The following is a 576,716-nucleotide window of genomic DNA, read 5'->3' as shown; positions in this document are numbered from 1 at the left end:
CCAGGTCCCCCCCACCCCCATCCCGTGAGGCCCAACAAGTTTCATCACTGCGGGCCCAAGAATGACTGTCCAATGGCCACTGGTGGATGACAGCCACCAAGTCGCCAAGAGGGAGCAGGCGGAGGGACAGCACCCATTCCCCTCTGGGGTGACCTGGCGACAGTAACCTACTGCGGGGTCCAGACACATTTCTGCCAAAAGCCGCTGGGTTGAGATTTGTTTCTGAGTCTCTGGGATCAAGGCCGTTGAGCAGCTTGATGAGGAGCCAGAGAGGCCGTTCGTGGGCAATGACTTGGGGTCTCGTTGTGGTGGGGAGGACAGGCCCGGCTCCACCCCCCATCCTGTGAGGCCCAACAAGTTTCGTCACTGCGGGCCCAAGCCTGACTGTCCAATGGCCTCTGGAGGATGACAGCCACCAAGTCGCCAAGAGGGAGCAGGAGGAGGGACAACACCCTTTCCTCCCTGGGGTGGCCCGGCGACAGTAACGTACTGTGGAGTCTGGATGCATTTCTGCCAAAAGCCACTGGGTTTTGAGATTTGTTTCTGAGTCTCTGGGATCATGGCCATTAAGCAGCTTGATCAGGAGCCAGAGAGGCCATTCGTGGGCGATGACTTGGGGTCTCGTTGGGGTGGGGAGGACAAGCCCGGCTCCACCCTCATCCCATGAGGCCCTGTGTGTCTCGTCACTGGGGGCTCAAATGTGACTATCCAGTGGCCTCAGATGGATGGCGGCCACTGGGCTGCCAGGGGGAAAAGGCCAAGGCACAAAACCTATTCCCACCTGGGTTGGCCCAGCACCAGTAGCCTACTGCAGAGATCAGACGCATTTCTACCTAAAGTCACTGGGTTCTGAGATTCGTTTCTGAGTCTCTGGGATCATGTCCATTAAGCAGTTCAGTCAGGAACCAAAGAGGCCTTGCCTCCAATTATATAGCTGAGCCGGAGGTGGTTTGTGGGTATGTTTCCCACATACCTAACTTTTGGCCATTTACTTTCTTGGTAAACTTTGCCCCAAGTTTTTGGGGTCTGGCCAAAGGCACAGCAGCAATTTTGGGGTATCTGGAAGTCTGAAGGTGCCATGAGGCTGCTGATGCACTCGCCTCACAGGTACAGATTGACCTGCTGGCAGCACCATACCCCCTCACTTTCAGTTCTTCGGGTAGAGAAAACACTCATCTAAGACTATCCTGTCTTTAATCACTACAAAGTGATGACAAAGCAGAGGGGGTGGGGTGATCGCTAAATTATAATTATGATAAACCCTAGATTACCCAATGAGCACTTAAATTAGTTAATGTGGTCTTTTAATGAGACTTGGTGACTTTCTAACCTTGATCATGTGCCCAGTAAACAAAAATTCTTAACTGGTTCTGTAACTAGACTTTATATAATAATTTTGCCTTCTCATACTCCATTTTTCCTCTTCATTTTCTCTTGTCAACTACAGATTGAAGGAAACAATTTAGTAATTAAAACCTGAATTTCAGACAAATGGATGAAGACATTTTAAAGGACACAGATTTTAAACTATGTAATCATTGTTCCAAATATGACTGATTTCTGAGTTCTCATCACCTTGAGTTTGTTCTTTTTGTTCAGTATTCTCAGTAGTTACTGCTGCATTGTGCTGTCAACAACTCCTACTTATCTTGACCCCACCTTACCCTAAGAAGGGAGGTGACAAAGCTCCATGGGTAAATAGTCTTTTACATTAAAATCCAAGTTGTGCCTCACCAAAAAAGCACTGTGTAGCTTTGGCAAATTGCGTTACTTTTCTGCATTCACATTTTCTGGAAAAATAAGATCTATATTAAAATGAACCTTAGAGATAACGTGAGGTGTTTTAGAGTCTTTTTCTATTTGCATTTATTTGCTTCTCTTGCCAATTATTTGTTCTTTAGCTCCCAGCTCCACCTCTTCCTTGTAATATTATTCCCAGTATCATAATTATGCAGAATCTATTACATTATTTTATGGTCTTTCTTACCAAAAGCTTTTTGGTTTCCATGTGCAATAACAGGGTCTGGTGATGCTGTGGAGATTTTGTAAGTGAGGTGCTTCTCATGGTACAGGCAGCAGCAGCAACTGTTGACTCAATGCTATACGCAGTTCCACCGGTATTTCTAGGTCTGCAAGCTCAGTAAATGTTGCTTGAGTTCAACAGCAGAAGCAATGACTGTAAAAATACTCCAAGAGCAGCCAGGGGGTGACCCCAACGACTGTTACCCTGGCTGCCCAGGTTCTGGGGGTCCCAGGCCACTCCCCGGTCGGGGCGGCCTGGATTCTGGGGCAGACAGCAGAGGAATCGAGGGCCAAGTCGGTTGATTGATCAGATGATGTTTATTTCATTCTCATCCCTGTTCACTCCTGTCTCTCTCTCCCCTTCTCTCCCAGCCCCGATCTGGAACCCCTCTTTTCTGGCTCTGGCTCTCTTCTCTCTTTCCCCCCGCCTACTCTTACAGGCTACTTAAATCCCCAAACCATGATGGGCTGGGCTTACACATAGGTGTGGTCACAATCAATAGGGTTAAAGTTCTTCCCCTCAGGGGATGCTGCTTCTAGGACAGATTCTCTTTCAGCAGGACCACCCACCCAAGGGTGGAATCCCATGTGTGTATTTCTCCTCTCCTTGTCCAACAAATATATAAGCATTCATAATATTAATCATTTTGTATGGACACAGTAAAAGATGCATTAAGCTTATAGAATTGCTCTCCTGGGGTCATCTCGATCTCAGACTACAGTGCTCAGGCCAGATTAGTCTTTCCTATCCCTAGCAAGGTCCTAGTCTCATCGTTACTTTTGGATCATGAAAGCATTTGTCATGATCAAGCTCTTAACTTATAGTTAAGAATCGTGGTGCTTTGGCCAGGCCCATCTCAATGCCAGGGTAGCACATAGCTTACCGCTTGCCCTGATTCCATCCAGTCCCTTGTCGGGACCCTGCTTTTGGAGGCGCTAGGAGGTGAGGGCAACTGAGGCTTAAGTTGAGAAAGCAGATGCCTGGGAATGAATAATATTTGAATCCAATTAAATCCCAAGTTACAAAAGCATAATATTAATTGCCTTCTTCTGTTGATACAAAAGGACATCGCTTTTAAGTAAACTATTCAAAAGACATAAGGAGAGGAGAAAGGCAATATTAATTTACAATATAAATTCAGTGTCCTAAAAAGATCTGACCTTACAAATTAACAGAAACTGATTAGGGGAATAAGCTGATAAACTGGAGAAAAGAGCATAGAGAAGTAGTTACAAATAAACAAAAGAACAGAAGTGACTTGAGAGCACTGGGATGGGTGTGACCAGATAAATCTAAGCTGTCTGAGGAAGGACAAAACAGTGTTATCTTACAAATGAGCACACATCCCACATATCTATTATCATTTCCCATAGGCTGAAAACTTAATTGTCATGTATATACATAATGCACAATATGAAATATCTCATTCAATTTAGTAAACAATACATTTCCCAGCAACATGGTAAAATCTTTATAAAATATGACTTGAAATGGAGATTTAAAATTCAGTAACACTAAAGGATGTTGAATGAACTTGCTAACAGAGACATTAGACTCACAATGAAACTATGTCCCTTGATTCAGTCTATTAAACTCAACAAGTATTACCTATGTTGCCACCAAATATCTACACATTTACTTGTTGTATGTATCTTCACTGAGTCTAAACACAGTACATTTTCCTAAGTTCTCCTTCAGTGAATCTATTGAATCACCTTCTCACAGAGCATTTTTCCCTTAAAAAATGTGACCCAATTTTCTTAGTCTCATTTACACATTAAGGTAAAGGTAAAGGTAAAGGCCCTCCCGTTGATCGTCGATTTGCTCGAGCGGGCCCAGTAACGTCTCCATTGGAGACTTTGTTGTTACTGTGTTTGGCATATTGAATACTCTCGGTAGCTTGCCGGGCTCTCCGAGAGGGACGTAGGAATCGAACTCGGGTCGGCCATGTTGGCCGCTTGTAAGGCGAACGCCCTACCCGCTGTGCTATCGCTCCAGCCCCATTTACACATTATAGATGATATTTTTGAGTAGCAATCGAAATAACTAGTGTCCATATTATATAAATAAAGCTTTAGACTAATTATTTTCTCATTCAATTTCCCTATAGCCAGCTTATTATCCGGAAAATGTTTCAAATAGGTAATCTGGAGCCTTTTCTGTTCAAGTAAAATGTGAATTATTAGTGTGTGATCAGTAATAGCAGGACTAATAATAGTTTTTTATTATTATTAAAATATCAAAAATTAGTAGAATTTCTTATCAAAAGTAGATATGATTTATTATCAAAATATTTAATATTTATCACAATCACGATCACGACCATCCTGTTGTTCGTCGATTGCCTCAAGCAGGCCCCAGTAAAGTCTCCTTCGTCCTAGCCCTGAGATTTTTTTAAAAAGTGCCATATTGAAGGCTCTTTCAGAGTTAGGAGAATGAGACCCATCATTGTTACTGGTATTTGGCATATTGGGTACGCCACAGGGAGTTTGCCAGACTCTTTCATGTGGGCAGGTTACATTTGGTAGCCTGCCAGTTTGTCCAAAGTAGGTATGAGATAATAAAATGTCGTGCGGCCGCGTAAAGTAGAAAATAATAAAATGTCTATCATACTGACTATTTCTTAGAATTAGTGGTCCTTCTACCTGCCATCTCAGTCCTGCTCCTTGTTTTCTTTCTACACAGATGAACTTCCTAGAATTAAACTACTTTCTTAAATCTGGAATATAATTTGCTAGACAATTCTGGCCATTTTTTATCTTTCTGTTGAGAAAAATACCATTATAGGTCATCCCTGCATATTTTGTGAATAAATTCTTATTTGAGATTTTCTGGTGGCTGTATTTTGGCTGTTAAATGAATTTCCTCTATACTTGCTATTTAATAAAACCTGAATCATTTTTGTGGTGATTCATTGGTTCTGAGCCCCACTTTTCTTCTCTTGCATGATCTCCTTTGAGACATTAGTGATTTCCATAAAATGAAGGAGAATAATAGTAATTTTACTTGATTTATGGCATATGGAGTGCCTATTTATGTTTTACCAAGATAATATATATAAATAAGGTTAGATGGGAGTTGTCAAGGACCAAAACCCACTAGAGACCATCATTTACTTAGAAACCACGTGGATGTCATTCTCCTGTACCCTACAGAGTCATGGTCCTGATATGGAATCATGTTACATATGATTTTTCTCCCTGATATTAGCAATCTACTCAATACAGACACAACACTGCTAATTCAACAAAATATATCAAACACAAATTTTAAAATTTAACAAGAAAATAAATAGAACAACAACAAAAAAAAGACACAACAAAATGGCAGTAGCAAGCCTTCATATATCATCAGTCTTACTCTAAGTAGACTGAATTCCCAAATCAGAAGACAGAGTGCATTGATAGATTAAAAATCCAAACCTGGTTGTATGCTGTTTGCAAGAAACCCACTAAGCTACCAAAAATAAACATAAAGTTAAAGAAAATGGATACAAACTGGTAATGGAAGCCAGTGAGGGGAAGGAATTGCTCTATTTTGTATTAGTTAAGACAGACTTCTAGCCAGAATAGTAAGACCCAAAGGTGCATAGTATATAATTATGAGAGTGGTAGCAATAAGAAGACAATAAAAAAATTTTGTGTAGGGAAATTTTGTGATTGAACCATTACTGAGTTCCAATGAATTGAATTTGTTTCCGTTTTATTTCTTTGTAAAGTCTGATAGCCTCATACATTTATAAGAACATTGGTTACACTAAACATTCTAAAACAGAAGTGATGTTACATACATGTATGAATACATCTTACATAGCTGAAAATGCAAAAATTTGAGTCAAAATGTTTAGTATGCCCTAGTATAAGTCCCACAACCTAATAATATTTTCACAGAAGACATCTCAAATTTTCATGCCATGAGCCGTTGGCTTCATCACACAAATGCTCACCTCAAGCTAAAAATTCTTATTTTGTTTTAATTTAAAAAACTAATATGAAATTTGGATTATAACCCATAAAATATTATTATGTAATATGTTTGATTATGTAATCATGGCTAAAATAGATTATTACAGAATTTAGTAATAAGAGTTTTGGTATGGAAGTTTTCCTAGAAAAGAACAAGAATGTTCTCACTGTCTATCATACTGAAAGGTTACCAGAGCATGAAGTGGAAAGCCAGACATTAAATAAATAGCACGTTGTCCCCTTTCAGAGGCAGGGATCAGCTGCACTTAGAACTCAAAGCTATACTTAGAGAGTTACATCTATTGTGTTAGCACGTTTCTCTTGGGAATCAGTTGTGACAGATGCCGGATTTTACCCTGTCACTAAAATTTCCTTTGATATACAAAACTTTGGAAAGGTACTAAATCCATCTAAATGAGAAGTCAAGGGGCTGGAGTGATAGCACAGCAGGTAGGGTGTTTGCCTTGCACACAGCCAACCCGGGTTTAATTCCCAGCATCCCATATGGTCCCCCGAGCACCGCCAGGAGTAATTCTTGAATGCAGAGCCAGGAGCAACCCCTGAGTATTGCCAGGTGTGATCCAAAAAGCTAAATAAATAAATAAAATGAGAAGTCAAAATGCTTCCTTAAAAAAAATAATGTGTTTTAATGGCTTTGAAGTTCAAAATTATTTTTTAAAATAAGGAAAACCTTGCTGGATTAGAGTATCACCTCTCCCCAAATTCTACTGCTGAGAAAGTCCACAAGATCCCTAGTAACTCCAGGGGAACTTACCATGAAGAAAACAGGGCTAGGTTGAGACCAGACATATATAGAAAAAGCCAGGCTTCAGCACAATCTAAATGGTGGAGGTTTGAAAGTTTGTCAAGATTCACCTACCAGGTATGAAATTATGTTTGAGAGAGCAATGGCTGACTTTAGAAACATGAGAACAAGTAATCTTGGGGCCAACCAGAAAATTAGATTGTTCCCTGTGCCAACACAGATGTTAATGTCCCTGGACAAACAACTGATAAATTAGGGTCCCACAGCAACTTATTATGACAGTATCTGAATCCTTAGTGTTCAACCAATGGTATTTTCCATGTTTCTTTGCTTGGATATTAATGAAGGCACTAGTTAATTCCTATGGACAGTGCTTGCCTGGAGTTTTTGAGTGAGTCAGAGGAAGCATGCAGAAAAGGAGCCAATAATATGAATTTTTTGTTAAAAAGTGAACCTTAGGGCTGGAACACTAATTACAGGAGGTAGGGTGCCTACCTTGCACACAGTCAAACTGATTTTGGTATGATCCCCTAGTTCCTGCCAGGGGTGACCTCTGAACCCAATGCCAGGAGTAAACTCTGAGCACCATTAGGTATGACGCACCCCTCCCCCCCAAAAATAACAATAATAAAGTGAACCTATTTATAGCATGTCTATGTATTTGTACCAGGGGTCTGTAAGGCAGGTCATGTGGATATTTGTTTTATTGGGGAACTAGATAAACTCCTGTCACAGCAGGATATTAAGTCACCCAAGACCACATGGATGTCTGGAGGTGGGATAGAATCTGCTTAGGAAGAAAGCCGAAATTCGTTTTCTACAAGATTAAAGAATCTGAATTCAGAGAAGCACTGAGGAATGCTGCTTGAAATAATCAATAGAGAGGAAGAGAGAAGAGTAAGTTTCCTGAAAGTGGAGCAAGAGGGTATGGAGACTAATCAAAGCATTCACAGAGTGCAAACTGCAGACGCCGCTGGATAAGACACATACAGAGAAATCAGCCACACTAAGCATCTGCTAAAACTGACAGCAGCTTGGTGGAATCCAGGTTCTTGATGACCAGCCCTTAGCACCACGGTTATATTTGGAGGGAGAGAACATCTGATATTGCATAAACTCACCAGTTTTAGAATAGGCAGTATAAGCCTTCAGATCTTGAGAGCTCCCTGGAGATCCTAGAACATTTCAGAACAACCACTAGAAAAGCCTGGGCAACTGATAGCATCAACATTGTTGGCAGATAATCTCCAAGTTATTATATGCTTAATGCTAGATAGGATGCCATCGTTTCTACACAACACTAATGAACCGAGACTGCCCAGCAATATATGCTCAGTTATTATTGAATGCCTTCATCTAAAGAGTCTAATAATAATACTGACATTCTGGAATTGCAGCCTTTGGCTTCAAGAAATTTCTATCAATTTTGTTTGTTTTCCTTTACTAGCGTCTTCTAAATCCTTTTTTTGAAGCAACATTGGTTTATTACATATGGTATTCAAGTAGACAATATTATAAATAAAACTTTCCATGTACTATATTATTTTCCCCAATGCTTATTTATTTCTCAATACTTTCTTTTGATTTATCTCTTTGTTGACTTTTTCAACTAAATCAACTAAGTCACATTCTTTAAAAATAATTCCTGGAGGTCTAAAAGCATTTGTTCAATGAGTTACCAATAAAGTTTTGTGACTAGAGTGCCTGGAGTAAAATGCCTTTATATGTTGTTTTTAGAAATAACTTTAAAAATAACTTGGAAGGAATTGGAATTCAGCTCAGCAATAGAGCATGTGTGCAACCCTGCATTTGATTCCTAGGGTCACTAAATATCTATCATTTTGCCACAAAATACTAGAGCTAGCTTGAGAAGCATACCCCAAGTGCAAAAAGTTAAGAGCTTGGTTTTAATCTCTAAGACCTAGTAGCTGCAAGTAATGTCTTCTCTCTCAATTGAAATTTTTATCCGTAAAATGGAAACCTCCTAACTATTCAATAAGTGACTCTAGTTATTTTTAATTTAATCACCACGAGTTTCAAAGTTACAAAGTTATTCATTATTGGGTTTCATATGTATGATATTCAACACCAATCCCTTCACCAGTTTCAGTTTCCCTCCCACCCTCTAGTCTATGTATGGCAAGCACTTTTTCCTTTTTTCCTTTTAGGCACTGTGGTTTACAATACTATTACTGCTGGGGTATCATACTTTACTTCTTTTCAGCGTCCAGTCTTCATCCAGAGTGATCATTTCTATCATTATCATAGTAGTCTCTTTCTAGTCTCCTCTCACATCAGCAAGAACTAGTAAGGCCTAGTTCTCCTGCTTTTTGTTTCTATTGCCTTTGGGTACTATTTATCCTCCGACTATGTTTCTTTATATCCCACATATGAGTGAAATTATTCTGTGTGTGTCCTTCATCCTCTGACCCATTACTCTCAGCATGATACACTCCACTCCAGATCCATCCATGTATAAGAAAATTGGATGACTTCATTTTTTCTTACAGCCAAGTAGTATTCCATTGTCTATAAGTAGCTTCTGTATCCAGTAGTCTGTTCTTGAGCACTTGGGTTGCTTCCACAAGAGTCACTCCAAAATAAAAATACAGTACCTGTCAATATCACAACATCATTTTAGATCATCGACTACTATGGATTATTTTTTATTTTTTATCAATAGATAAAGCATAGAATTTGTGGTATTAGAAATGTGAATTTGGAGAAATAAAATGCAATAAAAGCATCCACACTGAATCTTCCTACAATGCTAGTTTGTACTCTAAGACACCACCTCTTTCTGAAAGCATTTTGTGTCGGTGACAATTTGTCAGTGACAAAATCATTGACTGCTGCTAATAGCACTCCCTGATGCTATGGAGAGTTGCTTTATGTAAATATACTATAAATTAGTGATGAGAAAAGGCAGAGAAAAGTCCTTCCCAAGGAGGATGGAAATAGAAGTGGTCAAAGGAATAACACAGGCACTAAGAATTACGATGCAGTTAACTAGGTTCACCAGGTGAACAATGCTCATCTTATTCAGCAACAAAACACATGAGAAATTCTGGGCTCTACTACTGCATTGCTTACAGTTAGAAAATGTGCAGTCACTCTTTACTCTTCTTCCTCCATCACTGACATATCTGAAATATTGTGAGTCTCAATTTTTTTTTTAATTCTTGGGATGGAAATGCCCCTCAGATAATATATTACTTTTTTTTTAATTTCCACCAAGCTTTCTACCCTTTCCCACCAGAGACTCCCCGGATCTGATTTATTCTCATTTTAAGCTGTGCAACAAATCCTGTCCATTGACAAGGAAGATTTAAACAGGCATAAACTGAATAGTTAAATGCTTCATCCTCGGATAATCCTGCACTGCTCCTAAATCCTTTGGGGAATTGAAAGAACAAGCAAGAATCAAGGAACAAGTGTATGACATAAGATAGGACGGTACTTGTTCCCTCATGTCCTCAAAACATGAAATCCAAACTCCAATAACACTGTCTATGGTTAGGGTCCTGCTACTTAGTCCTTCCTTTATTGCAGAGTAAACACAGGGGATGAAGTATGGCACTTGCATTGTATGAAACCAATCTGGCCTTTATTCCTATACCACAGTTGGTCCCCTAAACCCAGCCGAGAGTAAAACTTGAGTGCAGAGTCAGGAGTCAGTCCTAAGCTTCACTAGGCATGCCCCAAAAGCCAAAATAAACACATAAATAAATAAAAATATTTAAAAACATAACACTATTAAGCAGTATCCTTGTGCTGCAAGCTATTCAAAGCACTCCATATACATTATCTCATTTTGTTCTCATAATAGTCCTCACAAGTCAATTTTATTCTTATCCTCACTTTAAATTGGAGAAGAAGCAAGATTAAATTAGAAATTCTTGTCCTAAATCTCATAAATAGAAAAAAAGACTAAGTCGGGATTTGAATCCCAGTTTGTCCCATTCCAAATCCCATCTTCAGGTGTTGAATCTTCCACACTAAATTATGGGTTTGTCTCTCTTCCCTGCATGACCAGATAGCTGCATACAATCTGACAAACAAGGTCCTTGCTGTGACCTTCTTTTCACTCCAAGCTGTGCCATCTGTGGCCCCAAATCCTTGTGACCTCCTCCTGGACCCCTCTGAACACAGATCAAAAGGAAGAGATTAGTATAAAGATGGGTAGGTAGTGTGGGCATGTGCTTTATTATTTCTCATTCTTCAATTTCAGACTTCATTCAGCAGCACCAAGCAGAGCTTCTGCCATTCTCAATATTTTATACAGAATGGACAAGGGACTAAATGACTATTTTATGAAATAAAAAATCATATCCTCCCATAAAATATATTCTTCAGGAGATCATTTATTTTATCACTTTCACTCTTTCAGCAATTTCTGTGTGATTAATTTATGCTATTTTACCAACTCAAAGCATGATTAGGCAAAGCATGTAATGCCAAATTTTCACTGGGGATGACACAACAGAATTTGGGCTCCACCGTATAGAAATTTCAGAGCTGCCCATCCATATTGCATTTTCAAGCTTGTGCACAAGGATTCAGCTTCAAAGTGATCAAACAGCGCTCTGCCTTTTGTTTTTCCAAGGCTGATTAAAGGAATAGGCTTATTTTAGTCCCAAGGAAGCTTCTGAAAGAATGAAAATAACTAAACATTAGCGAGAAAGCCTCGTTTTTTCCTTCATTAAACAAAAATTTGGGATATCCATATTAAAACTGTCAAAATTAAAAAAGATAAAGTAATTCAACTCCCTAGTATGAAGATATGAACATCTTTATGAAGTTCTTTTGCCATTTCATTATTTTCTTTCTGCTTGAAGTGACAATCTCCATAAAGATGCAAGTAAGCAATTCATAGAGAAAGTAAATGTATGTGGATAAAAAACATAAGTTATTGGTAATAAATCAAAAGATTGAAAATAATAATTTTTGAATACTGGCACTGCTACATTCTGCTTGTTGGAGCATCGAAGAGGGTGATATTATGGGGAATAATTGAGCAGTATCTATTAAGGATCTATTTTAATATAATTAATTAAAGAAATATAAATGTGCATCTGTGTAATACTTAAATTTCATATTCATTTTGACAAATTTAAGAAATTAAAAATATTGCATGTTAATAACAGCAGTTAAAAAATTCTAACCCACACTAATGGATAATAAAAAGCTTGATATAAAACAATAGATTTAATATAATATTGTTAATTTTAAAATGACATGTAAATGTGTAGAAGGTGAAATGAAAAATCACCATAAGTTAAATAAAGAATTAAGTAAAATTAGGGGGCTGGAGCAATAGCACAGCAGGTAGGGCATTTGCCATGCACGCAGCCGACCCAGCTTTGATTCCCAGCATCCCATGTTGTCCACTGAGCATCACCAGGAATAATTCCTGAGTGCAGGGCCAGGAGTAACCCCTGTGCATTGCCCAGTGTGATCCAAAAAGGAAAAAAAAAAAGAAAGGAGTAAAATTAGAGGTAGTCAAAATGAGGGATTATCGCCTTTTTAGTTTTTTAGAATTCCAATAATTAAAATACATGTTTTAAGATTTTATGATGCAATTATATACCTATCTTTGGTGTTTTTCAATATCTGAACAAAGAAATCATAGTACTTAAATAATTTTAGATAGAAAATTCATTCGACATTATATCCAAGCATTTTATCTCCTTTTAATTATCAATATTTTGATGATGCACAATAGTCTATCCAGAGACTAGGCCACTTTATATACTTATAGCTGAAGTTTTACATTTTTATCAACTTTTCACTATAGATGACATTGAAAGATACCCTTTATAGAGAAGTATCTTTAATTTTCTAGTTTCTTTCATTAAAATTTTTCTTTCATTAAAATTTTTTTTATTCAAAATTCTTGAATTTTAAAGCAAATGTGTGAAAGTTAAAGCTGCAAAATGGTATGATTTGGCACAAGGCTAGCAATCCTCCAAGTCAAAAGCAAGACCTTATACCCATATAGCCATGTTCTCTGACTGATAAGTGGTCTCCTCTACAAATAGCAAACTCTCTTTTGTCAGGGTTTTTTTTTTTTTAATTTTCTCCTTTAAGTGACACTGATCTTAAATTATAACTAAATAATTTTTCCACCATCTCAAATTTTGTGACAGAGCAGAGCCCAATTCCACCACAATAAGGTGAAGCAAAATGTCTGGGAGGTAGATTTTCTTTTCTTTTCTTTTTTTCTTTTCTTTTTTTTTTTTTTTGAGCTAATGTGCCACCATGAAGTGAAGACATCAGTAACTACTTGTTCTTTCAGAAAGCGTTCTCTTGTGGGTGAGAGCAATACTATAGAAAACAATTTTTTCTCAGAAGGTACTGAAGTAGCTCAGCAAGAGAAACTTTTCATGGAAGAGGAATCTCATGAATTGAGTAGCTCCAGGAAAACTCTGCTTTGTGTTGGATTAGGGTTTATCTTTGACCACATGAACTCAATCTGGTGAAAATCAACTACATTCATGTAGTTGAAGACATTTTTCGCTTTTGGTGTTGCTGTGTTGTTTTTGTTGTTGTCATTACTAACACCTTGAAATAATAAGTGCATTTAAAAGCCTTTCTAAACCTTTTCTGTAATTAGGGTATCACATTGGAAGCCCAATGAAGTAGAGTTTTTGTTACATGGAAATATAAATCAAAATATTTCTATCAAGATTCCCTATATTATTTCAAGATCATGTCCATACGAAAAATAAATGATTGGGGAATCATCTCCTTCTTTAGGAGACCCATCCCAGGATCTGGAAGCTTCCTTGCCTGCCTTTCCCTTCCTCACTATACTCTTATAAAATAGTCTTTTTTGAATTAACGATTTTTAAAAGAATGATAATCTTTTTTGAATTAATGATTTAAATTTAAGAAATTAATGATTTTTTACAATCCTCTTACTATGATTCTAGTCTGAATGAAAACAGGTGTTGAATACCCAGCCTATTGTTTTGAATCTTCAAAATCTAGGGACGGGAGAGATGGTATAGTGGGTAAGTGGGTAAGGCACTTGTCTTACATGCAGTTGACCTTGATTCAATCCCCAACATCCTATTTGGTCCCGTAAGCATCACCAGGAGTGATTCCTAAGTGCAAAGCAATGAGTAATTTCTGATCAAATCCCGGTGTGCCTCACCCAACTGGAAAAAAAAAACAAAACAAACAAAATTTATAGCAGAAAACCTTATTTAATCCAAGCCCTGCTTGAATTCACTCTGTACTCTGGCCCTATCTGCCATCTTTCCTACCACTTTCACAACTAGACAGTTTTCTGAAATAAGCTCCACTTACAACTTTCTCTCCAGCTGCCTGTCTTCCATCTACCTCTCATCCTGGGAGTAAAAATTCTCCAGAAATAATATCCAAATCACCCTTGAACCTTCTGGAGAAACCCTAGGCAAGTTTAGAGTAAATATTTTAATAACTTAATAGAATTAAAGCTAGACCCACATATATACAATAATTATATATGTATGTGTGAATATGTATGTTATTTACTGAGTCTTTCATCAAAAAGTAGAATTAGTTTCTTCTCCCTATGAAACTGAAAGTAGTCTTTTTAGCAGCTTAGATGAAAGAATGAAACAGATGAGAACCTGCACAATATCCAGAGCTACATCATAAAAAAAATATTGTTTTCTGAGCTTCCATTTGACCCAGCAATACCACTTCTGGCAATATACTCCGGAGATGCACAAAAATATAGTAGAAATTACATCTGCTCTTGTATATTCATTGCAGCACTGTTTACAATAGCCAGAATCTGGAAAAAATCCAAATGCCCTAGAACAGATGACTGGCTAAAGAAACTTTGGTACATATACACGGTGGAATACTATGAAGTTGTTAGGAAAGATGAAGCCATGAAATTTGCATATAAGTGGATTAACATGGAGAGTATCATGCTAAGTGAAATGAATCAGAAAGAGAGGGGCAGACATAGGAAGATTGCACTCATTTGTGGAATATAAAGTAACAGTATGAGAGATTTATACCCAAGAATAGTAGAGATGAGTACCAGGAGGATTTCTTCACAGCCCGGAAACTGACCTCACATGTTGGGAGAAAAGGGCAGCTCAGATAGAAAAGGGAACACCAAGTAAAGATGCTTGGAGGACCCACTTGGGATGGGAGATGTGTACTGAGAGTAGACTATAGACTGAACATCATCACCACTTATACCTGCATTTCAGACCACAACACCCTAATGGAGAGAGAGAGTAAAAAGGGAATCCGTCTGCCATAGGGCAGGGGTGGGGGAAGGATGCGAGTGGGGTGAGGGAGGGATACTGGGAACACTGGAGGTGGTGAATGGGCACAAGTGGAGGGATGGGTACTTGATCATTGCATGACTGAAACGTGAGCACGAAAGTTTGTAAGTCTATAACTGTATCTCACAGTGATTCATTAAAAAATTAAAAATTTAAAAAAATGTTTTCCCACCTTTATACTCACCCTTAAAGCTCAACCACCACATTGCAAAAGAAGCATATTGTTTTATAAAGATGATGGTAGTCTTCGAGTCTATATAATAATTTTCTATAAAGTCTCAGTCAATAACCATTATATAAGTATGTGAGTGAGAAAACTATCAAAATTGGTTCTCAACTTTAACATTGCCTGCCCCATTTCTGTGGAAGAGAATATTTGAAAAAATTTGGAAATATTTTTGGTTATTGCAAATAAAGATTTAATGGGCAAAGAATGAGAAGATTGATCAATTGCTAAAATCTGCAATCTCTCTTACCGAAGAATATATATCTCCAATATCAGTAGGAATGAAGTTGAACCCCTGTTTCAGATGACACCAACATCCAATTTTGAGCCATAGCAGCCGATTCAATTTTAAGTAAAACAGAGACAAGTTGTTCCTTCTAAATCCAGCCCAAATTGCACTTCCATGATGTGGTTTGTTTTGTAGCAATAAATACTTGGAAAATCATCAAGTAAGTGGAATAACTGAGTCATATCCCCAGGTTTCTGTGACTCTAAAGCTCATGCTTCTTCCCATGCATGACACAACATAGGCAAAAACAAGAGATGAAGACAGAAAAAAAAGATGAACAATGAAGCAGCTTTAACCAAAGTAAGACTGAGACCTAAGACTAGAGATGAAAGGAAAAGTTATCACCATGAAAATTATTTCTCAGTAGGATAACTGTCTCCCATGTTCCTAATTAACCTCAACCCAACACTACCCTTCTCTTTCCAGAGAAAGTTGGGAAGAGGATTTTCAGTTTCTTCACAAATTCCTCATGAGAATTCATTAGAGGATCTGTTTCTGTCTAAAGGCTCCAAATATGCCCCCTGTGGTTTCTAATATATGAGACCTTAAAGAAACTCAACATTATCATACTAAACTGGGAAGATTAAGTTTTTGCAACTATGTTCTCCCCATGATCATTTTTCCCCAACTGTGTTAATAAAATTCCTTTAATCATCTAGTTTCCTAAGTACTATACCACTTCAAAGTGAGACATTTTTCCAGTAATTTCACTTATATCCATTATAAGAACATATTTCAAAATTTAGGCAAAGATTTATGAACAAACAAAGCTCACTGCAACATTATTTGTAAGGATTAGAAATAGTAGTAAAAGTTATAAGGTATAGCCATAAATAATTTTAATGCAAAGTTATAATATCAATCTGTAATAGATTATTATGTATAACCATAAATAAGCTGCTCTGTTCTGGGCCCTGCTATATTATTATTATTATTATTATTATTATTATTATTATTGGTTTTGGATTTCTACCTGCTGATACTCAGGGCTTACTCAACTCTGCACTCAAAAATTATTCCTGGATGATTATTATTAGTATTATTACTGGTTTTGTAGTCCTCCCACTGGTACTCAAGGCTTATTTCTGACTCTGCACTCAAAAATTATTCCTGGACGGAACTGGAAGACCATATGTGGTGCCAGTGATTCAACCCAGGTCAGCCGCATGCAAGGCAAACACCTTACCTGCTCTAGTACCTCTCCCACCCTTCTACTTCTGCATTTACTTGATAAACTTCCCAATGTAATTATTCTACTCCTTTGACTACAATGACCACACCTTTGTCTCAGAACTAGCTCTCTCAAGATCTGACTTCCCTTGTAAATGCCGAATGAACAAACACCTCTACATCTGAAGTTTTCAGTGTATTCAAAACCAATACTTTTCTCCAAAATCTTTAGTTCTACATTCTTTCTCATGATGACTAATACCTTATAAGGGATCTCAACATCCCTTGAGAAATAATTGAGAAATAAATCCCTTTCTTTACTACAAGCAATATATTCAATTTAATCCTTGATTCCTTTGTTCTAGTAACTCTCCTAAAATTCTGTTGAAATAGCCTCAGTTCTCTAACATGTTTGCAACTATTTTATCCCAGATCACTATTACTTCATACTTGAATTTCTACCAAAGATACGAAATGGACCCACTTGTTTTATTCTAACCCATTTTCTATGTTAGAACCAAACTGAGCCTTTAAAAACATAACATTTGTCAACACCTGCCCATCTAAAGTCTTATTAATACACATTATTTTAGGATTATATTCAAACACTTTGTTCTTGAAGGCCATTTTAAATCAGTCCTGTCAGATATTGCTAGCCTCAATCCAGATGCTCTACATCTATAGATTTTCTTGCAGTTGTGAATGTGCCATGTTCACACTTCTGAACCTTGCACATTCCCTTTACCACTAACAAAATCACTTTTTATTCTAATCCTCATTGCTTTGTTAATAACTTAGCTAACCAACTGATGAATAATTTTTCTTAAAACTGTCAGGCTCTATTGCTTCTGGGATCGTCTCTCTCTATATATATGTATATATATACTTGTATATATAATCTATTTAAATCTTAATTAATATGTTTCAGGTCACACGTTTCCACTTACGTTTTTTATGTAGATTTTTCACTTAACCACCAAAGCCTCTGCATCTTTTTATATACTTTCCATTATTTATTAAATTCTTTCTCAAGACAAACACCCATCCACACAAGCACATATCCACACCTACATTTACCACTGCTTAGTGTAGCAGCCATAAAATCTACCGCTGTAGAAAACAAGATTAATAACCACAATTTCTGTACTCTGAGTCCAGGAACTTCAATCAAAGTCCACAATTCCCTCATGTTGCTCCAAATCAATTATTGACCCATTCTTGAGAGATAGGGGTGATGCCTCTGACAGGTATCTTTGACTAAAGGTTTCTCCTTCAATCCTTCAACCTTGTTAAAGTGTTTCAGAATTGCGCTCGAATCTTGTTTTTTTCCTTTTCTTTTTCTTATTCCTCAATAAGTTTTGCTTCCATCATGGTCTGATTACTTTCCTAGTCTCTTCAAAACCCTTCTCTCTGATCCATAATACTTATCCCAGGAAATATCTTGCATGTCCGATCTTTTCCTGGTTTCTACTTCTCAATTAATGCAGGATGTACTAAGAGATACTATAGAAATATAAAGATAACAAAAGGATAACCATGAACAAATTTGTGCTTCATAATCGGAGAGCCCGGCAAGCTACCGAGAGTATTCGATATGCCAGACACAGTAACAACAAAGTCTCCAATGGAGACGTTACTGGGCCCGCTCGAGCAATTGAATAACATATAAGAAGCTAATATACCCAAGTAAATAGAAATAGTAATCAAAATACTCCCCCCAAAAAAGTTAATTTCATATGGAGATACGATAAGTTAAACAGGTTTATCTATTGCTATTACCATCTTTCTCAAACTCTTCCAAACAACTGAATAAACAAAAAGGTTTTCCAAACATTTTCTAAAAGGCTAACATTATCCCATGACAAAAATAGATATATCACAGAAAATGAAAATTGCAAGTCAACATCCCTGATGAACATAGTTGAATAGATCCTCAAAAATATTTCAGTGAAATGAAGTAATACATTGAAAGGAAAATATGAGAACAAATGAAACATTCCTATAACACAAAAATGATTCACTAGACATAAAACACACCAATGAAAAAAAAGAAGAGCACGATGAATTCAATGTTGAGAAAATGTTTAACAATATTCAACATTAATTTATGCATAAATTCTCTACAAAATGGGGATGGAAAGAACTTTTCTGAATGTAAGAAAGATCAGATTCAACAAACCCAATACTAATATCATACTCAATGATAAAAAATTGAAAGCTTTATTCTAAGATCAGGCACAAGACAAAGCTCTTCACTCTTGTCAATATTATTAAAGATATTATTAGATTTCTGAGCCATGGCAAATAAACAAGAAAAAGGAATCCAACTATAAAAATAAGTAGTTAAACAATCATATTTGCAAACATTGTTATACCAACATAAAAAACTTTGAGGACTACACAAAAATATCGGAAACATTAGACCCAAACAATAAAATGGGGGTAGAACAATATATATAAAACTTTTTAATTTCTTTCTGTAAAAATATGGAGTAGAAAATAAAAATATTTCCCTCTACTATTGTATATAATAAATCAAATACATAGGAATCAACTTAACAGTGAGGTGAAAGACACATTGAAAACTATGAATCACTCTTAAAAAAAGTATTACAAGACAAAGACATACAAAATTATTCCATATTCATGTACTGGAAAAAATTGACATTATTATAATGAACACTTTATCCACCATATTATGCAGTTTTGGTGCAATTTCTATGAAAATCTCATGTCATTTTTAAGGAGCATGGAACAAATACTGCAGTTTGCTCTATAGTCTGTTCCTTTGTATTGATTCATTGTTTCTAATAGTTTTCATGTGGCCTCTTTGAGTTTTCTCTGTGTGTTTCATGCCATCTGCAAATCTTCTGAGTTCAGTTTCTTTTCCAATTATTTTATTTTTGACTTCTTTTTTTCTTGCCTGATTGTTACCGTGAACACTTTCAAAGCTGTATTGTACAACAGTAGACAAAGTGGACATTCTTGCCTGATCTCAGAGGGAAGGCTCAGAGGGAAGGCTTTCTGGTTTTTGCCATTGAACATAATGTTGGCTGTGGGCTTTTTTAAGATAGTGGTTATTATCTTGAGGCACATTCCTTCTATTACTATTTTGCTAAGTTTTATTTTAATCATACACTAATGATGAATCTTGTCAAAAGACTTTTTTGATTCTATTGACATTATCATGTGATCCTTCAACTTTTCTTTCATTGATATGAAGTATTGATAAGTTAATTTGCATATAATGAATATTCTCTATTTCTGGGATGAATCCTATTTGGTCATGGTCTGAAATTCTTTTGATAAATTATTAAATTCAGCTCATGAAGACTTTGTTACAGACCTCTGTATCAATGTTCATCAGAGATACCTATCTGTAATTTTCTTTTTTAGTGATATTTCTGTCTGCTTTTGAATAAGTGACAAGATATAATTCCCTTATCAAAAAGAGCAAGTGCTGTCTGTCATGGAGAGAAAATAATACTCATTCAACATTGGTGGGAACATTGTAAACTTGTTTAGCCCTATGGAAAACTGTATGGATATTATTATTCAAAAAAATTGAAAATAGAACTATCACATCATCAAGCAATCCAACTCTTAAATATATATCCCTGAAATACAAAAATACTACCTCAAAAATATTCATGCCTACTTATGTTCATTATAGTGCTATTTACAATAGTCAATAATTGGAAACAACCCACTTGTCTAATAAAAGATGAGTGATTTAAAAAAAAACTTGTAATTTACATAAACATAGCAGACTACTACACAGCTATAAGAAAAGATTATACTTTGCCTTGTGCTATAAAATTAATGAAACTGAAGGCTATCATACTAAGTGAAATAAATCAGAAGAAAAATGACTAATCCTAGAATATATCATTCATATGTAGACTATAAGAAAAGAGTCAGGTAGTAGACAATGTCACTATCACTGTCCTCCCATTGTTCATTGATTTGCTCAAGCGAGCCCAGTAACATTGTGAGACTTGTTACTGTGTTTGTCATATCGGATACGCCACGGGGAGCTTGCCAGGCTTTGCTGTGTGGGTGACATACTCTCGGTAGCTTGCCGGGCTCTCCGAGAGGGGTGGAGGAATTGAACTCGGGTCGACCATGTTTGCCACGTGCAAGGCAAACGCCCCACCCGCTGTGCTATCGCTCCAGCCCAGACAATGTCAAGGAGAGTAAATTCTTAGACTTTAGTGACAGAAATTCTTAACAGAGTAGGGAAGGGAAATTAAAAAAAAGGAACAGAAGGGAACTGGCTAGTAGTGATGCAGTTGGTACTTTGGTGTTGAGCTTGATGTGGTAACATTATCCTCCTAAAACATAAACATTTACATTCTTGTTAACTAATTTTACAAATTTTATAACAAATTAAAAATAACTAAAGAGTGATTTAAAATAAAATATGAGAAACCCAGGGGAAATTAAATAGATATCTAGTGTAAGTGTTTTCAAATATTAGAGTGATTTAGAGAAAGAGGGAGCTTTGTATACCTCATTTGGTAATCAAGGCATTTGTCATGTATATCACTGATGGTGGCCTAGTTAAATGTCTTGGCAGAAAGGCTATCATTGGCTTTGACGAACATTCTTGGGATATGGGCTCTAACTCTTGGCAGGGATCGTTGGAAATAAGTTAAACTCTTGTCTAGGGTGGCACTTAGACATTTGGACAAAGGAGTGTCCCACATTCAAGTAGACCTGAGTTGTCTTTTCATTGGCAGAGTAAAGGATAATGAAACTGAAGGAAGTGAACCTGATGTTATTGATATGTGATGAAAAATCAGAAAACTACAGACTATTCAAATATATGGTGCTGAGGACTCATCAGTAACACTAAAGGCCATTTGGAATCTGCCCCTGAGAAACACAGTGTCTCTAAAGATTCAGTTGTAGTTGTTCTCATTTAGGGCAGTGCAGTTTCCAAGAAAAATAAACTTGCAATGGTTTTGTACATTTTTATAACTATGAATAAGATGAGTCCTTAAACAATAAAAGGTCAGGTGAAATCTAGTAGTGAATATTGTTAGTTATCAGAAAATTCAAAATAAATCCATGAGCCTTTATATCTGTAAATATCTTCTCTACAGGAGGATCTTATTTCATAAGTAGATAATTTACATTCTATACTCCCCCATACTCTTATTCTGTAACTCTTTTATTTTGTGTGTTTGCATCTTGAATTGATTTCCAAAATATATTTTCTATATTTTATTAATTACATTTGTAAATGTTGTGCTTTTAATAACATTTCCTTTATTTATCTCCGAATTTTTAGACTTATTTTTTGTTGTTGTTCTGACTCTCATTTTTTTAAAAATTTCTAAGAGTCATATATAGCTCACTGATGGTGGCCTAGTTAAATGTCTTGGCAGAAAGGCTATCATTGGCTTTGAGGAACATTCCTGGAATATGGGCTCTACTCTTGGTATAGATATTTATTTTTTTACATTGTCCCATTGTTATTTTGTGTATGAAATATCTTCTTATCCTCTAATGACACAAATTCTGGGATTGATCTTTTTGAGTTATTCCTCGGAATTTTGTATTTTTATGCTTTTTGTGGCCTCTATTTAAAGTTGGAAATTTGTTTAGTTTTCTAGTAATCCTCAGTGCTCCATGTATATTGAAGAGAAGTTTACAAAAATATGTTTGGGTCTAGGAGAAAGGGGAGAGACAATGAGTTTTTAAATAAATAGGCTTCATTGTAAAACCATAGGGGGAGAAAATAGTATTTTCCCTAGCAGAATCTAAATGCAACACACATTGAGGCCCATTCACATATCCCAAGAAAAAGTAATTCCCTTTTCTTCACACAGGAGAAAGTAAATAATTAGTTGTTTCCAGAAGCTATTGGAGAAGATCCATGATACAGGACACAGGCGTACCCAGACCTTTTTTCTAATTTAGCCACCATCCAACAGTGACTGGACTTCATTTTAATCTTCTCTGTGTCTCTGTTTCTGTGTCTCTGTCTCTCTCTGTCTTTCTCTCTCTGTCTTTCTCTCTCTCTCTCTCTCTCTCTCTCTCTCTCTCTCTTTCTCTCTCTCTCTCTCTCTCTCTCTCTCCCCCAAGGCACAATACAACTTCCTCCCCGTCCTGCTGGTTTAGTTCGTATTCCTCCATTTACTTCCTGTGTTCCAGAACTTTGTCATCTCTGACCTGCTTTGTCTTCCCCTCTGATTTTACTTACAGTAACATGGGATTTTTTTTTAAAATGATTTTGCTGATATATTTTTTCCTTTATTTTATTTTAATTGTGTCATTGTGAGATACACAATTACAAAGCTGTTCATGATTGGGTTTCAGTAATACAATGATCCAACATCCATCCCTCCAGTAATGTTCATTTCTCACCATTAATAACCCTAGTTTCCCTCACAAGACTGCCTCTCCCCAGCTTGCCTCTATGGCATATGGCAGGCACTTTCTCTCTCTCTCTCTCTCTCTTTCTCTCTCTCTCTCTCTCTCTCCTATCTTATTGATATTTCACTCTTCCATAGGAGAAGTGCTAAGTTCATATCTATTTCATCCATGCCTATCTTACCTGCCATGATTCAAATGCCGCCTTAGCCCTAAAAATGTTGTGTAGTTGGCAAAATTATGAGGAATTCTAAAATATTCTACTGTCATATCCAATTATGCAATAGTACAGACTTCTAATTATCATGAATTTAAAATATGATTTCATATTTGGCAGTAAAATTCCCAATCATAATTCTTTTTTTGAATTTCAAAAAGTTTCTTGGCCCTTTTTACATTTTCTAGATTAACTTTTAACATCATATTGCAGCAAATTTAAAAATCACTTGGAGAAAATTGATTCATTCCTATTAATTTCCACAATTAAGAACTTTAGTCTTTATTCAGTAAAGTTCTATGTTTTTTTCATATCAGTACTGATTATTTCTATATGTACTTATATATTTCATATTGGGTTTTATCTGGAAAAGAGAGATTTGAGTTTTATGTTTACTTTTATAATGTTGACTTTAGTATTTGATATAATAAGAAATTATTGATTTTTTAAAAGCCAATTTATCATTGACATACTGTCAATAGAATTTCAAGGGCTTAGCTAAACACTTCTGTATCTCTGTAGTACTCATGACATTCACTACCATCCTGCCCCCGAAAGATATCTTTATCCGTTCTGTTCACCTACTCCCCTGTCTACTTACCACCGAAAAGTCTAAGAGTTGGTTTTTCTCTCTTTTCAGTTTGTTTACTTATTTGTATTCTACACATGAGGAGAGCCATACAGCATAGCTTCTTTGTTTATTTTGCTTAGCATAAACACCTCAAGTTTTGTCCATTTTGTCCTAACAAATTTTATCTTTTTGATGATGCAGTGGGCTAGAGCAATAGCACAGCAGGTAGGGCATTTACCTTGCATGCAACTTCGATTCCTCCGCCCCTCTTGGAGAACCCAGCAAGCTAATGAGAGTATCCCGCCCTCATGGCAGAACCTGGAAAGCTCCCTGGGGGCATATTCGATATGCCAAAAACAGTAACAAGTCTCACAATGGAGACGTTACTGGTGCCTGCTTGAGCAAATCGATGAACATCTGGAGGACAGTGCCACAGTGCTACAGATGATGCAGTAGTATTGTACTAAATATTTAAGACGACTTCATTATAAAGTCATCTGTCAATGGCATTTAGCTGTGTCCATGTTTTGACTACAGTGAACAAAATTTTGTTATGATCATAGGGTGAAAATACCCTTTCACATTACTGTTTTCATATCCGTCAGATAAATGTCTGGGTGCTATATGGAAATATAAATTTTCATTTTTATTGACTTAAGTAATATACACCATATTTAATGGGGCATACAAACTGTACTCAACAAGGTATCAGAATTTCTTTTTATCCATGTCCTTTACAACATTTATTGTTTCTAACCTTTTTCATATAGACTGTTCTCCCAGTGCAATGTGATAACTCACTGTGATTTTGGTTTGCATTTTCCTCATAATTTGGGGGATACTAGGAAATTCTTCAAGATATCTGTTAAACAGTTTACGTCTTTAAATAAGTACATATTCAAATATATTGCTTATTTTTCATTTTACACTTGGGATTTTTCTAATTAAGTTGTATGAGTTCTTTGATATGTTTTATAGCAATCGCTTTTTGGACATATTATGTGAGAATGCCTTCTTCCAGTTGCTAGATTGTCTCCTTGTTTTCATTGTAAAATTTATGTAGTTTAAAAATACATTATATAGATTTAAAAATTTTTAATTACTGATTTTTTAATGGGTTTTTCTGAATCACTTAGATTTTCTAGGCATATAATCATATTATCAGTAAATAACAGTAAATCAGTAAAAAGTTGTCTGACTTCCAATATTTATGTTAATTTTCAATCTTATATTACTATAGTAGCTATTTTGTTCAATATAATGCTGTACTTGTCTGTAATACTAAGCATTATAATCATGTTATATATTTTCATGAAAATATTTTACATTTTTAGTCTCTGGTATTTATTATTAGGAGTAAATTTGTCAGTTTCACACAAATTACTTTTATGACTTAAAGAAACTGACAACACATTAATGGGATCTTTAAGCATATCCTCCCACACCACTCAAGCAGATCTTGACTCATTCCTTTCTTTTCATGTTTCTTATATCTAATCAGTAATAAGATTTTATCATTCTACCTGCAAGATACTTTCTAACACTCCCTGATTTTCCTCTTCTGCCAGTCTTAGGCCTGCTGTGATCCTTTCACTTCTATTACCAAATATGTATATGTACACACACACACACACACACACACACACACACACACACAAATATATCTCCAATTCCTAAACATATATAGGAATTGATTTACACTAATATCTAATAAGGTTATGTGTGTATACATATATATGTATATATGTATACACACACACACATATATATACATAACTTAATCAGCAATATAGGAATTGATTTACACTGATGTCCGATACGGCTGGAGCAATATAGCACGGCAGGTATTCTGTTTGCCTTGCACATGGCCGTCCCGGGTTTGATTCCTCAGTCCCTCTCAGAGAGCCTGGCAAGCTACTGAGAGTATTCCGCCCAAACGGCAGAGCCTGGCAATCTCCCCGTGGGTATTCGATATGCCAAAAACCAAAACAACAAGTCTCACTTTACTGGTACCCCCCTCAAGCAAATCAATGAACATCAGGAGGACAGTGCTACAGTGCTACAGATGTCCTATAAAGATATACATATATCAGACACCAGTGTATATCAACTCTCATATTACTGATTAAATAAGCTTTCAGTATTTTTCTGTTGCCCCTAAAATAAAATTTAAACTCCTTAATGTGGCTAATAAGGAACAATGATCTGATCTTTCTTACCTCTCCAGTGATGGTGCTTGCTATTTGTCCAGTCTACATTAGCTCTGCATTCCAGTCATATTATTTTCTCTCAGCTTAAGTCTTTAACCTTGTTTATTTTGCCCCCAACTGCCTGCTTTCCTTCGTTACTTGGATATCTCCTATTTTTCCTCCAGAATGTCTTCTCAGACTAAACTAGAAGTACACCTGAAAGTTACCTCTTTTACACCTGCATTTTCTTAGCTTGTTTTATTAGTTAGTATTATAGTCACATTATAATACCTCTGTCTTTCTCTATCCCCAAAATGGAAACTACCTAGACATTAATCATCTTTTTAAATTTTTAAAAAAATTATTTATTCTTGTGTTTTGGCCCACACCTGGAGGTTCTTAGGGGTTACTCCTGGCTCAGTGCCAGGGGGACTATATGAGGTATCTGGAAACAATGTCAGATCATCTGCATTCAAAACAAGTGCCTACCCACTGGACTATTGCTCTGGCCCAGTAATCATCTTTTAAAATATTTAATGTTCAAACCCAGGTTTGAACAAACTGGTATTATTGCTTAATAAATATGTTAAATGAATAAATGTTCAATGAAGAAGTGGATATTTTAAATTTACATTTTTACATTACATTTTTTCTTTGAACTATCAATTGAGAGATAAATAATATTTTCATATTTCATGATCTATAAAATAAAAATTAATTGACTTTGGTATAACTGTCTTCTAACATCTACTAAATCAAATTAATATTTAGTGAGTTTTTTTATTTTATAATTTGGATTCTTTTGGTATATTCTATTTGTTATTTTTTGTTATTGTCTTTACTAGATTTTAAAACAATAATTTTATGAACACAGTAACTTATTGTATCACCTTACCATATTTTAAACTATGATAATTCTTATTTAGTACTGCAGTGCCAGAATCAATTTGAGTATATAAGTTGAAGTTAAAAGTTTGCTTAATTTTGTAAGTCAAAATTTACTATGTAATTTGAAGGTCAGTTGTCTAATATAAAAGTAAAATATTTGTCTAATCTAAAGTTAAAAGAAGTTTCCTTATTTCATTTCTATGCTTCTACCCAAAATATATTTATATACTGAATTCAAATTTGTATAGAATATCCCTCTATTATAAAATGTTTTCCCTTGAAAAATATCAAAAATACAAAGTAAAAGTTAATTAGATATAAGATTTATATTAAATAATTAAATGAATAAATGTTCATTTATTAATACCCTGATGGTGCCTTCAGATTTCCAATATGCCAAATACCAGTAACAATGATGGGTCTCATTCTCCTAACTCTGAAAGAGCCTTGAATATGGCACTTTTCTAAAAATCTCAGGGCTAGGACGAAGGAGACGTTACTGGGTCCTGCTCGAGGCAATCAACGAATAACAGGATGGTCGTGATCGTGATTAAATAATTGTATTTGGTGCCAATTTATTACTGTTTAGATGAATCTTCACATCTCCTTACTCAAATACATATTTAACAATATTTGATTTTGTGATTTGCTATAAAATCTTCCTGTACTAAAGATACAAAAATAATAGTCTCTTCACATACTATGCTAATTCTCTGAGAATTTGTTTATGTTTATACTGTTTTTATTCTTTGGAATTTATTCTTATGTAGTATGAATAAAGGCTATAATCTAACTGCATATAAAAGCTCTATTCCTGGAATCGTATTAGAGCCATAATTGTTGGTGTTTGGGGGACAGGGGACCATGCAGTGCCAGGGAATGAATCTAGGATTTCTACACGCAAAATATATACTCCAGCTGTTTGATCCATCTTCCCTAATCTAATTATATTATATCAGTTAATAACGCTATTTGTTACTAACCCCCCTTTTACTTGGTTGAAAAAAATACCGCATATCACATTAGTAGACACTTACTTCATCATAGCAATGTCAACAATATAATAATAATGAACTTTATCTCTATTCAAACAAATATTAATGGCACTATGCTAACAATGTCATCATTATTGGCTTCTGCTTTAACTGGGGAGAAATACCCTGAGTTAGATTCAGTGAAATGGAGTCTGCTCAAATAGGCTCAAAGAAGCAAAGTTTGTGCATGTCCTTCTAAGTCCACTCCATTTTGATATTTGGTACCTTAAAATTGATCATGGTAGGAGTATTTGCAAACACTGCATGTCCGTTCTGTTGGAGAGAGGGGCCAGGGAAAGTGGGAGAGAAATGTTTAGCAAGCATTTCTAGGCATTTAAAAGCACAAACCATTAGCCATTTGTGTCCTTGTTATTTGCTTTATCACTCTAGAAAAGGTATCTTTTTCAGCTTCAATTTTCTTATCTAAAAGTGGAGAAAATTATGGGAGGTATGGTGCCGCCAGCAGGTCAGCCAGTACCTGCGGGATGAGTGCATTAATACCCTGATGGTGCCTTCAGACTTCCAGATACCCCCAAATTGCTGTTGTGCCTTTGGCCAGACCCCAACAACTTGCCATGTTTACCAAGAAATTAAATGGCCAAAAATTAGGTATGTGGGAGCCACACCCACAAACCACCTCTGGCTCAGTTATATAAGCTCACTTATTGGCCTTATTTCTGAGACCCATAAATCTGGAAAGAGATCAAAAGATGCAGCTAGGGCTTGTAGCCCAGAGGTAGGCGGGAATCCATGACTGAGAGCTCCAGGACTGCTCGAATCAGGGCTGGGCATCCTCCCTCCAGGTTCCCAGTTTTCCAGTAGCTTGGCAGTCACACCCACAAACCACCCCTGGCGCCATGTTATCTCATCAACGGCCAAGACACAGAGACTATAAACTAAAGCTCCCAGAAGGGAACGACACAGAATTTCCTGGACATTATATTCTATCCATAGCAAGCAATATAAAACAAATTGTCTAGCTTGCCTTTTCAGCAAGTTTGAGTGGTGGTGAGACTGGTGTCGAAATATCGAATGTAATCAAAGTAGAGAGAGAGAGTATGGGGAAAATTGTCTGCCACATAGACAGGGGAAGGGTTGGAATGGGGGTGTGGGAGGGGGAATACTGAGGATTTTGGTGGTGGAAAATGCGCACTGGTGAAAGGATGGGTATTTGATGATTGTAAGACCGAAGCTCAAACATGAAATCTTTGTAACTGTATCTCATGGTGAATTAAAAAAAAGGGGAATGTGGGGGAAAATAATAACAAAATAATAAGATAAAATTAACATTCTGAATAAAAAATAAAATTAAAGTGAAAAAAATTATGAGAATTTTATTATGAGTTATTAATGAGACTAAATGAGAAAATTATAACGAGAATTTTATTGAGTTATTAATGCTACTAGTTATTATGAGACTAAAACAAGTTAAAGCACTCTAGGTACTTTAAATAATGTCATCTCCACAGAAGACAGGAACAGCCAACATGAAAAAGTGCTCAGCATCACATTTACTTCGTAAATGCAAATCAAAATCACAATCAACTCAGTCCAATGATAATGTCTTAAAAAAAAACAAAACACAAACAGAAACAAGTGCCGGTGTATGTATAGAGAAAAAGAAACTCATTCTCTGTTGGTGGTACTGCCATCTGGTTCAACCTCTGCGAAGAACAGTATGGAGATTTCTACAACAGAAGTAAAATTAGATCTACCATATAATCAATCCAACAACAACTCTGCTCCTATGTATCTATTCCAATATAAAGTAAGAACAAGCCTTTTGACTCTGCTAACAGAGTCAAAATTACAGGTATGTATGGGGTTATATGAAAAGTGTATTGTGATCAGTGGGATATTGACATTTTGATCATGCTCAAAGTGTGATATTATACAATACTATGACATGGAAACATTTACATTCTTTTAAACTAGTGCTCCTCAACTAAAAAATTATCAGAAACATATTTTTTATGATTTTATTTTTTCCTAATTTATAATTTTTGAGGTGTGGTGGTACACAGCCATTCAGTGCACAACAGCTGGTTTTTGATAATGGAGAGAATTTTTCTATCAGAAGGGTCTAGCAACACACAAGAGAATGGCATAAAGATCATGTAAATATTCCTATGCATAAGGTGAGCATTATTATTTAATTTGTTTTATTATAACCATAGTACAAAAATAAGAGGTCAGCTTTTTAAAAAAGGAAATGAGGACATTCATAAAGAATCCCCTCTATACAGTATCATAATTGTAAATTCATATAAATAGATTTTATTTTGAAGTTTTATACTGGTACAAAGTGAATGGGAAAAAATCTAAAGAAAAAAATGAATTAGAAAAATATTACATCAGTTATAGTTCCAGATATTAAGATTGCAATTTTTAACTGAAAAAAAATGATTTAAGAGTAGACAAATGTTAAGAGACAGAATCAATAGTGAATTTCCCAGGAAAAGATGGTAAAATAAAAGAAATATCTTTTTTTTTTGCATTATTTATTGGGGTAGTTGGAGGAAGGGAAGAATGAGATGCAAGTATATGAGATAGGCTAGGTTACATCCCTGATGCAGTCTCAGCTAATTGTATCAGCTACATTCCAGCCAAGAAAGCCAAGATGCAAACTATCCACTTAACCGAGTGACCCACATGTTGAGGCATGGCACCTTGTTCTTCCCTGTCCGTTAGTAATTAGCTTATTGTTTGAATAAGAAAAGAGAACAATTACCCTCCCCTTAAAGACTAGTTTCTTTTGGCCAAGGATAATTCTCCAGAGAAGGTGGCAGCTGTAAACTATTTCTAATCAACACTTCTAGCTGCTGAGCTAGAGGAACAGGCCACTGTGGGGGATTTGTGCAGGGAACCCACAATGCATAAGATAATGTGAAAATAGATTTTGGAAGCGAGGGAACATACAATGCAAGTCAGGGTTACAGAAAAGGTACTGTTAGGAAAGACATTAAATGAAGTAGTACTATCAGAAAGTGTGTCTTTTCACACATAAGCAGACATGGGAAATATTTAGAGGTAGTATTAGAGGAGTCAGTGAATTGGTGGGCAGTATGAAATGTAGAAGAGAAATAATGTGCTGAACATAGAGAATTTTTATAGCACAGTGGGTAGGGCGTCTGCCTTGCACGTGGCCAACATGGCCGACCCGAGTTCGATTCCTCCGCCCCTCTCGGAGAGCCCGGCAAGCTACCGAGAGTATTCGATATGCCAGACACAGTAACAACAAAGTCTCCAATGGAGACGTTACTGGGCCCGCTCGAGCAAATCGACGATCAACGGGAGGGCCTTTACCTTTACCTTTACCTATATATCAATAAAAGGGAACCAAAAAATAAAATGACAATGACTGAAGGCAAAGATTGAGAAGCATAAATGTTCATTTATGCTTCAAAATTGCAGCAGTTTTTTTTTTCACGTTAATTTAACCAGAGAGAGGATTCACTGTCACTGTCTTCCCATTGTTCATTGATTTTGCTCGAGCGGGCCCAGTAACGTGTCCATTTTCAGAGTTCTTGTTACTGTGTTTGGCATATTGAATAAGTCACAGGTAGCTTGCCAGGCTTTGCCCTGTGGGCGAGATACTCTCCGTAGCTTGCTGGGCTCTCCGAGAGGGGTGGAGGAATCGAACACGGCTCCGCTGGGCTGGCTTCGCGCAAGGCAAATGCCCTACCACTCTACTATCGCTCCAAGATAGGGCATGTTGATTTGTCCTTTCAAAGGTTTTTCCCTGGAGCATCCATGAGGTTGTAAGAATTTGGAGGGGGCGGGGGCGGTGTTGGTGTACTGGTTTTTTATTTTATTTATTTATTTATTTTGCCACACCTCTTGATTGCTTAGGACCTACTTAACCACGTGGAGATCACTTCCAGATTAGTATTCGGGGTGGGGGGAGGGGTCATGCAGTGCCAGGGTTCAAATCCAGGGCTCTTTCAGTTAACATTCCTGGTGCATTAGAATATGATTTGGAGCAACTTCATCCACAGAACAATATTCCTTTCTATTACTGAACTTGGCATTGAGGAAAGGTTCCCCTTTTTTTCTGCTTATGGGATATGTCTATATGATTATCAAGAAACGTGAGGGGGGGAAAAAACATTTTCTCTATTTTTGCCCATCTGGCTCTTCCTAATGCAATGACATATTGTCCCCAAAGAATCTCAGATAGAGTATCATCTCAGCAACTTTCTAGATGACTCTGGCTGAGACCTTATACTTTACCTAAAGATCATGGCAAATATTCTTTCAATCTATACCACTTGACTCTTCACCTTAGTCCAGGGCTTCTGTCTGTCCTAGGACCACTCCTGGAGAAAGCTCAAACCCACCTGTGCTTCCTGTCTCCTTCTCTCCTAGTTCATTAATTTCCTACTAAGTCTATCACAACAGTCAACAATACGAACATGTCTCGAATTAGACCATCTATTGCATTTTGCTGTTACTGCCTTTTTGGAAAATGGGTGGTCTTTCTTCTGTCTCGTGGCTCTGTGGGATATCATCTCTCAGAGTCTCATGGGATAAAGCAGTGGGGAACCTGCTTTTCATCTATGTATATTTATGCTCCTTGAATTCAGAAGTTCAGATTTCAAGGAAATCCTAGCCCAGAATTGAGAGATGTTGAGCGTTCTCATTTTTGCATTTCCTTTTATTTTACTGGACAGATTTCAGTTTCTTTATACATCAACTCCTACTTGGCAAATAATCGCATAATTTTAAATGTTAAAATATTTTTGAACATCTGGTTTTTGCCACTCTCAGCTATTTTTTGATAATCATCAGGAATGTCAGGAGGGCTAAATGCTGCAGTGCATACTGAGAAGTGGGAGTTTTCTTTCTGCACTGATTTTTCCAGGAACTATTTAGATTTAGAGACTGCTTTTGGAGTTCATGATCAGAATCTCGAATTGATCAAGTCTTATAAGTATAGATTTACTTTTTTTGTATATTCTATTACTTTATTTCTTCATTTACCATTTATGAATGAGATCATCTGATATTTGTCTTTTTCCTTCTTACTTCATTTAACATGATAACCTATAGTTCCATCTATGATGTAGTAAAGGCAAAACATAATGCTTCTTTAAAACAATTGTGAATAAATAAACCACAACTCTGTTTAGCCACTTACCTAATGTTGATTAGCTGGGTTCTTGCCAATTCTTGGATATTATAGACAGTAACGTAATGAGCATAGATAGGTTTATTAGTATTTTATGTTCTTTTCTCCCTAGGACTGAAATTGATACGATAGATCTGGTTTTAAATTTTTGAGTAATATCCTCACTGTTTTCCTCACAGGCTGAACAACTTTCCATTCCCAACAATAGTGAATGGGGTTCTTTGCTCTTCTCATCTTTGCTAACACTTGTTCTTTCTGGTATGTTTTAAAAGTATAGGCTATTCTCACTGGTGTGGGATAATATCTCATTTTACTTTTTTTTTAAGTATAACAGATTTTAAAAACTTTGAGGAAGAGGGAGAGAGAGATGAAGAAGGAAAGAAAGGAAGAAAGAAAGAAAGAAAGAAAGAAAGAAAGGGAAGGAAGGAAGGAAGGAAGGAAGGAAGGAAGGAAGGAAGGAAGGAAGGAAGGAGGAAGGAGAAAAGAATGAATGAATAATCTGCTTAAGAGAGAATATAGCTTCTCCAGAGTGGCGAGAGCACCTATACACATCTATATACATCCCAGCATTTCATGAAAGTATGAAAGTACACACCTCAGGAGGGGCAATACAGGTGACACATGTGCTCAGGCACCCACCACATGTGCTCAGAGAAAGAGAGAAAGAAGAAAGAAGGAAGCAACCCATGGGCACAGGTAGCACATGGGCCTGAGCAGCATATGTCTGCTCCCCTTTTGCCCAAGTTGACTTTTACAGAGTTTCTCCAAGTCTGCCCTAGGTAAAAGTATGTTGCTAGGGTGGTTGCCAAAGGGTAGAGTTGGAATTCGTTCAACGTCTTCTTTGATATTCATTCCCTGGCCTTGGTTCCTGCTAGAGCTTCTCTCAGAGTGTGGGCCCAGCCTTTTCTGGGTCTGAAAGGCAGGAACCCTAGAGGCCTGGGTAAGATCTCTAGGTCTTTCCTGCTAGGAGCAATGCTCACAGCCTACTCAACAGTCCTAGATTTCCCCAGTCATCCCTGGGTGGCAGAGGTGGAAAGAGAGAAAGCCAGAGACTCCCTTCTCAAGGCTGCTGCCTCTCAAATAAGTCACCCTAGTGATGTTGGTGGACCCACGGGTAGCTTCTGTGGAGTGGGGAGGAGAAAGACAGTCACTTTCTCCCTATATGCCTCTGCCACCTGGGACCCAGGGTTACTGGGTTCTTGTCTTGCTCACAGAAAGGAATTTCAGGAGTAGGCAAACAATGAAGTAAAACAGATTTTATTTGGAGAGATTTTTGAAGGTGTGGAGGGGAAGTGAGTGAGGTGGAGAGGAGAGAGAGAGTAATGTGTTCAAGAGAGAACGTGGGCTTCTCCATGGGTGGAGAGAGCCCCTACCCCTACACACATCCCAGCATTAGACAAGAAAGCATGAAAGTACACATCTCAAGATGGAGATGCGGACAACACATGTGCTCAGGCACCACATGTGCTCAGCTACATGGGGGAAAGCAGCACATGAACTCTTTCCTTTGTCCAAGGTGGCCTTTGTCGGGATTCTCCTACCTGCCCGCACGTGGGGCTTCTTCCTAGGTAAAAGTTCCTTGCTAAGGAGGTTATCAGGGGAATTGAGAGTGGTGATGGTTTTCTTTGAAATCCCTTTCCTGGCTTTTTGTTCCTGCTGGAGATTCTCTGGGTCTGTTGCTGTAGACAGGTGAGGGTCTTATCAGGCCATAGTTCCTGTTTTCTTCAGGGCTGGCTTTTGCTATTGCCTTGGGAGGGGGCCTTCTCTGTATACCTGCCTACATCACTAGGTATCACTACAGGCATCAGTAAGTGACAGTCATGAAGAGATGATGTTGCAATGAAGAACTTAAAGAGGATGAAGGAAAATCTCCAGTGCAGGTATGCTCCTGAGGGAAAAATCTCCAGTGGGAGGACTGCACTGATTCTACCTCTCTATGAATGCGTGGTCTCCAGAAGGAGACACTCCCCCACCTTGTCTGACTCTTAGACCACCAACCACAGTAAGGAGGACACAAGTGAAACCCATTAATGGCTAAGAACATTAAGATTCTAAGAGACTGTGGTATAAAATCAACCCCAGGGCAGGGGAATCCTTCCCTATCTCTGCTCTCAGGCCAACAAAGGGAGTTGGCTAGAGATTCCCCAGGAGGGAATTGAAATGCTAATGAGACCCCTGCACAGGTCAAAGCAAACTAAAAAACTGGCAGAAAGTTCTAGAAAAAGATAATGCAAGTTAATAAGGCAGCACTTTTTCTCTCATGATCCAGATGCAGGAATTTCTAAAGCCACCTCTCTCTAGGTTCAGTTTCCCCTATGGCTGTGGTCATTTCTGAGGCCAGGTCACACTCCAGAGACATGTGTTGATGGAGACCTCCAATCCAATGACTTTGACAACTTTTAGACACCCTTGATGGGGCATGGGGTAGAGTCCTTTCCAGCAACTTAAAGAATTTCCTTGTCAGTGCATAACATGGTGTTCCCTCTTGCAAACTTTAAGGGATTAAAATTTACTTTTAGCAGAAGTTCTGGCAGATAATGGAGTTATACCAGAGATATAAGCCAGAGGGGTTAAAATCCCCTCAAGAGAAATTAAAGAGAACTTGAGAAACAGAATACTGAAGACCGCTTATTTTAGCTTTTCCTCTTCATAGGTTGTTGCTACTCAGAAGTATGAAAATTAGGCCTCAATTTCTAAAATACTCCCTTTTTACAGCATTTTGCGGAAGACACTGGCAGTTGCAGACTTAGATATCCCAAGGTGCTGCAGGAAAGCTCCATTTCTCCTCTCCAGGAGGAATCCAAGGAACGTGTTATTAATGACTCAGCTACTGATAACAGACTGAGTCAGCTACTGATAACAAACTGAAGGAAAAAAAAATGGACTGCTTTATAACTCAGCCACTGCTACAAAAAAGCCACTTTAATTTCAGTGGTTACTAAGAATGGAGAATTGGGTAGAAAGTTTGGAAAAATAACTGTAGTCAGCTTTTTTCAGACTACATTGTTAATTAGACTGTACAGTCTTTGAAGATTCATTATTAAGATAACTATTTCATGTCAGCTTTGTCAAGAAGAGTTCATCATCTTTATCTTGTCAGTTTGATATTGTCACCAGATATGAAACCTACTTTTGACCTTAAGAAAACTTAGTCCCACAAGTGAAATCCTTACTGTTTCATCTTTTATTATTATTATTATTATTATTATTATTAAATCTGCCTTTGATAATGGTGCCGAGCATGTTTTCATCTGTACATCTTCTTTGAAGAAGTAGTGATTCAGTTCTTCTTACCATTTTTTGTCAAGTTGTTTGTTTTTATGTCATTTTGTGTGATATATAAACCTTGAGCATTATAATTTATCAGATTGTTGTATGTGAATATTTCTCTTTCAGTAAGATTTTGTTGTTGTTGTTGTTTAAAATGGTGGTTTCTTTCACAGTGCAGAAGTTGTTTGGGGGATTTTTTATGGGAGGTGAGAGGGGTGGGTAGGGGATCACACCCAGCAGTGATTAGGACTTACCCTTGTGCTTATGAGACCATATGTGGTGTCATGGATCAAATCCAGACCAATGACATGCAGGGCAAGCACCCTACCAGATGTACTATCTCTCCAGAAGATTTTAGTTTGATTCATGCCATTATTTTTTGCTTTTCTTTCCATGTAGTGAAGTGGAATGACTGAAGATAACACTGCAATCATTAAGTTATTGTAATGGAGGAGAAGGACCACATGGAGGGCGGGAACCACAGATCCCGGAGGGGGAAAAAAAAAAACAGGCTCCAAAAAGAGCCGAGATCACCGGGAAGTCCCAGATGGGGTAGGTACCGCATCCCACCTCCCCCAGATGGAACCCCGGTGACCAGAAGCCTCTACAAGCACAGCTCGAGTATGCGGGAACTAGGATTTTTTTCCAAAACCGCGCAGCCGCTTATGCGGCCGCGCAACATCTCTCTATATACAAAGTGATCAATGGGAAGTAAACCACCCAACCATTCTCCCTGAAAATCAGAGTTAAGTTTGGAGCACGGCCACAGCCCCAGAAACACAAGGACTTAATGCAGAACCCAGCAGCTTGGAGCAGAAAAGTGAACGGACTATGCGTTAATCCAGGCCATCATGTCTGCCCGGAGGGGAAAGGGTGTTGCCCCATTCGCCCTCTCTTCTCTGGAAAGAAGGATGGCGGCCGCATGAGAGCCCTGTGGACAGCAGGTATGAGCCGGGGGTGTGGGGGCGACTAAAACCTCATGGGAAGGGGAGCGTTCCGGTCCGTCCTTCACGCCCTACCGAGGTCACCAGTTGCCCCCCCACGAGCGACTCTCCAGCACGGCCACAGCCCCAGAAGCACAAGGACTTAATGCAGAACCCAGCAGCTTGGAGCAGAAAAGTGAAAGGACTATGTGTTAATCCAGGCCATCATGTCAGCCCGGAGGGGAAAGGGTGTTGCTCCCTTCCGCCCTCCTCCTTCTGGAAAGAAAGATGGCGGCCGCATGGGAGCCTTGTGGACAGCAGGTATGAGCCGGGGGTGGGGTTTTATTGGGGTTCTTCATGGTAAAAAATAAGTATTGGTAAAGGGAAATGTATTTGATATTTGCATGACTGAGACCTAAACCTGAAAGCTTTGTAACCTTTCCCACAGTGATTCAATAAATAAATTAAAAAAAAAGTTATTGTAATGGAATATTCCTCCATGTTTATGCTGACTTATTTTATTTATTTTGTTAATTCAGGTCTAACATCCAAATGTTCAATCTCTTTTGAATTTATGTTTATTCATGATGTGAAATAGGATACCACTTCTTTTCTATTCTTTTATCTTCTTTTGCATGTGACTAGCAATTGGACCTAATGCTACTTAGTGAGAGACTTCCATTCCTTTATATTAAGATCACAGTTCCTTTGTCATAAGTGAACTGCACACATATGTGCAGATTTATTTCTAGTCTTGTCTTTTTTATTAAGCTCAATGATTTTACTTTAGCTCAAATGTTTACAACAGTGCTAAAGCAAATGGTTTTGATGTACAGCTACCACAACTCATCACCACCAAAGTGTCCAAGACCCTACACCAATGTCCCTGTGTCACTTTCAATTCACTTCTTCATTCTCTCCTCTCCTCACTTGCTTGGTACTACTAGTTATGCAATCTAGTGTATAATTGCCAGACAGCTAGAAAATTCCATGGCTCTCTCTTGACGACTGCATTTGGTGGTCTCCAGCTACTTCCCCACCCAGGACGGCAGATGTCAAAGGCAAACCAAGAGAAAATGAGTGATACCAGGCTGGGTGGTGATCAGTTGCCATTTATTTCATTCTCCCCACCGCCTTTTCCAATCTCACTAAGCTCCCCATTCTAGTCTCACACTGTGCCCCATTCCTGTCTCTTCCTCTCTCTCCTGTTCATCTCTCCACCCTCCATCTTGCAGCCTGGGCTCTCTATTCTCTCTTAAACTCCCCACATTGGGGGTAGCCAATACACCCTGGAAGCACAATCAACATAAGAAAGCCCTTCTGCTCAAGGGCAAAATATCACTTAGGGGTGTTTCTCCTCTCCTTAGTTCAATAGTTTAATTAACATCTTAATTGACATTTAATTTTGCTTCTTAATATTGATTATTTTATATGGACACAGTAAGAGATACATTGAGCTTGTAGGGTGGCTCTCCTGGGGTATCTCCCTATAGATCTCAGACTACAGTGCTCAAGCCAGATTAATCTTTTCTAACCCTAGCAGGATCCTAATCCAGCTGTTACATTTTGGATCATGACAGAATTTGTCCATGACTGTGCTATAAACTTATAGTTAAGTATTATGGTGCTTTGGTTTGGACCATTTTGATGCCGGGAGCTCACAGCTTGCCCTGGGTTCCTCATTGGGAACCCTGCCTTTGGGTGCTAGGAAGTAAGGGCAAGTGAGGCTTAAGTTGAGAGAACAGATGCCCAGGAGTGAATATCATTTGGAGTCAATTAACTCCCAAGTTACAAAAGAATAGCATTAACTGTCTTCCTGTGTCTATACAAATAGGACATTGCTCTGAATTAACTATGCAAAGGACTTAAGGAGAAGATAAAAGAAATATTTACAAGTTAATAGAGTCTGATTAGGAGAGAAAGATAATTGACCAGTTGGGGAAGCAGAGTACAAAGAAAGAGGTTACAAATATACAGAGGAGTGGGAGCACTGTGATGGGAGTAACCCAAAAAACTGTAGTTCCCTGTGGCAAGGCAGAAAGGACAAACCAATGTTATTCTACAGTCTAGAACAAAGGGTTTTTTAATCATTTGATAATCTTTGTTCTCTTATTTTATTTCTCTGTATAACACAGATGAGTGAGATCATCAGATATTTCTCCTCCCTCTGACTTAATTTGCTGAACATGGTACTCTCCAGTTCCATTCAAATCACAGTTAATTGCAAGCCCATCTTTATATTTCATTTTGTATAAATACCACAAATTCTCTCTTTTTTTAAATTTTATTGAATCACCGTGAGACAGTTATAAGCTTTCGTGTTTGGGTTACAATCACACAATGATCAAACACCCATCCCTCCACCAGTGCACATTCCCCACCACGAATCTCTCCCAGTGCACCCCCCCTTTCCCACCCTCCCCCTGCCTCCAAGGCAGACATGATTCGCCATAATCTCTCTCTACTTTTGGACATTATGGTTTGCAATACAGACCCTGAAAGGTTATCACATTTGGTCCTTCATCTGCTTTCTGCACACATCTCCCATCCCAACCAATTCCTCCAGTCATCATTTTATTAGTGTTCCTTCTCTATTCCAGCTGCCTTCTCCCTTTTGCTCATGAGGCAGGCTTCCAGCTATGGAGCAATCTATCTGTCCCATGTATCTACCATCCTTAGGTGTCAGCCTCATGTTATGCTGTTTTATACTCCACAAATGAGTGCAGTCCTTCTATATCTGTCCCTCTCTTTCTGACTCATTTCACTTAGCATGATTCTCTCCATGCCTATCCATTTATAAGCAAAGTTCATGACTTCATCTCTCCTGACAGCTGCATCATATTCCATTGTGTAGATGTACCAAAGTCTCTTTAACCAGTCTCTTTAGGGCACTTGGGTTGTTTCCAGATTTTGGCTATTGTGAACAGTGCTGCAATGAACATACAGGTACAGATGTTATTTCTACTGTGCTTTCTTGCATTCTCGGGATAGATTCCCAGAAGTGGTATTGTGGGATCATATGGAAGCTCAATTTCTAGTTTTTGAAGAACTGTCCATATTGTTTTCCAGAAAGGCTGGAGTAGTGGGCATTCTCACCAACAGTGAAAGAGTGTCCCTTTTCCCCCACAAAATACCACAAATTCTTTATACATTCATCTACTACTGGACATAGGGATTTTCCTCATATCCTGGCCATTGTACTAAGTACTCAGTGAACATATGTGTGCACATATCTTTTTGAATTAAATTTGGGGGGGTTTATTTGGGAGGGTAATGTTGGATTTCAACATTTGCTTAACATTTTTTATCTATTTGGATAACTTGTGGTTCTATACAAATTTTAGTAATATTTTCTCTATGTTCTTGAAAATATAGTAGAATTATTATAGAAATTACATCAAATTTGTGTGTTTAGGGTAGAATGGTCATTTTAATATATTAATTTTTTTCAAATCTATAAACAAGAAATATCTTTTTAATGTATTGAATTTTTTTCACTAAGAGATTTTTGATGATCTTTGCATCTATGTTCATCAGAAATAATGTTCTCTAAGGGTTTTTTTTGTGGTTTGTTATTTATATCAAGGTAATATTGAGCTCATAGAAACTAATAATTTTTGTATTTTCTATTATTTTGGAAGAACTTAAGAATAGGTAATATGTACTTTTTACAGATTTAGTAGAATTCATCTGAAAATTTGTTGGAATTTGGACTTTTACTTAGGAAAGAATTTTTTTATATTTAAACTTTTAATCATGTTCTTGGCCTATTCACATTACCAATTCCCTTCTGATTCAGTTTTGGGCTGTTGTGTGACATAATTATTTGCTCATATTATCTAGATTCTCCAATTTATTTTCCAAGGCTTATAATTATTCATTAGTACTTTTTTATGATTGTTTTTCCCCATTTTTACTGTTTTATGTGATTCTATTAGGATTTTTATTTTTTTTTTCTTGATTAATCTAGCTAAAGCTTATTGTCTTGCTGATTCTTTGGAAGAATTAGCATTTGGTTCCTTCAATCATGTACTGTCTAAATACTTTTTATTTCCACTCAATTTTTACTGGTTGTTTTTCTTTCTTTCTACTGACTTTGGGTGTCATTTGTTGTTTCTGTTCTGGTTTCTTAAGATACAGGGTTAGATTATATTCTTAATTCCAGTGTAAATTTGTATAGCTGTAATTTTTTCTCAGTACTGTTTTTGCTGAAGCGTGTCATATATGCTCTGAAAGCTGCGTCTTCATTCTCCTTTTTTCCATTTTTTTTTTCATTTCTTCTTTGCCCAGGGACACCAGTAGTTATTCAGGAGCATGTTGTTTAACCTTTACCTTTATATTGTTTAATCTCCAAGTGTTTAAATTTTCCCAGATTTCTTGATATATTTCAATTTTAGTGACTCTACGGACACTTATTTTGTGATCTATTGTGGCAAATATTCCATGTACACTAGAGAAGAATGTACATTCATGTTTTGGGGGGTAGGGGACCTTATAAATGTTTATATTAAAAGTTCTTCTAATTCTTTATCTAAGGCTCAATTTTTAATTTTCTTTTTTACCTACCTCAGTGTTAAGAAGCTCCTAAGCAATTTTGGGGGAACCCAGAAGATGATGTTTTACTCTAAGATCAGCTATGAGACAATGTATTACACTCTCACCACTATTATTCAAGATAGTATTAGAAGACTAAGTCATACAAATTTTAGAAGCATTTGCTTTATTTTCTTCTCTTGTACTTTGATATCTGCCTTTTGTTTCATTCTATGAGGTTCTATTTGTTTCTTCTTTTGCCTCTAAATATTTTTGTCTCGAAGTTACCATGAATTCTACATATAAAGTTCTAAGTTTATTGCCCATTTAAGTTTAAAGGAATTATGAATTGAATTTATTTTAGGAGACTAATTATCACTTTTTTTCTTCTACATATTTTTTATTTCTTTGGCATTTATAGCTTCTAAATAAGTTTTCTTTGCCTCTTTTAGCAAACATATAGTGTTTCTCAATTGCTGAGCCATGCTTTCATTTAATTGTCGTTTATCTAAAATACCAGAAAAAAATCACTTTTTCAAACATGAGGGATAACCTATCAGAATAGAGTATTCTTGTTAGAGGGTGTTTCTCTTTCTACATGTTGACTACAGCATAAAATTTTATGCTGGTCTATAGAATTTCAATTGATAGATCTGCTGTGTGTCTTCTTCTAGTTTTGTGTTTTATGGCTTTTGGTTTTGGTTTTATTCTTGGCTTTTTGGTCATACCTGGAAATGCTCAAGGGTTATTCCTAGTTCTACACTCAGTAGCCACTTCTGGCAATGCTCAAGGAACCATGGGATGCCAGAGATCCAACCCAGGTCCATCTTGTGCTAGACAAATGTACTATCACTCTGACCCCCTCTGCTGTGAGTTTTAAAGTGTAGAATAAAATTTAAGGTGATTCACCTTTTTTATTTCTGCTTTTAGAATTCTATCAGTATTGTTTGTTTTTTGCTGTTTTGTCTTATGTGATTCTCTGGCTTAAGGAGCACTTGTAGTTTGAAATTCTGCAGTGAGCTTTCTTTCTTAGTGATGGGGTCCTATCTCCAATTCACCAGGCGTCTCTCCTGCTTCTTTTGGATCCTGGTTTCAGGAGCACTTCAATCCTGTTTCATAGTCACTGCTGGGCTCCCTATGGAGAGTTTTCTGAGGCCCTAACACTGCTACATTGAGTACAGTTCATAAGTCCAAAGAAATCCCAACTTCAGACTGTTGTACCATACCAGACTGTTGTCTCTATCCACTCCCGAACCTCTCCAAATCAGCCTGGGACTCACCGCCTGCCTCCTGCTCCTTAGAATTTTAAGCACTCTTACTCTGGTCCACACCATGATGGAACTATGATTTTTAACATTATTGTCTCTTCCAACATATATTGAATACTAACATAATTGAAATTTTTCTGTTTTAGAATAATTTTTAAAACTATCAACATATCTCTGAGTTTGTCTTCATTATATTTTATACTTTTTATGTAGGTTTGAGTAATTTAATTTTACATAATATTTGAGTGACTATATTTTTTAGAGTGATATAAGTATTAAAGTGGCAACCCTAAAAAAGATCTATTATTTCAGTTACACTGAATAACACAAAATAAAAATGGCAATTTTTAACCGATTTTTTCCCAATATCTTAGTGATAATCTACTTGTCTCCAATTAAGTTGTTTCAAGACTTACATAGCTTATTTGCCATCTATAACTTCTTGCTTTAATAAATAGGCATTAATGTAGCTCTATAGCTTTCTCTTCCTATTCCTTCTTTTCCAACTGAAAGTAGATCATTATTTTCAATTTCTATTTATATAAATATTTTAATACCAACATTTATTTTTGCAATAACTATATGCACAGCTTTTAACTATTTTCTAATATAAGAATTATTCATCTGGTGGAGGGAAGTTGGCACTGGTAATGGAACATAATATGCCTAAAACCTCCACTATGTAAATCATTGTGTCTTAAGAAAAAATTAAATTTTTATAAAGAATTATTCATCTGTTCTTCTCCATTCCAAATTCCATTATCAGCGTTACCTTAGTCTTTTCATTGTCACTTTTTTTTTTTTTTTTTTTTGCTTTTTGGGTCATACCCAGCAATGCTTGCTCAGGTGTTACTCCTGCTTTGCGTTCAGAAATTACCCCTGGTGGTGCTCGGAGGACCATATGGGATGCTGGGGATCGAACCCGGGTTGGCCATGTGCAAGGCAAACGTCCTACCTGCTGTGCTATGACTCCAGCCCCTCCTTGTCACTTTTATAACATTTTTATCCTACAATCTCAGTTCTTCATGATTTTCCCATAAGCTATTTAAGAAAGTAAATACAAAATGATTATAACCTAACAGCTAGATAAATGCTTCCGCTGTTTTGTTTTCTTAGAAGCTTTAAGATCACGTCACCTATGCTACTCAATGGAGAATATTCTTAGATCAAGTTTAAATTTACTTCTCTTGTGCACGTTCTATAAAGAAATCAAAATCATGTCACACTGTAGACAACCGTCTGCTTGCTTGGTTCCTTTTGTTGTCATAAAATCTCTTATTACATTTATCCTGTGCTGTTGTAATAATATTTATTGAGCTATCCCTCATAGTATAAGTTCTGTCCATTTTAAGTTGATTTTGTTGAGTGCTTTGTCCTCCCATCATTTCAGGATTTTTCAGCACAATAGTTGTGACCTTTACCCTAATTGTTCTCTGATGTTCCATTGTAATTCATTCCTGCTTTGCAAAAGTGTAAATTCATTTTTAAAAAAAAAATTCTTAATGAAGACAATATCTGAGTGCTGAAATCTTCAGAGTGTATTATATCCTGTACTCACATTTGTTGATAATATGACTTGAAAAGCAATTTAGTTTGAAAATTTCTTTTCCTTGGACACTTGAAACATTTGTTCTAGTGTCTGCTAGTATCTAAAATCTGAGATTTCAATGGGATTTTCATTCTTTGTAGATTACCTTTTGTTTTGTTTGGGAGTTTTACCATGTCTTTATGCTTGATTTTCTATATTTCACACAGATATATCTACAGTTGAATCTTTTATTCATTAACCGTGCACAACCCTTGATCATCTAGCTAGGGTATTATATTTATAAATTAATGACTTTCCATTTTTCAAGCTCTCTATTTAAGATGGTCTAATTATTAGACTCCTAAAACTAAACCTCTAGCTTTTCATAAATTTTCATTTATTTTATGCTTGTCCTTTTACTCTGTATTTTATCTTTCAAATTTTACTTTATTTTTAAGTGTAACAATAACATTGAATTTTTAAGAGTTTTATCTTACTATCAGAATCTTTAGATCTTATAGAAAACAGAACTGTTTCATTCATGCAACATAGTCTTGAGTTTCTCTGAGGTTAGTAATTGGATTTTTTTTGAAGTTCTCTTCTTTTCCCTAATTTATTTCTGTTTTCTCTAGAGACAGTTTTTCCATTTTTATTCTCTTGGTTTTTCTAACATGCTGCAGGCTTTTCTCAAATCTCTGATGATTCTTCTGTTTTCTATTTATAGTTAATAACCTATTCATGTAATTTGAATTTTCTATTTCATACAAAATTATTTGGGTATTTTAATAGAAATTCTTTCTATTGCATTAAACACTTCTTGTTATATTGTTTGATTCCATTGATGTCAGATGCTTTAAATTATACAACTTTTTGCCCTTAGAAAAAATTATGTTTACGGTCTTATGTGACCAATTTTTCTAAATAATTATGAATGTCATTTACACATATCTGTATTCACCTTTAATAGTAATGTAAAACATACAAATTATTTACTTTCTGTGATTTGACTAAGAGATTCAACTGAGTTCTTTCTGGACCACAGCTATGCCCTTCACGTCAGGTGCAACCTCACCCAGAGAGAAGGTAGAGCCAGTCAGTACAGAGGAGCTGATTGACAACTGCGGATTCAAGTACCATCAGGCAGAGGCAGAGAGGCACCATTCTCAGCCAGAACAAAGAAGCTGAGAGTGGAATGATAGCTGTGGATTCAAAGGCAACAAGGCTACCTTCTTTTTATCTAACTATGGTGCACAAGTTCTCTTCTCAGTGGACACATTTAACACATGACCAGAGACCAGACTGAGTCACATCCAGGCCCATCAAAGCAAATGTCTCCCAAGTTCACTAATATCTGACCATCAACAGGAGCAGCCAAACGTAGTCACTCTGATTCATATTGGGTCTGTTCAGAGGACATCTTGGTACTCTCACAAGCCAGAAGCCAAAGAACCCAAACTAGTGGGAAGATGACAAGGTTGAAATCGAGCATGAGAAGATGTGAAAGTAGATGAGAGTATGTCTTGGGTATTATGTCAACAGGGTTTCAACTGGTCCCATAAGTTTGAGACAACAAAGTCCCAGCATCAACAGGAACTATATACCACAACTGAGGCCTGCAAAGAACTCATCACCGCCATACCGGCATACATATATAGCACCTAACACGATGAAGTTCAAAATGAAACTCACATTAGATGATGCAAATGCCTAGGAAGAACCCCAAGAACAGAAATCTTTCATGTACTTGATGAGGAACTGAAAGTCACAACAATTAGGCTCTTTATTGAACTGAAGAAAACAAGCACAGAGAGCTCAAACAGTGAAAAAGAGAGAAGATATGACAAAGTTTCAATAAAAAAATAACTGAATTTTGGGGCTGGAGCAATAAGATATTGGGTTGGATGCTTGCTTTGCATACAACAGACAAAGGTTCTGTACCCTAGCACTCCATATGGTTCTCTTCGCCTGCCAGGAGTAATCTCTGAGCCCAGAGATAGGAGTAAGACCTGGCAATGGCAGAATGTGTATCCCAAACAAAGAAAAACAAAAATTACTTTTAGGACCTGAGAAATATTATAGCATGCAAGGCACTTATCTTTTATGCATTTAACCAGGGTTCGATTCTTTTCACCATATATGGTACCTGAGCTCTGCCAGGCGTGATCTCTGAGCACACAGCTAGGATCAAACCTTGATCACAGTCAGGTATGGCCCCCAAAATGAAATAAATTAAATTAATGAACATTTCAGAAAACAGGTGATATTTTTATTAGGGTAAATGTGTATTAAGCCTTTTTTTCCCCTTTATAACTTTTTTCCTGGTTTTGTTGTTGTTGTTGTTGTTTCTACTATTATTGTTTTTGTTGCCACACCTGGGTATTCTCAAGGCTTACTCTGGGGTGATGTCAGGGAGTTTTTTTCAGTTGAACATTGAGAAATTAGCAACAGGAAATTTTTATTGTTTTTATTTAAGGTACTTAGATTTATTAGATGCATTCCTCAAAAACTCTTGAGACAAGTTTATTTTTAGCAAGCAATGTAATTGTGCAGTCTTTTGTTTACTTTTGCATTGTAATTAATTTGAGCTTATATGCAATGTTTATAACATCATAGCATCATTGTGTAAGGTTTGTGAATTAAATGGTTTAAAGGAAATGGATTCTAGGTTTAGGTGGTAAAATTATTAGCCAGAAATGGAAATTCATGTTGCATAAATAATTAGCTCTAAAACTATGTCTGGTCAGAGTAGAAGAGACATTCTCATAACTTTTCTTTACCATAGGCAGAACATGAGCAATGTTTTGTTACTACCATTTTGCTTCAGTATTTTCCTGATCTTTTATTTGTTGCTACTTGTACTGCTTTCTTTTCTTTTCTGTTTTGTTTTAATGTTCATGTGTTTCATTTTAGCCACTGTGGGGGTGGGGAACTCACTCCTCATGTTGCTTAGGAGGTATTCCTGCCTCTGTGCTCAAGGGAGGTACTTGGTAGTTCTCAGGGGGCCATAAGTAGTGGATAGAATCAGGGATGGCCACATGCAAGGCAAGCACCTTAATTCTACTTTTTTTTAACCTCTTATTTTATTTAAGCTATTCTCAATAAAGGCACACCATCTCTTAAAGATAGTGTTTTGAAAATTTATTTGGGTTATTTTGTCATAATAGCTGAAAGGGGATATTTAATAGAGACATAATAAATTCTAGATGGTAGATTTCTTGCAGCATGAAGGAAATTTCCACATATTAAAGAATTTTCACATAGCCAAGGAGATAGCAGGCTCAAAGAGCTGAATTACATGCTTAAATATGGAAGTTCCAGGTTCAATTCTCTGCACCACTGACGGAAGTGATCGCTGAGCATTAAAGTGAGAGTAGCAAGGTGTGATTCCTCAAAATAAAAGTACATGTGGGCACACAGCTAGGATCAAACCTTGATCACAGTCAGGTATGGCCCCCAAAATGAAATAAATTAAATTAATGAACATTAATTTAAGAGTATAGCAAGAGTATAGCAGGTAGGGCACTTGCCCTTTATTGCAGCCCACCTAGGGCTAATCCCTAACACTCCATGAGGTCCCCTGAGCCCTGCAGGAGTGATCTCTGAGCATAGACATCTTCACCCACCCCCTAAAAAAAACCCAAAATTATTAAAAAATAAACCTAAAGATTTTTCTTGTGCTCCTACAAATTTAAAGATTCCTTTGAATAATCACTTAAGTAAAAGTTATAACTGTCTTAAAATCTTTATTTACTATTGGCCCTGAGACAATAAGATTTAAACTGCACAGGTCCATTTGCACACAAATTTTCTAATAAACCAACTGTGTAAACTAATTATATTGAAAAATATAATAAAATACTCAAAATACATTTTCTTCTTTATGATATTCTTCTGATGGCCTGGACATGTAATGAGATTTGGAGATGACCGCTGGACTAGAGCCATTACTGACTGGATTCCGCAGGATGTCAAAAGACTGCGTGGCCTCCCACCTACAAGATGGTCAGACTTCTACATCAAGACCGTGAATGATTGGTTTGAGGATCTTCGTGTTCCTAGAACGAACAGACGCCATTGGGCTACACTAACACATGACAGGGACAAATGGAGACATTACTGGCACTCCCTCAAGCAAATCAATTATTAAGGGGAAGTCAAGTGATCAAGTGATGATATTCTTAATAGCATTTAATTTTTTTAACATACTTCATTATAAGAGTACAGGAGCTACTACATATAACATAAAAATATGCACTAATTGAATATTTATGTTTTGGTACAGTCAACATAAGACTATTGGAACATTTCAATGTCAAAAATGTGGGTGTTTAGCATGGCAGTTAGAACTCCCCAGACCTTTTTTTTCAATGGCCAAATGTATTTTATATAGAAGAATGGATTTTAAAGCAATATTGGTAAACACTAAATTTTATAATATACATCTATTTTCTTTTATTCAAACCTTGATAAAATGGACATTATTATTTTGTGAAATAATTTTTTCAGTGGTAATGTTGCTTGTAAAGTATCTCCAATTTAATTATTAGTGACATATATCTTTCATGATTTTATTCCATGAAAAATTCTTATCTCAAGGATTACTGATTAAACTATATTTTTATTTGGCTTTTTGGGTCACACCTGGTGATGCACAGGGGTTACTCCTGGTTCTGCACTGAACAATTACCCCTGGCAGTGCTCAGGGGACCATATGGGATTCTGGGAATCGAACCTGGGTTGGCCGTATGCAAGGCAAACTTCCTACCCGCTGTGCTATTGCTCCAGCCCCAAACTGTATTCTTTTTAACTCATTGATGCAGCATTTAGAAATATATCTAATACTCTATTACAATGTATTTCTAAATAGAGAGCTGAAGTGATGCTACAGTGGTTAGGATGCTTGCCTGGCATGTGGCTGACCTGGGTTCAATCCCCAGCATCCCATATGGTTCTCTGAATTTGCCAAGAATAATCCCTGAACACAGAGCCAGGAGTAAGACCTTTGCACAGTCTGGTGTGGCCCCCAAACAAATAAACAAAAAGAACATGTTTTTAAATAGCTTCAAAGCCAATTATTTTGTGTGAATAAGTAGGTTATGACAGTAATTCCATGTAAAATTTTGAACTATTTTATTTATGTCTTCTAATAGTTGGTTTATTTGATCATTTTTATGTTGAATTTAATTACTTGTTTTGTAAGCTACTGAGATTCTGAATTGTTTGTTATACAACACAACCTAACAAAACTAACATACCACTTAATTCCATAGCACAATTTATGTTTCTTAGAGAAACGTTGAATTAATCCTCTGTCTCTATCAATCCTGTCCTATTTGCATTCTATTAATAGAAAATTGCTGATGCTTCTAGAATATGAATGACACCATTCTCAATTTCAGAACTGCTGTAGGTATATATCTGGTTGTTCCCTTTCTTTTTCAGTTCACTATTAATGATTATTCCCATGGGAATCTTGGAAAAGCATCTTATGCAATATCCTCCAATTTAAAACAGAGCTATTTGTTACCTGGGTTGAAGTATTATATTCAATTATATTACAAGTTACCTTTATTCATTGTAGGAAAGGTAAAGAAAAGATGAAAACAAAAGATAAAAAGACTCCTCTGAAAAGACATACTTGTTACTTTATGAGGCTTGCTGGTATATTCCTCACAAACCCATTTTTTTAAGTGTAGCTTGTTACTGAAAATAAAGTCCCATTCAAAGAGGCTGAAAAAAATTTCACACGCTCTAGAATGCCAGATGGTCTTTTATTCATAAAATTCTATCACTTTGAGATATTATAAAAAGTTTTAAACAAATAGAGACCATAAAGTATACTGAATACGAACCTGAAAGAAGTTATTTTTTTAATGCTAATTCATAAACTATCCCATACAAGAGACAATAAATATGATTACGTTGTTTTATGTTTAACTGCTTGAAGAAGAGTGTTTGTTGTTTTTATAGCTAATGTACTTCTCTTAGGCTAGGTAGATAGTACAGCAGGTAGGATGCTTACCTTTCACATGGCTGACCCAGTTTGATCCCTAGCTCTGCACATGATTCCCTGAGTTCTGGAAGGAGAGATCTCTGAGCACAGAGCCAGGAGTAAACCCTAAGTATGCTCCCAAATCAAAGGAAATAAGAGTACTTATTTTTCCATTAGCGGCAAGGAAAAGGATAAATGACTAAAATAGCTTGACTAAATTCTGAAATAGAAGAAATGCAACTGATAGATTTACTACCTTCAGGGATTAAGTATTTTTCTAGACTTTCGTATATGACATTTGACATGACAAAATCACATTTGCAGAGCTATGGGAGTTTGGGGTTTAATTTTCTTTGTTTGGTTTTAATATTTTTTTTCTTTTTGCTATGAAAGAACCATCTTTCTCAAAAGGAAAAAATTAGAAAGAAAACTATAAAATAGAATGTGGAAAATAAAATGGTAAAGGAAGAGGGTGAGAAAAAAGAAGGAATCAGAAAGAGAAAGAAGGGATGAAAGGAGAGGAGTAGGCAAATAAATAAGGAAGCAAGGCACTTTTGCCAAGGAAACTTTTTCAAAGCTTTCTAACACCTTCCTTCCTTCCTTCCTTCCTTCCTTCCTTCCTTCCTTCCTTCCTTCCTCTCCTTTCTTCCTCTCCTTTCTTTGTCTCCTTCCTTCCTTCCTTCCTCTCCTTTCTTCCTCTCCTTTCTTTCTCTCCTTCCTTCCTTCCTTCCTTCCTTCCTTCCTTCCTTCCTTCCTTCCTTCCTTCCTTCCTTCCTCTCCTTTCTTCCTCTCCTTTCTTTCTCTCCTTCCTTCCTTCCTTCCTTCCTTCCTTCCTTCCTTCCTTCCTTCCTTCCTTCCTGTGGTGGTGGTGCTGCTGCTGGAGTTGTTGGCTGTTTTATTTTTTGGTGGACATCTGGCTATATTCAAGGATCACTCCTGTCTGTACCTGGGATCAAACTTGGGTCAGCCACTTGCAAGGAAAGCCCCCTGCTTCCTTTGCTATCTCTCTGGCCTTAATAGCTACATTTTCCTGTTACAAAGAGGTCAAACTAAATATAAGCATCAGCAATATTATTTTATTGAATATCTCTGTTTTTATTTAATGAATTGTTTGGTATTCTTTTTGTGGGCTAGAGTGATAGCACAGCGGGTAGGGTGTTTGCCTTGCAAGCAGCCAACATGGCCGACCCAAGTTCGATTCCTCTGCCCCTCTCGGAGAGCCCAGCAAGCTACTGAGAGTATCTCACCTGCACGGCAGAGCCTGGCAAGCTACCCGTGATGTATTTGATAAGATATGCCAAACACAGTAACAATTGTCACCACAGAGATGTTACTGGGTCCGCTCAAGTAAATTGATGAGCAATGGGAGAACAGTGTTTGACAGTGTTTTTATGAATTACAGTCTGAACTCATGGTGATTGGAATGGTTTAAATGGAGTGTAGAGGAGGGGAAGTGACCATGGAATAATGGTGGAGATTTCTTGGAACACTGGTGAAGGATTGATGCAGCAGCTCTACAACTATAAAATAATGGCCTCAATAATGTTATAAAGCAGAATACCTCAATGAAAAAAATTAAATAATTTTAAAAAATAAATGTATGAAATGTAAAACATTACATTTAAAATGAACATGATAATTAAAAGGAATGAGAGAATGCTTCTTAGTCATTATGTGATAAATATTAGTCTCAAGTGCTTTGAATATTTTATTTTAATACAAAAATGTATAGTGTTATACAAGTTTTTATTTCAAATGCCATCATTGGTTAATTAGGTCTTTTCCGATTTTATTCTAGCAAAAGACTCAATCATTATCAGAAGAAACACTAACTAGTCTAGCTTTTTTATTAGATCCAAAATATAAAGGCAGGGTATGGAGACATCTGGATAAACTTTCTTCTTGTAGGGGAAGAAATGACATAGGACAGAAGCACATGTAAGTCTCTCCTTGGGTTGTTTGCTCTGCTTAAAATCTGACCTGGATTTTTGACCTTCTGGTCACCTAAACATGATGCAATGTTCAAATGAAGGTTGGGGAAGAAAGAAGAAAATTTGGTACCAGGAAGTCTCCTAGGTTATCCTGCAGTATCCTATGCTTCCTCTTCCAGTTCATGCTTGTTTCTCATCCTAACTCCTGATAAAAATAAATATTGTGTATTCCGACTGCCCTTACTGATTTGATACAGATTAATTGCTTAGTATAAACTTGTTGAAATCAGAAATCCTTAGGATTGTGTCTAAGGGTCTCCTGATCCAGCCCCTGCTCACTCTCGTCTCCCTTTTCTACCATCACATGTTCTCTTCCAATCATTAGGAACAACTTGTTAGACCAGTGCTAAGTCCTAATAGTCCTTGATTCTTCATTTCTTTTGACTTTTGACTTTCAAATATTTCTCCTTTTTGCCCAAGATGTCCTCCTCCCACCTTACTCCTTGTGTCTGTAATTCACACACTTTACCTGATAACCTCTGCTCATCCACAGCACCATGATCTTAAAGTGATGCTTGGATTTTTTTGGATAAAAATTACTTCTGTGGGTTCCTGCACATGTCATATCCTGGTCGTATAGCTTTCAATCTTCATGTCAATTTCTTTGAAAGTTAAAGATATTTTGTCAAAAATAATATAATCTCTGGGACATTGCAAATAATTATTGCATATACTACTGCCTAGTTACCATTGCCTAGTTACATAAAAGTCCTTTTATACTTGCTTTCCTTTAGTCATTTGAAATTCCTCAAGTTTCCTCATTTTAGGAGTGATTCTCCCATACTTTAGGTTAATCTGATGTAGGCAGAAGTTTTTGAGGGCTGGAGTGATAGTAAGAGGCGGGTAGGGTGCCAATACAGGTTTAATCCCCAGGACCCCATCAGGAATGATGCCTGAGCACAGAACCAGGAGTAAGCCCTAAGCACCATGTTCCTCCCCACCCCCCTCCCAAAAGTTCTTGGTTAATCAAATGTAGCAGAAGTTCTTTTCAGAAAACAGCTAATACCAACACCATACTCTCCACCAAGTGTTCGCTCCCCTCACCATTCTCTCAATGTCTTCCTCTTGACCTCTACCCATTCCCCACCATGGTAAATTGAGCACGATACGTAGCATTTCATGCATGAAACCCTATCATTAATACTATTTTAAATCATGATCCCTCAAATAATTTCTTTTCAAAAGAACCAGTTTGAAACTGACTAGTATAGGGGTAAGATATTTTCCTTCCGTGCAGCTGACCTAGGTTTGATTCTCAGTATCACATTTGATCCCCAAGACACCTCCAGAAGTGATCATCACATAGCCAGGAGTAAGCCCTTAGCACAGCCATATGTAGCCCCAAAGCAAAAATAAATAAAACTAATTTAAAAGGAAGGGTCAGCAATTAAATGGTTAATTTTGATTGCCTTTATTAGAAAAGTAGGGTGTTTTTTTCCCCATGTCCCTTTGAATTTTCACTCCTAAGTCTGTGACTCAAGATGCTTGGAGTCATCTTAAAGATGGAAATGTCTCTAATTTTTGCCACAGTCTTCAGTTTGAATGGAAGCTTTCTAAATTAAGGGGATTTTTAGTACAGTCAGAAGTTGCTATTGCCCTCAATCATTGTTTTTAAATATTTTATCCAGTGAATATTCTCAGTCATGCATAAAAAATAAATGATAATGAATAAAATAAAGCTTCTATATGTGATCATCTCTATGAGTTTGCAATCACTGAGAAAAGTTTATCAGTAACAAATATTACAGTCAGAATATAATTTAGGGAAAAGAAGTGGCCATTACACCAGAACACTTTTTGATATTGACTTCCTGAAACATATCCTTTTTCCTCCATTCAAGTCTTTGGGGGCGGGTGTTAGCAGACTGAGTTATACAAAATGTTCTAGTTTTATTTTTGCCTTAAATTTTCATCTCCCACAGTGTGATGGGAAAAGGTACACTGAGGTATATAGGGGACAGCAGAAGAATTAGAGGCAGTCAGAGCTGTTTTCAAATTTCTTAGATAATTGTGAAAATTTCTTTTGAAATAGTTTCTTGTGGGGTTAACATCCATGGTGAAGCTTTAGAGAGCAAGAATATTCTAAAAGAGTGACTATATAGCACCTACTCCAAAACATGGCACAGAGAAGAAATAATAACTATTAACTGTTATAATGGAAAATACAGTAGAAACAACCTCCCACCCTCCACCAGTTTATATCTACAATATTCTCTTTTCAAAATTATTTTGAGAAAAGGTGGGATGGTGCCATGGATAAGGTGTTTATTTGCATGCATTTGCATGCATGTCAGGTTCAATCCTTGACACTTCATCTGATCCTCTGAAACAGCCAGAAGTGTTCCCTGAGCACAGAGCCAGGATTTAGACCTCAGCACTGCCAGGTTTGATCTACAACCCCACCAAAAAAAAACGGGGGGGGGGCTTAAAATTAAGCGAGTATGTCCAAAATGAGAGAGAGAGTAAAAGAGAAGAGGCGGGGGAATGAGGATGGGAGGTGGTAGGAGGGAGACTGGGATCATTGATGGTGGAGAATGGGCAATGGTGGAGGGATGGGTATTCGATCATTGTATGACTGAAACGTAAGCATGAAAGTCTGTAAGGCTGTAACTGTACCTCACAGCGATTCATTAAAAAACAAATAAATAAATAAGAGTGTGGGAGTAGGGAAGATAGTTCAAATGTAGAGCATATGCCTACTGTGCAAAGCTCTGGGTTCCACTTGAGGTACCGCTTAGCACTCCTCTTCCTCAACAGTGGTCTCTATATAAAATAAAAGGAATTGAGGGTTTTATGGGCATTTTCATACATTCATTATTTAATCCTTTGAAATCTGTTATACCTTTATAATCATGAATAGACTAATTATAAACCAATAAGAAAAATGATTAAAAATATGAAGATATTTACATTTGGCATAATTTAGACATGAAGTTGTGACTAGAAAGCTAGTACAGTGGGAAACGTGCTGTTTTTGCACACAGCCACACCAGGCTCAATCCCCAGCACCATACATGGTGTCGTGAGCACTACCAGAAGTGATCCCTGAGCACATTGCCAGGAGTAAGTCCTGAGCACGTCTAGGTGTAGCCCTCAAACAGAAATAGACAACAACAAAATAAAATTCTTGCTTTTTTTTATGGAGGTATTAGAAGTAAAACTATTCTTTTGGAAATATTGTATCAAGCAAATGCTGAGAGTTATCGCATAGGGAGCTGAAGACAAGATGACTTCTCATAAAACGAAGTGGAGAATACTAAGAAATACAGTTTTCAACAAACAAAATAAACCTTCAAAAATAGCTAGTAGACCCTGACACGAAATTACCACCTACTCAATTTCTCCAGCCTCAATTTACTAACTCTGAATACTTGCATGTTTATAAAATGTTTTATAGGCAGCATTGCATCATATTGAACTGCACTTTTTCAGAGTAAAATCAACTGTAGACTGTACATTTAATAATAAACTGGAAGAGACCCTCTTGCAAAATTAAGTAGATGAGTTTTGTTGCACTATTCAGTTTTTATTTGGACCTATATATCCTCTGTAGTAAAGATTTTCAGCTTGATGCAAAGGAAATTTGAATTAGGTCACAGAAATTATCATTTAAAAAAATTGTGTTTGGGCTACATCTGGCTCTGCTCAGATCTTACTCATGGCTCTGCAGTTAGGGTTCACACCTGGCAGGCTTTGAGGACCATATTTGTTGCTGGGGATCAATCCTGGCATGGCTGTGTACAAGGCAAAGGACCTATCCACTGTACTATCTCTCCAGCTAAGGTCCCAGAAATCATCTTGACAAAGATAATCTCATATCTGTTCATTCATATTGTGGAACCTAATTATTTGTTTTAGAATCTATGTCTGCACTGTAGATTCAGTGTGGAACATTTATTTTTTATAATGACAAATTCTTCTAACGTTTATGACTTCTCGGAAAAGGGGATTTGGGGACTTGAGGGAAACTTTACTTCTTCATGTTCTCCAGCACAAGAAAAATGAACACCAAGTAAAACTTTCAAGATAATTATCTTTTTTCATTCAAGTGACTTTTTGAGAGATTATCTTTAGAAATAACAGTTGGCGCAAAGCACAATAATTTGCACACATTAGACATGCACTGTGTAAAAGTCTTCCTTTTTGAAGAAAATCTTTTATATATGAGATGCTAGGAAAAAGAAAATGTATTTAAGAACATAAAAGTTTACTGATTTATTCCACTTTATTTTACTGTTTTGATAGGCTTTACTTAGCTGCATTACTCATGAAGGCATATGTATATATGTGTGTGTGTATGTATACATATATATCCATATATTTGTATATATATATGTGGATGTGTATATTGCCACACCAAGTGGTGCTTGGGGCTTACTCCTGGCTTTGTGCTCAGGGATCACTTCTGGTGGGCTTGGGGACCATATGGTGTGCCAGGAATTGAACCCAGTTCAACCATGTCCAAATGCTGTACCCACTGTACTATGATTCTGGCCCCAGTAAGTTATATATATATACATATATATTTTTTTCATTTATTTAAGATTTTATTATTGAATCACTGTGAAATAGATCTTTCCAAAGCTGTTCATAATTAGGTTTCAGTCATGCAGTATTCCAACACCCATCCCTCCACCAGTGTACGTTTCCCAGCACCAGTGTCCCCTCCCATCACTGCCTACTCACCCCTCAGTTCCCCCCTTGCCCTCTCAGTCTAACTGTATGGCACCACTTCTCTCTCTCTCTCTCTCTCTCTCTTTCCTTTTGGACATTGTGGTCTTCAGAATAGATCCGGAAGTTATATTTTAAATGGTGTATAAATTTCAATGAATAGGTTTCAGGAATAATATTTTTTGATGCAGGAGCACCTTAGTGTCAACTTCATTTAAAATCATAGCAGTGTACAATTACAAACACCAAAAAGGAGCAAAATGTGCTACAGAAATTGAAAAGGAAAAATTATCACCAAAATTAAACTACTGCCTTTGGACATCTCATTTACATAACAGACAATTAGGAGAAAGGACTGACTTTTGCTTTTTTATGGGAGTCTTAACCTTAAAAAACATTTTAAAATTTAAAAAATTATAAATAAGTCATCTATCAGGCTTATAATCAGAATTATAATATAATATATATTATAAATAAGCCATATATCCACTCTATACATTGTCTGTTGTAGATGTAGATGGAGAAAAGAGAAACGAAACCATCTTTAATCTTGAGAGCTACCAGTGTAATTACAGTTGCAGGCATAGTTGCTCTGCTAGATCAACTACATCAAAGCATTATTTACAGTTTTATTTCATGACCTTACCAAATGTCTAATATAACACTAAAAATAAAGATTTTATGGATTAATAAATTTCAGACCTTCTCATTATGGCACAGTGTCAGCTCCCGCCCCCACACCCAAGGGGTCTTTCTCTAGCACATGGAACGACAGAACACTTGGTTTCATTTGCCTCCCTCAGCACCTTCCTCTCCAGCCCTGAAACCACCTCATTCTCAGCAAAACCCAGATCACAGGTTACAGCCTGTTCTCAGAGATGATGCCAGTCTTGTCGTCTAGCTTAAGAGTAAAAATAGCACACGTAGTTGGAGAAACAGTATGGAGGTTAAAGCCATTGCCTTGCTCACAGCCAGACCTGGTTCAATCCCAGGACCACCTGTCGTACCCTGAACATCACCAGGAATGGTCCTTGAGCACAGCTGGGAGTGGCTCAAAAATCAATCAAAGGGCCAGAGAGATAGTACAGAGGGGAAGGTGATTTCTTTCCTTGTGTCCTACCTGGGTTTGACCCCAACACCCCATATCTCGAGCCTCACTAGGGTTGATCCTTGAGTGCAGAGCCAGGAGTAAGCCCAGAACACTACCCCATGTGATTCCCAAAACAACCAAACAAAATGTGAAAACATTATATCCAATAGGACTCAGCCTGTGATTCTTTTTCATTTAACTAACTCAGGATCTCTGGTGTGAATACTTAAACGTGTTTCTTTTTGTTTTATTTATTTATTTACTTATTTTTACCCTAATTGCAGGGATCCAATTCAGAGCCTCACACTTGCAAAACAAGTGCTGAGTCACATGGCTGGCTCAGCAGGGTTAATTTTCAAAAGCTGCTCCATGCACAGTAGGAAGTGAAGTGCTGTGCAGAGAGGCCAGGTTGTGTGTGATAATGGAAGAGGTTAGGAAAAGGGTCTAGAGAGACTTTGGATTTCTGGACCTGACCCAAGAATACCATTTTCAGATTTAAGGGTCAGTCTTCTGGGAAATAAGTTCACAACTTCATGGTCATAGGTCCCTTCTGACCCTTACTTCTACCTGTAGGACTGTTTTGTGGGGTGTACACAGAAAAAAGCATTGATCCTCAAATGCTGATATCCTCAGAAATTAGTAAATCCACATACAAGAAGTAAAACAGTTTTCCTAAAATTAACAAAATTTGCAGAAATTGTTTTGGCACGAAGGGAGAGATCAGTTACTTCACATAGTTGTATAGATACCTAAAAGAAAAGACGAAAAAGACACAATACAGATTCCTGCCACTTCACAGAACCCACCTGATGGCCAGTCTCAGTCATACACAATAGAAGCTTTCAAAATAAAGAATGTTATTCACTGGACCAAGCCTCACTTACCTTTCACAATCGCTAGATGTGATTTTTTTTCTGAGTTTAGGTTGGAGGAAAGGTAGGGGCTGCTATACAAGTCACAAGACTACATTTGTATTAGAAAATACAGTATATATTAGATATATAATATATATTATACATTATATATTATGTTGCATATATGATATCATACATGTAAAATTATATATTATATAATATATGGGCTGGAGCGATAGCATTGTGGGTAGGGTGTTTGCTTTGCAAGTGGCCAACATGGCCGACCTGAGTTCTATTCCTCCGCCCCTCTCAGAGAGCCCGGAAAACTACTGAAAGTATCTCACCCGCATGGCAAAGCCTGGCAAGCTACCCATGATGTATTCGATATGCCAAACACAGTAACAACAGTCTCACAATGGAGACATTACTGGGCCAGCTCGAGAAAATCGATGAACAACAGGAGGACAGTGACAGTGACAGTGATATAATATATATTATATGAATTTGTATGTAAATATTAAAAAACATAATTTATGTATTATACTAATATATAATATATGGCTGGAGCGATAGCACAGCAGGTAGGGCGTTCGCCTTACAAGCGGCCAACATGGCTGACCCGAGTTCGATTCTTCCGCCCCTCTCGGAGAGCCCGGCAAGCTACCGAGAGTATTCGATATGCCAGACACAGTAACAACAAAGTCTCCAATGGAGACGTTACTGGGCCCGCTCGAGCAAATTGACGATCAACGGGAGGGCCTTTACCTTTACCTTTACCTTATACTAATATATATCTAATATATCTACATATACATATACTGATACATATATCTATTACATACAAAATATATATGTATTAGAAAATATAGTATTTTCTTTGGATTAGGGGGAAGATAAATCTCCAATATATAAAATGATGAGCTACGTCATGTGGAAGCATGTAACTCCTCACAGTGTTTGGATCAGGATCTGATTTGGCACCTTTTATTTTCATCAGGCTCACAGGAAGCAAGTAACCTGTTGTCTAGCACCTTTGGCAAAAGAATCCCCACAATATTGCAGAGTGGGCTAATTTATATAGGCATTTGAGGAGTCCAGTCTCAGGCTCAACTGAATGCCTACGATATTTACTAAGAGCATCAGTGAATTAATGAAAGGCCTTATAACAATATGCTGCACAAATGTTTGTGTTTATTGCAAACTTGACAATGAAATGTTTCTTCTCAAGATTTAAAAAAAAAAGGGTTTTTTCTAGTTTGACATTTGGCAATCACACATTTTGTGTTCCTCCTTTGACTATGGAGAAAAATAGAAATGGTGATCATGATAACAAGAAACAAGATGAGTGGTTTTAAAATTATAACAAAACATTTAACACAGTTATCCTGTTTCTTCATTCACTATAATTTTATGGTTCCTGGATTACTAATATTTGTGACCCGTTGCTTCTTTTTTTTTTTTAGCACAAAATGCAGTAAACAGCACAACTTTGGAATTTTCAAACAGTTGCTTATCTAGCAACAAGATTAGTTTCTCCCAGAGTTTCATTCACTCAGGCAAACTCCAGTTTTCAGGGCTATAGTTTTGTCTCCAAACAGAAAACTATTACATTGCAGCTATGTAAACCAAGGTACAGTCAGGGATCATTGGCAACACTTAAAAAAATTTCCAAGGTCATTTAAAATTACCTCCTCGGAGCTTAGGTATGACTTGGCAAAAGTGCCGAGTAGGAGGCAGTCAGTTCCATGTGGTGCTGCCCACATGTGTTGAGAGAGGTCCCACAGCTTTGTTGCCTGGAATGCCTCCCTCCCGTTAGCACAATTTCCAGTGCACCAGAGGTGTACAAGCACTGCAAAGATAACCATCTGGCAAGAAGGAGCACCAAAACTAAAAAGTATCTTAGCCCTGCAACCAGGGGTTAGACCCCACAGTGAGCACATATGTGATACTATACTAAATGTGCAACAACCCCTCCCCAACCCAATATGTACCACAACCACGTATGCAAGTACCTCAACCAAGCATGCAAGAGAATTACAAAAGCAGCAAATGGACGGGAAGGGGAAGTATAATTTTTTAATTAATTGCCTTGAGTGAGGTTTGGGCCACACCCAGTGGTGCACAGGGTTTAATGGTGACTCTATGTGACTCTTATGCTCGGGGGTCACCCCTGGCAGGACTCAGGGGACTGTATGTGGTGACGGTATTAAACCTGGTCAGCCAAATATAAAGCAAGCACCTTGCCTCATGTTCTATTTCTCTGGTCTGGCCCCTAATTATACAAGTGTTTGGAACAACCTTACTATGATAATTTTGATATTATTCTGTAATAAAAATAGCTAAAAATCAAGTTACTCAGCTTCTTTATAAGTAGCTTGCTTTTCATACACTCTGAAAACATGACAGAAAAATAGCCACAAAAAGACGCCTGTCTTCGAAAACTCTCAAGCTCATTCGCCAACGTGGCTTGGTGCAAGCCTCAGGCAACCGCAAGTGAACGTTTGAGCTTGCAAAGCAGTGCAGAGGAGTGATAAAGGAAGACCTCAAAAAGAGAATAGCAGCAATTCTGGCAGATATGGCAGAAGCTGGGAAAAGCATTTGCAACGCCTGCCTGTCCTTTGCCAACTACAAGACCAAGATGACTGCCCTCCGACGTTCTGATGGGTCTATCACATCTTCCAGAAGGGCAATGGAGATTATCCATAACTTCTACTCGGATCTCTTCAATAGCCATGTCCATCTGCCCACATACCAAATTCCGCAGGATGGATATGCCATTCCCAATGTTCTCCGTTCTGAAATTCAACACGCTATTTTGTTGGTAAAAAAGCACACGGCACCCAGCCCAGAGAAGGTCAGACCTGAACACCTGAAGAATCTGCTGTGAGTACTCATCAACACTTTGGCTTGGCTCTTCACATGCTACCTCTCTGAATGCAAGGTTCCATCCCAGTGAAAAACTAGCAGGACTGTACTACTGTACAAGAAGGGAGACATTCACGACATTGGCAACTATCTCCTGATCTGCCTGTTGTCTGTTGTCTACAAGCTGTTCACGCAAGTCATCCTGAATAGGATTGGCAGAACTTTTTTAACTTACTTTAATTAAAAATACCCCTTTTCTTTTTTCATAGAGAAACTTCCTTGGTAGGTTTTCTGCATAGCAAATGTGGATAAATCATAGATTATCTTGCATTCAAATATGTTCCATATTTCAGCAGCACTGGGATCATCTACTCTGTTAGAAGGACTTATCTCAGCAGCACAGGCCAACTGAATCAACATCTGTAAGATTCCTAAGGTGATACTTGAGTACATTCACATTTGAGGAGATAGTAAAGGATAATTATGAATTCAAAGTTACAAACAAGGGCCAGGGAAATAGCATTAAGGATTGGAGAGCATGGTTTTCAGGTGGGAGCCCTAGTTTTGAGTCTTCAAGTACTCTGGTGTGCCTTTCTGGGGAGGAGGTAAGTGACAGCCATATATTTGGATAGGTACACTGCACATCCTTTTTCTGTTGTATAAATACATTATAAATGAAGGGAATTATATTATGTCAGCTCTGAATGTATCACAATAGAAAATTTAGTTTAAGCCATTTGAAAATTATCAAGAGTTCTCTGCCACTCCAGTTGTGAGGGTGGAACTGATGCCTTGACAAGCTGCAGCTAACATTAAGTCTCAACTTGGCTCAATTTCTGTTTCCCCGGAGCAGGATTTGCAGTTTCTGGTAAATTCCCAGCTGAGTAATTTGCCGAGATAAGGAATTGGGCAGTTGGATGGTTATGAGGGTCATGAAGGGTCACTGTACCCTCCTTAGAAACTGTTACTAACCATTGCCTAATTGTTGAGCACCATTGTAATAGGGCCAATGGTAAAAATAGAGCAGTAAATAAATTGCTTCTTAACTCTGAACCCTATATAAACTGCTTGTGATTTGGAGTCCGGGTCCTTGTCAAGACTCCACTGTGTTGGATGAGACTTGGACTGTAGCTCGAGCTAGCTCTGGCTTGGGCTAGTAATAAAGTTCCTTTGCTTTTTCATTATCGTGTGTGGACTTGGTCTCTCCACAATTGGGAATCTGAAATTCGGGCACAACATCCTTCTCTGTCTAAAATTAGGAAATACATTTTTTTTGAGAAAAATTATTACTGCCAACATTAGGGAGAGAATGAGAGTCCTCTAAACTAAACAGGAAGTCAACACCAAGACAACTTTGAATAGAGATCTTAAACACCAACATTATAATTCTCTTTTTTTTTTGGGGGGGGGAGATATTTTTTAAATAACTTTATTAAGTTATTACTTTAGTAACAGACATTCACTCTTCCAGCACCAATTCCACCACAATTGCACCTTCTCACTACCATTATTTTCAATTTTCCCAACCACACCTTAAGCCTGCCCCCATAGTAAACCCAAGATAACTTATTTTATATTGCTTGTTGTAAAAAATTTACTGAAAGGGTGATCAAAAATATTTCCTTAGAAGAAAATTAGTGAAGATTGTTTTATCTCACCATGGAGCGCTTGTGTAGAAGAATTCTAATGTATTGTTACAGGCAAAGTCTTCTGTGTTTGATTACTTGATCACTTGACATCCCGTTACTTGTTGATTTGCTCGAGCGGGCGCCAGTCACATCTCCATTTGTCCCTGTCACGTGCTAGTGTAGCCAAATGGCATCTGTTCATTGTAGGAACATGAAGAGCCTCAAACCAATCGTTCAGGGTCTTGACAAAAAAGTCTGACCAACTTCAAGGTGGGTGGAATCCAATCGGTAACAGCTCTAGTTCAGCGGTTGTCTCCAAATCTTATTATGTGTCCAGCCCATCTGATTTTCGACGCCTTGGCAAAGGAGACAGCATCCCTGATTCTTGACCATCGACAGAGGTCGGAACTCTGGATTCTTTCTCTCATTTGAGTGAAACGTGATACTCCAAGCATAGCTCTTTCGATTCCTCTTTGGGAGACCCCAATAGCATTCACATCCTGTTTTTGTAAGGCCCAAGTCTCTGAGGCATAGGTTAATGCAGGAAGAACAGTGGAATTGAAGAGATGTGCCTGGAGAGATTTTTGTCCTCTTAGCTATTTCTTCAATGCTCTTGAAGGAGTTCCAAGCTGCTCTCTTCCTCCTACGCAACTCAACATTCATCATGTTGACTTCTGGACCTAGGTACACATAACGGTTGCAATTGGAGATGTTCATTCCATTGAGAGCTAGTGGAATGTCAGGAACGAGACTGTTTCTCATAAACATTGTCTTCGTGAGATTCAGTTCTAGACTGATCTTTCCACATCATGGTTGAAGTCGGTCAGCATTTGTGCTGCTTGGCTAATGTTTGGTGTTATTAGAATGATGTCATGAACGGAGGTGGTATAGCTGCCGACCATCTAACTTCACTCCCATTCCTTCCCATTCCAGTCATCACATGACGTTGGCACTGAAGAGTTTCAGTGAAATGGTATCACCCTGCCAAACCCCTCTCTTGACATGGATGATCACATCCTTGTAGAATGGTGAGATCCTGGTAGTGAATCCATAATACAGCTCACAGAGGATCCTGATGTATTGAGTTTGAACGACCTGTTTGGCTAGGTCCTCAATGACCACTTCAGTCTCAACAGAATCAAAGGTCTTCTTTAAATCAATGAATGTTAGACAAAGCAGCATCTTGAACTCCTGAAAAACCCCAATGAGCTTGGTTAACGTGTGGATATGGTCAATCATGCTGAATTCTTTTCAGAACCCCGCTTGCTTGCATGGTTGCCCTTCATCTAGTGTTCTGCCAATTCTCTTCAGGATGACTCGAGTGAACAGCTTGTAGACAATGGACAATAGCAGATTGTGTGATAGTTGCTAATGTCGTGGATGTCTCCCTTCTTTTACAGTAGTACAGTCCTGCTGGTTTTCCATTGGAACAGAACCTTGCATTCAGACAGGTAGCATGTGATGAGCCGAGCCAGTGTATTGATGAGTACTCACGGCAGGTTCTTCAGGTATTCGGGTCTGACCTTGTCTGGGCTGGGTGCTGTGTGCTTCCAACAAAATGGCATGTCGGATTTCGGAAGGGAGAATGTTGGGAACCACATATACATCCTGCGGAATTTGGTATGTGGGCAGATGGACATGGCTATCGAAGAGTTCCGAGTATAAGTTATGGATAATCTTCTCCATTGCTCTTCTGGAAGATGTGATAGATCCATCAGGAAGTCAAAGGGCAGATATCTTGGTCATCAGTTGGCGAAGGACAGGCAGGCATTGCGAATGCTTTTCCTGGCTTCTCCCACATCTGCCAGCACTGCTGCTCTTCTCTCTTTGAGGTCTTCCTTTATTGCTTCTCTGCACTGCTTTGTGAGCTCAGACATTTGCTTGCGGTTGCCTGAGGTTTGCGCCAAGCCACATTGGCAAACGAGCTTGAGAGTTTTCGAAGACAGGGGTCTTTTTCTGGCTATCTCTCTCTCAGCATTCCTCACACAATCATGGAGGTGCTGCATCAGTCAATGGTATTCCTCATCAATGTTGTCAACGATGGCTTCTTCCCATGTTGCCACAATAGTGCCAAAGAGCTCCCAGTTGGTGGTCATTCTGGGAATTCTCTTCTTAAATGTTGCAGCCCTTTCTCCCTACTCCATGAAGTCGAATTTTGCATGAAGGAGACGGTGTTCCCATCCCATTTGGAATTTTGGTACAACAGCGACATTGGTTAGGCAAATGCATCCAATGCCAGAGTATGTGCATTGTAAGTGCAGACAGTCATATTTGTCCTTCGTTTTGGCAGCCTAGTTCGGCCTTGAGATTTTATCAGCATCTCCTTCCTCATCCTTGTTAACGCTGCCATATTGGTGGCTCTTTCTGGGTCAGGGGAATGAAACCCATTGCATTTACTGGTTTTGGCATATCGAATATGCCACAAATAGCTTGCCAGGCTCTATGTTTATGTTTTAATTGAGATCAGTTGCCTTTTACATTACATCCCATCCAAACTGGTGTGCATTCTTGGTTTATCAGTGTTACAGAGTTTGCAATTTCATCACATGCTCCAGGGTGTCCAATATTTTTAATAGGGCTATACAGTTTGAGTTACATTTTTAACTGGATGGTGACTTTGGGGTGTGTGTGACTGTTGGTCCAGTAGTACAGGGAGATGGGGGAGGTAACCCATTCCTGACTTTGTGAAAGATTGGGGATTTAAATCACAAAACCTGCACATCTGAGTTTTTCAACAGGTTAATTTCTGGATGAGACTCTTCCAAGCACCGGAGCATGGCAGCAATTGTGGAGTATGCAGGGTTTTAACTGCTATGGCTCTCCTTTGGCAGGCACCAGGCTTACCAGTGGTAGGGGTGTGATTTGGGCCACACCTAGCAGTACTCAGGGATTAGATCTGGCTCTAAACTCAGAGTTTACTCACTGGAAAAGCTCACGGGACTATATAGGATACTAGGGACCAAACCCAAGTCAGCTGCATGCAAGGCAAGTGCCTTTTCCATGGTAGCATTGTGCCACCCCAGCATTCTAGTTCTTATATAGACTGTAATCCAGTAACTTTCCTCTGACCAAGAGAGCTATTTCTCTTCACCCTATGGTTATCTTTCTACAATGGTTTCTTTGTTTATTGCTGTGTGATGTCACATTTAGAGCAGTAGATGAATAATAGTTGCCACTTGCTAGGGAGAGGTGGGGATGAAGAACTATCACTTAATGGGAAAGGAATTCCAGTTGGGGAAGAAAAAAGACTCTGGAAATTTATGGTATGATGATTGCCAACAATGTGAATATAATTACTACTGCTGAAGTATATGAGAAAGGAGACTAAACTGGTAAATTTTATTCTATGTTATATTTTACTGCAGTGAGACTTAACTTGTGGAGTACAAAACAATATTTTTAAAGTAAAAAATATAAAAAACTAAAAAGAATGACAGAAGAAAACATGGAATATTTTAAAGCTTTATCCACAAAAGACAGAATAAATACAATTGAAGATAGTTATAATGGAATAATGTGCAATATATAAAGAATTCCTTCCAAAAATTAAAGAAAATAAATATAGAATGGATTAATGATATGAGCAAACAATTCAGAGCACAAATCTCAAAGCAGAACACATTTAAACTCATTCTGCATTGGCTAAGTATTAAACAGAACCAAGTAGGCATAAAATATTAGCAGAAAAATAGAGTACAGTTTGAAAAGGTTTTCAGCATAAGATACTAAATCCAGAAGCTATAAAGAAAAATGTCCACAGACATCCAGTCCAATTTAAAACTCATACACAGAAGCACCATAAAAAATCTAGAAGATAATGACAGATTAGTATACAAATTTTATTAAGAACACTAATTAATAGTCAAGAAAACAAATCAAATGGAAGATAGACAAGAACTTTAATACATAATTAATGAAAGAAATAAAAATGACTAACGGGCATGAAAGAATTAACTTGATAAATAAGCAGGGAAATGCATTAAAATATTAATGGATAATTTCCACCTCTTAGATTGGCAAAACTTCTTTTTTTGCTAATGAATCACCGGGAGGTACAGTTACATTCTTACAAACTTTCGTGCTTGTGTTTCAGTCATTAAATGATTGAGTACCCATCCCTCCACCAGTGCCTATTCTCCACCACCACTCCCACCCCATCCCCCTCCACCCTACCCCACCTCTGTGGCAGGGCATTTCCTTTTGTTCTCTTTTTCCTTTTGTAGTTTTGTTGTAGTTTTCCTTTTGGGTGTTGTAGTTTTCAATAGAGGCATTGAGTGGCCATTGTGTTTGATCTATAGTCTACATTTGGCAGACATCTCCCAACCTGAGCAGGTCCTCCAAACACCCTTTACATGGTGTTCCCTTCTCTATCTGAGCTGCCCTTCCCCCCAGCATGTGAGGCCTGCTTCCAAGCCGTGGAGTAAACCTCCTGGTCCTTATCTCTACTATGTTTGGATGTTAGTCTCCCATTCTGTTACTTTATATTCCACAGATGAGTGCATAGATTGGCAAAATAAATAATTTCCAGAATCAACAAGTTCCTCATCACTTTGAAGGAAATAAAAATTGTTCCAGAATCTTTGAAGATCATTGATGATTTTGATTAATATTTTAAGTGAGTATAACCAATTATTAGCCAATTATTTCTTGAGTGCTTCATTGTCATAGTAGACCAGTGTCAAGGCTTGGTAAGTAATAGAGCACATTATTTACCATCTGTGTACCATATGTGATACCCTTCATTTAGACCATCATTTCATACCCTTCTCCAACTAGCAAATACTGATGCAGGAGCAGTGAAGGCTTACCAAGTTCTTCAATAGTTACAAGAATAAAAATATTGAATAGGGGCTGGAGTGATAGTACAGTGGGTAGAGCATTTGCCCTGCACACAGCCGACCCAGGTTTGATTCCCAGCATCCCATATGGTCCCCTGAGCACCACCAGGAGTAAGTCCTGAATACAAAGCCAGGAGTAACCCCTGTGCATTGCCGGGTGTGACCCAAATATATATATATATATTCTTTATATATATATATCCTTTCATATATATATATATATATATAGAGAGAGAGAGAGAGAGAGAGAGAGAGAGAGAGAGAAATAAAAATGCTCAGACTTAGAGCTGGAAATTAGAAAAGTTTCTTGAAAAGTAGAAGAGAAAGGAAAAGGAGCTCCCCATATGGGGAGGAATATGGGGGAGCTCCTTTTTCTTTCTCTTCTACTTTTGTAGAAGTTAAGTTAACTATGGCTGTTTTGTTTTGTTTTGTTTCGTGGGGGGTGGTTATAGAAAAACTGGGTCTCTGTATTATAGATAAAAAGTTGTCTCTCTCTCTCTCTCTCTCTCTCTCTCTGTGTGTGTGGGGGGGGTCCTTTTAAATGAAAATTGAGTTCTTGGCATTTCTTATCAACTGACAATAGTGTTATAGAGAATGCAAAGAGATCTGAAGAGGGGTCTGGCCATTTGCCTTATTTCCCATTATCTTTGCCTCCTGATAAGCCTGAGCTCTGGGACAGAATTTTATGAAGTTGGACAATTGTTAACTTCTCATCTATAAGAAAGAGCCCACAAATAAGCAAAGTTCCTTTCCAAACAGGTACACACATGATAGGCTGAAGTGACCTTGTGTCTAGAAAATGAGTGTATTAAGTGTACTATTAGAGCTCAAAAGCCAATTTTATTCACGGTATAGTGGAGTCTCTCAGATTTTTTTTCTTTTACAAGGGGCATGGTACTGAAACGCAGCCATTAAAACAGGGCAGAGGATGCTGAGATAATTATCTCCTGGTGTCCAGTTATAGAGATTATCCAGCAGGGCCTGTTCATTCAGGTTATCAAACATCTCCTAGGCCATCCTTGTGGCAATTCATACTGACAACTCCCTATCTTTAGGACCATTTTCTTGATCTTACCCAGCCTTTTCCCCTTGTCATATTGCTTAGAGAGAGGCCAAGGACTTGCATTTATCTTTAGTCAGGATAGAAAGAGCGGGGTGGGGGGGGGGGCGGGGGGGCGGGGCATGCAAGAGACTAGAGGCTATTGGGGATTATTCTTGCCTTTTTGAGTGGGGTCCTTTCTGATAGAGTAATTAGAGATAGCAAGACTCCAATTGAAATAACTTTGAACTGAACCTAAGTTCCTAGAGCCAAACCCATCATGTGCTTTACAGAGACCATCTGTCACAGCTGTCACCACTCCTGCATCACTAACTGTGGTCCTCGTGGCTCACCCCCGCCCCAGGTCCATGTAACTGCATTGCAAGGCTAAGCACCAAACCTTGACCTGCACCACCAACCTAAGCATTGTTGGGGGTGACCCTCATTTAAAAAATACAGACATGTTTGCCTCATATTACTGTAAAAATTAATCACTAAAAAGATTTTTAAATGCTTAAGTAATTAACAGTCCATAGTATAGAATCAAGTATAATATTTAAAAATAACAAATTCTTCTGAAATCCAACAGTCATAGCCAAAACTAAGCAAATGATAATAAATTAAATGTATCTGTACTATATTAGAACTCTCATAGCTGTTAATAAGTAAATATACATAAGTAAATATACATAGAAAATAAATATACATGGTAAGTAAATATTTCAGGAAGCACAGGATGATCCCATTTCTATAATGAATTGCAAATAAAATATGTGATATATATATACTTTTTAATTTTTATTAGTGAAACACCATGAGGTACAGTTGTAGACTTACAAATTTTTGTGCTTGGGTTTCAGTTATACAATCATCTGGTACCCACCCCTCCACCAACATGTGATATATTTTGGGGTGGTGATAAATGAAGAGCTTTTTCTATGTATATGTTTAAAAATATATATAAGTATTTCTTACATATTTATGTTTAGGATAGTTAGAATATGCATATTTGTATGTCTTTGAAGTAAAATTTTAAATAAAGGAAAAATCGAGGTTCTGAAATTTGGAGCTTCTGAAAGCTAAGTGAAAAGGAAACCTCAATTTCCCCTGGCCAGCTGGGAAATCACCCCTCCTACATTTTTCAACCCTACTGCTAATTGAATTCCTGGGTTCTTTCTGGTAAATGGAAAGTTAATTCTCCAAGACCATAGAGTGTGCCACAGAAACTTAAGCTCAAGAAGACTGAGACAATGAATAATAGTTAAGACCAATGGCCAATAGAATAACCCCAAAACCCATGACCAACTAGATAATTCCAAAGACCTAAAGTTAGCCATACCACCCAGTGAAATCCTTGCATTTTCAGTAAACATTTTTGTCACTTGATAAGTAACACTATCAAAAAAAAAAACCACCACAGAAGGAACCCCAAAAATTCACACCACAAAAGGAACCCAAAAAAGAACTTATACAAAGTTCCTCCCTTGCTGAGGGTTTCCTTTCTTTTCTCTTTTCCCTTCTGTTTCCTTCTATTTTACAATAACCTTTCTATTTCCAACTCTGAGCCTAAGCATTTTTATGACTCAGTGTTTCCTCTCTTGAAAATATTGAAGAACCTTGAAACCATGGTTCACCACAGAGACAGGCATCTCTGCTCCTCCATCTAATAATATGCCCTTTAGAACCAAGCAAGATCTGAGAAAAGGCCCAGCAAAACTCACAGTGTTGGGCGATGACAGGGAGTTTCTATCCAGAAAGAGGTTCCCAGAGATTTTATGGATTTCAACTTCTTAATCTTTTCTCCTGTCTCTGATGTCTCAAATCTTTAGAATAAGAATGAAATAGCCCAAGGAGAGAATTTCTCATCCAAATTCCTACCCAATTGTGCTTATATTCCTGCTCTACCTGTCACTCCCCCCCACACACCCCCACCCGCTGCTCCACAACACTATTAGGCTCCTGGAAGCCAGCACCTAACACAGAACCTCTTGTTTCTCGAGACATAAAAAACAGTTTCCAAGGACAATTCAGATGCCTGTATGATTTCTCACAGCTCATTATCTCTTTTGAATAGCTAATGTCAAAAAAGATAGCTTTTAACTAACGTGGGTAGATTTTGCTCATGAAAAATAGGAATAGTGGGGGCTGGAGAGCTGGCAAGGTATTTGCCTTGCACACAGCAAACCTGAGTATGATCCCTGGCATCACAGATGTTACCCCGAAACTTGCCAGGTGTGATCCCTGATTGCAGAGCCAGGAGTAAGCCCTGAACACTGCCAGATATGGCCCCAAAACAGAAAAAAATCAACAACCAAAAACAAAAGAATTATGGCCCAGAAACTGTTCAAAGGCTTTTACTTACATCACTCAGTATACTTTCTCAACTTGATGATGAGGTGGGATCTACTAATATCCCAATTTCCTTCCTTCCTTCCTTCCTTCCTTCCTTCCTTCCTTCCTTCCTTCCTTCCCTCCTTCTCTTTCTCTTTTTTTCTTTCTTTCTTTCTTTCTTTCTTTCTTTTGTTTGAAAGAGGAACATTTTGGACTATATTCCAGTGGTATTCAGGGCCTTACTGTTTTCAGAGAACACTCCTGGTGATGCTCAGGGTTGCCATAGGTGGTGCTATGGATAAAACTGAGGTTATCTACATGCAAGGCAATCACTTTAACCCTGTACTATCTCTACAACCCTTTAATGTCCTCATTTTATAGGTGAGTAACAAATAATAGTTAAGGGATGCTAAATAGTTGCTCAATTCAATTGGTTAGTGAATAGCAGGTCAGGATTAAAACCTAAGTCTAATCCAATCAGTCCAATTTCTAGCACTGCAAATTTAACTACCACCCCAGAATTAGTATGGGCCCAATAAGAAAAAATTGCTAATTAACAAAATGTAATTTGGGAGGACAGGGAGATAGGATAACAAGAAGGGTACATATCTTGCATATGGCCAACTCGAGTTCAATCCTGATGGCACATAGGGCCCCACAATCCCTGTCAGAACAGATTCTGAAGTGCAGAGTCAGGAGTAAGCCTTGGGCACAGACAGATGTGGTCCCCAAACAAAAGAAATGAACTTTGGTTTAAAACTTCTTAATGTAAGTCTTGTTCTTAATTCTGGAAGTATTTACATGACAAAAGTACATGACATAAAAAGTGAACTTGACCGATTTCTGTTTCTGAAAAGCTAACAGCAGGACCGGGTCACCATTCCCACTTCACAAATAACGCCAGCCTGTGGTTTTAAGACCAGTTTTGAGCATATCTATTCAGTATTCATTACTCTGGAAAATATCTCTTATAACCACCAACAAAGATGAATTTTTTTCCTAAGAAGGCCTTAGAAAAGTATGTGCCATGAAATGTTTTCAAAATCTTTCCAGATTTTAAACCACCTTGAACTTGGGGTAGATAACCTTTTCTACTTATAATAACATGACAGCCTGCACTTTTCTAGACAGGTGTTTGGCAAAGTTTATTCCTTTCCCTTGAGTCCAGGAAGAGGCTCTGGGAGAAGGAAAGACATGCTTTCACTGGAACCCAGTGACAGGGAGCATTTGTATCAGCCACGAGAAGCGTCTCTCTACCTTCAAACCCATGAAACAGAGATTTAATGAGAAGAGGAAACTGAAATAAATCAGAGAGCCTCAAAATTCTAATGACTTAGTACTTTCACTTCAGAACCCATAAACAAGTCCTACCATCTGGCCTCATTTTATTTTTTATCACACCAGAGGGAATCTCCGCCTACTACATGATAGGAAGAAAAAAAAAAAAGATCAAGATCAAATTCCTCCTTTTTCCCCAACCCCCATTTCTAGCTTTAAACAGTTTTGCAAAGCAAATCTTGACTATCATTCTAACAAAAAAGAATTCTGGCAAAGATTAAAAAGAACTCTGAGTAAGAAGCACAAAAGGTGTTTGGTTTCTTTCAGAGCAGTGTCTTTTATACAGCTGTGTTTCACAGAAGTGAATCTGAGTAGACTTGCAGCCCTTGGCTCCATATACCCAGAGCTGTTCTCAGATTCTAAGTAGGAACAAGAAACAATATCACCTTGTTCTTCGCATAGGTAATCTTATAAACTCTCATTCCCTTTGGCCTTTGTCTCGTGTATTCTTTGTTCTGTTTGGCTTCTGCTTTTATCTTTTTGTTTATATACAAGGGAGTGGTTTCTTTCTTTCTTTTTTATTTTTTAAATTTTATTTTAGGCAATGAGGTTTACGAAACTGTTCACATAGAGTTTCATGCATCACACTCTACCAGAGTGTCTGCCTCCTTCTACTTAGTCCCAATACTCACCTCATTACCAGGAAGGAGGCCATGCTTGCCTCCCTCTGCTAAACTTCTTAGTAAAGACCAATTCTCAGTTTCTGTTCCCTTTGAGCATTTGTTAGGTTTCTTTCTATACCAATAGCAGAACGGGTAGGGTGTTTGCCTTGCACGCGGTGGACCCAGGTTTGATTCCTTTGTCCCTCTTGGAGAGCCTGGCAAGCTACCGAGAGTATCCCGCCTGCACTGCAGAGGCTGGCAAACTTTCTATGGCGATTCGACTTGTAACAACAAGTCTCACAATGGAGACATTACTGGTGTCTGCTTGAGCATATCGATGAACAATGGTAGGACAGTGCTACAGAACAGCGCTACCACTTATGACAGAAGTCGTTCTGTGAATTTCCATCTCCTTCTGACTAACTTCACTCAGCATGATACTTTCCAAATCTTCCCATGTAGAGCAAATTGCATGATTGCATCTTTTCTTAGAGTAAAATTCCATTGTGTATATTTCCAAGAGTTTCTTTATCCAGTCATCAGTTCTTGGACACAGGTTCTTTGCAAATTTTGGCTATTGTGAATAATGCTGCAATTTGAACATCGGGGTGCAGATTTCCTTTCTAAATTAGGTTTTTGGACTATTGGGGTTCAAATAAATAATAGTTTAGAGATGCCCAGAAGTGGAATTACTGAGTCTATACCATCTCAATTCTCAGTATTTTTGAGAAAGGTCTATTTTATTTTAAAAGAAAACTGCATTAGTTTACATCCCCACCAGCAGTGAATAAAGGAATACATTCATATATCAACACTGACTGCTGTTGTTTAATCCAGGAGTCTGTTTCCATTATCTCAAACCCTTCTTATTTCTTTTCATAGAAATTTATAGTTATATTTGTCTAAGTCTTTCACCTTTTTTTATTAAGCTGATTCCCAGGTACATGATTCTTCTGAGTCACAATTGTGAACGGGGTCATTTTTAAATTTCTATTTTATTTTATTAGTTGAGTATTTTAAAAAAGACTATGGATTTCTGCACATTGAAGGAGTGGCTTCACTGCATGCTTGACCTCACACCAGAATTAGTTGTGGAAGAAAGAGTAAGGGAGGTACTTTACCAGGTCCTTGGAAGAGAGATCTCTAAAGGTCATCACAAAAAAAATCTCAAAGGCAGAGATGACTACTTCAAAGCTTTTAGAGAAGCAGACCATCATCATAAAGCCATTGAGAGCACCCAGACAGCTGTGTGACTGTTGCTACCCATTGTCTCCTACCACTTTATCCCAAACAAACCCTCACACCCACCTTGAGTGTAGGAGCAGTATTTTTTGTTTGTAACTGTTTGACAGATTTAGGCGTACCAAGTGGATGAATGAGGGTGAAAGGAACAGGGTTTGGAAGGGAGCTGAGGCAGAGGTGAAGGGAAGAGGACACTGGTGGAGGGTATGGTGTTGGAGCATTAATAGGCTTGCAAATAGCATCACTTCAAAATCACTTTTTAAAATTTTTATTAGTGAAACACCTTTTAATAAAAATGTTTTGAAGATTTTTTTTTGAGTCAGTTATTTCATCATCTTGTTAGGTTACTAGGACCTAAATAAACCTCTTTTTCTCCCACCAACTCACTAGCTCTCAAAAGTATTCACTTTTGAGCCATGAGCCGCTGACCTTGGATTTGATAACAAAATCATTTCACTCTATGATTTGTGTCTCCATTTAGGCAAGCAGAAAAAGAAACCCTGAGTAAAGAGAACTCACTAAACAACAGAAGGGTCACACTGTATTCTTTTCAGAACCTACCTCACTTTTCAAATACCTTGTTAAAGAAATGGGCAATACACAAGTTAAAGGTGTTGTGAAGGCAAGTTGTCTCAAGCTTCACAACTTGTATACAGGTTTAGCGGCACATTTTATTATCTTTGTCCATGGCTTTGACAAAATTTTGAAAGAGCCCACTCTTTCCCAGGGGTGACTTTGGTATGGACTAAACTTTCATTTACTAGACAGGAAAAAGAACAAAGGGAACAGCTGAATATGTTCATTGAGTGAAGGAGATAGTGAAAAAAAAATAGTTCTTTATTATGACAAAGAGTATCCTCACTTCAGCAGCACATACACTTAATTTCTGGTCAAGAGGGACTGATTAGTCAGCTGACCACATACTTTGCATGGAGGAAGCCAGTTTGAGTTATGGTGCCAAAAGGTCTCCAGAGCACAGCCAGACTGATCCCCAAGCACCAGACTGTGAATAATCCCTGAGCACTACCAGATGTGGCCCAAAACAATAACAATAATGGCAATGACAAGAAAGGTCATCAATATTGATTACAATAAAATTGAATAATATTGGCAACACATGTTGATAAGATAGATTTTTGCTTCTGAAGCTCTGTTTTTTTCTTTTTAGTCATAATGTATCTATATATGCCTAAAATAAATTGAATCATATTTAAATACTTGTTGATTCATCTTATGTCTTCATCTGCAGAGAGATGCATCTCACTGGTAAGAGGAAAAGTAGCTGGGCTCATGGACTAGACAGAGGGTAGATGGACTCTCCAAGTACTAAGTCATTCAGATCCCACAGAAGTGCAAATAACTGAGTTTGCTTTTATTGTTGTTATTAATGTTGGGCTGGAGCAATAGCACAGCAGGTAGAGCGTTTACCTTGCATGCAGCTGACCTGGGTTTGATTCCTCCACCTCTCTCGGAGAGCTCGGCAAGCTACCGAGAGTATCTCGCCTGCACGGCAAAACTTGGCAAGCTACCTGTGACATATTCAATATGCCAAAAACAGTAACAAGTCTCACAATTTATTGTGAGATGTTGCTGGTGCCCACTTCAGCAAATCGATGAACAACAGGAGGACAGTGCTACAGTGGTACAGTTATTAATGTTGCTTTATGCATGAGGATCTGAACTTCAGAGTTGTTCAGTTGAGCTTATGCAGTTAATACACAGAAACATGAGTGTTTGAGAGCCTGAAGTTTTTTAAAGAAGTTTTTGAAACTGTGTTCTTAATTGTAAGCTTTTGTGTTTGAAAAAACATAGGCTTTGGAGATATCAAGAACCCTACAACCAAATCCAGGCTTAGTCATTCACTAGCTGTGTGATATCAAGAAATCACTTCACAGGGACAGGAGATATCAGCAGGGCACTTGCCTCCACATGACTGACTCAGATTCAATCGCTGATACCTAGATGGTCTCCCAAGCCCCACTAGGAGTGATACCTGAGCAAAGAGCTGGTGGTGATCCCTATACACTGTCAGGTGTGACCCCAAAACAGACACACAAAAGAATCACTTCACCTCTCTGAGGCCTAAGTTTTTCATATGTAAATAGATCAACAAAACTGTCTCATTGGATTATTGGGAAATTTAGAAACATTTTATCAGATTTTCAGATTGATAAAGTAGTTGAAATACATTGAATTGTTATGTTAGTTATTATCAATAATATTTATGGGTTCAATAATAATAAAGAGCCTAGTATAACTCAATAGCTCACTGACAATTCCGTATATATGAGCACATGATTTTCTTTTCCCATTTGGAATTTCAAATTCCATGAACTTTTTGATAATAATTTGGCAAAATTACCTGTTTAAAGAAAGAAAAACTCCATCAAGTACATTCCCAGTCTTACCTCTGTGGGCTAAAATAAAAGCTATTGTGTTGGTAGATATTGTAATACTCTACAATGTTTCCTCCTAGAATTTTGTGGAAATCACTGTTCTCTTAGAATTACATCTCCCTTCCCGTCAGAAAGCACAAAGGCAAGAACATGGTATTGTCAGCTATTTCAAGGATATAAGAATGTTTTTCATCTCTATTCTGTACATAAAAATAAAATAAAATAATTCCCCAATATGTCAAAGGCACTCATCAAGTTAGGCTCTTTTCTGCTGAGCAGAAACTGAATAAGATTTAATTTGGAAGTACTTGTTTTTGCAAATCTTTCTGAACTCTGAGGAAGAATTACTATTTGTGGCAAATACATATGGGAAATCTACTGTGCTGACTAAGAAATGCCCATTGAGGTGGAAATTCTGAGAAATACACCACACTTATTAATTCCACCACATAGCATGTCTTTCACTAGAAAGTTCTGGACTATAAACATCTAGGAACCAGCCCCTAGGAAATTATGATTCCATTAAAGAGGGCAGTGGGGATTTACAGAACACACCAAGCTTATCAAATTTGATCAAATCCTTTCAGAATGAAATAAAAATGCTGACAGGCAAAAATATGGTCACCATGCATGTCTGAGCTGTTTTGTAAATATCATATAAAATTGCAGAGAAAATCATATGATCAGGCTACTCATGTTTTGAGTATAATAGATTTTTTTAAGTACCCAACTGAGGGAAGAATAAAGAGGTTATGATAGCAAGGAGAGTTCTAGAAGTTGCATCTACACAGGGTTTACTATTGGATAGCTTTGATTCCAATTTTTAATTCCACTGATCACTATTATTATTGAAGTTTTATAACTTTTTATAACCCCCATTTCCTCCTTGTAAAATTAAAAAAAAACAATGTCTGCTTTGTTGGGCAGTCATGAGAACTAAATAAAGTTAAATTTATATATGCCCATAGATAAGTTGATTTATTGCAGATCTCTGGTTTCCCTGTTTGTTGCTCTGATGTTGGTGGGGTGAGTGGGAGGTGTGAGGGAGCAGCATTCGGAAGTGATTTCACTGAGGACAAATGTGATTTTGAAGCAGCAGGTGTAAAACCGTCTGAGAGATGAGGTTAGAGCATTAGATTCAAGTTCATAGAATTCCAAAGCCAGAAAAACAGTACAATTGGTCAAAGGTTAAGGCACTTGCTTTTCATGCTGCCAAGCCTGGCTACATCCCAGCATGGCATATGTGCCCCAGAGCACAGCCAAAAGTGATCTCTGAGTACAGAGCCAGAAGGAAGTCCTGAGAGCCATGAGCACTGCCAGGTGTGACTCCAAAACAAACACACAAAAACCAGAGGATGTGAAATGGAAATTTATTTTTTTAGGAGCAAAGAACATCAATGACATTCATAATAATGTCATTGGATTACTTTGTCATAGGATAATAATGTCATAAGAATATCATAAGAATAATGTTAATGAAGAATCAAAGAGATGTGGCCGGAGCCGGAGGTTCTTCGTCCTCTTAGCTATTTCTTCGACGTTCTTGAAGGCGTTCCAAGCCGCTCTCTTCCTCCTGCGCAGCTCGGGTGCCAGGTCATTTGTCATGTTGACCTCTCGACCTAGGTACACATAGCTGTTGCATTCGGAGATGGTCGTTCCATTGAGAGCGAACAGGGCATCAGGAACGAGGCCGTTTCTCATAAACATTGTCTTCATTGTCTTCGTAAGATTTAGCTGTAGTCCTACCTTTGCACACTCACGGTCAAAGTCGGCCAGCATTTGTGCCACTTGGCTGATGTTTGGTGTTATTAAAACAATGTCATCAGCAAAGCGGAGGTGGTGTAATTGCCGACCATCTATCTTCACTCCCATTCCTTCCCATTCCAGTCGTCGCATGATGTTCTCGAGGGTGGCACTGAAGAGTTTCGGTGAAATGGTATCACCCTGCTGCACCCCTCTCTTGACATCAACGATCACTTCTTTGTAGAATGGTGAGATCCTGGTAGTGAATCCACAATACAGCTCACGGAGGATCCTGATGTATTGGGCTTGAATACCCTGATTGGCTAGGGCTTCAATGACCGCTTCCGTCTCAACAGAATCAAAGGCCTTCTTTAAATCAATGAACGTTAAATAGAGCGGCATCTTGAACTCCCGAGAAACCTCAATGAGCTTGGTTATCATGTGGATATGGTCGATGGTGCTGAATCCTTTGCGGAACCCGGCTTGCTCTCATGGTTGTCCTTCATCTAGTGTTCTGCCAATCCTATTTAGGATGACTCGAGTGAACAACTTGTAGATGACAGACAATAGGCAGATCGGGCGATAGTTGCCAATGTCATGGATGTCTCCCTTCTTGAACAGTAGTACGGTCCTGCTGGTTTTCCATTGGGACAGAACCTTGCATTCAGACAGGTAGCGAGTGAAGAGCCGAGCCAGTGTATTGATGAGTACTGACGGCAGGTTCTTCAGGTGTTCAGGTCTGACCTTGTCTGGGCCGGGTGCTGTTTGTTTCTTTACCGACGAAATGGCATGTCAGATTTCAGAAGGCAGAACGTTGGGAACGACATATCCATCCTGTGGAATTTGGTATGTCGGCAAGTGGACATGGCTATCGAAGAGATTTGAGTAGAAGTCATAATCTTCTCCATTGCCATTCTGGAGGATGTGATGGATCCATCAGGACGTCGGAGGGCAGTCATCTTGGTCTTATAGTTGGCGAAGGACAGGTGGGCGTTACGAATACTTTTCCTAGCTTCTGCCACATCTACCAGTACTTCTGCTCTTCTCTCTTTGAGGTCTTCCTTGATCGCATCTCTGCACTGCTTTGCAAGCTCGGACATTAGCTTGTGGTTGCCTGAGGCATGCGCCAAACCACGCTGGCGAATTAGCTCAAGAGTTTTCGAAGATAGGCGATTTTTTGTGGCTATCTCTCTCTTGGCGTTCCTCGCACATTCATGGAGGTGCTGAACCAGTCGATACTATTCCTCGCCAATGTTGTCAACAATGGCATCTTCCCATGTTGCCGCAATAGTACCAAAGAGTTCCCAGTTGGTGGTCATTCTGGGAGTTCTCTCTTTGAACTTTGCAGCCCTTTCTCCCCGCTCTGTGAAGTAGAATTTTGCACGAAGGAGACGGTGGTCCGATCCCATTCGAAATTTTCGGACAACAGCGACATCAGTCAGGCAAAACCTTCGATTGAATATGATGTGGTCTATTTCATTGTGGAATCATCCACCGGGAGACTCCCATGTCCATCGTTTAGATTCTGCCTTCTGGAACTGTGAGTTACCATGAATGGTCTTGGTCGACATGATGAACTCAGACAGTCTCTCACCCTGTTCGTTCCATTCTAGGCCATGGGTCCTGATGTGAAGTTCTTCAGCTGATCTTCTCGGTCCTATCTTGGCATTAAAATCACCCACAATGATCTTGTAGAAGGTGTGGTCTTCTTTATAGAACTTCTCTAGCTCCATGTAGAACTTCTCGATTTCTCTTTCATCATAATGAGATGTTGGTGCATAGACAACGAAGATAGAAACTGCAGGCAGTGAGCCACATCTATTCAGATGCAAACGTCCGATTCGGGTTGTTAGGCATTCGAATGAATCAATGCTCTTGGCCAAGTTTGTGTTGACAAGGACACCGATGCCTCCAACACCTCTTTTATCACATGTTCCGAGGAACAATTCTTCTCCAGTGTCGAAAATGGCATGGTGAGATTCGTGCCTTCTTGGCTCGGTCAGATCAATGATGTCGTACTTGATCATTCGCGCTTGTACCATCAGGTCCTCGATGGATGCATCTGATGCTAGCGTACGTGCATTGAAAGTACAGACGATCATTTTTGTCTTCCTTCGTTGTGGCAGCCTAGGTCGGCCTTGAGATTTTGTCAGCCTCTCCTTTCTCATCCTTCTCAGTGCAGCCATGTTGGTGAAGCCTTCAGGGTCAGGTGAATGAGACCAGTTATAGTTACTGGTTTTGGCATATCGAATACGCAACAGATAGCTTGCCAGGCTCTTCCGTGCGGGCGGAATACTCTCGGTAGCTTGCCAGTCTTTCCGAGAGGGATAGAGGTTTTGGGGGCGACCTCTAATCACCCTTGTAGGTGTTACCATATTTGAACCCTATCAAATATGGTACGACAATTCCGGAAGATGGGTATTTAGTGTCTTATGATGTGCACGTGACAGGGACAAATGGAGACGTTACTGGCGCCCGCTCGAGCAAATCAATGACTAACGGGAAGTTAAGTGATTAAGTGATTAATGTTAATAATGTCATAAGAATACTTCGATCCTCAGCCCTGCCATGAGTGATCCCTGAGAAACATCAAGGACAACCCCAACAAATAAAGTTCCTTGTGCCTTGATATGAAAATGCTTTATTTTTATGTGTGAGGGATAGAGAGAGCAGTTTATGCCAACCATGCAGAGGTTGAACATGAGGTTCCTTCCCCAGGTACCTTGGATTGCCCGTTTCACTCTAATGGTATTTGGGTGCCTCCAGGACTGGGTACCAAGGGATGTTCCTTTGGGAACAATATGGCTTCAAGAATCAAACTAGGGTCAAGCAAGGATTATGTCTTAATCCCTATATTATCTTTCTGGCCCCTCAAATAAAAAACAACAAAAATTCTTTTTTTTCTTAAGAGACATCAAGTTGTTTAATTATGAGTTAATTTTTTTCATATTGATGCCATCGGCTGCATAAGTTTCCCTCTCTCTCTTTTTCTTGTCTGAGTTATTTTTTACTGTTGTTATTTTTAATTTTATTTGAGGCACCATTATTTATAATACTGTTAATAATAGTGTTTCATTTTTACAGCATTCCACTACCACACCCTCCAACAGAGTGTTTGCTTCCCCACCAACAACCAACAACCGTTATTGCAATGTCTGAGATGAAAATTCTTATCAGGAGCTCAGAGAAGCAGATCCTGAGAAATAAGCCAAACATGTTTAATTAAGAGAATAGCTGTGGTATAATTATGCCATTCTCTAGTGTATACTTTTAGAAATTGGTAAATTTGTGTATCAGTCATAATTCTCCCCAAACTAAAGAAACAATTACGATCCTCCCCAAGATAAATAGCATGTATTTATTATGTATGTATATATTATTCTTGTCTATCCATATTTATGTCTCTCTACACATACACACACAGAGATTATCAGGAATTGGTTGATGCAATTATGAAGATGGGATTCTAGTTTGACTCTGAAGTACTAGTACTAGTCCAAATCAAAAGTACTGAGAAAGTACTAGTTCTATGGAAAGTACTAGTCCAAATGGAAAATACTGAAAACTGGAATTAATTCCAGTTTGGGTACAAAGAACCAGGAGTACTGATAATGTCAATAGTAATTTCAAGTCAATTTAACATTAAATCCATCAGATAGGCAAAGAAAAAAGAGAATTGTCTCTTTCTTCCACCTTTTGTTGTCATCAAGGGTTAGGAGTTAGATGATTTATGCCCACATCGAGGAGTGTATCAGCAAACCTCAGTCTATTAATTCAGATGCCATTATCTTCCTGAAGACCCTCACAGACATACTCACAAATAATGTTTAGCTAACATCTGGGCACCCGATGACCCAGTGCAATTGACAACACAAAATTAACTGTAACACAGTATCTATAGAATCCAGGATTGGGACAGATGGCAAGGACACACAGATACACACGCCATAAACACATATCAGGAAAAGGGTGATTTGACTATTTAAAACTATCTGTGATTAAAGTGATACATAAATAAGCAGTGACATTTTTCTTGGAAATAATCCCTGTATTAGATAAGTGCTTCATCACAGACAAAAGTACTCTCATATCTGATATCCAGTTGGAACTTCTAATAGCCCTGTGTGATATCAGAGCCAATCACATTAGCTTCAATTTACAGATGAGGAAAACAAAGTTAGAAGAGGTAAAATGGGTTCGCCTGAGTTCAAGTAGATGGAAATGAGAAAGCACAAAATAGGCAAAAGTTCATCCGATTCTCATATCAGGATCCTCAAGGTTGCCTATGGGGTTATTTCTAATTTTTAAAACTTATGCTACAATATGCACTTTTTCTGTAAATCTCCATCTATGTTAAACTAATTTTTCAAAGATTTTTTTTTAAAAACACTGTATTTTTTTTATCAAAGATTGTCCTTGGGACATCAATTATTTTGTGGTCCTATCAACATTCCTTGATACTTTTCTAACAAGGTAGAATTTCCCATAAACAACATGACAAAGTCTTGCTATCTAAAGTAATTACACGTCACGTCAATCACTATCTTTCACTTCTTGCCACGGCTGCTCCACTTCAAAGACACAGCTTTGCAGGGACTGAAAATAGAGTCAGCCATGTCACTAGACTTTGAGGATAAAATTATGAAGTGCCAAAGAGAGGTGGCAGGTTACAAATGGGTGTCATTTATTCACATCTAGGACAATATCTGCAGATTCTAGAATTTCTTAAAATCCTGGGTCAGAGTGATAATACAGCAGGTAGGGCCCTTCTCTTACACATGGCCGACCTGGGTTCCATCCTCAGCACTCCTTAAGGTCCCCTGAACTCTCCGGGAGGGACACCTTGAGCATAGAGCCAATAGTAAGTCACAAATTTTGGATCACCCCCAGGTGTGATCCAAAAATTTTTTTTAATTTTTTTTCTTAAAAGTTATATTAACAACAGTATCCAAAGTTTTGAGATTTTTAACTGATTACTGAAATAGAACATTGGGATAAAGAACACATGTACACTCATCCACTGCCCCCCCACCCCCAACATACACCTGACTATGTTTAGTTTGTTAGTGTATTTCTACTCTAAAGAAAGAGTGTCTATTTACTACAAATATTGTAATAGGACTGTGGTCATTTCATGCTAATAAAATCATTTATTAGCATGTTTCTAATTTTGTTTTGTTTGGAGTCAGATCCAGCAGTTCTCAGGGCTTGCTCCTGACTTTGTGCTTAAGGATCACTTCTGGAAGACTTGGGAGAAATAGGGGGATTCCAGGAATTGAACCTGGAATCAGTGGCTTGCAAAACAAGTGCCTTGCGTTCTGTATTGGGGTTCTCTGTACCATCTTTAGAACACTAAAATATTTTAGACAGACTTAATGCTTATCATTTAAATCCACTTTTTATTTTTGACAGCTTTTATGCTGGACCATTTTATTAACTTCAGTGAAAATAAATAATAAAATCCCTAATTCTCTCTCTCTCTCTCTCTCTCTCGCTCTCGCTCTCGCTCTCTTTCTTTCTCTCTCCCTAAATCATCACAGACATCAGAAGCTTCCAAAACTCTGTGTTCAACATTGATTTCTTTGCATGTCTATGTATCTTTTTAAATGCTTATATTACTTCTACACATACACCAGTGAGGCCTAAATGTATTTCCAGGATAACAGCCAGCAACTGACTACTTCAGTGATGTGTGAAGTCCAAAGTTAGCCAGGCAAATAGTATTGAAGTAGTTTAACAATTCATTCTGAGATCACCTTAAAGGACCTACTATTACTAAGCTATCTCTCCTCTGGCTAGAACATAACTTTTCTCTTTTAACTGAAAATAAGAGAAATCGTTTCACTCTCCTCTGTATCATGTATCATGCAGTCAATAGATATTTTCTGTTATGACTCTAGCCTTCCATACGACAACTCTGACAGTCCTGAACCCTAGAGATGGTATAATATGTGGAAAAGGCATAGAGCGAAAGACTGTACAGTTATTGTCCTAATAAGACCCTGAAAGAAGAATTGTGGGAAAATTTCAGGAAAAGGTAAATTTTTTAAATCTCTTTTATTCTTTCACTATGGCAGGAAGTGAAAGAATAAAAGAGTTTTTGGTTTATTTGGAGTCACATCCAGCAGTTCTCAGGCCTTGCTTGTTTTAAACAGTCAATGACTTCTCAATATTCTCCTCAAAAATTATCGATCATATATGAATAATTGTGCCATTTTATAATAATTTTTACCTTACTTGTAAATTATGAATTACCATCAGATTTCCCCACATTTGTATATGTATATGCACCTTAATAATTAGCAAACAGGATTTATAATTAAAAAAATCTTTAGTAGTCATCTGTGGGTGTTTTTCATTATCCTCCCTTGTTGCAGATATACAGTATTTCCTTTTGGAAGCGTGCATGACTTGTCTGTACTTTGTGTCAGAGCAGTCAATTATGGTCAAAATCTGTCTATCCGTCTTTTTCCTGTGAGAACAAAAGCATTGCATAGGAGCAAGCTCTCAGAAATTTTGCCCCACTGGTTTTCTATAATAGAATGGTAATACATGTCCACTTAGTGCCCGTGCAAGCTTACATTGTTCTTCTGATCAAGCATATTTCTGGTCTTATTTGCCATCCTTTCCCTCAAGCTTTTGTTCTGGCTCATTATTTGCTCATTTGTTGCCTAATATGTTCCAGGCAAGCTTCTAGGCATATCAAAGCAAAGACATATGGCATTTTTCTTCAAGCAGTTCATTGTCTTATAAAAGTGACAGGTTGATAAACAAATGTGCCTTTGTCTCTCTGGTATAAACAATTTAAACTCCAAAACTGCATCACCTTTTCTCCTATTACTCTGTGTTTTGTTGCACTTCTTGTCTTTTGGAGGGCCTCGCTTGTTTTAAACAGTCAATGACTTCTCAATATTCTCCTTAAAAATTACCAACCATATATGAATAATACTATGCATTTGGAACTCTTCAGTATTTCTCAACTTGAAGTACAAACTGATTATGATGAAAGTCCCAGTGTTTACCATGGTCACATATATTTTATAAAATTTGTAAATTAAATGTTAATTTAAAACTAAAAACAAATTTAAAAAATTGTGTCCTTTTGATTTAAATTATTTGTAGAGAAAATGATTTAAAACTCTTTATTAGGAAATTTGTATGAAAAAATAATGTAAGGAGCCTTCATGTACCCATCAACAGCTTTTATTCCTTCAGTTGATTGGAACCACATAAGGAAACTGATTCTTTTTTCAGTTAATAAATACCAGTGAGTGTCATTTTTCTTTTTGTTAAATCACTTATTTGGGGGCTTATGAGAAATTCCTACATTCTTGAATTAGCTTATTATATTTTGCAGTATAAAGTGAGACTGTTCTTCCGTCTTTTTTTTAAAGGAAGTACTTAAAACCAGTGGAATTAATTAGATCCTTCTTTCAGAAGCATTTTCTTTATTGTGCTGTCATTCCTATTACTTTATATCAAGTGACACGTGATACCTGTTTGATCTACTTTTCATATTAAGATTAATTATAGGGCTCAGGTGGTGTCAACTCAGATTCATTCATTATAATTTTCCATTAACCATTCACCTAATGGTTTCAGCAGACAGTACTCTTTGCTCCTTAGATTCATTATTTCATTAGATATTACAAAACAATGTTTTTTTATTCTATCTTTTGTTTTGCCTTTATTAGCTGTGATTCTTTTATTAGAGAAGAACTTTTTCTTTGACAGCTATTTGGGTACTCTTCATTCAGGAAAGAAAAAATAAATATTTGCCCCTTCTCCACATTTATTTATCAGTTGTCAGAATAATGATTGTGTGCTATAACCAGGTTTTTCTGCTCGTATCTCCATGGTGGAAAAGGGCTATAATATAGTTCTTCATCTCCTGATAGCACTTCTTTTTTTGGGGGGGGTCACACCCAGCAATGCACAGGGGTTCCTCCTGGCTCTGCATTCAGGAATTACTCCTGGCGGTGCTCGGGGGACCAGATGGGATGCTGAGAATCGAACCCAGGTCAGTTGTGTGCAAGGCAAACACCCTACCCTCTGTGCTATCACTCCAGCCCCCTTATACACTTCTTGATCTCGCATAGTTCCTTTTCTATGGGAACAGTCTCCTTTCTAATCTGATCCCACAATGAAACATCCCTTAGGAAGCCTTTAAAAAGTCTATAAATCACAGATCTCCTTAAAAAAAATCTCTGCTTTGTATCAATATAGCAAGAAAAAAAAAAGACGGGTTATTTTCAGTTAGTAAAACTGCAATAGAACCTAGGCTCCTCAAGTGATAGGAAGCCTAAAAAATAAAAATGACTGAGATGTCAGCAGTTGCAAGAGGTTGCTGCCCATCCACAATGAAGACGAGGGAAATGGAGATATGCAGTACCCACAATGACTTCATCACTGAAGGGACTAGAGTGTTTGCAACTGACACTGGACCCAGGGCTGCTGCCACTATTGTGGGCAGCCCAGAATGCACCTTTCCGTTGATGCTGCAGTAACGCAGAAGCTGCCACTGTTGCTGCTGAAACCGGAGCCTGGAACTCCATGCTGATGGGCATGAGAGAGGTGTCCCTCTGCCACTCTGTGTGACTGCCTTGTCTAAGAGGATCCCGGGAGCCTGCATTTATATTGTTCACCTGTCACTGCAGGACAGTGCAGTGGAGCCCTCAGAAAACCTAAAATAGGAAGAAAAAAAAATATATATATATATTGCATTACTTTCCACTGATAGAACCTAAGGAGAAGAACTACTCTGATATAGGAGTCATTGGAGTATAGTTTCCAGACTTCCTTTCCCAGCAGTAAGGAACTGTGCATAAAAGGGCATGATGAGGTTGATACCATAGCATGAAAAACTCTATAAGCCCCTGTTAATAAGTCTAAAATCATAGACAGGGTCAACTTCTCTGTTTTCAGTGATAGATGAAACTGCAAACTTTATCCGAAAAGTCCTATAACTTTTCTCAGTATTCACTAAATTAGAAATTTTGAGTCTTTCAATTATACTTTTATAATAAAATAGGAATGAAATGTAATTAAAATTTTTCAGAGAGGGCTTTAATTTCAGACAAATGCCATGCATTTAAAAAATACATAAATACAAAACAGTAGACCAAATTGAAGACCAGACTATCTGGGCAGCAAAAAAAGAATCATTGTCATCATTCTCTGAAAAAAACATTGCCACACCTGGCTGTGCTCAGGGATTCCTCCTGACTGCGCTCAGAGAACACTCCTGGCAGGCTGGAGGTGGTAGGGTGGAAGGTGCTGAATCATATTGGGTGGCACCAGAGATCCAACCTGGGTCAGCCATGTTTTGAGCAAGTGTCTTGCACAATGTATTATCTCTCCAGTCCCTCAAGGCCATGATCTCTATTGGAAACTTCAGATCTATAAAATAACATGAATAGATTCTCTAAGGAAAGGCCCCACTGTATTGGATCTTTGCTAAATGAGAATTGTTACCTGGATTAGGGTCTTTCTAGATAATGAGTTTAATTCTATTGTAAATAAAATACATACAGCAAATGAAGAGAAGTCCAAGGGACAATGCAAATAGTACTTCCAACAATTTTAGTAATCTAGATGGGTAAAGGTCAGAAAACTTGAGGGTTTTTGTCCTATTTTTCTTTTTTTTTTCAGTGCTCATGTGTTTACTCCTGACTCTGTGCTCAGGGGATCATATGTGGTACATGCCAGGTATTGAACTGGGAGAAGCCTCGTGCTGTCTTTCTGGCCCAGAAAACTTTTTCTCAGTAATTTGGTACGTGGGCTTATTCTTATTTTTCCCCAGTGGTCACTGTCACTGTCCTCCTGTTGTTCATCAATTTTCTCTAGCGGGCCCAGTAACATTGTGAGACTTGTTACTGTGTTTGGCATATCGAATATGTCACAGCTCGCTTGCCAGGCTTTGCCATGCGAGTGAGATACTCTCGGTAGCTTGCCAGGCTCTCTCCGAGAGGGGAGGAGGAATTGAACTCAGGTTGGCCATGTTGGCTGCGTGCAAGGCAAACGCCCTACCTGCTGTGCTATCGCTCCAGCCCCCAAAGTTAAGTCAGGGATAGTCTTTTTTTCCTCGCCATATAACCAGTATTTTATTTTATAGTCATTTCTCTAACTACCTAAATAGATAAAAAAAATACTTAATATTGCCAAAAAATGTTCTTGTTCACATACAATTTTTAGGATTCAAAAATAAACTTATTTATAGTTCTATTATAATTTAGGCAATTTTTTCCAATAGTGTTTAGTAATGTGTACAAAGTTACTGCACATCATTGGTAAGAAAGTTCCTCTGACCTTCCCACCCCTATTCCAATGCCCCCTTCAGTCTGATCTTCCTTCCCCTCCTTCCCTTGGCCCACCACTATTTGTTGATTGGCAATTATGATTTCGGTGTGTCAAGTTACCTCACGTTAATATCACCGTGTTTGAGACTCTCCATCTATGCTCTTATGCTGTTTCCGTTCTCATTGTTTTCCCACAAGCTCCCTCTTCCCTACTGGGCCCTCTCAGATCTGCAGCTGACTGCCCAAATTTTATCAGTTGATATTGTCCATATCCTTAATTTGCTTCTCTAGATACCACAGATGAGTAAAGCAATCCCATATATATCCTTTGTCTCTGAATTATTTTGCTCAACTGGATATGCTCCCATTCCATCTAAATTTCTGAAAACTGCATGGATTTTTTTTCTTGCAGCTGCATAATATCCCATTGTGTATATATACCATAACATCTTTTTTTATTGTGTTGCTATTGGACATTTGGGTTGCTTCCATATCCTGGTTACTGTCCTAAGTTTTCCAACAAACATAGTTGTGCATATATCTTCTTTATTAATGCTTTTACATTTGGGGTATTGATGCTTAGCTGTGAAAGTGCCTAACTTCATTCCAGTGTTTTTGAAAAATACCAATATCCTATTTACCATGAAACTAGACCAGACAATATGAATGACCTCAACAGTGAATGAGGGTTCTGTTTTCACTTCACTCCTGCCAACACTGGTTGTTTTATTCTTTATTTTTATTCTTTTTGATATTTTATTTTCAGTAGCTTCTCATTTGCCTTATTTCATTTGTGCTCTGTTTTTAATCAGAATACTGTAGTACTGTAGCACTGTCCTCCCATTGTTTGTCGATTTGCTCAAGCAGGTCTAGTAATGTCTCCATCGTGAGACTTGCTGTTACTGTGTTTGGCATATCGAATACGTCACAGGGAGCTTGCCAGGCTTTGCCGTGCGGGCGAGATAATCTCGGTAGCTTGCCGAGCTCTCCGAGAGGGGTGGAGGAATCGAACCCGGCTCATCTGGGCCAGCCGCGTGCAAGGCAAACGCCCTACCACTATGCTATCTCTCCAGCCCAATAGGAATACACAATTGCAAATTTTTTTATGATTGAATTTCAATAATACAATGTTCCAAAACCCATCCCTTCACCATTGCACATTTTCTGCCACCAACATCCCTAATTTCTCTCCCTCCCTTCCCCCGTTGCCCCATAGCCTGCCTCTATGAAAGACACTCATCTCTCTTTGCTCTTCTCTCTCTCTCTCTGTCTCTGTCTCTGTCTCTGTCTCTGTCTCTCTCTCTCTTCTCTCTCTCACATACACACAGACACACACATGTTTTCCTTTTAGGAACTGTGATTTGCAGTTCTGTTACTGAAATGGTATGATGCACATTACTTTACCTCCTTTCAGCCTCCAGTGTTTGTACAGAGTGATACTTTCCAACTACCATTGTCATAGTATTCCCTTCTCTATCTTAACTGTACTTTCCTTCCCACTTTGTGGCTAGCTTCCTACCATAGACCTGTATTCCTGGCCCTTGTTTCTACTGTCTTTGGCTATCCATATATTATATGTTTTTATATCCCACAAATGAGTGCAATCATTCTATGTTTGTGTCTCTCCATCTAACTCATACATTCAGCATGATACTCTCCGTGTCCATCTAAATATAAGCAAGTTTCATGACTTCATTTGTTGTAACAACTGCATAGTTTTCCACAGTGCAGATGTATCATAGTTTCTTTACTCACTCAAACATTCTTGGGCACTTTGGTTGTCCAGTTTGTGGCTATAGCTGCAATGAACATAAGAGTGTGGATGGCTTTTCTGCATTGTATTTTTGGGGCCACTAAGGTATATTCTCAGGAGTGGAATTGGTGGGTAATATAAAAGCCCAATTTTAAGTTTTTGGAGGAATGTCCATGTCATACAGTTTTCCAAATGTCTTGACCAATCGGTATTCTCACCAGCAGTGAATGAAAGTCTCTTTCTCCCCACATCCACACCAAGCACTCGTTCTTTTTGATGTGTACCAGCCTCTGTGGTTGTGAGATGATAAAAAGTCTGAGTTTATTTTTTTTGCATGAAATGGACCAGTTTTCCCACCAGCACTTGTGGAAGAGGCTTTCTCCATAGTTTTTGTTCCTTTGTCAAAAATTTACCGATCATATCCTGAAGGTCTAGCTCAGGATATTCAAGTCTATTCCAATGATCTGAGAGTCTATCTTTAATCTATATCAATCTGTTTTAATTACCAACATTTTGTAGTACAGTTTGAAATTGGGGAAAGTGAGGTCTCCCACATTCTTTTTCCTAAGGACGGCTTTAGCTATTTGGGGGTATTTACTGTTCCATAAAATTTCGGGAATGTTTGATCTATTTCTTTTAGAAATGACATGGGTATTATAGGGACTGCATTAAATCTATACAATGCTTTCGAAAGTATTGACATTCTGATGATATTAATCCTCCCATCCTTGAGCTGATGATGTGTTTCCATTTTCTCATGTTCACTTTTATTTCTTGAGGTAGTGTTTTGTAATTTTTTTCTTATAGTTTTTTTTTCTTGCTTTTTGGGTCACACCCGGCGATGCACAGGAGTTACTCCTGGTTCATGCACTCAGGAATTACTCCTAGCGGTGCTGGGGGGGGGGGGGGACCATATGGGATGCTGGGAATCGAACCTGGGTCTGCCGCGTGCAAAGCAAACGCCCTACCCTCTGTGCTATCACTCCAGCCCCAATATAGGTTTTTGTTTTAACTTTTTGGTTATGATTCCAAGATATTTGATTTTCTGAGGCACAGTTGTGAATAGGAATTTTTAAAAATTTTTATTAGTGAAACACCATGAGGTACAGTTGTAGACTTACAAATTTTTGTGCTTGGGTTTCAGTTATACAATGATCGAGTACCCATCCCTCCACCAGTACCCATTCTCCACCACCACAATGATCCCAGTATCCCTCCCACTCCCTCAAACCACCCATCCCACCCTGCCTCTGTGGCAGGGCATTCCCTTTTGTTCTCTCTCTCCTTTTGGGTGCTGCTGTTTGCAAAAGAGGCATTGAGTGGCAATCACGTTCAGTCTATAGTCTACAGTCTACTTTCAGCATGTATCTCCCATCCTGGAAGGATCCTCCCAATATCCTTTAATTGGTGCTCCCTTCTCTATCTGAGCTGCCTTTCCCCCTAGCATAGGCGGCTGGCCTCCAAGCCATGGAGTAAACCTCCTGGTACTTATCTCGGCTATTCTTGGGTGTTAGTCTCCTATTTTGTTACTTTATGTTCCCCAGATGAATGCAATCTTTCTATGCCTCTCCCTCTCTTTCTGACTCATTTCACTTAGCATGATACTTTCCATGTAGTACCACTTGTATGTAAATTTCATGACTTCATCTTTTCTAACAGCTACATAGTACTCCATTGTGTAAATGTACCAAAGTTTCTTGACCAGTCATCTGTTCTTGGTCACTCAGGTTTTTTCCAGATTATGGCTATTGTAAACAGTGCTGCAATGAACAAACAAGTGCAGATGTCACTTTGACTACACTTTTTTTGCCTCTCTGGGATATATTCCCAGGAGTGGTATTGCTGGGTCAAATGAGAGCTCAACTTCTAATTTTTTGAGAATCGTCTATACTGTTTTCCAAAAGAGCTGAACCAGTCGGCATTCCCACCAGCAGTGAAGGAGGGTCCCTTTCTCGCCACATCTGTGCCAACATCAGTTGCTTTTGTTCTTTTGGATGTGGGCCAGTCTGTGGTGTGAGATGATATGTCATTGTTGTTTTGATCTGCATCTCCCTGATGATTGATGATGTAGAGCATTTTCTCATGTGTCTTTTTGCAATTCGGATTTCTTCTTTGAGAAAGTTTCTGTTCATTTTGTTGCCCCATTTTTTGATGGGATTGGATGTTTTCTTCTTGTGGAGTTTAACCAGTACTTTGTATATCCTTGATGTCAACCCCTTATCGGATGAGTATTGGGTGAATATCCTTTCCCACTCTGTAGACTATCTTTGTATTTTGGTCACTGTTTCTTTTTGGGTGCAGAAGCTTTTTAGTTTAAGATAGTCCCATTTGTCTATCGCTGTTTTATAGGTCTATAAGCCCTCTCTCTTCTATTTCTTCCTTCAAAGCCAGTGTTTCCTTGGTGAGTTTTGTTCTTGTTGATCTATGCAGAGGTGATAAGGCGATGTTGAAGTCTCTGGCTATTATTGTGTTGCTAGCAATGTCCTCCTTAAAATCTGTTACGAGTTGTTTTAAATATTTAGCTGTTCCCTCATTAGGTGCGTATACATTTAAGAGTGTGATTTCTTCCTGTTGTACGTATCCGTTGATGAAGAGAAAGTAGCCTTCACTGTCCCTTCTATTCTTTTTCAACCTGAAATTGGTGTTGCCAGATACTAGTATGGCCACCCCAGCTTTTTTTGAAGGAGCTGTTTACTTGCAGGATTGTTTTCCATTCTTTAACTTTGAGTCTATGTTTGTTCTGACTGCTTAGATGAGTTTCTTTTAGGCATTAGAATGTTGGGTTCTGTCTCTGAATCCATTTTTCCACTCTGTGTCTCTTAATTGGTGAATTTAAACCATTGAGGTTGAGAGAGATTATTGTTATGGGGTTTTGTGTCATCTTTTTGTAAGGGTTTGTTGTGCTTGTAGGGTTTTTCTTGTCTTAGAGTAGTCCCTTTAGCCCTTCTTTTAGGTTTGGTTTTGAGTCTATGAAGTTCCTGAGCTACTGTTTATCCAGAAAATAGTGTACTGTTCCTTCAAGTTTGAGTGAGAGTTTAGCTGGATTGAGTATTCTTGGTGAAGCGTTCATTTCAGTGAGTTTTTTCACTATATACCACCATTGCCTTTGGGCTTGGAGGGTTTCCTCTGATAGGTCTGCTGTGAAACTAAGGGATGCTCCTTTGTATGGGATTTCCTTCTTTGCCCTTGCCACTTGCAGTATTATGTCTCTATCCGTGGCATTGATCATTGTAACTATGATATGTCTTGGAGTGTTTTTGTTAGGGTCTCTTCTAGCTTTCATCCTTCGGGATCCTTGAATCTGAATGGCTGCATTGTTCATGACTGGGAATTTTTCATCAATGATTTGTTTAACTGTGGCTTTTTCATTGGTATTGTTTCCCTGACCTTCTGGTACTCCAACGATTCTAATGTTGTTCTGCTTGGAATCATTTTCTAGGACTCTCATTCACTCTAGAGCTATTTTGAGGTCTCTTGCCATTGTTTGTTGTTGCTTGTTGGCTTGGTGCAGCTGATCTTCCAGCTCACTGATTCTGTCTTCAGCTCTGGTCAATCTACTGTTGAGGGCACAGACTGAGTTTTTTTATTTCATCTACATAATCTTTTATTCGTGACATTTCTGTGCATAGCTTTCCAATTTCTGTTGTCATGTCTTCCCGTAATTTCTCGATGGTTTCAGTCATGTTACTAGATGTCTGTGTCAATGTTTCATTGAGTTCATTGAACATCTTCATTACTTCATATCTAAATTCTTTCTCAGAGAGGTCCTTTAAGTGAGTAGCACCTACTGAGGCTTCTGGGCTCTTTTCATTGTCCTCCCTACATGGTGGGGATTTGCGTTGTTTCTTCATGTTGGTGTGGAGGTATGGGGACTAAAATGTTAGCCTAGATTTCTTGGTATGACTAAACTACCTGTGGCTGTATGAGCATCCGCCCACCTAAAATTAGACCAAGCCCACTTCTGAAGAGGCCGCACCCCCCACGGGTACCTGGTTTGTGTGTGGGGTACAGATGGGAGAGGAAGAAGACCGACACAGCAAAGGGGACGAAAAGGAAGAGCTCAGGGGTGCAGGGCATCCCAGGCTCATAGAGGATGCCTGGGGAGTGTTCACAGGTTCGAATACTGGCAAGTTAACTGATCTGGGAGGGGAAGAAGACAGGCACCGTGAATGGGATTTTTTAATATATCTCTATAGTTATTTGCATAGGAAAGTCATGGGCTTTGCATATTAATTTTGTAGCCTGCCACTTTAGTATAGAAAATCTATTACATGAGGAAAGAAATGATTAAAAACTCACATATCGGTGTAATAAAAGAAATTTCATTGTATATTATAATTTTAATTAATGACCTTTTCTTATTAGAAGAAACACCCCTTTATTTGTGAGTTAAATTGCAAATATATTACTATCATATAACTTTTCATTTGTGTATGGTCATCATTGAAAATAATAAATATACAAAAGTTAATTTTTCAATCCTCAAAGGACTTCCTACCCTTGGATGTTATTCTACAACTTTAAAATGTTTAAATGGTTATATTTAAATATTTAAACATAAATGAATAAATGTTTGATATATTTGGAATTTATTCTGGCATGAGGCTTTACAGAATGTTTCCAGTTTTATTGTCTTATACACAAATTACCCATTAACCTTAAAATTATCTATTGACTAATTAATCTTTCCCTATGGATTTGACCACCCTTATAATCTACGACACTATTTAAACTTTTGTTTGTTTATTTGTTTGTCTGTTTGTTTGGGCTGGAGTGATAGCACAGTGGGTAAGGCCTTTGCCTTGCACAGGGCTAACCCAGGTTTGATTCCTCCACCCCTCTCGGAGAGCCCAGCAAGTTACCAAGAGTATTTTGCCTGCACGGCAAAGCCTGGCAAGGCAAGCTCCCTGTGACGTATTCTATATGCCAAAAAACAGTAACAACAAGTCTCACAATTTCTTGTGAGACGTTACTGGTGCTCATTCGAGCAAATCGATGAACAACAGGAGGACAGTGCTACAGTGTGCAATGCTTGTTCTTACTTCATATTCTATTCTACTGACCTGTCTGTCTGTGTACCTCCTAGCAATAATTTTAAGTTAGATGTTTTTCTTTTATTTTGTACTTCATGTTCTGTTCTATTGACTTGTCTATTTGTATGCCTCCCAGTATTATTTCTTCAAATATAATTACTATTTGGTAATACTATCTCTCCCTTGAATCTCTTTAATACTTTAAAACTTTAATAAAGAGTCTTGCAAAGTTTGAAAACCACGTATTTGGTTCATCTTGTTATGTCTGTGCAATTGAAAAGACATCAGATGAATCTCAGCCCTGCAAGCTTAAAATTAGTTCCAATACCTAAGTTTTTTGATGAATACAGAAAAAATTCCAGTAGATTGTTTATTCAAGAGAGTGTCTTTTGTAGGCATTAAGTTCAAGAAACTTGGATAATGTGCTTGGATAATTAAATAAATATGTCCATTCATTTCCCTTTCTGCCTCAATCTAAAAGAAGCAGGGGATGAGGGAGTTCTCATTTTAATTTTTTTAATATATTAACTGTTTTTTGAATCAAGGTGCTGCTATTTACAAAGTTATTCATAGTTGAGCTTTAGGCAGACAGTGTGCCATCATCAAGAGAAAGAGGGCAAAAGGAGTTATCATTTTAGAGGGTTAGGCAAAAAACTAGCACAGATAATGTAAGAAAAATGGAATTAGGATTGGATTTAGAGTAAGGCACCTATATTTTGAATCACAATTATGAAAATGGAGTCATGGACAACTCACCTCTCTGCTACATTTCAATCCCATTTAGATCATCTTCAGTCATTTTCTCCAGATTGAGTATGTCCATCACTACGTTTTAATTATGCCACTTTAAATCATTGTGCCAGCTCTGAGAGTTCTTTAAAATTCTCACAAATTTTTGAAGGGGATTGCCATTGTAAAAACCCTATTTGAGCAGTAATGGCCGTTACATAAAGAAGAAAATCTTTTGTGCCACTTACTGAGTCCTGCACCATTTTCCCAGTTTGAAAAATAAGTGAGGGAAACCTTTCTTCATGGAGTTGTCTTGAGAATGAAGTGAGTTCATAAGCTGGTCCCTAGCACAGTGCCTAGCTGATAGAAGTTGCTATATAAAGTTATGGTTAACTATAATGCTGATCACCACGTAATTTCATGTAACAACAAAACAGCTATATGGTAATTTTTTGATTTTTATTTCTGTTTTAAGATTTAAAAAACCCAAACTTTTAGGATTTTTCCCCTTTTAAAAAATTTTGTTTTGTTTTTTGGGTCACACCCAGCAATGCTCAAACATTGCTCCTGGCTCTGCACTCAGGAATTAGTTCTGTTGGGCTTGGGGAACCAAATGGAATGCCAGGGATTGAACCCGGGTCACCACATGCAAGGCAAATGCCCTACCTACAGTACTATTGCTTCAGCCCCAGGGGTTTTTTGTTTGTTAGTTTGTTTTATTTTATAAGATAGTTCACAATATTTGATTACATCTAATATTCAAACACCAATCCCACCACCATTACACTTTCCCACCACCATATTTGGGATATTTTCATCCCAAACTCCAATCCCTGTCTCAAAGCAGAACCAAAATAATATATTTTGTATTGTTTGTTATGAAAAACCCCTGAAAATGCTACAAAAAAGTGTCCATAGAAGAAAGAGTGTGAAGATTGTTCTATTTTGGCAGGGCCCATTAAGACCTTCTATAAGATATCACTAACACATTGTTAAAGGTTGAGCCTTGTGAATTTTTGTATATATATATATATATATATATATATATATATCTGTAAATGTATATATATATAGATATATAGATAGATAGATAATTTCCCTCTATGATTGTGGCCTATTATTTGAACCCCATCACATATGGTGTGTGCGATACAACATAAGACACACCCTACCCATACTCCAAGAGTTCACCCCCAGGTTTTTTGCAATTTCTGTAAGATAATTGTAACTAGAATAATACTATGATTCTATTCCTGTTTTTTAGTGCAATCCATTAAAGTGAATTATTTTTGTAACACTAACTTCTAAAATTGTACTCTTGTTCTAGGTCTGTAGCATTGTAGCACTGTCCTCCAGTTGTTCATCAATTTACTCAAGTGGGCACCAGTAACATCTCCATCGTGAGACTTGTTATTGTTTTTGGCATATTGAATACCAAATACGGGGAGCTTACCAGGCACTGCCGTGCGGGCGGGATACTCTCAGTAGCTTGCCAGGCTCTCTGAGATAAACAGAGGAATCAAATCCCAGGTCAGCCATGTGCAAGGCAAATGCCCTACTTGCTGTGCTATGGTCTAGGTCTAATATTAACAAATATAGAAATTTCTTGCTTTTGTTTTGTTTTGTTTTGGTTTGGTTTCTGTCTATTTCTGGGGCAACATCCAGCGGTGCTCAGGACTTATTCCTGATTCTGTGCTCAGGGATCAGTCCTAAAAGGAATCAGGGATCATATGGGGTTTCAGGGATAAAGTGTGGGTCAGCTACATGCAAGACAAGTGTCTTATTTGATATACTATCACTCTGGACTCAATCTCTCAATTTTTTACTATTACCCCAGGTTAGATGGACTTATTTCACTGATACAAAGTCTTTTGTCACATTTAAAATAAACTGGTATTTCCTTTTCTTGGTACTTTATTATACCTCCATAGTCAGTTATCCTTTCTAATTGTGAAATATAATGCCAGTAGCTGCAAAGTATCCTAGAATATCTAGTTAAACTTGAGGAAAATCTTAGATACTTTAAACCAACGTCTTCAATATTTGGTTCTCTGTTCAGTCTTTAATAAAATAATAAAAATGTAATCATCACTGAAGTTTAAATTCCGGAAGAAATACCTTTGTCAGTTTTCTGTTCTTCACTATAATAGTAACAAACAAATTACCCCCTTTATACTCAGCACTAAAAATGACTACTTTCACAAACTGCAGTATTAGGTGGAGCTGAGTTAAATCTTGGAAAACAGCATCCTTCTATGATCTATCCAGTAGCATATAAAACTTGGCTTTTCGACATCAAAAATAATATTATACCACATGTGATAAAGTCCTCTGACATATTTTGAAGCCAACATAATATCAGTACCATGGTTTATACTTCCTAGTCATCTGTTTTTAGCAATCCATTAAATTACAAACTTATACATAAAATATTGCCAAGTTTACTCTACACTGACTATTCCAATATGACAGACCTTCTCTAAAATTTAATATGAGAAATTACCAAAACTTCATGGAGCCAAAAATACAAACTAAATTCAAATACATCAAGCAATTGGGAACATACGTGCCAAATACTTGACAGAACTAGACTAGGTGTCCAGCTCTGATTTGATATTCATTCTCTGAGCAATACTTCTCTTTCTTCTGCAAAAACTTCTTTATTTACCCTTCATCTCTAAGGTGGTGCTGCTATTTCCACCAGAAACCCCGGTTTCTTCTTATTATCTTACCAATATCAAAATTATAAGAGTGAATCTTCTCTAGTGAGTCCAGAAAAAGACTCAGGATTTATTATAATTGAATCAATTTTGTTGTACATTTACTGTAAATCAATGGGCCAAAGCAGGGACTTGTAAAATTTTGCCAAGTTTTGGAACTATGGATAAAAATAATCTTTCAGTCCCATATTCAACACTATGTGAAATGTAAGTGGAGAATAATGGGATAGAAAAGGCAATATTACCAAAAAGAAAGAGAAAAGGATGCCAAGCTAATGAAATAAATGCTCATCATACATAACTAAAAATATGGTAATGCATATGCCATTATTTTGTTCATTCAAACATTAATAAAAATTATTATATTCCCTGCATTCAGTGAAATAATAGTAATTTGACATAATTATATGAAAACACAGTTTTGATAGATGAGAATACAGATAAGCTATCAAATATAGAGTGTGTGTATCTATATTCACAAAAATTTTGGTTACTCTTTTAATATTTAATCTCATACAATGTCCAGCAGCAACATGTTAATGTAACATAAATGCAAAGAAATTCAAAACAGAGCTCTTACTAAATTTTTGTGACTATCTCTAGCCCTATTTTAATATATCCCAACAATCTAATATAAAATCAACAACTGAGGTAACATTTTTTCATGATCTACCTCTGCTTGTTGCTTCTAAGAAAGAATGAGCTGACAGTATCTATGCTAAGAAATTAACTTTGCACCCTTCAATTTACTTTTTGATGTACAATGCCACAACTACTATTAAATTTTATACCATGGCAGGTAGTTATTTGTTAGGAAGAAAACCACTATCTTTAAAAGATGTCTTTCACTCTTCCACCACTTGGAAAGCACTGCAATTTAATTGAAAATTGGTCTAGTCAATCTGCTGTGCTCCTGAGAAATAATTTGTGTGAATAACTACCACCAAGAGCTTCCCCGAGGAAAAGTTTTCATTAGGGCAGAGACGCTTTCTGAAGATTCTAATAATTACCTTTCTTTGAGTAAGTAGCTCACCTTATAACTGGTTGTCATAAAGTGCTTTGCTGATTTTCTTTCATTCTACTTGCTTGTTTAACTTAACATTCCATAGAAGGAGAAAAGTGTTCTGGACTTGAATGTTTATTAAGTGTTGCTTTGTATACCATTTTTCTTGAAAAGTTTATTTAACGAAGTCTGGAAAATAGTCCAATAGGATAGAATAGGACATGACCCCAACTCTTACTTGTAAGTCTTTAAAGTTTTATTTTATTGAAGTAAAGTTGAGGGAGTATGGTGGGAAATTTCACAGATTGGACAGGGGGTATGAGTATGAATTCTAACTTTACTTAACTAAAGCTAATAAGGATAATCAACCTGCATATTCTTATAAATTATTGAAGATTTGATAGGATTATATAAAGTGAAATAGTAAGCGCTGAGTATAGTATATCAAAAGTGCTCACATTTTGAGTCGGAAATAATTATAACTATTTGAACTACACTTCCAATAACTGTTATTTGCTACTAAATGACACCATCTCATTACCACTATATTTGTTATTAAGTCATTGAATCAAAAATAGTCACCTCTACTTATTTTAATCTATAGGTATTTGGACTGTGGTAAGTGACAGAGGGAGGGAGAGAGGAAGAAAAGGAGGGAAGGAGTTGGGGCTGGAGCAATAGCACAGCGAGTAGGGTGTTTACCTTGCACGCAGACGACCCGGGTTCGATTCCCAGAATCCCATATGGTCCCCTGAGCACCGCCAGGAGTAATTCCTGAGTGCATGAGCCAGGGATAACCCCTGTGCATTTCCAGGTGTGACCCAAAAACCAAAAAAAAATAAATAAATAATGGAGGGAAGGAGTGAAGGAGAGGAGAAAGTGAAAGAGGAAGGAAGGAAGGAAGGAAGGAAGGAAGGAAGGAAGGAAGGAAGGAAGGAAGGAAGGAAGGAAGGAAGGAGAAAAAAGAACTGAATAGAATATACATTATTCCTGTAGTGACGAGTAGAAAGGCAGAAGAATAAATATTTACATCACTGGAAAATAGTAACAGAGGAATGCCAGAGGATTCATGAAAGCATTAGGAAAAATCTATTCAAAAGTATGTCTGAAGAAATCAGAAAACTGTTGTTCACAGAAAGGATGGTCCTTGAGCTTATAACTAATAATAAACTATAGTTAAACAGATGGACAGAGGTAAAAACAAGCAGATACATACAAAGAATAGAGTTTATACTGACTTGAAGAAATAGAATGATAAAAAGAACAGAAGGCAGATCAGCATGAGCAGAAAGTACCTAGGTGTGTTATAATAACACAATAGAGGAAATAAAGTTCAGGCTATGAAGGATCAAGTATACCTTTTCAAGAGTTTTGATTTTATCTTCTAAATGAGAATATCAGAACCACTTATAAATTTATTCATGGCTTAGCTCTGAGTTGTTCATGAAGTTAAGATTCAAGGCATTGCCCAGAGATGCTATAATCTGAAAGTTTAACAGGGCTGAAGAATCTTCTAAGATGACCCACTCACACGGTTATTAGCAGAACTATGTCTGTTGTTACAAGGACCGTTTTCTAGATCTGCTTGAGTATTTTTAAACATAGAAACTAACTTTCCTCAAGGAAAAATATTTTCTTAGAAGAAGACACAGACACAGAGAGAGAAATTAGTAGACAGACAGAGACAGAGAAGAACAAGAGAGGAGAAGGAAGGAGCTGCCATTCTGTTTTTGACATATCCCCAGAAGCCACATAGTCATATCAAGTGTATCTTAATAATAAGTGAGTTACTAAGGTCAACCCGTATTCAAGGAGAATTATGCTCAATCTTTGTTTGAAGAGAGGAGTGCTAAAGAATTTCTGGAAAAATGCTGACTCATATTTCACTTCTCTGTAGAATTCCTATGATAACACATGTAGAGATGTCTCACAACAGTTTTTTGAGTGAAGTTTCCCAGAAAAAGCTGTTTTGCCTTATTAATCTCACTCCTCACGATTTAATTCCTCAGTCACCATGATCTACATTAGTCAAGGAAAATCACAAGACACATAAATATCTCCAAATCACTTCAACGAAGCAGTGAAAAAGAGGACTATCAAGTATATTAACTAAGTTAATATTCAGCCCACCAGTCATGATTTTCATTGTCCTCAGAGTTCTGTGAAAAGTGAGAAAGAGTTTTCCACTGTTAGCAGTTGCTAAAGTCGTTACCTCACTCCAGATGTTTTTAGCTCTTTGTCCTTATAGCATAAATTCAGACTTTGTTTCACAGTATTCTCAACTCTTTTCTCCAACCAGATTTCAGATTTTTTTTGCTAAAACATCTCAAAAGTCTCAGTCATGGTTGCTCTCCTCATAGAATTATTATCCACTTCAATAGTTTATGTTGAGGTGATTTTATAAACCAGGAATAAGAAAGCAGGAGAGTGAAGTAGAGAAAAGAGAAATATCACTATAAGACTGTTTTGTCAAGATCACTGTTGGGAAAACACGGTGATCTCAATTTCACTCCGGTTGTAAGACATATGTAGAATATTTGCCAGTATTTTCCAATCAAAATGCATGAAATTGGGGTGTTTATCCAGTGACACCACTTCCTATTGGTTGAAGGCAGCTCACAACTTGATGAGTCCTCTGTATTTCTGGATTATTCTTCTGTATGACTAAGTGAACTCTTTCAACTTTGGGGGAAAAGAAAATGAAATAAGTCAGGTGTAAATCAGTCTCTGACTGAATTACATGGAGTAGCTGAAATCTACTGCGGAAGCAGCTAATATCAGAGGCAGGCTGAGGAAACAAAGCAGGACAATAAAACCAAGAGAAACAAATGGTGGAGACTTTAAAAGTAGCAGCTACAGGAGTTTCTTTGTCCTACAGACTTAAAGACCATCTGAAACAAGAACCCTGACCCTTGAAATAATTATTTCAAAAAGATAAGTTCGTTAGCTCTATAAGTCATGTTTATTGTTTTGAAAAGTCTGAATTGCACAACTTTTATGGGCAGCACAAACCTGAATTGTAAAGTAAAAGAAATATATTTTAACTTTAACTAATATATTTTATTTTTAGAACACTTTTATGCTTGCATAAAAATTGAGCAGAGAATATAGAATATTGTCATATACTCCCGACACAAGTGCATTTAATTTTCTTCACTAACATCTTACATAAACACATTTGTTATAATTAATGAATCGATGTTGATTCATTATCATTAGCATTGTTTACTTCAAATTTGGGAACCAGAATCCAGAATGCTGCCCCTGAGTAGATCTCCTAGAAAAATTTCCCCTGAAGGAAGCGTTTTACATCTCTTTATGTTTATGTTCAACCAAAGGTAAAAAAGGTAAAGGCCCTCCCGTTGATCGTCAATTTGCTCGAGCGGGTCCAGTAACTTCTCCATTGGAGACTTTGTTGTTACTGTGTCTGGCATATCGAATACCTCGGTAGCTTGCCGGGCTCTCCGAGAGGGGCGGAGGAATCGAACTCGGGTCGATTGTAAGGCGAACATGTTGGCCGCTTGTAAGGCGAACGCCCTACCCGCTTGTTTATATTTATACTTAACTAAACTTGTTTATATTTATATTTGACCAACACCTTCAGATATGTAAAAGTTTAACCCAACTAAAGAATGTAGTTCTCCTTATCTTTAATGGTTCTAATCAGTAAACAAATACAGTAAACTGAGGTAGTCAAGACTTTGTCCACAAGGCTGTAAATCCCTTGGTCCCAGGTTTTTTCTCTTATTTCTGTCTCTTGCCTTAAACCCCACAGCACCCCTTCTTCAGACCTGTTCACCAGGGGCTGGTCTCCGACAATGCAGTTCAATAGCTTTTGAGAAAATTGTAAACATTTTGTGTCTACCTTTGAAGTGCCATATAGATTTACCATACTAAAAACAAATATTTCTGCTATTCATCACTCTTCACTCCACCAATCCCTGGATGTTGCTGATAGTCTTTTTATTAACCTTGTAGTTTTGTCTTTCTAGAATATTACATACTTGAACTAGAATAGATCAGTGTTTCTCACTGGAGGCCATATGGCCACATCTAGACTATTATAAAGGGCCCAAAGGTGATAACTGCATAAGTGTGGAACAATAGGATGAGACAAGGGACCCAACTGGTAAGAGAGGGGAGCAAAAGAAGAAAAGAAGGTGGAAAGTGAATTATAGTTTTTAAAAAAGTTTTAAAAAACTGATTTGGGTAGAGCCTTTTCAAACTAGCTTCCTTCACTTATTGGATATTAGAGATTACTATATGCCTTTTTGTGATTTGATGCTTATATTTTAATCACTAAAAATATTCCATTGTCTGGATGTGTGCATTCACCCACTTACCTACTAAAGGACATTTTGGTTGCTTCGGATTTAGGGAAATCTTAAATAAAGCAGCTATAAATATTTTTGTGCTAAGTTTCTGTGAACATGAGTCTTCAACTCCTTTGGGTAGATCCCAAGGAGTTTAGCTGTTGGATTATAGAATGAGCCTATGTTTAGCTTTGCAAGAAACTGCCAAACTCTCTTCCCAAGTTCTATTCTCTCTATTCCACTTGGCATTCCCTCCATCACTGAACAAAAGTTCTTGTTGCTCTATAGCTTTACTAACATTTATTTCATGATTTTGGAATCAGCCATGGTATACCACTATTGTTTCAATTTGCCATAAAATGAAAACATAAGTATCTTCTTAAAGTACTTAATTTATGAATTTTCTCTATATTTCTTAGTTAGGTTGACTATGGTTCATCAATCTTGTCTCTCTTTTTAAAGAAGCTGCATTTAGGTTCTTTGATTTCTGGTTTCAACTACATAGATTTTATTCTGTCTTTCATTGTTTCTCCTGCTTGCTTTGTTTTCAATGCTCTGCTTTCCCAGGATGGAAAATTTATATTACCCATTTTTCATTAATAATAATAATTTATTAATAAAAATCTTCATGACAGCATTATTATGCTGCATATCACAGGTTTTGACATTTAGATTGAATTTTAAAAAGTTATTCTATACCTTCTTTAATTCACATAGTACTGTATGTTTGTGATATCCAATTGTTTTATTTATTTCTGTCAAATTTCTGTCACTGATTTTCAGTAGTATCCTGTTTAATTCCACTGTGGTCTGAGAGAATACTTGGTATGATTTCTGTTATTTAAAATGGGTTAATATGTGTTTTATAGTTTACATGTAGGATATATTGATGAATATTCCTTGTGATTTGGAGAAAATGTATAGTCTTGTGTTATATGAAGTCTTCTATAAATGTCAACTTGATTCAGTTGATTTATGATACTGTTCAGTTCAACTATACACTTACTGCCTTTTTGACTGCAGAATCTGTCAGTTACTGAAAGAGGAATGTTAAAGTCTTCAACTGCAAAAAGATTGATTTCTCTATTTCCATTTTCAGTTCTCTTGGTTTTGTCTCATTTATTTTGTAAATGTGTTGTTAGTTGCATACATATTAAATATTATAATATCATCTTATATATCTGACCTCTTCATAGAATGCCCCTTTTTCTCTCCAATGTTTTTTTTAACATCTGTAGTTTTCTTTGTCTGAAATTATTTTAACTATTCCAGATTTTAGCTGATTATTGTTAACAAAATATATACTTATTAATTTTGATCTTTCCCTTGTTCCTCAAAAGTGACAAGAGTTTTTGTTCTGCCTTCTTTCAAACATTTGTCTTTGATTTATCTTCTGAATTTTGAACATATATCAGAGATGTAGAATTTTTCATATAAATATCTTGGTTGGTGATGAGTTTCCTTCATCTTTCATTTATTATGAAACAACTAGTATGCCACTATCACTTCAAACATTTTTTCTTTATCTCTATCCTCATCTTCCGATATTTTCATAATTCCATTTTATTTCTTTAACAACTTTTCTAGTTATCTTATAGTTCTTGGTTGTTCTTTTCATAGTTTTTCTTTCTACATTTTAGTTTGGAAATTTCTACTGTCATATATTCAAGATCACTGGTTCTTTCCTTGACAGTGTCCGGTCATGTAATGACTATCCAAGGTGTCTTTATTTCATTTCAAACTTTCAGAACTTACTTTTGGTTCTTTCTTAAAGTTTCTAGTTCTCTTCTTATACTATTTATCCATTATTATATGTTATTCATTTTTCCTCAAAGAGCTTTTAATATATTAATCATACTGATTTTAAATTCTGTATCCAAAATTTTGTAAATCTTTGCTACATCTCAATCTGGTTTGCATGTTTGCTTTGTCTCTTCAGAATGTCTTTTTATCTCTGTTTTGATGTTACTATGTTAGAAAATGATGACGTTACCTGCTTCCTCCCAAGAGAAACAACAAACAATTAGTGAGAAGGAAACCCCACTGAGAGAATCCCAAGGCATGGTAGAAATACTGAAATATTAACAGTGCTTTAGAAGCCATTATTGACTGTCTTATAAGCAACACTGAGTACATCTACACATCAATGGTATAGAAGGCAGGTTGAGAAAACTATGTGAAGGTGCAGTCAGCTGTAGGACATAAATGACAGTACCATTAGAAAAAACAGGGTCCCTGAGAGGGGAAGGAGCTAGACAAAAGCAGAACCATACACTGGGACCAAGTGAAGCTGTATCAGAGGACTTGGATATCCCACACTGGCCAGGATCCCAATAAGTAGGAAAACAGAAAATTCTCTAAACCAGGGTTTCATAAAAATTTTCCACTGATGACCCCTTTTCACCTGAGAAATGCATCTTAGGCAGCACTGCCAGAATTTCAGATTTATTATGTGTTTGTGCTTGGATCAATTTTTGGCCATTGCTCATTCAGAAACAACTTACTGTTGCCAATTTTTTTTAAATACAAAAATCAGTTACCAACCTCACATGAACCATGATCACAGTTTGAGAAGTAATGCTTTAAATTATACTTTTTGACCTATCACCCCACAAGACATTGGTACTTTGTCTTTCTCTTGTGTAATGCATTGAGCACTGACAGTGAGCCACTTGTTAAGTTTGAGCTTTCAGAGACCAGAGTGGATGAGTATCTGTGCCGTAAACATGAACCAGGCTTCCCTGGCACATTTACCATGAGGGCTGAATCCCACCATCCTCCCTGGTCCTCTCCTTCTCCAATGACCGAGCAACTGCTAAAATTAGCATAAGTACATTGAAAAGACAGGTGGCACCAAGAAATATGTAAAATAAATTAAAACTACAGTAATAACTTATGGGAAAGTAAAATCTTAGCAGCTCAAGTCTCTAAGTAGCAGGACCTTATTTTAAAAATGAGACTCCCGGAAAAATAAAGTAGTATAGATAGATAGGTAGAGAGAGATAGAACATGACAACTTCAGACTCCAAGATAATATAGAGAAAAATTAACTAGAGTCCAATCTCAAAACATGGACAATTATATTGTCTCTATCATATAGAGAGCTCAAAATGGTTCTGAAAAAGAAACTCAAGAAAAATCAGAAGATCTTGGAGTCAATACCCAAAATTTATAACAAATTTTAAAACCTTAAGTAGAGAGCTGAACCAAGATGGCAGAAATGAGAGCAAACTGCAAAAAGCTCCTTGGGCCCAGAAACAAAATGTTGGAACACTGTATGTATGAAACTTTATCATAAACAGTATTCTAAAACATGTTGCCTCAAATTTAAAAAATGTTTTAATTAATTAAACATGAAATAAAAAACTAGGGAAAGACGTATGTCTTACCCAGAACCAGTGAGAGACCAGTGGTGATCAGCTATGGAAATCTCTCTGCCAGGGAAATAGTGGAAGAGAATTCGGAGGTGCAATTTAGGAGCTATACCCCATTGCTGCAAGGGAGTCACTGGATTCCAGGAAGAAGTGAACTGGGGTCATATGTCTTCCCAGAGCCTACTGAAAGAGCTCCATTGTTACCATAAATCAGTAGAGTCAGAGGCTTGCAAAAAAGGAGAACCAAGTCACTATTCAAGATCAGCTAGAACTCGGAGCTCCACATTACTTCCCATAAAGAACTAGGGATACAAGAAAAAAAGAATTAATTCAGCTGCATAGCATAGCAGGTGAGGTGTTTGCCTTGCAGGCGGCCGACACAAGTTCGATTCCTCCGCCCCTCTCAAAGAGTCCAGCAAACTACCAAGAGTATCTCACCCACAGGGCAAAGCCTGGCAAGCTACCCGTGACTATTGGATATGCCAAAAACAGTAATAACACGTCTCACAATTTGTTGTGAGACATTACTAGTGCCCACTCTAGTAAATCGATGAATAATGGAAGGACAGTGCTAGAGTGCTACAGTGCCTCAGTTGATTGGTGACCGAAGTCCCTTCTAAATTGCATCAGAACTTGACACAACTGAGTAATAATATTCTCAATTGTCCACAGAAACTCAGAAATCACAGAAAGAAATAAAAAATAATTCAAAGAAAGCTTAGTGTAAAAAAATGAAAAAAATGCAAACAAAAATAAGAGAACCCTAAGAATACAGTAGAAGATTCAGCAACAGAATTGAAGAAGCTGAAAATTCAACCAGTTATCCCAAAGACAAGCACACAATATCCTCAATAAAGAGATTTTTTAATGAAGAAACTTTAATATTCGACAAAAAGAATTACTTTTTTCTTTTTGGGTCACTCCCAGAAATGCTCAGGGGCTACTCCTGGTTCTTCACTCAGGAATTACTCCTGGCGGTGCTCAGGAGACCATATGGGATGCTGGGATTCAAACCCGGGTCGGCCGCGTGCAAGGCAAAAGCCCTACCCACTGTGCTATCGCTCCAGCCCCCGCCAAAAAGAATTTTTAATGAAGAAAATTTAATCTATTTGTTTAAGAACAGTAAGAGGACTTTCTGAAGTAGTGAAGAGTAAGGAGAGAATGGCTATCAGGAGAAATAACAGTTGATAATTTCTCAAATCTGAGAAGGGAGATTTGTGTTCTGATCAACGAGACCTCTAAACACAATATAAGGCCAGAGATATAAGAGAGCAGGTAGAGTGTTTGCTTTGCATGTGTGCAGATGACTGGGTTTGATCCCAAGAACCCCATAAGGTTCCCAAAATCCACTAGGAATGATCCCTGAGCTCCGAGTTAGAAGTCCTGAGCACTACTACAGCACACAGGCACCCCAAATAAACAAGTAAAAAATTCCTAACAAAATAAACTCAATCAAGGTGGAAAGAACCAAAGAGAGAGATATATACTTGTTAAAGCATAAAGAGAGGCAAAGCCTCAAATACAAGGGAAATAGAATAAAATTCACAAGATTTCTCGAATAAAGCTGTATAAGCAAGAAAAAAATGAAAATATATATTCCAAGTACTGAATATAAAGAAACTTCAACCAATAATTCTCTGCACTGCAAGGTTATTTTTCAGAATTAAATGATTTTGAGAACAAAAATATTCTCAAACAACAGCTGAAGACTTTTAATGTATCTAAACCAGATCTTCAAGGAATACAGAATGACATGAAATTAAAAACGAATGTTGAATGGCCAAATGATCAACATCTTTGCTTATTGTTGTCGTAAATCAGGTAGAGAAAGACAAAAGCATATAAACATTCATGTACATTATATAAAGAAAGCAAATGAATGAACCAAATAAAACAAAAATACAAATTTAAATTATATGAGAAATTAATGGCTATGAAAAGGAAAGAGAAAAAGGTGGAGAAAAATGGAAAAGGAATCAATTGCATGGTTAAAGATAAATGTGATATAAAGACTGTGAAAAAAATCTTCAAGGGTTAGTGCACAGGCTTTATATTTAGGATCCCTGGGTTCAGTCCCTTGTTCCTAACAGCAGCAATGACCAAATCTGAAGCACTGGTCTAAGAGTTTCTCCTGAGCACTTCCATGAGGGTCCCCAAAATTTTTTTAAAGTGACATAAAGAGGAAGCTGGAGCGATAGCACAGCAAGTAGAGCGTTTGCCTTACACGAGGCCAATCCAGGTTCGATTCCCAGCATCCCATATGGTCCCCGGAGCACTGCCAGGAGTAATTCCTGAGTGCAGAGCCAGGAGTAATCCCTGTGCATCTCCGGGTGTGACCCAAATGGCAATAATAATAATAGTAATAATAATAATAAATAAAGTGACATAAGATAGTGGTGGAGAATTCTTGGTACTTCACTGATTGTGGTACAGTAAATTTGTGCACTAAAAGCCTGAACATTGACGCTATTGAAAACCATGTAACCTCAAGAACAATAAAATTAATACAATTGCTTATTGATTTCACTTTTTGTAAAAACATGTCACATATGCTGATTTAAGTGATGAATCCCTAAAACTGATGTTATCAATGTTTTGATTTATATTTCAATTTAAGTAAAGTAAAAGAATTTTTCTTCACTTATTTTTATTCATTTTTTATTGTTGTAAGCTAGATTTGATGCCTACATAATAGAAACAAAGAATTAAGCATTTTGGTGTTAGATTACATAACAATCTGTCTAGGACCAGGACTATGTTTAATATTTGCTCTCCTTCAGATACCAGAGGCTTCGTATTCTTGTTTTCTTGAATTGTTCTCTTCCCCTTTGCCTTTATGCTTTTTAAAAAACTCCATCAAAAATTGAGTCTGTGCCTGGTAGTTCTTTCAGTTGCAATAATGTAATAATATCTCTTCAACAAAATCTAACCATTACATCATCCTTTAGTGGGTGAACCAAGAAAAGGATGGACAGAAGAGGCAGTTTGATATGGAAAATAAAGGGGTTGAAACTTTCCCTCCCTCTGGACATTGTAACTTAACTTTGATTGATAGACTGTCATTCATCACTCAAGCATGATTTTTGCCTTGAGTGTGACTTCAGTTTGACAAATACTTTGTTGTTCTAACAGTCTTGAACATAACCTTTCCTTTGGCCAGCTTTTGTAACCTTTCCACATGTTCTCACTCAACCATGAAGGAATTGCTAATACCTAGACTGTTGATACACTGGACTTATATTTTCCTACGTTTCCACTCACTAATAACACACACACATTCACATATATATAAACATAAATAAAATTAAGTACATTTTACTTTTAGTCTTTCAATAAATATTTATGAAACAAGTGCATACGTGAATCATTGCTGACAAAATATTTAGATTGCTGGAGTGACTAATACTTCTTTATGCAATCATGTCTTTTTTATTACAGCACTCATTTTTGCTCTTATTTCCAACCCATGGGTGGTTAGAAGTAGAGCAGTAGGATGACAGGAGAAAGGAGGGATATATTTGGGGATATAAGAAGTCAACTCACAAATTGATTTTCATTTTCTGTTCTCTGAGATTATCTACTCTGTACTCTGAGATCCTGCACTCCAATTTATCTTATATAGTTTCAGAAAAATCTGGAAAATGTGTAAGGCGTAATTATATTCATATTCCAAAGAATCAAAAAACAAGTGAAAGTTGTGGACTTATGTACAATCAAATGGCGAGGGACTAATGTAACCAAACCATGAATCCAGTGCAAATTGGACATATGGGTCTTCATTATGCCCAGAGCCTGTTCAGACTGACTGTAGGGTTCAGTCTACAGAGTCAACACCATTTGACCCCAAGAAGCAAACTAGAGGAAAACTAGTCTTTTATTTCTGAATGTTCTACAGCCCATTTCTGAGGGCTCATCTGAGCTATGGTGGTGATAAACAAAGACTTTTGACTTGTGTATTTTATGCTCAAAAGTCCTTAAAAAACAGCTGGAATTTTATTCTCATTAGAAAGAAAAGCACTTAGCTGCTGAACCCACAATTGCACCTCATTTTCATTTGACATCCTTAATTAAGATTGATTTGCTAGTTGTCGCTAAAGTTGGCAGTACAATTGGGGTGGGTTTTTAAATGAACTTACTAATAAATGGATAACTATTAGTATGCTGGGAGAATCTTCTACACATCTGTCTGACTGGGGTGAAGACCAAGTGCAAAGAATTGATGAGCTCCCCCCCTCCATCAACAAAATGCATGTATTATTTTCCTTGATAAATCACAATCAAACCTGAGGCCAGTACTAATCAAACCATAGAATCACCTGGGGCTCTTATTAAAATATGAATTCCAGGTTGCTCACTCTACAGATTCTGATTGCATACTTCTTAAGTGAAGATCATGAAAACTCACATCATTAATAAGCACTGCAGTTGATACTGATGTAAGTGCTTGAGAGGCACTTGATGAGCAGAGGAGAATCCATTAAGGAGGAAATCAATGCTCACCCAAATAACAACAGATGTATAAATAATATAAATTGAATTCAATAAATATTATATAGATAAAGTCATACCAATTCTGTGAAGACCGACATTTTACAGAACCATAGATGGAAAACAAAGATAAGGAAAATTTAGAGTATCCACAACTGTAGTGCAATACTTCTGCAACTTCATATTTTCCACGTAACTGTTGTAGCACTGTAACACTGTCCTCCCGTTGTTCATCGATTTGCTTGAGCGGGCACCAGTAATGTCTACATTGTGAGACTTGTTGCTACTGTTTTTGTCATATCGAATATACCATGGGGAGCTTGCCGGACTCTGCTGTGTGGGCAGGATACTCTCGGTAGTTTGCCAGGCTCTTGAGAGGGACAGAGGAATAGAACCCGGGTCAGCCGCATGCAAGGCAAAACCTTACCCACTGTGCTATCACTCCAGCCCCCACATAACTGTTAGATTCAATAAATTAAATATATTTCCAACATATACCAAATACTGGTAGCTAAATTTCTGCCCTTTCTTCCATCGAGCCCAGCAAAAATGAAAAGATACTGACCTATATAAAAAGTTTTAATATATGAAAGAATATAAAAAATCTCATATGGAAGCTAGAAAACAGCTGATGTAAGCCATAGCAAAAACACAATGCATGCAACTTTCAACTACTGCAAGAGTAATAGACTGATCATGGCCTCTTTCCTGCTGGGCCCTGAGAACCTGCAGGCATTCTTTTTCAGAAGTTAGATAACAGCTCTTGTTGTTCTTAGTTTTAATTTCATAAACTAGAAAAGCCCTGTAGTCCTCCGCACTTTAGCCAATTAAGCAATTATAAGAGATTATTGGATCCATCTGCTTTTCCCCAATAGATTTGAAGATGAGAATGAGTATGTCCTGTTTTTCACTCTTCCAAAAAGTCAAACTCTGATTGCTTTATAAGGACATTGAATAACTGCTGCAGGCTTCTTTGAGAAAGCTGGTTAGAAAGTTCCTTAAAACAGTTGCACTGCCACTCAATGCCTCTTTTGCAAACCATAGCACCCAAAAGGAGAGAGAGAACAAAAGGGAATGCCCTGCCACAGAGGCAGGGTGGGATGGAGGGGATGGGGGATGGGAGGGATACTGGGATCCGTGGTGGTGGAAAATGGGCACTGGTGGAGGGATGGGTACTTGATCATTCTATAATTGAAACCCAAGCACAAAAATTTGTAAGTCTACACCTGTATGGTGTTTCACTAATAAAAATTAATGAAAAAAAAAAGTTGCTCTGTTGCATTAGTTCGTCTCCTTTGTTACAAATGCAGAAGCCTATCAAACTAGCTTTTGCAAAGGTGCATTGAATAGCTTACATTACCGAGGTCTAGAAATAGACAGGATCCTAGATGTCATAAAACATCTCTCTAACTCTCTCACCTCAACTTTCCTTAGTGTTGGCTTTATTCACCATTGATTCCTTCCAGGTGAAGGCAAAGCCAGATATCCTGTTCAGCTCTTGGTTTATGCCATCCATGCATGTGGTCTCAAAGGGAAAGAGGTCCCCAGCGTCTGCATCAATCTCTACAAAACATTTGGCTCTACTAAGAGCACATATGTCATTTGTGGTACAGTTTGAATATTTCACCAAACTAGATCAGATGCCCTGCAACAGGAATTAAAGATTTGCAGTTGATACCATACCTCTACCATATCTACAGCTAAAACGAGAGACTCAGTTAAGCTTATCAAAAGAAAAGGAGAAGGTGAGACAAATGTTTAGTTGAAAATTATCTCAATAGGGCTGGAGAGATAGTATATTGATTGGGTAGGGCACTTGCCTTGCACATGGTCAACCAGGGTTTGAATCCTGGCACAACATATGGTCTTCCAAATCTACCAAAAGTCATCCCTGAGCACAGAGCCAAGAGTAATCCCTGAGCATAACCAGGTGAGACCAAAGCACCAAAAAACAAAAAGAAATTTATTTCAGTAACTTATCATTGAACGCTAGAAACAATAAAATTAAGAGAAGGAATCAAAGAAAAATGTAAACCAAAAAAAAAAAAAACAGATTAAATCATCAAATTATTTACTCAGTTCTTGTAACCCTTTATATTTCTTGCAGAATATCTATTATAATGGTTTGAAAAATCATGGAGTAGTTTGCTATCTTTAAATTTCTTTATTTCTTCTCAGTAGAAACATATTTACGGTGTACAGGTTTATTAAATAAAAGTTATCATGGCATGCTCTTCAAGGCCCTGTTTTCCCTTAACACACATCTCACTTGCTTGTCTATTTCTTTGCTTGCTTATTTCCACTATGAAAAAAGTCTCTATTCTCTTTTCACACATTTTCCTCTTTCCCTCTTGCACCTCTTTCTAAGCCAGTTTCACTCAATAATAACCACCTAAAAAATTATAGCAATGTTAAGGTAAAGGTAAAGGCCCTCCTGTTGATCGTCGATTTGCTCGAGCGGGCCCAGTAACGTCTCCGTTGGAGACTTTGTTGTTACTGTGTCTGGCATATTGAATACTCTCGGTAGCTTGCCGGGCTCTCCGAGAGGGGCGGAGGAATCGAACTCGGGTCGGCCATGTTGGCCGCTTGTAAGGCGAACGCCCTACCGCTGTGCTATAAGTAACAGAGCCTCCATAAAGAAAACTCATAATCCCAACAGGAAACTATATTACTATTCTTCAGTCTTTGCCTATATTAATTTAGCCTGATAAAATTTTATATTGAACTTCAAATTCTAATTTTAAACAGTGTAGCATAAAGATTTCCATGCTGTTACCTGATCTTTTAGAATCATAATGCCTATATAATATTTATTAAATATTCTGTATTTAACAGAGCCAATTCCTCATGTTTTAGATGAGCCTGTTTTTCATTTTAATATTATAAATAACTTTGCCATAATCCTTTGTTCTTAAACTGAAGTGGCACTTCTGATCCCCATGGTTACTTTCGATCCTTATGCTCTGCTCTATTTTCCCAGTAACACTTTTCACTGCTAGACATCATATCTACATTTCAATTTTAGCTCTTTCTTAATGCTATCAACATACATATGCTTACTAAAGTCAGATTGTTATCACTTTTATTTTTGCCATCTCACTATTGCCTACAAACAGTTCATAGACTATAGTAATATATCAGTAATGTTTTCTCTGGGATTTTCTCCTTTCTTCGTAGAGGTAAGACTTACAGAGATTGAAATGCACAAAGCGTAAATGTCCAGTACAGTTCAGTGAGTTTTTATAAATGAAAACACCATGTAACCAATTCCTTATTAAGCCATAAAATAGCTAAACCTAAAAATATCCTCACTTCACATTTTTGGTCATTACTCCTTCCAACACGGAAAACTACTACTCATATTTCAATTCCCATAAATTAATTTTTACTTTCTTGAACTTTATATTTTTGGAATCACACAGTATGTTCATTATTCTGTTAGGCATTATAATACCTTGAATTTTACCTTTATTTTTTTCTCCACCATCAGTATATTCTTTATTTGATGAGTACTATTCCATTGTTAAGTTCTCACTGATGGATATTTACATAATTTTCAGTTGGTTTTAACTTGCTGGGGATTCCTAGACAATAGGGTTGTCAGTTATTTCCTGGGAGATGTGACTATACCAGGGATTTAAGTCATAGCTGCTGTTCCTTTTGCACTTTAAGCCATCTCCAAGGTCCCTTTGCCCCCAAAATCACAATCAGTAGACATGTCAAGATCACCTCGGCATACGCAGTTGGTACCAAGTTTCAAGCAAGGACTTCTTCTACTTAGAAAATAATTCAAATCATGTAACCAACTTTCAAGCTCCTGACCTTAATTTGTTTTCAATTTCAAATTAGTCTCATTAGCTAGAAAAATATTTGAGTTATAACTACCTATTAGCCTATTGAGACAGTTGCATTTCCAAAATATTTTAAAGTAGAAAAGCATTATAAAGTAAATGAATACCTCAACTTTTATGCATTTCTACTAGCTGGTACAAAAATTTATGGAGCAACCAGAGCAATAGTACAGCAGGAACAGTGTTTTCCTGACAAACAGCCAACCCAGGTTTTTTCCTTGACACCCCAAATGGTCCCTTGAGAATGCCCAGAAGTGGTCCCTGAGGGCAAAGTCAGGAATAAGCCTTAAGCACAGCTTCTTCCCCATAAAACATACACAAAAATAAAAAATAATAAAAAATAAAAATAATGAAAAAAATTCTTTTTGATAATATTTTACTCTATACCTTGTCTACAGTAGGTCATCCTTGTTAACAAACTATCTGCTTACTAGCTAGGTAATACTCTCATCCCACAAAAGAATATGTATACACAGGTAGGGGCTAGAAAGATAACTCAATGGCACGTGCTTTGAATGTATGAGGCCTGGTTTCAGTCCTTAGAATTGTATTATCCTCTGGACACAACCAGCAGTGACCACTGAGCAGAGAGCCAGGAGTAACCCCCAAGCTCTACAGGGTGTGATCCCAAAGTAAAAAAAATACACAGTTATCATTGTAACTTTTTCACTTTTTATCCTTAAGATTACAACATTTCTTTTACTTGTATATGTCTTCATATTATTATCTCCTGGTTACTGCTAATTACCAAAAGAGAATAAGGAATAAGGTGCTTTTGGACAGGGAGACCGTAAGTCAAGCAACATTACATTTTATCAGAATATTTCCATCATGGAAAACCAAGGGTTATGAGCTTTTCTCAGTTTCTCCTTTAATTTCTCTTTTAATGAGAAATTAGAAAATCTTGGCTGCTCCCCTATTTTTTTTAATTTTATTATTATTTTTTAATTAATTACCATGAGATATAGTCACAAATCTTTCATGATTGAATTTCAGTCACACAGTGATTTAACGCACATCCCTCCACCGGTGTACGTTTTTCACCACCAATGTCCCCAGTATCCCTCCTACCACCCCACCCTCATAACCCCTGCCTCTACGGCAGACTATTTCCTTATACTTTCTACCTAATTGGGTGCATTATGGTTTGAATTGCAGATACTGAGAGGCCATCATGTTTGGTCCTTAGTCTACTTCCAGCACACACTTTCCATGCTGAGCGATCCCTCCAACTATCATTGACATAGTGATCCCTTCTTTATCCCATCTGCCTTCTACCGCAGCTTGTAGCAGGCTGTCCCCCTATCTTTTAATAACTAGTTTTGAGACCAAAGGTGATTTCACTTATAATCCTTAGTGTCTTGGTTTCATCAGTGAAATATGGGGTTGTATTAAATAATTTTGGTACCCAATGTTTAATAAGCATTTCCTATGTAATGGAAACTACTCTAAGAATTTTATACATTTAATGTTTAATTGTCACAACAGTAGTTCTACGAGACTATTTTAGGGCTTTCTAGAAAAAATATAACTAGTGGGAGGGATTGATAGATAGATAAATAGATGAGAGGGAATTTATTGTGGAAGTTTGCATATGTAGCATGGAGGTGAAGAAGTCCCATAATTGCCAGCTGACAGCTAAAGAACCAGGGAAGTGGTGGCATAATGCAGTCTGAAGTCAAGACAAGTTGCTGACACAAATTCCAGAGATCAGAGGTCTAAGAATCAGGAACTCCAATCTTCCAGGCAGAAGAGCAGGGACAGTTGAGGTCAAAAGGAAAGTGCATTTACTCTTTCTCCTTTTTCTGCTATTAAAGTCCTCACAGAATTCAATGATGCCCACTGGGGAGTGCAATCTGCTTCACTGAGTGAGCTGATTCAAACGCTATTGTACTTAACTTAGTCTTACAGAGAAAGCCAGAGCTACTGACCTATTCCTTGTCCCACCAAAACTGACACACTGATAAAATTGATAAAATTAGCAATCACAGATTGATAATGGTGATGATGATGATGATAATGATGATTGAAAACATTCCTTTATATTTATTAAGGATCTACTTTGAGGGGTAGCCAGTACTGGATTTGAAACTGCCTGACTTCTGAACCCTAGTTAATAACCCCAATACTTCTTAGGGACACCAGATTCCTAAATATTCTCCTCTATGACATGAAATATAAAATCCCAGAGGCATGGAGCAAACACCATAAATATGTATACACATAAATATGCATACACATATACACATAAATGTATATATACCAAAACCACAAATGTCAATATCATTATAACCTTAAATTATAAGGTTATAATGGAGCGATAGCACAGCGGGTAGGGCGTTCGCCTTACAAGCGGCCAACATGGCTGACCCGAGTTCGATTCCTCCGCCCCTCTCGGAGAGCCCGGCAAGCTACCGAGAGTATTCGATATGCCAGACACAGTAACAACAAAGTCTCCAATGGAGACGTTACTGGGCCCGCTCGAGCAAATCGACGATCAACGGGAGGGCCTTTACCAAACCTTAAATTAAGCATAATAATTTTTTTAAAATATTAAACTCCATCGGGGAAAAGCTGACATGCAAACTGGAGAGCCTCATTACTCCTCCTTATGTTGAGCATAATCCATCCAGACTTGTACTGTGTTTGCACATTGTCTGTCTGTCAAATTTAGTTCCCAAGCAGAACCTTTGTCTAACACAACATTCTGCCTAGAGGTTTACACATTGCTGGCACTCAGTAATTGTTCATAATAACATGAATGGCAGCTGTTTTAATAAAAAGAACTTTGCCATTAATATTTCTTTGCTATCAATTAAATTTATATTTAGTAACCCTAAGTGCTAAAAATGTTCTGTAATGTTTAATCCTGTCATATGGAGACAGATATATATTTAAATATTACTATTATCCTGGAATATTGCCAGTTTGGCATAGTCTGATTCTAAGCAGATAGAATGTACTTCTGGTAAATATTCCTAGCCAAAAACAGTCACGGCGCATTCATTCATTTATTCATTCAGATAATCAGTGAATATCTAAAATTTAGTGAATATTTAGTTGCATTATTTGCCTACAATTGTGCTAAGTGGCAAAGATGTAAAACAAATATGATCTCAGCGTTCAATAATTTATGAACTAGCAAATTGGGGTCTGGTGCATAATAAGTACACAGTACAATCAATATAAATGTAGTAAGATAAGTACCTAGATAGTTATATGTACACCATAATTCAGGATGAGAGAAGTCATCCAATATAAGTGATATTCCAGTGAGAGCTGAAATGTTCTCAACAACTATTCAGGGTAGAACTAGATAGGTAGAAGAGGATTCTAGGGGAAGAATTTGTTCAGAACACTAAATACCAGGAAAAGGCTAAAGTACTGTTCCAAAAACTAATTACAGCTCAGAATGGTCAGTGGAAAAAAGGGAGTGGTAAGAATTGAGACTGAAGAGCAGGCAGGTATCATCGTAGAAGTCTTCATAAACCATGTAAAGGAATTTAGAGTCTGTACCTGAAAAGAAATGAAAATAATTGGCTAAGGTGATAAAAATTACATCTTAGAAATATCCCTTTAGCTAGCACAGCGGGTAGGGCGTCTGCCTTGCACGCAGCCAACATGGCCGACCCAAGTTCGATTCCTCTGCCCCTCTCGGAGAGCCCGGCAAGCTACCAAGAGTATTCGATATGCCAGACACAGTAATAACAAAGTCTCCAATGGAGACGTTACTGGGCCCGCTCAAGCAAATCGATGATCAACGGGAGGGCCTTTACTTTACTTTACTTTACAGTAAGGGAAGCAAGTTATAGAGGGTTAGTATGGGCTGGAGAAGAACAATTGGGGGGCTTTAAAAAATTCTAGCATTGCTAATTATAGTAAAGACAGAATACAATAACTTAAGAACATAAAATGTGTAGTGCATGGTTAATTGTAAGAACAAAGGCATAGGAAAGCAGAGGTAAGTGTCAGGACTATGTTCCTGCTTGTGGCTTAGAAAACTTTATGGAAGGTAGTCCTGTTCATGGATATAAGGAATATGGAAGGGGAATCAGATAATCAGATTTGGGGTCAGAAAGAAGATTAATTTTTTTAGCCAAGTCCCAAAAGGTAATTGTGTCATTGTTGTTGCTACCTGGAATATTTTACAGGGCCATGTCAACTTGTATGCGGTATTATCTGTCCTACAAGTTAACACCTATGAAATAAAGTGGATTTGTTTTTTCTTTTGCTATCAACTCAGTCAAAAGAGTTCTTTAATTATTAGAAATGGAGATAGACAGGAAAAAAGATTCCTCATCCTGAATATTATTAGTTCTTTAAGAAGAGGTTGGAGCGATAGCACAGCGGGTAGGGCGTTCGCCTTACAAGCGGCCAACATGGCCGACCCGAGTTCGATTCCTCCGCCCCTCTCGGAGAGCCCGGCAAGCTACCGAGAGTATTCAATATGCCAGACACAGTAACAACAAAGTCTCCAATGGAGACGTTACTGGGCCCGCTCGAGCAAATCGACGATCAACGGGAGGGCCTTTACCTTTACCTTTAAGAAGAGGTTGGTTGGCCATACCTAACAGAACTCAACAGTATCTGGGGGGGGGTGGGGCGCGGCAGGGGAGAAGAGTGCCCCTTACTAGACAATGCAATTCATGCACCTTTCTATGATAGTCTGTACATTAAATATTAGGAATAACACTGAGAAAGAGAGGGGCTCTAAAGAATTCAAGCCAATTTCACCAAATACAGTATTTCAAAAAACTAAAAAACTTCATTTAAGGCCTCAGGAAAGCTGAATGCTTGCACATCTGCCTTATAGGCAGCAGGCTTCAAGTTCAGTCCCCAGTGCCTCCCCAATGCTGAATACAATGCTGTTCTGCCATTTGGGATTCCCTGAACTACAACAAAATTGTTTGATCTATGGTGCGTGGCTACTAAGTGTGCATAATCGCTACAACTAAAGCATGTGACCTACCACAGTTCACACCACACAAATGTGTAAGCATTGTAACCAAGTGTCTGACCCCAGCAAGTGTGTTAGTATTGCAACCAAGTGTGTGTGACCTCAGAACATCACAACAAAAACAAAGGGAATGAAAGCTGGGGGGTAGGTGATGGGGTTGGTAATGTCATCAAAATATCAAGAAATCTAAATGATAACACAAAAACTTTCATCAAATTTCCCAATCCTCTAGCTTTCAGCATCCAAGATTCCTGCAAAGATCTGTCCCATTCATTGAGTAAAACAGTTGAAAAGACTACCAAATTGTGAACATCTAAAATCTGAAATTTATCTTCTAAGATTTCTTTGCTCCCCAACCAACTTTATCTTCCATCTAAACTACTCAACTCAATCACCTTACTGTCTGGGATATGCCTGCAAACAACTGTACTTAGGAATCTGTCACAGATTTAGGCTCAAAGACTCACCTGAACACTTTGTAAAGTAGCTGTTCAAACTGAACTATCTAATGAAATAGCTTCAAAATAAATTAACTGCAGATATCGTTAATGAGTTGATGTAATGATGAATGTCTGCCAAAAAAAGGATGCTGTTGGCATGGGAGCAACTAATTGTAGGTCCATCGTTCTGATGATAATTAGGCAATGTGTCTGGTTGCCAGTTGTTTATTAAGGCAACTCTTAATTTATGACAATGAAATCATGTTCTCAGTTTTAAAGGAAAATTTTATGTTCCTGGTTTATGAGGCAGAGGAACAAAAATAGTTTAGAGTCATTCATGGAGAAGAACAAAGGTGTTCAAGAATATTCTAGTTTTATGCTGCTTTGCCTTGTCATCTTTAAAATGAAAGCAGCTCTCGAATTTTCAAGGTGATAATTGCAAACAATGTGAAAAACACCATCATAAGTATCTCCTTAGATTAAATTTCTTAAAGAGGGATTACATACTAGGTCAAATAATTTGATGCTTATAACAAAATGTATAGAGAAAAAGCTACCCATTAAACTCCTATCATGAAAGGTGAGGACTGGGGCAGAGATGCAATACAGTGAATGAGGCATCTGCCTTGTATGCCGCCAGTTCCAATTTGATCCCTGGTACTTTTACTGATATTGTCTTTGGAGCCATGCTAGGAATGACCACTTAGTACAGAGACAGGAGTAGACCCTGAGCACCACTGGGTGTTCCTCAAAGTCCCTCATGCCTCCCTAAAGTGAGACCTTACATCTTCATACAGAATTAATTTTTCTATATATTTAGTCTGTGCTAATCCTTCCAAAGAGCTAAAACGAACTTTGATGTTTATCAGTCAATTATATTTATCTGTCTTATTTGTCTTATCTGACTAGATTGATTTCTCATGTTTTTGGGGAAAGGGGTTGCTTTGAGATCTCTCTTTAGAAGTTTGTCCCTCTTAATTTTTTTGATATTATAGTTTAGTTAGTTAACAGCAGTGTTGAAGCTTATAGAATTTATACACAAAATTAATGCAATTACCCCATCACCAAAGCACCCACAATTATCCACCACTGTTCCTCTGTTACCTTCCATTTGTTTTTCTTTTGTGGGTTTAGTGGGAAAGTCTAAGTTCACCATTTTTATTTCTACAGTTAATCATCTTTGTGTATCCACTTTCGACTGGGCTATTGAAATTTTTCTCATTAAGTACTCCATTTACTTTCCTTATTAATAAATTTGTAGTGTTTGTAGCATTCATCATTTGTCATTTTTACTTCATTATGAATTAAATACAAATACTATTTGTATCTAACTTTTATTTTCTTTTCACCCATATATTATTATATGTAGACACATGTATGTATATATAAATTCCTTTAACAAGTTATAAAGTTATTCAATTTTTTTATCTTCTCCAATAAACTAGTCTAAGGTACATTTTATCCTTACTTTTCAGAGAGGAGGTGGTCATACCCACAAATGCTCAGGGGTTACTCCTGGGTCTATGTTCAGAAAATACACCTGGCAGTGCTCAGGGGTCCATATGGGATGCTGGAATCAAACCCAGGTAGGTTGTGTGCAAGGCAAGCACCCTACACAATGCACTATCTTTCCGGTCCCTATCCTTTTTAAAAATTATAGTTTATGCAATATGATTACAATAGTATGACAATATAAAGGCCCTCCCGTTGATCATCGATTTTCTCGAGCGGGCCCAGTAATGTCTCCATTGGAGACTTTGTTGTTACTGTGTTTGGCATATCGAATACTCTCGGTATCTTGCCCGTGCTCTCCGAGAGGGGCGGAGGAATCGAACTCGGGTCGGCCATGTTGGCCGCTTGTAAGGTGAACGCCCTACCACTGTGCTATCGCTCATTCACTACACCTGCCCCTCACAACCACCAAAATGTCCACAACCTTCCACCATCCTATGTCATCTCTAAACTCCATTCATTCCCCTATTTTGCATCTGTTAATCAGATTTGTAATCCAAAGTCAAGTTACTCCCATTTTGGTTTTGATCTTGTAACTCAATTACGTTGTTACACTTTCAAAGTAACCAAATAAAATATTTTATATTTGATACTTGTTTTTCTAATATGTTTTCCAATTTCTGAATTTATATGATCTTGCACCTTTCTTCTTGGGACTCAATTTTGTGGGTTTTTAAGAGGAATCAATCAATGGTAAACTTTCTAGGCTTTCCTCTGATTAGAAACAATGATTTATTTTCCCTTACTAAAAAGAACTTTTATCTGGGCATAAAATTCTTAGGCAATAGTTGAGTTTTTTTCCTCCCCTTCAGATCTTTTTGTTTCTTTGTTTTCTGGATTTTTCTTTTTTCTTTTGAGTTTTGGGTCACACCCAGTGGTACTCAGGGATTACTCATGAGTCTGTGCTTAGGTATCACACCTGGTAGGGTACAGAAGACCATATGTGTTGCCAGGAATTGCACCCAGGTCATCACTGTGCAAGGCAAGTATCCTACCCGATCCATGTCCTACCTCTTTTGCCTGCTTTTCAGCTCCTTAAGCGTGTTCTTCCTCAATCTCCTGACAACTACTGCTATGCTAAGAATTCTATCAATTTTTAATTTTTTCTTGTGTTTTTGCTTTTTGATTGTCTGAAGTATCACTTTTTTTCCTATTCAGTAGTTAAAGAATATTTCCTATTCAGTACTTAAATTTGAATTTATTACATATTCAACCAATATTTGAATTTGAATACAGGTTGAATTGTATCCTCTAGAGCAACAACACCACCACTAATAATAATAACAATAATAATAATAATAATATAATAAAGCCCTAAACCCAGTTCTTTGATATGTTACTTTATTTCAAAACAACTTTCTATAAAGGTGATTAACTGAAAATAAGATCAGTGAAGTAGACCTTAGTGAAATATAGTTGTGTCTATTTAGAAGGGGAAAATTGGACATAGAAGAACATAGAGATACAGAAAGATTGTCTATAATGGTCAAGCTGAGTCTGCAACTCTAAAAAAAAACAAAACTGCCAGAAAATTACCAGATAATAGGAGAAAAGCAGGAACATATACTCACTCTTGGTCCTTTCAAAAGATGCAGTATTACCAATACATTGAATCACTGAAATCACACTTCTAAGTTCCAGAACCATGAAACAATTCTGATTGGTTTAATCTATGCACTCTGTAATACTTTGATGTCTTCAGAAGCTATGGGGACATTTCAAAATGAGAGTATAATTTTCTTTTATTTTAAAATATTCATGACTACTATGCGAAACACAGTAACAACAAGTCTCACAATGGAGATGTTACTGGGCCCGCTTGAGCAAATTGATGAACAATGGGGGGACAGTGCTACAGTGCTACTATCCGATATGCCAGACACAGTAACAACTATTATTTCTGTTGTAAGTTCTGGATTGAAATATAATAGAATATCTTAAGTGATCTTCCTTGGTTTTATTTTACCTCTTTGAATTTTGGTTTTGCTATCTCTTTTCTTTGACTTAATCTAATTTGTATCTTATCCAAATATTTATTTTTAATCAAATATTTACATTTTCAGACTTAACCAAAAAATTAATTAACCCAAAGTTAAACTGAACTTAATTCACTTCCTCATCCTTAACTTTGTTCATTGTCTCAGTATATTTTCTTGGTGTGTTTGAATTTAATTTAGGCTTTTATCTTCATTAGGTATTTGTTTATACCCTGATGAACATTCTTCCTTGCCTAATAGTTTTATAGTGTCTCAAATTCTACCTTGTCCCAGATTCCCTCTTTAAATACATAAGGTTGGGACCAAAGAGAGAGAGAGAGAGAGAGAGAGAGAGAGAGAGATAAAACAGAGGTTAAGGCCTTGCTTTGCATGTGGCTGACCCCTGTTTGCTTATTGCCACTTCATATGGTCGCCCAAGCACTGCCAAAAGGGATAGTTGAGCACAGAGCCAGGAGTAGCATCACATCACCCAAGTGATAAATAAAAGTACAAATACAAAAAGAATCTTGTCACAGTCACTGTCCTCCTGTTGTTCTTCAATTTACTCGAGCAGGCCCAGTAATGTCTCCATTGTGATAATTGTTACTGTGTTTGGCATATCAAATATGTAACGGGTAGCTAGCCAGGCTTTGCTGTGCAGGCTAGATACTCTCTATAGCTTGCTGGGCTCTCCTAGAGGGGTGGAGGAATCGAACTCAGGTTGGCCATGTTGGCCGCTTGCAAAGCAAACGCCCTATCCTCTGTGCTATCGCTCCAGCCCACAAAAAGAATATCAAACAATATACAGTCAAAGAGCCAGCTGGAAAATTAGCCCAGATTCTGTCCTTGAATTATGGTCTTTCTCAATATGCACATCATGTAATTCTGGAAAATGTTGGTCATGGCTTTGTACAACTTTATGCCATGGATGATAGAGCTCAAACACAACCCCTGATCTTAACCAGTCTTCTGTTTTACATGGGCCACTTTTGCTTAACTCTGGTCCCAATGTTAAAAACTTATAACTTACTATTTGGAGCTTCCTCTTGTGTTTTTGTTTGTACAGGAAAAAGTTCTGTCAGCACATCTTTTTCATGTGTTCACTTTGAAATGTATCTGTCATTGTAATATCATCAGGGTGGTAAGTCTGGACTTAAACATGAAATCATAACCCTATATTGATCAGAAACCCTGGGTTACATTTTTTTCTTATTTTTTTGGTTTCTTTCAGTCCACAGTCAGAAATATCCAACAATTCCTCTTGGCTCTCTGTTGGAGGTTGTTTCTGGCACTGCCTTGGGATCATGCAGTGTCAGATATTGAACCCAGGCTCCTAATTGCAAAATATGCTCTCCAGAACTATCTCCCTGGCCTTGGATTATAGTTTAACTTCAAACTTTTGTGAGTCATTCCTGTTAACCACTGTTTATACTGTTTCTATAACCCATAACAGAGAACTCTCTTGGCCTAGAATGGCCTGTGTGAATGAATCTGAGTCTGGAAGCAAATTAAACTTGAATAACTTTTGATAAAATCTGGCTAAAATAAACCCTAGTTATTTTCTCAGGTTAATACAATATACACATACTGCACCAGGTGCAGTATAAACAAAGAAAAAAAAAGAAAAGAACTTAATTCAGAATGCTGAGTAGGTTTCCTTTGATAATGCTGATTTAAGTTCTTGCTTCTTACCTTCTCAGCATTATAAAATAAATAAGAGAGAAACATATCTGTATGAAAAATGTTTTTATTTTTGTTATACAAGTAGTTTCCACACTAATAAGCATACCATTGTTTTTCAATCTTTTAATACCTACAGACCAATATCTGTCTGCGTGCCAGTTCACAGACTAGCCAGTTACAACCACTACACTAAACCACTGGTTTTTAACGTTTCTACACTGCAGACCAGCAACTGAAGACGTGTTCCCATAGGGTCTGACAAACTAAGATTATATTCCCTCAATCCTGGAATGGAAGAAAAAATAACATGTTAATCCTTTTTTGATGACTGGTAATATTTATATTCTCCCAAACTATTTAATGTTGTTCTATTATTTTTCTACTTCTAATGAAGCTCTGTCTGAGACAATGATGATTCTCTTCCTTTTCCTCTTCCTTCCAATTCTAACATTACTGAAGTCCTTCCTATTCCTTGTTTCGTTAATTATGGTTTCTCTATTTCCTCAAATGTTCCGTTCCTCTATTTCCTCAAACTTTGGTTTCTGTATTTCCTCAAATTTATTTTTAAAAGCCTGAAAAGTGTAGTGTTCAAATCTATCAGTTAATTTAATCAGGGGATTTACCAGGGGCTGGATAAAAAATAAAAAACAGCAGGAGGCCAGAGCAATAGTACAGCAGATAAGGCGCTTGTCTTGCAAGCAACTGACCTGGGTTCAATTCCTGGCATCCCCTAGGTTCCTTGAGCAATGCCAGGAGTAATTCCTGAGTGCAGAGCCAGGCGTAATCCCTGAGCATTGCCCAGTGTAGCTAAAAAAAAAAAAAAACTGCAGGAACTTGTAGTTCCATTCTGTGGAGTAAAGATGAGTCTCAAATGGACCACTTTCTATTTTTTCTCCTATTGTTCACTTTATCATTGAAATCTCCCTTCCCACTTACTAGTATAAACCTTAGTAACCTCTTTTATCTTCATCTCTGTTTGGTGGACTTGGAACATAACTTTATGGTCATTTTCTGAGTTGTTCTAAAGATGAACTTTTGATCTCTTATTTTTGACATTGCTATTAGTTTCTCAAAATTTTACACAAAGGCAAAACTTATGCAAGACAAAGTCAGACTATACACTTTCCCATGAATCTAATAACAAAACGAATATTGTAATAAAAAGTGAGAACTTTCTGTAGGTAACCAGTGGACAAATTGAGAAGTATAAAGGGTGATCTAATCCTGAGAAGGATGTACTGAAGATATTACTTACCAACAGTTATGAAGTCATTTCAAACCATGAAAACATTGCCCCAAATTTTCCCAAATAATGCATAATTTTATTCTTCCATATTATCTTATGATTTTATAATTATACAATTATAATATAATAATTGTGTTATTATTATAAAAGTATATTCTATAATTTAAATTATGCATGATATATGATTTATACTTTATATTTATATAATTTACATAATTTAAAAGGCCCTCCCGTTGATCGTCGATTTGCTCGAGCGGGCCCAGTAACGTCTCCATTGGAGACTTTGTTGTTACTGTGTCTGGCATATCCAATACTCTCGGTAGCTTGCTGGGCTCTCCGAGAGGGGCGGAGGAATCGAACTCGGGTCGGCCATGTTGGCCGCTTGTAAGGCGAACGCCCTACCCGCTGTGCTATCGCTCCTACATAATACATAATTTATAATAATAATTTTTCCAAATAGGTTTGGCTAAAACATAGGTTTACTAAAGACTTTTATGGTTACTTCTTATATATTTATTTAAAAATATATAAAACTTATAAATATTAATATGATAAGTGTTATTGTTCTTATATAGGAAAATCAGTAAACAAATTAAAACTTATCCAATAGAATAAAAAGACCCCAATGAGTAAAATTTATAAGACAACCTTTTTCTTTTTAAAGTGATTTGTGGGGGGGAGGGGAGAAGGGGTTGGGTGGGTGTAGGTGGTGGGTGTGGGTGTTGCTGGGGTGGGTATTGCTGGTATTGTTGCTATTACTTTGTTTGGAGACTATATCCTGCATTGGCTCTAGCTCAGGGATTATTCCTGGTGGTGCTTGGGGGACCCTATGGGGTGCCAGGACTAGAACCCCAGTTGACCTTGTGCAAGGCAAGAACCCTACCCACTGTACTTCACTTCAGCCCATTTTTTTTTTAATTTTTATTAGTGAGACATCATGAGGTACAGTTGTAGACTTACAAATTTTTTGTGCTTGGGTTTCAGTTATACAATGATCAAATACCCATCCCTCCACCAGTGCCCATTTCCTACCACCACGGATCCCAGTATCCCTCCCACCTTGCTCGATTTGCTCGAGCGGGCCCAGTAACGTCTCCATTGGAGACTTTGTTGTTACTGTGTTTGGCATATCGAATACGTCACGGGGAGCTTGCCAGGCTCTGCCGTGCGGGCGAGATACTCTCGGTGGCTTGCCGGGCTCTCCGAGAGGGGCGGAGGAATCGCCTTAATGTATATATTTCTAACCAGAAAAAAGATTGCTGTCTAAATGTACTTGGATATGATACTGAATTTTTCTGGGTTTTTTACTTCAACTATCAAATAAAAAAGCAAAAAACTCTGACTGTAGGAATACCTCGTGCTATATTTATATGCAAGTGATTGAAAAATTATTTATTAGTAGTTGAAGTTGCCTATCTAATAGAAAGCATATTTTGATTGCTATCTGTCTACTTTTTTCTGGATTATCATATTCATAATATCACAATCAAAATCACAAAAATGATTTAAATTATATATTCAGGACTTTTCAAGCAGAACTCAGAAGAGATATTAAAACCGCATTCAGATGGATATTTGGGGATTTTTTTTTTTATAAATTTCTGTTTAAGGAGATTTGAAGCAGAGCTGTATTTTTATTCAAAAATAGAATTGATAGTCATAATTAAATTTTGTGGAATAATTCATTACAACGTAGTTTACATTTAGAAAGTTCTGCCTTAAGAATAGTTAAAAACCCTAAAAATTGTTTTCACCTACCTCTGAACTAAATGACATTTATACAAACAAAAAGTGGAAAAAGTATAACTTAAACAACTGTGGTTAAGTAATAAGAGGGGAGATGACACTAATTAAAGGAAAAATAAAAACAAAAATCTAATTTGGAAACAATTTTACAATTATGTACTATGTATTAATATAGCCTGAAAATTAATATATTGGGGTACTTCAAATTTTTATGATTATCACTTAGTTAATATCAGAAATATCATCCTAATAACATTATTTCCTACGTAGGAGTCCATAGCTAGGTATTCTTGCATTTTAGTATCACTACGCTTGTAGACCACTGATCTGAACTATCTTGCAAGCACTTCTGAAACTGAAGTTAGTTTTAGAAGAGGGAATATTATAGTACTTGACATTTCAAAATTCCTAATAAATAATAAATGCTCAATAATTATGGATAGATGGCATTTTAGTAAGAATTCAAATTAAAATTCCTGCTTTTCATGGATATAATGCAAAGGCCTGTAACATATGCTTTGCAGTACTATACAGTACCACAGGTATGACATCTTTGGTACCACATGGCCCCCCAATACCCTAAGAGTGACCCCCGAACACCAATCCAGGCATAGTACCTGAGTACCACAGGGAGCCCTCCAAATCCCAGAAATTAAAAGTGAAATAAGTATTTTATTACTAAAAATCTTTGTCTGAACATAATACAGTCACTAGGATTATCTTGACATACTTTCACATAAATCACAAACGTGGCAAGTTTGGGCAATTCACTCACATCACCACTTATTACTTTCAGTATTATAATGAAGTCCTAGGTAAGGATGGAGTAGGCTTTTGGTACAGTGTAATCTCTGACAGTGAATAATTCATTTAAGAACTGCGAAAATGAAAATATTTTTAAGTTTTCAGATGATGTCTTTGGCCAGGGAAATGCTCTTGTTTTATAACTTCTTTTGTAAGACGTTCCTCTTCATACCAATGCACACTATCTAAATTTCAAAGTCAATTATGATTAGACTAGTCCAGTGACACTGGAAACCACTTAAAGTGATTCTAATTATGGGGAAAGTAACGTTGATTTTCTTGACTGATTACTTCATAAGATTCTGGCATAGCATATTGAAAGATTCTTTTAATTGGATTTTTCATCAACTTTGAAGTTTTATGACTAACACCAATCAAAAAACTTCAGAGGAAAAGGTTTTTAAATGTTTTCTATATATTTTTAAAATATTTCTGTGGAGAAATAAATACTTATTACCTAGAAAAGGTGGGAAATAATGGAAGGTATAAATAAGAATTCAGAGGTTGGGAGATGGGCAAGCACTTTGCATACATCAGTGTGGTTTTATTGCCAGAATCACATGACTTTATCTGTGTGTCCCTGGCAGTTTCTGGCACCACAAACCTGAAAAGCACCACATCCTGGGCTCTTGCACTGAGTCACTGGCCAAGTTCATTGACTGACAGTCACTCAGAGAGACCCACAACGCTCCCCATGAGCAATGTTTGGGAGGCCAGAGATAAAGTCACAAAGGTGAGACACTTAAAATGTGCCTATACAGCACTAGAAAAAGTAAGAGCCATAAACTTTGCTTTTTTTACTTGGATTTTTCATTAATTTATTTATTGGTTTGGGGTCTAGTGTTCTGCCAATCCTATTTAGGATGACTCGAGTGAACAACTTGTAGATGACAGACAATAGGCAGATCGGGTGATAGTTGCCAATGTCATGGATGTCTCCCTTCTTGAACAGTAGTACGGTCCTGCTGGTTTTCCATTGGGACGGAACCTTGCATTCAGACAGGTAGTGAGTGAAGAGCCGAGCCAGTGTATTGATGAGTACTGACGGCAGGTTTTTCAGGTGTTCAGGTCTGACCTTGTCTGGGCCGGGTGCTGTTTGTTTCTTTACCAACGAAATGGCGTGTCGGATTTCAGAAGGGAGAACGTTGGGAACGACATATCCATCCTGTGGAATTTGGTATGTCGGCAAGTGGACATGGCTATCGAAGAGATTTGAGTAGAAGTCATGGATAATCTTCTCCATTGCCGTTCTGGAGGATGTGATGGATCCATCAGGACGTTGGAGGGCAGTCATCTTGGTCTTGTAGTTGGCGAAGGACAGGCGGGCGTTACGAATACTTTTCCCGGCTTCTGCTGCATCTACCAGTACTTCTGCTCTTCTCTCTTTGAGGTCTTCCTTGATCGCATCTCTGCACTGCTTTGCGAGCTCGGACATTAGCTTGTGGTTGCCTGAGGCATGCGCCAAACCACGCTGGCAAATTAGCTCAAGAGTTTTCGAAGATAGGCGATTTTTTGTGGCTATCTCTCTCTTGGCGTTCCTCGCACATTCATGGAGGTGCTGAACCAGTCGATTGTATTCCTTGTCAATGTTGTCAACAATGGCATCTTCCCATGTTGCCGCAATAGTACCAAAGAGTTCCTAGTTGGTGGTCATTCTGGGAGTTCTCTTTTTGAACTTTGCAGCCCTTTCTCCCCGCTCTGTGAAGTAGAATTTTGCACGAAGGAGACGATGATCCGATCCCATTCGAAATTTTGGGACAACAGCGACATCAGTCAGGCAAAACCGTCGATTGAATATGATGTGGTCTATTTCATTGTGGAATCGTCCACCGGGAGACTCCCAAACAGCACCCGGCCCAGACAAGGTCAGACCTGAACACCTGAAAAACCTGCCGTCAGTACTCATCAATACACTGGCTCAGCTCTTCACTCGCTACCTGTCTGAATGCAAGGTTCTGTCCCAATGGAAAACCAGCAGAACCGTACTACTGTTCAAGAAGGGAGACATCCATGACATTGGCAACTATCGCCCGATCTGCCTTTCACCGAAACTCTTCAGTGCCACCCTGGAGAACATCATGCGACAACTGGAATGGGAAGGAATGGGAGTGAAGATAGATGGTCGGCAACTACACTACCTCCGCTTTGCTGATGACATTGTTTTAATAAAACCAAACATCAGCCAAGTGGCACAAATGCTGGCCAACTTTGACCGTGAGTGTGGAAAGGTAGGACTACAGCTGAATCTTACGAAGACAATGTTTATGAGAAACAGCCTTGTTCCTGACGCCCCATTCGCTCTCAATGGAACGACCATCTCCGAATGCAACAGCTATGTGTACCTAGGTCGAGAGGTCAACATGACAAATGACCTGGCACCCGAGCTGCGCAGGAGGAAGAGAGCGGCTTGGAACACCTTCAAGAACGTTGAAGAAATAGCTAAGAGGACGAAGAACCTCCGGCTCCGGGCACATCTCTTTGATTCCACTGTTCTTCCTGCATTAACATATGCCTCAGAGACCTGGGCCCTACACAAACAAGATGAGAACTCTATTCAGGTCTCCCAAAGAAGAATAGAAAGAGCTATGCTTGGAATATCACGTTTCACTCAAATGAGAGAAAGAATCTGGAGTTCTGACATCCGTCGACGATCAAGAATCAGGGATGCTGTCTCATTTGCCAAGGTGTCGAAAATCAGATGGGCTGGTCACGTAATGAGATTTAAAGACGACCGCTGGACTAGAGCTGTTACCGACTGGATTCCACGGGATGTCAAAAGATCGCGTGGCCGCCCACCTACCAGATGGTCAGACTTCTTCGTCAAGATCATGAATGATCGGTTTGAGGCCCTTCATGTTCCCGGAGCGAAGAGATGCCATTGGGCTACACTAGCACGCGACAGGGACAAATGGAGACGTTACTGGCACCCGCTCGAGCAAATCGACGACTAACGGGAAGTTAAGTGATTAAGTGATTGGTCTGGGGTCACTGTGATATTCAGAACTTAACTCCTGGCTCTGCACTCAGGAATCACTTCAGACAGTGCCCAGAGAACCATTTGGAATGCCAGGGATTGCACCAGAGACTGTGTGTAAACCAAACGGTCTTCCCCGCTGTTGATTCGCTCCGGCTTCCTTTCTCGGAATTGGGGGGGGGGGGGGGGAGGAATATTGATATCCCTCATGTGGAAAACTTTTAACTATTATATAAAGCATAAAGACAGTTGCAAGACTTATGTGTCCTCATATAGTAAATTTTTACAAACATGCCTAAATGTCTCCAAACCAGTTTCTAGACTCTGAATGAATATTCAGCATATTTTTTATATTTCTTTTCATTCCATAGACCTTTCCATCATATCTTTTAACAAAAAATAAATATCACTATCTAGACTTCTAAAATAGGGATTTGATTTATATATAGCATTTTGTCTTTTTCAACATTTAAGTTGAAAGAATATTTGTAAAATTTATTTATATTGTTATATATGCTTGTACTTTATTTGTACTCATAAATGTGTGTATTGATTTATTATGAACATTTTTGTATATCTTCTGTGGTCAACTTATATGTGTACATATATATACACACATATACATATATATGTTAGATTTTCAGTTAGGAGTAGAATTGCTAGTTTATTGGAAATGCCTGGAATATGTATAAATTCAGGCAATATTATCAAACAGATTTTCAAAAAACAGCTGTACTAATTGACATTCTTACTGGCTGAATATAAAGATTTTGCTGCTCTTTATCTTCATCAAAATTTAGACAAAGTGTTGTTATATTGTGGTTTTAATTAACATATTCTAATGATGGAAGTTAAACTCCTACTATTGGCATCTGGGAGGGGGTGGCATTTTAGTTTACAACTTGTTATTAGTGAAGTTTTATACATGAATTCTTCCAGCACCCACCCTCCACCTATGTCCGCTTCCCTCAATCATAGTTCCCTTAATCATTGTCCCTCATCCACCACCCCCAACTCAGTGGGAAGATTCCTGTTACAAATAGGTTCTCAGAATCTGTTGCCTTTGGACATCTGTTATTCTCCTGTTCTGTTTCTTTATATCCCACATATAGCCCACAATGATAGAGCTCATTGTCTGTGTCTTCTTCTGAGTAACTTCTCTTACCATGGTATCTCTAGCTCCATCCACGTGGCAGAAAATTTCATGGTTTCATTTTTTCTTACAGCAAGTGGTATTCAACTATGTATATGGATAACAGTTTATCCAGTTATCTGATCTTGGACATGTGGTAATTATAAATAGTGCAGCAATGAACATAGGAGTGCACATATGTTTTCAGAATAAAGCTTTTGGAGTGTCAAGTAGATGCCCAGAAGTGGAATTGCTGGGTGATATGAAAAACTAATTCCTAAGAATTTTTTTTTGGAGGAGCATCCATGTTGTTTAACAAAATGGCAGGACCAGTGGACATTCCCAAGATCAGTGAATGAGGATTCCTTTTTCTCAACATCTGCACAAAGGATTTTTTGTTCTTTGTGATGAGTGTCAGTGTTACTGGTGTGAAATGATGCTTGTTATTTTGTTTTTAATTTCTTTAATGACAGGGGATGCAGGGCATTTTTCATATTTCTTTTGGCCAACTGTATGTCTTCTTTGAGCAAATTTCTATTCATCTCTCACCCCCACCACCCTTTCTGGGGGGTTGGGCCTTATATTTTTGTAGAGTTTTCAACTAGTGCTTTATATCTCAAATATTCACCCTTTACCCAACAAGTGGTGGGCAAATATCTTCTCCCAGTCTGTGTGCCTTTTTATCCTGGTCACCGTTTCCTTTATAGTGCAGAAACTTCATAGTTTTATACCATCCCATTTGTTTTTTTTTTTTATTTCTTTACTTTATTTTTTTTCTTTTTTTTATTAGTGAAACACCATGAGGTACAGTTATAGGCTTACAAATTTTGTGCTTGGGCTTCAGTTATACAATGATCAAGTGCCCATCCCTCCACCAGTGCCCGTCATCCATCACCATGGGTCCCAGCATCCCCCCCACCCCCCATCCCCCCGTCCCATCCTGCCTCTGTGGCAGGGTATTCCCCCTTGTTCTCTCTCTCTTCTTTTGGGTACTGTGTTTTGCAAGAGAGGCATTGAGTGGCAATCATGTTTGGTCTATAGACTACTTTTAGCATGCTTCTCCCACCCTGGGAGGGTCCTCACAACACCCTTCATTTGGTGCTCTCTTCTCTATCTGAGCTTCCTTTTCACCTAGAACGTGTGGCTGGCCTTCCATTCATGGAGCAAAATTCCTGGTACTAATCTCAGCCATTCCTGGGTGTTAGTCTCCCTTTTTGTTGCTTTATGTTCCCCAGATGAATGCAATCTTTCTGTGTCTATCCCTCTCTTTCTGACTCATTTCGCTTAACATGATACTTTCCATGTAGTACCACTTGTATGTAAATTTCATAACTTCATCTTTTCTAACAGCTACATAGTACTCCATTGTGTAAATGTACCAAAGTTTCTTTAACCAGTCATCTGCTCTTGGGCACTCAGGTTTTTTCCAGATTCTGGCTATTGTAAAGAGTGCTGCAATGAACAAACAAGTGCAGATGTCACTTCGACTATACCTTTTTGCCTCTCTGGGATATATTCCCAGGAGTGCTATAGCTGGGTCAAATGGCAAATCAAATTCTAATTTTTTGAGAGTCATCCATACTGTTTTCCAAAAGGGTTGGACCAGCCGGCATTCCCACCAGCAGTGAAGGAGGGTCCCTTTCTCGCCACATCTGCGCCAGCATTGGTTGCTTTTGTTCTTGTGGATGTGGGCCAGTCTCTGTGGTGTGAAATGATATCTCATTGTGGTCTTGATCTGCATCTCTCTGATGATTAGTGATGTAGAGCATTTTCTCATGTGCCTTTTTGCCATTCGAATTTCTTCTTTGCGAAAGTTTCTGTTCATTTCCTCACCCCATTTTTTGATGGGGTTGGGTGATTTCTTCTTGTGGAGTTTAACCAGTACCTTGTATATCCTTGATATCAACCCCTTGTCGGATGTGTACTTGTATACCATCCCATTTGTTAATCTTTGTTTAATTTTGTTTTACCAATAGTTTTATATTATTGAGTATGCTTACAGTTTCAATCTCCTGAAGTATTCTGCCTATGTTTAACTCAATGTAAATTATGGAATCAGATCTGGCATTGGAGTATATAATCTATTTTTATTTAATTTTGTCCTCGATGTTTGAAAGGTATCTGAGTTCTGTTTTGTATTTTTTTTTTGTATGTGATTGGCCAGTTTCCTAAGCAGTAATTGTTGAAGAGGCTTTCCTTTTACCACTTCACTTTTCTTTCTTTTCTATTGAAGATTAACTATCCATTTACCACAAAATCTGTCTCTGAACTCTTCATCCTGTTCCACTGATCTAAAAATCTTTGTTCTAGTACCATACTGTTTTGATAACTATAGCTTATAGTATAGTTTGAAATTGGGGATAAAAAAGTCCTCCCATCTTTTTTTTCCCTGGAATTTTTTAGGTTATTCAGGGGATTTTGTTGTTCATATAAAATTTAAGAACATTTGATCTATACCGTAAGTAAATGTCATGGCTATTTTAACAGAGACTGGACTGAGTCTGTGTAGTGCTTTGGAAAGATTTTCATTTTGACAATATTAATTCTTCCGATCCATGAACAGAGGAGGTATTTCTATTGACTCATGTCATCTTTGATTTTTGGAGGAGTGTTTGGCAATTTATTTGTATAAATTTTTCACCTCTTTCATTGATCTGAGGGCGGAGTGATAGCACAGTGGCAAGGTGCTTGCCTTGCATGCAGCCAATCCGGGCTGACCCTGGTTCGACTACTCCACCCCTCTCAGAGAGCCCAACAAGCTACTGAGAGTATCACGTCCGCACAGCAAAAGCCTGGCAAGCTAACCGTGATGTATTTGATATGCCAAAAACAGTAACAAGACTCACAATGGAGACGTTACTTGTGCCCTCTTGAGCAAATCGATGAACAATGGGAGGACAGTGCAGACAGTGCTTTGTTGATCTGATTCCCAGGTACTTGATTTTTCTGAGGCATAACTTTGAATGGTATTGATTTTAATTTTTCTCCTATTATTGCATTATTTGCACATAGGAAAGCCATGGATTTCTATGCAGTGATTTTGTAACCTACCAGTTTACTGTACAGGTGTACTATTTCTAGGAGAATTTTTGTGTAGAGTCTCTGGGATTTTTTAGTATAATATTATGTCTTCTGCATAAAATAAGAGTTTATCTTCCTCCTTCCTGATATAGATGTCCTTGGTATCTCCTAGTTGCCTAATAGCTATGGCAGAGAATTCCATATTAAATAGTAGTGGTGAACGTGGGCAACTTTCTCTTGTGTGTGATAATAGAGGAAAGTCTTTTAGTTCATTTTGCCATTGAGTATGATATTTGCTGTGGGGTTATGATAAATATCTTTGATCTTGTTGAAGAAAGTTCCTTCAACCCCCAACTTATTGAGTATTTTTACCATAAATTATTTGATTTGATTCTTTTTCTCTTTCCAATATTGTTTAATTAAGATTTGTTGTATATACAGTTAAGCAAAGGTCTAAAAATTATATTGTGAGAATTATACATGTTTGCAAATAGTACCACTGTCACTGTCCTCCCATTGTTCATCAATTTGCTCGAGCAGGCCCAGTAATGTCTCCATTTTGAGACTTCTTGTTACTGTGTCTGGTATATTGAATATGTCATGGGTAGCTTGCCAGGCTTTGCCGGGAGGGCGAGATACTCTCGGGAGCTTGCCGGGCTCTCTGAGAGGGGCAGAGGAATTGAACCTGGCTCGGCTGGGCTGGCTGTGCGCAAGGCAAATGCCATACCTCTGTGAAAATAGTATACTCTTCAAAAATATAACTTTTAAAACAGTTTTGTTGCAAGTAATAATAATTATATCATTCTATAATATCTGGGTAAAAAATATAAAGAGTAAATAGTATATTACTTCTTTTTGGAAGTATCAGGGGTCATGTTAACTATTACTGAGTCATGTTCCCAGTTAGAGTAAATAATGTCTTAAAATTTGAATTGGGCAATGAATTTTACCGATTTTGTTTCTATTCATTCTTTCTCCATTTTCTAAGTCATGGATATTAAGTTAATCAAACTATGATTTCAGAAGAAACAGTGGGTTTGCATCAATTCAAAGCTATGGCACATGTCTTGGTTATGTAGGAAGAGTTTTGTGCAGATCATTAAAGTTCATTTGAGGGCCAGAGAGATAGTGCAGTGAATAAGGTGCTTTCTTTGCATGCAGCTTATCCAAGTTCAATCTTTGGAACCACTTATAGTCCCCTAAACCCTGCCAGGATTAGTCCCTGAGCACAGAACTAGAAGTGAGCCCTGAGCACAGCCAAAAGAAACAACAGCAACAGTAAGTTCATTTGAATCTGCAGGAATTTGTACTTATAAACCACTCTGTTAAATGAGAAACTATTATCATTCTAGCATTGTGTATTGAAACAATAAGGCACTCAAAGAATGTTTACTTACACTCAAAATTACAGGTGGTCACTTAAAAAAATAAAGGCTATTCTATAATGATCTGAAGTTACAGAGTTCAAAATTCCAGACTACGCAGATGTCAACAGGCTTACTTTCACTTCTAACTATTGTAAAGCTGAGAAATTTTGTGCCCAACAAAACTTTATTCCATTATAACGGACATAAACAATTTTAATTTTTCAAATAAATACTGCTATTAACAAATCTAGGTTTATCTTGTAACTTTCTACCCAAAAGGATAGGTATATTATTTGTATATACTCCCCCAAAGAAGTTGATTTATTAAACCTCACACCCTGTTTTAGGAAAACTCAGTCTTAACAATATTCTGACTTTGCTGGAATGTATTTTAATTAATTCCTCCTAGATAGCTACAGTTGACTCAGTAACCAAGTACACAAGTTATTTATACTTTAGTGCAACACAAGTAAAGATCATTTCCTCATACAATGGGGAGAAGTAAAAAATAAAAAATATATTGAATGAAAAAGAGTGACTATTTTGTGATTCAAAATCATGTTCTAGTAACTTCACAAAGTAGTCTTAATGATAAAAAGTAATTTAACCAGAAATTAAATCAATATCTTAATTTGTATCTTTGTAGCTAAAAACAGTAACAACAAGTCTCACAATGGAGAAGTTACTGGGCCCACTCAAGCAAAGTGATGAACAATGGGAGGGTAGTACTACAGTGCATATAAATTTTAAAAATATGAACTCGAAAATACGAACATTCAGAAAACTTACATGAACTATACTAAAAAACTTAAGGAGGACAAGTCTGAATTCAGCACATGTCTCAAAGATTCTTTGTCTTATGAATCTTTTCCTTTTGCTTCTGTTGGCCAAAGTGTTATATCAAAGGGTTATATCTATATTAAATCTAGGTATAACATAGGTTTACATATATGTAGGTTTGTTCAGTTATAAATTTTGTTCCTCCAGATAATAAGCTCTGCTAGTTTTTAATTCTATCGATTTGTGGATTCTTGTATAGTTTAGATTCATCTCACTTATTTCTATATTAAATGCAATTGATCCACTTGATGGTGAAATGTTGAGATCACTGAGGTTCATATGTGACATTTTTAGAAACCATGACATATACTATATAGTTTTCAAATCATGTATACATTGAAAATATTAAGTTTGTTGTCCAAATGCCCATATAAAAAGATTCCTGGATCCATAACAAAGATAACCTTTGTAGTCCTGCTTTGTCTATCCTTCTCAAAAAACTTTTGAGTGCAGAAACATGTGGACTGTCATGATGATTCAGCATAAAATTCAGCATAGCCCTGATTCTCAAAACATTGTTCAAGAAATTTCTGCATCAGAAGCACCTAGAATGCTGATTTAAAAAAAAATAAGTTAAACACCTGTACTCTGAGACTCAAAATCTCTAGGGAGTCAATCCAGTAAACCAAAGTTTCTATTAAGTTCCCTGAGTGATTCTTATGCATGATAAATTTGAGCATTTCTGCTTTAACACCTAAAAATATTTATCAGGTTCAGTGGCATTCAAGAATTTCAACTTCAAAGAGCACTTGATCTGCTAGCTAAATATGACTGAGGCATCATGCACGGAGGTCAGGAAATTTTCTTAACCTTTGTTATATCAGGTTTTTTTCATTCCTCATGTCTCTACCCCAAACTCCAAGGGAGAATGTGAGTACTAAGAGTAAGTACTGATGGCGTTTGCATTGGATTCCAGTTGGTATGTCACAGACTCCTTTATGGTACAAATTTCCCATTGAAAATGCATATTTTCATATGAGCATGTGAAGTTTGACAAAATTGAAAAACGTGGAATTAGAAAACCAGCTATCATGACTGGTGATATAACCTCTCAATCCAATATTCTTCTAGTCTTTATTTGTCCCCTCTCCACTGCAGAACATGGAACATTCCAGACTTTACTTGCTATTTCATTTGTCTTTTCCCCGCCATACCTGCTAATCTGGAAAACTCTTACTTAGCTGTGAACTCTCTGCTCAAATGGAACATTCTTTATAAGGTTCTCTCACAGGGCATGGTGATACATGTAGGTAACACAGCGGGTAGGGCGTTCGCCTTACAAGCGGCCAACATGGCCGACCCGTGTTCGATTCCTCTGCCCCTCTCGGAGAGCCCGGCAAGCTACCGAGAGTATTCGATATGCCAGACACAGTAACAACAAAGTCTCTAATGGAGACGTTACTGGGCCCGCTCGATACATGTAGTAAAATGAAAAATGCACCATTTTATTTCTGTGAATAATCATAAGTCCTTCCTCATGTTCCATGGTTCTTTACTGGTTTCACCCCTTGGTAACAGCATTTCACTGTGCCTAATGCATATTTAATACACAAATGATTAGATAGTGAGAACTAGTTTGAGCAAGGTTTTGTGAAAATGGATTCTAGGACTGAAGACAGACATAGGCAAGAATATTGGTGATAAAAGGATGGAAATAATTAATTTAGTTTTTTTCAGGAGTTTTGCTTGGGGTTAATATTTGATAAAGCCACTCCTTTAGTCAGGGTGACATAAATATGTTCGAATTCTGATTACTTGTTCACTATTTCTCACTAAGGCAAATTTGAGCTTTAAATGTTGGTTGAAATTCATCTGAAACAGTAAAGTACAAAGTTAATAGATATAAAGGAATTTTTTAAAAATTTTCATACAGCAAGGGAAAGTTTAAAGATCCAGAATTTATTTAAATTTCAAATAAATGAATAACACATATTAGTATAATATGTCTTATCCTGTATTTTATCTAGTACTTCTAAAACAAGACCATAAATTTAGTTCATGCTGTTTAACATTTTATTGAATTTATTTATGTCCTACTTTTCTTCAAAAAACATTTGAGCCAGTTTAAATAAGACACAGATAAGTTAGTAAATTAAAACCAGACATCTAAGAATAATTAAAGATATATAATTAATATAGCCAAGCTTTAAATTCTGCCCTAAGCTTTCTAAAGTAGTGCAACAAGTCATGATAAATTGCACATGCCATGGTATTAAAAAGGCCATTCCTTGGGGTAAAAAAGTATTATTATCACAAAAATTTATGGCATAATAGACTATATTTCTAGTAGAGATTTCATATTCAAATCCTTAAGAAAGTCTCAACAGCCCTTTGAACCTTAGGTCAAAATTCTTCTACAAAATGGTATTATTGGAGCTTGAGAGACATTGCAGTGATAAGCATTTTTGTTTTGCATGCTGCTGACACCAGTTTGATTCACAGCACCACGAATGGTCAACTGAGCATCATTAGGATTGATCTCTGAGCACAGAACCACAGAAATAAGTCCTGAGCAAAGCCCAGGATAGCCTATCTCTCAACACCAACATCCCTCCCCCAGTAAATGGGATAATAATGATCCTAGTTAACTAACTATGGCTGCACCCTGCTACACTGTAAGTTAAAACAACCACCCTTGAATAGAATTTACAACTCCTGCATCAGCAAACTTTTTAACTGAATAACACGTCAGCTTCATGGTAAGATCATCAGTCAACGGTGATCAACTTGGGTATGGGAAACTCTGAAGAACTGATGCCTTTATTCATATCATATTATCAGAATTTAAGAAAGAATAGGATCTGCTGGAATAGTACTCAAGGTACCTACATATGATCTCTCTCTGTGATAATCTCAGAGTAGTTGGTGCACTTTCTCCCAGTACAGAACTCTGGGCGAAATTGTTCTAATAGCCAAAGACAAGCTGACAAAGTCTTAAAAACTAAACCCAGAAGGAGCCCTGAGTCCTGTTTCCTTCAGATATAACTGGTTAAAATAGTCACAGAGAAAACGTAGATTTAAGAAGTGACACAAACTCAACTTCAACTTCTCAAGAGGAATATCAAAGATATAGAGAGGCCATCTCTAATCTACCTTTCTGACTCTTCAACAGATTTACGGATTTGGGGGAACATGGCTTGAGATGATGTATGCACAAATACAGATAGTGTAAATGGTTCATTGAAATCTTAGTCCTATCAAAATTTCCCTTTCTTACAATGTCTTCCTAATCTCTGCTACAGACCGTGTTGAAAGCCAGGGAAAATACATGTGTTCTATGTATATTAGATGATTGAGATGCTCACTCCTTGGAAAAACACACAAATCCCAGAGTCCTTACGAGTAATTGATAGGTCAGATACTGATATCCAGCTATTTTTGAGATACTCAAATCTGTCTTAGACCATTGTATTAGAATATCTGCTATTGTTTTCTCAAAGGGCTGGAGCCATAGCACAGCGGTAGGGTGTTTGCCTTGCAAGATGCCGGCCTGGCCGAGACAGGTTCGATTCCTCTGCCCCTCTTGGAGAGCCCAGCAAGCTACCAAGAATATTTTGCCCTCACGGCAAGGCCTGACAAGCTACCCAGGACGTATATACAATTGCATATGCCAAACACAGTAACAAAAAGTCTCACAATAGAGACATTACTGGGCCCGCTCGAGCAAACCGCTAAACAACGGGAGGACAGTGCAGTTTTCTCAAAGATAGACACACACATGTTTAAGAATAGCTAAACTAATGACTGTTTTGGGGATGGGAAAGGCTGTCAATATTGTAGGGAAAGTAATACTATAATTTTTAAAAGAGAAAAAAGTAGTTGATACGTAACATAAGAAAGATCATTTTCTAAAAATACAAATGATTTTGTTCTTTGTTTATTAATAAAGAAACCCCTTTTTAAAACTTCAACTTATTCAATGAGCTCAGGGCCTACAGAATATGCACCCCAGCATGGATCTCCTACCATATTTCTCCCAGAATGCCATTTCCAGTTTTATTCAAGAGAAATACCAAAACGTGAAAACAACCAAAGTTCCCTCAGTGCTTTTTTTTCCCTCCCACACAGTTCTGTCATTATTACTTTTAGATTATTAATGACTTTATTGTGCTGAAGAAGTGTTTAGAGAAACTTCTAGAATGCCAGTTAGCCATGTTTCTAACACAGATATATAATGGTTGTGATTACTTCAGAGTCAGGATCTTTAAACTATAGATAAAGAAACACAAGACCATGTTCATTTAGTGAACAGCATAGGCTCAAAGAATTTTGAGTAACAGAAAGAGAAAAAGATTATAACTTTACATCAATATAATAACTAAAAGGATTCTAGGCTTATATGCATACTTAGTACCATATAAATCTCATATTATCACACAATATAACTCTAGAAGTTAAAGAACCTGGAAATAGCAAGGGGTTCTTCTCACACATCTACCCAACATTTAGACCCGAAGGCAATGAGACATGGACCAAGTAAATTTTATTTCTCAAGAAGGTGAAAGAAGTACAAGGATAAGCCAGGCATGTTGGTTGGTCCAGAGAAGCAGGCTGAATGGGTCCTCTTGATGAATAAATAAATAAATAAAAACATGCACCCTGAGGAAGAAAATCAGCCCTTTTCCAAATTTCTTGAGGTATTAACCTGAATTACTTCTTTCTGTCTTATGAATCCTTAGAATGGATTAGAGACACCTGGCCCCATGTGATCACATCTATAGAAGAACTTGCTCAAATGCACACTGCTTTTGTTGACGTTCAATAAATCCTCAAGCAGTGATGGGGATAATTTACATTTTTGCTTCTCTCAGCATGAAAGAAGGCAATCTTTTTCCAATCCAAGGAACTTGGTTAGCAAGCAGTAAGAAGCCTCAAAACCCACCAGTTTCTGTTATAAAGCTTATTTTAAAAGAAATGAAAATGCAAAATATGATTTTTATTGTTTATTTTGAAGGATAAAGTATCTGTCCCTAAGCTTCTGGTGTTTCATATCTAGGCTTCTGCCGATATCTGAAGAACTCATTGCAGTAATGAGAGTGTTACTGAGTACAGGCAGAGAAAATGAGCAGCATGCAGACTCATCAGGGACACTGCTGAAGTCCTGGGGCCTGAGAATATGGCTTACGTCCTTTACCAGTGTTAAGAGACCCACATATGGGGCCAAAGACATAGTATAATGGCATTTGCCTTGAATGCTATTGACTCTAGTTTAATCCTCAAGTGTGTATGGCTTCCTGAATATCACCAAGATTCATTCATTACTGATCTCAGCTAGGAAGCTAGGAGTAAGCCCTGGGCATACTCAGATGTGACCAATAAAGCAAAAAAAAAAATGAAGGAGAGAGAGACAGAAAGACACAGAGAGACAGAGAAACAGACAGAGACAGAGAGAGACAGAGAGAGAGAGAGAGAGAGAGAGAGAGAGAGAGAGAGAGAGAGAGAATCCAGGGCCTCAACAGTTGGTCTTTAATCAAACAACACAGTAATTACATTTCTATGTTAAGGATCTTGGGGGCTATTCTGTCTTATCTGAATTCAAATAGTTGATGAGATGATAGCAGATTAAGACATGAGATTGGTAAACAAAGACACTAAGAAAAATAGATATCTATTTAAATAGATAACCACTAACAAATGTTTAGCTCATTCACATAGAATTGTAAGTGAGGGTAGATACTGATCTCACTGTAGTAATCTAATAAGAAAATAATGGTCCCAGAGACCCTGCATGTATCTGCATGCTGGAGTCACAGTGACACATAATTGGCATGGAAAGGAATAATAGTCCCAAGAGACTATCTTGTAACCAGAAATTTTAGATGCTGTAAGGACTACTTTTTTCTAAATTAAAGTATTTATTTTTCTTATTATATATTTTTATTTGTTTTCAAATAGAAAATAATAAATTAGACTATGAGAGTTCCTCTCCTCCTCCACAAACTGTCCTCCAGTACCTACACCACATACTTTTTATAATTTCAGTCCCTAAGGGAATTGGCAACAGTTTAAACATAACCTTGTGGAATTCTATAAGCAAATAATTATCCTGTTATATATGATATATAATAATATCCATTATGTATACAAATATACATAGATATGTGCCAACAAGTAGTATATAAAATGCAAAGCAAGCTCCATTACTGCTGTACTATCTCTCTGGCTCTGCATTTTCATACTTTTATAGAGGTTTTTTTACAAAGTGTTTTTTTATGAAGTAACCTCATTTATAGAACAATAGATACCTTAATTCTCTAACTGCTAGAATTCCATTGATTATGTCAGTGTGCCAGAAATGAAGAAAAGACTAAATATATATATATATATATATATATTTCTTCCTACAGATTATAATATCACAGAGACACAGTATATGAACAAATAGAAATGAAGATTGTGATGACTTCAATAAAAATATCAAAGCGAGGTGGGCATTGACAATAATTAGGGTGCTGTTTCTGATAGAATGAACAGGATGCTATGTTTGATAATGACTTTTGACTGAGGTCTTGAAGGAATGAAGAATGGTGACAGAGTAGCTAACTTGAGGAAGGACCTTTTATATTCAAATTTAAGCTCTGGTGGCTTAGGTCCAACAGGATGATTAATGTGCCTAAAGCATACTGATGAACAAAATGAAGTATAAGAGAAGAGATAAGAGCGGTCACTGGGGTAGATCATGTAGTGCTGTAGTCCCAAGTATTCTTATTTGAGTGCGAAGGATTTAGCAAGAATATATCTATATCTATATTTATATCTATATCTAATATATATATATGCTAGCTTCTATGGAGAAGAAACTATGGAATGGCAAATGTGGACACAGAATGACAAGTTAGGGGGCTACTGTGTATCCAGGTTATAGATGATGAGCAGCCAGACAAAGAAAGGAGGCATTAAGGGAGGGGAAGAATTTGTCTTTCAAAAGTGGAGTGGACACAAAGAGAATTACAGGCCGATATCCCTGATGAACACAGATGCAAAGATCCTCAACAAACTACTAGCAAATAGAATCCAACTACTCATCAAAAAGATCATACACCATGACCAAGTAGGATTCATCGCAGGGATGCAAGGATGGTTTAACATTCAGAAATCAATCAACATAATCCATCATATCAACAAAAGAAAAAATAAAAAGCATATGATCATATCAATAGATGCAGAGAAAGCATTTGACAAGATCCAGCACCCCTTTATGATGAAAACCCTAGCCAAAATGGGTATAGAGGGGACTTTCCTCAACATAGTTAAAGCCATCTACCACAGCCTACAGCAAGCATCATCCTCAATGGGGAAAAACTGAGAGCCTTCCCTCTAAGATCAGGGATGAGACAAGGATGCCCACTCTCTCCACTGCTGTTCAATATAGTACTGGATGTACTTGCAATAGCGATTAGGCAAGAAAAAGATATTAAGGGCATTTAGGTAGGAAAGGAAGAAATCAAGCTCTCACTATTCGCAGATGATATGATACTATACTTAGAGAACCCAATAACCTCCACCAAAAAACTCTTAGAAACAATAGACTTGTATAGTAAAGTTGCAGGTTATAAAATCAATACCCAAAAGTCCATGGCTTTCCTATACGCAAACAGTGAGAGAGAGGAAAGCTACATGAAAAAAAAAATCCCGTTCACAATTGTGCCCCAGAAAATCAAGTACCTAGGAATCAGCTTAACTAAGGAAGTAAAGGACCTGTACAAAGAAAACTACAAAACGCTACTTCAGGAAGTAAAAGAGGACATGAGGAAATGGAAAGATATTCCCTGCTCATGGGTCAGGAGACTTAACATTGTCAAAATGGCAATACAATCAAAAGCATTGTATAAATTCAATGCAATCCCTATAAGGATACCCATGACATTCTTCAAAGAAATGGAGCAAACACTCCTGAAATTTATATGGAACAATAAGCCCCAGTGAATAGCTAAAGCAATTCTTGGGGGGGGGGGAAATGGGAGGAATCAACCTCCCTAACTTCAAACTCTACTACAAGGCAGTAATAATTAAAACAGCATGGTACTGGAACAAGGGCAGAACTGCAGGCCAATGGAACAGGGTTGAATACACTGACAACTCCCCTCAATCATATGATCATCTAATCTTTGATAAAGGTGCAAGAAATGTGGAGTAAGGAAAGCCTCTTTAACAAATTGTGCTGGCATCACTGGATGGCTACATGCAAAAAAATGGGCTCAGAACTCTGCCTAACACCATGTACAAAAGTAAGATCAAAATGGATTAAAGACCTCAACATCAGACCAGACACTATAAGATACATTGAAGAAAAAGTTGGCAAAACCCTCCATGACATTGAGGCTAATGGTATTTTCAAAGATGTCACGCCACTGGCCGAGCAAGTGAAAACAGAGATAGATAAATGGGACTATCTTAAACTAAGAAGCTTCTGCACCTCCAAAGAAACAGTGACCAAAATACAAAGACAGTCTACAGAATGGGAAAGGATATTCGCCGAATACACATCTGACAAGGGGTTGATATCAAGGATATACAAAGTACTGGTTGAACTCCACAAGAAGAAAACATCCAACCCCATCAAAAAATGGGGCAATGAAATGAACAGAAACTTTCTCAAAGAAGAAATCCGAATGGCAAAAAAGCACATGAGAAAATGCTCTACATCATGAATCATCAGGAAGATGCAGATCAAAACCACAATGAGATACCATCTCACACCTCAGAGACTGGCCCACATTCAAAAGAACAAAAGCAACCGATGCTGGCGCGGATGTGGCGAGAAAGGGACACTCCTTCACTGTTGGTGGGAATGCCAACTAGTTCAGCCCTTTTGGAAAACAGTATGGACGTTTCTCAAAAGATTAGAAATTGGGCTCCCATTTGACCCAGCGATACCACTCCTGGGAATATATCCCAGAGAGGCAAAAATGTGTAGTCAAAGTGACATCTGCACTTGTTCGTTCATTGCAGCACTCTTTACAATAGCCAGAAACTGGAAGAAACCTGAGTGCCCAAGAACAGATGACTGGTTAAAGAAACTTTGGTACATCTACACAATGGAGTACTATGTAGCTCTTAGAAAAGATGAAGTCATGAAATTTACATACAAGTGGTACAATATGGAAAGTATCATGCTAAGCGAAATGAGTCAGAAAGAGAGGGATAGACATAGAAAGATTACATTCATCTGGGGGATATAAAGTAACAAAATATGAGATTAATACCCAAGAATAGCTGAGATCAACACCAGGAGGATTACTCCATAGCTTAGAGGTCAGTCGGGTATTCTAGGGGAAAGGGCAGTTCAGATAGAGAAGGGAGCACCAAATAAAGGGTGTTTGGAGGATCCTCCCTGGAGGGGAGATGCATGTTGAAAGTAGACTATGGACTGAACATATTTGCCACTCAATGCCTCTTTTGCAGACCACAACACTCAAAAGGAGAGCGAGAACAAAAGGGAATGCCCTGCCACAGAGGCAGGGTGGGAGGGGGGTTGGGGAGGGGAGGGATATTATCCATGGTGGTGGAAAATGGGCACCGGTAGAGGGATGGGTATTTGATCATTGTATAACCGAAACCCAAGCACAAAAATTTGTAAATCTACAACTGTACCTCATAGTGTTTCACTAATAAAAAAAAAGTGAAGTGGACAGGGTTTGCAGATGAACTGGATTTGGAATATTAGAGTAAGAAAAGAGTCAAGAAAAATCCACAGAATTTTTTGCGAACAGATAAATTAATAGGATCACCAGAGAGAAAACTATGGAAAGAACAGATTCAGGGAAAAGTAGGGGAGGGATAATTTGATTTGGATATTTAGATAATCTTTTCTTAAATGTATTTATTAGGCATTCAGTGGAAGTGTTACATAAGCAGTTGCAAATATGAGTCTGAAATTCAGGGATAAGGACAGTGTTGTGATATGTTAAGATCATCCAGAAAAGAAAAGGAGAGAAAGACAAGGCAAGGACTGAGCTCCAGGGAAATAATGCAGTTATGTGGTAGAGAAATTAATCAAGAGGAGGAAGAAGGGCATGTCCTGAAATAAGAAAATCAGAATGAGAATGTTGTCCTATAGGAAATGTGAAGGAAATGTTTCAAGAAGTGGGAAGAGATGATCTGTATCAAATACTTCCCACACACTTAAAAAAAGGGAATTGAGAATTCATCACCAATAACCTAGGCAAAGTAGTCTTAGTAGACAAAAACCTGAATAGATTCCATTCTTCATAAATTTGAAAAGGAGAAATAAAAACTGATAGGATAGTCAAATCTTTCGATAAGTATAACTGCAAAAGAACAGAGAAATGGACTGATAGTTAAAATATGATATATATTAGAGATTTAAAGTGAATCTTTTGTTCATATTCGAAGCTAATGGAAATGAGTGGAAACTAACTATAATACGTAAGAAAGATATAGAAGGAGTAAGGTATAAGTTCTTGAGGTAGGAAAGATTAGGATTCTGTTCAAAAGGAGAAAGGTTGGCATCAGGGGAAGAGTCTTTTTTAACAAAAGGAATATAAAGCTTTCAAGTATGGATATAACAACTTAATAGTTGAAATGGTAAGAAAATGTGGAAATTATTTTTTTGGTGTTTTTATTTTCAAGAGGAGTATTGGGGCACACCTGGCACTGTTTAGGGTTTCTCCTGACTCTATTTTCAGGGATCACTCCTGGTGGTACTTGGGAACCATATGTGTTATCAGGATTGGACCCAGATCAGCAGTATGCAAGAAAAGTCCCTTATCCATTGTACTTTTTGCAACTCACTTTTTCCTTTTTCTTTTTCTATTTACTCACTGTGATTTTTTTTTAAATGAAGTAGTGAACTAGTCAGCTGCATCAATGGAAAGGAAACATTGAGAATAGGGAGCATTGGACAGTGAACCAACTCATGCAAAGTTATCACTGGGCAGCCCCAAGTACCAACTTCAGATTTGTGGTCTTGAATTTAGGATGAGATCAGAAATGTTTAGCAAATATGGAAATACTAGAAAACTAAACTTGATCAGAATTGATGTTGGTTAATTTAATTAATTTATTTATCATTGAATCACTGTAAGATAGACCTTACAAAGCTGTTCATTATTAGGTTTCAGTCATATAGTGTTCTAACACCCACCCCTACGCCAGTGTACATTTCCCAGCACCAGTGTTCCTCTTTCCTTCCCGATCCCTCACTCCAGCCTGCCTCTATGGCAGGCTCTTTTCTTCTCTGTCTCTCTGTCTCTGTCTTCCTCTGTCTCTGCCTCAGTCTCTCTCTCTCTCTATCTCCTTTTGGGCATTGTAGTTTGCAATACAGATACTGAAAGGCTCTCAGGAATATCCCTTTACCTTCTTTTAACACAAGTTCTTGTCCAGCATGATCATTTCCAGCTATTATTGGTTGATTTTATTTTAATCTGGTAATTGTGACAGAGGGAAAGAAAAGGGGAATTGAAAAATATATCTTTATCACCATAATTATAATCACAGTAGTCACATTTATTAATTGTGATCTGAAAATGGCAGTATTATTTTATTCATTTGTGGAATATAAAAAACAAAGCAAATAAACAAACAAAGCAAGCTCTAGATTCTGACAACAGAATGGTGGTTACCAGGTGGGAAGGAAATGGAGGCTGACTGAAACAGGCAGAGAATGTCAATTGGTTGGTGATAGATGTGACTGAATGAGAAGTGTCAGTGATTATAATATTGTTGAGATGAAAAACTGCATACCTGAGGCCTATCCAGTATTTTAAACCAATGTTACTTTGGGGTCGGAGGGTACTTGCCTTACATGTGGCTTTCCGGGGTTCAATTCCTGATATCCCAGATGGTCCCCAGAGTATGCCAGAAGTGATCACCTGAGTACAAAGTCAGAGTATGCCCTAAGCACCGCCAGGTATGGCCCCAAAACAAAAAATAAACAATTAGAAAAATCCAATGTTATTCAATAAAATGCACATACAAACATCATACTAATTGCCTTAGAGACTTTATTTATAAATTTTGCAGCTAAATCTAATGATCTCATTATCATTCCAGTTTGTCAGATGACAAAATAAAAGCTCAATGACAGTAGGATTTTTTGTTGTTGTTGTTTTTAGCTTTTTGTGTCATACCCGGCATTGCACAGGGGTTATTCCTGGTTCATGCACTCAGGAATTACTCCTGACGACGGTGCTCAAGGGACCATATGGGATGCTGGGAATCAAATCCTGATTGGCTGCACAGAAGGCAAATGCCCTACCTGCTGTGCTTTGGCTCAAGCCCCTCAATGACACTAGTTTTAAAAAGTCATATACATCTTTTATGTATCAGTGCTAATATTCCTTTTGTATGTCTAATATAGATACTACTGTATTATTAATCTTAATATTTTATCTTTGGTTAATTCAAAAAGTCCTAAGGGGAAAAGGAAGTATATATATTCTAGAGTCTGCTTTGGAAAACACTGCTCCCCCACCCTCATACACACACATGACTACCAAATATTTGGGTTACTGTGTTACACTTATTTAAAGGATTGGAAGCATTGGAAGTTTTCTGTTTGCAAAGAATTATTGAGAGAATTAGTGAAAGAAATAGGATTCTTGAAGAATTCTAAGAAATTCAAAACTGTTTGAAACATTAATTTCAGCATTTCTGCAGTTCTATTTATTGCTCATATTTACACCCCTTAGACTCATGAATGTAGTTTTTTGCTATAAATATAGTTCAATGGGCCTTAACTAGAAGAACAAGATCCTAATCTCATGTGAACCCTAGAAGCTACCTGTTCGGTATAAATAAGTATGAGGTTCTCTTTTATTCCTAGAATTCAAAATGTACCCAGGTACAGGAGCTTGGGCCAAAGGACAAAGGATACTTGATCAAATTCATTTCTAAGTAATGAAGAAAAAATTAAGTCATTTATGAAAAAAACAGACAAATTGATACCACAAGTTTGAGAATGTTTGTAAATGAAATCTAAGACCATACATGGCATAAAGCATTAATGTGAATTGTAACAGAATCTTTAAGAAGTGATTATAATAAAGTAAGAAGTACAAAGAAACAACCAGACAAAAGGAGGATCTGAAAGTACTTCCCTGGGAAGTCATTGAAAGAGGAAAAATGCCCAATCAATGGGATGTCCTGCTACTTAAGCTAACTAAAGATCCTCCGCCTCTGCTACTAAAAGAAGAGAATTCCTGAGCTCGAGGGAATGTGGAAACAGCTCAATTACAAAGACTAGATTTCTGTCACACAGACTTTACAGTACTTGTAAGCATGCAGGTTCCTTCCTTACAGCTAATCTAAGTACAAGATATTCATCCTAATGGCCAATGCCTGGAATCTATGACTTGTTGCCTAGAGCAGCTGGTTTCTGTCTGGCTCAGTATCACTCAAGAGACACAAATGTGAATTCTTAAGATGCAGAAGAGAAAGAGTGCTGTGCTAAGTTGTCATTCAAAAACTTTTTTTTCAAAACCCAAGCTATAACCTTTAGGTTTTAATCATAATAAACTCATGCAAAATCACATTCTTCACACATCCCTTAAACAAATGCCTCATTTTCTTTTCTGATTACTGAAGCAAAAGGCTGAGCTTCCCTAGCCTTTCTTCATTTATCTGTTGTTTTTCACTTTATTGAAAAAACTTTATGGCAAAGACTCATTATGGAAAAAAAATACCAAATCAAAAAAAGTATAGCAACATAGAGTCATCACTATGCCATAAAGAAGACACTGCTAAAATTTCATACATTTTATTGCCATATAGTAATTAAAAATAGACATACAAATATGTATCTCATCAGCTGAGTTAATTCTGGGCCTAAGAAATGTTAGATGGCAAATTTTTAATTAATCAGAAATGTATTTTATTACTCCAATATTTTTAAAAAGTCTTAGCCCACCAAATCTAAATAATTTCTTCAAATTAATTAAAATAAACTTCAAAATGAGTGTAACAATCCATCAGTAATTTCTATATAATCTAAGCAAAATGTAAAGTACCAATTACATAAGTATTAATCTTAACAAACTCAGTAGGAGATATGTTTATAGGCAGTACAGATGGGGTCTGTACTTAAGCAAATACAAGTTATATTTTACCTTTACACCACAGGAAATATGTGCTGTAATATAAATACTAAACCAACAAATTATATCATAAAGTGGCATATGAACTAAAACTGGACTGGCAGAGTTCTTCAGTGTTGCACTCTTGATTGTCTAGATCTCCAGGGAGATGGTGAGGATGGTGATACACAGAGCGGTTTAAATACTGCTGACAACAGTAGCATAGCCCTAAAGCACTCAACATGTCCTCTTGCCAGGATTCAGGAACTATTAGAGAGTTTTCCCTAGACAGAGTTTGCAAACTCCCTATAAATTTTAAAACTTTAGATAGATAACTTGGGTAGTGAATTGGTTCACTTGTTTTTTGGTAACTTTTCACTATAATCCGAGTAAATGTCACTACCTATAGTAAGAGTCAGATTGCAGTGGATTGCATCTACACGTATACACAAGCTAGTATATATATACACACATATGTACATGTATACATATATATTCATATGCATACATGTATATATATATATATATATATACACACACATACAAATACCCTTTACACATAATCTGGGGCTGGAGAGATAGCACAGTGGTAGGGTGTTTGCCTTGCATACAGCCAACATGGCCAACCCGAGTTCGATTCCTCCACCCCTCTTGGAGAGCCTGGCAAGCTACCGAGAGTATCTCGCCTGCATGGCAGAGCCTGGCAAGCTCCCCATGACGTATTTGATATGCCAGACACAGTAACAACAAAGTCTCCAATGGAGACGTTACTTGGCCCGCTCGAGCAAATCGATGATCAACAGGAGGGCCTTTACATTTACATTACATTACATATGCATACATGTATACATATATATGTATATATGTATATATATATACAGACACATATATATATATATACATGCAAATACCCTTTACACATAGTCTGGGGCTGGAGCGATAGCACAGCGGGTAGGGCGTTTACCTTGCACGCAGCCAACATGGCTGACCTGAGTTCAATTCCTCCGCCCCTCTTGGAGAGCCCGGCAAGCTACCGAGAGTATCTCGCCCACACAGCAAAGCCTGACAAGCTACCCGTGAGGTATTTGATATGCCAAACAGAGTAACAACAAATTCTCACAATGGAGACGTTACTGGACCTGCTCAAGCAAATTGATGAACAATGGGAGGACAGTGACAGTGACAGTGACATAGTCTGAATGATATTGTCATTATATTATATAATGTGGGACATTATATGAGAGAAGCTGTATCTTATTAACTCATTTTTTAATAAATTTATTTATTAAGTCTCACAGTAACAACAAGTCTCAAAATTAACAACAAGTCTCACAATTAACTAGTCTCACAATTTGTTGTGAGACGTTACTGGTGCCTGCTTGAGCAAATTGATGAACAATGGGAGGACAGTGCTACAATGCTATTTATTAAGTCACTGTGAGAGCAGTTACAAAGATTTTGGTTTAAGTCTCAGTCATACAATGATGAAATACCTGTTCCTTCACCAGTGCACATTTCCCACCACCAAAAACCCCAATATACCCCCATCCCACCCCTCCCCTACCTGTGTGGTAGATGGTTTCCCCATTACTCTCTCTCTATTTTGATTACATTCAATATTTCAACACCAGATCTACCATTATTATTTGGGATTTTACCCCAACACCCACATCTGAGAAAAAGGCAACATTAGACAATTTGTTTTTTATTGCTGATTAGAAATAGCATATGATGTTGACTGGCCACAGTAGCAGCAACACAATTTTGGAATTCTGAAATCTAAATAATTAAATCAGGAAGGATTTCTGCCAAAAGCCTATGGGTTGTGGGATTTGTTTCTGAGTCTCTGGGATGATGGTTTAAGCCACTTGTTGAGTAGCCAGAGGGCTCGTTCATAGGCAGTGACTCCAGGTCTTGTTGGGGCGGGGAGGAAAGGGCTGGCCCAGCCCCATCCCATGAGGCCCCACGTCTCCTCACTGTGGGCCCCTAACCGGCTGTCCATTGGCCTCTGGAAGTCAACTCATTTATTGAGATGTTTTCATGATATTAAATTTCAAACTCCCCTCAAGGCTAGGAGATAGTAGGGCATATGCTAGGCATGCTAGACACCCAGGCTAGACCCCAGCCACACATGGTCCCTATAACATCACTGGCTGGAGCCCTGGAGGTTGCTGAGTGCCCACAGTATGGTTTAGGAGACTCCTGAACATTATTGGAGTGGTCCAGACAATCCTTGCTACTACAGACCCTGTGCAGCATCACATCCTTAGTTCCTTGCTTTGAACTGCAGGTAGGCTTGGCTGAGAATCACCAGAAGGTCCCCAGAGGCTTTTGATCACTGCTTGGGAAGCCCTCTCCCTGACAACCCACTTAATCACTTAATCACTTAATCCCCGTTATTCATCGATTTATTCGAGCGGGTGCCAGTAACGTCTCCATTCATCCCGGTTGCGTGCTAGCGTAGCCCAATGGTATCTGTTCATTATAGGAACATGCAGAGCCTCAAACCGATCATTTAGGTTCTTGACGAAGAAGTCTGACCATCTTATAGGTGGGCATCCACGTGATCTCTTGATGTCCCGTGGAATCCAATCAGTAATGGCTCTAGTCCAGCGGTTGTCTGTAAACCTCATTATGTGTCTAGCCCATCTGATTTTTGATGTCTTGGCAAATGAGACAGCGTCCCTGATTCTTGAGTGTTGACGAAGATCAGAACTCCGGATTCTATCTCTCATTTGAGTGAATCGTGGTATTCCAAGCATAGTTCTTTCGATTCCTCTTTGAGAGACCCGAATAGCGTTCTCATCCTGTTTTCGTAGGGTCCAGGTCTCTGAGGCATATGTTAATGCAGGAAGAATAGTGGAATCAAAGAGATGTGCTCGTAGCTGGAGGTTCTTTGTTCTTTTAGTTATTTCTTCAACGCTCTTTAAGGCATTCCAAGCCGCTCTCTTCCTCCTGCACAACTCAGGTGCCAGGTCATGCATCATGTTGATTTCTTGACCTAAGTATATATAACTGTTGCATTCGGAGATGGTGGTTCCGTTGAGAGCGAATGGAGCGTCAGGAACAAGGCTGTTTCTCATAAACATTGTCTTCGTAAGATTCAGCTGTAGTCCGACCTTTCCACATTCACGGTCAAAGTCAGTGCCACCCTCGAGAACATCATACGACGATTGGAATGGGAAAACATGGGAGTGAAGATAGATGGTCGGCAACTACACCACCTCTGCTTTGCTGATGACATCGTTCTAATAACACCAAACATCAGCCAAGCAGCACAAATGCTGAACGACTTTGAATTTGGTAAGAGATTTAGGGTACCCTATATAGGAGAATATTAGTGATATTAAAAAGAATCAGAAGCAAAAGATAATTTTATTTGCAAACAATTTCCCCCAGGATTAAGCAATACTGGAAAATATGTTTGCTATTATAGGTAATACTGAATCACTAGAGGAACATTGTCATACAAAATTTATAAAATATTTTAGCATAATTTTAATTGGTATAATAGGCTGCTCAATTCGGTAATATCCAGCTAATTCCTTTGGAGGAACATTGCTGCCACCTCCGAGTCACCAGAGTCCATGTATTTTTCTGCACTCTTGAGGACATTATATGACAGAGGCTGCACTTCATTCATTCACTCATTGAGATTGGCGTCAACTCTGTGGCCTTTGTAAAATCTTTCTAGATCTAATGCTCCAAAAGCTGGTCAATCTCATTCTATGTCTCAAAGAGACCAAAAAGGACAACTGGGGAAACTTTAACAAAGTATTCCTCCCTCTGATTGAGCAATCAAAACCAATTAGTCATTTTTAATTTGGGGGTAAAGTTATTTTGACTTTGTTCTCCCCTACACCATGTTTGAAGAGTAGAGTTTAATTGTACAGAATATAAAATAATCCTTGAATCACCAAAAGATTATTATCCCCAATTGTTTTTAAGTTCATAAGAACACTGAAATCATTATTATTACTGTTTTAAAAAGATTTAATAAATCTGACTTTTCAATAACCACTAAATATGCAGAAGAATTCACTTACTAATAAACAAATCTTAATTTAGTCAATACAAAATATATTCTGCTCCCATTCTAATGATCTTACATGACTAATTTTATTACAATGATTAAAATTGATAGTAGAATTAGCATCATTCTGAGGAATTGGGGTGTGCTATGATTTCAAGTCACCAGGCACTCAAAATATAATGATAGGATCTAACAAGTAGAGAGGGATGTGTGCTGTGTTTTGATCTTGATACTGATATAACCCGTGATATTGCAAAATGCAAGAGCTAGCTTTGCCATCAATAGCACAGCGGTAGGGCGTTTGCCTTGCATGCAGCCAACATGGCCGACCCGAGTTCGATTTCTCCGCCCCTCTCGGAGAGCCCGGCAAGCTACCGAGAGTATCTCGCCCGCACGGCAGAGCCTGGCAAGCTCCCCATGACGTATTCGATATGCCAGACACAGTAACAACAAAGTCTCCAATGGAGACGTTACTGGGCCCGCTCGAGCAAATCGATGACCAACGGGAAGGCCTTTACATATCTTGATACAAATAAATAAACTTTCTAGACCAAAGTGCTGCTCAGATTTTATGGTACATACAAAGCACATGGGGATCTTGTTAAAAATACATTTTGGATTGCATTGTGCATTAATGCAGATTCTTTTACTGGGGTCATGGTCATAGATAAGAACTAGGAATCTGCATTTTTAACAACCTTCAGGAAAGCAATGCTGTTGATTGTGTCTTTGAGTAACAAAGGTCTATGGATTTAAAAGAGACATTCTTTCTGGAATTTGATATATAACATGTCCATTCTAGATGGCAAAACAATAACACAAAAGGAATGAGATGTGGATAATCTTTGCTTTTCACAGAATCAGTGTTTGCCTTAATAATAGGAACAATTGTGACTTTAGATGGACAGTCATGACCTAATCACTTATAAGTTGGACTGTTGCTGATAGTATCAGTATCACCTTTGAATACAGGTTTCTACGTGCAATTTGTTAGAAAGATCCATTCCTTTCTCAGTATATAGAGGATTTTCTTCTATTGTTTCGAATGATAGCTAAAATGGCTGTGTTTAACACATATTATAAATTTTTCTTTAAGTCTTTATTTTAATTTTATTTCAGAAGGCTGGTCACATTAATTTAATTTATTTTATGAGAGTCCGGCAAGCTACCGAGAGTATCTTGCCTGCACGGCAAAGCCTGGCAAGCTCCCCGTGACGTATTCAATATGCCAAACACAGTAACAACAAGTCTCATGATGGAGACATTAGTGGGCCCGCTCGAGCAAATCGATGAACAATGGGAGGACTGTGACCGTGAAAATAATCAATATAAAAACACTAGAAAATCCTGAAAGATTATATGAAGCATACAAACAAATCTCCACCACAGAGTTTAATTTTTATTCAAATATTTCTATGGTCAGAAAAGCAGATTCATTGCTGATTGCCTTTATTCCAGAGAAATGATGCCTTTCCCAAACTGGTATTTCTCTGACTAGTGTCTTTATCTTCTTCTAGTTTGCTATAATGATTGCTAGAGAAAATAGAGATTTACACAAAGAAGTCATTTTTTATCATTATTGCGGTAACAAGACAAAGTCACACATTCTCATTTCAAAAATCTCTTAAGCTAATTGAAAAAATAATCTACAAATATAGTAATGGTTCAATATTCATCTCGTAATTTTAGGTTTGCCAAAATATGGTTAGTACTTGTGGATTTTATATTAGTGTATCTACTTGATCATATGCATTTTTCACACCAAAATAACAAACTATTTGAGTGGATGACATTTTTTGGCCTATCTAAATAAATTGCTACCTGGTTTTGTGAATATCTCAAGATACTGACACTTGAATTGATAATTAGCCAAGTATATTCACCCACATAACTCCTATTTATAGACTTTAAGTAAATAATTTATACCATAGAGAGATTAGTTTAAAACAGAGGTGTAAGTGTTTGGCTATAAGAAGCAAGATGTGAGTTCTTAGGGGAAGTAAGGGAATTGTGGCAGCTCTGTAGTGCACTTTTGGTTTAATTTGTTTTTACACAATTTTAGGTACATTTATTTTTCTGGGATGGTAAAATGTACTTCTGTCAAGAAATTGGACTGTTGGTTCTATGGAGATAGGGACCATATGTGTCTTATTCATCAGTGTATTATAGCACTTAGCATAATAATCCCACATGCTCACCTTTTAATAAGTATGAATGAATGAATGGGTGGTTGAATGAATGAAGAGAGGATGTTTTCATAGATGGTCTTGAGTTCCTGAGACTTCAGGAATATATGAACTAGAGAAAAGTTACTCAGTGTAAAAGGATGTGTTGAGTTCTATCTTCAGCTCTAATAACTGTCATGCTGGTTCATGTACTTTTGTGGTTGCCAGCTCATGAATTTTCTATTAGATGATAATAATAAACATATGGATAATAAGAGATAATAATATTTTTGAATTGATGGTTTTGCATGGGGGTGTTGATGTCTAGAAGTGGTACAGCTAGCTCATATGGGAGTTCCACTCTTTTGGAGAAATCGCAATATAGTTTGCCATAGAGACCTGTCCCTGTATTACAAACCGGAGAATACCAGGTTATGAAGGAGGGGAGAGGAGTGGGGAAATGATGAAGTGGACCAGAAGTAACTAAGACAAAGGCAGAGGTGGAAGTTATGGGGCATGTCCATGGTGGCGGTGGTGGTAAATAGAGGTCATAGTGGTATGCACCACACCATAAGTGTTTATCAGCAAACTGGGGAGTAGAGAGGACAAGGAAGATCTGATCAGAGATGGCGTCAGGACAGTGGTGAAGGGCCCTGGGCATTTCCTTGAGAGGTGGTGATAGGCAGTAACTTTGTACATCAATATTATGAACTTAAACAACACTGTACTCTAGTACCTACAATATAATAATACAAAACTGAATTAAACATTGGAAATTAATTTTTAAAAAAATCTAAGATATATTAACGGAACAAATCTTTGCAGGGAGGCTTCCCTGTGCCACAAAGAACTGTGCTGTGCCGCTCCATCTCTGTGAAAAATGCATTCCTCCTCCTAAAGTAACTGGGAGAGAGAGAGAGAGAGAGAGAGAGAGAGAGAGAGAGAGAGAGAGAGGATTAACACGAGGAATAAATGCAGACTACTAGATGGTGGCAAACGACAGGAAGACAAGCAGATCGTGCAAGGTGGTCCGGGGAAACCCGGGTTTGCGCTCTTTTCTAAGGGGGCTCACTGGTGCAGGGGTGCGGACGCAGGAGACTGGGAAGGAACTTGGGAGCGCGGAATCCGGCAGAAGTAAACTCTTCGGAAAGCACACGCTCAGCTAAGCGCGCCGGGCGGGATGGGATGCCCCGGCTCGGCTCCTCACGATCCCACCCGGGCCCGTTCCCCAGCAGCCCTGGCAGCCGCCCACCCCGAGCGCGGGGGCCGACTGGCGCGACCCCCGCCCCGGGTCCGGCCCGGGCCCCGCCGGGCGCGCGCTCCTCGGCGCACGCGCCGCCCCGCGGCCACTCCCGGGCCCGCCGGCGACACACTCGCGCGCGCGCGCGCGTGTGCCCGGGCCCGGCGGCCTCTCGGCGGGGACGCGGCCGGGAGGGCGGCGCGCGGGGGCCCCGCTCGGCAGCTGCGGCGGCGGCACGTCAGGGCCGGGAGAAGGAGGAGGAGGAGGAGGAGGAGGAGGAGGTGGAGGAGGAGGAGGAGAAGGAGGAAGGAGGGAGCTGGCGGCGGCGAGGCGCGGACCATGAGGCAGGCCGGCCGGCGGCGGGCGGGAGCGGGGCGCAGGAGCGAGTCCTAGAGGCGCCGGCTCGCGCCGCGCTCCGCTTTCAGCACCGCGAGCCGTGAACAGCTCCCGGCCGCGCCGCGCGCCCGCCGCCCCCGACCCACCTGCCCGCTCCGGGCCGCCGCGCGCCCCCCGCACGCCGCCGCCGCCTCCCCGCCCGGGGCGCGCCCGTCCACCGCGGGCCAAGCAGCCGCGGCCTCTGGGAGCCCCAGGACGCCCCAGGACGCCCCAGCAGAATGTACCAGGGACACATGCAGGTGAGACATGCGCGGGCCGGCCGGCGGCCACGGGCAAGCAATGCTGGGGGCTCGCGCATCTGCGGAGCGCCGCGAGGCGCCGCGTCGAGTTCGCCGTGGTCCAGGGCTGCCTTCGCGCGATTCAACAAGTGAAGCGGTGCGACAGGACCGCGGCATTGCTGTCCGGGGCACTTGGGCGAAGCTAGAGGGGCGCTGATGGGGGCGGAGGAGAGGGGGGCCGGGAGGAGGACCGGGCCACTCGGGTCGGGGAAGTTTGTCTGCGGCACATTCCCCGAGCCTGTGTCTTTAAACAAGAGCCAGGAACCCGAGCCCAGGAAACCTGGAGATGACCGTGTTTCCGTTGTGATCCTATTGATGCAACTCGCTCAGCATGTATGTCAACTGAAGGACAAACAATACGAGGGAAGACAGAGCTTCTGCTTTGTCGTCGGTGGAAGGGTGCTTGGCCACGTTGCCACTTTCACGGCTTTTTTAAAGTGATGGTTTTAAGAAATGATCTGCGCTGCGTTTCCCCCCTTCAGAGGATGGGACGTGGTCACCTCTCTCTACTGTCACAGGATGTCTTGGGTGGATGAATTGCAGACAGACGTCCAAGAGGCTCCAATGTTCTCTAGGGGAGGTGCTGCCTCTGGTTATTAACGCTCATCTGAGCTGAGCCCCTGCAAACATTCTACTCTCTTGGGCAACATTACTTTAACCTTGACTCCGGTTCTCATCCACACGGTTGTGTCCTCCTTATAAAGGCAGGTGTATGTTTTGCGTGGAAAGTGAAATACTAACTAAGCTTCCTAAAGTGTGGAACGGAGCTCTTTGCAGCTCATTAATGCATTAGTCATCAGGTTTGATGTCCTGCTTCCTTTCTATCCCAACACTGGTCAAATGCAGTCATCATACGTGGTGGTGCTTCATCCTAATGTGTAACATGTGTGACTACTGAGGATCTTACTTCTATATCTTTTAGAGCAACCGCAAACCGAAAAAATAAATACGCTATTGTATTCAGGAGTTGGTATTATCCCGTTTTAAATATTCAAGTCTGTGGGTGGGGGGAATTCTTTGAGACTATAATTTACTTTTATAGCATTCACTTTATGCCATATTTTCAAGTTTTTTAAGAATTTTGAATGAGCACCATTCGAATCGCAAAAGTTTTCCACATATTACTGACATCAACACGTTTTGAAAATTAATAATGGACATTAATTTCTGGCTGATGTATATTTCTAAATTGTATGTATAATATACAAGTGATCTCTATGTTTCTTATTAAAGTTACACTTATCAAAAAGTTTAATAACAAAGAAGTAGTCACATACTAACGCTTGAAAAACTTAACAAAGGATTATTACTGTAGTTTTAGTTCATCCTCTCTCAAGAACAATACATTCAATTTTATGTATTAGCTATTTATTATTCAGGAACAGATTCTCCACTTGAATAGAGTGGAGTATTACTAAATAGAGTTAATCTTCAAAAACTATTCATTCACCCAAAATTCATAATTGACTAGCTGAGCTATTTGCAAAAGACTTTGACACTACTTTTTTGAGAAATGTTTCTGTGTATGAATTATTGAAAAAAATCTGCTAAATTCAGACACCCATAGTAATTAACTGAATTTTCTTTATATTTTGAGGAAGTATATTACTGAAGTTTGAGTTGTCCTCAACAAAGTCTGAAGTTTTCATTTCACTTTGAGAGAATAGACAAAATACAAGATTCTGTATGTGCTACAACTTAGTGTGTGTGTTTTTTTTGCATGTGCATTGCTGTAAAAGCAGATATGATGGTGTGCAGTAAAACTCACAAATTTTTGCTTCCAAGCCCAACTTGAAAACGTTGCTAAATAAAAACTGCAATCAATATGCTTGCCAAAATTCAAGAGCAGAAATACTCTTTCTCCCCTGTTTACCAGTCCATTATTATTTTCCCAGTCTTAATCATTCAGTCGCTAATAAATCATATGATCATAAACTATATGGAAATACCCACCTATTAAAATTTGGTTTAATTTCATAGTCTTTTCTCACATTTTAAGACCCCAAAATCTTCTCTAGAGAATACAATTTAGCCTATCGAACAAATTCTCATTGTGTTGATATATTTAGATTAAATCATTTTTCCTTATCAAATCTTTTCTTATCTTTCCAACATAATCTGTGTAGACCTGACTACTGACAAGTGAGACGAAATATAGTCCAAACATCTCAAAATATTTGTGAATAAGACTCTGAATGCATATTTGTAAAGTGGACTGTGAATGAGCAGATTTATTAACATTTCTGCCAGCTTTGGAGTTTATTTGAAATACTAGTATTACTTGGCTGATACCTTGAAACAAGTGTGAAACAGAAAATATTTGTAGTCATTTGCTTTGACTTCTAGTTCTTCTCTTTGCTGTATCCAAGATATTTTAAAATAAAAATGCTTTGTAAATAAGCAATCTGGACTGGGGGAGGTATTTGCGTAAATCCTTTTAAAACACTCTAATTTGAAACTCCTGTTATACCTTAGTTTTTGCAACTTAATAACTTTGTAGAAAACAAAGTCTATTTATCTTTATACATATAGCTAGTTCATCCATTTGACCATAGGACCTGAATTTATTTTAGAAGCACAGACTTTTAAGAACAGGCATTTGGAGACCCCGGAGGTGGTTCAAAAGGATGGAGCACGTACTTTTCATGCAGAAGTTGAGATTCAATCCCTGGCACTGCAAGGTCCCTGAGCACTGCCATGTGACTCAATATATACATTTATATTTATATACATATACATATACAAACTAAGAAAGAAATAAAGGAAATTTTGTTTACTTGTTAAGTTTCTTAAAGGATTGAAGTTGATATAACTAATAATATGGAGGAGACCATTCATTTTTTAGTTTCATAGTAAATAGCACAGGCCTATTTCTTAGGAGGAGGGCCCCAGAGTTCTGCTGTTTTCCAGCTGCCTTACCAATTACTTCCAAAGGGAATTTATCACCCCAGTGACTTAAGCAAAAGGTTGTTGCTTTGGTGGATGTTTCAGATTTACTTTTTTGCCCCTTTTGACCCATGGTAATTAAATATAATTTTTCATCAGTTCTCTGTATTCCTAATAGATGACTTGTGGTGTTAATCCCTCTAATACCTCTATTTGCTCCATACTGTGATTCTTATTTATATGAATCATGACTTGACAATTATCATTACAGTGAAATAATTACATGTCTTTGAATATTTCCCTCCTTAGCCAAACTTTTTTCTCAGATAGCTTTTGAACCCAGTATGATTTCATTTTAGAAATGAGATTTTTTTATTGCTAATGAAGCATTCCCAGTCATGCTTTTGTTAGTAAAACAGTTATTTTAGATGACAAGAAAAAATACCTATTTGTAATTTTTACTGTTAATTATAAGCCTCAGAGAGCCCGGCAAGCTACCGAGAGTATTCGATATGCCAGACACAGTAACAACAAAGTCTCCAATGGAGACGTTACTGGGCCCGCTCGAGCAAATCGACGATCAACGGGAGGGCCTTTACCTTTATTACCTTTTAATTATAAGCATTGTCAAATGATCTTTTTTAAAAAATACTTATTCAGATGGGCCAAGAAATCATTCTACATGATTTGGTTTCAAAAGACATTAAATAAAATTTGAGTGACAAAAGTCACTTTTTTCAATTATTAATAAATATTATTAATATCAATAAGTAAAATTTTTATTCAGTCCCCCACTTGGGCTTTTGTATTTCTCTTTATTTATGACTTTACTTAAGGTTTAAAAAATTCTCAACAAAGGAGAACAGCTTATATAACATAACTTACATTAATACATTAAATCGGCCACTGAGGTTTTTATTTGGATTTAGCTGAAACAATGAACATAAGATCCAATTCAAGAGATTATAGAATGTTGTTTTTAAACCCGCCCCCACTCCATAAAATGTTGTTTTTAACATCTATCAAAACTGTCACGACTGAGAACCTAAGCAAACCTGTAAAATAAATAATATTCAACCTGGATGTTTTTCTGTCATCTAATTTTCATTCTTGATGACACCAACTTGTATTTTATTTCTTTGTTAACCCTTTGCTACAAAGATATAATTAAGACCAATAAAACACATCTACACTGCTACTTCTTTTTCAGAGAAGAATCTTTGAAGACTAGTTTAGTGAGCGTGGGTGTTTTGAAGAGAATGAGGCAAAACTGACCCACCGCTGGGGGTGGTTGGGTTGTTTTGGTGGTTGGATTGCTGCCCCCATCTTTCTTTGTGGCACCTGACCCTCCTACTCCATAATTTCCAGTGAGTATTAATGAGCATTAATGCTAGGAATTTATTGTCTGAAAATTTATTAACTAGAATTCTGTCAAAGCAAATTCACGATAATCAGTTTAATGGTTGAAGCAGATGCTCAAAATTATGACCTAACCTCTCAGCAAGATTCTAAAGAGCATGCCCTTTCATCTATTTACAAGTGAATTATGGATGGTATAGAAAAATGTTGCATTTCTAACATTTAAAATTTATAATACTTGTGGTATAGCACTACAGAATATTTCATTAATCTGAAAATCCCATTTCCCGACTATACATGCCAACAGTTTGCAATTATACATGCATTGTAAGAAGCACAATATGTTCTTTCTAGATTTTTTTTTATGGTTTATAAACATTCTTCCTAAAAATGTGTTTAAAAAATTTTAGCATGAGAATGTCTTTTACTATAAAACATTTAAAAATGAAGGATAAGAAAAGGTTAAAACAGAACTTGGTAATTTTGAAATTCTGAATCTCTAATGTTCTCACTGCCAACCTAGGAAACATTAGGATGTGATGCATCATGTAGTCAAAACATCTGGCAGACTGTGTTTTTATGTTTTTCATTGAGATCACATGTTGCCAACACAGGCATATGAGAGAGCTATTTGAAGGTTTTATATTCTAGAATTAATGACGATATATGTTTACAGAATACTGGTGTGCATTTGCTACACTAAATGTGAAGGTAAACCACAGCTTAATGTTTCCTTATTAAGAGCCCTAAATTCAGGCCAGGTACTTGGGAACATCAAAATATGCTCTTTTGAAATACCCGATAGGAAATGGAGATGCTGAATTTCTATATCATACATCACCTTTTTTTTTTTATCATTCTGAACATGTAAACTGAAAAACTTCTGGAACTACAGCCATGGGTCAAAGGCCAGAGTGTAATGAATTGGGGACTGCATTTCTTTTGATAATCCCTTCCTTTGTCTCTCCCTTACCTTTTTTTCTTTTATCCCTCCTTACCTAAGCCATCTTCTTTCCTAGGGTTACCAAATGGGAGCTTATTTTTCGGTGTCCTATGGAAGGTATTTAGATATAATACTTTATTATATTATGCAGATTATACGGAAGATACTCTTTTGGTTAAGTATAAAGATCATTGCAAATTTTTCAGTTTCAGAATACAGTAAGCACACTTCCAATAGTGTCTTACCATGTCATTTCTGAATGATCCTTGTGAATACCAATAGACTACTTCTATTAAAATTCCATTAGATAAATGGCCAATATTATCCTCCATGTGAAATTTCACTAAATTGATCATCCTCATGGTTTTATTTTTAGACAATCACTGTTTGAAATTGCACAGATGAAAAATAATGAGCTCATTTAACTAGGAAGAAGCTGCTTTTCTGCCATTTCGCTCAAGAGACATATACTCCTCTGCCAGCAGCTCTAAAATGGGGTGAACCTGGACGAGACAAGAGAGTATATATTGCAGGTACATACACAACAGGACTTGGGTTGCTCAGACAGACACTTCTTATAAAAAAAAACCACACACACACATACACACAGAGAAACCCTGAAGGGGGAACCTGGTACAGCAATGACTTATTTTTCCAAACAGACTGCCATATGGTGATCATGGAGATTCCAAGAGAATACTGGGCCTGTTGGGATGCCAAAAATCCACTAGGGAGCAACAGTATTTCCTCTCCTACATCCCCTCATAGAAAGTATGGATTTTAATTTTTTTTATAAGATCGACACTTAGGGCCAGAGAAAGTACAACAGATATGATGTTTGCATTGCACACAGCCAACCTGGGTTTGTTCCCAGGCACTGCATATGGTCCCCCAAGCTCTGCCAGTTCGGAGCCAGAAATATGCCCAGAGTACACCGGGTGTGACCCCCAAACCAAAGAACAAAAAAAACCCAACTGCACACACACACACACACACACACACACACACACACACACTTACCAGTGATAGAGGGGGTCCTAAACACTCCAGGAAAAGCTCAAGGTGATGGTGGAGGGAAAAATAAGGTAAATACTGCCATTCTAACTGAGGCCTTTGTATGTACTAGGCTTATATTTAATCACTAGAGCTATCTCCTGGCTTCAGGATATGTATAATTTGAGGCAACTGGTATGGTAGAAAAATTCATAACATTCTTATATGAGTAATCATTGAAGAAGTTGATATTTGACTCTAAAATGCAAGGTACTGGAATAGAGAAATACATGATGATTCTCTATGGATGTTTGAGTATGAGGGAAGGGGATGTAATTGTTCTGTGTAGTCTTTAGGGTTTAAACTGGTTTCATACCAGGATAAGGTAAAATTTTCCTCAAGGCAGTGTCAGTGAGAAGAACCTAGTTACAGCACCCTGTTCCCGCTGTGGGGAGGAATGAAGAAGGCCTAGAATTAAGGGGATTGATGAATGGGAAGAACATTGTATCCTGCTACACATCGGCCCCTTTCCAAGACTATTTTGTCAGGTTAAGAAAATTCGCGAAAAGCTTCCTGAGAGAAACCACACACACACATTAGGAATGTATGTGTGATTAAGTCTGTATATCCCAACAAAAATACTTGTAGTAGACTGAGATATTGACCTTTAAAGAATCCCAATCCAACATTTCTGGGAGGAAAGGTCCAGCTTCCCTGATGACCTGAAAGTATGTGGTTAAGCATCCTTAGTCTTCCTCATATATCATCATTTGAACAGTAAAAGGTAAACAACATGGGCCCTCCTTAGGGAAATAAGAGAACTGAGCATATAAATATCAGGAGAAGATGAAGCTTCCAGAGCTGCAAAACATCTTTAGCCTTTCGTGTGGATGTTAACTGCAGTCTTCACACCGCAGTAAGTCCTATGGTCATGTGGGGATGTAGCATTTTAACTGGGCAGGTTGTTATAGGCACATGAAAAATGGTGGAGTCTGCTAGAATTGCAGGTCCTTCCCAGACCTACTGAATTGAACTTTACAAGTTACCTAGTGATTTATATGTACATTAACATTTGAGAAGTGCAGTCTGAAAATGTCCATATAGAGGACAGGGCCTGGCTGATGTGTGTACTGAGATCTTTGCAGAATGCTTGATTCTTGAGTAGTTTTCTGACACAGAAAGATACATAATGAGTTCTTCAAGAGGAACTGGCAAGAATAAATACCACGCTGATTGACTAAAACCTCTTCCTTAGGTTTAAACTGGAATCTCCCCTTGATTGGTTGTAGTGTTTGCGTCTAGAGAAGGATAATAAATATACTGGGAGGCACAGAGATAGACCAAAGGCCTGAGAAGAAGCTTTGCATTAGGAGTCCCAATTTTGATCCCAGGTAGCACATGATCCCTTGAGCATACCCAAGACCAACTCCTAGAACTGAGCCAGGAGACACCTTAAGTGAGAGGTGAGATAAGTCTGTTATTATGTTAAGAAAATAAAACTTTCAAACATGAGAAACTCCTCCCATTAAATCTTCACTTTTTCAAGACAGGGAACTCATTTTACCTATTTCTCATAATGACATTTCTAATATTTAATGGCTTCATGAAAGTATGGTCTTCTGAACAAGACACACTGACCAAGATTTGATCTGACCAATTTTAAGCACTGAAATTATTAAAATCTTGGAACAGACATCTACTTAGCCTAGAGTGCTTTTTGTGTTTTTAACCTAAATTAATTGTTCTCAACTATGATGTTCTCCATTATACTCTCTGAATAACAATACAATAATAACCTTGGATCCATATATGCTGATTAGACTATTCCAAGTTAACGGTTCCTTGTTTCTACAATAATGATAAAATTGTTATAACAGAGGTCCTTCCAAATATTCAGGTATTTGACATTTTACTGCTAAAATTGATTTTTTAAAAACTTTTTAGTTTTTGTGTGGCTGATTGCTACTTTCTGTAATAGGTTTTAACACTCACTTGCTGACAGTAGATGCAAGTTTAGCATATTTATATATTTTAAATATTCCATAAGAAGTCACATATTTTTTGGGGGAGTGATAGTGGTTTTGTTTGGGGTCCATACCAGTGGTGCTCAGGACTTATTCCTGACTCTGCATTTAGTAATTACTCCTGGCTGGCTAGGGAAGCAATATAGGGTACAGAAGATTGAACCGGGTTGGCCATCGGTTTAGCCCCATGAGGCAAGCACTCTACTGGCTGTACTATTGCTCAGGTCCTGGAAGCTGCATAATTTTCTTTTCCAATTTTTTTTATCACTCATATCTCCTTGAACTTACCAAATTAACCACTTGGGTAAATTGATCAAGGATTCTTAGCTTTAAATAACAGAAATCAGTTCTGGCTTATTTAAGCAGGAAGAGAATTTCTTTATTAAACGCATGTTTGGATAATAAGTTTTAAAGGATTGATAGAGAAAAATCATCATTTTTGCCTGATAGTGAAAGTTAATTTAAGTAAAAACAGTCTTTGGGTTAACGTTAAATCTGATGAAGAGGGAAGAAGTTTGAGGATAAAAAGGTTATTCATATAAACTTCATGTAAGTTACAAGAGAAAATAATAAATGTTCAGAGGAGAAGTTGGGGCAGATGGACATTAACTGAGTATCTTCCTTGTGAATAAAACACTGTCGTGTAATACTACTACCAAGGATGTACTACCTGAATTTTTGTTTTGTTTTTGTCCACACTTGGCCATACTCAAGGCTTACTCTTGGCTGTGTTCTCAGGAGCAACTTCTGGTGGGGCTTAGGGGACCATATGGAATGCAGGGGATCTAATCTAGGTCAGCTGTGTACAAGCCAAGTGCCCTACTGACTACACTATCAATATAATTATATTGCTTATAATGATTGATATAATTAAAATGACGGAAAAAGTTTTGATGCTAGAAATTAATACAAATCTACAAAGATAACTAAATGATGTTTATACATGATACTAAACTAGATCTTTTACTGGGAAAGAAAATTGTAGAACATACCATTGGCTCATATGAAGTTTGAATAGGAAACATAAGCAAGATTAGTATTTGATAACGCAGCTGTAACTAAAGAAACAAATATCCTTATCTAAAAGTAACATGTACTGTAATATAAAGGAGTAAAGGACATAATATATGAAACCAACTCTCAACTTATCTGGAAATATTAAAACTAATAATCAGAATAATATAATGTTAGAGATAGCGCAAATGTAAGTAAATGTTCTTTTAAATTGGTCAATCTGAGGAAATAGGTATATAGGAGTTTGTTGTCCTGTTGGAGTTTTCTGGAGGCTTGAGATTAATTCCTCATCCAAAGGTTTCTTTTATGTATTTATTTTTTTGTGAAGCAAGGTAGTTTTTATCAAAAGAAATTTGCTTAGAGAGATGTGAGAGGAGAGAAAGAAATAAAATCTATTCAAGAGAGAACACAGTTTTTTTCAGAGTGGAAATAAGCAAGCAAAGAAACCAAGAGAGAAGCAAGCAAGATAGGTGGGTGTTTAAGGGAGAATACAGGTTTGGAAAGCAAGACAAATGATTTCTGACACTCTACTGGGGTCACTTATCCTTCTCTGGGTAGGTAATTGCTCCTTTAAGACACAAAAAATTCTTTACTTTTCTTTTTCCCTGTCTCTCTCTTAATCTCTCCTTCCATAGTCCCTCCTTCACTCCTCTACTGTTTTCTCTCCTCTTCTTAGAACTGTGTAGTATAATTGAACTTAAACCAATATAATAGTTTTACCCCCCACAAAGGACTTGTAATGTTAAAAAATATGTAACTTTGTCTTATCTCATTTAAATTGTGGGAAGGCTCATATTGTTGTCTCTTGTGCTTAAATCTGACTTGGTGGCTCTTGCAGACAAAGCAGTAGAATGGTGGAAAGGAGAGTGGGTCTGTGGTCACAGCTAGAGTGGATCTGTGGTCACAGCGAGATTGGAAGGAGAGTGGGTGTGTGGTTGCAGCTAGATTGGAGTCCCTGTGCCCTTGCTAGGGGCAGTACAGTGTGCTCACCAAAAGTGTAAGCTTTCAAGTCTGCGTTGAAATTCTGGCTTTGTCATTTATTAACTGTATAATGAAGGGTGAGTTAACTGACTTAGGCCTTATGTTTTACATTATTTTTATCATATGAGGAGGAGAGTGTCACCTATGCAGTAGATTGGTAGGACTAAATGAGGTATTGTAAATATATATATATATATATATATATATATTAAAGTGCATTGATATTAACATATAGACTCCTGGAACTCATCTCCCTGGCTCAAGATGAAAGTATTGAATCATAGGCTGGGACACACCCTCTCTCAAACCCAAACCAGGGAAATGTGAACCCCAGTGTTCCCCTCAAAGAATAAGGAATGTCAGAGTGTGCACCTTTGCTCACAGCCCATTCTTAGACATTGGGTCAGCTGCCACTGACTATGGAACATGAAGGAGCTTCTGTCCCTCACTGTCAGTGTGAATTCTCTGTCACAAATGCCTCTGGGTGCCCCCAAATCCCAGTTCAGAGTGGGGACAGATGCTGCTAGTTGGTGGCAATAAACCACACTTTCATTACCTTATGGGCACAATTAAGTAGAACATTGGTGTATGAATAATGGACATACATATATCCCATAAACCTTCAGCATAATTGATTGACAAATGACATATCTGCTTACCACCAAGAATTCAAAACGAAGAAATTCCCTCACCCACAAAAAATGTTTAGAATTGGGAAAGGTCACAGTCACGGTCCTCCCGTTATTCATCAATTTGTTCGAGCGGGCCCAGTAAGGTCTCCATCGTGAGACTTGTTGTTACTGTGTTTGGCATATTGAATATGTCATGGGTAGCTTGCCAGGTTTTGCTGTGTGGGCGAGATACTCTCGGTAGTTTGCTGGGCTCTCCAAGAGGGGCAGAGGAATCGAACCCGGCTCAGCCGGGCTGACTGCGCGCAAGGCAAACGCCTTACCACTGTGCTATCGCTCCAGCCCTTGGGAAAGGTATTTTGTTTTTATTTTACTTCATTTTAATAGAGACTACCACCAGCAGTGCTCAGGGCCCACCAGGGTCAGTGGGACAGGCAGTGTTGGAGATTGAGCTCAGGGCCTCACACATGCCAGGCATGGGCTCTACAACTTGAACTACCTATTCATCTTGGGAAAGCTTTTTTAAAGTCAGATCTATTGTTCTGTGTTATAAACATTACTTGGAAGTAAAATGAACTCTTAGGTCTCTGTCTTGAGTAGAGTCAATCTTACATGGAAGTATGAGTTAAAAAGGAAATAGCTTTCCTTATGTCCTGTGCTTACTTGGTGCTACCTGCCACTTTATGCAGGCCTCTAGTTAAACAGGAGTATATTGGTTTATTAAATCATGCAGAAAAGAGGAGCAGAATGACCCTTCTCCCATTCATCAATGTCCATCTATTGCTCACCCCTGTTGATTTTGAGAAATTGGAAGTAATCCCATGAAGCAATTAATTAGGTAATTAAAACGTCCATCATGTACATTAGTGATAAGAATGTGTTTCCTCTACATATGTGGGAATTTAATGTGAAAATACCAAGTGCATATTGAACTAAAAAAATTATAAAGAAGAGTCCCTAAGATTGGAGTCATTAATATTGATATGCAGACTACTATATAAGTCTTTAGGAAGATTTATGTAATACAAAAAGAAAATGCTATTAAGCTTGGGGCAAGAGTAAATTAAAGTAGAATCTTGGAGATATAAAGGTATTTAGAGTACATATTGCACAACTTTGTCATTTCACATATGAATAAACTGAGGGCTTGTGTTGCATAGCTCAAACTTCTGAAATTAATTTTCACTTTGAAAAGTAGGGGGGGATGAATACTGAAAGACTTTAAATTTTATGTATTATATCTCTCTTAATAAACCTTCACACAGGGCCAGAGAGATAATATAATGGGTAGGACACTTGCATCACATATGATGGTCCTCTAAGCACTGCTTGGAATCATTCCTGAGCACAGCCAGTAAGCCCTGAGGACCACTGTATGTAGCCCCCAAAGAAAACAGTAGTGCCTCATATATGAAAGCATAGTTGTTAAAAACTTCCTCTTCAAAATCAGAGAGCCCCAAGTTCAAATTTTGATGTCATCATCTATATAAGTTGTGTGGTCTTGCTCTAATAACTTTGTTCCCTCTAAAGTTCACTTTCCCAACTTGTGGTACAGAGTGAATAAAGGTGCCCATACATTGTGATGACTTGGTAAAGATTAACTCTTAAGATTTTAAAGGTTAGCAAGACATTTCACATACATTATATAGGAAAAAATGTAGTCTTATGCAGTGCCTGTTATGTTTGGTTGTTCACAGTGGTGAAAGATGTTTAGTTTTCTTCTTTTCTCACAGTTTTAGAATGATTGTTTTCCATCCCCTTACTCCTATCTCCTACATGCTAAAAATGTGTTCATCTTTTCATATTCTGCTCGAAATGTTATCTCCTCAGTGAGTCTGCACCCACCTCTCTTCAAAACACCACAATGTAAAATTTGGAATGTCTTTCTTAGTGTTCCTTAGTACTCTATACACATGACTGAACACAATTAACATATAGCTTTCATTATTTATTTTTGTCATTCTCCTCAGCTGCTTGTAAGTCCATCTGTGGTAATAACTACATTCATATTTTATATTCCTGGAGTCTCATAGTCATAGGTGCGTGTTATTAAAATAGTACTGTTGATTGAATGAATGCATTGATGATAAATGACCAAAAGAATGAATGAACAAGAGAGATACTCAGAAGAGTATATTATTGTCATGATTAAGGACTCCAAATTGCAGTTTGTAATGTCTTTCTGATTCTCAAACACACCTGACCTCAGGGTCTAGACTTTTCCCATGAGCTTCAAAACTTAATGCATATCAACTGAAGTTTCTATACCCTTGAAAGGGAATCAATTACAGGGAAACCTTGTAAGCCTTATAATTAGATTGCCACTATAATTAACCAACATTCCACTGTCAAAATAGTCTACACAGTTTAATAGGTTTAAACTCCTTAATACCTGAGGACAGTTTGGAACTGCACATTCAGATATGTATAGATTCTCTTATGAATGTTTATATCTATAACTGGCCATGATTATTTGGAATTATAATCCTTGCCTCTAAGATTCTTGACACTTCCTTACCTTCTAAACTAGGCAGTTGTCAAAAGTGATCTTGATAATAGTGTTAAGATACATCCCTTCCAATGATTGGAGCAGCATAATATAGTTAGAGCTGTGTTAGAAGTCTACCATTTGCTTATGTTTAGTTATAATAGTTGCTTACATCTCCAACTCTGACTTCTTAGTTACACACATTTTCCCAAGAAAGGAGCTGTACTCAGAATAGTCATTCAGTGGACTTGTCTGTTGTAAGAGCTTGTCTGATTAAGCTCCCTCTCCCACAGTTTCTCTGAAGTATCTGTGATGTAGAAGGGACAAATACGCAGTTAAAAGAATAACTGAAAGGAGGTTTTTCTTAAAAGAAAGACAATAACTAGATCAGTGACATGTTCCTCCTTCAGGAAAATCACAGAATGGGATCCTCTTGGGATCCTTTTCTTTCCCCTCCAACACAAAATCCTACATCCAGGCATATGATTTGGCAAGTGGAATAGAGGGTTAGGTCTCAGACATGATGTGTGCTTCTCATCACCCATCCCTGCACAGTTAATGTGCAACCATGTGGATAGCATCGAAGGGGGCTGCAGTGTGAGTGAAATAAACAAAAAACAGTTGTATATCAAACATATTTGAATACAGATATGTATTTGCTAAGGTCTTCAGAGAAGATTGTTGGCTTAAAAGATTGTGCATTTCCTTCCAGCTTTAGAATTCTATTATTATCATGCTGTTAATTAGTGATACAATGTATCTCAGAGTGGTCAGGGCAGATCAGATTTTCCCAGTTTACTAATAACCATATCATGGAAAATAAATTTAAAAGCTTTCCTAGCATCAGGATACTTGTTATTTCTTATGAAGCCCAAGGTCAATATTCAGTTGTTCAAAGAATGTTTCCTGAGAGAATCCTGCTGTACTGATCCTCCCTGTACTACAAATCAAAAAGATACTTACCTACAAAATTATCCCAATATGGTAAAACTATGGATTGTGATGGAATGTTTATATATATGATGCAGTTACTATTTTTTATAAGAGGCTCAAGAATGTTCATCTTGAGAATGCTTCAGTGAGGTTGGCAAGGGCTAGATATTTTATCTTTGTCTTGCCGATAAAAATCATACAGGGCTTCACTGCCTTATCCCAAATTCACCACAAATAATAGAAGACTGACTTCCAGGATCAGGATCTTCTGTTTCTGTTTTTGTTTTTTTTATTCTATTGCTTATCCCTCATAGCAAATCCAAGCTAATTCTCCATGTCACTAATTCAGCTATTGCAAAATGATTCAACTAACAGGGGAGAAAAGGATTTACCTTTATATTTCACCTTTATATTTTATGTTATACTTTGCTATTATAAAACATTCAAAATTAGTAATGGTAATAAACTGAATCTTTATGTTTTATTTTAATACGATAAATTCTATTAACACCACCTCTGAGACCTAACTTTAGTGTTGAAAATGAAATCACCACTTACTAAGGAACTCGCCTAATTTCTTTTTGCCCTTTACAATCCCTTTTTGCAGCAAGGAGTAAATGCCAGCTTATTTGAAAGAATGCATCTAAATAACAAGGTCAAGATTCCTATGAGGAAAATATGTATAGATCTTATAAATCTCAGTTGATGTTGAACTGTATACTTCAGTGGAACTTATGTTTTCTAATTTTTTAAAAATAATTAAAACTTTTCATTACGTTAGAAGTGGAATACTAAGAGTAAACTGTTAAAGTTAGAATATGATAGTTTTAATCAACTAGCCCAATGTAAAATCAAATGTACTAAGACAAAAATGTTTTCTTAGTTGATTTTGTTAAAGTTAATTTTGAAGGAATCAACTTATGGTACATTCATGTTATTGTAGCATGGTTTCAGAGTAAATGGTAATATAATTTAAATGTTCTGTGTTTTATAATGGAAGCATTAATCTAATTCCCTAAGAGCTAAAAATACAAGTGTTCTGCACCTAGTTTGTCAAAAGTTATTTTACCTATGGCTTGTACTTCACATAATTCTGCCTTTGAAAATTGGTTTTAAATAGATGTTAGCCTGTTTGCAGGAAAATGTGTTAAAATATCCGAGCTGAAAACATAATCTAAACCACTTGTTAGGTTTTCTGGACCAATCGGCTTTACCTGATCCAACCCAAAGTTAGCATCTTCAAAACTGAACTCATAATTACCAAAACCAACCAACCAGTCTGCCTTTTTTATTTTCCTGGATTGTATAAAAGATAACTGACTCAGTTACCTGACTCAGAAACCTGGGGCCAATCTTCTTCTCCCTTATTCACTTCTCCTTCTGTCTTAAGTCCCAAAACAGATCAAGTTTTCTAGCACATAGTTCCTAGTTCGCACCTGCCTTTCCCAGCTCTTAATCCTCTTAACCACCAATTTACATCACTTTATCACCTTTTACTGAGGAGTCAGATTGGCTGCCCAACTGTTCCTTTTACTATTCAGGATCACAAACATCTTACATCCTCTTTGCTTCAGCATCTATTTGGTCATGTCACCCTTCTATTTAAAATGCTTTCAAGATACACCATGGCTATAAGTGACTTTTCAGGTACAACCTTCTCTAGAACCATTCTCTAGATAGAATACTTGCCAACAGTGCAAATTCTTACACCTTTCTGCAGTCCTATTGAATCAGATACCATGAAGATAAGGGCTGAGACTCTTTCATACTGTGTAGCTGGACTTCGTGCACACTAAAATATGTATAAGGAACATAGGATATTACATGACACATAAGGCCTATTTATTTGCCTTCCCATTGACAATTTCCCCAAACTTGCTGGATTTTGGTGCTTAAAGGCCTCTTCCCTCTCTAATGGTGGTCTCTCTACCAGAACACCAACTGTCTTGCACATCTGACTCCTCCTTATTTTTCCTTCAAAACTCAGTTATAGAGTTATTTCCCTTCATGAGCCTTCCCTGACCGCCTGGGCTGGCTAGACATGTGTGCATGTGCAGTACTGTCAGCTCAGCTAACTTTGTTCTCCAGTAAAATTTCTTTTGGCTTTTATTGTGTTCATCTTTTTAACCAAGTTGCCTGTCACTTAATCTGTTCCCAGTAGGGCAACAGTACATATTGGTTTAAGTCATAAAACATTAACGAATCATTTTATTAGCCAACATTAATCTATTCAATTTGTTTTAAACATTGGAATATTTTCACAAACCAGTATAAATTTGAGATTCTTACCTGGGCTTTTAAAAGATGAAATTAAATTATGAAAGAGGGTGGTTTCCTTTCAAAGGAAATTAATTTTTGAGTATTCATTTAAATTCCTGTCTAACTAATTATTCAAGAAGTGAGTATGGACCAATAGTAAAAAAAATACTGGATTCAGGTCGTCTTTTTTCTGTTCTAACAAGTGATGAAAGACACTCTGTGAGTCCCTGTTTTCTCGTCCACAAAATAACTTAGCATTTTTTTCCCTAGCACTGTTGTTTTATTATTTAGATTCATCTTCCCCCAGCATTATTGTTTTGTAATTCTTAATTAAAATTTAGATTCTGAGAAATTAATACAAAAATATTCAGTAAATTATTTGTTGACTATATCATAACTATATAAAGTAGGATTTGTGAAGGGAAAACTTGATCCATGAAACCAAAACTTGAGCATGAAACCAATGTTGTATTCGCTGTCTTTTTCTCTCCTTAGTTGTCACATTGGCTCACATAAATCAAAGTTACTCTTCTGTTAGTTAATTATTTGCTTAGCGATAGCACAGCAGGTTGGGTATTTGCCTTGCATGTGGCCGACCCGGGTTCGATTCCTCTGTCCTTCTTGGAGAGCCCAGCAAGCTGCTGAGAGTATCCCGCCCACACAGCAGAGCCTGGCAAGCTCCCCATGGCATGTTCGATATGCCAAAAACAGTTACAAGTCTCACAATGGAGTCGTTACTGGTGCCTGCTCAAGCAAATCGATGAACAAGGGGAGGACAGTGCTACAGTGCATTATGAGAAATGATGATCAGCTGTTATTCAGCCCCAATTGTTTTAAGTTAAATTAATGGTATTATTTGACTGAGAACATGATCATAACACTTTTATTACTCTTCTCAAAGACATTTTAGAGTGCGATAATAATACATGTTAATAGAACGCACTTCCTTTATGACCTTGGACAAGTTTCTTAACCTGTCTGAGCTTCTTATGGATCAATAATCCACTTATTGACTTGACAATAAGTGGATTATTGACATGAAAATAAGTCACCAAATTTCTTGCCTTCTGACTCTGACAATAAATACACATATTTGTTGCCAGTTTTTAATACTGGAGAAGACTTTTCACAATATCCAGTTAATAAAGAATTCTAATTAAAATGGGAGCTAGCACTTTCTTTCTTAAATTAATATACTGTAAGATTAACATAATGAAAATTATACTAATGGAACAAGTTAATACAAGGGCAAATACTTCTATTGCATCTATTTTATTTCTTCACTGAATGACCTCCCCACAAATGTAGACAGTGATGCTCTGCTCCTAGACAGATGTGTCGGATGAATATAAACTGCTATTAATATGCCCAGTTAGAGAAATTTAAAGTAGAAAATATGATGGTAAATAAAAATGAGACACTAGACCCTCTATGCTGTGCCTTTGCCTACAGTACCAAATTGCCACCTTGAAAATTTAAAATAAGTTGAACTTGTAATTCAGGAGAAGAGGTCAGAAACTGTAACACTAGCCAGAATTGGGTCACTCTTTTATATGGACCCAGCACATTTGGTACCTCAGAGCAATAAAGTACATTACTGACTTATTAATTTATATTAGACAATGAAAGTCTGATCACGTGACATATTTCCGCATTTATTCATGCATTCTTTAGGTAACTATAATTGCCAAGTGAATCCTAATGTACTTAAAAACTTAAAAGCTGAAAGTCTTGCTATTAAAACTGTTACCTTTTTCCTATGGCTGTGTATAGTCTTAAGTCGCCTATCTGATTCTATTTAGAGTCTATTAAATGGTACCTTTTTTAGTAATGGAAAAGGTTATTTATTGCTTCTCCTGCCTCACCTCTTGTGTACACAATTGAAGTAGGCACCAATACGTTAGAACTAGAGTGAATGACTTTCTTCTACACATTGACCATTCAGTCCTGACTTTACGTTGCTGTTGGTTTGACTAATGTCTGTGACTCTAAAATGCCGTTACTGGAGTTTCCAGACACTCCAGCCACTTTATTCTGGCTCATGCTGAAAATCCTAGATATCGTAAACATACTGAATCTTCAGCAATCTCCACGAGCCATCGAGAGCCAGGGGGAGCCCTTTGAGAGGCATTGCTAGCGGGTGTCACTGGATAGGACAGGCAAGCGTGGAAGACAGGCTTGTGAGTTTCCTACATGTTGTGGGTCAAGGCTTCTGGGAATTGATGGGCTGCTTTTCACAACAGTGGCCAGTCTTTTACTACCATGAGTAAATTCTCCAGACCAACAGGAGCTCTTCTCCTCCTTCCGAAAAACAAACAAAAGGCAGCTTTGGAAATCCTTGCATGCTCACAAATATTTACATTGCCTTTAACCTAAGCTTTCACTTAAAAAATACAACTCAGAAAACAAGATCTGATTTATATTTTGCTTGATGATACCACTGCAAAGTCAGAATATATGTTATATTTGTAGGAGAGGCATAGATTGTTCTTTCAGGGATTTTCTTCTAATTTCCAGTTACAACTGGTTAATGGTGAATCCTTCCAGTACTACATTTAGAATTATTTGTTTAGAACATAAGCACATAAACTATTCACTGGCCAGAAGAACTCCAGATCATAAGATTAACACGCATCTTCTAAGTGATGGACAACTCTGCAACTAAAACAAAAATTCTATGGCATTTAGTATATATGTTTTGTATCTATTCCTCAGAGGTATATGGTATATAGATCCAAGACCAGAATACTACCTTTTTGGAAAAGGGCATTTTCATGTAATGTATATGTTCCATACAGTGCTGGACACACTATACAAACCTTAGTAAATATAAATGACTGAAATTCAATTTATTTTCTGGCTATATTCCCAGGAAAGCTTATCTGATTTCCAAACTGTGGGTGCTAAAATAAAATCTGAGAAACAGAGCAGAATAAGAAATAGATCTTTTTATTGTACCTGATATCCACCCACCCTGATTCCTCACATTTCATCTTCCTTTTCCTTGTCTTTGTCCCTGGTCCCTTTCTTTAAGCCTTTCCTGAAGTGTGCAGATCCAGGTCTTGTAGACAGAAGTAAGTGCTTATTTATTCACTCACTGTATCACATATTTGGATCACCTTCTATTGTTACAAAAACAAAGTGTTATAATAATCCCTCTCATTAGGGGATTTAAGTTTCATTTGAAAAGACAAAAAAGCATATAGGAAAATCAAGCACATCCTGCTGTACTCAGGGTTCACTCCTGCTCTGCATTTAAGGGTGACTTCTGGGGGTGGGGATTCAGGGTTTGGGGGACCATTTGTGGTACCAGAGATAGAACCTGAATTAGCTGCAGGCAAGGCAAACACTTTACCCATATTCTCTCTCCAGCCCCAGCAATTTAAAATTGTATAGAAGTTGATATAATTAAAAGTGAAACTATATGAGAAATAACATCTTTTTTTGTTCTTTGTGGGGGGGCCCACACCTGATGATGCTCAGGGCCTACTTCTGGCTCTGCACTCTGGAATTACTTCTGGCAGTGCTTGGGAGACCATATGGGATGCTGGGGATTGAACCCGATTGGCCATATGCAAGATAAGTGCCCTACCTACTGTACTCTCTCTCCAGCCCTGAGAAATAACATTTATACAAGAGAAAATATTTAAATATGTATGGTAAATAAGCAATTAAAACATGTTTAAATTAAACACGATTTACAAGATTATTAGTCTCATTTAAATATAAATTTACAAGATTATTAATCTCATTTAAACATAAAATTTTAAATCATAATTTTAAAATTATAATTCATTTTAAATAAAATATTTTGTTTATAAGCTACAAATAGAATAAATTATTGGTTTAAGAGTAGATTGTCAGACCATATATACAGTGTTTTTATTTATTTAATAGAGTGTTTTTAAAATAACCTTAATCAGAAGAGTTTATCAAAAATCTTCTCAATAGATAGAGGCAGCTTTTCACATACCTTTCACACGCTGACCACAACTTTAAAATATATTTCAGGAATAGGGAAAAAAGAGGAATGTTTAACAAAATTAAGTTGAGGTTTTCAATCAGTAATTCATATATTCTTTTTTTAGTAATACTTCATAGCCTAAATGTCCCTTTCTCAAAATAGCAGGAAAAAAATTATAAAAATCATTTCTGTCTTGAAATAGGTAAACATTTTTAAGTGTGGTATACTGCAGTTTCAAGATATTCATGAGGTAAATCGTCACAGCAAGGTTCTCCCGATTTTCCACAGACCAAAAAATTTAGTCTTAAGTCTGTAAAGTTTTTCCCCTTAAATCATGATATAGCAGTTTACCCATGAGACAATATTTTGTAGTCATTAAAAAGTTTCATTATGGATATTAATGAACATTGCTCACAGTATTCACAATAAAAAGGATAGCGATAAAATTGTAAGTTGAATATTTGGTCTGATGATTCAGTAATGTTCTTATCTTCAGGATTCCAATGAATATAAATGTATTTATTAAGAAAGTAAACAACCCAGATGATAAATGCAGCATTATTTATGTGTATCTAAAATGTTCTGACACTGATGCAAATAAATTAACTGAAGTAATAAATGCTATAGCACCATTTAGGAAAAATGCTTTACAACTATAGCTTTTATATCTGAACAGTGATAAAAATTCATCAGGTACACTCTGTCTGAGTCCTTGTAAGCTCAACTTTCCGTTTGTAGGTAAAGGTCAAGACCAGGTGTTAGAGAATACGTCACGTCCAGAGATAATTGATGACATATATTTACCTCTTTTGAGAGAGAAACCTGAAAGAATTTTCTCTTTTGCTAATCTCCGGTCAGATAACTCAACCAGGTATTTATCAAGGACAGGATAAACAATAAAATTAAAGGTCATTTGGAGAGAGGCATTCTATGTTAACATCTAATGAGTCTTAGTTACTTTAAAAGAGAAATCTCTTGGAGACAGGAGCAGGATCTTAAATATTCATATAGAGAAAGAAACAGATATGGGTATAAAATAATATTTCATAGCCTTAGCTGACATCTAGCTAATAGGAAGTTCACTTAAACATTAAAGAGAGCAGAAAGAATTTATATATAACTTTGAGTGCTGTGATCTAACAATCGATCAAAGACATTCTCCTTGTATGAATTGCCACATTTTCCTGAAGATAATATTGAGATATTAGAATAAATTGAAAGGTAGAATTAAGAACCCGAAATAGGTTGGTTTGTGTTGTTAATATTGCCATATTTATTGTTTATTTTTGGAGGACTCTTCTTTTCATCAGATTAGTCATGCCATTTGCTTATATCACTATTAGCCATTGTCTATAAACTTACTTCCTAATAACCCCATATTTTTCTCTAATTTCACAAGCCGATTATTCATTCTATTTTTGTCCATTCATTAGTTTACACCGATTGAATACCTACTATGCATCAGAACAAAACTTCAGGCAGTTCCTTTCATTACCGCCAATATTATTTTTCACTTTTTTTGTTCTTTCCACAAGTTGACTCCCTCACATTAATAGTGGGAGAATAGCATATGGAATGATTTGAAGAGCCCTCTCACTCTGTAAATTTAGATCAATGCTAGTTGAGATCCACTTCAATAAGGTATTCAGGTGCCAGGGATGTGCCTTGAATATGTGGAGTTCTATGTTCTATCCCTAACATCCCCAAAGGAATTTAAAAATAAAAAAGTTACTTAAAATAATAAATAAATAGAAGGCATTGGAAATGGTGCCTTGTTTTGACTTCAATAATGCAATATTATGATTTCATTATAAGACAATTATTGATGTCTGTTCCATGAATGGAGCTCTCAATAAAGAACTACTTCTGGTGTACTGAGAACAAATTGTCCATAACATTACATCATATATTTAAAAAAATATTTTGGAGAAAACAAGGTTTTTGTGAATTATAATTAAATTCCAGTAACTCATTCTGTAACGTGGCAAAGGTGGAATTTGAGCCCAGAAAACTGGCTCCAGAGTCCACCCACTTTTCAATATTATTAAACAAGCATGTTGTAAGCATTTACCAGAATGTTAGCAGTAAGTGATGCAAAGAGGAATAAGGTGTGGTCCTCCCTGTTCTCAAGAGGCTTACAGAGCCAAGAGATCTTCAGCAAAGCATTTCCTGAAGTCTCTGCTAAAGAAGATGGCATTCTCTCTGCCTGGTAGCCACACAGCACTTCATCTGTTCCTTTCTCATAGCACTTTCAACAAGCAAGTTTTTTGTTTTGTTTTGTTTTTTTCTGTTCATCTCTCAGTCCTTGCTTAAAAGGCATATAACTTGTTAGCATTTATATTCTAGTTTGGTGCAGAACAAACTGCTTTTAAAATAACCGAGATAATGCACTTTTGTTTACATGTAGGAAGCTTCTGATAGTAAGTGCAAAGATGAAAAGAGACTTCGGTGAAATAGCTACAACTGCAAGATTAAAATCATTGTTATTATCCTAATCCAGAGTTAAGAGTGGTGACTGTTTTCCATTCCCAGAAGCAAAAGGAATTTAATGGAAAAATACTTGAAATATTTTTTCAGCAAATTCATATAAAGAGCACACTTATATGCATTAAGAGTTTGACTTTATTAAGCCAGCCACACTATTCTCTATGATTTGTTTATCTTACCAAAAAAAATCAGATTTAAATTCCAAGTGTGCTTTCTGGAAACTATAACTTCTTGCTTCTAAGTTTTTATCAGTGTAACAGCTCTGCATTTCTTTAATTTGAGACTTTTTAAATGTCTTCTTTCTTTGCCTTTTCTTAGCACTAAAGTCATGTCTGTTTTCCTTTAATTGAAGTGCAGAATTCAGCAGGATGGTTCCTTGCTCAACTAGTTTCCTAAGAAAGACCTGCTGACATGCCACCAAAGCATAAAGCACATTTCATTAATTTCCATTCCACTCTCCAGCTCTTCAAGGGCATAACCTTCGGTGCATTATCGCATTTCTCATCAGATGGTGCCAAGATTTCTCAATGCTGTCAGTCCACAGTGACGGATCTGGCAGTTCGTGATGGAATCTAGTAAACAGATCTGCCAAAGAAGGCCAGAAAAACTTAAAAGGCAATTATGGAATTAATATTTGATTTTTCTCCTCTCGTAAAAGTCCCATATGCTCATGTAGAAAAGTTGGATAGTAAAAGTTTTTGAAAAAGTAGAATAACACAAGTATTAACTGTAGAAAAAATCCTATTCAATGTATTCAAAATAACTTAATTGTAATAGAATTATCTTAGGTACTTTTTGTTGATATTGCGTAAACATTTTTGGCTTTAGTAATTAAAAGTAATAACAAATTTTAATCATTTTCTCTGTTTTCTTTAATAAGCAGGGGTGAATAGTTTAAGGAAATCATGAAATAGTGAATTCTGTTAATTATACATTTTTTCAATTTTCAAAAACAACATTTCATAGGAATAATTTTTATAAGAAAGAAATTTTTAAAAATACTTAGAATTTCATAGGATATCAGGCATTATACTAAGCATGTCACATTACTGAATTGGATTCTCTCTGAAAGGAAGTTTTGAGAGAATGCTTTGTAATCCCAAACCATGGTTTAGACATCAGACTAAGTCAAGACTGAGAGGCTCCTTTCTTTCACTTGGTTATGGAAACTAAGTATTATAATGATATATTAGAGACGGGATATGGGATTAAGGTTCATTTTATGATAAAGGTGAGTATTTTTAACACAGTAAGAATTGGTCTGGAGAATTAATAAGGAATGTTTGACCTGGGTTCTAATCCCTGCTACTCCATATGGTGTGCTGAGCCTGCCAGGAGTAATTTCTAAGCATAGAGCCAGGATTATGCCTTGAATACCACCAGCTGGATCGAACTGTTTGGTTGCAGGCAAGGTAGGATCTCTACCTGCTGTACTCTTTCTCCACCCAAGTTCTTATTATGTTTAAAATCCTTACCTTTCTATCTATGGCTCCCAATTGAAATTTTTGCTGATGACTGCTGAATACATTTAAAAAATTTTTGCAACTTACTTTAATTAAATTATAATTTTTTCAATACTAGTACTTGATATTTAATTTGATATAGGGCCATAGTTTAAAAAATTAAGTGCATTTCAAAGAATAATTTGATCATATAGAGTCAGGAAATATTTACTAACAAAAATATTAATTAGGAATTATCATGGTAATTTAATTCATTATTCTCATGTACAATGTATATTTCATATACTGTTGTATACTGGACTATGATTTTTGTGCATAATATACCTTTTGTTAAATGAGTGCATTAACATTTTTATTTTCTTATTGGTGAAGTCTTTTGCCTATTGCCTTACGAAATTATAATGTAATCCAGTCTTTTTTGTTGCAGCGCATGAACCAGCTCATCATTTTATACATCAGTTCTCTTCTGAATGCTACAATCTTATAATTCTTCTAAATATAATGGTTTAAATTTTATTGTCTCTAAGAAAAAGCCAAATAGTTTGGGGCTGTTGCTGCTTCCTTTTCCCTGTGATGGAAAAAAAAGTTCATTTTGATAGAAATAATGGAAAGAGAGATTATCTGCCTCTTTCAAAGATAAAAGATTGTCCACAAATACTATACTTAATTGAATATTGTTTTATAATATCCAAGTAGTCCTAAATGGGTCATGACTGATAGATGCTAACACTGAAATATAAATAAAACAGATATGTTTGTTATGGCACCTGCAAATAACTTGGGGATCCTGTTTTGCTTTGGTCATCTCAGAGTAGTTTTTGGAAGTCTAATTACAGATTGTATCACTACTCTGTGAGGGACTGTTTACCAAATCTGGGACAAATGGGATTATCATGAAGGTGATGGATATAAAGCTATTTAAGGCTTAAGTTATTTTAGGAACTATGATTCCCTTCCCCTAGACAAATTGCCATGAGATGATAAGAGGAGAAAATAAAATTAAAGAAACAAGATTGCTTTCTTTCTATAAGAATATCGGCTGCCAAGTTAGAGATCGAATTTTATGGTTTCTTCTCAGACAGTGCTTGGGAACTATGCTCATCATTATTCTTGCCTCCAAAGTTCAGCGCCTGGTTGCTTACTGCCTTTGAAAATTTCTTGCTCCTTTCTGTCTTCCAGAGCTTAAAAAAATAGCTCTTTCAATCTGGTCTGTTGTCATTTCTTTGAAAGGATGAAAAGAAAGAAAGGGTTGAAAGAGGGAGTGAGGGATCACTCACTAATTGAATCTTCTGGTGTAGTCATGGAGAATAAGAGATTACATTAGCAAACTATTTTTTCATTTGCATTCAAAATCAGATACCCTCTTTCCTTTAGAGTCACTTAAGCAAATTATCACAATGCCTACTAAACAATGCTCTTTATAATTATCTGTAATGGTATAAGATGTGCAGAAGAAGGTCACATCTAAGTGCTTGGCAATTTCTGAATGGTTAAGTAGCTTAGTAACCATAAGCGACTCGCACTTCCCCAGACGTTTTTTTCTGAAGAGGATGCTACTGTTTTCTTACAATATAGCTTACACTGCCCTTTTTGGTAATTAGTGTAATTTGACACATTTTAAGATAATGAAGCCACCTGCTCTGAAGCTAAATCACCATTAATACTTAGAACTTTTCCTCTCAGCAACAAAAGGATATGAAGAAACTACTAAGCCAGCTTTATTTTTGCAATTTCATAGCCTCGATAGTTTTTTGGAATCATCCTGATTTGGGTATCAATCATGAGCTGTAATTGTCAAATAACTTGAGGTAGGTGGAGTTCATCCAGGAAATGTTTTAAGGTGTAGCAGCTGCAGCTAGTTCATGGCATATTGATAGGAAGGGAGGGTTGAGTAGATGGAGGCAGTCTGTTACAGCACAAGGCCCTTTGTGAGGCTTCTGGCATCATTAAATGGCACATCTTGCTCAAGGCTACACAAGCCAATTAGTGGAAGACTCTGTGTAGAACTCATTTACTGACCAACATCCTTTCCACTATCCTTTGCGAGTTCTCCTTTATCATTTAATCCACTCCATAGGTGAAATTGATATAAGGAATAAGGTAAAAGAAGAAATGTTTTAATGACTTCAGTGAATCGCACAAAACTAGGCTGAACTAATGCGACAAAATATCCATAAGAAAGTCTTTGAAGTGGATAATGGCAAAGACGAGAAGAATGGATGTGATTGGCTTTTTAAATGAAAGGACATTTTTCTACAGAAGAAAGTATGAGAATGATAAAAGATGAGAAAAATGTAAAAAAAAAACATTTGTTTTAGTCATATGGCAATTTTACTTGTTTTAAAAGTAAATGACAGGAAAAAACATTTGTTGCTGATTTGTTTGACAAACCTGTCCTGTAATTTACCTCTGGAGACTGATTTGTTTTATTTCTTAATAAGCAGTTTTTGTAGAGGGTAAACTAGATTTTCCTAACATCAGAACCGTTAGTATTTAAACCAGGTAGTTCTGTGTTGTAGGGAGCTGCCCTCTGTAGGAAGTTTAGCAGCATCCCTGATGTCCACCCACTAGATGCCAGTAGTGCCCTCCCATTTCCTACAGTAATAAATATCTCTAAACATTGCCAATGTCCCAGGGGAACAGAAGCATCCCTTGAGCACTTCCTATAGGTCAGGCGGAAATGAATGAAACAGAGGTTCCATTCTCACAGAAATCATATTTCAGTAATGGAGAGAGAAAAATTAAGAGACTAAACTATGTAATATAGTCCAAGTCTTTTAACAAGAAAATCTGGCTGGGTAAAGGAAAGAGGAATGGCATGGCTGATAGATCAGCCCTTTCCAAATTGAGCCCTGAGAGAAGAGCCCTTCAGTGAGGTGCAGGTCTGTGGAGTACCAGTGTTGCAGGTGAAAGGAATAGCAAGTTAGAGAGATGGGGGAAGGACCGGTTTGGAAAGTTCAGAATAAGGTTCTAGTTGTTGCTACTGGTTAGTAGTGAATAAGGTTAAAAGAAGTAAAATCTGAGGTCAGAGAGTCAACAAGAACCAGATCATGAAATGACTTCTAAATAACTCCACCAAAAAAAAAAAAAATCAAAAACCCATTGCTGCCATGATAAAAGTATTGCATAGATAAATTGTACTGCTCCAAAAGTAGCCACTGACAACATAGAGTATATAATATTTGAAAAGTGGCTATTACTGGGAGATGAATTTTTCACTTAATTTAATGTTTTTAATTGAATTAACAATGCATTATAGTATTGTCAGGCATATGTCATTAAAAATCAACATATTTATATACATGTTAAATTTACCACCGAAAGTTCAGTTGTACCCCCCCCCCCACTATATACATTGACCCCGTTGTGCCTTTTTACCCACCTTTCTTCTCCTTTTCCTCTGGTAACTACGAATTGTTCTGTAGTCTAAATATTATTTTTATTTGATTTATCTGTTTGGATTATATACTACACATGAATAAAATCATATAGTATCTCTTATCATTCGGTTGATTTCACAAAGCATAATACTTTCTAGATCCACCCATGTTGTTGCAAATGGTAGTATTTCATTTTAAGATTGAGGAATATTCCATTTTGTGCATGTCTTTACATATGTGTGTATTTATATGCACATATGCACACGGGTATCACATGTTCTTTTTCCATTCATCAGTTGATGAGTTGTTGGTTGACATGTAGTAGGCTACATATCAGTGTAAGTTTTGACAATAAGGACATTAGAATTATTTCAAGTATGATAGAAAACTTCTAGAAGGTTTTGAGCACAATAAAAGAGATGAGTCTCCTAAGATTTAAAAAGAAAGTAAAAATCAAGACTCCAATGTTTCTCCCCATTTCAGAAATCATATTTAAATCAAATAATTATGAATAAACAAATCATTCTGTGTTCCTATAATTTTGTACTTCACAGGTTCTTCTCTGTGTTTGGTTTTTGTTCATTTGTTTTAGTGTTTTCTTCTTTGATTTCCAAATTTTGTGAAATTTTTAAATCCTATTTGGAGTAAATTAATATAATATGAGTAAATATCTGGTAAAAGTATAAGTAGGTATAATCTCAATAATAGGAAAAAGAATTCAACCATTCTGTTTAATAAGGCAGAACCAAAACTGAAATCATAAGAAATGTTAAGAAATATGATTTGGAAATAAGCTATACATTGTAATTTCTCTTTATTTGTTTGGTGAAATTTGGTGAATTTCTTCATAAAGAAATGGCATATGGGCGGGGGTCCAACAACAGTCACTATCACTATCACTGTCACCCCATTGTTCATTGATTCATTCGAGCGGGCCCAGTAATGTCTCCATTCATCCCTGTCATGTGCTAGTGTAGCCCAATGGCATATTAGGGGCTCCTTCAGGATCAGGGGAATGAGGACCATTCATTGTTACTGTTTTTGACATATCGAGTATGCCAGTTAGCTTGTCAGGCTCTGACCGTCCAAGAACAGTAATAAAAGAATTGCTACACATAGATTATCCCAATTCTAATCTCAAAACACTACCTGTAGATATCTCAACCAAAACACCATGGAAAAATGAGCGAATATATGGTAATTAAATACTAAGGGGAAGATAAATTATTTTAAAAGTGGTAGTTCCTTTAACCAATCAAAAAATAACAGCAATAAATAAAATTATCATTTATCCATCAATACTATGTTTATACACAATGAAACGAGGTTAAACTCTAGAAATTATTTGATTAATCTGAAATATGCAAACAGATTAATTAAAGCATTCCATTCTAAGTCAGCTGTTGAATTGAATGATAAAACCAGTGAATGTTTCCAAAAGTCTAGTTACTGCTACAAATGATTTCAGTATTTATTTCCATTTTCTGGATTCTTCCCAGTAACCTATCATCTCCTAACTTTAATTATGTTTCTCTTGAACAGGTTTAGGACATGCTTTTGACCTTGTATGGTTTTTAACTACTGCTGGGTTTATGTACATACACTTGCAACAAAAAATAATTAATAAATAAGGGTGAAGTAATGAAGAGAATGTAAGACCTTGATATGAATGGAAATGAGGTTGTTGAAGTAATTAATTAAAGATGTCATAGAATGTCATTAAGGGAAGAATTAGCAATTAAAGCAGAGAGGTTTTGTTAATTACACAAGTTTGAAGCACAGAACAACCCTGAGAGTAAGGAATCCATTAAAGAGTATCATTTCAAGGAGAAACTGGATAATCCTTTATGTTACTTGATTAAAGTTGTATTGAAAAAGTTTGAGTTAGTAACAATTGCTGAAGGCTTCTAAAGGAAAACACAGGAAGACAAATGCCCTTTCACCAAGACAGTTCTTGGCTAATAGTGATGTCACATTTGTAAAAATCTCAAATTGTAACAGATGACAAAGGAAAGCATAAGCTGCACTGGAAGTATATTAAGATTCATAAATTTATTTACATGAAGCTAGTTGCAGCTTTTTTCAAAACCAAAAAAACCATGATTTGATGCTATTGATGCTATTCAATTTGTTATAATTTATTCTCATGATGCCTATTTTGATAATTTTTATCTTTTTAAATTAGAAAAATTAAACCTTCTTGTATGTATTGTGAGAAAATGTTACTGTTTTATTTATAAGCATAGACATAATAATGGTACAAAATTCCTGTAGGAGCTAAACCTTCATGTTTTTTAATTTTTATTTTGACAGATTTTGTAAAGTTGATTAAAAGTGATACTTTGGAGGGGCCAGGGAGATAGCTTAAGTGGAAGAACACATGTAAAAATATTTGCAATGCTTCTGTTGAATTTCAGTTCTTATGCAGCTAGCTAGAAATTATTTAACAGTAAGTTTAAGAATCATAGAATTCTAGAAGTAAGGTACTCAGGGGAAAAGCAAACCAAAAATCATTTTTATTGAATGACCTTTCTAAATCCTTACTATTCAAATAATATTACTTTCAAATTAGAAAATTCTATTCCAAATAGCACTCTATTTATAACTGAAATTGTTAGACCTCTTGGAGAAAGATAAAATAAAAGATTCTCTATATAAATAGTCAAGGAATAAAGTGAATGAATGTGAGGACAGTGATACTTACTAGAGCTTACTTCACATGCCTCATTTATAAATTCAAGTCATTATCATATAAATCCACTTTGTATTTGCATAATGTATTTTTGATACATTTTAACAAATTTAATTTCCATTTTAATATTATAACTTTAATAACAAAGGCAGCTGAAGGAGTTTTTAAAGGAACATTTATTAAAATTTAATTATTATTTATTTGATTTTTGTTCTTGGGAAGTCATTAGGTTTAATTATTGGAATTTCATTTAAAATACATAAAAATATCACACAATTAAAAAATAGTTGGATCACAATTAGAGAATTAAATCAAGGAACTGAGGACTCTAGAATTTTTAGACATGAAAGGTTTTTATTTGTACTATGACTAATTTTCATTAAATCTTTGAAATAACATAGACATATTTGGGTTTTCAGTTTACATAGTTTTTGGGATACTTAATAAATGATTGAAGTAACAGTATAAATTAAAATAATTGTACTTAGCTTTCTGCAGTTTGCTATTAAAATATTTTGTATGGCAGCCTGAAATCTTTTAAAAAATTGTTTCTATTTCCTTCACAGCACAGTCTGAATCCACAGAAATTAGAGATTCTCTTTCAAACTTAATATAATCACTCCTGAATCAGTAACACATCAGCATGGAGCACAATGCAGATTGTTCTAATAGTGGATTACGACATAGATGTTTTCTGTTTCACATGATAGAATAGAGTGATCTCAGCTCCCTTTGGAGAATGAGTTTTCTGAATCAACTTGTTTACTGATCTGCTAAGACTTCTGGCTTTATTTAGAAAAGTCTCAATAGGGTGCTTGAAGCCATGCCCAAATCCTCACCTGAAATTGTGTCAATTTGCATCTCTGTTAATAACCTAGATTGTATTAGATTATGTCATTCCTTTCTTTCTTTGAAAAGAAAAATTCCATATTTCCATCTATCAGAATTTCATTGCCCATGAAACAAATGAGTTTATCTAAATACTCAATATAATCCTCCATATTTAACTTTCTATGAAAATGTAACATTTTCTATGAAAATATTTAAAATCTGCATAGGACATTATGTATTGTTTTTCAGATGGTTTCCTTATTTAGCAAGATTATTAACTCTATTGGTGAAGATTTTCTGAAAAGAATAGTTTTAGTATGTCTGTCATTATCTCAGATTTGTCCTATAAAATTCTTTGTGTTAATGACATCTCCACAACTCCAGGGTAGCTAAATTTCCAGTTGCAGTTAAAATAGAAGTAAATAAAATATTTCCTAAAGGGAAATTAAGAATATGTAGCTAAAAAGGATTTTATTGATGGACAAATCTGGGTTTGGAAAAATATTTCTGGTAGAATAAAAAGGGTTGATACCTATGCTAAGCAAAAAAATCTCTCACAATTTTCAATAAATCCACCAACAACCCAGTTATAAAATGGTGACAGAATACAATGAGCATTTTCTGGGGGAGAAACTTTAAATGAAAAACTCTACAATCATGAAAAGTTGTTCAAATTAACTAGTAACTCAAGAAATGCAGTGAAAGATGTCCCTTTATATTCATCTCACCAAGGTGATAATTTTAAAGCAAATAATTATTATTGCTGTCAGGCATGGAGGAAATGTGTTGCCTTGATAGAGCTGATAAGCTGGCAGCATTTTTTAGCAGATGTTGAGGTTGAAAGTGGTGTAGTTTGGGCTATAAATAATGCTTGGGGGCTATTTCTGACTCTTTGCTTAGTGCTCACTCCTTCTGGTGCTACAGGTACTGTTTACAGTGCCAGATTTGAACTGGTGTTGGGCACATGCAAGGCAAGCACTTTATCCCCTATGTTATCTCTCCGGCCCCAGGGCAGCCTTCTTAAATATTTCATTTTTCGATTGAAAGTGTGTACACTTGCCAATTCAGCTATTCCATTCGTAGGAATCTATCTCATAGGACTATAAGTACCTGAACTTAATGAAAATACACAAAAATATTAATTGTGCCAATGCTCTGATGAGGAGGGGGATTGACTGCTAATCAAAAATAATTGAAAATCATACTATATTCATAACGAGAGTAATACGTAAGCCTTTAGAAGAATGAATTCAAGCTATGAAAGTTGATTTAATTGATTGTTTATGAGATATAGTTATGAGTAAACAAATTTATTAAACAGTGGTACATGCAGACAATGGAATATTATTCAGTAGCACTGTAGCAGGGTCGTCCCATTGTTCATTGATTTGCTGAGCAGACACTAGTAACGACTCTATCTGTCCCTGTCACATGCTAGTGTACCCCAATGGCGTCTGCTCACTCCAGAAACACGAAGTGAGACTTGTTGTTACTGTTTTTGGCATATCGAATACGCCACGGGGAGCTTGACAGACTCTGCCGTGCGGGCGGGATACTTTCAGTAGCTTGCCAGGCTCTCCGAGGCAGGCAATGAATCGAACCTGGGTCAGCCTCATGCAAGGCAAATGCCCTACCCGCTGTGCTATCACTCCAGCCCTCAGTGTCCCTAACCTAACAAAACAAAAAACCCTCTGTATGCCCCAAGTACTGAAGATTATTCAGAATATATTCAGATATAACAGAAATAAGCTATCGAGCCACAAAAAGATATGGAGGAACCTAAAGGCATATTAAATAGTGAAAAAAGCAAAGGATTGAGGGCCACAAACTATATGGTTCTATGTGGTTTTCTAGAAAAGGAACAACCATGGATACAGTAAGACTACAATTTGCAGGGAAGAGAGAAGAGAGAACAATGGGATGAGCAAGCAGAGAACCAAACCTTTAGGGCAGTAGGAATGGTTTTTATACTGGATTGCAGTGAACACACACCACCAAAAATGAAGCCTAACACAAATGATGAACTGTGGATGATTATGATGTAGGATTATTCTTAAGCAGCAAATGTACAATTCTGGTGAGTAATATTAATAATAGAGGAGGAGGTTGTACCTGGATGGCTGCAGGAGGATATTGGAAGTTCCCGTATCTTTTTTTTTTCCTCAGTTACATTGTGAACTTGAATTTAGCTTAAAAGTGAACTCGGTTTAAAGTGAAATAGAAACATGGGGAATTTAGCTAATTCACCAAAGTTCTTGTGTGAAATGCAAGTATTTGTATGTAATACAAATAACAGATTTTAAATTCATTGGTAGATACATGAAATTAAAGATACACTTTGAGAAACATTCTCCAGAATATGAACAGTGAACTCTGGGAGATGGTTTACTAATTTTAATTTTCTTCTTAGCCATAGTTTGTGTAATAATTAGTTTTTTATAGTTCTATTCAAAGCCAGTTGATATGAAGATATAGGGTTTTTTTTTTTGATAGGGCAGGGTGTGATTTGGGGAACCACACCCAGCAATGCTCAGGGCTTATTCCTTCCTCTGCCCTAAGGGACCACTCCTGGTGGTGCTCGAGGGACCATATGTGGTGCTAGGGTTCAAAATCAGGTTACCTATGTGCAAGTCTCTTAATCCCTGTACACTATCTCTCTCGTTGACTGGAAAATGCATTCTTCTATGTAAATGTTTTCATCATTTAAGAGTCAAGTGAATAATGAAATAGATCAAGAAATCTTCTCAAACAATTTTATACCATATTATTAACAGTTTCCCACATTCTTGTGCATTTCTAGTCTACTGCCTATAACTTAATACTTGCCCTTTCCCCAAGCTGCATTTGGGGAAATTTTATTTATTCAACAGTAACCATGGAGTACTTCAGTGCAACATACATTATTTCCTTAGTAGAAGCAACCATTTGTTCCACTTCCCTGACAGTTCCTACTTTACCTCCTTCAGCGATAGCATAAATTGAATGTTTGATCAGTACACAGTGATTGCTTTTTCTATCTGCATCACAAACATTTATTGAGTACCTACTGTGCATAAGTATGCTAATCTATAAAAATGTGCATTCCGGGAACACAGACTTTAGTCCCAACTCTGCTGTTCCCTAATGCTGCGGCATTAAATCACTCCACATTCCTTAAGTCTCGTTGTTTCTCTCATCTGTAGACACTGGAAATGGGAGGTTGGAAATGTGTCTAGGAGTCCAGGATTCCTTTTAGCTCTGAAAATTGTACTTTTGTTTCTGCATTTTCCAAATATTCCTGGTTTGATTAAGTTTTTCATAATCTAACAATCGGGAGACTTCTGTGAAGCAGGGCCAATAATAAAAACCTTCACTTCACAGCATATCTGCTTTGTTGTACCTCTTTCATTTTAATGACGAGACTGCTAGCTCTCTGGACACTTAAGCAGGGTGCAATTGACTCGTGTTTCCCACAAGTCCACATACATAAATAAGATATATGAGGTGACAGTATTATTACCTCATTTTTTCTTTTCATAACAGCCTTCTCAGCTGTCTGAAGCAGGTGCACGCCCAGGGGCCAAACCTGGTGAAACTCAGACTCGGATCAAATTTAAGGACTCAATATGTGGCATATGTTCCACCCCTTTGGATTATCTCCCGGGCCTCACCTGCCTTTATTTATTTTTTTGAAAAAGAAAATGTCTAATATACTACTCTTTAAGTATGTATCATAGTAATATCTAGTTTAGATTTGCTATGACATGTAAGGCTATATAGTCCGCTATCTTCTTGAACACTTTAAAACAGAAATACTGTGTATTTTAAAGGTAAGTGATGGAGTAAAAACAATCAGATTACATAGTTTTAGGAATGATTGAGAAAACTGAAGGGCAGTGCTTATTGACACAGATAAAAATCGAAGGAGCAAGAGAGATGGATGATACAGAAAGAATAATTATAGAATCCCAGTGGCCAAATTCAGTGTGAGAGGAGTGAGTTCTGAAACACAACTTCATTCTCCCAGGTAGTACTTCTAAAAAAATCAACAAAAAGGAAGAAGCTGAAGGTAAAGACCCAGAATCAAGTGGGAAAGAAAAAAGCAATGTTGATGCCTTGAGTGTCTCAGCAAAGCTGCCAAATCATCTCTGAAGAAAAATGTGCTCATCCTGGGTCCAAAAAAAAAAAAAGTAGAAGAGAGAGAAGGCAATGAGAGGGCAAAAAGGATAAGAAATTACCAGCAGCTATGAGGATCCAACTCATATCTTAAATTGTTTTGCATGTGACTGATCAGTTTTCCTAGCACCATTTGTTGGCAAAGGCTTTCTTTTTTCCACTTCATATCTTTGCCCCTTCATTGAAGATTACTTTCCATTTATCTGGACACTCAATTCTCTTTCGTTGTTCTGAGAGCCTGTTATTCTAGTACCACACTGTTTTAATTACTACAGCTCTATAACTTAGTTTGAAATTAGGCAAAAGGAAGCCGTTCATTTTCTTTTTTCCTAAGATTGCTGTGGCTGTCTAGAGAATTTTTTCACTCCACATGAATTTCAACGGTTCGATCTAGAACTTTAAAAATGTTATTGATATTTTATAAGGACTACATTGAATCTGTATGGTGCTTTGGATTAGTCTTAATCCTTCCAGTTTTCAGTTATACATATTCATTCATCTTGTACTCTCGGCCAACATGGCCGACCCGAGTTCGATTCCTCCGCCCCTCTCGGAGAGCCCGGCAAGCTACCGAGAGTATTCGATATGCCAGACACAGTAACAACAAAGTCTCCAATGGAGACGTTACTGGGCCCGCTCGAGCAAATCGACGATCAACGGGAGGGCCTTTGCCTTTACCTTTACCTTGTTCTCTCTATAGCTGTAAAAAAATCTTATCACATAATACGAATGATTAAAGGAGAGGCTAGGCTACTTTCTCAGGGAAGAGCCAGAATTTGCTCCTTGTATAAATATCTTGGTCCTTCTCCCACAGATACTGATATGTTGATTAGGCATAGAAATGTTTTATGAGAAAACAAGAGCAGCATTGTAAAGGGAGACCAGAGATGATCCCCAGATGGGGCAAAGAGACAACCAGGGTCTCCCTAAAATGAGGTTGGTACATTTTTAGTGGATGTAACAGTGCAGGTTGTTATGATGATGAAAATTCCCCAGCTGACAAGATTCCCTAGCCTTTTCAGGTACACCCTGGAATATATGTAGAACACACGAAGCCAGGTGCCCCCTAAATTTTGGCATGCCCCAAGATTTTGAGAGATTGTGAGCTGTAACCCTTATCCCTGAATAGTACCCTAGAATTGTTTATATAAAGAGATGGGAATTATACTAATGGATTTGAATTATATATCCAAACTGAAAAGCCAAATAACCTCACAGAAATGTACCTAGTACCTTTATGTATGTTTCCTCATCAATAAAATAGATGTAAGAATACTGAGGTCAGGAGATAATAAAAAATAATTTAAATCATAAGTCAAATGCTGAGCAAAGTTCCTGGGACAAGCTAACCGCTCAATAACAACCATCAACAGTATTATCAACTGTATACTATCAGAATGACAGCATGTGATAGATGAGAAATAGGAACCAAAAGAATAATGCAGTTTTTTTATTCTTTTAAAAAAATGGTGAATCAAGATCTTTTTACTGAAACTTGTTTAAAACTATGTGAGGGGAGAGAAAGTGTATGATCAAGAGGCTTCTCTAGAGTGGAAACAGGCAAACAAAAATCATGAGCAAGCGAGGTATGTGTTCAAGGGCATACACAGGCTTGAAGAGCAAACATCAGTGCTGTTTTCAAACAGAGTAAAAATATGTAATTTCTGCAGCAAGAACTTTCCTCTAGTTAAAACAATTGATAGTATTGCCTGTATTGATCACTTGAATACTTGACTTCCCATTACTCATTGATTTGCTCAAGTGGGCGCTAGTAAAGTCTTCATTTGTCCCTGTTGGGTTCTAGTGTAGCCCTGTGGCGCCTGTTCGTTCTAGGAACACGAAGAGCCTCAAACCGATCATTCAAGGTCTTGACAAAGAAGTCTGACCATCTCATAGGTGGGCGGTCACTCGATCTTTTGACATCCCATGGAATCCAGTCGGTAACGGCTCTAGTCCAGCGGTCATCTCCAAATCTCATTACGTGTTCAGCCCATCTGATTTTCGATGCCTTGGCAAATGAGACAGCATCCCTGATTCTCAATCGTCGACGGAGGTTGGAACTCTGGATTCTTTCTCTCATTTGAGTGAAGTGTGATACTCCAAGCATAGCTCTTTTGATTCCTCTTTGGGAGACCTGAATAGCATTCTCATCCTGTTTTCGTAGGGCCCATGTCTCTGAGGCATATGTTAACGCAGGACGAAGAGTGGAATCAAAGAGATGTGCCCGGAGCCGGAGGTTCTTTGTCCTCTTAGCTATTTCTTCAGCTGCCAACACGCTCCAGGACACTTTCCAGACTGTGCAGCTGCAAAGCGGCCACCGTGATATGTCATAAGATACTTAATACCCATCTTCCAGGATTGCCGCACCATATTTGATCACTATCACAATCACGATTATCCTGTTGTTCATTGATTACCTCGAGCAGGCACCAGTAATGTCTCCTTCATCCTAGCCCTGAGATTCTAAAAAGTGTCACATTCAAGGTTCTTTCAGGGTTAAGAGAATGACACCCATCATTGTTACTGGTATTTGGCATATTGGGTATGCTACGGGGAGTTTGCCAGACTCTGCCATGTGGGCAGGTTTCATTCGGTAGCCTGCCAGGTTGTCCAAAGTAAGAATGAGATCATAAGATGTCATGGCCGCGAATGCAGCCTCATGCTTCTGGGAGCTGGGTTTTATAGTCTCTGGGTCTTGGCCATTGATGGAATTACACGGCGCCGGGGGGAGGGGGGGCAGTTGGTGGGTGTGACCCCCATCTACTGGAATATCGAGGATCTGGGTGGAGGATGCTCAGCCCTGATCCGAGCAAGCTTGGAGATCTCAGCCCTGGGACCCGCATGCCTTTGTCACTCTGCCGATTCCTTCATGTGTGTGGAGAGTGGTCTCTCAGCATGGTTGTGGCTAATTCTGGAGGTCTTCAGCTGCCAGAGCTCTGCTCGGGGCAGGGAGGGAAACTCGACCCGCCCCCCTTCCAGGGGCCCCTGCTAGGACAGCCAGGTGCGGGGGCAGGAGACTCTACGCTGTTCTCTTCTGGGAGCTGGGTTTTATAAAACCATATTTGGTAGGGTTCAAATATGTTTTGAACCATGGGAACACCTACAAGGGCAATTAGAGGCCACCCCAAAAGCCTCTATCCCTCTCGGAGAGCCTGGCAAGCTACCAAGAGTATCCCGCCCGCATAGCAGAGCCTAGCAAGCTATCTGTGGCATATTCGATATGCCGAAACCAGTAATCACCTATATTGTTTCTAAATGCAACGAAAAAAATGTAACTTAAGTCTGTTTTGTCAACCACATTGCAGAGTTTTAAAAGTTTAAGTCCCCACCCATGTATGTGTGTTACTCACCTGTCTCATCACCAAAGTTCCAGTGCAGTCTCGTGGACAAAAATATTCCTCTATTTCCTCCAACCCTCCCTCTCCTCTCTCACTGGTAATCATAGTTTTTGCTAAGTTCAAGAGCTAGTTTTTTGTTTTTGTGGCACTTTATTTGAAAATCATCGAGCAACGGGAGGACAGTTGTTATTTTCATCTACTCATATTCTACTGTCACTGCACATTGTTCGTCAATTTGCCCGAGCGGGCTCAGTAATGTCTCCATTTTGAGACTTGTTGGTACTGTATTTGGCATATCGAATACATCATGGGTAGCTTTCCAGGCTTTGCCGTGTGGGCAAGATACTCTCGGTAGCTTGTCAGGCTCTCCAACAGGGGCGGAGGAATCGAACCCGGGTTGGCCGTGTCATCCAGGTGCAAGGCAAATGCTCTACCCGCTGTGCTATCGCTCCAGCCCACATATTCTACATATGAGTGAAATAATCTAGTAGTTCTTAAATTTTATTTCACTTCAGCATGATCACCTCAAAATTTATCCACAGTGTCTGCATGGGCATGATTTCACATTCTGAATGCCAGAGTAGTATTTCATTAAATATATATAACATGTCCCTCTTGTAGCGCCTGGCAAGCTACTGAGAGTATCCTGCCCACGTGGCAGAGCCTGACAATCTCGTGGAGTATTCATATGCCAAAAACAGTAACACAAGTCTCACAATGGAGATGTTACTGGTGCCCACTCAAGCAAATCGATGAACAATGGGAGAATAGTGCTACATAGTTTCTTTACCCAGTCTTTTATTTGGGTATGAAATTTGTGGTGATTCCATAGTTTGGCTAGTGTGCGTAACACTGCCATAAAATAGAGGTGCAGATGTTCTGACAGTGGTAGCCATGGAACAGAGATGCCCTGATTCTTAGAATAAGGCACTGTCCATTGCATATATGTGCAGTTTTTTAGCTCAGCTATGCCATATAATAAATAGTATGTATAATAAAATTCACTATTTGAATTTTGGAAAATACATAGTAATATGTAATAGTTGTATGGTAATATATAATAGTTGATAAAAATACCATTTAATGTACAAAAACACACAGTTAAACTTTATGTACTAGTCATCTATAATTCTACATTTGGTTTTGTTTACTTAAAACAGAAAAAAAGTACCTCCCCCAATATTTCCTTCCTGAGAGATTCATAAACAGCAAGGTAAAGGAAGTATGGTTAAAAAATTTCAAAATTTTTATGTAAATATATAAGCTCAATTCAAATAGTAATAATAAGTGGAATACTTCATTTAAAATGTGACCACATTGTGTTGCTAGGTGTGATTTTTATTTATCCAACAATTAAACATCTACACATTTGACTTGTCAGAGAATACTCTTAAAAGGCCATGCTGTGTACATTGACTATTAAAGCCAAACTAACTATATAAAATCTTTATATAAGTTGCTATAAAGTACCATCTTTATGGCAACATGGCATCATGTTAGAATGGCAAGACAAAATTTTGAAGCATTTAATAGTTTTATAGTTAGGGGATACCTTTCTTGTAGATAATATGATTTCTGTCAGGAAAAAACAGTGGCTGTGTCAGCTTCTATTTAATATTTATATTGGAAGCCATACTAGATGACCATAGCAACTTCAAACTGTGCTGAGACAGTCTGCTGTGTGACAGGTCATTCACTTATATAATCTAAAACCTGAATTTTGAAAATATTGCTTAGCCTGATGTGGACTTTTAGTCTTTGTTACATTTATCTGTCCAAATAACCTACTATTATATATATATCATCTGTGTTAGCTTCACCATTCTCTCATAAATAAGAAGAAAACTCTACTCTTGACCCTGGATGTAAGAACATGAAGTTTTAATAGAAAAGATAAGTTTTTGAAAGCTAGCTACAGACCTTCAAACAAGAAACAGAATACTTTAGTCCCCCCAAAATCTTGGCTGTCCCTAAACATGCATCTTTAGTCCATAACCTTGCTTGTTTGTTTGTTCCAGGGGGTTTTCTCTGATGATTTCTAACTCTGTGAATGCTCCTTAAAATTTTTTCCTGCCATCAAATCTGTCTTTGGCATTCTCCCCGAATTTCCAGGCTCCAAACAATGTTCTCATCTTCTGGCTTGATTTGATTATATTCCACACAAGCCTACAGTGACAGATATACCTGACCACGCCCAGTGGCAGAAAAGAGAGTGAAACCTATCATTTTACAGCTCCAAATTTAAGAGTTTGTGCTCCAAGTGAGTTTCAGTTCACTGTACTTTATTGCGCTGCTGTAGTGCAGAAAGCACTGAGTTTACAGGCCCATAATCCTAACAGGGACCATTTTCCTAGTTCTTCTCCGATTTAGACATTAAAGCTGCCTTCAGTCAATTTCTTAATACAGTAACCTATTGGAGCTCACAAATTTTATGGACTGGTTTAGATTGCTCTAAATATAATTATTTCCTATATTAGATATGATATTGGTCTCATTATAAACTACTGCTTAGTTAGGAACACTGGATTTGCTCATATGGTCACTGTCACTGTCACTGTCCTCCCATTGTTCATCGATTTGCTCAAGCAGGCCCAGTAATGTTGAGAGACTTGTTACCGTTTTTGGCATATCGAATACGTCATGGTTAGCTTGCCAGGCTCATGTGGTATTCAACATTTAATTGTGCATTTATGAACTCCATAAAGCTAATGAGTTGTTTTAAGTATTTGCTTTTTCTGCAGAAATTCTAAAGCCCCCTCTTTAAACTTCCCATCTCTCTATGCCAACCAGCTATTCCACACTCTGTAGTAGTAGAACCAGGATATTTATATAGGTTCAAACTCTGACTCTTCCCTGAGAAAGCATCTTACCCTCTCCTTTACTTATCTAAACTTATGATAATAAAGTTCTCTTAGCATGGTGAGAACAAGATGAATTAAATACATGTAAAACTTCGAATATGCTGACCCATCAGAAATAGTGTTGCGTTATTTCCTTATGAGGTTATCATGAGAACAAAATGACTATTGACTATTAAACATACAAATGAAATAAATTTGCAAATACCTCTATACTATTCAAATGGTACTGTAATGTGTTTGTAATGTTTTATATTGCGCATAGTGTAAGAGTCTGAAATTAAGATGTATTTAAGCATTATGTTGTTATAATGACAAACTGGCTTAATGCCAGTTTTGTAAGTGGATTTGTTTGCATTTGAAAAGAGCATAACCAGGGTCAGGAAAATGTTACAGGGCCTGAGCTCAGGTTTGGGATGCCCGAAGCCCAAATTCAATCTCCTGTACCACATGGCCCCCTGAACACTGCCAAGAATGACTTCCAAGCACTTACCTGGTAATAATCCTTGAGCAGCCCCAAGTGTCCCTTCCCCTAAAAAGTGAAAAATCACCTTACCAGCAGAGGAAAAAAAAAGCCTCATTAATCGCTATCCAAAACCGCTGGACAGTAGAATGAGTGAGACAATTGGAGAAATAGTTTAATCTAGACACTGAGATTTTGGAGGTTAAGGTACTAACTTAATTCATTTCTGTGTCTCCTGAGTACCATAATGTGGCTGGTTATATTAGGAACATCATAATTAGGAGGAAGGAATTGGGAGGTAGAAGCAAGGAGGGGGCTACCTCTTAGTCTAATTTATTAAGCCAAAGACTATTATTATAGGCTAGATTCTTATATGCATTCTCTATGTTTTATTAATTTTGATTGTAACAAGCAATTTAACATTTCTATATAAATTATTATTTCCTCCTTGATACTAATTTTGGCACATGAGTTACTAACTTCTACTTCATTTAACAAATTTGAATATGTCTTTTAAAAGTTTAAGTAACAGTATTTTACTGGAGAAGATAACAGAATTGGTAAGTCATTTGGTTTAAGTTAATTTGGTTGTTTCCCTCAACAGTGTTATGTAAACAGAAATTAGGGGTGCCAATTCTTATCAATCAAATACTGAACTTTTAATATGTACTAAGTGTATTTTCTATACAGAAACTATGATCTGTGCTGACCATACATATAGACAGAATCAAGCTGTGATTCCTGACTTTTATACTGGATAGAGCCAGGTAACTTCTATTCTATGATTTCAGACTTACTTCTACCACTGAATCCCACTGGGTCCTTTGAAGCCTATGCAAAAACTGACAAAGAGTTATGTCAGTACCAAAACCAGTGCTAGAGAAAGAATTAGATTTCCTACCCTAGTGTTTGTGATATGTATACTTTTCTTTTAAAGTGTTATCTTTTGTTGTTGTTGTTGTTGTTGTTGTTGTTGTTTGGGAGGCACACCCAGTGATGCTCAGGATTTACTCCTGGTTTTGCCCTCCGCGATCACTCCTGGGGAACTCCGAAGACACAAGTTCCAGGAACAGAACCTGAGTCAGCTGCATGCAAGGAAAGCGCCCTTTCCTTTGTACTATCTCTCCACCCCTGAAATTTTATTTTAATAAAGGAACTTAGTCATTTTTCAGTAAAAGGTTATAAAAGAGTATCATAAAAGAGCTGGAATGATACCACAGTGGATAGGGTATTTGCACTGCATGTGGTCGACATAGGTTCAATTCCTCTATTCCTCTCAGAGAGCCTGGCAAGCTACCGAGAGTATCCTGCCCACACGACAGAGCCTGGCAAGCTCCCTGTGGCATGTTCGATATAACAAGTATCCACAAATTTCACAATGGAGACATTACTTTCTCATATCTTCTTTCAGGATTATTCCTTGTGATTTGTCCCTGTACTTTTCATTCCAGTCGATTAGTTCTACACTTTGTTGCATAATTAGTATTTCTGAATTGGTATTACCTTCTTGATATAACATATTTTCAGATCCTGTTTCAGCTACCTTTATTTGTTGTATTAGAAAGGAGACACTGGTACTGGAAAATGTACATTGGTGAAGGGTGAGTGTTGGGACACTGTATGACTGAAACCTAATCATGAATAGCTTGGTAAGAATCTATCTCACAGTGATTCAATTTTTAAAAAAAAGGAAACTTGAGGGCTAGAGAGATAGTTCGGTGAGTAGAATGCTTGTCTTGCACACAGCTGGTCTCCAGCACCTCATATAGTCCCCTGAACCCTTCCAGAAGTGATCCTGAGCACAGAGCAGGAGTAAGTCCTAAGCATTGCTGGCTATCGCCAAATAAAGAGAATTAAGCTTGGTGTAGCTTTTTAGTTGATTATTTAAAATATTGAGTTTGACAGACATGGAGAAAGTATACATAGTAGTTTGTAGGAGTAAATCCTCTGTGGTAATTAAATTAATGATATATTTTATTAGGCTTAGCCTCCTTAATTAACAATGTTTCCTCTACCTTAATCACTACAAAATTAGTACTTAACTGACTTATCAATAGTTTAAAAATAAGTCATAGAATTAGCAATGTTTAAGGACCACCTACTTGCAAAACTTTGAAAATGGAAAAACTGAATGAAAACATTTGAAATAATCATTTTACAATAAAAACTGACAAAAACAAGACTAAGACCCAAGTGTTGTCAAGACCAAAGTCTTTTCTTCCTGCTTTCCAAAACTATCATACATTCTTTCCTTTTCTGTATCCGTAATATTTTGCACCATCTCCAAAACATACTGTCAGAAAAAAAAAAAACCCTGTTTGGTTAAAAGTAGATTTAACAGAGAGGTGGACTTCACAAGGTTTAGCAGTGATGGCTCACAGCCGGAGTTCTGCTCCAGCTACTTGAGAGCAGCACATGAGTTTAACTTAGTTGGACTTTTTATATGGGGGGTGCGGGGCAATGGTCAAGCCAGAAAGCCAGAACTCTTCATGGTGCATGTCTTTAGGTTCACAAGAAAGCAAACTGTCAAGGGGGTGTTCTGTCTATGAATTGCAACTAAGTCATTTAGGGTCTTCTTAAAATAAAACTCTGCTGGGTTTTCTCAGTACAGCATTCTAAAAGTTGACACAGCAAGAATTGCTTCTCACCAGGTTCTATTTTTAAATCCTAGTCCAAAAAAAAAATGTTTAACGTTTAGAATGAGTTTCTGAGCCATCTTTGGTGAGTCTTACCATTTTGTTTGATAATTGTTTAGTAGTTAACACTGTCAACTCAACTTGTTAGAGAAAGGAAGGGAGAGAGGGAGAGGAAGAGATGGAGAGAGAAGAGAGGAAGAGAGGGAGGAAATAGGCAAAAGACTAAGATGGAGAGGAGGGAAGATGGGGAGAAAGGATGGGACAGAGGGAGGAAGAATTTTTGACTAATGAAAACTAATATTTATTGAATGTATTGAATGTTAATTACTTTTCCCCATGATAATTCAAGGAGATAGGTCTTGTTATTCTGAAATGAGTAAATTAGCACATAGAAGAGTGTTAAATAACTTATTCAAAAATAATATAGCTTACGGTGCTGGAGTGATAGCACAGCGGGTAGGGCATTTGCCTTGCACGCTGCTGACCCTGGCTTGATTCCCAGCATCCAATATGGTCCCCCAGCACCACCAGGAGTAATTCCTGAGTGTAGAGCCAGGAGCAACCCCTGTGCATCACCAGGTATGACCCAAAAATCAAAATAATAATAATAATATAGCTGATAAGTAACAGAGCTGGCTTTATCCAACCTGCCTGAGATCTCTTACCTTTCTCTTGTGTTTTTGAGCTGGACATTTGTCTGAAAAGATACTAATGGACTGTTTTTTTCCTTTTCTTCAATTGAGTATTCATTTTTGCATCATGTCATCCCAGCTTTCAAGCAAATGAAAATATAGTAGATGAACAGACTGGGATGAAAAAACAACGAAGCATTTGGAATTAGAAAATCTTAGATCCTATCTGGTGTGACAGTTACAGAGTATGTGATCTTAGGATGACCCTGAAAAAACTTGCTGAAGGACTTTACAATTCTTAGTTAAAAACTAAGAAAAAAAAATAGTAACAGGCCCAGCATTGAGTGAATCAGAATTAAATAAATAATAAATGTAAAGTTTTATTCTAACAAATAACATGCTACCCATCCTCCCTAAGGTATATTTGCTATTAACAAATAAAACATGGGGTTAAGTAGTGGAGAGATAATATAGGATTAAGGCACTTGCTTTACATGTTGCCAACCCCAGTTTGATCTCCAGCACTGCATTTGGTCACTTGAGCATTACCAGAAGTGATCCCTGAGCATGGAGTCAGGAGTAAGCCCTGTACACCACCACATATGTCCTAAAAATCAAATAAAAATTAAAAATAAAAGTAAAGCAGCTTAAGCAATCATTTAATAATTATTATTGCACATAATCATATATATAATTATTAAGGGTATTAATCTTATCATCATTACTATATTATTAAATATCAGTATGTACATGTAACAAGAGTGATATATACACAAAGCTAAATTAATACCATATTATTTCTCTACTAACTAACTAGCTACCTGAACTATTCTTCTATTTCTATACCCAGACAAATCTTACCAATATCACCTCTTGAAGTTAAGTTGTTGAAACACTCTTGGAGCCACCAGGAAGGCAAATTCATACATCTGCACTGTGAAATTTCATTTTAGCTCTTGTACTAAAGCCTTTGATTCCCCAAGTAAAACTCTAAAGTCTGAATTAGAAGCAGGTTGCCTCATTGCAACTGAAGGGGGATTGGGGTGAGGCAGAAAGAACCTAGAGAGGACTAATCAAACCCTGGTAGATCTTCCAAATGGTGCATCATTCCTAAAGGACTGAGTGGAGAGAACCTCCTGGTATAAAGCAAACAGGACCGATGCAGCAACAAATAATTAAAAGAGAGACAAGCCAGATGGTTGGATGGTCTAACCTAGATCCCAAGAGGTTTTTAATATAATTTTTAATGTGAATCACCATTAATGGCAGGGTTTTGCGCATACAACGTTCTAATACCACCCCTTCCACCAGAGTGTCTGATTCTCTCCAACATTGTCTCAGGCTCCCCTTCCATCCATTCTCGACCTACTGCTTTTGGTAAGCTCACTTCTCAGTTGCTCTTATCCTAAACATACCTTGTTGTGTTTAGGACTTATTCCTGGTTCTCTGCTCAGGGGTCACTTCTGGCAGTACTCTAGGGGATGGAACTGAGTTTGGTCACATGGAAGGCAAGCTTGCTCTCCAATGAACTATCTTTCCAGCCCTTCAGCTTCTGTTATTTTTGACCATTTGTGTTTTCTTATATTCCACAAATGAGATAGATCATTTTGTATCTGTCTCTGTCCTTTGGACTGACATCATTCAGCATGGTACCCTCCAGATCCACCCACATAGTGGCAAATTGCTTGATTTCATTATTTCTTAGAGCCACATAGCAAACACTATTTCGAAGAGACATTTGTGCTCCTGTGTTCACTGTAGCACTCTTTACAATAGCCAGGATCTGGAAACACGCAAGTATCCAGAAACAGATGACTGGATAAACAAACGGTGGTGCATACATACAATGAATTCTCAGGGCATTCTCTGGGGCTCTAGCAATCTGAGGTGAAAATTAGGAAGAAAACATGAAAGATGGTGATGTCCAGCAACTGCTGAAATCTGAACCTGGAAGGCAGAAGAGTGATGTATTGACCTGTCTGGTCACCTTTAAATTTGAATGCTAACTTAAAGCATAGGTCAAAAGAATATATAGAATCACTCCTGGCTTATGACCTGGAAAATGCTGCATTTCTCTTATTGTCCAGACCTTTAATTGTTCTGAACCTTTTTTATATGCCTTTTTTTTTTAATCTTCTGTCTTACTGACAGAGCCCTTTCATATGTGATTTAAGAGTTAGGGAGACCCAAGCTATTCTGGCCTTGTATAGTATTACACTGCTATGCTAAGTAGGAAAAATAATAATAAAGGAACCTAATGCTAAGTCAGCACTATACCAGATGCCTTAGCATATATTATTCCCCAAGATCCTGATACAGAGGCAGAGAAATGAGCCAGAGGCAGTCAGAAGCCTTGACTATATCTTTGCTTCTGTTTTGTAAGAGCTGAAGTGAAATTTTATAGTCTACACTGATAACCAAAATATTTTTTTTTGGTGTGGTTGGAGCCACACCCAGTAGTGCTCAGGAGTCATTCTTTGTGGTCTCAAGGCACCATATATGGGTAGAACAAAGGTTGGACACATGCAAGACAAGCTCCCTACTCTAGCATAACCAAAATATTTTTTTCTACAAGGTCAGTAGACCTGATTTTGATTTTGTATTCTAGCAATTTCTAGATAAACAAAATAGTTTTTTCTCTCTAAAACACTTTGTTAGCTATAAATAAAAAAAGACTATCTACTTTTCCAAAAGTTAAATGATGATAGTACATCAGGTAGGACATTTGCCTTGCATGTAGTTGACCCAGGTTTGATGTCTGGCACTACATAGACACTACATTACAGTACATATAGTATGCTCCCCTGAGTCCTTCATGAGTGATCCCTGAGCACAGCCAGGAGTCAGCCCTGAATACTGCTGTGTGTGAAATCCCCTTAGCCCCCACAAACAAGTAAAGGTTATTATCCATGCATACTTTCAGACTCTGGAACCATCACCATAAAATATAATCCAGGTCCATGCTCATTAACACACAGTGCAATTTGTCATAAGACTAATTAGATAATTTTGACATATTCTATTACAGAGTCTTCCACCAGAATCTGAAAGGTATGAAAGGACTGTGTTCATCATTATTAAAGAAATAAATAAAGAAAATATTCTAAGGGCAATCGTTCTATCACTTCAAGATTAATTCTTTCTAGTATAGTAGCACTGCACTCTAGCACTGTTCTCCTGTTGTTCTTTGAGTTGCTCAGGCAGGTAAGGTCTCCATTTTGAGACTTGTTACTGTGTTTGGCATATCAAGTATGTCACAGGGAGCTTGCCAGGCTTTGCCATGTGGGCGACATACTCTAAGTAGCTTGCCGGGCTCTCCGAGACGGGTGGAGGAATCGAACCCAGCTCGGCCAGGCCAACTGCTCGCAAGGCAAACACCCTACCGCTATGCTATCGCTCCAGCCCGCTAGTATAGGAATGGTTTCCAAACTTTAGCCTTAGCATGGCTCTGCACTCTTAGAAGAATATTGAAAAATCCGTAGTTTTTATTTACATGGATCTTATCGGATTTTATCTATAGACACTGTAACTAAAATTGAATAATTATCACTGTAAGGAGAAAGAAAAAAGCTTTATTTTCAGCATTAAATCTGAGCTATTGGAAGAAGAATCCAATAGGCTAGAATCCTGATGAGTTGCTTCTCCTCAGCTATGCCCCCTTACTTCCATTTTTATGTACTTGGAACAGGTGGGCTATTCTCAAAAGAGGAAAATTTACATTAAAGCAATCATTTAAAGAACAAAGCATTTGTCTTTGACAGGCATATGGTAATTTCTAACATCCTGACTAAACAAGAAAATGCTTATTTTGAACTCTAGAGATCATTATCTCTGAAGCAGAAACTACTTGTGAGGAAATGCAAATTAAGAGACAAAAACCTGTCAGAAAATTTTTTATTTGGAAGGATGGTTGGCTCCAGCCCTTCCAGCTAGCAGCTATGGTGACAGTGATCTGGTTTCTTACTTTCCTCACAGCTAGGTGTGAGAATATAGTGATTGGAGATGGTGGTGAGTGATGGACCTTTCACTAACAAAAATAGATTCCCCCCACCCCTATGTCTAACTTGAAAACCTCTGCCAGTTTATCTACTCTGTTCCATTTCCTCCTGCCCCCCCCCAAATTCACTGTATAGGCAATAAAACTATGAAATTTTTTAACTGGCTACTTACTAATCCATTAGAAAGCAACAATAAAAGCTCAATACATTCTAACATCAATAATATCTTTTTAACTTCAGTTTAATCTGTCGCAAAATAGATGTTCTTTGTTATTAAAAATATAAGAAGAAAAATCGGGCCTGGAGTAATTATCATACAGCAGGTAGAACCTTTGCTTTGCATGTGGCAAACCTGGGTTTGATCCTTGGCACTATCTCATATGGTCCCTTGAGCACAGAGCAAGGAGTAAACCTGAGCACTTCTGGGTGTGGCTCAAAAATCCAAAAAAAGAAACTGAAAAAAATCCATCCTTACAAAAATAAAATTTAAAAGGGAATGTGTCTTAATATCTTTTTTTTTGTCGATGCCAGGGGTTACTCCTGGCTCTGTACTCGGGAATTACTCCTGGCTGTGCTCGGGGGACCATGAGGTGCTGGGAATGGAACCCGGGTCGGCTGCACGCAAGGCAAACATCCTACCTGCTGTACTATCACTCTGGCCCCAAGTGTCTGAATATCTTAATGATGAATAATCTTTGATATTATATCAAAAACTGAAAAATATTATATATATGTTAGTTATCAAGGAGTGGGAAGAGAACTAGAGAGTGTTTTTGTTCTTTGCTTTATGTGGTGACAAGAACTAGGTACAAGGTCTCCTGTAAACAAGGCATGTGCTTTATAGCTGAGCTCTATTCTAGCCTCAAGAATGTAATTTCTTAAAGTTTAGCAGCATTGTGAAACTGATGTTGTTAAACTTTGTGTAGTCATTAACATTAAAGCCCATTGGGTTTTCTAATAATTTTAATGAATTTTAATGCAGGCATGATTTTAATAGCATGCCAGATATTATTGGTCAGTTGGAAAATTTTGGTTTTTTTTGTTTGTTAGTTTATTTTTTTGTTTTTTGGGTCAAACCCAGAGATGCACAGGGGTTATTTCTAGCTCATGCACTCAGGAATTACTCCTGGCAGTGCTCAAGGGACCATATGGGATGCTGGGAATCAAACCCAGGGTGACCACGTGCAAGGCAAATGCCCTACCCACTGAGCTATCACTCCAGCCCCTTGGTTCACTGTTATTCATATCTTTTATATTTACTATGCTTCATTACACAGTATCAAAAAACTTTATTATTATTAATGATTTCATTAGAAATGTCTGCATTTGGAAGCTATCAAAGTTTATCAAGTTTATCAAAGTTTCAATTTTTGTTGAAAAATTGATTTGTGGCAACAAATGTGGTTAGTTGGTTGCCTTAAAATGAAGGGCTCTCTTTATATTTGGCAAGGAGGGAGGGTAAGGCCGTATTCTCTGAATAAACATAGTATGTCTGTCCATCAATTTTTCAAGTTAAAATGGTATTGCATTTAAAGAACTTATGTAATTGCAAGGTTCCAATCCCACTGTTCTAGGAGGCAAATCAGTCAAGAGACAAGATGTCAGGTATAGAGAGAGAAAGAGAGTTTTATTATCAACAAGTCAGCAGAATGTAAAATGGTAGACTAATGTCCTAGAGAACTACCTGACTTACAAGGTCACAAGAAGCAGTTTATAGAGAAGAACAGAGCCATCTGTTTGCAGAAAGCTTGCAGACTGATGGGTAATAGAGTGATCAACAAATTTCTATATTGTCCTGAACATTTGAGTTATGTTCTAATATCTTTTAAAACTTAAAGATTTCTAATGAAGAGTTCGACACAATGTTAGTAAGAGCTCAGTGCTGTTCATCAGTTCCTTTGTTCTGATTTGTTCAACAAATCTTTCTCATTGTCTCTTTAAAATGTTATGAACTTTCTCACCAGTGGAAGCATCTAAGTTTTGACAGTTTATTCCTAAAAAAAGGAAAAGAGAAGAAATGCAAAAATTTAAACATACAGACATAAGAAAATTGTTGGTAGTCATTTATACTTTTTCAGATGCTGTGGTCTTATGAAAAGAAATCTTTTCTGTAGCTTTGGTCTGATTCTGTGTAACTGATTATCCTTTCACGTTTTTTATAACATATAATTATTTTTAAACATTAACAACAAATAAGTGTCTTATTAAAAAGAAACTCCCCAATCTAAAGCAAGAAGGAAAATATTGTGCTTGAATAATTTATTCTACCTCATCTTTCTTCATTATAAAAAAAATTAATGATAAACTAAAAGGAAAACAACTGCTCTTTTAAAATGAAGTTCTTGATATGCCATTTCAGCTCATTTAAAAATATATTAGGTTTGGTAATATCCTCAACACACTTGAATAAATACATTTTTCCAATATTTTATACCCTTTGAGCAATTCAGTTCTGAAGATTGCCTGAAATATTTCTGTTGTTGATATTCAAAAGAAATCACAATAGGCCCTTTTAGATGGTTTGAAACACTGAATAGTTTCTCTTTGTATTTTAAAAAAGACTCTTTGTTTTTGCCAAATAGAAAGAAACAATAAGAAAAGTTTAGATATAGTTTAAGACCTTACAAAGACTTTTTTTTCTATGTTAGCTAAAATATATTCTATCTCTCAAGCTTTTTGTTTCACTGAATTTTTTTCTTCTTATATTTATTTATTGAATCACTGTGGGAAAAGTTATCAAGCTTTCAGGTTTAAGTCTCGGTCATGCAATAATAAAATACCTTTCCCTTCACCAGTACTCATTTTTCACCACCAAGAACCCCAATATACCCCCCTCCCACCCCTCCCAATGTCTGTGAGGCAGATGATTTCCACTTAACTCTTCTCTACATTGAGTACATTCATCATTTCAACAAAAAATGCACCATTATTGTTTAGAATCCCCCCCCCCCAACAATCAGAATTGCTGAAAAGGCATTGTGAAATACTTTGTTTTCTATAGCTGGTTATGAGAATCATATAATCTTGCATGGCCGCAATAACAGCCTTGCGATTTTGGATTTCTGCAAAGAGCCAGATAATTACGAGATTGGTTTCTGTGCGTTTGGTGTTGTGGCTGTGCCAAAGAGCCTCTCATGGGGGGCAACTTGTGACCTTGGTTGGGCGTGAAGGACGAGCTGGTACCGCCCCCCCCCCCTCCCATGAGACTGTAGTTGCCCCGTCACCACCAGCTCCATACCTGGCTTTTCAGTAAGCTCTGAGGCAGTAGCCACCTTGCTGCCCGAGGAGGGGGGGGGGGGGGTAAGGCAGAAGGGAGCAACACCCTTTCCCTCCCAGGGAGACATGGCACAGTAGTTTAATGCATGGTCCATTCACTTTTCTGCCGCAAGCTGCCGGGCTCTGGATTAAGTCCTTTAGTCTCTGGAGCCATGGCCATGCAGGAGAGCCGCTCATGGGGGACAACTCATGACCTCAGTAGGGTGTGAAGGACGTGCCGGTACCGCCCCCCTTCCCTTGAGACTGCAGTTGCCCCATGAACACTGGCTCATACCTGGCTTTCCAAGAAGCTCTGAGGCAGCGGCCACTTTGTATGTGGTCCAGATGCATTTCTGCCAAAAGCACCTGGGTTTCGAGATTTGCTTTTGAGTCTCTGGGATCATGGCCGTTAATTAGCTTGATCAGGAGACAGAGAGGCCATTTGTAGGCAGCGACTCGGGATCTCATTGGGATGGGGAGGAAAGGGCTGGTTCCACCCCCATCTGGTGAGGCCCCGAATGTCTCGTCACTGCAGGCCCAAACCTGACTGTCCAGTAGCCTCTGGAAAATGGCAGTCACCAAGCCGCCAAGGGGAACAGGCCAAGGCATGAAACCTGTTCCCACCTGGATTGGCCCAGAGCCAATAACCTACTGCAGGAACAGGACGCATTTCTGCCAAAAGCCCTTGGGTTCCAAGATTCGTTTCTGAGTCTGTGGGATCATGGCCGTTAAGTAGTTCGATCAGGAACCAGAGAGGCCATGCCTCCAATTATATAGCTGAGCCAGAGGTAGTTTGTGGGTGTGTCTCCCACATACCTAACTTTTGGTCGTTTACTTCCTTGGTAAACTTTGCCCCAAGTTTTTGGGGTCTGACCAAAGTCACAGCAGCAGTTTTGGGGTATCTGAAAGCCTGACGGTGCCATCAGGCTGCTGATGCACTCGCCTCACAGGTACAAATTGACCTGGTGGTGGCATCATACCCACTGTTTCACTGAATTTTTAAAAAATATTTTTACAAAAAATTATTTTTACATATTAGAAGGTGAGTGCCTTGAATATCTATTTCCATTCCATACAAATTTATGACTTAAAAAAACATACATCTTTACCAATAATAAAGTTACCCAATGATACAGAAAACAGTAAGTTGAACATGTAATTATAAAATTGGTGTGTGACTCTTGAATAATATTTCAGTAATTCTATGGCTGTCATGCGCACTGAACACTCTGTACTGCTCAACTGTTTATCTCCCTCCAATCTTTCCTCTAATCTTTTTTCTACTATGTGACTTTTACATTTCATAATCTAGGTTTCCTGAGGCACATTCCCTTCTTCATTAGCTCCATGTTGCCCCTAGCCAAAAAGACAAGGTTGCCTGGAGGGACTTCCAAGAGGACTCAGTATCCCCAGCAACCCCTTTACATAATTCTTGATTATGTAGGTGGGTAATTCAATGGGGTGATCTGACGATATGGTGCTGCTCGGGCCCTCTCCAGCCTCACCCCTCCCCAGTCAGATGGATCACCACCATCCTTTCAGACTATAGGAAACACTGCCATGGGTTCCTTTAGTCTCTCATTGCTCTTTTGCATACCAGCCCCTCCCCACCCATCCACCCAAACACTGGCTGAACTCTCTCCACTCCACTTGGATGGCTTCTCCTCCTCATCATCCAGGTGGAAGGATCTCACAAGCCTCCCTCTGACCTTGGCCTAAAGCACAGTTCAGAGATTTCCTTTATTTCCCCTGATATATCCCCTAATGTAAAGGAGATCACAGGACTTTGCCTTGTGCCAAAGTCAGTCCATATTCTTGTATACGCCTCACATTTTTATCATTGCTGGTTTAATTGCCTGCCTTTCCCAGTAGACACCAAGCCTTGTGAGAACAGGGACCAATGTGTATTGCCTAGAATTCTGCATATTCATTGTATGCAATAAAATGTACTTAGTGAATATCTGAGTTGCACATCACTTATAGAAGCTCACAGTGTGATTATAAAGCAGACTATAGAGATGGCAAATTCTTTTTGTTATCACCACATGTATGACATGCATCTTTTAGGGGAAAAAACACAAATATTTTAATCTATAGAATAGAGTAGTAAAAATAAGTTTAGCAAATATATTCTTATTGTCAAGTGTAAAATGCATAAATTGTTTAAAGTACAAAAATATAGTGATCCGACTTCATACCCCAACCAAAAAACAGTAAGATTTCCATATTCAAGAAGTTTCCCCTACCCCTTTTCTGTAAGGGAGGTTTTGTGTTTTCATTTTCAAAAAATTCTTTTTTGCCAGTTGATTATTAAGTCATAAGGAATTTTTCATAAAAATCAACAGTGTTTTCACACACCTTGTGTACTTAAAGACCACACACATTGTGTACTTAAAGACATCTGTGTGTATTGTATTCAGTAACGGATGAAATTTGCTGGAATGTGTCACAGATGACCCACTGCCTATTATATTTTATAGTATCACCATTTTGGGAAGGGAAATTTGAGGGCCACACCCGAAAGTACTCAGGGACTATGTTCTGCTCAGTGCTTCCAGCACCTGAGGAACATATGGTGCCTTCTGGACTGAACCTGGGCCTCCTATACACAAAGCTATCCTATCTCTCCAGCCCAAAGTACACCATAGTTGCTCAATACCTAGAACTGAACTCAGTAAGCATTCACCAACATGAAGCAGTCATTGTTCTAAATTAATATTCCTTTGCTTAAACAAACTCATAAGTATTTGGATGTCTGGCACTGTCACTCCATATCTTAAATGAATTTTGCCTTTATGACTCAAACACAATTTCTAGATATTCAACTCCTTTTCACTTGAGCCAAAAATTCAAAGAATGTTTAAGTTTTGGTAATAATACCTAATATAAATTAAATTATTTAAACTTTGTCTTTTATCTAAACTGTATTCCCCCCTTTATTTCCAATAATACTTTACTCTCAAGAAGATATTAATTCATATTTGTCATGAAGTTCTACTTATGATTTGACTATGTCTCTGAACTATGCTATGTTTTTTAATTGATGTTACTTTCCAATAGATAAATGAGTTGTCCATGGCCTCAGATCTTTCTTGTCTCTACATAGCCTATAGCATAGAAAATCTTCCTCAGTAAGTAGTTTTCAAGAAGCACTTACTAAGAGGAAAGATGGATTGGAACCTCAGAGCTGAGTAATCTTTAAGGATTGCCATTACTTATGTGTAACATTGTCATGAATGGCTTTTTAAGTCTTTGGGGAAGAGAATGAACAAGGAAGTCTGATGGGAAAAAGAGAGAATTATGGTGTTGACTTACAGTTTCTGAGATTATCAATTATCAAGGCTCAAAGGAGATCCCAGAGGTGAGAGTAATAGTCTACACCTCCAGGAAATGTCACTCCAAGAACAAGACATATTTATTCTAAGTTCTCATAAATATGTGTAGGCCCATATATTTTTTAACTCTTTTCAAGACATTTAAGCCATTACAGAAAAACTAGTTATTGTCAGCAACACAGATGTAGTTGAATGGTGACCAGCTTTAACTTTCTGCATGGATTTGTAACTCACACTTAAAATTTGGCATGTGTCTTGTCAGAAACAAAATTTCATAGACAAAATTTTCTCAAACACGTGCTAAGGTGTCATAGTAATGTGTAAGTTTAGAGAAGGTATGAAAATAAAGACATGATAGTGTTGGGAAACAGAATGCTTATGGGAGCAGCTAGCCTTGTTTCCTTCTGATGGAGGCAGAAGTGCTGCTGTGGTCTGTGGCAGAAAAACATCCAGTAAGGTCAGTTATCCTGAAGAGAGTCAAGGGCAGGTGGGCATTGCCAGGGAATTGCTAAGGATCCATCAGAGAGGCTGGTGAGCACACCTGTGTTTGAAACTTGACTACCTCATGGTAGCTGACACAGACAGAAATAAGAAATCATGTCACCTGGGATCATAAGTCAAGCGTCAAACAATAATTTGAGTTTTAAATAGATTGTTTTTCTCAGATGCAAATATGCAGAATTCATTTATCTTTAAAGTGTTTGTTGCAGTGGGGGGTGGGGAGAAGCTATTTTCATATATGATAGTAGTATGAATTTTCCTTTGTGGAGTTAAAAGGAAAAAATCAGTTCTGTGGGACTCCTGATCTGCCATATACTAACAAGCTTGCTTCTACCATGTGAATGAAAACAGGTAAAGTCATCAAATGGGAGTGCTGAGAGTTCCACTGGGGTGTAGAAAAAGCATCAGGACTATATAATGCAAGAAACATGGTAGATCAAACCATTTCATTATTCATACATTATTGTCTTCAGCAGGGAGACATTTTTTAAGCTATCAGTCATTACATACTTCATCATTGCATGGACAGCTTCTAACGCCAAGTCTAGGAGAAATGAGAAAATGATTTTTGTGGAGACAGAATTGGGGTGAGGGAGGGTTAAGAAGAATTTACTTATTGTCCTCAAAGTAATGTGAAATGTTGCTGAACCTGACATAACTGAAATTTCAAAGTTTAGTTTATTTATTTTTGCCTATTTAATCTCAATCACTGATTCTGTATTGCATGTTAGAACATCTGTAACCTCTGCAAGAACACATTAACCTTCCTAGCACTTTTCTGTATGCTCCATAGGTTAACACTTATTATATGTACCAGCATAAAGTATAGTCATTTGCAGAAAAACAAATGATAAAAGGATATGTAGTAGCTGAGAACATGATGATTAAAACAACTAGAACTGCCTCTCTTAGCGTGGATTTGTCTCAAAAACTTGTGTTACTTGATAACTTGTTTTGACCAAAAAACTACGAAAGTCCTGTTTCTTTGATAAGAAATCCTCTTTTCTAATCCTACTGGTAAGACCTGGCACTGTAACTCAAAGCTAAAAGTATTGTTAACTGATTTTTATTTCAAATAAAAACAATGGTTTACTGTAAGGGAAAAAAATCCTCAATGTCCAGTGCTCTTATTTTAGAATATTACTGAACATTGGTATTGCTTTTCTGAATTTTTGAAAATTAATTATTTTATAACTGAATCACAGTGAGTTACAATTACAAGGTTGTTCATGATTGGGTTTCAGTCATTCACTGTTCCAACACCCATCCTTTCACCAGTGCTCGTTTCCCACCACCAGACCACCAGTGTCCCCAATTTCCCTGCTTCCACCCCTCACCCCCCAGTCTGTCTCTATGGCAGACACTTTTCTCTCTCTCACTCGCTCTCTCTCACTCTCCTTTTTCTCTCTCTTGTTCTCCTTTTCTCGCTATTTCTCTCTCTTTCTCTTTCTCTCCTTTTCCTTGTGGGCCTTATGGTTTGCAGTACAGATAGTGAAAGGTTAGTAGTTAATCCCTTTTCTGAATAAAAAAATAAACCTTGAGGGGAAATAATGTGTGGAAACATGAAAGCATGTACTACCCTTCAGTACTGGGGAAGAAAGCAGCTGGGATAGAGAAGGGACCACTATGACATAGTTGGAAATGATCACTCTGGATAAGAGTTGTGTGCTGAAAATAGGTAAAGGAACAAACATAATAACCTCTCGGCATGTGCATTGCAAACCCTAAAAGGGAAGAGCATGAGCACACGCAAGAGAGAGAGAGAGAGAGAGAGAGAGAGAGAGAGAGAGAGAGAGAGAAAGTGTCTACCACAGAGACAGGCGAAGGGTAGGGGGGACATTGTTGGTGGGCAACATATGCTAGTGGAGCAATGGTGTCGGAATATTGTATAACTGAAACCCAACCATGATCAACTTTGTAATTGTGTATCTCATAGTGATTTAATTTAAAAAATATAGATATAGTCATATATATCATCATATACATGTATATGACATGTATGTATATAAACACATACATGCATGTGTATATGTATGCATATAAACATGCATATGTATATGTACATATATGTATGTATATATATGCTATATAATCTTGGAGTGATAGCATAGTGGTAGGGCATTTGCCTTGTGCTCGGCCGACCCAACGGACCTGGGTTCAATTCCTCTGCCCCTCTTGGAGATCCCAGCAAGCTACTGAGAGTATCTTGCCCACACGGCAAAGCCTGGCAAGCTACCCGTGACGTATTCGATATGCCAAACAGGGTAACAGGTCTCACAATGTTACTGGACCGCTCAAACAAATTGATGAACAATCGGAGGACAGTGACAGTGACATGCTATATATAGTCATATGCATATATAGTCATATATGTCCATATATGTTGTCAGTATATATGTATCACTGGGGGTGGTGGGCAGGAGACAGTACAGCACTTAAGATGCATACCTAATATTCCCCTAATTGGGGTTAAATTTCCGACACCTCATGGTTCATTGAGCATCACCAGGTGTAGCCCTGAAAGCCCACATCACTCCTGGGGTGGCCCTGACATGGTGAAACCTAAGTCACATAGCATCCTTGTGCCCTTGTCTGAATCACCCACCTGGTTGGCCAAGAATGAATAAATGAATATTTCATAGATGCTGGAAAGCTAGTTGAAGCATCACAGTCACTTGCCTCTTGCATGTTTGGAGCTCCAAGCTTCATCCCCAGAACTGCCCTCCTGAGCACCCCTGAGTGTAACCCTGAGGTCTGCCTGCACCGCTGGGTCTGCATATTTATACACTGCCACATTCAGGTATGAACCATCCAAATTGACTGACTGATGGCTTGGGTGTGGCCCCAAGCCCCCCCGAACATTACTTGGGAATCCCCCTCCCCAAAATAAATGAATAAATAAATATATCACTGCAGATAAATGGATAGATAAGCAAAAAGTAGTATAATAAATGTATTAGTATCTAGATAGTAAGTGTATAGATGCTCACTGCAATCTTGTTTTAGGTACATAAATTTATAAAATACTGGGATAGATACATATGAAGCTACATATTTAAAACTGAATTTGTGTAGTTGTCAAGAGATTGACAACTCTTTGAGTTATTTTTGTGGTTGTTGGTTTGATTTGAGGACTATACCTAGCAGTGCTCAGCACTTATTCCTGACTGTGTGCTCAGGGATCACTCCTTGGCAAGGCTTTGGTGACCAGATGCATTTCTGGAGATCAGGTCAGCCAAGTGCAAGACAAGCACTTTAGCCAATCTCTCTGGCCCAACATTGATAATTCTTTTATCTGGGTCAGGGACGGCATACTTCACTGTGCTTAAGGCTTACTTTTAGCTCTGTGCTCAGAGTTTACTCCTGGCAAAGCACAGTGGGCCATATGGGGTTCCAGGGATTGAACTCAAGTCAGTCACGTGCATGGCCAGAGCCTTGTCGCCCTATCTTTGGGCCTCCAAGATTGAGAATTCTTAAAGGACACTTATGTTAGAATGCCATCATCTTTGGGAAACTTGGTAAGTAGAAAAGTTTCAAAAAGCTTCACAAATTTCATCAGTTCTCTGCAGGATCAGAGCCACTGACAGACAAAAATTAGGATTAAGGAGAGACTGACTGACTCTAATCAAAATTGTTTTTCATATCCATGGCATTTTATCATCCAACTCATTGATTACTAGAACATCCCATTTTGTTATTATTTTTTGCCTTAAGATTTCTTTTTAAGTTATTGACTATATGAAAGCATGCCTGACTTTAAAACAAGGCTAAGAGCTGGAGAGATAATACTGCAGGTAAGACATTTGCCTCGAATGCTGCTGACCCAGTTTGAGCCCTAGCACCATGTGTGATCCTCCTAACCGTTGTATGAGTGAACCCTGAGCGCAGAGCCTGGTACAAGCCCTGAACACCACTGGATATCGTCCCTGAATCAAAAAATATACAAATTAAACATGGTTAAAACACATTCACCTGCTTATTGTCCTAATTTTTTTCCAAAATACTATTGAAACTGAATTTGCTTGCTATGTTGTGCTTGCCAAAGCTCACGCAGAACTAATAAAATGCATGCTGTGGCTATTCTGTTTCACTGTAACATGCTCGCAGTAGAATGAACACACACACACACACACACACACACACACACACACACACACAGTGACTATCTTTAAGAAATTTTTCTGAAAAAATGTCAGACTAAACACATCCTTCTGTAAATAAATATCTGAGTTATGACATATTTTTCTTCAAAAAATTGATTTCCCCATGTATGAAAAAGTAAAATCTTAAGTTGAACTTTTAATTAAGGCAATTAAGGTAAAGCACTTCAGGGGAAATTTTCCCATTCTCCCCCATTTCCCAGTTTCTCTTCTCATTGTTTCTTTGACATCATTTGCAGTAGACTCTGTAGCTGTGCTAACACTGTACATCTCAATTTTTTATTTGGTTTGGGGGCCACACTCAGCCATGAATAGGAGCTGCTACTGGTTAAGTGCTTTTGGCAGTGCACAGGGAACCATCCCCCTTGTGCAAATATGTGCCCAGCCCTTTCGAATTATCCCTTACCCCACCTGACCCCACTCTGGAGTATTTATAAAAGATGTGACATAGGATCAAATTGATGTTAAAGTACTGAAATTCTTTTTCCCTCCATCCCCCTGGGGGGTGGGGGAATGAAGTGAGACACACTCAGTGATGCTCAGGGCCTATACTTGGCTCTGTACTCAGGTGTAACCCTTGCCAGTGCTCAGGGGGCCAAATCTAGTGCTGGGGATAGAAATGCGGTCAGTGAGTGCAAAGAAAGTCCCTTCGCCCCTGTATGCTTCCAGCCCCAGTACTGTCAATATAGTAAGGGAGAATCAAGGAGAAATGCAATAAACAAAGCATTCTTTCCACCATCCTGCTATACTTGCCACAAGGGACATAAGCAATAACTAGATCATGAGTCTCTACATTTTGAAACTACAAACCTTTATTCCTCCAGAAACATAATAAAGGAAGAATAAGCTTCAACCCAGTCATTTTTCTGCAAAATAAACTTGAAATGAATATTTCTGCATCTCTCCATAACATTTTGTTTATTTTTTGTGATAAAAGATATTTATTATTTCAAAAAATGCTTCCAGAGATACAGAGAACACACGAATCATGCACAATTCTATCTCCAGAGAAAATACTTTTAATATTTGGTATTTGCTCTTTTGGATTTTTCCCTCATAAAAACATAACACAATACTAAATTTTTGTTTGGGTTACTTGCAGTGGTGCTCAGGGCTTACTGGCTCTGTGCTCAGGGATCTCCTGCCATACTGGGAAGACCTATGGGATGCTGAGGATCAAACCCAAGTCAGCCTTGTGCAAGGCAAACTCCCTACCTGCTGTACAATCACTCTTTCCCCCTAATACTGAATTTGAAACACGAAACAGCATTGTTTTTCTAAAGGGGACTTTGCTCTTAATTTTTGACCCTATGGAATATTTCTCCTCACCATCATTTTTACTTTCTTCTTTAGTTCCTTCTTGAACCACAAACATGCTCTGTATCTTATGCGTGGGAGGGGGTTAACATCAATAATTTTCCTAGTATTCTTTCTTTGTATTTTCACTGGCATTCTCACTTCATCTTTCCCGTTTTTTTAAATTGGTGTTAAGGGACTGGTGAGATAGCACACTGGGTAGAGTGTTCGCCCTGATATGTGGCAAACCCAGGTTCGATCCCCAGCACCTCATATGATTCTCTGTGCCCTAACAGGAGTGATCCTTGAGCTCAGAGTCAGGAGTAAGCTCTGAGCACTGACAGGTGTGACCCCCAAACCAAAAATAAACTTATGGATAATATAATGCATAAGCTATGGCTTATCATCTTAACAAATTTTCCTTTTGTCTATTTCATTCAAGTTTGCCTAGGAAAAATTAAAACCCTTTATTCCTAATTGCATTCCCTTTCTGCCAATGTACTCATTAATGTAATCTAACCTAATTTTCTTCTTCTCTTCAAAAGGTCCTGATTACTCTAAAATTCTCACTGCAATGAAAGTTTGCAGTTCACATCCTTACTTAATCTCTCACTGACACTGGATTCCATCTAGAACTCTCATCACTTGCTTTATCTGATTGTTTTAGGTATAGAAAAAGAATCAGTCTTCTTCACTGTGTTCTTTCCTTTGTCCCATTTATTAAATGTAATACTTCTCCAAGGCTTGTCTTCATCTCTTCTTATTCTATTTTCTTTATTCAAGGAGTGCATTCATTCTAGCAATTTTAATTAATATCAGCAGTCCTTTTTTTATATAGATGTATATATCCGAATGTCCAACTAGGTATCTTTATTTAGATGAAATTTCAAAAAAACTCTACAGATTCATCAAGTATATTCTCAGTAACATAGCTTTCACTCTTCTTCCTCCTTTCTCTTCTTGGTATTCTATTCAGTTGGTGACAACATTATTGAATAGCTAAAACTACTATAAATAATATCAAAAACACAAAAAATATTTGGTACAAACTTGACCACTGAAAGATGTAATATTTACATATATTTTGACACCTATAATGATTCACAAAGTGAATTTATAGCAGATTTATGCAATTTACTCTAAAAAAATGACTTCTAGAGAATTTGACAATTAGACATTTATCAGTATCCATCAAGAATGCAGTTACAGTAAATTGAAAACTTTGTGATTGGTTTCAAAGTGAAGATAAAGGAAAGAACTGTTGCTAATGAACATAGGTCACCCTTTCATGTCTGACAGTGAAGAGAGGAGATTAAATTAATGTCTTTTGGAAAAAACAGATATGTGGAAGTTACCTTCTAAGACTGGGAAAATAGCTATATTTGCTGACTGCAGGATATAAGATAGTAGAGAGGGGAATGGATGAAAGATAGGAAAAATAAGATAGAAATTGAATAATCACAGGACTAAAAAGGATTTTACAAGGGCTTTTGTTTCTTGTGACTATTTTCTTCATTTAATATATGTTTTAATAAACTCATGTCTACTGCTTATCATCCATTGACACATTGAATAAAAACTAAAAACAAAATTTTTGAAATGATTTATATGCAATCTTTAACCTTTACAATTATTTTGACATCTGTAGTTAAGCAAAAATTGCAATTGATGATAATTTGTACAATTAACTAAATCATGTATTCTCTTTCAATATTTTCTTAATATATTCCATTTCTAATGAGAATAAAGAATCCATTTAATTAAGCCCAGACACCACTAATTTCTTTCAAATAAAACTCTTACATCTTTATAAAATTTTATTCTAGTAAGAACAAAGAGTGCGTCTCAGATAGAAATGAGAACTGGATTTGGTCTGTCACCTCAGTCAAGAAGCCCAATCTATAAATTCCTCCAAAAATTTGCGTCATGGCAAAACACAGTCAGCCTAGGAATTCTCTCTCTTCTGCCCTCTTCCCTGATCTGCTCTCCAACTAGGATAAGGAGAAATGTTAGCTCTGAAGCTGATGGCTCAGTATTGAAGCAAACTGCCTGCTCTTGTGCCTTCCTGGTAATGAGCAGCTCCCCCATATTGACTTATATTCTGTTGATCTCGTTCATGCATACACCAGTCACTTACTGGTGGTTACTCTCTGCAGAGCCATGTGCCCCAGGAGAGTCCAGTTATTCATGGTGAATCATCAGGTCATGTGTAGACCAGCAGGTGCCATGCACCGGTCAGCAAACCAAACACAGTTACTTGCTCTGAGTGCAACATTTCCTGGCAACAGAAAAGAGAGAAACCATATTGAACGGATGCTTTTGCTTCCCTCTGGAAAGAGCTTAAAACTTCTGACCATACTCACTTCTGGGAGCCAGCGATTACATTTTCTCCTGTACTCTCTTCCTTGGAAACTGGCATAAGGCTCTCCTATCCTTCCACAAGCTTCTTCTCCCAATAAATCTGGTCTGGGATAAAGATTTATGATTGCACACAGATTTCTATTTATTGGGAATCAATGGACCTAAGTTACCTGTAACACTTCTATCTTATTAGATTTTGTTGTCTGTTGTTTCTTCCTTCCAAATTTTCTTATATAATACATTCTGCATGTTACCTATAATTGTTTTTCTAAGCAGCTCTGAATTTAATGATTTACATAGTTCAAGTGAATAAACCCACTTTTCTCTACTACTGTTGAAAACTGAATCAAAGATGTATGAAACAGAAAAAAATGGACTAAAGAGAAATGGTGTGTGTGTAAGAGAGACATAGAGACAGACACAGACACAGAGATAGAGAGAAGAGAGAGGTTCCCAGTTAGACCCAACATTTTTAAGAAAGCATATCTAGACCAGAGAGATAGTACTAAGGGTGAGGCACTTATCTCACTCAGTGCAATTATCAGCACTAAGAAAGAACCAGACAGTTGCTCTGGCTACCCAGAAAGGACTCAGCATATGATGGGATAGTGGAAAATGCAGTTTGGTTTCCAACACCGGGCACCTGAAATCTCGCAAGAAGAGATCATTGTTGGCAGGTGGTATTCCCCCTTTCTCTCCTCATTTCCTTCACCCTCAAGACTTCATCCTTTTTGCTCCTTTGCACTGATGCCCTCCATTCACTTGTGAGAGCAATACACAAAGTCATCTGGCTGCATGCCAAGGCAGGGGTAGGAAGGGGCTACCCTTCTCAACAGCTCCAGCCAGAAGGAGCTGGAAGAGTGGGAGGAGCATAAGAAGTGGTCACTCTCTGGCTCCCCCTCCCACAGCAGCCCTGCCCCCTCACACGTGCGCTCTGGAGAGGTTAGCTTGCTTGCTTCTGCCCGTTCAGTCCGTTGACTAATGTGAGAGACCACATAGAAGCTATGAAGCTGCTTCTTCTGTTTTGACACAGTGCAGAGATTGAAGACAGGGACTCCTGGCTGGGAGGAGGGAGGAGAGAGGAAGACCCCTGCCTGGGATGGCTGATCTCAGCAGTCAGAGTGGCAAGATGAGTGCTTGAAAGAGGATTATACCCGCACTAGAAATAAGCAGTAAGTGAGCGAATAACCATTATGGCTTAGAAAAGGATTAATTCCCCCGGGGCTATGGGGTGAACTAGAAAATATTGCTTAACTCCAAAGTAGAACTGTAAGGTTTCTGACTCTGTACATTCGTGTGCTGTTTGGACACTAGGGACTTTCCCCCCAATCCGAGTTCAAAATACCTCCTCACACTCTTGAAAAATGCCAATGTTTAGAGTAATTATAAATACATTCTCTTTCCCTGACTTAACCACTTCCCGGAAAAATTTAGTGCTAAATCAAAAAGGGGTTAGAATTTAAATTGGAAAGGTGACATTAGATATTGGCAGAAATTACAATCTTGAGTTATGATTTTGAGCACTGAATTTGTTATATCAATTATTAGTGATTTGTTTCGAGGGTATCTAGGACAAGGCATTAAAAAAAGAAAATTTAGAGCTTTATGACAAAGAGACTAAGTCATCTATATGTATGGGATGAAGTATAAATATGTGTATAATTAATATTAGATGAGGTTTATGGGGGAAAAACACTAAATTGGACCAGTAACCAGGGAACATAAAAGTGCCTAGATCACAATTAAAAATTAATTAGAAGAAAAGAAATGTTCCTTTAATGACTTTTTGTGCTGGCCAGAAATGTTACAATATTTACAAAGTCAAGAGATTGATGCAGGGCTACTTCAATTACTGTCATACATTGCAAATATCGTTGCTGGACAAGGTCTGTAGCTCTTTGGTCAGCAAGTCTGGCAATGATGCTACTGCTGCTGATGCAAAGAATTCTGGGACTTCTGACAGTGAAATGGATGGAAGAACACACATTCCATCTCTACTTACTGTTCTTTTGTGCAGAAATCGGGTCATGCAAGTGAGCTACTTGGTACGTATACAGATCAATATCCAGATAGGCATTTATAAATGTTTTGTATTGGAGGATCGCTGCAAAGTATCGTGTGGCAACCAGTGAACTAAAAGGAATCAAAAGCAAGTGATAGGAAGGAAGTCAGTTTGATTAAAACCAACCTTGCTGGGCTTTATGTTTTTTCTCAGTTCTGGAATGAAACTTCAAATGAGGACAGGAATAATAATAGAGAAGGAAACGGTGGCCATCTGCTCTGTTCTAAGTGGTTAAATTCATTAATATATGAATGAGAACTCAGATTTTATTTATGTATCCTAATACTTGAGGATTCTTTATTACAGAAAAAAATGTAGAAGGTGTATTTGCTGGGAGAAAATGAGTGAGTCCAGTTTAAAGTGTTATAGGGGTGGGGTTTGGAAACAAGAACTGTGGTTGATCGTGTAAAAATAATTATGTCATTTTCATTGAAGGCCAATGAAATTGGGATCACAATACGGTATAGGAAATGCTAACAAAAACTTAATTCCCCAAATTAAGATTAAAATATTAATTTTGGTTGACATAGCTAAAAATTTAAGCAAAGATGAATTTTTTTTTATAATAACCTCAAACTATAGCTATGTCCTAACTTATGTCCTTTTACTTTTGTTACTGGTCTTCTACTGATACATATATATATATATTTTAAATGTAAATGAAAACATCATTCGTGATATTCCCATCAGAACACGTTTTGATATGTTTTTTGGAGAAAGTTGATTTGGGGATTATTTTGTTTGTTTTAGTCTTGTGTTGTTGTTGCTTGTTTGTTTGAAGGCCACGCATGATTGTGCTCAGGGCTTACTCCTGCCTCTGCACTCAAGGATCACTCCTAGTGGGGTTCAGGGGACCCATTGTGGTATTGGAAACTGAGCTCCGGTCAGCTACATAGAAAGCAAGCTTCTTACATCTGTATTATCTCTCCAGCCTAGAGGAAAGTTTTCAAAGACTCAGAAATACTATCCTTCTCCTGTTGCATAGCAGTAAAATGGTTGCCATGATCTATGTATTTTCCTAATGTCATAATTTTTGCTATGGGGAGATATGTGGAGAATGGACATTGGAAGTTTGAAGAGACAAAAATACCAGTAAAGTCATTATAAAGGATGGCCTGAACTCTTCTGGCTTTTCAAACAGCTTTATTTTTTAAATTATTTTATCTTTGAAAAATTATTTGGTTTGTTTGTATGAATACTTATTTTCGTCTGATTTAAAAGAAAATTAAAATAAGATTAAATACCTGAGTTTTATGCTACTTTTTCTTAAAAACATATAAGGGATTAAAATTTTACTCATTAAATTCTTAAACATAGTATAATAATTATTAAATGCATTTTTAATCTTTAAGAAGAATGTTCTGGGACTCTTGAAGGTTTTTCTTATTTAAAGAATATCTCTGAAAATGCAGACTTGGAAAACAAAATTTAACAATATTCAGAAAAGGACTAAGGTGTAATTTGGATGTAAAGACTAAACAGAAATATTGAATAATTTAATCTGTGTACTGATTTTAAAAAAGCATTTACTGTTGTCCACGAGAAACTTACATAAAGAATAATGAATTTAGGCTAGTGAACAAGACTAAGTAAAGACTATTTTCTTTAAAAGTATTAAGTGGAAATTAACATTGTTAATGGAAAGAAACTAAATGACCATTTAAATTATTCTTTCACAAGAAAAGTAAAGAAAAAGGATATGGAAAACTAAGCAGTGATGAAGACCTCGAAATAATTGTTGATCAGAAACAGGTAAGTGAATGCTTACATACGTTTTATACTGTCACACTGTAGACTTTTGACAGCTGAAGGCCCTTGAGCATTCATCTCTGCATTGGTGTCTGTGTTAGTTTTTAACTATGGCTTGCATAATAAGATACATTCTGAAAATGGCTAAGGTTTCATTTATGATACCTCTTATGATTCTGTATGATTAGCAACATGCATATTCTGTATGTAAAAACTATGAAAAATAAAGCAAGTAGAGCAAATTTTTGGAAAAGAGCCCTTCTTGAAAAATGAACACAAACGATGATGACAATTCAGTTGGAAAAAAGAATGTTTTTGAAATATATAATTTTTAAAATGTGATACACTGCCTTAGTATAAAATAGGAACTTAATTTAATGTACATAAATATTATAAAAATAAATTTAATATTACATATATAAATAGTCCAATTTAGTCTGCAGAAAATTCAGAAATCATTCTAAAATTATACAGAAAATGTCTAATATCTGATTCTGCCTGTAACTCGATAAACATCTAGCTTGGATATTAAATGAGCCCATAAGGTGAAATGAAAACGGTTTAATAGGCCACAAATAATGACATGACATATCAGTTAATGGAAGTTATCCAGCACATGCCACGGAATTGGCACCAGACTGAAACGTCTTTGTTAATGATCAACAAGCCAAGATAATGGCACAACTACTTAGTTATAAAAGTGGCACTGATTCTGGTTGCAGGATGAGCTCAGGTAGAGGTAGAAAAATCATTTAAAGGGAACTAAATACAAGAGATAAGAAGGACTCTGTTAATTTCCTAATCATGCCGTTTGATTTTGGCTGTGTAGTGATTGTATTAAAGGGGTTATTCTGAATAATTCGGGGAAAAATGAAAGCTGGCCATCAGAGACAGCAATTAGATAGCATTCTGAGTAGAGGACAATGCCCCCAGTGATGAACTAACCAACTATGATTGATCATATTATGAGATGCACATGCCTGTATTGAAAGTTATTTTATTATTTTTACCTATAGGAAAGCTTGCTAACTTTTGTACTCCTTTAATTTGATTCCAGCCTTAGTTTAATTCCACCCCCAAATTATTTTCCTTTTTTCTTTTTTATTCAAACTTCCTTTTGTTTTAAGAAAATTTGAGGATTTGGAAGACAGAAAAATCAGAGTGGAAAACCAAGGGAATCATTGTCCTTTTTTCTCCTAGTAGCTTTCACAAATTTTTTGTTGTGCCTGCATGTTTTTTATTAACTCATAAGGACTATAAAAGGAAAGAACCACTTCCTTGCTTCATCAGAAAATAACACTTTCCTTGCCAACATCAAATAAAAATGAATTCGATTTGCCCTGTCATTGTTTGTCTCTGCAGTTAGCACATTTTCTCTGGTGCCGTTGTCCAGGTGGCACCAGTGGGCAGTGACCCAGATTTTCTGAGTCATTCATGTCAAAACATGTTCAAAAGATGAGTAATTATAAATACTAGTTGTCTTTGGTGTTTGCTGTTGGTCATCTTTCCTTCGGGGAAGATTGATTTGGGGTTGATATTGTAAGTAAATCCTTATTTGAAACAATGGCATTGAAATTTCAAAGTAAAAATGTTTTAAAAGAACAGTATAATTATCTTAAGAATATAAAAAGGTAAAGAATATGACCTTCTGAAAAAAATTCTTTGTGATTAAAGTTGTATGTGTTCGTGTGTTCAGTATTAAAAAGTACTTGTTTACTATCAAGCTATCTTATAGATACTATAGATCACGTATATTTACATATGCTATATTTATATGCTAGATGTGTATTTATACTTGAATATACATATAACTGCATGCTATTTGGGGAGGAACCTTTATTTTGCATTCATACAGTCTATCCTCATATAATTGCAAAAAGCTTTTTAAATAAGTGGTGCCAAGAATAAAATCTAACGAACATAATAAGAGAGTTGGAGTGCTATGATGGGCAGAAGTCTATTCACCTTATTAAATGTTATTCTGAAGCTGGAGCTATACAAATGCTGTGTAAGCTACATACTGTTTTATCAGTCATGTGATTTGCAAACCTTGTACTTCCACATAATGTTCTCAATTTTGTTGATATAAGCAAATTATAACAGAAACAGCATAGGGTATGTGAATTTGGTTCTTCTTGGCTACCCACGGGTAAGGGAGTAAAAGGTGATTGCTGTGTTCTTGCTACATGAGAAAAAAGTCACTGTCACTGTCTCTCCTCCCGTTGTTCATCGATTTTGCTCCAGCGGGCCCAGTAACGTTTCTATTTTGAGAGTTCTTGTTACTGTGTTTGGCATATCGAATACGTCACGGGTAACTTGCCAGGCTTTGCCGTGCAGGCGAGATACTTTCAGTCGCTTTCCGGGCTCTCCGAGAGTGGCGGAGGAATTGAACCCGGCTCGGCCGGGCTGGCTGCACACAAGGCAAACGCCTTACCGCTGTGCTATCACTCCATCCTGAGAAAAAAAGGAAACTTTGAAAATATATAAGGTTTTAGTCTTTCTTTTCTTTTGGAAGTGGGCCAGATCCATCAGTGCTCAGGGATCACTTCTGGTGGGGTTTGAGAACTTGGGTAGAAAGCCAGGGATAGAACTTGGGTCAGCCATGCGCAAGGCAAGTACCCTGCCCACTGTACTATTGTTCTGGCCTCAACATGTAATTGTTAACTTGTAATATTTTGCTCTTCTCTTTCTGAAAATTGGCAAGAGTTCTTTGAGATTTATATAATTACATTTCCAGAGATTGGATGGATTGTTGTTAATATCCAATAGTAAGAGGTGCTCATTGAGATATAATTATGCATGTATAGTGTGTATGTATTTAATTATAATCTTTAGATATAAATGTCAATATTGGCATTGAAGTGCATATTTTAGAACAAGAATCCCTGGAGGTTTTTTAATTGCAAACATAGGAAAGTGATCAAAGAAAAAACTTGAACTAAAATTTGAATGCCTTTGAACCCAGATATTTGGCATAAACATATATTATTATAGATGTTATATAATAGCACTATGTAGACTTATAGTAAATATATATCATGAATTATATATTTGACTTTCTAGTATAAATATTAAAATAGAAATTTTAATACATATTTGAGCAGTTTTAATTATTTGTTGAAATATTCTTCCTTGCTTGGAGCAGAGTGAGTCTTCTGCAGAATAATTTTCACATACACATGAAGTTCCTTTTGAATTTATGGAGATTTCATAGATATGAAAGAAGTAGTTGATGATCATGTACCTTGAATAATGGATTACAAACATTAACAGTTTTAGATTAATAATAAATTTGTTCTTTTGGGGAGGAGGGTGGGATACACCTGACAATGCTCAGGGCTTACTCCTGGCTCTGTGTTCAGAGATCAGTCCTGATGGGGTGATCAGGGGCCATGAGGGATTCAGGGGATTGAACTTGCATCAGTTCTTCTATCTCTCCAGTCCCAAACTTTGTTCTATTTTAAATTGTATTTTTTCTTAGAGTTAATTTAAGGGTAACGATATGCTAGATCCAAAGATTTTTCTAAAATGTTTAAAATTGCAAATAGACCTGAAGATAGCAAAGATCAACACCAAATTATTACATATTATAATTATATGAAGGATATAATTACCTTTTCAAGCATTTCAAAAACAGCTTTGATATTACATCATGAAGTTGGGTGCCTATAGGACACGGATGTATGCTCAGCATAAGAAGGTGGGTAAGTGCAAAATGGCAACCAGCTACCAGGAAATCAATATAAGGGATAGGAGTAATGATTCTTTTTTTAAATCTATTTTGTTTATTTTTTATTTTAATAAATTTTATTTTGGGCTGGAGCGATAGCACTGTGGGTAGGGCTCTTGCCTTGCATGCAGCCGACCTGGGTTCAATTCCTAGCATCCCATGTGGTTTCCCCAAGCACCGCCAGAAGTAATTCCTGAGTGCAGAGCCAGGAGTAACCCCTGAGCATCGCTGGGTATGACCCAAAAAAAATATTTTATTTTTATAAAGTTGTTCACAATAATTTATTACATTTAATATTGAAACACTGAAAGCTCAACCATTGCCCCTTCCCACTACCATATTTCCGTATTTTGAATGTTTCCACCCCAAATCCCAAACTATGCCCCCAAAGCATTGAAACATTTAATTTTGTATGGGTCATTTTGAATAATCTGTTAACAATGGTCCAATAATGTTTCCTCTAGAGGAAAGTGTGTGGATATTGTTGTATTTCATCCTGGAGCCATTAAGCCCTTGTATAAAAGATTATTAACATCTTAGTTAACCCCCATGAAATGTTGTGTGTTACTCTTGGTGCATCAGTGGTATAGAATATAAGAGGTCACGCAGCCTCAAATGCGGCCACACATTCCAGAAATTCTAAAATTTAGAATACAATTATACAGCAGATCCACTCATGGGTGAGGCTGTTGAGAAGATTATATGGCACCAGGGGCAGTTTGTGGGTGTGACTGCTAGGCTACTGGTAAACTTGGGAGATGAGAGGAGGAGACCCATTCCTGCTCTAAGCAAGAGGAGGAGACCCGTTCCTGCTCTGAAATCAGAGATTTCAGTCACAGGTCCCACATACCTGGGATTTTTCTGCAGGTTATCTCATGGTTGAGGCTCATCCTAACCTTTGGAGAGCAGCCAAGAGCATGGCAAAGGTTGGATTCTGGAAGTGTTCAGCTGCTGGGGCTCTGTTGGGGTGGGTAGGGAAACTCACGTGCCCCTGGGAGTAGTGATTCTAATGGTAAAATGGCCATGCAATTCCCTGGAAGTTGTTAGACTAGATTGCTGGGCTCTAGGCCTGAGTTTCTGTTTCTCTAGTTCTGGAGTGGAACCAAAATCCTGTTGCTATTTTTTCCTCAATTTCCACAGCAAGACAGGGGTCACAGCAAGACATGGGTCATATGTAGATGGAGAATTACATCTACATATGACTTGGCATAACTTTGACATTCAGGTGGGAATTAGCTAAAAATCAAAACCTAAAATCCATAGCTATCCAACATGATCATACTGAAAATAAGAACACCAAAGCCACTTATAACCAAAGGGGCCCTTATAGACCCAGGATTAGAGTCTATGAATTTTTAGTGGTAGTCTTGAGATCTTGACTCTCACTGAGCTATTACCCTATTTCCTTATTTGGAATGGCTTAGCTGTAAGAAAATACTCTGCATTTCTCATCTCTTAGCATTTCTCTGAAATAAAAGATATAAAAATGCTTTATAAACTGTCAATTATATCATTTTAATTAGCTAATCATCAACCTCTTAGTTGGTTTGTCCTGCTATAAATGTAATACCATAAACAGTCTGCCTTTTTAGGAAAACATTTATTCCTGCAGTTAGGAGGTTAGAAATTCCAAGATCAAAATGCTTGTTTAGTATATTGCTTGTCAGAGCTCTCTGAGGGGGACTGAGAGACAGTATAGTGGGTACAGCACTTGCCTTGCACAGAGCTGACCCAGGTTTGATCCCTGGCACCCCATATGGTCCTCAAGACATGCCAGGAGTGATCCCCAAGTACAGAAAAAGGCATATGTCCTGAACACAGTCAGATGTGGCCCAAACAAAACAAACAATCTCTTGACTGACTGCCTTCTCATAGTACCCTCACAATGCAGAAAAAGGGGTCTGGTATCTCTTGTTGTTGGAACCCCACCATCCTCTCATTTATTTTCTACTTATATATAATATAAGCCTTATATTTCCATATACATTGGGTTAATGCTTCAGTATTACTAAATTTAAAGCCAGGAGAATCATGAATTTTGAATTCCTAACACCACCCCACGGTCCAAATTAGCAAATAGGAATATTTCTTCAGAAATGATTGATAGAAAAACATTAAATGAGAAAATAAGCTATATTATTTGTGATGAGAAAGATTGAGGTGATTAAAATTTGCTGTCTATCTAAAATCAGCATTGAAGTAAACAAAGATTCACTCTGTCATCTCGTCCACAAAGATGTGTATCACCAAAAAGTAGTCCACAAAGAAGGGGGAAGTTTTCCACTAGGTTAAATAGAAAACTCACTGCAATAAAGGCATGACACCTTGTGTTACATTTCTAAATATTCCTTATTTGTGTCAAGTAATATTTGTTCTGAGTTACCGGTGATTGTGCTGGGTAGATCACAGTAGTAAGCCCATAACGATGAATATATTTTTTGCTTGTCTGATTCCATGTATTTCAATTTAGATACCAATCCTTTCAAGTACCAGCTCTGGCTCTAGAAAAAAATAATAGGCAGACCTAAATTATAATTTCATTGTCTTCTTTGAGATTGCTGCAATCTGAAGGAATAAAAAACTTTCGAAGGGATACCCTTTGTAGAGTGACACAGATGTATGCAAGGGAGACTGGAAGTAAGAGCTCATGGTCCACATGTCCAGGCTTGGCTTACCCCTTACCAAGCAGGAAACTTCAGAGTGAGCAGCTAAGGTTCTCTGAGTTTCTCATTCTTCATTGGTAAAATGAGTAAGACCATTTGTCTGTCGTGAGGTACAAACAGGGATAACCCTTTGCAGAGCCTTGTGTATGGTCCTAACCCAAGTCCAAAGTCCATGGCAATTCTGTCTCCTGCACTCCCCCCACCACCACCAGCTTATGCTTCCTGAATAGTGTGTTAGAAACTGCCGTTGCATCACATTTTCACTTTGCTTGTCCCCACTGCTTTACTATTGAGGAGGCTGCATGACTCCTGTGGGGCACTTTAGATTCTCTAGTGCATTTTCAGTGGTGCTGGCTTCTCTATCGCTGCACACATATGGGCATTGTGACTATAACAACAATGCTGCAATGTGGTTAAGAGCAGAGCCTCTGGGGACTGAAAAGATAGCTCAGCGAATAAGTGCTTGCCTTGCATATCGCCAACCCAAGTTGTATCGCCAGCACCACTTATGGTCCCTTGAGCAGCACCAGGATTAATTCCTGATCACAGAGCCAGGAATGAGCCCTGAGCACAGCCTGGTATGACCCCAAAAGCAACCAAACCAAAAAAAAAAAAAAAGAAGAAGAGCGGGGAATATGAATGAATGCATGGTAACTGCTGTATTACCTTGAGAAAACTTACAAGCCTCTCTGAACATCAGGCTGCTCTGCTGCAAAGTGAGTAAAATACTGTCCACTTCATAAAACATTAAAGATTAATGTTAAGATTAAAATTAAGGGAAGATTAAATGCATTCCTGTGCATAAATGCTTAATCAGGCGCATGGCATGTAGAAGATGCTTCATAAATGGCAGGTCCTAAAATAGGTGGATAGAGGAATAGATGAAAAATCCCTCAGATTTATTGCCTATGGGATTCCCTTGGGTTTCTTCAGGATAGCAGTATAATAATTCTAAACTGTGAATTCTGTTCTGAGGTTATAAAGATAAATGTCTCCTTGGGTCAGTCACAGAAAGAAATGAGGAGAGAGTGTGTTTGGGAAAATATAGGCCATGAGAATGACAGTGGCTAATGTCACAGTGAGGGAACAGCATCTGCTGGTAATAGCCAAATGCTCTGCAGTTAGGAATATGTCCAGTGTGACCACCTACACTAATTTTTCAAGACAAACCATTAAATTGCTTATTTTAATTGTTTGTCATCAGTTAGAAAACTTTAAAGTAATGTATACTCAAACAAAATAGTCAGAATCTTGATTTGGACTTGGGACTTCATATCGTGACCTATTTTATACTCATGAGATTATAAGTTTAAAGAAGAATAAAATGCTTGTCATCTTCCCTCCCCTTTAGCTTTTCCCCTTTTTATACCAAACCCCTTGAAACCTAACATAACCTAGTTGTTGTTTTGGCTTAAATAATGGATGTTAAGATATAATTATCAGATGACCGTAAGCCCCTTAAAGGGGAAGTTCAAATACCTTAAAGGGGAACCAGTTTCTATAAAATGTAAAATATACTTATTTGGTAAAAATGATTTGAGCAATACTTCTAAACAACAAGTATTGGGGCAAAAGAGACAGTACAGTGGATATGGCACTTACCTTGCATGCGTCTGACCCAGGTTCAGTCTCTAGCACCCAACATGGTTCCCGAAGCTAACAACAGAGCCAGGAGTAAGTCCTGAGCACTGCCAGATATGACCCAAGAAACAAAGACTTGAATAAGAAGAATGTTGGTATTTTTACCCTATATTCTTGCCAGTGTAACCTCTTCCCGAGTGACCTAGATACGGCATTGTTTTTTTTTGTTTTGTTTTGTTTTGTTTTTTAATTTAAATTTTATTGAATCACCGTGACATAGTTACAAGCTTTTATGTTTGGGTTACAATCACACAATGATCAAATACCCATCCCTCAATAAGTGCACATTACCCACCATCAATATCTCCGGTATACCCCCCCTTCCAACCCTCCCCCTGCCTCCAGGGCAGACATGATTCCCCATACCTTCTCTCTACTTTGGGGCATTATGATTTGCAAGACAACAGCATTGTTGAGAAGCAGCTCTTGCTTCTCCCCCTCAGTCCATCTTATACAATTTCCCCAACAGTGATGCAAGTCTTAGAACTCAGGTAAAAAAGTATAATCATCAAGAGACTGTGAGGTTCTACATTCAGCTCAACAAATAGCTGAAATGCCATTACATTTCATATCATCAAGGTATTAATGTACAGTCTCTAGTCATTATGTGAGGCATCAAAGAGGTGGACTTTCACATTAGACATATAGATGTTAAGTAAGTTTCAAATAACCAACAGTTTTCCTTTTAATCTAATGGAGAATGTGCTAACATGTTTGGTCCCAGATAAAATAAATGCAAAGTTGAAATGACAGGAGCTGACACTCTGAGGATAAAAGTGATGTGCAATGGGAAAATAACAGTCATGGACAGTAAGACATAAAGGTAGACTCAGACAATTGCCATACAACATTCACTGTGGAATGTTTGTTGTGCGTCCAGTGTTTGAGGGAGGTGAGACTGATGGGTGTTTCAGTTGTTCTTTTTAATAGGTTTCTCTGAATAATATGAATCTGTAGAAATTAGAGTTGAAAAGAATCATCTAATCTGTTGGTTTAAAATTGTGCTCCATGGAATTCAATCTAAGCTATTTTTATAGGGGTGTGTGTGTGTGTGTGTGTGTGTGTTTGGTGGTGCAGAGAGGTGTTGTCTATGTAAGTGATGCCACCTCTTGAAGAACAAATCAGGGTGTGCAAACAAACTGTATTTGATGAAAGGGTGTTCTTGCTAAGCAGACTAATAATATCGGTACTAATTCAGCCACAATAAATTAAGCAAGTCTCAGAGTAGTGAAGTAGCCTGACAGTGTCACTAAGATATTTTATATCACAGGAGATATTAGAATTTGGCTCTGCAGTCTCTAGTCAGATTCATTCATCTACCTCTATAAAGACCTTCCTAAATTAAGCTTTTTCATATCATTTCTTCTAAGCTCCCTCGTGGTGGTAAGCTAAGCATACCAATCAAGCCAGAAAAATCACTTGAGAGAAGTATCTTTTTCAAGAGCATAGCTGAATCTTTCCATTTGTCTGATAGATCTGTATAAAAGAATTTTTATATTAGATACTTCATAGTTCTTCATACAGAAGTTCTCAAAACCCCTCACCAAAATTTGTGGCAACTTGTCAGTTTATATCAGACTATAGATATAAAAGATTTTAAAAGGGGAATTGAAATCTCTTTCAATAACCTTAGTGAGATCATCCAAGCATTCCCTCTGTTGAAGCCCTCTGTTTTCCTGCAGCTCATCTCTCAAGCCTTCTCCACTTGGATCAGTTTATCTTCTCTCTGTACCACTGTCCTCCCGTAGTTCATCGATTTGCTCAAGTGGGCACCAGTAACATCTCCATTGTGAGACTTGTTGTTACTGTCTATGGCATATTGAATACGCCATGGGGATTTTGCCAGGCTCTGCCAGGCAGGTGGGATACTCTCAGTAGCTTGTCTTCGAGAGGGACAGAGGAACTGAACCTGGGTCAGCCGCGTGCAAGGCAAACGCCCTACTGTGTGCACTGTTCAGCACAACGCTTCCAAGACCATCTAACTCTGGGGCTGCTGCTCTTTCTGTTGAGTGAACTCACTGATTGGATCAGAATCAGTTGTCATGATTGTAAACACCAGTTTGAGATAGAAATATCCATATTAAAATGATTTATGTTACAATGCCAAAGCTGCTAAGTAAAAATGACAAAGTAGTAAATCAGGCAGAACATTTTCTTCTTTAAATACTTTGTTTGGAGAGCAAACTTCCCTTCTGTCTCTGCTTTGCTGACCTGAGACCTCCCCGCCTGTCCTCTGTCCTTGCCCTGCCCTTGTCATTTCTAAGCTGGCGCTTTGACTTCTGTCCCTTGCATTGCAGTCTGTCTTTGCTCCCATCCAGCCCTGCTCTCTGATCTCCACCTCTGGCATGTGTCTTTTATCCTGACACTGCATATATAAGCTTTGACAGAAAGGCAGTTCTCGCAAATCTTTTTATTTTTAATGCTTCATTGCTTCCTTCCATTTCACTTTTAAAAAACAATAATTCTGTCATTTTTATTTCAGTCATTAATTTTTTACATGGTATACCTCCCATCAGAATGAAGACAACTTCCTTCCTGTCTTGTGATCTAGAAAAATCACATGTATATACAACTTAATCACTCAGCACAATCATTATTTATTTCTCATCATAGTATTTTTTGGCCAAATGATCTCATTCGTGAAATATATGAATAAGTGATTTATTTTTTACAAAATGGTGAGAGAATGTACCATCTAGTCTTTGTGCTGGATGTTCTGAGTAGAAAAACAACATTCATTCATCACTTTTTAAAACAAATTACCTCATTTGTATAATTCATGAATTATCAATGAGTTCTTGTAGGAAAACACTAAGCATGAAAGTGGTTTTCTTCCACCAAAGGTTGTTCAATTATCACTTCCTATAAAGATAGAAATCTTTAAACTTTCAATGTCCTGCCCCAAATTAACACATAAATTTTTGTGAACTACAGGAGTTTCTGAAAACCAGTGAATGATGGCATACCAATCAATGAATGTTTTTAAATCAAATTGTTTGGCACAAGATAAAAACTGACATTCAGAAATAGGGTTGGTTGTTGTTAAATTTTTTAATTAAAATGGAAAACCTTGGAAATTTTGCCTTTAAAGAAAGGAACAAATTTGGTTTATACAAAATAAATGAGCAATCTCCTCTTCCAACCAAACTCCCTGAAAGTTGATTTAAAATTTGGAGTGATTTTAAATTTGGAGTGAGCAAGGAATATACCACATGGCTGATCTGGATTTCATCTCTGGCACCCCACATAGTTCCAAACCCTGCCAGGAGTCATCCCTGAGCATAGATCCAGGAGTAACCCTTGAGCACTGTCAGCTGTCGCCAAACAAAAACAATAAATTTTAAAAAATCATGTCATACCCTTGGGACATGGACCTTTATGAACTGCCATAGTCATATAAGCCCTGTGGATCCAACACTGCTTAGCTTAGTGCCAGTCCACAGGTGGTGGGCACCTAACATGTAGATAGAACAGATGCATCGCACCATCACCCACATAAAATGCAGACTCACATTTGCAGCCCCTTGGTACCTTGATGTGCCCATTCAGCACAGCCTTCACTTCATGCTCCCCTCTGTAAGCACATCTGGTCCATGATATGATGGTCTTCTTTCCTTTTTGTCTTTGTGTTTGCCTTGTATAGGTACATGCATATGTATGAGTGGTGTGTGATGAGTGGTGTGTGTGTGTGTGTGTGTGTGTGTGTGTGTGTGTGTGTGTGTGTTCCCTGGACATACCCCCTGGGAGTGAAGGGTATAGATGGGAGGGAAGGGAATTCCTCCTGGTTCTCATTTTTCACTCAAGTTTTTATATTCTTAAACCGCTTTTAGTAAGTTTTCCCCTGCTGAGGGCCAAATGCTAGGAGAGAGGAGAGAGAGAGACAGAGAGAGACAGAGAGAGAGAGAGAGAGAGAGAGAGAGAGAGAGAAGAGAGAGAGAGAGAGAGCTCCTTGGCTCTTTACATGAGCCAACTTCCTATAGCCTATAAATGAGGAGGAAAATAAAAAAAGGATGAGAGGGGGGATGGGAATGGAGTTTGTTCCTGAAAAGAAGAAGCAGAAAAATCTAAGTGCTTGTTGTTTATAGAAATCCCATACGAAGCAGTTTTGTCTTTTTGGGACCGGGTTGTGAAGAGAAATGTATAACTATACTTAAACTATACTTAGTATGTTTATGCTTTTTGTCATTCTGTAAAAAAAAATTTGGCTTTGGTTGTGGCCTGTTCCCATATCTGCTTCCTGTGCAGTAAGCCGAGGGCACAGTGGGAGGAGAGCCGAGTGCTGGTTGGGGATGTTGGCAGCATCACACTTCCAGGGCTCAGACACAGAGATGACTAAACAAGGCATCATATGTTTAAAACTGAGCTCTGAGATAAACGGTGTGAACACAATTATGTTGTCTTTTCTCACCACTTTAAAATAACTTAAAATTATTTGGGGAGGCAGAGAGATAGATAGCACAGCAGGCTAGGCACTTACCTTGCATGCAGCTGACCCTAGTTTGATCACCAGCACCACATATGATTCCCAGAGCCCTGAGAGTGAGCCCTGAGCATAGCCAGGAGTGAGCTCTGAGCACTGGTAAGTGTGGTTCCCAAATAAAAACAAAGACAAGTTATGAGCTATCAGTAAATTATCTGAATGTCACTAACTGTGCAACTATTTCCTTCCAGTATCATTCATTAAAGTGAACCTATACTGGCTTTTCTACTCTGGAAAAGCCTGTGTTCTCTCTTGAACATGTATCTCTCTCTCTCTCTCTCTTTATCTCTGCTCACATTTCTCTAAGTAAATTTCTTTCAGTTAAGACTATTTTTCTTCACTAAAAATAAATAAAGCAAATGTACATATTAATCAGTCCTGTATAGTGGAGACCAAGAGGTAAAGCTTAGTGACCTCATTTTTCACTCAAGCTTTTATATTCTTAAACCGCTTTTAGTAACAGACTAATACTAACAACACACTTAGCACACTTAGCAGTTAGTTTATGTTAACCCCTGCTCCCAACACATGTACACAATTCTATGAACTCTAATACTCCCGGCAAAGTCCTGGCATAGGAACTAGCAGATCCATTTCACAGTCTTTACCAAGGAGGGGGCTGCTGTATCCACTGCCCTGGGGAGGTGAGCTGTGCACACATCCAGTGCACCAAGACCTTGGAGCACTGAGTGCAGGAGTCGTGCTGCTGCAGAAGAAGTGGCACTCCTTCACTGTCCTCCCTAACTTACGAAGAAGTACTGTCTTGACTGCACTTGGAAAAATGATGAACAGTGATATCTGAGAACTTCGTTTCATTTGTAAAGGAAAGAGAGATATGTTAAAGAAAAGCATAAGTAAAGTTGATAGGTGGATTGGAAAAGAAATATATTCTCCCAAAAAAAATTCATTTATGTGTGTGTATGTGGGGGGGGGGGACGTGTGCGTGTGCATGTGCGAGCACACACAAGCATTTGGGAGAATGTGTGAAGGTATAGGCACTGTAGCACCACACTGTCTTCCCATTGTTCATCCATTTGCTTGAACGGGCCCCAGTAATGTCTCCATTGTGAGACTTCTTACTGTTGTTGGCATATTGATACGTCACAGGGAGCTTGCCAGGCTCTGCCATGAGGGCGGGATACTCTTGGTAGTTTTCCGGGCTCTCCGAGAGGGGCGGAGGAATCAAACCCGGGTCAGCCGCATGCAAGGAAAATGCCCTACCCACTGTGCTATCGCTCCAGCCCAACGCATAGGCATAAACCAAAAATATCCTTCAATAAGGGTAGCTCCTCCAGCTTTGGATAAAGGCCCACCTCTGAGGCTCTTGGGACACTGCTTGTTACTAAATAGCAGGACCAGATGACTGAACAGCCTTGTAAGGTGAGCTATAAAGGTACCAATTGCATAGGCGTTAGTACAGTTGCTTTGGGATCCCTCCATGTGCTCTGAGATGCTTCTCCTGATAAGGTGAAACCTTCCTATGTGGCTAGCATTACCTCTGTGTTTACTGCATTGGAAAAATTCCATTCCTGGTACAGAACACGGAAGTCTGTCACTTCAGCAATTGTTGAGCAGCTTTCTGTCGGAGGATAGATTGCTGTGTTCTGAAAATGTCACTCTTAACAGCTGCCCTCCAGGGGCTGACCTTTCTTCTCAGGCATGAGTCTCCGCTGAACAGTTCGGTTGAGCTGGTTTATCCCAAGTTGATGGCAGTTCCCCTGCGTGTCCATCTAGAAAAGTGGTCTGGAAATTGATAGGCAGTTACTGCTTCGACTTTCCTGAGCATGACTCTGCCCTTTCAAGCTCCTCGTGACCCTGGTGTCCGCCCCAAAGTGGCACTTCGGCTTTCCCCCCTGATCTGGACTGGGGCATGCTAAATGGCTATCTCCCTTGGGGTCCCTTCTTACTTGCTGCTGTGCTTCTGAGTATGCAGAGCCTTTCTCAGAAATGTTGAACCAGATAAATGCACTACCCAGGATCCCAAGGACTCTTCATTTCATGTTTTGTCTTCATTTCATTTTTGCATTGTCACAAGCATAATTTGAGTATTTTGCATACTTGTAGTCAGAATGCATTCCATTTTTATTTGCTCTTTGTTGCAATATTATGCCAGACTCATTTTTTCACGTTACCATTTATTTTTTAATAAATGCCATGTTCATGATCATATTGTATTGAATCAAGATGATCCTTAGGCAGCCTTTCCCATAAGTTCCCCTGCATGGCTGGTGCAGGAACCATCCAGATTGTTAGCTGAGTGGTTCAGACTACAAGTTATCAAATTAGAATGGAAAAAAAAGGGATTGCATGAAAATTGTGTACCTTACTATGATTAGACATATACTGATTTGCTGTAAATTATGCATGATGTTTATTGGGATTTGCCTTGTGCATTCTTTCCATATCCCAGCTGCACTTTTATATATCATGAAAAATGGTGCTGTGCATGTTGCATTACTCTCGTAAAACCTCAGGCTTAAATTACATCCTACATGGCAGTAATATGGGATTCTGTTTCCTGAGGCTGACCACAGCCAAATCACAAACATGGATTTGCATAAATTTGTTTTTCATGAATTTTTAAGCTGCTGAGAAAGGAAAGTTACTAAATATTGTTAGAGCCACAAATAACTTGGGATATAATGTACTTTTGTATCATACGCATTGAGGACCAGATGTATGCATTCGGCTCCCAAAATAGACTTAAGGTTCCAATGTTGAGATCCAAGCAGTTGAAATGAAGGGGATGTCACTAATTAGGTTAAGAAATTGAACCCTGTAACATCTTCATATTGGGAGGCAGTAATAAAAAAATTATCATTGTGAATGCATTTAAGACTATATGCTCTTAATAGGAATACAGAAAGTTATTAAAGTCCATTAACACTAATGAGGATGGTGCAATTCAAGTTCCTAGCTCTGCCAGTGACTTTCTATTTGACCTTCGACAAAGTTGAAAGCCTTAACTTTCCTATCAGCAAACTGACATTATTTTTCCTACTCTATCTCACAAAAATTTGGGGGGGAAAAATTCTTAAACCTTAAAAATAATCATCTGAGCTAGTCAAGAGGATTGCTTCCTGTGAATAAATCCAAGATGGTATCATCTGTAAGGAAGTCACTCACTAATGCCCTGGGGTTGTGAATGAAACTCTTGTGTTAAAGAGCAGTTTAAAATGAAATCCTGGGACTGAAGTGATAGTACAGTGGGTAGGGCGTTTGCCTTGCACGTAGCCGACCCGGGTTCGATTCCCAGCATCCCATATGGTTTCATGAGCACCGCCAGGAGTAATTCCTGAGTGCATGAGCCAGGAGTAAACCCTGTGCATCACCAGGTGTGACCCCAAAAAGCAATAAATAAATAAACAAATAAAATAAAATCCCCCTGTAGAAGAAGGAGCATATCTATAATTTATACTTTTAGAGTCAAAATATTTGAGGAAGGAAACAAGGTGTGACTTAATTTTGTAAATTATGACAGATTTATGTTGTATTTTGAGTCTTCTGATAATTTTCTCCCTAGTCATGATAAGAAAAAGACATTAAGTTTTTATATTTGTGTTTTCAACTGCTTTCAAAACATTACATTATAAATAGACAAGTCTAAATAATAGCACATTATTTATTTTCATCATTACTTGTTTTATTCTTAAAAAAAAAATCTTGAGAAAGCAAAATGTATGCTGAAGCTTCTATATTTCAGTAGTCGAAAAGTTGCATATGTCAAGTAAAAATCATTTATCTGTCCCCTAAGACTAGAGAGAGACCTCCCAGGTGAATTTTGATAATACCTGAACCTTCTTTAAAACAAAAAAAATGTAAAGCATGCAGAATTCATAATGAGTCTTTAGCAGAAATGTCACATAGTATCTCTCAGAACACAGAGAAACTAAATTAGATTCAGCAAGATAGCAAAGGAAAGGAGAACTTCCTCTCCCTATATTGACATCTATGATGGCTCTGTACAGCTTTGAGAGGATGAGACTCTGTCAGTAAGCTGACTTGAGAGTAATTCTTTCGGAGTATACTGGTGCCAGAGGTCACCAGTCACAAGGAAGTGCATTTTCTTCCTCATGTAGAATATGCTCTTGTGACATCCCAGGGATGCCTGTAATTAGTTTTCTCAGATCTTCCAGCCTATTAGGAAGAGAAATCTTTTTTTTTTGTTTTGTTTTGTTTTAAAAAGAAAGAAAACAGCAAGGAGCAGTGAGATATCTTGGTTGTCTGGGAAGAGCTGGAAATGAGAAGGAATTAGCTAGACAAAGAACTGACAAAGGGAGCCAGGAAAACTTTTTAGGTTCCAGCTTTATCAACTAGTCAGTTAGTTACTTACAAATAAAATGGCAGTGTCTATCAACAAGAAGCTGGAATTATGCATAATGGTCACTTAAAAGAAACCATTGTTTTTCAACGAGTAACTTTGATTAGCATCTTTATTAGATTATATTCTAATTTAGACTATTTAATAAAGCTGTATGTTTATTTTTTCTACTAAAAAAAAGATAAAGCTCATAGTGAGATCCTATTTGGAGAAAGGGATAGGATGGGGAGTTTAGGATAATTAGCTTGAGTTAGGTCATTGTGTTGTGTGGGTCAAACTTGATACCCCAACTATCCAGTGTGATGCCCGGAAGACAAGTGTGTAGGAGGATGGAATACAGGGACTGGTCTTCGTGGAATGCCTACGATGGCACTAAGCAATCTAAGAAGTGTAATTATAATGCCAAAGAAAGAAAGAAAAACCTGAAAAGCAGTAAAACAACAAAAATGGAATTGAAATAAAGTCTGTCTGCCGCCAAAACCCAGGGCTCTTCCTGCCAACAGCCTTTTCTTAGGCCCTCACAATTGCCCTGTGCTGCATTTTGTTTAATTTAAAGATACAGTAAGTGACTGTATGTTGCTAAACACCCAGGTAATGTAAACAAAAAGTCCTTCTTTAGGGGAATAAAAAAAAAGGTCATTATCACAAAAAGAGGAGGTTGGTTTCAGAGCCCAGCAAAGTGCCTACTGGTCTGGTCTTAGGCCAACCCCTTATTGGATATTCTTTAGAAGTTAGATCCTTAAAAACACAAAGTGGGCAAGCAGAGAGGAATTTTGAGACACAGGAAACAAATGAAAATGGGAAATATTTGTCCTATTTCTAGTTTGCACACAACTGGGACTATATTTTACTCATAATTGGCCTATGGATAAATTGAACTGGGTGAATGAGAGAGCTCCATTTCATCAGGCTTTCACCCACTCTGAATCCTAAAATCAAAGTCTGTGTTTGTGTCAGAGTTTTTTTCTTCACTCAAATATAATTCCTGAGTTTATTTTTGTAGTGATGCAAGGCAGCTGTAAAATAACAGAAGAGACATCTCTTGGGAATTTTAGAAAAACTGAAGTTGTCCAAGAACCAGTTAAGAAAACACCACGCGTTGCTTTGAAGAGGCTTAGAATTTACAATGTTGGAAAAGCAAAAGTTTTTCTTTAAGAAAAAAATTCCAGAAGACTGCAGAGCATATGAAGTTCCAGTGAGCAAAGTACTTCCCCTTTGCAGGCATTTTGAGTTTCTTGCCAACTTTCTGCTTCATTCATTGCCAAACAACCTCATTTCTGTCTGTTTTCCTATTGTTGACTACAAGCCCCCTTTCCAGCTCTTGTGCTTTCCTGATGATTTACCGCATCTCTGCCTTTGAGTGTCTTTCTCAGAGAAGCTATTTGTTTCTTCACTTTTGGTGGAACGAATTTCCAAATGTCTCAACCCCTTCTCCATCCTGGGTCAGTCTGTGGAGCTCCTGGAGCAACCATCTCCCATCTCTGAAGACTAGACTTTTCCAGATAGCCAACTTAGTATGATGGACCTCAGCTTAAAAACACTTAAAAGAGCTGGGGAGATGGTACCAGAGATACAGATATACAGAGCATTTGCCTTGTGTCTGGCTGACAGGAAGAACTGTTTTGGTTTTCTTTTCCTTCCTTTTTAGGGAATATGCAAAATATCTATAGTAATTGTCTCCAATGTTTACCAGTGCAAAAGGGACTGGACTTGTGTGCAAAAATAAGGAAAGGTCAGAGGTTACTTGCGGCTCGTTGACTTTGTAATGCCATTGCCACATAACATCTTTGCCATTGGGCGTGACACCTATGCCTCCAGGACCCATTTTTCTACCAGCCAATTTTCATGTTTCACTATTTCAGAAATGTGCAAAGATTCCATCTTAGGCTTTCCTCATTCATCACTCACTTTATCAGCACTTCTTGAACTGATCGCCCTGCACTAATATTTCACTTGCTTTGACCTTGTCTACCTCAGAAAGGCAATAAGCTACTCAAACCACAGATGGGCTTTCACTGAGAAGCAAAACAATGAGAGGAACAGGTAAGAGCTACTTCTCTTCCTTTTTCTCCCCTGCCCCTTAGCTCAGAAGACCCTCCACCTTGGTTCCTCCAGAGAAGGAAGCCGTGGGAGAAGGCTTACCATTTTCCTGTCTCTCTGCACTGTGCTATAATGGCTGCCTTCCGGACCCTGTTTGAAGAAAGTTCTAAATATTTGTGTTGAGAGTCTCTGGAGACTTTCCTACAACATCAGTGAGGGGCATGTGATCATAATCTTACTTTGATTCATTTACATTTTAGTGAATATGTTTAAGATCTTAAGTGCCTCCATAGCTATGTTCAATTTTTATTACATAATGCAGTTAACCCTGGAAGTGTTTACTGGGGTTTAGTCTATGCTAAAGGCTCACTAGACATTATTTCCCTGTTTGAGAAAATAAAAGATGGCAGAGGATTGGAGAGGGATTTTTAAAAGATACGACTATCCTAACTTCCCAGAAAGTCTGACTGTGAGATACTGACCATAAAGAAGTTGGCAGTACAATGCAAGTGGCAATAAAGGAGAAAGTTCAGGAGGCAGTGGGATCTCAGACTGTGCTCTCTGTTCAGGTCACAGTGCAGAGAATCCCATCCAGGAGACCTGCAGCAGATAATTCTGGGAAAGTGCACACATATTCTCAAATACAGCACACATCTTAAAATCCTGCTGACATTGGTAGTAGATGAGAGATCAGAGATTCAGTCAAGAACTATGACAAGTAATCCTCAGTGATTTACAGATTAGGCAACTATTGCCAGCTCCTATCAGAAAGAAACTATAGCTTATTCATCTTTATGTTCCTAACACCTAGAATGCTTGTACTCTTATGAGATTTTTGTTTGGAGATTTTTGTTTGTTTTCATTAATGTACAATTGGTTTATATAAGATCCAAGAATGCATCACACCAGGCTAAGTACAATACTACCCCCACCATCAAAGATATAGGGCTTCTGTGGTCATAGACCAGCATTTATCAAGAACCTGCCCCTTGTAGTAGACTTTTAAAAACATACTTGTCCTGGGGCTGGAGCAATAGCACAGTAGGAAGGGCATTTTGCTTGCATGCTGCCCACCCAGATTGGATTCCTGGCATCCCATATGATCCCCTGAGCACCACCAGGAGTTATTCCTGAATGTAAAGCCAGGAGTATCCCCTGAGCACTTCAGTGAATGCCTCCCTCCAACCCCCCCAAAAAAAATACTTGTCCCTCTATATCATTCATTCATGACCACAAGACTACTCCAGGCTCATATTCTGATGTAACAAAGCTTCTGTGCAGAAGCCACAGTACAGTGCTTGCCTTGCATGTGGCCGACCCGTCTTTGATTCCTGGCACCACCTATGGTCCACTGAGCCCACCGGGAGTGATTCCTGAGCATAGAGTCAAAAGTAATCCCTGATCAGCTCCAGGAGTCACCCCCCCAAAACAAAACTAAAAAGAACAAAGTTCCTAATTTTGCCTATCTTTGAGGACTTGACTGGTTTCTCCATGGACAAGGAAGGTAGCAGAGATGAGTGGGGCAAAAAGGACACCTGCCCCCACTCAGGTTTCTTATTTGTACCTGGAACAAAGTATGCCACTCCTTTGATGTGGTCACAGTTCAGCATCAACATTAGCAATTTTATGTGCCAAGCCACTCAAAGTGTTATATAAAAGTAGAGACTTAATGAGCTCCATTAATTCAAAAGATGAGCCCCAAACTCAAGATGACAGTTGGTTGGCCTTTCATTTTCTTAAGAAGGGAGATCATTTCTGGTGCATAAGTACCCATATAACTTAAAATCATGCTGATGGAGTTGATCCTTACAAATAAAAATGCTTGCAATGTATTAAGCACAGCATAAAGGCAAGATAAGAATTCAGAAAGACCCAACTATATTAAGATGCTAAGAAAAAATTCTGAAATATTAAAATGTTTATCTTTAATAAAGAGGCTGGAATGATTCTTTTTTTTTAACTACTCTGTTCTATTTAGTGCTATATCTTGCAATTTATTTTTTTTTTTTTTTGCTTTTTGGGTCACACCCGGCGATGCTCAGGGGTTACTCCTGCCTCATGCACTCAGGAATTGCTCCTAGCGGTGCTCAGGGGACCATATGGAATAGCTGGGAATCGAACCTGTGTCGGCCATGTTGGCTGCGTGCAAGGTAAACGCCTTACCTGCTGTGCTATCGTTCCAGCCCCAATATATCCTGCAATTTTTTAATTCTTCCCAAAGCAAACTTTTAAAAAATAGAATACTGCAAAACCAATGTAGACAAATAGAAGATCTGTACAATGAATTGAACTAAACATCAGCCAGTAAAAAAGTCCTGTGTTCCATCTAAAAAGAAGAGACAAAATGAAATTAAAACCCAGAATGCTAGTCAGAGGATCTGCTTACTGTTGGTATGACCTTTAATTAAATATTATTAAAGTCTCTTCTGTGAATGTAGATATCCCTATTGCTTGGGCATAAAATCAACATCAGCAAAAATTCTCTCAAAAGTTTTCAAGTTGCCAGTTTATATAATTGTGTTAAAAGTTCATTTTAACAAGGAGCATTAATAGCTTTAGCAGTTTCATATAATAAACGAATCCTGAGCTTTCATAGAGAAAACCATCTGAGGTAGGCATTCCTTTTGTTTTGTTTTTTGGTACTTAAGTTTCTCGGTTGCTGGGATAGGAGATGTGGAAGAAGTGAAGAAATAAGCCCACGCCTACCCAATTTTAAAGATGATAGTATCATTTATAATTTTCCAGGATTGAATTGGTAGTTTCTGCAGGGAGGAAATTTCGCTGAGCTCTCATTCTCTCCTTGGCTCTGCACATCTAATTGTACCTCTCCCTTGTTGCATTCTTATTTGTCTGCTCATTCATCTTCTCTGGTGAGATGTCAAGTGTGTCCTACCCATTTCCAAATTCTCATTTCCCCCTTCAGAATTTTGTTCCCCTGCTGACCATCATCAGGCAGGAGACAGGGGAAGCTGAGTGGTTTGGGGGAGATGTTCTAGGTAAGGATCAAACAGAAACCACAACCCAATCCATAGAAATAAAAAGGGAAAGCATTTGCTAAGTTAGGATACAAGCGGGTTCTAACTGCTGCAGCTTTTGTGAAGTTTGATTATTAAAAAACACGTGAAGTATCTCAGGTGCAAAGACAAAGCTATGAAAACATGATCTGAACCTAAAGGCCTCTACCTATCTCAGAAATCTACATGCACAAGACCTATTAATAGTTATGGGATGTCAGATACATTTTATATATTTCAGGATGCTCATGGTTTTTGTTTAGAATAACATCTAATTGGATGCTACCAGAGCAGGTAAGGTGCTTGCCTTGTGTGCAGCCAATCTGGATTCAATCCACAGCACCCCCCATATGGTGCCTCAAGAGCCTGCCAGGAATGATTACTGAGCACAGAGCCAGAAGTAAGCACTGAGCACCATAAGGTGTGGTCTAAAAACAAAACAAAAAAAGGAAGAAAAAAATTTTGGGCAGTTTTGAAAAAGAGGCCAACCTGGATTCAATCCTCAGCATCCTGTCCCCCAAGCACTGCCAGAATTGATCCCTGAGTGCAAAGCCTGGCGTGATCCCTGAGTACAGCCAGGTGTAGTCTAAAAATAAGGAAAGAAAGAAAGAAACTGTGTCTAATTAATAACCTTGTATTAAATAATATAGCAGGTCTTATTCCTCTTACCATAATTTTGGTTTCCCCTTTCCAAAATAAGTTTTTGATGATGATATTTCAAATATGGACTTTGTGAAATATTTGGAAACAACTAAGAATGCTATTTGTTACCTGTCTTTATTGTTTCTGCTTTGTTTTATAGTTTTAAGCTACTCATTTCCCCTTTCAGAATTTTGTTCCCCTGCTGACCATCATCAGGCAGGAGACAGGGAAGCCGAGTGGTTTGGGGGAGATGTTCTAGGTAAGGACCAAACAGAAACCACAACCCAATCCATGGAAATAAGAAGGGAAAGCATTTGCTAAGTAAGAATCCAGGAACTTGGGGCTCTCCCAGTAACTCAGCACATGGTCAGGAAGGTCTTTGATGAGTGCAGGCAAATCCTATGTCACCTGAACACCATGGCCCCCATCAAATCATCAAATAAGCTTTTCAAAGAGATCTGGCTTTTAATCTCAACCTGTCGTTACCTCCTTGTGATTAAGAAAAACTTGCTTAATCTCCTTAAAACTCTCTCCTTTCACTGAAAAAAATAAAGGAGATATGAGAATTGGAAATAATATATTCTTAGCAAGCTACCAAGAGTATCTCGCCCACATGGCAGAGCCTGGCAAGCTACCCGTGACGTATTCGATATGCCAAACACAATAACAATCGTCACAATGGAGACGTTACTGGACCTGCTCGAGCAAATCGATGATAGTGACAGTGATATTCTTAGCACATGGTAGATGATCAATTAATGACAGTCACAATGGTATTTATTATTTTCTGTTTCAACTGAACTTTTTAGCCCATTTTTAATCTTAGACCTATTAAGTTTGCTCATATATATAGGCTAAAAATGAACACTTATTAGTGTCTCAGCTGAGTATGCTTTCTCAGCACTTCATAGATTTGTGATAGCCTCCCTTCTATTGAAAATTGCCCAAGGAGGATAATGTAGGATCCATCTCCTGTGAAGCTTCCCAGAGCCAATGACTGACCAGGCCACACCTACAGCTACTGACACTGCAGCGTATGTATCAGGTCTTGATAGTTGATTCTTCTCTTTCCATCAGTGCAGAATTCCATGTATGTCTCAGCTCTGTTGAGTACCACTTAGATGGGGGCCATGGTGTTCAGGGGACATAGGATTTGCCCGCACTCATTGAAGACCTTCCTGGCCGTGTGCTGAGTTAGTGGGAGAGCCCCCGGTTCCTGGATTCTCAATCACAGCTGTACCTCACAACATGAGGGCTTCTAATAAATATTGTTGTCTCACTCCCAAACAGTGATTCTGCTTTAATTGGTCTGGAGTTGAGATCAGCTCGCTCTTGCTTCTGTCCCTTGAGTAAACAGTGAAACCCCGCTACTGACTCCTCAAGTTAGGAGCTTCTATGTAGTATGAAAAGGTGCTTTTATTTTCTTGTTCTCATAAGTTTTATTCTAATCTATCTCTGCTATTTTTCCTTTCTTTTGTTTCTGTATCTTAGTGTTCCTATGTGACTTCTAAACTGAGGGGCATCAAGGCTGATGTACTATGATTTTGTATTTCCTAAGTTTCTGACTCAGGCTCAGCATTTCTAGGCACTTTATTTTATTTTATTTTATTTCATCTTCAGGGCAATCTTGCAGTGCTGATTGAGCAGTCCGTGTATCTTCAAGGAAACTAACTGACGAAGGCGAGTTCATTTACCCTGGATTACACGGCCAGCAAGGGCTCAGGTTCAAACTCAGATTTGTTCTATTTTGAAACACTTCCCCTGTGTTCACTGTGGATCAAAGGTCAGGAAAGGGTAAACGGGAGACCACACAAGAGTGAAGGAAAACATCACCTAACAGGGAGAAGGACTATAGCTGGCTAGAGAAATTATGTCCCAACTTGAAAACTCAGCTATAAATTGCTGAGTACAGCAAGTCAACTAGACGTGTCTAGATATGCACTAAATTTGACTTGTGGAGTTCTGGTCTTTAGTACTTTTTTTCCTTTCTAACTTGGAAATATACCAGAATCATTCAATTTCACTCTGCAGTCACATACAACAGGTACCTTGACTTGAGTAGGACAACTGAGGGGGATCGAAGGGTTTCTTGTTCGATTAGTTTTTGTTGGGTTTTGATTTTGTTTTATTGTTTGTTTGTTTGTTTGTGGGCCATACAGGTAATGCTTGGGAGTGGGGGGGTGGGGTCCTGTAGGATGCTGAGGATCCAACCTGGGTCAGCCATGTGCAAGGCAAGCACCCTACCCACTGTATATCTCCGGTCTCCTCTGATCCGATTAGTTTGATCAATCTTCCTATGAGAACTGCCCAGCAGAGGCTCTGGATGCTGTGAAGCATCTAGCCTTGAGTGCATTGAGCTAATAAACACACAGCACTCCTGGGGGGGTTTCTGTCTTGGATGGAAGCTACAATTCTCTTAGGCATGTACCGTCTGGTATGTGCCATGTACGGTGCTGACTACTGTTGGGGACAATGTACAGAAGCCGCATGGAGGCTGTAGGCATAGAGAGGCCAACATCATGCTTATAAGTCTGTGGGTGTTATTTAATATCCTTTATAATAACCTGGAGAGGTAGGTGATGTTAGCTCCAATGGAAAGACTAAAGTGATTGAGATGAGGGGAGATTGAGAACATTGTTTGCAGGCACAAGATGGTAAGTGGTAGAGAACTTTAACTGTGAATTTAAAAAGTCCCTGTTCTGCTGTGCCAAATATCCTCATCCTTGGGGACACAGTCTGAGACTCCTGAGTCATCACTCAGAAAATCTACCCCAGTCCTGGTGTCCTAGGGTTCACGTCTAGCCCATTGCATATATCCAACCACACCAATCAAGAGCAGTCTGAGTGATCGAGCCACTGGCCCCTTCCTGGTTACTTGATGGGTGACATGGGGGTGGGAGTTAATTTGGTTCTCCCTGGAATCACAAGGGAACCAGTGGCAAACTGGCTTAAATGTTTCATGCTTCTTTGCCTAAGGCAAGCTGTTGAGACCAGAAATGTTCTGAGTGCAAGGATTGCACAGCTTTTCCTGTTTAAAATATAACTTTGAGGTCAGTAATGCAATAAAGTAACAAGAAATAAAGTGTTGTGAAGAGGACAGAGGAGGAAACTGTAAGAGATCTGAGTTGAAATCCTAATTATTTTTCCTACTAGCTTTCTAATCTAGCCTGTCCATCCATTTCATTAGGTTTCTATGTATATGAAAATGGGACTGACAGATGGTTATGGGGAAGCTTATTAGTGTGTTTGAGGTTTTTAAAAGTGATTTTGTTCTTTTCTTTAACAACAATAAGAAAATGTGTAAAAGTGCCTGAAACAAGCATGAACTGGAACTTAAGAGATTTGTTAGAATTGGTTTACAAACTCAATACACAGTGTACCATTGACATGTGATTTTAAAGGGCTATAGTTCTGTGTAAAAAGAAATTGGAGAGACAGACAGAGAGAGGAGAGAGAGATGAGAGAGCGAGAGAGAGAGAGAGAGAGAGAGAGAGAGAGACTAGAAGAAAAAGGGGAAAAGAAATTGGTAGTGAATAAGCATCTAGTATAATCCAGGCCATGTTAGAACTTTCCAGGTACACCTTAATCCTTCTAACAGCCCTGGGAGACAGACAATTTTATCCCCATTTTCACAAATGATTACTCCTCAGACCATGAAGTTAAGAAAACTAGCTGAGTGTCAGAAACTAGATTTGAGCTCAAGTTCCCAGACTGCCTTGGGCCTTTTAGCAGATTTTCCATAATTCTTTTTTTGTGGAACAAAAGGATTCTCTTAGGAATCTGGCTGAATATGATTGTCCCATCTTTCATGCATCTCTGGAGTCAGTAATCTACTATTATCTGAATTATGGCTGCTCTTCCAACAGAACATGAACAGTATTTCATGTTCCTATGAATATTGTCCCATGAACAATATTTCTAAAAGTTCTGTTGTTTTTTCTTTACCCTCTAAAATTTGAATGAATACATATTTTTATGAATGCATGATATTTGGATGAAAACATTAATATTCGGAGTAGTTTTATATGGAAAAGTAGTTCCTAAATGGTCCTAGCTATAATTTGAGTGACTTTAAACTTATAAATCTTTTTAGTCATTAAGTTTGTTTGAGAAAACATATTCCTCAAGAAAGTTGGTTAAGTGCATCCTATTAAAATTAAGCATCTCCTGCTCTAAATATTTGTGTTGCCCAGTTTTACCAGAATGTCTTTTCTAGTCTGTTTTCTCCATCTTTTCCCAGGGAATTTGAATGGATTATAGAGAAAGGAAAGAGGAGATGGAGTGGGTTGGTAGAATTAAGCATTTTATTGAGAATTGTGACAGGGCCCTTCAAGCGTCCTTTGTCTGATTTAAACATCTAAGAATTCAGTCCTTGTTTTTCCTTTCTTAAATAGAATGACAGCATTGGGCCACAGATATCACATGCTTTGCATGCACTGCCTCTGTCTTTTTGTGATTCTCCACGTGGTAGAAGAAACTTTGCTTACAGAATTCAGATCGCAATCAGCTTCCAGGGCAGAAACTGGGTTTCCATAGCTAAATGCGATAGCAAAGAATTTGACTAATTAAACATGAGTGTCTGTTCTTCTCACAACAATTTACTGCAGGCTAATTGTTACGCATTTAAATAGCTTGAATAAATGAATTAAGAGCTAGTTTTCATCTCCGTTCATCCAATTCATTAGATGATTTCATTTTAGGAAATGAGGAAGTAGATGTGATTCATTGTGCAACAAATGAACAATTCATTCATTTGTGCAAGGAATAAGTATTGGTTTTGCCATCTCTGGACGCACAGATGAGATGGTTTGCTTTCTCACTACCAGAGTTATAAGGGTTCATGGGGAGTATTGATGCCAATGATCGGTACTAATGTATTTGGAAAAATGAATTTTATTGAGGGGCCAGAGAAATGGCGAAAAGGCCTGGAGCATATTCTTTGAATGAAGGAACCTCAGGTTCGATCCCTAGTACCACATGGTCCCCCAAGCAAATCACTGCCAGGAATGTCCCAGAACACCATCACTTCTACCTTTACCTAATTTTTAATTAAAATTGAATTAGTTTATAAGGCGGTGAATACTTATATGCCTCAGGGATAAAGTGTTACCACACCACACCAGTAGCCTTCCATGGATCCCACCACCTTTGCAGCCATTCCTGGACCTTTGGTAGCCTCAGTCTGTGATCACAGAGTCCAAAGGTATGTCTTTATTGTGCACTGTTAATTCTGTGCTTTATTTCTTTATATTTCACATATGAGAATATTTTCTTTTTTTCTCACTGATTAATTTTGTTTAGTATCCAACGTGAGTATAACAATGCAAAACATCACCTCTTATGTAGTGCTTTCTCTTGCTTTGATATGTATTGTTTGATTGTTACCCACAAGTCTGGATGTCAATATTATTATTATTATCCCATTATAGATGAGGAAACTGAAGCTCAGAGACATAATTTCTTTGCTTAAGGAATCACAGCTTTTAAGTAGCACAGCTAGAGTTAATTCTTAAAGCTCCTGATACCAAAATATTATGTATGCCCTTTCCTCTGCTATAATTAACATGGAAGAACAGAATAGGGTGAGAAAGAGTCATCCCCAAAGTGGCATCCTATAATAGTTTTAGGTATATTAGCATAGGAAGCTTCTGTCTGGGGGCGCTTAAACCTGTCTCTGGGGCATCTGGAGGAATCAGTTGATAAATGACCCCTGTCCCTGTTCTTGTTGTCATCTTTAGCATTGAGTGCCCCGGGGAAGGCAGAAGCTTGGGAAGAAAATGCCAAACTTGTGGTCTAGGCAGGGAGGGGTCTCTTATGAAGCAGGGGAGAACCAAAAAAGATTTAAAAGGGATATTTCATTGCTCTGAAAGCTGAAGTGTCCCCAGGGTCACTTGAAGAAGAGAGTAATTTGCGATTCCCACTGAGCTGAACAGCCACCAGCACAATGTGCCAGACCCTGAGATTGTCCCAGCCACTGGAGACACATCCCACTCCCAAACAGCCTCCAGGTACATGCCATACTCCAGACAGCCTTAGTCTTTCCAGGTGCCAAATGCTCATTTCCAGTCAAAGCAGCAGTATTAACCACCACCAAAATGAGCCCTCGGGGAAGCATGTGGCCCTTGCTAGTTTGCAACAGATGCAGAAAAGGATGCCACAGCTATTTTCAATCTGGCAACCATTTTCTGGGATATTTCCATGAGCAGAAGGTTAATTTACTGCACAAGTTTTTTTTTTTGATTTTTTGTTTGTTTTGCTTTTTTGAGTCACACAGGTGATGCACAGGGGTTACTCCTGGCTTTGCACTCAGGAATTACTCCTGGCGGTGCTCAGGGGACCATATGGGGTGCTGCGAATCAAACCCAGGTCAGCCGCAGCAAGGCAAATGCCCTGCCCACTGTACTATCGCTCCAGCCCTCACTGCAAAAGTTTTAACTCATTTAACAAGCACAACAAACCTTAGACCCAATCTCATTCCTTCTTATCAGTCTTCTTTATGAAATAATTTATAACTTGTTAGATTCATATGCTATATCTATAGCAAACAAGGGTTTATTTTGTTATGTTTTTGTAGTGCTTTCTCTTGCAAGTGCTTTGATATATTAATCATTTGTTTATTATACACCCCTGGATGTCAGTGTTATTACTATCCCCATTTTACAGCTAAGAAACTCAGAATTTTATAACTACTCCTGCTTTTACTCTCTTTTCTTTTTGTATTTCTTGTTCTGGTGCCACACCTGGCAAGGCTCCAGGCTTACATCTGGCTCTGTGTTCATAGATCATGTATGGTAGAACTCGGGGGGGCCATATTGGGTGCTATGGATGGAACCCAGGTAGGGTGCATCTGAGTCAAGCATCTGACCCACTGTACTATTTTTCCAACTTGTTCCCTCTCTTTCTTATCCAATACTTAAGATCCTGGTGAAGGCCTTGGGCCAAGCGTTACCCAGGCAAGAGTTCAAATGTAGACAATGCTGTTTATTTACTGGGATCTGTGAGCCAACAACTTCTCTTGGCTCATAATTATGTCATCTCTGTAAAGGGAAAATTTCTACCAACCCATGAGACTTGTAAGAATTCCTTGAATTAATGCATAACTATAATTTAGTGAAATAATCCAGACACAAAGAATCAACTGTGTGATCCCAAATATATGAAGAACCTGGAGTAGCCAAATTCATAGACAGACCCCTGAGATTCCATAATTTAATAAAGAATAAAATAAAATTTCTATAGGAAAAACTAGCTATGGTAGAAAATATAGAAAATAAGTAGTAACAAGCTCTAATATTTGCCTTATGTCAATGGCCATTTCTGTACTTTACACAGATTAGCTCATTTCATCATTAAAATGCTAAAAAAATTCTACAGCCAAAGAAATAAAATGTTATAATAGGAAAGTCCCTTGTACAAAAGGAAGTAGGATGATGCCTGCCAGAAATTGACAGGGATTGGGTAGGTTCTTATTTAATGGTGTAAAGTTTCGGGTTCTGAAGATTTAAACAATGTGTAGAGAGTATGCTTTTTACACAACAGTGTGAATGGTGTGTGATCTTTACCCCATGGAGTCAAAGGGTTGTTTTTTTTTAAATTACCAAAATAATATTTTTATGTTTTGTGTATCTCACCACAATAAGATAAATAAGCGTGCTAAGTTTGCATACTCTTATCATATCCTACCTCCCGTGCTGTATTTTATCCACTATGTCTATCAATATTATTGAACTTAAACCTCGTTGGCTATAAAAGACATTGGTTATATGTGCTCATCCTTCCTGTCTCCTCAGTATCAGGAATATAAGAAGCCCTCATTAAGTGGCTTGGAGGAAGAGAGAAGGTTGCTGAATACTCTCTCCCTCTTATCTTTTGCATCTTAAAATCTCTAAACACAATTGGTGGTGTCAGTTTTTTCTCCTGGGTGCTAGAAGATCATTATTTGAACTAAAATAATGAGCTCACACACTGTACAAATGAATTAGGTTCTTTAATCTTCAATAAATGAGGGGAAATTTCTTGAAATTGGATCTCTGAGGATTGACTCCATGTTGTCCTTTAGGAGTTAGAGCTTCCTTTAAAAACACAGGCAAAATAGAAATGGAGAATGAGGTTGCTGTTTCTTTAGAGAGATGAGAATACTGTAGTTTATTTTACCTATATAAAACTGGATCCCCCTGTGACTGGTCAGTGTGCAGTATTATTTCAAAAAAAATGGTGACTAGATGCCGTGACTTTGAAGAACAGTGTAGATCATTAACAAAGTGGCCTTAGCAACTATTAGAATGGGGGAGGGGAAGCCCTAATGCATCAAAAGAAAGTCTCTCCAGAGCTGCTTTCTGTAGGTCTCCTTTCCTCTTGTTAAACTCCCACTCAGAGTAATTGCTAAAATCGATCTCCCTCCTCTTCTTTCTCTCTTTCTCTCTCTCACACACACATGCACACACACACACTCTCTCATACACACACACTCATACACACATACTTTCTCTCTCTCTCTCCTTCTCTTTGTCTCTATCTCTATCTCTCTTCCTCCACCTCTGCCTCCTTGCTAGCCCTTCTCTTCCATATTTTGTTCTCATCCATCTCTGCCTCAGTCATGCCCAAAGTCCAGATTCCTTGCCATTAACCATTCTTTCTGGACACAGTCCTGAGATACAGGGTCAGATCCCTTGCTGTGCAGGTACTCAGCAAGAATAGTAATGTACTCCATCCCCCTCCATGAGATCGCAGTAACTAAAATGAAGTTCTGCCCTGCAAGAGATGTGGAAGAGGGGCCATGGGTATAACTCAGCAATAGAGCACGTGTGTGTATGTGATCCCAGCTAGGTTCAATCCCAAACTCTCCAAAATCAGTCAATAGAAATGTGGAAGAACGCCATTGCCAAGCAATTCTGGGGTTCACTGCTGGAGAACTGTAAGGCTATGCTCAGAACATACTATCATTCTGGCTTTTCACCCAGCCTCATTTTATAGGACAATATGGAGTTAAAAAATCACTTGAACTCAATCTTTCTCAAGGTAAGTGCCTGACAACTTTATCTACAAGCATGCACCATCAAATACTGCCTTTCTCAGCTCTCACTCCAAGATGGCTTGGTCATTCTGCACCAGCCTGCTGACTCAGCAGGACCAAGGGAAGCTTGCAGCTCAGATATAACCTTTTCATAGTCATTCCTGCCTGACTCTGGGTAATGGAAGGTTAGAAAGATGACTTTTCAACTGTTTGGATCTCTCTGCCCTTCTAGAAATACGGGGTCTAACTGCACTATATGTTCTGGGGTTTCTCTCTGGCCTAAAAGTACCTATGACTGTTTGTGGTTATATAGAATGGCACAAGCTTTCAAACTTAAACCCTCGCTCCTACCTCCTTAGACTTCCTTTGAAACTTTAACTTCTGATAACCTAGATATTTTAGTCTTTTTGGAACCCTCTAAAAGGTCTTATTTTAAGGTTATTTTAAGGTTTCAAGAATGACCATCAGCACAGATAATGGGCCCCACTGCAGAGTTTCTGATGCTATCAAGAATTTGAATTTCTGGCAAGTTATCTGATAATGACAGAATTTCTGGTCTAGCACCACACTTTGAAAACAACCGGACTAAGTATTTCCAGAAGTTTTTACTAACAATTTCTAATGGGAAATATTAATCCTATATTTCAGCACTGCTAACTCCTGGTCTTTTTTTTAAAATGTATATTTACCTCAAAGGATACCCACTCAGTCAAAGAGTACTGTCTTAGCACCTCCACTCTCTTTACATTTTTTTTAAAAGACCATGGAGGAATTTTATAGGACAAGGAAGTTGAAATGTAATTTGTACATGCAGTGAATGTTTCACAGGAATCGAGATGATGAGAGGGATAAGGCAGAGTTCTGATGGTCCAAAGCAGTCTTTTCCCAGTCTCTCGGCCAGGCATCCACCTCGGCCATTTGGGAACCATGTTTTATGATTTTTTTTTATTGAATCATCCTGAGATACACAGTTACAAAGTCATTCATGGTTTGATTTCAGTCATACAATGTTCTAACACCTGACCCTTTAGTGTATATTTCCCACCACCAATGTCCCCTCTAGCAGATACATTTCTTCCCTCTATTCTGTGCTTTCTGTCTTTCTTTCCTTCTGGGCTTTATGGTTTGCAATACAGGAACAGTAAAATTATCATGTATATCCATTTAGCTCCGTTCAGCACTCAGAGCTTGTCCAGGGTGATCATTTTCAACTGTAATTGTTGTAGTGGCCTCTTCTCTGTCCTAACTGCCCTCCCCATCCTCCTACTTATGTCAGGCTTCCAACCACAGACCAGTTTCTCTCGGCCCTCATTTCTACTGTCCTTGGGAATTAGTCTCATACTATGTTTTTTTTTCATATCACACAAATGAATGCTATCAGTCTATGTCTGTTCCTCTCCCTCTGACTCATTTCACTCAGCATGATTCTTCTCCAGGTCCATCCATTTATAAGAGAATTTCATAACTTCATTTTTCTTGGTGGCTGCATGTGTAGAGATACCAGTTTCTTTACTCAGTTGTCTGTTCATGGGCAATTCAGGTGGTTTCCAGATTCTGTCTGTTGTGAATAGTGCTGCAATGAACATAAAAGTGAGATGCCTTTCTGCATTGTGTTTTATGATCTGTTTCAATAAAACACTTCGGAACAGTATCAGAACTTCACTGCTGATGCAGTAGGTGACTATGCTGAACTGTAGAGGAGAACTCCAACAGAGCCTCACACAGATTGTTGGTATCTCACACGCCACAGGAAGCTGCAGTTGTAGGTCCTAGAGCAAACAAAACAGAGCAGTCTTAACAGATCAGTTCTGAAATGGAACCTTGTCTCCTCTACATCTGAAGCACCTCAAGAAAGTAATTCAAAACCTTTAGCCTATACCTGTACCCCCTCCTTGAGGTACATCTACTCTGAAAACTCCTCCCCTCACCCTATACTTAATATATCCACCTTTCCATTGTCTTGCTCTGGTATTTTTCCTTGCACACTCTTATTTATGAGGAGATGTTAATGAACCTTATAATGCCAATCCCAATGGATGCAGATGGTTTTATTAAACACACTTTTTTTCCTTACCCACCACAGCGTTCAGTGATAGTTTGGAGGTTTGAATTCATCATGATGATCTAATTATACTAAATGGCTCTTGTTGAATCTCTAGAGGAACATAATTTTAAGGTCTTTTCGTGAAGATGCACAATTTTAAAGGTATTATCAGATTAAATATCTTCTAACTTCTCATCCATCAAAGTTAGAAATATTCAAGGTGCCCTCTCTGGCTTCTGTACTTCACTGAACTTAATTTTTTAAAGGATGGTTTTACCCCATTTTAATAAGTGAGAGGATCTTTTCTGGATGTCAGGATCAACTTTATCTCTCTGGAACTTAATTTGAAAGTATCCCCCTCCTTATTTTGTATGATAATGTCAACAGAGTTTTTCTTAAAGACATTGCAGTCTTCAATTTTTTTTTGCTTTTTGGGTCACACCTGATGATGCACAGGGGTTAATCCTCACTCTGTACTCAGGGATTACTCCTGACAGTGCTCAGGGGACCAAATGGGATGCTGGGAATCGAACACGGATCGGTCATATGCAAGGCAAACACCCTACCCACTGTGCTATCACTCCAGCCCCATTCAATTTTTTGTAATTTAAACTTTTTGTTGCTGTAATTATGTGGTGGTGGTGAAGATAGCAGTGAGAATACTGAGGTCATAGCAGTGTGGGAGTATGTGGAGAGAAAGCAGGCAGTAAAGGCAGTGGTATTTGTGGATGTAGTACTGTAGGTTGTGGCAGAAGTGGTCAAAGTAACAGAAGGTAAAGGCCCTCCCGTTGATCATCGATTTGCTCGAGCGGGCCCAGTAACGTCTCCATTGGAGACTTTGTTGTTACTGTGTCTGGCATATCGAATACTCTCAGTAGCTTGCTGGGCTCTCCGAGAGGGGCGGAGGAATCGAACTCGGGTTGGCCATGTTGGCTGCGTGCAAGGCAGACGCCCTACCCGCTGTGCTATTGCTCCAGCAACAGAAGGTAATGTAAGCAATAGAAATGAAGGAATAGAAGTGGAGAGTAGAGATGTCATGGCAATAGGCAATTGATGTCATGGAGAGTAGAGATGTTGGGATCAATTGAAATGGGGACAAGGTAAATGCCCTGGAGGTCAAAGATGTAGAGATAGTAAAAGTGGTAGTGGCAGAAGCAGTGGAGGTGGGGGAAGACGTGTAACACAACTACTCTGCCTTGAACATAGTCAAGAGGAACAGAACTCATACATACTACCCTACTTTTCTGATGGAGAAACAAGCCCAGAGAGATGACAGTGTTCTCGGTTCTAACAAGAGAAGCCTTACTTTCATGCCTCCTTCCTATCTCAAGATCATAAAAATAAGTAAACGACGGATGGTCCTGAAAAATGACAATAACACCCTTGAGCTAAGATTTGTGAGTCATGGAATACTTAAAATCGAGTGTCAGAAACACTGAGGACATTCCACTCTTGCAAACCAAAGAGCTGACCTGATTTCCACCTCATCTGACTCTGTCTATCTTATCTTCACTTCAAGGGCAGCTCCAGTGCATCTGTTGTGTGTAGTTGAGAACTGGTGAACACTTTGGGATTTCTTGAATTAAGTAAAATTAAGATGACTGGTTGTTTGTTATATGATGGCTACATGAAAGGAATCAAGAGTTGAAATATTATAACTATGCTTATCATCAAAACGCTCAAGCACCTAACAAATGTCATTTGATGTTTTGGGAAATATTTCTTCTTCGGGGATAGTTTAAATTAATAAAATAAAGTACAATGTTAAGACAGTGTCCACAAGTGCCCTGCATTTAGTTTCCCGTGTATTATCATCTTCTAATAATATGGTTCTTTTGTTGACACAATTAATATTGGCCTTTGATATATTACTATTAACTAGACACCATTCTTTATTTGGATTTCATTAGTATTCCCCTAAATACAAAGCAATATGAACGTTTTATTGTTGCAAGATGGTAAATGCCATCACAGAGAATTGCCTGCAACTCCCTGAGGATAAAAATTATTTTTATACATTTGTTTATATTTCTTTTAGCACCTAGTACATATTAGGGGCTCAATAAACATGCGTTGACTGTTTAGATGACTGTATTATCCCACTGCTTCCATTTTAGTATACTACAATACACTCGCAACACTCAGTCCAGCAATAGTTTTATACACCTGAAACATACCTGAGCAGCTCAGGAAATTCATGCTGTCACACCAGCTGTCTAGGATATTCCACTTTTATTTTATTTTCAGAAAGCCCAGCCAGCCTGCTTTTCAAGGCTTAAACAATGAAGCTCCCGGAAACATGCAGACACAAATGTGGCCGCACAACCTCTTATTGTCTATTTCTTGCTCTCAGATTGCCCAGCAGGCTGCCAAGAGTATCCTGCCCACATATATGCCTGACTGGGAACACCTGTAAAGGTGATTAGCGACTGCCCCAAAAGCATCCATCCCTCTTAGAGAGCCCAGCAAGCTACCGAGAGTATCCTGCCCGCATAGCAGAGCTTAACAAGCTACCCTGACATATTCAATATGCCAAAAACAGTAATAATGATGGTCCTCATTCCCCCGACCCTGAAAGAGCCCCCAATATGCCATCGGGCTACACTAGCATGTGATAGGGACAAATGGAGATGTTACTAGTGTCCACTTGAGCAAATCGATGCTACTGATGATAGTGATAAACTCAGATTCTGTTTATTTTCACATAACTTTATTACACATTATCTTTTCCTGTTTTATTATCAAAGTTTAAAAGTACTTCTATGACTACAGTAGTTTGTTTCGTATTATAAGTTAGGGTTGCTATAGGTTTTTTGCTTCTGTTTTTGCTTTTGGGAAGACCTACCCACCTACCCAGCAGAATTGGGAGGGAGAAGTCTGGGACACTTCAGGTGTAGATTGTTCTGATGATCCTCTGCATACTAATATAATGCTTAAGGGCCTGCAGGAACATACCAGCAGTGCCCCTGCTATTATGCAGTGCCAAGGATCAAAATCAGGACCTCACATGCTTGGCATGAGCTCTACCACTTGAACTATCTTAGCCCGCTCAGCCATTAAAAAAAAACTTATAAGAAAAACATACTTAATTCCATAAGTTTGGTTATATTTCTGGTTTGAATCATGGCCAGATTACTTTGGCTAAAATCTGATCCTTTGCCATCCATCATGCTTTACATTGACATCAGATCATTTTTAATGGCAAGGAACATAAACACAATGGTTTTTTAATTTATAAAATTGCACTACTTAAAAAATGCTTCTTTTAAAAGTGCATTAGTTTAATCAAATGTTATTACCATAGATGATCAATATTTTAGAGATGGTCATCTCCAAACAATTAGAATATTAGTATTGAGACCTTTTGTGTACTCAGCAAAACCTATACGATCATAATAATAAATGGTCTGTGGAACACCAATTGATATTAGATATAGAATAATATTTTCTTGTTAAATAATTTTTATTTGCTCTTTATCAATTAAAATAGAATGAGAAGAATATACACTTTGTGGTCAAATGTAACTGAATTCAACTAAATTTACCATTCAGTAATTTTATTTTGAATAAACAAGTTTAATCTCTAGGATAGTACTTCATCCACCCAGGAAGGATCATAGAGACCATCTCATTGTGTTGTCTGTGCTGAGTATAATTGAGATACTTTGCGTATTTCAAGTTTAACAATGCTTGGTAGCTAACAGGGGCTACACAATACTAAATCTCATTGCCCTTCTTTTTCTCTAAATAGCTGGATTTACCCAACAGATATTTAGCTGAATTCCTGGTTCAGCACACACATCCTTTCCAATTTCCCTCCTCTGTCTATACATAGATCTTGCCATATCCGCTTGCACAAAAATGTGTTATATGTACATGAAAATTTAACTCTATGCAAATACACACAGGATAACTTCCAGAGTAGCAACTATTCATATGCCTGGATTGTATGCCAACCTGCCCAATCTGGAGAGTGTTCGTGCAGACTGGATGTGAAAGCAAGCTGGTCAAGGCATCTGCTCTGCTCATCAGTTGCCAGGCTGAATTTGGCTGATCTGCCTCACTGGTCTGAGAGGTTATTTCTTTCTTCTTTTGTATCCCATTGGGACCTCCTGAGTATCTCTTGCCCAATTAAAGAAGAGTTCATCTTCCGCCGACATATCAAAATGTGCCACATTGGAAACTCCTGCAGGTCCGAAAGTGTAGGGAATAGGTTTCAGTTCAAATCAGTGCTAGATCAGTGTGCGGACTCGGTAGCAGAGTGGGTGTTTCATCTGTGTGAGGCCCTGGGTTCAGTCCCTGGCACTGCTAACAACATCAAGTAAAAATAAAGTAATGCCACTCAAGGCTATCCATTAGCATCACCTGCAAGCTTGTTAGAAATGCAAATCCAGGGACACTGCCAAATCTACTGAATTAGCACCTCCAAGAATAGAGCCCTTCAGGCATAGTGGTCCTCAAAAAAATGTAATGTAAAATGAAAACGTTTAATGTAAAGTTTTCATTCAGTGCTTGCTTTTCAAGTACTTACCGTACTCCCAGTCACTCACAGGAGAAGAGTTACACTTGCCTCCTTGCTGCACCTTGAAATTGGAAGAGGAAAAGAAAGAGAGTCAACATAATCAACTGGAATAGACAAAATTCTGTCTCTATTTTAGCAGTGTCTCTATTTTTGAACTTTAGCTTACCTTTCCATTTCAACTTAAAATTCATTTTGACATACTTTTTAATAATAGATTTTTCCCCATTGATGTTGAAATGAGTTTTCTCAATAGATGAAATTGTGTATTGCCCCACGCTTCCAAGCACTTAATTTCGGATGAACCCCCTAAAATGCCATTGTAGGCTATGTCCGCTGGAGCAATAGCTGGAAGTGCGGCAGGGTGTGGGGGTTGCAGGAGCATGTAAGGGGACGTATGTGCATTGAGTCTTATGCAGGCGGGTGGTCAGTCATCTTTGTAAGTCATGGAAATGGCCATGAATTTCCTGAAAACACAGTCATGCATGGTCCCCAACTGCCGGCACTGCTGTAAACAATACAAGATAGATGCAGATCAAAGTCTGGGGTCATGGCTTATTTTACTTTTTAAAATGTCTTTTAGGGAAAGTTAAGGACTTAAGCAGGAGAAGAAAGGCACACAATTTCATTCATATGTGAGATATAAACAATTCAAGCCAGGTAACAGACCAAGCAAAACTAAACAAACCATTCGGTTCTGACCCAGAACTGAGTCGCCAAGGCTGGAGGGAGCCCAGTGGGTGATGACAGAGGAATGTTTTCATGGTGACAGGAGGGGGTGGTAGCAGAATTTTAAGAGATGTCGATCAGATTGTTCTCCTGAAACAATTGTTCTTGTAAGCCAAACTTGAATAAAAAGTATAGTAAGAAAAAAAAGTTCTTAAGTGGAACTGAAATTAATCTTTTTTTCCACTGAGGAATAAAAATAAAATTATATTTGAAGTCCTATCACATGTGACTTTTAAAATGTCTAAATAGTGAGAAATGTACACTGGTGAATAGGACAGATTTTGGAACATCAATCATGAACAGCTTTGTAACTGTGTCTGTCACTGTGGTTCAATAATAAATAAATACATAAATAAATGAAATGTCTTAAATATGGGGCCAGATGGGTAATACAGGGGCAGGGCACTTGCTTGTACACAACCAAACCAGGTTTGATCCCCTGTACCCACTATGATTTCCTGAGCCCCACCAGGAGTGATCCCTGAGTGCAGAGCCAGAAGTAAGCCCGGAGCACCACCAGGTGTGGTCCAAAGACCAAATAAATAAATAAATATAGATTTTTTTTAAATGTTGTTGGCCTAGGGCCATCAAGACAGTTGATGGTATAGGAGCTAAGGTCCTTGTCTTGCATGGAACCCAACACCAGTTTAACGCCAGCCCAGTCAGAAGTAAACTTTGGGACTGGAGTGATAGTACAGCAGGTAGGGTGTTTGCCCTGCACTCGATCAACCCAGGTTCAATCCCCTGCATACCATAAGGTCCACCGAGTACCGTCAGGACTAATTCCTGAGTGCAGAGCTGGGAGTAACCCCTGAGAATTGCTATTGTGAACCCTCCTCCCCCCAAAATTTGCCAAAAAAAATATGTTTTTAAAAAGAAGTAAATTCTGAACACTGACAGATCTGGTCCCAAACCTTCCCTCCACGGAAGAAAAAATGAAATGTTATTTACCTAGTGCTTATTTCTCAAAATACTGTAAAGCAGAATTAGTAATGCCAATACATACTCAGTTCATTTTGTTTAAATACCTTTTGTACCTTTTCTTTCAAATTATAAAACTTCCTCATGGATAAAACATAAGCAAATATAAGGCAGATGAAAGAGAGAGAGAGAGAGAGAGAGAGAGAGAGAGAGAGAAAGCGCCAATTCTCCATTCTGAGTTAATCACATCAACATTTTGGGGAGATATTTTTACATTTGCCTCTCTATAATTACACACATAATTGTATGTAAATACGGTTATATTCTATATGAGGTCTGAATTCTCTTTATCCTTCTCTATATTCTAGAGATTTTTCAATCTCAGTAAATATAAGAATAATTTACATACTGGCATATCGAATACTCTCGGTAGCTTGCCGGGCTCTCCGAGAGGAGCGGAGGAATCGAACTCTGGTCGGCCATGTTGGCCGCTAGTAAGGCGAACACCCTACCGCTGTGCTATCACTCCAGTAACAACAAAGTCTCCAATGGAGATGTTACTGGGCCCGCTCGAGCAAATCAACGATCAACAGGAGGGCCTTTACATACTGAATGACTAAAATTGTATGTATTCTCATTATATATATATAACTAATGCCCAATTCCTAATCTTGTTATTTCCCTTTTTTTTCCCATTTTTTTCTGGTTTTTCAGCCATTTCCAGCAGTGGTAAGGGCTTACTCCTAACTGTGTGCACAAGGATCACTCATAGTGGGGCTCAGGAGACCATTAGGGTGCCAGGATTGAACACTGGTTGGCTTCGTGGGTAAGGCAAGCACCCTACCCACTGTACTGTCACTCTAGCCTGACACTTTGCTGACCACAATTGATAACAGAGATCCAAATTCAAAAGTTTGATTCCATCAGCATAGTGCCTTCCAAAAAGACTCTTAAGTTTGCATTCTATAGACAATGTGTGAGTTCTTGCAATCTAGTAAACAAAAATTAGCATCTTGTTTCTATTTCAATTACTACAAGTGACATTAAGAAAAATTGAAATTAGAATGCATGTGAATGTAACTGAAGATCTTAGGACCCCTCCTATTAGCATTCAAGTTCATTTGATCTTGTCCTGCCCTGTCTTAACTAAGGAGCTTTTTATTTGTAAGCTTGGAGACAACCCTTCTTTGAACCTTTTAAGGAGAAAAACAGTTTCTCATAAAAGAAACAGATAAGAATAATTTAAATAAATCAGAGCATACGGCTTTAGGCATCTTGTCATTTTTAAAGATATTTATAATCTTGAAAAAATATTTGGGGAAATATCATCCTTTCCAATATGCTTCTATTATAGATAATTTCCAAATGTGGTTTAAAAAGCAGACAGGGAAAATAAGGTAAGTCAGAAAGTCTGGGCTCTGATCTAGGTCTTGCCACCATCTATCATAGTAACCTTGTAAGATTTATTAATATCTGTGGGCCTTAGTTTTCTCCTACAAAAAAATAAGAGGATTGAATAATATTCCTTGAAGTCCTTACAGCCTATTGATGTGATGACAGTCATCTGCATTCTAAGGACAGTAGCTTTGCAAGACCCTCTATTAATTGTGTTTGTGTACGCGCACACACACACACACACACACATATAGAAGCACATACAGTTTTTAAATGGAAGTAACTTTGGTTTACAAGACTGTATATGTTTTAGGGGTAGAATTTTACACCTCTTTAAAATGTATGTTATCATACCACTTTCACCACCTGAATAACAACATTCCTTTCTTCATCCATTGGACCCCCTCTACCCTTTCAACATCTCTCTTCTTTTAAATAACCTAAGTTTTATGGTCAGAATCCAATGGTCTGTCTTTATTTTGCTTTGTTTGTTTCTCTCGTTTGTTTCTTTATTTCATATCCTATACAGATGGAAATACACATATCCGGAATGCTCACAACATTGGACCTTACTTCTAGAGTGTCTGATTAGTATGTTTGAAGCGATCTGAGGGTTTATGTTTCTAACAAAGTCGTGGGTAATATATTGATGTTTCCAGGTCGTTGGTCCACATTTTAAAAACCACTGAGAGAACAGACTTAGAAGATCTAATTCAAAAGTCAGCAGCTCTTACATCAAACTTTATGTTCCAAATGGAGTCTCTGGACGAAGGGATAAACGTATACACATTGGTGAAAACCATCAACTACATTCTTCAGGATCTTGAAAGGGGAGCAGTGATTTCTTCGTTGATTAGAAAAAAGCATAAAAGGCTGAGACAAAAGCAAAAGTTTATTGTCAGCCTCCAGGATCTTCAATGTTCTTTTAACATGAAATGAGCCACATTAATGGTAACACTTTTTTTTTAGGCCTGTAGAGTCTGGTCTGACCTGTAGATTTGCATATCAATGTGACACAAGAAAGAATTGAGATAGAATTGAGTTTGTATTCCAGAAAATGGTCTCCTGACTCTTTTGGGGAGATTTATGCCATACTGGGTACCTGGACAACAAAGTGAAAGTAGCAGGGAAACTGATGATGAAGAGGTCTGGAGCAAACACCATGGATATGGATGGGTGGGTGGGGTTGGGGTGAGGGTACCCAAGATCCTTGTTAAGGAAAACAGGGGAAGGCAGAGGTGGATATTTGTTGTCCACCAGGAGTCATTTGTTGCTTCATGTAATCATTCTCCTGCCCCCAGTATATATTTGAAGAGAAATTCTAGGTCTTAATTATGTTCCAAATTATTAGGCTTTCTGTTCTGACACTTTTCTATTTAAAAAAAAATTGAACTACTGTGAGATACACACTTACAAAGTTGTTCACGATTGGATTTCAGTCATATGATGTTCCAACACCCTTCTATTCACCAGTGTACATTTCCCACCACTTATATCCCCAGATTCCCTCCCACCACCACCCCAGCCTGTCTCTATGACAAACACTTCTCTCTCTCTCTCTCTCTCTCTCTTTCTCTCTCTCTCTCTCTCTATCTCATATTCCCCCTCTTTTCTTTTTCCCCTTCTGCCTCCCCCCTCTCTTCTTGGGGTATTATGGGTTAGAGGATAGGTACTGAAAGGTTATCATGTGTATCCCTTTACCTTCTTTCACCACTCAGTTCTTGCTCAGTTTTTGTCCAGAATTCAGAGTGAGCATTTCCATTTCCAACTATCATTGTCACAGTAGTCCCTTCTCTGTCCTAGCTAACCCCCACCATCACCCAGCCCAGCTTGTGACAAATTTCCAACCGTGGATCAGTCCTCCTGGCCTTCGTTTCTACTATCCACTCATGTTAGTCTCAGTTATACTATTTTTTGATATCCCGCAAATGAGTGCAGTCATTCTATCTCTGCCCCTCTCCATCTGACTCATTGCACTCAGCATGATGCTCTCTATGTCCATCCATTTATAAGCATTACTTCATTTTTCCTGGATGCTCAGTAGTATTCCATTGTGTAGATGCACCATAGTTTCCAAAGTATTGGGTCTATCACTTTGAAATTGGCAGTAATTTCTATCTCTTGGTTCATAAAATAAATGGTAACGTCTTGAGCATCAACCTAATATGAACGAGAATAAGAAATTAAAATAAATGCAAGATTCTTTATATTGAACTCAACTCCTTTAAACAAACGCATTTTATTGGTTAATTATTGGTTTACAATATTAGAAAATTTGAGGACTACAGCTTCACACCTCTCTAAGTACAAGATTTTACCACATTCGCCACCAAACTTACAGTAGCATCAAGCTATCAGAAGCCCATTCCTCCTCCTCCCCCCTATTTCCCTTACCCTCTGCTACCCCAGAGTCTGCAAGTTATTTTTGTTGTGTTTTGCCCTTTCAGTTTTCTAACAAGCACTAAAATCTTTATTTTCAGATATTTGAAAGTATAAAAGTTATATTTAATACAGGAATATTTCATGCGTGATCACAGTCATATCCTCATTCTCGTGTCCCCAGACAGTACCCCGCATTCACTGAACAAATATCAGTGCATAGAGCCCCTCCTCCACCACAGATACCACCAAGCACTGTCTAACTTCACAGTTATGGAACCTCATCAGACTCGAGTCCCTGACTCAGTTCCAGTTTTTTTTGTTAAATACTTTTTTAAAAATATTTTTTTATAGGGGTCACACTCAGCAGTGCTCAGGACTTACTCCAGGCTCTGTACTCAAGGATCACTCCGAACAGGCTCAGGAACTCATACATGATGTTGGGGATCAAGCCCAAATCAGCCATGTACAAGTTGATAGTACCTTGATAGTACCCTGCTCACTGTACTATCACTCTAACCCCAACTTCTTTAAAATAAAAGACAATCTCTTTAACATTTTTAAATCTAAATTTAAGCCCTTTGAGGACTTTTCCACCACCAATTTCTTTCATTAAAACTGCTTTAGGGGGCTGGAGAGATAGCACAGCGGGTAGGGCATTTGCCTTCCACACAGCTGACCTAGGTTCGATTCCCAGCATCCCATATGGTCCCCTGAGCACCGCCAGGAGTAACTCCTGAGTGCAGAGCCAGGAGTAACCCCTGAGCATCGCCGGGTGTGACCCCTCCCAAAAAAAACTGCTTTGGATAGGTAAAATACATTATAATTTATGATACATTATTATATTTTGGTGGGAGGTGGGGTACTGGAACAATGAGTACATGAAACCATTCCATTAGCAGTATTGTAAATCAGTGCTTACATGTTTTTTAAATTGTGTTCATTTTTAATCACTTACATTTTATCACTTTTTTCTTTATTTGTTCTGTGATTTACAGTATTATCATTGGTGTTTTCCCATGCTCAGAATTCCAACACCACACCCATCATCATAAAATAAATTAAAAAAAAAAATTTTTTTTTAACTACTTTGACAGGGCTGACTGATCTGCTGCCCCCTGCTGTCAACTGGGGAAGCAATCTGGGCTGAGGTTAGTCTAAAGCCCGGAATCCTAAACATGTTATCTAGGATTAACCCTCCTTTCAAATAATCTTTACCATTGATTCTACCCATTATACGATTATTAAGATTTGATGGGCTAAGTCATTATCATATGAGCCCTATGAGCAGGACATATTTCCCTTAGGGGTATAACTTAACAGAGTGAGAAAAGGATAGAATTGCAGCTAGACTCCCAATAAGTCACACTAATGACTGGACAGCTGCTTGCAGATTTCAGTCATATGGCTATAGAGAACACAGCGAAAAGTAGAACAAAGGAACTTGGAGCCTGGATCTTGATGATTTTGATAGGGGCTAAGTTTGTGTTAACTATCTTCAACAAAACTGAGGTGGTTGTGCTTTTGTTCTCCATGTGCTAAAACTCCAAGTATATAAACTAACTCTGGTCCTTTGCCCTCAATTCTTCTCTGTAACACAAAAGGTACTGCTGGGAATTTTATAAGAGAATTGCTGAATTTTTTAGATCTAACACAGAGATCTATGTGCTGCTGGTACATACTGATGGTTGCTTGCAGAGAATGACGGAAAGTGCTTGAAATTCCATGTAGAACCAGTAGGAAGGCGAGATTATAACACAGAGACGCACAACTGTTTAAATGTCACCCCCTCCCCACCATTTGTTTCTGTTTTGAAAAGCCCCTCTACACATTGTTTCTAAAGTATGGGGTGGGAAGAGCATTTGGCCCTGTGAAGCCCTAACTCTGTCCCTTAGGCCTGCAGCTGTTTGTTGTCCTAGAACAGTGAGGCTGGGGCAAGCCAGCACCCAAGGCAGGGTGATACCTTCTGATTGTATCACAGGCTTAAAAACTCTGAAAATCACCAGTCTGAAATAGAGCTCTGAGTTAATTTAGCAAATATCACTGAACTTCCCTCTGTGATTAAATAGACCCTGGAGACAAAGGGATAGAATACTGGAACCCAGAGTGTCACCGTTTGGTTTTCTATAAATGCCTGCAGTTGTTATAAGAGGGAAGGAGATTGTTGATGGAGACTCTCCTTCCACACAATATCAGCTGCAGAGCACTTGCTCCCCTTTACATCTGTTGATCTGTTGCTCACAAGATAATAGACTTAAATCTGTGTCATGGTTTGTGTGGTTCAGCCCAGAAGTGCACGAACTATATCTGTTGAAGGACCAGTGTGGATTGATTTGGCTTGGTTTTTCAATGTCCAGTTCTTTGCAAAATACAACAACAACAACAAAAATAGACAAATAAATAGCGATGAGTTTTTTTTAAAAAGTAATGAAATTGACAGTCTAACTCTTTTATGATTAAAGTTAACAAAATTACCATGCCAGATTGCTTTGAAATTTTCTAAATGCATAACTTGAATTTCTATAGTTATTAAAGAGTGATAGCAAATAGCTCATAGGTCTGCAGGGCCCAGTGAGGAACACAGTTCAGGACCTGTGTGATAAGCCCTGACATGCTACAGGCAGCCACACTGACCTGCTTTCCTCCTTAGAACAGTCCTTGTATAGACAGGACACTTCCCTCTGTGAAGAAAAGTCCTACTCTCTGTGCCTTATTAAATAAAATCACCCTGAATATCCTAAGGCACATGGCTCTGTCTGTCTTGACATCCTACCCTTGGTCAGAACCTCTGTTCTCAGCCCCATTGTACCTATACCTGTCCTTATCCGTATTATACAAAGCTGTAATCTGTGCAAATTGAGAGAGCTTCCATCAAGACTGCTCATGCTGGAAATAGTGCCTTGGACATAGACTATGCTCAATAAATACTTGTTCGATCAGTGAATCATTAAAATGTATCTTGAGTTTGTATCATTCAGACTCCCACTTTACAAATGAGAATGCTGAGCGATCCAGAGTTTAAGCAATTTGCCCACAATTTCTAAAGATGTATATCTATTTAAAAATAAAACCTAGATCTGCCAGCTTCCACACCACTGCTTTTTTATGACACATCCTAAAATGGGACATTAACACAGACATGATGAAAGCTGTTTTGGATGAAAGCATTTCTGCGTGGTAAGCCCAGTTTAAATATTATCCCATTTTCAAAACTATCCAAAAAGTTTGCTCTGTTAAAATTTTATTTTATAATCCTGTTCATTCCACAGATATTTACAGAACACCCTCCATGTGCTAGGCACTACTCTGAATGCTGTATATGTCTCAGCAAATGAGGGAGTCTAAACTCTGAATAAGAGTCTCAGTCTTCGTGGGACACATAACAACAAACACTTAGAAAAATACCCATGGTTGGTGATAAGTCTTGTGAACATAATAAGCACAATATAAAAAACACTGTCCCTCCCGTTATCCATCGAATTGCTCCAGCGGGCCCAGTAACATCTCCATTTTGAGACTTGTTGTTACTATGTTTGACATATTGAATACATCACGGGTCGCTTGCCAGGCTTTGCCTTGTGGGTGGGATACTCTGGGTAGCTTACCGGGCTCTCCGAGAGGGGCGGAGGAAAGATACTATGGTTTTGATGTATATAATTGCCTCATTTCTATACCTCTGAAGTATCCAAGGGCCCTGACCAATGCCCCCATGTTAGCACCAACCTGCCTCTTTCTTCCCGCTTCAACCTTTCCCCCTTCCCCTTCTTTAGAGATACCATTTCAGTAATCTAGGGCAAAGGGTTGCTCACCTTTGATACCTTTCACTCCCTCATCTTATTACTCTGTAGTGAGAACATCTGGTATTTATCCTTTTCCTTTTGCTTACTTCACTTAACATGATATCCTCTAGTTTCGTTCAAGTTGCAATGAACTGCATTGTTATATCCTTCCTTGTGGCTGCATAGTATTTCATTTTGTGTATATATATATATATATATATACCACAATTTTTTATCCATTAGTTTATCATTAAAGATTTGGGTTTCTTCCATACCCTGGCTGCTGTATTAAGTGCTGCAGTGAACATAATTTCGATGTATATCTTTTCAAAATTACAAAATGTTTGACCTTAGCAACTTGGTGAATGCTAGTCCCCAAAACAGGAATGTAGGTTGATGTGAGAGGAAATTAGTTTGAAATCAAGAGTAGACCTCAAAGAAGAAAAAATTTTTCTTATAATTTAACAGAAATCTCATAATACTGGCATTTTCTTTAATAACTTTATGTATTTATATTGTGTTATAGTTTATTTATTTATTTGAAAGGGGCGTTTAGACCACACCCAGCTATATTCAGGGCTTAATCCTGATTCTGTTCTAAGGTTTCACTCCTGGAAGTGCTCAGGGACTATACGGAGTACTGAGGATCATACCTAAACTATAATAATAAAACAAAAACATCATACAGGGTAGGTAAGAATAATAGAAAATAGAATAAATAAAGTAATCAAAATGTTAATGTTATTGGAGTATTGATGTAGCTTTTCTGTTTGCTTCTGTCTTGCCTAAAATCAAGATAATTTTTCTAAATTAGGCTTAATGAGTTAACGTTGCTCCTAAAAATATATAGCACTATGTTTAAATATATAGCATAGTTTATTACAACAATAGTTATAATGACAAAATTGGGAAATCTAAATAGTAATTAGTAAAATGCTAGATAAATTAAGATATATCCTTACAGCTGAGTATTATGAAAATTTAATCAAAATGAAGACTTTTTTCCATGTAAAAGGAAGTACAGAATAATTGATTTAGTTCATTGCCATTTTATTTAAAGGGTCTAGTACTGTTTATCACTGTCCTACCGTTGTTCATTGATTTGCTCGAGTAGGCATCAATAACATCTCCATTGTGAGACTTGTTACTATTTTTGGCATATCGAATACATCTTGGGTAGCTTGCAGGGCTCTGCCATGCGGACAGGATACTCTCGGTAGCTTGCTGGGCTCTCCGAGAGGGACAGAGGAATCGAACCTGGGTCGGCCACATACAAGGCAAATGCCCTACCCGCTGTGCTATTGCTGTAGCAATTTAAAGGGTAGGCTCATAAAAATATGGCTAGTATTTTATTTGCTTAAATAGCATAAGGAAACTCTGTAAGGAAACATATTGACCAGAATGGTTACTTATGGATGAGGCACAACTAATGGATGAATTGGGAAATAATAAGGACAGGGTCTGAGGGAGAATTCCCATTGGATAACTTTTAAAATTTTTCTAAACTAAAAAAAATTAGTTAACATAACATTTTTTAATTAAAAGCAAAGAAAAATAACATTAGGTAGAATTCAGAGTAACTAGAACTAATATTAAAACACACCAGTGCTGCCAATGAAAACTTTTTTAAAGGGAAACACTTCCAGTGGTACCAACCATGCTCCCTGGGGAAGAAGAAGATGAAATGCTGTGAGCTTCTCAGTCTTTCTTAGATTCCAAATACAGCCTTCCAGCTTAAGTAAGAAAGAGACAGAAAGTCTAGCGTCTAAGAGGGAAGTGATGAATAAGTCATCTTACTGTACTCACTTGATTGCTTTCTTCTTATTCTGCCAACTTCATTGCTTTATGGGTCCTTCCTTTCGTTTACTTTTGTTTTAATTTTTGTTTTGTAATGCTCAGGGGTTACTCCTGGCTTTGCACTCAGGAATCACTTTGTGTAGTTCTAGGGAGACCATAAGAGGTCCCAGGGGTCAAACAGAGGTTGACTCTGTGCAAAGCAAGTGCCTAAGCCACTGTAGTATCTTACCAGCCCCTTTCTTTCATCTACTAAACATGTAGCAATTGTATACATCCTCTGTGCCATACAGTCCAAAATATAAAAGCTAATATAATATTTTTCTATCCTCCTAATATAGTTAAATATAAGGTGGCCACAAAAATACCATCTTCTTTGCAGGGAGAGGTGGCACATGATAAGAGATTGAGTCTCTCATTGCACTTAATTAGAATAGGATATGAATTCAGAATTGCATCTAGGAGGAAAAATCCACTGCTACCATTTCTTTTCTACTAATATAAGGTCCAAATTTCACCTTAAGGGAAGGTAAGACCATTTGTTTCCCTTCTTATAGTTTAACGCTTGTCTGTTTTGGTATATTGTCACAGTTCCTGAGTGGTGGTCACAGACCTGGTCTCAGTGACCCAAGGGACCCATCAGTGCATTCGGGACTGATCACCATCCCCAAGTAGAATAACATTGGTTTGTCCTTTCTCCCTTGCCATAGGGAGCTTAGGTTTATCAGGTTACACCCATCACAGAGTTCCCAAGTCACTCCCATTCCTCTGTTTATCTGTAGAGCTTCTCTGAGCTCTCCTCCCCAACCAGTTAATCACCTTTTCCCTAATTAGATTCCGAGAGCCTGGCAAGCTACCAAGAGTATCTTGCCTGCAGGGCAAAGCCTGGCAAGCTACCTGTGACGCATGCCAAACACAGAAACAAGTCTCATAATGGAGATGTTACTGGGCCCGCTTGAGCAAATCGATGAACAACAGGAGGACAGTGCTACAGTGCTAACTTGTAAGATCAGATCCTTCTAAGGACACTGAACTTGTATTGTAAGTTATGTCTTTTGCATAGTTTACCTTAAAGCAATGTCCTTTCTGTATGGACATAGGAAGACAGTTAATATTATGCTTTGTAAGTTGGGAGTTGATTGACTCCGAAAATATTTACTCCTGGGTATCTGCTTTCTTGACTCAGTTGCCGTTAGTTCCCAGCACCCCAAAATCAGGGTCTCGACAAGGGACTGAATGGACCCAGGGCAAGTTGTAAGCTACCCTGGCATCAAAATGAGCCAGGCCAAAGCAGCATAATACTCAACTATAAATTGAGGGCATGATCATGGACAAATGCTGTCATGATCCAAAAGTAAGTAACAACAAAACTAGGACCCTGCTGAGGTTAGGAAGACTAACCTGGCCTGAGGACTGTGATATATATATCAGAATATAAAGTGAGATGTCCTCAGAAAGAACCAAACTTTAAGTTTATCGCTTACTGTGCTCATACAGAATGACATTGCTAGAAATTTTAAAAGTAGATTTACTACAACTATTTAAGTGGATTACTAGCTGAGGAAAGAACACACCCTCGTTGGGATCCCACCCTTAAGCGGATCTCCTAGTAATTTGGAGTAATCTCTTTAGATGAGATTTTATCCTTGAGTTAATCTCTTGGAGGAGTGGTCTTACCTCTCTGTTGATCTGTTAATGTTCAACCCACCTTTGTGTCACCACCCTACATGATTGCTATATAAACTTAGACTGTAAGATCTGAGGGGGCTCGGGCTCCAGAGGGCAGAGTCTGATCCAGAGGCCAGAAGGAGAATGAGGGGCAGAGTCAGAAGTGAGAGGGACTCAGGCTTGAGAGAGAGAGAGAGAGAGAAGCAGAAGGGGAGTGGAGATTGGAATCACAAATCACAAATCACAAATCATCCTGTTATTCGTCGATTGCCTCGAGCAGGCCCCAGTAACGTCTCCTTCATCCTAGCCCTGAGATTATATTCAAGGCTCTTAGGAGAATGAGACCCATCATTGTTACTGGTATTTGGCATATTGGGTATGCCACGAGGAGTTTGCCAGACTCTGCCGTGTGGGCAGGCTACATACGGTAGCCTGCCAGTTTGTCCAAAGTAGGAATGAGATAATAGATGTCATAATGAGATGTCGCGCGGCTGCGAATGCGGCAGCGCGGTTCTGGGAGCTGGTTTTTATAGTCTCTGAGTCTTGGCCGTTGATGGGATTACACGGCGCCAGGGGGCCAGTTGGTGGGTGTGAACCCCGCCTACTGGAATTTGGAGGATCTGGGTGGAGGATACTCAACCCCAATCCGAGTAGGCTTGGAGATCTCGGCCCCGGAACCTGCGTGGCTTTGTCCCTCTGCCAGTACCTTCATGTGTGCAGAGAGTGGTCTCAGCATGGTGGTGGCTGGTCCTGGAGGTCTTCGGCTGCCAGAGCCCTGGTCGGGGCGGGGAGGAAAGCTCAACCCGCTCCCCTCCAAGGGACCCCGGCAAGGACAGCCAGGCACGGGGGCAGGAGACTGCACTGTTCTCTTCCGGGAGCTGGTTTTTATAGTATCTGAGTCTTGGTCATTGATGGGATTACACAGCACCAGGGGGCCAGTTGGTGGGCGTGACCCCCGCCTACTGGAATTTGGAGGATCTGGGTGGAGGATGCTCGACCCCAATCTTATAAGATTGGAATAAACTACAATTAATACTGACCAGCCTGGCCCTCGTTCCTTCCTTCACCTACCTCACTGTTGGCCTCGCCCGGGGTGGGAGAAATGGCCAAGACCACGGAACGCAGGCAGCCAGAGAAATAGAGCACCACCAGCCTTTTGAAAACACATGCCCCTCACCCTGGCCAGCTGATGCCAATAGACAGGTGAAGGAGGGAACTGTTTGGTAATCAGTGGCTATTTGTTCAAGTCTCACAGCATTAGTTATAGAGAAATCATGAAGGGTTGTGGGTAGCAATTACACATAGGCATGGTTGAATATTGTCATAAACAATGAACATAAGTAAAGCCCTTCCTTCAGGGGAAGTACCTCTGGGAGATACTCAAAAACAAAATCTCATCTAAGTGCTCAGCACTCTAGATTCCTGCTAGGAGATGTGCCCAAGGATGGAATTCCATCTAAGAAATTAACTGTCTTCCTGTGTCTATACAAAAAGGGCATTGCCCTAAAGTAAACTATGCAAAGGACATAAAGAAAAAGCAATATTTTACTTACTTATATAAAATCCAGAACCCTCAGAAGATTTGATTTACAGGTTGTGGGGTCTGAGTTGGATTTATTTGTGATTAACAGATAGGGGAAGAAGAGCACAATGGAGAGGTTAAAGATAAACAGAGCATTAGGAGTGCCTGGAGGAATTAGGTGTGCCTCAAGAGCACTGTGATGGGTGTGACTCAATAAACCTATGGTCCCTGGAAGGGGGTGTGGGGGAGAAAGAACAAACCAATGTTATTTCTTAAAATGCTTAGAAATATAATCCAACAATTATTTTAGCTTTACACTTAGGGTTGACAACATTAATTACACATACACTCATGCATTTATTCATTGCAAAGGCATCAATCAAGTCCCAGAACTAAACAAGATGATGGGAATAGAGTAGATTATGAAGATGACTCAGATATGGTCCCTGTCTCAAGAAGATGACATCTAGTTGAGAAATAATGGCATGCTGATGAATAAAAATAATGCATGGCAGGAATGATAACTGTCTTTGAAGAGATTTGGAGAAAGATCAAGAGAATAAACTGCAACACAATAAGGAAGATTCAAGGAAATATCACAGAACCCCAGCAGAAGTCACTCTGATATGGTCAAGGTCACACCTACCTCAGAGAAAACAGAAACCTGTGAGAGGCTTCAATATCCATTGCTCCCAGCACTGTAACCAAAGGATAGCTCCTATTTATCCTTAGCTTGAGGGGGGGTTTCTACTGTTTTGAAATGCAGTGATAATTCTGATCCCTGAGTAGATCATTGTTATTGGTTTTCTACTTAAAAATATTGGATTAGGACCTAAGCAATCACTAAGCAATAAATAAGCCCCACTTTGCCCTGTAGATCAACAAGGTCAGTCTAGAGAGAGGAAAAACAACTAAAATTCCTGATAGCTCTTGAACTATTTTCTCTGCCCCTGTTGTTTCCTTTAACTGCTCATTACATCCAATTTATGAGGTAGGTGGGATTATTACCTGCCCATTGTACAGAAGAGAAAATAGACTTTAAAGAACTTTTATATCCAGTCACACAGCTACTGAAATAGTAGAGCTGGGAGTTAATGGCAAATTCTTGATTTGAACTGCTAAGCCTAGGGCAGAGTGATAGGACAGCGGGTAGGGCATTTGCCTTGCACGTGTCCTACCTGGGTTAAATTCCTCTGTCCCTGTCAGAGAGCCCAGGTTCAATTCCTCTGTCCCTGTCAGAGAGCCCGGCAAGCTATAGAGAGTATTCCACCCTCACGGCAAAGCCTGGCAAGCTCCCCGTGGCATATTCGATATGCCAAAAACAGTAGTAACCAGTCTTAACAATGGAGATGTCACTGGTGCCCACTTGAGCAGATGGATGAACAATGAGAGGACAGTGCTACAGTGCTAACTACTAAGCCATTGGTTTTTCCATGCTTAGAATCATTTGGAAGGCTTGATGAAACACATTTTGATGACTCTAACCCTTAGAGTGTATTTGGAGGATAGAGAGAGAGGGATCCAAAGTTTGCCTTTCTAGAAAGTTCCAGATGTTGATGTATCTGAGCAGGGGCTGCATTTGAAGAACCATTGTACTCCGCTAGGGCTTTACCAACAGCAGCTTTCCCAGTACTCTGAGGGAAAAATTGAACCCAGTCTCATGGGTAAATATTTATAAAAAGCCATGTATTGCTTTATTGGAATAGTCAGGAATTAACTTGAAGTCTTTGAACAGACTGACTCATAGAAAACTTCCTTATTCAATAATTCATCTTCTATAAAATGAATATGAATTATTTTTATTAAGGGTGAGGTTGATCTTTCTACATGAATTATAAAGATTTTTTAATTTGTTGACTAATATTCTGATCACCAGCTTATATGAGTTTCCATGACTTTTGTTCTTTAAACGGAAATGGCATGAGAATTTAAAGCAAGGAGGCTCTCATATTCTAAGGCTCTAAGGCAACACTGGGAAACAAAAAAGAAAGAGTTATTTTCCTGGTACATCTTTTTAAAAGGAGGAAGTATTTGTATTATATCTTGTTATTGTCTCCTCTAGTACCACCCTGCGCTTCTCCTGATAGTATTTATCACTATCAGGAGAAAATATCTATGCTATATTTCTCATCCTCTTCCCATCTGTCTTATTTACCAGTTATCTTCCAGCCTGGTATAATGCCTGAAAATATTTGTTGACTGATACTACAAGCAAAACTTCATGACCACAGCTCTTACAGATTTGTTTGGCTAGCTCAAAACCTAACATTTTTTCAGAATAAACAATGAATACTTCTATAGTATAGAAAGTGAAGGAGGAGTAATTTTTTGAGCATTCCATAAAAGAGGCAACTTGCATTTATTTGTTTCCCATTCGTAAGTCTTTTCCTGATACTACTTTGAGATGCCTTCTTTCTGTAAAAAAGACATCTGCCCTGCAATAAAAAGAAAACATTGCTTTAGGAAAGTTACAGTTTAGTGAGCAAAATATAAAAATAAAAACATCCTATGAATCTAATCCAGCTGTGTGGATATTTCCTGCCAAAAGGTGTAGGTGTTGAAGTAGTAGAGGATGTGCATGAATGTGACTGTGAATGGATGTCTAGAATTCCAGATGGATTGCGTGCTATATCAGGAAGAACCAGGATCTGTGTTTTCATTGTCATGCTCCAAATGACACAGTTCCTAACCTTGTTCACTGAGGGAGAGGATGCAGACTGAGTCATCTCTCTTGATACTCAGATCACTTTAGGTCCCTTCGCTCTCGCCACTGCTGTGAGTAGCAGAAGAGTCATAAAGATTACTGGAATAAATCTTAAAAGCTTTAGATGGACTCCCAGTAAATAATTGCGAAGAGTATATCTGTAATGTACTTCTGAGTTGTATCATTTCAGAGAAATGAGTACCATCTGTGCAAAATGAGACCTTGCTTAAAGTCTGTCTTCATTCTGCAAAGTCCATAAGCTCCTATTTCACTGACATGCTTTTATTGGCTCGAGTTTGATGCTGTTGTCTGAAATGGAAAGACATAGTAAGATATGATTTAATAGAATGCCCCCATTATCATATTTCCACTAAAAATATTTTTAGGTATATTATATAACCCAGTACCTCTTCTTTGGTTAGAAAACTCAAATGATTTTGATTTAAATAGCATCATGAAAAAAATGTATGTTTCAGGTTCTTTCTTTGAACTAACAGAATGAACCTTACAACACAGTTTTTTATTTATAGAAGTCTCACCCTGACAAAAATCAAAAGGGTAGTTTGTGTTCTTCTGAAAAGAAAATAATTTAGAAAGGAGAGAGAACTGACCCTAATAGGAAGAGATTACAGACAAACACCAAGGTGCCTCATCATTAGACTCATGAATCCCACCTTTTTCTCTCCATTCTAAGTTTCCTCTAGGGTATAATTTTGGGTACAGAAAGCCTAGAGGGACAGATCTTTTATGTCTTTGATGAATATTATATCAGATCTTTCACCAGAGAGCTAAGAAAAACAAGAAGTTGCAATCCCTCACTATTTCAAAGAGGTTATTTGCTATTTAGTTTTCGTTCTCTTCTCAATTTGGAAAGACTTGAATGAAAGCATCTGAGAAGCTTGCTTTTCCATTCATCACAGAAATAGGCATGGTTGTTCCGACCATGAACCACTGCTCAAGGCACAGCCACTAGTCACCCCATGGCAGCCCATTCTATTTGCAGACAAATTACAGAGGAAATAAACATTCTCCTGAGTGCTGAGCCTGCATCTCCTTCCTGTATTCCTGCCGCAGGGAACTCAAGGATATGCCTGTCAAGGATTTCCATAAACACCTACTGAAGCCAGAGTTCTGTTGTCTAACAAGGTGGGGCTCCAGCTGGGGAAGGTTTTCACAAACCTAAAATCTATCCCCATTTAGCTCATTCGTTTCAAATACCTGGAGAGAGGCAGCTTATTATAGCAGTGGGAAGATCTTCAACGTTAAACAAACCCAGATTCAAATTTCACCCGTACCTTCGGCATCATTAAAAGAAATGTGAAGACCCACATTGCTGAAATATTTTTAGGATCCTATTTGATTTTCAACACAGAGAGTTTGGCAGGCTGTCTTGTTATTTCCCTGACTCTGCCTTTCCCATTGTGCTGGTCTTCTGGTGTAGACAGAAAACAATTCACAACGGGGACCAAAGTGATAGCACAGCTGATAAGGTGTTTGCCTTGCACGCGGCCAACCCGAGTTCCATCCCTGGTATCCCACCTGGTCACCCTAGCATGGCCAGGAGTAATCCTTGAGGATCGCTGGGTGTGACCCATAAAGCAAAGAGATGAAAAAGCCAATCCAAAATGTATAGATCTGAAGCCTTGAGATGGGTCTTTTCCAAAGTGAGTAAGCCCCTACCAGGGGGAGCTAAATTGAAGGCAGAAGGACCCTAGCATAATTGTAGGGTGTTTTCTGTTTGTTCACTTCAAGATAAGGTAGATTTTCAGGAGGATGCTGACTAATTTTTTCCTGAAAGGGGGGTGGTAGACAAAGTCTGGGAATCTTTTCTGCCGAGCATAGGGTAAGACAGTACTTGTTTATTTTCTATTGGTACAAGTTTTGTTGTCTGTTGAATGTGCTTATAAATCTATGACTCCTCTTGCATTTCAAAATATATTATACATGAGAGAATTCAGTAGGACTTGAGAACTCTGAAAAAAATTCTAAGTGTTTTTATAACATAGAACCCATTTTCTTCTTGACTGTCCATAGTGGTTTCATGAGTACACTCCAAATACACCAGTTACAGCAAAGTGATTTTATCTCTCACTGTAATGATGTATATTTTTTTCTTGCTCCAGAAAAGAATTAGAGATGAGAGTGAAAGAAACAAGGAAGAAAAGGACACTAATTCCTACCCAATGCACGCAATGTGCACTCCCTTTTCTGGCTCTCTCATTTTAGCTCTGTGGAGCTTCCCACTTTCACAGATGAGAACTAAGAAACTCAGAAGGTCAATATTACCCCCATTTACACATCTTATGTGGGAGAGTGCTGGTATTTAAACTAAGGCTTTCTGCCTCTTGGTCCAAAATGAGGTTGAAACGAGTTTTATGAACGAGGCATTTCAATGACACTTAAAAGGCAACTCTGCTGTACTAACTTCAGGCCTCGTCACACGAATGTTTCCAATGCTATGGAGAAAAGAGAGAAGGGGCTCGTGTGGTGAATGTGCCTGTATCCTGGTTCTCAGTTTGTGACCTAACTACAGATGAATTTATTTACATATGGCTATGTAGAATACTTAGACTTTTTGTCCAGTGAAAAAATAGACTGCAAGGGAAATTCTGAAGTATCACTAAGTAGAAATTGTCACTGTCACTATAACTGTCCTCCCGTTGTTCATCAATTTGCTCAACTAGGCCCAGTAATATCTCCATTGTGACACTTGTCACTGTGTTTGGCATATCGAATACGTCACGGGAAGCTTGCCAGGCTTTGCCGTGCAGGCGAAATACTCTCAGTAGCTTGCCAGGCTCTCTAACAGGAGCGGAGGAATCGAACCTGGGTCAGCTGGGTCGGCCAGGTCGGCCGCGCTCAAGGCAAACGCCCTACCCGCTGTGCTATCACTCCAACCCAAGTAGAAATTAGGGATGGTATAACATGTGGTAAGAATGTGGACCCCAATATTATACAGAGCTTCTCCACAACGCTCTAATGAGAGAACAGAGCACAATAGTTAAAATAGAGCACAATAGTTAAAAGGACAGACCTTGGGAGAATCCAGGCTCCTGCCCCAGTTCTGATGCTTGTGAGCTCTTCCCACTTAAGCCTTCTCTGTTTCAATTTCTTTTGTCTGTAAAATGATCACAATAGAAGGATGCAATGCCAAGAGTTGTGTGATCTACATATAGTTGAGAAATATGCACAGTATACAGAACAGTAGCAGAGAGATTTTAGATGATTGTCTTTGGGGAAATTACTCTCTCTGTGCTTGAAAGAGCTCTTCTAAAAAATGAGAGTATAATTGTATCCACTTTAAAGAAGCGTTTGTGTAAATTCCGTTAGAAGTTCTGACATGCTAAGTACCATTTGGGTGACTGTGGGGTGTTTTTCACCTTGTGTCGTGTTCGGTTTTTGGTTTGGTTTTGGTTTGGTTTTGCTAGATGTGCGGATGTTTATCCCTTCTCTGAACTGTGACAGTTTTCAAATTAGTTTACAGTTATGAGTAGTTCCTTTAGGAGTAGAAATTCTGTATTTCTTGTTATACTTCAACTAAAGAATTATTTTATTCTGGGAGTCCTTACAGTCGAGTGCATTCAGTTCACAGTGCCATCGTCTGCAGAGGTGACTCTCAAATACTTTCCTTGTGCCTTTTTCTCATAGTGCTCAGGACATTGTTTAACCAAGAAGCCAGAAAAATACTCTCTACCTCCTTTCCCTAGGCAGAACACATCATCACTGTATTTCCACATCAGAAATAGCTGCTGTTTTAACCTTTCCCAATAATCTTCAAATTTTAAATGACTTTTCTGCTTATCTCTCAGAACTAAGTTAATTTGTCTTGGTTTCAGTATCACTGAACATGACTGTACTAGTCTTTCCTTAATGCATCTTTGATTAAGGGTATACTTTCTTTTTAATTTTTTTTTAAATTGACCTCTATGCTATCTGGGTCTCCCTGTGTCTTAGGATGAAGATAAGATTGACTCAAAGCACTCCTGTGCTATGAAATCAATACTTCTCTATCCTAGCACCACTTAGCAAGATTTCTGAAAACTTGAAGGATGCTGCATTTTCTGGCTCTGAGTTCCAACATCTGCTTCATCAGGGTTGTTTGTGGATGTTTTTCTAAATGTACTCAACAAATATTTGAGTACCTACCCTGTGACAGGAAGAGTAGTCTTTAATTTATTGAACTGAGGAAAACAATGTCTCTCCTTCAACACCTTGTCAATATAAATGTGGAACTTGGCTTCGTTCCTCAATTACAAGAAGACACAGAAGGTATTTGTGTCCCTAACAGATGTCACTGAAGGTTTGGGGATATAACTTTATATATCCCCAAAGAGTGGGAAGAGTGGAAAGATTGAGGAAAGGACGAAATTGCCACCATTTTTTAATTATGGACAGGTTTTCTAGCCAATCATTTTTCCTCTTTAGTTCTTCCCGATTGCTACTTTATTTTAGTCTAAAATAAAAAAGTCAATAGTTTCTATCATCCCTGCAAACAACTTTACAGAAAATTGAAGAGATCCTGGAAAAACTATGTTATGTTAACCTTTATTTTGATTTCTAAAATGAGAACGCATGTTTTTTTTTTAATTTTATTGATTCACCATGAGATATAGTTACAAGCTTTCATGTTTGAGTTACAATCACACAATGATCAAACACCCATCCCTCCACCAGTGCACATTCCCCATCACCAATATCCCCAGGAAACTCCCCTTTCCCACCCTCCCCCTGTTCCATGGCAGACAATATTCCCCATACTCTCTCTCTCTCTACTTTTGGGCATTATGGTTTGCAATGCAGATACTGAGAGGTTATCATGTTTGGTCCTTTATCTGCTTTCGGCACACATCTCCCATTCCAATCGATTCCTCCAACCATCATTTTCTTAGTGATCTCTTCTCTATTCCAGCTGTCCTCATGATTCCCGTTCATGAGGCAGGCTTTCAACTATGGAGCAAACTTCCTGACCCTTTTATCTGATCTCCTTGGGTGTTGATCTTGTGTCATGTTATTTTATACTCCACAACTGAGTGCAGTCCTTCTATATCTGTCCCTCTCTTTCTGACTCATTTCACGTAACATGATACTCTCCATGCCTATCCACTTATAAGCAAATTTCATGACTTCATCTCTCCTAACAGCTGCATAGTATTCCATTGTGTAGATGTATAAAAGTTTCTTTAACCAGCCGTCTGTTCTCGGGCACTTGGGCTGTTTCCAGATTTTGGCTATTGTGAACAATGCTGCAATGAATATATAGGTACAGATGTCATTTTTACTGTTCTTTTTTTTCACCCTTGGGATATATTCCCAGACGTGGTATTTCGGGGTCATATGGAATCTTAATTTCTAGTTTTTGAAGGGCTGTCCATATTGTTTTCCAAAAAGGCTTGACCAGTCATCATTCCCACCAACAGAGAAAGAGCGTCCCTTTCCCCCACATCCACACCAGCACTGGTTGCTTTATTCTTTTGAATGTGTGCCAGTCTCTGTGGTGTGATATCTCACTGTTGTTTTGATTTGCATCTCCCTGATGATTAGCGATGTGGAGCATTTTTTCATGTGCCTTTTAGCCATTTGTATTTCTTTTTTTTTTTAATTAGTGAAACACCATGAGGTACAGTTGTAGACTTACAAATTTTTGTGCTTGGGTTTCGATTATACAATGATCAATACCCACCCCTCCACCAGTGCCCACTCTCCATCACCACGGATCCCAGTATCCCTCCCACCCCCATCTCCCTATCCCACCCTTGTATTTCTTTCTTGAGGAAGCTTCTGGAGAACAGAATAGTTTTAAGTATCACTGGTAAAGGATCCCTAGATCTTAGCCAGGATACATTCTTAGTTGCTGCCTGGGATATTGGTGAAGATTGAGAAGAACCTGAAGTCACACTTCTGTAACCCGGGCATACTAGAAACCTCAGAAAGACTTAAGTGGGCAGGACTCATCTCCTGACCATTCGTCCCTGCCTCCAGTCATATATTCATTCAATAAACCATTACTCAAACACCTCTGTATCCACAAGACTAACTGTGGCAACATGAAACATAATGAGATTCAAAGTCTAATTTAAAGAAAATCATAGTTTAAGCTTCAAGAAGGAAAAAAAAGTGATGACTGAGCTGAAACTGGAAGAATACGTGAAATTAACAAGCAAGATGAAAAGGCAGGCATTCTGGATGAAGAAAACAGTCTCCACAGAGATGCAGACATTTGCATCCCTACATCCTTCACTGGGTAGTGAGAGGCACAAAAGGACTAATGAATAGGCACTGCAGAAAAATATGAAAGGGATCCTACGAGCCTCTTTGCTACCATATCATAAGCACCACGAACACCTTCCCTCAGCAATCCATGACGTCACATCTCTTACAGTTGGAAGTTTGACACCTTGTAAGAATACTGACATTTTAAGAGCCTGTTTGCACTTAAGAAGTTAAGACATTAATTTCCTGAAACTCATGGTAATCAAGAAAAGGTCCAGTCCATTTATGTTTTGTTAGTCCTTACTTCTGATTTGCAAACACTCCTTCTCCTTACCTTTAAAGTCACAAATACCATGTAGAGTAAAACCATATTATTAAAGATTCCAACGTTCAAAATAAGTGAAGAATTAAAATTACTGATACAGCTTGAATGATATAAAAATGAACTCACTAAATATTAATATAATTTAAACCAAAAACTAATAAGTAAAGTTCTATACTACTAAGTAAAAGAGATCTAAATAGTTGATAGATTCACTACTAGAGGGATTCCAGTTAAATCCTTAAAAAAAAGGTAAAGGTAAAAGGTAAAGGCCCTCCCGTTGATCGTCGATTTGCTCGAGCGGGCCCAGTAACGTCTCCATTGGAGACTTTGTTGTTACTGTGTCTGGCATATCGAATACTCTCGGTAGCTTGCCGGGCTCTCCGAGAGGGGCGGAGGAATCGAACTCGGGTCGGCCATGTTGGCCGCTTGTAAGGCGAACGCCCTACCCGCTATGCTATCGCTCCAGCCCTTAAAAAAAAACTCACTTTTTTTGTTTACCGTAACATAATTTGTTTCATTGCTTTGCTAAAACCACTAAGATAATAAGATATCCATATTCAAGAAATACCTATTTCCAGTTAAATCTCTAAGAAAATTACTATGTATACATAAGGGGAAATGAGAACAACTTTATTTTCACTTTTCAAAGATTAGAACATCTCTTAGCCTGTTTTAAATAAAGGTCAGGCAGCAGAAATATTTCTGGAATTTCTAAATTTGGGTGACTTTGCTATAGATAGTTCTATAACAGACTACATTGGTGGTTTTTTTTTCACTGAAATTATTAAAAATCTCTTAAGACACATTTGCAATAAATTCAATAAATCTGTTGTAAGTTAGAAAAGACTAGAAAATGAGACTGTTGAATAAATTAGCCAAAATTTAAATAAAATTTAGATATAGGGAGATTTTATATATATAATATATGTTAGCTATATTTAAAAGTAACTAAAATTTACATTGGACTAAAGTAGGAAGCAAGCCTTTAGTATAAAAGCAGGAAGCAAGCCTTCAATATAATTGATTCTTCTGTGACCTTGATCATGGCATTTGGGAGAAAGTTGTGCTTAAATGTAAGAAATTAAAAATAATTCTTTGTATTTTTAAGTAAAATACCACAAGATTTTAATTAAACAGAACACTCAGGGGCATTTTAGTGTTCTAATTAATTGAATTTTTTATTTCATCAAGATTAACTAAAGGGCAAATATCTTTTACTGACACATCTTTCTAAAAGGTATTAGCTCCTCATTCTCCATTACTAAGTGCAATGTACTGTACTTAATTTTTGAGGAAGAAGACTATTAGAACCTGAGGACTATTACTCAGAACACTTTTCCTTACTGAGGCTTTTTATCTAATTTCCAGAGATGGGTTGAATATATACTGACTATGGGTCATTAATTGGAATCTTTAGAATTTTTCATGTGATTCTCTTTACTTCTAATTTTTTTCTTCTAAATATAAAGTTTCATGGGAATATTTAGAATATCTTGTTTCCCTGTACCTGAACTACTGTAAGTAACTCTGTTAGTGCAGAAGTGGGTTTATTCCTGGACTCATGGGTTCTTGAGATTTGTGTGAAGAGTTTATGTACAAAAGTCAGATGCTAGAAGTTAGAGTTTATTGTACAGTTTAAGTTGATAGATCCAGATCCTTCCCCAATGTCTAGGCCTCTCCTTTTACCCATGTGCAGCATCACTCACCCTGTCCCATGATGCATGATCCAGATTATGATGTCTTGGTCTTATCCCTTATCCCTTATCCCTATACCTTTTACTGGAAGTGAACAGATGAGTCTGGTCTTGTCCCTGTTCTCTGTCCAGCATATATCGTAGTCTGAAATCTACAACTGGAACCCTCTAACCTGTGTCTTCTTGCTGGGTCTTGCTGCTCAGTAATCTGTCTCTGGGCCTCTCTAGGTCTGTATCCCAGACACTCCCTGTCTCCTTGGTTTTCCTTTGTCTCCCGCCATTGCCACTTGCACATGGATTAGAACCTCTGCTCTTTTGCCATATGTCTGGGCATAGGTGAGCGGGCAAATATGGCATTGCCTAGTTGGGGTTTTCCTTTTGTCCTATCTCCCAGCCCCAGGCAACCCATTACCTACTTTGATTGGATATCTTTCTGAAAGGGACCGATTAAATGACCTAGCACCAGTTTGCCTGATGCTCCATTCTTCCAACTGACATAGTAATGAAAAAAAATAAGGGATTGTTGATGTATGGAAGAGAGGAAAGTAATGGTAATGGTTATGATAGATTTAACTTATTTTCAGCTCCCTTCAATTCAGCGGTTTTTCTTTGTGGGGGGAAGGACAGTGGTGGAGGGAAGCACACACAGTGGTGCTCAGGCCTTACTCCTGGCTCTGGCTCTGAGGTCAGGGATCACTCCTGGAAGCACTTCAGGAACCATATGTGGTACAGGGGATGAAACCCTGGTTGACTGTGTGCAAAACAAGCTCCTTAACCATTGTACTTTCTTTTTGGCCCCTCAATTTCATTTTTATAGGATTAGCTCAAGTTGAAAATCTAAAATACTTATAGTCTAGAAACTTTTCAAGGTTTAATAAGATTTGGCAGATATTGATGTAGGAAGAATTAAGATAAAGTTCAGTTTTTTTGTAAACATAGTACCTGGCTGGAATTGGCATCAACTTCAATCTGTGTAATGAAATATCACATGTAGTAACATATAGTTACTTGTATCTTTGATCCTAAAGGACTTTAGTGCTTTATTTAGCAGGTTGAAATGAGTTCAGACCAAATCTCTTTTAAATGTTAATTTAAGCTCTTGATTTATATCTGAGAGTTGAAAGACTATAGGGAATAATAAAGAATCCAGTTTTAGTGGGTTGGAAAAACAGTTGACAAGTTAAAATTGATAGTATAAAATTGCTCTTCAGACTGATTACAGTGACTTTGGACACAGGTTACAAGCATTAAAGAGTTAGTTTAAACAAAATATGGAAATGACCCAGCAGCTCATGAACTAAATTACCTATCAAACTGTCCCTTTTTTTAAAAAAATAACAATATGAACATTATACATGTGTATGATTTATCAAATCTGTGAACCAATTAGTAAATATGCATAATTTATAACTACTGAAATATTGCAGCCAGTTACTTAAGGCCTTCTCTGTTTAATCCTTTCTTAGACTTTGAAAGTTGAAGGTCACCATTTTTATTATGCTTATATAACTTTGTTGAATAGGTTTCCTAATACGGCTATATATTTATCAGTCCTGGAGCACATAAAACAGTCTATGAATACATTAGCAATCTTATGGTACCTCAGAATTTTGCAGCTGCTATTTGAATGGACAAGATTCAGGCTTGCCTTGAATATCTATTGTTAGGGGAAGTTCATTAACCTTTTTCATTTCATTATAGTGTAGTATGATCAAATTACTCTTTCAAAATAATAAATAGTTCTTTCATATACTATAGACTCCCTAGTTTATTTGGAAAATAATTTACTCATGTAATAGGGTTTTGCTGATTTATAGAATCATTAGACTATGTTGAGTTCTCACTTTTACATATTTTCTGTTGGATAATCAGAATCCCCCTGCAAAGCCAGTGAGGCAGTTCTTAGTATCATTTTTACTCTTAAACTAAGAAAACACTTAGCTGTTTGCCTCAGGTTACCTAAGGACAAAAGCTCTCATTTCTGGGTAGCAAGCCCTGAGATTCTCAATTTCCCATATTCTACCAACACAGACTCCACTTAACATCTCATGAAATAAATGTATCTAAAGCTATGTTCTCGCACACAATTGGAGTAGGGAAATTCTTTGAAACTTAAATTAATAGATAGGCACATGGAATAATACATAAGAAAATGCAAAAATAAATAAATAAATAAATAAAAAGAAAAACTATTTCCTGTCTTCTCATTTCTTCACTTATGGAGAAACTCCTTTTCTTCAAAAAAGCAAATGTGTAATATAGAGTGTACTATGAATCTACACACAGTTTCAGACTTTAAAAGCACCTAAGGGCTGGAATGATAGCACAGCAGGTAGTGCGTTTGCCTTGCATGCAGCCCACCTGGGTTCGATTCCCAGCATCCCATATGGTCCCCGAGCACCGCCAGGAGTAATTCCTAAGTGCATGAGCCAGGAGTAACCCCTGTGCATCGCCAGGTGTAACCAAAAAAGCAAAAAAAATTAAAATAAAATAAAATAAATGAAAGCACCTGAGTCCTAGTCAGTTGGAATGGACTACAGTCACTGTTTTTCCAGCCCAGCTTCTTGCATTAATAGTCTATCAGTATGAGCCATGGGAAAGGGTTGTTTTTAAATGAACATTTAAATGGTTGCTTCAGAAGCAAATTTCTACTCCGTTGATATCTGGTAACAGTGCTTTACCTTTGAAATCAATCTGTACTGTATTTTGAAATCGGTAGCCGAAGGTTTGACAGAAAAACAAAAGGAACTGATATAGCATCTGTGTAACAGTTGAAAGCATTAGTTACGACTTGTGGTGATTGAAAATTGTGAAGTGATTATAATATTAAGACATTCCAATGTGGTCCTATTCATTTAAAGTACCCTATAGACATCATCTCAGGATGACATCTTCACATAGAATAGGATGTATTGAAATATATATACAATTGGAGTTTCTGAACTTTCAATTAGAAACTGATCATTTTAACATCTTGAAGCATTCACATTTTAAAATAAAAATTAGCATTTACACAGGGAAAACAGTAGTAGCTCATAGTTAACATTATCGAGTACCTACAACATGTCAGGCATTGTGAAGATGCTTTCATAGATAGTCTGAATTCTCACAATTCAGTCTTTCTATCCTGTCTCCTTAGAAGGTAAAAGAGGCTTCAAGAGAATAATTAATAAATGACAGAACTGAGATTTGAGTTGGAAACTCCCGTCTTCTAACTCCGTCCTTGGGTTGGCACCATTGTTTCCCAATAGTTTCTTGGCCACCGACTGTAGAGGCTGCAAGAGTTGCATTAACGGAGAATCACCTTTCCTACACCTGCCTCTCACTGGCTGGCGCTCTCAACCCCTGGCTGTCTCCATACCTGCCTGACGCCTTTCTATAAGAGACACTTCATTTTCATTCAAGGAACTGGGATGCTTTAGAAAGGAATCAACTCACACATTACCATGACCGCTGAAAGCCTTCCAGTTAAGTAGAGATACCAGAGTCTGCTCCAGAATTTAGACGAGTAATTCCCAAGGCTTTGGCTTTTCTCTTGGAACTATTTCAGGGAAGTCAGGCAGATAGGGTAACTTCATTTCAGACCTTTTTGGCTTGTAGCTTGTAAATTTGGTCTAGTATTTGTAATCTACTATTCCTAAATTATATTAACGTGACTAGAGCATTTGGTAATTGGGCAACAAACCCTCATAACATTTATCAAATAACAAGCTCCAAAACCACATTCTTTTTCATAAATTAACAAACAAAATTTGTCTGGAACATTCATAAAGGACACAAATTCAATTTTCTAGTTATTATTCCACCTCTAAAATGACAATAGATACCATGTGACTCTACTTTATTACATAAGTATAAATTTGTTGACTCAAATTCAATAATTTGATAATAATAGAAGTATATACTCTTTCTGTCTCTTAAAAAAGAGGCATTCGATCTCTTGCTTTATGATAATGAGCAAAGGTAAATGTTACCATATTTAAAAGTCTGCAGTTTGGTATGGTGATGAAATTATCTCTTTTGACTTAATTTTTTAGCTTGGTACATATGTAATATATATATATATATATATATTTTACTTACAAGAGCAAGAATACAAGCTGATCAATGATTCATAATAGAGCTTCACAGTGGATCATAATCTGTTGAAAAAATACTTTTGGGGACCTTGACCACGTATTTTTCTACTAGGATTATTTTTGTTTCATTACTTTGGAAAACTTTTCAATCATGGAAAATGTAGAAAAAGACCAAAGTAATAAAGAAACCAAATTTTGTACATAGTTTCTCCCAAGGAGCTACCAATAGTATAAGGTCAACAATCCATCAACATTATAAATAATCAACCTTCAATACCATGAAATTCCAGAAAGCTAAGCTCCTATATGCTGCACCATCATGACTACGTGTGTATGCTTGGAAAAGACTTCAAGGATGTCTTCTGATTCCTCTCAGAAATAGACCATGTCTCATTCCCCCATGCCTCAAATACCAGTGATTCCGCATACTCTAAACCAAAGTAATGCAGTTGCACATATAGGGCATGACCTAAGAATGTTTTAAAAACTAAAGGAATATAACAAGATCCCTGGAAGGAACTTGTATCTTCAATTGTATCTTCAATACAAAGAACTTGTATTCCACAGTTTAGAAATTTGGGGTACCTGGTATTTCCATTCCTCAGCTGATTTTCTAACTAGGAAAAAAAAGATGTAAGGAATTCTTTGAAACCAGTGAGTGACTTTGATCAATGGAATCGGGTTTTTAAATAAAAGTATAAGCGTAGGTTGACTCCAACTTCTCAGTCTTGAATCTGGATATTCAGGAGGATGAAGAGAAGCTGAGGGTTTAGGCCTGTTTTCTGGTATCGAGGTTACAGTTTAAGAATCACAATTGATCTTACACAGCAGTGTCTTCCGTCTCAGGGTTAGAAATGCCACGGATATTATTTTGTTTGTGTTTTGGAGTTAGACCTGGCTAGAATTTATTCCTACCTATGCATTCAGGCCTGGCAGGCTTGAGAGACCATATGGGGTGCCAGGAATCAAGTCCTAGTTGGCTGTGTGAAAGGCAAATGTCCTACCCACCATACTATCTCTCCAGCCCCAAGGTTTTCTGAGGGTGTTAGAACTACTACAAGATGAGAACTACCAACTGGACACCCAGGAAGATTTGAGAACGCTCAGAACTGAATCTTCACATGTAATAGCAGCACTGGCAAGGGACCTGTCAGGTGGAAATGGCCACCTTAGAACCAGGGAAGCGATGGAAGAAGTCACCACTCAGGCCATAGCTATCATCGGTTAAAGAGTGAAGTGGCATATACAGCAAGCACGCATTTTCCCCCAGTATGTGAGTCCAGCTTCTAAGCTGTGGAGTAATCCTCCAAGTACTTATTGTTAATAATCTTGTATGTTAGTCTCCCATTCTGTTACTTGATATTCCACAAATGAGTGCAAGTTTTCTATGTCGGTCCCTCTCTTTCTGACTCATTTCACTTAACATGATACTTTCCATGTTGATCCACCTATATGCAAATTTCATGACTTCATCTTTTCTAACAGCTGCAAAGATTCCATTCTGTAGATATACCAGGGTTTCTTTAGCCGGTCATCTGTTCTCGGGCACTCGGGTTTTTTCCACACTCTGGTTATTGTACAGAGGCACCAAAATCTTGACTACAACTTGACTACCTTTTTGGAGGAATCAAAAATCACATCATTCCCAGTGACAAATAGAATCACTGAAGCAGTGGGAGATTCATTATGACTTGAGAATTTCACTTTAATGTCTAGTTAAGAAATTGTCCTGTTTCCCAATTTTCCATTTAGATATGTGCTTCCTTCTGGGCAATTAGAAACCAGGATTGACTGGTATCACAAAATGAGCTATAGAATAAAAATATACCATTTTTAAAAAGTTATGAAACATTCTACTAGAAGTTGGAAGTGAATTCAATGTGAATTCAGCGCGGTTCCGGGAGCTGCATTTTGTAGTCTCTGAGTCTTGGCCGCTGATGGGATTACACGGCGCCAGGGGGCCAGGTGGTGGGTGTGACCCCCGCCTACTGGAATTTGGAGGATCTGGGTGGAGGATGCTCGACTCCAATTCGAGTAGGCTTGGAGATCTCGGCCCCGGAACCCGCGTGGCTTTGTCCCTCTGCCAGTACCTTCATGTGTGCGGAGAGTGGTCTCAGCATGGTGGTGGCTGGTCCTGGAGGTCTTCGGCTGCCGGAGCCCTGGTCGGGGTGGGGAGGAAAGCTCAACCCGCTCCCCTCCAAGGGACCCCGGCGAGGAACAGCCAGGCGCAGGGGCAGGAGACTGACTGCACTGGTCTCGTCCGGGAGCTGCATTTTGTATTCTCTGAGTCTTGGCCGCTGATGGGATTACACGGCGCCAGGGGGCCAGGTGGTGGGTGTGACCCCCGCCTACTGGAATTTGGAGGATCTGGGTGGAGGATGCTCGACTCCAATTCGAGTAGGCTTGGACATCTTATCAGAACATCTTTTTATGATATCGCATTATCTCATTCCTACTCTAGAGAAACTTGCAGGCTATCGAATATAGCCTGCCCACAGGGCAGAGTCTGGCAAACTCCCCGTGGCGCACCAAATATGCCAAATACCAGTAACAATGATGGGTCTCATTCTCCTAAAAAGCCTTGAATATAATCTCAGGGCTAGGATGAAAGAGACGTTACTGGGGCCTGCTCGAGGCAATCGACGATTAACAGGATGATGAATGAATGAATGAATGAATACACAAATGAGAGAACCAGTGTGGTCTGAATGCCACTCAGTGTTGGGAGAAATCTACAGGGACACATTTAGCTGTGTTTTTACATAATAAGGTAGTCTATATATCAATAAATAAAATAATTATAAAATTTATTTTTTTCATCTAATATTCAGAGGATACTAGGAAACTTTGCTCTGACATTTTTTTCATATTGGGATCTTAAAGAGTATAATACTGTTTTGACATTTACCTTCTTGAGTAAAAGGTTATCCTGACTCTGCATGTGAGAAATAAGAATCACCATCAGAAATTAGCCTTTTTGTGTTGTTTCCTGTGATGCATATAAGCCCTGGGTTTAGAGTTTATGATTTATAACAATTTGTCATATGCAAAACTCAATATTATTTAATTTCAATACAGCTAAGATGATATTGGTGGCAGGCATTTTATGTACATATGAAGAAATACAATCAATACATTCAATAAACTTAATGGCAGTTTGTCCTGAAATTTTTGTCCTAACTAGATATTAGAAACCATTATTTTAATAAAAATTCGTCTTAAACTATTTAATACACAAATTATATTAAATGTGAGTCAGAGTTGCTATTTTTATTTTTTTATTTTAATCATCTGGCAGTAATATATTTTTTTGTTTTCTTATTTTCTCAAAGCCTGGCAAGCTACCCATGACGTATTAGATATGCCAAACACAGTTACAACAAGTCTCACAATGGAGACGTTACTGGGCCCACTCGAGCAAATCAATAAACAACGGGAAGACAGTGCTACAGTGCTCATTTTCTCAATTCTCACAATAGTATATAATTCTGATAATCAAAAGCAAAGCTATTTTTTTATATTTACATACCATGTAATTTGAGGTTAGCAGAGATGTCTAGCATTGTAGTCTTTACTATTCCCCTAGTGTTATATACTTCCATTTCTCTTTTATCTCTGTTAGGAACTCAAGGTTCTTATTGATAATCATAAAAAATACTTTAAATTAGAAACTATAGTACCAAGGATAGAATCTGCAACTACAAAATTGCTAATGAATGGACTGTGGAATTATAAAATACTTTTAATATTTCATGCACCCAAAGTAGATCTCAGCAAAAATCTTAGGACAAATAATGCTTGGTAGCATTAAGTTAGCATTTAGTGAAAATTAGGGAGATGCTCACATCTAAACCTTCTAACATCTGCAGAATTTCTTAAAGTGCATGTACATGAAATACTTACGTTCGTTTTTCTTGAAGGTGAAGAAACAAAAAGATTTTATCATCAAAAATAGGTTTCTAAGGTCAGAACCATAGTACAGCAGGTGAGGTGCTTGCCTTGCACAAAGTCAGCACAGGATTGATCCCCAGCATATGGTCCCCCAAGGCCCACTAGGAGTAACCCTAAGCACTGCTGTATATGGCCTCTTCAAAGAAAAAATACACTCATAATGGGTGACTTGTGTTCATGGATTGTTGCAGACCAAAGAAAATACTTCTCAAAAAATATTTAGAATCTTTCTGTTTGTTTTTATGGGGGTTTTGTTTGTTTGTTTTTAGGGGGTACACACTTAACTATGCTCAGGGCTTACTCCTGACATCATCTTTTTGGTCCAGGGATCACTCTCCAGGGAACCATATGGGGTGCCAGGGATTGAACTCAGGTTGACTACATGCAAGGCAAGCATTCCATCCCCCTTAGTTTAGGTCTTAACTGTGTGATAATGCTAAGAGGTGGCTGCTGCCTCAAACCTGAATCATGGAACAGTCTTACAATATGTAGCTGTCAGGGTGACCTGGCAGTGAGCTGTGTAGGAGAATCTGCCCTCTGGGGAAGGATGTTGATGGCAGAGAAGGATGCAGGCGGGCTACAAAGGAGGCCTGGATCTCACCCTGGCTCAGCCACATCCTCGCTGTGAGGAACAAATCACAGTAGGTCTAACTTGAGCTTTAGCAGAGATAGTCAGCTAGACTCCAGAGAGCTCTCCAGAGACAAGATAAGCTGAAAAACATGAAATGCTTAGCAGAGTGCAGAGCCATCATAGCATCTCCAATTAGGCTAGTTCCCTTCCCCGGGAGACAGATTTGGAGCTAACACCTCCTCATCTGAAGACATCTGGTCTCCTCCCAGCCTGGTGTCTTGCCTGAGAAGATTTTGTGATTCCAATGTTCGTGTTTCTTACATGGTATATTTTAAAAGAGAAGAGGTGAAAATTGTGTTCTTCATAAATAATGCCATTTTGTTACCTTCCATTTGGTATGCTTCATCTTACAGTAAAAGTGAATATGGAAATGTTGAGTTGCAAGAATTTTTAATTTGTTAGAGAAGCTGCTGGTGTATATAGTTTATTAGAAAAAATAAAAATGATAAAATGGAAAAATTTTAATTTTCTACAAATAATTTGCTATGGCAAAGTACCAAGAAAAAAAACAGAAATTTATCTATGCTGATTCTGTTTTCAATAAAAACTATCTCAAAAAATTCAACAAGGAAGTGGGGTTTTGACTTTTAAGTATGATTTGAATAGAAATAAGCTGCAATCTTGCTAAAAGGTGTCAGGATGGGATAATCAACTTATGAAGGTTCACTCTTCTGTCATTGCTAAAAGTGATGTGGAAACATACAGACTGAATGTAATCTAAATCCACTTATGCTGAGAGTATTTTTTTATTTTTGCTGCCTTTGTGTTATTTCAAATAATAAATTAATATCTACCCTTTGACATGGTTCTGTTTAAAAAATGAACTCGAAGTTTGCATAATCATGAGTATATAGTTCTTCCAATGGTTTTAAACTGCTGCCTTCAAAAGAGAAAAAGAGAAAAAGCCTGCACTTCCGCATTACGGTCAGAGCTCCAGAGTTGCGGAGAAGCAAAGTCGTATAGTTTCATAAATTACCATACCAATTATCAGCCAGGTTCTGAAGTCCAGATGCATTATCCGCAAGATAAATGGACTAGTCAGGAATAACACAGCTTGATTTTAAGATACCAGGTGGAGAAGGCGATCCGATCTGGGAGAAGCGCGCTTTGATATATGAGAATGTTCAGTTGGGTTGGCAGTGGGTTTAGACACTATCTGGACGCATGGAGCTATCACTGCCGCAGAGTTTCCGTCTGTTCTTGGACTACATCACACTTGTAAAACACTGAAGTGCGTGGGGTAATATCTCAAAAGTCAACAGGCTATAAGAAAACCAAAAAACCCGGTAGCAGGCACTAACAAAGGTGTCATGCCTCTTTTCAGGTAGTAGGTGTAACCTTGAAGAAAAAGTGGCACTGTCTTCAAAAAAGTGACCTGACCCTGGCTTTGGTGGGTTTTTCTGCAAGAAATAAAAGCACCGCATGTGTTTATTATACATCCTTTCTAGCTGACCACTGCTTTATTCTAGAGTTCAGCATGAAAGGACTAATTTTTGTTTTGGTTTTCTTTTTGTTTTAGTGAAATGGCATGTCCGTTGCTAACTCTAGCTATTATAGTTGCACCTATGAAAAAAATACCTCTCTGTAGTTTCTGGATTGGTAGCATTTCAAATAAATGGAATATTGAAGTATTGAACCAAAATTTTTTGAGATGCTTATCAATTACATTTTTTTTCTTAGCTCAAGAAGAGTCTGAGTTATTTTTTAATTATACCTTGTGACATTATATTTGTTATTTTTAAATATAGTAGGAATTTAAATTCTAAGCATGCCACTTTCTTTATTGCTGTATTATTAGAATTTCTTGGAGCATGGAAAGAATTCCTCACAAAAAATTTTACTCTTCTGAAAAATAAAGCTGCAAAAATATTTGTAAAACCTTATTCAGTTTGTAAATGAGTATAGTTTATAAACATATACTAAGCTTATACGATGTAATGTTTCATCCAAATAACTTTCTATTTTGAAAAATGTTAAATAATTTAATAATGCCATAACAAATCTTTTCCCGTAGTCAGACCTGTATACATCTCTATGTTAACAGCATCACAATGGTTCACTAAAGAAAAACATTGGGATTATTTTACACCCCCAATTTCCTATGAAATAACTCATTGTTTCCCGTTATTATTCCTGAAATCATTTACTTTAGCTATTATGACCTTTTCAGAACACACATGAAAATTGCTATCGTTATGTCAACTGAATAAAATGTCTAGTAGTTGATATTCCTTTATGGAAATAACACATCATCATTTATTCATGCCAGTTATTAAATCAAAACAAACTAAAGAATCAAACTTCAGCATTGTGAAAAGATTCACACATTTTAAAATCTAGTAACTATTCAGAAATTTTTTCTATGTTTTCAAAAATAAAAGAAGCCACTGTAGGAAAGCAGTACCTGGGAAAGTGAACAGTGTTTTGAGACCTAAATTAACTTTCAGAATCCATAAATCCCCATGCAATCCCCAGATAAAAAATGTAATTTTATCTTTTCTCATTGCATAGGATCTATGAAGAGTTACCAATCCACTGAGTTAATACTGACCCTAGCTCTAAATTCCCTTTCAGATTATGGATCCCCGTTGTTTGTTTTTATATTTGTTCTGCATATGATATCTCTTTATGCTACAGTACTACTTTAAGTAGATTTACAACACAGACACTCATATGTGTTTAGTATAAAATTATTTTCTTTAGGAAGGCTGTGTCTGCAAACCTGAGAAAATGACATTTTCTTGTTTCATTTTTAAAATGTTTAAAGATTATTTAATTTTTACATAGTATGAGATGTTTCTGATTGGGTTGGATATGTAATATTTTGTTTTCTCCATTGTGCCATATCTACTCTCAAAAACTTAGTGATGTGGTAAATTAAAAAGAAAAAAAATCTAGCATGCTCCTTTACAGTCCATAATTCTACTTGAATGAGATAAAAAAAATGTTTAAATGTATACACACATATGTGTATGTATTTCAGTGCCTCAATTAAGAAACATCATTCATTTACATCTGGATTTATGTAATCCTTCAAATAAAATAATTTTTTTAGTTTTAATAAAATTATTTGGCCTCAGAAATTGAGAATTGAATTTTTTTCCCCATGAATTTGTTTTTAACTCCACAAAATAAACTAGCTGGTTATATTTCTCTGATGTTGGGCCACCAAAGGATTTTGGAAGATTTTGTGACACTTTTACTCTTTTTTATGCCTAGTTCTCTCAAAACAGCAGATACAGAGATAATTCAGCACAAAAGCTTTCCATAGGAGGCCAACTCAGATCCTAATCACTATCCCAGACACTTTTGTCCAAAACATTTAATGATTTCATAGTGATAATGCATAATGAGCAAACTAGACAATCCATAACGTTTTAAACCTATACTATTAAAAATTATGTTCATCTCACGTAAATTGCTTTAAAATCTTATACATATAAAAATACTATGTTAAAATTAAATACAGTATGTCAGCCATCAAGCTAACAACAACTTCACAAATAATCTTTTTTCAGATTTTGTGTGTTTTCTCCTCAGCCCAAAGCCTCAAGATTCAGTTGCAGCAGCCTACCTCTTCATTTATGTTGGATTGCTCTTTAAACATTAGAATTTCTTGTAATAAATAATAAGTGCAAGATTTCTCCTGACACAAGTCATTGTTGATTTCACTGTTATAGGGAAAAGGCTCTAGGGCGGCAGATAAGGCTGTTGCCATGGTGATGAAGGAGATACCGAGGGCGGAGTCTGCCGAGGAAAAGCCCCTCCTAACTATGACATCACAGGTGGGCAGACCCATAGGGTTTCTGTAGGAAGCTGACATATGTTAATATATCAGACATTGTGATGATTAACTAGCAAAAAAAAAAAAACATTAACTCAAAACAAATTTTTATAAAGCACAGTTTCAACGAAACAATTATACATGATAAAATGAAACCAAAATTGCTAAACAAATTTTTACACCATTTAGTTATTTATGAATATTAACTTTCATTACTTTAGCTTAAAAAAAATATTCGTGCAAGTAAGACATGCTGCTTCCTTATAAAGGAGTCTTGTTAAAAACTTTGGGAAAGAACAATGTAAGCTAATGTTACTTTTGAAAAACAACAAAACAAATTCCTATGAATAAATCTAAATTATATTTTATACATATGTCAGTTTACCAGTAGAATATCTAAATTTTCTTAAATGTTAAATATATTTATGTTGTGACTATGCATACTACATATGTGTATACATATTTATGTGGAGAACTTATTTACAGGAATGAGCCAGAAGTCCCTGAATTCCCACGCAGAAAATGGCATTTGTGACCCCTCATACTTAGTGACCTCTACAACAAAAATATCGTCCCAATAATAAGAACATGAGGGGACCATTTTCAGCATTTATTATAGCAAGTATAGGAAAAGTTTGCATTTGTATGCAAAGACACGCTGAGATTGTAAATCTTAAATGTCCTCAGGAACTTTTGAAACACCCTGTAAAATCCACATAAATATGTATAATATATTCATCACCACTCTGTGGAACTCAGTTTTAAATTCTTAAATGAAAAATATTTTACTTGCATTTATCTTATAATTTAGATTAGATTGTTATCTTAAACATTTCATTTCTTCTGCAATGTAATATAGTAAATACAGTGATTCTGTTCCACTGATATGAACATGTGTAGATTAGAAAAATATCCATTTACAGTCTTCATGAGAGGCATTTATATCAAAAGCAAAATTATATACACTTATTTTTAGAATACCATATCACATTCCAGCTGCTGCCAACATGTGTGGTCTTATTTTTTCTAAACACTGTGTTGTAAGTACTGATAATTATAACAACATATAACATCAAACTGGAATAATAAAAGAGGTTATTAAATTTCCTCAGACTTTGAGATGAATTTTATGTTACAAGTTTTGCATTCAAAATGAAGAGAATTTGGGGCCAGAGAGATAGTGCAGAAGTTATGGTGCTCGCTTTCCTGTGACTGACCCAAGTTCATTCAGCAGCACCACCTGGGGTTCCCCAGGCACTTCCAGGAGTAGTCCCCGAGACAGAGCCACAAGTAAGCCCTGAGCACCACTGATGTGCCCCAGACTCCCCCACTCCACAAAAAATGAGTGTAGAGGCTTTTCCCATTGCACACAATCTAGCTGAGATGAACTTTACTTGAAATTTACCAATTCTCAATCCCTTACTTATTTTATGTAGCAAAATTCTGCCCTTTGTAGAACCCAAAACCAAAATATTCATTCACAGCTCTGGAGATGAACATCTGAAGATGAACGCTGTAAGAGATGAAAGAAACTTACTCTATGTCAATGGTAGAGTCACCAAATCACTAGATCAGACCAGTCCAAATTTACAGTTTGCATAGTTGTGTAGTAGCATATCCTTTGGAAATTTCACAACTTAGGATAGGCTCCAGTTGTCAATAATTCTATTCCCCCAAAATCATGCATTGCTGTATGCTATACAGTAATACTCTTCAAGTGTCTGAAATTGTCATCCTAACCCAATCTAGAATGCAAAATTTAATGCAAAATATTTTTTATTTTCTAATTTAGAAAAAGAAATTGTGATTATTGCCATTTTCTCATATTCAGAACATTTGTGTGTACCAAGCTCCTTCTCTAATCCTTGTCTAGTGTTGCATTAACTGTTTTTGAGGTGTTAGCTACAATTTTACTGCATGGAGATAATGTAGAGATTTCTTTGATGCTTCATATTCTTGTTGAATTCTGGCTAGTTTATGAATCAGCAACAAGAATTCTGATTCATAAAATGTAATGCACCTGTTGTGTTGATAATTTTATGGAATTAATTCAGTGACAGCTGTGATCCAATTATTTCTCAGTCAAATGCAATTTTTATTAGTTGATATACTTTTTCCACTATACACAAATGGCTTCTTCCCTGCTATGCACCAGTGGCGTGCACAAGCCAAAAAGCAGCAGAATGATCTGAAAAAGTGAGTACTTCCTCATGACAACCACAGCATCTAGTCCGTGTACCATACCGCATTCTTACTCGTTACCCTGTGTGAATGTATTAGTGTCTCAAACATGTTTGTCCCAATGTCTCCTGTAAAGCCCCTATAACATAGTGCTACATACTGCTGATTATGTGAACTCATCTTCATCACTGGTATGTCGATGCCAGCTACTACTCATGCACTGATTCCGGAGATGGCTGACGCTAATTGCTGCTGCTCTCTGAACAATGTCCTTGGGACGATCATAACTGATAAAACAGAACAAGTTATTAAAACACTGAGTCTCAAACTTGTATAGTCACTGTTCATGTGACACGTTTTAAGTATAGATTAGTGTAGATTCAAGCCAAGTATTTTTGGTATTGTGTGATTATTAGTTCCACATTGGAAGGAATTTAGTCAAACAGTTGATGCTAAAATTGTTTATAAGATGTTCAATTAAACACAGCAGAAGAGTTGGCCAGTTGACCTCAATTCAGAAATTTCAGGGCCCATAATAGTTGTTCTGCTGTTTAATGTAATGATTAATTCTGTCTTAACCATCACTATGCCAGGAACTTCATTGAAGCTCAAGTTCATGCAGTCCTAGACTAATATTTATATAAGATAAACACTATATAAACAGGTATGCATTGATGAAAGATTTAAAGGGGAAATATGAATCAGGTTTTGTAGAGAAAAGTTTTTTACAGAACTCTGCTGTCCAATAATAATAGCCAACAGCCCCATTAGTAATATATACTAATCTATACTTAAAATGTGTCACATGAATAGTGACTACACAAGTTTGAGGCTATTGAAATGCTGCCTCCCCAAATTTATATATGACCACAGTATAAGATAAAAGATTTTCAAGACAGTCAAAAAATGTAAAATATTCCATTGCATTAATAATTTTCATGTTGATTACATATTGAAATAATCATATTTAGGCTATATTAAAGGAACATGTCTTTTTACTTTTATAAAGTGACTATAAATAAAATGTAAAACTATAAGACTACATGTATATTGCCATTAAGCAACGTTTCTCTGGACTATAATAGTACAAATAAATACAATTTAAGGAGAGAAGGAAAAGCTGTATGCCAAAAGTCTGAGTATATCACAAACAATTTTGTAACTGTTTATTCAGACTAAAATTATGTTTTCTCTCATAAGGAACCATCATAAATTTTCATTTTAATTACATCTCTTGATTTTTTAGCAAGATATATCTCATTCGTTTTTGCTACAGAGCAAAATTTTGTATTTAAATTATATATTTTTCCTAAGATCTTTTCTTGTTAGGGGACTTTGGGTGGGTGTGTGGCGGGCGGTCTCCCAAGCTCAGCGGATCGCAGGGGCCACTCCCAGCAATTCTTGGACAAATGAACACTAATATCAATGTAAGAGCCCAAAGACAGGGCACTGCTTCTGGCCCTGCAGTGCCCAAGACCATCAGGACCATCCCCTGGAGGGCTCAGGAGACCATTAGGGCTACACCTACAATGCTTAGGGGAGCCATGTGGTGCTGGAAATCAAACCAGGCTCTGGCATGCCTTGCAGAGCACCTGTACTTATCTTCCTGATGCCTGTTAAGAAAGTTTTTTCCTCGCAAATTTAATCTTGGGTTTTTAGTTGTTGATGTTTTGTCTTTTTTAAGGGGGGAGCACACTTAACAGTGCTCAGGGTTTACTCCTGACTCTGCATTCAGCAATCAATCCTGGCAGGACTTGGGGGACCATATAGGATGCTGGGGAGCCAATCCCCGTCGGCTGCGTGCAAGGCAAGAGCCCTACCTGCTGTACTACCTCTCAGCCCAACAGCCTTTTTTTTAAAAATCTGTCTCCACTCTTATACCTCCAAACTGATTTATTTTTGTGCCTGATAAAGATAGAAAGTGTAATGTCCTTGATTGGAAAAACATCTTCAAGGCTACTAAATATGTCCTTGTCTGTGTTTCTATTGCTAACTGAAATAATTGCTTTAATTATGTCCTTCTGCCTGCATTAGTGTGAGTACTACTCAAAATATAAATGGTAATAGCTGTTTATTTTCCAAAAACATTCATATTTTATAGGCCTAAATATCCTGTGAGGAAAATATCTGCAGTCAGTTGTTAACATGTAGAATAAGTCAATGATTTGAAAATTATTACATTTACAAAAAAAAATATATTTGCAAAACAATTCATTGTAACCCATGTATTGATCCACTGGGTGGGGATGATGGTGGGACAGAAACTTTTCTACTGTTAGTTTATAATTCTATCTGTTGTCAGAGTTAGCAAGACAGAATTTTCAAGTCATACATGGTAATTAATGATGCAGTTGTATTGTCTTTTCAGTAGCTTGACTCAGTTCATTTAGTTTTGATATTAGTGAATCCCAATATGGTGACTCTTTTGACAGGAATTGCACAAATTTTTCAACTTGGGTAGGATTAAGAGAGAAAGTTATTCCAATTTAAAAGTATGAACAAAAGCCGACTTAGCAAATGACAAAACATTAACAGTGTTATAAATAAAAGTACTTTTTCAGTGCAAATATATATATTCAAAAATGCTTTTGTGTAGAAATAAAACCATCTTAAATTTTTTGTGTGTGTTATAGGGTTTGGGGAGAAGCTCCGAGTACATTCCTTGCATGCATGAGATTTGAATTAATTCACAGTACCATATGCCCCATCTCTAGCACTGCTGGGTGTAGCCCTGCTAGCTTGAGAATATCACTGAGTGTGGCCATAGTGGCCCCAGCACTGAAAAGCCCAAGCTGCAAAGCATCACCTGGCATTAGCATTGAGCCATCTGGCCTGTATAGCTGAGTATTCCCAGGAGTGGTCTACTGACTGCCCTGAATACTGCTCAGAAGCCCCCCCACCCCAGTTTTTTTCTGTTATTCAAATCAGGTAGAAAGATCACATTTTTTAGATCAACTTTGTCAGTCGACTTTGTCACATTTCTTATATCAACTTTGTTTTACTCAAAGTGCATCACCAATTTGAAATTGCCATTCTGAGCTTATCTAAAATCATTAGAACATTATAGAATAATGGATTATCATTCTGTATAGATTATGGGTTATCATCCTAAGCATATTTTGTTTTCAAAGTTAATTTTAGTAATATGTTATTACAAACCTCTAATTATATTTTTTATTGAAACACCTAAGCAGTTTATTACTTAAAAATATCTAAACTTAGATTTACAGATCACAAAACAAGCTATATAGTGAAACTTAAAACAGGCAACCTTTAAAAGAAAAATACCCTCTTTACACCATGGTTAAATATTCCTCTGTAGTTTAACTTATGCAATGATTTACTTTTAATATTCAAATTAGATAAATTTGTATTAAACTCTTAAATTTTTTAAGATTATCCTTTATTAGAGTTAGATGATATGATTTGTTCAATAAAAACATTGGAATACACTAAGAATGATCAGGTCTGGTGCTAACTAGTGTTAACCACATCAACTAGGCATCCAAGTTATAAATAAATTGCTTTTTATTCAGTATTTTACTCACAATATATGATTGCAAGGAAGGAGTAAACATTAGTCTACTAGTTCAATATTTTATTCCTAATCTATTATCATTAGGAATGAGTAAATATCAGAGTCCTTTGATTATGGTTGAGAAGCTCATATATTATAAGTTCTACCTGACTTCTGTTTTATTTTGTTTCCATATCCTTTAAGAATGAAAGATTTTCCCTCAAATCTCCAAATTATAGAGACTGATGAGATAGCTCAGTGGACTGAAGCACATGCTTTGCAAAAGGCTGCTGCTCAGACCCTGGTACCACATGACCCCTAAGCACTGCAGAAGTGGCACCCCCTCCAAACCACCAAACAGGGAGTAATCCCTGGGGACCATTAAGTGAGCCCCCCCAAAACAAAACATTAACCAAATATTTAAATTTGAACCTCTAATTTAAAATCATGAAGTCTTTTTTTTGTTTGTTTGCTTATTTTTCCTCCTGTCTTCTATGACCTTCTTCCAAGCATTGGCTGTCACGGGGCATCACTCATTGGATATTTATTCTTTGCATTCTTGACTTCTTGATAGAAGTCTTGTGTTTGAAAATGTTCCTTTAGGCTACACTAGGATTCCAAACATGTCAAAGGTATGATATTGTCAGAAGTTTGTGGTTTAAATCTGCCAGCAAATTGATAAACATTTCTGAGGACCAATATTGTTCAACCTCAGTATGAAATGGTGACTACCAGAAAATCATTCTCTTGTGCACTTACCCAATCAGTTAGAGAATAAAAATACAGTCAACATCTATTGAAGTTATAGTTAAACTATAAAATATAAAAATTCATTAGTAAGGTCTTTACCCTCAAGATGACAGTCTAGTGGGGAGGAAAACTAAGCATGGGGGTATGGCAATGCTATAAGAAGATACTCGCTACAGGCTTCTAAGAAGTTTCCAGAATCAATAGAAAAGGGACCTAAAAAAACAGTAACAATATATCACCACTAAAAAGGCCTTTGAACTGATACTAATGTGGAAAAGAGGCAGAAGAGAATAAGAATTTGCGGGACTAGGGGAAAATAGAGAGATAATGTAAGCATTTAGGTATCTGTCTTGTACATGGCTGACCCCAGTTCATTCTCTGGCACTGCACATGGTCCCCTGAACCCTCCCAGGAGTGACTTTGAGCACAGAACCAAAGTAAGTAAAAACTGATATCCTCCCCCCCCCCACCAAAAAAAAAGAAACAAAAATCATTTATTTTAACAAAGTGAGACAAAGGCCTAAGCAAGTAATGAAGTGAATTATTTTAGTCAGTTATTAACAACTAGTGGACCAAAATTGCAATCACTCCAATTCTTTTTTTTTTCTTTCAAAAAATTATTTGGTGCCAGAAATATAGCAAGGGGGTAATACTCTTGCATTGTGTGTAGCCCAACCCTACCACTGCACATGATCTCCCGAGCACTACCAGGAATGATTCATGAGCACAGAGCCAGGAATAAACCTTGGTCACAACTGAGTGTTGCCCACTTCTCCATCCCAACTGATAAATTTTGTAAAGACAATGTAATCTGTGCAAAAAAATATGAGCTAAATTCATAGAATACTTTTGGTCCGAAGGAAGAACTTCCAAGAGAAATTCAATAAACCATAGCTTACCAATAGGAGGAGGGGGAATGAATAAATGTAATAAAATTTGAAAGTGAAGTTTAAGAAAATAATTTGGATGATTTATTTCAATTTTTAATTTTCTTTGATGACCTAAAAATATTTAAAATGAACATCCATTTCACCATAGGAAATGATGAATTTGTTTTTAAAAAGAAGGAAAGAGTTATGAAACAATATTTTTATCTACACAAAAGTAAAATGGGTCTTAGTATGTCTAACACAGTGATTCTTAAATTCATCTGATTATAGCCATTTATTGAGTCCCTCTTACGTGAAGATACTATTTGAAGTTGTGAAGGCTATGGGTAAGACATAGCCTCTGACCTCAGAGCTTATAAGATTTCTTTATATTATCTCCTGTTTCATCTTCTATATCTCAATCAAAACCAGAAAAAGTTCCGTTCCAAATGGCTTTTCCATGCTATCTGTAATCTAGCCCTTCATCTTCTTCACCCCTGGATCCCTGCTATTCCCCCCCCCCCCCCCCCGCAAACTCATTTCCCGCAGCTAAATTGTGCTCCAACATGAAAAAGACTCAGAAAGCACTTTGTTAGCTCCCATTGAATTTGTGTCTGTGGAAGAAAGTCCCTGGAGTCATTTAGGTGTGAGGGAGGAGTAGTCACTCCAAGTCCATTAGTCTAGGTTTGAACTGGGGTCAGAAACAATACTTACCTTATATCCTTAACACAACAGAGATTTAGGAGAATACTAGAGTGAACTTACTTTAATTCATGGCTCCTTGAGGTTTTTCTGAACAACTTCTCCCCTCTTTCCTAGACCGAGAAAAATCTGAGAATTCTAGAAGTGAATTTCTATCAGGTTGAGGAGAGAGACTACCAAAGAGATAGATCTTATAACCATTGATAAAGCCAACATTACTGAAAGGACACCTTCTCAATGACTTAGAACTTCCCTTGATTTTCCCATTTCCATGTTTATGAGAATTTCTTTCTAAAAAAAAATAAATATTTATATGTCTCTCACACCCCATTCTTCCAAAGCTACTTAGGTTAGACCTATTCTACATTTCTGTTCGCAGAGTTGTAATTTAATGATAAATTAAGTCTCTCCTTTTTACAAAAGTAATTTGTCTAAAATAAAAATTTCAAAAGGACATTTTGTAGACTATAATGCACACTTTATATGATTATTGCTGTCTTTCAAAATGATGTCCCAGACTACATGATTCTAAGTTATCTGTCAGAAAATTAGGCTTTATCAGAGAAATAATGACCATCAAAGAGATAGCTATGATGTCAGAGAGAACCGTACATATACTTTTCACATTGCAATTGTATTGGTTGAGTTTAGTCTTTTTTCATTTTATACACTTTAACCAATAAGTCACCTAGAACCAGAGATCAAGTCAACAGAATGCTCTGCCTTGTAAATGCAAACCTGTTATAGGCACTTCTGTGAGGAAAGTGTGATGTCATCTCTGATCATGAACTTTATCCTCCATGAATATTTAGAACAACCACATCTCTATCTCACTTGACATATAGGAGCATGCCATAACCTAGAGGTCGGTTTGTTTCTCTGAGTGCATATGGCTAAAAGTGCAGGTTAAATCTGCCAGGGGATATATATTAACCTCTGGGTCTATTCCAGACTACTGCTTTTCCATGGGTTTCACATACACTATAAATAAAATTTCAAGATCCTAAAAATTAATTATATTTTCAAAAGAATTCACAGAATCACTGGTGGTTAGCCGTTTCTCCGTTTTCTGGTATATTATGTTCTATACCAGTGCTTTCAACTACATTTCCAGATAATAAAGTTGATTTTTGTGCTAGAAACATCATAAATAACTCCTAAACGCAAGTAGACCATGACATTTATACAAAAATGCAAATATATTTTACCCCAGAAATATGAAAGACTCACATTGCCTTGACATTCAAACATATTTCAATCAGAAAACAAAATGCACAGTCATACAGAAATCCAGTCATGGTTTAAAGAAGCATTTCTCAAGAAAATTAAAAGCCAAAGGAGTTTGGATGATTTGATTCGAAGAGGAATCTGTGGGTCTTAATACACAGTGACACTAAAATTTAAAATAATTCAAGACACTTTATCATTGTCATTTGAACACTAAAAGAAAGGGAACATGTTCTATGTTTATCCCTCAGAAACATCCACAAATTAATATATATTAAAGTAGTATTGCCAACTCTGACAAAATGTTAGATTCTAGTAATGATCTGAAATGTATCTTTGTTTACAAACTACACTAAAGTACTAAATCTGCCTTCCAGTCTTAATTTCTTGAAGAATAAAATCTCTAAGAGGTTTCATATTCCTCCTTCAGCCATACAGAATTGCATTTTTCTTCCCATCTTTACCATTGTTCAGATCTCTTGTCATTTTCCATACACTGTAACCGATAACAAAACTGACATTGTGTCAAAGAAACAGTGGCATGAAACTTAGTAGACTCATATAAAATAATTTGATTTGGTAATACTCCAAAGTACTGTATTTGTTAGTGTGTGTCTCTTAAAATACAGCCTTGCAAATAAATAATTTTAACTCTAGAGATTTTTAGGCCCATCGTGTTCTTACTACAAGTAGAAAAGTAGATGACTGTATCCATTTGAAGAAAAGTCTGTATGGGCTCTGCAGATGGTTCTGGGGGCTAGAGAGCATCCTTGCATGCAGAACCTGCAAGTTTGGTGCCTGACTCCACATGCTCCCCCAAGCACTGCTGGGGATGGCCCTGGTGGCCCCTCAGTATCACCACTGGGCCCAAGCATTGATTCTCAGCCCCAGAGAAAAACTAAAACTTAATTTAGAAATCAATCGTTTGTGTCTCTAAGTGTATTTTTCCCACTTAACATTAAAATATAGGACATGAGGACTTTATATTCAAGAGGTGAGAATAACTGAAAGTAAATTTTTTTTGACTCTCCCTGATAATTAGAGTTTCAATTAAAATCAATCACACCAAAGAACTTCTGAAATTAGAGAATAAGCCAATGGGAAAATATAACTGAATCTACACTAATTAATTTTACAGGTAGATCTTTACAACCCTATCTACTGGATATCTACACAGTTAATACAGCAATATTTTCTACTTTCCCAAAGTCATATTTATTATGCACTGCAAAAGCATTCCAAGGAGTTGTATGGGAAAATGCATACCTGTAGGAAACCTGAACTTTTTATAAAGGAAGAAAAGGAAAGTGTTTTCCCACCCGCAAGCATCTGGGTGTGTGCACACTTTCTGCTGAGCGGGCTGGCTAAAGGGAGCAGCTGGAATCTGAAGCCACTGTTCTAGCACTCCAGAAAACCTTTTTAAATTTAAGATTGGGATTTGCCCCTAGGACTGCCCCTCAATAGGTGTCCTTTTATACCCGTTGAAATCAGAGAATGATTCTAAAATTGTTCTAGGAGGGGAAAATTCCAAAGCTTGAGCTTTCAAAGTTGAAGTTGGCTGCATCCAAAATACGTTAACAGTGCTACAAGGCTCATTCCCATCCCTTGGTGTTACCCCCCCCCCCTTTCTTTCTTGCCCTTCCCACATTCTTTCTTGATTTCTTTATATTTTGGTAGGCTTGCTATTCTCATTTTGTTGCAAGGCTGCATTTTAATTCATCCGATTCTGCAGTTGAACAGAAGTCCTGACCCCTGTGTTCATTTGTCCCCAGCTGGTGAATGAGCAGCAGGAAAGCAGGCCCCTCCTGAGCCCCTCCATCGACGACTTTCTCTGTGAAGCCAAGACGGAGGCAGCAGCACGGCCAGTAACGTCCAACACCGCCGGTAATTCCTTACCTGATCCACAAGTAGAGTTGATTTTCACTATAGGAAAATGCACGTTTTTCTTTCCACAATGCATTTTAAATGAAAACTAATGTCTGCAACCAAGTGACATTTTGGAACATGTGCTATTCAGCAGAAACCAATGAATCACTTTTCTTCCTGCAAGAAACTGGTGTATATTATACAACAAAATTTGCTGAACATTTGTTTACCACTGTGAGCAACCCGTCCTTTTCCTCTGCATATTTTCATACTTGTTCCTTTGAGTGACTAGTCACAGCTCCCGGGAAAATCTTGCCAGTAAAACCCTCTCTTTCCGATTAAGGTTTTTAAAGTTCTAGCTGCAAATATGTTGTATGACAAAAGTCCAGTAAAAGTAAAACAAGAGAATCAAAATTATCACTACAATGTTCTAGAGACTGGGGATATTAGTGTTGGTTTCCATCTTTAGTCACATGAAAGTATTTCTTGATCCATCTTAGAAGCTTTCTGAGCATTCTTTTTTAATTAAGTATACCAAATACTGGGAGCTGGAGTGATAGTGCAGCAGGTAGGGCATTTGCTTTGAACACAGCTGACCGGGGTTCTATCCCCAGCATCCCATGTGGTCTCCCGAGCACGGAGAAGAGTAATTCCTGAGTGCAGAGCCAGGAGTAACTCCAAAGTGTTGCTGGGTGTGATCCTCCTCCCCCCCAAAAAGTATAAAAAACACTAAATAGTCACCTATACATGCACATCTAGATGTCAACAAGTATTTCCAATGGGTGAATGCAGGATGCCAGTGGTAGGAATCCCATCTTCTCTGGTACCTAGTTCTCACTGATGTGAAAATCAAGTCACTTAAGAAGCACCAATCCTGAGAGAATATCACAATATTTGATTTTAAGTGATGTATGGGCAGAGCAGAGAGCTCAGTAGTCTGGATTACAAATGTTGCAAATAGCTTTCCCCAAGCACCACTTGGAGTGAGTCTCAAGCACTGTGCCAGGAGTAGCTCCCGAGCACCACCCAGTTGGTCCCTAAACAAAAGCACAAAAAACTACTTTTCACCATCTATCTCAGAGTCTTTCTACACTGATTTTATTCCGTCTTCATCCACACTCATAAGCATGTCATTCACATAAGAATGAAAACTTGTTCAGAACCAAGGAACAAAGGTTATGTTGGGTAAGCAGAGACTAAAAGAGCAAAGGAGACGATAATCACATCCAGTATTGAGAAAGTCATTCCATGTCCCCATCATGTCTTCAACTTGCTTGCCTTGCATATACTTATAGATATATTTTCAGTACATGAGCAAAATTTCAAGTGAAGTAAATTGCAGTTTTTTATTCCATAAAACTTTTAGCAACCCTCAAATCTAACACAGGATAGAGATGATAAAGAGCCAAGTCTAGTCGCTGAGGATTACCAGGCTTTATGATTTCAGACACGGTCTGTGCCACTCAGGTACGGTGTTCTCGAGCAAGTTGCTTTAACTAAGTCCGTTCTAAGATCTGTAGCAGGTAATTTGTGAACATTAGATGAAGCCATCTATGTAAGTTTTTAACACCATGTACACTCGATGTGTTAGATGTCTTGTGCAAACCAATCTACCCATCATTTTACAAATACATTAACTCTCTTTAAATCACAACAAAGCAATAGTTTTCTAAATTTGACTATCACTTTGAGTAATCAATCAAATAAAATCATGCTTGGTACATTTTAAGTAGGCAATGAAATAAGTGCTTATACTGTCAGATAAGATTGATCCTACGTGTCTAGAAAACTATAGCTTATCTCTTCAAAAACTGAGAGCTATCCCAGAACACTACAGAGGAGACTTGCAGAAAACCCAAGAGAACAAATTGCACTGAAAAATTCCAGTGTTCTTGGAGAAAGCCATAGAACTTAAGAGTTCTCAGATCTTAATTCTGATACCCTTTGCACTCTCCAGTTTTTCTGTCTGCAAACACTCCGTCTCTTAGGAAAAGCCCACCTAAAGAGCAACAGAACCTTTAACTTGAAAACCACTTTTTACTTATATTTTTCAAACACGTGAAAAAAGGCCCTGCCAGGAGTAGTCTCTGAGGAGAGAGTCAGGAGTAAGCCCTAACCACCACCACCAAAAACACAGGGAGACAGGGACAGAGACAGAGACAGAGAGACAGGGAGAAACAGAAAGAAACCAAAAGAATGCAATTCTTGGAATACAATCTCTATGAGTAAAACTTTCTATATTAATCTCTTAGTACTTCCATGACTAAATACCAGACTGAATTAAACAACAGACTTTATTGTCTCATAATTCTGGAAACTAAGACCTTGAATTCAAGGTGTCAGTCAGATCATCCTTACTCTGTATGTATAGAGGAAAGATCTGTACTAGTCTCTCTCCGAGTTTCTATGTTTCCTCAACTCGTGCAGCCAAACTCCAATCTCCATATGACACTTTCCTCCATGTGCCTGTCTCTCTGTGTGTTTGTGCCTCTGTGTCCCCAGTTCTCCTGTTTAGAAGAACTTCTACTGTACTGAAGTAAGTCCCTACTCCATCATGATCATCATAATTAAATACATTTGCAGTGACTCAACTACATTCAAATAAACTGACTCTTTTTTTGCTTTTTGGGTCACACCCAGTGATGCACAGGCATTATTCCTGTCTCATGCATTCAGGGATTACTCCTGGCCATGCTCAGGGGACCATATGGGATGCTGGGAACTGAACCCAGCTCAGCCACGTGCAAGGCAAACACCCTACCCACTGTGCTATCACTCCAGCCCCCCTAAAGTGACATTCTAAGGGTGTTAGAACCTCTATATGAGTTGGGGGTGGTGTGGAACACAGTTCATCTTCTGTCTGAAGAAAGAGCCAGTAATAAATGGCCTTTGAAACTACAGGCCTATGTTGTATAGATCTCAGCATATAGTGCATTGGGGTCACACCAGTTTTTATTCTTGAAGAAGATTTTCATTTGATGACTGTGTTTATTTGTTTTGGGGGGGCCATATACAGCAGTTCTCAGGGTTTACTCCTGGCTCTACACTTAGGGCTTCAGGGATCAGATGCAGTGCCAGGAATCAAACCCAGGTTGACATGCAAGGCAAATGCCCTCCCACATCTCTCCATCCTCTGATGCATTTTTTAATCTTATCCTTTAATCTTAGGCAGAGAATTTTTAGTTTCCAAGGAATACACTTTTATATAAATTAACACCAAGTAAATGACATAAAAATGACCTTTTACAAGGTCAGTCAAATAATAGATTGTTTATTTTCTGATAACTCTGAAGGAATATACTAGTCTGATTATTTCTACATTAGAATTATGTTTTTGTCATCCAATGTTGTCACTTCAAGCTGATCAAATAAAGATATTATCCGTTTTCCTATTAGCATCCTAACTAGCCTTTAATTTATCTGCATCCAATTTATCCCTAAGTGGTAGTAAGGCCAAAATAATTGCAGATATCCTTGTCACTTAAATGGCAAATTAATATACATTATACACAGATTAATATAGCAAAAGCACTAAGGCAAATAGACATAAATATTTTAAAGTAGTTATACTAAAATCTAATTAGTTACTATATAACTTGTGCAATATGTCCAAAACTTCTTATATTTCATATGACTCTTCTCCAAAAGGCTAGAAAAATAAGGATTTTTGAACTTAAGAACTGCATTTATCTACATAATCTAAAATAATGGTACACAAAATTTTAATCACTACGTAGAATTGCTGTAACAGTTTTTTACAATTTAAAAGTATTATTCTGGGTTCAGAGAAATGGCTCTCACCCTGTTCAGATCCCCAGCATTACATATGGATCCTCAAAGCACCTCCAAACACGATCCCTTAGCACAGAGCCAGGAATAAAACAAAGCAAAATTAATCTCACTCATTGATATGAAGCCTGTATCACTATATAAATGAGATACACGTATATAAGCAAAAATTTCCCCTTTACTTAGTTCACAAACATATCACAGTCAACTAACTAGATATCTTACCTGCGAAATTAGTGTGATATTTACAAAGATGCCCATAGCCATGAATACAATAGCATGCCCTCTTTTGAGAATCTTAGAAATTTGGAAAGAAGCTTAATTACAAAAGCCAATGGGTTGAGAGTTTGAGTTTTTATTATTTGTGTGAGGGGGAAGCAGGAGGTGGGGGTGGGCAGGGGATTGGGGTCACATCCGGCTGTGCTCAGGGCTTATTCCTTGCTCTGCATTCAGGGACCACTCCTGGCAGGGCTCAGGCCAACATATGGGGGGCTAAGATCAAGCCTGGGTGGCTGTGTGCAAAGTTAAGTTCTTTACCCCCAGTACTATCTCTCTGTCCCCAAGGGTTGAGAATTTTTGAAGCCCAGTTCTATTTACCTTTACTGATAAGATCCTTCCTACAGAGCTTTTTTTCTATAGTCCTGTAGGCATTATAGTAAAAAAAAACCATGATTTTTGGAATACCAGTACAGTTTATAAAATAGAACAAAGATCTTATCAGCATCAATTTTTTATTTTACCTGTCAAGGTTGTTCTGTGTTGTGTCTGTCCACTCCATGTAGATATTTCTTTGGAAAACATCTCTAAAATTCTTTTTTTTCTCTTTTTGGATCAGACCCAGCAATGCTCAGGGGTTACTCCTGGCTTTTGGCTCAGGAATCATTCCTTGCGCTGCTTAGGGGACCATATGGGATGCTGGAAATAGAGCCCGGGTCAGCCTCATGCAAGGCGAACACCCTACCCACTGTGCTATCGCTCCAGCCCCAACATCTCTGAAATTCTAAGGCTAGTTATACTTTAGTGGCATTAATAGTTTGGTGCTTACCATCATCCTAACTTAAGCAGTTTCACTTCTGAGGGCCCAGATGATCTGGTATTTCCAAAGACTTTCTGTGCCCTCTGAGATTCTTCTAGTTCAAAAGATGCTATGTTACTCAAACAACATTGATAGATACATAGAAATAAATGCTTAGGTAGCATTCATTAGCTCGTCCATCTTTAGATAGTCTCAGCAAATGGAATCTGGTTACCCAAAAAAATAATTTCTGAGATAAGAACCTATTTAAATTAGGTAGGCATCGGGCTTTTAAACTGCCATCTCAGGAGAGCAAACAAAAAGAGAATGGAAACTACATGAATAGAACACACACATTGTCTCCAAGTTCAGATGAAGTCTAGAGAGTTCTGGTAAAGGACAATGGCAACAGATTGCCACATCTGTGTTTGAATCCTAGTATGAACACTGACTTATCAGCTATATAAATTTACAACTGCTACTCTAAAACATTACTGCCAGTTTAGTGACTTAAAACAACACAAATTAATAATCCTATAATTCTGGGAGTTAGCAGTCCTTAAATCAAGGTGCTGATAAGGGTGCATTCCTTCTAGAAGCTGTAAAGAATTCATTTCCAGAGAGCTAGAGTGAGCTCCAAGCAGGAATGTGGTAGTAGTTTCCTAGTAGTGATAAATATTCATTACCACTATTACCATGCTTCTAGCATTGCTCTTAATACTTTAGACAAAGCAATTTATCTAACACTTTTTTCTGTGAAGGATGTTTGATCCCTATTTTAAAAACCAGAAACTAAGACACAGAAAGTTGAAGTGGCCTTTGCAAAGTTGCAGTGCTAGTATATGGCAGGATGAGGAGGTGAAGCCAGTGTCATCCATTGTCCTGTGCTACCTTACTTTACTCACTGGCAATACAGCCGATAGAGCTAACGCAGAAACCCTCTCCCTTATGGAGCAATGAGATCCTTCAGTTTAAGTCCTAAATAAAGAAGAAAATATTCTTGCTTGTGCATGCACGTGTGCACATGCGCACACACACACACACACACATACACACACACCACGTATGCATGCAAACACAATCTGTTTTATCCTTTCCAAACAGTGAATGACCACACCTTTTTTCTTATGCTTCCAAAATTGTGGTTCCTAGGACTCTCTGAACTTCAAGCTCGCCACTCAACTTCCAAGCCACCCCTTCACCAACTGGTAAAGAATAAAGCCTTTTGTGAATGCCAAGCATTTGTTTTACATTTGCTGGGAAAAGAACAAAGGAACAGAAAGCTACCCGAACACAGGAAGTGCTGAGGACAGTTGGGGGAAAGGGGGAGCGAGGCAGGAGGACACTTTACTGAGCCAAGTTTGAATTTGCTATTCACTCTTTCCGTAATTCATTTCTTCTGAATGGCGAGAAACAGATATAGAATTAAATTAATACTCACCAGTTATTATTCTGTAACAAATGTACTTCCTATATACAAGCAGACAATTCCTATATAATTTGTTTCTAAAAGAAGTCCAGGAGCAAGTGACTAATTCCTAATTGTTTGTGCAATTAGTAAAAAGACATCTATGGCATTCCAAAAAGTGTAATCCACTTCCTTCCTTTTATTATAAGGAAATCACATTGGGCCTCGAATTCTTGCCAGCATAACAGTAAGCCTGGAAATTTCTGTTTAAACTTTCAAAGGATATGCAGTGTGGTGGCATCCTCGCCTCTCTTGGCTGCTGGCCATGCTTAAATTTTAGTCATACAGTCAGGCTGCTTAGTTCTGAGAGCTACTTCATGCAGTTCCTGCTTTTGCATTGAACAACATCTGCACTAATCACCCAGCACTACCTGCGTACCTCAGCATTCAGTGTTGGAAAGGTGCTCCCACCCTCCCAACTCCTCAGAAGAGTCAGAGAAGATGGCATTTTCAGGTCATTTTATGACAAATTTACTTCGTAGCATCCTCTGTAGAACCAATATCTTTGTCCCAACCTCCGTCTTATTCCCAGTGCTGTTGTCCTATTCTGTCAAGTGTAGGGATCAGATTCTTGCCTGAAATTTAAAAAGTAAGAACAGAAGAAACAGGAAAAGATCAACAAAAAAAAGAAATGAAAGAATCACACACGGACCAGAAAAAAGTGAAAATAGCATTTTTGAGTACCTGTTGGCATTGACACATTTGATTTACAATAATATAATTTAATCTTCACATTGTCCCTAAAGCAGATTATTAAAATCTCTCATATTTCACATGAGGAAACCAAAGTCAAGGAACTTACTTTACATCACATTGCTAAGTGATAGGGCTAGATCTTTCCACATCACCAACATTGAACCACTGAGATTGGGTTCAAAGCAGGATTATCCAGAGTAACATTTGATATGAATTTAAGGACCCCCTAGGAATGCTTAGCACATTAGGACAGTATTAGGTACTGAGCATTTGTGAGCTCTCACAATTGTGTGAGTGGGGAAAACGGATAGAAGAGTAAGAGTGCAGACAAGTAAGCAAAAATTCATTTCCAGTGAGAGTAAAAGCTGGGAGACCAAAGAGGAGTAGCATGGTGTTCGTGTGGATGGCATCAGGAAGAGTTTTAACTAGGTGCCAGGGAGAATTAACTAGCACAAGGACTTCCTGTCACTCCAGTGGCATTCCAGAGCTAGCAGTGCTGTGTGACGTGATGCTGGATCAGGAAGTTATCCATCTGCTCAGAAGCCAGCCTCTCAGCTGCTAAAGCTGGTGGAGAAAGAGAAGGCTGGGGGCTGTAGTGAGGAAAGTTGAAGAGGGCCTCCTCTAATTTGAATTTTTCATCTCTTACAATGGGCTGGAGCTATAGCACAGTAGGTAGGGCATTTGCCTTGCACGTGGCCAACCTGGCCGACGCAGGTTCGATTCCTCCGCCCCTCTCAGAGAGCCTGGCAAGCTACCGAGAGAATTTCACCCGCATGGCAGAGCCTGGCAAGCTACCCGTAGTATATTCGATATGACAAACACAGTTAACAATTGTCACAATGGAGACATTACTGAGCCCGCTCAAGCAAATCGATGAACAATGGGAGGACAGTGACCGTGACAGTGATCTCTCACAGTAAACTACTCCCAGACTGGGCCACTTGCACATCAGGAGAAAGAAGAGTTCCAACACTTGCCTTTTTAATTATCCTCTGCCTAGTTTGCATTTGAATAAATTATTATTTCATCCTTCATTAGGGTATTTAATACAATATAATCAGCCTGCTAGGAGGCAAAAGGAAAACTAGTTTATTGTTTGTTGCATTGAAATTCAAATTTGCATATTAAACAGCAAAGGCATTAACATGTGTACTTATTCATCAACTCTGGATTATAAAATACCTCTCCTGTGCGAGCGCATGCAACCAGCCACTTTCTGATTAAACTGCTTAATTAAGTAAAAGGTAATTAACAGCATTCTTTTATACTCTGTGTACTTTAGTAATTTAAAATTAAAACATGGAAAACACAAAATTAAAGACATTCAGAAGCTTCTTTCAATCTTCCTTATAACTGTATACCTTTGAATATGATAGATTGACTTCTCTGGGAAAAACTGTAATCTGAAATAAATCCTCTATAAATAAAGCAAAGCGATATAGTAAATAATACCTGAACTTCGATTCCAATTTTATCATTCTAATTCTATTCCAAACCTCATCACTAATGAGGCTAGTCTAAAATCCTGATTTTCAGATTTGTACCCTGTCAAATGAAAAGAAATGAGCATGCAGCAAATTTCCCAGTCCAAATCCAAATGATTTTATAAATCACTTATGTGCTAACTCAGTCTTGACATCCACTACAAATTCAAAGTCTTTGTGTACTCAAAGGAAACCTTTTTTTATTTTTGCTTTTTGGGTCACACCCAGCGATGCACAAGGGTTACTCCTGGTTCATGCACTCAGGAATTACTCCTGACAGTGCTCCAGGGACCATATGGGATGCTGGGAATCGAACCTGGCTTGGCCACATGCAAGGCAAATGCCCTAACCACTATGCTATCGCTCCAGCCCCAGGAAATCTATTTTTAAATAATAATTTTAGAGCAACGAGTGAACTTTATCTTGACCTCTTCCATCTCTGATAGTATTGACCACAGGCTTAGATCTCCTGGACCTGAGTGAACCTGTCTCTCAAACCCAAACCAAAGCCAAGAAGTTGGAGTCCTCATCGAAAACCTCATCCCTCAAGAAAAAGGCTGATGGATCCGACCTCATCAGCGCAGAGGCTGAGCAGAGAGCCCAGCCTCTTCGAGGCCCGGACACAGCATCACTGGATTTAGGTAGGTAATGGCTTGTATCTAAGGCTGATGTTCAGGCTTGCCTTCATACCAAAGTGAGTTAAAACCATGAACTATGGAGTAAAAAAGATAGGTTCCATGTCGGAAACTGGTAGTATGCACTTCTTTTCGTACTTGGATTAAATCGCAGTTAGAGAACTCTGCTCTGTATAACTGGTGTGGGGGGTCATTGATTCATGTCTCCAACTCTCATGTAGGAGCTCCTGATAGATGCCATACTAGGCCCTAGAGTTACAAATAAAAATAAGATGTGCATCTTGCTTTCTAGAAAAATTCAGGAGAGAAAGAGTGAGAGCAGGAGCAAGAGAGATTACATGACACCCATTCAATCATCATAATTCTTTGAAATAAATGAGGAATCAGGTGTTTTGAATTTAAATAATTGGTAGTGAACTGGGGACGTAGCTCAAGGGTAAAGTGCATGCCTTTACTCAATCCCAGGCACCACAGACAAGGAAAGGAGACTTGTACTTGCCACCCCTATTCAGTATAATACTGGAACACAATAGAAAGCAGGAAATGACAAAAAAGCAAAAAATTGGAAAAGAAAAAATAAACAGTTGTCCAAGATCTCTGTATGAGGAACAACTAGAATTTGAGTCTGATTCTCATTAAGTTCAAGGCCTATATGTTTGTTCACTGTGCATCTTCCTGAAAAAGGAGCTCCTAATCCTCAGCTTATGGAACCAGTCAAATTAAACTTTTCTTTCTTATAGAAAAGTGATTAGTATTTCAAAAAGCCACAGAGAAAATGTGTCTCTCTAAACTGTGAATGACTGGTGGGTATATGTAAACTCATCCAATGAGCATATTAGCATATTCTTTATGAGGTTGTAAAAATTAAACACTATATATATGTGAAATTTGTGTAACACTATGTTATATACATATTTGGTGATCATGAATTAATTGACTTGCTCTGTGAATGTTTTTCTAAATACCTGGTATGTTTTAGGCCCATTTATATGCTAAGAATACAGAGATGCACAATATAAGGTATTTGCCTGATAGTGAGTTTCTCATTATGTAGAAAGGTAGAGAAATGATAAAAATTATAATTAGTATGGTTTTATAATTAGTATAAAAGGTATGCCATATGCTGCCATGAAAATATCACATTAAATACTTCTAATGCAGATTCATATAGATCTGACTCAGCCAGGGCCATATAGAAGAATTTATCGGCAGTATTTTGTGAATAAAGACTTTAGGGGTGATCAGTAGGAATTTTTCAGATGAAAAATATGGATCAGAGAGATGTTCAAAGAAGGAAAGGGAATTTCTTATATAAGAAAAAGGGATTCACACACATAGATGCAGAAAGATATCTTTTCAAGTTTATACAAATATTGAAATAGTATAATAGTGTAATAGTATATATTAAATATAATATACATACATTGTATATGATAGTAATAATAGTAGAATAATATAATAGAACAATAGGGTGGGGAGGGGGGCATCCTAATGTCAGTAAGGATTAGGTAATTCTATCCTAGAATACATGTCCTTAAATTTGGGGGCTAGGAAAGGTTTGAAGGGTTTTACTAAGAGGAGTGACAGCAACAGATTCTATTTTTAGAAAATTTCTCCTTGGTGGATGTGTTGGAGAGAGGAGTAAAGTCAAGGAAATCAATATATCCAAGACAGTGACAGAGAGGAATAGTGAGAAGAAAACAGTTTTCTGGTTTGTTTTTTAATTAGAACAGGATTAGAACATGAGTGGATGCATGTAGGTTAGCAAAGACAATAGTTCAGTGCGCCAAAAGGCAGAGAAGGAGGGGAGGAGGAAGACAAGGTGGGACCTTGCTCCCCCCTCCCCCCCCCACTCCGCTCAGCACTGCTGGATATCTGGGAGTGGAGGAGGGGCTGCCAGGGTAGCCTCAGTGCCAGCAGCTGCAGGAGTGGAATTCAGCTCTGACTTCACACTTGTCCTGGGTGCTTCAAGCCCCTGAGCCATCTCCCAACCTCTGTAGAGATTCCAAACAATAGTTTTGTCAGCATTGCCTCAGAGGGATGTCAGCCCTAGTCCTGGTGTTTGAACCTGAGACCTTAAGCTTACTAAGTACTTTAAGTCACTGAGCTCTCTATGTTCTGTGCTCCAAGGTGAAAACTCTTGAACCTTTAATATTTGTGAAAAATTGGGAACTTTTTTATAGAGTCCAGCAAACTGTGAAACGTATAGATCTATAACTCAGGAAAGAGAATGAGCAGGAAATGAAAGTCAGAGCATCTGAATGAATGGCCCTATCATAGTGTAGGGATCATCCAATGATAGGTCATAAAGAAAGGGATTAGAGCTCACATAATGTTCAAAATAGAATCTCCTCACCACTGCCATGTTCCTCTTTGGGGCCTGTTTCTTTGGAGACAAGCTTATTATTATCTCTACTTTACACTCAGTGTGTCCTAAGATTATAGTAGATGAGACTTAAACATTACTATAAGGGCAAGCTACCGAGAGTACTCGATATGCCAGACACAGTAACACCAAAGTCTCCAATGGAGACGTTACTGGGCCCGCTCGAGCAAATCGACGATCAACGGGAGGGCCTTTACCTTTACCTTTACCTTATAAGGATATATTATTAACTATGTTGCAAGTTACATTTTCAGCAAATGTGCACAGAGTAATTTTATTTGAGAAAATATCTTTGAGAAAAATATCTTGTGAAGCAGTCGTAAAAATACTTGGAGACTTGGAGGACACGGACTGCAAATCAGTCCTTTTATAAATGAAAATCTGTCCCCACGTTTGCTTAAATGTTTTGTGTACAGCCAGACACCATTTAATGAGAGAACTCAGCCAGGTTACTCCTTTCAAGAGAGAGAAAATAATTTATGAACGAGTAGTCCCAGTGTTCTCTCTTCTCCATTGTTTCTTTCCTCTCCATTCCCATTTTAAATTCCCTCCCTTGGGGAAAAAGATTAAACAGATTCTATGAAGGCTGTGGAAAGTGTTTCAGTTTAGTCCCACCTCATTTTAAGAGCCAAGCTCACCTCAGGAAACATAATTTGTAGAAACATGCCAGAAATTCCTCACAGCCGGCACAACCTAGCTAAGGGCTGATGAGATGATATGCACTAGGCTCATTCTATACTGGATCCCAGGAGCAGACACCACATTCAGAATAAACGGACTTCTTGAAATAAATTCAGGTAAAGTGTCTTATTCCTGTAGCTGGAGAAGCAGTCCTTTTTCATAGCTCTCATTTTTATTCAGCTTCACATGTTTTAAGTAATTTCATGTGACCAAAAATGTTGGTCTTAGTGTTCGAGAGCATCTAATGAGCAAGGGTCTTGGATAACAGTTCTTCATCTTAATCAGTCTCTTATCTCTGCACCTCCTATCCCCCTCCCGCGGTTTCCGCGTGCACCCTTCCTCTTTCCTTAGTAGACATTCAAACCCAGCTGGAAAAATGGGATGATGTTAAGTTCCATGGAGATCGAAATAGCAAAGGACATCCACTGGCAGAAAGAAAATCATGCTCATCTAGAGCTGGATCAAAAGAGCTCTTATGGTAAGATATATAACATCAGAAATTTATATGTATATGTATATGCATTTATATGTGTAAGTTGTATGTATCGTCTGTGTTAAAGTAGCCAATGAGTTAATTCAATCCAGACATTGGTGCTTTATATAAAACCAACTTTAAACCTATATAAATTTTTGTTATACCTTCAAAGTAAATTATTTTATTTGACAGTGACAGTGGTTTGTCAAATATTTGGTTAATAGGAATTGGGTGGGTTTCAATAACTGTTACTAATTTTCTGAATATGCAATCTAGCTGATCAATTGAAATGAGTGCATGTATTTGTTTTTGTATATGCATTCAATATATTTCCTGAATGATAATTAAGCTTGTAGGGTTATTCAAATGACAGATAGTGAACTAATTAATACTAATCTATGATAGAAATTGACGGGCTTATTCTAAGTGATGTGACTAAGGAAGCGAAAGAATCTGTTACATGATTTCACTGATATGTAGAATATAAATTACTAAAGTAAATGAAATAGCAAGAAACAATAAAACTTATTACTGAACTCAGTGAAGGACTATGTAATTACCAGAGAGAAAGGGGAGAAAGATGAGGAGAATGAGTTGTGGGGATTTGATAGTCATGGGAGTGGTTATAATTACACACATATAAAATTAAGAAGTTAAACTGAAATTCTATAATGTGGTAAAGTAATGATGTTGATTAAAAAAAATTGAATATTCTCTTGGTCATCATGTCTATAGGACTTCTCTGGAAAGGCTCTCATAGCTTTTTCCCAAAAGAACAGAGTAAGATGATGGTACTGGTAGCATCAGTCATGATTAATTGCTGATAAACCATTTGTTAGATCAAGTCATTGATATAATTTATAGAAAAGTGCTATAAATAGGTAATGAAATTTTTTAAACAACACACACAGAAAAACTTTTAGTTTTCCAGAGCACTTGGTGTTACTCACAGCTTTCTCCTGCCTCTGTCAAGAGACCATATGGTGCCAGGAATTGAACCTGGGTCAGCTATGTGCACGGCAACAGTAACATCTTTCTAACTTAAAAAGAAAATGTTGGTTTTGGGGGTGACACATTCTGCTGTACTCAAGTATTACTCTAGCTTTCCACTCAGGGATCAATCCTAGTGGGCTCTGGGGACTAGATGGGGGGGGCAAGGGATCAAATCCGCATGTAAGGCAAGTGCCCTGCCCACTGTACTTCCACTCTGGCCTACAAGCTGAAATTTTGTTAAAAGAATAATTCATGAGCGAGAAACAAGTGATTCTTGATTGAACTGAAGATTGCATCTATAACCAAAATCTTAATAATCTTTTCATAAGCATAAGCTTTATGTTTCCCCTGAAAAATATGCATTCTTCCAGCTATATTTTGTTAGATTACATCTGTGATGACTATGTGCAAGTGTTATTTAATGGTAGTGTTCAAAATCTGAAGCCCACCAGAGATTTAAAATTCTAAGCCATTATGACTCTTTAAAACATTGTGAAGCTATCAAACATCGTTTGAATCACATTTCAGTATTTTAAATATGATGGGCAGATGAGGGTGTCTGTCATGCCAACTCTTTGAGTTTTTTGTCATGGTTTGACAGTGCAAGAACTCTGTGACATTAACGGATTCCATTTTTTTCCCCTTTATTTTATTTTATTTTTTTTACAGTTGTAAATTTATAATTTTTTGTGCTTTGGTTTCAATTATACAATGATCAGATACCCATCCCTCCACCAGTGCCCATTTTCTACCACCATGGATAATATCCCTCCCACCCCCATCCCCCCATCCCCCCGTCTCTGTGGCAGGGCAATCCCCTGTGTTCTCTCTCTCCTTTTGGGTGTTGTGGTCTGCAGAAGAGGCGTTGAGTGGCAAACATGTTCAGTCCATGGTCTACTTTCGACATGCATCTCCCCTTCTGGGAGGAACGGATTCCATTTTTAAACATTTTTAATTGGAATTCCATGATTTTACAAGACTGCTAATAATATTTTCTTGTGCACATAATTCCAGCACCACATCCATCACCAGGGTTCTCCCTCCCAAGGAACAGATTTTGGTTTTTGTTTTTAAAAATAAATATATGGAGACCAGAGAGATTGTTCAAAAAGGTGAAGCTCATGCCTTGTTTGTGCAAAGCCCTGCTTCAATCCCCAGCTGCACACCCCCCTAGAACAGCTCAGGTATGACCAAGTATAGCTGGGAATTGGTCCTACGCACACAGCCCACCCCTGCCTAAGTAAGCTGAAGGGGAAAAATGACCCACAAATGCTTTTGGGAAAATTTGACCTGCTGAGTATTACCATGTTTTAAAACTTCACCTCCAGCTGCCCCTCACACAGGTCCATTTCTTACAACATTTCATTCTAAATTCAAATCCAACCTGTAACATCACATTCCCTCAAAAAATGCTTTTTAACAAAGAACTTTCTGTAACAAACATGATATTGAATTTTTTTATTTAGTACCTAATTGAACTAAAAAATAAACAATCCGAAACAGTTACACCTATAATGTTGCCACCATTTAAATTCCAAATGTTCCCGTGATCTTTGAAATATGAAAAGCATTCCAAATGTTGTCTTTATCATAGAAATATAGAATATTTACTTTTTTCATCAAAATTTTGATGAAATTTTGGTTTTGGGGACAGATTCAGCTGTAGAATATAAATTACTAAAGAAACTTTTTCCACTGGCTTTCAGTACAAATTAACCTGGTTTCTTAATTGGATTTCTAACTGAACATGTTTCTTGGGGTGACTTTGTTTTGTTTTGATCCACACCGGCACTACTCCAGGCTTACTCCTGGCTCTGTGCTCAGGTATCACTCCTAGAGGGCTCAAGGAATCTTATGGGGTTTCAGGGATTGAACGCTGGTTGGTTATTATACGCAAGTCAAGCACTGCACCTGCTATCCTATTGTTCTGATCCTGAACTGTTTCTCAATGAACATTAATGCCCTTCCTTCGTGTCATAGGTCCTCTGAGCACCGGTCTCAACCAGAACTAAGCAGCGGAAAAAGCGCCCTCAATTCTGAGTCAGCTTCGGAGTTAGAATTAGTGCCCCCAACACAGGTAAGTCAACTGATTTCCCAATCAACCAGTGCTTTCCCATCATTTATAAGCATTTTAAATCTTGCCCAACGCTTAATGTATCTTTCATTTTCATTGCTTTTCATGGACTTTCTCACTAAATAACTATTTCAATGATAAAAATGACTAATGATAAATTAACAGTTACATATGTCCATATATAGTTGCCCCCAAAATGTATTCATGAATATACTGTGTATTTAGAACTTTTTCTTGTTCTACCATTTAGTATTTTACTTTTCCACACAAAATGTGTTCTCTCCAGTATAAGTACTTTATGTAACAGAACATGAAGAAGAGGAAACTTATATCTTGAGTTTTAACTCACATCTGTACCCTCTTGAGGGGACCTTTATTTTATTTTCTTTAAAAATTTTTTTTATTGGGGCTGGAGTGATAGCACTGCTGGTAGGTCATTTGCCTTGCATGCAGCCAACCTGGGTTCGAATCCAAACATCCCATATGGTACCCTGAGCACCACCAGGAGTAATTCCTGAGTGCATGAGCCAGGAGTAACCACTGTGCATTGCTGGGTGTGACCCAAAAAGCAACTAAAAAAAATTTTATTGAATCACAGTTAGTTATAAGGTTGTTCATGATTGGGTTTCAATTATATAATATTTTGTTTTATTTATTTATTTTTTTGTTTTAATGATTCACCATGAGATACAGTTACAGACTTACAAACTTGCATGATTTTATTTTGGTCATACAGTGTTCGAGTAGGACTCTGTCACATTAAAATAAATTTAATTCAAATGAATAAATAGGGGCTGGAATGATAGCACAGAGGGTAGGGCGTTTGCCTTGCATGTGGCCAACGCAGATTAGATTCCCAGCATCCCATATGGTGCCCTGAGCACCACCAGAAGTAATTCCTGAGTGCAGAGCCAGGAGTAACCCCTTTGCATTGCTGAGTGTGACCCAAAAAGCAAAAAAAAAAAATCAAATGATAAATAATTATGGTGTTAGTAGCCATTGTAATACTAAGAGGCACCATTTGTGATTGCCCACAAATACTAGAGACTTTGCTAAGTACTTTTATTATATCAAATATTTAAGTATTCTCATGAGCTGGCCTTACTAAAATAATCCTTTAGATAGTCAGAGTGAAGTTAAAAGACCTTTCTCAAGCCTCTGACTAGTGACTGTGGAAATAGCTATGGGCCACACACATCTGTTAACTACCTGACTCCGGTATAACCGACTTGTCTATAACTAATTTCATCCTGATGGTTCAAAAAGGCTTCAGAGTCAGTCTCAGTCTTTCAATCACTAAAACGTTTTTGCCCGGTGAGAGCCTGGATCTAAGTCCACAGAGGGTCAGTGGGATGGTACAGAGGTTCAGGTGCTTGGCTTGCATGTGGCCATGGCCTTAACAGTGCTTTAGATCCCAACACCATATTTCCCTGAGCACAGAGTACCAAACGTGATCCTGAACACCATCTGATGTGCAACCCCCCCCCCAAATAAACTTAAACCACAGTGAATTCTTAAGGAAAGTGCCCACAATCATGCGCTCTACAATCTCATTGAAAATAAACTGAATAAAATAGGTGCAAGAATTACTCTTGAGTTTCCTAATAAGAAACTGAAACTAGGGACTTGAGCGATAGCACAGCAGGTAGGGCATTTGCCTTGCATGAGGCCGACCCCAGGTTTGATTCCCAGCATCCTATATGGTCTCCCGAGCACCACCAGGAGTAATTCCTGAGTGCAGAGCCAGGAGTAACCCCTGTACATCGCTGAGTGTGACCCAAAAAGTAAAAAAAAAGGAAATTAAAACTAAAAGGGGAGATGTATTGTCGGAGGTGAAATAAAAGGATAATTATTATAATAGCAAATGTTATTGAGTACTACAAGAGGAACTTCTCATTTATATAAGTTATTTTTTAATATAGGACTACTGCTATTTATTCAGCCATTGATTAAGCTGATCGAACATATAAATTAATTTTATTGTGACAGATGGTTCTGAGATAAATTCATTTTTTAATCTCCTTTGAAGAAATATTAAGGGGACAGATAAGTGGTACAGTGTGGAGGGGGGGAATTGGCCTTGCATGCAGCCAACAGGTTCAATATGTGCCAACATACAGAGTCCCTTGAGCACCACCAGGTGTAAACCTTGAGCATAGAGACCGGAGTAAGCCCTGAGCACACTAGAAGTGACCCAAAACCCAAAATAAAAGTTTTTTTTAAAAGAATAAACTAAAATAGACTTTGAGAGGTCAGGACCCAGCAGGGCACAGGGAGTCATTTAGTACCGAGGATGGAATCCAGACTTGATACATGCAAAATATTCACTCAACCACTGAACTCTCTCTCTCTCTGACCCCTTCCCACCCCATCTCATAGACAGAGAAACTAAAACATCTGAGAGTAAGAAACTAGGGTAGACAATAGCAACTAGAGTGAAGTAAAGAGGAGGATAGATAGGAAAGAAATATAGAGGAAATGGAAGACACCTTGGGATCCCTCTCAGCCTTTTCTAAACACACACACACACACACACACACACACACACACACACACACACACACACACACCAGCTACCCTTTCTCACACCCCACTAGAAATGGGTAGACATTCCTGCTTCCAGAACTCTACGGGAATTGGAGTTCAACTAACACCCAGAATAAATAGCGATAATGAATTGTAAATGTAGCATGACAATTTATCTCTTCCTCTGCATTAATTCTAAATGTATCTTTTAAATAAAGCTTGGGAAAAAATAAATAATATTCAGTAAAATAAAATTGATGGTATTTATTATAGAAACCTTTTTATGAGAGGTACATTTGAGATTTATTTTTAGTAAAAACAATGGATGCTGTTTCATAAACTGGAAACCTTGGAACATTTTGATGTAGCAACAGAACCTTTGTTTCTGCAGCAGGGAGACTTGGCACAGGTGGGCTGTTCTCTGTGGAGCTGGAGGGGCGGAGGATCAGCTGGGGTCCTCGGTTGCCTTGGAGACCCACAATGCTTTTATCTTATTATTCCAATGTCTGCTACTCTCCCACTGGTTGTCTGATTTCATCCCACCGCATTGTCCTGCCATTCACCCACGGGTGTGTCTTGAAGCAAACACAAGTACTTTGGCAATTTTGTAAGAGAATTCCAATTTTGTCCTGTAATGCCAAATTCATAATGCAGTATAGCCATTCTTTGTCAAGAAAAAACCAGAAATTTTTGAGAGGGATAATTAGTTCATTGTGAAGACTTTGCTTAGATTAATGTTTGTATGTTTGTCTGTATGTTTGTCTCAAGATTTTCCTAAACTAACTGCATTATTATTACCTAGTTTTGACTCAAGCCTGTCAGAAAATTACGAAAATGTCGTGAATTTGGAGTCAAGTGGAGCAGCAAGAAGAAAGTCTGATTAATCTATTTGTAATAAAAAATCTTAAAAATGCTTTCTTCTGTTAGAAGCATACTGTTCTTAAATAATGGTCTCTTTACATAGCAAACAATTTCAGCTCCCCAAAACCTATTATTCCTGTATAGTCACATAGGTGGTGCACAGGAAAAAGGTTTCCTTCTCTCAAAAGTATCTTACGCTCAATAAATGAGGAGTTATTTACATACCTTATTTTAAAAATATTTCAAAATAACAAAGATAATGGAGGTTCACAATGAAAATTCATATGCTTGCTCATTATCTTTCCAAAACGGGAAACAGAAAAAAGTCTGCTTTCTTTAAAACAAAGTGTTTTCAGCACATTAGTAAGAGTGGCAGGAGATCATCTCTGTACCTCAAGGATTAAATTTGGCATTTGTACAAGCTGTGTAGTTTGTATTTCCTAAAGTTCATTGTTTAAAAAGTTCAGCAGTATGAAAAATGAGAAATAATTTCAAGAATTGGGAGAAAAACACAGGTGATAATGATGTAAAGACAGCTTTATCCTTAAATGAGTGAAGATAGTGATGAGACAAAAAACAACAACAACAACAATAATAATAGTAAGAAACTTCTGGCAGAGTTGTAAAACAAGCATTTTTTATTTAATTTGGACACTGATAGTAAACAAACTATCTAGACAAGCTCTTGCCAACCTAAGTTGGACTTCATGAGAATAAGCAGCAGTCAGGTTCTGCCAAGACTTTGTCTCTAGCATATAGTTACTTATTTTGCTGACTTTGGAACAGCAAATGCTTTGTTGAATGGTGGGGTCATAATTCCATCAAGTTGGCAATATCCAAATCAGAACAATTTAAATTTTAATCCATATACATATACTATTTTTAAATTTTAAAAGCATGCTATCAAGTAAATGTGTGCTAATAGCTAACATCTATTATACGTTTATGTCTGTAATAGGAAATGTTTCTAATGTACTCTTTGAAATGCTACAGAATCTTGGGAATGAGTAGGACACTCATTTTTCAACTGAAAATGCATCTTAGAGGAAAGGAATATTTTTAGGGTGACCCTGCAAAGGAGAGGAGCTAGCATTCAAGTCGTTGCCATTAGTTTATAAACACGCCCTTTTTTAACCCTTAGTATGAGGTGATATCTCGTTATTGTTTGGATTTGCATTTCTCTGATAATCAGTGATGCAGTGCTATTTTATTCCATACACTTATGGCCATCTGTATGGCTTCTTTGAAGAAGTTTGTTTATTTCTTCTCCCCATTTTTCAATGGGATTTTTTAAGTGTTTTAAGTGATGTATATATCTTGGATATTAACCCTTTGTCAGATGAGTAATGAGCATATATTCTCTCCCAGTCTGTGGAAAGTCTATTTGTATCATTCCTTTTGCAGTGAGAAAGCTTCTAAATTTGATGTAGTACTCTTGTTTGTCTTTGGTTATATATGGTAGTAAACACTCTTTCTCATCTCCTTCTCTTTTTAAATCAATACTGATTTTCCCTAATGGCCTGCAAAGGAGGATTTCATAATTGGATAGAGATGTGAGTCATAGCTCTAGGAATTATCTCGACACACTTTATCTAGATTTTCTACATGTACCTTCAATGGTAAATTTAAAAAATAACCCACTAAATTCTGATCATCTTAATGAGGCAGGTGTTCAAATGATCTATTTCAATTAAAAATTTAACCATTAACTACCAAACAGAAGTGCCCTAAACAAAAATATTTTAATGATAATGTCTTCCCAGAAAGATGATCATAATAAAGTCAAGTTTTACTGAGCATTTGTATTTTATGTGTATGCTTACATGAATTATATAACTCATTCTTATTTGAACTTTGTAAGTAAATATGCATTTTGCAGATGATAATACTGAGAACTATATAGAGTAGGTAACTAAGTAACTTGACCAGGGTCACCAAGTAAATGGTTAACCCAGGATCTGACTCCAGTCAGTTTATGGTTTTAGTGATGATTTATTCTTACTCAGTGTCTCCTAGATATGAGGTTTTTCTTTTCTAGAGTCAAACACAACCTTTTACCCCTTCAGTTGTTGGTTTGTTTGGTTTTGATTTTGGGCCACACCTGGTGATGCTCAGTGGTTACTCTGGATCTGTACTTAGGAATCACTCCTTGCAGAGGGACCATATGGGGTCCGGGGGGTCCAACCCAGGTCAGCCTCGCCCAGGAAAGCTCCTTACTCTCTTTGCCATCTCTCCAGCCCCAATCCCTCTTTAAAATTTTTGGGGAAAAAAATAGCGGAACTTTGTGAGGGAAAAAAAATGTTTTGTGGAGACCACTAGAAATAGGGCAAATGCAGACTGGAGAGATAGCACGGGGATTAAGGCATGTACATTTTTGTAGCAGACTTGGGTTCGATACCCCACATGACATATGTTCTCTGAAACATCATCAGGATTTATCTCTGAGTACTGACACAGAAGTAAGCCCTAAAAGCCAAAAATTAAATTGTGTAAACGCAGTTCTATAAGAAGAAATGAAAGACTAGCAACTAAATTAACCCACAAGGCTATGCCACAGAAATTTTTAAGAAGTAATTTGGTCACCACAATAATTCTAGTAAAAGAGGATAAAACCAAGCATTTTCTAAAGGGTTTATTCTTATCCTTCATTTACCCTAGTACTTCTCTTGAAAGTATTAAATAATGAAAATACAAAATAATAAATTAATAATAAAAATTAAAAAGAATTTCAAAAAGTATTAAAGAATGCAAGTATTAAATAATAAAAGTGCTCAGACTCAGAGTTATAAAAAAAAAAGGCCCTCCCGTTGATCGTCGATTTGCTCGAGCAGGCCCAGTAACGTCTCCATTGGAGACTTTGTTGTTACTGTGTCTGGCATATCGAATACTCTCGGTAGCTTGCCGGGCTCTCCGAGAGGGGCGGAGGAATTGAACTCGGGTCGGCCATGTTGGCCGCTTGTAAGGCGAACGCCCTACCCGCAGAGTTATAAAAATAGAAAAGTTTATTAGAAAAAAACCTTCCCAGCAGGGGAGAAACTTAATATAGGACTAAGTTAACCATGGTTATTTTGGCGGGCTTATAAGAACTAGTCTTTCTGTAACTTATCAAAGTATAAAAGTATTTCCATTTATTTCCCAAAGGTATCTTGTTAATTCAGGGCCTATTTGTATTGCTAAAAGATTAACATCTTTCATGCCCACTTAGGCTGGTGGGGGTTGTCTGTTTATTTAAGACCTTTTAGGATATATATTTCACCATATGCCATAGTATCAACCTTTTACGTTTTAGTATTCTGTGAACAAAAGGACTGGGGAAGAATTTACAATCTTGGGGAAACTGTAAGCTTACCCAGTCTCAGAAATAGCCCAGGAATTTTGTTTAAAATGTGGAATGGAGATAGCTAAAAATCAAGCTGCTTACAGCAGCTCGCAAGGGGGGAAACTAAGGCATACTCTTTCTTTTTTTATGATAATCTTTTATTTTTTATTTATTTATTTTTAAATTTTTATTTGTGAAACACCATAATTACAGTCGTAGACTTACAAATTTTTGTGCGTGGGCTTCAGTTATACAATGATTGAGTACCATCCCTCCACCAGTGCCCATTCTCCACCACCAATGATCCCAGTATCCCTCCCACCTCCCATCCTCCAATCCTGGTACTTATCTCAGCCATTCTTGGGTGTTAGTCTCCTATTTTGTTACTTTATGTTCCCCAGATGAATGCAACCTTTCTGTGTCTGTCCCTCTATTTCTGACTCATTTCACTTAGCATGATATTTTCCATATAGTACCACTTGTATGTAAATTTCATGACTTCATCTTTCCTAACAACTACATAGTACTCCATTGAGTAGATGTACCAAAGTTTCTTTAACCAGTCATCTGTTCTTGGGCACTCAGGTTTCTTCCAGTTTCTGGCTATTGTAAAGAGTGCTGCAATGAACAAACAAGTGTAAATGTCACTTCGACCATACTGTTTTGCCTCTCTGGGATATATTCTCAGGAGTGGTATTCCTGGGTCAAATGGGAGCTCAATTTCTTATTTTTTGAGAATCGTCCATACTGTTTTCCAAAAGGGCTGAACCAGTTGGCATTACCACCAGCAGTAAAGGAGGGTCCCTTTCTCGCCACATCTGCGCCATCACTGGTTGCTTTTGTATTTTTGCATGTGGGCCAGTCTCTGTGGTGTGAAAACATTCTTATTGTTGTTTTGATCTGCATCTCCCTGATGATTAATGATGTAGAGCATTTTCTCATGTACCTTTTTGCCATTTGGATTTCTTCTGTGAGAAAGTTTCTGTTCATTTCGCCGCCCCATTTTTCGATGGGGTTGGATGTTTTCTTCTTGTGAAGTTCAACCAGTACTTTGTATATCCTTGATATCAACTCCTTGTTGGATGGATATTGGGCTAATATCCTTTCCCATTCTGTAGAATGTCTTTGTATTTTGGTCACTGTATCTTTTGAGGTGCAGAAGCTTCTTAGTTTAAGATAGTCCCTTTTGTCTATCTCTGTTTTCACTTGCTCAGCCAGTGGCATTTCATCTTTGAAGATACCGTTAGCTTCAATGTCGTGGAGAGTTTTGCCAACCTTGTCTTCAATGTACCTTATGGATTCCGATCTGATGTTGAGGTCTTTAATCCATTTTGATCTTACTTTTGTACATGGTGTTAGGTAGAGATTTGAGCCCATTTTTTGCGTGTAGCTGTCCAGTTTTGCCAGCACAATGTGTTAAAGAGGCTTTCCTTGCTCCACTTCACATTTCATGCTCCTTATCAAAGATTAGATGATCATATGTTGTGGGGAGATGTCAGTATATTCACCCGGTTCCATTGGTCTGCGGCTCTGTCTTTGTTCTAGTACCATGCTGTTTTAATTATTACTGCTTTGTAGTAGAGTTTGAAGTTAGGGAGGTTGATTCCTCCCATTTTCTTTTTCCCAAGAACTGCTTTAGCTATTCATGGGGGCTTATTGTTCCATATGAATTTCAGGAGTGTTTACTCCATTTCTTTGAAGAATGTCATGGGTATCATTATAGGTTTCGCATTGCATTTGTACAGTGCTTTGGGGAGTATTGCTATTTTGATAATGTTAATTCTCCCAATCCATGAGCAGGGGATATCTTTCCATTTTCGTGTGTCCTCTTTTATTTCCTGAAGTTGTGTTTTGTAGTTTTCTTTGTACAGGTCTTTTATTTCCTTAGTTAAGCTGATTCCTAGGTACTTGATTTTCTGGGGCACAATTGTGAACGGGATTGTTTTGTTCATGTCACTTTCTTCTCTCTCATTATTTGCATATAGAAAAGCCATGGACTTTTGGTTATTGATTTTATAGCCTGCAACTTTACTATACAAGTCTATTGTTTCTAGGAGTTTCTTGGTAGAGGTTTTAGGCTTCTCTAAGTATAGTATCATATCATCTGTGAATAATGAGAGTTTGATTTCTTCCTATCCTACAAGAATGCTCTTGATATCTTTTTCTTGCCTAATCGCTATTGCAAGTACTTCCAGTACTTTATTGAACAGCAGTGGAGAGTGTGGGCATCCTTGTTTCATCCCTTATCTTAGAGGGAAGACTCTCAGTTATTCCCCATTGAGGATGATGCTTGCTGTAGGCTTGTGGTAGATGGCTTTAACTATATTGAGGAAAGTCCCTTCTATACCCATTTTGGCGAGGGTTTTCATCATAAACGGGTACTAGATCTCGTCAAATGTTTTCTCTGCATCTATTGATATGATCATATGGTTTTTATATTTTCTTTCGTTGATATGATGGATTATGTTGATTGATTTCCGAATGTTAAACCATCCTTGCATCCCTGGAATAAATCCCAGTTGGTCATGGTGTATGATCTTTTTGATGAGTTGTTGAATTCTATTTTCTAGTATTTTGTTGAGAATCTTTGCATCCATGTTCATCAGGGATATCGGCCTGTAGTTTTCTTTTCTTGTGGTGTCTTTGTTTCCTTTTGATATTAGAGAGATATGAGCTTCATAGAAACTGTTTGGGAGAGTTTCTGTTTCTTCAATTCCCTGGAAAAGCTTGAGAAGAACTGGCAATAGGTCCTCTTTAAATGTTTGGAAAAATTCGCTAGTGAATGCATCTGGACCTAGGCTTTTGTTTTTGGGAAGACTTTTGATTACAGTTTCAATTTCCTTAGTGTTAATAGGACTCTTCAAGTACTCTAGATCTTCTTGATTCAGCCTTGGGAGATTCTAGGAATCCAGGAATTTATCCATTTCTTCTAGGTTCTCTTGTTTTATGGCATACAGACTTTCAAAGTAGTCTCTGATGATCTTTTGAATTTCTTTGGTTTCTGTTGTGATTATCCCCCTTCTCATTTCTGATTCGGTTTATTAGGGTTCTCACTTTCTCTTTGTGATTCTTGCTGGTGGTTTATCTATCTTGTTTATTTTCTCAAAGAACCAGCTTTTGGTTTCATTGATCTTTGGGATTGTTTTTTTTGGTTTCCATGTCGTTGATTTCTCCTCTAAGTTTTATGATTCCTTTTTCTCTGCCTGATTTGGGCTTCTTTTGTTGATCTTTTTCTAAGATCTTGAGCTGTGAAGTCAAGTTGTTTATGTGGGCTCTTTCTTCCTTCCTGAGAAATGCTTGCAGGGCTATAAATTTTCCCCTTAACACGGCTTAAGCTGCATCCTATAGGTTCTGGTAGCACGTGTCTTCATTCTCATTTGTTTCCATGTATCTTTTGATTTCGTCCTTGACTTCCTTCCTGACCCAGTCGTTGTTCAACATTGAGTTGTTTAATTTCCAGGTGTTTGATTTGGTTCTCCGTGTCTGTATGTGATTCACTTCTATTCTCAGAGCATCATGGTCTAAAAAGATTGTTGATACTATTTCTATTTTCCTGATTCTATTGAGGTATGTTTTGTGGCCTAGCACATGGTCTATTTTGGAAAATGTTCCTTGTGCACTAGAGAAGAATGTGTATTCTTTCTTTTTGAGGCATAAAGCTCTGGATAGGTCTATAAGCCCTCTCTCTTTTCTAATTCTTCCTTCAAAGCCAATGTTTCCTTGGTGAGTTTTCTTCTTGTTGATCTATCCAGAGGTGATAAGGTGATGATGAAGTCTCTGGCTACTATTGTGTTGCTAGCAGTGTCCTCCTTAAAATCTGTTAGCAGTTGTTTTAAATATGTAGCTGTTCCCTCATTAGGTGCATATACATTTAAGAGTGTGATTTCTTCCTATTATTCATATCCCTTGATAAATAGAAAATGACCTTCACTGTCCCTTCTATTCTTTTTCAACCTGAAATTTATGTTGTTGGATACTAGTATGGCCACCCCATCTTTTTTGATGGAGCTGTTTGCTTACAGGATTGCTTTTCATCCTTTAACTTTGAGTCTGTATTTGCTCTGATTGTTCAGATGAGTTTCTTGTAGGCAGCAGAATGTTGGATTCTCTCTCTGAATCTATTTTGCCACTCTCTGTCTCTTAATTGGTGAATTTAGACCATTGACATTGAGATTATTGTTATGGGGTTTTGTGTCATCTTTCTGTAAGGGTCTGTTGTGCTTGTAGGATTTATCTTGTCTTATAGTAGCCCCTTTAGTCCTTCTTTTAGGTTTGGTTTTGAGTTTATGAAGTTCCTGAGTTGCTGTTTATCCAGAAAATAGTGTACTGTTCCTTCGAGTTTGAGTGAGAGTTTAGCCAGATAGAGTATTCTTGGTGAAGTATTCATTTCAGTGAGTTTTTTCACTATATCCCACCATTGCCTTCGGCCTTGGAGGGTTTCCTCTGATAGGTCTGCTGTGAATCTAAGGGGTGCTCCTTTGTATGTGATTTCCTTCTTTGACCTTGCTGCTTACAGTATTGCGTCTCTATCTGTGACATCCATCATTCTAACTATGATATGTCTTGGAGTGTTTTTGTTAGGGTCTCTTCTAGCTGGCACCCTTCAGGCTCCTTGAATCTGAATGGCTGCATTCTCCAGTTCTGGGAACTTTTCAGCAATGATTTTTTTAACCATGGCTTTTTCATTGGGATTGTTTCCCTGACCTTCTGGTACTCCAATTATTCTAATGTTGTTCCTCTTGGAATCATCTCCTAGGACCCTGATTTGCTCCAGAGCTATTTTGAGGTCTTTTGCCATTGTTTGTTGTTGCCTGTAGGCTTGGTGCAGCTGATCTTCCAGCTCAGTAATTCTGTCTTCAGCAGTGGCCATTCTACTGTTGAGGGCACAGACTGAGTTTTTTATTTCATCTACAGAATCTTTTATTCGTACCATTTCTGTGCGTAGCTTTCCAGTTTCTGCTCTCATTTCTTCCTGTAATTTCTTGATTGTTTCTTTCGTGTCCTCCTTTAATTTACTGGATATCTGTCTCCCTGTTTCATTGAGTTCATTGAACATCATCATTACTTCATATCTGAATTCTTTCTCAGAGTTGTCCCTTAGGTGAGTAGCACCTACTGAGGTGTCTGTACTCTATTCATTGACCTCCCCTCGTGGTGGGGATTTGCGTTGTTTCTTCATGTTGGTGTGGAGGTATGGAGACTGAGACATATGTAACTCTTAGATTGTTGGGTAGGATTACCTGCAGCCTCCCAAAATTAGGCCACACCCACTTCTACAGAAGCCACGCCTACTTCTTAGTCTTAGCTGAAAGGAATATTTACATGTTATAGTGTGTATTTCATCCTTAATCTTAAACCAGCATATCTGGGTTAAGTTGCTAAAAAAAATTTCAGAATCTTTAGTTAGATTCTAATCTCAGCTTGAAAACTGTTTCTATTTACATTCAATATTGCTTACATGTTATAACATTTATCTTATGCTTCCTTGGGCAAAACAAATGACTTTAAAATGTGAAGCAGATAATACATGTCTTAGTAATAACCTAAGGCCTTTCTAATAATGTGGAAAATAGCACTTACCTAAATAGTAATCGTACTAGCAAAAGAAATTTTATTTGCCCAATAACATTATATTTACACACTTAATATTGTAAGTGGGAAATGGAGTGTGAATTATAAGTCTGAAATCCTGAGAGAGAGATTTTGCTCTTCTTCCTGATATCCAGTGCCCTTTGCATCCTGTGATTCATAATCTGCTTGGGTCATGAAACATTGATGAGGGGAAGTCGGTGACAGTAATGGAGTCCTGTTAGGTCAGGATTCACAGAAAAGACAGATCATATTTCACTGGAGGAGTGTCTCTAATAAAAGGAGGCCTCTTGAGCCAAAATTATTAGTGCTTTCTCTTCTCCTGTCATTCAAAAGCTATTCATGTCCCATTTACTGAGTAGCATGTATTTGCATTTGAAAACATATTTATTTGTGAAAATAAAGGGAAAGAAGACAAAAAGTGGTTACAAAAGCCAAGGATTAAGCAGCTGAGCAGTTGAGGGAGGTAATGGGCTGGTGCTCAAAAAATGATTAAGTCTAAGACAGGGCAGAAGAGCAAAGAGATGGTCCAGGGTGCACCATACTTGCATTGCACACACCAACTCAGCTTCAACTCCCAGTACCTCCACATATGGTACCTGAGCACTGCCAGCAGTGATCCCTGAGTGCAGGGCCAGGAGTAAGCCTTGAGTATAGCCAGGTGTGACCCCAAAATGAGAAGAAGAGATCCAGGATGCCAGCTCATGGGGTCAGTAGGACTGGCCCACTCAACAGGGAGGCTTTAATGACCTTCTCACCCAACCCTGACCTCTAGTGACCTCACCCGTCTGCACTCCCAGGGGCCTTACCTTATACTGTGCCCCACCAGAACATCTACTCCCACCCTGAGTAGGGTCTGAGTAGACCCTGCAACCAGGGTCTCGGACTTCATCAGACCAGACCACCTAGGCACAGGACAATATACAAATATTGAGGGCTTCAGATATGGTACAAGTATGCCTAGCAAGCATGAGGCCCTGAGTTTGACCCCTCGGACTGCATATCATCCCTTCCTAGAGCATTGCCACTGAGAAAATCAACCTAAGCTCTCCACCCAATACTGGTAGGTGTGGCCCCTACAAAAATTACGCATTCTTGGCGCCAGAGCATTAGTACAACAGGTAGGGCATTTGCCTTGCACACAGATGACCCTGGTTTGATCCCTGCACTCAACAGCTACTCCTGGAAGTGCTTGGGAGGCCATATGGGTTGCCAGGAATCAAACCAGGGTCATCTGCGTGCAAGGCAAATGCCCTACCCATTGTACTAATGCTCTGGTGCCAAGAATGCTTAATTTTATAAATGTTTATAGACTATGGACCATATAGTGATTTTGGAAAGTATGAGGGCTACTGCACCAAATATACCAGAAAGAATTAAAACAAATATGTCCTTAACTTCATCTTCTAAGTTCTTTAAAGCAGAGCAATGTCTAGACTATTATTGGGGCACAGAAGTGTTTATAATCACTGCTTCGTTATTATTGTTCTCAGCCCACAGTATTATTGAGGACTCTTGGCTGACTCCCTCATCCATGCATGGATCCTCTTGGGACAGCTTTTTCATACTTTGCAACTTCTTGAAGCACACACTGCCATGAGAGGCAGTATATGCAGTCATGCAAAATAGCCCTAAAGTGCCAACTCACTACTTGCTAGTTACATGGTTATGAACTGGTTAATTACATTCACTGTGCCTCAGTATCATGAAGTTGATAAAACCCTACTTGGAAAAGAAAAAAAGAGGCCTAGTATCTACTAAAAGCAATATCTGGCATGTAGTGAGCTCTGGCTCCACTATTGTATAAAAATAATACTTGAGGGTGGGTGAGAGGACAGAGTGGAATTTCAAGGATCAAGGATGGTGGAGAAAGAGTGAAAGCAGATAGGCGATTGTAGTGGTACATGCTGGGTATAGAAAAAAGTTTTGTTATAGCAGGGTGGTTTCCTTAAGACTCCTTTTCAAGACATAGAAGGACTGCACTCATTTGTGGTATAAAATAACATGAGCGGTAGGGCATTTGCCTTGCATGCAGCCAACATAGCTGACCCAAGTTCGATTCCTCTGCGCCTCTCGGAGAGCCCGGCAGGCTACCAAGAGTGTCTCGCCTGCCCGGCAGAGCCTGGCAAGCTACCCATGATGCGTTCGATATGCCAAACACAGTAACAACAAAAAGTCTCCAATGGAGACGTTACTGGGCCTGCTCGAGCAAATCGATGAACAACGGGAGGACAGTGACAGTGACAGTGACAGAGACTGACACCCAAGGACAGTAGATACAAGGGCCAGGAAGATCGCTCCATACTTGGAAGCTGCCTCATGAGCAGGCAGCTGGAATAGAGAAGGGATCACTAAGAAAATGAGAGTTGGAGGAATCAATTGGGATGGGAGATGTGTGCTGAAAATAAAGGACCAAACGTGATAACCTCTCAGTATATGTATTGCAAACCATAATGCCCAAAAGTAAAGAGAGAGTATGGGTAATACTGTCTGCCATGGAGGCAGTGAGAGGGTGTGAAAGGGGGGCATATTGGGGATATTGGTGGTGGGGAATGTGCATTGGTGGAGAGATGGTGTTTGATCATTGTGTGATTGTAACTCAAACATAAGAGCTTGTAACTATATCTCATGCATGATGATTCAATAAAGTAAAATAGATAAAAAGATCTCTAAATTATATTTTTGAACTGTAATTACAGATATAATAAAAAAAAGTCAATCAATAAAATAAATAAAATAGACATGAAAAGACTCACAAAAAAAAAAGAAAGAAAGAGACTCCTTTTCTAAACCACTAGAGGAGTTTTTCAAGCATCTAATGCCCAGGCCTGACCTAAATCTTCTTATTTAATTTGACTGCTTTGTCACCCAGTTGGGTATCCCAAAGACCAGTTCTTAGCATGATAGCCAAGGGTCACATGTCCCCCAACCCTCACCTGAAATAAAAGGGGTGGGAGAACCTCCTAGATGTCTCACTACTCCCCAAATCCTTCTTGATCAGTCAATCTCTTGCCACTTGTCAGACCTTCAGGTACATAAATCTGAGACTCCAAGATCTATTGTTGAGTTGGGGGAAATTAATGTTAAAGAATATCTTGCCATTTGTATTTCACAAAAATTTGGGAAGCACGTGATGATATTCTCTCTGTGAGCATATATTGAAATACATGTAAATATACAAGGGGTTGATATACAGGATATACAAAATACTGGTTAAACTCCACAAGAAGAAAACATCCAACCCCATCCAAAAATGGGGCAGTGAAATGAACAGAAACTTTCTCAAAGAAGAAATCCGAATGGCAAAAAAGCACATGAGAAAATGCTCTACATCATTAATCATCAGGGAGATGCAGATCAAAACCACAATGAGATACCATCTCACACCTCAGAGACTGGCCCACATTCAAAAGAACAAAAGCAACCGATGCTGGCGAGGATGTGGCGAGAAAGGGACACTCCTTCACTGTTGGTGGGAATGTCCACTGGTTCAGCCCTTCTGGAAAACAGTATGGACGATTCTCAAAAAATTAGAAATTGAGCTCCCATTTGACCCAGCAATATCACTCCTGGGAATATATCCCAGAGAGGCAAAAATGTATAGTCGAAGTGACATCTGCACTTGTTTGTTCATTGCAGCACTCTTTACAATAGCCAGAAACTGGAAGAAACCTGAGTGCCCAAGAACAGATGACTGGTTAAAGAAACTTTGGTACATCTACACAATGGAGTACTATGTAGCTCTTAGAAAAGATGAAGTCATGAAATTTACATACAAGTGGTACAATATGGAAAGTATCATGCTAAGCGAAATGAGTCAGAAAGAGAGGGATAGACATAGAAAGATTGCATTCATCTGGGGGATATAAAGTAACAAAGTAAGAGATTAATACCCAAGAATAGCTGAGATCAGCACCAGGAGGATTACTCCATAACTTAGAGGCCAGTCGGGCATTCTAGAGGAAAGGGCAGCTCAGATAGAGAAGGGAACACCAAATAAAGGGTGTTTGGAGGACCCTCCCAGCAGGGGAGATGCATGTCGAAAGTAGACTATGGACTGAACATGTTTGCCACTCAATGCCTCTTTTGCAGACCACAACACCCAAAAGGAGAGAGAGAACACAGGGGATTTCCCTGCCACAGAGACAGGGGGGATGGGGGGATGGGGGTGGGAGGGATATTATCCATGGTGGTGGAAAATGGGCACTGGTGGAGGGATGGGTATCTGATCATTGTATAATTGAAACCAAAGCACAAAAAATTGTAAATCTACAACTTAAAAAAAAATAAAATACAATAAAGGGAAAAAAAAAGAAACTTTGGTACATCTACACAATGGAGTACTATGTAGCTGTTAGAAAAGATGAAGTCATGAAATTTACATACAAGTGGTACAACATGGAAAGTATCATGCTAAGTGAAATGAGTCAGAAAGAGAGGGATAGACATAGAAAGATTGCATTCATCTGGGGGATATAAAGTAACAAAGTATGAGATTAATACCCAAGAATAGCTGAGATCAGCACCAGGAGGATTACTCCATAGCTTAGTGGCCAGTCGGGCATTCTAGAGGAAAGGGCAGCTCAGATAGAGAAGGGAACACCAAATAAAGGGTGTTTGGAGGACCCTCCCAGCAGGGGAGATGCATGTCGAAAGTAGACTATGGACTGAACATGTTTGCCACTCAATGCCTCTTTTGCAGACCACAACACCCAAAAGGAGAGAGAGAACACAGGGGATTCCCCTGCCACAGAGGCAGGGGGGATGGGGGGATGGGGGTGGGGGTGATATTATCCATGGTGGTGGAAAATGGGCACTGGTGGAGGGATGGGTATCTGATCATTGTATAATCAAACCCAAGCACAAAAAATTGTAAATCTACAACTGTACCTTATGGTGTTTCACTAATAAAAAAAATTAAAAAAAAAAAAGAAATACATGTAAATATAAAGAAAAGAAAGTCAGGAGGTATACATCTTATTTTCCATGGTTGTGATTTTTGAAAAAGATTTTATTACAAAATTTATAACATACTCACAAATCCAACAGGCTTTTGGTGGTGGAATCTTTAATCAAGGTTCACATTTAGTTCCGTAAAGATGTACCATACGTTGTATGTTAATTGTGATGAAATAGTTGCGGTTCTGCGACATGATTTTATCTAAGTGATGATTAGCAGAGAGCAGTGTCCTGAGGAAATGGTATGAGATACAGATCTGTGCCAGGATCCAGGTGGCTCAGGGAAGGGAATTCAGCATAAGGAAAAATGACTGTGGCCTTCAGATCACAATGTAGTATTTTCAGTTTTTCCTGGGTCCTCCTAACAAGACAAAACCTTCCATATCAGTTTCTGCATTGAGCCTTTAAAAAGATATTCTTCATCCTTATTCTTCATCCTAGCTGCATATCGGAATCATATGGAGAGGCTCTCTAAAATACCAGTGTCTGGAACAAAGACCGGTTAAAGTGGGATAAGGCTGGGTATTGGTTTTAATAGGCTCTAGGCTGTGGCTTGTTGTTAAAAGAATGAAGCGTGCAGGCTCATACATGTGGCACCAAGCTTTCTGAGTACTTGGAAAAGGTTACCTGCTCTACAAGCTACTTAAACTCTTAACAGAATTTGGGAAAAGAAAAATTACTCTTCTTTTTTGTATTTTGTGATCCTACTAGTATATGTGACATGCTATGTTTGGGTGATTTCAGGCTCGACTGACCAAAGAACAACGCTGGGGAAGTGCATTGCTCTCCAGAAACCACTCCTTAGAAGAGGAATTTGAAAGGGCCAAAGCAGCAGTGGAGGTAAGTTTTTTGTTTGTTTGTTTGCTTGCTTGCTTGTTTTTCACTTTTTTTTCTGTCTCTGTGAGAAAATCCAAATTATCAGACTTCAGAAGGAACATAAAATGTGTTTTGTTTTATATTGCCATGATTAAGTCAAAATCTATTTGCTTTGTTAGAATGAAATCTGTTCTGAAATTATTTGTCCCCACTAGAAGTGACTACTCTGTGTGTCAGTTCTGTGATAGATACAAAATTGTGTATCAGCTATAACTGTTGAAAGTTCTAGGATGGAAAGAATTCTGTCGAATCTGGGTTCCACGATGAAGCCATGCTAAGCATTTATGATGCCTACGCACAGAATTGTGTATCAGTTGTAACTGTTGAGAGTCCTAGGATGAAAAGAATTCTGAGTCCAGTCGGGGTTCCACAGTGAATCCATGCTAAGCATTTATTCTACCTCTGTAGAGGCTTCCTGGCATCAGGCACAATGCTTTAAACATAGGTCTTGCTGCAGCTGACATACTCTGCATTTTGATAACTGGATTGGGGAAGGCATGGCAAGATGTGTGGCCAATGGAGAACTCATCTTGACTTGAACAACAATTTTTCACTATTAGCAGTGTTCAAAAAATGATGATAAATGCAATTAAGTAGTTGATTTCAGCATTAATTTTCTTATTGGTCCTCTTGATGAGAACAGGGAAGTCTTGATGAGGACAGAGAGGAAGAGGAGAAGAAAGTCAAAATCTATTCGCTTTTTTTTTTTTGCTTTTTAATCTGTTTCCTGGTTGGAATCACAAAGAGTAAATCACAGATGCCATCCATAATACTTCATAAATTTTTGCCAGATTGCCCTTTGAGGGTGAAGCTTTTTGCAAAATACTTGTTCAGCTTGTTAAAATCTTCATGTCTATTACTGACGTGAAATCTTGAAATTGAGGTATTCTTGGGATAAAAATCATTTTTATAGCCGTTGTTCCTCTGGAATTTGGATGAAGTTATATTAAGCTATACAGTCTTTCAGAAACTCCAACTTGAAGTGCATTTAAATTATATGTGCAGTTTAACATTAAAAGGATGCTTAGATTCAAAGAAATCATTCCAGCCATAATTTCATATCATCATTTAAAAACCTAATAAGAGAATTATATCTCATTAAAGTACAATTCACGTAAATTTCATCTTTAAATTTTAAACTTTTTAATTAAAAAAAGAGTGTTAGCACAGAGGGCAATTCATCTTTAAATTTTAAACTTTTTAATTAAAAAAAGAGTGTTAGCACAGAGGGTAAGGCATTTGCCTTGCACACAGCCGACATGGCCGACCCGGATTCGATTCCTCCACCACTCTCGAGAGCCTGGCAAGCTACCGAGAGTATCTCGTCTGCACAGCAAAGCCTGGCAAGCTCCCTGTGACGTATTCAGTATGCCAAAAACAGTAACAACAAGTCTCACAGTTTGTTGTGGGACGTTACTGAGTCCATTCGAGCAAATCAATGAACAATGGGAGGACAGTGCTACAGTGCTAAAGCATATATAGTGCTCTTGGATATAATTGACTGATATATTTGATTGAAACCAGCTGAGTTCAAACTATTCAATTGCATGAGTTCAAACTGTTCAATTGCATGGAGCCCATTGTTTATCCTTACTGCAGATTTTTTTCAAGACTGAAGAGCTAGTGTAAATTTATCCTTTGAACTCCTACTCTGTATAATACTATGAATTAGCACCAAAATGAGGATTATGAGGATTACAGAGAATGTAGAATTTCGGGTAATTGAAGACATGAGAATTTAACTGGCCCCATTTCTTTAATTTTATTTTATAAAGTAGTTCAAAATATTTGATTACATTTACTATTCGAACACCAATCCCACCACCATTACACCTTCCCACTACCTGCCATATTTCAATGTTTCCATCCCGAACCCCAACCCCTGCCCCAAAGCAGAACTGAAGTAATTTATTTTGTATCATTTGTCATGAAAAACTGCTGAAAATGCTACAAAAATGTTTCCTTACAGGAAAGAATGTGAAGATTGTTGTATTTCACACAGGAGCCATTAAGCCCTTCTGTAAGAGATCAGTAACATTTCCTAAAGTTTGAGCCTTGTGTGTGTGTGTGTATATATATATATATATATATATATATATATATATATGTATGTATTTGCTCGAGCGGGCCCAGTAACGTCTCCATTGGAGACTTTGTTGTTACTGTGTCTGGCATATCAAATACTCTCGGTAGCTTGCCGGGCTCTCCGAGAGGGGCGGAGGAATCAAACTCGGGTCGGCCATGTTGGCCGCTTGTAAGGCGAACGCCCTACCCGCTGTGCTATATATATGTAAAATTATATTTCTCTCTAAGATTGATTTCATAAACCCCATAAAATGTGGTGTGGTACTCTTGGAGTATGGGTGGTGTAAGGTATGAATTGTTGAGTGGCCATAAGTGCGGCTGCACAGTCCAGAAATAGGTTCACTCATGGATTAGGCTCTGCCCGAGCATGTGAAGAACAGCCGTGAGCATGGTGATGGTTGAGTTCTGGAGGATTTGGCTGCCGGGGCTGGGTCCCTTGGGGCAGGGAGGGGTCTCACCCACCCCCCTCCAGGGTACTCCGGATGAAACAGCCTGGCATGAGATCCGGCGGTATGGTTATGGCATCTGTTTTGTTATACTCCCTTCTGGAGAGAAGGACATGGGACTCTGGATGGTGGCCAGTGACAGTATTATCTGACGCCTGCCACAGGTGGCGTATGGGTTTGACTGCTGAGTTACCGGAAGCAGGGGGATACGGGCATAGGATCCCCATTCCCAGTTAACTGGCCCCATTTATGAGAAAAATAATGCCCTCATATTTCAAAGACTTGATCACAAAGTATAACAAGGGGGAAAGTATCACATATGTGTGCACTCAGAATCATTTCATCTTTTTAAAACATTTTATATTAAACATTGTGGTTTTAAAAACCCTATTGGTGTGGTTTCATATGTAAAATTTCTAGAATTGCACAGAGTGGCCACCTCTCTCCACATCATCACTGAGTCCCTCCATCCATCTCCCCATTCTCCCTTAAGGTTACTTCCTGCTGGAAATTCGATTTTAGTTTCTCTTTCATTTTTATATGTTTTTCCCCTCTGTGTTTCTTTATATCCCACATATGAGAGGGATTATCATGTGTGTGTCCCCATCCTTCTGGATAACTTCATTCAATGTGGTACTCTCCAGATCCATCCAAATAGCTGAAAATTGCCTGATTTTATCTTACAGCCAAGTTGTGTTTCATTGTGTATATGTAACATAGTTTAGCCAGTCTTCTGTTCTTGGACATTTGGGCTGTTTCTAGTTTTGACTATAGTGAACAGTGCTGCAGTGAACCCAAAAGTGCAGATGTCTTTTTTGAGTAGAGCTCTTGAGCCCTTGGGGTACATGCCAAAAGTGGAAATGCTGGATCATATGGAAATTCAGTTACTAGTTCTTTTAAGTGTCCATATTGTTTTTCAGAATGAGTGGACAACCGACATTACTGTCATCAGTGAATGAGGTGCCATTTCCCCCACATCCATACCAACACTGGTCCTTTCCATTCTTTGTGATGTCTTCCTGTAACACACTCACACTGGTATAAAGTGATACCCCATTGTTGTTCTGATTTGCATTTCCCTGATGATAAGTGATGTAGAGCATTTTTTTAATATACCTTTGACCAACTTTACGTCTTCTTTGAAGAAGTTTTAGTTCATCCCTCCCTACCCCCCACCACCAGTTTTTTATGAGTTTGGGTTTTTTTTCTTGTAAAGGGTTACCTGGCTTTATATATCTTAGGTATTCCTTTACTCGATGAGCAGTGGGGAAATATTTTCTCCCAGTCTATGGGATGTCTTTTTATCTTGGTCATTTTTTCTTTGGTAGTGCAGACATAATCCAATTAGTTTGACATAATTCCATTTGTTTTCCTTTGCTTCAGTTTATTTAGCCAGTGGCATTGAATCGATTGAAGATACCTCTAGCTTTGATTTCATAAAATGATGTACCTGTCTTCCAATATAATTTATCTATTTAGGTTTGACCACCAAAATCTTTATCCATTTTGGCATTAGAAATGACTCTGACTTTATTTTTGCATGTGAGTGGCCAGTTTTTCCAGCACTATGTGTTGAAGAGACTATCTTTGCTCTACTCATACTTACCCTCTTTGTCAAAGACTAACTGGCCCTATACCTGACGATCTGTTTCTCTATTTGATTCCATTGTTCTGAGAGCCTATCCTTATTTCAGTACCATACAATTTTGGTAACAGTGGCTTTATGTATAGTATTAGGGTCTCTTTTAACTGGCACCCTTAGGGTTTCTTGAATATGAATAGCTGCATTATCCAGCTCTGGAACTTTTCAGCAATGATTTGTTTAACCATGGCTTTTTCACTGCAATTGTTTCCCTGACCTTCTAGTACTCCAATGATTCTAATGTTGTTCCTCTTGGAATCATCTCCTAGGACCCTGATTTGCTCTAGAGCTATTTTGAGGTCTCGCCATTGTTTGTTGTTGCCTGTAGGCTTGATGCAGCTCATCTTCCAGCTCACTGATTCTGTCTTCAGCTATAGCCATTCTAGTGTTGAGGACACACACTGAGTTTTTTATTTCATCTACTGAATCCTTTATTTGTGACAATTCTGTGCATAGCTTTCCAATTTCTGCTCTCATTTCTTCCTGTAATTTCTCAATTGTCCGATCCATTGTTTCTTTTATGCCCTCCTTTAATATATTGGATAACTGTGTCACTGTTTCTTTGAGTTCATTGAACATCTTCATTACTTCATATCTGAATTTGTTATCAGAGAGATCCCTTAGGTGAGTAACACCTAATGAGGCTTCTGGACTCTTTTCATCGTCCTCTCCTTGTGGTGGGGATTTGCGCTGTTTCTTCATATTGGTGTGGTGGTATGGAGACTGAGAGTTACATGAGACTGCTGGGTATGATTAAAGACTGAGAGGGATAGCGAGATCAGACGCAGCATTGGGGATGAACAGGAAGAGGCTCAGGGATGGTGGGCAGCCCAGGGTCCTAGAGGATGCCTGGGGCACATAGGCAGAGAGAGCGAAGTCCTGGGTTTAAATAAAGATTGGCCTGAGGGATGGAGAGTATGTATAGTATTGTTTGAAATAAGGCGCTATAATTTTTTCAAACTACCACAGATTTCCAAGTTTTGGTGTGGGATGGGTGGGTGGGGTTAGGACACAGATCTTGTTAGCATGTTGTGCTGGAAAGTAGCCAAGGCCATTTCAGAATGTCTGCAGGAAAAATCACTGTGCGTCCCTAGGCTGTGATTTAGAGATGGCACAAGACAACAAAACCAACAGATGGAATTACTAGGAGGAATGTCCGTTTCAGTGTCCAGTGGCAGGAAACATCAGATGGGAGGCCCAGCAGCCAAGGGGCACAAACAGGCTAGCCAGGCAGGAGTTCAAAGTACTCCTTTCATCTTTTTTAATCTTGGTTTTGTTAGAGATATTCAAATCATCTCTTCCAATTAGGAAGAAAAAAGTTTTTTTAGATACACTTGATGGACCAGGGTACATCAAGTGGTTACTATTAAGAGCATGCCTCACATGAGTGAAATCTGAATATGATCTCCTACTCAAACCACCATCATCATCCCCCAAAAAAATCTTTGAAAAATTATCATTCTACTTTGACTTGAATTGGTGGCTAAAAGTGATTTTTAGCAGTCACTCATACAACAGATATTACCAACTGCCTATAGGTGCCCATTGCTAAAGTAGCTACTAGTAATTGAGTACTAGAGTTGAAGAAGCCAGCCTTGATTTTCAACCTGACAACTGCAAGGGCCAGAGGATAGAGAACTTGCTCCCTCTACTTCAGTTTTCTGATCTGTAAAATGAGGGTGTTCCATTTTTAGTATGCTAAAACTGAGTTTATGACTTGAAGCAAAATGAGTAGGAAGTACCAAAATCTTAGCAAGACAGAAAATTGTAGGCTGATTTACCCAGTTGGAGGCCTGGAACTGTGAAGATTATTTTGTAACACTGAAGGTCTGGTTCAGTGGCTGCTCGAGAGGTCTTTTATTCCAGAGTCAGAATGAAGGGAAGAGAAGGAGTGTTGTTAATAACAAGCACACAGGTTGGAGAATATAGATTCCTGCCTGAGAGCAGGGTCTCTTAACCTCTTTCTACTCCTGGCCTATATTCACCTGAGAAATGAAACACAGATGAGTGCTGCCAGAAACATCTCAGATTCATTAGGCATTTGTTTTCAAATTATTATTTTATACATTGCAGATCAGAAGCCTTTTACTGTTGCTAAATTTTTTACCACCTCCACATTCAGGTGTGCAATCTCATGGTTTAAGAAGCACAGTTCTAGAGAACCATCTTCCTGCATGGTCACAGGAGGTATCTTCTACGCAGAAGCATCCTTTTAACAGGACATGTTATCCCGTGATGAGTATCAGCTGATCACAAATTCCATTGGGATTTATGGTCTGGTACTTGCAGCATTATTGTTAGGGGTCTCTCCACTTGTTGGCTTCCTTACACAGGCTTTTGGGGATAGGACAAGATATGAGAAAATGGAAATATTTTCATATTTTATCTAGTGAAGCCTGTGTTTACTCAACAACCTGTGTCCAGAAGAGACAGGAATGAACCCTGAACACTGCCAGGTATGTGTCAATAATGATATCCTCATCATGCCATAATGTTTAGTGATAATTATTCCAACTCAGAGAAGGCTGTCAGCATGAGCCAGACCCAAATGAAAATCTGGTCATAATAAAAGGGAATCAGGGTAGACAAGTCAGGTACAAGGGATCAGTTGCATAATTGGACCTTCAGTGTCTAATCAATGTCATGAATTTAATGTAGGATAAACATGCTGATAAAAATATGATACATGCTGTATCCAAGTGAAACATATAATTGTGCTATGCAATGTTATGTCAATTAAATAAAAAGTAAAGTAAAGGCCCTCCCGTTGATCATCGATTTGCTCGAGCGGGCCCAGTAACGTCTCCATTGGAGACTTTGTTGTTACTGTGTCTGGCATATCGAATACTCTCGGTAGCTTGCCGGGCTCTCTGAGAGGGGCGGAGGAATCGAACTCGGGTCGGCCATGTTGGCTGCGTGGAAGGCAGACGCCCTACCCGCTGTGTGTAGATGTCAATTAAATAAAAAATAAGAAAATCACACCTAAGTAAGTTTATTTTTCCAGGGTCTCTGTCTAATGTTTTTATATCATCTGGTTACAGCATTCTCTGTCTTCCACATACTTTTCTACTCTTTAACTCTATCTTTTGGGTCATCATCTTTCTTCATGTTGTAGCAGCTGGCCTCCCTCCAGCTCAGTTCCCATGAGAACATCCGGTACTCTAGAGTTCCCTGTTCTCCACAGATTTGTTGCCCTATGTCTTCTCTCGTGGGCGGCAGCAATAGCACAGTGGGTAGGGCATTTGCCTTGCACGCGGCTGATCCAGGTTCAATTCCTCCATCCCTCTAGGAGAGCCCAGCTAGCTACTGAGAGTATCCCACCACACCGCAAAGCCTGGCAAGCTCCCCATGGCGTATTCGGTATGCCAAAAACAGCAACAACAAGTCTCACAATGGAGATGTTAGTGGTTCCCGCTCAGGCAAATTGATGAACAATGGGAGGACAGTGCTACAGTGCTACTATAGTGTCTTCTCCGTCTTGTCCCTCTTGTCCCCACTCTGTCTTCTCTCTGCTGAAACACTCTTCTCCCAATTCTGTGAGTCAGTGTTTGCCATTTGAGCGTGAGTGCCTTAGAGAAACTGAACCTCACCCCTATCCCCAACCCAAGTTCTGACATAGCCCCTTGAATTTTGTTTTTCATCCTTATATTTCTCACTGGGTCTTGTTTGTTTCAATTTCTCTGTTTATTGTCTGTCTCCCACACTTAAATGTTGCCTCTGTGAGACAAGAGGCTTGTTTTCTTAATTAGCACTCTACCCCAGTATCTATAAAAGCTAGTGCTTAGTAAGTACTTAGTCAATAATCGCCAAATTAATGATGGTCGGCTGATGATGTAAATGAGCAGCACTGATTTCTGTATTGTTGCAGATAGAGTGCCATAATAATGCTGTCTACATTTCCACAGTGGACATAAGCAAACTAGTCAGTGCGTGGTGTGTGGCTTTCCAGCAAGGACAGTACTAAAGTGTCCAACGTGATAGTCTTAGTCTCAGCGTCAGTCAGAGAATATAGATGGCACCTCCCAATGATGCCAGAAACCGACAGGGGGGATGTTCTTTATTGAACATGGTACAAACTCATTTTTACTTAATAATAGCTGACAGCGTACAATTCTACTACTGCTTGAGCTACTATGCCCTAAGATATAATATCGTCAGCAAGAGAAACCTAGCACTGCAGACATGTTTGCTGCATATCCTAATGATCTGGGAACCTGTTTAGGAGTGAAGGCTGACAATGCTTAAGCTCAGGTTAGCCTGCCAGCTCTTCTCTAGCAGAGGCCTTTTTGCCTCCATGCAAATGGAAAATAGGAAAAGTTAATGGAAAGGATTTAAATATGCACATTATTAAAAAGTCACTCCCTGTTCACCTCTAGCCAAACTATTGTAATTTTAGGATAAATAGTCAAACATTCCAATTCTGGGCTTAAAAAAAAATAAAAGTCCACTTGAACTAGAAGGCTTTGTCCATGCATCCTCAGGAATTTTCTTTCTAGCCAGCAACCTAAATGCACTGTCAGCTACATTCAGTGCCTCGGAAGGATATGAAAGGAAGCACAGAAGAGGGAAGCAGGGAACAAATCCCAGGAGCTCAGTGAGGCCTGAAGCTGCCTTGCAGAAAGATCCCTTGAGAGTTCCAAGCTGCAGCTGTGGAGGAAAGAAGGTCACATGGGCAGTCAGCACCCCTATATCCACTCTCCAAAAATACCTCCTTCATCACATTAACAGGGAGGGGAAAGAACCAGCCAGCCTCTGTTATTGTGTTGAGCTAGTTAATATCTCTAGGCACCTCTATCTTCAAAACTCCATCATGCTGAGGTTTCTTTTATAGGTCAGGAACTGTGCTGGGTGATGAGAACTGAGAATTGAATGTGCTGGTTTCTGTCCTAAAGGCGCATGAAGAATTGCAGGTAGATGCAGTTCAGACTACTCAAGTCTAGCTTATCTGAGCTTATCTAGCTTATCTGGATATGAGCATTCATATCATAATAGGGACTTACCATATCCATCTCCATCCTAGACTTACCTCTGCCCAGTAGGATTGCGTCTCACCTTACCCTGTGTTCTCAGTGCTTTACAGGGAGGCTTGCATAGGGGAAGATACACACAGAGGTTCTCATGGCTAAACCCTAGCTCTGTACTCAGGAATGACTCCTGGCAGGGCTCAGGGGACCACATAGTCAAAGCACTATGGGCCTTGGTGCTTTGTAGGTATAGGGTGGTGTAGGGTGGACCACAAGGCAAGCACCCTACAAGCTGTACTATCTTTCCAACCCCTCTCTGTGCCTTTCAGAGAATCTGGTGTGCAGCAAGAACCCATGCATTTTTGCTCAAGGAATGAATGAACAAATTTACATGTATTTCTTGAATGCATCTGTTTCAGCTAAGCCCTTCTTCTCTAATGATGCTTAAGAAATGTGACCAATGACTTTAATGAACCAATGGAAGATCAACTTTGTGTCTCTTGAATCAGTTGTATCTCACTATTATAATGCTCATATTCATTTTAAACAATGTTTGCATAGCTCAACTTTTCCTAGGGGACTACTTTCTTTTTCCTTTTTGGGTTACACTCAGCGATGCACAGGGTGCATCCTGTGCGGTGCTGGGGGACCATATGGGATGCTGGGAATCAAACCCGGGTTGTCCCTGTGCAAGGCAAACACCCTACCTGCTGTGCTATCACTCCAGCCCTTAGGGGACTACTCTTATGAGGAAAGTCTTGAAAAGAAATGATAAAATGCATGAATAAAGACAGAGAAAGATGCCTGACAAATGGCCAGACAGGGATCAGGGGCAAGGGGAAAAAATGGAAATATAAATTTAAATCCTTTTCACTAATTGAGCCTACTAAAGTCTACTAAAATCTTCAAATTATAGAACTCTGAATTTTTCCTGTTTTTCAATTTTTTCCTTGAAATTTGTTTGGGATATAGCCAAATATAGAGCTCAATTTTTCTTCCCAGGAGCACAGACTGGAGTTAGTGATTCACTTATTTTTTTAAAAAAGGGGAGGGGGAACAAGGGAGATGCTCAGCAGACAAATAATGATTGCATTATTCTACTCCTCCCAGCACTCCCTCCTATTCTTCTCCACTACTTTTGTCCCATTGTCATCTTCAACTCAGTTCAATACTATAAAAATGGAAGCTATCCTTAGAGCACAGAGAGAGAAAAAAACATAAATTCATTCACTCTAGGGCGGGTGTGATTGTTCTATCTATTCATCTCTTCCATTTCTACTGGTGTCCATTTTACCCTTTATGATCCTAGAGCAAGAATAAACAAAAATCTCTTGAGGTCAATTCACTTCTTTTGAGCAACACTCATCCACTCACCCCGGAGATATTTGTGGACTTATCTTTTCTTCTGCACAGCATCTTAACCTCTCTCCATATTAAGCCTCATTGGAAGTTTCCATTTCTGTGGCCTCTCTCAAGGTCACAGCCTTCAAGATAATTTCTATTCAGGCTTCTAACAAACAATATCATTTTATGAAAAAAAAAACTTGCAAATCAGCGATCACCTTTATAAGAAAATGGTGAATTTATTGCTCACTAGTATATCCTTGTGTTTAAAATATGGTGACCTTTTAATCATGCAGTATCAGGTTCAAAAAAACAGAATAACAAAGCCCAGTTTGGTAATATAAGCTTAAAACTCCATTGAGAAATTGTGTATTCACCTGAAGTTTTCTCAATGCTTATGCCATAGATCTGATGGGCTACTCAGAAATACTAAGTGATTGAATGAAATTGGAGACGATTCTTATACTGCCTTTATTAGTGTAGAATTATCTAAGGAATTACTGCTTGTATGTCTCCCACCATGAAGATTATGTCTTTGCTGCCCTTTCTCACTTCTTAGAAATTAGAAAGAGATTAATAGATTAAACACTAATTAAATCATTCTGACTTAGAGTCAATATCCAAAAAAGAGAAAATCTTCTGAAAATGTGTTAAAAAATTCGTTGGCAAGATTAGAGAAATCAATGTTAAATGCTTAAGATCCAGATTTCTTAAAGCTCTTAATGTGTCCTTTTAGCTAACATGTCAAATTTTTGCTAGGTGACATAGGTTATACGTGCTCTGAGTCCTTGGGAAACTGGTAATATTTCTTTGTTTGCATATTTATCTAATAGATAACAGTGATCTATTAGATAGGAGCACATAGATAAGCACTAAGTGGAATGGCTTGTGATAAGACAGTGTCAGTAATATACATGAAAGTATAAAAATAAAAATATATGGTTGGAAGTGCAATGGTCTTAGGTAAATTTATACATTAGTGGTCTTCTTAAAAGAAGACATATTTAGACATATTTAGGCTGGATAGTATAGCGGCTAGGGTGTTTGCCTTGCACGCGGCCGACCCGGGTTCAATTCCCAACATTCCATATGCCCATATAGTCCCCTTAGCACCTCCAGGAGTAATTCCTGAGTGCAAAGCCAGGAGTAACCCCTGTGCATTGCCGGGTGTCACCCAAAAAACAAAGAAAGAAAAATAAAAAAATAATAAGACATATTTGGAAATTGCTGTTTTTTACTTCACTATGAATGATGGGCCGTTACCTTATTCTTTCACTATCCCTTAATCATCCCTATATGAAAATTGAAGTAGTGAAATCTTTATATTGACCCTTCCGAACAAAACCTATTCATCCACAAATCAGTCTTCTAGATGAGGACTTCTTAAAAATTTTTTTCACTCCTGACCCCTTTCCTCCTGAGAAATACAATATAGTGAACAATGCCAGAAACACTTCTGATTAATGATGCGATTGATTTTGAATTAGGTTTTGGTTGTTGTGTGTTCAGAAACCTTTTACTGTTGTCATATTTTTGTGACAGGTTCTCTTGTGCTTAAAGAGAAGCTGTCACATGTGCGCGCGCGCGCGCACACACACACACACACACACACACACACACACACACACATGCTACCTCACATGGGATCATGACCCACAATTTTAGAAGCCAGTTTCTAGACCAATGTTTTTCAGCCTTTTCCCAACTGTGGTCTCCTTCTACTTGGTTTCCTTCTTACCACCCTCCTATAGGACCAGTCAATACCCTGTTCTCATGCTGTAGCCCCCTCCCATTTACCTGTGAGCCCCTGGATATATTCCAGGGGCCCATGACTGACCTTATGACCCTCAGTTGAGAACCATCATATTTGTAGACAAATACCATGCCAAAAAGTAACTTGGATAAATTTACCTGATTTCAAGTCTGAGAAATCCAGTATCTACATTCTGAGCACAACAATTATTAACAAATTGTTAGCCAACAGTTATTGAGCAAATCAGGATAGAAGGTGAACATGAAAAGACATACGCCCCATAACAGCCAGCCTTGTACAGTGCAGTGACTTGTGATAAACTACTCTGGCATTAGTCGCCTATTGGTAAGATGTGGGGGGAATGTTTTATCCCTTTATCCTCAATAAGATCAGTGAGATTGTTACTAAAAACACTAAGGCTAGATGTTTGTAAGACTCTTGCATGTTTAACTTACTATTACACTTAATAAAACAAGTGAGGTAGCTAATAATGTAAATAGAAAAGTTTAAACTAAATGTGGGATTTGGGATTTCAGGTTTCTTATTATAAAATAATGGTAAGTTTGAATTAGATTCAGTTTTTTTTCTCCTTAATTTTTGGAAGAACAGAATAGTTCTTCAAGATTTTTCTTTCAAAGTTTGCTTTGATTTTTTTCCCCACTGGGATTTGATGGCTACAAGTTTCAAAGATGGAATACCTTTAAAATCTAAATAAAATTTTACTGAGCTGGGATATAAGGAAACTCAAAGATAAAAATCTTTACACATCATCATTATAGTGCAATTATCCTAAAGAGATTTGTGGCAATAAAATGCCACTGTATCCACTGATACAGTGAAGACATACAAGATGGAGAGATTTTGTACAGAGCTGTGAATTTAATAGGTTTCTTGGAACAGTGACATTTTTAACAATTCTGATTAGGAAAAGTAAAGGATTTGTGTTCGGAGTTATCACATTTCCCCCAAAAAATGGCCTGTCATATTTGGCTCATGTGCATATAGTGATGTGAAGCATCTTTTCTTTTATAGTATCACTTAAAGCAATGGTTCTTTCTAAGACAGGTGACAAATGATCAAGGAGGAGAAACCAGGGGGAGCAAATTGGATTTAACTGGGGAGATTTTTAAACTACAACATTCTCTCTCCACATCGGGTAGAATCTGAGACAAAGGAAAAAGGGAAACATTTGTAATAGATGATTCTCCTCTGCCCCAGTTCTTATTAAAGCAAACAAACATTCCCCAAAACACATACACACATACCTCTCACTGTTTTAAGTAATTGATGAAGATGACTTCTATGACAAGTCAACTGGGGACAAAACCTCTACTTGTAAAATTGGAGGTTTTAGAGCCAAAAAAAAAGCCACTGAGATCATAACATGCATCTTCCTCATATAATATTTTAAGAAACTGAACTGTTAATAGAGGCTTGATTTTTAATATTATCCAGAGAATATCAAATTTATTTGGATACTCTTCTCTTTCCAGAAGAAAAAATTACTCAGTGCCCCCTACCAAAACCTGGAAATTATCTCCCTTCTTTAATTAAAAAAAATATGGAAACAACTCCTAGTTTTACTGAAGACTACTACTGCCTCCATATTATTGCAATGACCTACAGTGGTAGTATCTGGGTAGACTTTGGCAAACACTGTTATTGACAATCTGTGCAGCTAAAAGATTTCTCACTAACAGATTAATACACAATAAATAGTTTCATGAGTATGTGTACGTGTGTATACATAAAGCATTCTTTAGCAAACAGTTATTGATCACTTACTCAGTGGTTGAAATTTCAATTGTAGATACCATTTCTTTTCTTTTTTTTTTTCGGATTTTTTGGGGGAGGTCACACCTGGCGATGCACAGGGTGCATCCAGGCTCTGCAGTCAGGAATTCCTCCTGGCGGTGCTCAGGGGACCATATGGGATGCTGGGAATCAAACCTGGGTCGGCTGCATGCAAGGCAAATGCCCTACCTACTGTGCTATTACTCCAGCCTTGGCAGATACCATTTCTAATGCTCATATCTATTCCTTAATAAATGAACTTCTTTCTCTACTTTAAAAACTGAGTCAACAAAAAAAAAGACACACAGAGGAGAAATTACCTTCTCATTGTCACAAAAACAGTATTGGTAGAGCAGAGACTTGAACTCAAGCCAGAATCTGTACAAAAAACCTCTCACATCTATATTTTTCTGCTCTACTGTCTGTCATATACCTGGAACTTGATCAGCTTTCCTAAATGAGTTTACTTACATGAATAAATAAAAGTAAGCCAGATATTAAGTGTTTACTTTCAAATTTTATTAGATATCACAAAGAAGAGGAAAATAACATGAAGGAACAAACTGGTAGGAAGTGGATGAGCTTTTGATTTTATTTTAATAATGGTGTGCTTTTGTTTACTATATATTCACAAAATATAACTAAGACTTCAGGCTGGTAAGTTTACGGGCATCATATAGGTAAGGCTAGCATAGATCACCTACTTTAGTAAGAGAACTGTTTCACTTACAAGTTATAGTAAAGAAACAGTGTTATGAAGGTAGAAATGATATGAGCTATAGATAGTATCAAATCACTGAAGTGTGGTAAACACAGGAAGTAATGATTTGGAAATCTAGTGTTAGAATAATGCAGACACTAAATATTCCTCCAAAAGGCAATTGCTCAAGGAAAATAGTTCTATTTCTTTTTTAAGTCTTTTTTATATTAACAATGAAAGTTCCAGACTGACAGGTTGATTTGCCTCTTACCATCATCCAGGATCTTAGGTTCCTTATAACCTTGAGGTTCCTCCTGGGTCCCTTAGAGTGCTAATCTCAGGTGCCTGCTCAAAGTCAAGTTGCAAATGTGTTGCTTGCCCTGCTCCAACTTGGAGGAAGAGAACTTGTTGAAGTCGGGTGCATCTCCTAAATGCTTCTGGCCCAAGTCTTCTCTATCCCTAGTCTGGTAGCTGGAGCATTTCCCACCTTCATCACTTAATAAATCCTTCAGGAGAAATAGTTCCTTTCTCTCTCCACCAAAGGAAGGTGAATTGACAGATATTCAGTAGTCTGTATCATGGCTACCTTTCAGCTCTGATACAGTATTTACGAACCTTGCTCCCCTCCTCTTCTTTCTCTTCTGCCTTTTTGGGGGAGCTCAGTAGACACTTCAGGAAGCAACAAGGCTCATCAGGTCAGCCACCTGCCCATGCAGAACTATTGGGGCCCTTCTGAGGTCTCAGGAACCTCCACAGATACACCTCGTGGTGATCAGGGGGCCATGTGATGCTAGAGCTACAATTCAGTCCAGCATATTCCAGATATGTGCCCTTGACTCTGAGATGTTTCACCCCATCTTCCTGAATTGTTTTCTTTTTTTTCCTTTTAGAAGTTATTAAACAATTTTCTAAGAATTTTGATTCTAAAATGCTTTAATTTTATTTCTCTTAGGTATTCAAAACTCTGTCTTGATTGAATGTTGTGTCTATAAAGCAATTGTCAGTGTTCTATGAAACTATCTACAATGTTGAATATGATTATTGCCATTTGATTTAAAAGGACCAAAAATGAGATCTGTAGTTTTCTTTTTGTCACCTGCTAAAGTAAGGAGGCAAGAAACCTACTGTTTTGTTCCATATTCAGTAATCTCCCCATTTAGTTTTGAAAGACATTTATTATCAAATGAAATTAAAATTATGAATGATGAGAAACATCTCTTTTCTTATGACAAACACGTAAGCTGCCTGTTAGTTTAATAAGTAGAGTGTTAAACATAAAACCGCAGAGGATTTGGTGGAGTCACTAAACTCCCTGTGGGCAATGTAGTATCTTGAATTCCCTATATTCACTTGACTTGGGCATATGAGGTGCCATACAATGCTGCCATACAAAACTGATGTTCAATAAATAGATACTTCCTGTTGACAAAGAAAGTGTTTTTTTCCATGACAGGCAGCCCATTGCACCCCTTCCTCACAGATGAAAAATCTTCAGTCCAGATCTAGAGTTAGTCAGAGTTTTTCAGATGAATAGAAAGAGTAAGGACATAGATTCATAATAGCTTTATGATAAAAATGCTGATAGATATTTTTATATCTGAGGGCTGAAGAGTAGTTCAGTGAGTCGGACACTTCCCTTGTATGCTGCTGAGCCGGGTTCAATCCCCAGCATTCCATATGGTCCCCTGAGCACTACCAGGAGTAATTCCTGAGTGCAGAGCCAGGAGTAACACTGTTGGGAATGGCCCAAAATAAAACAAAACAAATGAAGATATGTTTTTAATCTGTCTCTACATACATGAGAGACAGAAGGACAGACATTATAACCAATTGACTCACATTTTAGGGGAGCCAAGAAGTCCCCCATTCTGATATCTACAAACTAGAGAACTAGGAAAGCTGGGGCTATAATTTTAGTCCAAGTTTCAAAGGTTTAAGACTAGGAAAGACAGTGGTGTAATTCTACATATGAGGATAGAAGATAACCAATGTTCCATCTCAAGCAATCAAGCAGAGAGAGAATGAATTCTCCTTCCCTTGACTTTTTATTCTTTCAGACTCTTAAGAGATTACGGAATCCCACTGCCACCAATAGACACACACACACACACACACACACACACACACACACACACACACATTAGAGAGGGCCATCTGCTTTTGTCAGACAATTTTAATTTTGTTCGTTAAAATGCTGTCTTTGTATTGGTATCTCACGGTGATTCAATAATAAAAATAAATCTTTAAAATGTTAGTCTTATCTGGAAATACTTTCTCAGATGCACCTGAAACAAATATTTTATCAAATATATAGACACCCCATGTTGCAGGCAAACTGACGCATGAAATTAACCGTCCCATATTTGTGACATTTCCTAGTGATCTCAGTCTCTGGAACTTCTGCTCTTCTGTGAGAAATAATATTAGTCATCTGGTCATCTTAGAAATTTTGATTCTTACCATAGATTCATTGAACCCAATCCAGCCACTAGTGAGAAAAAGCTGAAGTCCAGAGACAGTAAGAAACTTACCCAATACCGCAGTGCTGATTACTGACAGGAAGTCTAGGTAGAACCCATGTTCGTGCACTCCCTTGGTAGAGGGAGCAAATGCTGAGTTCAGGTAATAAACCATATTAAATTATCTGGACTTGGAATTTTACTTTGAAATATGTTTTTATTTCATCAAATTTCTTTTATTAATATGTTGTTTTTAATATATATTAGAATTACTTATATTCTATGATACATATATCAATCCCCAATAAAGAGAGCTACATTATTGGACTAAGAAGGCAGGTAGGAGACATGGAGTAAAAGTAGAAAACAGAGAGTATTAAAGAATAGCTGGAAATTATCAACAACATACTTTAGCCACATGCAACTAACTAAAGATAAATTTAATTTCCTTTGAAACACTGAATTGCATGGTGAAATCTGAGAATAAAAGGTTTGCAGGACTATCCTATATTGGTTATTATATAACCAAAGAGTAAACACAGTTAAATAAATAACCTCCAGTTAAGCCTAAAGATCATAATATTATGTTTATCAAACATAAATTGCTTCCTATATCAAAAAGCTTAGATAAGCATATTAAAAAGGGATGAATGGTCGAATATTCTGTTTCTATGTCCCTCACATCTCTGAAATGAAATTAGAGATAACATGGGATTGACTTCCTGACCTGACTACAGAAGGGAAGTAGATAGATGACTCTATCCTTAAACCCCATATGAACAAAGATTTTATTTTCACAGAACAAGGAAAACCATTCCATGTATGTATTTCCCCAGTTAGACTCGTGTGTGTTTCTGTGATGATAACAAGAATGTTTATTGGAGCCATTTATGTAGCCCCAGAGTAAAGAATACACTTGAGAGAATTGCCTTTAAAGTTAACCACTTCCTACCTAAATCCTTTCCTCAGACTCATTTGGTCTTCTAAAAACAGTCTTCCTTTCCTAAAGGAGCTGGGGGTTTTTTGTTTGTTTGTTTCTGGTTTTGTTTTTTACCCTTAAGCACTTTTCTCTACAGATGGTGAACAGATATTTGGTTGTAAGCATCCAACTGAAGATTCACCCACCTTATAAAACAGGATTTAACCCCAACTAGAATAGAAAAATAAACAGTGTAGTCTTTGGAATCATTTCTTTCATTAGTGATATTTGATTTTATGGGGCTACCAAATTATAGTGATGAATTCAATAAGTAAGATTCCAGTAACACAATATACCCATTCAAAAGAACAGTTTGCTTCCTTCAGATTTCCTGGAATGAGTAAGAACACACACACACATACACACATTCACTCAGACACACACAAATATTCAATCATCTACACACACACACACTCACATCCCACTTTAATTTAGTTAGCAGTTGCAGCCTACTCAAGCTAAAATCCTGAGTGTAATGGAAGTTAAGTGGCTTCAGACAGAAGCAGCTGCAGCAAGCATCTCAGTCTGGCTTCCTCTACCGATAATAACCCCTATTATGGGTGTGTGACTCTTGGTAATATTAACTCCATAAGCGAGAGATTTCATACTAGTGCTTTGTATCATCATCAGAAAGAGTTTATATCATTTATTCTAAAACCATTTGTTTCTCAGGATAAATGCAGCTGTCAGGAAGGCTGGGGTTTCCTGCTGTTTGTCTACTAAGGAGAGGAAGGGAAAGTCAAAGATGATGTGCAGTGTCACTCTAGACCCAGCTTCCACAAGGCCTATTGTTATCACCCTTGGAGGGTTGATTCTAACTCTTAGAAAACTTTAAAAATATAAATGGGGAGGCTGGAGCCAGAACAACAGGTGATACAGTGATACAGTGATAATGATAATATATTGACTTCATAAACATAAAATAAGTTGTTGGCATTTTGGCTTTTCCTAAAACATGTCCTATAACATCAGGATCAAGAGATACAAGCTTGAAGCCTGGGGAGGCCTTCCCCCTCCTCTGGGCCTTGACTTCTTTATCTACAACATGAGACCATTTGATGACCACTTTTTTTAAACTAACCCGGGAAACCTACTCAAAACCCTAACCTGTGTCTGTGATTTCATTAGTCCTGACTGTGCCCGGGCTTTGGAATTTTGAAAAGATCTTGTGGTAACTTGATGTGCAGAGAAGTTTGGGAACCTGTTTCTGCTGTGATGGTATATGAGTCTTCATTTTTGCCTGGGGCCATCCCTAAAAGCTAATTCTATTTCTAGCAATTGCTAAGAAAGAATATTCCAAAATTTTCTTAGGTGACCCATTTCCATGTCTTGCAGTCATTTCGATCAAAATACATACTCTCCTATGTTTAATCTCAATTCTTGCCGCAGCAATTTAAGCCATGATAGTGAAAGAGACTGTCAAGTTATGGTTGAATTTGCTGTTGAATTCCTTGTCTGAACTTGCATCACCAGCGTTAGTTCTTTTACACTCCTAACTAAAAGCTTTCATTACAAAATCATTCCTTGAGGTCGGACAGATAGTATAGTGGGTAGAGCATTTTCCTTGCATACAGCCAACCCAGGTTCGATCCTCAACATCCCATATGGTCCCCCATGCAGCTCTGGAGTAATTCCTGAGTTCAGAGCCAGGAGTCAGCCCTGAGCATCAACAGGTGTGACCCAAAAGGGGGGAAAAATTGTTTCTTAACAAGTTTCTTGTCAGACTTCTATCAGTAATGGGGTAATACAATATTTCTTACTGCTGTATTATATAGAGTATATTTTTCATTTATATTTTCAATTTCTGCCAAAACTATTCTTGGATCAGTGTTCCTAGAAATTCTTTAAAACAGTATTTTTACATCATGCTTTATCAATACTTGGAAACAATCACTTTGATGAGAAGACTGAAGTACTCCACTAAGTACTTCTTTAATAGCAAGCTGAATAGGGTTGGACAGATAGTACAGCAGGCAGGGCACTTGCTTGCACATGGCCAACTTGGATTCTGTCCCCAGCATCCAATATATCCCCCAGCCCTTCCAGGAGTGATCCCTGAGAAGAGAGCCAGAAATAAGCCTCAAACACACCAGGTGTGGCACAAATACAAATTAAATTAAATGGGGCTAGAGCAGTAATGCAGTAGGTAAGGAGCTTGCCTTGCATATAGTTCATCCAGATTTGATCCCCAGCACCCCATATGGTCCGCCAAGCCCCACGGGAGTGCTCCCTGAGCATAGAACTAGAAGCAAGCCCTGAGCACCATTGGGTGTGGCTTAATGCCCTTCCCAAAAATAGATAAGCAAGCGTGGAAGATAATATTAGAGGTAAGGTGCTTAACTTGCTTGTCAACCAATCCCACTCTGGGTTCAAATCCCCAGCACCATATATATTTTGACCACAAAACCAAATATAAATTTAAAAGGAGTCTTTTATTTGAGTGATGGGTTTGGGCCACACCCTGCGGTGCTCAGGGATACTTATGATTCTGTGCTCAGAAATCACTCCTGGCAGGAATTGAGGAACTGTATTCGGTGCTCAGGATCAAATCTGAGTTATCATGCAAAGCTAGTGCCTTACCTGTGTATTAAAATCTTTCCAGCACTAAAAATTTAGTTTTTTTACTTAAATAAAGTCACTCTCTGTCACTGTCACTGTCCTGTTGTTCATCGATTTGCTCAGTGCCGGGCCTGTAACGTCTCCATCATGATACTTGTTGTTACTGTGTTTGGCATATCGAATACGTCACAGGGAGCTTGCCAGACTTTGCTGTGCGAATGAGATACTCTCAGTAGCTTGCTGGGCTCTTCGAGAGGGGCAGAGAAATTGAACCCAGGTCAGTTGGGTCGGCCGCATGCAAGGCAAATGACCTACTGCTGTGCTATCACTCCAGCCCTAATTAAATAAATTATTTTAATTAAATAGATAAATTTAATTAATTAAACTTGTAATTAATTAAAGTAGATAAGCAATAATTTTCCTCTTTACTATTGAATATAATTTCTCTTTTTCCCTTCCCTATATGTTTATCATCTTAATTAGCCACTGACTGGTATACCTTTATATTTTATTATTGCTTGAATATTCCATTGTTTTTCTTTTATCAGCCTCTCATATGTTTTGTCTTAAGTGTTTTTTATTTGATTTCTTAGATCTTTATTAATATGCCAATATTAATAAGTTAATAGATTTCAAAAAGACTAGTGACAGACACATGTCACTAGATATATTCTGGACAGGTACTAAAAGTTTAACTAAAAGAACTAAAAATCCTAAGACACTTATATGATATTTTTTCTATTCTTAAAACACATAGTTATAACTCCCCTGTAAGCTGTACTAGGATTCTAGAAGGAAGAGTAAAAACAGGAGGCCCATCTTTTTTTTTAAATTAATAAATAAAACAAAACTTTTCTTGTGTAGTTTCTTATCTTAGCTCTTAACAGTAGTTCTAAGGCTAAATTTGTGTTTTGTGGACTCATGGCCCTTCAACGTGAACCTTTCTTAGGTCTTGCTATGCTCGTTCATTTGTAAATGAAAATAGACACAGGAAGTGAAAGACAATTATTGGATGACTTCACCTGTCCTGGTTACAGAGCTCTGGTTATGGAGCCCCAGTGAAATCTGCCTGGAGAGGCTGGGCTCTACACCACAGCTGTCTCACATCTGTTTTCAAAGTAGCAGGCCAGGAGGCTGTCACTCTGAAAAGTCAGTAGTGCGTGTGTAACATTGCCTCGCTGTTAAATGTGGAATGGATTGAACAACATTCTGATGCAATGAAATTATTCCAATTCATTGGACATTGTAATTTTTACAGTCTCTCTGAAACCTTTTTAAGCAAACCAGGACTATTTTACGCAAATCCACTGAATGACATAGACTGCTAAGGAATCCTTTGGGTATGACTTGAGCCATGTTATGTGCTTTTAGTCTCCTTTACACCAGTGTTATCTAAGCTGGTTCTGCAGTGGAATGATTACATTCCTGAAACCATCAAAAAGTTTTCTCTTGTATCTGCAGAGCAGAAAGGATCTTCTGTTTCAGGGAAGTAAGCAAAACCAAACTCTCTAAGCATGTTGTGCCACTTTGTTCTGTGGGTTTGGTTGTGTCACCAGAGTTACTCAACAAATCAGGGGAAAAGTGAGGGAGAACAACTTAGAAGGTTGGATGGGTCTGCACAAATTGAATCATGCATTCATTTACTTCTTTTCACAAGCGCTAGAAAGGAAGTGAAAGAAATCAAGTGATAGTTTCACTCGCATGTGAAATATGACTTAATAGAGCAAATGAACTGGCCAGAAACAAAACTGACTCCTAGACCTTGTGAAAACTATTCTGGTTGCCAGAGGAAGAGAGAAGGAGGCAGTGGGAAGTGTGAGCAGAGATGACTTTTTGATGGTTGGTTGTGGGATGGCACTGGAACCTTTGGTGGAGCGAATGGTGGCAATTACACGTGTTTAGAGATAAGAAGCAGAGCCCCTGAAATTTTACAATATGATAAACCAATGGGAAATCAGTGGAAAATAAATAAATCAAAAGTACCACGTTTGCTGAGTAACTATTCTTTACCAGACCCTACACTTGGCGCTTACTATATCAAAATGAGAGAAGCCATGCCTGAGGTCAAACTCTGGTGGAAGATAGACAATTTAGAACCCAAACATAACGTCATAAATACTCAAATAGAAGTATCCCCTGGTCCTCCACATTTAAATATATATTTATGTTGAGCAGCCATCACACTCACCATCAGGAGAGAGAGGGGTAGTGGAAAGGAGAAGCATTAAGAACATGGGAGAAAATGGACAGAGGCCTCGATGCAGACCTGAAGTGGCATTGGGTCTGGTAGAAAATAGGGTCACATGAGGGCACCGAGGGAGCAGAAATGGAAGGGAGGAAGAGGAAGCAGGAGAGAATCTTTCATGCCTCCCTTCAGCTGATTGGTATGGAATATGGACTGACTGGGTGCCAAGCAATGAGTTGTATTAGAGCTTGGCTTTCTCTCAACTCACAGGACATTCCTTCCAGTCAGTAATCCTGGCTTTTCCACTGGCAGTACTGTTTTCTCGGTATTGCAGAGTCCCGGGTCACAGCTAGAGGCCCTCTACTTCGTTTATATTTTCTCCTGAGCCTTCTCTTTCAGTCACATGATTGAAAACCCTCCTATATCCTAATGGTATTCAATCTGATTTTCCAATCCTCACTTGTCCCCCACAGATCTCAAAATTTAATATTAATTCCCTAGTCATGCTTCCACTTGGGTATTTTTCCCTTTTCTTCTTTCTTTATCTCTTTAATTTCCCTTTTCTCTTTTAGTTGCTAGGATTCAATGGGACGCACACATCATCACTTAGTTTAATCCATGATCTACTTATAATATCTAAAACTTTAATTTTCCATCCTAAGCCAATCCCTATTCCAGCTCAGTAATAACACTACAATCTGTTCACACCAAAGTCCTGGCAGATAATTTCCTTTCTATACTCTTCCTTCACAGCCAACCTCATGCCACAAGATCCTGTTGAACAAAGTCCAAACTAAAGGAATCCAAATATGTCTGTTACCTCCCTGGCTCAAGACTTCCACTTACCAGCAGTATTTCTGGCATAAACCTCTATCACAGTCCCTTACCTTATTCCCAAAATTTCAGTCTTACTCCCTGAGAGAATTCCAAGTTCTCCTTTCAAAGGTTTCATCCCTGCTTGAAATCTACCAAGAGTAAATGTGCCCATAGTCTCCTTTATTAGTGTCCATTGGACATAATCTAACCCCTGTTATCATTCTCTTTGTTCTCCCCCACTTGATAATTTCAATCCAGTTTTCTGGCTCTTTATCCCTCCAGTGGACTGGAGTGATAGCACAGTAGGTAGGGTGTTTGCCTTGCACACGGCCAACTGTGTCAATTCCTCCATCCTCTTGGAGAGACCAGCAAGCTACCGAGAGTATCCCGCCCACTTGGCAAAGCCTTGGCAAGCTCCCTGTGGCATATTCGATATGCCAAACACAGTAACAAGTCTCACAATGGAGACGTTACTGGTGCCCTCTCAGCAAATTGATAAACAACGGGAGGACAGTGCTACAGTGCTATCCCTCCAGTACTCATTCCAACTCTTCATTTTCTGCCTAGAATGTTCTTATCCTAGTTATTGAGGTCTCAACTCACATGCCACCCCCTTTGAGAGGTCTTTCTCGATCACCTTTCCTAAGTCTTCCATAATTGTCTTGCATAATTATTTTCTTAAAGTGTTATTAAATTAATATCTTTCACTTATTTATGTGTTTCTATCATTTTATCTTGGATTGAAATTCCCCTGCAATCCTTGGTCTTATTTATTTTTATATCTTCAGTTTCTAAAATTTCAAACAGATGCATAATCACAGAGTCCAGTGCAAATGAAGGAAAAGGACAGAAGTTTTGAGGGGGCCATAGCTATAGTATAGTGAATTAGGAGCTTGCCTTGCATGCAGCTAACTTGGATTCAATTCCCAGCATACTATCTAGTCCCCTAAGCCCTGCCAAGCCAGAGAAGCTTTGAGTTTCACCAGGTGTGGCCCAAATCCCACACCCCACCCCCAAAAAGTAGTCACACTCATTTGGACATTTCTGCTGTACTTTTAAAGAAAACTTGACCAAATGGCAGAACTTAAAATATTATAAAAGCTAGATTTGAGAACTGTGTTCTACTTATATTTGAATGTAGAACACAGCCAGTCTTCTCACCATTTGAAAATCATGCAATATGTTGTTTCCTGTATAGTTCTCAATTGCAATATATCGTTTTCAAAAGTAAAGAAAAACACTTGAAGCATTCGAGTCTTTTCTCAAACATAATTGATTTATGTCAGTTGCTTTTAATCTACATCTGATTTTGTAAACATACTTGAGTAATCTTCTTGAAACTGGAATTACTGAATCTATATTGAATTGAATTCTTACATTTTCTTACCTCAAAATCAAAGGACAAAAAACCATTTATATTGCAAGATAATATACCACCTCAAAAAACAAAGTCACACTACCTCTCTCAAAAAGAATAGATTTTTATCTCGTCAAAGGAGAAAGACCCTTCCTTCAATGAGAGTATTAGATTCTAAATTTTCTGACTAGTTTAGAGACTATGGTCTCCATAACAACCTCTAAGTTTGACAGTCTGTTGGAAACATTTTTCTCCTTAAAAGCCTGTCTTTAGAGAATGAGCTACATCAAAACTCGTAGGGAGGAAACCCATATTTTAAAATACATACATCTAAAGTGCTTCTTACTGAAAATAATTGACACATTGGTTAAATTACTTTTTAAAACCTTATATTTAGATTTTTATTTGCTTTTATCCTATGTCCTCTAACATTACTAAGATATAATTACGTATTTTTTTTACCAAGTCTATACTCTCTTTTGCACTTACACAATCTCACTAAACTCTAAAAATAATACCAAGGTTAAATTACAGTGAATAATCTTTGTACAGATGAAATTACCCAAAAGCATCTAGTAATACATTTCTAAGCAGCAACCATCAGGATTCAGATTCAAGCCCCACAGCAATTGATACATTCGTTAAGTTGCTTTTTAAAACCTTATACTTAGGTATTTTTATTTGCTTTTATCCTCTCAACTTTAAAAGTACTGAGATATAATAATGTATTCATTGTCAAGTCTATACTAACATTTTCACATATATTATTACAAAAACGCTCAAGATAAAACCAAGTTAAATTGCAGTAAGTAATCTTTGTACAGAAGAAATTAGGGGGGAAAAACCCACAGTAATACATTAGTAAGTAGCAACCATCTGGATTCAGATTCAAGCCCCGCAGTGAGAGTAATTTTTCAATTACACAATACCATGTACTCCAGAAATTTTAAATAAAATTTCCCAGTATAATAATAGTGATGGAGTTAGAATATAAATCTTTTCATTTCCAGTGAAACTTACTCAAATTATCAGAAGTAGATTTATGGCTTAAAGAAAAAGGACTATTAATATTTTTCATGAAAGCTAGAAAACTATAGTAAAGAACACCATTGCTCTTCAACATACTCAAAGATGGGGTCATTGCTTTAAGGATATATTAACATGTAAGAGCATCCCTTGTACATCCAAATTAAATGCGATTTAAGAAAAAAAATTTTATGAATTTTAGGCCTCTAATTTTCATGTATTCTAACTTACCCTGTCTTAAATTATTTTTGAAACAACCAAATAAATTAAATACAGGTGGAAAGCAGTCTTCTATAATATCAGATAAGAGTAGATGCCACTTTGAAGAATTTCTAAAAAAAAAAAAATTCTGAGTTTTTTTTAAAATAAAAACACATTTTTCTACATATACAATATGTATTTCATGTATTATAGCACAATAATAATATTAAAAATTATTCGTGTTTTTATTCATAATCTAGGTCTAAAAGCTTTAATTTATATAGTAATTCTGGTAGAGAGGAGTAAAGGTGATAAAAATTGCTCATCTAAATGAAGACATTCAATATTTTGTTTGTGACCAGCTCAATAGAAAAGTAAAACAGAACACCTTTTTAACTGAATTGTGAGTTCTGATACAGTAAAAATGTATAGTAGTTTCAAGTTAATAAAGAACAAAAGAATTAAAAGTTAAAGAACAATTAGTATCTGCTTTATCTCAGTTTGTACAATAAATATGACAGGTTAAATTCTATTAAGAAACAAAACTATTCTTAAAATCTCGAAAAATAAATACAATTTTTAAATAATTTAAAAGAAGTACAAGCAAATGTATTGATTAAAAGGCAATTTTGCACTAAACTGCAGTCAATACATGGTATAAAAAATAAAAACAAAAAGTGCAAGACTAGACAAGTTCTGAATGTTCTGTGATATGGTAAACTAGAGACCAACTTTCTTCTCATAAACAATAATATTCAAACATAAATAATTGTCACTGTCACTGTCCTCCCGTTGTTCATCAATTTGCTCGAGCTCGAGGGAGCCCAGTAACATTGTGAGGTTTTTTAATGTGTTTGGTATATCCAATACGTCACGGGGAGCTTGCCAGGCTTTGCCATGCAGGCGAGATACTCTTTGTAGCTTGCCAGGCTCTCTGAGAGGGGCAGAGGAATCGAACTCAGATCGGCCGTGTCGGCCACATGCAAAGCAAACTCCCTATCCGCTGTGCTAGCAAAGGATCATATTCCCAGGATCCTGCAAAATCTATACAAAAAAATTGAATTAAATGCAGAATCCTTTCTGGGCCCTCACTGGAAAAGATAACTAGAGTTTCTAAAAGAAAAAGCTACTTCTTAGCCACCCATTACTGGTTCCAAGCAGCAACCAGTAAAGAGTAGCTAAGGAGCACAACCCTGTCATGGCAGGAAGGTGGGACAGGAAGTCCCGGAGGGCAACCTAAGCCGCTCAGGTACATGGAACTTTGTTCAGAGGAAGTTGAAAAACTGATACTCCAGACATATGATTTTACTCTTTCGCCACCTATCTTGAAGAAAGCATCTATGTCACCAAGCTATTCATGAGCCTGACCCCATAGCAGACTACTCCTCAGTGGCCTTTTGCAGACTTGAGGGAAAACGTTAACTTTGTCCCTCCTTGAGTAAGAAACAGTCTGAGGGCAAAATCTCCCAGCCCAAGATAAGGGCAGAACAACAAGGGGCTGGGTGACATTTGCTTATCCCAGGCTAAACAAACTCATACTCATACGCATGTCATGGAGAGCAAGCAGCTTTTGATGAAAACTTGAGTCAAAAAATGTTTCTTAGAGGAGTAGGGGTGGGGGCAGACATCCAGAAATTACACTCTAACTTCTGGGACCATGTTTGGTCCATTTCTGTACACTTAAACTTTAGTTGCACCCCAGATCAGTCAAACTTGATGCCATAACCCTCCCCAAACATTGTACCATGGGACCACATAAGACTCCCTGGGCCTGTTGGAGTCTCATAATATAGCCACTGTCACACACTGGTAAACGCAAATATTCTGCTAGTTATGTAGCTCAGTTTGATACTAGAGTTGCTACTTTAAACTCAAGACCTTAAACTCCATTTTTTTTTTGCCCAGGCATGCTTGAGAGTGACATTACAACACTCTCAAGCCCCAAAAATTTCTAATACAGCCCAGATCTACCAGGCCTTGGTATTATAACTGCTGAAGTACATTTATGATCACAAATTCTCAGCAGTTGTCTAAAGTAAATACAAACTCAGAACCTCAGTCTTTGTTATAAGCAAGTTACAACTTTATGCTACTAAATTGGAGAACCTTGAAGAAATGAATGTTTCTAGATTCATACTACCTCCCAAACCAGCATCAGCAAGAAAGAGAAAGCCTGAACAGATTATTGACTAGTATGGGAATTGAAAAAGTTATCAAAAATACACACACACACACACACACACACACACACACACACACACACACACGTTTCGGTCTATATGAGTTCACTGTAGACTTTACAAACCCTGAAAGTGGACTTATACATGTCAAGCTCTGGAATTTGAAAAAAAAAAATGTTGAAGAAAAAAAGAATTATTCTGAAAAACCTATAGGCTACATTACTCTGATATCAAAAGCAGACAGAACTAACTCTAAAAAAAAAAAAATCACTTTTCAGTATCCCTGATAGATGCACAGATTCTCAAGAAAATCTTAGCAAACCAAACTCAACAGTACATTAAAGGATCATAGGTCAGAATCAAATGAAGTTATTTAGGGGGTGTAAGGATATTTCAGTATATGTAAATCAATTGATGTGATGTGCCACATCAATGAAATGGAAAAAAATCATAACAGGGATATATGTAGTAAAGCTTTTGAAAATACTCAACATCCATTTATGAGTTTTTAAAAACAACTCAACTAAATGGAAATAAAAGTAACTTTCCTCAATTTAGTACATCATATTCAACAGCAAAATAATTGAAAGCCTCCTCTCTATTCTCAGGCCTAGGCCGGGATATCCACTCTCACCAGAATAATTCATCACAGTATTGGGAGTCTAAGCCACATCAGTTAGACAAGAAAAACAGAAATATTTGAACAGAAAAGAATTTAAACTATCACTATTTACAGATAACATAATATTATACATAGAAAAACCTCAGTACTCCAACAAATAATTTTAGAAACACAGCAATAAAGTAAAGTAGCACACTAAAAAAATCAATACACAAAAATCTATACATTTTATATAGAAAAAATGATGTAGAATGGAAATAAACTTATCATTATTAACTCAAGAAATAGAAAATATTCTTAAAAGTCTTATGTATTCTGAATCTTAGGAAAACTTGGAAGGTTTACTATGCCCAGAGAAAGTCTTAAAATTTTCTAACAACCCAGAATTATATAGAAAGACATAAATATAGATATAGGTATAGATAGCACTGTAGCACTGTCCTCCCATTGTTCATGGATTTGCTTGAGCGGCACCAGTAACGTCTCCATTATGAGACTTGTTACTGTTTTTGGCATATTGAATACACCACGAGGAGCTTGCCAGGCTCTATCATGCAGGCGGGATGCACTAGGTGACTTGCCGGGCTCTCCTTGAGAGACGGAACAATCGAACCCAGGTCGGCTGCATACAAGGCAAACGCCTTACCCACTGTGCTATCGCTCCAGTCCATATATCGTCCAACATGAGGGATGAGGGATTTTGTAGAAAAGGCTTTTTATTAAAGGAATGTGCAGAAAAAAAACACCAAAAAAGGTATAGATAGATATGAAAAATATAAAGCCTCATTAGTGGTCTCTCAGACAGTCATTTTAAATTCAGTATATCTGAAAAATTGTTGAGAGAAAGAGAGAGAGACACAGAGAGAGGTCAATAGATAGAAATTTGGTTTCAAAATGACCTAGTAGTTTCTTAACAATTCTAGAGAAAGACTCAATAAAAATGGGTGTTGGAGTGACTGAAATGCAATCATGAACAATTTGTAATGCTCTATCTCATGGAGATTCAGTTAAAAAAAAATTTAATACATGACCAAAGATATTTGATGCTCATTTTTAAGATAGCAATAACAAGAGAAGGGAACATGTAATAATAAAAACCTATATAATGGGATACTATTGGATCATTAAAATTATGTGATATGTATATTTACTGACATGTAAATATGTCCTTAATAAGAGGTTATACAGCCACACATACAATAAGGTTCCATTTGTACAAGTAAATGTATACAAGTAAATTACAAAATAATTAGCATGCCTAGTATTTATCAGGCATTTATTATGTTCTAGCTACACTGCTAAATATTGTATAATCACCATGAACTTTATTCCTCATGACTACCCCATCAGGTTAGTTTCAATCCTTGTTATAGATAAGGAAAGTAGAACTCAAAGAAGAAAGTAACTAATCCTAATCCTTGGAGTTCTTGAATAGATGTTTTCAGCTGTAAATATAGTGGAAAAGCCTAAAATAAGTTATAAAAAAGTCATTCCAGTTATTTATTTTATCTATGTAGTAATGAATGGAGTTTTTTGTTTTTTTCATCAATTTATTTAAATTCATCTACAAGCAAGACTTTATTTTTCAGAATAATTTATTAAAAAAGTATGAACCCAAGTACAAACACCTACATGAAATTTAAGTCCTTGTCCTCTCATATTTGGAGTGAGTTTTAGAGGAAGTCTCGAAAAATAAGCTCTTAACACCCACTTAAGTCTAGTTTGAAATATTTAGATGATCCCTGATTTAAATCCCTTTTAATCCTTCTATTCCCTGCCATCTGGAAAGTTAATAGGCTCTGGGGAGTTCCCCAGATGAAAACAGAACATGTTTATAGTTTATTGTCATTAAATACTTAGTTAAAATGTGGGACTACAATTATCTCTGAAAACAACCTTTTAATTATTCAAATGTCATGACAGCCTAACTTAGATGCAACAATTGACCTTTACATTTCTCTTGAGTCAGCAATGTTTTTTAGATTCTAAATATCCTTTTGAAAAATAAATCACAAGCTTTGTCTTGAGACAGTGAGTCGGGAGCCGATTTGTCTTCAGAGAACTTAAACTGGGTCGTTTGTACTCTGCTAGTTAGCAGAGTCTAATATTCACTCATAAACTGGGAAACATCTTTTGTGGATATTAAGTCATACAAGAAAAAAAATTTTGTAAAAAGAGAGAGAGAGAAAGTCATTGGACTCTGCATGTTAAAGAAAAGAAATCCAAACATTTGGAAATGAAAAAAGAACTATTTGATTTGGCTGGGAACTCGGGGCACTGGAATGAATCCACCTTTTCTGACCTTTGATCCAGAATACTTTTTTAATACTCCCCAAAGTTCTATCTAGCTGACCTGAGCTCTGAACTCACCAGTCAAGGACTGCCTTTTTTTTTTTAATTTTTGGATCACACCCGGCAATGCACAGGGGTTACTCCTGGTTCTGCACTCAGGAATTACTCCTGGCAGTGCTCACGGGACCATATGGAATTCTGGGAATCGAACCCGGGTCGTCAGCGTGCAAGGCAAACACCCAACCCATTATGCTATCACTCCAGCCCCTAGTCATTGACTATCTTTATCACTTCATATTCCAAAAATATGATTACACACAGAAGACCCACCCTACCTGTACCAGATAAATACTTCATCAGCAGACCTCCACTACCTCCACGACCTCCACTACCCAGCTGCAGCCACGCTCCAGGATACTTTCCGGATGCTCGGGCCGAGACTCACACGCGAGTGAAGCCCCACAGAACCAGGTAAGTGGAATTCTGTGACCTTGGACTCCAGGCTCAACGGACCCAGGAACAGAAATTCTCTGCCTGCTCTCACCAATCTCCGACAACCAAGGGATTAAAACCAGAAGCCCCACCCCACCCTGACCTATCTGCTTCCACCAACCTCTGGAGACCCAGGGATTCCACACAGAACACCCACCCTACCGGTACCAGATAAATACCTCATCTGCAGACCTCCACTACCTCCACTGCACAGTCGCCACACTCCAGGATGCAGTGCAGAGAAGCGATAAAGGAAGACCTCAAAGAGTGAAGAGCAGCAGCGCTGGCAGATGCGGTAGAGGCCAGGAAAAGCATTTGCAACGCCTTCACCAACTACAACACCAAGATGACTGCCCTCCGACATCCTGATAGATCTATCACATCTTCCAGACGGGCAATGGAGAAGATTGTCCATGACTTCTACTTGGATCTCTTCAATAACCTGCCCACATACCAAATTCCGCAGGATGGAAATGTCATTCCCAACATTCTCCCTTCCAAAATTTGCTTGGAGTATCATGCTTCACTCAAGTGAGAGAAAGAATCCGGAGTTCCAACCTCCATGGATTATCAAGAATCAGGGATGCTGTCTCATTTGCCAAGGTGTCGAAAATCAGATGGGCTGGACATGTAATGAGATTTAGAGATGACCGCTAGACTAGAGCCATTACTGACTGGATTCCATGGGACGTCAAAAGATCGTGTGGCTGCCCACCTACGAGATGGTCAGAGTTCTTCATCAAGACCTTGAATGATCTGTTTGAGCCTCTTCATGTTCCTAGAACGAGCAAACACAATTGGGCTACACTAGCACAAGACAGGGATGAATGAAGACATTACTGGCGCCCGCTTGAGCAAATCAATGAGTAACGGAATGTCAAGTGATCAAGTGATTCCAAAAATAAAGCATGCTTTAGCGTCTAAAGTTTAATATATGTTCAGTTGATTTGCGCTACCTACGTTATTATCTGCCTGCTTTTAGATAGTCTTGGGGAGGAAGGCTTCCCAAGAGGTGCTCAGGGGGCACAGGACCACTCCCCGTGGTTCTCAGGCAATGGAGCTGAGTTTCAGTGCCAGAGCCATTAAAGTCATTAAGCCAGTGCTGCCTGGGCCCTGTAGTGCCAGGAACAACCAGGACCACCCGTCTATGCTCAGGGTTGGGAATAGGGGGTGTGGAAATCTAGAGACCTGGGGGATCATTGTTGCTGATGGTCTTGCATGTGCTCAACCCTATTATTATACTCCCAGCTCCATGATCTTTAAAGGAACCAAAATTGTCAAGAAAATATATTTGAATAAATGTCAAGTAAGGCACAGTCATCTGAATATGAACACAGGCCCTTGAACATTAACCCAGTATTATCAGTTAGTTTTGGGGGGTTTTGTTTGTTCGGGGAGAGAGGTGCACACCATGCCATGCTCAGGATTTACTCTTTATTCAGGAATCACTACTAGTGGAGCTCATACCATAAGTGGTGTGTGAGATTGAACCCCAGATTCAGCCACATGCCAGGCAAGTGCCCTGACCACTATACCATCTCTTCAGCCCCGGTTAGTTTTGTTCTGCTTTGGTTTAGCTTGATTTTGATTTTAGGGCCACACCCAGCGATGCTCAGTGCCTACTCCTGGCTTTGTGCTCAGGGTATACTTCTGTTTGTGCTCAGGGCACCATATGGAATGCTGGAGATTGAACCAGCATTGGCCAGTGCAAGACAAACGTCCTACCCACTGTACTATCTCTCTGGTTCCTGTTTGATTTTTTGACAAATCTGATTATACTGGTGTGGGGAAAAAACACAAATGGGAATCAAGGAAATGAAGGTTCAAATCTCAGTTCTACTCAATGAACCCCACTTATTATTTTGTGATATCTGCTTCCCCACTTACTAAATTGAAAATAATGCACATAAGCAACTTGAAAATTAAATGGGGATTCAAGAAAAGATCAAGAAACCAATCATTCAACAACATGTGTTTCTTGAGCAGTATCTTGACACTAGGACCCTGGTGAACATTCCATTTAATGTGCAGAACTTAATAGAATGAGAGTAAAATAAAAATGAATTTTCTATGGTATTGCCTGTTCAAAACCCATTTGTGGGATAGTTTTATTCATCTATTCACAACTTGAATTCATTTCCCATGGTTGTCGTAATAAAGCAATGTATACTTGATAGCTAAAACAAAGAAATTGATTGTTTTGTAGTTCTGGAAGCTAGAAGTCTAAAGTCAAGGTGTTGGCTTCCCTCTGAAACCTTTACAGGAGAATAGTTCCTTACTTTCGCTGCTGTGGCCCCAGGCATTCTTGCTCCAATCTCACTCACCCATGCTCCTTTTGATCTGTTCCATCACATGGTACATTATTTTGTTTATCTGTGTCCAAATCTTCTTCTTATAAGGACGCCAGTCCAACTGACTGAAGGGTCCATCTTTAGAACCTCATCTGCACTTGGTTACAGCTGTACAAACCTCTTTTCAAGAATGATACCATAGTTAGGCTGGTCCTCTCCTTGGGAAGAGAGAAAGAGTACAGAGGGAGGGCATTTGCCATCTAGGATTTGATCCCTGGAACTCCTTACAGTCCCTTGAGCACTGCTAAAAGTGATCCCTGAGCACAGAACCAGAAATAAACTGTGAACCACATGAGGTGTGTCCCAAAAACACAGGTGGGTAATGACCCCCCACAAGAGAGCAGCATTCCATTGAGTATATACACTGTAACACCTTAACAAATCATATGTTGATGGGTGACTAGACTGATTCCATATTTTGGATATTTTGAGTAATGCTGCTATGAATTTAGTGAGTGACTTGAATTAGTGTTTTCCTGTCCAGATAAATTCCTAGGAGCGGTATCACTGGATTGCATGGTAGTTCCATTTTCCACTTTCCCTTGGTTGTTTTTGTTGTTATTGCAACGACTTGGTCACTCACCTGCTTGGTGACAGTTTTACACTTGGTTATGGTGTCTGCCAAGATCATACATTTTCAGTTGCCATTGCATTGCCCAGGTGCTCACATGGGGTCACACACATCAGTTGTGATGCTTGCTTTTTCCAGGTACTTGCAGGGGTCCCACTCGTTAGCTGTGGTGCTTGCATACACCTGGCTGTGAGGTGCCAAGGAAAACACACTTAGTTGCTTCAGAGTTCCAAACAGCCATGTGGGTCACTGGGAATCAAATCCATGGCTTCACATTTGCAAAGCAGGTGCCTTTGCCACCAAGTCATTCTTGGGCCCTATCGATTTTTATCAAAGAACTCGCTATGTTCCATAGAGGCTGCACCAGTTTAATTACACCAACAGTGCATCAAAGTTTCATTTTTCTACATCCTCACTGATACTTGTTTACAATTTCTTTGGCTAGAGCTCATTCTTTCCAGGGGAGGTGATATTATTGCACTTTAGATTTGCATTTCCCTAATAACAAGAGATGTTGAGTACCTTTTCCTGTGCATCCTTTGGAGATGTGTCTGCTCGTGTCTTTTTGTCCTTTCAGTACTCAGCAAACATTAATGCAACAAATATACCTGAAAATGCAACAATAAATGTCTATTGGACTGGATTTTTAATAACATTCAATAAATTAATAATTTACTTTATTTTATAATTTAGTTAATACTTTATTTTATACTGTAAATATCTAAATTTATTGACTAAATTATTTCCATTCTTCATCTTCTCTTTATAATCTGTTGAATTTTTCCATTTGTAACACACTTCAATTTGATTTTAATTTAACTACATATCAAACATATAAATGAAATCACAATTGAAAAATAAGATCTATTTTTAAATAACTGGAAAATAAAAAGTCATATTTTTATCCTCTAAATGTAACACGATGCAGATAACAAGGGGAAAGTATTGATAAACTTGGAAATAAACATTTTTCCTTTATTATTCTCCTCTCATACCTTTTTATATATCTATATGTCTTACTGCTTCCAGATGGGCTCTCTTTTCTTTTTATAGAAGTCCCTTCAGTATTTCCTGAAGGGCCAGTTTAGTGACAATGAATTCTTTAATCATTGTCTGAAAGCTCTTTACTCCTCCCGGAAATCTGAATGATTATGTAACAGGGTAGTGTATTCCTAGTCAGAGGATTTTTTTCCATTCAGCACTGTGTATATCATGCCACTCCCTCTGATCTGAAGATTTTATGTTAGTAAATCTCTGTGATAGTCTTATGGAGGTTCCCTTAAATGTGACTCTTTCCCTTTTCTCTTGTTGCTTTTGGGAATCTTTCATCATATTTTATTTCTTCGCGGCCGACCCGAGTTCGATTCCTCCGCCCCTCTCGGAGAGCCCGGCAAGCTACCGAGAGTATTCGATATGCCAGACACAGTAACAACAAAGTCTCCAATGGAGACGTTACTGGGCCCGCTCGAGCAAATCGACGATCAACGGGAGGGCCTTTACCTTTACCTTTATTTTATTTCTTGCTTTTTTAAAGATTATGTGTCAGTGTGTGTAAATATAAATAGGGTTTATATTTGTTTGAAGCTCTTGGCGTGCCCTTATTGTCTTAATCTTATATTTCTAAATAATAAATTGGGATCATCTTAGAAAATTAAGTGATAAGAGAGAAACAGAGTGGTTTTGCTCAGCTCTTTCCTCCAACCAAGGTATTTTCCAAGCAGCAGAGATTGACCCTTAATGCTAAAGACAGGTTGGAACTGCAAAGCAGTATGAGTAACAAGATGGCATTAATGGAAAGAGAATAAGGGTAGCAATAAAATGACATGGGTCTGGCCCTATTTGGATTATTATTAACTAGCTAATGATCATGGACCAGTCACTTTTTTAGCATTCTTTTTAATTTTTTATTTAATTAAAGAACCATTATTTACAAAGTTATTGATAGAGTTTTAGATATACAATGTTCTAGCACCAATCCTAGCCCCAGCATCAACTTGCCTCACTGCCCAGCCTGCCACATCAATGAGCACATTATTAAGTTTGAGTCTGTGGTTTGGATATTTAGCTATACTTCTCCCCTGTGTTGCCAGTATACCAAGGGCTTTGATCCCTGCTCTCCCATTACTTCCCTTTCTCATCTTCTTCCTTCTCTGCTCAACTCCTTTCTTTCTCTGTCCTTCTCCCTATACTTTGGGGCCAATGGTGACTACATTACATCCTTTAGATGGAAAAATCACATTTGAAGGTCAAATAAATCAGTATACTTCAAAACTCTTTTAAAATTATACATATTCAAGGCAATGATGTTGTTATGGGCAATAAGGAATGCAGTTCTGTCACCAAATCCTTTTTTAACTTAAAATATCTTTAATTCATATTTTCCATTTCCATTCTTAATCACCATGGTCTCAAACCACATTACTGTAGCAGCTTCCTAAAATCTTCCTCCATCCTTAATTTATCCCCGTATAAAGGGTTGTTCTACATCCTTTAAGGTCTCTACCTTTCCTTGGTAGCATTCAAATTCTATGACATGATAAAAGAAAGAGAAAAAATGTTCTTTTCATTCCCTCTGCTAGCCTTACCCCATTCTCATTCTTAGCCTTGGCTATAATCCAAATAAGCCACTTGATTTAATAGTTGAAGAACAGATAATTTTGTATACACACACATGTATGCGTACAAAATATAGCTACTTACCTACATTTGTAGGTAGGTAAGTAGCTCTGGTGGATTAGTGCATAAAATTGAATGAGGCTGAAAATAAAAGCACTTAAGTGAAAATCAGGATTTTCTAGCTACTTATACTTTCAATAAATCTACAATACTCAAAAACACGTATTTACTGTTGCAATGTACATTCTTACTGATTGAACATGTCCCCTCATGTGGTTCCAGGCAGTCACATACTGATAACTCCCGAATCTCTGGCTCTGTTTTTCTCTTGAAACCAAACATATATCCCACAGGTTACTCAACAGATCTGAACTCATCCAAATCTGAAACCCTTTCTTCACCTCTCTGTGTCCTAAGAAGCCCAAGAGACATCATTCCTCCATCAACTCATCTCTTCCGTCTTCAACATTCAATCAAATCTACCAAAAATCTCAATCCTATGATTCTCTCCATATTTACTGCTAAAACATACAAAGATCCCAACATCTTTGAAACAACTGTAGCTGATCTTTCTTCCTCCAGAATGAAGAACAGAATGCCCCATTTACCCCATTCTCTTTCATTCAGTCATTTTTAAAGCACATATCTTAGTAATAAATTCTTTTCATCTGTTCACACTTGTTCACACTTTTCCATATAGTAAAATGAAAAAAAGCTTATTAACAAGCTTTATAAGTTTTGTTTATTTTGATGACAATTCATGTCTCTATACCCTGATTTCTTTCACCATGATATCTATATTTGTTCACAATAATTGGCTAATTCCCAGAACAGGTCAAGAAACATTCATTCTACCTATGTTGTCCACTTCTATGAGAAACACTCTTTCCTTGCCACATTACTTGCTTAACTTCTGTTCACCTTTAGAGTTTCAGTGACTTTCATTGCCTCCAAGAAAATCTCCAAACCCAGTCTTAGATTGGGTCCCTCTTCTCTGGTCGGCTCAGGTTCTCTCTAGTTCACTGATATACTGCAGTGCCTAGTACATTCATTACCTTCTCATAGTAGGTTTGTCAATAATTTTTCTGAATGAGGGAATTAAATGTCTAAGTATTTGTATGTATGTGTATATACATATATTACTTTGATAAGATGCTGCCATTTAAAACATGTGAAGTACCTTAATAAAAGATTCCATATTTTAGAAGTCATTTTATAAAGACATTGTAAAAGCAATAATATCTTGCACATCTGTGAATTTCTTTTTTTAAATGTTGTGCCTGGCCTTCCAAAATATGTTTCTAGTTATGTAATAGCTCCTGAGACCAATTTCAGGTATATGTTATTTGTTAAATCTCACAGGTTAAATCTCATACTGCAAATCTTGCCAGTACAGTTACAAATAGGACTGGAGGGAAAATTGAATGAACTGAAACACATATTTTGCATACAAGAGACCCAGAGGTTGTTTCCTGGCACCGAATAGTACCCTGAGCACTGTTGGGAGTCTACTTCAAGCACTGAGCCAGGCGTAGCCCACAAGTAATACAAGTGTGTTCCAAAGATCAATAATAATAATTATTATTGAAATATGTAATTCCATCCATAGCATCCTCACCATTTGTTTGTTGGACTTTCTAAGAGGATTTTTCTCCTGGCCTAGGCATTTGACTGAGTGTCTCTTCTGTGTTTTGACACTGGAATGAGACAGCTGGTGCCTGGAAACTAGATCCCGTGCCTAATATTCTTGGCAGGGAAAATATTTCTCCATTTCTAGCCAAATTAATCCACACAGGCCAATAAATCAATACACAAGGAGAATGTGTGATGATTTTGACCATCTGCAATTTTCTAAGGCACCAGTGGGGCTAACAGAAGCTACCTGGCTCCACGGTAATGAGAAACATCTGAACATGAGCTCAAGATAGCATGAACACATTCCTCTTCCCATGTGATACCATCACATCGATCCAGGGGTGGCAGCTCCGGGTGACTTTTCAGAATCCTGACTTGCTGTTGCATCAGCCAGTGTGATTTCAGTGTCAAAGAAACAGCGTCACCATTCTGTTTCCCCATACTCTCATACATTGCACCTTGACTCAAGCCTCACTGCTCAACTGTTGTGCCAATCAGGTAGTCATAAAGGAGGCCCTCCCGTTGATCGTCGATTTGCTCAAGCGGGCCCAGTAACGTCTCCATTGGAGACTTTGTTGTCACTGTGTTTGGCATATCGAATACGTCACGGGGAGCTTGCCAGGCTTTGCCGTGCGGGCAAGATACTCTCGGTAGCTTGCCGGGCTCTCCGAGAGGGGCGGAGGAATCGAGCTCGGGTCGGCCATGTTGGCCGCTTGTAAGGCAAATGCCCTACCCGCAAGAAGAAAACAAAAAAAAATAATAGAGTAATATCAATGCAAGTGAATGATTTCTTTGCTTTGGTGTTGAGGGTGGGAAGTAACAAGGGAATTGTCCCAGCTATTCTTATACTCATAGCTTTGCGCTCAGATCTTGTTCCTTGTGGTTTGTTTCTTTTTTTTCCTTGTGGTTTGTTTCTAACCAGAATCAGCTGCTTGCAAGTGCCTTAAGTCCTTAAGGCAGACCCATAAATGGTACTGTAGTCTAATTTTTCTTGCCAAAATCACTGACCCAGTTTTCCTTCCTTAAAGATTCCAAATAGATGTGGGGAACGAGAGTGGGGATTGCCACAAAGTGGAATGCTGTGTCTACCTGAGTACTTCAGAATATAAAATCAAATTCTTTATCACCAGGACAAAGATGTTACAAAGGAAAACAACTTCTAAACCAGTCCCTATGATGGCCTTGCCCGGCAGCAAAAGAAAGAGGACAGGGGAAGATCTGTTGAGTGGATATCCAGAGGTTGCTTTAGACATAAGTTGTAGAAATACACGGATTTTGTGTATTTGTGTGGCATGTGTGGCATGACTATAAGTACTGCTACTTGTCCCTGATGGCTTGGTCTGTGTCCAAAGCGGTGGGCCTTACACTTATCATTTCACCCAGTGCTCCCTACCAGCTGTTATTAGCATCACCCACTCAACTTGGTGCAGCTCCCCCTTTCATGTGTAGAAACTAGGACAAAAGAACGATCACTGTATCACTGTCATCCCATGGTTCATCAGTTTACCTGAGCGGGCACCAGTAACGTTTCATTCATCCAAGCCCTGAGATTTTAGCAGACTCTTTTTACTCATCTTTCCCAACGCTGCCGTGTTGGAGGCTCTTTCAGGGTCAGAGGAATGAAGTCCGTTATCGTTTCTGTTTTTGGCATATTGAATACACCATGGGGAGCTTGCCAGGCTCTGCCATAAGAGAATGATATAGTAAGAAATCTGTTTAGAAATCCTGCCACAACTGTGTGGTAAACTGGGATTCTGACTAAGCCTAGATCACAATTTCTTTTTTTCGTTTTTATTAGTGAAACACCATGAGGTACAGTTGTAGACTTACAAGTTTTTGTGCTTGGGTTTCAGTTATACAATGATTGAATACCCATCCCTCCACCAGTGTCCATTATCCACCACCACCAGTCCCAGTATCCCTTCCACCCCCCATCTCCCATCCCACCCTGCCTCTGTGGCAGGGCACTCCCTTTTGTTCTCTCTCTCCTTTTGGGTGATGTGGTTTGCAGAAGAGGCATTGGGTGGCAATCATGTTTTGTCTATAGTCTACTTTGAGCATGCTTCTCCCATCCTGGGTGGTAGATCACAATTTCTTGCTCTTTCTTTTTAATTGGTTTATAATACCATGCTCATGCAGGTGTATAGACTTTTATATCAATACATGTATGTCTGTTTAGTTATGCTTGTCACCACATTATGCTTTTCTAGTTTTATGCATCACCATCCAGTTGAGCTCTTTACTCAGTTTACCCTTTCCCCCCCTTCCTTGCTACAAAAAGTTCTGTTTTTGTAAATTTTGTTTTGGTGCTATTTTCTTTTTACCTTGTTTACTAATTTTATGTATTTACCACATTTGAATGAAATCAGTATTTATATTACTCCATTTGACTTTTTTCTCTTAGCATAATATGTTGTCACAAATGGCAGGAGTTTGTCTTTGTATGATAAAGTCATATACCACATCTCCTCTATTCAGCTGTCCATTTATGGGCATTTAGGTTATTCCAACTCATGACATTGCAACGAACAAGATCCACAAGTATCTCTTCAATTTAGTGCAAAACTCCTGTACTTAGTCACTCTACTCAGTATGAAAAATATTTGCCTATTTTACAAACCCTAGCACTGACTATAGTACTTAAAAGTTGTTAATTAAGCAAAAATAATTCATTTCTCAAGTATATTCTCTAAAGTGAGTTTAAAAGTGACAACAATAAGAGAAATAGAAACGCTGAAGTGGGCTGGAGATAGTACAGCTGATAAGGTGCTTGCTTTGCACACAACCCAATCAGGTTCAATCCCTGGCACCCCAGAGATACTCCAAGCCTACCAGGAAAGGTCCCTGAGCACGAAGCCAGGACTGAGCCCTGAGCACCACTAGGTATGGTCCAAAACAAAAATCAAACAAAGCTAAGGGAAGAAATGCCAGGAACTACCCAGAAGTCACTCTACATTAATATGACTGTTTTCACTTTCTATGTTTCTTCCAATATTGGTCAAGTCTGTATACATAATTACGTGTGATTTCAAAGACCCTTTTAAACAACTAGTTTGCATTGAGAAAGATAAATACATCAAATGCGTTGTCTCCTCAAAATCATGAAAAAAAATTATTTTAAGCCTTTCCTCCACATTCAGGGTTTTATTTCCCTTTCTGGAACAATAACAACAAAATCTTGACAAATTCTGATTCACACAGCAGATGTGAGGATTAGAAAACTGCTGTTTTATTGGAGATAAGTTTCACTGGAAACAATCACATAAAAACAAACTGTGCGGTAATGCTTTCCCCAAAGGGCTGATCTCAGTATACAAGAAGATAACCTTAAAAGATCAGTCTAGCCTGGGTCTTCATATCTGCCTTTCCTAAACTGATGCACGTGGCAATCACTTTGGAGGAAGCTTTTTTTGGCTTCCTTATCATGGGGTAGCAGCTCAAACGACAATTCTAATTTCCTCTTCTCATCTACTCCCTGGGGAAAGAAAGATCTTGTCAGGCCCTCATGCTCCCCAAACCCCCAATTTGTGACAGTGATCCTCAAGGAATGTGAAGAGTAAGAGGAATAGTAAAACTTGTTAGCATCAGCAAGCAAATCTAGGTTTCCTTTATTATACACACACTGAGTTCCCAGTAGTGAATTGTCACTAGCACCTCATATGGTCCCCAAGCCCCACCAGGAGAACTTGTCACTAGCACCTCGTTATGGTCCCCAAACCCCACCAGGAGTGAACCTTGAGTATAGGTATATGTATTTTGAACCACTGCTTACTTTCTCCTCTTAGAAATTGAAATGTCCGTTAGTGTGTAAAGACCCTGAGGATTCAGGCAGTCGTTTTTTCCCAATTGTTCAAATGCTTTTGCCTACAAGATCCAGCATAGGTCATGTATGACCCAGAGTAGTGAGGCCCCAGTAAAGGCTTAATGTTATTTTACTCTGATCAAAAAAAAATGTACTTGTGACACTTTTCCCATTCTTGTATAGTTTTCAATTTTCAGTCTTCACCATGCAAAGTAAACTGTCTTTTTGTATATTCAGAATGGGGTTTTTTAGGTTTGATTGTTTTTTTTTCAGTTTTGTTTTTTAAGTTTTGATTCAATGATGATTCTATTCATGGATGTCGAAAGAGGTAAGAAAACCAGCTCTGCACAGGCCAAATTAGCATGTAATCTTGTATCGGTCAATGCTTCCACCATGCCATGGTAGTTTCTCTAATCAACAATCAAGTTTGACCACAAAATTGAAAGTATCTTAATTTGAATTTAGGAAAGACCAAAATAGGTAAAATACATTAATAATATGCTGCTCTTATATCTTAAAATTTCCTAGTCTCAAATTATACTGCTTGTTTTTTCTTTTTATTTTTGCTTAGTATTTCGTGTCCCAAGTGGCCCTTTTAACACATTTTCCCCCTAGTTTTACAATCAAAAAGAAAATGGAAAATATTGGAAATGCTTTTGGGAGAATGCTTTAACATATCATTTTTTGGACATCAGTATAAAGGTTAGAAATTCCCTTCAAAAAAAAAAAATTTCAGAGCAACATGACACCCACCATGGCCATGACACTGGATCTTACACCAGGCTGTTCTGTTCCACTGGGGTGCCCTAGAGGGGTACGAGTCAGAGCCCTCCCCACCCCAAGGGAACTAGCCCCAACAGTCAAAAACCTCCACAACCCCAACGCTGCCACAACCCAACCGCTGCCATGCTCAAGGCCACTCCCCACACACTCAAGCCAAACCTCACGCACGATTGAACGTATTTCTGGACCCCATCATATTGATGTCGGTGGACCCCACAGTTGACTTATGAGAAGCGGAGAGGAGAAAGATTCTCCCCAACTGCCTCTGCCACCCGGGACCCAGGGTTACTGGGTTGTTGTCTCACCTTGCAGAAAGGAATTTTAGGAGTAGACAAGCAGTGAAATAAACAGGTTTTATTTGGAGGGTTTTTAAGGTGTGGAGGGGGAGAGAGTGAAAGAGAGTAACGTACTCAAGAGAAAACAAGGCTTCTCCAACGGCCAAGAGAGCCTCTACACACATACCAGCATTAGACACGAAAGCATGAAAGTACACATCCCAAGAGGGGAGATGCGGGTGACACATGTGCTCAGGCACCACATGTGCTCAGCTATGTGGGCGCAAGCAGCACATAGGCTCAGGCAACATATGTGGGCCCTTCCTTTGTTCAAGGTGGCCTTTATAGGGTTTCTCCAACCTGCCCCCAAGTGGGCCCATTGCTAAGGAGATTACCAGGGGGGTTGGGAAAGGTGATAGTCTTCTTTGAAATTCCTTTCCTGGCCTTTTGTTTCTGCAGGAGCTTCCCAGGGTCTGTTCCTGTAGATAGGTGAGGGTCTTATCAGGCCTTAGTTCATGTTTTTCCTATTTTCTGCAGGGCTGGCTTTTGCCATTACCTAGGGAGGGGGCCTTCCCTGTCTACCTGCCTACATCAATATGACAATCCCTACCCATTCTCCAAGAGTACCACACCATATTTGATGGGGTTCAAATAGTAAGCAACCAATCATAAAGGGAAATATATATATATATATACACACACGTATATATACATTTACAGATATATATACATTTACAGATATATATACGAAAGTTTATATCACTCAACCTTTAACAACATGTTAGTGATATCCTAAAGAAGATCTTAATGGCCCCTGCCAAAATAGAACAATCTTCACACTGTTTCCTCTATAGATACTTTTTTGTAGCATTTTCAGCAGTTTTTTATAACAAACAATACAAAATATATTATTGGTTGTGCTTCAGGGCAGGGATTGGGGCTTGAGATTAGACATCCCAAATATGGTGGTAGGAAAGTGTAATGGTTGTAGGATTGATGTTTGAATATTAAATGTAATAAAATATGGTGAACTACCTTATAAAGAAAAAAAAGTTTAAAAAAAGAAAGGAAAAAAATTTCGACCAGGGCTAACCACCTCTCCCTCTTTTCTGGTCTTGAGTCAAACTTATCTACTGTCTAAGGAATTAGATTATCCCTCTTTACAAATGAAAAAAAATAGTGATGAGTTTAAATGATTTACTAAAGTCTGCAGGGATAAAAGCAGCTTCTGATACAGACACGCCTATCTTCTTTCAAAGGATGTTACAGAGAATTCAAAGAATTTAGACAAGCAAGTGACTGCTATAATGTGGAATTCTCAGGGATACATTTTGGAGAAATTAAAATTGGAAAGAGTAACCAAGATTTTTTTCTTTTGCATGTATGTCTTTTTTTTTAAATATTTTATTATTGAATCACCGTGAGATACAGTTACAAACTTTCATGTTTGAGTTTCAATCATGCAGTGATCAAATCCCCATCCCTCCACCAGTGCACATTTCCCACCACCAATGTCCCCAGTATCCCCCCCTTTCCCACCCTCCCCCTGCCTCCATGGCAAACAGCTTCCCCCATACTCTCTCTCTCTACTTTTGGGCATTATGGTAACCAATATTTTTAACCAAATCTTAACAAAATAGCACATGGTAACCAGAAAAAAACTAAAAAATTCTGAAAACTACAAAGAAATGTGAGAAAGCAAATTACTTACAATTCTACCTGTGAATTGAGGGTTGTTGGTGCATTTCTCTGCAGGTCCCCCCCCCCCGGCACATTATATATTTTTGTTTTATGTGGTTGTGATCATATTTTTATCAAGAAGTGTTATATTTCACATGATAGTATTTTATTTAATTATTACAGTTTATATATAACAAGCTCCCGGGAGAGCACAAGGCAGAGTCTCCTACCCTGTGTCTGACTATCCTCGCCAGGGCCCAACAGCTGAAGACTTCCAGGCCCCAACCAAGGCCTTACTGGAGCCACTCTCCACACACTTGGATAAGCCTCAGACATAACCGAACTGGCAGAGGAACCCAGGTGTGTGGGACCCGGGACTGAGATCTCTAAGCCTGCACGGTTTGGGACTGGACCTGTCAGTAGCTAAACAGTTACACCCTCCAACTGCCGTGTAACCCCAACAAAGGCCAGGATCCAAAGATTATCACAACAAGCTCCCGGGAGAGCACAAGGCAGAGTCTCCTACCCTGTGTCTGACTATCCTCGCCAGGGCCCAACAGCTGAAGACTTCCAGGCCCCAACCAAGGCCTTACTGGAGCCACTCTCCACACACTTGGATAAGCCTCAGACATAACCGAACTGGCAGAGGAACCCAGGTGTGTGGGACCCGGGACTGAGATCTCTAAGCCTGCACGGTTTGGGACTGGACCTGTCAGTAGCTAAACAGTTACACCCTCCAACTGCCGTGTAACCCCAACAAAGGCCAAGATCCAAAGATTATCACAACAAGCTCCCGGGAGAGCACAAGGCAGAGTCTCCTACCCTGTGTCTGACTATCCTCGCCAGGGCCCAAAAGCTGAAGACTTCCAGGCCCCAACCAAGGCCTTACTGGAGCCACTCTCCACACACTTGGATAAGCCTCAGACATAACCGAACTGGCAGAGGAACCCAGGTGTGTGGGACCCGGGACTGAGATCTCTAAGCCTGCACGGTTTGGGACTGGACCTGTCAGTAGCTAAACAGTTACACCCTCCAACTGCCGTGTAACCCCAACAAAGGCCAGGATCCAAAGATTATCACAACAAGCTCCCGGGAGCGCGCGGCCGCATTCGCGGCCAAGCGACTATTTATTTAATAATTTTCAGGATACCTTAAATATCCTTAAATATCCAACCCACACGGCAGAGCCTGGCAAGCTATCCGTGATCTATGCCAAATACACCAAATTGATATGCCAAATCCAGTAATAAATGGATCTCATTCCCCTAGCCCTGATTATGCAGAGTCGAGAAGGATATGGAAGGAGAAGCTGATAAAACACCAAGGCAGACATGGGCTGCCAAAACGCAGAAAAACAAAAATGATTGTCTGTACTTTTAATGCTCGTACGCTGGCATCTGCTGCATCCATTGAAGACCTTATGGTACAAGCACGAAAGATCAAGTACGACATCATTGGTCTGACCGAAACGAGAAGACATCAATCCCATCATACTGTTTTCGACACTGGAGAAGAACTGTTCCTTGGAACATGTGATAAAAGAGGCGTCGGTGGTGTCGGTATCCTTGTCAACACAAACTTAGTCACAAGCATTGATTCATTTGAATGCCTAACAACCCGAATCGGACGATTACACTTGAATAAATGTGGCTCACTACCGGCAGTTTCTGTCTTTGTTGTCTACGCACCAACATCCAGTTATGGTGAAAAAGAAACTGAGAAATTCTACATGGAGCTGGAGAAATTCTATAAAGAAGATCACACCTTCTACAAGATCATTGTCGGTGATTTTAATGCCAAGATAGGACCAAGAAGATCAGTCGATGAACTCCACATCAGAACCCATGGCCTGGAATGGAACGAACAAGGTGACAGACTGTCTGAGTTCATCATGTCAACCAAAACCTTCCATGGTAACTCACAATTCCAAAAGGCTGAATCTAAACGTTGGACATGGGAGTCTCCCGATGGACGGTTCCACAATGAAATAGACCACATCATATTCAATCGGCGGTTTTGCCTAACCGATGTTGCTGTTGTCCCAAAATTCCAAACGGGATCAGACCACCGTCTTCTTCGTGCAAAATTCTACCTCACAGAACGAGGAGAAAAGAATGCAAGGTTTAAGAAGAAGACTCCCAGAACAACCACCAACTGGGAACTCTTTGGCTCTGTTGCAGCAACATGGGAAGATGCCGTCATTGACAACATTGATGAGGAATACGATCGAATGATTCAGCACCTCCATGATTGTGCAAAGAATGCCAAGAGAGAGATAACCACAAAAAACCGTCTTTCTTCGAACACTCTTGAACTTATTCGCCAACGTGGCGTGGCACGTGCCTCAGGCAACCACAAGCAAACGTCCGAACTGGCAAAACAGTGCAGAAAAGCCATCAAGGATGACCTCAAAAACAGGAGAGCAGCAGTACTGGTAGATGCAGCAGAAGCTGGGAAAAACATTCGTAATGCCCGCCTGTCCTTCACCAACTACAAAACCAAGATGACTGCCCTCCGACATCATGATGGATCTATCACATCTTCCAGAAGGGCAATGGAGAAGATTATTCATGAATTCTACTCAGATCTCTTTAATAGCCACATCCACTTGCCCACATACCACATACCACATGATGGATATGTCGTTCCCAATGTTCTCCCTTCCGAAATCCAACATGCCATCTCGTCGGTAAAGAAACAAAAAGCACCTGGCCCAGACAAGATCAGACCTGAACACCTGAAGAACTTACCATCAGTACTCATCAATACATTAGCTCGACTCTTCACACGCTACCTGTCTGAATGCAAGGTTCCATCCCAATGGAAAACCAGCAAGACTGTACTACTATACAAGAAAGGAGACATCCACGACATTGGCAACTATCGCCCAATCTGCCTATTGTCTGTCATCTACAAACTATTCACTCGAGTCATCCTGAATAGGATTAGCAGAACACTAGATGAAGGACAACCATGTGAACAAGCTGGATTCCGAAAAGGATTCAGTACCATCGACCATATCCACACAATAACCAAGCTCATTGAGGTATCTCGGGAGTTCAAGATGCCGCTCTGTCTAACGTTCATTGATTTAAAGAAGGCCTTTGATTCTGTTGAGACGGAAGCGGTCATGGAAGCCCTAGCCAATCAGGGCGTACAAACTCAATACATCAGGATCCTTCGTGAGCTCTATTGCGGATTCACTACCAAGATCTCACCATTCTACAAAGAAGTAATCATCCATATCAAGAGAGGGGTTCGGCAGGGTGATACCATTTCACCAAAACTCTTCAGTGCCACCCTCGAGAACATCATGCGACGACTAGAATGGGAAAACATGGGAGTGAAGATAGATGGTCGGCAACTACACCACCTCCACTTTGCTGATGACATAGTTCTAATAACACCAAACATCAGCCAAGCGGCACAAATGCTTGCGGACTTTGACCGTGAGTGTGGAAAGGTTGGACTACAGCTGAATCTTACGAAGACAATGTTTATGAGAAACAGCCTTGTTCCTGACGCTCCATTCGCTCTCAACGGAACCACCATCTCCGAATGCAACAGTTATATATACTTACGTCGAGAAATCAACATGATGAATGACCTGGCACCTGAGTTACGCAGGAGGAAGAGAGCGGCTTGGAATGCCTTCAAGAGCATTGAAGAAATAACTAAAAGGACAAAGAACCTCCAACTACGAGCACATCTCTTTGATTCCACTATTCTTCCTGCATTAACATATGCCTCAGAGACCTGGACCCTACGAAAACAGGATGAGAACACTATTCGGGTCTCTCAAAGAGGAATCGAAAGAACTATGCTTGGAATATCACGATTCACTCAAATGAGAGATAGAATCCGGAGTTCTGATCTTCGTCAACGCTCAAGAATCAGAGACGCTGTCTCATTTGCCAAGACATCAAAAATCAGATGGGCTGGACATGTAATGAGGTTTACAGACAACCGCTGGACTAGAGCCATTACTGATTGGATTCCACGAGACATCAAAAGATCACGTGGACGCCCACCTATAAGATGGTCAGACTTCTTCGTCAAGACCCTAAATGATCGGTTTGAGGCTCTACATGTTCCTAAAACGAACAGATACCATTGGGCTACGCTAGCACGCAACCGGGATGAATGGAGACGTTACTGGCACCCGCTCGAATAAATCGATGAATAACGGGGATTAAGTGATTAAGTGATTAAGTGATTACAGTTTCAGTTTTATGGTAGCAATTATGCTGATATTTATGGCTTTGGCATATATAGTCATCTCACCTTACCACCACCAGAGTGCCGAAGACCCCAACAATGTCTAAGTATTTCTTAATACTAAGAAATTATTACTAGATATTATTATTACTTAATACTAGAAACCCGTCCACCTAATCTTACTCCATCACCCTCCCTCTAACTGACATTCTCCATTCTGTAATCCAGTGAGATCATCTGCCATTTGGCTTTCTCCTTCTAGTTTATTTTTCTCAGCATGATACCTTCCAGTCCAAGTTGTCATGAGCTTCATAATTTTTTTCTTGTGGCCGCATAGTATTCCACTGTGTATAAACACACACTTATTCTTTCCTCTGATGCTGAACATTTGGGTTGTTTTCATGTCCTGGTTAATGTACTTAGTGCTGTGATGAATGTAGATATCTACAATATCTACATATCTTTCCAAATTAATGTTTTTTGTATTTGGGGATATATACCAACTATTAGAATCTCTGAGTCATATAGAAGCTCTGTTCTTTTTCTGAAGTATTCAGACTATTTTCCATGGAAACTAAACCAGACAGTGAATTAGGAGTCCCTTTTCATCACATTCCTGCAAACACTGGTTATGTCTGTTTTTGAAATATGCCATTCTCACTGGTAAGGGGTAATACTACATTGTCATTTTGACTTTCATTTCCCTGATATTATGTGATCATGAACAACACTCCTTCATATGCTTATCAAGTCACCCAAATGTCCTCTTTGTCGAAGTGCTTAAATATCTCTCCCCAGGGTTTTTGATGGGTTATTAAACATTTTGTTGTTAAGCTTTGTGTTTCGTGTATCTTGGATATTAACCCTTTATCTGATGTATCATTGATAACATTTTTATAAAATACCATATTAACTGTTGTGCATTTTTTAAAAATTCTACCATAATTTCTAAATATTGATTTTTAATATAATTTAGTAGAAAGAGATTTAAATGAAGAAATGTAAGATAACTAGAAAAGGCACATATTTACATCAGATTAAAGCATCAGATACTCAGAAATGCGTATTTGAGCTTTGAAATGATGGGTGATTTTTGTTTTATTCTTAATATTTTTCCTCAATGAAACAAAATACTAACACACATACCTACTAATATTGAGCATTATCTGTGCTTTATTTATGCTACAAGTACATCTGATCCTTTAATCCCCATAATGACTAATGAAGATCACATTAAGAGCTTCATTTCAAAGATACAAGAAAGGAGATCTTGGGGAGTTCGTGCACAATTCAATCAGCCTAATCAGTGGCTGAATAAATAGAACTACTCCCACATTTAAAAAGAAAGAAAGAAAGAAGGAAGGAAGGAAGGAAGGAAGGAAGGAAGGAAGGAAGGAGATCTACAGTTAAGGAACTGCTTAAGGTCAGTGATAGAGCCAAAATTTGTTCCTCATCCCTCTGAGAAACAAGCTGCTCTTGTTAACCACCACACTGCATATTCCAAGTTTTTATGACTCAGAAAGCTATTTTTAAAAAGGAAAATAGATGGCAAACAATACATCATTTCTCATGTAAGCAGATAATTTATTACCTATAGAATATTTCAAAACAACCAAAATCCCAGAATAGCTAAGAAAGTCGTCATGATATAAATCCCCTCAGTTATGTCTAGAATATTTAAAATTTAAATATGTTTCCATTTTCTCTAAAATTGATTAGAAATAGAAAAAAGAAGCAGTGTTAATTGCAGTCATATGCAGTTAAGTGAATTGATTCTGGATTCTGAGACTGGATGGAAATTGAATGTGCTAAAAGTAGTATTCTGTAATTAAATAAAACTGTGCTGAGCTCTTTAATTAGTCAACAGAACTTATTCTAAGTATAACAGTTAGTCCTAGTGTATCTCATTAAAAAGAAACTGGGAACCCCACCTCACTTAAGGTTGGTTGTTCTCCATCATAATCTTACTTAACCTTACTATTAAATCTTACTTAAACTTACTATTCTAACTTAAAACTGGAGGAAAGTGGATGCAACCTTTTATAACCGAGATGATTGTATTATGAAGTCTTCCTTAGCCTTTCATTCAGAAGACTGATAGTAATTTTAAAAAACTAAGGAACCTCATGTGGAGATTACAAAATCTTAGAGACAATGGGAGAGCACTTGAATCCATTAAAATATATTGCTTCACCCACGGGTGGGCTTGAGAAAGTCAGTAGAACTTCAAAACTTTACTTTTAAGTTTGTCTTTATTTGTCTGTATACAAGTTAAAACTGCATCTTGAAAAACTATTCAAGAAATGAATGTCCTAAACTTGTCTTCAAGGTCTTCAGTTGCTGAATATTTGGGTTAGGCTTATTTTTTTAAAGAAAGAAAAAATAATTCATTTTTCTTTGTATTGCTCTTACTTTTTTAAATGGTGGTAAGCAATGTATATTTGTAAAAGTTACTCAGAAAAAAAAAGACAAAAGTGTAAGAAGCTTAATGTTACTCATCACTTTCCTACAAAGACAGAGAGACAGTAATATACTTTTGACATAATAGAATATTTATTCCAAATCCTTTGCATAGCTATTGCTTTTCATATTTGAGATCAATTTTTTGCATAATAGTAAAAAAGGGTTATTGAAAAACAATTTAATTATATTTCTAACAACTTGGGTAGGCAGAAACTATGCCAAATTCTTTTAGCAGCTCAGATGATTTGGATAAAAATAGAAGTAACACAAATTATCAAATATCCTTTGTCACAGACAGGCCTCCACTGAAGGGATAGGATCCATTTTTTTATGATAGGAATGAATAATGTGGGCAAAATATAGGAGGAGGAAACCTACTATTAATTTAATAGTCCAGAATCAGTGACGTTGGACTGGTTTGTTCTCCATGAACATTATAGCCAGAAGAACTAAAACTATACATACCATTCAGAGCAACTTTGCTTTTGTTTTTGTTTTTATTTTTATTAGTGAAACACCATGAGGTACAGTTGTAGACTTAAAAAGTTTTGTGCTTGGGTTTCAATTATACAATGTTCAAGTACCCATCCCTCCACCGGTGCCCATTTTCCACCACCACTGATCCCAGTATACCTACCACCCCCCACCCCACCCCCATCCCACTCTGCCTCTGTGTCAGGGCATTCCCTTTTGTTCAGAGCAACTTTGAAGAAGAGTTTTAACCACAGAAGAACTACCACCCAGGCATGAATGTGGAGTGAGAGGGAATCTAGGAAGATTAAAAGATGATTTATACACCTATAAACCAAGGCGGGGCTGGAGCAATAGGACAGCAGGTAGGGCATTTGCCTTGCACGCAGCTGACCCCCTCTCTGAGAGCCCGGCAAGCTACCGAGAGTATTCGATATGCCAGACACAGTAACAACAAAGTCTCCAATGGAGACGTTACTGGGCCCGCTCGAGCAAATCGACGATCAACGGGAGGGCAGCTGACCCGGGTTCGATTCCTCCGTTACTCTGTCCAACAAGCTGTAGAGAGTATCCCACCCACATGGCAGAGCCTGGCAAGCTCCCTGTGGGGTATTCGATATGCCAAAAACAGTAATAAGTTTCACAATGGAGATGTTCCTAGTGCCCGCTCAAGCAAATGGATGCATGACAGGATTACAGTGCTACAGTGCTATAAACCAAGGAGAAGGGTTTCAAAAGAAACCAATCTTTCCAACATCTTAATCTTAGACTTTCAGTCTTCATAACTGGATGGAAAGAGCTGTTGTTTAAGCAAACACTCCATTCATAGTGCTTTTCTAAGACCAAGAAACAATTATCCCTGAAGACTTGAGTACGATAAATACTTGTTTTCGTAGCCCAGCATGGGAGGAAGAGAATGAATGCAGATTTCTTGTCCACTGTGATAGAAGGGACATCAGTTTGGAAACTGAAAACTCAAAAGCCTTCTTTTAGCTGAATAACTAATTTTTCTGTGTTTAATTGTTGTGAGGGCTACGCCTGGAAGTGATGGGGAGTCAGATCTTCTTATGCAGAGGATTTAACCCAGAAGCAAAGCATGTGCTCGATCATTTGAGCCATAGTGTTTTATGACATTTTATGATATGACTCTAATCCTTGCTCTCCAGAGCATCTGGTGTCTTGAATACTATGCTGTGTTTCAGATAAGTTAGGCATGAAAAAGACTTTTTATAGTTAATCTGAAGACTTTCCCACCCGTAAAACATGACTTGTATGATCTTTTGGACCATAATCTATTTTCAAGTAAAAGATTTTAATAAATATATAGTCACTTAGAATCTGGATTCCCTTCTTAAAAATGTTAGGGACAATAATTAGGATGAAAATAAAAGTCACTGTCTTCCGGTTGTTCATCGATTTGCTCAAGGGGGCCCAGTAACGTCTCCATTGTGACAATTGTTACTGTGTTTCGCATATCGAATACATCACAGGTAGCGTGCCAGGGTTTTGCCCTGAGGGCAAGATACACTCAGTAGTTTGCCGGGCTCTCCGAGAGGGGTGGAGGAATTGAACTCGGGTTGGCCATGTTGGCTGCATGCAAGGCAAACACCCTACCCGCTGTGCTATCGCTCCAACCCGAAAATAGAAGTAACATTTTTTTTAATTTTATTGAATAACCGTGAGATAGTTACAAGCTTTCATGTTTGGGTTACAATCACACAGTGATCAAACACCTATCCCTCCACCAGTGCACATTCCCCACCACCAATCTCCCCAGTATAGCCCCCCTTTCCAATTCTGCCATTGCCTCTATGGGAGGCAGACAATACTCTCTCTCTCTCTACTTTGGGGCATTATGGTTTGCAGTACAGATACTGAGAGGTCATCATGTTTGGTCCTTTATCTACTTTCAACACACATCTACCATTCCGACCAGTTCCTTCAGCCATCATTTTCTTATTGATCCCTTCTCTACTCCATCTGCCTTCTCCCCTCTGCTAATGAGATGGGCTTCCAGCTATGGAGCAATCCTCCTGGCCCTTGTATCTACTGTCCTTGAGTTTCAGCCTCATGTTATGTTATTCTATACTCCACAAATGAGTGTAGTCCTTCTATGTCTGTCCCTCTCTTTCTGGTTCATTTCAAGTAGCATCATACTCTCCATGTCTATCCACTTATAATAAAATTTCATGACTTCATCTCTCCTAACAGCTGCATAGTATTCCATTGTGTAAATGTACCAAAGTTTCTTTAACCAGTCGTCTGTTCTTGGGAACTTGGGTTGTTTCCAGATTTTGGCTATTGTGAACAGTGCTTCAATGAACATATAGGTACAGATGTCATTTCTTCTGTGCTTTTTTGCATCCTCAGTATATATTCCCAGAAGTGGTATAGCAGGGTCATATGGAAGCTCAATTTCTAGTTTTTGAAGGACCATCCATATTGTTTTCCACACAGGCTAGACTAGTAGGCATTCCCACCAACAGTGAAAGAGCATCCCTTTTTCACACACCCACACCAGCACTGGTTGCTTTTGTTCTTTTGAATGTGTGCCATCTCTCACAAGATGATATCTCATTGTTTTGATTTGCATCTCACTGATGACTAGAGATGCGGAGCATTTTTTCATGTGCCTTTTGGCCATTTGTATTTCTCTTTTGAGGAAACTTCTGTTCATTTCTTCTCCCAGTTTTTGGTGGGGTTGGAGGTTTTTTTAGAAGTAACATTTTTAATCATTCTGCCATGGGAAGGTCCTTAAAGAGCTCTTAGTCCAATTCCCACCCAAAGCCACATACTGCATCTTTTTTATCTGAAAGACAAGTTTGCCACAAAGTGCCAAACATGGACTTGGAGGCCATATTGGAGATCCAGGCTTTGTGACCATAACACTGGGGGGGGGGGGGGGGGGGGGTGTTTGTTTGGTGAAACCCATGTCTGGTAGTGCTCAGTAGTAGTCAGTTTCATGCAAAGCAAACACCCTAATTGTTGTACTACTACTTTGGCCCCTGTGATCATACCCGTTTAGCTTCAGTGTTCTCCCTGCACAGCACATCATACAAAGGAGGCTCCAATAATGTTACTTTCCTTGTCTGCAGCCAACTATTTCCCCATATCACTGTCTAACCACTCCCAGGCCATTACTCTCATTTTTTATCACACAAGAACTGTGCTAGGAAAGGCTCTTTCTAAAATGTGTGCCTTATACTCACACTTGGAGCTGTTCAAGTAATGTACTTTTAGCTGAATTGGATATATGGAGACCGGGTCCTTCATACAGTAGTTATTTTTCTATTGGAGAAAGTCACATCTAATTCAATTCAATACTTTGGCCACTAAGTACCCTCCAGAAGCTCTTCAGCCAAGAGTATCATTGGACATGGCAAATCTGAACATTTTATTTCTTCTCAAAGTACATTTTGACTTATCAAGAAATGTGTCTCTCCAGGAATAAGCCAGATAATGTAGAATGATATTAAATCAATATCTCTTCATTTTTCTTGCCTCCTAGTCAGATACAGAGTTTTGGGATAAGATGCAAGCAGAATGGGAAGAAATGGCCCGGAGGAACTGGATCTCTGAGAACCAAGAAGCCCAGACCCAAGTTACCATCTCAGCCAGCGAGAAGGTGAATTCTCTTCTGATATACATGGTTTCTCACCAGTTTCTCAACCTCTTTGAATTATATTTTTGTAAATTAGTTAATAACTATTATGAAAAAAATCAAGAATTAAACAGATTGATGTCATTTGACCTAAGATAAATAGTTAAATAAAAACGATGTGATTATCTAGTTTGTGAAGGCTGAAAAGCAAGAATGGAATATCCTTTATTGTATCACTGTTAGACAATGTGACAGCCACACAGCACAGACTGACACAGAGAGTAAAACAAGAAGTAGTTTCTCAACCTTTGACAACTATGCCTTTGTCAGTCAGGCATGTGAACCCTGTTGATGAGCCTGCAATGGTGTGGTAAGGGGTGGGCAGGTGAATAAACTGGGGACTTAGGACTATGTTTCATACAAAACAAGGGACACAGTGAAAAGATACCGTTCATATAACCAGGTGGAGACTCAAGCATATTTCAAAGCTAGTCCCCCTAATAAGCCCCAGAGATCATCTGAGTGCAGAGAACAACCAGCTAAATTATCCAAGAAGTCCCAATTGCCATAGATTTAAGGTAGAAAGAGTTCTATAATTTTCTTATGAAATATGTGTAGAAAGAGGGGGAGATACTACATATGTATATGCATATATACATTTGTGTTATGGTGGAGGAAGTCTCAGTAACACACGGTTCTGGATACTTTTATAATATTTCATTCGATCCAAAAAATACTGTCTTCACTGCACTAGCTGAGGAGGAAACGATGGTAGTCTCGAATGTGAAGTGATTTGCAATCTACATAGTCATTATGATGTCTTCCTTCCCCCTCCACCCCATTCCCATTATTCTGAGTCCCTCTCTCAGCCAGGCAGTCTCTAAAATCAGAACAGCCATCTCATCAGATGTCTTTCCGACAAAAATATAAAAATTGAGTGAGAGGTGAGGATACTGATGTGGACTGTTGGACTTTGGGCTCTAATCCATGCTCACCGGGGCATGCTTGTGTCCATGTGAGACTTAAGTCTCACACAGAGACTTCTAAGGTGTTTTCTTATTCTAAGCACCAACAGAGAATGAAAATTTCCATCTGATCTATTTTTAAATCTTAGCAGGAGCATCAACCAATTAGCTTATTTGTAGCTATCAAATTAGAAGGGTTTTATGATTGTCTTAACTAGTAAGACTGCAATGAATTATATTCCTCAGCTGTTTCCAAAGGAAGTTTAACTTGGGACAAACTTTCTCCAAAAAGCAATTCAACTACACAGATCAAAGAGTCTCAAAATAGTTCATAGCCTTTCACCAACTGAGTGCCTTTAGAAGTCATTCCTGCTGTGATAATCAGTGCAGACAAAGATTTGAACATAAAGCTTTTAATGTAGCTTTACTTACAAAAAAATATTTAAAGTAATTGGAATATCCAATAAGAAATTAATTGAACAAATGTTAATATATTTGTAGCAATCAAGACTAAGCTTATATGTGACTGCATATATATAGAATAAGCTTATTTTGTACTCATAGAAAAATTCTAGATATTTATAGAATCTGCATTATTTAAATTTTTATAAGGAAGATCTGCAACTTTAAAACATGCATCCTCAATTCAGTTACATAGTCCTCAGTGGAGCAAAAACTGGTTTGAAGAGTTTCAGGGTAAAAAAAATCTCTTAGTTCAATGGTTTGTAGCCTCCACAGGCCAAAGTACACAGGGAGATTTAATTATATGGTACTAATATTCCCGAGAATTGGATTGTAGTACTTAGCAAAAAATGTGTTCCAAAAGTCCGTATTTCTAAAATCATTGGGGTGAAGGGCAGAAGGAAAACCAATAAGAGAAACATCAAAAGGAAAACAAACTAATCTATTACAGCACTCCTATTTGGGCTTCAGCATGACTGATAACCTTTGGCTTCCTTTTATATCATCCCATAACAAAGGAGTGTCTTAAATGTGTATAATGAAAATGGGCTGCGTTGATAAGAAAAAAGCAGTACTTTAAAGTTAACTTGTATTGGGGCTGGAAAGATAACACAGTGGGTAGGACATTTGCCTTGCACACAACTGACCCGGGTTCGATTCCCAGCATCCCATATGGTCCCCTGAGCACTGCCAGGAGTAACTCCTGAGTGCAGAGCCAGGAGGTAACCCCTGTGCATCACCGATCACCGGGTGTGACCCAAAAAGCAAAAATAAATAAATAACGTTAACTTGTATTAATAAATTAAAATTTCAAAAGAGCTAACTGAATGAAATCGCGCAGGACTAGATGGTGATCGGCCGTTCTGTGTTTTGCAGGGCTACTACTTTCACACTGAAAATCCCTTCAAGGACTGGCCGGGGGCGTTTGAAGAAGGCTTGAAGCGGCTGAAGGAAGGGGACCTACCAGTTACCATCCTGTTCATGGAAGCAGCGATTCTGCAGGACCCTGGGGATGCAGAGGTATCGCTTCCTTTACCCCATCTCAGAAAGGGGCTGTTGAGCTTACTGGAAGTCAGAGGATGGCACTGAACTCCACATGGTGACATTTCATCAAGTAGAGGCCCAAAGGAGTGGCCCTGGCTTACGTGTGATATATCTTAGTCATATGTGTTTGCAAGTTACAATTAGGTACTTGGTTTCTAACCAAATCTGCAGCCTCCTGTAGGACCCCAAAAGAAAGGATCAGGAAAAAATAAAATTATCAACTAGAAAACTCAGTAAGTTTTTAGGGAATTATCATTTCATCCGGGTCTAGAGGCCACCCCCACTTAAACCCTGAATTGTTCATTCTGCATGTATAGAGCCCTTTCTAGCTCCCTAGAATTCTGCCAAACCCTGACTTCAGATGTTGAACAATGTCGGGGGATATGGAACAGTTGAAAAGACATGTTTATGGTCTATCTGGAAATGGTAGTCAATAAATCACTGCAGTAATAAATGCAGGGTCAGGCCCTGCGCCATGTTCCGGGAGCAGAGAGCGAGCCTCCTGACCCACGGCCCTTACCAGCAAAGCCCAAGCTGGTTTTGGAAGGAGAGAAGGTCCCTTTAGGACAGCATAAGAGTCTGGTTTTAAAAGGTAATAATTTTTAAGTGGGCAGAGGGTCACGAAGACTGGCATGGGAGGTGGGGAGAATGGCCAGGTGGTAAAAAAAAAAAAGGAGAGTCTTGAAAGGAAGCCTAGGAGAGTCTTCTGGAAGAGTCCTGGAAGCCTAGGAGAAATGCAGGAGACTCTTCTCAGAGAAATGAGTTTTGCATGTTAGAGGGGGAAAAACACTTTTCTGGGCATGAAGAGCCATTTCAGTGGCACCTGGAGAAGTGCCAAAGAAATAAGCGAAGGCTGGAAATAAAGATAGTGGCAGATATAAAATATCTTTTTTCCATTTCTAAGTAATTATCAGGAAATAGGGATATTTCCAGAGGAAGGAACATAATATTTAAGGGCAAGTGAGTCGTTCTCGTGCTGAGAAGGCAATCTGATAGTGATCAGACCTCTAGGCTTTGCTGTCCCAATTGTCTATCCCAAATCCTGATTCTGCTGCAAGCTAGCTGCAAGTCACATGTTCTTTTTTTTTTTTTGGTGTGGGGGGGTCATACCCAGCGATGCACAGGCATTCCTCCTGAATCTGCACTCAGGAATTACTCCTGGCAGTGCTCAGGGGACCATAGGAAATGCTGGGGATCGAACCTGGGTTGGTCGTGTGCAAGGCAAACTCCCTACCCACTGTGCTATCACTCCAACCCCCTCAAGCCAAATGTTCTGGACAAGCCAGTTAAACCCTGTAAGCATCCATGTCTCATTTTATGGAAATCACAATCATAGTAACTCTGTCCTGGGGTGCTGCAGGGATTAAACCCATTCTTGCCAATAAAGTGCTCACGTTATTTTCAGCCTTCACTATTACTATTGGTTGTCCTTCATTCATAGAGAAAAAAGCGTGTGAATAGATCTAAATCTCCAGGTATCTTGATTAACAACAACCGAAAGTTTCAGTGAAATGAGAATGAAGTGAGAGCTGGTGTAATGACACAAAATATTGGAACTTTTAAAGCAACACCTGATTCATTGTGGGAGGAGTTGTACTAATATAAAACTGAAGGCCACCATGCAATAATTAGGAATGTCACCTTACCTAGGGTTCTTTGGGGGTATATTCACAAGAGCTCTGGCAGATCAAAAACATATATAGAAAAATTTGGGTGGGGGGAGAACAAACCTGGCTGTGCTTATGGCTTATTCCTGGCTTTGTGCTCAGGAATTACTCCTTAGGGGAACAAATGAGATGCCAGGGATTAAAGCTGGGCCTGCAGTATGGAAGGCAAGCACATTATCTTACCATCTATCCAGCCCCTAAAAACTCATACATTTTTACCCTAGGTAAAACATAAGAAAATCAGGGCTCCAGAATGGGAGACTAACACCCAAAAGTAGTAGAGCTAAGTACCAGGAGGTTTGCTCCACAGGTTGGAAACCAGTGTCACACTCTAGGGGAAAAGGCATCTCAGATAGAGAAGGAAACACCACGTAAAGGGTGCTGGGAGGACCCATTTGGGTTGAAAGATGCGTGCCAAAAGTAGACTATAGACCAAACATGATGGCCACATAATACCTCTATTGCAAACCACAACACCCAAAAGGAGAGAGAACAAAAGGGAATGCCCTGCCACAGAAGCAGGGTGGGGTGGTGGGGGATGGGGTGGGGGTGGTGGGAGGGATACTGAGACGATTGGTGGAGGTGGAGGGATGCGTAAACAATCATTGTATGCCTGGAATGCAAACACAAAATTTCGTTAAGTTTGTAACTGTATTTCACGGTGATTCACTAATAAAAAATTAAAAATTTGAAAAAAAATCAGGGCTCTTGGTAACTAAGGCAACTCAGAAAGGCCCAGAGGCATTCATAATCTAAGGAGATTCCAGGGACCCTAATGGGCATCTGTAGAAAGTATAAAATGACCTGACCATGCCCAAACCCTTGGAAGAAGCCCCCAGGATAAGACTGTTTTGTCATCCTTTATTAAGACTTCTAGAGTGCAGGGATGATAAACTCAGAATAAAAGGTACTCTGTATGCATTTGTGAGACTTTCAAAATCACTGACAGTGTTGGGAAAAGAGTTGAGAGGAGTGGAAATGAATGCCTTGCATATGGAATACCCCGAGTTCAATCCTTATCATCATATTCCCGTTTGCAATTTTTACTTCTAAAAATAAATAGAAATTTTATATAAAAAAATTTTAAATCTAACTACTGCTGTTTATAAAATCTAATTTCATCTTATGCTTCTCGAGCTTTCTTATTGTAAACTTTAGATTCTTAAATTCCATTTCTGGGCTATTTTCTACTCTCTTCCTCCAAATCTATAATTTTTTCTTTCTGTACTTTTAAGATATAAAATATCATAAAATCTCAGGAACTGGGTTTCCATAACCCTGGGTCACAGGACAAAAAAAAAATACTAAAGCATTTGAAAATAATGGTAGAGAATTTTGCAGTAGCCTTCACTGAGAGTCTGAGTGAGGAGATGCAAGTGATGTATTTCCTTTTTACGAGATTCTCTAGAACAGTTGGCCCTGCACACAGGAGGCTGTCACAGGTAAACAAACCGATGAAAGCACAGCAGTCATTCAGCTTCCTCCTGCAATATTGACCTCCCTTGTTTTATTTACAGGCTTGGCAGTTCCTTGGGATAACCCAGGCAGAGAATGAAAATGAACAAGCTGCTATTGTCGCCCTCCAGAGGTAGATGAAACTAAGTGCATCCTGGTTAAAAGTGCTTCATGCTCATCTTCTGACCCCGATTTAAGCACATTGTCAGGAATTTTTCCAGAATAAGTGCTGAAATGTCACATATTATGTACATTCAGCACTATGCTGACAAAACAGAATTTGTGAACAAACAATGTTCTTAAATTGCAGTGTTTTACCATCTATAAATCAGTTGATTTTCATTGTCATCCACAAGAGTCAATGTCAAAAGACTCATTGAATAAAACAGACTCATTGAAGAATTGGGTTTTTGTGCGTTCAGGTCCTTTGCTGAATTTGAAAGTTTCCTTAAGGCGAAACACATTCAAAATAATCTCAAGTAATCTTCGTTCCTTTTTTGCTGTGGAGAATCTCCTGAGCTAGTTTCAGTTAACTGAAGGCATCAGAGACCCTCTCTACCTATCTAAATTTTTTTTGGCAATGGTAATATCACACCTTTCTTGATTATAGGCCCTACTTTAGCCCTGGAAAAATATCCCCTGCCAAATATATTTCTGTTTCCTGAATTTTCTTGTTAATTAATAACCTACCTTTCAAACCTACACGCACATAAACAGGCTCATGATCACACTCTTCCTAAAACACTGACATCAGTACCTCTAGGACTCGCTACTTGAGTCTGATTCAGAGAGTAGCAGCATAGGGTCTGCCCCAGACCAACTGTTTCAGAATCCGAGTCTGTATTTGACCAGATCCTCAGGTAATTTGTATGCACATCAAAGCTGAAAATGCCTTTATTGGGCCCAGGAAATGGCTCACAAGCTCTGCATGTGGGATCCCCACTTTGAGTGCCCAGTACCAATGATCCACTGAGTCCTGACCAGAAATATCCCTGAGCATGTCTAGGTGTTGTCCAAAAACAAAATTTAAAAAACAAAAACACCAATCAAGCAAGAAGACCAGTCACTAAGCTGATTCCATTTATCACTCATTTGAATGGGTCTTAACTTTCTCTAAAATATTTTTGTCCCAGTTTCCATGTGGATAAACAGAGGCATTTCCAGAGACTTAACATAAGCCAATTTAGCAATGCTTTGGCACTATTTAATTAATAAAGACCTCAAAGTTTCTAAAGACTCTAAAAAAAAAAACCCTTAATATTGCCTGCTTTTGTTGTTGTTGTTCACCTTCTTTCAGATGCCTAGAATTGCAGCCCAACAACTTGAAAGCGTTGATGGCCTTGGCTGTGAGTTATACCAACACCGGCCATCAGCAGGATGCCTGTGACGCACTGAAGAACTGGATTAAGCAAAATCCAAAATACAAATATCTTGTGAAGAGCAAGAAAGGATCTCCTGGGCTCACCCGGCGGATGTCTAAGTCTCCAGTTGACAGGTATCTTTCTTGTTGAATGACCGTGGCAGTCAGAACCCATCCACTGATTAATCACCTCAGAATGACTGAACCTTAGGCCCCACCAATGCCCATTCCTGCATGTTTTATACGACAGGTAGAAAAGCAGCTAGAAGAACAAGTTAAAGAACTGTCACTGTCACTGTCCTCCCATTGTTCATCGATTTGCTCGAGCGGGCCCAGTAACATCTCCATTGTAACACGTGTTACTGTGTTTGGTATATCGAATACATCACGGGGAGCTTGCCAGGCTTTGCCATGAGGGTGAGATACTCTCGGTAGCTTGCCGGGCTCTCCGAGAGGGGCGCAGGAATCGAACTCGGGTCGGCTATGTTGGCCGCTTGCAAGGCAAACGCTCTACCCGCTGTGCTATCACTCCAGCCCAAGTTAAAGAACAACACTGATAAAATATAGATGCTTGGACAGAGCAACCTGGATCTCTGTGGGCACTCACAGACAGTGATCAGTGAACCATATTTTATTGTTTGGGGGGTTTTTGTTTTTTTTCTTTTTGGGTCACACCTGGTGATGAACAGGGGTTACTCCTGGCTCTGCACTCAGGAATCACCCCTGGCGGTGCTCAGGGGACCATATCGGATGCTGGGAATCAAACCCGGGTTGGCCCCATGCAAGGCTGTTCTATTGCTCCAGCCCCAGTGAACCATATTTTAAAGCCAAAAGTTGTGGACATATATAATTGACCTAAGATAAATAGTAGTAAGCTTTTGATACATCATGTTTCATAAGACCTGCAATTTAAGTGGTAAAAATGGAAGACTTTTCTGGGGATTTTGTTTGCTTCACAGTAAATCATGATACAAAATTCTTTCTCAAGTGGGTCTTGACAAACTTCACCCTGGGCATTGGCACTCATCAGATCTATAGAACTCCCCCCTTTGAAGACCTTACCTAGCAGTCTGTCTGTATGTGTCAAAATATTTCATGAGAACCAGCATGGATTCTTTTAAATATGATATTAACAGTGCTCTGGTTAAGCTAAGATAGTCTAAGCAATATTTTGCCTGCCTGTAATGTTTTCTTGGAATAGAGAACATAATAAGAAATCCAGTATGTTCAAACTACTTGGATTATAAGTCAAATTTGTTCCCTCGTAGCTCTGTTCTGGAAGGAGTGAAGGAATTATATCTGGAAGCTGCCCACCAAAATGGAGACATGATCGACCCAGACCTACAAACAGGGCTGGGGGTCCTGTTTCACCTGAGTGGAGAATTTAATAGAGCAATAGACGCATTTAACGCTGCCTTAACTGTTCGGCCAGAGGTAAGTGCACAGCAAGAAAACTTAAGACTCTATGTTGAAACCAAATTTCACTAGCTATACTGTCTACATTTCAGCCCTGCATCCATGGCTGAAAGTGATTGGCACAGACTACATAGTGCTGTTCACATCTAAGTATCTAAAATAGAAGCACGAACACCTGACAGCATTCAACAAAGCAAACTGCTCTTTGATCAATGACAGTCACTGCACAGAGTAACTCAGAAACATTTCTGCGTCATCCTCCACATCACGGTTCCTGTCTTGGGGTGAACTTTTAGCCACCCTCTTCCTTATACAGGGCTTATGGGGATCCTGTGTTTTTGAAACTTGTTCTGGTGTCTAGTGATCTCATTGTGTCCTCAGGACTACTCCTTATGGAACCGTCTGGGGGCCACCTTGGCGAACGGGGACCGCAGCGAGGAGGCGGTGGAAGCCTACACGCGTGCACTGGAGATCCAGCCTGGCTTCATCCGCTCCAGATACAACCTGGGGATAAGCTGCATCAACCTGGGCGCCTATAGGTGAGCCTGGCCGGGGTGCAGATGGAGAACCAAGAGCCACACTCAAGGGTTGACTATGAATCACTTGAAAGCTTGTTTCCCAAGTTAAAAAATGTCTCCTTTTCTGGGAACAGTCCTCCCCCTCCTCTTTAGGACCCTCAGACCCAGAGACCAACCAGAGTGGGAAGTTTCCTTCAGTGTTTTTCTCAATCTTGAGAGAAGTTATCTTCTGGGCAACTTGTGAAGTGAAGATAACAAGACTGTTTCCTCAGAGATATACTATAGTTGACTAGATTGGGAACAAGTATCTGTTTATTTAACATCCCCATGGGCAACTCTGAGATACATGAGGAGCCCAGCACTTCGTTTTTTCCATTAAGAAAAAAGAGCACTTGAAGGGTGGAGTTGAAGACCTAGATGAATGCCTTACGAAGGTCACAAAGCCAGTTCTTGTCAAAACATAGCCAAGAATCCCTTTGGGGGCACATATGCTGCCCAAGCCCCTGTGCTGCTGAGCACATGTGGCACCTGAGCACATGCGTCACCCGCATCTCCCCTCTTGAGATGTGTACTTTCATGCTTTCATATCTAATGCAGGGGTGTGTGTAGGGCTTCTCTCCACCTTTGGAGAAGCCCGGGTTCTCTTTGGAGCATGTCACTATCTCTCACTTCCTCTCCCTCTTTCCCCTTCATAAAAGCCTCCCATTCCCTAAGACTAATTTGCCAATGAAATTAAGTTTATTTTCAAAGAAAATTATATTTGCATTCAACTTACTCTCCTGTGAAATGTCTTTCCTGACTCCTCCTTGTTTTGGAGGTGTTGCTTCTCTTTACTACCTTAGCAGGAGCCATGGATGACTTGTTTAATAACAGGTATTGATTTTATGATTGGAAATGAGAGAGATACATTATTAATTTTAAACTTCATCCAAATAATGTAAACCCTTTCTCATTTCCAGAAAGATCCAGGATCTTCAGATTAAATGCATTTACATTCAGTTCACAGCTCTGATGTTTACTGCTTTGTGATTCTGAAGATAACGTTGAGTCACATGTTCTTTACTACTTAAAAAATAAAACAGAGCTAATAATATCTATCCAGCAGGATGGTTGTGGGTTAAATGTAATTGCCTAGCACGAAGAAGATGCTCAATATTTAGTAGACGTTTATGATTATGACCGTCATTGCCACCATCATTAGTACCATTATTATTTAGATAAGTCATTAAAATTCTGCATACAAGATTGCATTTTGTTGACATCTGAAGAATTGTGTTTCTGAGCTGCATTTGGCCATTATGCCTAAATCAAATATTGAGGGTTTAGAAACTAGTGCTGCGTTTAGAAAATAATGCTGCATTTATACTAAAAGGATCATTAATGAACATGAGTCATTAGTTTTGAGCGGGAACATTAGGTGACAGTGTTTCTTATATGTGGATCTTTCTCAGGTCAAAGTAGTGTTGCATGAATCTAAGCACTGCTTGTGGAGTCCATGCACTACGCCTCTCAGAGCCTTTTGTTTTTCATTGCAGATTGTGCCAGAATTAATTCTGTGACACTTCCCTCCACATCCACTGATGAGATCTAACAATATCCATTTTCCTGTATTCATACAGTTTTCCTAACCTGATTTATTTCCATTGTTTTTCATTTCCAGTTATGTCACATGTATATGAATTTTGTGAAACATGTTAAGCCCCCGTTTTAGGAACTAGAAAGAAGTATATGAATATGCATGTACAATTATACATGCTCAATTTTAAGAAGGATTTTATAAAGCTTCTGGATAATTTTTATTGTAACTTTGTACTGAAGGAAACAGTATTTGGAGGCACATAAAATACTTTCTTAAATAGAAATGACATAAGGATTGGGGGTCAGGGGTTGTGACCATTTTTGTGGTGGTGGGTGTAATAACTTTGTACAGAAATGCCATGTATTTTAACACTATTGTAACCCTCTTACCTAAACTAAACTATTTTTTGAATACTTTTGTGGGGCCAGATTGATTGTATAGGAGTTAGGTGCCTGCCTTACATGCATCTAATCCCAGTTTGATCCCTCGAACCGTATATGATACCTCAAATACTATCAGGAGTAAGCCCTGAGAACAGAGCCAAGCTTTAAAATTGTAGATGAATGTTACTCAGATGTCTCTGCATTCATAACTGCTGTGCTATTAGAAAAAGTCAGGCTACTTGTTTGACTAGGGCCAGATGCTAGACATTAGTTATCAAAACCATATTTGCAAATGAATTTTCTTCAAATCACTCCTCCAATAGGGGAGAAAGAAGATGTATTAGTGAGTGACAGTGGTTTTCTATTACTTCTCCCATGTGACATTTCTAAGTAAATTTTGCTTTACTCTTTCTGATTTTAGTTAACAATACGGTATCACTGTGTCACTGTCATCCTTTTGGTCATCGATTGCCTCCAGCAGGCCCCAGTAACGTCTCCTTCGTCCTAGCCCTGAGATTTTAAAAAGTGTCACTTTCGAGGCTCTTTCAGGGTCAGGAGAATGAGACCCATCATTGTTACTGGTGTTTGGCATATTAACAATACATTAAATAATAATTTTTCATAATAGTTATGAGATTATCATAAAGTCTTAATGTAATGATCCAAAACAGCACAGTTGATTAAGGACTTTAGACTAACATAACTTAATCCAGTATTGTTTTATCTTTTAAGTTTGCTAATTCAGATATTTGTTACATTTTCAGTAGCTTTTTGTTTGAATAAGGATCTAAACAAAGTCTACATGCTACAATGAACTGATAGAGCTTTTATGTTTCCATTATCCTTTGAAAAGCATTTCCTTTTCTTATTATTTATTTATGACATAGCACTGTAGCACTGTCCTCCCGTTGTTCATCCATTTGCTCAAGCAGGCACCAGTAACGTCTCCATTGCGAGATTTGTTGTACTGTTTTTGGCATATCGAATACGCCATGGGCAGCTTGCCAGGCTTTGCCGTGCAGGCGGAATACTCTCGGTAGCTTCCCGGGCTCTCCGAGAGGGGTGAAGGAATTGAACCCGGGTTGGCCGCGTGCAAGGCAAATGCTCTACCCACTATGCTATTGCTCTGGCCCATTTATGACATATAGTTGATGTTATTTGTACTAACTTCTAGTGTTGACTGATTGTGTTTTTCTAGTTACAATGATCATAATCCTTCATCCCTGTACTTCCTGATTAACTGGTAGTCACAGGATTTGGGGGGGGTGAGGGTTGGTTTTGGTTTGAGGGCTCAGGGTCTCCTACAGGCTGTGTGCTCAGGGATCATTTCTGGAAGTGCTCAAAGCATCATATGCAGTGCCAGGATCCAACCCAGGTGGGATGCATGCAAGACAAGTGCCTTAATCCCTGTGTGCTATCTCTCCAGCCCCAAGAATCTTAATTAAATTCAGTGACAGCTTTCAAAAGGCAAGAATGAATATTTCCTGGGTAGTTTTGTGTTCTTTCTCTTGCATTATGTCATGAGAGACAGTGGGTACATGTGTTGATGTTAATATTGGTAGAGAGAACATTTTTGGAAAACTTCTGTAATGACGTTTTCACCAATCTTCTCTCTAAATATTAGTTGTGTTCTATTTCCTGAAAAAATTTTCCTCGTTAGCTATACAGTCCTTGAATAATGTCATTTGGCTCGTCATCATTTCCTTCTAATGACAAAAATGAAATATAAAGTATAAATAGTCAGTTCCCAGCAAGGGCCACTGTCAGTGGAGTGTGTAAGTTTGAAGTTCTCCCTGCATCAGTGTAAGTCCTCTCTGGGCACTCAACTTTCCTCCTATATCCTAAAACTATTAATGTGAAGATCACTGGAATCTCAGTTACCATTGTCTGAGCACCCCTGTGTGTGTGAGTGTGTTTGTGTAAAATGCTTGATGGATAGATATCCCTGACCATAAACTTTAATGGAGGTGTAAAATTGAATGAGTGAATGCGAGTGACTTAGTAAATATGATTACTTAAAACTGAATGTGTTGGGAGATTTATCTGTACACTTCTACCTATCTCTTGTCTACACCCTTCTTAGTTGCAGTATCAATATTTGTTGGTTTATGTTTTTCTTATTATTTGGCCAGTTTATCATTTTATAGCCTTTTATTGCATACACAGGTGAAAGCATCTAATTTCTGTCTTTTTTCTTTTGACTTTGTTTCACATAATTCCCTCATGTTCCTATCATTTTGCTGTGAATAGCAGCCATGTATCTTTTTAATAGCTGAATAATATTCCATTGTTTAAATCTGACCCCTCTTCACCTGATTATCAACAGATACCTGAGTTGCTTTTCTACTTTAGCTATTATAGATAAGGCCTTAACAAGAATTGGGTGAATGTAATGTTGTGTTAGTAAGTAAAGGCCCTCCCGTTGATCATTGATTTGCTCGAGCGGGCCCAGTAACGTCTCCATTGGAGACTTTGTTGTTACTGTGTCTGGCATATCGAATACTCTCGGTAGCTTGCCGGGCTCTACGAGAGGGGCGGAGGAAATGTTGTGTTAATATTTTCAAAATCTTCACATGGAAACCCAAAAGTGGGATTGCTAGTCAGATAGCAGGTAGCTCTTTAGCTTCTTCAGAGAGTTCCATGAAGTTTTCCAAACCGTGCCAATTTACACTCCCTCACAAGTGCAGAAGTGGGGTGAATAGTACAGTGAGTAAACCACTTATTTTGCATGCATCTGTGATGCCACAATCCTATATCAAATTTCCAGACTACATATGGTCTTCCAAGCCATCAAATCACCTTCAGTGGTGACTCCTGAGAACAGAGCCAGGAACAGTCCCTGAGCACCACCAGGTGTGGCCCAAACCCTGATCAGCAAAGGAAAAGAGAAAAAGAGAACAGATAATTCCTTTCCCTCCACACCTTCTCCAACCCTTGTTGTTACTGCTGCTTTGAATATAAACGTCTCTCACCTGTGTGAGGTGGTATCTCACTGTGATCTTACTGATCATCACTAACAATGAGCTTTTTCCCCCAGAAATTTGTGACCTTTTTAAATGTCTTTTTTCTCTGTCTTCTCAGAGAAGCTGTCAGCAATTTTCTCACTGCCCTCAGTCTGCAAAGGAAGAGCAGGAATCAACAGCAAGTTCCTCATCCTGCAATCTCTGGGAACATCTGGGCAGCCCTCAGAATCGCGCTTTCTCTGATGGACCAACCGGAACTCTTCCAGGCGGCTAATCTGGGTGATCTGGATGTCCTCCTCAGAGCTTTCAACTTGGATCCTTGAAGGAAAAACAAAAAGCTTCTTTGCCCATGTAATTGTATTGGAAAAACTGCAACGTTATTTTATTATGAATTTCCAAAAGTACCAAGAAAATGTTCCAAAGGCCCTGGTTGATATGACCTGTCCAGTCTCTGTTCTATTCCAAAAGCACAAAACCTTGTATATAGAGTCAAAGGGAGGCTTGAAAGAAGACTTTAGAGACTCAGGACAAACCAAGAGAAAGTAACTGTGTCCTTTGGGGTTTTGCTCCCATTTGCAGCTGATGATGCATTGAAGGCATTTGCTCTTGGGCCACCTGGAGAATGCACTGCCTCAGATCACAGAATTCTGATTTTCAGAACTGTCGACTGAAATTTCCCCTTTTGTAAGGTTGAACATAGTTTGGGCCAAGGCGCATGCACATATATTAACTCTTGACTAAAGAGAGGCATTGCTTAAACCTGTTCCAATTTTAACTTTTCCTGTAGCCCTTTGATTCCAGAGAGGAAGCTTTGCTGGCAAAAGCAGTTTTTGCACTAGACATTTTTGCTGTTCCCAATCAGAACTTTTCTGGGACTGTATATATGCACTTTAATATCTTGTTTTAGCCTTGCTGGAGTTTTGTTTCGTTGCTCCACTTTTTAACTTGGGAGTGAAAGATTTGAGAACCCGGCCTTGTTAGATCAATGGACCAAATAAAAATGCCTGAAAATAGTTTTTTAGCGTAGGGTTTTGGAGGAGTGTTTTTTTTTTAATGCTGATATAATTTAGGGTGTAACTATGTCAAAGACAGATCTTACCGCTTTCTGGGACTGTGTGAACATAAACAAGAGATAAGGTCTCTTCATGCAGTCTCTGCAGGGAGAAAATTTGATGGTATCATGACTCCAAGTAAGTTAACATTAACTTGCTTAAAGTATCATGTTTCACTGGGTTTCTAACTGTCCTGCATTGATATTCCTTTTAAACTTAATATTTTAGATAGTGTTTCTTAAGAAGGATTTAAAGAGACATTTTTTTTCCTAAAAAATTATATGGGTTTTTTTCGCTCTCTTATAATTGTCACTGCTCACCCTTTTGAATTCTAAGTGATGGAAGAATATTTTCTAACTGACGCTTACTGAATGTCACTGATTTAATGTGAAAGGGGCGGGGCCCTTTGGCTCTCATTCCGCACATTTACCAAGCATTAGGACTCTTCACTGACAGTGTTTTATCTCATTAGTTAGAGTCCACTCAGTTCTCCAGAGTGTTTTGTGCCTGACGGGTGCTTGGTGATTATGTTTAAAAAAAATCCTTTTAAAAGAAATAGAAATATTGCTTGCAAAATGCTAACCAAAATATAATTTCACCAATGTCTGGATCTGTTGGTTTTCATCATTATCTCCTTAGTTTTTCCAGAATCTTCCCCAAGGCCATGAGACCCCCCAACTTTTTATTCATGTTCTTTTGTTAGTAATAGCTGGTTATGTGAAGGATGCTAGCTTCCAAACAATATAGCATTTGGCAGTTTAGTTGGCCCAGAAGTTAACATCCATGGAGGTAATAGGGGTTGAACACTTATAGTAAACACAAAACCCTGCCTAGTAATAAGTATAAATCCTTTCCTTTGTTACCTTGAAGTCTCTGGAATAGAAAGGGGTTAAGAGGGCCAGAAAGACAGTTCAGTGGGCTAAGCACATGCTTCACAGGTAGGAGCCTCAGGTTTGATCCCTGGCATGACATCGTCCCCCAAGCACTGCTGGGTATGGCCCAAAACCAAACAGAATAAAAAGGGGCCTCAAGTAAACATAAAAACAGAACTCTGGGCGATTACGGTGAGTTTTCTTACCTGTTGTAGTTCATAAAGAGAAAGAGTTGAGGGTGTATGATGGTGCCAGAGTCTCACCAAGACAAGGTATACTTCCTGTTGGAAATCAGAGAGCAGAGATATTAAGGCTTTCTCCACTCACCCTTGGACCAGTGAGAACCCAAATTTGGGCTAGCTCCCTGAAGTTTCAGAGACTAAGTTCAAAATTGATCCATATTTTCTAGAATACTATTGTTTATAATTTTAGACTCCTAGGAAGGACTCTTCATGGCAAGCCTGCAGCTTCTGGGCAGCTGCCATTAAATACTCCTGATAGAGTAGCTTTCATTTTCTGTATGCTCCTGTACCATCACAACTGGTCAGCTGTCTTGATTCCGTTCAGAATCTCGGAACAGAGGATTCAAAGCTAACCTAACTGGTGTTTTGTTTATAGTGCCATTCCATACTGGGAGCGATTGTGAGTTTCCCAATTATGACACACTATTCTCTGAGCTTTACTGGCACTACTTACATGTGATCATGAAATCAGTAACAACTAAAGTCTGACAGTAAAGTAATGTAGGACACTGGTTTAATGTAATAATTGCTGTTAAGTAATAGGTGGGAAACTTCATGGCCCAAGTTTTATGCTGTTATTGAAATAAAAAAAATATTGTCAAATTCCAATGGACTCTGTTAGGCAAAAGTAGAAAGTTTTCCATTTCCATCATGATCTGGTGATTTGAAGAGCATTTGGCAGGGCTTTCTCCAGTTTTCTAGTGCCCATCAGAACCCAAGATTTGCAATGACTGTTTCCTGTCAGAAAGTGTAGGATTAATAATGCCCAAGACATTTTTCAGTATTTTAATAAAATTAAGTAAAAACACTTACAAAAACAAATATAGTTCATAAAAACAAGAGCACCACCAAAAACTAATTGGAAGACTTCAGGACTCTGTTTTCTGTATTCACCTTTTCTTTAAGTCTGTGCATATACTTTAAATCAGAAGTGGTTCTCCCCCTCACTGTGTGAAAGTGTCTCTTATGAGTTACTCTTCCCATTTCATCGTAAGGACATCACTTAAAGGTGCCCTTCATTCCTTCTAAAGTGCTCTGGAAAGATTTTGAAACTCTTTTTCCTTAAACAAATAGTATTATTTAACTATAATACCCACTTAGATTCATAGATATGTTTTTGAGACCTGGTTTCACCAATCACACTTAATCACTTAACTTCCCGTTAGTCGTCGATTTGCTCGAGCGGGCGCCAGTAACGTCTCCATTTGTCCCTGTCACCAATAGGTAGATAAAAATATAAAGAAAAAGAAAAATCACTGACCATTGCTGAATTTCAAAAAACACAAGAACTCTCCTCTAATGGTCATTTTTATAAGCAGCTACCAAATGCATTAGAAGGGAATGGAGGAAATGGGAAGAGATGGGGGAGCCATAAAACATCTCCTACTGAATCAGTCACACTGATTTATTCATTTCCTTTGTCTCTCCCAAGATCACTTCCTATACCTCCAGGAAGAAAGGCAGTTCTTATCTACCAAGAAACTTCAATGAAAAACCAGAGCTGTGAGTCTTAGCCAAACTGCCTTTCAACTAGATTGGAATATTAGTCAAAAATAAAATAAGTGACACTTCACTGAACTGCAATGTCAAGGACACTCTAGATTTCAGAGTTTTATGCCATGTCCCTCATTCTTTACTTTTAAAAAGACCTACTATGTTGAATCTTGGGGCCATGTCTAAATAGTTAAACTGCATATTTCTAATATAATCTTGATATACAAGCAATACTTGAACCCAGTTGTATCTAGTCCCACTTACAACAAGAGCTCCCAAATTCTGGAGTATCATAAACTCCTTCTGTGAGCACCTTGGGAATATAAACATAGAAAGATGGTTATTTTGTATGCATCTTCATTACCAACATGAAATTCAGCTCCACAAGTTCAGACTATATTTTAAATTCATTGTTTTGCCATTGCTTTAGACCTTGAAATGATTCTAAAAGCATTCTAGAAAAACATAAAGGTATTCTTTTATTTACTTATTTATTTATTTTTATTAAATCACTGTTTACACAGAGATACACAGTTACAATGTTGTTCATGATTGAGTTTCAATCCTAAAATGTTCCAGCACCCATCCCCAAATTATGATATTCTGTAGACTTCACTTGTATGCCACCATTTTGAGTCTACCATTTTGGAAATTATCACACATAACTTCAGCTTCTAAAATAACTCCAAATCCATTCCCTCTCCATGCTTTATTGAAGTTTCCCTATCATTTCAGTATTTCTAGAACTGGTTGAATTAAACTGTTTTGAACTTAGTAGATATATATACATATAAATATATATTTTTGAAGAGGTTCGAAGATTAACTCTGGTATCAGGTTTATGAAAAGGAAGTTTTTTAAAAGCAAAACATATAACCTCAGGTACAAATATATCGCATGCATTAGTACTTGCAAATCTGCCTATTCAAATATTAACCAAAGCATGCAAGTTAACTTTACTGAATGTAAATTTATCCAGTGCATGATTAAGTCTCATAGGTTAGCATATTTTCCCTTGCTCCTGGACAAGGAAGCATTTTCATGAACTTTGTGTTACAGTTTTTCTATTTGCTTTTAATATCCCATCCTTGAGATTGTTTTTATGTGATGGTAATGAACCTTACAGATATTCACACATCTGGTTTCTGCAGTGTTGTAACGTCAAATAAATCCTCTGAGGAATCCAAGTAGTTAAGCCCTCCAAATGATTTTTTTTAACTAATCAAGGCATAACAGATCCAAAACTGAAACACATACCTTAAAAAATTGTCTTGATGTGTTTAAATCTAAACAAATTACCTGAGCAGTTTGGAGTTCTAAATTCTGCAGTGTGCATTTCAAAAATCTTATAAAATCATAGGAGTAAGTGCAAACTAGATACAGACATCCTGAAAACGGTGGGTAAGTTCAGATAACATCAGACACCTGTGAACCACGATAAATAAGGCAAAGTTGACATAGGGCCTTAATTTCCATAAATGTCACGTAGCCAGTGTGGGAGGCATCACAGCACCCAGGGCATGGCTTTGTTCAACTAAGAGGTGAATTACTTGGCCCATGTCCTTTGAACATCTAAAAACACCAAAATTCAGGAGTGCTGAGGAGACTTCGCAATCACTCTGAATGGCTCTGACGTCCTCTCCTGGCCTATTACTCTAATCCCCTTCTTAACTTTAGGGAAAAACAAGGTCAAGGAGTTTGGAAATTAAGAGAACAAGGCTCAGTGAGACCCCCAAAAATGTGGGGGGGGGGCTGTCTTACATTCGTAAGATCTTCCCACATCACACACCTTTATGTCCCCACCCACAAACACAGGTATTTCGAGACAGAATATCGGCCAAGACGAGATTCCCTGGCAAACATGCTTGCCTGGCAAATGCAAGGTCATGAGTTCAAACCCTAGTGCCGCTGTCAATACTGGTAGGGTTCTTATAAGCACTTCTGTTAGGGCTCCCTAGTGAAAGGGGACCCAGAAGATAGCTCGGCAACTTACAAAGTGTCCAAGATAAAGGTGAAGTTCTGAGTTAAAGCCCAGATTCACCTCTGTGCTGAGATGATTTTGAATATGCTACAGTCTGTGGTCAACCAGAGAAGAAAAGTCAAATATAGCATTTCCAAAATACTCTCAATCTCTCAATTTAACTATTGAGGAGAAAGAGGAGAGAGTGAAGGAGAGTGAGAGAGAGAGAGAGAGAGAGAGAGAGAGAGAGAGAGAGAGAGAGAGAGAAGAAAGGGGACAGAAAGCCCAAAAACCTAACGTTTGAGTTTTAACAAACTCTCATGTGGCAATTTGCCTTAAAGAAAGTTCCCACCACTTGCAACCTCTGCAAAAATACCAAAATAACACAGTCTAGAAACAAGTGCCCCAACCTCAGCTCTGGTTTCTCAGGACCTTCTTTACTAGAAAAATTAACTTACAGCGTTTGCAGAGGGCAGCAAAATGCTTGCAGATCCTTTGGGACACTTTTAGAAAACTTCAAGCAAAATTATATTAAAATGAAAAACCATGAGGCAGTTCTGTTCTCGATAGGAAAATGTGTGTCAGATTTTCTTCTTTCCTTTAAATTTCTTGGAAAATGACATGGTACGAACTACACAAAGAATGAATATGAGAGAGACACGATTAGTGAAGTAGTTGACATTTTTCACTAGCATCTAGGAAATGCTTGCACAGATACACAGGACTGTGCCGTGAAAGAAATGTGTTCATCATTTAATTTGTCACCTGTAGTTAGGGGAAATAGAGTAAACCTAAATTTTTACCAACTTCCTTTCAATTTCCACCCACTATCATCTAACCCAAATCCTCTTCAACTTCCATTGCCCAAATTTGTTTATATTGGTTGGGAGAAAAGATTAATTTAGTAAACTTTTTACAAACTATAACAAGCATTTATTAACTATTTAGAAGAGACATTTCTATATATTTTATATATCTACAAATATTGCATATCTAGCCTACTCAAAAACTACTCTTTTGAGACAAATTCTTCTGTGATGCTTCCTGATCATGCTCAATACTATTTCAAATCTTGGGATTTCATTTTCAAGCTGACATAGGTAACAGAAAAAAAATTAACCTGAAATGTTTACATTGAGTTTCTGAATTAAAATGAACCCAAATTAAGTGAACTATAGTAAATTAACAGTGGGGGTGGGGAGAAGTTATTGGCATACTAATGTGATACTATATCTGTGTATTTAGCGAAATATTATGTATCATAGCACAACTCTGTTGGGTAGTAAGGCTTCATCTTAGAATTTCCCTGCATTTCTCTTTAAAATAAATTACCACCATAAAAAGTAACCTCTTATCATATGGATGTGTTTAATTTACTGTTGGCTTATCATTTGCGAAGTACCAAGATTACGGTAGTATTTTTGTACTATTATTGGAAGCATGCCTTCCCTTTTTCACATTATTAAATTGTATTTATATTTGTGTAATTTTAAACTATGTTTTCAAATAAACTTTGTCTGTGGCTTCAAGGTCTTTTGGGGAATCTTTCAAAATGGTATTTGCTGAATAGAAATGCTTTCAATCTAACAGAATCCAATTTATACTACTGACTAAAGAGTCCTTTTATTGAATATCACTACATATGATTATGCATGAGTTATCTGGTTTCAGGAATGCATTTTTAGATATAAAAAACAAAACTTTAACATCTTCCTTTGTTAATTTTTAAGACTAAAATATTTAACCTGAAATTGAATTTTGTGATTTTTTTAGAATAAAATTATTAAAATTCATGTCAGTTTTAGGATCTTCTTTTTCCTTTTTGTCAGTCAGTAACTAACTGAGCACCTACTATTGTGCAGGTACTATTCTCTCCCGAGTTAGTGAATCTCATCTAAGTTGCTCTTGATGACCATAGTTTTCTATGAGGCCAACAGATACTTTAACAAATAAGAATGTTACGCTATGTGAACTGCTAGAACAAGATAAATAGAGAATAACCAGAGACAAGATTTCCCTCATCAGGAAAGGATTCCCTTTAGTGGCCTTTGGGCTGAGATTTCAAAGACTAGAAGGAACCAACCACGCAACGCTCACATTATTTCCAGCAGAGCCGACAGCCAACTCAAAAACAGGTCAAGAGTGAGCTTGGTGAAAATCTTTACCAACTTGAGTCCTTGAGGAGTCAGTTGGGTAAGGAAAGGAACAGGCTGGGATGAAGAGAGTGATAAACACAGACAAGATCACCCCTTTCTCCATCTCTTCTGCCTCTCTTTGATCTAAGGCACCTCCAAACCTTATAATTCTACTTTCTCCCCATAAAGTCCATTGACTGAAACTTTCTTACATCACCTTTCCTTTCTTTTCTTTCTTTTTTTTTTTTGTGAAGTTGGAAGCTTTGTTTATACTCTGGCCTTGGCTTGAAAGGAGAACATTTTGGAGATTCTCTTACCAGTAGTTAGTCAATGATCACTAAGGTAGTTGGGTTTTCTGATGTGATGGATTACAGGGTCCAAGAAGATGCCATTCTCCAATTTAATCTCTCTGAATCTTAAAGTACCATCTTTTGTAACCCAAAGAAAGGCAAATTTTCTAAATCTCTTCTCCTGAGTCTACCTTTATTTCCTATCAGGTAAACATCCCTTAGCAGAGGGACTTGAGGCTCCTCTGCCCAGCCCTTGCAGGAACTAATGCCTCTTTTTCCTTTTTTTTTTTTTTTGTCCCCTTGGTTTTTGGCTTGGGGGACACACCCTGCTGTGCTAAGGGCTGACTGCTGGCTCTGTATCCAGGGATCACTCCTGGCTGGCTTGGGGGACCAGATTGGGGAAAGGGAGCCAGGGATTGAAACCAGGTTGGACCAGTGTAGGGCAGGTGCATTACTGACTATGCTTTCTCTCTCTGGGCCCAGCTACCGCCTTTTAAAATGGCTTCCATTACACGTGTTATAAATGAATTAACTTAATTTCCTCAAATATCTGCTTCACTGTGTATTATGTGCATGTAATAAGCTCAAAGTCTAAAAGATTATTTTTATTTCCTAAAAACTCCTTATAAAACCATACCCAAAAAACACTTATTAGTTTTTCCCCTTACAGTTCAAATTAAACACTGCTGCCATGCCATTCATCTTAATCAGACGTTAGGTGAACTTTTTTTGTAAAAATGGTGAATTTTTACATTTCGCCCTAATCTATAGACTATTTAGTAGACTCCCTGCACGAGTTTGCACACCTCAGTTTAGAAGAGTAAGCAAGGGGTCCAGCTTTCCCAGAACAGGGAAGCTAACATGGATGGAAGCCAAGTGCCAGATTCCTAGGCTAAATGTATCCGGTTGGTATTTCCAATTGGTACCTAGGTCCTATGCCTTTGCCCTAGTAATAACTATATCCATCAATAATATTTCTGCAAGTAATGAAGAGGAAAAAACTGTCAGGGGAAGGAAAAAGTCCTAATGAAATAAAGATGGAATCAAATCTTAAAATCGGGGCCACAGTGATAGTACAGCAGGGAGCGTGTTTGCCTTACATGCAGCCAACCCAGGTCTGATTCCCAGCATTCCATATGGACCCCCAAGCACCACCAGGGCTAAGTCCTAAGTGCAGAACCAGGAGTCATCCCGAGCATGACCCAAAAAGAAAAATGAAGAAAAAATTCAAATATTAAAATCTGCAAAAACTGACATGGGAAAATGTAGGCTAGAGAACCAAGACAATGGCTAAGTCTGTTCATAATAAACTCCACCATGGGTTAAAAACTGACAAGAGAGAAAACATCTTGACAAAATTTCAATTTTCAAATTTTGATCTGACAAAACCGGATCCAGTGGAAATAATGGTTGCAAAAGGGTATTTGAGACAGCAACAGGAACACTCTGATGAGGTCTGGAAGCTATGCCCCAGAGGATCCTAATGAAATGTGCAGAATTAATTCCAATTCAACCAATTTTATTAAAACAGGAAAGTTTAAAGGGATGAGATTTCAACTGGAAAACTTGCACATCTTCTCTCCCCAAACCCTCATCTGCCACCCCTTTGGCTTTCTACCTCCCTAAACATTCCCATGCATGCAGGAGAGAATTTCCCTACTCCGTACTCCATCTCCTGGCCTCTGTCTTCCTCCAATCTGCACTGAGTTGTTTCTCAGTCCCTGGTCAGCTCTGAATTGGGCACCACTTGACTGAACATTGGCAATTCTCCCTCCATCCTCAACATGGCACCTGAACATCTTATTTCTCCTTCCTTAAAATAAAAACTTTTAGGATGCCATTTCCCCTTTCTTGCCAACTACCAACGGAGTCTTTGCTTCCCTTTAAACCAAATTTAAGTTGACAGGTGATCACTCTCGCCTCTGAGAACATTTCTTTCACTTCCTGTCCACTCCCAGCCACCGTTCTCTTGGTTTTAATCACCTAGGTGACTTTTCTCAGTCCTTTTGCTGATTCACCCTGCTCTGATTTCTTATGTTGAAATGTTCATTTCCTAGATCTCTTTTATTCCCTGTCTTCCTCCATTTTGAAGATACCCAGTTGACCAGTATCATTCAGAGACCAAAAATTCCCAAGTTTATATCTTCAATTCAGAAAGTCCAGCTTCCTACTCAATATCTAATAGGCATTTCAAACTCATCAGGTCCAAAAATGAACCTCCTCAGCATCCCCAAAGCCTTCCCTACATTAGTTGATAGACTACATTTTTCAGTTGCTCAGGAAAAAAAAACGCAGCATCAAGTCTTAGTTATTCTTACTGTCTCACACTCACCATCCAAACCATCAGGAAATTAGGGCTAGAGTGAAGCACAGTGAGTAGGGCGCTTGTCTTGGCATGAGGCTGACCCAGGTTCTATTCCCAGTACCCCATACGGTCCCCCAAACACTACCAGGAATAATTCCTGAGTACAGAGCCATGAAAAGTCCTGAGCACTACCAGGCATGGCCCCTCTCTAAAAAATATTAATAAATAAATAAAATCATCAGGAAATCTTCCAGATGTACCCAGGATTTGACCATCCTCACGACATCCACCGTCCATCTGAGCCAACAGCCATCTCACTTTGCTTTCCACAGCAGCCTCTGCTTCTGTCCTTCATCACCTATCACCTAATCTAACCAAAGAACACTTCCTGAAGTGCTGACCATGCCAGGCGATTGCTCTGCTCCGAGCCCCACTCCACTATCGTCAAGCCTTTCAACAGGCGCAGGAATCAGATGTCCCTCTCAGACATCTGCCCCCACTTCTCTCCTCCTCACTTCCCTTTCTTGATTCATACTGGTCTCTTGCCGCATCTCTGAAATATCAGCGACACTTCCATCTGCTCCAGCAAATCCCCCGCCAAGCACCAGCCTTCCGCTCAGCATCTGCTGGAATGGCTCCTTCACTTCCTTCACACCTTCTCTGAGGAGAGAGCAGATTGGTTTAAATCTCACCTCCAAACAACACCTCCGCTGAAAGCCCTATTTAGTACCACCGTCCATGTCTGTTTTCCTTTCTCCATAGCACCTCAAATCTTTTATGTATTTATATATATATACACATATATATGATTTATTTATATATGTTATATATTTCTTATCTGTCCCTGCTGTAAAAAAATAAGATCTTTGTTTATAAGCAGAAAATATTCTTTTAAAAATGTACTGTTTTGAAAAAACATAATAGTTATCTACTACACAATAGTTGCCTAGTATTGACTGATGAATCAAGCTATATAGACTGACAAAATTGATTGGATTAAATGAATTATCTCCCAAAAATTAATTTTGAGAAGAAACATCAGTACTGATGTAATTGTTTATAAAAAAAATTAGAGGAACCTGGGTTATAGCTCAGTGGTATACTATTTGCCGTGCATGTGTAAGGCCCTGGGTTCTGTCCCCAGCACTCAAGAGTAAATTTTTTTTTCTTTTTGGGTCACACCCAGTGATGCACAGGGATTACTCCTGGCTCATGCACTCAGGAATTACTCCTGGTGGTGCTCAGGGGACCATGTGGGATGCCAGGAATCGAACCCGGATCAGCTGCGTGCAAGGAAAATGCCCTACCCACTGTGCTATCGCTCCAGCCCCTCCAGTACTTTTTTTTTTTTTATGTAGGAGTACTGCTATATATTCAGCCACTGGTTAGCTGATTGAATTGTGCATGAACTCCACCTTACTTTTTTTTTCATTTTTTATAATTTTATTTATTGAATCACCGTGAGAACAGTTACAAAGCTTTCGAGTCTAAGTCTCGGTCATACGATGAAACACCCATACCTTCACCAGTGCCCATCCTCCACCCCAAAAACCCCAGTATACCCCTATCCCACACCCTCCCCCTACCTGTGGGGCAGATGATTTCCACATTACTCTCTCTCTCTACTTTGATCACATTCAATATTTTGATACCAGACCCACCATTATTATTTGAGATTTTACCCCAACACTCAGATCTGCTGAAAAGGCAACAGTAGACAATTTGTTTTCTATTGCTGGTTATGAATAACATATGATGTCACATGGCTGCAGTAGTGGCTGCGCAATTTTGAAATTCCAAAATTTTAACACTTAAATCTGGAGGGATTTCTGCCAAAACCTGCTGGGTTCCAAGGTTTGCTCCTGAGACTCTGGGATCATGGCCGTTAAGCAGCTTGATCAGGAGCCAGAAAGGCCATTCGTGAACAATGACTTGGGGTCTCATTGGGGTGGGGAGGACAGGACTGGCTCCACCCCCATCCTGTGAGGCCCAAAATATCTCGTCACTGTGGGCCCAAACCTGACTTTCCAATGGCCTCTTAAGGATGACGGCCACCGAACCACCAGGGGGAAGCAGGCGGAGAGACAACACCCTTTCCCCTCTGGGGTGGCCCGGCAACAGTAACCTACTGTGGGTTCGACACATTTCTGCCAAAAGCTGCTGGGTTTCGAGATCTGTTTCTGAGTCTCTGAGATCATGGCTCTTAAGCAGTTTGATCAGGATCCAGAGAGGTCGTTCGTGGACGATGACTTGGGGTTTCGTTGGGACGGGGAGGACAGAACCGGCTCCACCCCCATCCCATGAGGCCCAACAAGTTTCGTCACTGCGGGCCCAAGCCTGATTGTCCAATGGCCTCTGGAGGATGGCACCCACCAAGCCACCAAGGGGAAGCAGGCGGAGGGACAGCACCCTTTCCCCCCTGGGGTGGCCCGGCGACAGTAACCTACTGTAGGGTCCAGACACATTTCAGCCAAAAGCCACTGGGTTTCGAGATTTGTTTCTGAGTCTCTGGGATCATGGCCGTAAAGCAGCTTGATCAGGAGCCAGAGAGGCCGTTCGTGGACGATTACTTGGGGTCTCGTTGGGGTGGGGAGGGCAGGACCGGCTCCACCTCCATTCCGTGAGGCCCTGCGAGTCTCGTCACTGCAGGCCCAAACCTGATTGTCCAGGGGCCTCTGGAGGATGGCAGCCACTGTGCCACCAGGGGGAACAGGCAAAGGCACGAAACCTATTCCCACCTCGGTTGGCCCAGCACCAGTAACCTACTGCAGGGACCGGATGCATTTCTGCCAAAAGCAGCTGGGTTTCGAGATTTGTTTCTGAGTCTCTGGGATCATGGCCATTAAGCCGTTCAATCAGGAAACAGAGAGGCCATGCCTCCAATTATACAGCTGAGCCCAAGGTGGTGTGTGTCTCCCACATACCTAACTTTTGGCCGTTTACTTTCTTGGTAAACTTTGCCCCAAGTTTTTGGGGTCTGGACAAAAGCACAGCAGCAATTTGGGGGTATCTGGAAGTCTGAAGGCGCCATCAGACTGCTTATGCACTCACCTCACAGGTACAGATTGACCTGCTGGCAGCACCATACCCCTGTCAAGAGTACATTTTTAACAAATTAATTAAACAAAGATTAAAATCTCCAATGGGTCACATGCTGTATGGATTTAAATAGTGACATAAAACTAGTTCCGTAAAGGTAAAGGAACCAGGGAGGTAGCTTGGCAGTAAGAGCACTTGTTTGCATGTGTAAGGGCCCAGATTTAATTCCAAGCACAATTAGAAACAAAGAACAGAAAAGGACAAAAGAAAAGAAGGATGACCAGAGAGCTCAGCAGACTGTAACAGCTGCTTTGCACGCAGGAGGCCTGGGTTCAATGCCTGGCTCTGCGTAGTCTCGGAGCAACTCCAGGAAGCCCAAAGTCAGGAGGAGCGGCTGAGCACTGCTGGGCAGTCCCACCCCTCAAATAAATTACATCTTAAATATCAAATAAAAGAGCACAATGAAAAGATGCTCTTTCCAACAGCCTGTGAGAACTTACCTCCTGGCACACCTTAGCCATAGTTCAGGTAGATGAGACGGTTCGGGTGGATAAGACTTGAGGTATAAGAGGAAGTCCCTGCCTCGGGTAGTTTGTTGGCCACAGTACTGGAGTCATCCACTGGACTCTCCTCTTGCATCCCTACCTCACTATGAGACGTTTACAGTATGTTAATAACTGGCTTCATGACAGAAAAGACCAACTCACCATTTTCCTATTAAGTTTCCCACTGTGACTGAAGTTTCCGCTGACTACATTTGAAAAGCTGGAGTTTGAGTTCAAACAGTGCCTCCACACACTAACAAACTCTCCAGTAAGGCCCAGGGGCATATGGCAGATAAACCAGGAGAAGTTGGCATATACCATTCTGATAACTTTGTCATTCTCTGGATCATAAAGAATGCCTCACTCTCCCCATCACTTTCTCCTCTTTACCCCCTCAACAGAACACATGACACACCACTGAAGTCATTATACTTGAATGTTTTTAAAAGTATGTTCATTCTTTAAACACTGGTAAACATGGAATGGTCACCTTTTAAGTATCAATTGGCAGATCCTGCATGACAGGCAAGATAATGCTTCTTCAACGAGAGCCACGTCCTGATCCCCCAAACCTGTAAATGTTACCTTTCACAGGAACACTGTCAGTGTGATCACATCATCATCCTAGATGGGAAGTTATTCTGGAATGCCTGGGTGGGCCCAATGGACCCACCCTTAGAATGGAGGTCCTTATAGAATGGAGGCCGGAGAAACAGGAAGTGTAACAGTAGAAGCAGAGATGATGATGTAATGCTGGCCCGACTAGGCCACAGATCAAAGAACGTTCATAGCTTCAAGGAGCTGGGAAAGGCAAGGAAGAAATTCTCTCCTTCACTTCCCTGATGGATGTCTTGACTGTATCCCTATAAAAAAATTTCATGGGGCCAGAGTGATAGTGCAGTAAGTAGGACACTTGCTTTGCCTGCAGACAATCTGGGGTTCAATCTCCAGCATCTCATATGATGCGGCATCAGAAATAATTCCTGAGTGCAGGGCCAGGAGCAACTCCTAAGCATTACTGGGTGGGTTCCCGTCCCCCGCCCCAATTTAAAACAAGATAAAACAAAATACATTTTCAGGGCCAAGGAGATGGTACAGTGGCTAAAGGTGTAGGCAAAGCATACACCCTGCTTCTTGACCCCACAGAGACCCCCAGAGCATTACCTGTTTTAGCCCTTTAGATCCCTGAGTATTGCTGACTGTGGCCCCAGGAACCCCTGAGCTCTAGCACTGACTGGGTGAGATCCCAGCATTCCTCAGCACCATGGAACCTCACAGCAGCACACATGCTGGCCATCTGGTCTGGTTGACCTGAGTCCACAGGGTGTGGCCCTAGAACCCTAAAGACCACTTGGGAGCCTCACCAAAAAAAAAAAACCACTTTTCATTCATACTTCTGATCTAAGGAAAGTATCATTTTAAGCTACAAGTTAGTGATGACTTGTTACAGCAGCAATTGGAAACGCATACCCTCTTGAAATGTGATAAGGGATGCTGAAATCTTCTAATGCCTACTAGTGTCAATGCAGCTTCTACCTGGGTAAAGGAAGTCACCAACAAACAGAGCCAGAGGCCGCAGAGAGGCCCCCAAGGACTCTAAGTGTTGACTTAAGCTATTTGAAATGGTGTAAAAGATATTCAATCCCCTCACACACACTCCATCCTGGAGGTCATATCTTGCTATCCCAGCTGCTGCCCCATCACTGTTAGGGACCAAGCAGCCTGGATGTCTAAAAGATATATGGGGAGGAAATTAGCCTCTATCTCACTCTTCCTGTACCACTAAAGGAAAATCTGAATAGGGCAGAATTCTTGGCATTGGGGGGAAAAGAAGAAAAAAAGAGTCAGAAAGAGACCTCAGATTGTGAGAATAGCATTTAATTTAAAAACAATTGAAGCAATAAATCATTCATCTCTCTCTCCATCACAAATAAATACTATCCCAACATATTTGAGATATTTTAAACAACTCTGACTAGTGCAAAAGAAAACAAACACAAACTCTTTCAGGAGCCAACACAAAAACCTGCAGGAGTAGAGTGGGAGGTGGGGGGGGATGCAGGTACAGCCTCGCCCAAGGCTGTGAGAGCAGCCTCAGATACAGGATTGAGACTCATAGAGGACTGCCACACACAAGCCCTGGCCAGAATTAACACAGAAGCATCAGAAATCACAAGAGAACGTTGCCTAAAATCAAACAATCATGCCCATCATCCTCAGGTGGCTAAGGTCCTTGGCACCCTGGAAAATGCGTGAGAAATAAGTGCAAAGCAAGTGGCTTCTGGGCAAAGTTGAAGGAACCGGTTAGGGGTGTGTTTGCTTTGGTTTTTTCCTTTGGGTCTTGTACTAATTGATGTAAGGGAGAAACCCTTTCCCTCTTTTCTTTCTGGAAAGTATACTGGGCCTTACAGGCTCTGAACTCCCATGAAATATCTGTGTTGCTTTTGTCTGCTTGGAAGTTTCCAAGAAGTGCCCTCTTGACAAATGGTGTTTTGTGCTCACCCCACCTTACCAACTGACTAAAGCAACAGTGCCCAGTAGGAGCACAGTGGAAGTTGTGTATCTAACTTTGATTTTTGTTAGGCTTATTTAAAAGAAAAGATAAAAAGGACTAATGAAAACATAACATGTTTCTCTTATTAAATCGATATCACCTAAAATCTTTTTCGGCATGTAGCACTGTAGCACTGTCCTCCCGTTGTTCATCCATTTGCTCGAGCGGGCCCAGTAACATATCCATTGTGAGACTTGTTGTTACTGTTTTTGGCATATCGAATACGTCACAGGGAGCTTGCCAGGCTTTGCCATGAGGGCGAGATACTCTCGGTAGCTTGCCAGGCTCTCCAAGAGGGGCGGAGGAATCGAACTCGGGTCATTGGCCACATAGGCTGCGTGCAAGGCAAACGCCGTACCCTCTGTGCTAAATCTATAAAATCTTGATGACTATTTTTTTCTTTTGTAGGTACAAAGTCTTCCACACTTGGTATTCAATCTCAACTGACACTCAAACTGAAACCTAATTTTAAGAAGTCAGGAATGATACTACCCTATTAAGTGGTGCAATTCTAGAGAATGTTTTGTTTTGGAGCCAGTTCTGGCTTTGTGCTCAGGGATCACTCCTGGTGGGGTTCAGGGGAACTGTACAGGGTGCTGGGGATTAAACCCAGGTTGGCTGTGTGCAATGCGAGTACCCTACATGCTGGATTATCTCTCCGGTCCTTGGAGACTCTTAAGAGAGAGTTGGGTGTGGAGATAGTTGGAAAGGTTAGTGCACATGCTTGGCATGTGGGAGGCCAGGATTGATCCCTGGGTGCCATATGGTTCCAAGCACCTAAGCACTGCTGGGCATGTACAAAAAGAAAGAGAGAAAAATAAATAAATAAAAACTCTTCCAGAATGATTTACTTGGCAAGGAAATTCTGGAACACAGCTTAAGTGATCTTATATACCAACTTAACACTACAGAACCAGACACTCTCCCCAGAACTGTCTGGCTGTCTAGGAGAGAACAAGGGATTTAGTGGGCTGGACTCACCCCTTCTAGCCTTCCTGCAGTCCCTAATGAGAGCAGGAAATAGCAGGCACATTCTCTTGTAGGTAGGACAAAACAGCCAAGTCAATTCCCAATACTACAGCAACACTGATGTCAAGTGATATTCAAACAAGATTCTTCCCAGAGTGCATTCAGCAGCCCTCTTGCCCCAACCCCCTTAGGAAAAAAAATTCCAATCAGAACCAAACTGGATTTTGGATTCATTGTACAAACATTTAGATCCAGTGACAAAATAAAAACCTTGATATGGTATATTTTCCAAAGACATATTCATTAGGACTTTACACAGATGGTTATCAAAAGGTATTTACAGGAAGAAAGTGCTCGCTTTCACATACACCCCTAACACAATTAGAACTGCACAATTACGCCATCATGATTCCACAGAGGACTTCGAACAGGCCGAAAATCGGCTGACAAAATCCACACATTATTCCAGCGTCAGTCACAAATAAATCTCATCTACACACATGTGAAACTCAGCAGTACATTCCAGGTTGATATTCCAGGGGAAACCTGCCATATATATTAAGGTATACATATAAATACACTGTTAAGCAAGCAAGAAATCTGTTAATTGCTCCAGTTTTCTCCAACTCAATCTGAAATAATGAATGGCACATGTATAAAACGTTGCCTTGTAGAAATAGCCCTTGGTTATGTGAGGCAGAAATTACAGGCAGCCACATTATACTTTTTTTTACATCTTTTGGGTCAACAAAGGGTCTAGATTTCTTTCTCTAGCTTAATGAAATTAAATAATGTAGAGCCTGCCTATAATCTTATATTCTGATTGTACACTATTTGTTTTGCAAAGTTGTATTAGAAAATTGTTTCTTCTGTTCAAAATACACTTGCTCTCTTTGTCCATGTTTCAACCCACACCCCACACCCACCCCCCCATCATACCCACAGTCCCTAAAAGACCTTTGTTTTGAGAGAGCACTGAAAACAAGCTTTTGCTCTGAGTGCGGAGTCTTTCTTCTAGGCTATTCTCTCAGCCCTCGGGAGACTGGGTTTGGTAAGGCTGCTCAGAATGGGGATTTCAACAGCAGTCAGGGTTGAGTGACAGAGGGGGACAGTGACAGTTTTGAGCACGGGTGGGAACAGTGAAGTAGACAATGACAGCGCCATGAACACACTCCTGCCAATCTCACTTGTTCCCCAACTGAAGGAAACCCAAAAGAGAGAAGGAAGAGGGAAGAACCTCCTTGTACCCACACATTCCCACCAACTGGCCACCCCTTGTAGAGATTTCACCATGTCCTCAAAGCAGAGCTGGAAAGAGAGGGTCAGGGCAGTCGCACACCTTGTGCAGTTGAGGAAATGAGGCACAGGGAGGAGGTGGGACTTGTCCAAGGTCCACAGCCAGCTTGAGACAACAGCCGGGTCTCTGGGCTACAAGGCTCTGGGCTTCAGACCTTGTCCAGAGGACCTAAGAGCTCTGTAGAAACCAGAATCCTGTCTGTTCACCAGTCCCAGGTCACCATTTTTGACTTAGTGTGGTTCCATTTCTACAGTGTCTCAAAACATCCTTCTACCACTCAACTGGATATCAAGCAGTCAGCAGTACCACCTGATTGCTTTTGATTCAACCAAATTATCTGAAAGGCAAATTTCAGAGACCCTGGGGTTCCGCAGAGAGCAGGAGGAAAACTAAATCAATTGCTTTGATTTTTTATCACATTGGGAACTCAAAGCTAACCCCAGCTTGCAAAGGACCAAAACGGAAAGGAGGGTCTTTCCTCTCACCATATAGTTTCTTAGCATCAGAAACCCTTAATGATGCCCGACATGATACCAAGGATAAGCAGTGAAGGCAAGCCAGGAGGTGATAATCCCAGAAAGGGCCACTGGGAACCCTGACCCCGAAGCAGCAAAGAGCTCAGCAAGCAAGATTAGGGGAGCGTTCAGTTCATGTGATTCAGGGAGCAAACATGATTTGAGGGAGTAGCTGTGTATTGCGATAAGAATATCTGTTTGCCTGTAGACACACACTGCACCTTAAGGGGAAGGACTGCCAAGACACAGAACTCACCTACCTTTGGGAAGTAGCATACGGTGTTGCTAAGGGCACCGGGCACTCTTCCACCCTTTGCCACAAACCCCAGGGAATTCTTGCCAGCACTTAAAGGGGTAACACAGCCCTTAAACGTCTGGCAATCTGAGTGGGGAACTAATTGTTTAAATTGTTCCTGAGTTAGAGTTTAAAATATTTACTTGCTTTTTCCAGCCCTGCTTGATCCCCTCTTGGGGTTTACCCTTTCCTGAAACACCAAATTTCAAGTTGGCCGAAAACGTCGCCCATACCCAGACTCATTCTCACACAAAGGTGCAGTGTAATGAGCCATGATGGGATGAAATGAAAATAGCTCTCAATTAAATATTTGAATCACCCAGCATGGTGAGGTCAGAAATGATGTTGTGTTATGAAAAACTTAGGTCACAAATAAAGCTCAGCCCAGTTACTGATTTTTGATATGAGACAGAAGTGGACTTTTCCATTGATTGTAGGTAAGGGCACATCATTGGCCTCGTTACTTGCTTTCTCTGGGGGCCACTACCACTGATCTCTAAAGCATACTAACAGGTTGGTGGTGAACCCCAATGTGGATGTGGCAGCGGCAGATCCCCCCACCAGCGATATAAATTCCTTCCAAATCATCCTCTCCTTGAACATTTATAAAAAGAAAAAAATATCTACAGTAGTGTATCATCACTCATAGAAGTTTCGTCCCAGTTCTATTTCAGAAGGCTTCAAATGATGTTCTTTAAATAAACTATAAATACCCCCACAAATCCCTCCATGTCTGGCGATACCGATACCAACAGCATCTTCCTTTTTTTTTCTTTTTTTTCTTTTTTTTTGGCAAATTAAAAAGGCGTATGGCTTCTTCTTGCCGATCTGTATGTTTGTAGGTCTGAGGTTTAGCTTGGTATCCGACGGTAAAAGTACATGTAGCCCAGGTCTTTGGGGGGCCTTTCTGAGGCACAGACTTTGTGGTCGTTGTAGATTACCCATCTGAAAACAAAAGACAGAATATTTGATAGATTTGAATCCATTCCAGGTATCTTTACAGAACAAAGTTATTCTATGATAAAATGCAGAATTTAAAAGAACAATATATATATATATATATATATATATATATATATATATATATATTGCTCATTTGTTTTTCAATGCCAGAAATCAAGTGATTTATCACTTGAGCTACATCCTTGGCAGCCCCTATTTGTGATGTTGTAAGATATTCCAACTCAAACCAGTTGCATAAAAAAGAAGAGAAAGCTAGGAAATTACCAGCTCCTTTATTCTTGCACTAACTGAAAAAGTTACTAAAAGTGCAACCAAACACTGGGTCCTTTGATCGCATAATTTCAGTTGCACATATTCATTTTAAAAACTCAGAAACTGAGGTCAGAGTGATACTACAGTAGGGAAAGCAACTTCCCTCACATTCTTCCAACCCCAGTTCAATCCCTGGCACCACATATGATCCCCTGAGAATTCCCAATGGAATCAGGAATAGCTCCTGAGAACTTCCAGCTATGGCCCAAAACCAAACAAACAAAAATTCAGAAATTACTTTAAAAATTGTGTATAACAACGTTTAATCTTAGATAATAGTCATGCTATAAACTATTATACAACTATTCAAATGTCTGCAAAAATATTTGAAGAGAAAATAATCAGAATATTTGAAGAGAGGTAAAACAGGTCACAAAATTAGGTACTAACTCTAAACTTTTCCAAAGTTATAAATATGCGTGTATATTAACCTGTGGTATATGTGAGGTGCACAGACAAATCATCTGCCAATGAAAATAATAAGACAAAGATAAATGCATGAAAATATAGTTTTGATGGCAATGGGTAGCCCTAGACTTTCTGATGAGATTCTTTGTGAATTTTTGTGTCTCAAGTTCTTCATAAGAAATTCTACTGCTTTGGAAAGAGAGGGACAGACATAGAAAGATTGCATTCATCTGTGGAATATAAAGTAACAAAATAGGGGACTAACACCTAAGAATAGTCGAGATAAGTACCAGGAGATTCATTCCATGGCTTGAAGGTCAGCTGCACATGCTAGGGAAAAAGGCAGCTCAGATAGAGAAGGGAGCACCAAGTAAAGGGTGTTGGAAGGATCCTCCCAGGATGGGAGATGGATGTTGAAAGTAGACTATAGACCAAACATGATTTCCACTCAATGTCTCTTTTGCAAACCACAGCACCCAAAAGGAGAGAGAGAACAAAAGGGAATGCCCTCCACAGAGGCGGGGTGGGGTGGGGTGGGGGAGGGATACTGGGATCATTGGTGGTGGAGAATGGGCACTGGTGGAGGGATGGGTTCTCGATCATTGTATAACTGAAACCCAAGCATAAAAATTTGTAGGTCTACAACTGCACCTCATGGTGTTTCACTAATAAAAATTTTTTTAAAAAAAGAAATTTTACTGCTTTGACTATAATTTAGCATTTTTCTCAAGAAAACTATATTAAGCTTGGTAATAAAAACAATTCATTGCAAGCCCCTCTGCTCAACTATTTTATTAATAAAGTTGTAAAGACAAAAAGATCCATCCAAAAGGAACACAGAGGTATTCTGGGTGGGAAGAAATCATTTCTATAGGGAGGAAAGTGACGGAAGTCCATGTCCTGGTATAAATCTGGTGGGGGTTTGAGTCCATGAAGATGCATCTGTGTCTCAGGCAGGGGTGCGCAGGCTGCTGATAGGAAAGATAAGGAAGGGAACCAGAAGGTCCCATGGCATTCTGCCCAGAGAGAAGATTCCAAGGGAACAACAGCCTTCCAGCCCGTAACTGTCTCAGTCCAGGTCCATCACATACCCAACAATTCTCCCAACAATATGACCAAGAAGCCTTGCAAGGTTACAGTAGGGCAAAGCATTGAGTTGCTGGACAAAACACAGGATACCCAGTGAATCCTGAATCTCAGATATGTAAGAAACAATCTCTTAGTATAAGCATGGGCTGGAGCAATAGCACAGCGGTAGGGCATTTGCCTTGCATGCAGCCAACATGGCCGACCCAAGTTCAATTCCTCTGCCCCTCTCAGGGAGACCGGCAAGCTACCGAGAGTATCTTGCCCGCACGGCAGAGCCTGGCAAGCTACCCGTGATGTATTCAATATGCCAAACACAGTAACAACAAAGTCTCCAATGGAGGCGTTACTGGGCCCTCTCGAGCAAATCGATGAACAATGGGAGGGCAGTGACAGTATAAGCATATCCCGATAATACTTGAGACATGTATACTATGAAGATAGTTGTTGTTTGACCTGAAACTGAAACTGAAACGCAGCAGGACATCCAGCTTTGTTTTGTGGACTGGTTGTGGAAATCTCACAGAGATTTCAAATATGCCACACATTGTGTCTCAGGACGTGCCATAGAGTAGACCCTTCAGAGTGATAGCTGAGGAAGACTCTGACTCATGCACTAACCTCATGCGCTTTAGCCATCCCCAGCACTGTTGTCCTGATGTGTAAGAATATACAAGACTAACGCTGAGAATCAAATTAGGCAACATAATGAAACACCTAGAAGAAAGCCTGGAACACTGTTAATGCTCAAAAGAAACAGCTGTCATTTACATTTCAAAGAAAAAAGACTCACCTTCCCTCCTTTTTGATATGGCAAACATAATGGCCACTCATGGTCGATGTTCCCATGTGACTGATGAACGCAAATAATTCATACACTAGGAACAAGGAAACAACTGCGTTACAAGACAGCATTTTCAGAAATCAATAGCACTTATGGTCAGAATAGAGAAAAAAACAGTTGTGTTGATCCAGCAAAAGTGCAGACAGGGAAAATCTATTTACCTTCTTATGCTGAGAACCCACATGCATACCCAACCAAAGAGACACCAGATTCAATGTGCAAATTATAACAAGCAGGATATGAACTTACAGTGCAGCTGCCAATGAGCTCTTATCTGGAAAAGGATTTTAAAATCCCACAGCCTGGCCTAGTGGCTAGCTCAAGGATCTTAGAGGGCAGCCCCATTGCCATTGCCTTCAAGCAGCCTGTGAGGAGGGGGCGAGTGGTTTCATCTAAGTCTTTTCACAGATATTAAATATCCACACACTTCACAAGATTCTATGAAGCATAAATGAGCAATTCAAACTAAAATGCCATATAAATGTCAGGATAATGAGGGAGACAGCACGTAGCTGTTATCATTTATAAAACGGATAATGCTTTAGAATATGCTTCCTGTGATTTCTGACTGGCTCATGACTATAAATTACAGAGAGCCAAAATTCAGGCTCATGGTTACTGAACAAGGAAACATGCAACTTCTAAAAGAGCCAGGTCAGAGTTTTGGTTGGTTTTCTTGCTATTGTTTTTTGTTTTTTTGCTTTTTGGGTCACACCCGGTGATGCACAGGAGTTACTCCTGGCTTTGCACTCATAAATTACTCCTGGCAGTGCTCAGGGAACCATACGGGATGCTGGGAATCAAACCCGGGTCAGCCGCATGCAAGGCAAACGCCTTACCCACTGTGCTATTGCTCCAGCCCCTTTATCACAATTTGGTATGTGTGTATACATCTGTGTGATGTATACACATGTTTGCATGCACTCTCAGCCAGAATCATGGCATTACATGGAATTATTTTCTTATTTCATTAAAATAAAATTGGAACATCATTGTTAATATAGGTAGACACAACTGAATATTTTATATTGATCTTGTTTCTTTTACAGACCCTGCTGAACCCATCTATTAAATGTTTAAGTGGGTATCTTAGAACTTTCTATATACAGGATCATGTCATCTGCAAATAAAAAATGACTTTTCTCTTCCCCCGCTAATCTGCATGCCTTCTAAATATTTTTTCCTTGCCTAACTGCCATGACTCCTATCAATGTTAAACAGAAGGAACAAGAGTGAATATCCATGTTCTGTTCCTGATCTCAGGTGAAAAGCATTCCGTCTTGCAACATTAAGCATGATATAAGCTCTGAGATATTTTATAACTGCCCTTTATCAGATTAAAAGAGTTCCCATTGATCCCTAGTTGGTTAAGCATAGTTCCTTCAGCCATAAATATCTCAGTAAATGATGAGCCATTCCACAGGAAACACAGGATTAAGTCTTAACTTCTCCCTCACTCTTCATATAAATCCAATCCACCAACAAATCCTGAGAACTTTCCTTTGAAAATATATCCAAAGTTCAACCACTTATTCCTACTTCCATTAGATTCCCTTGATTCCTCCCGGCTTCCTTCCTCTCCATTACCAACTATGTCCAGTATATAGCAGGCAGAGTGGTCTTTAAAGGATGTCAAATGGTGGTGGTATTCTGGCCTCCAACGTTTCAGGGGCATCCGGTATCTCAAAGTAAACTCTTGATTGGACAAGAACCTATGTGGTCCAACTGTTCCTTCCATTCACTTCCTCTTTGCACTCCAGCTCTTCCAGTTTCATCCTCAAACATCCCTGCTTGGCCTTCAAGCCTCCATACCTACTGTCACCTCCTATGTCGGAAACTTTCCTTGGCAATGAGATCCCAGACCAAAAGTTGCCTCTTCAGGGAGGAGTTTCTGAACCACCTTCCAAAAGAGCAACCTTGTCTCCCCCACCCCAATCCCATCTCTTGTTCCTTGTTCCCTTGACCCTCCTTTACTCTTATCTCAAAGTAACACCTGCTGATGAATACTTACAGGTTCATCAATTTACTCTCAACTGCCTTCTGCTCCAGAATAGAACATTATTCAATGAAAACACAAAGTTTAGTTGGTTTTTGTTTACTAAAACATTGAAGCTCAGCATTTGGTAGGCATGTAACAGTATTCATTGAAGCCATAAATGAATGAATCAAGTGTCTCCTTTGATTTCTATTTTTTTCTTTTCTTTCTTTTTTTTCTTTTAGGGCAACACTTATCTGTGCTCATGACTTTCTCCTGACTCTATGTTCAGGGATCACTCCTGTGAACTCAGGGGACCATACTCAGGTGTTGGGGATCCAGACCAGGTCAGTCGTGTGCCAGGCAAGCACCTACCTACTGTACTACAATCCTATCCCCTATTTTATTTCATTTTTACTTGGTTTTATATCGCTTTATACTGTGCACACTTTTTATAAACCTCCCTACCAAAGGATGGAGCATAAATTAGAAAAATAATTATTGCAGTCAGACCAAGGGTACGAGTAGGGCATTTGTCTTGTATGCAGCCAACCTGGGTTTGATCCCCAACATTCCATATGGTCCCCCAAGCACCAACAGGAATAATTCTTGGGTTCGGAGCCAGGATTAACCCCTGAATATTGCTGGACATGACCCCAAAAGCCTAATAAAAATAATAATTATTCTCATATGATAATAATATAAATGAATAAATCAGAGTAGATTGTCTTTTGTACCATTCACTTGTTATCACATTAACTGACAGCCACAACCCCTAGGTTTAAAACCAGAAACCAAGCAAAAGCAGTTGTTAATGACAATTAATTTTCTTGGTACTGGAGCGATAGCACAGTGGGTAGGACGTTTGCCTTGCACGCAGCCCACCCACGTTCGATTCCTCCATCCCTCTCGGAGAGCCCAGCAAGCTACTGAGAGTATCCCGCCTGTACAGCAGAGCCTGGCAAGCTCCCCGTGGTGTATTCAATATGTCAAAAACAGTAACAACAGGTCTCACAATGGAGATGTTACTGGTGCCCACTCGAGCAAATCGATGAATAATGGGAGGACAGTGCTACAGTGCTACTTATTTTTTAAAAGTTATCCAAGGCGCCAAACCCTCCACTACCAACCTTACAACATTTAGTCTTCCTCTTCTTCCACTCATCACTTGAGAATCTCAGTTTTATAATTAAAGGCCAAGGGAATTTTCATCATTCAATTCTGCAAAGTCCCTTGTTTGATCTCTATATTCCAGAGATGAGTGAGATCATCTGGTATTTGTCCTTTTCCCTCTATTGTAGCTGCACAATATTCCATTTTTTTTTTTTGCGTGTGCTACAACTTCTTTACTCATCTATTGTTGGACACTGGACTGTTTTCATATCCCGGCTACTGTACTTAGCATTTCTAACCATAAGCCTGGTTCATATAATTGAAACCCTGCCTAAACACCAACACTAAAACACAAGGTAACATATTGCAAACCTTAACGTCAAAAAGGGTAGAAAGAGAGAGAGAGAGAGAGAGAGAGAGAGAGAGAGAGAGAAGTGTCTGTCATAGAGACACGCTGGGGGTTGACGGTGGGAGGAAAACTGGGGATATAGTCAGTGAGAAATGTGTACACTGGTGAAAGGTTGGGTGTTTGAACATTATATAATTGAAACCCAGTCATAAACAACTTTGTAACTGTGTATCTCATAGTGATTCAGTAATGAATAAATAAATAAAATACAAGTTAACAAAACAGAGAGAAAAGGGAAAATCCACAAATCCCAACACACCCAAACACATCATTAAGCCTCCAAATGTATTCTTTCCCTAATCAGTTAAAACCAATTAACATATATAATCAGAATATGAAAATAAATTAATAGCATAAATGTTAGTCCTATAATTAAAATTAACCATGTTTATCAATGGAAGATACCAGCCCACGCATTATTCAAGACCTCCTGCTAAAATCAACAGCAAGAGAAAAATCTCTCACATATTTGCAAAAACTCAACAGGTGAATTTATACTTTCATACTTTTTTCCACAGAGAAACAGAAGTGACAATTAGGTGAGTAGCCAGACAGGAAAGTTATTGCTGATTCTTCTCTAAATTTCCACAAGTATCCTTTAGAACAATAGAATCAGCACACACTACACATACTCCCCCAAATGCAGAGATATCTTTTTTGTGTAGCTAGAAAGGGTCGCTAAAGACAAAGCCAATCAGTGCTCAAAACATTGACTTTTAACACAGAAACCCGCCAAGGTTCCGGGAAGAGTTGAACAAAACTGTCTAAATACCTGGGAAATTCCCTCTCTAATTAGCTCGAAAAAACAGCATCCACAACTATCCCTTTCCTCCTCTCTTCCCGCTTCCAACAAAAGGGATCTTTCTGTAATTTCTGAAAATTTCCCAGCCTTTCTATAGAAAGAATTCTTCACAGCAAGACATTTTCAGAACCCAACCTCACAGCAATTTTCTCTGAAGCTGCTCTGTCAGAAAGCGCCATCACTCCCAGAAACTGCCAGGCAGGACCCAGGCCCCTCCAAAAAGGAAAGCAGAGTTAGCAAAAGCATCTGAAGCTTAAGAAAAGGCAGTGAGCAGGATGATTCATCTCTCAGAAAAGTGCCACCAAGGGTCATCTGGGTGGGCACCGGCAAACTGTGAAGACCCAGAGGTCAAGTCTAGCCCACAATTTTTATTTTGCTGAGGAGAATGGCAGATCAGGGGGAGCCGATGGGACAGGGGTCAGAAAGCCCGAGCATTCACTATCTGGCTCCTTAATGAAAAGCTTTGCCAGTTGCTGGTCTGGTGGAATAAATACACTTATTAGCTCATCGACTGAACACTGCTGAAACTCCCAGACTTGTAACTTGTTGACTAAATTTTTTCAGATAAAGGCACAAAAATGTCTGTTCAGTAGACAAGTGCCCTCAAGGAACTATGGTCTATGCCCATGAACACATGAATTTTTTTTAATCTAACTCAGCAAATATACTAGCCTCTTTGGTGCTTTTGAACCGGTAGTAATGTTCAGCTAGGTTCCTCATGAACTACTGAGCTAAAATATGTAATGAGTTCAGTTCAAACGTACCCAAGAATCATGGTTTACTTCTGTGAAAATTATAGTCCAACAACACAGCAAAAGCAAAAGTAGTCCCATTAAATCAATTGGTATTTCATAATCTATGATGGCATCTGCAAAAAGCAATCTTGTAAGACAGAGAGATGTAGTAGTTAGACTAAAGACTATTCAGAATTTAGGAATACCAAAAAAGAAAAGTGGGAAAAATACTGTTGAAAAGATCCTCAACACCCCAGAGACTTTGCAGCTTTCTGATGAGAGACCTAAGCTGAGATTTCCAACCAAATTTTTCTAACTTGAACAATTTATTTCATTACCTATTCCCAATTCCCTTTGCACCACGGGAGGGAGAATACGCTCAATTTACTAACATTTGACTCCTGATTATCAATTTCTAGCCCCAGCAGTTTGCTGTTCTCATCCGAGCTCCAAGGAAACACCAGAGTGAAATGGTGGGAGGGCGAGGGGAGGAGGAGGTTGATTTGGGACTTTTAGAAAACTCAGTTTCAAATCAAAGGAAACATTAGCAGCTTAAGGAGCTGACAACCATGCACTGACCTTTTAAAGGGATTATAAACAACATAAATTGCATCTCCCCAAACCCTGTCTGTTCAAAATTATCAATCATCTGTATGTCTCCTACTTACACCTGTAAAACTCCAAGCTTAATTGTTTGCAGTAATTCCTAAGCCCCATCCCCAACTCAGTCACTCATACTTGAGTATAAATTAGTTCACACCTTGAATGGCTTCCTCTTAACTTCCAACAGCACCAGCGAAATTACAAACAGGTGCTAAAGTGAGAAGGGAATTGCAGCCCAGTTGTACTGGGTGGGTGGTTTTCAATCAGACCACTGGTGCTTAGCTTCCCTGTGCAGCTGTACCTCCTGCTTTCCGATCCGGCCACATTCCTCGGGGAGCTCAGCATACAAGGAGCCCGACATTAGGTAAATGAAATGTCTCTCTGCTCCCCTTGCTAGAAAATCTCAGTGGCCATGGAAGATGCCTGAACTCTTACAGCAATGTGGCAGAAGGAAGCAGAACAGGTTTTGAATAATCACAGTCTAATCACATTTTAATTACATCAGCAATCAGTGAGTTCTTTAAAATAAATAAATAAATGCACATTAGGTGCACCACAGAAACAGAAGTGATTTTGCCAACAGCAGAAGCCCAGAGAGGTCAGAGTCAAAGTCTGATTTCCTTTTGCATGTGAATTTTTCAAAAACTCGCAATGGGGCAAAAGAAGGGCCAAAGGTAATACAATGAGAGAACAAATGCTCAAAACTGAGCTGGGGAGCTTAAGGAAGATTGGGAGAGGGGGTTGTTGAGAAGCAGGAGCATTGGAATCTTTGGGGAGGAGAGGCAGGCACACTGGTGATGGATGCAATGTTGGACTGTATACACAAGAAACCATCATTGACAAAATTGTAAATGGAAGAACCATTTACAATTATATATATATATGTATATGTATATGTATATGTATATGTATATGTATATGTATCGCTGGAGCGATAGCACAGTGGTAGGGCGTTCTCCTTACAAGCGGCCAACAAGGTCGACCCGAGTTCGATTCCTTCGCCCCTCTCGGAGAGCCCGGCAAGCTACCGAGAGTATTCGATATGCCAGACACAGTAACAACAAAGTCTCCAATGGAGACGTTACTGGGCCCGCTCGAGCAAATCGACGATCAACGGGAGGGCCTTTACCTTTACCTTTACCTTTATATATATATAGGCTGGAGCAATAGCACAGCGGGGTAGGGCGTTTGCCTTGCATGCAGCCGACCCAGGTTCGATTCCTTTGTCTCTCTCAGAGAGCCCGGCAAGCAACCAAGAGTGTCCCACCGACACAGCAGAGCCTGGCAAGCTCCCTGTGATGTATTCAATATGCCAAAAACAGTAACAACAAGTTTCACAATGGAGACATTACTGGTGCCCGCTCGAGCAAATTGATGAACAACGAGAGGATAGTGCTACAGTGCGATAGATAGATAGATAGATAGATAGATAGATAGATAGATAGATAAATAGATAGATACTCAGTAGGTTCAAGTTTAGGACTAAGAATTTGCATTTCTGGGGCCATAACAATAATACAGCGAGTAGGACATAGGCGTTGCACGAGGCCAATCCTGGTTCAATGCCTGCCATCCTATATGGTCCCTTGAACCCACCAGTAGTTTCTCCTGAGTACAAAGCCAGGAGTAAGCCCTGTACACCAGCAGGTGGGGCCCCAAAATTAAATAAATAAAAAGAAGGAAGAAGAAGAAGGAAGAAGGAGGAGGTGGTGGAGAAGAGGGAAGACGGAGAGGAAGAAGAGGAAAGGAGGGAAAAAAGAGGAGGAGGAGGAGGAAGAGGAAGTGGAAGAGAAGAAGGAAAAGGAGGACAAATTTGCATTTCTAGCAAGTTCTCAGGGAATTCTGACTCTGCAGATCACACTTGAAATAAAGCTTGAAGGGACAACCCTTCGCTTTCCGGTTTCTATTCTGGGAGCAATGATGTGTTCACCCCCAGGTTCCTTCTTCGAGAGGTCTGGGCATCTGAGGGACTCTGAAATCCCCACTAAGACCCAATTCTCCTGAACTTAATCTAGAAGACCCCTGTAAGGAGGTGCCCACAGCCATCTTGGAGTGACCGGGCAGATCTGGTCTGAATCTAGAACCCACACAGGAAGCAGGACCCAGGGCACAGCCAGATACAAAGGAGTCAGGGGCATGAGTGAAACCAATCTGCCTGGCACTTTCTGGCTGTTATGGTACCACCCTTCTCACTTCTGCTTAGACAGGACTGGCTCCTTTGGCTGCCACTGGCAACAGAAGCCAGAATGTAGGCTGTTGGCTTTCTGTGGTTTACTTTGGCTCTCTATTTAGTTCCATTTCAAACAGCAATTACCATCACTTTTAAACTGCATTCACAAAACATGGCAGAACTCTCCAAGATAGGGACATCAGAGGTGCTTTCCATGGTTAGCAGATATAATGTGCACAAAATTTTTTTAAATGGTAAAATCAAATTAAGAAGGTTTCACAGAGTGTACAGCAAGTAGGGCACTTGCCTTGTAGGTCGCCAACCCAGGATTGATTCCCAGCATTACATATGATTCCCTGAGTCCACCAGGAGTGGTTACTGTGTAGAGTCAGGAGTAACCCTTGAGCACCGCTGGTGTGCACCCTTCATCCCCACAAAAAAGAAATTCAAGCTGAAACAAAGACACCTTACTGAATGGAAGAAAATATCTGCAAATAATACATGATTTTCAAGCAACATAAAGCATTCACAGAGCTCAACAACAAAAATTAGCAATCCCATCAAAAAACTGGGGAGAGAAATAAAGAGACACTTGCATACAGAGGACACAGGATGGCAAGGTAAATGAAAAAAATGTTCGGGGCTGGAGTGATAGCAGAACAAATAGGGCGTTTGCCTTGCATGCGGCTGACCTGGGTTTGATCCCTGGCATCCCATATGGTCCCCCAAGCACCGCCAGGAGTAATTCCTGCGTGCAGAGCCAGGAATAACCCCTGAACACCGCTGGGTGTGACCCAAAAAGCAAAAAAAAAAAATGTTCATCAGCACCTATTATCAGGGAAATGCAAACCAAAACAACAATGAGACATCCTCAAACACCAGTAAGAATGGTGTGTTTCAAAAAGACTGGAACAACCAGTGTTGGCAAGGATGTAGTACAAAAGGATCCCTGACATTGGTGGGATTATTGGTGGGAATGTTGGCTGCATCAGTCATCTCTGGAAAACAGTATGGAGATTTCTCAAAAAAAGTAAAAACAGAGCTTTCATCTGACCCAGTGATTCTACTTCTTTGCACCTACCCACTAAGACACTCTAACATTCATTCAAAAAGATATATGTTGCACCTGCTTTCATGGAAGCACTTGGTACAACATTCAGAATATGAAAACAATCCACATGAGTGAATAAAGAAGTCACTATATAAAAGCACAAAGAAATACTGTGAGGTCATAAGAAATGAAGAAATCTTGCAGTTGGTTGTAACTTGCAGTTGGATGGAACTGTAAGGTGTTACGTTAAGCAAAATAAGTCAGAGGGAGAAAGAAAAATTCTGGATGTGACTCATCTGTGTTATCTAAAGAGAGAGAAAATAAAAGAACAGAATTATTGAATGCTAACAATTCCTTGGCCCTGGATTATAAACCTGAGACTACCAAGTAAACAGAGGAAGGAGTGAGAAGAAATGAAGAGGTGGGTGAGAAGTAACATAAGGACATGGTAGAAGGTCTTGGGCACTTTGGTGAGATGAGAGAATGGTGTACATCAAAACCACACACATTAACACTATTATGAACATGTGCCTTAAACCATCATAATTAAATAAATTTTGTTGCACGCAGCCAACATGGCCGACCCGAGTTCGATTCCTCCGCCCCTCTTGGAGAGCCCGGCAAGCTACCGAGAGTATCTCGCCCACACGGCAGAACCTGGCAAGCTCCCCATGATGTATTCAATATGCCAGACACAGTAACAACAAAGTCTCCAATGGAGACGTTACTGGGCCCGCTCGAGCAAATCGATGATCAACGGGAGGGCCTTTACTTTTACTTTACACTGGGCTGGGGAAATATTCCAGAGATTAGTCAAATCTGACTCAATCCCTGGACCACAAGGTCCCCAAACATCTAGTATAGCCCAGGAGCCCCTCCCCCCCAAACCCTGCAAGTGATATCCTAGTGGTCCCTGAACACTACAGAGGTGGCTCCAGTGGTCTTCAATGGCCATAGCAGGATTGTGTTCTTGAGCCTTGGCACTGAGCTGCCAGGCCTGGTTGGCTGGGTAACACTGGGAGTGGCTCGCAGATTCCCTGGACAGTCCTTAGGAAGTTTCCCCCCAAAAAATAATTTAAAAATGTTTATATAAATTATAGGCCAGAGACATAGTACAGCAAGTAAGGTGTTTGCCTTGCATGTGACCAACTCAGGTTCAATTCTCAGAACCCCATACAGTCCCCTAAATCCAGACAGGAGTGATCCCTGAGCACAGAGCCAGGAGTAAGCTGTAAGCACAGCAGATGGGCTGTTTTTCAAAAGTCAACAAAAGAGAAAAAACTGTAGTTAAATACCCCAATTTAAATGTCTGAACCAATTCCTGAGCAATTAAGAATGGAAAGGTAAAAAAGCAATGCTGTGGGAATATAAACAACCTATGTACTGACAGCGTCAAAGAACATACATCTCCCTGCATGTCGAAAGTAGACTATGGACTGAACATGTTTGCCACTCAATGCCTCTTTTGCAGACCACAACACCCAAAAGGAGAGAGAGAACACAGGGGATTGCCCTGCCACAGAGACAGGGGGAATGGGGGGATGGGGGTGGGAGGGATATTATCCATGGTGGTGGAAAATGGGCACTGGTGGAGGGATGGGTATCTGATCATTGTATAATTGAAACCAAAGCACAAAAAATTGTAAATCTACAACTGTAAAAAAAATAAAATAAAATAAAGGGAAAAAAAAAAAGAACATACATCTCCCCAAGATGACCTCTGAATTGGATACAACTGTAATCAAATCTTTGCAGAACAGCCAGTTATAAAGACAGGAACTTTCCAAAATCAGCAGGGACAATTTTAAAAATATAATATGAGTAAAAGTTCTATTCATAAGTTACAGAAAATGTAATCATGAAAGAAATTAACCAGAAACACATGGGAAATATAAAAAGAAAACTGTACAGTTTTGCAGTGAGGAGAGTGAAGCAAAGAGAAAATGTTTCTAACACCCAAAAGTCAATATTGTAAAGCTTCTAGGTATTCCCAAAGTAAGATACAATATAAAAAATGAAAACCTCAATAAAATGGGAAAATGGGTCAAAGAAAGTAAAGGAGGCATTAACACAGGAAGAAAAACAAGCAGGCAATGAAGATAAGAAAAATATGAAGATGCACAACCTGACAGAACAATTGGGGGGCAGGGGGAGGGGAAGAGGAGAGTCCCTGGTGCAAAACAAAGGAGTGATGTATTTCTGGGGGGGTCACCGGGAGACCCTCAAAAACACGCAATTCTGATTCAAACACTTCAGTCTAGAAAGTTACTGCAAAGAAATCAAAGGAAGGCTCAAGCATGTTCAACTGAATGTGTGTCTGTGTGTGTGTGTGTGTGTGTGTGTGTGTGTGTGTGTGTGTGTGTGGTGTGTTGGTGGTATGGCAGGATCAAACACATGGTCTCAAACCTGCAGTTGTGTCAGGAATATCTGCAGATTACTCAGGACAGGAAACACAAAGACACTAAAGACATGATGCGTTCATTTTGATCATTACTGATCATCTTCAAGAAAACCGCGTGGTGCCTCCAAGCTCCACGAGAAGACAGAAACCCATAATGAGCTCACTCTCCCTTGCTTGCTCTACAGCCAAAAATCGTTGCAGCTAAACTACGCACTATGGCCCCATCTTGTGGTTTATTCCTTTTGCAAGAAAGAAAAGTCCATTACAGACAACCAAGGAACCAAAGGCCATAAAATACATAATAAATCCTGTTTATGATTTATTGAGTGTCTTGTCCATTAGAGCTTTTACTACTTTAGGCATGCCAGAGATTTCTGAAAAGTAATACAAAACCCCCTTTGATGAATATGAAAGACAGGAGAACGACATCACATCCTTTTCCCACCCAGAGGGCATTAAAACAGTTTCTGTGAAGAAATTTTTATTTTCGATTGAAGAGATTTTCCTGCCACCCTCACACTCTCTAGATTAGATCAACATATGCATGTAAGGGCTGGTAAGAACAATAATAGCAACACATAAGTACTGTTACATGGTGATAGGAATAAACTTTGTTGTAAATTTATTTAAATATATTTAAATCCAGTTAGCATTCACTTGGTATTTTGTGTGCGCCCATCACCGTGAACTTAAGAAAAGTCAGACAGACTCTGCCCTCCATAAGCTCCCAAAGGGAAGACATAGATCATTATATAACATGTTCTTCCAAGATCAATCTGACAAGATTAAAAACAGAACCAACACTATGTTACAACAGCAGGCACAGGATCTGTAAGAAAACTGAGTTGGAATTCTAGTTCTACCAATTACGAGCTATGTGACCTTGGCAGATGACAGAACAAACTCTGCCTCAGTTTTTTCCTGTAAAGTGGGAATAATAACAGCATCTACCTCAGAGGGTTATTTTGACGATGGATTTAGAAGGGATGTTAATATCAACAGATCAATTACTAGAGAGGAAAGAAGGATAGCCAACCACTTATGACAAGGGCCTGGGAAGGTAGTTCAAAGAAATGGAATCTTGCCAACGTTGAATAACAGCAGGATGGCAGTGTGTGTGGTGAAGAAGACGGACAGTTCACAAGGAAGATTAACCTCAGCAACGGCCTGTAAGGGGATCAGCGAAGGCTGATTTGGTGGGACGTGGCTGCCAGAGCAGAACTACCAGGTGTCAGAACACAGGAGGATTGGAGATGGTAACAGGAAAAATGACAACAAAGCTGACCGCTAAATGCCAAGAAAAAGAACCTAAACTTCATTTTGCAAGCAATGGTGTCAAAGAAATGGTGAATTACCCTGGGGAAGAAGACAGATTCTGATCTTCGGGCCTGACTCTACTTCTCAAGAGCTCTGTGACCATGAACAAGGAATATAAGCTTTCTATGTCTCTGTTTTGTCACCTGGAAAATGGAAGTGGTGATAAGTGAATGTTTACAGTAACAACCTCATCTTTGGGGAATATGGCCAACAACCTCTAGTGGAAGACTGAAATGTGAATAGTAACCAAATCCTACAGACATATATTCATATATATTTATATATATATATATATATATATATATATCTAGGATGAAGTTGAATTTACAAATGTACAATTTACAAATTATGAGATATACACAATATCTAAGTTAAACAGAACAATTATGCCAATATATGAAATGAAAGTTTTGTAAATATAGTCTCATTCTCTACAGTTATCTCAATCTACATAATATTTTTGAACTGAGGGGTAACTAAAACGAGGAAAGTAAAACCATGGACATGGGTAAGGAGAAATTACCATAAGTGCACATGTCTGAGAGCAGAACCTGACACTTGAAGAGACATTTTTAAGTATTTAGTGCAAATAGGGGGCTACAGCGATAGCACAGCGGGTTCAGTGTTTGCTTTGCACAAGGCTGACCTGGGTTTGATTCCTCCGTCCCTCTCTGGGAGCCCGGCAAGCTACCGAGAGTATCCCGCCCACACGGTAAAGTCCGGCAAGTTCCCCATGACATATTCAATATGCCAAACACAGTAACAGCAAGCCTCACAATGGAGATATTATTGGGCCCACTCGAGCAAATAGATAAACAACGGGAGGACAGTGCTACAGTGCTACAGTGCTAAGAGGAAGAGTGTTAGTCTATGGCATCTCTTTCTGTCATTCTGATGGCCCCTCAAAAATATTATCAGCAGTTGGTATTGATAAATGACAGGGTCAAGGGTATAAAACTGCCTTTAAACTCTTTGATAAACATCATCATAAAAACAAGTGCTCTCACATAACAGTAAAAAGAACAATGACAAACCCTTAGCCTTGGATTGAAAAACTCAGATTGCTGTGCAGTTGGGGAGAGATAGAGGGAAAAGAGTAAGAAGACTAGAGGTGATGCAGGGATAGAGGTAGAGTTTGGACACTTTGGTGGCAGGGGTCGAGCAGTTTGTTGTAACTTTGTCCATCAATCCCATACATCTTAACATATTGCAACCACCTTATTTATACCATAATTTTTTTCTTTTAGGGTCACACCCAGCAATGCACATGAGTTACTTCTGGCTCTGCACTCAGGAATTACTCCTGGCAGTGCTCAGGGGACCCTAGGGGATGCTGGGAATTGAATCTGAGTTGGCTGCGTGCAAGGCAAACACCCTACCCACTGTGCTATCACTCCAGCCCCCTACACTATAATTTTTAAAAGAAAACAAAAGAAGCATGCTCTCTTATTAATAAGAATTTCCATGTTATCTGGGTTCAGAGTCAGTAGCTGGGGATTTCCTGGTCTTAATGATGTGGGACAGAGCTACAACTATTTATCCAAAGCACAGACTCAACAACACTGAAAACATGAGAACTAAACTACAACCACCAAACTTTGAAATCAAGGTGCTGGGGGTTAGGGAAGAGGGTGAGCCAGGAGGTTAGCACAGAATTACTAAGGGAGGGAAGTTGACACTGGCAGTGGGTTTGGTTTTGAAATATTATATGCCTGGGGCTAGAAAGATAGCACAGAGGGTAGGGTGTTTGCCTTGCACACAGTCAACCCGGGTTCGATTCCCAGCATCCCATATGGTCCCCTGAGCACCACCAAGAGTAACTCCTGAGTGCAGAACCAGGAGTAACCCCTGTGCATCGCCAGGTGTGACCCAAAAAGCAAAAAAAAAATATATATATATATATATATGTGTGTGTGTGTGTGTGTGTGTGTGTGTGTGTGTGTGTATTACATATATATATTATGCCTAAGAGCCAATTATCAGTAACTTTGTAAATCAGAGCTCTTTGGATTAAAAAAATGTTTAATACCCATGTTTCATAAAAACAGTTAACCTCTAAGGATAAGGAAAGCCAAAGTTGGTACTAAACTTCAGCGCGCACACAACTGGGTCACACAATTCAGAGTTTAGCCAATACACTATTGATTTACTGTGATCTAAACACAGCAGAAAAATGCACACTTTACAAGACAGAATCTTCACCAACTTTTGAAAGATGGCAAAGGTTTGAGTACGCAGTGTTACGTCAGAGACTGGCTCCAAGGACTGAGCATATGTGTAGTGTGTGGAGGCCCAGTTTCGATCCCAGCACTGTGTAGTGGTCTGAGCACTTCTGGAAGCAACCCTCAGCACAGACCTGGGGTGTAGTAACCCCCGCCCCCCCCAAAAAAAATTGAACATTAAAAATAAATAGATGCTGAGTAGATCCCTAAGGCAAGAGCATACTTCCAGATCCATCCTTGACTCTAGGTCCTTCAGGCTTGGCCTCAGAGATGATATTCGCATTGGCATTATTCTCCATCTCCATCACAAAGTCGCTGTCCTCCTCCAACTCGGGATGACTGAAGATCCAGTCCAGCGCTCTTTCCAGGTTATTACTCTAATAAAACAAGACAGTTTACAATATACACAGCGCCCCATCCTCAGTAGATGCTGAGCATGTGAACCAGGACGCCAAGCTCATGGGGAAGGAGTCCTGAATTAATGAAGCACCTCTGAGCAAGAAGCTCTTCACGTTTGAAGTGCAACTTCAGCGGGCATTCTGCAAGTCTCCCAACCAAAGTCTGTCATTAGGTCCACTAGAAAAAAGTTAAATGAAGTGAGTCAGAGGGAGAGAGACAGATGTAAAACAACTGCACTCATTTGTGGGATGTTAAAGAAAAAAAGAAAGAAAGAAAAACTTACTATGAGACTAATACTCAAAGACAACAGAAATGAGGGCCAGCAGGACTGGGCCATGGTTGGAAGCTTGCCAAATGTGTGTGCAGTTAGGACAGAGAAGGGATCACCATGACAGTGATAGTTAGAAATGATCGCTCTGGACAAGAACTGAGTGCTGAAAGGAGGTAAAATGATATACATAATAACTTTCAGTACATATATTGCAAACCATAATCCCCAAAAAATGGGGGGGAGAGAGGGGGGGGGAGGGAGGGAGGGAGGGAGGGAGGGAAGGAGGGAGGGAGAGGTACCTGCTCAATAGAGGCAGGCTGGAATGGTAATGGGAGGGAAACTGGGGACATTGGTGGTGGGAAATGCACACTGGTGAAGGAATAGATGTTGGAACATTGTATTTCTAAAAACCAATCATAAACAACTTTGTAACTGAGTATCTCATGGTGATTCAGTTTTCAAAAAGAAAGAAAATACTTGTGAGTAGCAGATCAGCATTCAAAAAGCCCCTATCAGTCTGAGCTAGCATTTCTGCACACTGAGCTGATAATAATGGGTTGCAGAATGCCAAAGACAGTGGCATCTGTTAAAGTGCAGTCCTTTATCTAGCCACATTACCTGCCCACACTCTATGCTCTACCAGTTGTATTTTCTACAGATGATCACACAGGTAGCAGTTGGCCAAGCGAGTACCAAGTTAGAGCAATCTCTTCCCCGGAAGAAGGATGCAGGATGGTTAGACTACAGCAGACAAGATGAATGCTTGATATTAACAATGACAACATGGCTAGTTAAGTTAAATTGTCTTAGGCTGAACTTCATGCAGTTCAAACCAATTGACCATAAAAACATTTCCTCTGTTTATGATATCATTGTCAGGTTAAAGAATTTGTTTATAGACAGAATCGCCAATAAAACTGTCAGGCAAATAAAGTAAGTGAGGCCTAAATAAATACCCTGAAGTGAAACAGATAGTGGTTGAAACAGACCCTAAGTGTCTTAAAGGGAAACAGATGGTCCCAGCCACGTTTACATGAGGCACTATGACCTCAGCAAAGGACTCTCACAGGCAGTGAGACAGGCCAGATAGAATAGGTAACAGAGACCCAGACAAAGTGAGTTGGGGAGTGGCAAGGCAGAAGAGGGTTAAAAGAGTAGGTAGGATCTTTGCCTTGCATAGGGCAAATCCAAGTTCAATCCCGGGCACTATATAAGCACCCCCAAATCTCACCTGAACACAGAGCCTGGAGTAAGCCCTGAGCATAGCCAGGTGTGGTCTCAAAATTTAAAAATGGATTGGGGCTGGAGTGATAGCACAGCGAATAGGGCGTTTGCCTTGCACACGGCCCGACCCGGGGTCAATTCCCAGCATCCCATATGGTCCCCCAAGCATGGCCAGGAGTAATTCCTGAGTGCATGAACCAGGAGTAACCCCTGTGCATCACTGGGTGTGACCCAAAAAAGAAAAACAAAAAAAATTTAAAAACGGTACTTGGGAACAACAAAACCACAAGTACTAAAAGTTGCAAATAAGTGACCTAAACTACAGTGATTAAGCTTAAATTTAAAAAAATAAATAAATAAAACAACACTTTCCCTTCTTATTCGACAGATGTCCTCACTGCAAGAGAAACTTCTTCTATCTAACCCGTAAGTTTCACTTCTCTCCTAATGTTACCAGGACTGTCATGAATCCTGAAGAACCTTCTCTCTGTAGAGAGATAAAGCAGGGGGTGTTTCCAAGAACCCCTTTCACTCTATTTTTAATAGTGCTTTTGAGACATTTCCCCCGTGGCCTTTAAATTAGAAAACATACCTTCTCAGAAAGAACTGCCTCAGAGTGCAAAGAATCCCCACAACTGAAGGTCAGCGGCCACCCAGCAGCTGCTGGGGAGCAAAGGATGCACTCAGGAGTTCCACCTACAAGGCCTGCCCCTGCTGGCCATCCGGGTAAGGCTGCATAGCTGGACCTGGTGACACCCTGGGACATCACGGGAAACCTACCACCACCGAGATACCATGGGGACAAGGGACCCCAGAGCCTGTGCCCGCCGGCTGGCGTCTCCCCGACTCCCAAGGACAGGCCGGCGTGTATGCGAAGATGGGGTGGACCATATGGGGGGTACAGGGCTGAGCGTGAGAACCAGGCAGGCTGCGCGTGACCTGTGGCCCCGACCCCAGGACCGAGGCCCGGTGCTCAGAGAGCAGGGTACCCCTGCTGGATGGGGGGACCCTGTGCTCCCACTCCTTAACACAGCCCAGCACAGAGCGCCTCCAAGAAAGGGCCTGAGACACTCAGGGCATGCCATGAAAAAAAAAAAGTAAACTTTCAGCCCCTCTGGATAAACACTTAGGATAGGCAGTTGCTTTCCTTTGAACATCTGACCCCCGCTGGATTGCCACCCAATTTTTTAAACTTTTACCGAACACCATGATTTAACATTGTTGATAAGAGGATTGCAGGCATACAATGTTCCCACCTCTATGCCCACCACCCCCTCACTCCAGCCTTCTACTTAGGAGCCCCTCCCTACCACCCCCACAACCTGAATACTTGACTGATACATTTTTTAATTTAATTACTGTAGTATGGGTCCCATGGTTACAGCACAGTTGGTTCTAGAGGTTTCGACATTTTTTTAACTCCCTATTGTTAAATTCTCTACAGGATTCCCTCCTCTCTATCTACTATATGCAAATAAATACCTACAGGCCATGGTGGGCTATAATAGCATACATGATTTGGAGCAGAGGGAAAGTCTCATTTGCAGCTGACAAAAATGCAAGGCACCTTCAGGAAGAGAAAGGTGCGCACGCGCGCACGCACACACACGCACATGCGCACACGTACACGTCTCTCCCGCTTACCGAAGCTCGTAGAGCCTGAACAGCCTGATTCCGCTGGAATCCCATGGAAGTAATAATGCTGATAACTTCCTCTGGAGGTTGGTTATCCAATCCAGTAGCACCAAAAATAGAGGCAGACACTGCTCCTCCATAACCCGGCATGGTGAGGGGTTCCGCAAAGTCTGGGAAAATGATCACACCCATCCCTTTCACTTTTTTTTTTTGGTCTTAAAAAAAACAAAACTCATTCAGAGCTAAGAAGAGAAGATATCTTAAAAATTATAATTATAATGATAATCTAGTTCTGGCCTAAGAATAAACACACAGCCCAATCTTTCCCAAAGTGGTTAATACTATCCCCCACCCGCTAGGGGTTCTTGAAAGGCCCAAGGTGCAGAGGCCTCTGGTGTAATTAGGGGGTTAGAAAGACACACTTTCTGTTTGTTCCCCTGAAGAAAGTAGATTTCCAAGGGAGCAAGAGCAGTTTTCAATTTCTGAAAAGGGGGCTGGAGGTCAAATAACTTTAGCAACCTTTGATATAAACCAATGAAACAAAATTGAAATCCAGAAATAAACCTTTATTTTTATTTGTTTTTGAACAAAGGTATTAATAATATTCAAAACGGGAAGAGGGCAGGTTTGGTTTTCTTTTGCAATCAACAGTGGGTAGGGAAAAATGCATAGCCTCCTGCAGGAAAATAAAGGTGAGTACCTACCTCAGACCCAACATAAAATGTAACTTAAAATGTATCACTGTCACTGTCCTGCCACTGTCCTCCCGTTGTTCATCGATTTGCTCGAGGGGGCCCAGTAACGTCCCCATTATGAGACTTTGTTGTTACTGTGTCTGGCATATCGAATACGTCACAGGCAGCTTGCCAGGCTCTGCCGTGCGGGCGAGATACTCTCGGTAGCTTGCCGGGCTCTCCAAGAGGGGTGGAGGAATTGAACTCAGGTCGGCCATGTTGGCTGCGTGCAAGGCAGATGCCTACCCGCTGTACTATCGCTCCAGCCCTTGGCTAGTCCGAAAGTAGTGAGTGGTCGCAAGGTCAACCTAAAGTCAACCTGCAGCAAACTATAAAATGCATCACTGACTTAAATACAGGAGGCCTAATCATGAAAGTCTTAGAAGAAAACATGAGTAAATCTTTGTGACCCCAGGTTCACAATGGTTTCTGAGACATAATACCAAAAGCTCAAGTGACAAATAAATAAATATAGATTTAAAATTCAAATTGAAAAGAATCTGTGCTTCAGGGCTGAGGAGATAACCTTGTGGTCAGTGCAGGCACCCAAATTTGGAAACAGAAGCTTACCTCATCCCCTCAGTGCAACTGAGTCTAGCACTGGAGGCTCCTGAGCACTGCCACATATAGCCTTGGGGCCTGCAAGAACTCTGGGGGTGTCCTGCTGGTCCCCATCACTGCCAGACCTACACCGCTGGCAGTCTTACATTAACAGGTCAGGTTGGCTGAGAATCACTGGGAGTGATTATTATTTTTTTTTGGAGAGGTAATAAGGTATTTATTAAAATTTTAAGAACTCTTCTACCTAGAGATATTACAGTTTATAATTTAAAATCCAGCCCACTACAAAAGGGAGGATGGAGTTTAAAAAAAAATGTGCAACATTGATGAGGAGAGGACTGCTGAGGTCCAGGATCCTCCCTTCCTCCCAGAGGCCAGGTGTAGCAGCAGGGTACCAACGGGGGTGGTGGAGGGGCAGCCCCGGGCATGGCCCAGAGCGTGGAGTGACCAGGGATCTGAGGCAAAAAGACAAAAATGTTTGTGTCTTAAAATGCCATCAAGAGAGTGGACTGACAACCCAGAGAATGGGGGAGAATATTTGAAATCATATATAAGTTATTTGTATATATAAAAGAACTCTGGGGGACTGAAGCTATAGGATAGTGGGTAGGGTGTTTTCCTTGCATGCGGCCGCCCCTGGTTCGATCCCCAGCAATCCACATGGTCTCCTGAGCACCGCCAGGAGTAATTCCTGAGTGCAGAGCCAGGAGTAACCCCTGTGCATTGCTGGGTATGACCCATAAAGCAAAAAAAAAAAAAAAGAAGAAGAAGAAGAAAGAAAGCAAAAAGAATTCTTAGATCTCAACAATTAAAAGGCAAATATTCTCATTTAAAACGGGCAGAGTTTGCAGAGATGCACAGGACCAGGTGCTCCGCATCATCACCCAGGGCATCTCTCATGACCTACCTGGCTCTTCCATGTGAATTATGATCCAGTTGAAGGCCACCTCGGCACCCATATTTCCGGTAAAGTACACAGCCTTCCGACACGCTTCTAGAGGGAAGCCCATCTCTGCCAGCTGCATCACCGATGACTCATCAATGTCTGATGCTATAAAGCACAACAGGACAGGTGTGGAACAGCAGCCCCTCTGCTCCCGACACCCCTTCACCCCCTCACCCACATACCACCCAAAGGCTGAGTTGTTCAGTGTTATCTATGGTGCTTTCACTCACTATCTTGGGTCTTAAGCCATCCAATATTAAGCTATTTGAGGTGAATGGACATCTCTGACCTAAATAAAATCCATGGTAATTATCTAAACAATCCAAACCCTGAAAAACGATGTTCTAATTTTGTGTGGGAAAGATCTCCTATATTCCCCAAACCATTTTAGTCTCAGATCATCCTCAAGGCCTCACAAATTAAAGAGGAACATCATATCTACAGGCCAAAAAAACTGCTCCTTAAATCTCACAGGAAACTATGACATATCTGTAGTGGCATCCATAAGCAAAGGAAGTCATCATCTGGGGGTGGGGTGGGGAGTTGGGGGGGGAGAGCCCAAATGTTAAGTAGGAAAAGAGAATATGTCTCTTTAATTACACGTTTCAAATTCTGAAAAAAAAGATTGCTATACAAATCTAACTGTGGCTTACACACAGGGATTTTTATTTTGTTTCCTTTTTACAATAATATAAAAATATTCAATATGTATGTGTGGATACATATTTGCACAAATACAGACACATATATTTGTATGTGCTTCATGTCACTGTCACTGTCACTGTCCTCCCGTTGTTCATCAATTTGCTCGAGCGGGCCCAGTAACGTCTCCATTGGAGACTTTGTTGTTACTGTGTCTGGCATATCGAATATGTCACGGGGAGCTTGCCAGGCTCTGCCGTGCGGGTGAGATACTCTCGGTAGCTTGCCGGGCTCTCCGAGAGGGGCGGAGGAATCAAACTCGGGTCGGCCATGTTGGTTGCGTGCAAGGCAAATGCCCTACCACTGTGCTATCGCTCCAGCCCATGTATTTCATGTGTATTTATATATATGCACATATGTGAAGCTGTGCATAAATGTTCACTCTTACAGAGTACTCTCAAATTATACCAAAGAGTAGAAGGAACACTCAGAAAAAGCACTAATATGTGCTAGCAAAGCAAAACTTTGATCCCAGTGTTTTACCAGTACTGTGGTCTCTGATGGGACTTGGTTGAAAAATCTGTCAAAGATAATAATCAGTAGGAGCACCAAGAAAGCGACACTGCCTATAAAATTAGATTGAAATGTTTGTCAAAGCTCTCTCTCACAAAAGAGACGCAAAAATCTTACCAAAGTCAATTTTTTTTGTTTCTTTTTGGGTTTTTTTTTTGTTTTTTGTTTTTTTGTTTTTTGTTTTCGCTTTTGGGGTCACACCAAGGGGTGCTCAGGAGTTACTCCTAGTTTTGCACTCAGGAATTACTCCTGGCGGTGCTCAGGAGACCATATGGGTTGCTGGGGATCAAACCCAGGTTGGCTGCGTGCAAGGCAAACGCCCTACCCACCGTACTATCGCTCTGGCCCCCGAAGTCAAATTTGAAGAAAGCAAGGTCATTAGACAACTATGATTCTCCAAGTCAGTTTGACATCATCAGAGCATGTAGATATGTAACAACTAGTTACGTGTAAGTTACATACTAGATATGCAACTATTCAACCACAAAACATAGGGTTTCTGTGGACAAATAAGTTCAAGATTGGGGATGGTGGGGGAGAAATAGGGGGATCTGGGGCCGCACTGATGCTCGGGGGCTACTCCTGGCTTAGGAGTGATGGCTGGCAATGCTTGGGGGAATGTGGGCTGGGAGTGAAGACTGGGATCAGCCACGCACAAGGAAAGCAATTCAACCCTGTATCCTTCAGCCTCCCTGATCAAGTAGGATCTTAAACCCTACACTCTCGAGGCCACAGAGAGAGCACAGGCACATGCTTGGCACGGTCTGGGTTGCAGTTCAATCTCGGCACCACACACTATACACCACTGGGTAGGGCTGGAGATCCCCAGAACCCAGGACCCAAACAGCACCCCAGCCTCGGGCCCTCACATGGAACCATCCAGCCCCACTGACCAAATGTCCCCAAAGGCAGTTGCCACATACCCTGAGAGCACTTTCAAAGCCCCAGTGCCCCCATCCCCCAAAGACCCGACATTCTCTATTCTCCCCCTAGAAATCCAAAAGTCCATTAGCATAGGAAAAACTCAAAAGTTCTCTAAAAAGATTCCTACAGAAAAAAAAGTTAAAAAGCGCAGAACTCTGCAGAACACTTTTCCAGTTCTTCTAAGACGCAGATTCCCTAAAATGCCGCTTAAGAAGGAGAGCTTAATAAGTGTAAGAATATATAAAAATATACTGTATCTAAAATGCAGAACTTCACTTCTGCGAAAACTCAAGTGAGCCATGCAGAAGTCAAGAATAGTAGGAAGAAATATTACAAATGCTAAGTGATTATGAAGAGGGAATGCATAGCTGATTCTTATTGCGAATCCACAGTCTCTGCCTATTCACTTTTTTTTCTTTACTTATTCCCCACACACACTTTATTTAAACACCATCATTTACAAAGCTGTTCAAGAAGATCTGTTCCAGGCATTCAGTATTCCAACAACCAATCCCACCACCACTGTCACCTTCCCACAACCATTATTTCCATTTCCCAACTACCCTTCAAGCCTGCCCCCACAGCAGGCTCACAATTCACTTTATATTGCTTATTACCCCTAAATGGCTAACAGAACGATCAAAAAATGTTTCTGTCGTAGAAAATTTGTGGAAGTAGTTGTATCTCACCATTGGTGCGTGAAGCCCTTGTCTGAGAGTTTACTAAGCTGTTGTTAGAAGTTTCAGTGTTTCTGCGAGTACACATTGGTTGGTCTCTACATTACATCCCATCAGTCTACTCCTGGGATGTCAGCATTGTAGATATTGGAGATACATATTGGCGCTCCATAAAATACAGATTTCTTAACTGGGATGTCTGGGCTAGAGTTAAATTTTTAGCTCTGAGAAGGCCTGGACTTTTCAGCAATAGGCCTTTTCACTTGTAGAAAATGAAAACAAAGTTGTTCCTCTTAGACATCTGAGAAAGGCACAGCACAAATGAAAATTAACCCCAGATAATTTCTATTTTCTGATAAACATCAGACTTCGCTCCAGGGCCAAACCAGCCTGGAAAATGGCTGAGAGTTCACAGTCAGTTCCAAGGCTCGCCACTCCCCTGCGTCAAGAACATGGGTCAATGTTCTGTCAGATGAGGAGCAGCCAGGAAGGCTCACCATCCCACAAGTCAAATAACACAGAACCAACCGAGTTTTGATTCCGGTCCCACATCTTGGGGTGTCTGCACTTTCCGGCATCTCAGTTTCATCCTCTGCCCTGCTTTCTTACCGTGATAATCAAAGGAAAATCTAGACTTAGACTTAGACTTAGATAAACAGCACTTGATCACACTGAGTTTAGGGAATAAGAAGTGCAATGTCACAAGATAACCACCCTGAACAGCCACAGTTAAGGTGACAGTCAAATTATTCTCTAAGTCAATGATGGTTGGAGGGATCGATCAGGATGGGAGATGTATGCTGAAAGTGAACAAAGGATCAACTGTGATGGTCTCCCAGCATTCATGTTGCAAACCATAATGCCCAAAAGTAGAGAGAGAGGAAGGAAAGTGCCTGCCATAAAGGCAGGGGTAGGGTAGGGATGGCAGAAGGTCTACTAGGGACATTCTTGTCCCTAGTACAACACTGAACACTGGTGGAGGGATGGGTGTTCAACCACTGTATGACTGAAACTTAATCATGAAAGCTTTGTAACTATATCTCACGGTAAGTCAATAACTAAAAAAAAATTATTCACCGGGGCAGTGTTTGACCCGGAACCTTCAGTGATACTGGAGTGTTTTGCAGGGGGCATCCCAGTGCTCTGGGGACCTAGAGGGGCAATCCTGGTGGTCAGTGAGGGTGCAGTGCTGCAGAGATGCTGCAGTGCCAGGCTTACCTGGATCCCCGGGCTACACTCACGGCTGCTTGCAAGCCTCCAGGAATCACCCAGCAATGCCTGAGATAAACCAGGGTTGGCTGCATGCAAGGCATGCATCTTGACTCCTGTGCTAGCTCCCTGGTCCCAATATTTGAATTCTAAGTTAATGTTTTACCTCCAGGTGGGACAAAAAGACACTACAGCAAGTAAGTAGCTTGCCTTACATGTCCCTGACCCAGGTACAATTCCCAACATGACTTAAGGTTCCTGAGCTCTGGAGTCAGCAGAAACCCTGAGCACCACCATGTATGGCCTCAAAACAAAAACAAAAGATGGTGAAGCTGGAACAATAGTATAACAGGTAGGGCACTTGCCTTGCATGCAGCCGACCCAGGTTGGAGCCCCAGCATCCCATAGGGTCCCCCGAGTCTTAGTGCAGAGCCAGCAATAAGCCCTAAGCACAGCTGAGACTAACCCAAAAGAACAATTAATAAGTAAATAAATAAAAATATTTACCTCCAGAAGGACAAGAGACCTAAAGTAGTGTTGAAATAGCACCACTTCCTCCTAATTAGTACATAATCACTATAAGGGATTTTTTTTTGTTTTTTAATCAATACCAAAGAATTAGAAGGGCACAAAATTAAAATAACTCAAAGAAACTAATAACCTTGACCATATTCACTGATAGCACCATTTTCTATCATCCACGTGTCTTATATGCCCAGCTGTAGCCAAACTGACCAGCCACTGTGCTCTCAGGGTAGTACAATATCTCTCGTGTGGCCAGAGAAAGAAAAAACGCATCACTGCCCCTCCTTCACACATTATTCTAATGGAGTTTGCTTAATCAATCACACCAAGATCATCTTAGGCAAGTAAGCAAGGAGATTCTATTCATTCTATTCATTAGCCTTTTGATGAACCACAACCTGAAATTGCAGCCTCCACGAAGGGTTCAGAACATTCTTATAGGAATTTTTCTGGCAATCATAGCAATGGTGAGATAAAGAGAAGAAGGCATAAAATAGACTTTTTTGATTAGTTATTTACAATTAACCATGCAGAAGGGACACATAGAGGGGGCCAGCAATGAGCCCCAGTTGTGAGTAATTTCTGTGTTCTGAACATTCTGTTCTAGGTTCCATAGAGACATTTATTAATTTACTAATTGTTTTGGTGGCCCCTGTCTCCCTTCCCATCCAGGTAATAGGTTTGTCTGGGTCCTTCTGTTCTGTTCTGAATCAGAACTTATGATCTATGGCCCACTCATCTTTGCCTAATTCCCAGAAGGGAACACTCAAGGGACCATCCTCTAGATGCGTTCCTGGCTACTGTTCAGTCACCAATTCTGTTTCTAACTTTCCCACTACTAAAACAAAACACCAAGATAAGGCATCTCTAAACCAACAGAGTGCAAGGAGAGCAGAGCGAAACTGTGATTGCACCATTACATATCAACAGGAGGAAACCAAGGCTCAGAGAAGCTAAGAAAATGGTTCTAGATCAGACCACACCGTCATAAATGGCCAAGCCAGGGTCCCAGCCCAGGACTGGCTGCCTCACACACGAATGTCTCCCTCTCCTGACATCTGGCCCCCAGGTCACTGGCTTGCTGTTAACTCGCACTTGAAGCCAAAAATAATTCTGCCCCAGGAGAAGGAACACACATACACACAAACACACACAAAGATGCATGCTCTTTTCATGAACTCCCACAGATAAACATGACAGACCAACAACTTGTATGACACAGAGGAAAAATGGAAAGATACATACGGTCTATCAATTGGTTCATCAAGCGATCTGAAAATTAAGGGACAGAGCAGAAAATGAGACTAGACCATGAAGAATAGCACTGGAGAAAGAAAAAGAATCAACTCAGGGACCACCCTAAGTCCTCCGCCCTTGGAGGCCCCCACACTCTCAGCCCCACCAGTCTCCACATAGACCACCCCATCACACCCAACACAGTCCTGACAGAATGAGGTGCCTCACACCAGCTTCCCAGCACTCAGAACAGATAAAGCATGATGCTCTGATTAACCTCTTAATGAGTTTCTTAATTTTTTTTTTTTTTGCTTTTCGGGTCACACCCATTGATGCTCAGGGGTTAATCCTGGCTCTGCACTCAGGAATTAGTCCTGGCAGTGCTCAGGGAACCATACTGGATGCTGGGAATCGAACCCGGGTCAGCCGCGTATAAGGCAAATGCCCTACCCACTGTGATATCATTCCAGCCCAAGTTTCTTAATTTCTTTCCCTGTGCTTCTGAGAATCTGTATTGATTATAAACTAAAGATTCTGTTGTGAACATCAGAGAATGTTGGTGCAGTGCTAAAACACCAGCTGTTGAGAAATTACTTGTATTTCTCCGATGCTTCTCCTCTAATGTCTTCAAGGAACCACTGATACCACACCCACCTCAGAACAGACTTCCCACAGAGGTTCATGCTCTACTCCTCATACTCTGTAACTCAGCATTTGATTCAGAAGTAAAACATAAAGAAACACTGGTGTCTCTCTTGGTCCACCTGAACTTGCTTTCCCCTTCCCTGCACCTAAGCATGCATGCCTAGAAAGGTACTTCTCACCCGAGCCCACACAGTTCCCCTCGTGGGCCCAGGAGAGTCAAGGGGACACAGGTGAAAATCATGTACATGGGGACCCACAACATGAGACTAAGGGGCTAACCAGTAGGATGGGGTGGGGAGCACTGGAAGAAAAGAAAGTCAAATGGGGGCTGCCGTAGAGAAATACTGACCTAGAATAATCACTGCGCAACTAAGGGGAGCTTTGGTGGAGAGCACCAGCAGGTCCTGTCACTGCTGTGACTAACCTGCCTGACACACTGTCTACAGGAAGCTGAATCCCAGGCATCGCAGAGAAAGCCAGAGGAACCTGATGGCATCAGAATTACACTCTGAACCCACTAAGGTAAAGCAATTATATTTTGTTGGGGATTTTTTTAATGTCTTTTTCCTGTAAAAAATTAAATATCCTGGGCTGCAGTGATAGTAGCACACTTGCCTTGCATGTGGCTGACCTAGGTTCAATCCCTAGCACTCCATTTGGCTCCCTGAGCCCCACCAGGAGAGATCCCTGAATGCGGAGCCAAGAGTAAGTCCTGAGCACTGCTGGGTGTGCTCCCCCCCGTGCCTCAAAAAAGAGGGGGGGGAAATGAAATTATTCTCTACAACTTAGCAAATTAGAAAAGATGAAATCTTGCCTTTTGCTACAACATTTATGGAATCACTGGGGACGACAATAAGCAAAATAAGTCAGGAGGAGAGAGACAAAGACAGATTGGATTCACTCACAGGCAATATGTGAAAGAAAAAAAAAAGAAGAGAAGAGACAATGTCCAGTGCAAACAGACCCTGAGACTCTGACCACAGAACTGACGTTACTCCGGGCACACTGGTGGTGGGAAATGTGCACCGGTGAAGGGACGGGAGTTGGAGCACTGCATGACTGAAACCCAATCATGAGCAACTTTGTAACTGTGTCTCTCATGATGATTCAATTTAAAAATAAATTAACAAAAAAAATTTAAAAGAAAGAAAAATGGAATGGAAGTGATCCCAGTAGTTGGAGTGTTGTGTCTGTTAACTAAGTTCTATCCAAAATGATAACTGTTTTATTATTGTGTTTTATTATAACTGTGTTTCATTATTATTATTATTATTATTATTATTATAGTTATTATTATAACTGTGTTTTTTTCTAAACACACTGACTCTAATTCTGTACCAGCATTAAACTTGAGTTCTTTCATGCATGATTTCAGCTAAACTCAAAGGTTACTTAACTTTCAGGTAATGAAATAAAACAGTAGGAGTTGGAGCAATAGTACAGCAGGAAGAGTGTTTACCTTACACACGGCCAACTTGGGTACAATCTCCAGCATCCCATATGGTCCCCGGAGCAACACCAGGAGTAATTCCTGAGTGCAGAGCCAGGAGTAACTCCTGAGCATCGCTCAATATGACCCAAAAAGCCAAAAAAATAATAATAATAATTTTTTGAAACAAAGCAAGTTACACTTTAAAATAAATAAAAATCAACAGTTTCTTCAACAAAATAGACAAAAAAAAATGTGGCTGGAGCAATAGCACAGCAGGTAGGGCATTTTCCTTGCATGCGGCCAACCTGGGTTCGATTCCCAGCTTCCCATATGGATCCCCAAGCACCGCCAGGAGTAATTCCTGAGGGCAGAGCCAGGAGTAACCCCTGTGCATCGCCAGGTGTGACCCAAAAGCAAAAAAAAAAAAAAAAAGAATTGAGATTCCCAGGGACAGGGAGCTGGGAGGAAGTGCCACCTCCTTGGACAGTTTGATGTGGTAACATCGTGCCCCTTAAAACATTCAACATTACACCCTCACAAACCAATACTGGCTCAGTAAAAAGTAAAATGACATAATAAAAATAAGACTGTGATCACGCAAAGAACTTTGAGAGAGCTTAACACGGACCAGACTGGTGTTCGCACATGAAAGCAAAATTCCAAGCTCTCCCTCCGTCAAGAAGCAGTGAGAACATCGGGGAGGTGAGATGTGGGCAAGATTTTTAAAATCTAGCACATGGTTGCATTTCCCCTTCTGGGTGTCCAAAGATACTCTCGGGAATGACAGCTCCCTCGGGCGAAGCGCCTACTGAAAACACACGCCTTTGCTTTTCCCTGCAGGCCCACCGGGGCAGGCTGGAAGCAGGAAAAGCCAAAGCAACCAAACCTAGGAACTTTCTGGAGATTTGCTACCCTCTGCAGGGACGTCCACGGGGTCAGTTTCAAACACTCGTCCTGTGCCCTGTTGTCTGTGCGGGTCCCTAAGGAAAGCTTAGGGTGGGGGACAGCCTGACTGTGTGTGTATACAACAGGTTACAACACAGAAAGACAACCTACAAGAGCATGGAAGCAGAGAGGTGATGTCCAGCAGAGAAAGGGGGGCTAAGAAGGGGGACCATGAACCCTGCCCTGGCAGAAGACAGTACCTCTGGAGTCATCGGGAATGAGGATCGGGGGGCTGATGTCTGGGAGTTCCTCTTCCCCTGGTTGTAAGCCCCTGGCCCGAAGATGGCTGATATCAAGCAAGTCCGGCATATCCACAGAAACATCTGCAAAAAAAGAGATTCAATTCCCCCCGAGTCTCCAAAACTCCACCATCGCCACCTAAAATCAGCACTGCTTGGGTTGGAATGATAGCACAGCAGGTAGGGCGTTTGCCTTGCACAAGGCCGACCCAGGTTCAACTCGCCGCATCCCATGTGGGTTCCCCAAGCACCACCTGGAGTAATTCTTGAGTGCAGAGCCAGGAGTAACCCCTGAGTATCTCTGGGTGTGACCCAAGAAGAAAAAAAAATCGGCACAACTAACTCTGCATGTAAGCATCGAAGCAGGGCAAAGTGCTTTTTGGTGGCCTGGAGCAGATTCGGGACTCTGGGCTCACTTCCGGGCACGGGGCAGATCTGAATGGAGAACTGGGGACACAAGAAGGTGCGGACTCCCCGACACAGTGCAAGAACAAGCCAAGGGCTGCCAACTGGAGTCCAGGGGCCATTTGTGGCTCAGGTACATTCTGTGATATAGTTGCAATCCTGGCAACAAGCTCTAATTTTCAACCGGAAGATTTGATTTTAAAATAGACATTGCACTTATTTTGAAAGGCAGAAAACGGAAGCATATTCTCATAACATAGCTCATGATAGCCTCCGCCCTCGGTGCCAGGCTGTCACCCTCTCTAGCTTCTCCTGCCCACCCCCTCCCCCATGTCCCTGAGCATCTTCTGATCCACCTGGCAGAAAAAACATTTTATCTAAGGCATGTCTTTAGGAATATCCAAGAAAGACCAACATAAGCTTGCCACACTTATTTTTTGGCCTTTGGGGTCACACCCGGCGATGCACAGGGGTTATTCCTGGCTCTGCACTCAGGAATTACTCCTGGAAGTGCTCGGGGGACCATATGGGATGCTGGGAATCAAACCCCGATCGTTCACGTGCAAGGCAAATGACCTACCTGTTATGCTATCACTCTAGCCCCAACCACACATTTCTTATTCCCAGCCTTGTTCTTTCATTTATATCACAACTTATCCTGGCTCAGCATGTGATGGTGACCCTGAGTTTATACCTTTTTTCAGATTACAATGGTTAATGTGGTCACTGTTAGTTGAGATAATAAATATTGATATTTTAATTACATTAGCCGAATCTGGAGTCTTGAGGGTGATGCTTCTTAATTCAGTTGTTGTGCTGATTTACTCAGACAGAAAATTGACCAATCTAGTAGCTTAAGATTTAGCATTATGCCTGTCTGAGTCTGATCATAATGAAAATGTTGGGCCCACAAACTGAACTGAAAATATCAAGGACAGTGTCAGCCATACAAATTCTATTACAAAACGTATCTAAAGAACAAAACTAGGCTGGAGTGATAGCAAAACGGGTGGGGCGTTTGCCTTGCACGCGGCCAACCTGGGTTCAATTCCCAGCATCCCATATGGTCCCCTGAGCACCGCCAGGAGTAATTCCTGAGTGCAGAGCCAAAGTAACCCCCATGCATTGCTGGTGTGACCCAAAAAGAGGAAAGAAAGAAAGAAAGAAAGAAAGAAAGAAAGAAAGAAAGAAAGAAAGAAGGAAGGAAGGAAGGAAGGAAGGAAGGAAGGAAGGAAGGAAGGAAGGAAAGAAAGAAGGAAGGACAGAAAGAAAAAACAAAACTCTAAACATATAGAGGAGGCCAGGGAGGTGGTCTAGGTGAGGAGCATGGGCTCTGCTGTAGCTCCAGGTTCAATCTCAAGCACTGCACAGTCCCTTGAGTTCCACGAGGTATGGTCAAAAAATCCCAAAGCCACCTATACCTCAGACAACAGAAAAAACAACGTGTGACCAACAAAACTCCCATAATTGTGGGGCTGAAGTGATACCATAAAGGACTGGCACACACCTGGCATGCCCAGAACCCTGAGTTCAAACCCTGACACTGTGTGACTCCACAAGCATCCTCAGGTTGGCCCTGGAGCCCCTAGAACCTCTGGGCCTCAGCAGCCGAGCCCCAGCACTGGACCCTCTGGCCACACAGCTGGGCCAGAAGTAGCCCCCAGGCCTTCTGAGATACCCACCCCCCCCCCATAATACAATAAATCCTCAAGAGAAAAATGCAAATTCATTAAAGAAATCTTTGTGGCACCTTTTAAATCCAGCAGGTCTAAGAAATCTGAGCTGAACTTTGGATCCTTTAGAACAAGAATGGTTGGGGGGGGGGGGGGCAGAAAACATAACAAGTGACTGTCCTTTGCCCCGCCCACAGGAACAAAGACCTGCTGCAGAATCCATTCCAGCCTCCAGAGCAGCTCAGGGCAGCGAGGACCATACCGTGTTAGCGTGAGAGCCAGCGGCTTCTGGGTAGTTCCTCCCACCAACCACCCATTCTCTTTTATATCTGCCCTTCAGATGGGCAGAAGAATGCTTCATTAACCAACGTTAAGATTCAAGTGGGGGCTAGAGCCATAGTATAGCCGGAAGGAGGGCTGCCTTGCACACAGATGAACGGGATTCAATCCCCTGGCATCGCGTATGGTCCCCCAAGCAACACCAGGAGTAATTCCTGAGTGCAGAGCCAGGAGTAATCCCTGAGCATTATCAGGTGTAGTCAAAAAAACAAACCAAAAAAAAAAAATTTCAAGTGGTTTCTTTTCTCTTTTCTTTTTCTGTAGGGAGGGTGGAGGAGTGCTAAAAAACAAAAAAAGTACTGTAATGTCTATCTCACTGTGATTCGACCACAAATCAAAATCACAAATCATCCTGTTATTCGTCGATTGCCTCGAGCAGGCCCCAGTAACGTCTCTTTCATCCTAGCCCTGAGATTATATTCAAGGCTCTTTAGGAGAATGAGACCCATCATTGTTACTGGTATTTGGCATATTGGGTACGCCACGGGGAGTTTGCCAGACTCTGCCGTGTGGGCAGGCTACATTCGATAGCCTGCCAGTTTGTCCAAAGTAGGAATGAGATAATAAGATGTCATAATAAGATGTCGCGCGGCAGCATTTGCGGGAGCTGGTTTTTTCATAGTCTCTGAGTCTTGGCCGTTGATGGAATTACATGGCGCCAGGGGGCCAGTTGGTGGGTGTGACCCCCACCTACTGGAATTTGGAGGATCTGGGTGGAGGATGCTCGGCCCCAATCTGAGTAGGCTTGGAGATCTCGGCCCCGGAACCTGCGTGACTTTGTCCCTCTGCCAGTACCTTCATGTGTGCGGAGAGTGGTCTCAGCATGGTGGTGGCTGGTCCTGGAGGTCTTTCGCTGCCGGAGCCCTGGTCGGGGCGGGGAGGAAAGCTCAACCCGCTCCCCTCCAAGGGGCCCCGCGAGGACAGCCAGGCGCGGGGGCATAATACTGCCCGAGGGAGTGATTCAATACAAAAAAAAATTAAAAACAACTTTAAAAGACTGGCAAAAGAGTCTGAGGGACTTGGGAACCCACAGAGAGTAAAGCTGCATCTCCTTCAGTGTCTTTGAAGGCCGACTAGGGCTTGACAGCGGAGAAAATGTTCTTACACACTGTCCAGAAAATGAACCTCTTGGTCAAGGGCCTTTAAATATAGTAACGAAGCCCAGTTCAGCTAAAATCACATCCCTTTTTGGAATAATGCCCCTGGCTGTACTCGTTTATTATTCATGAAGTTTGCATGACTGAAGTGAATGCCATCAGCTGCACCAGCCAGCTAGAGTCGGAAGCAGCTACTGAGCAGGACCCTCAATCACAGGCACCTCACAGTGAGGTCTAAGACACTCCTGGGGACTTCTGAGAAAGAGTCTCAGACCCTTCCAGATCTGCTGCCTGGGATCAGCATTTCCTAAGATCCCAGGTAAACTCTGTGCTTACAGAAGAGTAGGAAATAGGCGGCAGAGAGATAGTACAGCGAGCGGGTAGGGTGTTTGCCTTGCAAAAGGCATCCCATGTGGTCCCCTGAGCCTGCCAGGAGCCACCGCTGAGTGCAGAGCCAGGAGTAAACCCTGGGTACCCCCAGGCTATGGACCCCCAAACCAAAAAATAAAGATAAAAAGCGGGAATACTGAGGGGTTTTTTTAATAGACTCTGTTCATTCTAGAATGACCAAAAATGTGGTCATTTTTACCGTTGATATTTAAGAAATTCTCTGATTCAAGAAAAAGGTGTCAATAAAGTTTCGGCGATAGAGAGGGTAGATGAAATGAACCTACTTCTGCCAGCCCACCACATGAACTATTTCACACGCCACGTTTTTGAACTGGCTGGTGAACATTTTAAGCAAATCCACGCAAAAGATACTTACCAAACTTTTTGGGGACCCAGTCAAGGCCAAAAGTGAACTTCTTTATCTGCACTACCAAGTATTCCGGGAATGAAGCAAAGCGAGATGTTCTGGGAACATAAAGGAAGAGAATCAATGAACCGAGGCCCTGAGAACCATGAACACGGATCACTGGTATCACAAGCTTGGTCAGAGACGTGCCTGGCAGGTGCCACAGCTGGGCTGTGTGGGAGGAACTAGAACAAGGACGAACAGACACAAACTCACTCACTTTTCCACCCCTTACCCAGCATTTCTACCGAAAGAAACTGTTAAGGGCAGAAACAGATTGTCCAGGGGCTGGAGCCACAGTGCAGCGGGTAGGGTATTTGCTTTGCACACAGCTGACCCGGGTTCAATTCCCAGCATCCCATATGGTCCCTCAAGCACCACCTGGACTAATTCCTGAGTGCAGAGTCAGTATCACCCGGTGTGACCCAAAAAGAAAAAAAAATAGATTGTCTCTTGAGGGTGACTGGGGTCCACTGCAAAGTTGCTACTTCTACTTCAGGATTCTATATTTCTGAAAAGCTCTTCAACCACATTTTTTTTCTAAAACCCTGGCTAGAATTTACTACTATTTACTATGGAATTGCAGGTGGGTGTGATCATGGGTGTACCCCAAACAATCCTGATCCACCCAACCTCCGCTCCTACAGAGAATCACAGAGTTTGCAAAATTAGAATGTATTGGAATTTGGGCTGAGGCTGATGAGACCTCATATATTAATACATCCAACAAATAAAATACTACTAGCTCTAAAATCTAGGTCCACATGGATCCTAAAACATTAAGTAAATGGAAATATTCAAGCCTATCTATTGAATTGACGTGCCAAAGTTGCGCACTTCCCTTTGAACATTAAGGAAGGCTGAACTGCCAGATCTTGGGTTCGAACATTTGTGTATATTCATCCTATACACCAAATTCTTGCCATAGCTCCGGCTCATACTCACTGTATATATCAACTTGTTTATAACACTCATTTCTAACCACTGGAGCGATAGTACAGCAGGTAGGGCATTTACCTTGCACAAGGCCGACTGGGGATCGATTCCTCCACCCCTCTCGAAGAGCCCAGCAAGCTACCGAGGGTATCTCACCTGCACGGCAAAGACTGGCAAACTCCCCGTATTCAATATGCCAAAAAACAGTAACAAGTCTCACAATGGAGACGTTACTGGTGCCCACTTGAGCAAATCAATGAACAACGGGAGGACAGTGCTACGACAGTGCTACAGCGCTATTTCTAACCAAGTGCCAATGAGGGTGTGGAAGGTGTATATGAATATATTTGAGGGGGGGCACACACAACTGAGTTCAGGACTCACTCCTGGCTCTGGATTGGGGCGTCATTTCTAGCAGTATTGGGGTACCAAACCGAGTTGGCCATGTGCAAGGCCTTTAACCCCTGTACGATCTCTCTAGCCCGGCAGGCATATTTCTCAAAGAAAATTAGCTACAGCCAAATATTAGAGACGTCTTTTCAAATGAAAGATTCTACACATCCTCTCAAGCTGCACTTTTCAAATCCAAACCTGAGAACGCAGCCTCGAAAAACAAAAGCAAGTGCAGTGCTGCCCCCTTGTGTAGAAGAGAAGTCACTGTATCAGGACAGAGCTGGGGGCAAAAACCAGAATAGGGTTTGGGTCTTTTATGTGCAACTCCATTCACTGCCAAACCCTGCACCTTCCCTGAGGCGCTATTTCACATCTAAAACAATGGACTCTTTTAACAGTATCTGCCTGCCTCCGTTGGTCAATGATTGATGCAACCCCATTTAGCACTCTAGATGGGGTGTGAGCATACTGGAATTAGCATGACTATTTTATCACAAAAGAGCTAAAATGCTTGAGGCCTTGGACACTAAATAGGTCATTACTGACCTTCAGGAAACTCATTTAACTGCCCCCTATCTCAGATTTCCCATCACAAGGAATACTGACAGGTACAGACTATAACCTAAGGGGATTCTTCCAAAGCAGGAGCCTAAATATGCTAATGAGGACTCAGGCGTTAGAAATAAAATATCTGTAATTAGGTTTTCTTACCCTTGGCAAAGCAGTAATAAGTATTCCTCTTAAATATAGACAAGTTCTCAATTTCATAAAAACCAATAAACGTCATCTAATTTTTTTAGTTAATGTGGGGGGAAAAAAATCACTCCTTTGACATCTCCTTCTCATGTTAACTTAAAATATAAAAAAGTAGGGGACCAGAGAGATAGTACAGTATGTAGGGCATTTGCCTTGTACTCAACCAACTAGGGTTTGATCCCCCAGTACCCTATGTGGTCCCCTGAGCACAGCCAGGAATAATCCCTGAGCACAGAGGCAGGAGTGAGCCCTGAGTAGGACCAGGTGTGGCCCCAAAACAAAAAATATATATAGACATGAAAAATATATCACAGTGAAATCAACCCAGTTTGATGGAAACCCGTCATTTCCAAAACGTGGCTCAGGAGCCCAGACTCCTCCAGTTGTTCTCTGGTAGAAACTAGAGGTGCCAGCCGGCAAAATCAGTGTGGGTGGGCATGGGAGGGCTCGAGCTCAGGGGCGGTATCAGTGCATAGTTCTAGACTCATGGGGAGAGAATACAGGAGTCCCTGCATGCGACAGACAACAAGCCGATCCCTGGCACACACAGTCCCCCAAACACTGCAGGGTGTGCTGGTGAACTGATCACCTCTTCCTAGTGCCTGGCCCCACGCTGCGTCTTCAGAGCCTTGCTGCATTGCCAACTGGCCAAGAATTGCTCAGAGGGGCCCTGGGGAAAAGGCACTGCTGACAATGCTTGCGAAACCCCTCTCCAAAAAAAATTATTTTTGCCATTTGTCTTGTTGAATAAAATTCATTATTGTAAAAAAAAGTTAGAAATGATCACTCTGGACAAAACTGAGTGTTAAAAATAGGTAAAGGGATATACATGATAACCTTTCAGTATCTGTATTGCAAATCATAATGGCCAAAAGGAGAGAGAAAGAGAAAGAGAGAGACAGAGAAGGAAGAAAAGTGCTTGCCTCAGTGGCAGGTGGGGGTGGAGAGAAGGCAGGAGGGAAACTGGGGACATTGGTGGTGGGAAATGTGCACTGGTGAAGGGATGGGTGTTGAAACATTATATGACTGAAACCCAATCAGGAATAACTTTGCAACTGTGCATCTCATTGTGATTCAATTAAAAAGGGAGGACAGTGCTACAGTGTTACAATGCTATTGTGGGGGGGGGGGGGTGCATGAGTGGATAGGTGAATTCCTTGGGGCACTGGTGGAGGGAAGTGAGCATTCTGGTGATGGGTGTGGTGTTGAGACAATGTATGCATGGAATTATTAACAATATTGCAAATCATAGTACTGTAATAAAAACTGGGAGAGAACAGGATAAAATTGAAAAAATATTTTAAAGGGCAGGGGAGAGGAAGGGACAGGAGAGAAAGAAAGAAAGAAAGAAAGAAAGAAAGAAAGAAAGAAAGAAAGAAAGAAAGAGTGGGTGGGTGGGGAGAAAGAGAGAGAAAGTAAAAAGAAAGGGAGAGAGAGAGATTTCTTCATTATTCTCTCCCTGGTAAACGATGGGGCAGAAATATGCCTCTGGCTGCCCATGGTCCGTCTGCCTCTATTCCATGGACCAGAAATGATGCTATAAATAACCAAGTGACCCTGAAGAGATAAAAGGTTCTCACCCCTGGTCTAAAGGGGGGTCTTTCTGTCTGGTCATCCTCACCGAAGGTCTACCAAGATCACTGAGCATCTTCCTTCTTTCTGGCCTTCCAAGTTCTGGGTCTAACACAATGAAAGTTCAAGCCTACAATTAATATTACATGGAAATCAGGTCTATAGTGCTGGAAATTTTTGAAAAAGAGGAAAAAGGAATCCAGTAAACATGTGTGTCCTAAAACAAGAAGCAAGGCTACGCAAGGACTCTGAAACTATAAACGGAGTAGAGAGGGAGTCCAGAGGGTGAGGTGCTTGCCTTCACACTGACAGTCCCAGTTTGATCCCTGGCACCACGTACAGTCCCCAAGCATCACCAGGAGTGGACCTGGAGCACAGCACCAGGAGTAAACTAGGAGCACCACCACGTATGGCCCAAAAACACCCACACACACAAAAAGCTGTAAGGAAAACTAGTGTAAGGTCCCTCGGGACCCCGAGGGAAATTCCAGCACTAACTCTGCTAATTAGTAACTCCTCCTTACATGCCCCCTCCCTGGTAAAGCCTTGAGATGTAAATCTTGCCCCCTCCCTAGTAAAGCCTTGAGATGTAAATTCTTTCTCCATTTGTTGACTCTTCCTAATTGGGATGTAAATCTTGCCTCCTCTGTCGACTCTACCTTATCTGCCCCTCCACTAGTAACTCTCCCCTCATCCCCCTCCACCAGAATGTAGGTGCCATGAGCTGTAAATCACGGGGAGCCGAGTGGACATGGAAGATAACCAGATGTCTGAGTTATGAGATGCCCGCTAGCCACAATGCCCATGTACACAAATGCTGATCTTTGAATCTATAGGCTAAGGAGTGATGTACTTTTAAATGGATTGGTTAAGAAAGTATATGTTGTTACAAATCTACTGGCTATGAAATGCGCGGGCTTTGCTGTAACAGCCAGTGAAGGCCTATATAAGATCCCCTTTGAAGAAGTTCGGGGTCTTGCCTAACCTATCGGCCTGCGTGTCTGTGTAGGCGATATAGTTAGCTAGCCAGTCTTACAATAAACCTTGCTTGCTGTTTGCAGTCTCTGGAGTCTCTTTGTCGTTAAAGGGAGATCACAATCCGCATCCTAACACTAGCACGACAATACAGGTACACTCTAAAATGTGGGGGAAAGATCTTAACTGAACTTTGATAACCTGACTGAATCCAAGTCTGCCACACACAAACCAGTTTCTCCTTTTATATCTTTCAAATGGGAGAATAATGAGACTAATCTTACTAGTAGAATTAAATGATTATCGATGAAGAGCTAACACATAACTTGGTTATGATAAAAAACACAATAGAAGGAAGTTGCTTTCTTAGCCTGAAATAAGGGCTTTTCCTTTTACACTAAGATCATTTTCTAGGTATTAATAATTGTGATGTATCCAATATTAAATTTTTAATACACTTATATCCCCAAGAGCACATGCATGTGTAAAAGGTAGAGCAAGAGAACAAAATGTGTCAAATATTGACTATTATGGATGAGAGAAAGCAGAAACTCTGCCTCAGGGTTCTAGCTAGTCCTACTAGCATTGCCAACAATTAAATATTTCGTAGGCTTTGTGAAGAGAACTAGCAAGTCTCTGATTTCCCTCTGTGAGATGCAGGAGGACTTTGGGCCAGGACTAAAGAGACACTGGGAAGTGGGCACAAGAGAGGCCTGGCCACTGGCCCTGGACTGGAGACTTCATCCGAAGCCAACGCCCCAGGACTCCATGTAAAGACCAGTCTCTGCCGGGCTGGGGGGAGGGCTCCTTCCTGCCAGCCCAGACCCGGCCACGCCTTGCATTGCCCTGACAGGAGGCCACTTCTCTGAGGAGCAGGAAAGAGACCAGAAGCCCCATCAGAAGAATCCTCTGCCACCAAAAGCACCGTGAGAAGACGCCTTGCCCCCTCCGTAGCCCTGACACTTTCTAGGCTTCCTAGAACCTGGGTTGCAGTCACAACCTTATCCCGGAGGGAACCAGCAGTAAAGTGAAAAGGGTAAATGACTGAGGACTGCAGCATATTTTCAATAATAAAAGCAAATTTATATTTATTTACATTTATTTTTTTATTTATATAAATTTTTATTTATTTATTTATATTTCACAGCAGAGCCTGGCAAGCTCCCCATGGCATATTCGATATGCCAAAAACAGTAACAAGTCTCATAATGGAGACGTTACTGGAGCCTGCTCAAGCAAACTGATGAACAACGGGATGACAGTCCTACAGACAGTGCTATTTATATTTATTTTTATAGAGGGAGTCAGCATATATATCTAGATTGAATCAACACCTGAAGTTTGCACAAAACTATATGTCAATTATACCTCAATAATACTAGGGAAACTCATTTTGTAAAATGTCCCTAGGGGCCAGGAGAGTGTGTAGCAGTGCAGGTGTGTGTGTAGGAAGCATCTGACCAGGGTTCAAGTCCTGGCACAATGTGCTGCTCCCAACCCTGGGGCTGCTGGATCTGAGCAGCACAGAGCCCTTGGGCTGGCTGAGAGTCACCCCCAGTGAGGTTCCTGGGCCTTCTGAGCACTCCTTGGTAGGGCCCCACACAAAGAAGCTTTTTTGACCACAAAAACTGTGCTCAAGGTGTCCACTGCCCAAACAAATCCCCAAGTTTCCCTAAGGTGAACCCCAACGGTGTCGTCTCAACACTGCAGTGTCTAGGATGAATGAAGGAGGAGAACTGAACGAGAACGGTGTCTCGCCTGAATGAAGGAGAACTGTTACGGGCCATTAATCGTAGACAGGAGGATGCTTTGCATTGTTTGCCCCGAATATGGCATTCTTTCCATCAGCGAAATATAAAACAAAAATGAAATTCTTTTTGTTTTCTCATTTCTAACATATGAATTAATCATCTAAAATAAAAGGAAGCCTGAGGAAGAGAAGAAATAAGTGACTTCCATTTAAATGCCACCTGAGGTTAGGGTAAAATTTGAAAAAAAAAAAAAACAGAAAAAGCTAAAAGCCAGCCAGAGCTTCTCGAGCATTCTCTCCCCATCGACGTTAATGGAGCTCAAACTTGAGCTTCACAGAAATACAGCCAAAGAACATCTAAAAGGAGTAAGAGTCCTAGGTCCAGGCATTCAGCCCTCCCGTCCCCTTCACCACGCAGGATTTTCTGCCCAGCTACAAGAAGTGTGTTGGCCAGGGTTTGATTACATTAAAGCAACTCCAGGGTCAAGTGGAGGAAAAATATTTGATGGCCCTGACAGTAGGCGGACAATGCAGACACAGAATACCTCCTGCATATGTGCCAAGAGCTCATTTGAACAATGCTCTTATTCTCTCGTAAGAACACAGTCAAAGAAAGCCTCATCTTTAGGTACAGAAATTAAAAATCTACCACAAAGGAGTCCAAGTACCGCAGGCTGTCAGGACCAGTTTGGGTGTTCAGGGGTGTTTATGTTTGTTTGTTTGGGTCACACCCAGCAGTTTTCAGAGGTGACCCCCAGCTCTGCACTCTGGAATTACTCCTGACAATACTCAGGAGACCATATGGGATGCCGGGGATCAAATCTGGGTTGGCCACGTGCAAGGCAAATGCACTACCCATGCCGGCTCCTATCATTTCTTCATTAAATGTCACCTTGCCAACTTTTAGGGTAGGGGGAACTTTTCTTAGCTATACTCACCTGCTCTCTGCCCAAAATTTCAACTCCTTAATTGAAAATAAAATACTGTCTAACTTCCAAAAAGTATATACATAACAGGCAGTGATGTGGACCTGGGTGCTAGACATGACTGACAAGAATAAGGTCAAAGTTAACCAAGGGCTCTTGTCAACCAAGACTCCATCACACCCTTCACAGACACTCACCGGAGCCTGTCACCCCCCGCCACACACACACACCACACACACACACACACACACACACACACACACACACATACACACACACACACACACCAGACACACTTACTTCACACCCGCCGACTTCGCTTGGAGGGCACTGCTCCAGAAATCATCCACGTTTTCTGGCTCTGAAAAGGCTTGAAGGCAGGCACTGAAGGGGATCTTGGCACGAACCAGCTCGGGCAGGGGTCGCCTGTTGGCTTCTGCGTCCCTTCTTGTCAGCTCATAGGCAATCAGCTCATCTGCGAGAAAAAGCACAGGAACGATCTTCTTGGGATGCAGCACCTTCTCTTGGGACCATCCTTCTGGAAAGCTGCTGGCTGGGTGAGGGGTGCTGACTGGCCATCCCAAAGGATGTTCCTGGGGGACCTTGGCATGAACCTGAAACATTTATGTTTGCCTGTTCCACAGCTCCAGAACAGTGCAGGTACCCGCTGTCATTTCTTCCTGGGCTCCCCTGGCACCACAAAGCCTTCACACCAGAGAATCCCCCAGTCTCTGACTGACCTGAGGGCTCAGCCCTGCCCAGGCCCTTCTCCCTTGCTAAAGAAACTGGGGGCCAAGGCTCCAAAGCAGTCCATCAGCAACAACAAAAACACAACTGAGCAACCCCAGACAGCCCTCGCTCGACAGACACAGACAGGAGACCCGAAAACATGCTGACTTGTGCCAAGGGATCCAGCTTTACCAAGAAGCAGATGCTGAACAGGAAATCCCTACGGTCCTAAGCTATAAAAAAAAAAAAAAAGAGTCCATGAAGAAGCCAGGCTATTACAAGGAAGCAGCACTGTACACACAAACACACACACACACACACACACACACACACACACACGATGCTCTGCAGAAATAGCAGCTGCAGGGTTGGGTCACACGTTTTCTCACTGGGTTCCACCAACAATGGTGCTCAGGGGACATGGAGGAGGGGCAGCATTCATGCCACCCACCCAAGACGCTAACCTATGGGCGGGGAGGCTATGACAACCCTCCCCGGTCAGAGCAGCAGCCTAGAAGATCTGTCGTCCTCTCCCTGCTCAAGTGACCAAGTCCCTGAGAAAAGAGAAGGACAGGACTGCAGCTTCCCCAGAGCAGCCTGCTCCTGGAAACTGCAGAAAGTCAAATTCTTCCAGAGGTTTTGGATGGGCCTTTTTGGGAAATCTTTTTGTGTTTAAAGAAAATTTATATATATATGTATTTATATTTATACGTGTGTGTGTGTGTGTGTGTGTGTGCGTGTATCACTGTATCACTGTCATCCTGGTATTCATCGATTTACTTGTGCAGGCGCCAGTAACGTCTCATTCGTCCCAGCCCTGAGATTTTAGCAGCCTCTCCTTATTCGTCTTTCCCAACGTATTGGAAGCTCTTTCAGGGTCAGGGGAATGAGGCCCATTATTGTTACTGTTTTTGGCATACTGAATACGCCACAGGGAGCTTTCCAGGCTCTGCCGTGGTGTGTGTGTATAGTGTATATGGTATTTTGGTAGAGAGGAAAATCATAAGCCTTGTGCCTCTGTATTTGAGATAAGTCAAACAAATTAGAGTAGTGTCTGCTCTCAGATCCTGGAGGGAAATCCATTATACAGAGTTCTAGATTCCTAGAACTCTATGGAGTTTTCTGAACACCTTTTCCCATTTTTAAAAAATAAGAAACAGTCCCTTTGGAGTCATCTTCTCCAGATAGAACCAAGAACACCAACATCTTTGTATAGTTCTTCGAACCTCGAGGAGTAACTGGTCTGAGATAACTCTGATGATGTTTGTTATTTTGTATTTTACTGTAATACAAGCCAGCAGTATTTGAACTAAAGAAAGTTTATTAGATAAAGTTAACAAAATAGGAGACTAACACCCAAGAATAGCAGAGATAAGGACCAGAAGGTTTGTCCCGCGGCTTGGAAGCTGGCCTCACACGCTGGGGGGAAAGGCAGCTCAGAGAGAGAAAGGAACACCAATTGTAAAGGGTGTTGAGAGGACACGCTCAGGTTGGAAGATGCATGCCGAAAGTAGACTATCGATCGAACACGATGGCCATTCCATACCTCTATTGCAAACCACAACACCCAAAAAGAGAGAGAGAACAAAAGGGAATGCCCTGCCACAGAGGCGGGGAGGGTGGGGAGGAATGGGGTGGGGGTGGTGGGAGGGATACTAAGATCATCAGTGGTGGAAAATGGGCACTGGTGGAGGGATGGATCATTGTATGACTGAAATGCAAACACAAAAGTTTGTAAAGTATGTAACTGTACCTCATGGTGATTCACTAATTAAAAAAAAGGTTTATCAGGAAAGCTTGCTGCTATGGAAGAAAGAACATATTAAAACTTTTTGTTCCTTTGGTGGTGTTTTATTTTTTTTTTTTTGGTTAGTTTTTCCACGTTTAATTGAGTAGCATTTTGTAGAATAAAATGAATTAAGATGAGGAAAAAAACAATATGTAAATATATTATAAGATACATATAATATATAAATTAGATAAGTAGATAAATATAGATATATGATAGCACAGTCGTAGGGCGTTTGCCTTGTGTGCAGCCAGCCCAGCCGAGCCGGGTCCAACTCCTCCGCCCCTCTCAGAGAGCCCGGCAAGCTACCGAGAGTATCTCGCCCGCACGGCAGAGCCTGGCAAGCTCCCCGTGACGTATTCGATATGCCAAACACAGTAACAAGTCTCAAAATGGAGACATTACTGGGCCCGCTCGAGCAAATCGATGAACAAAGGGAGGACAGTATTTGTTTGTTTTTGTTTATATAATCTGTCTGGGGGTACATTTAGGCACCTCTGTGTCTTATTTCTCCTTTTTTGGTTACAGGGTCCACACTCAGTGATGTTCTGGAGCTGTTAATGCCACACCGGACATACTGAGCAGGGGAGAAGTAGGGCTTGAGCAGCCAGGGATCAAACTCGGGGCCTTAGGGTCTGGAAAGACATATAGGAATTACAGCATTTGCTTGCATGTGGCCAGTCCTGGTTCAAATCTCTGGCACTGCATATGGTTCCCAAAGCACTGCAAGGAATGATCCCTGAGCACAAAGCCAAGAATAAGCCCTGAGTACAGAGAACTATGGCCCCAAAACCAAAACATTAAAAAGTTTAATTTAAAATAATTAAAAACCCTCAGGGCTTTAGGTATGGAAAGCAGGTATTCCACCATTTGAGCCTCACTCTCTCCCCCATGTGTTTTCTTCAACATATTTAATTATATTCTGAAAATTCCATTCCTGTGGAGTTCATCCCAATTCAATCAGCTTAATCAATGGCTGAATAAATAGCGGTATTCCTATATTATTTAAAAAGAAAAGAAAAAATTCCATTCCCAGTCCAAGATCAGTTTATAAGGGTCTTGTATCTAGGACATTAGCAAATCATCCCAGAAGTTTATTTTCCAAAGAATGAAGTATAAATCACATTTCTAGAAAAGAAAATTGTTCTAACCCATAAACAGTGACTTCAAGAGGACCGCAGCACTGGCCAGATGATGGAAGTCAGGTGGGCCAAGGAAGCAATTTGGCCTCACTCTGAAAGGAAACAAACCACAGACCTCGAGGCAACCTTATAAAACAGACAGGCAAAACTGCTCGAAATCTGCATGAGCTTATGGGAAATGGAAATGGAAATCATTTCATCACTGAGAATCATCCTTTCCAATAAGCATGATCAATCAACCACCCACCCACCCACACACACACACTCACACATTCACACACACATACACACTCACAGACACACTCACACACACACAGACACCACACACACACACACACACACACAAGAGACACTAAAAGACTCCTCAGATAATGGATGAACTTTACGGAAATGGCCTGTTCTCAGGGATAACATTCTAACAGATACTTCCTCACTTTCTGCTTCCCAGATGTTAGTTTTAAGAAGGATCTTTCTTCCACTCTGCCTGGGGAAAGCAGATCTGTCCAATGAAAAGAGAAGGAACCTCCCCCTGAGACACCAACATGGCAGAACTTCACTGTCTCTCCTTGCCGGAGGCCAGAGACCCAGCCACCAGACTGAGCTCTCTCACAGAACCCTGCACACCTGACCCCTCACAAAAGGCATCCTGAACACTCATGCAGCTCCAAGCTGGAGAATTACAACATCTCGCATCCAAATATGAAGTTCTGATTATTTCCTTCAAGCTTTATAGTACAACTTTTGAGTGACAGCATTGAAGAATTTTCCACATACAGAATTATTAATAAGTAAAGTAAAGGCCCTCCCGTTGATCATCGATTTGCTCGAGCGGGCCCAGTAACATCTCCATTGGAGACTTTGTTGTTACTGTGTCTGGCATATCGAATACTCTCGGTAGCTTGCCGGGCTCTCCGAGAGGGACGGAGGAATCGAACTCGGGTCGGCCAAGTTGGCTGTGTGCAAGGCAGACGCCCTACCCGCTGTGCTATCGCTCCAGCTTTCCTCAAAATGAGTTGACTCCAAACCAGTCCATTTTGACAACCAGTAGCAAAAGACCAAATAGAGAGATCCTAAAGTGGTGCCACCCATAGCACCGCCATAAAATCTGTGCATAATCACTAAGAATTGGGGAAATGGCAGAAAAGATAAAGAGAGAGACATTTTTTTTTTGCATCGCATGCTGCAAATAAATATGGTCTCGGCCACATCTAGTCCTGATGCAATGTTTTGATGCCGAAACCCTCTGATCTTCGATCCAGGTGCTTGAATTGTGAATAATGCCCCATGTGGCTCATTTCCCACTTTGGAACTGGTACCCTTGTTGGTCGCTGCCTCCATGGCCACAGGTAACTGCATCAGGTAATCCACTCTCTCCGTGTAGCGGACTTTTCGGGTCTGGCAGCACTGGATACGTTCTTCCACCAGAAACCGGAAAACATCACTTGGGTTTTCAGAGCCAATGCGGTTCCTCTGGAGATGGGATGACATCGTGTGAGTACATGTATGACTATTAAGCCATGAAAAAAAGCTGCTTCAAATCAAACATCTGATGTGAAGATCTCATATTACTAGCTAAAACTAGCCATTGGCAATTGCTTCCACAGAAAAACACTGTCATTCATCTACTGTCCCAAAGCCAAGGCCTGGTTAAAAAAAATTATATTCATGCTGTGAATTAATATTAAGCCGTCATTAAAAGTCAAGTGGGAGGGACTGGCTGGATAGAATTAGAAGAACAGGGATAAGGGAGCCAAAGAAAAGGGGTAAATTTAGGAGCTGCCTTGGAAAAAATTAAGGCCTGTGGATGATTATCTAAGTGCAGTTGTGATATATGAATTAAAGATAAATCAGGCTATTCTGAATATGCAGCGATTTTGCAAAACATTCACAAGAGATCAGGGGAAAACACTGCTTCACTCAACAGCATGAAACAAGTTAACAAATGCAGCAAAACATCCCCACTGCGGACTGTAGGGGCTGTTGTGGGTGGGGGGCGGCGGGAGGGGGTGGATTTTGGTATTCTTCTTTGTGTCCTTCTGTGTGTTACACAAAGAACATTCTGATCATAGGGTGGAGGTGTGAGAGCATAACTGGTTGTGATGGGGGAATAAATTTTATGTCATGAGTGTCTGTGCCTTCTAAAGCCAGCAGCATTGAATGTAATTTGACCGTGGTGTGTGCTGAGAGGGCTGGAGCGATAGCACAGCGGTAGGGCGTTTGCCTTACAAGCGGCCAACATGGCCGACCCGAGTTCGATTCCTCTGCCCCTCTCGGAGAGCCCGGCAAGCTACCGAGAGGATCTCGCCCACACGGCAGAGCCTGGCAAGCTACCCGTGATGTATTCGATATGCCAAACACAGTAACAAGTCTCATGATAGAGATGTTACTGGGCCCACTCGAGCAAATCGATGAATAACGGGAGGACCGTGACAGTGACTGTGTGCTGAGTGACCTCAGGGTGGTGGCTGGAGGGTAGCACTGTAGCACTGTCCTCCCGTTGTTGTTCATCAATTTGCTTGAGCAGGCACCAGTAATGTCTCCATTGTGGGACTTGCTGTTACTGGTTTTGGCATATCGAATATGTCACGGGGAGCTTGCCAGGCTCTGCCCTGTGGGCGGGATACTCTCAGTAGCTTGCCGGGCTCTCCGAGAGGGACAGAGGAATCGAACTTGGGTCAGCCTCGTGCAAGGCAAACGTCCTACCTGCTGTGTTATGGCTCCAGCCCAGCTGGAGGGTAGCAAAAAGTTAAAAATTAAAAAAACACAGGGGACACTCAAGGAACTTGGTCACGGAGACCAAAATAAAAGACACTGAATGAGGGCTGGAGGGATAGTACAGCGGGTAGGGCCCATTTGCCTTGCATGCGGCCGACCCGGATTCAATTCCCAGAATCCCATATGGGCCCCTGAGCACTGCCAGGAGTAATTCCTGAGTGTAGAGCCTGAAGTAATCCCTCAGCACCACCGAATGTGACCAAAAAAAAAAAAAAAAAAAAAGAAGCTGAATGCCGGAACTGCCAGGCACTCCTTGAACCCATACACAGTAGGAGACCCATGAGCTCCTGAGCAAGGACAGAGACCCCCAAGAAGATGTTCTGGAGGGTGGGCGTGGAGGTGAGAAGGGGGTCCTCAAGCTCGCCAGACCAGGGTGGCGTCACTCAGGGGCGTGGGACATTTCCTACAGTCCCTGGAGAATGACTTACCTCAACCAGGTTCACCAGGTGCAAGAAAAACTCTTGGGCATCCTGCTGCCTGTTGGAGGAGAATTCCGGGTGGCTCTTGCTCACGAAGGCCTTGAACATGCGTGGGGAGATCCCATTCTGCTGAGGCTAAGACAAACATAAAGCCGCCTTGTCACACGGCCGCGCATTTCAAAGCACTAAGCCCCTAGCAGAACAGAGATTACTGTAAACCCCAACTGTCACTTGAGAAAACTCACTTTTTGTTTAGTTTTGTTTATGCTTTTTTCAGTGGAGGAACCTCCCCAGAGGTGCCAGGGTAGGGTTTGGGGGCAACAGGGCTACACTCAGCAGTACTCAGGAGTCAATGCAGTGCCAGGGATAGAACCCAGAACCCTGCACACACAGAGCCTGTGGTCCAACCCTTTTACACGCTGACACAGGTGCGAACCACTGGGGACTCTCACAACTGAATATGCTTTTGACGCACAGCTGAACATGTTTTAGTTCTAACTTTTTAATACTTTTTCATTTAATGAAAGAACTATGACTTACAAAGTACTGATAGTTGAGTTTTAGGTGTACAATATTTTAACACCAATCCCACCACCAGTGTCAACTTCCCCCCACCAGTGTCCCCATACTCCACCCCAACCCCATCCCCTCCCCAGTCCCAGCCTGTCAACTTGACCGGCACATTGACAAGGTTCGGTGGCTGCAGCTTGGCTCTCAGGCTTTCCATGTTGTTGGGTTGTGTTTTGTCTATGTAACTATACCATTCTCCCACTCACCAGTATAATTGAAGACCCAACCCCCCCGCTTTGCCCATTACTTCCCTTTCTTCTTGAATTTTCTGAGGGTCATTTTTTTGGGGGGTGATAGTTTTTGGATAAGATTTTATTTATTAAATCCGATGTTATAAAAATGTCAGTTTGGGGGCTGTGTGATAGCACAGCAGGTAGGGCGTTTCGCAGTCAACCCGGGTTCAATTCCCAGCATCCCATATGGTCCCCTGAGCACCACCAAGAGTAATTCCTGAGTGTATGAGCCAGGAGTAATCCCTGTGCCTCACCAGGTGAGATGCAAAAAGGAAAAAAAAAGTCAGTTTTCAGCTAGTGTGACACCTGCCACTGCATAGCTGATTCAGGACTGGGGGGATAATTTTGGTGGAACACTAGGAAATTTCTAGGCCTGGGACTGGTCGGTGCAGCACAGGCTGAAGAGGACCAGGAGGATCTAAGGTCCTCCTGGATCTGGAGGTAGGTCACCTTCAGTTTTTCTTGAAGCTTCTTGAATGTATTTTATGTTTAATTTTATCGAATCACCGTGAGATAGTTACAAGCTTTCATGTTTGGGTTACAATCACACAATGATCCAAATACCCGTCCCTCCACCAGTGCACATTCCCCACCACCAATATCCCCAGTATACCCTCCTTTCCCACCCTCTCCCTGCCTCCATGGCAAACATGATTCCCCATCATCTCTCTCTACTTTCGGGCATTATGGTTTGCAATACAGACACTGAGAGGTTATCATGTTTGGTCCTTTATCCACTTTCTGCACACATCTCCCCTCCCAACCGTGAGCTTCTTGAGTTTATTTTAATAAGTATGAATTACAGCCCCAGCATCAACGCACTGCGCTATCTCCTCTGAGGAATATCCTCAGCCTCCTCCCAACCCCAGGAATAAAAGTGACACTCAACACTGATAAAAACCAATGATCATCAGAGGGTTCGTCTGCACCAGGCACTGCGCTGTGAATCCATATGGATGCAGGGTGGGCCTCTTCATGTGGCCTGAGACTGAGGGAAATGATTCGACAATAACAAGGATGGTAGAGCACTTTCTAAAAGAGGCCCCTCCCTGGCACAAATGACCCAATGGCACTGATCGTAGGGCAGGCCAGAGATGCACCAGGGAGGAAGAGAGCCCAGCCTGATGGGCAGCCCATCCTGGCAAAGCAGCTGCTGGAGAAAGTTCAACAACCCAGTATCACTGCATCACCGTTGTTGATCGATTTATTCGAGCAGGCACCAGCAATGTCTCCATTCGTCCCTGTCATGTAACAGTGTAGCCCAATGGCATATTGGGGGTTCTTTCAGGGTCAGGGGAATGAGGACAGTAACAAGCCAGTAAATTCTGAAAAGTTGGCAGTAGGGGTAGAACAAATACCCAAAGGCAGCAGAAACTGGCTGCCTCCCTCAGCTTCTGTTATTTACTGCTTCCTCCACCCCCACCCACCCTGTATGGGCTGTGTTTCCCTTCTCCTTCCACATACAATATTGTTTTTATTGAAAAGCAGATAATGTTCAAAGGCATTATATAATAACTAGAGTTCAATTAGATCTTTCTCCCTCCACGTGGTTTCCTGTCAATGTTGCATACTGTTAGTGTTTAACAGCTGTAGTTATTTTTGCAGTATTCCTGAACAAATTCTGTAAATTTATAAAAATTTTTATGTGATTAAATGTAATAAATCAATAAAAGTTTAACAAAGTTTTTGATTAGACTTCAGGTTTCAGGTAACCTAATCTCAAGATTAATTTTCTATTATAAAGGTCTGATAACAGAAAGAGATACACCCTTTGTAGATAAATTTGATTCAGACTATTTGCCACATCTCAGTCCAGGATCCAGTGGACAGCTTTCTTCCAACGTTATTATCTTCCCCTGCTTAATTACAATAAATTGGCTATGTATGTATAATTAAGAATTTCAGATAAAATTTCAAAATAGAAGTAGAAAAAAAAAAGAAAGTGTTGTAATTATAGGTGCAAACAATAATATTTACGGGTATGAAGGAGGATGCCTGAATTTTATCTTAAACTACTGGAATATTTTAAGATTAAACCCTGAGATATCTAAGGGTTCAGGCTTCTGTCTTACTCATCTCCAGCACTATACATGGTCCCAGGGCACTGCCAGGAAGGATCCCTGAGCACGGAGCCAGGAATAGGTCCTGAGTAGCATCATGTGTGGCCCAGCCCCCCCAAATGAAGTACTATAAAAATACTGCAAGGAGAGAAAGAGAAGCAAGCAGGAAGCATAGAGTTGACGTAGAATTGATGAGACCCGATTGGCAAGGTGGCAATTGCTAAGGCTACCCAATGGTACAAAGATTCATTGTACTTTTCTTTTCTATCCTTGTGTGAACTTGAAATTTTAAATACTTTTTTTTAGTCCAGGCTCTAGATAAGGTAATTGCCTAAAAGAAATGAAAATGCTAAAATAAGACCCAAAACACTGAATCACAGAAGCCAGGTCTCCTCTTTGGTGGACGGTCCTTGGCATCCCTTGAGGACTGCGGGAGGCCCGTCAGCCCAGGGACATGACAGGGAGACACCAACATGGTCTCCCCGCTGGGCTCTGCCTTCAGGAAGCACGCGCTCGCAGTGGGCAAATCTCAGGCACCTGGAGTATGGTTTTTCCAACCGGCTAACTTTACAAGAGGGAGGCCACAACAGCCTCCAAAATAGCAGCCACCTGAGGAGCCTGTCGTATTTATAGGCTACTATACTTACTTTCTCAATCAGCAATTGCAAAACAGATCAGCTCAAATTAGAGAGGCCCATGGTGTTCAGAATCTTTCCCAGAGTTTTCCACGGGCTCTCTGCTTCAACGCTGTCTCAAGAAAGCAGACAGCCGCTGTCCACTCGCACTCACCAACTCGAGCCTGGAATTCAGGGGCGAGCAACCTGTCAGAGGCTTTGACATGAATCTGGACAAGTCTGGACTAGAGCGGTGGTACAGATCAGGGTCAAGGCTCGGGCAAGGGGTGCTGGGTGGGGTGCAAGAGGGTGGACACCAGGAGTTCCAGGATGGTCACAGCTGGTGTGCGAGCCATGCAAGGTGTGACAGCAAACTCCCGGCCCTGCACATATTGGGCATGTGCACAACCACTGCAGCTATCCCCACCCCCTAACTGAACCTTAACCTTCAATCAACCACACCCTTATGTTGTCATTTGCAACCGAGGTCCAAACCCCAAATTTCCTGCCAGACAAATAGAGGACGTTCCCCCAAACTATTACTTACATTTCGAAAACTCACTTTAAGATGTTACAGGAGGCCCAGAGGGATAGTGCAGTAGGTAGGGCGTTTACCTTGATGCAGTCAACCCGGGTTTGATCCCTGGCACTATCTATGGTACCCCAAGCCCACCAGGAGTGATCCCTGAGTGTGGACCAAACAGTAAGCTCCGAGCACTGCCAGGTATAACTCCCAAACCAAAAGCAACCAAAAACCTAGTTCATCTTGGTTTCTAGCAGAACAACTTAATACCAGGAACCATATGTTCTAGAAATGACCTGAGTTATAAATCAGAGTTGATAAAACCAAGATACTAGCACCATCTAAGGTAACCCACACACTGCCACAATGGTGCCTAAAACAAATACTAAAGCAGGGCTGGAGGGATAGCACAGCGGGTAGGTCGTTTGCCTTGCACATGGTCAACCCAGGTTCGATTCCCAACATCCCACACGGTCCCCTGAGCATTGTCAGGGGTAATTCCTGCGTGAAAAGCCAGGAGTGACCCCTGTACATCGCTGGGTGTGACCAAAGGAGCAGGAAAAAAAACTAAAACAACTATTAGGGCCCAGGATGGTACGTGAGTGTATGAATGTGAGATGGAAAAAAGGCACAGACTTTCTGGGCATAAATCATAGCAAAGCCATTCAGAGGCTTTGTGACCCTTCGGTCGTGTGACCCATGGTTCTGCATCAGTTCCTGCTTCCGTGCACAGGCAGGCAAGGCCCAGCCTTTCAGAAGCACTGAGTCGTTACTGGTGTCCTTGGTAGTGGTGTGGAACACTCCTATGGTATTCCCACCACACAGCCCTGCCCCTCTCCATGCTCCGTCTCCTCCCCTCCACATTCCTTTCCTAACAGAGCCCCTTCTTTGCAACTACACAGTTCCTTTCCACTCTGAGCATTTCAGGCTCATCAAAGTTGCAAACGCCAGAGGCCTGAGCGAAGGCCAGAGGCGAGACCACCTGACCAGGGACCCTGCTCCCTGGGAAAAGAAATATGCTCTCCGTACTGTTCCTCTGAAACAGCCGGCTGTCTTCAGACTTTCCTAGGGATGACATATTCAGGTAACAACTTGAGATCAACATCTCGAGGGTCACGATGAAAGCTGGACTGCCCATTCCAGCTCTCCCTTGAATGGTAAAGGAGTCTCAGTGAATGGAAGACCCTCTCATTACCCACCCTGTTGGATATGCCTCCCCCCCCCCGACCCCCGCTAGGACCTGCTTTATGCCACATATCCAACATCTTTCTTCAAGACAGCTAGATCATGGCACCCGGAACAGGCAAGGATTTTACGTATCCCCTAGATCAAGGTTCACCCCTTCAGATACCCAGTGTCCCAGCCAGGTCATGACTCCCAGGTAGATGGCAGCCAGCCTGGGACTATATGTGCCGGGCAAAGGGACGGCTGTGACTAAGGGCAGCCAACAAAGTCTCCCACACGGCCTGCCACTGCCACACAGTCCCAGTGTCCCGGAGTGACAGTCCAGCAGGTAGGGCTCGAGCTTACACGCAGCCAAGCTCCTTTCAGTCCTTGACACTCCATATGGTTCTTTGAGCGCCACCAGGAATGAACCCTGACCAAGAGGTAAAAGTCAGCCCTGAGTACTACCAGGTATGGCCCTCAAGTAAAAACAAAACAAAAAGAGTGTTTCAGGGTCAGGAGCAATTACACAGCAGGTAGAGCATTTGCCTTGCATGCGGCCGGCCTGGATTCAATTCCCAGCATCCCGTATGGTCCCCTGAGCACCGCCAGAAGTAATTCCTGAGTGCAGAGCCAGGAGTAACCCCTGTGCATCGCCAGGTATGACCCAAAAAGAAAAAAAAAAAACAGTGTTTCAGAGAAGGTGGAGATTCAGTGCCAAGCAAACACGTGCAGGTTTGCTATGGCCCGTCTGCTCCAGGTTACCCCTGGAGCCTGGCAGAGCAGGGGCTCCACTGGCAAGGCTCAGGGCCCTGAAGGTCACAGACAGACAGCTCAAAGGTCACTAAATCCAAAGGCAGGGTAGACGCAACAGTCCAAAGCAGTCTCTGTTCATAGACTGAAAATGTGATGTGTCTGAACCATGTTAGATAATTTTTTCTGGAGCCAGGAGAGAGGACGGTGTTTGGAATGCTTGTGAAGCATGAGCCTAGTTGGGTTCAAGTCCAAGCACCTCATGGTTTGTGGGTCTTTGAACTGAAATGTCAGTGTGGTTGGCTAAGAATCACCAGTGAGGTCCCGGCCCCCTGAGCAAGCATGGAAGCCCCCTCCACATGAAAAGAACCCTTGTTCACTAAAGGTGGGATGTAAATTAGAGCAGCCATTATAGAGTGCAATAAAGAGTACCTCAAAAAAAGTAAAAATAGAGCCATTAAAAAAAAAAGCAAAAAACTCAGATTCCTGATTTCTGAGCACAGAGCCAGGAGTGACCCTTGAGCACTGCTGGATGTGCCTCCCCCACCCCCAGAAAAACACAAAAACAAAAATATTAAACCCTGCCCTTTGCAGCAGGATAAACGGAGCTAGAAGACATTGTGCTGAGTAAAATAAGTAAAATGAGTCAGAGAGACAACACTACATGGTTCCACTCACCTGTGGTACAAAAAAGAAACAAAATGAATGAATGAGCTAAAATAAAAATAAAAAATATTTTGCTCTGTAAAATAAAATTATTGGTTACCATAGAACAGCGGGTAGGGCATTTGTCTTACACGCGGCCAACCTGAGTTAGATTCTTCCGTCCCTCTCAGAGCCCGGCAAGCTACTGAGAGTATCCCACTCGCACGGCAGAGCCTGGCAAGCTCACTGTGGCGTATTCGATATGCCAAAAACAGTAACAAGTCTCACAGTGGAGACATTACTGGTGCCCACTCAAGCAAATCAATGAACAATGGGAGGACAGTGCTACAGTGCTACAGTGCTACCAGAGGAAAGAGGGAAGAAGATGTAACTAGGAATTAGGGCTCGGATTTATAGTGAAAGACTTTTAGTGATGATCCTAATGCAGTACATAGAGATGGTCATGAATGATGATATACACAGGAAACATCACATTATAATGAAATGCTGTGTCAGTGAAAAAGTCTTCATATTAATTTTAGGTTTTTTTCTTGAAGGGAGGAGGAAGGTAGGTTATTTGGGGCCCATACCTGGAGTTACTCAAGGGCTGTTTTAGAATGGTACTCAGAGATTATTCCTGGTTTTTCATAAAGACCACGAGTGCCAGGGACTGAACCCGGGGCTCCCACAAGCAGAGCATGTGCACTTTGAGTCATGTCCCAGCTCCAAGATAAAAATGTTTAATTTAATGACTGCCAAGGGGGCTGGAGCGATAGCACAGCGGGTAGGGCATTTACCTTGCATGCGGCCAACCTGGGTTCGATTCCCAGCACCCCATATGGTCCCCCGAGCACGGCTAGGAGTAATTCCTGAGTGCAGAGCCAGGAGGAACCCCTGTGCATCACCGGGTGTGACTCAAAAAGCAAAAAAACAAAAAACAAAAAAAACTGCCTACCTTTCCACCCACCTCCCTTCTTTCCCTGTGCCCAATACCACCTCCAAATGCTCCCTTCATAATCTCCCTTTCCTTTTTGCACCATTTCTCCAGCAAGCCGGCATCTTTATGAACAGGCACTTATCTCCTCTCCATCCTCGCTCTCCTTCTACAGAACGGTTGGTTTAAGTGTGACCAAAAAAGAAAAAAAAATCAGGTTGTAAGTAGCAAGTGCTGGAGCTGTGATGGCAGCCAGGGAGGGTCAGTGGCCCACCCAACACCCGACAGGCATAGGAAGTGAAATGCAAGAACAGCTGGTAGGAGGGGAATATATATATTTAAATTACTCTTATCTATTGTTTGTTTTTGAGCCACACCCAACTGTGCTCAGGGCTTCCTCCTGGCTCTGTAACCAGGGATCACAGATGGCAGGGTTTGGGGATCCAAATGTGGTGCCAGGGATCAAGCTCCATGCAAGGCAAGCACCCTCCTTGCTGTAGGACCTCTCCAGTCCCAAATCTATTCATGGTGGCTGAATGGTCAAGTGAGTTTCTCAGACTTTAGTGTGATTACCCTGGTAGTTCACCAAAAGTGAGAGTTTCCCAGAATCTTCGAATCCTAAACACTAGGGTCAGCTAGAACCATTTGTGGTTTATGACCAATTAGAAAAGTCTTAGCAAACAAAGTTGAGATTTAGAAAGAGCCAAGATTGTATTATCAGGAGAAAATGTTAATATTCATGAAAAACTTCTTCCATCAATTTTGACCTTTTTTTTTTTTTTTAATGAGAGACAGAATGTAACCTGCCCACACGGCAGAGTCTGGCAAACTCCCCGTGGCGTACCCAATATGCCAAATACCAGTAACAATGAAGGGTCTCATTCTCCTAACTCTGAAATAGCCTTGAATATGGCACTTTTTTAAAAATCTCAGGGCTAGGACAAAGGAGACGTTACTGGGGCCTGCTCGAGGCAATTGACGAATAACAGGATGGTCGTGATCGTGACCGTGCTCGTGAATGAGAGACAGAGTTTCTGAGACCCTTTAATAATGGAATTCACATATTATCCATGAAACCACTATGTCACAAACCCCTGCTTGGCTATTCCTCACCATAATCTCTAAGATCATGGAGACAGATACCCCAGACCAATGAAACTGCCATCCTAAACTTATAGTCATCGTTTGCCGAAGCACAGGAAACCCACCTTCTGGCTAGCAGAGATTCCCTCCTTCCTACCTGTCACACACATACCTTATGTTCCTCCTTCATCACCTGTTCGATGAGTTCAGATTTCACAGGAGGTTTTGAATACTGGCCTGAGAGAAGGCCATGTCCCAATTTAGTCCTGGATGAGAGACACAATACAAGGTCACTGCTGCCTTACCCTTAGGCATAATAAAATTATCAATACATCTAAATCAGCCCACTTTGCTTTCAGGTGAAACATTTTATCTCAGTAATTCCCAAATGGGCTGGTTGAGCTTGATATTAATGTCCTCAGCACTACTGAGATTATTTCTAGTTCTTTATTCTTAGAAAAATAAGAACACTTATCACTTTTGAATGCTCTTTTAAAAAGGAAAATAAAGAAGAAAAGAGAATTGCCTTAATGCTGAAACTCAGAAATAAACATTCTGCACATTTTATTAAAGAAGCCTCCCCCCCTGCCTCCATCCCCCCAACCCCATTGCCGCCCCCCACCCATCCCGCAACCTTGCAATTGGTACTTGCATCTGTGTGTTGAAATCTTGCGTAGGATCTAAAGGAGAGTAATCAAATATTCTTGGAAGATTTCCTACATACCTAAAAAGTAACAAGCAACAGTCACAACACAGGAACTAAGAGAATGGAAGCAAAATAATCATCCTTCTCACAAAGACCTTCTTCCCTTACTATCAAAATAAAACCTCTACCTGAAGCGAAAATCTTCCTGAGATGCTGCCTCTGCAGTGCCTCATGAATCTCCCTAAAATATTGCCTTTCAATCAATGAGTCTCCGGCCTGGGAGCAAGTCAGATGACCTAAAGAGTCTCTTAAAAATAGCCAAAGTCAGAGTCGCCCCAGATGTTCTGATTTCATTGCATAGAGTTCAGAGCTGGGGTTTGGAAACTTTTTTTTAAGCTTTTTGGGTCACACCCGGCGATGCTCAGGGATTACTCCTGTCTCTGCACTCAGGAATCACTCCTGGCAGTGCTCAGAGGACCATATGGGATGCTGGGAATCGAACCCAGGTCGGCTGCCGGCGTGCAAGGCAAACACTGCACCCAATGTGCTATTGTCCAGCCCCGGGTGTGGAAACTTTTTAAAGTTCTGCAAGTGATTCTAACACAGAGCTGGCGTCAAGAACCCTTGATTTATAGAGTCGAAGCCATAGTACGGTGGGTAAGGTTTTTTTTTTTGCCTTGCATGCGGCCAAACCAGGTTCAGTCTCTGGTACCCCATATTGTCCCCAGAGCCCACCAGAACTGATCCTTGAGTGCAGAGCCAGGAATTAGCTCTGAGCATTGCTGGGTGTGGTCCAGAACCAAAACCAAAAAAAAAAATTTTTTTTAAAGGGGCTGGAGAGATAATACAGCAGAGAGGGTGCTTGCCTTACAGGCAGACAACCGGGGTTGGATTCCCGGTATCCCCAAGTACAGCCAGGCGTAATTGCTGCATGAACAGCCAAGAGAAATCCCTGGAGCCTTGTCAGGTATGGCCAAAGCCTGCTGGCTTATTATTCACAACTGCCAACCACAAAAACAAATAGTGAAGTTAATTAGGAAGTGGCCGATTGTGCCAAAAGAAATAGAAATGACAATCACAGTAAGGATGGCAGTTGGCAGTCTGTTGAGTCTTTACTACAACTGCAGTGGGGATTATTATGGTCACTCCACTGAAGAGATGAGAAACAGAGATGAGAGGAATCAGGCAATTTTCAACATCACCGAGAGGGAGGGACAGAGCCCAATGTGGTCCAGGCAGCCGGGCTCCAAGCTACGTTGCACCCCACTGCCTGCTGTTCCTGCCCGAGCTCCGGGTCCCCTAAGAAAACCACAAACTCTCTGTCCAGTCAACACACCCTGCAGAGACGCACTCACAAATTAAGTCTTATTGAAAAGGTGTTTGGAAAGGTCCCGAGTAATAATTACATCTAACAATTATTAAGAGAGCGAGATCCAAATAACTGATAAACCAAACTAAGAACCAAAGTATCGACATCCAGAGACTGCACTGAAGAACTCTCAATCATACCCAGCATGACAAACTCAGAAACTCTCTGACGACCCAACCTCAATCGTATCTTAAAACCTAACAAACCAGGACTGGAGCGATAGCACAGTGGGTAGGGCATTCGCCTTGCGCGCGGCTGACCCGGGTTCGATTTCCAGCATCCCATATGGTCCCCCGAACACCACCAGGAGTAATTCCTGAGTGCAGAGTCAGGAGTAACCCCTGAATATCGCTGGGTGTGACCCAAAAAGCCAAAAAAAAAAAGAAGACCTAACAAACCCAAAAATAAGAAACACCTTCCTGGGAAAAGTCATTATTAAAAGACATTAATTAAAAAGTCTTTTACTTCTGCAGCAAAACCAGTGGAGTAGAAACAGAGTTAACAGAGGGTAACTCCTTGCTGCCAGGATAGACTATTTTATTAATAATATTCAATTATTAGTAATATTCAAATATTAGTAATTTTTATTAGTAATATTCAAATTGATGATAAATATTCTCTGATACCACAGAATTTAAAAAAAATTTTTTAATTTATTTTTAAAATAAGGAGGCTTTTTTAGCCCTTATAATACCTTTAATATATTATCTAGAAATTCTATAAAAGGGTAAAAGAGAGTTTTGCTCTCTTATAATCCATCTCTAGTTGTGACTAAATTTGTACACTGATTTACTGATATTTGATCATCAAAATTATTTTGACTTATAAACTGGGTTCCGGCAGCAGTCTATCGGGGAGTCAGACTGACGCTCCCAAATGACAATGTGCTTGTATAATAGTCATTTAATCTGTCTATGAGTCACTTTCTACTTAGGAAATGGAGACAGCGCTCCGGGGCCCAGAGCCACTGAGGTAGGTCTGCTAGGGAGAAGGGGCCTGTGGCTTACAGACCCAACATCTCAGTCTCAGAATCAAAGAAAAGACGAGGGCATAGTAACACAACAGGGTTAAGGTACTTGTCTTGTATGCAGCTGACACTGGTTCAATCCTCAACACCACATGGTCCCAGTTGGTCAAGACTGACCAGGAGAAGCTTCAGAGGGATGTCCCACCACCACCACCCCTGCAAGAAAAAATCTGCTGGAAGATTTTCCACAAGAAAAAAAAAAAAGGAAGTTCCTTTCTGGGCAAAAATAATAATACAGCAAGTAGGGTGATTGCCTTTGCACATGGTCAACCTGGGTTCAATCTCTGGCACCCCTTATGGTGCCCTGAGCCTACCGAGAGTGATCCCTGAGCACAGAGTGAAAAGTAAGCCTTGAGCACAGCTGGATGTGGCCCCAAAACAAAACAACAGTTTCTCCTCTTATGAGTCCAGAGAGATAGAACCAGAGCCAAGGCATTTGCCTTGCAAGCTGCCATCCCCAATTCGAGCCCTGGTACCACTGGGTGCAGCCCTCACCCCAGCAGTGCCAGTTGTCAGCACAAAACCATAAGGTCTACACTCACTCCAGTGGGGGGTAGCACTGAAATGAGCCCCTGGGCCCCCAAGCACCGCAGGAAGATCTCCCCACAAAAAGGAAAAAGAAATTTTGGTGCATGCAGCACATAAAATGAAGCTAGCCTGGTCCTCAGTCAAATGGTAATACACATATCAGACATGGCTAAGCATGTTTAAGTCATAAACTTCTCATATAGATCATAAAACTCATATGATAAAACAACACAGACAGCTTTGGAAAGGCTTCCCCATCTAAGGGTCTCAAACTCATACTCCCATCTGCCTGGGGCTCTCTGTCCCCTCTGCTCCTGCACACAAGCCAGGCAGGATGTCCCCCGATGTGTCCAGTCTTCAAAATCCACCCTGTCCACGTTCCCTCCTTTTTCTTCATGGAACCGATCAGCTTTATGAGGTTCCAGCTGTTCTATCATGCATTAGTACATTTGTCTATTATGCTATTATACATTTAACACCTGCTTCCCCAGTCTGGAACATGTCCTCTGTTACCTCTGAATGCCACCCCAGCACCCCACTGGGCAGAGCGGTCCCACTCTTTCTGCCTCCGTGACAATGCAAAAGAGAAAAGAAAAATGGGTGGAAAACTGACCACAGATGCCCAAAGTCGGGAAACTGGGGCCAGAGAGATAGTAGAGAAAGTAGGGTGCTTATCTTGCACACTAACAACCCCAAATTGATCCTTAGCACTGTATAGGGTCCCTCAAGCATGGCTGGGAGCAATCCCTGAGCACAGAGCCAAGAGTATGCCTTGAGCACCGCCAGGTGGGACAGAGAGAGAGAGAGAGAGAAAAAGATAGAGAGAGAGAGAGTGAGAGAGAGAGAGAGGCTAGAGAGATATTACAGAGGGTAGAGTCTCACTTTGCATGCATGTGGGCAATCTGGGTTCAATTTTGGTACCACATATGGTCCTCTGAGCCCTTCGAGGGGTGACACCTGGGCACAGAGTCTGGAGTAAGCCCTGAGCACAGCCAGGTGTGATCCAAAAACCAACTCTATAAAATATATACCTAATATACCTTTTACTAATTACTTCTAATACATCAATTAGCATTTCCATTCCATCGCGGTGAAAACTGGCTCGCTGCAGCCAGGGGACTGTCTGCCTTCTCACCCGCGCATCCTCTTCCATTCTGAGCCACGGGAAAACGTACTCGGAAACCTCCACTTTTCTACAGGTAGGTGGCGCTGTCGGCCAGCGCACAAGCCAGGGCCCGGGGGTCTGCACTGCCTGGCCTAAGGACAATCTAAGGAAGAGAGCAACCCAGACACTGTCCTTGACCCTGGCTCTGCGGAGAAAGCAGTCTCACAGAAGCTCAGCGAGGAGGACACGAGGCCAGGACACTCCCAGGAACAGAGAGGGGCCAGTGTGGGGACTTATTTCAACTCATTTAGTTGACATCCCCAGAGAACTCAATAAGCATCGATCACTAGAAAAGCAAAATCCCACTTATCAAACCACGGCCCTGTCCAAGTCCGCTCCATTTCCATTTCTGCCTCATGGCATTAACCTAGAGGTCCAAGGAATGGCACCAGCTGGACCCACATTTTGAGTTTCAAAATAAATGAAAATCTCATGTTCGCTATGAAAACCCCCTCTCCGGCAGGGCAACACTGACCAACTGACTGGTTGAATCTCTCCACTTATGCTAGGGCAGGGTGGCCATAAAAATGAATGATGAGGGGCTGGAGGGATAGCACAGTGGGTAGGGCGTTTGCCTTGCACGCGGCCGTCACGGGTTCGATTCCCAGCATCCCATCTGGTCCTCCAGCACCACCAGGAGTAATTCCTGAGTGCATGAGCCAGGAGTAGTAACCCCTGTGCATCGCCAGGTGTGACCCAAAAAGAAAAAAAAAAGATGAATGATGAATTGACTCTGGTCAAGCATGATGGTCTCCAGAGCCAGCCATTACTAGCAACCCTGGCAGCTTCTCAGGGTTACAAAGCTCTCCTCTTCCCAGATGGCCGTAGCACCTGACAAATGTTCCCACCCAGACTAGGCACAAGAACGGAATGAGGATGATATGGGAAAAGGTTCTGAGCCAAAAGTAAATGGGCTCCCCCAGTACAGGCAGATGAACCAAGCCTGGAGGAAGAAAAGTGTTTCCTGTGCCCAGGTCTTCAGGGGAAGGAAGGGACGAGGGACTTACGCTCGCTGGAACTCAGGGATGCTGAAGATGGCCTGCATGACAGAGCTGAGGTAGCAGCTGTTGCCCAGGTTCTTGAGGCCTGTGTACCCGGGGCCATACATGGGCTTCAGCTTTGTCCCCGTCTCCTGAATCACCTCCCATTCACTGACCCTCGGCTTGATGTCATTGTCCTGGAGTCCATTCTCCGTCTGCAGCAAAGCCATTGAAGAACGAAACTGTTAACCATGATGCGCACTCCAAGATCATATTCTCTGCATCATTCCTGGCAGCAATGATACTGTTGCTCCCCTCCCCACTCTTAACCATGGAAATAACTTAAGTCTGTAAGCGCAGGTGAGGAGCCCAGCGATGCGAATGGGTTTCAGGCCACAGAAGTGCAGACCTAAGTAGACAGAAATGCAAATGTTGGGTTCTAGAGATCCTGCCACAATGCACAAATGAAACCTATTCTTGGAATTCTTAAAAGCAAAAGACACTGAGAGGAAAGGAGACAGGAAGGGGGAGAAAGCCAAACAGGGCGGTGAAAATAAAGAAGCAAGTGGGATAATTCCAAAGGCAGTCAGCACGTGAAAAAGCAAAGTGTCTGAAGAGAAAAGTGGCGGACGGGTGGGGGCGTGGAGCTGGGGGAAGCTGTAAAATAGGAGGGAGGTTTAAAGAAATGTGGAAGGAATCAGAGCAAAAGTGGACGTGAGTGGGCAAGAGGAGATACAAAAGAATAGGAGAGAGTTGGAAAGAAAGCACACACACACACAGTGAGAAAAATGAGACTCAGTCAAGCTAGCCAGGTGAAAGCACAATAAAATGCAGCAAAGCAGAGCTGGAGCGGTAGCACAGCGAGTAGGGCATTTGCCTTGCATGCAGCCGACCTGGATTCGATTCCCAGCATTTCATATGGTCCCCCGAGCACCTGCAGGAGTAGTTCCTGAGTGCAGAGCCAGGAGTAACCCCTGTGCATTGCCGGGTGTGACCCAAAAAGGAAAAAAAAAACGCGGCAAAGCTCTCCCCTCAACAAGAATGTGCTGGATTACTCTTTCCACCTTCCTGAAATTAATTAAAATGATGCTGGCCCCAGATCATTTTAAAGGTCACCTCCCTGGACCTTCTCCCTCAGTGACCCAAGAGTGACTCATGCAAGTCTCCATCCAGTGAGGCAGGCATTTTTATACGTAAATCCCAACCAAAACCAAACCAAATCAAACGTGGTTAGGCACCATTCTTTTTCTTTTTATTAAAACCTCCAAACATTCAACATCACAAGGAATTGTTCACTGCATTCAGGAAGGAAATGTACACACTGGAACCTATAACGGTCAAATGAAGATTCCTGCGAAAGGAGTGAACTTAATTAAGCCCAACCGTTCCCTCCCCCGGAGTTGGCAAAATAGACGAGACACCTTCTCACCCCATGCATGTGAAGCATATCGATTCCAAAATGTGCTAAGTGCGTGGCCAAGTGAGGATCCGAAACAGGCTCCTCTTCTTGAAAAGAGTAAACATCTAGAGAGTGAAGAGAAAATAAGCACTGAGACCGGGGAGCAAGTCAACACTCAGGATTTCACGTACTGGGCATCTGCCCCACACTTGGCATGCGGGGAGGATGAGGGCACAGAGCAAAACCCTCCCCTGAGTTTCACTCAACCGAGGAAAAGACTGGAGGAAACCGATCCTCTTCACAGATATATGTGTATATATATATATTTTTTTAATAAATTTTGTCATTCTTTTGCCATTGCAGGAAGCTTAAAGTTTTAAAAGTTTTTGTTTTGTTTTGTTTTGCTTTTTGGGTGACACCCGGCAATGCTCAAGGGTTTCTCCTGGTTCTGCACTCAGGAACTACTCCTGGCAGTGCTTGGGGGAACATATGAGATGCCGTGGATTGAACCCAGACCGGATGCATGCAAGGCAAATGCCCTACCTGCTGTACTCTCACCCCAGCCCCTTAAAGGTTTTTGAAACAAGAAAAAGCATCTAAAGTGAAACTCATTTCAAATGAGAGAAACTGGGGGGGGGGGGGGTGCAGTTCAGCAGTCAAGGCAACTGCTGAGCCTGAGTTAGAGCCCCAGCACCCCATGGCCCACCTCCCACATCTCCAGGTGTGCCCTGGTGGCCTGAGTCATCCCCCTGCATCCCCAGGGCACCAGTGGCATAAAATCCTCAGGTCCATTCACACTGACCAAGAACTATGGGTGGGGTCATGAGGGTTGGAACGATTAGTACAGAAGAGAGTGCTTTTGCCTCACATGCGGACAACCCGGGTTCGATCCCCTTCATCCCGTATGGTTCCCCGAGTCCACCAGGAGTGATCCCTGAGTGCTGAGCCAGGAGTAAGCCCTTAGCACCCCCAGGTGTGACCCCAAAACAAAAACAAACGCAAACCAAAAAAAAAAAAAAAAAGGAATCACTGGTGGGACCAGAGAGTCTCTGAGCAGTGCCTGGGAGATTAAAATAAAAGTAAAACAGAAATAAAATTAGAGTAACACAAGTACTTAATACTTGATTTTTCCAATCAAAACCACAGTGTCATGGTAACTCTGAAATCCAGGTGGAGGGAGGGTCTGGGATGAGACAGAGATGGGCTGCCCAGAGCAGGGAGAACTCTGCCCCCAATCAGAGAACAGAGGCAGGAAGAACTCTGCCCCTAACGGAGAGCAGCGGGGCTCAGGCCAGCTCTGCCTGGAGGCTCAGGTGCACTCGGGCCCACTGACCGCTTGCCCCTCTCCTCTGCCTCTTCCTGCCTTCTCCTCTGCCTTCACTCCTTTCAGAGCTGTAAGAGGTATGTGAGATCTGCCCGTGCTCCCCACAACAGGTAGCTGGGTGCTCCAGCACCCCGGCCCTGCCCCTGGGTGGGTGGCACACTAGAATTGGAGGGCGAGGGGGCTGCACTCCTCAGGACCAGTTTATCCCCCTGCCACCAAGCACACTTTCTCCAAGTGTGAGGGAGAAACCAGCTCAAAGTAGCAGCAGCATCTGAACCTATGTTAAAAGGGCCAGGAGACTGGCCCACGGCTGGAAGCTGCCACCCGTGGGGGTGGGGGACAGAGAAGGGAGCACTGTGACAACGATGGCTGGAAATGATCACGCTGGATGGGAACTGAGTGCTGAAATGAGGGAAAGGGACAAATGTGGTAACCCTTCACGTATTGCAAACGAGAGAAACATAGAGAGAGAGAGAGAGAGAGAGAGAGAGAGAGAGAGAGAGAGAGAGAGAGAGAGATGTGCCTGCTACCAAGGTAGGCTGAGAGGGGAGGGGCAACGGGGGCACTGGTGACATTGGTGGTGGGAAATGTACACTGGTTGAGGGTGAGTGTTGGGACATGGTATGACTGAAACCCAATCATGAACAACTTTGTAACTGTATCTCACTGTGATTTAATTAAATGGGAAAATGAAGACGCTAGGGCCCAGCTCTAGAACTACCAAATGAGAATCCTAAATTTGCATTTGTTTTCTCATCTCTAAGAGGCCGGTTCTGACTTGTTGGATAGCAGCCTGAATTTACTTTTTTTTTAATTATAACGCAATACTCCATGAAGCCATGATATTTTCAGTCGATGACAAATAACAAATATTTGGAAAATAAAAATGATAGTCCTGAGGTACTCGACTTAGGTTATTCTTAACTATGAGACAGTTTTGAAGACTCAAGGCTTTAACTATCAGACTTCTATTACAAATAATTAAATTACTAGAACCACACCATTGGCCTTAGCCTAGGATTTTGAGATCAGTGAAAATCATGTAACACACTATAATTCTTAACTCACTGGGCTCTTGCCACATTAATAAATGAACATTTGGTGGTCAAAGTGATAGTAATGCAGATAGAGCTCTGTAAGGTATTGCCTTGCACATGGCCAACCCAGGTTCAATCCACAGCATCCCATACGGTCCCCAGAGCTGGCCAGGAGTGATCCCTGAGGACAGAGGCAAGAGTAAGCCCTGAACACAGCCAGGTTTGGCCCCAATCAACAAAAACAACAACAAAAACTGAAAAAAAAAATGAATAGTTTTCTATCTCCAGTCTTTAGTTGCTTCAAGGACATAACATGTCCTTGAAGCTCAGACAGAAATAGTTATTTCTTACCCCGACGATAAAAACAGCTTAGCAAGTAGCATACAAGAAATCTAAAACTAAATTGTGATCCTTAAACTTGGCAAACAACCAAACTTGTAAATGATATGCAGTCAGAGAAGAGAAATGTGACTCAAGGGCTGAAAATCCTGCATTAAACATTTTTCATTATGGAGTTCAATTTACAGCTTCACTGTAGCAAAGTCAAGGCTTGACTCAGAAACTATTGGAGCAAATGAGCTTTGCCTGACAACTATTACTGTCCCCCAACCCTAACGTGACTTAAAACCTTGGAGTCAAGAGCCCATTAAGAAGCTCATAGAGAAAACTTAACTACATTTATTCTAGCAATAAACCAATCATTGCTGCATTTCACATAAAATGGCAAACTAAATCAGAGAGTATGAGAGATTCACAAAGGAGAAAAATAAAAATGTCTAGAAGGGGGCTGGAGCGATAGTACAGCGGGTAGGGCAGTTGCCTTGCACGAGGCCGACCCAAATTCGATCCCCGGAATCCCATATGGTCCCCCAAGTACCGCCAGGAATAACTCCTAAATGCAGAGCCAGGAGTAACCCCTGAGAATTGCTGGCTGTGAACTAAAAAGAAAAAAAATGTCTAGAGGGGTCAAAACAATAGTACAATGGATAGAGCATTTGCCTTGTACACAACCAACCCAGGTATGATCCCCAGTACTACATATGGTCCCCCAAGCCCATCAGGAATGATCCCTGAGCACAGAATCAGGAATAAGTCCTGAGCACCACTAGGTTGACTCCCCAAAACAAATAAAACTGTTTTAGAGCATGAACAATCCACTGACATAATGAGTATGTTAGAAAGTGGTACCTGCGTTACTCTAAAATTAATGAAAGGGGAAAAAGAACAGAGATCAAGAACTAAAACTGGGAACATGGTGAGGAATTATATCAAAATATGGGCTCCAATATGCAAATCATGTGCTCCAGATCTTTAAAAGATCTCCCAGTTTAGCTCCTCTGGCTCTCTTTTTTTGACAAATTATTACATTTTATAAGTAAATCCAAAGAGTACAATGATTCAGTTAGGGGAATTCTATGGGAGCTTGTGTGCCCCATAGATGAACTCATTCAATCACACACTCGTTCCTGAGCTGTACTCAACCAACAGTCAGAACAGAATGTTAAATAAGACAGACAGGATCCCAATCCTCAGAAGAAGCAATGGTTTCAAAGACCTCAATGGGAGTGTATTTTTTTCCTTTTTTTTTCTTTCAACCATATTGAGGTTCTGGGATTTAAAATATTGTTAATTACACCTTCCATACTTCATTCATGAATCCATCATTCCAATACCACATCCATCATCAAATTGGCCCCTTCCCTCCACCCAACAGTCCCTCTAGTCACTTCCTTTCCATTTAAACTCAGTTATTTATACATATGTATATGCATACATAATATATACAATGTTCTAATAAATTCAGTAATCTCTGTTTCACACACACACACACACATACACACACACACACACACGCTCTCATAAATATACTCAGCAACGTTTTCCTTAACTGTGGGTTGGATAACTGAATTTAGGTTCTCTTCCTAAGCCCCAGAAGAAAACAGCCAAAGTTTATATCCTGCCTTCAGATTCTAACACAGGAAAGCAGAAGGAGACAGATAAAGATGTATCACAACACACTCTTTTAATTACAGTGCACTGTAGCACTGTCCTCCCCTTGTTCATCGATTTGCTTGAGCGGGAACCAGTAACGTCTCCATTGTGAAACTTGTTGTTACTGTTTTTGGCATATCAAATACATCACAAGCAGCTTGCCAAGCTTTGCCATGCGGGCAGAATACTCTCGGTAGCTTGCCAGGCTCTCTGAGAGGGGCAGAGGAATCGAACCCGGGTCGGCCGCGTTTAAGGCAAACAGCTTACCCACTATGCTATCGCTCCATCCTTTAATTACAAAAAGAAACAAAAATTTGTGCTGGTCTGTTCTTACAGCTCAAGTGAAAACAAAGATAGAATTCTTGATGAAACACCAAGAGCGAGTGAATGAGGAAAGTTTCTCTTTGAGGAATGAGTCCATCTGTATCTCTCCCCCATGATCTTACACTTCTCTGTCTATACACAATCTTTTCAGAGACAGGGAGAAAAGAGAAATAAACTAGAAAGGTAAATACAAAATGAGTTCAGTTACCATTACCATTACCTTGGGAGAATGTTACTCCTAGCCCAGACAAAACCTAAGCTCTAGTTAGCAAGAGAAAACAAGGTAAGAGTAAACAGATTATTACTAGAACAGAAAAAGGATGCATTAGGGTGGCAAATTTTATTGATGTGCCTCAAGCCCTTCAATGCTGACTCCACAAATACTAAGTAAAGCACTTCGTACATTTTGGGGGACTATGCTAGAAGCTGGAGGTGGTACTCAAACCCCACTATTCAAGACCCACCATTCAATGGCATTTCTGGGACCAGAGCAATAGCACAGGGGTGAAGGCACTTGCTTTGCATCCCACTGATATTAGTTAGAATCCCTGGCACCATAAATGGCTCCTAAGTACGGCCAAGGGTTATTCCTGAGCATAGAGCCAGGAAGAGTCATTGAGCACCACAGGGTGATCCAAACAACCCTAAACTTCAACACCCCAAAAAGTTATTTTCTAATCTTACCAAAGAGCTTTCATGAAATAGCATGATGCATGGGAGGTGGGAGTGGGGGAGGCAAGCCAAGTCAAAACTAAAAAGAAGTAATTAAGGCCTTGATTTCCTATTCCTGGACTATGAGACACTCAAAATAGCATATGCACAGGTCGTGGGTGAAGATGATGAGAGAAGAAGAAAAGCTACCTGAAGACACTATTGAGCAGGTGCAGGGATGAGTGGGGTCAGTTTCAGTCATCTTGGGCACCTGCGGAAGACCTGTCTGCAATCTCAGGGCTCTGCTCAGGGAAACGCTTGCACAGGGGAAGGACAGAGCACTCTCTCCTCCTGCGTGGCTCCTCATCCCACTTCACCAAGAACCTCATCCTGCCAAACCGAGGTCTCCTCCCACAGAAGAGGAGATTTACTTGATTTCTTGTTGATCTGGGGCTCAGTGGGTAGCTTGCACACAGCCGACCCAGGTTCAATTCCTCAGACTCTCTCAGAGAGCCCAGAAAGCTACTGAGAGTATCGCACCCGCACAGCAGAGCCTGGCAAGCCCCGTGGCATATTTGGTATTCCAAAAACAGTAACAACAAGTCTCACAATGTAGACTGCTGCCCGCTTGAGCAAATCGATGAACAATGGCAGGACAGCGCTACAGTGCTACGGTGCTTGTTGATCTGAGTGGCGATCTCTTTTTTGGTTTGTTTGTGTCACTGTCCCCATGGGGACCGAGAGTGGAATCTGATATGGAGCCCATTCTTACTACCATGCCTCGACCCTGACCCAGCCCCATGGATCAGGGCTTCTTGGAAGAATGACACCTAAGCGGAGGCCTCAGGATGAGCTGGAGTTTCTTACAGTGCAGGCAGAACCCTGCCGGGGAGAAGGGCACTTAGATGATCAGATCACCAGACTATTCAGTATTTGGGTCTGTAACCTGCTGAGGGGGCAGGGGAGGTCCAGGCTCAGGAAACCATCTTCTAAATATAATTCAAATTCTCACAAGCAAGGAATGTCAAACTGTAGAACTGACTAACTGACTACACATCCCACAGACAGACAAGGAAGTTTCTCACTATAAACTGAAAAGCAAATGCCGTAAGTTTGAGACTGTCTCTCATGAATGGAACCTGCCTCCAGAGGCCAGTGAGTACTGAAAATGAGACCCTCAGCAGTCATGCTTTCCCTAAGAGGGCCTTGCAGGCCCTGCCATACTGTCCCCTGGGCCTCATTCTACTGGAGACTTACTGTTAGACACTTGAGGATCGTTAGACGATTGATACATGTTTTCAGGAACTTATCTGGCAATTAGGCCACAGCTGGCAATATAGTCAACACATTTAAATGGCACTAAAATAGAATTCATAAATTAACAGGAAATCAGAATTTTTAATACAGATGACCATTTGTATTAAAATCACAAAGGCAGGCTGGAGGGTGGAAGGGAAACTGGGGACATTGGTGGGGGTAGTGGGCACTGGTGAAAGGATTGATGCTGGACCAAGATATGCCTGAAATTCATCAAAAAAATTATCTTTGTAACTCATGGTGTTTCGATAAAAGAGAGAAAAAACACTCCTGGAAAAATAAAGATACACAGAAAATACAATTAGCCTTTGCTTTTATTATATACATTTATACAGAATCCAGTTACTTTTTTTATAGAATCAGCTTATGTAGAATCTGATTATTTATACCAAATTATAAAATAATTTGTAATTATTACATAGGTCAAATATATTTAACAAAAGAGCGTTTGTGTCTAGTATGTGTGTGATTTTGTGTGAAACCCAAAGAGGAGCACACCATAGTCCTATAGTCTTACCTTCAAACTGGTGAAATTTTATAACTAGTCATGCCCATGAACAGTGTAAGTTCTGGAAAGATTGTCCTGAGGGCTGGACATTGAATAATTGGTCTGATCAGAGCACCACATCAGACAGCATAGAAAGAAGAAACATAGGAATTATTCTCACTTTGCCATTTTGCAATTTCTCCCCACAGGATTGGAAATTCCCTTAAAAATCTCACTCTCTAGCCCTTTAAAATCCTTCTACATAACCCTTTAAAAGGACATGATGGTTTCTTTATACAGCAGTGCTCAAGGGTTACTCTGGGCTCTGTACTCAGGAACTACTCCTGGTGGTGCTCTGAGAACCATATAAGATGCCAGGGATCAAACCACAACCAGCTGCCTGCAGAGCAAGCATCCTACCCACTGTCTTATCTCTCCAACCCAGTCCTTGTCACTTTAAAGTAAAGAAGAAAAAGCTAAAGCCTGGAAAGATGAAAGTGCTTGAACTGAAAATTGTCCCAGACTGATGACTTATCAATGATTTTGCTTTTTCATTTTGGATTTTTGTTTGGGGGGTCGCACCCAGAAATACTCAGAGCTTATTCCTGGGCTCTGTTCTCAGGGATCACTGCCGGCATTGCTGAGGGACCATATGTGGGGCCAGGGATCAAACCAGGTTGGCAGAATGTAAGGTGAGTGCCTTAACCCGTAACTAGCTCTCCAGCCCTTTAATCAATGTTTTCAATGACCCTTAGATGGATTCTTAGGACCCTGCCCATGATAATATTTAAGTGTTTCATGATTCATCCTGGTATCATTTCCCCTTTCCCACACAGAAACGGTAAAAGAAATTAACTGTAAAAGCACAGTCAAAAGCTAACATCCTAGAGTACATAGGGTAAGACCCTAAAGAAAGTCTGAAACTAAAAATACAAGTAGGAACCAGTTCTAATCCTCAGCCTCCCCGTAGCATCATCCCTCACCACCAACAGAACACAGAGCAGCAGATCAGCTCATCTTCTTTAATGAAACCATTTGTTCTTCAGAGACTAATCCCCATAATGAATTCCAGGGCCTCCCGTTTCTGTTCTAATGGTGGATTTGATTATGCATATTCTTGTCACAAGTCCTGGATCCTACTTCTATTTTCTTTGCCAAGAGAGACACAGTAATAATAGCAAACTTTGAAAACCTGACTGTGACCAGAGCTACGGATCAGGGTAGAGTGTATAAGTGGGGCTCTTCATTAGCTGCAAGCAAACAACACAGGGGAAAAAAAAACCTTACTGTGTGTAATTGTCTAAAGCTTATGCATGTTGCATGATGTCCCTCAAAATGAAGAACCTGCAGTCAGAACGATAGTACAGCAGGTAAGGTGCTTGCTTTGCATGTGGCCAACACAGATTCAATCCCCAGGACCCGATTTGGTCCCCTAAGCACAACCAAAAATGATCCCTCAGGGCCAAGAGCCAAAAGTATGCCCTTAAAAAGAAATGTGGAACCTGAAGCTCAGGAGTTGAAAATTTGCCCAAGGCCTCACAGCTAAGAAAAGAAAGAATGAGGGCTCACCTGTGGGCTGCTGACTCCAGGCCTCCACACTTCCGCCCTAGAGCTTGAGGCGCTGGTTAAACCTCTGAGGCAGCTCGTGCGTGCACCCACCTGGCAAAGGCACACTCACCTGCCCCATCGGGGGTGATGGTTCCCAGTTTCACGGCGAGCGGGTAGCCCATGTCTCTGTAATGCTCCAGCGCATGCCCGTTGCCCGAGGAGCTGTCAAAGAACCACTTGCCACAGAGCACAGAGCCATCCGTCAGATTCAGCCAGAGGTTTTCCCGCAGGTCACACCGAGCACACTTCCAACCACTGGAATATCATTGGAGAGCTCGGTCAGAACAGCTGGAGTGCAGGGCAGGCTTAGGACATGTCCATCCTACAGAGAGGCCCAATTTATTGGGCAAACTGCCCCCTTGACAGAAAAACAAATCACTCAGCGCCCCCTTAGCAATGTACCTTCTTGAGGACAGAAAAGGAAAGAAATCAAGTGGGAGGAAAGAAGAAAACGGGAAGTAATGGGTGACCGGGCATCGGGGCTGCAGTTATACTGCTGAGGGGTCAAGCCCTATATCCAAAACACAGACTCAGCAACACTGAAAATATAAGTGCTAAGCTGCCACCATGGGGTCTTTGCAATGTGCCTGTCAGGTTGACAGGGGCAAGGGGTTGGGGTGGGGATGGAATAAGGGGACACCGATGGCGGAATTGCTGTCAAAATATTACATCTCTAAAACCAACTATCACTAATTTCATAAATTACAACTCTTTTTTGGGGGGGGGTCACACCTGGCGATGCACAGGGGTTACTCCTGGCTCATGCATTCAGGAATTACTCCTGGCGGTGCTCGGGGGACCATATGGGATGCTGGGAATCGAACCTGGGTTGGCTGTGTGCAAGGCAAATGCCCTACCCACTGTGCCATCAGCCCAGCACACACAGGGACTTGAAGGGTGCAGTAATGGCAACTCTGGGAAACACTGAGATGTAGGGAGGGCGCTGCAGGAAGCGGTCGGCAGAGAAACAGGCTGGGGAATTCACTGCAGTCACCCTGTCAGAGCAGCACCCCTCCCGCCCCTACCCCTTCAGGGGCTGCTGCTCCCAGCTTTTCTCATGATCCTGTACTTTCAGCAAACTGAGGGGCAGGAAGGAAGTCGTTTCCTGAAATTCCTATGTGAAGGTCAGTGATGCTTAAATAAGCTCCAAACATTAGAATCCCACGTGGCTGCAGAAAGCCCGGCTTTGATCCCCAGCACTGCGTGTTTCCCCGAGCACCATCACTGAGGGCCGAGTGATCCCAGGCAGCAAAGCACTGGGAGTAGGGATGGACACCAACGGGCATGGTCCCCAAACAAACAAAAATGAAGGAACCCAGGTCCACAAGCATGGAAATTTCTCCAGGACTAAGTACAGGGCAAAAGCTGGTCTCTTCATTCCATTATCTGGGGGACCAGAACTAAAACCAGGGGCTCATACATGTGGAACACACAGTCTACCACGGAGTCGCCTCCCTGGCCAAACACAGGAGTTTAAATAAAACCCAACTACACTGCCGGAAGTGGAAAGGAAATAAATTTGGCTGAATGTTAGCTGCCGGATGGCTACCAGACTTTACAGAAGTTCGATCATTGAGTTCTTCACAAGCTGTTTTCAGCATCAGGATTCCCACCCTCTTAGCCCAGGGAACCACAGAGGCCCAACGGCAGCCCGCCATTCCCAGCTCACCCAGAACAGGAACGCAGTGCAGCTGATGTTCCCAAATGTTCCCGACCTGCAGCCCCTTCCCTGTGCACCTGCCTCTATGGAGACCAGCCCAGGCCAGAGCAGGTGCTCAGGGCACTCGAGAACATCCCGGGCTGGAAAGTGGCAACGCTCAACTCTTTCAAGAGAGGTGCCCTAGAAGTGACTTAAAGAAGATTCTGAATTCCGGTGGTATCCTCGGGAGCTGACCCCAGCAAGCAGCCAAGGTGGGCAAGATAGTGAGTCTGTCCAGGCCAGGCAGCTCCGTGCCAGGGCCCGATGCGGGGAAGCTTCTCAGGCTCTTCTGCCATGTTGGAGACCACCAGGCAAGTCCTCAGGGGCCTCCCAGCTACACCCTTCATGTCTGGAAGCTGCCAGGTCACATGCAGGAGTGCTCCAGAGACCCCAGAACGACCTGCAGTGCTACTTTGGGGGCTATATGCCGCCATCATGCAAGCAGCTTGGAGAGGCTGGAGGCAGGTGCAGTCAGGGCACACAAGCCTAGCGTACCTCCCACTTGAGTTCAAGTCCCAGCACCACAGGAGCACTGGGTGCAGTCCTGGAGGCCGCCAACAATGCCAGGATGGCCTGGATGACCACGAGGTACTGAAAGGTGTCATATCTTTGGGACCCGGCATTCAACTGCAACCCAGCTGATCAAGAACTGCCAGTGGGGGGCCGGAGCAAGGGTACTTGCCTTGCATACTGCTGACCTGGTTCCATCTCTGGCATCCCATATGGTTCCCAAGCACTGCCAGAAGAAATCCCTAAGCTCAGAGCCAGGAATAAAGCCTGAGCATCACTCGGTGTAGCCCCCAAACCAAAATAAATAAATGATAAGACATTCTTCAAAAAATAAATTGCCGGGGCTGAATCGATAGCACAGCGGGTAGGGTGTTTGCCTTGCACGCTGCCGACCCAGGTTCGATTCCCAGCATCCCATATGGTCCCCCTGATCACCCCCAGGAGTAATTCCTGAGTGCATGAGCCAGGAGTAACCCCTGTGCATTGCCGGGTGTGACCCAAAAAGCAAAAAAAAATTAAATAAATAAAAATAAAAATAAATAAATTACCAGTGAGATACCAGATCTTATTGTCAATTCTTGGGAGCCCCCCAAAAAAGATAGGTTTGAGTGCAATTCACTCCTGGCTATGTTGCTACTGTCTAGTCCTTGATTTGTTAATCTTTTTTCTTCTATTCGGCTGGGGGTTAGGGGGGCCTTATCTGGCAATACTCACGGCTTACTACCTCACTTTGCGCTCTGGGATCACTCCTGGAGGGCTCAGGGGAACAAGTGCAGTGCCAGGGATTGAACCAGGGTCAGATGTGTGCAAGGCAAGCACCTTAACCCACCTTACTATCTTTGGCCCCCTAAATCTTATTTTTTTTATTTTAAAAAAAAGAGTTAACTACTAATTTAGGTGAGCGGTATATATTATCTTTGTAGTCTTTAAACACAAATATCCCTTAGCCGATTTTCATATTTGAAGTTCCATTTTGCTTCCTGACTCTCACCTGGGAGGAATCCTGACTCCATTGTCCAGCTGGATGAGGCTATTGGCATATTTGGAAACTGGCAACTCAGTTTCCCACGTGTCAGGGTCCTGCTTTCTGTACGGAGATTTTGAGTTGAGAACTGCATCACAAGCGATTGTTACCTGCAAGACAAACCCATCAGTGTTAAATAAAAACTTTAAGAAACCGGCAATTTCTAGAAAATAAAGGTCAATGTTGATTCATAAATGCAATTTAATCTAAGAAAATATTAAGTGCACAAGAGCCAAAATTGTAGATTCCTACCTCTGACACTTTCTACCTAGATCTAGCCAGATTCTGTCCTAGGCATGGACTCTGCAAGGACACAGGACTCAAGACAGCAAGGAACCAAATTCAGTTTGTAAACCCAAGCATGGAGTCAGATTAAGCAATTGCAACCTCTGAGCAAGCAGAGTAAAAAGTAGACAGTGAACAATTTACCAGGGTGAAATGAGCTGCAGAAATTCCCAGGACTTACCTAAGTGGCATGTTTTCCTCATAACAAATATACACCCGGATATCCAATATCCTCAACTCATCACACAAAGGCATGTGGTCAAAGGCACAAGAACGGTATGCCAGCAGCATGGCTCCTGCTCTTAAGCTGATGCAAATGTGACCCTGGATGGGGACATGCCAAGAAGTCTCTGTGCCAGATCGGCTCACTTCGTGAGCACCAATCTCTGACACCCATCTGGGAACCAACTATGGGACAAACGGGGGACAGACTCTGCTCTCTGCTCTCTCCCAAACCCCAGAGGATCCTGGATACACTTCTCTCACCACACTTGCTGTTTGCTTAAGGCTGTAAGGTGCATCTAGCAGTTTTAAAAGTTTTACATTCTGACAGGGACAAAAAAATAAATAAACAGCATAATCCTTTTGGAAAACAGTTTTCTGGTCCTTCTAGTAGTTAAACAAGTTGTTAACTGACCCATCTATATCACTGGTAGGTGCATTTATTTTTTAAGAGCCACCCTTTATTTATTTCAGTTTGGGGTCCATACTCGTCAGAGTTTAGTCCTCGCTCTGCACTCAGGAATCACTCCTGGCAGGGCTTGGGGGAACATATGCAGTGTCAAGGATTGAACGGGTAAGGTAAGCACTTTATCAACTGTACCATCATCTCTCTGGCCCCCAAGGTTTGTAGCTTTGACCACTATAATAATACCATGCTGAAACTTGGTAAGGAAGAAGATATAAAAAATCTTCATTCCTGGGACAAGGTCGGCCATGTTGGCTGCATGCAGGGCAAACGCCCTACCGCTGTGCTATCGCTCCAGCCGGGCTGGAGCGATAGCACAGCGGGTAGGGCGTTCGCCTTACAAGCGGCCAACATGGCCGACCCGAGTTCGATTCCTCCGCCCCTCTCGGAGAGCCCGGCAAGCTACCGAGAGTATTCGATATGCCAGACACAGTAACAGGAAAGTCTCCAATGGAGACGTTACTGGGCCCGCTCGAGCAAATCGATGATCAACGGGAGGGCCTTTACCTTTACCTTTACCTTACCTGGGACAAGGAGATTGCATAAGTTTAGAGCACATGCCAGGGATGTGTAAGGTTCTGATTTTGATCACGGGCACCACAAGGCCTCCTAAACACTACCAGGTATAAACCCTGGTGGTTCCTGAGCACCACTGGATGTGGTCCTGGTGGCCCTAATCACTGGGCCTCAGCTCCAAACCATCAATCCACAAAACCGCTGAATCTGGGCCCCAAGCCAGCAACCCCCCAGCACACTAGAGGTGACCTCTATTTTTTAGGTGTCTTTTTGTTGTTGTTGTTGTTATTGTTGTTTTTACTTTTCATTTTTGGGCCACACCTGGCTGCATTCAGGGCTGACTTCTGACTCTCTGCTCAGAGGTCACTCTTGGCTGAGTTTGGGGAATCAGAGGAATACTAGAGATCAAACCCAGGGAAGTCATCATTACAAGAAATACACTATATTAATAAACACTCCATTATAACTATATGTCATGATGAATATTAACTAAGATATCGAGAGTATCTTGCCCACACGGCAAAGTCTGGCAAGCTACCCGTGACGTATTCAATATGCCAAAAAATGGTAACAACAAGTCTCACAGTTTGTTGTGAGATGTTACTGGTGCCCGCTCGAGCAAATCGATGAACAACAGGAGGACAGTGCTACAATGCTACAGTGCTACTGCAGTGAGTACTTAGCCCTATATGCAAATACAAAGTCATTAAGATGTATACTTGAAATTAATGTTACATATTAATAATACTCCCAAGAAATCAATTCTAAAAGTTTTTTATTAAGTTTTTTTCACAAAGACTTTCTTCACTTTACTTTGTTACTTCTCAGGTTGTATACTGAGGGCATGCTTCTTATAATCACAAATTTTAGAGTTATAGAAAACAAGGGCAGTGAGACCTCTTGGAATTATAGAGACATCAGCTCTAGTATATAATTTCAGGTAATGGGACAAGGAAGGACCGTTTTGTCCAGTTAGATATTTTATCCTTGGTAACACCCACATGAGACAAGCCAGGAAATCGGAGAACACAGAGGTAATTTAATTCTGTCTGCATTGCTAAAAGCTGTACCTGCAGCACTAGAAGGGATAGTTGGGTTTAATAATTAGAGGAAAGTGGCACCAGCACTAAACAGACAAAAGTTTCATTCTACTGGTGCTATATTTAGGTCTAACGTAGATTAGGAGTCAAAGAAGTTGAATGGTGGAATCCAGGTCCCTCAATGACATGGGAACTCCAAGCACAAATGTTTCCTCCGGGGCAAGCAAGTGCCCAGAGACGGTGCCCAGAGGATTACAGCGCCTTTAGTCAGGACAGAGTGTGAGGAGAAAAAAAAAAGGCAAAGCGACAGGTCAAAACTTGATATTTCCTGCCCTTGATGTGCTCTGGATCAGGCTCTGGAAAAACTGGGCACAGAGAGGAGCAAGGTAAGGAAAGAGGAAAGAACAAAGGGGTATGAGGTGAGGGGGGACAGAGGATACAGAGGGAATGAGGGACGAACAGAAAAAACGGTGTCCCTTCAGGAATCTGTCCAGTTCCAGAATTTGAGATTCAAAATAAAGCAAAATTGTCACCTCCAAAGAACCACAGCTACTGTCAGCTTCAAGTTGTTGTAGAGAACTGAAAGTGCTCTACAAGGGGCTAGAGCAACAGCACTGAAGGCAGGGCGTCTGCCTTGCATGTGGTGACCTGGGTTCGATTCCCAGCATCCCATATGATTCCTTGAGCACCGCCAGGGGTAATTCCTGAGTGCAGAGCCAGAACTAACCCCTGTGCATTGTCGGGTGGGACCCAAAAGGCAAAAAAAAAAAAAAAAGACTCTATAAAAACAACAGGGGCTGGAGTGAAATATAGCCAGTAGAGCTCTTGCCTTGCACGTGGCAGACCCAAGTTCCATCCCTGCGTCCCATATGGTCCCCTGAGCACCGCCAGAAGTAATTCCTGAGTGCAGAGGCAGGAAGAACAAAATTGAAGTCGGTTCACTTTTCCATGGAACACCTGCAACCCTGTGATTTGTAAATACTTTCTTGTTTTCATCCTTGTTACTATTGTTTTAGCAGTGGGGGTCTTTTATTTATTTATTTTTTTTAGAAACAAGATATAGGGTGGGAGGCTCCCAAGCAGAGATCAGGGTCCAGGAGCCACTCCCATTAATATCCAGCCAGGGGGAATCAATTCCCAGGCCTCGCATGCAGTGCCACTCACGCCGGAGGGGCTAGGGGTCTCCAGGGCTCCATCTGGCAGTGCTCAACAATACTATGGAGTGCCAGGGATCAAACGCAGGTCCCTGTGCGTGCCAGGCACTCACTTGTGACCCCCAAGCAATCCTCCAACAAAATTTTAAATGAAGCCAATTGTGTAAAAGGAGTAAAAATCACTGTCCCTCGGCTCTGAGGGCAGTCCCTTTCCAGCTGTCCCTATACATCTGGGGGACAGAGTTTGCAGCATCTAAAAAGAGACTGTGATTCACAGGCAGCCCGAAGCCACCAGGCTCTGCACCAGAAGGCCCAAGGGCAAGGCCAAGCAGATGTCACTGGAAGTAACCAGCAGGGGAGATGCACTGGCTGGACGGGACTGAAACGGAACTTGCAAGAGCTTGTGTCCAGGCCCATCCTCCCCCATGCTTCTCTCACTCAAGCCCCGGCCCTCCCGCCACCAGGCCACGCACACTGCACATGCACACACACACCTGACACAGAGAGCCACGCGCATCTAGCTAGCAGCCGTGCACACTCACTGACCAGGGCTGGTAACTCCTCAATATTTGGTAGTACTATTTCATAGTGGTCGGGGAATATAACAAGTTTGGCTTCATCTTCATATTCATAATCGTCGCTATTTAAATCGTCATCAGTATCTAGATCTGAGGAGAAAAGAAAAACAAAGAACAAGAAGTGAAGAAAGAACGTTCCACAGGAAGGGACCATTCGCGGGGAAGGCCAACAGCCCTCACGAAAGACAAAGCAGGGCAGACACTGACACTGGATATGTAAAACCTTTCCCTGTTGCCTAAGTTACGAACATGTATTTATAAGTGATAGATGCATAAATAGAAGATTGAGTTATAGCAGAAAGCTAAACAATTAGGATGGATATATGTGCTGGATATTACATTCCAAAGATGTTTAAAGAAATAGATTGTTCACCATAATTTGTTAGGATCTTGGTTCTTCATTTTACAAAAATAAATAACTAGAGGGGCCAGAGAGATAGTACAGTGGGTAGGGCACTTGCTTCATACAAGGACAACCCAGATTCGAAGTCCAGCATCCCATATGGTACCCAAGCTGCCAGGAGTAATTCCTGAGCACAGAGCAAGGAGTAACCCCTGAGCATGGGTAAGCACCTCCCCCATCCACCACCACTGCCAAAATAAAAAAGGGTAAAAAAAAAAAGAAATAGCTAGAATGCTTTTCACAACACTGCAATAAAAAAGAAAATAGGTTCAATTCTGGTTCCAAAACTTAATGTTACTCTATGTGAGTTACAGACTCTAAGCCTTATTAAGTATCTTCATTTGTACAATGGAGATAATGACACTTATCCTAGAGCTTATATGGAAAAATCAACGGATATGTGATTGGTAGCCAAAAAATAGCAGATATGACTTGAACATAAAATCTCAGTCTCCCTATTTCTTTTCTCTCTCCCTCTTAGAGTAGTCAAGCAATTGTATCCTAAACCAGAGAAGGGAACCCTTGTAATATAAACAATCCTGCTGTACGCCGACCCATGGAGAATAGTTAGTAAGAAAGATGAGCTTCCCCAGCCCATTAACTATCAAGCCAGGGCCTCTTTGGGTAGTTAATCCTGATAAAGGGTAACTGAAAGTTCAAGGAAATATCTTGTCACAATATTTACATGGACATTTCAGCCACACACGCACACAGATGCCAGAATCTCAGATCATGTTTGTGTATTTATATGTTTGGAACTATGGTGACAGGTACTGAGCCACAGTACACTCACACGTGCACAGAGGCCCATAAATAAATAGGCACACAGACATGAGCTCTACAGATGGGACACAGTTATTGTTATCAGACAATTACTAAGAACCAGAGGCTCTAAGTTCAAGTATTACCCGTATAAAACACTCCTTCATGTCTTTTTTGCACACACCACTCTTGAACTCTCACAGAGAAGGTAATTTCAATTGGAAATAAAATGAGATGCAGTTCAACTCAATATAAACATGTTAATAGGCTCTAAGTAGCAAGAATCAAAAATGCCAAAATAAAGAGAAAATACTGTTCAAAAGTCATAAAATGCTAATCTGACAAGAAGCAACATCAAAGAGTCTCAAAACTGAAGTAAGTTCGAGACATTTTTGTAAAGGAAATAATTCAAAGACAGACACTCTGTGTGTTCTAAAAGTCTGCCTCAATGTTTATAGCTTTCAAAATTGGAACCAATATGTTCAATGAGAATAGTGTTCAACTCAACTGATTTTCAGCTAAATGACATTTATTGAGACTATGTAGATAAATGGAGACATTTATGCTAAAATGACAAAATCACTCTTGACTATAAAGAGAACTTTAAAGAGAATATGCTTACAGACAAGATTGGAAGCAACTCTGAACAAATGAAAAGAGCTAGTATTTGTTCTTATGTTCTGCATAGTAATTTTAAACAACCATATCTTTTGTTTCTGTGAGCATATTTGGCTCATATAACATACTAGTGTCTTTTTTTCCATTAAAAACATTCTCTCTTAGTGCTAATACATATCTTACCTCAACAACAATGACAAAAGAGAAACTAAATTCCACTGTGACATTTACCAGCTCTGTTACCCAGGGCAAGCTCATTGTCCTCCTGAGTAAGCTAGGGATAACATGATCTGCTCCACAAAAGACCTTTTAAAGGATTAAGCAAATGGTTTGAAGGCACCTAGGATAGGCTCAGTTGGGAAAGGGAAGCTGTCATCGGCCTGCAAGACCATCACCATCACCTTCTCTCGTTCCTAATAAGATGTGACTTTCCCCTCCCGTGCAGTGCTGGCACCAAAGCAATCCCTAAATAAATTCCAGAAAGACCAAGTTGTCATGTGGGGATTTTCTGGGTGATCTGAGAGAAGGTAAGAACTTCAACGCTTTTAGATGGTCAACAGTAGGAACAGGAAATGGATCTTAGTCACCTTCCATATCACCCTCCCACCCCCACTCCCACCCCTGCAGATTCATGCCACACACTTGGCAATCTCTGTGAAGGGAGACTTTGGAACGAGCCAATGCCAAAGTGCTATGGGCAACAGCAAAGCAAGAAAGGATTCTTTTTTCATAATTGGTAACATATATATGATATATGTAAATTTCAGCAAGAGTACAATCATGTGTTGCAAAAATGCCGAACTTTTTTGCTGCTTCACATTTAAATTATAGATTACTTTCTTTTTTTTTTTTTTTGATGTGGGAGGTTGTCTCCCCAGCCATGCTCAGGAGGCCTGAGGCACCTCCCCCAGGCATTCTTGTCCTGGCAAGAAAGTTAAAGTGAGGCCTAAAGTTGTGGCCCAGTAGTGCAGGGGATTACCCGGGTCACCCTGCAGGTTCTCAGGGTGCCTCTACACCCGGCAGAGCTCAAAGGACCATGTTGTGTGGGGATCAATTTGGATCAGTTTCATGTATAACCTGTACTATCACTCCAACACCTAATGTCTTGTTTTCTTGTTCTCTGTTTCTGGGCCACACCCAGCAATGCTCAGGGCTTACTCCTGGCTCTATACTCAGGGAACACTCCTAAATTTTGCTCAGAGGACCATATGCAGTGCTAGGGATAGAACCCAGGACAGCCTCGTGCAAGGCAAATGCCTTACCCCTGTAGATATTTGAAATTAATGAAATAAAAGGGGAACTAGGCCTTTTCTAAACATCTTTTCTTTTGGGGAAAGAGGGAAGGATGTTTGCGCCATGCCAGGCAGTGCTCAGGGCTTACTCCTGGCTCTGTGCTCGGTGATTACTCCTGGTGGTGCTCAGGGGAACATTTGTGGTACCAGAAATTGAACCAGCCCTCCCCAAACATCTTAATTCAAATTAAGAAGAAGTTAACAGGGGTAAGATATACTTCGTTGGTTTGTGTGTGTGTGTGTGTGTGTGTGTGTTTGATTTTTTACAACGGTCTGATCTTAAGGGACAATCTAAGGTTGTCCTTTCTTTATGGTATACTTAACCCTATACTCCTACATATAAATCAATAATATTCATTCAAAGTTCTCTAATTAGAATTTTGCCCTAGTTTCTAGCTGAGGAAGCTACAGAGTAACCACATTCTAGGGACAAATACCAGTAGGACACCCCAATTTCCCCCAGCAGCTATGTAGATGGATTCTTTTTTCTAACTTTAACAAATATTTCATATAATTTTATTATACACACAAACACACACACACACACAACCAGGGAGCTAGTACAAAGGTTAAGACACTTGCCTTGCCCAGGCCAACTCTAATTGATCTCCAGCACAGCATATATATAATATATAACACACTGTGTTATATAATATTTATATACATATATGTATATATATACACATACACACACATACATATTTTTAATGTCTTCCCAACATGATTCTATCTCAGAATCCTGGGAGTGTGATTGGGAATATGGCCAATTATTTCTAAGAGATAACTTGCTAAGCTCTGAAAATGAAGTAGAGGCATTATCCCTAAATGAAACCAGGGTTCAGATGCCCACAGCAGCTCTCGTGAACGTACTGACTCTAGTTTATGCACAGAAGAAAGCTGCTGGTTGGCCCTGGACTGTAGAATAAGAATAAGAAATAAAATGTCCCATTTCATTCTTAAATACCTGCAGTTCACTAATGGAATGTGAGTACCTGCTGGAAACCACACAACGTGTCCTAGAGTCTGGTTGGGCACTGCCTCCTACATTCCCCACTCCAGAGTGATTTCATGCAGAAATCATCCAAAAACAGCTTCACAAAGGAAGTCGCTGTAAGGAACGCAGGAGAATCTAACAGTGACACGACTGAATTAACACTGGTTCATTGTCGCAAGGGCACTTCCGTTTCCCTTGAAGAGTTGAAATCCCCCTACCCCTACCCCAGTACACGTAAGCTCAGTCCAGCTCGGGGCCTCAGGATATCATTTAGGACCCAAAGTATTAATAGCTCCCCAGCACTGACAGAAAGTCATCATCATCATCATCATCATCATCATCACCATCACCATCATCTACAAGCATACTATGTGTGTGATTGTTGGTGCCAGGAACAGAAACTAGGGTCTCACACATCAAGCTTGGGCTGTACTGCTGAGCTATATCCCTGACTTCAAACCATGTTTTATGTACAGACACACAGAAACAATATGCAGGATACAAAGGATGTACCAACAGAAAAAACTAGTTGTCATTAATGAAGACTAACTAAGAAGCAGGGAAGGAGAAACTTCCTTTCAGTATGAGGCCTTGTGAATCTTTTTCTTAAGCTTTATGTATGTGTTATATATGACCAAAAAAAAAAAAACACCTAAATACATATAGATTTAAGCTATGTATAAATCCTAAAAAGGAACAGAACCTCAACAATTCAAAATAATTACTGGTATAATTGGGCTGGAGAGCCTTAATAGGAGTTAGGAATGTCTTAAATGCAGTCAACCCCAGTTCAATCCCTGGACTACATGGTTCCCTGGGCATCACTGGTCGCACTGGTTGTACATCACCCAGAGTACCACCAGTTGTGGTCCTGGAGGTCCCCAAGCAGTGCGGGCCCCAGCAGGGCAGAGCCTGCCTGGCACTGCATTTATCGGGTCCTTACATTGAACAGCCAGCCCACATGGCCAAGCATCACTGGAAGGGACCCTGGGTTCCCTGAACACCATCTGGGAATCCCATCACACAAAAAAATAGCCAATAATTGCTATTATTGATTCTTCTTTCATTATCAGCAAACACTAAAGTTGAGGGAAGTATCTTTCACTGTGATTTCACTCGAATGCATGTCAAGGCAATTGAGACGGGTAACGACTCTCAGAGAGGGGCAAGCAGGAGACTTGGGTCAGCCACTTGGCACCAGAAAATGTCCTCAGGTTCCCTTACAAAATCACTATCAGAGCAATATACAGAGCAATAGCACTGCAGGTAGGATGTTCACTTTGCATGCAGCAGACCCAGGTTTCATCCCCAATATGGTCCCCTGAGCACTGCCAGGAGTGACCCCTGAGTGCAAAACTATGAGTAAGCCCTGAGCATTGCTGGGTATGACTCTAACCTCCCCCCAGACTCCCCCCAAAAATTACTCTCAACGGTCATAAAAATCATTAAGTGGTTTCAATTTGGGCCAATCAAATGGGAAATACTGACATAATCATTGACAATGGAGGGGAAAGTCCATCTCCAGAACACAGTATCAGTCCCCGGCGTGGCTGCTCTATGGAGCAGCTTCATAACTGCATTTCAACAGCAATAAAACTAGTACTTTCTATTAATGTTATCATAATGAACCCTCCTCTATATAATTTCAGCATCTGCATTGCAAACCATAATTTCTAAAATGAAAGAGAGAAAGAAAGTGTGCGTGTGTGGGGGGGGGAGGTGCTGCCACAGAGGCAGGCTGGGATGGGGGGTGGTTTGTTGGGGTGGGAGGGAAACGGGGGACATTGGTGATGGAAAATTACATCGATGGAGGATGAGTGCAGGAACATCGTATGACTGAAACCCAATCATGAACAACTTTGTAATGTTCTATCTCACAGTGATTCAATTAAAACAAAAAACTAGTACTTTAGTAATTTCTAGTTGAAGAAAAAAAAGACCACAAGAATTATATGTTATCATCCTCACTTTAGAGACAACCCAATGCACATGGAGTCTAGTGAAGGCCGAGAGCTCCCAACGCCCACTCTACCTTTCTTTCTTAGACATTTAACTCTAGAACCTAGTAAGGATGGTCCTCTCTGGTCTCCAGCGTAGCACCCTTGCAGCCATGCCTGTCTGACTAGAGAGGAGGACATGGGCTTCACATGTGAATCTGAGATAAGGTTTGCAAAGAGAAACTGACACAGCTTGGCAATGAGAATGTTTTGTGTTTTCCACTTCAACTCCATTGCTTTCCAGGATGAGGACATGATGGCTGGGGTTTCAGCAGCCACTCTGGGTTATGAAGCTGGCACTTACAGGCCAGGATGTACAGATTCCCAGCAGCCTCTCATGAAAGCATCTATCTTATTTAAAATCACCAGTATTTTAAACTTTCAGTTACATAATCCAGACATAGTCCTAACACAGTCCTACACAGATTACATAAAAATTAATTTGTAGACCACAAAACTGAAAAAAAAAACCCACTATGACCAGGAAGATAAAAGTAAAGCTACTGTGGCCAGAGAGATGGCACCGCAGGGTCAAGGCTTCTATGTGGCTTGCATGTGGCTCACCTCAATTGGAATCTTTGCCACCTCCCATGATCCCCCAAGTACCACCAGGGGTCATTCCAGAGCTCAAGGCCAAATTGGTCCCTGACCATTACTGGGTGGTACACCACTCCCAGTCCACCCCAACTCTACCACCACCAAATAAGAAAATTAAAAAATAAAAAATAAAAATTTAAAAAAGTACAACTCCTGGGAGATTTGAAGCACCCATTTAGGATATGTATTAGTCAAGGTTTATAAAACCGAATTCTTGGTGTGATTAAGTAGAACTAAGTAGCTAACATCAATTCGTGAAGCATCTAAATAGAAAACAATATGGAGTATCCGGAGAGATAGTACAGGTGGTAAGGTGCTTGCCTTGCATGTGGCTGACACTGGTTCAAATCCCTGGTATCACCTATGGTACTCTAAGCATCACCAGGAGTGATCCAAGAGGGGATCTGAGCAAGGTTGGGTGTGGCCCAAACACCACAGCCCTCCCTCGGCTCCCCCAAAAGGGATTACTAATTATTTCTGAATGCATGCTTCAAGAATGCATGCTGATTTAATTCAATAGTGGCATTCCCTTCATCCGTAGAAAAAGGCAGAAGGCTAATAACCAAACTCAAAGCCATTTAATCATTCAGCTATGAAGCTCATTCCATGCAATCTAGGGTTTGGTTGATTGATCAAAATTCTAATCTAAGGCATCCCTAGAAGAGGCAAAGACTGGCTGGGTGTGCAAATCAAATGCAGGTAAGCCTCATCAAGAAATCCATGAGCTGAAGATCAAAGAGAGAAGACAGCAAGGTGGAGACCAGGGTGGAGTAGAGTGTCCACGCAGGGAGGAAATGAGGCTCCCAGAGTTATTCCAATAGCTTTATCTTTTAAATAATGTGTGTCTTTCACAAGGCTTAACTGGTAATGACATGTTAGTAATTTCTTCTACAAGGGCTTAATGGCTCCATGGTGAGAAAGAACAATATTCACATGCCTTCTTCTAAGGAAATATTTTGGATCATTTTTAGCGAATTATAACAAGCAATGTAAAATAAATTATTCAGAACCTGTTATAAGGGCAAGCTTGAGGGATGGTTGAGAAAACTGGAAATAAATGATGGTGGAAAGGTGGGATTGGTGTTGGAACACTGAATTTAATAAATATGGACAACTTTATAGAAATAAATAACTTTTCTCAAAAAAAAATGTGTCTTGTTAGTACAGTAGCAATGAGTTTGTTGCTGAAAACACAGGATAAACAAGAAGGAGGAAGAAGGTGAGAGAGGAGGAGGAGGAGTAAGAGGAGGAGGAGAAAGAGAAAATAAGAACACCTTAATCTCATGCGGGAAAAGAGCATCTACAAATAATCTGGAAGATAGTATGACTCTTCCAGTGTCCCATGACATCACACCCCTGGAGGCACTCTGGGAAAGAAAGAAAGAAAGAAAGAAAGAAAGAAAGAAAGAAAGAAAGTTATTTTATAAAGTTGTTCCGATTTATTAAATTCAATATTCCAACACCAATCCCACCTTCCCACCACCATTATTTCCAATTTAACCACCCCTCAAGCATGCCTCTATAGCAGGCCCTGAATAATTTATTTTACATCGCTTGTAGAAAGAAAGAAAGAAAGAAAGAAAGAAAGAAAGAAAGAAAGAAAGAAAGAAGGAATGCTTAACTTCAAAATCCCTGTGAGAAAATATCAGGCAAGCCCAAAATAAGGTACATCTACAAATACCTAACCAGTACTTGTCCAAAGGGTCAAAAAGATTAAAGAAAGAGACTGAGACAAGACTTGATCACAATGGAAGAGGCTCAAAGAAGTTATGGCGACGAAATGCAACATGGGGGTGAATCCCGAATTCAGCTGGGGGGTAAATAAAAGGCATTTGTGGGCAGAAAAAGTGACAAAGTTCAAAAAAAGACTGCAGTGTGGTGAATATTTTTTTTAAGGGGAGGGTGAGAAAAATGTCTTTCAAAGCAGTGATGAAAGAGACTGAAGCAGAATGATAATTCTTCTCCAATCACTTTAAATATAATTGCTTCAAAACACTTACCTGAATAAAAATGCTAAAAGCATCCTTAAACTCAATAAATGCTAAGCGGAGACAGATCATCTCAATTTAAATATTTCTTCTTACTTTTAAATTGTAGAGCAATAAACAACCTGTAACTCCAAATAAAACATCAGCATGCACATGTACACACACACACACAAACACACACAATCCTAGCACACTTTAGTTAACTACTTACATTACCTAAAAATATCTTGGAATTCTTCCTTTTTGGTAAAGCTCCACCTGAGGCTCCTCTTACCTTCTGAAAAGAAAACAAAAAATTGTTAAAACACTGCTTATGAATTAGATTATTTTTGTTTGGGGCCACACCCAGCAGTGCTTAGGTGTACTCCTGGTTTTGTACTCAGGGCTCACTCCTGGCAGACTCGGGGATTAGATGGGGTGCCAGAAATCGAACTTGGGTCAGCCGATTCAAGCATCTACCTGCTATACTATCGTGCCTGCCCCATTATTTTATTTTAATTTTGGTTTGGGGGTCACCTCTAGTAGTGCTCGGGGCTCACACCTGGCTGCACTCATTCCTGGCAGGCTCAGGAGACCAGATGTGGAGCTAGGGATTGAACCCGGGTCAAATGCACGCAAGGCAAGCACCGTATATTGCTGTATATTACTCTGGCCCCTAAAAATATTTTTTCTAATGATACAGGATGTTTCCAATAGAAATACACAGCCATCAAAGGGTCACGCAGTAAAAGCTCATTCACCATCCTCTGACAAATCAAAACTTTCACTCTCAGATAAAATGATAACATAATTGTTTCAAATGGCCAAACTCACTTTTCCCACACTATATTTTTGTGTGAAAAAAAAAGACTGTTTCTAAGTCACCACTGTATGGGGGCCAAAAATCCACACTTTCCCAAGACAATGTGCTAAAATGACAGTATAATCTCTTGTTACTTTTTTATGCTGTCCTCAAATCAACCCTAAGTCTCCTTCCCTGCATTTTACTCCCTGCCTTTGAAGGTTGGCCCATCCTTATGGTTCTCACACTAGGCTCTTAAAGCTTCTCCAATCAATGTTTATAATTCACATTTTCCCAGTGTAAAATTACTGAAACATTAGCTCGATGATTCTCAGAGAGGGCAATGCTGCCTCTCCCAGCATGGGAATAATGGGGTCGGAGCCTCTAGCTGACTCAGGTGAAACTGAGGAAATTTTCTATTTGTTTGCCTAAAGAAAGTAATAGATTTTTCTGGCTGGGAACTGAATGAAATTTGTTTTATAAAAATGAGGCAACAGCATAGATCCTTCTGCACCCTGCACCAGACTGAGCCATCCAGGGCACCCAGGAAGAAGGGACAGGTGAGCCCAGCACCCACCCAAACAGACCCCCAGCAGCCGAAAACCTCCACAATCCACAATTGCCACCAAGCTCACTGCCGGACTCTAGTGCCGGACCATCCAGAAATTGATCTGTTGAAAAACCCAGGTATACGGGTTTTGTGACTGAAATCTCCAGGCTCTCATGCAGTTGGGGATGAGCTACCTCCCCCATCTCCCTGTTCTTCCAGAAGTCTGGCAGTCACACCCATGAACTGCCTCTGGTACCAAATAGCCTCATTAATCAACCATGATCTAGAGACTCAAAAATAAATCTTGAAAGAGATCAAAAAGTTGCAGAGATGCTTCCCGGACCTGGTGTCAGGCTCTGGTCATCCAGGGCACCCAAAGTTATCATCCGGTTAAAAATTTAACTATAGCTGTATCACCCCATTCAAAATTTTTGAATTCCTCAAGAGACATCTCAAACTCTACACCACTGATGAACCAAGAATAGCACATCACATTGGATGGGATGTAAAGTTGAAGACAACCAATCTTGATTAAGAAAATATAAACACACAAGGATTAATCCGTAACATGTTTGTACTCTCTTCTATAAAGACTTAATGGCTCCATGGTGAGATACAACAGTATTCATGCAATTTCTTCTAAGGAAATATTTTTAACATTTTTAGCAAATTATTTATAAGTCAAATAAAATAAATTATTCAGGACTTGCTATTGGGGTGGCTGGGAAAATTGGAAATAATGGTGGTGGGAAGGTGCACTGGTGGTGGCATTGGTGTTGGAATATTGAATGTAATAAACCATCATGAACGACTTTATAAAAATAAATAAACTTAAATAAAAAAGAAAATGGGGCAATAGGTCGAATAAGTTTGAGGTCTCTGCTTTAGCTCAAGCACCTGTTTTTCTAAACGCTAGAGTCCAATGCATATTAACTATCTTAGCATCCCTCTCAGAGATTGCTCTCCTCTCTCCTCTCCTCACTTATCTCAAACAAGAGATAAACAGGGGATAAGGGTCAAGGTGGTGTTAAGGAATGATTGACCTAAATATACGAACCACAGAGTCAACCACACTGGAATTATGAGCCCCACCTTTCAATAAATAAAATGCAATAGGTGTCTGTCATTTCAGAATAACCAGATGAGGGAAAGCAATGTTTTAAATGGGGCAATGCCCAGGCCAACCTTGGTCCCAGAGTAAAGAGAAGGAAAGAAAAAGTGGAAGGAGGGGTAGAAGAAGCAGATGAGAGTCAATGGGGCCAGGTCAGAGAGTTAAGGTACAAAAGTGGTGTCAAAGAATGCACTCTACACTGTCCTCCCACTGTTCATTGGTTTTCTTGAGTGGGCACCAGGAACGTCTCCACTGTGAGACTTGTTGTTACTGGTTTTGGCATATCAAATATGCCATAGGGAGCATGCCAGGCTCTGCCGTGCAGGCAGGATACTCTCAGTAACTTGCTGGGCTCTCCAAGAGGGGCAGAGGAATCAAACCCGGGTTGACTGCATGCAAGGCAAACGTCCTACCCACTGTGCTATCATTACAGCCTGTCAAAGAATGAGCCAAAAGAGCCAAATATCCAAACTAGAGTCAACGACACTGAAATCAAGAGACTCAAAAACTTTGAACAACAAAACTTAGAAAGGTGCCTGTCAAGAGGGCAGGCTGAGAGGCTAATGATATGAGAGGAAACCCGAGAACACTGGTGAGAAGCTGACACTGGTGGTGGGATCATGCTGCAATAGTGTACGTCTAAAACCTGACTATGAATAACTTTATAAATCATGGTGCCTAAATAAAATTTAGGGGGAAAAAAAGAAAATAAGCAAAACTGTACCAAAGGCACATTCTATAGTCCTGGAAGTCACTGGAAATCTCTCTCTACAGAAAGAGATGTCTGGCATCTTGTTGATGTGTTGCAGCCTCGCACCATCCTGGGTGATGGTGGAGGAAGAGGGTGGGAGGGGGCATGGAAACCTGCTGAAATCTAATGGTGAGAGTCATGCCTTGCACTTGCATTAAGTCTATTTCCCTTCAAGGGAGGTGGGTGGGGTGGGGAGAAGCTAGATCTTCTTTCCAAATACAAGGACCTCTGTTTCAGTGTCATCCACCACTTGAGATCAAGTTGGTTTGAGAAACAGGAACTCTTCAATCCACAAAGCTGGCTGTGCACTGTGCCACAGACTGGGTTCCAGGCTGGAGCTCAGGCATCAAAATGGACAAGGTTTCCTCCACCTGCCCCCTAAAAACCCCAGTAGCCACCAACTTCCAGAACCCAATGAGAAGTGCGGGTATGTGGGTTCAGTGATGACAAACTCCAGGCCTCAAGGGATAGGGGACTGGTCGGTCCTTCTCATTCCCCAGTCCCCATGGGACCCTGGAGGTCACGCCCACAAACTGCCACTTAAGCTCCTTAATGGCCATGATCCAGAGACACACAAAAGAATCTCTGACCTGAGCAGCTGGCTACAGGGATGCCTCCATACTCTAATTATCTAAAATTTTAGAATTTCAGGAGCATGTGGCCGCTGTTTTGACTGCGTGACATCTCATGCTATTCATAACAAGCAATACAAAAGAGAGTATGGGGGAGATTGTCTGCCATAGAGGCAGGGAGAGTAACAGGATGGAGGGATACTGGGGACCTTGGTGGTAAAGATGCACACTGGTAGAGGGGTGGGTGATCGATCATTGTATGACTGAAACTCAAACATGAAAGCTCTGTAACTGTATCTCACGGTGATTACATAATAATAATAAAATAAAATTAACATTCTGAATAAAAAAAAGTAATGTGGAGTTCATGCCCAATTCAATCAGCTTAATCAATGGCTGAATAAATAGCAGTATTCTCACATTTGAAAAAAAAAATGGTCGAGGTAAAGCCAGGTAAAACTGAGGCTAAAACATCACCACCTCATGTGGCTGCTGAGTGGTCATTTCAGCTGACTGATGATGAAGTGGCTTCAGTGTGAAAGAAAGAGGAGGCATGATGATCGTAAGGGCAGAAAAGCAGGGGCTGGGAAGAAAGTATGGCAAGGAAGTACCTCTATGCACCCAGATTTCGATGTTCAGCATCCCATAGGGTCCACAGAAGTACTACCATAGTAATTCCTGAGTGCAGAGCCTGGAGTCATCCCTGAGCATCACCAGGTGTGAGCTGGTTAATTTTGTTAATTAATTAATTATAAAAAATTAATCAATTAAAGGTACAGAAACACTTTTAAAGACGCTGTCAGGGGCCAGAGACATAGTACAGTAGATAGGGCACCTGTCTTGCATGCAGCCACCCAGACTGGGTCCCCAAAAAGAACAGCCACTGTTTTCTCTGTAAACTTCTGTTTTCTCAGTAAAAGAAAAATCCCCCTATTTTCTCTGTGAAGTCTGAATTCCACTGTTTTGAGGAAGGATGAGGGGAGGTTCTGGGAAAAGCCTGAAGAGAGCACCCCAGTCTGGGAGCCAGGGAGGGTTTAGACAAGGTTTAGGGAACCCTTGGGAGGCAGAAGACTAGAATGATGCTAATGGATGGACTGGCTGGGCCTCTGGAGGGGCCTGGGAGGGGCTCAGGATCAGCTGATTTGATTGATGATAAGAAAACAAATGCTGAGAGGCTACACAGGCTGGAAGGGGCTACTTGGTCCGTCATCCCATACAGGCTTCCAGAGACAACAGATGGAAACAGGGGTCACTTGAGGAAGAGAGTTCAACTGAGAGCCGACTGTGGACAGGGAAAAAGCGAGATGACGCTTCCAGAGGTCTCCGAGTTAACCACACAAGATGAAACGCATCCCACCAACCCACCGCTGGCTTTTGGACCCACACAGGTCTCTGTGCCTTGCTCCCCTAAATGTCCAGCACTTGAAGACAAATGGGGCAAAGGATACTTCACAGAGCCCCGTGAGCCACCCCACAGGGGTGGGAGGGTTTAGACAAGGGGACAGGGCAATAAACGCAAACACTGTTAGGAGGTCAGCATTGTACTATTGAACTGACCACTAGGCTCATGACGTATCTGATTCTGGTCTTCCTTCCGCCTCACCTCCTGCTCCTCTGCTGTCCAACCTGGGGTTCCTGCTTTGGCAAAATGTAGCAGACCACACACTGTTGTTGGGAGGCCAGAACCTAACTGTAAACTGTGAGCAGTGACATAGTGTCACAGAACTTTTAAAAATTGCTTTAATAAATGTATGATTTCTTTTATATTTTGTCTGTATGCCTATTCTATAAACCTCTATTCTCAGAGCCCCATGAAAGTCTCTTGGCCAAAATGGTTTGCAAGTGGGAAGAAGTTTCTGGGCTACCGTGAGAGATTAGAAGAAAGTCAAATCAGTATGGACGAATGAGAAGGTCCAAGAAAGTCTACCAACTATCAGAAGAGAAATGAAAGTTGAACAGTGCTGCTAAATACACAGTCACTGTTTGGAAAGGAAAAAGGTCCCCAAGCACCATCAAAACTGAAAACCAGGGGGATGTGGCTCAGTAGCAGTGTCTGACTCACAGGTGCATGGCCCTAGATTCAATTTCTGGCAGCGTGCACGCGCTCACACACACACACACACACACACACATGCATATGTACATGCACATGTACACACACTCACATGTACATGTACACACACATGCACACATGCACGCACACACGCACATGCACACACGCACACACATGCAAAAAAGATAGGATGTCTGAAAATAGATAAAAGGGGCCAGAGCAGCGCAGAGGTAGGGAGCACGTCTTGCACGCAGCTGACCCAGGTTCAATCCCCAGTACAGCATGTAGTCCCCCAAACTTGCCAGGAACCACTCCTGAGCATTACCAGGTATGGTTAAATAAATATAAAATAGCTAGCAAAATGTCGTCGTCGTCATCATCATCATCATCATCATCATCATCATCATCATCATCACTGTCATCCCGTTGTTCATCGATTTACTTGAGCAGGAGCCAGTAACATCTCCATTGTCCCAGCCTTGAGATGCTAGCAGCCTCTCCTTACTTATCTTTCCCAATGGTATTGGGAAATGAGGCTCTTTCAGAGTCAGGGGAATGAGACCCGTCCCATTATTGTTACTGTTTTTGGCATATCAAATATGCCACAAATAGCTTGCCAGGCTTTGCTGTGTGGTTGGGATATTCTCGGTAGCTTGCCGGGCTCTACAAGATATATATATATATATATATATATATATATATGGATATATAGATATAGATATAGATATATATTCTCTTTTCCTTTATGATTTGTTGCCTACTGTCTGAATCTCATCAAATATGGTGTGGTAATTATGGAAAATGGAAAACGGGTAGGGAGTGTCTTATGAATGTGTTGCAAAATGTAAGCTCCATTACTAACAAAATATCACTGAAGGGCATAAAAGTGATACAAATCACTAGGGAGATGTGTCATTTGGGGTTCTTGTTGTTGTTGTTGTTGTTTTCTTTTGGAGGGAGATGGGGACACAACCCGCAGTTCTCAGGGCTTACTCCTGGCTCTGCACTCAGGGATGATTCCTGGAAGGGCTCATCAAGGAACCGTATCGAGTGCTGAAGATCAAACCTGTGTCAGCCATGAGTAAGAGAAGAGCCCTCCTCACTGTACTATCACTCTGGCACTGTCCTTTTGAACAGTCACTCACTAAATATTATGAAGCACCTACTATGTGCACCACACTAAAGTGACGATGGCACAGCGGTGAACAAAACAAAAGTCACTGTCTTCCTAGAGCTTACAGGGATGTGAACTGTGGGTTCCTCTATAAATTCAGGGACTAGAGAGATATAACAGGAGGTAAGGAGCTTGTCTTGCATGCTTGCTAGCCAGTTTCAATCCCCGACACCACATATGGTTTCCTGAACACCACCAGGAGTGACCCTTGAGCACAGAGCTAGGAGTTTCCCAGAGTACCTCTGAATAGGCTCCCAAGTAACAAAATATTAAGATAAGAAATGAAATAAGTAAATAATGCCTGACACTGGGGATGTATCTCAGTGGTAAATCACAGGCCCTGGCACCAAACTCTGGAAGCTGGAAGCTGGCTCACACCCAACTCCCCCAAAAAATCAATCCTTCAAAATAAATTTAGTAGGGCCAGTGAGATAGTACAGTGGGAAAGGCACTTGCCTTGCACATGGTAGACCTGGGTTTGATCCCTAGCACCCCAGAGGGTCCCCCAAGTTACCCACCAGGAGAGATCCCTGAGCACAGAACCAGGAGTAAGGCCTGAGCACTGCTGGATTTGACCCAAAAATAAACAACAACAACAACAACAAAATTTGTTCTACAAAATAATTTCAGTACATTAGGTTAAAATACAAAAAGACAAGCCATAAACTGTAACTGCATAAAACAGACAAATATTTGGAATCCAGAATGCAAAAAGAACTCATTACACTTTTCAGAAGGTACTCCCACAGAAAACAGGCTGAAACCATAAATAGGTAAATCAGAGAGGAGAAAATCAGAATGACCAGAAATAATGAAGATAAACTTAGGAAACAAGGTTCATTTCTCATAGAAGGAAATGCCAAATATGTAAGTGCCACATCACAATCAGAAGGCTGACCAAACACCAGTGACGACGTGGTGAAACAAGACATTTGAAACCTCCGCAAACGGGAACGTAAAGTTGACAATATTTAGTAAAAATGGAGGGAAGTACACCCATGAACCAGCATTACTACTTCTAAATACATCTACTTCCTAAAGAAATCATGCACATATACCTTCAGGAGAAATGGAGAACAATGGTTATTGCTGCATTGTTTGCAGAAGCAAAAGAAAGAAAAAAAAGAAACAATCTAAATGTTCATTAGGAGGAAGATAAAATAATAAATGACTAAGTACACTTAACAAGTATTATCAAAACACTATTAAAATTAATTAATTTCAGATAAATGGAAACATGGATAGATTTCAAAACCAATTTGAGGAAATAAAACTCTGGGGATATAGATGCCAGTATTACAATATTTAGCTACATTCTGAACACACACAAACAAGCTTTGCATTGTTCATGAATACCACGCTAAGAAATATATAGGAACTGGAGAGTTAATACCATGGGTAGGGTGTTTGCCTTCCATGCAGCCAACCCAAGATCAATTCCTGGCACCCCATTTGGTCCTCTGAGCCCCGCCAGGAGGAAGAACAGAGCCATAGCTGCGCGTGGCTCTCCTCCCAAAATGTATGCAAATAAACGCTTTTCCAAATATTATATATAATATATGTTAACAAAGTATATATTATATAATAATGACATATCAATGAGGAACAATTCCCAACAGTTACTTTTGGGGAAAAGAAGGACAAAGGAACTTGAACTTTTAGGAAAACTTCCTCTGAAAGTAAAAGAATCTGAAGTTGGAACATTGAATACCTTTTAATAAACTGTTTTTAAGGCTTTGTAAATTCACAGTGCCTAATTAAGTATATACAAAGTCTGAATAAAAATATCTGAATGTCTTATATTTGAGTTTTTTTAATTCAACAAATGGTTGAAAACAAGCCTTGCGTGTACCCCACATCTCCTGCTCCACTGGACCACACAACTAACCAACCAACTAGCCTGGACCCCTGGGAGTGACCCCAAACCACAGTCCCTCCTGCGCCACAGTGGAAAATACGAAAAAATAGGAACAGGGATGGCTCAGTAGTGGAGTAATTGCATATTTGAGCCCTGGGTTTCACCCCCAAATACAAAAATAAATACGTAATAATAGGATAAGATTTAAGGAACTCCATGAAATTCTCCCAAGGATGATATTTTGTTTCTCATTCTCAAAGAAAACCAGAAGCCTATGGGCACAGTAAAATCTCCATGTGACACATCACACTAAGACAATGTCACCTCATGGGTGGAGGGATAAGAGATGGGAAGAGTGCATGCCTGAAATCCTATTATAAACAACTATGTCTATGTTTTTAAATTTGTTTTAATTCGATGTTACGGGAAAGATCTTGCTGGCAGTTTTCCAATAGTGCACCTCACCTCCCGCACGTGTCTCTTCAGGTACATGTACACACTCTGTCCAGTTTTTCGAAAATGTCTTTCCACGTGTTCCCTTCCAAAGGCCAAAAAGGTATTCATGCATACATAGAGTCCACCTTCAGAATTCTAGAAGAAAGAGACAGGTGACAACATTAGCCAAGTCAACGAGGAAAAGGGAGAGAGACAAAAAGCAGAGAATGGACATGATGTCCTGCAAAAGATCCCTCGGTGAACAAGACACCACCCACCTACAGCACCACAAACAGAGGCATCTTCCTAGCTCAACCTGAGCTCCCGATACCCCCACACACACACCAGCCAACACACACAAACACACTCTCACCATCAGGTGAGATGCTGAACAGCCTTTGGAAATAAATGCATTTGTCTGACCCTCCAAAGGAGGATGAAGGAGTAAAAGGGACAGGAGAAAGCGGGCACCTGCTATCACTGTCATCCTCACTCAGGAGTCCACCCCTCTGGGAATATGAGTTTCACTTCCTATTAGCAGGACAGGATTCTTCCAAGACAGCGTTCCCAAGAGAACAACATCTTTTAAAGATCTTTCAATTCATTAATAACAGAACAACGTAATATGTAGACCCGTCTGATATGTGTCAGGTGCATCATTTATATTTCTAACCATAACAGTATGGCAAGTACATCATTTCCATTTCACTGTTTTAAAAAAAATAAACTTAGAATCAGTCATTTGTCCAAGCTTACAACTTGGAGGTGTCAGAGTTCAATTCGAACCTATTTGTCCTTGCATCCTATGCCACATCTGAATAGCACTAAATTTTAAACAGACTGCTACTATAAACATTCATGAATACTGTCCCGTTGCAGATACTTGCTTGTCTACCCAAAATCATCTCTCACATTCTCTCAGTTTCCTTAGCTAAAAGATGTAAAAAAGGACACAAGGAAATTAAAACACAGTCCCTCTTCATGGATTGGAAGGATTAGTATTGCCCAATAACCATCTTGCCCCAGAGTATTATAACAGATTCAATACAGCCCCTACAAAAACATCCATAATATTTCTTAAGAACATAGACCATGTTGGCTGGAGCAATATCACAGCCAATAGGGCGTTTGCCTTGCACGCGGCGACCCGGGTTCGATTCCCAGCATCCCATAGGGTCCCCTGAGCACCGGCAGGAGTAATTCCTGAGTGTAGAGCCAGGAGTAACCCTTGTGCATCGCCAGGTGTGACCCAAAAAGCCAAAAAATATATATACACACAACAAAAAGACATAGACCGTGTTAAAATTTATATGGAATAATAAAGCTCCACAAATATCCAAAGCAATACTAGGGGGGAAAAAGATTAGTGGCTCTTCTCTCCACAACTTCAAACCATACAATAAAGCCACAGGAATTATAGCAGTGTGGTACTAGAATAAGGACAGACAGTCAGACCAATTGAATACAATTGAGAGTCCAGAGACAGAACTCCATGTACAGGAAGAGTTAATCAGATAAAGGAGCAATAAATAATAAAGTAGAGCAAGAAAAGCCTTTTCTCAAATGATACCTGGAAAACTGATTGGTCACATTCAAAAATAAAAATCAGACTCTATTTGAACACCATGCACGAGTCAAATAAAAATGGATTAGAAGTCTGAATATCAGACCTAAATCCATAAATTACAATAAGGATAACAAAGGTAGAACACTTCATGACCCTGAAGCTAGGGGTATCTTCAATGATTCAGTTCCACTGGTCAAGAAAAATGAAACAAAGATAAACAAATGGGACTATATCAAACTAAAAAACTTCTGCACCATAAAAGACACGATGACAAAAATAAAGTCACCCTGCAGACCGGGTGAGAGTATTTCTTTATCATTCAACCAGTAAAGGGGTAATACCCAAGATCTATAAAGCACTAGAAGAACTCTACAAGAAAAAAAGCAACAACCCCATCAAAAAACTAGGGGTAAAGATGAACAGACTGCTCAAAGAAGGTATACAGATGGCCAAAGATATATGGGGAAAAATATTCATCACTTACCATCAGAAATGAAAAATCAGAAAAATGAGGTATCACCTCACACCAGTTAGATTGGCACACATCACAGAAAACAGAAACAACCAGTGCTGGTATGGATGTAGAGAAAATGGATCCTCATTCACGGCTGGTGAGAATTGACCAGTCCAGCCTTTTTTGGAAAACAATATGGACTTCTCAAACATGTAGGATATGAGCTAAATATAATCCAGCAATCCCACTTCTTGGCAGCTTCCCCAAGAGCCCTTAAACACTATTCAGAAAAGACACTGGCACTCATATCTTCATTTCAGCACTATTCACAGTAGCTTAAATCTGGAAACAACCCAAGTGCCCAAGAACAGGTGACTGGATAAAGAAACTATGGTGCTGCACATATGCTGCCAGAGCACATGTGTTGCTGACACATGCATGTGGTGTGTCTCTCCCCTCTGGAGATGTGGACTTTCATAACTTCATACTTAAGCGCTGGGATGTGTACTGGGGCACTCTCTCTGCTCTAGAGAAGCCCATGTTCTTTTTCTCTTTGTCTCACTCTCCCCACCCCCATCCCAACTCCTCCCTCAGAACTTCCAAATAAAACCTGTTTTTACTTTTTTAAAAATGTAAGAAACTATGGTACATATACACAGGACAATACCACCAGGCTTTGAGAAGAAATGAAACCATGCAATGTAGATGGAACTGGAGAGCATTACGCTGAGTACAGTTGGCCCGGAGAGAAACAGACATAAAGTGAGCTTTTCTCATAGATGAGATAACAAATGCCTCAAAGCAACCTACTGAGAATTGGTCTTCAGTTTTCAGGGAGTGGGGGAGGGGAAAGGACAGGGTGCAGTGAAGGAGAGAAGTGGGCACTGGTCGGGGGTGCAGAGCTGAAATGCTTCATGCATGAAACCTGTAAAGGTTTTATAAACCATGGTTGCCTACTGTGTATTTTTTTAATTTTTGTTTATAAAAAGAATTTTTAAGAATCTCCAATACTATGTTTATATGATTTATATGCCACCTATGAAAGGATCTTGTCACAATGAGAATATTATAATTGCTGTAGTTCAAATATGAGTTCACTATTGTAACATATACAACATAATGAGGACACAAAATAGGCATAAAATCACAAAAAAAAGGAAGTTAAACGTTCTTAATTTGCTACTGGAGTTAAAGTCTACATGGGAAATCCAATGACTGTACAAGATACTAAAAAAATCTATTGGAATGATGTAGCATAAAACCATCATTAAGAATAAGAATAATTAAAATTTTAAGAATTTAAAAATCAAAACTAAAAATAAATTTAGTGAGATCAAAGGGTTCAGGTTTGTAGAGAAAATCAAATTCAATTTTATACACAATTACAATTTCATATAACAAAAAAATTTATACACAAAAAACAATAAATACTTGCAAATAAAATGTTTATAACCTGACTGACTGTAAACTAGCACAGAAAAATCTCTGAATTACATAGTCTGTATCTTGGGCTTCTGAGTGACTCTTTTCCTATAAAATAAATTTCTTGAAAGAGCAACATAGAACATCCAGACCCTGCACCATACTGTCTTCAACAGGGCCACTCAGAAGGAGATGGGTTGAGTTTCCCTCCCCGCCCCAACAGAAAACCTCCAGAACACAACCATAGCCATGATCACAGTCACTCTCCACAGGCTCAGACTCAGCCACAAGGGAATCTTCAGAGAAACCCAGGTATGTGGAACCCGTGACTGAGATCTCCAAGCTCGCTAGGAGTGGGAATGGGCCTCTTCCCTCCATCTCCCAAGTTTAGCAGTAGCTTGGCAGTCACACCCACAAACTGCCCCACACCACACAATCTCCTCAATGGCCAAGATCCAGAGGTTCAGAAAGCTCCCAGAAGAGAGCAACATAGGCCTCATCCACGAGTGAATCTGTGGTATAATTTTATTCTAAATTTTAGAATTCCTGGAGCAATCTCTCATACTCTACACCACTGATGTACCAAGAGTAGCACACAACATTTAATTGCCTTTAATAAACATGTTCTTAAACCTCTTATAAAGGGTTTAATGGCTCCAGGATGAAATACAACAATCTTCACACACTATCCTCTAACGAAACTTTATTGGACCATTTTTAGCAGATTATTCATACAAAATGAATTGTTCTATTCTGCTTTGAGGGGCACAATTTGGGATTTGGGGTGGAAACATTCAGAATATGGTGGTGGGAAACTGCAGTGTGGTGGGATTGGTGTCTGAATGTTAAATGTAATGAAGTATTGTGAACAACTTTATAAAAATAAAATAAAATTTAGGGAAAAATTTAAAAATAAATTTCTTTAAACAAAATTAGAAGTTTTTCAACTAGAAGCAATACAGCACAATTGCTTCTCAATAGATTACATAACATTTCAAAGAGACCTTTTTTAATAAAAATGTTCGTTTTTGTACAGTGTTTATCTCTTAGAAAAATACTGCATCATTATAATAGCCAGTCTATTAAAATGAATATCACGCACTGTGATATAAAAAAAAAACTAGCTTTTCTATTCTCAATTAAATGCTATTAACTTCAAAGGAATTCAAATCAGGGAAGTTGGTGAGACTGTGCAGCAGGTAGGGCAGTTATCTTGCTCACAGCTGACCAGCACCCAGATGGTCTCACAAGCACCCAAGAGTGATCCCTGAGTACAGAGTTAAGAATAAGCCCTAAGCACCAAGGTATAAGACCCAAATCCTCTTCCCCAACTCCCAAAAAAGAATTCAAACCAGAAGATTCATTGGGGAAAATAAGACACTTGAAACCACAAACAATAAACTAGATTTGTGGCCTACGGCAGTCTGCTACATAGGTCTCTGAACTTTTGTATTTTCTTCTCTAAACCCCCACTTCAAAATTTCAGAACTTATCCCTGGCTCTGTGCTCAGGGATCACTCCTGGCCATGCTAGGGACCTTTAAATGTGCCACCTAAAGGACAATCACCCTTGCCTATGCTTTCTTCCCTCTTGTTCACGTCTAAATATGGGTCCTACGACATACGTCCTTTCATACAACCAAGTTAACGCTTCATGGCACATGTTCTGAAAGCTTCTTTCACTAACGACGTTAAGTCTAAGTCAATACATCTCCCCAATCCCTACATGATCAAAGCAGAGAATGTGTTAGAGCCCAGCATCAAGGAAAAGACGATGGACTTGTACAAGATTCCAAATCTTTACCCTTGTCCTCTCATGGACCAATCACACCCCCACCCCCTAAGATCACTACCCTAGAAGGCACTATGAAGCATCTGTCTTCAAATGGACAAAAGTTCAGGTATGGAATCTGACAGGGTAGAGATCAATTCACAGTGAAGCACACACCAGAAGAAGAGGAGGTAGGAATCCAAGGCAAGCTTTTCTCAAGTAAAGGTGGCAAAGGTTCGTTACTAAACTATTGTCATTTACAATGGAAATTCATAGGTTTGGGGCTAAACTTTTGTTTTTTTTTGCTTTTTGGGTCACACCTGGCGATGCACAGGGGTTACTCCTGGTTCTGCACTCAGGAATCACCCCTGGTGGTGCTCAGGGGACCATATGGGATGCTGGGAATCGAACCTGGGTCAGCCGTGTGCAAGGCAAACGCCCTACCCGCTGTGCTATTGCTCCAGCCCCGATGGCGCTAAACTTTTAAAAGCTAAACGGTGGTAGAATAGGGAGTCCAAACATGAGATGCACTATTTTAACACTGTTAAATACATGTCAAACACAAGAAACATAAAAATGATAGAAGACTCAATAAAAGATTCTTATACAAAGCGATATATCAGCATAAAAGAAAATTAACCTAGACCCTTATTTTGGGCTAGACAGATCCAAGACATGAGCCTAAGATAGACCTAAACGAAATTTTTTAAATGTTTTTTGGGGGCTGGAGAGAGAGCACAGCGGGTAGGGCGGTTGCCTTACATGAGGCCGACCCAGGTTCAATTTCCAGCATCCCATATGGTCCCCTGAGCACCACCAGTAGTGATTCCTGAGTGCATGAACCAGGAGTAACCCCTGTGCATTGCCAGATGTGACCCAAAAAGCAAAAAAAAAAAAATGTTTTAAAGGTGCCAGAGAGCTAGTACACAGTTGTTGCTGAATAAATGCAATTTGTGGGGCAGAGAAACAATAAGGCAGGCATGTAAGGTGCTTGCCTGGCATGCAGTCTACCTGAATCCAATCCCCAGCATGCATATGATCCCCTGAGCACCGTGGCCACAAGTCAACCCTGAGTGGAGAGCCAAAAATAAGCCCTGAGCTCAGCTGAGTGTATCCTAAGCATCAAAGCCATAAATAAGTAAGTACATTTTAAAAGCTGGTGAGAGAGGGAAAGAGAAACAGTCGATTCATTCCAGTTATGAAAAGGGAAAATAATTTCTGGCCAAGAAAACATACAGAAATGCAATAATACCAGAATAAGGTAAAGGTAAAGGCCCTCCCGTTGATCGTTGATTTGCTCGAGCGGGCCCAGTAACGTCTCCATTGGAGACTTTGTTGTTACTGTGTCTGGCATATCGAATACTCTCGGTAGCTTGCTGGGCTCTCCGAGAGGGGCGGAGGAATCGAACTCGGGTCGGCCATGTTGGCCGCTTGTAAGGCGAACGCCCTACCCGCTGTGCTATCGCTCCAGACCCAATATACCAGAATGGAGAAAGATAATAAAATCTAGTGAATAAAAGCACTGTAGCACTGTAACACTGTCCTCTCGTTGTTCATCGAGTTGCTCAAGCAGGCCCAGTAATGTCTCCATTGTGAGACTTGTTGTTACTGTGTTTGGCATATCGAATACGTCACGGGGAGCTTGCCAGGCTTTGCCGTGCAGGCAAGATACTCTCGGTAGCTTGCCGGGCTCTCGGAGAGGGGCGGAGGAATCAAACCCGGGTTGGCCATGTCAGCTGTGTGTAAGGCAAACGCCCTACCAAATGGAGTGATAGCACCTGCCGGCCCCCCGGTGTGGCCCCAGTGTGGCCCCAAATCCCAAACAAAGAGGGTAAGAGTTCTGGGCAGGAGAGAGAGTTCACAGGACCCATATGCATGCTCTACCTGCAGGAGGCCCAGGTCCAATCCCTGGAGACACGTGGTCCCCAAGCACTTCTGGGATGACCCCAAGCAACACACTGGGAGCAGTCCCTGAGTTCCACTGTATGGCCCAGAAGCAAAGACAAAAACAAACCCAAAGAGCACTTGATTTTAATTATATTAAAAAAAATCATCACATTCTTAATCCCTTCTAAAGTAATAAGCACATTAAAAAAAAATCAGGGCCAGAGAGATAGTATAGTGGGTAGGGCGTTTTCCTTGCACGTGGTGGACCCAGATTCAATCCCCAGCATCCCATCTGGTCCCCCCCGCACTGCCAGGAGTTTTCGAGTGCAGAGCCAGGAGTAAACCCTTGAGCACTGCTGGGCATGACCCAAAAAGAAAAAAATTCTCCTGGGACCAGAGATATGGCTCAATGGGGTGAAATACATGTCTGGTATGTGAAGGCCCCTCACTCATCCCTGGCATCACAGCATCAGCAGCACAGCATCAAGTTCCACAGTGAACATCATTGTCTGGGGGTAGCACAGGGAGTGACCCCCCCAAGTCCTCTAAGTCAAAAGGGTATGAACCTATTTATTTTAATTTATAACTTTTTTCAAGTAGCACCAATACTATTATTTTATGTTTGCACTGTAGCTAATCCATGCCTACCCATGTTATCTTTTTGTTTGTTTGTTTGTTTGTGTTTTTATCTCAAGGCCTAAGTATGTACCTACAAAACTGGAAAAAAGCATTAAAAATCACACAAACTAAGTTCCCAGAGAAAACCTATACATGTACTCCCACAGTTCTGGCTAGAGGCAATAAAACCAAAACCTCTGACACAGCTTTTTTTTTTTTTTAATTTTTATTAGTGAAACACCATGAGGTACAGTTGTAGACTTACAAATTTTTGTGCTTGGGTTTCAATTATACAATGATCAAGTACCCATCCCTCCACCAGTGCCCATTTTCCACCACCACGGATCCCACTACCCCTCCCACCTCCCATCCCCCCCCCATCCCACCTTCTGTGGCAGGGCATTCTTTTTTGTTCTCTCTCTCCTTTTGGGTGCGGCACAGCTTTTTCCCTCAAAGAACAGACTTATTATATATATAATATATGGTATTATATATAATATATTATGTAACATATATTATTATACATGTCATATAATAAATATATTGTTATATATGTTATATGTTATATATAATAAATATATATGTCACGTATGCAAAATGTGTATAAAAATAATATACACCTGAAATCAAATTGGAATGTGACTAATACGTTATATTTAAGTTTAAGTTCATTTAAGTTCTTGACTAGGGACCCACAGTCTCTGCTTCTCAACGCCAACTGTGAAGGAGCAGGTCCCCTAATGTTGCCTGCTTGGGCTTCCCTTCGGGGAGTAACAACCCCACTTGCCCACAGCCAGCTCTCCTCCTCAGTCAGGCATGAGCCTTATCTACACGTGAAAATCCCACAGAACCCAAACAGGCCTTGATCCTATTCAAACGGAACAATCTGCTCTCCATGTACCTGGACACGGTTGCAAAGTCAAGTTGCCCCAGAAATGTCTAAACACTTCCTCCCAGTGTTCGCATGATTGCTGGCACCGTCAGCACTTTGAACTGCACTGGTGTAGAGGGAGCTGAACTGCTGAAATCAAAGAGTATCTCGCTGTTGAGAAAGTGTCCCTTCAAAGGCCTTCAAGGACAAAATGTTAGACCTCAAGCCCTGGGAGCAGTTCATGTCAAAACCAGCAATACCCTCGTGTCAACATATGCAGCATCACCACAGACACACCCAGGTACCTCACCTGTCCAGCTGCCCATCCTGACAGCCTCTGCCCTCCACTGATTCCACATCCCCCAGGTACTGAGGGTCCTAAGCTCCAATTCTTCTCTCACTCCACAACTCACGAACACTGTCTCTGTGAGAAACCCCTTCATGGGGGGCCACCATATGCCAGAACTGAACCACAATTCACCCCTGAGTGCAGGAAAATCATGTCACATTCATTACCAAATTCCACTCAGTCCTGGGGATGGCATTAGAGCTGAACAAACATTCATGGAATGATGACAAGTTTTTCTCTGGTGACTTGTCATTCAGTTACTTAACTTACATTCTCACGCTGGCCGTCAGTGTCCTGCTCAGATCAAAGCATACAAAAAAGTAAAGAAATAAATAGTAAAACTCTTCATAGGATGGTCTCCATTTTTAAGCCTTTCACATAACTAAACAATGGAGAGCAACAAAAGAAAAATGATGCCCCAGCACAAAAATAGAGTCTGTGACACCAGCACCAGTGTTGCATTTGAGGTGGTTGTGGGGGAAGGGGTGTTGCGAAGGGGTTGGGGTCACACCGAGTGAGCAGTGCTCTGGGGCTATTCTCTATTCAGTGCTCAGGAGTGACCCCTAATGATGCTCAGGGGACTGTATGAGAAACAGTGGTGAAGAAGGCTTGGAGGTTCTTTAGGGGAGTGACTATGAGTGTCCACAGCCATGCCCCATGGACCCAATCTGAGACCACGCAGCCCAGAATACCTATCCTGCACCTCGCCGCCCCTTCTCAGCTCAAGAAGATTTTATTTTTAATTTTATTTCTTTAATTGAATCATTGTAAAAAACACAGTTTCAAAGCTCTTCATGGTTGAGTTTCAGTCATAAAAAGGTCCAAGACCCATCCCTCCACCAGTGTACATTTCCCACCACCAATGTCTCCAGTTTCCCTCCTGACACCTCCCCCAACCCATCTCTATGGCAGTCACTCTCTCTCTTTCTCTCTCTCACCCTCTCTTTCTCTTTCTCCCCCCCTCTTGCTTTTGGGCATTATGCTTTGCAATCCAGGTACTGAGAGGTTATCATGTTTGTTCCTTTACCTATTTCCAGCACACAGTTCTTATCCAGAATGATCCTTTCCAACTATCTTCATCATACCGGTTCCTTCTCTATCCCAAATGCCTTCCTCCATCAGTAGTTCTGGCAAGCACCAACCATGGACCAGTGCTCCTGGCCCTTTGTTCCTAATGGGCATTAGTCTCACACTATGTTTTTTTTCCCCACAAATGAGTGCAGTCATTCTATGCCAGTCCCATTCCCTCTGACTCATTTCACTCAGCAATTATTCTTCATGTCCATCTATGTGTAAGTGAATTTCATTTTTCCATTGCGACACTATTCACAATAGTTCAAGAAGATTCTAAAGATCATTTCAGGATACCCTAGACAGAAGTTTAGCCAAACTGCAAAACTTGACTTGGAAACACTTGAAATACAGAAAAGTCAAGAAACACAACACAGGGTTTGTCTCAGGCTCAATCTCATTCCCTCCAGCAACCTCTCCTACCTCACAACCAAACCACAAGAGAAAGGGAGCAGCATTCGAAGCCAACCTGTAGCAACTGGAGCACTTGAACCACACAGTAGCTCTCTCCTACTATCTCTAACTCAGTGAGTCCCCCGAGGTTCTTTAGAGAAGTGGCTACTAGTCTCCTCACAGACAATGGGCCGGAATAAATGTACAATAGATAGGGCACTTGCATTGCAGACGGTCAACCTGGTCTCAATCCCTGGTATCCCACATGGTCCCCTAAGCACCATTAGGAGTGATTCCTGAGTCCAGAGCCAAGAGTAAGCCCGGAGCGTTGCAAGGTGTCGCCTCAAAACAAAACCAAATTAAAAAAAAGAAATTCCAATTAAACCCATTCCCCTTTCCTCCATCAATTTCAGACAAGATTGGGCTTTTATATAGCTGTGGTTTCTCAATCCATTTCAATGTAGATCTAACAGACCTATCATAATCTGTCTATTACCTTGCATCACCCAACATACAACTCACAAGGAACACCGAGGTCAGCATCCCCTTTGTTTCCCTACTGCCTGCCATTTTATAAGTTTTCAAGGGGCTGGAGCAATAGTACATCGGGTAGGGTGTTTGCCTTGCACGCAGCTGACCCAGGTTCAATTTCCAGCATCCCATATGGTCCCTTGAGCACTGCCAGGAGTAATTCCTGAGTGCAAAGCCAGGAGTAACCCTTGTGCATCGCCGGGTGTGACCCAAAAAGCAAAAAAAAAAAAAAAAAAAAAAAAAAAGGTCTTCAAACAGACAAATAGGAAGATCAAGGTTACAAGTGTCAGCATAGCAAGTGAACATCCCTTTTAAATAAAAATACACCCAGCCGTCCATCGGTGAAAGAGCTCTGTTTACAGTGGTGTGTTGCTGGAGACAGGAAGGAGAGCCGCGTGTGTGAACGATGCACTCAGGAAACAAGAGTGGCTGCGTGACACTTTGTTTTCGTAACCACAGAAGAGCGCGGAAAACAGCGGTCACTGCCGCAAAGAGAAACATGATGTAGGGAGATAGAGTCACAACAACCCCGTGTCCAGGACAAATAGCACCCCTCAAAGACAGTGACTCACACTCCTATGAAAAAGGAGGACGGATGGAACAAGAACATGGTGTTTTCCAGATCACTGGCTGTAAAAGGAAGAAAAGGGGGGAAGATATGAACTGAAGGAGCTGGTGTTAGCAGTGAGAGGAGGCCCCAGGGCAGATCTGTTCTGTCTGTGGTGCATCCAGGAAGTGGACCCTCTTCGCCCACTGAAAATTGGCTTGTGATGAAATTACCTCTGGGAAGAGCTACACCTGGTGTGTTTTCCGTGAGGAAAGCCAGTAGGAAAGCATGGTGTGGGGCTGGAGCAACAGCCCCATGGGTAGGGTGTTTGCCTTGCACACAGCCTACCCGGGGTTCGATTCCCAGCATCCCATACCGTCCCCCAAGCACCACCAGGGGTGATTCCTGAGTGCAGAGCCAGAGCCAGGAGTAACCCCTGAGCATTGCCAGGTGTGACCCAAAAAGCAAAAAAAAAAAAAAAGCAGGATGCATGACATGTAAGGAACGTGTGAGGCTAGTGAAGAATGAGAGGTGTTCTCCTCCACCTTACCTCTCTCGTGGTTATTTCTGTCCTGTTTGTTTTCTTTTGAGTCACACAACATGGGGACTATGCAGAGCTGAGAATCAAACCAGGGTCGGCCACATGCAAGTCAACCACCATAACTCCTGTACTCTCTCTCTCTCTCCAGACAGGCCTCTCCACATTATCTTCTAGGATTTTCTCAATTTTCTTCAAGTATGTGGAGCCCATGTTTTGTTTGTTTTTTGTTTTGTTTTTGTTTTGGGTCACACCTGGCAATGCTCAGGGGTTACTCCTGGCTCTCCATTCCGGAATTACTCCTAGCCTTACTCGGGGAACCATACGGGATGTTGAAGATCGAACCCAGGTTGGCTGCGTGCAGGACAAATGCCCTACCTGCTGTGCTATTACTCCGGCCCCAATTTTCAAAAGTACAAACAATGAAACTTTTCTTCACTGAAGGTATTTCAAAAACCCCATGAGCATGGACGAGACCCGGCCTCCTTCCCAAGTCACCCCTTTCTTCATCCAATATCCTTGGAGGCCTGGAGAGGAGCAGGATATTCTGGCGATGCCAAGTGTGTACTGAGGAATAAAAGATTATTACAAAGGTTCACACAAGGAATCACCGCAGCCACCGAAGGAAGACAGAGGTGGAGAGGAGTGTAATCACAGGGAAGTTGATGAGAATGTGATTACTCTGGAGAAAAAAGGAACCAGTCAAGGACACTGCACACCAGCTGGATGCAATCCCAGTTTCCAGAAGGAATGATGTGAGTGGGGTCTGTAAAGGAGGTCGTGAAGAAGACTGAGGTGGGTGTCCCCTCCCTACAGGGGGACAGAAGCCCAGTTCTGGGGCCCATGACAGCAGAGGGTCAAGGGAAGCTGGTGGCCCAAGCCACTTAGGTCCTAGTAAGAAGAAAAGGTCAGAAAGAAACAAGAAAGATGAAGAAGTCATGGCTGACAATACTAAAAGTGATGGAGGAGCTGGAAATGAAGATTCAGGAGGTCGGGGTCTTCATGAAGTGAGGGTGACAGTGGGAGGCAGGGACTGCCAAGGCCCTGGTCAAGCCAAGTGGGGTGAGCTCCCTAGCTCAAGGAGAAAACTCAGGCAGGGCTGGAGCGGGGAGGGCCCTTGCTTTGCACAGAGCTGACTCAGGTTTGATCCCGCTATCCCATATGGTCCACTCCCATGCACCGCCAGGAGTTATTCCTGAGCAGGGCCTTGCCCGATGCAACCCCAAAACCAAACTAAGTAAACACACAACAATACATAAATGAAACAATCTCTCCAGCTCCTGAGCATTTGTTATGAGGAGTGGGGAGAAATAATTATAAGGGAAGGAATCATTATAAGGTTATAGTATTGTCTTAGCATTTGACCTTGAATACATGCCAACCAGCACCAGTCTGCACCCTGGCCTATCAATGGCAATTAATAATAATAGCTGCCTCTGCCTTAGACTAATAGTTGTCAAGTTTTTAAAAAATTTATTTTTACATTAAAAATGTTAGATATTAAAGGCCTATAATTTACAGAGTGATTCATAGGAGTATAGTATTCCAACACCAATCCCACCACCAGTGTCCACTTCCTCCACCAGTGTCCCAGGATCCCTTCCAACCCCCCGCCTGTCTCCTTAAAAGGCACATTTTAAGTTTGGTTTTGGTGATTTGGATCTCATGCTTACAGTCTTGTGGTTCTGTAGTTTAGATGCAGACATGTACCTTGAGAGCAGTGCCAGTCCCCAGAGATCTCCTGTCATCTGTATATATGATGCTTAACCAACCAGGGATTCTAACGCCTTTGGTTCAGCGCCACTGTCTGATAGGACAGTTGCTAGTCATGTGTCGCTCCTCAAACTAAAGTGAACTAAACTCAGGTCAACTGAAAGTCCAGCTTCTCATCTGCACTGGGCACATTTCAAGAACTCAACGGGCAACAAGGCACTGGAGGCACCATCCTGGACAGCTCGGGTACAGAACCTGCGGCATCCCTGTCACCTGCTCTAGCGAGCTCTCGCCCAAACTGGGAGACAGTGGAGGGTCCTGGGGAAGGAAGGTGGCAAGAGAAAGTCTCCCACACAATTTTAAGATTGAGTCTGTAGCGGAGTTAATGCCCAATTCAATCAGCTTAATCAGTGGCAGAATACGCAGCAGTACTCCTACATAAAAAAAAAAAAAAAGATTGAGTCTGTGAGTGTAGGAAGTGAAACAGATGTAGGGGGTTCCGGGAAGCCAAGGGCAGCTTTTGTTTAGACTCCCCTGCCTGTGACCATCGGGCCTTCTCTCAGCTCTCTGGCTTTCCTGAAATTAAGCTGCCGATCGACTCATTCCCGAGGTACATCTATTCTCACCTGGTAGAGAGGAATATTCCAATAACCAGAGCACAGATTCCCTGTATATTCTAACCTTTAAAGCCAAACAAACAACAGTTTGCAAAACTTATACAAGCAGATGGGAAGCAAATGTGCAATCAGGAAGTAAAGGAGATTCCAGACCAAATACAGAAGGCACGCAGTCCACGGGAGGGAACTCAAGGAGAAAACGCAGAGAGTAAAGCGGCTGGAGAGCAAAGGAAGAGTGGAGCGACTAGAATACAATATTAGCAAATTCTGAAACCTTGTTTCCAACGGCAGCCCCACAGAAATAAGTCTGTGCACACAAACCAAGCAGAAATAAATAAATGCACAGAATCCAGGGGGGAAAATAAGCCTCTCTGCTAACACTGTTTAAATCAGACCTGTGGCCAAAAATGCTGTTAAGAAAGAAAAAAAAAACCGTAATGCGGTGATGATTCTCCCAGTTTACTGCAACTTGGACAGTTTTCCTCACTGCAGAAAACTCCTACGCCCTGCTTGGGAGCTGCGCAGCCGAGTCCCAAAGGCAGAAGGCAGAGTCCGGAGAAGTAGATTTGGACACACGATCCGTTTAGCGGTTCCACTGGCTGTCATTTGTTAACTTTGCTCACACTGGGCATTTGGAGCCAGAAGGGCACTCACGGCTGTAAGGCTCTGGACAGCGCACCGCGTGCCGCTCTTTGCATGCTCACAGCACACGTGAGCAACGTGGAAAGGATGGCTCTGCTGGCGCGGAGGAGGTGCTCTGCGGCAGGCCTCCTTGCAAGGCTCAGACAGCACATCCCCAGTTCTGCCATGCCCGGCCTAGAAGGGCAGGAAGGAAACAGGAAACCACCTTGTGAAAGTGAATAAAGAACACCTTGCGGTGGCACGAGTTTCACAAAGAAACGGTTACTTCAAGAGACATTTCCCCTGATAAGAACTGTTCCACGCCTGAGGCCAGAGGGACGGCACCAAGGGCCGGAGCACCAAGGATCAAGCACCAAGGGCCGGGCACCAAGGGCCAAGCACCAAGGGCAGGAGCACGGACTTTGCAGGCAGGCACCCAGGAGCTTGAGTGCCACACTCTAGGGTCCCAAACTAAACTCAACCCACAAGACCAGCTGCATTGAACAGAGGCTTGTTGTGTCTCGGTTTGCCCCTGACAGTCCATCTTTGGGAGGTGAATGTGAGTGTGAATAGTCGCCCAGAATAGAGCAGTCCTTCCCAAGGAGGCCACATCCTGCCCAGGATCTTAGCCACAGAATGCCCTGCAGAATGACCACGAAGGTGACTCTCTTAGCCCTTCAGATCCCCTAAATGCTATTGCAACTTTCATGGAGAACTGTCTCCCACTCAATCTCATCAAAAAAGGAAAACTATTTAAAAAACGTTGACTGTGGGGGGCCTGGAGGGGGGCAGGCTGAGAAACAGTACAGCAAGTAGGTGCTTGCTTTGCATGCTGTCAACCCAGATGCGAACCCTAGCATCCCATACGGCCCCGGAGCCCTGCCCAGAGTGATTCCTGAGTGCATGGCCAGCAGTAACCCCTGAGCATCTCCAGATGTGGCCCAAAAACAAAATTAAAAGAGAAAAAAGAAATGCTGAGGCGGGGACAGCATTTCTTTAGTACAGGTGCTGCCTTGCAGGTGGCTGATTGAGACTTGATTCCTGCCATCCTGTGAGTGAATCGTGAGCACAGAGCCAGAAGCAAATCCCGATCGCAGCTGGGTGTGGACAAAAAAAAAAGAACAAGGGGCTGGAGAGACAGCACAGCAGGTAGGGCATTTGCCTTGCATACAGTCGACCCGGGTTCGATTCCCAGCATCCCATAGGGTTCCCCGAGCATCGCCAGGAGTAATTCCTGAGGCAGTGTAGAGCCTGAGCATCGCTGGGTGTGACCCAAACAGCAAAAAAAGAAAATAAAAATAAAGAACAAAAAGAAATGTTGAAGGGGCGGGAGGGATGATTACAATAACCCCAAATGTCAGCATGAGATGGCAAGATCACGGCTGGGAGAGAAGCTCCGTGAAATTAAGGCACTTGCTGATGTGACACTGCTCCTAAGTAGTAAGGGGAGGGGAAGAGGGGACTTGAACCCAGGCCAGCCTGGCATGACTGGGAAGCAGATGTCGTCTGGGTGGCAGGAGTGAGGTGGGCGGCTGTTGGCAAGCACGCGCCACTATGGGAACTCGCGTGGGCAGGGAGAAACAGGGCAATCCCTGCCCTTCCCCCCCCACCCCCACCCCGGAGCTACTCAGTTCCAGGAATGCAGGGGCACGCCAGGAGAACTGCTCCGCTGGGGTCAGCCTCTCGCACCAGGTCCTCTGCCAGTTTCTCCTGCAGGGGAAAAGAGGGTCCAGGCCCGCACCCCAGACTCATGGCGGGAGCCCTCAGAGCCAGCCTGCTCTACTGACAGCCCCTTGGTGCAACACCTGAAGGGCCAAATGCCAGAACACGGGGCGGGGCTGCCACCGGAGAAACCCCCACAGTTCCTTCGCCTGCATTGGCTCCAGACCCCTGGAATCATCACGGGGTCTGCCCTGCTGGGAGGTGGGGGGGGAGCCGGAAAACAACGCAGACCCTCAAGTCTCCTCCCAAACCCTGACTGGACACTGCAGGTCCAGAGGAGCAACTCAGCAGCCGGACCCAGAGCACGCAATGCTCAAACTCTCTCCCGCTGACAGGCCCTTAGATTTTCCTTCCTTCTATCACTTCCTTCTATCACTTCCTTCCTATCACTCATGGATCCCACTAAAGGACACAACCACCACCGCCCCTTGGCCCAGTCAAGCCTGTTCCAAGTCTACTGAAGGTGCTTACCATGCATGGAGCTGACCCAGATTCATTCCCTGGCACTCATATGCTTACCCAAACCCCACCAGGGGAGACTCTTGAGCACAGAGCCAGGAGTAAGCCCGGAGCACCACTGGGTGTGCCGCCCCACCCCCGCCAAAAAAAAAATCACAAGTAAAGAACTGGTGGCAAGGGCTAGGCACAGTGTAGACTTATAGAGATGCACCTTCCACATCTCTATATAAAAACCGTCAGCCTCCGAGATCCCAGTCCTGACCCAAGCTCTAGTCCAAAGCCAGCATTCACTCACACAGCTCTTACCCAGGGCATTTGGCTTTCTCCCTTCCTCACCATCCCCTCCTCAAAAAAAGAAAAAAAATCTCCACTGAGGGCCGAAGAGATAGTCCAGGGGGTTGGTCAGATGCTTGCCTTGCTTGAGGCTGACACTGGTTTGCTTTTGTTTTGGAGGGTGGGTCTGGTTTGGGGTCAACCACATGCAAATTAAATGCATTTCCCGCTAGACTTTCTCTCTGGCTCACCAGCCACATCCAGTTCTCTGAGCAACAATCAGGAGTGATGGCTGAACACAGAGCCGGAAGTCGGACCTAAGCACCACTGCTGCGGCCCAACAGCAAAAGAAACAACTTCCACTGAGTTTATTCCCATCAGCCGCCATCTCTAGCCCACTGCGGTCACCTTCACTAAAGCAAATGGCCTCCAATTCTGAGACTGAGAGGATGTCAAATCCAGGTTCCCCTGTCTGCCAACAGACCTTCCATTCCACACCCCAAACAGGCTCATCCAAAGACACCCTCAGGCTGCCCCACGGCTCTGATCTGCCCACCCACTCTGGGCTCACCTTACCAGGACCAATTCCCTCACCAAACTAGAGAGAGTACAGCGGGTGGGCGCTTGCTTTGCACGGGCCTGACCCGAGTTCAATCCCCAGTACCCAACATGGTCTCCTGAGCCATGCCAGGAACAATCTCTGAATACAGAGTCAGTAGCAAGCCTTGAGCACATCTTGTGTGGCCCGAACTCCCCAGCCAATAATTAAAATAATAACAACAAAAATAAACAAAACTAGCTCCCTTTATAGTCCGTAGGGCTCAGCCTGGCTTCCCAGCCTCCCCGGTTCTCCTCTCTGCCACCAGACCCTGAACTCTCTCACATGCATGCCAAAGCTTGGTCCCACTCCAAACTTAAGACCCTCCCCTTAATCACGTTGTAACATGGTTACAATAGTGAGGTGTGTGGGTTGTTTTTGTTTTTGTTTTGTTTTGTTTTTTCTTTTTTTAGGTGACACCCGGTATGTTGCCTGGTATTGAACCCTGGTTGGCCTCATGCTAGGCTAATGACCTACCCTACATACTATCTCTCCAACCCTGTTTTAATTTTTTTTTTTTTTTTTTTTTTTTTTTTTTTGCTTCTTGGATCACACCCGGCGATGCACAGGGGTTACTCCTGGCTCTGTACTCAGGAATTACTCCTGGCGGTGCTCAGGGGACCCTATGGGATGCTGGGAATCGAAAGTGGGTCGGCCGCCTGCAAGGCAAACGCCCTACCCGCTGTGCTATTGCTCCAGCCCCGAATGTGTATGGTTTTGATGGACCCAGTTACTGCAGTTTTCCCACCACCAAGGTGCCCGAGACCTTTCACCACTGTCTTCATGTCACGCCAGCCGCCTCCTCCTGCCCCTCTACTTCCTCCCGCAATGGCTTGGTAACCTCAGTACCCTGCAGTGCCTCAGGGTCTAGCCTCCCAATACACCGGGATTTAACACACTGGTGCCCACAGAGTTGCACACTCGAAGGTGGATTATAAGTAACACAAACACAGCCTCAACATCAATGTCAACCTTAACGTGTTAAGCCCACTCGATGCCAACGTGCCAGCCTTGGTTGCTACTGTTAGTGGTCTTTTGTTTTGCTTTGCTTTGCTTTTTTTTTCAGGGGTGGAAGGGAGCGTTTTAGTTGAGCCACTCCCAGCAGTTCTCGGGGCTTTTCCTGGCTCAGTGCTCAGGGAGCCACATTCACTGCCGCACTGGGGTTCAAACAAGGACCAGCCACGTGCAAGGCAAGCACGTGCCCCCGCCTGTCCTACCACCCCAGCCCCATGAAGTCTCCCAACAAGTCCTTCCACAGGTCACCAACTGCTCTGACTCGCACTTTCCTCTCCCATAAGATGGGCAGCCAGGGGAATTACAACCTGCAAGCCAGCATCACCAACCGGAAAACACCTAGAAGAGCCAGGACGATACCTAAACAGGCTGGGTGCATAGAGGAGACCCAGATTCTGTCCCATGGTGTCCTAAGCACCACAGGGAACTCCCCGAGCACTGAGTCTAGAGTAGCCCTGAGCACTGCTGAGTATGTACCCAGTACTCCTCTCCCCCCCCCAAAAAAAATTAAAACAAAGTCCCCTCACACTGAAATTCTTAAGAAAAATGGTGGTCATATTTCACTCTGACAAACTGTCATACTGGGGTTTCTTTCCATCACTCCGCTCCCAAGTGACCCCCATCGCTGGTACCCGCTTCAGCACTGAGCACTGAGCTTGGAGCACAGCAAGCAACACAGAAACGCTGGTGCCTACTAAGTAACAGGAAATAACAGGTTTTCTTTGTCATTTTATCTCAGGCGGTACATACTACTCTACACCTCCAGCAATGTACCTCTCATCTGGAGGCATGTTCAGATTCGTGACATTCTTGTCATGGTCACGCTGCCCAGCTGGTCCAGTCCTAAAATTAGGTCCTCTTGTTCACATCTTCCTAGGGGCGGGGAAGACCAGGGAAGTCTCAGCAGGTGCCCCAGAATTCTGCACGGGAGACACAGCTCAGAAGCCGGGATGAATCCACAGAGCCCAGCGCCCCCTTGAGGCACCAGATGCCACCCCAGTACCCCCAGGCATCTCGGTGTCATGATTTTACTTGATTTGTCTCTTTTAGTTTGTGCTCTGTCAGCACCGTGTTGTAAGAGGAGAGAGAAAGGGAGGAGAATGAAGGATGCTATGCTTTCTCCCTGCCTGGGGTGGGTGCTACATGAATGGGAGCACCTTTATCAGTGCTGCGGTCCCCAGGAAGGAGAATGCAGGGTAGGGAAGAACACAGAATTACACATGTGTGCAGGTTCAGTGTGAGCTGGGAAAACAAACTTCCCCAAAAGGCTCAATGGTGACATTCCCAAACTCTAACAAAGTTGCAGCCTCAAGACAACTAACTGTTGCCAAAAGAGTAGAGGCAAGTGATTACCAAGATTAAAAATGAAGGATGCTGGGGTACATAACATCAATGGCACACACACAAAGATTGCACTCCTTCCCGAAATCCTGTGAAAAGTAAAAAAAAGTCCTGTGAAAAGTAAAGGGTTATTAAAAAAAAAAGTCACTGCAACAAAATGTGAGCAGCTGTACTGGAGACTATAAAGGCAGAAGAGATGCAGAGCAGCCGACACAGCTGTCAGCAAGGGGCTGCAGCAGGGAATGCCAGAGACCAGCTGAGGGTCACCCCAGAGTCTGCAGGTCGGGAAGCTCCGGGCAAGTGGAATTTGGGTGGACATCCAAAGCTGTCATCAAGAGGGACTAATATTTGGCTGGAAATCTGTGGAGTGGTCAGGGTTGGGGGGTGGGAGGTGGGGAACACAGGAATCAGAGGCCCAGCTCCTTTCGGTACCACCTACGGGCTGTCCACATCACCAAGCCCCCTGGAGATTTAACGCCGGGCAAAGGGCCCAGGTGAGAAGGGGTACAGGGTCAGAGAGACAGTGCAAGGAACAGTCACGCCTGACAAGCAGCCACCCCCGCTGGATTCCCAGCTCTACATGATCCTCAAGCACTGCCAGATGCAGTCTCAGAAATCCCCAGACACCTCAGAGGTGGCCTGGGGAATTTTCTTCACCCCAAAATCCAAGCAGCTCTGCATTCTTGAACCCTCACAGTGAACCACTGACCTGGCTGGTCAAGAATTGCAGGAGGGGCCCCCAGACCTCCTGAACAGCACTTGGGAGATGCCCACCCAAATAATGTAAAGGAACAGGGATACCTAAAATAAGCCTATAATGCTGAATATATAGAATTTGAAGATGTACATGTAACCTATCAATAGATTTGAGCAAAAAATGCAAATTACTGCTGTTTTTATGAGGAAGAAAAGTATTTAATCTGAGGAATTTGAGGTCTGCAAAAATCACAGAAAGAAAGGGCTGAAGAAGGTGCTTGTCTTGCATCTGGCTGATCTGGGTTAGATCCCAGACACTGCCAGGAGTGATCCCTGGACGCAGAGCCCCAGGAATAAGCACTGAGCACCCCAGGTGTGACCCAAAACCCAAAACCAAGCAAACAAACAAAAAAAATCAAAGAAACCACCACTCACATTCAGAAAATCCAGAGGCACAAGCTTCATCAAAACTGAACAATTCCAACTCCTGGGATCACTGAGGTGACTTTGAGCCACATGAGGATATGCAGAAGCTTCGAGAAAATCTCTGACATCTGCCAGAGCTACCGCTTCCACAAGAGTGACACCACCTCCTTCCCTTTTGTCTCCCAAACCGCCCATTGGCAGCATTTAAATCCGAGTCCTGCCAGCGGCCCGGGAGGCACAGAGTCCAGTCTGCAGTCCCTGGAACACGGAAGGCTTAGGGGTTGTTTTGAGAACCAGGAAAAAATATCCAGCCAGCACCCAGTATTCCAGTGCTGAGATCAACCACATCCTCTTCTCCCACTTGGCTCCCTGAGTATCGGCAGACAGGGATTCACTTTTCAAGCAAGAGATAAGAACAGAGGCCAGAGAGAGATAGCCCCAGTGGGCAAGGTACTTGCCGTGCACATGTCCAACCCGAGTTCAATGCCCGGCACCAAATATGGTTGCCTGAGCTCTGCCGGGAATAATTCCTGACAGAACCAGGAATAAGCCCTAGGTACATCCGGATATGGAAGGCCCCCTAGCCAAAACAGACAAATGAGAGAGAGAGAGAGAGAGAGAGAGAGAGAGAGAGAGAGAGAGAGAAAGAGAAATCAAGACACTAAAATTTAAGGTTCCCCTCCAAGAAACTGCTACATCAGGTCACCCTACAAAGAAGTACATGATCAAAAGAACAAACTATTCTTCACCTCTGGAACAGTCAACAACTCCTAGGCCAAGGGACTCCATTTATTCAAAAGGAGTCAATCAAATTTTCAAGAGGAATGTACTCTCTGAATTGTGATATCTGGCATCAATGGCCAAGTTATAATGAGAATAACAGCGGATTATTCAATGATCACAGATGTGAAAACGTCAGCCCATGTGTAAGTGAACAATCAATTATACTCTTCTTTTTTTTTTCTTTCTTTTTTTGGGGGGTCACACCCGGTGATGCACAGGGGTTACTCCTGGCTCTGTACTCAGGAATTACCCCTGGCGGTGATCAAGGGACCATATGGGATGCTGGGAACTGAACCCGGGTCAGCCAAATGCCCTACCCGCTGTGCTATTGCTCCAGCCCCAATTATACATCTTCTTGCCTCAACTCTAGAACTTTGTCTTTCAAAGTAGGTCTCAGGAACCCTGCAATGTTCCCAAGATCCCTCCCGTGATCTGTGAGGTCAAAATGATTTTCAGAACATGAACTTATATGCCTTCATCACTCCTGTCCTCTGATGAGCATGCAGTGACATTTTTCACATTAACATTGTGATGATGATATCAACACGCTAATCACTAACGGAATGGAGGTAAAGGTAAAGGTAAAGGCCCTCCCGTTGTTCGATTTGCTCGAGCGGGCCCAGTAACGTCTCCATTGGAGACTTTGTTGTTACTGTGTCTGGCATATCGAATACTCTCGGTAGCTTGCCGGGCTCTCCGAGAGGGGCGGAGGACTCGAACTCAGGTCGGCCATGTTGGCTGCGTGCAAGGCAAACGCCCGGAATGGAAATTGTTTAAATATTTTTCTGTCTTAACTGGCAATAGGGTAAATAGCAATAAATAGAAACGGCACAAAACTTCTTATGGATTCCTCAAAAGAATTTAAGAAAACAAAGAGACCCAAAAGCTAGAGAATTATTGCTAATATTAAAAAAACCACCAACACCTCTCTAGCTAGTTAACATCTGCAACTATTCGATTTCATTTAAACTAACATTTACAAAAAGAAAATAAACCCTATAGGTTCCTAAATATCTGCCAATTATCTTATATCAGCTTCTCCACTAGGAGGGCAAATTTTAGATCCTAAATAAATTTTTCCCTGGAAGGCAATACACTTAGAACAAGAGGAGTAGTAGCACTGTCCTCCCATTGTTCATTGATTTGCTCGAGTGGGCACCAGTAACGTCTCACAACAAATTGTGAGACTTATTGTTACCATTTTTGGCATATCGAACACGTCACAGGTAGCTTGCCAGGCACAAGAGTAAAAAGTGAAAACTGGTGTGGGGGATGGGTGAGTTTTGGCAGGGAGGTTCTCAAAGAAGTCTGTTGTACATCTTACATGCCAGAGACCTGAGTTTTATCCCAATACCACAAACCCCTCTAATCCAGCTGATTTGCCCAAGTAATACCAAGAATGACCCCAGGCCCTCTGCCCATTGTTTGGGAGGCCCAAAATAAAGAAAAGCCACAACTCTAACAATGCCTTTAAGCATAGCAGTTTTACTCACAGTAGCCAAAAGGTAAATAAATAAATAAATAAATAAAAGCTAAATATCCACCAACAGAGAATAGATAAACAAAATGTGGTTTGTACACATAAAGGAATGTTACTCCATCTTTCAAAAGAAAGGAAATTCTGATACAGAGACAACATGGAAGAAACATTATTCAAGTGACAAAAGCTGGTCACCCAAGGATCAGTATTGAGTGCACCCAAGCAGATGTCACACACAGAACAGGCAAATTTATAGAAACAGGAAAATTATGGTTGTCAGGGCTGGTGGGGGGGAAATGAATATTGCTTAATGGATACAGAGTTTTAGTGGGACAGTAAAAAAAAAAGTTCTGGGGATGATGGTGATGGCTGCATAATAATGTGGATATCATCTTCCTGCCAAAGTGGCTTCAATTACATAAATTAGAAAGTTAAAAGCACAAGGCCATGGTGATAACTCAAAGGGCTAGAGGACACAGTTGACAAGAGTAAGGCCTGGTGAATTCCAGGCACTCATGGCCTCTGAGCATGGCCAGGAGCAACCCCCTGAAAAGAAACCAGGAGTAACTCTGAGCCCTGCCAGGTGTGGTCCTCAAACAAACAAAAAATTAAAAGCCAATTCTAGAGGATTAACTACCAGGATTCCAACCTCAGCTCCCTCACTCATTCATTAAAAGTGGTCTTTCTGCATGTTTCTTCATGCGCAAAATAACAACCTCAGCGTATAATCATGAGGCTCAAGCGAGCTAATATAGGAAGAAATACAGGAGTAAAGTAAGGCCTGGCATGTCATAAGTGCCCTGACACTGGGTCTCACAGGGGCTTGCCTGGAGAGTTTATTACAACACAGATTTTAGAGGTCATTATGCCCTGAAGTTATGTTTCAGTGAGTCTAGGGCAGGAGCTAAGAATGTACACTCCTGGGGCCAGAGTGATAGGACAGCCGTTATGGTGTTTGCCTTGCATGCATCTGTCATAGGTTCAATACCTTGCACCCCAGGTGGACCCCTGAAGCTGCCAGAAGTGATCCTTGAGCACCAGGAGTAAACCCTGAGCGGAGCCTGGGGTGACCCAAATTCAAAAACAAATGAAAAAGGAGTATGTGATTCTAACAGGATCCCGCTGTGCCATTTCATAACCCTCTCCTGGATTGGTTCCTGCCTTTGCATTACCACAATTTTCTTTTCTTGATTTTTTGCGGGCTAACTTGGAGGGAGGACACACCCTGCAGTGCTCAGGGCTGACTTGCTACTCTGTGCTCAGGGATCACTCCTAGAGGGGATCAGAGGACCATATGGGGGTGCTGCAGATCCAACCCACATTAGTCAGCAAATGTCCTGCCCGCTGCACTCTCTCTGCACCGCCTCCCCACCCCCACCCCACCCCCCGCCGTCATCTGCCTCTATTTCTTCCACTGCTCCTATTCCCTAGATACCTTCCCAAATGCGGGGTGCCTGAGTCTCAGGACCTACGAGTGTTGCTGGTCTGGAAAGCACATTTTGAGAATTGGTGCTCCAGGTGAATGCCAGTGTAGCTGGACCATGTCTGAGACGGTGGCACACAGATCCTTGTAAAACGAAGGACTGAAGGGCAAAAGGCTATCACCTCTGTTCCCAGAACACTTCTCTCCATTCACCAAATGAGTCAGTGTTTTTCCCACACCAACCATTGTCCCAAAGATGCCAAAGAGGTGTGGCACGATTTCACTCGGTTCTGACACTGTCCACCTGGGGACAGCATTGATGCCACAAGGAAAGGGCTTGGTAAGTCCTGCCAGACGGCCTCCACGCCACCCTGCCACCCACCCACTTCAGAGGCCGACCGTGAGACATCGGTCACCTTTACATCTGACTAACTGGCTCTGGCCCTTTGTCCCATAGGCTGGGCTCAGCTGGTTGGAATTTGGGGAAACAGAACACTTCCTAGGTACCAACGGATCCCAAAGGATATTAAGGTTGCCAAAGAAGAACCAAATGAAGAGACTCATCAGGCAAGATAGAGGCCCTGGGTACGAAGTCTCCATGTCCTTTCTCAGCCCGCTGCCTGCCCAGAGCCCGACTCTGGTTCAGAGACTTTGTCAGCAGGTTGAACTCATTGGTCACAGGCAATTAAATTGATCAGCAGATGTCTCCCCGCCCATGGGCCCCTGGCTACCGGTCCCATCTTTTCCGAACATCACCACTTTACCATAAACTCAGGTGTAGCTGAAAGAGGCAATTACAGGGAACACCTTCCAGGCTCTGATCACTTAGGAAATGCCAAGAGTCTGAGGAGCTCTGTGCCAGGGACAGGGATCAAATCCATTATCTATTTTACATGAGGGGAGCTGGAGAGATAGGATAGTGGGTAGGGGGCCTGCTTGCATGTGGCCAAGCTGGGTTTGATCCCTGGGATCACATAGCATCTTCTGAGTCCTGCCAGGAGTGATCCCTCAGCACAGAACCAAGAGTAAGCCCCGAGCACTGCCAGGTGTGGCCCTAAATCCAAATAAAATAAGATGACAGCATCCCTGTGGGGTTTCCCAATATGACATCCTACAAACAGGAGACTGCCAAGCTTCCCAGGTCCAGAGGGACAGGACAGCCTCCCTGGCTCTTGCCTCGCACACAGCCGCCTGGCACTCAGTTCCCGGCACCATGCATGGTCCCCCCGGGCACCGCTAGGAGTGATCCGAGTGCAGAGTCAGGAGTAAGTGCTGAGCACCACCACCACCAGGAATCCTCCCGGCCCTCAAAAAAGACAAACAAAAAAATACAAAATAAATTAGCCCCCACCGTGCATTCCTCACAGTCCACCAGCATTTACCAAGACTCCCAGGATGGTGGAGACCAACAGCACCTTGTCATCACCACCTGCCGACCTCAGAGCTGCTTCTTTCCATTTTTTATTTGTTTGTTCATTTGGGGCCATACTTGGCAGTGCTCAGGGCTCGAGGCTCAGGGCTCACTCCTGGCAGGGCCAGGGGTGTGTGTGGGGGGGGAAGGGTCATACTTGGTGCTGGCCATTAACCCGAGTGTGCCCTGACATCCTTGTTTCACTCTCCCCCAGGCATCTCTCCTTCCAGGTTGGTTTGGGGGAGCCTGCTGAGCCTGAGGCACAGAAGCCTCTGGAAGCAGGAGCGCCACTCCACAGGACACATGCCCAAAGCACCCTAGGTCAAGCGGACATGGGTGGCAGAGAGAAACAACAGTCTCTCTCTCTCTTTTTTTTTTTTTACTTTTTGGGTCACACCTGGTGATGCACAGGGGTTACTCCTGGCTTTGCACTCAGGAATTACTCCTGGCGGTGCTCAGGGAACCATATGGGATGCTAGGAATCGAACTCGGGTGGGCCGCATGCAAGGCAAACACCCTACCCACTGTACTATCACTCCAGCCCCCAAACAACAGTCTCTTGCCCAACGCTGAAGCAAGTCAATAGCTTCTCAGAAACTTCCCCAGCCGGGGCAGCGGCACCCACTGAGCAGCCAGGTCAGGACCCCACTTTGGAATTGGCTTCGCTCCCCTTTCCTTTGTCAGCACGGTCTCTTCCTCTCCAGTTCCCTGGGATACCTTTCCAAAACAGCGCCTATGCCAACACTCTGGTCTCTTGGTCTTTGGGCTGGCTCTGATGAGTTGGCTAAAACAAAGCTAAGAGAAGCTCGTCACTCTCAGACAGGTGGGCAGGGAGCAGAGTTAGCACAAGACAGGCCCCTCCATACCTACTGCTTAACACTGGGCTTCTCACCTACTCAAAGATGCTTTAAAATTACCAGATAGGAGCAGTACAGAGGCTCACACATTTTCCTTGCACTCGGCCGAGCTGGGCTCAATCCCCGGCCTCCCTCCGGGTCCCCCAAAGCACCGTCAGGAGTGACTCCAGAGCACAGAGCCAGGAACAAGTCCTGAGTATTGCCAGTGTGAGCCAAAAAAACTTTTTAAATAATACATTTTCAAAATAAAGAAAACTACCAGATAAATGAGGATAAGAAAATGAAATAGGAATAAACTCTGAAGACACACTATGTCTCCCTGCAGTTACTTGGCACGGACTCTAAGTGAGGAAGCACCAGGGGAAAGAATTACATCAGAAGGAGGCTGAGAAAGAGTCCAGAAAGATAATCAATAGAGAAAGGGGACTCCTGCAAACAGGCACGAGTCTGCCAGACTTAAAACCCAGAGACTGGGGTGAGAAAAATAGGTGTTTGCCTGTGGCCAACCCTGGTTTGATCCCTGACACTGTACGTGGTTCTCCAGGCACCACCAGGAGTGATCCCAGAGCACAGAGCCACAAGTAAGCCGTGAATACTACCGGGTGTGGCCCCCCCAAAACCCAAAAGAACAAATAAATAAAAAACCAGAGACTTGGGGCTAGAGAGATAGAACAGGAGTAAAGAACTTGCCTTGTGCATGGCTGTCCCTGCTTCAATCCCCAGCATCACATGGTCCTTCATGCCTTGCCAAGAGGCCCCTAAGCACAGCCAGGCCCACGCACCGTGGGATGGCCTAGCCAATCCCCGACTCCACAGGACCCAGCAGCACCACAAACTCAGACCTTTCGATTAAGCCAGCAGCCTTTTTGTCAAGAAAATCCCAGAGGGGGCTTTGGGCCTCCTAAGCACTGCCTGGGACAACCCTCTCCGATGATATATATAACCAGACTCACCTCTTTGAGCTGGAAACCTAATGAATGAGCAGAGGTGGGTCAAAAACACATTCAGATAACGGAAGGACTCAAGACCAAAGAAATGAGGTGAGCTTGCACATGGTCTAGAAAGCTTTGTAAGCAACAATGGAGACCAAGATCAGTTCCTCCAGCAAATGCCCCTGAACTTTCTGCATATCTCCCAACAGTCCAACAGCCAAGCTTACAACCTGTGCCTGACTCTTTCTCCTTTTCTCCTTTTTATAGCAATTAAAACTAGACTTGGGGCTGAAATGATAGCACAGCGGGTAGGGTATTTGCCTTGCACACGGCCAACCTGGGTTCAATTCCCAGCATCCCATAGGGTCCCCCGAGCACCGCCAGGAGTAATTCCTAAGTGCATGAGCCAGGAGTAACCCCTGTGCATCGCTGGATGTGACCCAAAAAAAAGAAAAAAAAAGAACTAGACTCATTGACTTTATGTACTTACTGAATCCACAAAGCAACCCCATCAGGGTGGCTCCATTGTTGGGTCCATGTAACAGATGAGAAAATTGAGGCACAGAAACATTACAAACCATGGTGACAGGCCAGGATTCTAGCCCCCCACATAGGCTTCCATGCTTGTCCCCCACCATTAAAGAAATCACCACATTCGACATGAGAATTTCACAGGACTCCTTTCCCAATGGTTCCATATGGTAGACATGAACCATTTTCAGTGCCTGGAAACATATGTAACTCATGCATTCTCCAGACATTCTGCAAGTTTCTCATCTACATACAAGGTGCTGGCTGCACCACCAGTTGAAGACATGAAGGTGCCCACAGTATGACAGACCTGACAAAATGCACCAAGTCATAGAAAAGGTGAACCCACAGGTCAAGTGGGCAATTGAGGCTAAGATGAAAAAAATTGCCAACCATCCCTCTTGAGCAGCTACAAGGCCCTAGAAGGTTGGAAGTAAAGAAGGGACAATCAAAGAAATTCTCAGGCTGTCCCCCTTAATACTCGCAGCCACAAAGGAAGAGGATAGCAAAAGTATTCATATGGTAGCTACGACATAAGACCACACCAGATTGCATAGGATATAACATAGAATCCAACTAATCTCGATGAACAAAAACATTAACACAGAAGGCTTAACTTGCAACAACAGCTCAGTAAACCCTCACACAATAACTTAATATTTCCATGGTGCAATACAACAACTTTCAAAAATTTTCTTCTACTGAAATATTTTTTTCTTTGTGGGTCACACCTGGTGATGCTCAGGGGTCACTCCCAGCTCTGCACTCAGGAATCATTCCTGGCAGTGCTCAAGGGACAATGTGGCATGCTGGGATTAGAACCATGGTTGCGTGCAAGGAAAACGCCCTACCCATTGTGCTATTGCTCCAGCCCCCTAAAATATTTTTTGATCATTCCATTAACCATTCAGTGGTACCAAGGAATATAAAATAAATTACTGTGGGCCTGCTATGGGGGCAGGTTTGAGGAATGGTTGGAAAATGGAGACAGTGGTGGAGGGAAGGTGACAGTGGTGATGATGATGGGGTTGGTGTTGGCACAGTGAATGCCTGGAGCAAATCATTAATGAACTACTTTGTAAACCACAATATTTAAATAAAGTGAGGGGAAAATTTTTTTAATTAGATTAAAAAAAAACCTGCATTCATTGAGTCTCCCTCCAACCCCACACTGAATCGTAGTATTTCTGAAATTCTCATATTTGACTATAGAAAAAGTTAAGGTCCTAGACATTCAAGGCCCCCATCCTGAACTCTCTGCTTGGTTCTGAACTCACTGCTTGTTAATCAATCTTTTTATTCCCAAATATGAACAAGCAAATAAGAAAAAATAGTCACACTCTGGTCTTTGACTTGTTTGATTGGATTTAGATAACCCAGCAGTGCTCAGAGTTTACTCCTGGCTCTGTGAGCAGGGATCACTCTTGGCGGGGATCAGGGGACCTTATGTGGGGTTGGAATTGAATCTGGGTCGGCAACATACAAGGCTAGTGCCCTACTCACTGTCCAATCTCTCTAACGTTGCTTGCTTTGGCACCTGTGATTTACTTCTGAAACACAGGTCTCCTATTTCAATTCAACTTTACGACCTTCTCAAATACCATCCAAAGCAAGGATGAGACTTTTTTTTTCGGCATCCACAAATTAAATTCCCCCCTGTGTCTGGCACTAATGTATTTTGCTCTTGCAGTTCTTATAGTTATGCATGTATGAGCACATATTAGATGCTCAAAAACCCTTACAAGAACCATGATGAAGTGTGAAAATTCCAAAGGCAATGATCTCGCACTATCATGCACTGTGATTTAATATAACTGTTATAAAACGTTCTTTCTCTTCCTCTCCCAAAACATAAATAATAAAATATACTGATTCATCAGTCTTGTAAATAAGCCCAGTCTCTCCGAAGGAACTACTGGAACATGAATGAAATCATCATTTCACACTGGACAAGATGTTTCTGGAACAGTGTTTAGCACACAGTCAATTCCCGGTATCTGTTTCTGGAAGTGAATTAAAACGATCAGCTTTTTCCTCACACCTACCAGATACCACATCAGGTGCCACATTTCTAACCCCAAAAAAGCATATATGAAGAATTGGAAGAGCGGCCCAGGTCAAACGTAGAGAAACAGATCTTACTTCATAAGTAACGCTAAAGTACTTTCCTCTCCTGATGTTCCCAAGCTGTCAAGGTTAGGATCCTTATCCTTCTCTACCGTCCAGAGCTGTTAGCGGGAAGCCATTCAACACTGAACACAAATTCTAAAAATGACATTATCAAATATGATCTGGATAAGAGAACATCATGACACAAACAGCCACTGTAAATCACATGATCACAATACGGTAAGTATTAAAAATACAAACGTTTCATTCCACACTACCTGGACCTTTCAGAAAGGAAATAAAAGAATGGCCAAATAAGTGAGATGTTCATCCCATAAATGAATGAATAAATGAATGTTCAATGTGGGGTTGGAGGGAGACTCAATGAATGCAGTTTTTTTAATCTAATTTAAAAAAGTGTTCCCTCACTTTATTTAAATATTGTGGTTTACAAAGTAGTTGACTGATTGTTCATAAATGAATCTGGAATAAAAGACAAATGAAATATCACAGGGAGGATACTAACTCAGGGACACGCCAAAACAGACTTTGAAGGCAGATAAAATCTCAACAGGGAATAAAGAATACTTTAGAAATGTGTTGCTTTTTTGGGGGTGGGGGTCATCCCCCCCAAGTAATACTCTGGAAACTATGAATAAAAAGGTGTTAGACGGTGGTGAAGCCTGTCTTCGTCCTATTATCCAAATACCTCCTGGTGGGACTGGGACCTACCGGGTGACACATGAGCTCTAAAGTGAGCGGATAAAAATAACCCGGTCCTCAAAGAGACATGATAAACGCCAGACAGCTGAGTCACTTTGAAGCCCATTTTGACTCTTGAAAGGGGCATTCTCTCTCCTTTACACACACACACACACACACACACACCTGGGTAAAACCACCAGACACCACACACAACTTCCCCGGGCGGGCGGTCGGAAGGCGGGACCCTGCAAACTTCCCCCTTGAGCCTGAGGTCACGACTTCTGATTGAACTTTGAATAATTGATATGGCTTTCAAGTCCCCGGTTTCTGGGAGCAAGGAGAAAAGGCTTGGGAAACCCCCGAGAGTCCCGAAGAGACCCCATCCCTGCAGCCCTCCAGGAGACATCCAAAGGGTCTGTCCTCCTTGGAGGAGCTAGAGGAACGCCAGGGGGGTGGGGGGCAGCGACAGTCCCAGACGGAGAGGAGTGTGTGTGTATCTGTGTGTGTCTGTGTGTGTGTGCGCGCGTGTCGTGTGTACCCAGGAGGATTCAATCCCTGTGTGTATCTGTGTGTGTGTGTCTGTCTCTGTGTGTGTGTGCGTGTGTGTGTGTGTGCGCGCGCGCGCGCGTGTCGTGTGTACCCAGGAGGGGTCAATCCCGTCCGTTCTCACCCCAGGGCGGAGGATGCCTGGGGCACCTGCCAGGGGCAGCTCCGGGGAGGGCAGAGCGGCCCGGAGCCCCGCCGGGCACGCGGGGGCGGCTGCGGGTGGGCAGCGACCGGCGCGCTCCGAGTGCTGCCGAGCCGGGTGGGCGGCTGGGGGGTCCCGGCGGCGCCCGCTCGCCCCCTCGGGCTCGCGCCCGCCCCCCGGCCCCCGCCCCCCGCGAGTCCTCACCGGGGAGTCGTAGGAGAAGGCGCACTCGCTCTTGTAGACGCGGTCCCCGGAGCGCGGCACGCGGATGCGCGGCAGGTGCGGCAGCAGCAGCTCGCCCAGGTCGCCCGCAGCCATGTCCGCGGCCCCGGCGCTGCCCGGCGCTGCCCGGCCGCGCTGCCCACGACGCGCCGGCCGGGGGGGACGCGGCTATTCTTAGGCCAATGGCGCAGCGCCGGCCCCGCGGCGGCGCGGGCGGGGCGCGGGGCGCGGGGCGCGGGCGCGCGGCGGGGGTCCGGGCGCCGCCCCGAGCCGCCTCCCACACAAAGGCGGGGGGCGGACGGCGATGGGCGGGACGGAGCCCGGGGGCGGCGGCCGCGCGGGCCGCTCGGGGCCCCCAGGGCCGGCGCTTCCCTTTGGCCTAAGAGCGACGCTCGGCCCAGGAGCGCAGCATCGCCTCCCGCCACGAGCGACGCTTATCTGGGGAAGGGCATCCGGAGGGGTCTGACATCTGGGGGGCGGGGGCGTCTGCGGGGCGGGGGGCGGAGGGCGGGCCCGATGTTTTCCGCGCCCGGGAGAGCCGGTCGGATGTGGGGGCCTGGTGTGCTCGCGCTCCTCTCTGGCCCGCTCTTCGAGCCTGCTCCAAATCGTGAACCGGGTTGGGGTGGAGACTGAATGAGGAAGAAAGGGAGGGAGGGAGGGAGGGAAGGAGGGAGGGAAAATCAAGGAAGGAATTGATGGAAATAGAAAATCAAAGCAAAAAAATTTAAAAAAGGAAGGAAGGAGATTGAAATAGAAATCAAAGCAAAAAACGGAAGGAAGGAAGGAAGGAAGGAAGGAAGGAAGGAAGGAAGGAAGGAAGGAAGGAAGGAATTGATCGAAAGGGAAAATCAAAGCAAAAAATTTTAAAAAGGAAGGAAGGAGATTGAAATACAAGATCAAAACAAAAAAAGGAAGGAAGGAAGGAAGGAAGGTAGGTAGGTTAAGGAAGGAAGGAATTGATCGAAAGAGAAAATCAAAGCAAAAAATTTTTAAAAGGAAGGAAGGAGATTGAAATACAAGATCAAAACAAAAAAAGGAAGGAAGGAAGGAAGGAAGGGCAAAAAATTAAAGAAGGAATTAATGGAAATAGGAAATCAAAGCAAAAAATTTTAGAAGGAAGGAAGGAGATCGAAATAGAAGATCAAAGCAAAAAAAAGAAGGAAGAAAGGAAGGAAGGGAGGGAAAAATAGGGAAGGAATTGATCAAAATAGAAAATCAAAGCAAAAAATTTAAAGAAGGAAGGAAGGAGATTGAAATAGAAGATCAAAGCAAAAAACGGAAGGAAGGAAGGAAGGAAGGAAGGAAGGAAGGAAGGAAGGAGGAAGGAAGGAAGGAGGAAGGAAGGAAG

The 576,716-nt window shown here is 39.9% G+C and overlaps 2 protein-coding genes across 11 annotated transcripts; one reads left to right on the top strand and one right to left on the bottom strand.

The window, feature by feature from the left end:
- Positions 1–162,609: 162,609 nt before the first annotated feature.
- PEX5L (peroxisomal biogenesis factor 5 like) lies at positions 162,610–422,616 on the top strand. Of its 7 annotated transcripts, XM_056121780.1 has the most exons (16): positions 227,995–228,180; positions 228,972–229,053; positions 230,751–230,822; positions 306,388–306,492; positions 317,510–317,621; positions 326,502–326,696; positions 330,112–330,235; positions 333,206–333,302; positions 351,298–351,393; positions 407,699–407,815; positions 410,095–410,238; positions 413,447–413,517; positions 414,682–414,879; positions 416,013–416,178; positions 416,542–416,699; positions 421,722–422,616. In XM_056121780.1, exons 2-16 carry the CDS (start codon positions 228,976–228,978, stop codon positions 421,924–421,926), a joined length of 1,938 nt encoding a protein of 645 aa, XP_055977755.1. In that variant the 5' UTR covers positions 227,995–228,180; positions 228,972–228,975; the 3' UTR covers positions 421,927–422,616. The 7 variants fall into 7 exon arrangements, with proteins under 7 accessions (XP_055977757.1, XP_055977759.1, XP_055977755.1 ...); XM_056121783.1 differs by lacking the exon at positions 228,972–229,053; XM_056121778.1 differs by lacking the exon at positions 227,995–228,180 and having other exon boundaries at positions 228,750–229,053.
- A 19,138-nt stretch (positions 422,617–441,754) lies between these two features.
- On the bottom strand, positions 441,755–575,481 carry USP13 (ubiquitin specific peptidase 13). Of its 4 annotated transcripts, XM_056121838.1 has the most exons (21): positions 575,351–575,465; positions 542,760–542,885; positions 533,661–533,718; positions 524,762–524,883; positions 520,500–520,642; positions 517,370–517,554; positions 508,590–508,684; positions 507,188–507,375; positions 502,098–502,169; positions 501,618–501,711; positions 492,876–493,001; positions 490,989–491,142; positions 486,313–486,487; positions 478,675–478,763; positions 474,356–474,478; positions 471,143–471,169; positions 465,309–465,452; positions 463,116–463,276; positions 459,801–459,954; positions 444,730–444,814; positions 441,755–442,112 (listed from the first exon to the last, which is right to left on the bottom strand). In XM_056121838.1, the coding sequence occupies exons 1-21, from the start codon at positions 575,462–575,464 to the stop codon at positions 442,019–442,021; spliced, it is 2,529 nt and encodes an 842-aa protein (XP_055977813.1). In that variant the 5' UTR covers position 575,465; the 3' UTR covers positions 441,755–442,018. The 4 variants fall into 4 exon arrangements, with proteins under 4 accessions (XP_055977813.1, XP_055977816.1, XP_055977814.1 ...); XM_056121841.1 differs by lacking the exon at positions 533,661–533,718 and having other exon boundaries at positions 575,351–575,481; XM_056121839.1 differs by lacking the exon at positions 471,143–471,169 and having other exon boundaries at positions 533,661–533,721.
- Positions 575,482–576,716: the final 1,235 nt, after the last annotated feature.

This window comes from Sorex fumeus, unplaced genomic scaffold (assembly GCF_029834395.1).
Source record: "Sorex fumeus unplaced genomic scaffold, SorFum_2.1 ptg000044l, whole genome shotgun sequence".
Classification (NCBI taxonomy): Eukaryota; Metazoa; Chordata; class Mammalia; order Eulipotyphla; family Soricidae; genus Sorex; species Sorex fumeus.
This window is presented reverse-complemented; position numbering and strand designations above follow the sequence as displayed.

Coding starts and splice junctions, on each gene's coding strand:
- PEX5L (XM_056121778.1), top strand. CDS start 228,787: ATGACTTTTTGTGCTGGCCAGAAATGTTACAATATTTACAAAGTCAAG. Junction 410,239..413,446: donor AGGACCCTGGGGATGCAGAG/GTATCGCTTCCT, acceptor TTTTATTTACAG/GCTTGGCAGTTCCTTGGGAT. Junction 413,518..414,681: donor GCTATTGTCGCCCTCCAGAG/GTAGATGAAACT, acceptor ACCTTCTTTCAG/ATGCCTAGAATTGCAGCCCA.
- USP13 (XM_056121838.1), bottom strand. CDS start 575,464: ATGGCTGCGGGCGACCTGGGCGAGCTGCTGCTGCCGCACCTGCCGCGC. Junction 501,712..502,097: donor CAAGATTTCAACACACAGAT/GCAAGTACCAAT, acceptor TCTCTCATCCAG/GACTAAATTGGGACATGGCC. Junction 465,453..471,142: donor GATGAACCAATTGATAGACC/GTATGTATCTTT, acceptor TGTGCTTTATAG/CATCAGACATTGATGAGTCA.